Genomic DNA, 487,587 nt, shown 5'->3' with positions numbered 1-487,587 from the left:
ACCCAATATCTTGGCCAAAAATAATTTTTTGCACTAACAATTATAATGTTTTTTTAATGACGTTTGATTATGCATATATCAAAGCAAATAACTGCATATTTGGTTTTTGATTTATTGGCAGTCGAAGTAGACATTTGCAAGTAACGCTCAAAATGCAGCACAAAAAGTGTAATTTTGATATGAATTAAAACGTTCTTTTATCAGTTATTAAACAAATAGAAGGAAATCGTGAATAATACGGTAAAGAGAGGGGCTTACTATCCCCTAAAAAAAAATTGTGCTAAAAACAGTGGTTAGCGTTTTTTTAATAAATATTTGCCATGTGTGAGCCTACCTTAAAGAATACATTGATTACTTGCTTAAAAGCTGGGTTATTACAAGTGAATGTTGAAAAATACAAAAGAATGAATTTTAACAATATGTTGAAAATGTGAAAGTACGACATTAAAAGTACATGTTACTTACTACTGTTGTTGCAGTGATTTTTCACTGAGATAATTAAGAGTATGTTGAAATAACGTCTTAAAAGCTACTTGCTATATTCAGTAACAATTGTTACCAGTGACTTTTTAATCATTTCCAGGTATGGAAATATAGATGCAATAGCATTTTAACTCATTTTTTAAAACCTGCGATTTCATTGGAAGCAAGCACTTGTCACAACCACTTAAATAATAAATTACTCACAGAAGCATTATCAGTGAACACAGAATGTTATAATGTAAATGCCTTTAAAATAAGCTCTATATCAGGTAATAAATAAGTCATTATGCGACTACTTCTTACTTAGTACAGATAGAATAATTGTTGAAAAAGCTTTTTACAATTCAACCAAACATTTCGAGGAACGGAAATTAAAAATAATGTTAGCCCTATAATAATAAAAGTTCAAAAAGTTGCAGAAATAAACACTAGAAAGAGCATTATGACCAACAAGATACAAGCACCTCAAGAAAAATAGTATTAAAAATGTTTAATGTTGTGAAGTAAACGATCAATCACATCATTTGATACGCAATTTATTTTTCCAAGTTTTGTGTCATTCGGCTCACAAAGCTAATATTTTTACTCCAAATATTGTTATTCATTTCTAATCCAGAACATTGTATCAGCACTTTTCTATCCAAATTCGGAATTATCAGCATTACAGAAGAATCATAAATGAATGAAAAACAAAGACGACCCAAACTACCTTAAACCAAAATTAATTTAAAGATATTCGATAGCAGCCATAAGCCAGATTTAAAAATTTAATTATAAATAGACAAACTGGTCAACAGAAACTTTGAAAAATAGGTTATGGGGGTTAATTAATAAGGCTTGTATTTAACCCACAATGGTCAATTAAATCGACTCAGAAAGTGATTCTGAGCTGATTAGTCTACTTTAAGGGGGATGTTAGACTAATCATTTCCGCCTTATAAACATTAGCATAAACTATAAACCTGGGGGTTATTATGTAATTCGATTTAAAACAAAAAATACAATGTATAAAGCATACAAAATACATAACAACCCCCCTTTCGCACTCGTTCAACAATACTGTGTTAACTCAAAATTTTTAAAAATTCACTTTTTGCAAGAAATCAACTAACAACATCAATATCTATCTACTGTAAAAATTTCAATGTATTCCGATTACTCTTTCATCTTGAAAACCACATTTGAGACCATTTTCGTGATAATTAGTGACTGCCTTGATTCAACAAAAAAGTATTATTTTGAGTTAATACAAAAATTTCAATAGAAATACATCGTATATTTTCATAAAAAAATCTATTATTTTGAATTGAGCCTTTATTCAAGTTAAAAATAATCAAATTGTTTTATTTAAATTTATTTGTATTTTGAGTTGATACTGTTTTGTTGATAGAATAATACAAAGTTCCAGAAAAATTGTAGTAACTCAAAAAATAGATTAATTTTGCAAAAATTGCAAAAATTTTAATGAAAAACAATGTAAATATATTTTCAAATGGAATTTGCATACTATGATGTATTCGGATTTTCAAATTCTCTTAAAATGTAATCACAAACAGTTTTTGCCCTCTACTGAAAATTTTAAAATTTTGAGTTAATACAGTATTGTTGAACGAGTGCGATATCTTAGAATTAGAAAATTGATGTTTCCTTAAAAGATAGAAACACTTTAGAATAACATTTTTAAGCAATTTAATTGAATTGAAAACAAGTAAAGCTACGTTTCCGCATACACCGTAATCGGCACCGAAAACGAAATTCCATACATATAAGTTCGTTTCAGAAATCGGCAACAAAAATTGTAAACGAAACGGCACCGATCAGTAATGAAAAACTGTCATTTGGGTGCTGTAGGAACGAAATTATTTCAATTATTTTTTTATTTCAAATTTAAAGAAAATCAAAATGAATAAAAAAAAATAAATTTTCTTTATTGGAAGAGAAAAAATAATAGATTTTGTCAAAAATAATGAAATTCTATTTAATGTGCAACATTCACAATTAAAAAATAATTTCGTTTCTGTTTTATGCCGCAACGCACCCAACTGAAACGAAAACAATTCAGAAACGAGACGGTGACGAACACCAACGTTTTTCAGTTTCAGTTTTCGTTAAAAGAGCTATATTCGGCTGTGCTGAATCTTATCCCTTCACGATATTATACTTTAAAATTAATTTTTTTAATATTTTTAGGTAAACAAAATTTAAAATTTTTTTTAATTGTTTTTCAAATTTGGGTAAATTTTTTTTTTCCAAATTGTTTTTTAATATTTTAAAAAAAAAAATTGTTTTCAATTTTTTTTTTTTTTTGAAAAAGAATTTATGACAAAAAAAATTTGATAAAAAAAAATTCGGGTTAAAAAATATTTTTTACCGATTTAGACCCATTGTAGGTCCAACTTACTATAGCCTTATGGACTTTGAATGGACTTTGAAATATCTATCATTAGATGTCCATATTGTCTATATTAATGACTTATTAATAGGACTATATTAATAGGTCAAAAATAGTCCAAAAATCGAGGTTGTCCCGGTTTTATCCTTATATCTCAGCCATTTGTGGGCCGATTTTAAATAGCAACCGAGCCGGCAGAATTCCCGATATATTGATGTAAAGTTGATTTCAACATACAGACGGACATCTCTATATCGACTTCGCTATCTATAATGTAGAAATTACTCATGGTGAAGGTTATAAAAATATTTTAAATAAAGTTTATGGTCCATCAATCCATTTTAAATTATTTCTCATCCAATTTAAAATATTTCTGCTGTTTATTATACTATATAATATTAATCATACGCAACAGATGTTTCAATATAATCAACAAAAATAATTATCATGCAACAAAAATAAATATTAATCATACGCAACATATGCTGCAAATAGTGTTAGAAACATGATTACGAGACGTATAAGTGATAAATTATTAAGCATACGCAACATATGCTGCTAATTACAACTATAATAATAACGATATTATAAACATTTACGATATGAAAACAGAGACAACTTTGAAAAAAAAACTACAAATCATTTTAATTTTTTTTATTTTTTCAAATATATTAATTTACATTTTGATTTTAATGTATGTGATTTTATGAATGTAAGTGAGTGATTAAAATTACAATTATTATACATAAACTAAACAACAATTATTATTATGTAGTAATTAAAAAATTAACATTAAAATTATTGTTCAGTTTTTCTTTTATGTTTTGAATTTTTTATTTAAAAAAAAAAAATTAGAATAATTGTTAAATCTTTATTATTTTCTGTAAATGAATATTATTATTATAAAAAATATATAAATATTATTTATAAATTAGTTAAAATGTATAAAAAAAAAGACTTGCATACATATAATTTATGAAAAAAAAATCTAAAAAATAAATTATAATAAACTAAGAATAAACAACCTAATAATAGTATGTAAAAAACAATAAATAAGATAAATTCAAATCACACAAACCAACCAAAAAGCATAATTAATTAGGAAAAAAGGAAAACAGGCTTCTTGAAATATACATAACTACATACATACACAAAATAATATAAACTTATATACAACTGAAAAACGACTTCAAGAAAAAAAACAAGAAATAATAAATAAAATAAAAGGCTCTGTAAATAATAATTAAGAAATTTATAAATAAATATTATTATGATGTTATTACAAAACAAACAAAATACCAACTGCATTATTTTTTTAGTTTCTTATTATTTCAGTTAAATAGTTTAGTTTCAAACAATATAACCAACAACAAAAGAAAAACAACAATAATGTACAGAGCTCCTATGAAACAAAATACTTATATAAATAGTTTAAATTAACAAAACCATAAACCATTAATTTAAACCAAAAATAATAAAAATAAAAAACCAAAACTAAATACTACCAGTAGTCAAGTATATTAAAAACAAGAAAAGGCATCGAAGACTTAGACTCTTAGCGAACTAAAATAAAAAATTATAGAAATAACAACCAAATAGTAAACCTACTAAATCCCATAATATTATCATATAATTTCTTATTATAGAAAAAAATTAACAAATAAAATCTCAGACAAAAATGTCTATATTTCAAAAAAAAAGACAATATCAATCAAGTTCATATAGAAACCCACTGTAAACAATGCAATTTTGGTTGAAACCAATCAATAAACACAACAAAATGACTACAAAATAAATTTTAATAAACATTTCAAAACTTTACTATGATTTTAGTAGGACTACAAGACATTTTTTGAAGATTTTTCTTTTTCTACACAAACAAACGATTTTCCATACCTCAACACACTCATTTGACAACAATTTTGCTCGACAAAATATTTGGGAAACATGCTACAGGAACTGAGCTATGCTGAAAGCAATTAAAATATATTATCAAGACTTGTTTGCTATTGCTAAGGTTCTTATCTGGAAATATTCTCAAATAACTTTTCAAATATTCTTTTTTAAGTATTTAATTTCCAATTCCTAAAAGTATGCAACATAATTTGATATTAGCGAAGTTCAGCAAATGCATTCATCTTCCGAATCAGGACCATAGCGATTATTCACCTTTTCATATCTGAAAATATTCTCAAATAATTTTTCAAGTATGCTTCCTAGGTCAAAAGGGATATTCACTAATACCTACATATATTCCTACTCTTTTAACAAGTATTTAATTTTCAATTCCTAAAAGTATGCAAAGCAATTTGATATTAACGAAGTTCAGCAAATACATTAATCTTCCGAATTAGGAAAATATTTTCCACAATTGTTGAACAATTGTATGATTACACAGGGCAACAAAATCGAAAAAATTTTAAATGCTTGTGTGTATTGTGGTTCCAGTAGTACAAATATGATCCAAATTTAAATTCTATTGCGGTTTTTTTAACACATACAATTTTCTGAAAATGAGCGAATTCACTTAATTGTGAATAAATTCGATAACAATCCATCGATTTTTATGATCGTTATCTCATTTTGTTCCTATTACATGTTGATTTGCATAAAGCAATAAATCTGAACAATTTCTGCCGTTTTCGATTTTTCATGATTTTTTTTAAACAAAAAACATGCTATTTTCACATAAAAAATATATTTTTTGCTTCAATTTGTTAATATAACTCCGAAACTACTGAGTCGATTGAAACGAAATATATATGTGAAAATTTATACACAGCATCAGCAAAATGTTTTCAAAATTCAATCAATCGAAAGAAGAACATTAACTACTCAATTTTATGTATATCAAACAAAAAAGTAAAATTTTGTGAAAATGAGCGAATTCACTTAATTGTGAATAAATTCGAAAAGAATCCATAGATTTTTATGATCGATATCTTATTTTGTTGCTATTAAATGTGGTTTTGCGATAAAAGAATAAACCTCAACAATTTCTGTCGTTTTCGATTTTTCATGATTTTTTTTAAACAAAAAAATGCTATTTTCACGTAAAAAATATATTTTTTGCTTCAATTTGTTAATATAACTCCGAAACTACTGAGCCGATTTAAACGAAATATGTGAAAATTTGTACACAATATAGGGAAAATGTTTTCAAAATTCAATCAGTCGAAAGAAGAACATTAACTTCTCAATTTTATGTATATCAAACGAAAAACTAAAATTTTGTGAAAATGAGCAAATTTACTTAATTGTGAATAAATTCGAAAAGAATCCATCGATTTTTATGATCGATATCTCATTTTGTTCCTATTACATGTAGCTTTACAAAGCAATAAATCTAAACAATTTCTGCAGTTTTCGATTTTTCATGATTTTTTAAAACAAACAAATTTTTCTATGTTCGCGTAAAACATTTTCTATTTGTTATTATAACTCCGAAACTACTGAGCCGTTTAAAACGCAATATATAAACAGATTAAATTTTAACTTTTCCAAGTTTATTATAGTAATATCAGACTAACCCTTTTTGAGTTATCATAATTTATGTGGAAAAACATCAACAAAAATACGCAATTTTAGAAAAAAAAAATAAAACAAAAACTTCGATTTTGTTGCCCTGTGTTATTATTAAGTATTTTCATTCGGATCCATTGTGGATCGTTTGTAATTGCTCAAATGTAAAATAACGATCTTGATTGATTTCGTGAATCGCTTTATCGAATATGGAGACGCAGTATTGACACGTGGAATTTACACTGTTAAATCTTTTGGATATTTAAAGCTCTTAACATTTTTGAATTTTGAACGACCCACTGTAGAGTAAATCACAAAAAGAATCGTAATAAATCTGAATCTTCTAAACAACTTGTCCAATAGCAAAGTAATGTATGATCAAATCGTAGAGGAGAACTTAAGATTTAAGAAAATGAAATGTGTGACCACCTTGTTAGAGTAATATGTGAGATACAAGATGTCAAAGTCAACCACCTCTGCTTAGGAAAACTTTGTACGGCTTGTAACTTGTACAAATATGGATAGATTTCAATTAAGAAAAATTTCATTAAAAAAATAACTAAAATCATATAAGATCTGACAGATTTTCAACTTTTTCTGTTTTTGCGATTTTCCAATAAATTGAACGAACGAAGATTATAAATTTTCATATCGTTTTCCCAACAAAATCTAATCATCATAAAATATTTTTTATCAAACTCACATCTTTCCAACTTCAGAATTCTTTCTGTGTAATTATGTGTCGAATATTTAATCATAAGTTAAAAAGTTTTTATTGGGCCCCATTAGACCTTAGACTTAATGTACGGTGAGGTTTAAAAAAACAATGACCATAACTATGACATATAACTAAGTGTTACTGCATTCCGATTATTGATTATTTCAACAACAAAAACTATGAATTTAAATTTGAAAATCTTCATCAAAATTTTATTAAGTAAATTCGTCCCCTCAATAAAACAATAGCGTATAAGCATATACACAATTTATTGCATAATAAAAATCTACATAACTGATTCTATATGTGGTAAATTCTAATTCCACAAAGTGGGTCAAAAGATCAATTGAAATATTACTTTTGTTCCCTATGTCTACTAACACAAAAATTTTAAACTCAATTATTTCGAAATAGCAACAAATTATATACTATTGTTTTATTAAAGGGAATTGTAGTTACAATTCCTTACAGATGATCGTAACTAACTAGAGTGAGAATATATTACAAAATCTGATCGTTTCAAAATACACTATTATTACTCAAATCAACAATAACAATTAATTGAAGATCGTTTGGTTAAGCAAATACATACTTACAGTTTATTTCTTTAAATTTACATAAAAAATTTAGTTACTTCAAGGACCAACAGGAATCAAATTTTTGAAACAATATCAAATTTAAATTTATCCGCCCGCTAAACTAAACAAACTTTAACTTTAATTTAAACGTAACAAAAAAAACACTTTTCTACAAAAAAAAAACAACAACATCATCTAGAAGCTATCAATTTGAAACTCTTTTAAATTCAAAATTCATCTAATCAGTCAGTCATAAGTTAGAAGAAAAAAAAACAAACCAATAAAGACTGTTTGTCGGCAAACACAAATAAAATGTTTAAACAAATAACAAGAACAACCAAATACAAAATGTAAAAGCTTTAACAGAATTTATTAAAAAAACAATTTAAATAAAATGAAATAAATAACAACACAATATTTAAAACAGCTTTAACTTTGTACAGAAAAACACAAATAGACATTTTAAAAACAAACTAAGAAAGAATCTAAGAATCTTAATAAAAAAAATATTGAAATAAACGATTCAATAAACTGTTTGGGTTTCATAACTAAGTATTTAATACTCTATACTTGACTTACGATTACATACAAATAAACTTACAACTTACAACCAACTACAAATTTATTTATTTGAAATTGTTTTACATAAATACCAACAAATTGTTTTGAAAATGTCTTTTTTAAGATAAAAATTATTGTTTTAAATTGAAAATAATTTGAAATCGTTAATCTATATAATGGGTTTTTGCGGCACAGACTTACACTGTAATATTTTGAGTCATGGAAATATAACCATATACGGACACCCCTATCAAAAAAACTTCATCTTCAAGAATCAAAATCGCAAAAAACTTTAAAAAAATCTATGTTTTTTACCCAGTTGAGGTCCATAGGTAGCAAACCGTTCAAAATTCAAGGAAACAATTAACTTCAAAAATGTACCTAAGATCTCAATAAACAACTTTCTAGAACATATGAACTTCCTAGGAATGATTCTTAACACCGTTTAGGTAGGTCAATATAAGTTAGTATGAAAAAACTAAAGCAGTAGAGTGTTTTGGGCCATAAACTATTAAATTATTATAAACTAAAGCATACTTTTAGGCAGCTTTAAAAAAATTTATTTCGATTTTTTTAAAGTTTTTTGCGATTCTGATCTTGAAGATGATGGTTTTTTGATTTTATATGTTCACAATTTCTGTTCTTTATGACAAAGGCTACAACTATTATGAAATAATATTTTAGCAGTTCCCACTGGCGAAAACTAGAGACTCTCTCGCAAGTTTAATATTTGCCAATAGTTAGGTTTTTGACAGCATACTAAGGTTTCTTGTCTCTCAATAACGCTTTTATAGACATTTTATTTTATCGTAATTCCTCTACGCATGTCACAGGCTGTTTTGGATAGATCATCAAAGGCCTTGTGAAATCTATAGATATTATACAAATAAAACTATAGAACGAATGATAAATTGCCCCGATAGTCTAGACGATAGTGTGCAGGACTATCAATCTGAGGGTCGCGGCTTAGATTCCCGCCTGAGACTCTGGGAGTCTATATAAGTTAGTAAGAAAAAACTAAGGGAATTAAGTGTTTTGGGCCATAAACTATTAAATTGTATAGCATACTTTTAGGCAGCTTTAAAAAAAGTATTTCTTAATTTATTTCTGATTATTTAAAGTTTTTTGCGATTTTGATCTTAAAGATGAACAGTTTTTGATTTTATATGTTCACAGTTTTTGTTCTTTATGACAAGGGCTACAACTTGCCTCATAGAGTAAATCAAAATTCCGAACTGTTTGCAAGATATGAGCCTGAGAAAATTATCACTTTTTTGCAAAAATGACACCGCTGCTCCAAATCTTTGGGGGCCCATAAAAAAAGTTGATGACTTTGGGCTAAACTGGGAGACACGGGTTTTTTTATCTTTTATCACGCAGTGGTATCCGTATATGGTTATTTTTTCGTGTAGCTGTGTTATTTGACAGATTTTAAGTTTTTATCGGCCATTGCCCTCTAGCATGGAATTGTTATTGACACCATTTAGATGATATTTGACATTACTCAGATCTAATCTTGTGCAGTGTTGTTTACTATCATTTCTAGTTTTTAATAAATTTACGAGGGAAGAAGGTTTTTGGTAATTGGCACATTCTTATGGTGCCATAGTAAAGATCATATGACTAAATATTTGCCCTCTCCTAGTAGCTATTTATTTTTGAAACTTACTTATATAAACGAATTTAAATTCTTATTTTATATTTTTTGAAATACATAATTGACTGCTAATTTGAAACTCCACAATATAGAAATACCCAATTTTCAGAGCCCCCAGAATCTAAAGCTAATAATAGTGAAAACCAAAAAAAAATATTTAATAAAAACAAAACATGACAAGAAACTAGTTAACTTTTTAAAAAAAAAACATTTGTATAGTATTTCATAGATTTTTTACATTTTAAAACCAAAGTATAAAAAATAATTTAAACAATTAAATAAAAAAAAAACAAGTGACAACAAAGACCAATTTATATAGAGTTGTACGTTTTAACAAAGAATGCTAAATATAAATAACATAAACATGAAATTAACTGAAAAAAACAAATGTTAATACTACTGACTTAAACAAAATTAAACACATAAACTAACTAAATAAACTAAACTACTGTTACTAAATAATTTTTAAATAAATCCAAACCCCCAAAATTAAATATTAAAACCAAAAATTAAACAACCCCAAAAAATAAAACAAAAATTAAACTAAACTAGTAAAATACTTAAAAAAACAATTGAGTTAAATTTAAACAAAATAAAAACCTAAACCTAAAAACCTAATAGAAATTAAAATAAAAAAATATGTATATTTTAAACCAAAAACAAACAAACAAATAAAAAATATTGTTATTTATTATTTAAAGATGAATTAATAAGTAAAATATTATTAAAAAAAAGTGTTTTGCAAAAAGCTTTAAAAATTAGGGTGCCTACATTTGCTAAAATTAGATTTAAAATAAAAAAAAGAAGAAAAAAAAAACAAACAAAACCAAATACTAATGTAAAACATCTACAACATACAATACATTTATCTCTAAATAAACAAAAGCACATTTTCATAATAATTAAAACTTTAACTTGAACTAAAAAGAAAACCAAGATCACTTTTTAATACACAAATTTCAGTTTTTGAAACTTAACTGTTAAAAAGTGCAGAATACCGATTTGTTTTAAAGAAAATACGACTTTTGGAGAAGAATTTATAAATTTTAGCAATTTCCAATATATAAAGCATGTGTACGAAAATATTGTTGCATATGTTTAGGCTTATAATTTTTTTTATAAGGAAATACAATTGATACTGTATTTTTTTACAAAAAAGAGTTGAAGCTCAAAATTTTATATTTTTAAACTAAAAGAAATCGACAATTACATACATAAAATGTTATAAAACAAATTCTCTAAATAAAATTAAAGAAGTGTAATTTTATACCGACTTGGTTATTTTAACTTAACAAATCTTAAAATAAAAAGGATCTTCCTGATTTATTTTCTACATTTTGCGATCGTAATCTCCAATAGTTCCGGATCCAGACATTTTATGCGCCATACTAAAATCTGGAAACTTATAAAATTCTGCAAATTTTATTTAAAATTCGTATTCACCAACTAGAATTTCATCTGATCTACATGTCGGCCGTTATATTGTATTTTTAATTTTTTTAATATATCATTCACATTATTATCTATTATTGCAAACTATATCTCACTTTTTGATTCTTCACTCACCTTAGAGAATATTAAAAATTTCACTACATATTAATATTCAATGAGTTCAAATCTAAGTGATATGTTTATTTAAAGTAACATTAAGGCCCTAATTTTGTAAATCACGTCACAAAGTGATATTTATATGGAAAGCAAAAACAAAATTTCAAAAATTTGTTTTTGTTTTATATACAAATTCTTAACAGAACAAACGCACCAAAATTCAAGCGTTATTTGCCTTTCATAATTTGAAAATTTTGTATATAAAACAAAAACAAATTTTTAAAATTTTTGAAATTTTGTTTTTGCTTTCCATATAAATATCACTTTGGTGACGTGATTTACAAAATTAGGGCCTAAGTGATAAATAAGAAATCATATTGGACCCGACTTTTTGAAATCCCAAAATTCTTCTATATGTTCTAATTATAGACAGAAGTCAATTCTTCTTCCCCTTTCAATGATTCAGTGGTTTAGATACGTTTTTTTTTACGAAATTTCACTTGCTTGGAGCTGAGGTGTTTTCTTGAGGTTGACAAAAAATAGATTTAGATTTTGACGTCCGAAAAATTTATAAAATTAATTAATTTTACTAAACTATCAATCTTCAAGTCCTAAGTTTTTCACCAATATCAAATACTTATATAAAAAGTCTATATTTACTTTTCAGAAACTCCACAAACCTTGACCCTTTGGAAAATTTTTAACGATTTTTCATATATTGCATGCAAAATTTGATAGAATTTAGAATTTTATCGCTGATTTTTAAAAAAAAATTCGACCATCCGTCCGTCATATTTAAAAAAAAAAAAAAATCTAGCAAAATTAAAAAAAAAATAAACCCAAATATCTCTTCAACTAAAGGATATAATAATCTACATACATATGTATGTATGAATTTTTTGTAGATTTTCTCAAGGACTATTTATATTTTAATTTTCAGCTCGTTCGGATCAAAAACAGATTTTTGGCGATTTTTAAAAAAAAAATTTAGACCCGAGGTGACCAACTTTGAGAGGTCGCGCACTGGCCCCCATTACTCTTAGGAAGTTTAACAAAAGTAAATCAACTCGAAAACACCGCAGCTATGAAATTTCGTAACAATATCTTCTAAAGATGCAGAGATACCTAATTATATCAAAAAAAATATATATATCAACTCGAAAACACCCCAACTCCAAGCATGTGAAATTTCGTGACAATATCTCCAATAGTTCCCGAGATACCGAATTATTTAAAAAAAAATGTTTCTAAACCACTGTGTGATGCTTTGAATAACATTTCAAATTAATTAATTCAATATGAGCCTAATACAATTCATTTTGAAACGAGAATTAAAAATTAATTCTTTCGAACCTTTCCATGGCATTGCATTTTTAAAAATACCAGTTATATTTCTGATTTTAAATAATTTTAGGTAAACAAAATTTATTTTTTCTTCCAAAGTATTTTTTTTCATTTTTTGGCAAAAAAAAATTTTCGAATTGTTATTTTAATTTTTTTAAATTTTGGTTTTTTAAATTTATTTTTTAAATTTTTTTTTCCGATTTTGACCCATTGTATGTCCAACTTACTATGGTCTTATATACGTCGTTGCAAAGGTCTTTGAAATATCTATCATTAGATATCCATATTGTCTATATTAATGACTTAGTAATCCAGATATAGATCAAAAATCGAGGTTGTCCTGGTTGTTTCCTCATATCTCTTCTCGAAAGCATGTCTGACAGAATTATTGAAGATTTGGATCCCGAAGATACTGGGTCTTCAGATAAATGATTTCAACAGACAGACAGACAGACGTACATGGCTTAATCGAATCCGCTATCAATATGGACTTTACTTTATAGGGTCGGAAAATTATATTGTGGAAATTACAAACGGAATGACGAAGGTGAAGGGTATAAAAATAGAAAAATCGAATCTAAATTTAGATTCGAGTAAACACACCTGTTTTAATGTTCAAACTCGTGCGATTTGCAGAACATCAATTTGTCAATTATTCGTTTTTGAAAATCGCTCGTTTTTGAAATCACCCGATTTACACAATAGAGGCGACAATTTCCATCTACTGATGTTAAGTCACTCAATATTAATAATTATTAAAAAAAATATTTTAAACTCTCTTATCTCATTTGAAAATGTATAAATTATCTTGGATAATATTTAACAAATACACTACAACAGTTCAAGTTAAAGTTTTTACTCTCTATCTACTATTTCAAAAAATCACTTTCAGTTTAATATTTAAAAAAAAATATTGTTTTTTCATAAAAATCTAATCTAAACTCACACATTAAAACATTATACTCACACATGCATACTAATATTCTAAAACAAAAACCAAACCAAAATCTATATGAAGATCCATTTCGAAATACTTTTTAAAGAAAAAACCCCCAAAAACAAAACAAAAACCTAGAATACTTAAAATAAACACTTTAAATTATTAGTTAAATTAATTGTTATGGTTATTATTACTACTATCTTCATAAATAAATAAAAAAAAATACAAAAAAAATAAAAAAAAAATACTTGTATTTAAAACCGAAGAGTAAAACAGCAGAAAATCGAAACGAATTCAAATTATATTCTTAAAACCAAAACAAAAAAATTGAGAATCGTAAGTAAAATGAATTAAAAGAATGAATTCTAAAACCAAAAACCGACAAAATAACTACATAAATTAGGTGTAATTATATTTATTTAAATAAATTAGTTTCATTAAATAAATTATGAAAAAAATACAAAAAAAATAAAATAAAAAGAGAAATGAAAAAATTTACACAAAAAATAATTTAAAAAAATAATAAAAAAAATGAAGTTTTATTTCGAATACGGAAAAAGGGAATTTAAGAATTATCTTTTTAAACAAGATTCAAGTTGTTATAAACTAGTTGACCGGCTTCGCCCGGTAGAATTTACTAATGTTAGTTCTTCAAGTTTCTCCAACCCACATACACCTGCCTGTTCTTATTTATTTGCAAATAAAATATCTAACTTTTGTACTGCATACTTTAGGGAGCTTTTTTATTACAGTTGACTGGACTCAAAAAAAAAATTGGACTCTTTACAAACTTCTGAAAATTGGGAATCGAATAAAAAAAATCAGCCAAATCGCTCCGACCGTTCTCACGTTCACACTCTGTTAGCCAAATTATAAAACTAGAACAAAGGTTTTCATAATGGAATTAATTCCTAACAGAATTCATGCAACCTTTCTTTTGAAAAAAACTGCCTCATATGAATAACATTGTTGACCCCATTAAATTCTTCCTCTTGCAAAAAAATCAAACAAATATTTCATTTAATTAAAAAGATATCAAATATTTTATTAGTGCACACTGCCGCCACCAACTCTTTTTAAAAAAAGTTTATTGTAAATATTGCAAAAATAGAAAAAAATCTTCAATAATATTTATAAATTATATTCATAGCATTAAAATCAAACTTAAAACTATTGTAAAATGTAATTCGAACACAATCATTCTAACCCAATGAGAAAAATGACAATCTAAACGCCATTTCCACCATATTTTGAGGAATATCAGGACGGTGACATATATAAACCTCCTTGGGCGGTGATAGAAATAAACGTCCAACCGCAGTAAAATATGAATGTTTATTGTCCGCAGATTTTACATCGCGTATGCGTATTGTCATGCCGTGCTCCTTGACGGCTACTAAATCCTTGCCATTTATTTGTCTCGACGAATCTCGTTTCGAAAATTTCGCCTTTTGCAGTACTTGATGTATGGTGTGAAAGGCCGTGGACATTTCGGCGGTAAAGGGAAATGTTTCTTTACTTGATTTCAATGGGCAAAATACCGAATTATTTGTGCCATCTACGTACACATAATAGAAAATATTATTTTTCCAGCCGGCAGAGATTTTAACTGGCACAACATTGCTAATTTCCTTCCACAATGACTCGGTAACCTGGGTCTGCAACTGAACATCTGTGCCGCTGCAGTGCAAAAGATTCTCTTCCATGAAATTTTCCCAATCAGAACCACTGTCGTCGCTGGCCTCATTGTTGGCACTGGTTATGAGGCGTTTCTTACTCGAATCATCTTCACTGGGTGTAAGGCTGTGCACAGAGGAGCCTCCCAAAGATGAGCAGGGTTGATTGTCCTCATCATAGGATAGGCTGCGTTGTGTGTAAATATTACTGTTGGAGTTGGAGTCTTTTGAGTTGCCCGCCTGACTAGTTGTAACATGTAATTTCTGCTTGATGAGAGTAGCAGTATCTGATTTTTTCACATCTTTTCCCACTACTTGAGCTTCTTCCTCCATTATAGATGTTTCTAATATCTCTGGTCTTTTATTAGAGACCGACCAAAACATGGCCAAAGACTCTATGCCACACTGTACCAAATGGTCCAGGGTTTCTTGTATCTCTTCTATGTAGAATAGCGAGGGCACCACCTTCTCCTCTTCTTCTAAGTCGGGTGTGGCGAAAATTTTCAAAATTACCGGCAATATCAAATGGCCACGTCCACAAATTGCCAGGAAATGTCGTCCAGGAGTTTCGGGTAAAATTATTTCTTCCCATATATACAATTCCTTAGTGCTGTGTTTACTAACGAAATCAAAAATACCGCGACATCTCATAAATACCTCTATGTGATGGCGCATATCCAAAGGCATTTGGGAGGCCAGCATAAATTGATCATAGTAGAGTACACTGCCGTAAATAAAGAACTCTCGATGGGTGTGCAAGGGTTCATCATTCCAATTACGATAGTCCATGGCCTCCATTTCACTTAGGGCATCAAAAATACGCAGTTGAGCTTCTTTGGGTAGAGGAAGATGGCGAGATTCTTTCAAAACGTCCTCTAAGGGCGTAACAAAACCCTTTTTCTCTACCTTGGCCAATAAGCGCACCCGCTGTATTTCACAGAAGTCCAACATAAATTGGCGAAAATCGGCATTTTTAAAACTATCCAGGCTTATGTTGGGAAACATTAATTTTATATAAGTCAACAATTCGTCGGCCCTTAAATTACCTTCGGACAGATTCACCATGTTACAGGGATAAGAAAATAGTACAAGGAAACCATTCAAATTGCGATAATACACAAAATATTGCACATTATCAAAGGCCAATTTCGAGGCAGACGGTTTCGTTTTCAGTTCTTCGGTAAGCACCGCATTTAAAGTTAAAAAACTGCCTCGAGCTTTGTATAAAAAGTTATTTAAAGGATCTTCGGGATAGTAATACAATGAATTTTTATGTTCATCGTCTTGATAGCATTCTGGTGGCAAAATTAAAAGTCCAAAACTCATGCTTGATTCGGAAGTTGTTGTTTGGGAATTTTCATTAAAATTTTGTAGCTTTTCAAACATTTCCGAAAATTTATGCAAGTTTTCAATCTTTTTTACCTCATTAGAGGCATCACCACCGCCATTGGCATTATCTTCATTAGTTTCTGTTTTAAGGGGACCCTGAAATTTCAAGCAAACCTTAGTGGGTTCCACAAATTGCAACAGCAAGTCATCTACATTGCTGGCTCTTATTTCAATGTCATCCAATGTTTTAAACCAGTCACCCCTAGACACCGGCTTAAGATTGCCCTGTTGAAATAGTGCAGGCATATCGTGTACAAAACTATCCACCATTAAACACTCGGGTTGGTCAGCAAATGGGACAACATGAAAACCTAAAATAGATTCGACAGCCGTAGAACGTCGACCAAAACGAAAACGATCAGCCGCTGTGATAACCAATTCCAAACACTTGCTAGCTTCTTCAGACGTGGCGATATTGCTAAACAAAAAATGGTTATTTTTATTTTTCTCTTCCTCAGCCGGTTCTGTTGGTTTTAGGCCAGTTTGTTGTCTTCTTGACGACTTTTTAGCCATCCTCAAGGAATTTCTCAGAAACTCTACCTTACCTTCAGTCTGGAGTTTGCTCAAATCTTTTGGCATATACTCTACATAAAACAATGAGCCATCTTCCGACACAAACTCTTCCCAATTGGCCATATCACTGCCATCGCTGTAGGAATCATCAGCACTGCCAGAATCGGTTTCAGAAGAATAACTTTCACTGCCCACATCCACATTAACACAATTGCTATTATCCTTAATTGTTTGATATTCTTGAGAGCGGCGCATTTTTTTCTAAACAGTTTTACTTATGTGGCAAGAATACGAATGTTGTCTATGCGCCTGCGTAATACAGTGCGTGCAACTCAATATTAAAAACAGAGTTGTTTTTCCTAACATTTGAAATTTTTCCAAGTGTAATTTCGTGTTATCAACTTCTTCTTATTTTTTACATGTTAAACGGCACTCACTGTAAATGATTAACTTACTAATAAAAACATTTTACAACACTTTTATCTAACAGCTGTGTTTGTTATTAATTTGTTATGGACGAAAAGTCAGGTGACTCGAAAAACATGTCGCCCAGAAATGACCCTTCCGTAAATTCCAATCCAAATGTGGATGAATCGGATCTGCAAGGTAATTTTTTCATTAACTATGATTAAATATTGAAAGCAATAAATGTTTTCTGTATTTTTAGAAATGGCAGCCGTTAATGACAGCCTCGATGAGCTGAGCAGCGCATTAGATTTCTTTGAACAGCGCACTGATAACATTATCGAACAGTTAAAAGAGCTGCTGGACTCTAATCGTGAAATACGTCAGGAATTGGCCTTGGAGAATGCTGCCAATGCAGTAGAAAATTTAGATTTAGAAAAACCAGAAACCTAATTACACTTACGTTTCGTTCATGTTTTTTTGCTAGCCAGCAACTTATTTACAAGTATTAAATATTGGGTGATTTATGTTTTATTCTTAAACGACAAATAAAGTACAATAATTCAAAAAATATTATAAACTTATAGTAAATTGCTGTAATAATCCGGCAATTACTTTTTCATCCGCAATAGTTGTTTACTGGACACTTCAAACAAACGCTTATTAACACGTCTTAGTTTTTGAACTTCTTGGCGCAGTGATTCCAGTTCTTCACTATTATCATTGGCAGAGTTATTAGAGGCTGAAGACACCACATTTCTACTGGAGGAACTATGATCGGAGCGTTCTATAGCAAATTTATTTTGTTCATTTTCCAACTCATCTTCATAACTATTAGAAACCATAATCTCAATGGCCTGTTCTTCATCTTGTTCGACGGGATCTATCATACGTTTAAGATTGGAGCCAAAAACTTGAGGTTGCTTATGTTCCGGATGAAAAACTACCGGATTTGTTAGGCGTACTTTAAGATTTGTTATGGGTCCTTTGAATTGCATATGTTTAACCAATTGACGACTTGGTATATTCCATACCAACACTTGGTTATCACTGCCACCAGAGACTAATGTCTGGCCATCTAACGATAAAGCTAAACAATTGACACAACTCGGTTTTGTATGCCCTGCAAATGATTTTGGTTGTTCTTCAACGTGATATTCCTATAAATTAAAAGGAAAAATAAATTAATATTAGACTTTTTTCTTAAATTTATGATTTGCAGCTAACCTTAACTCTTGGAATATCTTTGATGTGAAATTGGAAAATATTTCCAACGTTTGTGCCCACAAACACCATAGTCTCCAGGGCATTTGATATAACGCTTTGTAATCCTTCAGCGAACACAACACTTAGCAATAAAGTGCCACTACTAAGGTCGTAAATTTTACATGAACGATCCAATGACACGGTAAACATGTACGATCTAATGCCACCAGCACCGATATGAACATCTGTTACGGGAAGGCCGTGATCGTTGAACGTATAAACAGGCTCAGAACGTTGATCGATATTACGACACAGCACCTGGGTTAAGTTCCATACCAAAACTGCACCATCTTTGCCGGCACTTACGAAATGAGAACCATCATCGGTGAATTTTAAACATGTAACAGTTTGATAATGCTTGCCCAGACTGGTCATCATGCGACCAGTGGATACTTGCCATATATAAATAGTTTCTTGTATGCCAGCCACTATATAACAACCATCGGGGGACAAAGCTAAAGCCGTCACCGCACCCGGTACCACAAAACGTATGGCAGTCATTTGTTCCTGGTTATTGATGGGCCATACATGCAACAAAGGTTTTGTTAAGTTGGCCGCCATCACATATTCGGAACGTAGAAGATTCAGAGAATGCAAAGAAGCACCACCGCCGCCACCTTTATAATTCATTAAATTTGTACCCGTACGATAGTCCCATACCGAACATGTCAATTGATTATCATTGGTATCACTTACAAATAAAACTTCTAAAATATTATTATCACTCATTATTGTTGAAAATTTTCAATAATTTATTTTAAATTCTGTTAGAAAAAAATGCCACCGCTAAAATTGTGTGGCCGCACGTGTTATTGTTTTGATGCTTCTTCTTTAGTTATTAAAGTTAAACTGAATTGATAACAGGGTAAACAAAACGGTTATTTGCTGGGATTAAGAAAATCTACAAAATTCCTTAAATTTAAATAAACGAATGAAAATTGTATGAAACAAAAACATTACATAAAAACAATAACAAAGTATATTTTAATATAAAAATAAAACAAAATGTGGTTTCTGAAAGAATATCTACAATAAATAAGAAAAATAGTTTAATATTGATATTTCTTTAAATGCCAAAATAAGTTTACATCAATAAAACTGACTTATTCTAGCAAATAATTATTAAATTAGCGAATTTCGTTCATGGACGCTACTACACTTTTTTCCTTTAAGGCTGCCTACCATTACACCTAAAATACCATTTCAGCTCAACTACCGTTACGGCTAAGCTACCTTTACCGAATAACTGCAATTATCTTTCCCGCTAATATAACGTTACCGTAATTAATCATATATATAAAATTATTTTTAATTTTTGTAAATTTTATTAATATGTAATTTATTTGATGATGACATTAGCGTCATCAATAAAAAAAGGCAACCCTATGCAAATTTGTTATCATTTTTATGTGAATAGCACATTTTGGCTAAAAGTTTATTTTATTTTCTAAACGGTGGGACAACTGGTAAACAACTACCACCATGGCTCCAAGTAAGGAAGAGGAAAACACGTTGTCTCTGCCACAGAAACGTTATTACAGACAGAGGGCCCATTCAAATCCCATAGCCGATCATTGTTTTGATTAGTAAGTAAATGTCCAGTTGAATTATAGCAAAATATTGTTTTTATTTTTGTAAAATCTCACTTTTCTAGCCCTGCACATCCAGCTGAAGTGGATTGGAAAGAATTTTATCCAAAATATGACTCATACTCTCCGCCAAAATGTGTGGAATTTGCCGATATAGGTTGTGGTTATGGTGGTTTTCTAGTGACACTAGGTGAAATGTTTCCCGAACGTTTGGCCATTGGCATGGAAATTCGAGTTAAGGTCTCCGACTATGTTATGGATCGCATAAAAGCCTTAAGATCTTTAAATGCAGGAAAATACAATAATATTGCTTGCATACGCACGAATGCTATGAAATATTTGCCCAACTATTTTGTTAAGCATCAGCTGGACAAAATGTTCTTTTTGTATCCAGATCCACATTTCAAGAAGGCCAAACATAAGTGGCGTATAATTAACCAAGCGCTATTATCGGAATATGCATATGTGTTGAGAAAAGGTGTAAGTTGATTAAAGTTATTGATAGATATATCCTCTTCTTTTTTTGTCCAAAGAATATGTAAGGATTATGAGTGTTTTTTAACTTTTTTGTTTTGTTAATACTTCCAGGGCCATGTTTACACCATGACTGATGTAGAGGATTTACATAAATGGATTGTAAAACATATGGAGGAGCATCCCTTATTTGAACGAATTTCAGCCGAGGAAGAGGTTTGTTGGAAAATGTAATAAAGTTTTTATTTTAAAATTTGTATATATTTCTAGGCTAATGACCCTATAACCCCAAAACTTTATCAGAGCAGTGAGGAAGGTGCTAAAGTGGTGCGTAATAAAGGATCACATTTCTTGGCCATATTCCGAAGACTTTAATAGTAGTTTAGTCAATGAAGTACAATAAAAAATTGTTTAAATTTTATTTTTTAACACAAAAGCTCAGAATAATAAAATAAAAGAAAAAAAGTTTGTAATTTCTACATTTCATAACATTATTTTCTTGATCGTTATAGATACCATGTCCGTCTATATATTTAAATCGACTTTCCAAAGCACCCAAACAATATACATACATGATTATATATCCGCAAAGGTTCCACTTTGGTTGCTATTTAAATTAGGGAAAATCGGCCCATAAATGTCTGAGGTATGAGTAAAAAAACACGACTACCTCTATATTTTACCTATATTTGGATTACTGCCATGGATATAGATATCTAATCATAAAAATTCCCAACGACCTACATAACGCAACAGAAATTCGGACTGACAATGGGTCAAAATCAAGAATTAAAAAAAACGTTTTAACCTTTAGGGTTAAAATAAGTTTAAATTCCTCCCTTCTATTAACCTATCCACACTTTCTAATATAAACAAACTAGATTAGGCATAAAATATTGTAAATATTTGTAATTTACTTTATAATTTTTTATTTATATTTAATAGTTTAACATCAGGCATACATTAGTAAAAAAATAGATATTTAGTACAAATTACCCTCAACGTTTACGATGTCTAGAATCATGGGAATTATCACGATGAGAGCCACGATGCGATGAATTGTGACCACGATAATGTTTATTATTACTATTCGATGAAGAAGAATTATGATGATGATGCATGGGTCGTTTATCTTGATATTTTTCCTGGTATTTATCACGTCTATTATCAATATATTTATCCATAGTGTGACGATCACGAGAGGGTTTCCTAAAGCAATAAATTAAAAGTGTAATAATAATAAATGGAAATAAAAAATAAATTCTTGTTTACCTTTTACGATGTTTGGAATGTGGCGAACTCGAGGGTGATCTAGAATAGTGTCTGGATTTTTTCTTATTTTTAGAGGGAGGCGGTGTGCGAGATCTTGAACGCTCACGATCACGTTCCCTCTCACGCTCACGTCGTGATTTCTTATAACGATTGACCGAGTTGGAACGGGAACGTGTGCGCGAACGTGATCTAGAACGTGCGGTCCTTCTAGAATCTCTGGACCGTGATCTAGACCTAGATCTGGAATCCTTACTAGGCGATTTCTCATTGGGTAAAGGCAATGGTAAAGTACGCTGAATGAAACCACCCCAAGCATTGTGAGAACCATTACTACGATCTACCGCCGTTACGGTGGGTGGCGTATTTTGCTCTTTCGTCTTATTTCTCGATTCCATGTAGCGTTTTTTCAACTCTTCCACAGCTTCTTCCAATTTATCGACATTCGGTTTGCCACGCGTATACAATTCCATGACACGATAACAAATATCTATAATATCATCTTCTGGTACTTGAAATATGCCATACCAAGAATTTGGTTGCGAAGGTAGCGGTATTGACAACTTACGGGCACTTAAGTATATGCAAGCACAGGCTATAGTCTCAGGGTTATAACGCATAAAAACATCGGTACGCAATGAATCGTTCATAAAATTCCATGACATTTGCATGAGTTGTTCGTGTTTTTCATATTTCAACACCTGTAAGTACATGACAATCAATTTGTGAGGATGCTTGACGTGCACACAAAAGCCCAACTCTTTGAGTACACGACGTTCGGCTTTAATGACTTGCGTTTTGAGGTTGGTATAGTATTGATCCAAGACCATGGGTGTAATATCCCTGAAAAGAAAGGAATAGCAAAATATGAGTGTTTAAAATGTTAAAATAAACCTTGAAACAAAAGGGAATGGACATAATGTGTTTCAGAATTTACAGGTTTTTGTCAGAAAAATAACATACTGAATTTTTATGTATGGAAACACTTTACTGTTGAATGATTAATGCTTAAAAATTATACTAAAGGGCTACGATTTTTTTTATTTCTTCATTATTTAAAGTATTATAGATTCTAAGACTCATGATGTAAAATTGTTTCTCCTGTTTTCATTTGTTTAGAAGTTTTACAGTATTAAAACTTCGAATGATTTCAAAACATTTGAAATCGAATTATTATTTTAGGATATTTACGATATCAATAATTTCGTAGGTATTCAAATGATTAATCTGATACGTATTAAATGATATTCATAGATTTACAATTTAATTTTTATGATCGGAGAAAGTAACGGCAGTTGTACTGATCAAGGAGTTCGGAAAATTAGATATTTTGGCTGCCTTTCCCCAAAATGTTCCACTCACTGTTTTCCTCTAATTGTTAAACCATAAAATCAATGAAACAAAGGAATCCCTATAATTTAGTATCCGGACTTTATCATCCACACCAATCATAGATTTCCTATTTAATTTTTATGATCGGAGAAAGTTACGGCAGTTGTCTTCAAGGAATTCGGAAAATTGGATATTTTTGCTGCCTTCTCCCAAAATGTTTTACTCACTTTTTTCCTCTAATTGTTTCGCCATAAAATCAATGAAACAAAGGAATCCCTATAATTTAATAACCGGAATTTATCATTCACATCATACTTTTACTTACAAGTTTACAAAACCATCCTGCCGTAAACAGAAAATGAACAAATATTTGGTAAACCACAATTTTATAAATACTAGAAAACAATACTCACTTTTGTCCCCGCACTTGTTTTATATGATGAAATACATTAATAACATCACGTATTCTACGTGGCGCCTCCTCAATCTTCGAGGCCAAACACACACAACTCATGGCCACCGTTTCCATATTGTGCCGCACAAAACTCTTCGAATAGAAGAAACGCTGAAAAATCACCTGCCCCGTAGCCATGGCTACTTGCGGCAGTTTTAGCAAAATGCCAGCCGTCTGTATAAGTTCACATCCCAGTATACGCAAATCCTTTTCAGTTTCAGCATCCAAACCATCCAAGTGTGATGGCGTTTGATCAAGTTTTGCTTCAGGTATTAAACTGTTTTCTAAAGTGAGAACGATTTTATTGTAGAGACGTGGAAAGATGGGCTTGGTGTTTTCCAGCGTCGTTGTGCTGCTGCTGTTGTTGATATCATTTTTGGCAGAATTGTTTAATAAATTTGCCATTTTCGTAGAGGCGGAGGAGGAATTGTAAAAATTTTGTTCTTCAATTACCACCATTTGTTCCGAGATTTTTTGTGTGAACAAAAAACTCAGGGTTGTGTGAACTGGGAGTAGCCTAATAACAACAACTGGGAAAATATGTGCCCAAAAAATGCAAGTATGGGGAAAATGTACAGAATGTCTCAAAAATGTATTAAAATATAGATAATGCAGTGTTGTCGATAATGTAGTTTTTCAACGCGTTTAAAAAATAAAAATGTTCATTCACATTACATTTGAGATAACAGTAAAATGATTAAGTTGACAAGTAAAAAACACCAAACTATTTTATATATCTATAAAGTATTAAAAATGGAAATAAATACATTTTTAATATTAATTATAAACTTATTATTCAAACTGTTTATGAAAAAAATCCTTTTACCAAAATTTATTTATAGGTATCAGGGCACACTTAGAAAGGTAACTGCATCACTACAACAATACAAAAAAATCAAGTAAGAGAGCTATATTCGGCTGTGCCGAATCTTATATACCCTTCACCAAATTATACTTTAAAATACAAATTTTAAATATTTTTAGGTATTTTTAAAAATTTTTTTTAATTTTAAAATTTAGTGAAAAAAATTTTGGTGAAAAAAAAATTCGGGTTAAAAAATATTTTTTCCGATTTTGACCCATTGTAGGTCCAACTTACTATGGTCTTATATACGTCGTTGCACAGGTCTTTGAAATATCTATCATTAGATATCCATATTGTCTATATTAATGATTTAGTAATCCAGATATGGGTCGAAAATAGGTAAAAAATCGATGTTGTCCTGGTTTTTTCCTTATATCTCAGCCATTTGTGGACCGATTTGCTATTGATGTATCATTCGTGTATGTTAGTTATTTGGGGGCTTCAGAAAGTTGATTTTAACACACAGACGGACAGACGGACATGGATATATCGACTCCGCTATCTATAACGATTCAGAATACATATATATACTTTGTGGGGTCGCAAATGAAAAATGTAGAAATTACAAACGGAATGACAAACTTATATATACCCACTCATGGTGAAGGGTACAACAACAGGTACTTTGTTTTTGTTAAAAGGTAGGTGAACTGTCAAAGTTGCCTGTTGTTTTTGCTTTTGGGTTTGTTGTATTTTTCTCCACAACAACCACAAGAGAATTGACAGTTCAAACTGATTCAGTGTTATTATTTATTTATTAATAATAAAAAAAAATAATCAGCTGTTTCATCGCAGTCACCTTTCTAAGTGTGCCCTGATCGGTAGTATTGACAAACATTTATCATAACAATAAATGACATTTGTTGTCAAGACAAAGTTGTCTTAGCAAAAGCACTAACAATTTTGATAATTTTTTATCTTGACAACCATTTCGAAGTTTATCATGATAAAAATTTGTAAAGTATAGACAGGGGTAAACCCACAATATGTCGGTCGATAATGCAGTTAATTTCAAATAATGGTTTTTGTGGTGAATAAAAATTACACATTTAAAATAAATGTTATAGTGCATTTACACCGACGCGAAATCTACTGGATTTAATTAGTAATTTTGTTTTGCTCAACAAATATTTTTGCTCAGAATTGCTAAAAGATAATACATATCTTTTTATATTAAGCCATCGATATTTTTCATCCCCGAAATTCCCCAAAAAACAGTTTGTGATATCCCCAAAAATCGCCAGTGAAAATACTAGTATAATTTTAATTCATACATATTTATATGTACTTTATTTGTTCTACAATTCTTTTTTATTTATGTAGTATGCATGTATAATAATTTAAAAAATAAAATATATTATAATACATATATCAAGGTTACTTATTTAAAAAAAATTATTAAAAATTATACAAAACGTTATATTTTTAACAAACCATAACCAACTGTAAAAGATATCAGAGTGTAATTTTCCATTTAATTTTGAATTTTTGAGTACCCTTCTTTATATACATTTAAATTTCAGATTTTATTCCATAAGAAATAACTTGAGACCAATATTCAATTTCCCAGGTGGAATTATGCTTTTTTGGCAGTTTTATTTTTTGCCATTTTGAACGTTACAAATTCTTCTTCTAAAACAAACATTCACGTCTATTGATAACACATAATAACAAGGATTGCCAGTATAAAATGTCAAATAGCATATTGTTGAAATTTTACGACTTATCAGACTTAAAGTTCAATGTTTTCTTTCGATTTTAAAATATTCTCTTAAATAAATTAAATAAAACAATTCAATATACGAAAAATAAAACGAAAAAATAAAAATCCCCAAAACATACAATATTTCCCCAACTGTTTCCAATATCCCCAAACCCAATTATTTATCCTCATTTACAAAATAAAATCCCCAATTTGGGGGAAAATTCGCTAATCTGACAACACTGATTCTGAGGACTCTCTCCAAGGCGAATTTATACAAGGTGGAGTCAGTCAATCAGCTGATTACTCTTTTTTCGCTTGTTTGGTTCTAACAACTGTCAAAGCTTGTTTTTATACTTCAATATCTACATATTCTAAGCTAATTAACAAAATATTTATATTTTGCATAAATACGTAAAGCCCTCACTATTCAATTATCTACACTATATTTAGTTTTAATACATATTTGTTTAATTTTTAATTTCTGTTTTTTGACATTTGTTAAGACCATTTGTTGTTTTTGTAGAACTACCACCACCTTGTATAAATTCGCCTTGACTCTCTCTTTCTATGCTTTGTGGAAATCGCACTTTGCCATTTTTACAATCAAAAATCAACAAAATACCCTTAAATCTGGCAAATAATCTGGCAACAGTGTGTCGTTGTATTTTTCTGCATTATGTTTTGCTTCCCTGTTCATACAGAGTTGTATTTTGTATTTGTTTCCACGACTGGAAACGATTGGAACGGCAGCGCAAAGAAATCCTGCTTGTCAGTCAGACCTTTCAAACACCCCATCTAATTTACATGGTGTGTTTGTCAGTCATGGTTAAGCAGGGTAAAGTCAAATTGTCAGTCAGGTAAGGATTACATGTGTTCGTGTGAGGTGACTGCTTGAGGAGGTTTTCTGTCGCAGAATTTTTTTTTTTGAAATCAAACACAGAGAACAAAATTAAATTTCTTCTTGGAATGTTTTAAATGAATTCTTATTTTCGACAAAAATTAGTTAGTTGTTAAAAGAACGTCGTGGAAGGTAGGCAAACTTAACGTCGCTACTCCGTTCAGTCCAAACCGCGTCCATTATTTCAAGTTTCATCAGTCACTCGCTGGTCGTCAGTGCGTACGGTTGTAAAATTTGTTCGTTGTTACTTTTGCCAGAAGATAATAAATCGGTGTGTTTCCCCTCTCAATTTTTATCTATTAGTGTATTACAACAACAACATTGTGTTTAATTAAAAGAATCCTCAATCAAAAAAAATCAACCATTTTATTAATTAACGGAGAAAAACATCTTGGCAGAAAATAAAAAAGGGCTTTAAAAAATAATAAATTAATATTTATAAAAGTGTGTGTGTTTTGCTTACGGGATTTTGCAATAAAAATTGTTAGTTATTTTTTAATTTTTTGTTTAAAATTAAGAAGAAAAAAACTAGACGTAATCAAAAAAATTTCTTAAACTCGCTAGCTACTCTCTTTCTATGCTTTGTTAACAGAGTTGCGCTCTCTCTACTTTAAATTTGAGCAGTGTATATTGTTGTTGTGTTTTATTTTAAAAGTGTAGTGGTGAAAAACAACAGCAACAACAACAATTTTGTGCGGTTTCTTATTGTTATTTTTCTATTGAGCCAGCATATATGTATGTATTGGCCCCGTTAACTTAAAAAAAAACTAAAATACACCACTCTCTCATTTTACATAAAAAAACTTAATAAATAAAAGAAAAAAAAAACAACAAACACATACTAAATTTAGTGATTGTATAGATAAAGTGAAGCTTAGCATCTCATAATAACTACAACAACAACTACTTCCACCACCAATACAACACTACTGTTAAATAAAAGAAAAACAGCAACAATATTGAAAAAACACACATTGTAAGGTGTGGGGAAATCGATTGATTACGTACCGAAAACGAAACAAACTAAAAAAAATAAAACAAATTAACTAAAAAACTAACTTCATTATTAAAAAATAATTCAAATAAAATACAAATTAAATAATAAAGTGTTTTTTCTGTTTTTTTTAGTTAAATTTAATAGAAAAAATAAATGAAATTTTAATAAAAAGTAACACAAAAAATTGTCAAAAATTTCATTTACCAAACAGAAAAAGTGAAAGAAAAAATTAACAAAAATTTGTATAAAAAATGGAAAAATCTACAAACTCTTCTTCATCCACTACGTCGTCCACCTCCAGTTCTAGTGTGGGCTCTGGAGGCTCGACAACAACAGCAGCAGGCAGTAGTAGTAATACAACAACAGCAGCCTCTAGTGAAGCTAATCAACAAGAGCAGATTTTGCAAAAGCATCATCATCATCATCAAAACAATTCAGCAACATCTACTCCAACTAAAAATCAACTTAATAATTCACTAGGGTGTGGTCCATCATCATCCACAGCAACAACAACAAAAACAGCAGCAACATCATCGTCTTTGGATAGAGGTTGTTGTGGTATGGTTGTTGGTGGTGGTGGTGGCAGCAGCAATTTAAACACCAACAATATTATGTCGTCCCTTAACAATACCACCTTGGGTCATCAATCTTCAAACACCACAACCATGGGTACTTCTTCTACTACTACTACTGCTACTTTATCAAACTCAGCAGCATCATCTTCCACCTCGTCCTCGTTGTCATCCCCACAAATGGCGCCAATTAATCTTAATATTAGCACAACAACTGGCGGAAACTTTAGTGTGTCCGTAGATCCTCAGATTACGGTGGAAAATCTCAAGAAAATTATTGCTAAAAAATTAAAGGTGGCCAAGGATCGTATATGTTTATTGCATCGTGAAAAGTAAGTACAAGCAAATTTAAAACTATAAAAAATTAGGAAATGTTGCGCTGAAAAAAATGTAAACAGAAGTTTATATGTCGTTAGAGTTGCCATTTTTAAACTAATTTAATTGAAAAAGGGGATATCTTGCAGAGAATAAATACATATTTGAAAATAGAAAAACATTTTATACACATAATTTGAAAGTAAATTGTTAATTTGACTCAAGCTTATTTATTAATTACAAATTAAAAATTTAATTATGTACCAAAAAATCTCTAAAATTAGAAAAATATTTTGTTAAATTTAACCCCTATTTTTTGTTATTTTATTTTAAATTTCAAAAAACTATGTTTATTTTTTATTTATTAGTTCCGTAATAAAAAGCTATTGAGGCCAAAAACATATTACGCAGTTATCAACACCTAAGTACCTATTTACATTTAATTTATACCTATTCATTTTTTGTTTAAATAGAATATTTAATATATTTTTTATAATTTTTAATAATAACTTAAAGGGGTTTTACTATACATACAGTGCACTCGCGATAATATGAACTAATTAAAACCAGGCCAGTTCACTTTTGCAAGATTGTTCATATTTGCGAATGTCATCTAATTCCCATCTACAGCTAGAGAAGTCTAAAAATTATTATGCAGTTGAATTAGAATTTTGCCACTACCCTGTTGATTTTGATTTCAACTCTGTGTAAATAGATAAAATACGTTAAAAAACAAAAAATAAACTGTTCATATTTTAAAAAGCTTTAAAATATGAACAGCTTATATTTTAGAGTACCCTATGGAAGTAAAAAGTGTTCATATTTTGGGGTTTTCATATTATCGCGAGTGCACTGTACTTTGAAATTAATACAAATCAACATTTCAAAAAGTATTGTAGTGTAAATTCGAAAAGTATAAAGAATGTGTCATGAAGTTTATTAGGGCCTGATTCAGAAATACGGATAGAACCATAGAGAACACAGAGCGGAAACTAGAAAAAAACTCAAACAAAAAAATTACTCAAACAATCACACATACGAATGTTGTTTTTGTTTTCACATAGTTTTTTTTACTAATACATTCTCACCACTTAGGTTTCTGACAACTGAGTTAGGTCTTTGACAGGAGAGTTTCCGCTCTATGTCTATTCTCTATGGATAGAACATTTATTAAACAAATTTAAATGAAAATCACTGAGTTTTCGATATAATCACACATACGAATGTTGTTTTTATTTTCGCATATTTTTTTACTAATACATTCTCATCATAGAGGTTTTAGACAACTGAGTTAGGTCTATGACAGCAGAGTTTCAGATCTAAGTGTATTTATCTATGATTTTTCAGTCATAAATTTAAAAATTGTTTTCCGTTCGTGTTCCTGAATTAGATGGTTGAGCTTTTTTAAAATTTTGAAACATCATTTTTAAGAATTTTTCATAATAAAATTTAATTTGTTTTATTGATTTGGATTCCTGTTTTTAATTTGATATCGGCATAGAGAATAGACATTGAGCGGAAACTCTCCTAGATTCAATTGTCGTGGGAACGAGTGCTACGCAAAACATGGCCGTGTGGGGCAGAGAAACAAGCCGAATTAAAATGATCGGCGGCGGCGGCGGGGTATATTTTAGTCGGCGGCGGCGGCTTAAACAAGAATGTAACGGCGGCGGCTTAAATGTCGGCTAAAATTGATAATGTATTTTTATGACAATACTTAATATTAAATTCGGATTAACAATGTTAGCAAGATCTTCAATGTGTGATTGTTTTAAAAATAATAGCGGTATTCATGATGTATAGTTCTTGTCCTTGCAGTAAAAGAGCAATTAAGTGTCACAAAACTGAATAAATTGTGAAAGTACCTTTATGATTCGTAGTCGATTAATTCGTTAATTCCACTTCTATAGTGCATGACTTCATCCATTATAAAAACAAGTAAGAAAGTATGGTTGGTCAAGCCCGACCATATAATACCCTACACTAAGTAAATGAACAAAATTTTTTTCTTTTCAAAAACATCAAAAATTAATATTCGTGAGTGATTTTCGGAAGTGGGCCTTATAAGGATGCTATGAGCAATTATGGACCGATCACCATGAAATTAAGTCGTGTGATTTACGTCTATATGAAAGTTATTTATGTTGAATTTTGTGTGTATACCAACATTTTTAAGAGATTTATGCACGTTAAAGGGATTTTCGGAAGGGGGTCTATATGGGAGCTATGACTAATTATGGACCGATCGTAACAAAATTTAATGACATGAATTTTGTATATATAAAACTTATTTGGAGCGGAATTTGTGGAGATACATAAATAAATCAAACATTAATGACCGATAAAGTCCAATTTCGGGAGGACATTTGTATGTGGGCTAGGTGAAATAATGGACCGATTTCAGCCAGTTTCAATATGCTGTCCTGGGGCCAAAAAAATAATATGTACCAAATTTTATCGAAATATATTGAATACTTGAATTCAAATATAACGATTTTAACGGCTGATTTAAAGGTAGCATAATGTTTTCAAATAGCAGTGCTGTAATAGCAAACTGTAACATATCTGTGGGCATTATTAACATTGAATAAAAGCTTTCAGTTGACCATTGATCGTAAGTATGGCAACGCTGTTTGCTGCGACCGTATATTCGAATTCGAATATTCAGTTAATGAACATTGTAGAAAGTACACCACAGATGGCGTATGTATTAGAAAGCTCTAGACAGTTAAATAGCAATATAGAGTGTAGATGGCAGTGTTATAAATAGTGGCAGAGGTTGCAGGCGTTAGTCAGTTTATCAGAGACGCTTTTCGAATAAACATCAACTGAGTGCTGTATTTTTCAAGTGAATTCGTGTACATTATAAAATATGTCTGTATTTCTGCGAATTTATAAACGTGTATAAAAAACAGTGAGTGACTATTTAATTCTGTTGTTGTACATTTTAAATAAATAAAGAGTTGTTACAATTTTCAAACTACTAAACGGCTATTATTTACAATCAAAAGTATCCGGTTTATTTAAAGGAAATAAACCAACGTTTTGAAAAGGTTGAAACGTAACAATATTGAAACTTGCGACCTGTACTCTGCGCACAAGGTTTACATGGACGGCCAGCCAGACGGACATCGTTTAATCGATCAGTATACTTTAAGGTGGTTGTTAGACTACTATTTTTGGGCGTTACAAACATTTGCACAAACGCATAATACCCTCCCCACTACGGTGGTGTAGGGTATAAATATGTATGTTTTTGATACCATTAATACATTTTTAATACTTTAAAAATATCTCTAAACTTTTTCGAACAATATTTCTTGAAATGAAAATTTTCAGATTCTGATAGAGAAACGACGAAGAGTTACTGCAAAATTTTTCGATGTTGAAAGAACTTAGTCGTCAGTATTTGATGATGATTTCATACAAAATTCTACAAAAAACTTGTTGTAGAAGGTGATATAATTATTTCATTTGAAAGTTATATTATTTTTTAAAATTTTTCCACATAAAATCCTAACAAAATAAATTTACAACTGATCATCATGCCTTTGATTAATCTACTGAAACACAAATCAATTATTTTTTTTCTCCATAAAATGTAAAAAAGCAGCCGATACATAAGAAAAGCAGCCGATAATATTAATAAATATTATTAAATTTTTTCTAAAACACTGGAAAAATAATACATACTTTTCCATGTGTTATTTCTAAAAAAATATTGATGTGTAAAATAAAACACATAATTGGTTTCAGCGGCGCAGATGATAATCGGCGGCTTTCTTTGAGCCGGCTCAGCTTTTAAGCCGATTCAAGTCGGCGGCGGCGTGATAATGAAAAATTTACCAGCGGCGGCTAGCCGCCGATTTTCAGCCGATCGGCTTGGTTCTCTGGTGTGGGGTTGTATGATAAGCTGTACGGCTTAGCAATCTTGTATTTATTGAAAGTACAAAGAACAACCGAGACTACTTTAATATTTTATAGGACAATTTGAAAGTAAATGCAGAAAATTTAAGTCATGCAACTCCATGGGTCTTTCAGCGAAGACAATGGCCCCAAGCACACCGCTACAATTGTTAAGGAGTGTCTATTTGTATAACGTGCCTCAGCAGTTAAATTCCCTCCGCAGTCTCCAGACCTTAACCTAATAAAGCACCTGTGGGAAATTTTAGAAATATTAGAAAACGAATCATTTCATCTAAGGACGAACTCCTGCCCCTCTTTAAAGGAAGAGGGGGAGGGAAATTACTAAAGATATAACTGAAGATCTTGAAATCTCCATGAAAAACTCCGTAATTAAGTTGAATGGAGGACCAACAAAATATTCAGCCCAATTATGAATAAAAAATTCCGCGGGAGTTTGTTCCTTGGGAGTTTTTTCCCATTGAATTTGAATAGGAAAAATGAGAAAAGGGAAAAAACTCTTGGGGAATTTTTATTCATAATTGGGCTGATTAACTTTTTATTTTCGGATTTTGGTAATATAAAATAGAGCGTTATCCATCAAATAGAGCATTATACTAATTTTTGACTGTAGTTTTTAGGTACTTTTTTTTCCTTTAAATTTTCTACGAAATCAATTTTAATTTTCAAAGTTTTTTAAAATAATAAAAGATTAAACTCAAAATTTTTTAAGTTTATTCAAACTCATATATTTCTTTATCTAATTAAAATATTTAGCTTTTTTTTTACTAAAATTGGGTATCTGACTCATATGAGTGTTTCGCGTTCAACTAGAAATATTTATACGGACCTTTTGAGGTTCTTGGATCCTAATTTCAGAATGTATAATTCTTATAAATACGAATTATATTTTTATGTAAACAACATAACTATTTTAAAATTAAAATGTGCGTTCGATTTTTCGTTATTAACATGATTATAATTTTAGAAAACTAAAAAAATATTTAGTCATGTTTTAATCCATCTTAAATATCAATAAGTTTTTATCTAAAAAAAATAACTTTTTGGATTTCTTTTTTACAATTTCTTCGAGGTCTTCTTAATTTTATTTGCCAGCCAGCAGATATTCTGAAGTTTATGTTAATCAACCACATGGTTTTTTATAAACGAACAAAAAAAATACAAAAATTTCTTATCACAATATAACTGTATTTCTTTTATTCTTCCCGCCTGTGTCTTGCTTGAGTTTTCCCCTCAAGCTTGTGTAAGCGCATACTACATGAAACCAAGAGAAACATGTTTTTTTATAGATTCTTTTATTTTATAAATAAAATTAAAGTGTACGAGTAAAATATATTTTATTTTTGATAAACAGAATTCTACCCATGGTTTTTTTGTACAACAAAATTGACAAAAATACAAAGTAAAACGCAAAAATATGTTTTTCTTTTATAAGTTTATTTAAAATTTTAACCTTGATTTCTTATAAAAAAAAAACAAAAAGTACTTGTATGTGTGTATGTATGTTTAAAATAAATCAAACACTTTAAATTAGTATTTTTAATTAAATGCTTATACTAAAATGTAGTTAAAAAGTCAACTAGTCGAGAGAGGTGTTTATTGAATGTATAAAAAAAATGTATAAATACATATTGTTGTTTGTAGTTAAATAAATAATCATTATCACCACAATGTACTAGGTATGTACCTTTGCCAGCCAGCCAGCCACCTTCATTCACCTCTAACAGTGTTGCTCTACTCTACTCAGCACTGAGGAGTGAGCTCTCCTCCATGTTGTCATAATTTAACAAACACACTATTCACTCACTCACCCAGTACTTATAGAATTTGTGGCCGGTGAGTAGTGAGTGAGAGTTTGGTTTGCTTATTTTTAATGGTATTTCTTAGTTAACTAAAATTAAATAAAATTGAAAATGCGTCTTATCATAAGTCTACAATGTCTAGAAAATATATAATATAATACATGATTAGGGAATACTTTTGTATTCCCGAAATAGGTCATCAAAATACATATTGCAGTTGTTTTGTGTGAAAAAAAAATCCTAATTATTCTAAAATGCTTTAAAAAGTAAAAGAAATTCATCCCCGCTAAATGTTCTATAATTTGTTATACCAGTCTGCATCCATACAAAAATACAATGAAGATTTCGAACAGGTTTCCTTGTTAAAAATTACATGTAATGTTGTAATTCTACAAAAACGAGTGTATGAATGGCTGACTCTGTCCTCTTTTTTATAGTCTATAGAAGAATCTTTTTTATTTTCACCATCAAAAAAGATGAGGGTATATTGATTTTGTCATTGCGTTTGTAACACATGAAAATATTACTCGCATATGATTCTATGATGAAAAGTCCATCTGTCTGTCTGTTGAAAACACTATAGGCCCCAAACTAAAGGTGCTACCTCGATGAAATTTCCAACAAATATTCTATGTTTATAAGGTTTGATTGGTATTGAAAGGTTTTTATCGTTCCATGATATCACATAGTCCCCATACAAATGTCCCCCCGGAATACTATTTCAGAAGTCATAAATATGTTGATTATGCGGTAAACCTGATCAAATTTTGCACAAATTAGTTCTAAGTACTCTGAATTTATACTATAAAGTATAATGAAAATCGGGCAACATTTGTCCCCAGTCCCCACGCAAGGTCCCCCTAAGAAAACGACTTCAACATTCATAATTGTCTTATAATAATTAATATCATGATGAAATTGGACAAAAACAAGTTTTTTATAAACCTGAATCTTTCTACCACCTTTTATGAATATCGGTTCATAATTGACCCTACTCCCCATATAACCCCTATTGTCACATATTGATGGTGGGTATGCAAGATTCGGCATAACCTTATTAAACTTGTTAATTTTTGAAACCTTTATCCATTCATTTATTCTAAAGTAAAAACACAACGCACATTATTATTACAACCATAAGTAACTACCAGACACCAAATATGTACAACAATCTTAAGTTAGGGGTGTGTTTTTATGGTTTTTCTTTTTTTTATATATTTTTCAAATCGTATAATTGTTGTCGTCGAGTGCTGTGCTGTTGGCAAAATTCTCTACTTCTCTACTTTTTATATTTGTTTTATATTTTGTTCATCTAGTATTTCTTCTCGTTCTTCTTTTATTTTATTACTTGTATCAAGCTTGTTTTTACTTACTGCTACTGCTGCAATTTTGAAAAAGGATTAAGGGTTTGTTTCCTTTACAACAAACGTCTTAACTTGAAACTAGACTCTTCGTTTTTTTATTGTTTCCATTCCGCCAGCAAGACACATACAAAAATGGTGGTTAATTTTTATATGCGTAATATTTTTTTGTTATGCCCTTATTTTTATGGCATAACTTAACATTCAGGTGTTGGTTTAAAGATTATTAATATTAATTTAATAGTTTCTTATGGCTGGCCATGAGCACCGCCTTAAATAGGTTTCATTTAATATTAACAAATATTTAATGATTGCAATGGGATCTACGCCACTGCCTCCGAGACACTGAATGTCAAATGAATTGGGGACTCCTGGAATATGAATATTGGTGAGAGTGACCATCTGGTATTTATTGCATTCACTGTAGGCAGCTGTATCCAATGTAAAATTTAGTTCAAACATCAAGACGTAATAATGAACTCACTTCCTGGATTTCTAGTATAAAAACTAGCTAAACTGTAAACTTGGTTTAGCTTAAGCTTAGTTCAGACATACGGTTGTCAGATCCAACAATATTGTCACACCAAGCAATGTTACAACGTTGGCAAACAAATTTCAGTTGACACGGTAGTAAGAATTAAGCTCAAAGACTTTGTTTACCTTTCAGACAGACGATTGTCAGATCTAACAATATATGTCAGGTAAACAAATTTCAGTTGACACGGTAGTCAGAATTGCGCTTTGTTTACTTTTCTGACAGTATCAGGATTCCTCAGGGCGGTAAATCATCCCAAATGCCACTACATATCTAGACTCCCGCACCAAAATAAGGAGTAAAAGTGATCTTATGTGCGGACGTCTGTACCATTATAGCTGCGGTCCACATCGTTGATGACCTATGCGGTCTTATAATAGGTTATCTCGTTGATATACACAACTCCTTCAATACGCACCGTCTGCAACTATCAACAGTAAAGTCATCAGCAACACTTAAATGTATCTTCGCGTAGTACTCGATGGGGTCCCAAGTTCTACCATGGCTGTTGGGTGTCAGCCTCTCTACCTCTTCAGCTCATGCCATTGCAATTCTACTGTCAATTGCGCTGTACAGTGTGTTCACCTTCGCTGAGTGCTAGCTAGGAGAGAAATGTTCAAAGTTACATAAGTGCTGACTTAATGTCTGCCACGAGCTGCATTCCAATTACCTCGGAACACCATCTATACGAGCTATCAATTTCCAGTCATGTAATTGAATGATTTAACGATAAAACAGATATTAATGGGAGACATTCCAGCTACAATATCAGCGAAGCATCTCAGGAAGGACATTCGTGTAAACGAGGTGACGATACAGATGTATATGCGGGATTCATTGGATCGGAGATCGTATACGTCAGCTTTGATAGAGATTCATAGAACGACATTAATTCCGCGGTAGCAGGATACCACATGAATGTCGTATTAAAGTACTAAGGTTGCCTATGGCAGACACAGAGAAGAATCTGCCACGGATTCTACATTGATTTTGAGAAGGTTCAAGTGTCTTATTGCCTACTGGTCCCATGTAGACCGTGATTTCCTCTGCTTATGGTCAGGGTCCTCCTGAAAATAACTAATCGATTGCTTTTTAGTTTCGGTTCTTCAAAGAATCGCGATCGAATTTTTATAGAAATCAACACGATTTTAGTCGAAAGGATGTAACATTTTCTTAGCATTCGACAAAGACAGAAGGGATAAACTTCTGGTTGCCACTGCAATAGCGTCCGAAGTTCATGAGTAGGAGTGTTTCATGCACCCCAGTATAATCGTTGGGGTGGTTAGGCTCAACGATTATAAACTGTATATTCAGTAATATATTATGATTCACCCAGGTCTGCCCTTGCCGATGATCAACATTCCAGAGTTCATTATAATTCTGTGATGTTTGTAAACCTTGATATTAGGTGTCATAATTTAGAATATAGCGAACAATATTTGGTGTTGCCATATCTCAAAACCCATGAAAATAAACTTAATCTGTCAATCAATTAAGATAATATTGAAGAAGTGTATCACTGAACAGTCGCTGATGATCCACGGGGAGACAAATAAAAAATATCCCTAGGATTTTGAAGGTCAAAGCTTATTCCTACGTAATTTTAAAAATTGGACTATTACAGTCGCGGATCCAGGTCAACGATATGAAGGCATGAAATAAATTTATTTTACATTTTCCTTTTTATACCCTTCACCTTCGTGAGAAGGGTATATATAAGTTTGTCATTCCGTTTGTAATTTCTACATTTTTCATTTCCGACCCTATAAAGTATATATATTCTGGATCCTTATAGATAGCGGAGTCGATTAAGCCATGTCCGTCTGTCTGTCTGTCTGTCTGTCTGTCTGTCTGTCTGTCTGTCTGTCTGTCTGTCTGTCTGTCTGTCTGTCTGTCTGTCTGTCTGTCTGTCTGTCTGTCTGTCTGTCTGTCTGTCTGTCTGTCTGTCTGTCTGTCTGTCTGTCTGTCTGTCTGTCTGTCTGTCTGTCTGTCTGTCTGTCTGTCTGTCTGTCTGTCTGTCTGTCTGTCTGTCTGTCTGTCTGTCTGTCTGTCTGTCTGTCTGTCTGTCTGTCTGTCTGTCTGTCTGTCTGTCTGTCTGTCTGTCTGTCTGTCTGTCTGTCTGTCTGTCTGTCTGTCTGTCTGTCTGTCTGTCTGTCTGTCTGTCTGTCTGTCTGTCTGTCTGTCTGTCTGTCTGTCTGTCTGTCTGTCTGTCTGTCTGTCTGTCTGTCTGTCTGTCTGTCTGTCTGTCTGTCTGTCTGTCTGTCTGTCTGTCTGTCTGTCTGTCTGTCTGTCTGTCTGTCTGTCTGTCTGTCTGTCTGTCTGTCTGTCTGTCTGTCTGTCTGTCTGTCTGTCTGTCTGTCTGTCTGTCTGTCTGTCTGTCTGTCTGTCTGTCTGTCTGTCTGTCTGTCTGTCTGTCTGTCTGTCTGTCTGTCTGTCTGTCTGTCTGTCTGTCTGTCTGTCTGTCTGTCTGTCTGTCTGTCTGTCTGTCTGTCTGTCTGTCTGTCTGTCTGTCCGTCTGTCTGTCTGTCTGTTGAAATCAGTTTTCTGAAGACCCCAGATATCTTCGGGATCCAAATCTTCAATAATTCTGTCAGACATGCTTTCGAGAATTTTGCTATTTAAAATCAGCAAAATTGGTCCACAAATGGCTGAGATATGAGGAAAAAACCAAGACAACCTCGATTTTTGACCTATTTTTTACCTATATCTGGATTACTAAGAATATAGACAATATGGATATCTAATGATAGATATTTCAAAGACATTTGCAACGACGTATATAAGACCATAGTAAGTTGGACCTACAATGGGTCAAAATCGGGAAAAAAATTTTGAACCCGAAAAAACAAAAAAAAATGAAATTTAAAAAAAAAAAATTTTAAAATTTAACAAAAAAAATTTTTTTTAATTTAAAAAAAAAAATTTTAAATTTAAAAAAAAAAAATTAAAATAGCAAGCGTAAAATTTTTTTTCCAAAAAATTCAAAAAGCAACTGTAAAAAAAATTAAATTTTGTTTACCTAAAAATATTTAAAATTTGGAAGTATAATTTGGTGAAGGGTATATAAGATTCGGCACAGCCGAATATAGCACTCTTACTTGTTTATATTAAAACATTTCGGTTTTTAAGGGTGAATTTAATTTTTTCACCCCGCTGGATCCGCTCCTGGACTACAATGACTTCCAAATTTAATACACAAATTTTAACAAAAATTTATATTCCACACCAAAATTATCAATGAAGTGCAACACCATTTTTAAACGTTTTTTGTTTGCCTACATACAATACAAATTAAATTGTAAATAATTAGTAATTATTGGAAAAATGACCAGAACATTTTTTAAGAAAGAAGCTAAAAAAAGGTGTTGAAAACAATTAACACATTTTAAGTTTTGTGAAGAAAAATTTTTCAAAAAATCGTTCACCGTTTCACAAATAAAAACATCTCAAGTGTGTGTACTTAAGAAAATGAAACCCATCATTGAGTGTAATTTCAAAAAGTAAAATAAACGTAACAAAAAATAAAAAAAAAAATATACAAAATCTAAAATAAAATTAACGCAAAAAACAGCAACAAAATTCTAACAACAAAATAATGAATGTATGACATAACCGAAGAAAAAACAAAAATAACAAAATATGTACTGTACTCTATTTGAAATTTAAGCACAATCAAACACACTCATTTCTAAGTATGTACTGCAATATTTAAAGCGCCATTATTAGTAAAATAATACAAATAACACACAAAAACAACAACAACAACAAAAACCACAAAAGCATTCAATTCATATAGAAATATGATGTATAAATAAAAAAATTAAAAATCAAAATAAAATAACTGCAAAAAAAATTGTTCAAATAAAAAACATTTATGTACGTGTTTGTATGTATCATTTGAGCAGCAAAAAACTACATTATTGCAACGCGCAGAACCGGCAAAATTTTATATACATACACCATACATTTACACATAACACCAATACTTTTGCTGAATAAAAAAAAAAAAAAAAACAAGTACTATTTTGTACTCGTACTCGCAATCTTTACTCACAACAACTCACATGTTAGAAAAAACAACAAAAACACACGATGAGTACATATGAAACCTAAAAAACAAAATTAAATTTTGAATAAAAGAGTGCAATGATGACAATTCCGATTTTAAATATAATATGAGAACCTTTAAAATATCTGTTGATTTGTCTAAACTTCACATATTTCTCAAGAAACCTTTGTACAATTCATGATCTAGTTATGCAAGAGGACTTGCAATCGAAAGATGGTGTAAAATTCCGAATAGTCGGGTCTATACTTCTGTTATGTCGAGATTTCAGTGATTTTGAAACGTTATCCAGTTTGAAGAATTCTTATTGATGACAAGTCGAACTATATCGAGATAGAAATAATGCCTCAATGTCGATCTATCAATATCAGCTCCCTCACACAATGAATACTTCCTGCATATCAACTGCATATTTTCAACGAAATATATGCCTCAAGAACTAATGCCTCAATTCTCCTATTGTCGATCTAGCAATATCAGTTCCCTCACACAATGAATTTTGCCTGCATATCAGCAAGAGATTTTCAACGATATTCATGAAATTCTACTAGATATGAAGAGCTATACTTCTATTATGATTAAATTCCGAAAATTTCGGCACTCGAAAATCCTTAAAGAATCATCGAATAAAACTGTTCATGATTTGATTCCAAATGTGCCCGAGATGAACATCTTGAGAGACTAAAAGATCGGTAATAGGAAACGTATGACAGATAGAACATATTGAGCAATGAAATGTCAACTTTTACGAAGTTATTGTTTCACTTAGGTACTCAGCAGGATTTATTCTTACACTGGATTTATTCTTACACTTTTTGCTCGTCGGAGGAAATGAATTGGTTCAACATTTTATTCATTGCAACTATCACAACGAAGTCATATTCAACACTCTCCACCACCTGGAAGATTGTGGTAAAGCTTAATCTAATGGAGTGAAAATTCCGACTGTGAACCATCCGAAAATGTTGTGCTCCTCATCTCATACCCAAAAATTGCGATGTAACGTACTAAAACCTTGTTGGCTACCTATAAGACCGATTTGGTTATCGTCTGTCGTCAATTACGCAGATCGAAAGCACAATCTTGGCGTCTCCGCAGTTGAGGAAGTAAGTCCAATTTCCGAATTACCTAACAATTTTGGAGGTCACCTTTGAAAGTCTCTTTAACTCTTCAGTTCATGTCACATGTGTGTGATTACAAATTACGAAACAGAAACGTTTTCTTAAAGCGCTAGTTGCCAGCGATTGGGACATGGTTAAAGAAACCTTGTTGGCTATATCCAACAGGACAGATCGGCCAGATATCAATTATGCCGCTCCAGCTGCCGAAAACGCAATCACTTTCGTTTAGTGATATTCAGTGGTTTAATATTCAAAGCTGCCGAAAACGCGGGTTTTAGGACGGACATTTAAAGTCTACTTGCAAATAACTTCGGAACTCCATCTATATGAGAAAAGGGAGGTTTTTCCGCACACAGAACATTTGAGGGGTTCCATGAGACATGTAAGGGAAGACTTTATTATGTACGATGAGAACATAGGGAGACATGTGTATGATCCATTGGGTCACAGCCTGTACATAGCAGTTTTGAACTGCATTCATAGAAATCCCATACATTTCGCTGACATAGGATACCCCATGAATGTCGTACTTGAAGACGAATGTGCCACGTAAAACAAGTGTAGAACTGGCACAATTGAGATCGAGATGGATCAATATGCAAAATCCCTACTGGTCGCTCATAAACTGTGCCGTCGCTAACTTATATCCACCTTATATAGCCCCAATATATTCGTCCAGTGGATATAAGGTAGCACAATTCCTTTGCCTTGACCTAAATGCAGAGCACTCGGATACAAAATATTATAATAACAAGCAACAATTCCAAGAATGCTGCTGAGTAGTGAGTGCTCCAAAGTTGTTGGTCTTTCGTTAAGACGTTTTATCATATGTTTATAAACAATAAAGCTTTCCCGAAGATTGTCAGGATACCTTCGATTCTAATTACTGGTAAATTTCGTACAATGCCATCGAAAGCATCTACAATTCTTAAGAATATGTTTATGCCAGTGCGTCTGATGTCCAATCAACTGGCTGTTAGCTCGAGGTTAGATTAATCTCCTAGAGTTTGTGGACAGAACATGATTAACCTTGTTCTTATTTCCCGAATGCTAAAAGAGTAGTGTTGTTGGTGGCATCTATAGGAAAATATGGTATTAGGAGAAGGGATATTATCTACTTACTCTAACGAGTTGGAAGAATGAGTGAAAATTACGATCGCTAAATATTCCTGCTTAAGTAAGTAGCCTCTTGGAAACTTTGGATATCTAGGATTTAAAATTTGCAATAAATTCTTTTACGAATCTGTAATTGCAACTTAATATTGAGATTCGAAGTTTTTCCATCTAATCAATTTTACTATTGCATATGTACTCGTTCTCTGGTGTTTATATGTATGTATGCATATCTGTATACATACACATTTCTCCCCCACCTTTTTGAACTCACCACTCACTCAATTGTCAAAAATGTATGTATATATGTTGATTTTGTTGTTGGTTGGAACATACTCCCCAAAAATCATATTTAGCTTACACACATGCACTCTTTTTCGATTTTGTTTTCATTAATATTTTTTTTTTTGGCTTTTTTGTTTGGTTGTATTATGGAATGGTGCCTTTTTGCTGGTGCCACGTTTTCATGTATAAATAACATTAACATTGATTTGAGTTTCTTTCTTCGCATGTGTGTTTATCTCTCTGTTGTACTGGGTACTGGGTTTGCAAAACCTTTTTTGTACTGCTGTACTTTTCAAGTAAGCACCACCACACAAAAATGTCTAAATACAACGTCATAAAATATGGACAGACAGCTGTTTGTTGTCATTAGGGAATGTTTAAATTTTTAAAGAAAACTTAATTTTTTTAAATGGTTTAATTTTCTTTTTTTTTATATAAATAAATCTTAAATTTCTGTTATAATTATAACACTTTGTGTAGCGGTGTTTTTATCATTGTTTTATTGTTATTCGTTTTTTCTATTATGCCTTGAAATTCTATCTTCAATTGCAAAGAAAAGACTGAAGAATCAAAACAAGTTCAAGTCAAGCTTTGTAAACATTCAAGTCAGCAACCTCCAATATGCTGCTGTCACCCTCTCCTACCACTAAAACTCACTTATCTCAGACAGTCATTTGTATGAGAGTGTGTGTGTGATGTGCGAGTGTATTTGTTATTTAGCAATGTTGTATGAGGGCCAACTGGAAAGCACTTACTAATTTTACTTAAACGACTAAACATGGAATGAAATCAAAGTCGTTATCATATTCCATCAGCACAGTACATGGAAGTGTTGCTAATTATTTTTTCATGCGTTGGAATCAAATTTTGAAGCCATGGGACATCTGAAACAGTGGTTTTGAACGGAACAAGGGCTTTTCGACCCCTGAATAAGCGAGGCGAAAAGTTATTAGTTTCACCTAACCAGCGCTCCACATCGAATAACTGTGAGATATCACAATCGACAGTGATTTTTAAAGCAACAAACGCTTTTCGACTCCTGAATAAGCGAGACGTAAATTAAAGGAGTTATTAGTTTTTCTTAACCAGGGCTCCACATCGAATAACTCATGTTTAAGCCGACCTGCGTTCACCAGTATCTAGCCAGGGAACATGATAGTCCGGAAAGATGTGACACGATGTGGAATAATCCTGTCGCAGTCGAAAATTTCGCGTACTCAACTGCGAAGTTTAATAGCGGTGATTCCTTGCCACTGCGTCTTTTAATAAATTCTGACTTCTTGATTTTTGTTCTCAAATGGAGTAGGATGTAGTGAAACGTCTTCTCTGTCATCGTCCAGGTACGGCAGATCTGTCGAAACGAATACAATGCCGATTCATTCTTTATTTATTCCTGACCATATCATTCCGGATATTCAGTGATATCGATGAAGTAGGACTCAAGTGGTTACCTTAAGAAGAGGCACAATCCTAACCGATTAAAAGACAATAGATATACATTGATTCCATATTGCTCACGCAGTCTACTTCTTACCTGCTCGGTAAAATGAGGAAGAATGCAATGTCCTTCTCATCCTCATAGCACTGCACATGAGAGTTTTACTACTTATTTTTACATACGTTGGAATAAATTTGTGAAGCTTTATTCCCACACCGACCATGGCAATACTTATATACAGCCCAATTATGAATAAAAATTCCCTGGTAGTTTTTTCCCTTTTCTCATTTTTTCCAAATTCAATGGGAAAAAACTACCGGGAACAAACTCCCGGGAAAATTTTTATTCATAATTGAGCTGATAGTGATTTAAACCCTTTAAGCTTTTATTAGGTTTTCCTTATCAGGAGTCAACATATAACAGCTCTTGTAGAATGATCCGTCTTTGACCCATTTTGATACTACGGAACATGATACAACGTATCTCCCTTTTAATTAAGGACATAATTGGTAGTCCGGAAGGGTAGTCAGCTTGATGCGATGTGGAATAGTCCTGTCTTCGGTCTAACAACTCGCGGGCTGAATTGCGAAATTTAATATCGGTTTAATATCGGCTTTTTCAGAGTAAATACACTTCAGTAAATCTTCAATATGAGTAGTAGAAGACGAAGAGACGCATGCTCTGTCATCAACCTGCATTGGGGAATCGAAAATACGATACGTTGGTAAACTTTTCTTTGTACGATCTGTCGGAAGGATGAAAGTAATGCTGATTCAGCTTTGGAAGTTTGGAGGTGAAGGGAAACATGTGTTTCCACTTAAAATGCACTAACAGAAGATGTCTACATCCAAAATGAGTCAGTATTTAGCTAACATATAAACCAATATTGATTTATGTTATCTGACCATCGAAAGTAGTGATGTAGGCCACTTTAAATTGCCTGGCTATTCCGCATTCGACTCCACAGTCTGAGTTTGCATGTGAATGGGAGTACACCAACACATTTTAGATGGCGTGGAATCCGTAAGGTAGTACCAAATCTAACAACCTTCTAATAAAGTGTTTCTAATTAAGGATTTTCGGTAAAGTGGCAAAAGAAGTATGTTGCTCAAGAAAAGGTACGGTATTTTTAACCAAACCTAAGCAATTGCCTATTGGATATAGTGAAAGAGAGTATTCAACCTTCGCCTCCTCATCCTCAGATCTACTGCATGAGTCTACTTGAATTTGCTCCCGGTATCCCCTATAATATTGACCAACTTTTCAGTCTCTGTTTGCATTTAATCCAGTGGAACCCATAAGGTGGTACCACAAAATACTGCAACTATGTGTGTTATTCTATAATCCTCAGTCTTCCTGCCTTATCGGTATATTTACAAAAGAATTCTAAAATGTTCCTTTCTTCATCTGCAGTGCTGGCTAATGAAAGGATTGATAATGTCCGTTTAAACGTTTCTGAATATCCTGCAGATAATTCCTGTACCCCAATTCGACTGGTCATCTTCTCAGTCTTAGTTTGTGACCAACATGTTTCGGATCCGTCCTTACATTTCCTTGTAATTCTATGTGGCATGTGATTCATATGCTCCGTTTCAAACTGAATGAATACGAAAAATAAAATGGAGATTTTTCCTGTAAAAGACTTCTCCGTCTACCATCGTGAAATAAACCTTGTTTTATTGAATGACTTGCTGCTGTTGCAGTTAAACTATAAATGTCTTGTTGCTGTTTGTTTTTTTTCATTGTTGTTGTTCTCATATATGTGAACAACAACTTGCTTGGCTTGATTTTGATTTGGCTGCAATATTGTTGTTTTATAGTTTTTTTTTTTGGGTTTCATCAGTCAGCATCATCAACAAACAACATCATCATCATCATCGTCATCATAAACAGTTCATTATGTTGTTTTTGTGATGGAAAAAAAGAACATGTTCTATCATAACAATAGTTTTGTTATTGTTTCTTTGTTTATATTTTAAAAGTCTTGTTCTTGCCAGGTTTTTTCTTTTTCAGTTTATGCTTTTGCATGTTTGTTTTTGGTAGTAACTGTCAATTATACAGGTTACTAACTTAGTGGTGAGGTTATTTTGTGTTGGTATTGTTGTTTATGTCATTAATGCCGGTTGTTGGTATGTTGTGTTTTGTTTGTGTTGTAATATGCATTCAAATTATGCACAAATATGCTGTTTTATACTCGTTTTCTCTCTCTCTGTCTCGTTTAATATAAACACACGATTAGCAATTGGAGTTAAGGACAGACAAAACTGCATTTAGCTCTGTGTGTGCAATTTATGTTGGGTATTGTTGTGCTGTTTTCTTTCTTTCTTTACATACCTACATTCTAATTTTTGTTGTCTTTCTTTTAAACTCCCCTTTCGCATTTTTTGTGTTGTATATTTTTTAGTTGTCTTTATCTAAAGCTCCTTATTCTGTGTTTGTGAGTTACTCGTGGGCTTGTTTGATGAACTTGTTGTGTTGTTGCTCAATTCAATAACCGGCCGCCTCTAGGGTTTCTTTGTTTTGTCTTTTGTACATTTTTTTTTCATTATTTTTAATCCATTTCTTTGTTTAGAGATTTGTTGTACTATTTTTTTTTCCTCTTAAAAATAGTTTTTTTTCTTTGTTTATTGTAGTATATTTTTGTCGTAGTTGTGTTTTTTTGTTTTTATAGAACGGAAGAAACAAGTGTTTATTGTTTGTATAATTAGAGATCAAATTTGCACAAGAAATAATAGAAGTAAGGGCTAAAACACAACAACATTTGAAAAATTAATGACGTTGAAATAAATTTTTAAACAATACTATTTATTTCGCAGTATTAAACTTTTTATTCATGAAAAAGGTGTCAAATAAAGTATCAAATTTGAGCGGGTTTTATTTGATTCACATAGGATTTTTACTTATAGAAGCAATACTAATGAATGAAATTTAAAAAAATACAAAAATAAAATTATTTTTGGTTCCAAATCTTTTATAATCTTACATATGGTATAGCAGTGACCTCATTGTTATAGTCAGATTTCATTCTGCTAAATATTTTATTTAGATTTGAACACTGGCTAGCATACAAGTCTGAGACATATTTCAACAAAACTACTTATTACCATTGTACCAACTTATGTTTTAGCCTATTCCATATCGATTAAACAGTTGTGACCACCGGATGATTTGATTTCATCTATACGATGGATTTTGAAGTGGGCGCTTTACGAGAAAACTGGCCTCCCTATCGGAAAGAGTGTGAGGTTCCATTCCTTTTAGAATAACTGCAGTAGTGGCTCTAAATGTTTTCAAAACATTTTATAGAGTCTGGCATGTTACGGTTTTATCAAAAGTTATAGAATCATGTGAATTCCTGTCGAAAATGAAATACAATTCTCATGTATTAACCGATCTGTTTTTCAACTTTTTGACCGCATGCAGAATAGGTCGAAGTTACATGAGGGAACAGGTTCCCAATAGTTTCAGATTTCTACAGAACAGACTTTATTCCATAAGAACCCATCCATTTCTGATCGGTTGCCTTGTTAATCACACTGCAATCTACATGGAAAGTTCGTCTATAATGTCACCTTCTACGTAGGACAATCTTATCTTGTCAACAAATAAAAAATCCCATTTGGCTTGGCCTCGTCTTCAAGACATCCACAATGATAGGTTCACGACAATGTATATTCGCCCACGACATATGAGGGACAGCCAGAACAAATCGCCAAAGACTGTCGAACAAATGTCGCGAAAATCTACCACTAAAGAGAGATAATGTCACTCAGTTTGTCGTTTACACAATAACAATAAAAAGTTCGGCAATAAGTTTACAGAAGACCACATTCAATACAAAGTCGCTCATCTTGCCGTCAACATTAAAGACATTTTCGCTCATATTGTCATCAATTGTGTTTGATATAAGACATGTTTTACATAAATCGTCAAATCAAATAAAAATAAATTCAATTCTAATGTATTGGCTGGTTTATTTTACAGCTTATCGAATTGATCGTACAGTATTCAATTATACTCGCTGCAATACAGGTTAAATCGGATGTCAACAAACCCTTCGCATTACATATTTTCCTAGTTTGATGCCCTGATAGACTAGTCGATAGTGTGCTGGTCTATTAATCTGAGGATTGCGGGTTCGATTACCGCCAGAGACTCTGGTAGCTGCAGACAAGCAAAACGCTTCGAAGTTTGTGTTTGTTTTTTTTTTTTTAAAAAAAGTTCCAGCATTGTGTTGGGAATGTATTCAAGGAATAGAGGAAGCTTCTTAGACAAATAACTCTTGTTTGATTTGAATCTTTCACAAGAACCCATCCATTTGTGATCGATTGGTCACAGGATCGCACAACAATCTACAGGCAATAATTGTTGAAATCTATGCTGTCATATTAAACATAAAATTTAAATCGAATGTAATGAAACGCTATTCTCTCTATCCTCCTCACTATTTTCCCAGTTCCAACACAATTCAATGCACGCTTAGGTTTCATATATTATGTTCTGGCTCAAGGAATAATCATAGCTTCGTAAGCGAATAAAACTTGTTCGATTTGGAACCCATCCATTTATGATAGATTGGCCATACAGATCTGTAGCTGTACCTTAAAACGTAGAAAATTTAATTCGAATGTCTACAAACTCTATATCTCACACCTTCACCTTATAACCAATTTTATCAGTTCCAACACAATGTATGAATTGCATTATACCTAGAGTACATGTTCAACAAAACAAAAGAGAAGCTTCGAATGCGAAGAACTCTTGTTCGATTCCAACCCTATCTATACTTTGCAAATGACAGCAACATTTGGCATTCATATTCATTCAGTTATAGACCAAGCCTGTCGGAGATTGGGACAATGAATGATTCCCTTAATCGGGACCTTGTGACAATCTCTGAATGAGGTCGAATAGGGTTGATTTCAACGCTCGCAAGACTATGTTGCTTCATCTGTATTTATGGATGGTGTAAATATTGTGGATTCAGACGCTCTTTATGTTCTGGGCATGAAAATACAATGTGATGTCCGTTGGTCTAAACACATTTTTCAAGTGTCGAAAGAAGCATTCGAGAGTCTCGGATTTCTGAAGCGGTGTAGGAATTACTTCACTCCATCTGATCTCCTCACTATTTACACCAACTATATCCGACCGAAAATGGAATACAACTCCCATGTAAGGGCCGGTGCTTCAAATTCTATTTTGGAACTTCTCGCCCGCGTACAGGAGAGGGCAAATGTGATTATTGGGCTGCGTTTCACTGTTCTATCGGTACTACAATGGAATGTGTTCTGATGAAATTAGGGAACTTGTCCCTGATACCCGCAGATTTCTACGTAATACACGTTTTTCATCAAGAACACATCCGTTTGTGGTCGATTGGGCCGCACAACACACTACAGGGAAAATTCGTTCCCTCTGAAGTCTTTACTGTCATTTTCTACATGGGAAAGTTAAAGTGGAATGTTCACAAAAACTACTCCCTCTTTGCTCCCTCCCATAACCTATTTTCTTAGTTCCAACACAATGCTTTGCATGAGTAGGCGTCATCCCCTGAGTGCTGGTCCAAGAAGAAAAAAAATGTGATACACATATCAAAAGCTTTAAAGGTTTAATGATTAAAATCATTTACATGTATGCATTACACTGAATACTGCACAACTATCTATCTTCCTTAAAAAATTATAAATAAATATAAAATAAATAAATATTTACAATAATAAACCAGGCATTCAGAGAGTATCGTTGACAACATGATGACGATGGGTTGTTGGTTGATTGTAGTTTTAGTTTGTTTTCGGTTTGGCTTGGCTGACTGAATGCCCCTGCTGCTGCCTGCCTTATGTTGCCTTGTTGATGGTCACTACTATGAATTTAGTTGTTGATTTTATTTTATTTTTGCATTTGTTTTATTTATTTCATTTCAAAAACGTCAGTGATATGTTGGTATGTAAATTATATATTTTGAGACAATTTTTTTTTGTGCTGTTCCTACTTCCTAGTAAATATTTAGTTTAAATTAAATTTTCTTGTTTTTTTTTCGTGCACACATGTGGTATTTGAGGGGATACTGTTGTATATTAATTTAGTACAAGGTGTTAAAATGCTGATGACGTTGATTGATTTTGATTTTGTTGTATACATCAGAATGCAGAATTTGTTCGTTAAGTTTGTAACAGCATATCAAAAAATATATTGATTAAATAGTTCTTAAATGCAGAGGTGTGCAAAATAAAAGAGCAGTACATTGATTAATAGATTCAGGCGCGGATCCAGAAGGGGTGAAATAGGAATTTACCTGCCACCGCCCCAAATCCGAAAAAGTTTTCATATAAATAATTTAAAAAAAGGAAAAGTGTAGAACAAATTTTAATTTAAAAAGACCCCCTTAAATGGTTGTCCTGTATTCGCGCCTGATAGAGTTAGAGCGTTTTCTTTCGAATCGAATAATTATAGACTACATTCTCCTAAGTCCAGCTATCAAATAATTAAAAATCTTTGCCCTAATACAACGGTTCTCAAATGGGGGTTCGCGGACCTCTAGGGGTCAGTATAAACGCTCCAGGGGGTCCGCGAAGATCTCAAGAAAACACATAATATTTTCTCCATTTTATTAATGATTATTTTCTAGATATCTGGCAAAATAATTTACTTCGAAATCATTTTATTATGTCTGTTGATGAAATACCAAATGTCTCCCCGAAATACTGTTTGAGCAGCCATAAATATAATTGGTCAATTCACAGTCGACAGCTCGGTTTAACCGACTCTTAGGCGTTCGGCGCAGGTCTCTAATGGTTCGTTACGATAACACAATAAACATAGCATACAGAGTAGTATTATTTTAGGACATTTTTTGCTTGAAAAACAATAAAAACCATTGTGAAATATTAGGACATTATGACAATATGACATGATAAGAGACCTTCTGAATTGACCAAATGATTATGCGGCAATCCTGATAGAATATTGCACAAATTAGTTCTAAGTACCCGGAAATTATAGTGTAAATTGGCCAACATTTATCCCTAGTCCCCCAAGCTCTCCTTTATATATCTCAAACTTCTCAAACACCACACGTAGGGTGCTGATTTGTATGTACTCTTCTGACAAAGCAATTTTGACACTTTAAACTTTCCCTTTGTTCACGAAAACAGTCAGCGAAACAAAAAGATGTCTTCATATTTTGCGGAGTTGTGTGTGTAGCTAGCTGCTGCTGTTGCTAGAGAGTGTGTTGCAATTGATTGTAAAAGTTACTGCAATTTCATTACAAGTACATACTGCAGCTATTGTTATTGTTGCTGCTTCATCTTCAGCTGACTGATGCCACTGTTGTTATCTGCGGTTATTGGTTGGTTGGTTGGCTGGCTGGTTGGTTGCTGTTATTGCACTCTGTACTTTGTTTTAGGTTGTTGTCATTGTTTGCAGTAGCAAGTAAATACATAGAGAATCTTTGTGATTTTGCAATCAATGATTTTGAATGACTTTTTTTTGTTTGCTCGCTTGCTTGCTGCCGCCAATTGTGTTTTTGCTACTAATTTTTACAGATGACGAGATGATGGAAGGAAGCTGAAGATTTCTATGTCATGTGTTTCTTGGCCATAGTTATATTACTTACTTTGTTTGCCATTATTGTATGTATTACTTAAGAGCTTGGCAACACAATACAAATTTTCCCAAAAAAAAAAAAACAAACCAAAACCCTCAACAAGATCATCTTACATCCAAACAAAGAAGTTGCAAATTATTACAAAAGCTAGAGAACATTGCAGAATGCGAGTGCTGGGCTGTGTGGCAACAACTAACTGAGATTGTGGTGGCGTCGTCTCTACTTTAAGTTGTTATTAGTGCTATAGAGTCTTGTGTATATGCCACCACTCAAAATTAATTTATTTATTCATCCAGCCATTACGAATTGTAACAAACACAAACAATATATATATAAAACAATATTATTAAATTTCTTTTTGATAGTACTTGATTTTATGCCATCTTTACTATTTTTATCATCTTTTGGTTTTTTTTTAGCTCGTGGCAACAAAGTCATCTGGTTTTTCTGCGTTTAAAAAAAGATTTCATCTTAAATGTGTTGGAGACAGAAATCTTGTTGTGTGCCTGCTTAATTTGCATTATCGAATAAAATTATTTTAATTTCATATAGAATAATATTATTCGAATAAACCAGGAAAACAATTATTCGAAGGAATAAAAAATTATCAATCATTAATCCACTAAATTTATTTTCAATATGAATCGCATAATGTTATTCGAATAAATGAAAAAAAAATATATTTTTATTCGAATGAATATAATTTTTCAGTTAAGAATTAAATTTATTCGATCAATAATCGTTGTATTAATCGTACTCGAATAAATTTATTTTCAATACGAATCGAATAATAGAGCAACCAAATTTTGTTATAATGAATTAAATTTGTTAGTTTGGAATAAACAATTATTGGAGAATTCGAATAAATTTCTAATATTATTTAAACATTAAGGGAAAAATAATTTTTATTCGAATGAATAAAATTTGTCAGTTTAGAAAAAAATATTTGAATAATAATTATTGAATACATTTTTTTCAATTTGAATCGAATAATAATATTCGAATAAATTAGGAAAAAGCTTTTTATTTGTTAGAATGAAAATCTCATCAATAATTATCGAATAAATTTATTTTCAATGTGAATAATATAAATCGAAAAATCGATGAAAATAATTTTTATTCGAATTAATAAAATTTTTAAATTCCGAATAAAAAAATTATTCGAATAAATGATTCGAATAATCGAGGAAAATTTATTATTTTTTTCGAATGTGTAAAATAGTCAAATAATCTGAAAAATAATAATTTTTATTCGAGTGAATAAAATTTGTCAGTTTAGAATCAACTGAATATCAATTTGATATTCGATTCATATTGAAAATAATAAATGAGGAAAAAGCTTTTTATTTGTTCGAATGAAAATGCGATCAATAATTATCGAATAATTTAATTTCAATATGAATAATATAATTCGAATAATCGATGAAGAAAAATATTTATTAGTTCCGAATAAAACAATTATTCCATTAATAATTTACGAATAATCTTAAACTCGAATAAATGAATCGAATAATCGGGACAAAATAATATTTTTATTCGAATGAAAATAATTCGAATAATCGATGGATAAAAATATTTTTTATTCGAATGAATAAATTTTTTTGTTCCGAATAAAAAGATTATTCGACTAATAATTGACGAATAATCTTAAACTCGAATAATAAATAATGGAGAAAAAATAATAATTTTTATTCGAATGAAAATTAAATTAAAAAATTATTTGATCAATAATTATTGAATAAATTTACATCCAAAATGAATCGAATAAATGAAGAAAAAAGCATTTGATTTATTAGAATGAAAATGCGATCAATATGTCTCGAATAATTTAATTCGAATAATCGATGAATAAAAATAATTTTTATTCGAATGAATAAAATTTTTTAGTTCCGAATAAAAAAAAATAAAACTCGAATAAATGAATCGAAAAAAAATAATATTTTTAATCGAATTAATAAAATATTCAAAATAATAATTTTTATTCGAATGAATAAAATTTGTCAGTTTAGAAAAAAATTATTCGATCAATAATTATTGAATAAATGTATAAATGAGGAAAAAGCATTTGATTTATTAGAATGAAAATTCGATCAATAATTATAGAATAAATTTATTTTTAATATGAGTCGAATAATATAATTAGAATAATCGATGCATAAAAATAATTTTTATTCAAATGAATAAAAATTTTTAGTTCCTAATAAAAAAATTATTCGATTAATAATTAACGAATAATCTTAAACTCGAATAAATGAATCGAATAATCGAGAAAAAAAATTATTTTTATTTGAATGATTAAAATAGTCAAATAATCGTAAAAATAATAATTTTGATTCGAATTAATAAAATTGTTCAGTTAATTACTCGAACTTTGGATTTTATTTTATTTTTTTTTTGATACAACATCATTCATGGTGTCAGTGTTTCTTTAGTTTTCCGTATTCAATCATGGTTAATGTTTGCTCAATACGAATTTCTGTAAGTTCTGAGTAGAAGTTATGCCAAACAAGTGATTCATTTGCTTTCTCTCTTAAAACATAAGTGTTAACCTACGTTTCGTTAAACTTTAATTGCACTCAATAATTCTTCTTCTCCTACATTTGTACATATATTCTTTATATTTTATAAAATTTTTGTTGACAGTTATTATTATTTGACTTGTCTTTTGTATGCAAATAAATGTGTTTTTTAATGCCAAAATTTTTATTCTTTCGAACATACATTCAAAATTATTTACGAATACTCTTATGTGTTGCAATTAAATGTCTTATTTGTTGTTTATTGTATTTATTTTTTTTTTCATACAATTTTTTTTATTGTACTTATTGATGTTATTGTTGTTATAATAATATCGCCAGCCAACAAGCCCATTGTTATATTGTCAAAAAATATGTAAATTTTTATTTTTTTTTAACAGAAAAAAAAATCGGTTGATTAACCATAATTCTTTTTTACTGTAAAAAAAATTGTTTACACTAGTGAAACAAAAATTAAATATTTATTATTGTTTTACCTACTATTGTAATTTTTGGTGAGTAACTTGCCATATTTAAATTGAAAATATTGTGTATATTTTCTTTTTTTGGGCCATCACAGACACCTGTGGAACAATTTGGTTTAATCATTTATTTATTGTACTTGTACAATCATCATCGTCATCATCATCATCTTTGCAGAGCTCTTCTCATCTATAAATATTTTATTTTAAATGTATTTAATTATTTGTTAATAATATCTTTGGTAATGAATCATTATTGTTGTGTGGTTCATTAAAAATTCGCCCAAAATTATAAACGAAAATATTTGTTGAGGTCTCTTTGCTTATTGTTGCTGCTATCTATATATGCTTTATTTTATTGAGATTTTTATTGAATTTTAATGGAAATTTTCAAAAGCACTTTAAACATTTTTATTATTTAATTTAGTATTGAATTATCACATTTAAAAGTGTAATAATTATTAAGGAATTAATTAAATAGTAATGAAGTGAACATTTTAATATTAATTTTCAAGTTGTTAAAAAAAATCATAAATCAGAATCATAGGCAATTTAAAAACACATTGCCTTATAGTATATAATTTCGACTAACTCGAACTAAAAACACTGATGGAAAAACTAGTGCAAGAACCTTTCTAATGAAGTATTGTTTGTTTGCTGATTATATTCCGTAAAACTAGTTCCATGGGTGATATTGATCAATCGAATCAACTTATTTTCATTATGAATCAATTCAAAAAAGAGGGATAAACTATTTTTTATTCGAATGAATATTTTTTTATGTTTAAAATAAAACTTTATTGGATCAATAATTAATGAATACTCGAATAAATTTATTTTCAATTTGAATCGAATAATGGTGAAAAAATTATTTGTATTCGAATGAATAAAATTTTTAGAATAAAAAAATTATTCTGTAATTAATTGTCGAATAATCGTAAACTCGAATTAATGAATCGAATAATCCAAAAAAAAAAATCAAATGAATAAAATAAACATCAAATAATCGTATAAATTTATGGTGAATAGAATTATATTATTCGAATAACAGAGGAAAACAAATAATTTTTATTCGAGTGAATAAAATTTTTCAAATTCGAATAAATTTTTGTCGAATAATCGAAAATTTATTTTCAACATCAAACGATTTTTATTCGAATGAATAAAATTTTTAAGTTTCGAATAAAAAATATTCGAACCATAATTGTCGAATAACTGTATAAACTTATTTTTATGAAACGAATAATATTATTCGAATAAATCTTTTAGTTTGGTATGAATAATTATTCGCCAAATAATCGAATAAATTTATATTTAATATGAATCGAATAAAATTATTCGAATAAACTAGGGAAACATAATTTTATTCGAATGAATAAAATTTTTCAGTTTATAATAATTTAACATTATTCGAATAATTGAAAAATCGCTTTAATGAATCGTATAATACTGAAAAAAATAATTTTTAATCGAATGATTAAAATTTGTCAGTTTAGAATTAAAAATTATTTGATCAATTATTTTCGAATAATTGAATATGTAAATTTATTTTCAATATGAAATTTTGGGGAATAAATTTTCAGTTTCGAATAAAAATAATATTCGATCAATACAGTCGAATAATCGAATAAATTTATTTTCAATATCAAGAGATTTTTATTCGAATGAATAAAATTTTTCCCTTTAGAATAAAAATATATTCGATTTTATAAATTATATTAATATGAAACGAATATTATTCGACTAATCTAGTAAAGGTAATAATTTTGATTCGAATGAATACAATTTTTCTGTTTAGATACAAAATTATTCAATCAATAATTGTGGAATAATCGAATAAATTTATTTTCAATATGATATAAAAATTTTATCGATATAAAAATTTTATTCGAATAATCGAAAATTTAAAAAAAAAATATTTTCAATATTGAAATATCTGTATTCGAATAAATAAAATTTTTCCGTTTAGAATAAAAATATATTCGTTTATATAAATTGTAATCAATATGGAACGAATATTATATGAATCGAATAATATTATTCGAATAAACGAGGGAAAAAATCGTTTTTAAAATTCGTCTGTATAGATAAAAAATAATTTCGAATCATCGAAGAAATTTATTTTCCATATGAATCGAATAATATTATTCCAATAATCGGAAAAATAAACTTCTATACAAATAAAATAAAATTTTCAAATTTAGTATACAAAATTATTCATTCAATAATCATCGAATAATAAAATACTCGAATAACATTTCAAGCAATTTTTATTTAGTTGAATATTATTCTTTAAAACATTTTTAATCAAATAAATGGTCAAATTAAAAAAATCTATAAATATTGAAGGTGGTAACGTATTTTTTTCAATAATTTTCATATGACTGGGTCTTGTATATAAGTATACACACACAATTCTTCTATATCTACAGTATTTAGAATAATTATTTGAAAAATAAATTGTTCATGCAATGAAAAAAAGGCGCGGTTGTGGGTATTAAATTAATGGTGTCTATATAAGATTTTGTTGTTAAGGCTTTTAGTAAATTTTCAAAAAAACAAACGACAACAAATATGTGCTCATGATATTTTTATCTACATACATATTTATTTTCATTTTGAAAATTGAAAATCAATTAATTTATTTTTAATGTTTTTTCTTTTACAATTTAATGTATTAATATTATTCTGGTGTAAATGTAATGTAATGATTTTTATCTTGTAAATTTGTGTTAAAGTGACAACATTCTAACATAAAATGGCCGCTCGCATATAAGAGTTTTTTTTAGGCCGCTTGGAAGTACTTTTTTTTTTGCCTTTTTATGGTCTCTATATGTCTGTGGTTGTTTTTTCAACATTTTTTGCTTTACATTTTTTGTGGGGATCTGTCTAGTCAATGTTCACACTTATAGGGTTTTTACTAGCATTAGAATTTACATGACAAGAAAAGGGTTGCAATAATCATGATTTTATTTGTATATTTTAAACATTATATAATAAAGAATTCATTTTATATTTACAGTTATTTATAAAATTTAAATATTTTTGTTTAACATCCATTGTATGAATAATATTAATGTAATTCTATTTTCTTTTTACTTGCAGGTATGTATTTTTTTATGGACATAATTAATCTTTAATAAGATAAGTATGGAAATCTTTAAAATCCTTTAATAATGCTGCTGTCCCTTCACCTTGGTGAAAAAACTATTTTTGTTAAAAACAAATTGTTGGCGAAAAATAGAGACTTTTCACGACTTATAACCATTGTCGGTCTAAATTCTTATGACGTTATATACGTAGTTGGAAAGGTCTTTGAAATACCTTTCAGTTGATATTCATATTGTCTATGTATATGACTTAGTTAGCGAGATATTTGTAGGACAAAAATTGGTAAACAAAATCGAGGTATTCTTGGTTTTTTGCTAATATCTCAGCCATTAGTGGGCCGAGTTTCCTGATTTTAAATAGCAACCGAACCAGGACTATAGCGGTTATATTGATGTATCAATAATTTAGGTAATTTATTTGGCAACTTCGAAAAATTGATTTCAACACACAGGCTATGTCGACTCCCCTGCTGCCAAATCATCCTAACCTTCGCATTATGATTTAAATCTATTACTTTAAGGTTATTACCCAGAATTTTATTTAAAATTAAGGAATTTTAAAAATTTGAATTTATTTTCGAAAATTCGAACATCGATTTAATGCATAATTTTGAAATAAAAATTGAATAATCCATTAAAAATAAATTAAAATGAGTTAATAAGATCTCCAAATTTTCAAATTACGAGGATTCAAGCAAAATTTTAAATTTCGAACATAAGTTCGAAAATTCGAACATCTCAAAAACCTATACATTTTGTAGGCAATTTTAATTTCAACCTTATTTAAAGGAGATTAAATAAAAATTTATCGGTACATACCTAATAATACTATTTAAATTTGTTTCAAAATTATTTGATTCCAATTTTATATATTCTACCCTTTACTCTGAATAAAAAATCCAATTTTCTACCATTTAACCTTTACTATTGTTTTTCCAAACATCTGTTGCTTTATTTTTAAAATTATTGAACTAATATTTAAATAAATCGTGCTTATTTTTTCAATACTATCTAAAATTTCCTTTTAAAACATCTAAATTAGTTTTAAACGAAATTCCTTAACAATGTGATCAATATCTTTAAACGTTATTTATTGATGACTTATTAAAATGAAATAATATTTTATTTCATTTGAAATTTATTAAACTGTCTGTACGCCCCTCTTTCTGGCAACTATTTTATAGTCTGTCGTCTATTGTTTGTAGGCAAAAAAGGCAAAAAGCCCCCAAATGAAGCCATTTAAATTTCGCAATAGCCGCCATATTACAATAACAAAAAAGTACATAGAGACAGACAATACAAACCTTATAGAGTAAGTCACTTATTTTTGCCTTGCCATACACACACTTCGCGCAGCCAGTCATTTCTCAATTAGTACTTTTTTTTTCTTTTTTCAAAATAACACAACAAACAGCAAAATAGTAGTAACAAATTCGAAAAAGTGCAAAAAATAAAATCGTATGCAAATTATTTCGTTTTTTTTTTTTTACAAAACGAGACTAGATGGTAGAGATTTAGTTACTTATACGTATTATAACAAAAATACAAAACAAAATAAAATAAAATAAAAATTGCGCTAACTCACCAGCTTTAAACGTAAGTGAAACCTTGTTAAGGTAAAACTACAAACAAACATAAAAACAAATGGAAAATAGTTGAAAACACAAAACGGTATAAAAATGAAAACGACTACTATTTTGTTTAACCCTCTAAGGCTAGAGGGACACTTTGAAACCACAATCTGACACCATCTTCTGTAAAATATCCAAACAATCTATAATTAGAGCAAATGTTGCAAACAAATCTAACTAGTAATTTTAAATTCTTAACGATTTTTATTTCATTCTATTAAAATGATATTCAACATTTTAAAATTTCAAAATAAAAGTCGAAAATATTTTACTCAAATTTTAAATTTATCTGTTTGGTAAATTCCATTTCGATTTTGGTAATTTTTTGAATAAAATTTTGAAAATTTCCATATTGCCTTCAAAGGGTTTATCGAATAACAGAGCACAAGCTTAAAAACATACCACGGCCCACCATGCTAGCTTTATGATCAAAAGCAACCAGTGGTGTTGGCTGGGGGAACATTTTGGGGAGGAGAGAGGGCGAAGAAACCAAAACAAAGAGAGCAACTAACTGCAACAGCCTTTATTTTAAAATATAGTTTAACTATAAATGGTGTTTGTTCTAATAGACAATAACACTAGCTACTACTACTTCTGCTCGTTCAAATAAAATTGTATGGTCCGCTAGCTACAATCGTAACTATAGCAGCGAATAGTACTACTATATTGTATACTATATACCAAATATACAAGTGTTTGTTGTTATACAAACGTCCGCCTGTCTAATGCTGAAATATTCCAACAACAACAACACCTTCTTCCTCTCTTGTTTATTGTCATGATTATATTTACTTATTTATTTACTGCATCTAATGCCGCTGCCATCCATTCATTCATTAATTCTTTCAATGATTTTGCATGTTGTTTCTTGGGTTTCGTTAGTTTAGACTGTGTTTAGTGTAGATGATGGGGCTGTGTCGGCCCGTCGATCTATTAATGGCAAATGTGTGTTGTTTGGCGTGGTGGCTCCTAAATGTTACCATTTTAAGATGCATACAATTTTCGATTTAAATTATTTATATGTACACCTATGTATGTTTTATACTCTGTAGTTGTATAATTTTTGTAGATATTTAAAATTCAATTTGTTGAGTATGAGTATGTTTTGCATCATTGTGCAGTCTGTACATGTTACAACGGTTATTATATGAAATTTAAAAGAATTGAAACAATTGATTTGGTATTGAAATTCTGAGGTTAAAAAGTGGACTTAGACAAATCGGTTATCGAGAAATCTTCTAGAGAAAATTACAGTTATTCTAAAGAAAATTCAGGCTATCAATAACTTATTGATACATTTTCTAGACAGATTTTCAGTTATCGACCAATTTTCTAGAGAAAATTAAAGTTATCGATAAATTTTTTATAGGAAAATAATGTTATCGGTAAATTTTCCATAGAACAGTAAACGAAATTATAGTAATCGATAAATTTTGTATATAATATTAGTTGTCAATCAATTTTCTATAGATAATTCAAGATATCGATAAATTTTCTAAAGAAAATTCAAGTTATCGATAACTTGTGTAAAATAAATTGAAGTTATCGTTAACTTTTCTATAAAAAAATATAGTTATCGATAAATTTTCTAGAGAAAATTTCAGATATCGATAAATTTTCTAAATAAAAATCAGATATCGATAAATTTGCTACAGAAAATTTAAGTTATCGATTAATTTTCTAGAGAAAATTTCAGATATCGATAAATTTTCTACAGAAAATTAAAGTTATCGATTAATTTTCTAGAGAAAATTTCAGATATCGATAAATTTTCTACAGAAAATTAAAGTTATCGATTAATTTTGTATAGAAAACTCATGATATCGATTCTATTTAAACTTGAAGTTATCGATAAATTTTCTTGAAAATTAAAGTTATCGATAAATTTCTTTTAGAAAATAAAGTTATCGGTAAATTTTCCATAGAAAATTAAAGTTATCGATAAATTTTCCATAGAAAATTTAAGATATCGATACATTTTCTATAGAAAATTCAAGATATCGATAAATTTTCTATAGAAAATTCTAGCTATCACATTTTCTGTAGAAAATTAAAGTTATCGATAAAATTTTCTATAGAAAATTGCATTTATCGATATATTTTCTAGAGAAATTTTCAGATATCGATAAATTTTCTACTGAAAATGGAAGTTATCGATTAAGTTTTTATAGGTATCGATAATTTTTTTTTATAGAAAATTCAAGTTTTGAATCAATTTTTTATTATCGATACATGTTATCGATACATTTTTTAGAGAAACATCAAGTTATCGAAAAATATGTATGGAAAATTGAGGTTTTCGAAATTCTATAGAAAATTGAAGTTGTCGATTTTCTATAGGAAAGTTATCGACAACTTGAATTGTCTATTAACATGTTATCGATAGCTTCAATTTTCAATAGAAAAGTGATCGAAAATTCAAGTTATCGATCAATTATTTTATAGAAAATTAAATTTATCGCTATATTTTTATAGATTCAAGTAATCGAATGGAATATTATATTTATCGATAACTTGTCTATAGAAAGTTAAAGTTATCGATAATTTGTCAATATCGGTAACTTTTCTATTGAAAATTCAAGTTATCCATAAACTTCGATTAGAAAATTTTATTATTCATTAATTTTCTATAGAAATTTGACTTGAAAACTGAAATTTTACAAATACAAATTTGACTTGAAAACTGAAATTTTACAAATACAAATTTTTATATCCAAACTGTAAGAATACCGAATTCAATCAAATAATTCCTTCCAAACTCTACATTTAACTGTTACTTTTCTAACATCACCACCACCATAAAAACCTAAAATGTAAATTTATCGAATTTCAATAGTTTTTAAAAGCTACAACGTACTTTAACAACGTAAGTAATCAAATATTATTTTAACGCTTACGTTAACGCCATTCAAAACATTCAAAGTTAGCTGGGCGTAACAACGTATCAAAACAATGCAATTTTCTTTACAAACAAAAAAAAATTATTATAATTTTCATCGTTTAGTTGTTTTGCTCTACAATTTTTTACACCAATTTCTCCTTACCCTGCTGTTGTTAGTAGTAAATAAATATATACAAATATCTAATTATACAATTCATAAACAAATAAATTAATGCCGCTACTATTTGCTGCTGCTGCTGTTGTTGTGGCTGTAGCTGAATATTTGCTTTTATTTTAAACAATTCATTGTAACGTAAAATTGTAACACATTGTTGTTGATTTTAATAGTTTAATAATTTTATTATTATTATTATTGTTTGCCATTGTTTAGATATATGTATATTATTCTATTTTCAAGATACATTTATTTACAATTTGTATTTTTTTTCCAACATCTCTTTCTCTCTACTCTCTAGATATTTTCGAAATCATTTGTGTAGTTTTTAATTCAAATATTCACCATTTTGTGTAACTCAAATAGCAGAGAACTAGAAAATCAAAAAAAAGCAACCTCAAAATTTCTCTACCTTAATTGTAGCCACCATATATTTTTATTTTACTCGTACTACCTTCTCCATACCAAGGCATCCATCCATCCATACGAATAATTTGTATCTCTAGATTTCTATGGTTTCATATTGTTTCATTTTACTTTTTTTACATGCTCTGACTGTCGGTTTGTCTCTCGGTCGGAGAGTAAGACCGATATTATTAATTTACAGCTTTTTTTTAGATATATTACGTTTGTTTGTTTGTTTTTATTTTATTTGTACTCTACATATTTTAAAAATACTTTGTGTTATTTTTAACTAGATATAATTTGTTGTGGCGTTTTAACATCTTCGTCCAAAATAACGCAAAAGTTCAACTTTAATTCTGTGATTAATTGGTAAAGAAATTATGTAAAAATAATTTTCTACATTAAATTCGACATATCGATAAAACGAGATACAGAATATTTGAGATATCGATTAATTAAATTCGGAAATTTCATTCAATTGTCTATAGAAAATTGAAGTTATCGATATTTTTTCTATAGAAATTTCAAGTAATCTATACATTTTAATTTCTATAGAATACTCAAGATCTCCATTAATTTTCTAAAGAAAATTAAAGTTATCGATAAATTTTCTAAAGAAAATTAAAGTTATCGATAAAATTTCTATAGAAAATTAAAGTTATCGATAAAATTTCTATAGAAAATTATAGTTATCGATAAATTTTCTTAAAAAAAATTAAAGTTATCGATAAATTTTCTAAAGAAAATTAAAGTTATCGATAAATTTTCTCTAGAAAATTAAAGCTATCGATACATTTTTTAAAAAAAATTAATGTTATCTATAAATTTTCTATATTAAATTAAAGTTATAGATAAATTTTTTAAAGAAAATTAAAGTTATCGATCAATTTTCTACAGAAAATTAAAGATATCGATTAATTTTTAAAAAAAATAAAAGTTATCGATAAATTTTATAATAAAAATTAATGTTATCGATAAATTTTTTAAGAAAATTAAAGTTATCGAAAAATTTTCTAAGGAAAATTTAAGTTATCGATCAATTTTCTAAAGAAAATTAAAGTTATCGATCAATTTTTTAAAGAAAATTAAAGTTATCGATAAATTTTCTAATACAAATTAAAGTTATCGATAAATTTTTTAAAGAAAATTAAAGTTATCGATAAATTTTTTTAAAGAAAATTAAAGCTATCTATAAATTTTCTAAATAAAATTAAAGTTATCGATAAATTTTCTAAAGAAAATTAAAATTATCGAAATTTTCTATTGAAAATTGAATTTATTGATAAATTTTCTATAGAAAATTAAAGTTATCGATAAATTTTTTAAAGAAAATTAAAGTTATCGATAAATTTTCTAATAAAAATTAAAGTTAACGATAAATTTTTTAAAGAAAATTAAAGTTATCGATAAATTTTTTTAAAGAAAATTAAAGCTATCTATAAATTTTCTAAATAAAATTAAAGTTATCGATAAATTTTCTAAAGAAAATTAAAGTTATCGAAATTTTCTATTGAAAATTGAATTTATTGATAAATTTTCTATAGAAAATTAAAGTTATCGATAAATTTTTTAAAGAAAATTAAAGTTATCGATAAATTTTCTAATAAAAATTAAAGTTAACGATAAATTTTTTAAAGAAAATTAAAGTTATCGATCAATTTTCTAAAGAAAATTAAAGTTATCGAAATTTTCTATTGAAAATTGAATTTATTCATAAATTTTCTATAGAAAATTAAAGTTATCGATAAATTTTTTAAAGAAAATTAAAGTTATCTATAAATTTTCTATAGTAAATTAAAGATATCGATACATTTTCTATAGAAATTTCCAGTTATAAGTGTTCCATTCAAGTTATCGATAAATTTTCTATAGAATATTCAAGTTATCGATAAATTTTTCTACAAAATTTTAGTTATCAAAGTTTGATCTTTAATTTTTTACACAAAATTTAATTAATTACAATTAAAGCAACATTTAATTAAATTAATCCTTATACTACAAAAAATTCTTTAGTTGATATCTATTTGTTATAATTTATGAATTCATTCGCTATTTATAAACTTTTTTCAGACAAAGCTTTTAAAATATCCATAATTCTCTTTCAAAATTCTTTGAAATAACTATTAGTTACATTTAAGTTCTATTTTATTACCACATTTTCTTAATAAATTCAATAAAGATATAATAATTTCTTAGTATGTGTCAACTATATGACGCAGTTTAGAACGAAGAGAAATTGTATGATTTCATAGTGTAAATCCCATAAAGTGCACAATGCTTAAGCAAATAAAATACTACAAACATACAAATGTTTAAACGATATAAATAATTAAACATTGAATATAAGAAAACAAACAACAAACAAATAAAATATCCGTTTATAAATAATATGGCAAAATAACAATGAGTGTAGAAAAAAAAAACAAACTATAAATAATTGAATTTAAATAAAAAGGGAAAAAAATGAGAAATATTCGTACTTCAAAACAAAGCAAATATTTTTTTTTTTAAATACATAAGATCAATTAACAATAAATAATAGAAAGAGGAGAAAAAATATTTCGCTTTATTTATGTACATATACTCATACATACAAATTTAGTTGTTTAAAAATGTATTCTTCATTTATTTTAAAAACGCATTTTTTCTCAAAAATGAAAACTAAAAATAAATAAAAATAAAAAACACACAATCACGAAAATTTCACATGTTTCGTTTTTTTTATTTATTTTGTGAAATTTCGGTGTTTTAGAAACCAACCATCTGATGATGGTGAATGATCATCATTAACAAGATGATGTTTGGCGTTGTTGTCGCCACTGCTGCTAATGACGTTGAATGAATAACAACATGATGAAAAATTTTGTAAAAACAAAAAAAAAAAAATTAAATTCAAATAATTTGCATACAGAGCTATAATAACTAAAAAACCAAAGAGAAAATTTTATACTAAACAAAATAGTATATTGAATGTGAACACAAAGAATGGTTAGTTAACGACTGCTATAGATATACTGACAGATACATAGATACTTGTACAATCAGGCATGCTAAATAACAAAATAACAAGTTCTAATTTCGAACTATTGATTCAAAGACATACAATTTGTGGCAACAAAAATAATAAACACACAAAATAACTGCAAAAAAAAATGACAAAACGGAAAAAAAGATACGAGTACTTCACATCATATACAGATAGATGCATGTATCTACAAGTATACAGACATACAATCACAAAAATTCTACATCCAATAGATGTCTATCTGTATGAATTTAGAATAAATGAATTGGGCGTGTATTATTCACAAAAAATTCTGTTTACAGTCTAGGAAAATCTAAAAGGTAGACTTGAAATAATTTTATAAAAGTAAAAAAAAAGGTAAACTTTTCTCTAGAAAATTCGAATTATCTCTACTTTTTCCATAGAAATTTAAAGTTATCGATAAATTTTCAATATAAAATCCAAGTTATCAATAAATTCTATAAAAAGAATTCATGTTATCGATAAATTTCCTATAGAAAAACCAAGTTATCGAAAAATTCTATAAAAAGTTAAAGTTATTGATAAATGTTCTATAGAAAATTCATGTTATCGATACATTTTCTATAGAAAATGTAAGATATCAATTAATTTCTATAGAATATTCAAATTGTCGATAAATTTTCTCTATAAAATTAAAGTTATCGATAAATTTTTTATAGAAAATGCAAAATATCAGTAAATTTTCCATAGGAAATTTAAGTTATCGATAAATTTTCTCTATAAATTTAAGTTTTCGATAAATTTTATGTAGGAAATTTAAGTTATCGATTAGTTTTCTATAAAAAAATTAAATTATCGATAAATTTTCTAAAATGTATTCCAATTTCCAATTGACGAAACTACTTCACAATAGTATTCTTTGAATTATTACAGAGCAATTATAATAGATGAACTCCTGCCAAATTAAATTTACTTTAAATTTAAGTTATCGAGCAATTTTCTATCGAAACGTCAAGTTATCGAAAATTTGTCTATATAGAATTCATGTTATCGATAAATTTTCTATAAAATATTCAAGTTATCGATACATTTTTTCGATAATTTTCTATAGAAAAATTTATGTTATCGATTTTTTTTATAGAAAGTTCATATTATCGATAAATTCTATACAGAAAAATCAATACATTTTTTAGAGAAAATTGATTTAGAAAAAAAAGAAAAATTTAAACAACAATCCATTTTAAACGACCTCATAAAGGATCTTCGTAATTAAAATCTTTATTAAAATCATGTTGTTGACGATCTAAATTTAAACAACAATCAATTTTAAACGACCCCATAGTGGAGAGGGTATATTGGGTTAGTGCTGATGTTAGGTTAGGTTATAAAGGCAGCCAGTATTACCATCCATGAATTGGTCCCTTTGTGATAACGTAAAAGATCATGTTCAGATCATCAAGAGGTCCTTCACAAGTCGGAAAGGGGTTCGATGCCGAACCTTACTTACATCCACTCTCGATAGATCCGCTATGAGAGTACTACCCATTGCCGTAGTCCGAGTCCCCCAATAGAGCAGGGCAAAGACAGAGGAGATGTTCAACCGTTTCCTCCTCGTCTTCATCATGACAACTAGTACAGCCGACAATTTGTCAAACTAGACCATCTGAGATGAGCATACTCAAAAAATTTACGCTGTATGAGTCTTTTATAGCAGGAGAGCGGTAAACCGACCATAAGATCGATCGCGTCGAATTGCAGACGTGAGCCTTTTTTGGCCAGTTCATCCGCTATAGTATTGCCGAATACATTAGAGTGACCCGGCACCCAGAATAACTTCAGGTTAGAATGTCTCTTCATCTCGTTAAGAGACACCCGACATTCATGTACCGAAATTTACTTTAATGAGCATAAAAAAAATAAAAAAATTTAGTAATGATCTTGCAACTTAAAACCTCTAAAACGTTTGAGGCCCTTCGGCTAATTTTAATTTTAAATGAAAACTATCGGGCTTGACCTACTATACTTTCTTACTTATTCTTTTATTAAATATGTGAATCAAATTTTACTAATTTTTCTATTTTTATTTTATTTGCAGGTATGTATTCGCCATAAAATAAATATCAACACTTAAGATAAGTATAAGAAATTTGAAAAATTAGGTAAACATTTCGAGACAAGCTACTGGTAAAACCCTATGCTTATTCAGAAGTCACATAAAACTATTTGTATACCCTTCACCATCGTGAGAAGGGTATATGTATATAAGTTTGTCATTCCGTTTGTAATTTCCTCAATATAATTTTCCGACCCTATAAAGTATATATATTCTGGATCCTTATAGGTAGTGGAGTGGATAGATTAAGCCATGCCAGTCTGTCTGTTGAAATCAACTTTCCGAAGCCCCCAAATAACTTACATACATGATTCATACATCAATATCTCCGGAATTGTTCCGGATCGGTTGCTATTTAAAATCGAGAAAATCGGTCCACAAAAAGGAAAAAAACAGGAAAACCACGATTTTTGACCTAGTATATCTGGATTACAATATGGATATCTAATGATAGATATTTCAAAGATCTTTGCAGGGTCAAAATCGGAAAAAATATTTTTTGACCCGAATTTTTTTTCACCAAAAGTTTTTTTCGCTAAATATTAAAAAAAAGTGAAAAACAAAAAAAATTTAAATTTTAAAAAAAAAAATTTAAAAAACAAAAAAAATTTTAATTTAAAAAACAATTCGAAAAATTTTTTTCCAAAAAATTAAAAAAACAACTTTGAAAAAAAATAAATTCTGTTTACCTTAAAATATTAAAAAAAATTATTTTGAAGTATAATTTGGTGAAGGGTATATAAGATTCGTCACAGCCGAATATAGCTCTCTTACTTGTTTTTATTATACTTTGGGACATAAAACCTAATGGGTCGATTATGGATGGCAACCGAACTTCAGTTGCGTTGTCAGAGGTCATCCTCAAATTTGTGGATGCCAATTCGGCAACAGAAAATGAAAGCTGCTAGTTGCCATCTGTAATATGATTTTGGAAACTGACAACTCCGACTGTATTTTTGTGAACTTATAATTATTTCCCTCGCTTTACGAGTATGTGTAGTTACAGTTAGAATACTGAATTCTCGCATACAAAATACAATCAGCCATAAACATTGAACATCATTATCGAGTGTTCGCCATCATCAACAACGTCATCATTATCTTCAACCAAAAAATAAAAACAAACACAAATGTACTTTAATAAAAGCTTCAATCAAAGTTAAACAAATGTTTGGGGAAAAAGTAATTGTATGTTTTACATATGTCAACAGGAAAGTGTGGGAGTGAAAAGGATGGGTAAGAGAGAGAGATAGAGAGAGAGGAAACAGGATGAAAAAAAACTGACATTTGAACATTTCGTACAAATGTCATCTTAATCAACAGCAATTCTAAAGTTAAACATCATCATCAGCAGCATTTACTCTGTATGTATTGAAAATTCTACATTTTTTTTACTTTTTTATACACATAAAACAAGTAGAGTAATCAATTTATAATAGAACCAGATGACTACGATGATGATGATGATGTTGATGATCAAATACAATATTACATCCATACAAACAAACAAATACAATTGATTACATTTCATACTCATAGTTACGTACATACAAGTAGTGTTCAATGAATTGATACTGATTATTGATGGCGCCAAGAATGTCAGTCAGTTCATTTGTTGTTGCTTTTGTTGTTGTGGTAAAATCAGAAGTAGCCCCAGCAGCAGCAGCGGTAGTCAGTCGTGGTTAACAAGTAGTGATTTTAAAATGTCAGTCATTAGTAGCTTATTGTTTTTTATTCGCTTTAAATTATTTACAATTACGAATACAATTTTCAAATACTTTTTTGTTTGTGTAACGTTTGTTAATCAATTGTTTTTTGTTTTACTATTATTATTATTATTTTCAATACATTTTTCAAACAATTACTAATTAATTTGTGCGAAAAAAACATGTTACATCTAAAAAAAAACAAACAAATCATTGCAAAATATTACAGTTTTGAGAAAAATATAAAAAACAGCATTAGCACAAAGAGTTTAGTTTAGAACAAAGAAAAAATAGCAAAATTATTCTATTTAACCCTATTTTAAATTCAAAATAACAAAGACAGCAAGCTGGCAGACAGGCAACGCAGCAGCATCATCGAATATTGCATTTCATTTAGGAAATAATTAGAAATATTTTTTTTTTAATGAATTTTCATAAAATAAGTTTATAATGACTGTTTTTAAGTTGAAGTAATAATAGCTATAATAAGGTGTATTTAAAAACCTGTGTGGCTGAAAGCACTTTTGTACGCTCAGGTACATTCAGCGTGTTAAACAATTAAAGAAGAATTTTAAGTATTTTACAAAAATTAAGGCAGTTATTTTAATTAGTTTTATAGCAAGACAATTAAGTTAATACCAAATACGATTTTCCCTACATTTATGCAAATTTAAAAGAAATTGACTATTTTAGAGTTACTTTCGAATTTATCGAAATTAAGTTCGAATTTTCGAAAATTGTAAAAAAAAAGTTTTATATTTAATTTTCTGTAAAAAAAATATTGACCAAAATAAATAAAAACTTTCGAAATTTTAAAACACGACAATAAAATATAGTAGACAATTCAATATTAAAGTTTTTAAAGTAGTTTTTAGGCATGTTATATTTATAATTAGCATTTTTAAACATGTTCGAAATTAGGAAAATTTTAAAAAAATTATTTTTCTTTAAAATTTTTAAAAAATTCATGTTCAAATCTTCAATACTCTTTCAAAATATTTATATTCGAAAATTTTATTTATGAACAAAATTAAAAATTTTACTTTTTAATATAAAATTTAAAAAAAAAATTTGAAAAAAAAATAAAAAACTTTCAATATTTTAAAATTCGAAAATAAAATATAATATAAATATTTAAATTTTTAAAGTAGCTTTATGCATGTTGTATGAAATTTGAGCATTTTCAACCCTGTTCTGAACTTTAGTCGAATTTTCGAAAATTTAAAGAAAAAATAATTTTTCTTTACAATTTCTAAAAAATTCAGGTTAAATTCTTCAATTTATTTAAAAAAAATTTGAACAAAATTAAAAATTTGACTTTTTAATATAAAATTTAAAAAAAAAAATTTGAACAAAAAAAAATAAAAACTTTCAAAATTTTAAAATTCGAAAATAAAATATAGTATAAAGTTCAATATTTATGTTTTTAAAGTAGTTTTTATGCATCTTGAATGAAATTTGAGCATTTTCAACCATGTACGATTTTTTCGAACTTTAGTCAAATTTTCGAAAATTTAAAAAAAAATAATTTTTCTTTACAATTTCTAAAAAATTCAGGTTAAAATCTTCAATATATTTAAAATTTTCGATATTGGAAAATAAAATTGTAAAAAAATAAAAATTTGACTTTTTAAAATAAAATTTTGAAAAAAAAAACTTTTTAAAATAAAATTTTAAACAAAATTAAAAAAAAATATTTTGAGTAATAAATATTGAACAAAAATATAAAATCATTTGAAATTTTCATATTCGAAAATTTAACATGGAACTATATTCCGTTTAGGTTTATTTTTTGTTGGCTTTTTAGCCATGTTCGAATTTTTCGAAATTTTAAAACTTATTTTTCTTTGAAATTTCTTAAAGATTTAATTTCAAATCTCAAAATATTTCTATGTTCGAAAATTTTCGAACTTATGTTCGAAATTTCGAAAAATGTAAAATATTGTTTGTCTTATGAAATTAAGTTCAAATCTTCAAAATTTTCAATATTCGAAAATAAAATTTTAAACAAAATCCGACTTGTAAAATATTATATTTCTTTAAAGTGGTCTTTTTATTTAATTTGTTCATATTCCACCATGTTCGAAATTTCGAAAAATGTAAAATATTTTTCTTAAAAATTTCTTATGTAATTAAGTTCAATTCTTTAACATTTTCAATATTAGAAAATAAAATCTTTAGAAATTATCGAAAATTCGTTAATAAAATCTGTAACAAAATTCAATAATTAAGTTTTTAAAGTAGTTTTGTAGGCATGTTTTATTTAATTTTAGCAATTTCCATTATGTTCGAATTTTTAAAACTTATGTTCGAAATTTCGAATATTTAAAAAAGTTAATTTTCTTTAGAATTTCTTATGAAGTTAACTTCAAATCCTAGAATTTATTTTATTGAAGTTCTATTAAGTCTAAAAATAAGTTTTATGTAATTTTTTGTCATATTCGCATTTTTCGAACTTAAGTTCAAATTCACGAAGATTTAATTTTTCACATGAAAACTTTTTCTCATATTTAACTATTCTACAACTATTAGTTCTATAACATATGCATTCAGCCAGTACTCGTTGTATTTTGGCGTTGAGATCAATGATCTTTGTATGAAATTCACCTCCAGAACTGGTTCTATAGAAGCGTTGCGGAATCAGCTCACGTTATTTAGAAAGGTCTGGAACCAGTTCTTTAAACAATGATTTTTGTTTGAAATTGTCACCCTCAGAACTAGATATACATATGAAAGCTTTATGGAAGGAACATTCTTAGGTATTATTTTATAACTAGTTTTATCATTAGTGATTTTTGTTTAAAATTTTAATTTTTAATTAATTTAATTATTTTTTCAATGATTGGAATTTTTGACGTTATATTTTTTTTATATTTTACAAAAAATAAATGTTATTAAACGGGTTCCAAGAAATTGATTCGGAACTGTATGAAGTGATCTATAGAACTTGTTTAAACCAATGTATAACAAGTGTTAAAAAGCTGGTACCTTTAAAACCCTATGTAAGTGCTTTAAAATCACAATAGCGTTCCACAGAACTGGTTCCAGAAGTAGTAGAGACATCACTGAAGTGGTTCTCTTTACACTGTCTCTAGAACTAGTTATTTTAGAACAAATTCAAAAAAAAACTTGTAGGAATTTTTGAAACTATTTCTCATTTTCCACAAAATTCTTATTTAAAATCTATAATGCATTTTATAAAATTCAATATTTGACTTTGTTTCAAAACTTTTCCTAAACAATTTCTTTTCTTTTTCTTCTTATTTTGTATGTATGTCATGCTATTGTTGGGTTTTTTAGGGTTAGTTTTTCCTCAATATGATAAACAATAAATAGTTTTCCATTCATTCCTTTTGTTTATTCAAATCCTTGGGGGAGGATGTGTGTGTGTGTGTTAGTTCCACACAACAACACCACTGTTCCATTTTTTCATCAGTCTTTATGGCTGTAAAAAGGAATGTACGAAGGCAATTATTAAACACCACCCGTGTGCGTTTTGCTGTTGTTATGTGCACTCAGGATACAAAAAGGACCCGCATATTAAGAAGAAAATTTCTAATCTACATTAAGAAGTATGAGTTTTATATTGTAGAAAAGAGAGTGAGTGCGTGGTTGAGCCCAGCAAATGACTTGGCGATATTGAATGGTTGGTTGGTTGCTGTTGCAATACAATGCCAACCAAACCCAACTACCCTTTATGCTTTCCTCATCCTTGTGGGCATCATCATAAAAAGCCTATTTTATTACATTCGTTCGTTGTATGAGTTTATTTAGCTGCTTTCTCTAATGAATAAAGCTTTGGGTGTTATTGTTTATATAGCAAAGCTTGAATTTTTCCTATATATATGTGTGTTTTGGTTTTGGGAGGTTTTCCTCATCTTCAACGTCATCCAAAACAATCAACCAACCTACCACCACCTCCTCCTCCTCTTCAATTTTCCTTGTTGTTCTTTATCTTTTTCGTCAACATCATGTCAAATAAGTAGAGAAAGAAAAAAAACAAAAACAAATATTCACCATATTTTCAATACAAATACAACCCTTGTGTTGGCTCACTGATGGCCTAAATGACAGTTAGTCAGTCAGCAAGACAGACAAACAGACAGACCAACAGTCTTCTATGTCTACAACTGACTGCGCCGTCTAATGTGTGACATTGAGTGGTATGCATGATGGGGTGTTGGTGGAAGTGCGGTATTTTTTGATGGTTTTTAAAGATTTCATATATATTTTTTTCTTTGCTTTCATACAAACAAGCGCATGAAAATTGTATTGATTTGGGTGGGTGTGAAAAGGCAAAAACAGAAAAATGGAAAACGAAAAAAAACGCATAATACGTGTGTACACAAACATCTCACACCTACGTTTTGATTTTATTTGGATTTTTTGTTGCTCGTTGGGAACAAAGTTTAAGCAAAACTTTTTAACGACATTTTATTGTGTATGTACAATTGAAATTTCGTGTGTTTTTGCTAACAAAAGTAACCAAAATGATTTATTTGCAATTGCAATTAATTAATCAAAATGAAAATTTTGATATTTCAATATTTCAACAGCTACAATAAATGAATTTGTTTTTTTCGTTATTTTAAAGAAATGTAAAAGCTAAAAATAAGTTTTCAAATTTTTTTTAAATTTTTTTAAGTCAAATTTCCAGACTTTAAAAAAAAATTCTTCAAAATTTTGTTATTTTATTGATTTTTAAATATTTTAAATATATCAAATATATTTTTAAATATATCAAAGGTTTATAAAACAAAATTTCTATATAAAATTAGTTTTGTATAAGCTGTTTAAAAGTATTACAAAATATCTAAATTTGATTTCAAAACACATAGCATAGTAGCTTAGTATATTTGAGATTTCTTTATATTTATACCAAAAATTAATTTATTTTCAAATTTCGAAAATATATTCGAATTTTCGAAAATAACTTCGAATTTTCACAATATTGCTAAAACAAAACAATTTTGTATGTTTGAATTATACAAAAATAGATAAACTCTTAATATCCTTATACAAAAACCTAAATGTGTCTTAGAAAAAATAGAAAAACAATATTTCTTTTTTGAACTTTAAATTTTTTTAAATAAAAAAAGTTAATACATTTTTTTTATAAATTTTATTAAATTAAAGAAAAATAAAATAATTAAATTTAATTATTCGTATAAATTACAAGTTGAATTTTTTTATAAGAAATCCATATCTCAGCATTTTCGAAATTTCGAACTTAATTTTGAAAAATTAAATTTTAGCTAAAGAACCATAATTTGTAGAATAAAAACGATAGATTGCTCTTAATTTTCATAATAATTAACAGAAGCGTCATTGTTTTATATGAAAAAAAAATTCAAAAACTTGATTTTCTTTTCGTAAAAATTTTATTATTTTCAATTTTATTATTTTATTTGTATTGAAATGAAAAACAAATGTTTGATATTTTGTTTTCTACATAAACTACACTTGCAGCAGGAATTCTGAAAATTGTTTAAATTTTTCAGATGAAATTAAATAAACATATTTTAAAGAATTTCGAAATTTTTAACATAATTTCGAAAAATTTTATTCAATTAAAAATAGATAAAATTTCTAAATATTTCGTTCTCCTGATGAAAATTAAAAAAATAAGGATTTTCGAAAATTCGAACATAATTTCGAAAACTTCGAACTTAAATTTTATATTAAATCATAAAATTGAACAAATTATAATTAAATTTAGTGATTTTTAACAAGAAATTTGGAAAATATTAATTCGAACAAGAAAATTAAAAAAAATCCCAATAAGCACCAAAGACCCATAAATTCAAGCACTTGAACATTTTGTTGGAATTTGACTTGAATGCAAATATAATTATGTTTTAAACTTGAAAAATATTTGAAAAAATTAATTATTTTTCAAAAAATTTGTATGTTTCCTTTTTACTGGATAATGCTATTCATATAAAGCGTAATACAACTATAATTCAATTGCATGACTACAATTCAAGGCTTGAATTACACTGGCTTTCAACATGAATTCCAGTAAAAATGCCAATAAGAGTTAAATTAAAATTTGTTACTTCTTTTAATGAAAATAATTAAAAAATAAAATATTTTCGAGATTTTCGAAATTTCGAACTTAATTTCAAAAAATTCGAACTTAGCCAAAACAACATAAATTTTATAATTGAACTTAAAACTTGGAATTTTCAAAGAAATTAAATTTGTTTCTTATTTTTGATAGAAACTAATCAAAAATTTCCAAAAAGTCAAACAAAATTGAATTAATGATTTTAAGCAAAAATTAATTCGAACATGAGATTTTCCAGTTTTTTCATTTAAATATTTTAAAATTTAATATTTTTAAGGATTTTCGAAAATTCGAACTTAGCCAGAAAGTCTGAAATTTTATAATTAAGCATAAAATTAAACAAAATTTAATTAAATTTCATAATTTTAAGCAAAAATTTATTTGTGATATTATAGAAAAATATTAATTCGAAAATGAGAATTTCAAAAGAATGTAAATTTTTCCTTTTTTTAATATAACTAATTAAAATTTAACATTTTTAAGGATTTTCGAAAATTCGAAGTTAATTTCGAAAAATTCGAACTTAGCCAAAAAGACTTAAATTTTATAGTTAAGCATAAAATTAAACAAAATTGAATAAAATTTAATGATTTTAAGCAAAAATTTATTTGTGGTATTATAGAAAATATTATTTCGAACATGAGAATTTCAAAATAACACTAATCCCTTTTTTAATAACACTAATTAAAAATTAAATATTTTTAAGAAATTTCGAACTTAATTTCAAAAAATTTGAACTTAGCCAAAAAGCCTTAAATTTTATATTAAAACCTAAATTAAACAAAATTGAATTGGATTTAATGAAATTAAGCAAAAATTTGTGGTATTATAGAAAATATTAAATCAAACATGAGAATTTCCAAAGAAACTAATGTTTTTCCATTTTGTAATATAACTAATTAAAAATTTAACAGTTTTACGGATTTTCGAAAATTCGAACTTAATTTCGAAAATATCGAACTTAGCAAAACAGCCTTAAATTTCATATTTAAGCATAAAATTAAACCAAATTAAATGATTTGCAGCAATAATAAGTTGAAATAATATTGTATTTTGAAGAATAATAAAAAAAATAATGATTTTAAAGGATTTTCGAAAATTCGAACTTAGTAAAAAACCCTAAATTTAATATTTGAGGCTTAAAATTAAACAAACTGAATTAAATATAATTGTTTTAAGCAAAAAATGTCCAAAAAATGTTTGCATTTACAACAATTATTACCTTAAACACCCAACATTTCTTAAACTCTCAGAGTTGACATATGCGGTTTATGGCTTAAATTTACTTTCTACATGTTTTTATCATGAGCAAAAATTAAACAAAACAAAAATAAATAAATTCATTTATACATAAATATCATAATAATGATGGTGAACAAATAGCGTCCTATAAATAAAAAATTTATCAAATTATGTATGTTGTATGGTTACCACTTCAATATATGTATGTATGTATGTATAACTGAAGTTTAATATGTGGGGAGCCAGAGTTGTATTTTTTGGTTAAATGTGGTTTAACATTTTGCCAGCAACAGCAACAACAACTGCTACAAAAACAATTAAAACAAAAGAGAGAAAAAGAAGTAACAAAACATATAAACCGCCGCAACAACTGCTGATTACCGGCACCGATATCACGAATAAAAAAAGTTATTTTATATTCCCCACCATAATAACAACAACAACAACAACAACAATATTTTTTATTTATAAACATAATAACGTAAACGTAAGAGTTGTAACGTCACTGTTAGTTAGTTGCCATAATCAACAATTCAACCAAACAACCATCCAAACAGCAAGCAGCAACCAAATTTTCTATACCAGCCATGCCTACTTCCAACAAAAACCATTCTAATATACACCATTCAGACAATCCAATCCATTCCAACCATCCATCCACCTCACCTCTTCTACAATTACAAATAATAAACATCATTACCATGAATTTTAACATCATTATTATGATTTTCATAAAACATAAACAGCCATCAGGGATGAAAGCGTACGAACGTATGTACTTTTTTGGTACAATTTCCAAGTGAAATTTTTAATAGGACAACTCCACTCTGCACTGCATTAAAAAGTTGCTAACATTTTGCATAAAATCTTTGGTACTTTATTTTGTTGACAAATAAAGTACCATTAAACGCAACTCCCTTATTTTTCCGTACCATTAAGATTGAAAAAAAGTACTATTTGTTATTTGTATATTTCGAATCTCTGACATCCATACAAACTCAAAAACAAATGATGCTACTACTCACTCCACTACAACAATCGTCATCAAAACCTCATCATCATTATCACGATTATGGAAATATAAAGTAGACTGGTCTCGTGTACACAAAAAAAAACCCCAAACCACGTTTAATTTTAGCGTTTTTTATTTCGACAAAAATTTTAACAAAAGCCAAATATTTTTTTACGTTCATTTTGTTGTACATTCATTTATGGGCAAAACTGAAAATTATTTGAATATATACAAAGTGTTGTACTAATAAATACAGATACAACAAACATATTTAGTTACTCGAATGTTGTTTGCATGTATTTGAGATTCATTAAGCCAGTCATACCAGCTAAAACTCAACTCATTTGTCGTTTTTGTTTGCCTGTTGTGTTTTTTTTGTCTTTTCAATTTCAAATTCAAATTATTATCATTTATTATTTGGGAAGCTGGCTTCATTTGTGTATTGCGTAGCCAGCCATGTGATTTTGCGTTTTTTTCTGTATATGTTTGAATTTCATTTGTGATTGTAAGGTCTGTCTGTCCGTCTATCTGTCTCTGTGTGATCTTTCAATTGAAATGCGTTTTACCTTGTGCTGTCTGCCATATTTTGTCACAAATTTTGCAAAATGTCAAATATTCATATTTTGTTTGGGTTGACGTAAATTGGTTTTTTTGAATTATGAAAACCTTAAATATACTAAATAGTATTAAATTTAAAATTGTAAACAATTTTAAAGAGATATTTAATAACATTTAATTTAAATGAAACTAAAAGAATTTGGCCCAAATTCATATTTAAAGAAATATCAATAGAAAAAGTTTCTTATGTTTGTTTCTTATTTTTAGTAATAAATTTGAAAAATAAACATTTTAAAGGATTTTCGAAAATTCGAACATAACTTCGAAAAATTCGAACTTTGTCTAAAAAGCCTTAAATTTAATATTTAAGCGTGAAATTAAATAGAAGGAAATAAAATCGAAAGATTTTAAGAAAAAATTAACAGAAACTAAGTCAAAAATACATATTTTTCAGTATTTTCGAAAATCCGAACTTCCTTCAATTCAAGAAATTGTCAAAAAAAAACTAAACATTTTCGAAAATTCGAACTTAAATTTATTAAAACATGTTGAATCTTGAAAAATATTAATTCGAATGTAAGAATTTAAATGGAAACTAAGTTTGTTTCTTATTTTTTAGTAATAAATTTGAAAAATAAACATTTTAAAGGATTTTCGAAAATTCGAACATAACTTCGAAAAATTCGAACTTTGTCAAAAAAGCCTTAATTTTATATTTAAGCCTGAAATTAAACAGAAGGAAATAAAATCAAAAGTTTTTAAGAGAAATTTAACAGAAACTAAGCCATATTTTTCAGTATTTTCGAAAATTCGATCTTCCTTCAATTCAAGGAATTGACATAAAAACTAAAATTTGTAACTTGTTTTAATAAAAAATTTAAAAAATTAAATTTTTAAGCATTTTCGAAAGATCGAATTTAGTTTCGAAAAATTCAAACTTAAATTTCTTAAAAGAATGTTGAATCTTGGAAAATATTCGAATGCGAGAATTTGAATAGAAACTTAAGTTTGTTTCTTATTTTTAGTAATAAATGTAAAAAATAAACATTTTAAAGGATTTTCGAAAATTCGAACATAACTTCGAAAAATTCGAACTTTGTCAAAAAAGCCTTAAATTTTATATTTAAGCATGAAATTAAACAGAAGCAAATTAAATTTAAAGATTTAAAGCAAAATTGAAATAGAGAATAATTCTGTTCTTTTTTTTTACGAAAATATGTAAGTCAAAAATTCCGTAATTTCGAAAATTCGAACTTAATAAAAAAGTCTTCAATTCAATGAATTGCTACAAAAAAATAAAATTTTTAACTTGTTTTAATAAAATAATTAAAAATAAACATTTTTAAGCATTTTCGAAAATTCGAATTTAATTTCGAAAAATTCGAACTTAGCCAAAAGGCTCCAATTTTATATTTAGGCATAAAATTAATGATTTTAAACAAAAATATAATAAAATCTAAGGTTTGTCCTTTTTTTAAAAAAAAAAATAATTCAAAATTAACATTTTTAAGGATTTTGTTCAAAAAGTTCAAGCTTAACCAAAAAGCCTTCAATTCTAAGAACTTTAATAGAAACAAAAATTTGTTACTAGTTTTTAATAAAGAAAATCAAGATATAAATATTTTAAGCATTTTCGAAAATTCGAACTAAATTTCGAAAAATTCGAACTTAAGCTAAAGTCCTCAATTTTTGTAATTTTAAATTAAAAATATGTATAAATAAATAGTTTTTAGTAACTTGAAGAAAAATAATTTCGAATCCCAAACAATTTAAAAAAATATATGTATAAAAAATAAAACGAAAATTTTTGTATTCATCAAAGTACCAACTTAAATTCATGAATATTGGCAGAAAATACTATAAAACTCTATTATATTTTTAAAAAATTTAAAACAAAATAAAACATTTTGATTTTTTGCCATAAAAACCAGCAAAAAGGCCAATTTAAGACAGCAGCATCTTGATCAACGTATGTATGTATTGCAAAATGTCCTTGTTGTTTACTTTAAGTATTGTAGGGGGGATAATAATAAATGATGGCTTAAATTCAATAGTAAAAAGTATGAAAAAAAAACAAAAATATAATTCTGCTTTAAGCTTCCAACAATCATTTAAATAACAACCATTTTGAATAGGCCACAATTTAAGCATACATACAAAAAAGACAAGCCAGGGAAAATAATGTGTTGTAGAAAAAAAAAGGAAATAAACCTCAGTCAGCATCATCCAATTCCAAATAATACCAACAAAAACAATGAATACCCTGCCAACAAGGAACATTAAATATATAAAACAGAGTGAGTCCAGCACCGAACACAGTAAATATAGACACAGACCCAGTGAATTGGAGAGACTCCATCCACATCAAGGCAACATCATATTGTCGTCGTTGTCGTCATCATCGGCAGCATCGCAACCAGAGCAGCATGTATTAAAATCCATTATATTTGCTCAATATTGTTGTATGTACATGGAAAGGAAATAAATGTTGAAAGTAAAAATTTACGACAATGATAATGACCAAAACTGAATATGCATGCAGGCAGGCAGTCAGTCAGTCAGGCTCGCAGGAGTTGTTTTATACCCAGGCAGCCCTGACAAGAAATACATACAGAAAAGGCCATAAAATTCCACCACCATGCTCGTCGTTGTTTTCCCCATACAAACTAAATGAAAAATACCCTACTTTTACTTAAAACTCACATTTATTCAACAAACACACTTGTGCTTATACATACATGGCAAATGGAAAAAAAGGATGCATAAAAGTTTTCTTTAAGGGCGGGCAGGCTGACTGACTGGCTGGCAGGCAGGGAGGACTGCAGTAGGAAAAGGAGGTTGATGATAATACACGAATATAAAATAAAAGCTACATTATGAGACTCATACAACTACAGCAACCCAAGCATCATCATAAACTTACAATTCATGCAGTGAAAAACAACTGTTTGCATGAATGTGTATCTGTGTTTGTGGCAAATTTCCACATACTGCTCGGATATTTTCCACAGAACAAGTAAAATCTAATGGAAATTGCTGCTGCTGCTGCTGTTGTTATTATTCTTATTTTATTGTAGCTATTGTTGTTGTGAAATAAAATTGAAGTTGATGACGAACAAAAAACCTTTTTTTTTTGTTTGTTTTTGCTCTCATTTTACTTTTTTCTTTCTTTAAAGGACAATGTGAGTATGAGAACTAGAAGAAGAATGATAATAATATATCTTAAAATCCCTGGTATATAAAACTGTATACATGTGTGTGTGAGCAATGCTCATGTATGTATAAATCCTTAAATATTGTTTATTGTCCAAATACAGGTTTACAAAGATATATATGGACCAAACTTAATACAAATATCGGTGGTAAATGTTACTGAATCTTAAGAAAAAAACCATAAACAAAAAGTTTTAAAGGCTTAACTTTAACAGATTTCAGATTACTTCACATTTGAGAAGATTTTCTGAATGTTCTCCTAGATGGAGATACACTACTACCTTTGCCAAAAAGCCTTAAATTTAAAAAAATAAACCATCAAATTATTTGTGTCTAATGAAAATTAAACATTTTATTTCACGCCTCTTTACTGAAAAGGCAACACTGCTCCTATCAACAGGCATCTGTCAGTAGACTTCTGTCAAAATTGGAATAAGATGCATCATTTATACATACTACCGCGTAACTTGAAGAGAAAATGGAAGAAACCACCACTCAATAATTATTAAATACCATGGGAACTCAGCACCATCAATTTCAATGGTAGAAAAGTGGTTTACTGAATTTCGTACAAACTCGGAAGATGCCGAACATTCTAGACACCCAGTTGAGGTCTCTACAACAAAAAATTCATGAAATGGTTTGGGAGATCGCAGATTGAATGTTCGAGAGCCATCAATTTTGAATGATAACTTGGATATGAGAAAGCTTTCCTCAAGATGGCTGTCATGTTTGCTTACAATCAGGTGCACAAAATTGTGCACACATGTGCAGTTTCAATGGCAAAAATCCATAAATTAGGCTACGAATTGGTCCCTCAAATTGACTATTTCATGAGTTTTTCTCTCTCCTTGGGGGCATATTGTTTCCACAAAGCATCTCCATCTTACACGATTTGTTGCATGTATCTGGAGTATCGTTGTTATTTAATTTCGAAAAATTCGAACTTAATTTTGAAAAATTCAAAATTATCCCAAACACCTTAAATTTAATCACCCTTATTCTACTTGGCGTCGTCGACATCGTCGTCAATATTGAGTCAAAAAATGGTAGATGTTACGACGATATCGATAACAATTGGTAACTTTTGACAGCGTTTTGTACTTTAACCCGACTTATAAAAGTATAAAATTCTGTCAAAAGTTACCAATTGTTATCGATTTCGGAGTAACACATACCATTTTTTGACTCAATATTGACGACGATGTCGACGACGCCAAGTAGAATAAGGGTGAATATTTAAGCATAAAATTAAACAAAATGTAATTATATTAAATGGTTTCAGAGAACAATTATTTAAAACAAAGATTAATTTTCAAAAATTAATCCGAACTTAATTTAAAACTTAGATAAATTTAAAAATTAAGCATGAAATTATTAATTTGTGTTAAAAAATTACATTTAAATTTTTTTTAGGGATTTTCGAAAATTCGTATTTAATTTCGAAACTTCGCTTTAAATTTAATATACAGGCATAAAATTAAAGAATTATATTAGATTTTAGGCAAAATTTAATTAAAAATATTTATTCGAACATTAGTATTTGTTTTTGGAAAATTCGAACTTAGCCAAAACTATTTAAATCTTATATTCGAAGAAAAAATTAAACAAATTTCAAATGACTCTAATGGTTTAATGCAAAAATAATAATTCGAACATGAGAATCTCCAAATAAAATTAATTACGAAAGAAGCTTAAATTTTCAAACTTAAACATAAAATAATTTTTTTTTTTATAGAAAATTTTAAAATAAAGATTTTCGAAAATTCGAACTTAGATAAATTTACGAGCTTATTTTGTTTATTTTGTCTATAAAATTTAAAATTATATCTTTTAGGGATTTTCGAAAATTCGAAAAATTTGAACACCTTGAATTTATTTTTTTTTGTTATGATTTTAGATTTTAGGCAAAATTTTATTAAAACAAAATAAAAAAAATCCTAAAATACAAATTCGAACTTAATTTGGAAATATTCGAACTTACCCAATATACCTTAAATGTTATATTTAACAATGAAATCAAAATATGTATTTCAATTAAATTTAATAGATTAAAATTTTTAATTAGAATAAAAATAATACAAATCAATAATTTTTAAATTTTTTTAAAAAATTCGAACTTAAAAAATATTAAGTCGAATATGAGTGATATTAAATCGATATTAAGTAAAATGCTTACATTTTCAAACTTAGCAAAAAATTAATAAGAATCCAAAAATACTAATTTTTTTTAGAAAATTCGAACTTAATTTCGAAAAATTTAAACTTACCCAAAATGCCTTAAATGTTATATTTAACTATAAAATCAAGATATTTGAATTAAATTTAATGGTTTAAAAATTCGAATTAGAATAAAAAATACAAATCAATAATTTTTAAAAAATTTTCAAAAATTCGAACTTAAAATATTAATTCGAATATCAGAGACATTAAATCGAACTTAAGTAAAATGCTTATATTAACAAACTTAAACAAAAAATGGTTTAAATTTAATAGAATCCAAAAAATTTTAAGGATTTTTGAAAATTCGAACTTAATTTCGAAAAATTTTAACTTACCCAAAATGTCTTAAATGTTATATTTAGACATAACATCAAAATAAAATTATACAGGTATGTTCTGCAAATCACATTTTATAAAAGTGGTTTGAAATCACATAAAAGGTGTTCTGAGCACATAATTTTGTGATTTTAAAACGTTCAACAAAGTCACTAATGTTTTCAAATCACTTGGTTATTTCTGCGGCTATTGAGTGAAAAATATTAAAATAAATTATTTAAATAAATTAAACAATACGTCCTTTATTAATTTTCTTATAGAATTACTTGTTTTATTAAAAAAAACACCTAAAATTTAATAAAAATCTAGAGACACCTTTTCTGCTGTAAAAAGTTTATTTGCTTTTGTGATTTCTTTTGTGGTTTCAGGTTTGTTTTCAGTTGTCTGCTGTTTATGATTTTCGAAAATACATGGAAGCTTGCCGGACTAAAATTGTTTAATGTTTGTCTAAAATATGTTCAATATCTTTAAATTAATTATAGAATTCGTCATAAAATTAATAATATTTGCTAGATTATATTATAAGTTATCAATATGCATTAAGTTTTTTGCGCTAATTGGAAAAAAAATGCAACAAAGTTGAAGCAAGTGGTAACCAAAAGCAATTGTGTACTGTGGCAGCTTTGCTGTTTTGTTTTCTTTTTGACATAGTGGTTGAGCTTGCACCATAGTTGTTGCAAAATTTTTATAAAATGTAGTTCCATTCTTTTTAATTCCAATAAAGATATAACAGAAGCTCCAGGAATTTTTCTATTTTCACTTTAATATAGTATTTCTACAAAATTATTAGCAAAACAAAACATTTAAAATAAACGAATCAGCTGTTTTCTTGTGCTTTCGAAAATTTAAAATCACACCGAAAAATGTAATAACCGTGTGATTTACAGAACAGGCACAAATCACACGTGTGATTTTAAAACGGTATGTGATTTGAAATCACGTGGATTACAGAACATACCTGATAATTACAATAAAAAATTTCGAAATTAATTTTAAAAACTCGAAACTATTTCTAAACCGAACATACGTCAATCCAATATTGCAACATTATAAACAATAGTCTTAGGTCAATATTTTAACTACATATATTGAAACATTAATAAACAGTTGGTTGTTGAGATGTTGGCCAACTTCGCAATGACTTTGAGCTGGTTATATTTTTTTGAATGGCTTGGTTTTTTCAGATTTCAATACAGAATTTTTGTTGAAAACATTACTTGTCGTACTGTTAAAATTGTGAAAAATTACCATTGTACATATTAGAATGGAAACGTGTGTGTAGATTTTATATTTGTTTCATAAACAATACTTGTCAGTCAATATATACAAAACAATTTATATCTGTATCTACATACAAACATATTCATAGATACATATAAGCAATATATACATATATAGTTATTATATACACAACATTGTTGTATGTATAAATATATATGTATGGATGTATATAGCACATGTATACTATGTATAGATTTAAAATTGAAAAGGTTATATTAGCAAAAGAAATTTTACACATACAAATAATATATAAAATCATTCCATCTTGTTGATGCTCCTCATGTTGCTTGCCACCACTTAAAGTCATTCTTTCTTTTGCTACTTTTCCGTAAAAATGCCAGTGTGAGATTTTCCAAAGGTGTGATGATGGTGTATGAATGAATGAATGAATAGTGGTGTGGTTGGTGGTGGTATGTAGGTTGGTTGTTAGCTTGTGAGCAAAACATAATTTGACAAGCAGCCCTTGATTAGACGAAAGGGTCAGACTGACAGATAAATGGTCGGACAGACTGGCAGACTGTGGTGGTTGGAACAGACATGTCATGCACTTTCATACACAGATACATGCTGCAGAGGTAAAAACAAAAGTTAAAAGTTTAGGCTTAAACATATTAACTTGTTGGAAAAGTTATTGTGGATGTGTTCGTAAAATTTTAAATAGATGGCTGAGCAAGTGTCATTATTTAAATGAAATGTGATGGGCTGTGGCACACCCTTTTACGAAGAACAGAATTGAACAGAATTTTCTTATTTTATATGGGAAATATAAATTTAATCCTCTATAAATGATTGTTGGAAGGACACGATTGCCCGTTCATGAAAATGATATGAATGAAACAACCGATCCCTGACTGTGGGCAACAAATTCTATTCCGGTTTTCTCTGTTTTAAAGAAAGAAGATTTTCCATAGAAATATTAACATCCAAATGTTGGTGGTTGTTAATATTTCATCAGTTATATAATCAAAGTATTCCAGTTATTTGTTAAATTAGTATCGAGGAGTAGTTTCATTTCTTCACTTGAGCGAAGTGTTTCTCAAAATGTTCCAGGATCTAATTTTTGAAACAACTTCTTTGACCTTTTAATTTCCTTATTTATATTATCAAATGTTTCCCTTAATTTGGTTTTATCGTAAAGTTCAACCCTTAACTTAAGTTATTAATAACGAAATGCATTTTTTCGTCTCACTGAAAATTCTCCACCACAAATTTTAAGGATTTATATAGGTCCGTTCGTCCGTCAAATTTATTCCTATAAATGCTGAGAATTCGTTTTAAAATTGTTAGTATATCCGTCTACCCATCCTTTTTCCAATTTTGAAAGGAGTAATGTTTGATATTTAAAGCTTTCTTTATTGAATTAGACAGGGAAAATGTCTACATGTAATTAATTCGACATAAGGATATTCAGGGAAATATGTTTCATATTATTAAGAACTACAACGAGTTTACTGAATTAAGTTGTTGTCGATTGATTTCATAAGACGCAAAAGATTCAGGAAGTTCGATTAATGAGTCGATGGTGACATACTAGTCATTCAAGGACCTGGTATTGAGTATCTTCAAAACATGATCTTGTATTGCTGGTATATTTTCATAAGGTGGCTAGAAATTTTAATTTGAAAATTAACACTCTTCTGCTTGGTACGGAGATTGATTAATTCCACTCTCGTTCTGCAAGCAATTTATCCTCCAGATCTCTTTTTTTTTCCTACCAGACATTCCTACGTGACATTGAAGCCCCATTTTGGAGTTGCATTCGAAGACTCATGACTCGAAACGTTTGACTGAATCACCAATCATTCAACTTTGTCCTGGATTGACGAATTATGAATGACGCGAAACGTTCAGTATATCCGATTAAAGTGTCTAATAAAGAGTTTCGACAAATGCGTGACAAATCCTTTTTGGTATGATGCACTGCTATCTGGTATATAAACAATGGTCCATGTTTATTTGTTACTTTTCTACGTGATACGTAAATGGAGCAAGTCCCACCTGGAATGCAACAGTCTCCTTCTGCAATCAGTTGATTCAGTTAGATTCCGACTGAGGGATTAATATGATGTAAGTTTCGATTTCACAGATAGGAATTCAATCATTTGAACTGAATGATCTAGAGTCCGTGACGCAACATCGAAACCTTGTGATTATGAAATGTGATACGAAGATTGACGAGATATTTTCCTTCCGCAAGCTGTAGATTCAGCAAAAATTACAGATGGTTCATTGAAGCCACATGCTCGACTATCATATTAATGTAGCCTAGATACAAAGATGTTGGGAATTCCGCGTTTTGAGTTGGTACTACATCAAACTGTTCGAGAGTGGATCCTCTATTCTACCAGGATTAGTAATCGAAATCTGTCCGATTTATCAGGTATGGATATTTGGATAAATTCTTCCAAAGAGCGACAGATTAGTTGAATTATGAGCCAATGACACAATCGAGGTCGAACAATTGACCCATTTAAAATGGCTGATAGTGGACGTCTGCATGCTTAATCTGATTTTATATTCCGAATTGAACGCTTCTGATTTGTCTCGACTTAATAGAGTCATTAATTTAGTCGACTACCCTTTAAGGCTCATATTTTGAAACACAACAATCGAATATTATAAAATAGATCAATCAAAATGAAGATTTTAATTTGGAGCTTTTGTGAGAAATCAATATTTTAAATGTATGTCAGGAAGGATAGTTCATTAATTTGTTCGACTGATTGGTTTGGTTATGAATGCTAGTTTAGTAAAGCACACACTATGGTGACACAAAGTTATCTGATGGTGATAGACTGGCTACAAAAAATTTACCTTAATATTTTGAACTAATATTTAAGGCTTTTCGGATAATTTCTACCGTTGTTTTGGAAGTAAGAGCATTCTTTGGACGCTATCAAGTGTGTGCGAACTGGTTTGCCATACTGTCGACTACTGTTTAGTTTCGGGCTTATATTTTGAAGCACTGCGATCGAATGTTTTCAAGATTGATTTCGATCAATTGGCTTGATCCTTTGGTGGACAAATGTTCATACAATACTAAATAAATTGGAAGATAATTAATGCCCAAGCATTCATTTATTTCGTGATAAGTTTAGCAACGATAAGTTTTACCGGACATGATCAATTTTTTTTCGATAGTTATGATTTTTAAGATAATCGTCCTAGATTAATGGAGGTTACTGTTGGAAAAACATGCAAGACATGGCAGCCGGAAGATGTTGTTGTTTTGTCAGTATCATAATATCTGTGTTTGATTTAATCCGAAAATCATTTGAAGAACACAAAATGTTAATTTGTAAATGATTTTTTTAATGTTAATTTTTCAATACATACATTATTCTCGACAAAACTCGTTGAGCTGGTGTATCATTATTGAACACGTCTAATTTTACTTTACAGATTTGTCAACATTTATTCACTGATCGCATTTAAAATAAAAATTTCGAATTAAAAAATATTAGATCGCAAAATTGGAATCTTTTTATTAACATCGTGTTCCCTTAAAACATAAAACACTGCGAGAAACTTCTACAGAACTTCAGTTAGAAAAATCGTTTTTATCTAAAAAATATCCTAAATGTATGTATTACATTTAATTCCCTATTTTTGATGTTGATCTTAACAAATTTAATCCAAATTACATTATATAGAAGACGCATACACACGTTACCTACCAACAAAAAATGCTTTGTTTATTTTGTAATTTTTTGTTTTAGTTGTTGTTTATTGTTATTGTTCAAAAAAAAACTATAAGAAGCAGGTTTTTATTTAATACAAAACAACAAAAAAACAAACTCATACCCATAGCAATTTTACCCCTGTTTGGCGCATAACTATACATACACAAATAAAATGCGTATCTACCGAGTTTTTTTTTGTGGCTCTGTTAATGTTTCTCAACATGTTTTATGTAAAATTTGTGCTCGCTCTCTCTCTCTGAACATGTAATGTAATTGTGTTTTGTTATCACACTCACACTAATGTAGCTAATTTCTCAGTGTCTCTCTTTCTTGCATTATGTTGGTGGTTAATATCTTCAACATAAATCAGCTGTTGTGACGTAAAGGGGGGTTACCCTTTTCAACATTTTTTTGTCTTCATTCTTTGTTTGGTAAACAGTTTGTTGTTTGTTTTACCGTGTAATATGTACACCGGGGTATAAACAGTGTTGACAACTATGATTTAGAATTAAAAAGTATGGAAACATAAAATAACATTTAAAAGTGTAAAATACTTGCATAAAGTTTAGGTTTTATTTTAGTAAAATTTTTAATCTATAATTTAAATTTTTTTTTAGCGTTTTTATGTCTATAGTTTTGCAAAAACCTAAAATTAACTACACTGGCTGTTGTTTGTTATCATTTTGTTTTTGTTTCTCATTTTGTAAACATAGAATTGCGTGTCTGCTTTATTTTCATTCTCGCACAGCTGACTGTCTAAAGGGATGTCAGACAGCTAGTGTGTCTGTCTGTCTATATGTTATATTTTTTGCGTTTTTTTCTTGCTGTATCTGTAGCTGCGTGTTTACTTTGCAGCTTAGAAATAACTAAAAAAAAAGAACTGTCTGTATTTTACAGCCAGCCTTGCTGTTTCATTACATACATACTCTCCTCTCAACCTCATCATCGTCAGACTCTGGTTGTTTTATTTAATTTATTTTAAATGACCACTTCCACCTTTAGGTTAAATTCAGCATATAATATGAATGTGTGTGTTTTTCCACACACTGTATATATAACTACATATTTATTTGCTGTGTGTGCTTTGTGCCAAGATAAAAATCATAAAAAATTACTGACAGATTTTTTCCAATTTTTCAATATGTTTTAGATAAATCAGTTTGTTTTTTTTTTTGGTTTCTTTATTTGTCAAACATAAATAAGATAAAAATTAAACAAATTTGTTTAAAACTTTTTGCAAAAGTTAAATTTGAAATCTTGTTTAAGAGAATTAGCAAAAATAACTGCGTGCTGAAACTATATTTTTAGTTTGTTTTTTAATATAATTAAGAAGCAGTAGAAAACCTCAGGTTTTTTAACAATTAAAAATAATTCTTAAACTAGTATTTTTTAATCATATATTTCTTAATTAGATACCTAGGTACCTATTCCTTTTTACATAATTTTTAGTCTTCAATTAATTTCTTCTTTTTTTTTATTTAGATATTTTATCCATATGTTTAATTTCTTTCTTTAATACAATACTTCTCCAATTGATAACTTTAATAATAATTTTTTTTTGGTTTACATTTTGTATATGGCGTGTAGCAGACGCCATGTTTTTCTTCTTATCAACGTACAACCAAAAAAAAATCATACAATCTGGTTTTTTGTTTATTAATTCCAAAAACTCTACCACTCACTCTTTTTTTGTCCATCATTTTCTCTCGAACTGTAAACTATTCGTAAATCTCAACAACATAAAAAGCCATCTTGTATGCTCATAGTTGCCAGATGAATTGGCTAAAATGTCGTGAAAAAAAAATTATTAGCATTATTTAAAAATCTTCAAGATGTTGTCAGTAAAAATAAGACAAGTTTCCCTTAGATTAATAGAACTTTTAAATATTATTAATAATGAAATAAAATTAAGTAAATAAGTCTATCTTAAGAGATGTGATGTGTGTTCTTAGAAGGTCGGCCAAAATAAATTCCATAACCTTTGCAAATGGCGAGCTGTTGAAATTATCTGAACATATTCATACCTAAACAAACTAAAGTTGCGTTTCTTGGACACTGAGAATCCACTTACTATTCAAGAGAAGAATATCTTGACTGGCGAGCAAGGCAAATCCATGATCTATAACTTTTTAGTGTAGCAAATTGGTAAATTATGTCTGAAGAACGTGTGGTTCCAACAGGAATGTGCAACTTCACACACTCCTCACGTGACAATGGACAAGTTAGAGGGTGATTTTCCGGATCGACTGAGGGCTTGTTTTAGCGATTTGCAGTAGCCCTTTTGGCAGCTCCAGACTTCTTTCTTTGGGGTGTTTTAAACAAGATACTGTCTCTAAAAGCTCTCAAAGAGAATATACCGCAAGAGTGAGAGAAATTACGGCCTGAAGTTCTCGCCAGATTAATTGAGGTTATTCGACTTTCAGACTTCCACGTGTACTATTCATGACTTTCAGAATCCACGTGTACTATTCATGAGAATATCTTGAATGGTGAACAAGGCAAAAGCAAATTGATGAATTATGTCTGGAGAACATGTGGTTCCAACAACACTTTACAACTGCACACACTCCTCACGTAACAATGGACAAGTTGGAGGGTGAGTTTCCGGGTCGACAAAGCGCTTGTTTTAGGGATTAGCAGTAGCCCGTTTGTCAGCTCTAGACTTCTTTGGGGTGTTTTAAACAAGATATAGTCTCTAAAAGCTCTCATAGAGTGACAGAAAATACGGCCAGAATAATTGAACCGATTCGACTTTGAGACTTCTTTCTTTGGTGTGCTGTAAAGCCACGAGTCTATGTGAACAAACAACTTAGGCCGAATTACTGCTTCGAATCGGTAGCCAACCTTAGCAGCTCACTTGTGTCCATTCAAAACTCATACCATTGTGTTACCCAAGAAGTAAACAGTAGGATACTTATAGTACATCTGTTGTTTCCAAGTTGAACCTGATGAAAAAGTTCTCTGATGAATGAGTGGATGCGTCTCAGATTCATCCTTGATAACTCATCTAAACAGAGAGGAAGGGGGTCCCGAGGATACGTTCCCTCAACTTTCTCAAAGCCGGGCATTGGCAGATTAGGTGGGACACAGTATCTTTTGGCAGCTTCAATTAGCAATTAGCCTTATTTGCTCAATACGGAATTCCATATGTAGATTCGTCCTGTCGGGCCAGGTCGACCTTGCGATAACACAGGTGGATTCTTTAGTCCGCCTGTACAACCATCATACATTTTGCAAGGGAAATACCAGAAAAACGATCAATCGCCTCCTCAGCCATCATTTCACCCCTTTTGGCCAATTCGTCTGCTATATAATTACCCAGATTTCCATCGTGTTCAGGGACCCATAAAGACCTCGCTATCTCATTTGGGGATACCCGGCATTCCTCGGTTAACCTAGATGTCGTAAAAACACACGATATTTCGATAACGGCTACGATAAATACATCTCTTGTATACAATAGACGTAGAATTTTGTTATAGACAGACATTTTTGTTACTAAAAATCCTCAAAATAACTTTAAATTGGCAAATCTGGCAACCGTGCTTACAACATAATAACATCTTTGCCAAAAATATGATTTTTTCCTCTCTCATTTTATGTGACGTACACATTTAAAAAAAAAAAACGTACAACATAAACTGCTCAGCTCTGCAACAAATCAGCTGACGACGGCGTTGCAGCTCAGTTTAGTCATTGGCGGCTGACAGCACGACCTTCTTTTTCTTTTCTTTTGTTGAGTTGAATTTCTATTTTTCACCACAGTCTGTCTGACTGATTTGATGCAACCAACTCTGTCAGTCATTCAGTCTGTTTGTTGCTGTTATTTTCTGTCAGTGAGTTTGATCTAGTTACAACAAAACCATGTAAAACTAAAATGCCGACATGTTGTGTTGTTGTTTGTGTAAACATTTTTTCTGTTTATTAGTGGGTGTTTGGTGGGTAGAGAGCAAGTAATTGCTTGGGAAAAGGGGCAAGAGAGCAGGTTTATGTGCAAGAAAACATGTAGAAAATAATTTATTTTGTTAAAACCGCATTTAGTGTATGTGTATGTGTGAGTGCGTATTAGTTTTTAATAAATGTGCGTTTACTTTTACATACAAACTTAGTTTTTAGTTTGTTTTTATTACACATTTTCTATCCCCACTATTTCTTTTTCATTTCTCTTCATTAGTTTCATATTGTTATTGTAAAGTTTTATAATGTGTTTGGTTGTATGTAGTTGTTGTTGTTCATATGTATGTTTGTTATTATTGTTGGAACCAAGCCCCATTTTCTTTTGTTCAATACATAATAATGATGTTGCTATTTGCTTGTGTGGTTGTTGTGCGTTGGAAAGTTTGTTATGCCAAAGATTATGCCATCATTGTGCAAAGTTTTTTTATGCTTCGTACTTATACTCGCTCTCACACATGTAATAATGCTCCCAACAACAGACTTTAATGATTTTCGTGGTGGCGCTTTTTGAATTCTGGCAACAGCCACCATCATCATCATCCCCAGATGAGTTGACAATTCTGCCAGCTGCTGGGATTATAAATTGTACAAAGTGTTGGGAAAATTTTAATTTGTTGCAAATTTTGTTAAAGTTATACCTAGGTATTTAAAAATCTTTAAATATTTTTTAGATATGTTGGGAGCTTAGGGAAAGTATAGTTTAACTTGACGTAAATTTAACTGTTTTTAAATTTTGATTTTAAACCCGACTCTTTTTTCTTCCGATAGATTAAAACATTTTAAAGAAGTATGTTGAGTATTTGATAATAAACCATTTTATGTATCAGGATTCAAAATCCAACAAATATTTGATGGGTAATTTATGACACAGGGTTATATAATTAACTTGTATACACAGCATATTCTATAGAAAAACTTATACACAACATTTTCTATAGAAAAAACTGTTCAACACAAATTTTTCTGAAGAAAAAACTGTTATACATAACATTTTCTATAGAAAAAACTGTTATACACAAATTTTTCTATAAAATAAAAAGTTATACACAAATTTTTCTATAGAAAAAAAAACTGTTATATACAAATTTTCCTATAGAAAAAACTGTTATACATAAAATTTTCTATAAAAATATTCTACAGGAAAAACTTTTATTCACAAAAGATTTTATTGAGAAAAATGTTATAAATATTAATTTCTAAAGAAAAAACTGTAAAATACTGTTATACACAAAATTTTCTATACAAGTATATGGGGGGATTTCACGTCAAATTTAAAATCGATGTCTTCCGATCGGGATGAAGACCTATTGGATAGTAATTCAGACACAATTTTTCAACAAGAACGGTCAAGAACTCTCGGAGTTAGAGGGGGTCAAAATTTGACATTTTGGCCAAACATGTGATTTTTCTCATCCATGTAACTTATTACCTATTGTTTAGGTTTGATAGCTATTTCTTCAATCTATCGAAAAAAATAAATATTTAGAAAAAAAAAATAAAAAAATTTTAATATTTTTTTTCCGAAATCAAAAACATTTTGACTTTTTCAAAATTGGCCTTTTTTTGAGTTTGTTCTTAAAATAAAGCTTAGATATTTTCCTTGAGGACCTATTTGGTCGCTTAGTGGGATGCGAGTTCGATATCTTTCAAAAAAAATGTTTTGTAACTCAAAACATGCAATTTTTGATTTTTTTGCAAAATCAAAAACTTTGTTGACTTTTTTAAATTTTTTTTTGCTCAACAGAAAGCTCAGATATTTTCCATGAAGACCTATTTAGTCGCTTAGTGGGATTAGAGTTTGATATCTATCAAACTTTTTTTGCAAAATCTTACTTTTTTTTTAAAATGGATCCTTTTTTTTTGCTTGGTGGGATGCGAGTGGGATATTTAGCAAAATAAATGTTTTGTAACTCAAGATATACAATTTTTGATTTTTTTTTGACAAAATCGAACAAATGAAAGCTTAGGTCCATTCCTTTAAGAGCTTTTTGGTCTCTTAGTGGGATGCGAGTGAGATAGTATCAAAATAAATGTTTTAACACAAAAATTGTATATCTTGAGTTACAAAATATTTATTTTGACAGATAGACCACTCGCATCCCGATCGGAAGACATCGATTTTAAAAGTTGGTTCACTTGACGCGAAATCCCCCATATAACAAATCATTGTAAATTTGTTTGTTTACATATAAAACTGAAAATAGTTTGAATTGAATCGGCATATTTGTCAAAACAAAATCATTATTAGGCCTTATCCGAAACAAATTTTTAAAATGTGTTTTTAGATTACAAAATAATTCAATTACATATCTTAATTTAAGACCATGTTTCAGCTGATTTTTAAGTGCCCTGTAAATACCCGAAACCGAATGGTTCCTTTCCACTTGGAATAGTATCAAAAATAGTACGTATCAGCTTATATCAAATACGTACGTATCAAAAATATTTTAAATTTGATGTTAGATTTTTTGAGTGCAAATATTTTCAATTGACTTTAGCTTTTTAAATCTTGTTAGAAAAAAGTTGCATTAACATTTTGACAAATTAAACAGATAAATAAATATTTGTGATAAATTAGTATATTTGTTCCCAAATCATCTGGCAACTATGAGGATATTTTATGGTTAAACTCCACAATTTCATATTTATGAGCCTTCTAATGTAAAGCAGTTTTTAAAGCAGTTTTTTTAGTTTTTTTTATGAGATATAATAATACATGTCTTATGTCGATTTTAGCAAAAAAAATTCAAATAACGCCCAAAAGTTCACTGTTATTAGAGTTATTGATTCTGAGTAAAATAATTTTTATTTCGATCACGCCTACTTTTGGGTGGGCGGGGCTATTAAGTTTCATAATATTTTTAACATTAAAGCCCAAAAAACCAAAAAAAAATCGTTATTTGACTCAGAATCAAAAAGTCTAATAAAGGTGAAATTTTGGACGTGATAGGAAATGTTGCTAAACCCGACTTAAGTGATGTTGTTTTAATTTTTTTTTAGTGTGAATTTATTTTTTTAACAAATATATTTCATTAATTTTAACTTACAAATACTGCTTTCAACGAAAGAAATTTAATTTGAATTCCTGTATGTAGACTTTATTGGGCTACTGTACATACTTATATGTTTAATTGGCCTTGAGATTTTTACAAATTCTTATATAACCTTTGACATTAATTAGTAGTTTCCTTAGCAACTTTATTTTTCCAAAAAAAAATAAAACAAACTTAATATTGAAATTCTATTACTAGTTTTTGTTGGTTTCCACTTTTCAAATGAATTATTTACGCTTAAAAAATACTTTTTGAAACATTACAAACGGTAACAATGGTAACGCAGTGTACTAGAGAGAGAGGAGAGCACAAAACAAGTTAATTTCAAAGATATAAAATAAAAATAATGCAAGATTCCCTATATTTCGTGCAATATAGGTGTAATTGCTGCTCTTATGTAAATAAATGTTGTGACAGGCATATGGCAACCTGAATTAAGGTAATTGGTAACACTTTTTAACAAAAAAAAGGAAAAAAACAACAACAAATAGTAAACAAAATAAATGACTATTGAATGTTTATATGTTTGGTTGTTTGTTTGTCTTATTGTAATGTTACCAAAAATACCGTTACATATGAGACAACTTTAAATAAACTCTGAGTACGTAACTATGAGTGAGAGCACTTGTGTGTATATTACCGTTACTTGTTTGTTTTGTTTATTTTTTATTTTTGTCATGGCTGTTGCATTCGTGTTTGGTGGTTTGATTGTTGTGCTTTTGCTATGGCACCTAATTGTTTGTTGGTGTTTATGTTACAACAACAAAACAGTGAACAAAAAACAAGGACTCCAAGGAGAATTACCAACCAACTTTTACTTTACTTTGGTGATGCCACAACAACAAAACCGATTAATTGTTTATAAGCAAGTTTTTTTTTTTTTGTTATTGTTGTAAAGTACGTACCAAAACAAATGCAATGAAATGGTACGTAATGGGTACGTAACTTACCAGCCAACCAAGGTGAATGAATGAATGGGTTTGTTTATCCAGTTTATTTAGACTGACGATTGTCAGGCCGATATTGTTGATAAAACAAATGTCAGAAAGGCATAACAATTGTTATAATTGTGTATGAATAAATATGTGGTACCTAAGAAACCCTAAAATCTATTGCCAATTATAGTAATGGGGCGGTGATATGTTTGTGGGTAATTGATATTGATGTATTTCTTTTAAGGTTGCAAAACTTTTGGTTGCTAAGTTAGAACATTTTTAAATGTTAAAGGAAATTTTATATAAAGTTTGGAATTTCTTGTCTAAAATAATATACTGGAATAGGCTAGAGCCCTGGATAATAATTATGGATGAGTCCTCAAAGCATATGGCTCCAATGAGGACTTTCATTCATCAATATAAGTACCTTTAAATACCTAAAATTGTATGAAGCTTATGTCTCAATATTGTTGCCATATCTCGAATCATTAAATTAAAAATCGAAAGGCTTTTCTGAATTATTTTTCATTTGTTCTTTTTAATTTCGTTGAAATAAAAATGCAAGTGAGTTGAATGTGTTTTTTAATACTGCAGTTTTTCGTACAATGACTTCGATTTTTATTTAATCACATTTACTGATATGACGAATATATGCTCTCCGTTAATTATTTGACTTAAAATCCAAGTATATAACTTGTTATATTACTTTATTTTATTTAAATATAAACTAAATTAAAGCATGTTTATGTTAAAGGGGTTTTTTCGATCACATTAAATTAATTCATTTTCAGAATCAAAGCTTTTAAGAAAATAATAAATTTTAAATCCTTGAAAATTAAAATTTTTTTTACAATAAAATTGATTTCCTTAAGATAATACTTGGAAAGTACTGCATATTTTTATTTAGTATTTACAAATTGTTTATTAAGGCTAACAAAAGGGTTTCTTTTAGTAAAATGCAGTTGTCTCAACCAGATTTCTTATGTTGCAAATGAAACACATGTTTGATACAACTGAATAAAATTATGTTTCAATTGATTTTTGACATTGTTGTCTTTTTAGAAAGATAATTCAGTATAAATTACAATTTCTTTCTAACTAAATGTTAAATTTAATATTTAATAAGAATTTTTTACTGAAAACTGGAAAAAACTATTTCCCACATTTCAATTGTTCAGCAAGAGAGGACATTGTCCGATTTGACTAAAATTTTCAGAAATGGACTATTATATCATCTGTTAGAATAATCCTTTCCAATTCTCAGAAAATAACGAATAAAACCTTCTTAATATTCATACAAAGTTGTCTGCTAGAGACTTTCAAACATATTTAGTTGTCTGAACTGAATTTATAATACTAAAAACGAAAAACTTGTTTAATACAATTGAAATCTTTGATTGGTTACAAAAAATGAGGAGTTTATACAAAAAAAAAAAAATTTTAAATGTTCCTACAAAGTTGTCTGCTAGAGACTTTCAAGCATATTCAGTTGTCTCAACTGAATTCCGAATACAGCAAACGAAAAACTTGTTTAATACAATTAAATACTCTGAATGACTGTTAAATTCGAGATTCACACTGAATTCAATTTCAGAATATTTGTTGAAAACATAAACAAGTTTTCAAAATCAACCTGTTGGAAGACAAATAACTTTATTTCAATCTTTAAAATATGCGGATATTTAACACAATGCGGATGTCAAAGTGACTGTCAGGTCAGTCTACTATATCTAGTATATTTGATATTTCTACAACATTTAATAAAAGATCTTTAGCCATAAAATCACTCACTCAAAAACATGTTAACAAATCAATTAAAAATATTTTAATTTTTCAGAACTTAAAGTCAAATGTCGCTGTTGACACATGTGAAATTTTTTTTGTTTAAATTTTTTATATTTATTATTATTGCAGGTGTTAATTTATAAATTGTTGTGTTGAACTTAATTCATAACTAAATAAACGTTTTTTTTAATTTCTTAAAAAATCTATTTAATCGAGTAATTTTTTTTTTATTTTTCATATGGAGAATATGATGATTAAAGTTTTTTTTTTGCTGTTAATTTATTTTCCTTTAAAAGGTTATTGTCTGTTTAACATAAAATACAATACAATTTTAACAAAATAATAAGTTTATTTCCCCTTACCAACCCAAAAAAAAAAATAATAAAAAAGAAGAGCTTTATCAGCATAAAATTAACATTTATTTGTTTAAAATTTTCGTGAATTTTTGTTAATGATGGCTGGCCAACAACAATAAGAAACAGTTGTATTTTAAACCAAAAAGAAACTCAAACAAATCGTGCAAAAAATGTCATTGCCTTGCAATTTATTTTACATTTATTTTGATGTACTTTTGAACAAGTTCAAAAAAATCTTACTTCAAGAATTTAGTAAAAAAAATTCAAGTTTTTTTTTTTTAAATCTTGACTTTGACATTTCTTTAGATGTTAAAAATATTTTGATATGAATTTTCCACACATGGGCTTGAATTTCGTGGAGTTCGGGTCGTAATATTTGATATAAAACAGTAAAATTTGATTTTAACCCAAGGCCTGGGCGAATTCAGGCAAATTACAGCTAATTCATAACATTTTAAATATGGAGTTTGACATTTCACCTACATTCTCGCAGACAAGTGAATGTCAAACTTCATATATAAACAATGAATGAATTCGCTGTAATTTGTGTGAATTCGCCTTTGCAGTCGCCTTGTTTTAAGCTAATTAGATTTTGAAATTTCATTCCTAAAAACAATGACCGACCCTCAAACTTTAAAGCCATGTTATTTTTGCAAATTTTTGTCACTTATAAAAATAAACCTTAAAAAAACATTTTGGAAAAATACACACACTCTGTTCCAAATTATTAAGTGTTTTTTTTTCTGTCCAAACACAAAAATTTGAATTTATTCAAATTTTTTATTTTGTTTGAAATACAAGTACAAGTTTTATTTGCAATTATTTTCGTATTTGTATTATTTTCAATGTATAAACAAAAATGAAGTTTAAACAATAAATGTCATTAAACATTCAACTGACACTGCTGTCATTGTTATTATGTACTCGTAAATGTTGTTTTTGTTATACATATACATAAATTTCTTTGTTGTCTCTGCATATTTTTATATATTCCAAACACACATTTTTTATTTATAATTAATTTTCGAAAAAGAAAAATAATGAAACCAAAATAAAATATGTTACACTTAAGAAAAAACCATAGACCTATTAGTACGCGTACTTCATATATTTAATCCAAATCATTAAACATTTGGTCAATTCACAAAGTCTTTTATTATGTCATATTCTCATAATGTCCTAATATTTCACGACTCGGTGGCTCTGCTTAAACGACTCTTACGCGTTCGGAGCAGGTCTCTGCTGTTTGGTTACCATAACATAATAAACATAGCATACAGAGTAGCAATTGTTTAGGACATTTTTTGCTTGAAAGGCAATAACAACATTTTTAAACCATTGTTAAATATTAGGACATTATGACAATATGACATGATAGGATACCTTGTGACTTGACCAATTATTTAAATGATTTTTGTTGCTAATACAAACTATAGGGGATTTCTTGTGTTCTTCAGAAATTCACTTGATTATTTGGTTACCTAACTACCGGTTACTACTTTAGTTACTAGGTTGTCCTTTTTTTAAATTTTTATCTTTAATTTTTGTATATATATTAATCTTTTTATTTATTTTTTAAATTTTTTACAGAGAACTTCAAGATGGTTTATTAAAAGAAAATAATTTAATGGATGGCTCAAAAATTATTTTAATACCAAATGTTGAAACTGGTTTATTGGTAAGTTTTTCAAATAAAAATGTATTTAATATACCTAAGTAATACAAATTATAGTATTTCTATGCGAATCACATTGAAATTTAGGTGTTTTATAATAGTAATTTTTAAAAACTTCTCAAAAAGTTAATATAAATCTGTTTCTAACTAGAACGGCTTTAAAAGTTTTAAAGGTTTGCGGTACACATGGATCCATCACTATTGATCCTGTTGTGATACCTGAAACGGAAGTTCTGGGTAAAGAAAGAGCTACTTTAGCATTTCGAGTGCCTAACCAATCCATTCTGATGTACAAATGAAGGTTTTTACCATCTTAACTTCCGTATCTGATATATCCCTCAGAGAAGTAAACATACAGTCAGTACAGTCAGATCCATAAATTAAGGCCTGGGTAAAGGAAAAGTTATTTACATTTCAGTCCATCATTCTAATTCCTTGATCAATATATATTTTGATGTACGAAGGTCCCTCAGGTAGTGCAAAAACAAGACACCTAATTAAAGAAAAGCTATAACAGAAAGCTATTCGATCATTCCGAAACCAATTCATAGAAATAATACGGTTCAAGACATTTACCCTCTTGAGGTCCATTTCAGTCGTTCAAAATGAAATCTCATAACATCTCGAATCTTTGATCGACTAGGGATTACCAGTAGCAGAGAAGAAGTCACACCATCTCCTTCTCATCCTCATCTTTACATCTTTTACAGAAGTCATTTGAACTCTCGTCCATATCTGATAGATCTTTTAGCTTTCTTATAACTCCACATTCGATGCGACATAGCTATCAACATTCTCCTCCTCTTCCTCAAATTCTGAAATTCAAATCTTCGATCGATTAGGGATTACCAGTTCCAGAGAAGACGTCACACCATCCTCTTCTCATCCTCATCTTTACAACTCATACAGAAGTCATTTGAACTCTCGTCCATATCTGATAGATATTTTAGCTTTCTCACAATTCAACGTTCGATGCGACAGACGTATCAAAATTCTACTCCTCTTCCTCATCTGAAAATCTGAAATTCTACATCAATATATAGAAAATTTAAATAATGACCCAATTACCTATCGTGGTAACCCAATTACTTATCTTGGTAATTCGGAGATGGCGGGTATTCCATAACATCTTCAAGGCTCGTAATTATGATAAAACCACAGCCAGTTTCTAGTATTTTTCCCGTCTGAAATTTCAGCCTAATGTACACTGCACTAGTCCAATTATCTCAAAGACACACACATCCCATTTCGTGCCCTATAAAGATTTCTCCCACACCCTCTTTCTACCATTAGTTATTAGTGGAAACTTTGGTGTTTTGGTGACCAGTATTGTCCAACCATTGAATGTCTCCATGATTATATTGGACACCTTTAAGACGCTCCTGAGAATTGTTAGTCTCTAAAACTTCAGTCAGTTTCCAGTTCATTTAACAATTGAAATCTCCACACAAAGAACACTGCATTGGTCGGGTAGTTTGTAAAATACACGCTTTACAGTTCGTGCAATATAAAAGCTTCCTCCCATTCCTTCCTTTAAGCTTGAGCTAACAGTGAAGACCTCAAAAAGACTCATTCATGCAATAGCTTGGTGTCCAGTAGATTTCAATCGCAAAATGTCTCACTATCACGTTTGGATATATTCACAATTCTAGAAGCTGATTGCTTTCTGTATAGACACCCAAGAAAGATCTTCAGTCTTCTGACTTTCTGTATAGATCAGAATATCCTCCACGCATACCCGCCAAAACTTTAGTCAGTTTGCATTCAATTTGACGATTGATCAGCCCCAATAACACTGCACCAAAGAACACTTGTGACTCATTCATGCAACATAAATACTTCTTCTTTTCGCTCCTATGAGTTCGAGCCAAAGACCTCAAAAAAACTCACACAATAAAATTGCTGCGAACATTATGATCTCTTATAGATATTTCCGAAATTCCAAAACCAGCATTGATTTCAAAGACTCCAGACTGATCCTCATATACCTGGTAAAACTTCAGCCAGTTTGGAAGCTTTTCACGTCTTAATTCTCAGACTGAAAAGCACTGCAATGTTCTGGTAGTCTAAAAGGGCTGAATAGGGTGCCTCAATAGACTAGATGTTAGTGTGCTGGACTATCAGTCTGCCAGTTGTGGATTCGATGTCCGCCACACTCTCGGTGTTTTTGTTGACAAGGCTTCGAGTACTCGTTATCTTTCCAGCATGTTCGACACCAAAAGGAAGGACTCATTCGGAGAGATTGTTCTCCACCGAATGTTTCAGTCGTGATCGATTTGTTAAAGAACCTAACGAACAAAAGTTTGGGTGTGCAGTACTCAAAGTTATTTGGGAATTCAGCAACTAATCCTAGTATGTGCCTTTAGTTTTTTCCTTTGTACTAAGTAAAAATATTGCCCGAAACTATTTCATCTACAAGATCGCTGTTTTTCCATTGAAGTGTTGAAATAGGTTCCTTGTTCCTTGTAAAAAAAATCAAACACCTTCTGACCTTCTTATATATCAAGTAATATCTGATATAGTATTGAAATTTCTGATTTTGTCCTGGTGAAATTTCACTAAATGTCAGCAATGACTTAAAAATGTTTGCTTACCAAACATCTTCTTTTCATTTACAAACCTCTGTGTTTGCTGGGTTATGGCTCGCGTAATATGTCTCTATGTAGATAAATATGTGTAAGAGCCAATAGTGCAGGCACGCACTTTGTGTGCGTGTAATTTGTGCTCAATTTTAATGTTTATTTAATGAAGAATTGAAGAAATAATAAAAATAAATAAGAAATTTATCATATTTATAAATTTATTTACAAAAATAAAAAGAAAAGAAATAAAAAAAAATAACACATATTGATGAGAGACAACTTATTTATGTGTGCTTTAGTCGCCTGTGAGATTATTTTGTGAACAAGTTTATTTAATTAACTTTTCAACATACCGCCAACAGATATACTATGTTCGTTCTTTTATATAGTTGCTTGTTTAAAGCAACAAAACAACGAAAAAAAATCTAAAAAAAATATATTGATCAAACCATTTTCTTTATTGCTGGGTTTTTCATTTAAGCCTAGTTAGTAAGTGGTAGTAGCCAGTAGCCTGCCATACAAATCATGTCATAATTTTAATAAAGATTTCTCTTCTTGTGGCATTGTTTGCGTTGATTTTTTTTATTTTGTTTTATTATTGTAAAATCTGTGTTGTGTTTTTTGTTTTGTTTTTTTTTTTTTAGCAAATTCTGACATAATATTGGCTGTTTACTGTCCATTTATGGTATTTTAGCTGTCTGTTCAATTTACTGTTAAATTTGTATTCGGTTTTTGTTTTTTCTTCATCATCCTCAGCTTCTTGTTAAATACTTTTTGTGCGTGTTTATAAATTGTGGCTGGTTGTTTCAGTTGTGCTCTTGCAAGGAGTAGAGTTTTCATAAACCAGATTATATAGAATGGGGATTTAACAGCATTTTGAGGATAATTGAGATAAAAAAGTTAGTAGAGTCCGACAGAAACCAAGTTTTTCAAGCCAAAACCGAACCCATTAAAGGAACAGTATTATTACGAAATTGCACTAGCAATTTGAATTTAACGGTCTGTAACGACTGCTTGCAACATTCAACATGATTATAAACATTTCCAGTGCTCGAAACATCTACTTACCAACAATGTTGATAACACACTGTTACTAACATTGTTTATAACTATAACAACATCAACTGTTAAAGCTAAAAATAACATTAAAACTGCTAAAAGATCTAGGATTGGAACATTCTAGTTTTGTCCGTTAGTTACTTCCTGAAACCTCTGGAATATGACACTGTGTATATAAATTGTTACAGCAAGTTGGAGAGAGTTAGCAAAGCAATCAGCAATCGCTGTGCAGTTGTTCTGCCGACGTTTTTGTTTGTTTATTGCTACGTGGAGACCTCGGTTTTATATAAATTTTGAAAATAATCCAATATTTTTATACCTTACTTTTTGCGAAAACCCTACTTGTAATTACAATGATGTAGATGTTATAAAAAGAAGTGTGCCTGGTTTTATTAATAAAATACAAGAGAAAAGAATAAATAAATAAAAAATTATACAACATTTAAGAATTTTTTGGTTTTTATCATTTAATTACTTTTGAAATACAGTTAAAACAGCAAAACATTTTGTCATGTTCAATAAAATTGTTCATTAAATGTCAGTTTAAATGGGATTTTCTTTTTGGTTCACTTAAGTACTTTGATAAATCAAAAGAAATTATGCGAGGCCACTTTTTCGAATTGGTTACAACACTTTTTACTGGAACTCTCAATGTGCAGGCCAGTTACACTTACCCTTTAATTTTGTTAACTCAAAAAAAATTTAATAAATTGAAATTGAATTTTAATTTCATTTAGTTATAGGCAGTGTTTCCATATGTTGTTTGAAATAGGTTTTCCTAAGCACCCAGATAATCCACATATCCATTCATCAGACAAAGTCATGCAAATTTCGTTATAGAAAATCAACGAAATTGGCCCTTAAATTGCTGAGATGTAAGCAAACATCCAAGACTAAAAAAATTTATACACAAAATCTCGGGTCGGAAACGACACGAGTCTTACTCCTCCAAATACATATTTCCAGGGAAGAACTTTCGACGTCAGTAACAACAACGGATGGAATTGTAACTACTCAGATCTGTCAGAAATACTTTCTGAATTTTCTGAAAGATCTCTCAAATCGGTCCATAAACGTCCGGAATATAGACGACCATCGGTTTTTCGGAACTAGTTAAATTTTTCATTAAAATGTTTTCCTCTAAAGTTGAAGGTAATAATTTCACGAATAATTGCCTAAATTCTTCTGGAGATATTAACAGATTTTTCATAAAATATAGAATGATATAAAAGATTTGTTGCAGACGAATAAAGCACCCACTCTGACATATTTTATTATTATACCCTTCACCTTCGTGAGAAGGGTATATATAAGTTTGTCATTCCGTTTGTAATTTCCACAATATAATAGTATATATGTATATTCTGGATCCTTATAGATAGCGGAGTCGATTAAGCCATGTCCGTCTGTCTGTCTGTTGAAATCAACTTTCCGAAGCCCCCAAATAACTTACATACACAATTCAAACATCAATATCTCCGGAATTCTTCCGGCACTGTTGCTATTTAAAATCGAGAAAATCGGTCCACAAATGGCTGAGATATAAGGAAAAAACCAGGACAACCTCGATTTTTTACCTATATCTGGTTACTAAGTCATTAATATAGACAATATGGATATCTAATGATAGAAAGACCTTTGCAACGACGTATATATAGTAAGTTGGACCTACAATCGGAAAAATATTTATTAACCGAATTTTTTTTTTCACAAAAGTTTTTTTTGCTAAATATTAAAAAAAATTTATTGATTTAAATTTTAAAAAAACAATTCTAAAATTTTTTTTTCCAAAAAATTAAAAAAAAAATAATAAATTTTGTTTACCTAAAAATATTTAAAATTTTTATTTTGAAGTATAATTTGGTGAAGGGTATATAAGATTCGGCACAGCCGAATATAGCTCTCGTACTTGTTATTTAGATTTGTTTGTAACAAACTAAAATTTCAAAATGTTGCCAATTTTTTTTTTTATTAATAAACTACACCAAATCATTTTTAGTACATGAATAATTTAAATACTACAAAAGGGTGTTTTTTTTAAGCCTGATAGAACTTGAAATTGTAAAAAATAACCTAACATTTTTGAATTTTAATCGAAACATTGCTTTTCTTGACGAAGAGCATTCTGGACGTCGAAGTTTGGGCTACTTTTTGGAGAAATGCTGGCTGTATGTCACGAATAATATGAAAAATGTTGGGCTCCAATGCATCAATTGTGTCTGGTTTATCAGCATACACCAGTGACTTCACGTGAACCCACAGAAAATCGAGACGTATCAAATTGCAAGACCTTGGAGATCAATAGACAGGTCCATTTCTCGAAGTCAAGATATCGGCAAATTTTTATTTCAATAAATCGTGCCGTATGGCACTTGGCGCCATACTGTTGAAACCACACCTCGTCCGGATCAATGGCATCCACATTTTCAAACAAAAAATCATTGATTATGGTGCAGTTTTTTGAAGAAATAAGGTCAGATAATGCCATGAGCGTGTAAACCGCACTAAATGGATGTTGTGGAGTCTGTAGGATGTGTTGCGGATTGGTTTCACTCCATATGCGACAGTTTTGCGATAAAACAATCGTCTATAAGTTGCGCGAAGCGATGACTAATTTTGGATAGCGTTGTTCAAGCGTCAATCTATTCATGATGATTTACCAGAGTATACAGATCAAAAATGTCTCTTCGTAAATTCTATCTGGATTTAAAAAATCACCCTTTATAACATTAAAATTGTTTGAAAATTTATTGTATAATTTTATATTTAAATATAATATAATAATCTTTATTTTCATGGTTTCTTGAAAATTTCGTAAAATTTGCCAAATACTTATTATAAATTAAATACTTAATGAATCTGAACTGACAAAATACAATGTATTTAATTGGAAAAACGTTTAAAAATATTGAATATATTTTGTTTAAATTTTTCCTAAAGCAACCATAAAAATATTGAAAATGATGAGTGATTTTAAAGAAATTTAAAAATGAAAAATAAAGAATTTTTTTTTAGCTTTTACTCAAAAGCCTTACTACCGATTCCTTTAATACAGTGGTACACTTCCTTTCTCTGTTTTTATTTGACCAGCTATTTATTTTGAGGAACGAGTGTCAACAAAATGTGTGTGGTTTTTAGGTAAAAAAAACCGATGATGTTCGGCCCTTGGTGGCTAAGAGTGGCGACCACTGATTTAATAGAAATAATGCTGATCTGGCCAGCATTTTAAAGTAAACCAAAATCAAATATTTCCGAATCAAAGGCAACCAAACGGCTATTTGATTTTTTTGATGCGAATTATATTTTGAAATGAGCAAGAAATTTCTAAAATCCTATTAGACTTTTGTAATACAAACAGCTGCTACTTTCTGAATTTCCTCTTGAAAACTCTTGACTATTTTTATTTTAAATTATGCTGCAAATGTTTTTTTTTTATAATCTAAACATTTATTTTGTGCAAAAAGCCAGCAAATTTAAATTAAATTGTATTGAATTCATCATCTTGTATGTGGCAGCACAATTGAGAGATGACTCTTGTGGGCTCGTTGTGATAATTTTAGAATGGCGCATACTAATTAATATGCCTCAAAAATTGAATATGATGAGATTTAAATATAATTTTGTTTTCAATTTGTTTTTCTTATTTTGTACAATATATTTTTAGAAAATGTGTGAGTTTGTGAGCTATAAATATGTGCTATAGGTGAAAAGAAAAATGTATGATGACAAAGACAACATAAAAGTACGTTATTTTAATACTGAAAGTATGAACATGCTTGTGGTCAGTTGGAATTTTGTGGTACACTACATTCTAAAGTGGTTTCTGGGATTCATCTAAAACTTGGGGATTTTATAAGGTGATATCATTCTTATAATCCAAACATGCCGTGTTCTTCAAATGTGACATGACATATGAAGGTAATTCCAAACACAACTCAAGTAAATTGTTGGTAATGAAAGTTTTTGCTGGGAAATTTCGTCTAATTAAGACACGTTAAATAAATCCATTCCATATAATTATGCCGTTTTCCTTTTCCGAAAAAAAAATTTGCACTTTTTCTGCCATTTTTGCGCAAAAATCATAATTTTGCTACTATAAATAGATAAATTGTATATCATATTAAGGGTATTTAATTCTGTCCCATAGTATAATCTGTAACTTTGTGGAAACATGTCACGTATTTTCTAAAATTTATAAATTATATTTTCAAGCAAATTTCAAAAATTTTAAATTTATTTTCTTTATTTATTGAGCTATCCCATGTTTATTATGATAAATCTTAAAAAATCCTTTTACTTTGATAATTAAATGTTAAGTTTTAACGCTTACAACTTTGCATATAAGACTTTTTCGAAAAGGAGGGCAGGAAAAGGGCAACATTTTTGCTCAGAAATGAAAACATTTATTTATTGAGTTATTCCATGTTCATTATAACAAATCTTAAAAAAACCTTTAATTTTGATAATTAAATGTTCAGTTTTAATGCTCACTACTTTGCATATAAGCTTTTTTCGAAAAGGAGGGCAGAAAAAAGGCAAAAATTTTGCCCTTTTTCTCTTAGAAAAGAAAACAGTGTTAGCTTTTAAATGTAATCCTTGAATTATTACAAATAAATGAAATTGATCACTGAAGCTGGTAGACAATAAACTATTTAAGAAATTATTATAAAATTTCAACAAATTGTCAAAAAAAATATACAAAAAAAAAAGATTTTTGTCTCTTTTTTTATAGCGAATTTGTTTTATTTATGAGCTTAGTTAATATATTATGGCCATTTCAAACACATATACTGTAATAATAAATTACCTTTTTTGTTTTGCTTAAACAAATTCAAGGTCTGTAAAAAGTCATACTAATTAACATTATTTTGGATGTCTCTCTCCAATATTTGAATATTCCTTTTTTTATACAATATAAAAAAGCGATTTTAAATAGACTGAAATATTGTCATTTAAAAACAAATATATTTATTTATAAATATGTATATAATAACAATTAACAATTTGCGTCTTTTGCAAATTCAAAAAAAGAATGTACACACAATTTATGATGATATTTGGGCACACACGATTTATTAAACCGCCCCAAGAATAAAAAAAAAATAATAAAAACAAATTAAAACAAACATGCAATTACTAAAAATAATTAAATAAGGAGTGAGATCGAAAAATTCTTAACATACATATATGTTTATAAAAAAGAAACCACTAAACTTACAGCTTTAATTTTTTTTTTATTTGATTGAAATTATTATTACAATTTACAAAAAAAATTATTTTTATAGTTTTAATCACTAGTGATGAAATTTTGAACCTTTTTCGGAAACCCTTCCATTAACGTTTTTATAGTGCTTTCTGTCACTTTGCTCGAACATGTAGTCCATCTCCGTTTAAAATCTACCACACTTTTGGACACCTTTTTTGTACTCTTCAATTCTCTTTTAACAAGAGCCCAATATCTCTCCACTGGCCTTAGCTCCGGGCAGTTTGGAGGATTTGCCTCTCTTGGTACAAATACCACATTATTGTTCTTGTACCACTCAAGGGCTTGTTTGCCATAGTGACAGGATGCCAAGTCAGGCCAAAAATAAGTGGACACATTATGAAGTCTTATGAATGGAAGCAGCCTTTTTTGTAAACATTCCTTGATGTAAATTTCGGTATTTATAGAGCCCGTTGTAACAAATGAGTGGCTTCTTTTGCCGCAACTGCATATTGCTTGCCATACCAAGAACTTTCTGGGAAATTTTGTCTGCTTTTGGGTCCTAAACTTTTCTTCAACATTCCCTCGAGCATCAGCAACATAAAATTTTTGACCTGGAAGTTGCGAAAAATCTGCCAGAACATACGTTTCGTCATCCATTATGCAGCAAGAATATTTTTTTATAAAACTTGACTTCAATTTCCGTGCTCTGTTTTTGGCCTCTAAATTTTTAGTAGCGTTCCTGTCAGGAACTTTTTGAGCCTTGTATGTTTTTAAACCTGCATTAGCTTTAACTTTTCGTACCAAATAGTCCGAGCACTGAGCTAACCGGGCTGCTTTCCTACCGGATGTGTTGGGAGCTCTTTTGAAAATGCGTTCTATTTTTTTGGCTTTAGAAACATCATGTGGACCATTCCTTCTACCTGAACCAGGTTTTCTATCAACTGACAAGTTCTCCCGGTACTGTTTAATAACATTGGAAACAGTTTGACGGCAGACCTTTGTATGCTTGGCCAACTTTTTGTAAGACCAAGTTGGGTTTTGTTGAAAATATTTAATAATTTCAGTACGCACTTTTTTCTGGTCACTCATTTTAATCAGATTAACCAAAAATTTAATATAATTGACATTACACATAATAACTGACATGTTTTTCAAAGGTAACTTGATCAAAAAAAAATTCAAATAATACTTGGGTTAAAAAATGTAATGAAAAACGTGTGTTAAGAATTTTTCGATCTCACTCCTTATAAACAAACAACATATATAATTTTCAAAATATATATTCAAAAATAACAAAAAACTATTAAATTTTGGTTGCAAATTTATTACAAAATAATGATGTTGATCATTATCATCATCACGAAATATAATTTGTTTATATAATTAAACCAGTGTTGCCACCAATAAAAATATAAACTACACATGCCTCATGCCTAAATTACACATACGGGAAAAAATTACACATGTAAATAAATTTTCGTGATTTCAATAGGAGAAATGGTCTAAAATTGTCATGAATATGTTTGGACCAAATACGATCACTTTATTGTCAATGGACAATTTTCACTTGCGGTGATTTTAATTTAACCAGGAATTGGATATATGAGGGGTATTAAATCAAGGTTAGCAATGTCTTTTTTTAGTGAACTTTTATAATTTAATGAATTCTTGAGATCAGTCAAATATGTCAATCCCAAATACGCTTTTAACAAATATTAATCAATGTCCATTCGGAGATTGTTCCATTTTAAAATTAAAAAATAGCACACTGTTTGCTTTCGAATTTTAATTTATTCCTAATTTATATTAAGTGCTTTGAAATCAGTTTTGTTTTCAGTTTCAAAGATAAATATTTTTTACTATTTGTTTAAAAATTATAGCTCTGATCATTTTTCTTCCCAGTAAGTACTTTACCAGTAAAATCTTGTAACGTTTATATTTTTAAAATTTGTAGTTATAAATTTGAAATAAAGCTTCCAAAATAGTAAGTCAGTTTTATTGTTTATTATTTAAAACACAAACCGGAAACCAGACAGACAATAGCATAAATACAAAACAGTTCTTACAGGTATAAAAAATAACTAGTAACAATTTGTAAATAAATTTTTCTCCCACAAATTCCTACGTTCTTGTTTTTTTCTCTTAAGATTGGCTAACGTTACTCCGAAATAACTGCAATTACCGCTACCGATATTACCTTTATTCTATAAACAATTTAAAATTATAAAAATACAAATTTTAGATTTTGGGTTATCTTGAAAATTAACGTTTTTCCAATAACAATTTGTAATAACTTGTAAAAATGTATAGTTATTGTATAGTATTTGTTGTTTTATATTTTTTTCATGTTGAAATTAAAAGTCTTATATGTATATAAACTAAAATTTAGTTTCTATTACCAATATTACGCAAACAAAACTATCACAAACGGCGAAATGTCCACTTGGAAAACCAAACATAGCAATCTCCAAATTACTTATCGTATTTTTCTGCAAACCTATTTTTCGGCCACGTGCGATCCTAGTACATATAATTCCATTATACTGAGTAACAAACGAGTACAATATAATAAATATTGTTACGAAATTGTACGTGAATTCAAATGTAACGATTTTAACGGCTGATTTAAAAGTAGCCGAATGCTTTTAAATAACAGTGATGTAATAGCAAACTGTAACATATCTGTGGGCATTATTAACATTGAATAAAAGCTTTCAGTTGACCATTGATCGTAAGATGGCAAAGCTGTTTGCTGCGACCGTATATTCGAATTCGAATATTCAGTTAAAGAACATTGTAGAAAGTACACCACAGATGGCGTATGTATTAGAAAACTCAAGAATATACGAACTTTGACAGTTAAAGAGCAATCTAGAGTGCAGATGGCAGTGTTATAAATAGTGGCAGAGGTTGCAGTAGTGAGTGAGTTTATCAGAGACGCTTTTCGAATAAACATCAACTGAGTGCTGTGTTTTTCAAGTGAATTCGTGTACATTATAAAGTGTGTCTGTATTTTTGCGAATTTATAAACGTGTATAAAAAAACCATTGAGTGACTATTTAATTCTGTTGTTGAACATTTTAAATAAATAAAGAGTTGTTACAATTTTTAAACTATAAACGGCTTTTATTTGCAATCAAAAGTATCCGGTTTATTTAAAGGAAATAAACCAACGTTTTGAAAAGGTTAAAACGTAACAATATGAATACATTTAGAGATACTGGATTTTTATTTATCAACTAAAATAGACGATATTGCTACTATCCCTCATATAAATGTACATATTTATTTCAATCGGTTTTGAAATCTGAACAATCCATAATTCATTCATTCAATTAAAATCTAAAATATAGATAAAAGACATACATTGACAATATATTTTGGATATAATTGGAATTTAAAATTACACATGAATTACACATTCACTCAATTACACATGGGCTACACATCCAAGTTAAAATTACACACAATATGTGTAATTACACATGAAGTGGCAACACTGAATTAAACCCACAATTTTGCTTAAACCAGCTAACAAACACCAAAAATTGTCAAATTGTTTCGAATTTTTTGTTTTGTTTAAAAACCACCAAAAAATATGTGGCCATAAGTAATAGAAAAAAAGCTCGTAAAATTTTGAAATAAAAGTGAGACTGAAAATTTAAAATTATTCGCCCAAAACCAAATAAATATATTGCTCTAATTAATACACATTTTTCACACGTTCACTTTTGTTTCAAAGATACAGAAAATTAAAAATGAAATCAAAATTAAACACAATTTAAAATTTGTATTTTGGTCAAGTTTTTTTTGAAAAAATTATTGAAAAATATATGCAAAAATATTTCATTTTTTGCACTTTACTTTCAAATTGATTTTGTAAGTGCAACAATATGTAAGGAAATGTTTGCCCTTAATATGATTACGATCTAATTTCATGGCGTTCGGTTCATAATTGGTCATAGCTTACTAAGTAATGCATTAAGTAATGAGTCATTTAAAATAAACAAAATTTAATTGTTATTATTCCTGTAAAACTACCCAAATGCATTTCCCAATAAATTCCAAATTTTCTGAATAATTGTCAAAATATTCCTGACTATACAAAGAAATCATAAAAATTTTAATTTTATTTACTTAATTTTTTTTGGTTGTTTATTTGTTTTGAACACAATAAAAGTTTTTGCGAGAGAAAAAAACAAAAAAACCAAGAACAACATCAACACCCTTGTTTCGAATTTAAATAATTCTTAACCAATTTCTTTGTGTCATATCACAAAAAATCATCATCATCATCAACGCCAGCACCAGCAACCAACAACATTATCAGCAACAGCAGCTGTACAATTCAGCCATTAACATTCTTTGGCGCAAAATTATTATTATTACAATTTTTATATATGAAAAAAAAAGTCAAAAATCAAGATGAAAAAAAAATTACAGCAGAAATCACAATTTCTTTGTATGAATGACTCTGACTGACTGAATTTTGAATGAGTAAAAGAACAACAATAAGAACATCAACAAAAAATATGTGACGTCTTCAGTTTTGTATTGTTGTACTGTTGTTGGCCAATATTATTACCCACTTGTCCAACAATCAATTAACCAAATGAAAATCCAAGAAAGCGCTCGCTCCTCCACACTGTGATTGTTGTTCTTTGTTTTGTGAAAGAATTTCTTTTTTCAATTTTACGCACAACTGTCGGGAGACAGACAGAATTAGGGCGACAGCGAGTAGATGACAATGGATGAAGTAAAGTAAGTAGAGGAATGAATTGGTAGCTAGTATAGTAACTGAAAGATCTCAAATTATCAACAACAAATAAATTAAAGTCAAAATATAAAAATATAATTTCACTTAACTCTTGCTTGAGGGATATTAGGATTTTCTCCAAACATTTTTCAGTTCTTCTTCTGGAGAGAATTATCCATTTGCAAATGTTACAAAAGGTACAGACAATGGCCTCAATATAAATTATCAATGCTATTCGGACTACAAACTCGATATCTCGATATACTTCTACAACTAATGTCATTGGATTTGGTAGGAACTTCTGTCCAGGAACGATGTACTTAACAATTCGTATAAGTAACCGAAATACATGGTACCATTGAAAGTTTCTGGATACTAAAAGTTCAGAATGAATGGTGGACCACTATTCGACGCTGATAACATCCAAAAGAAGGAACTTCTTACAAAGAATGTCCTCGATATGAATTATCAATGCTCTTCGGACTACAACTCCTAATTTGGTAGGAACTCCTTTTCAATTTCCTACCAATTCCAGTGGCAAAGAACTCAGAAATTCACATATGAATTGGAAATACATGGGGACATTATAAGATTCTGGAAATTGAAAGATCATAATGATGCAAGAATGTCTCTATTCAATGTTGATAGAGTTCCGAAGAAGGAATTTCTTTTGTACCAAATTCAGTGGCAATTAACTCGGAAATTCCAATTTCCGCCGATCATCCTAAAGAAGGAACTCCTTACAGAGAAAGTCCAATGCTCTTCGCACTACAACCCCGCATGGTGTACATATACTTCTGCACCTGATGCCTCGGGATTTGGCAGGAACTCCTTTTCAATTTGCTACCAATTCCAGTGGCAAAGAACTCCGAAATTCATATAAGAATTGGAAATACATGGGGTCTTTATAAGATTCTGGATTCTGGATGATGCAAACATGGCTCTATTAAATGTTGATATTGTCCCCAAGAAGGAATTTCTTTTGTACCAAATTCAGTAGCGATGAAATTGGTAATTCCAATTTCCGCCGCGGCTTCGGTTCGAATCCGATATGTATAATTTTCCAACGATAGGTTATGTTGACTTTGAGGGCCACTGTAGTATATGGCTTATTCGAATAGACCTGCGACTTTAAAAAAAACCCCACAAGAAAAAGTAAAAAAGCATGATCTCGTGGCCAGTTCATATCACCTCCACGTGAAATGACCAAAACCTCAAATCGTTCGTAAAGAATGTCCAATATGGTGTTAATTGTATGGCACGTAGAGCCGTACTGCTTAATTGGTGTCCATATCATCCAATTCTGGGCAAAAGAAGTTGGTAATCATCGACCTATAGCGCTCTCCGTTGACGGTGATGGTCTGCCTAACATCCTTCCCAAAGAAATAGCGCCATTCCAAAATCCACACCAAACAGTGACTTTTTCGGACACTCTTGGATCTCATGTGGATTGGTATCGTCCCAATTTCGAAAGTTTTGTTGACGTACCCATTCATCCAGAAATGGGCCTTTCCGTAAAATGGGCGAAGCGCACGGAATGTAGCCCGAACATAACACCCATCTTGATAAAACAAATTTATCATTTGCACGTGTAGTTGAACGCTTATTTGTTCATGGTGATTTGGCAAAACAAACTTAATAAATGACAGATATAGCTTCAACAATATGAACGTTATCAACTGTCAAAGTTTGGAATTCCCTATTGGAAGACCAATTATTAAAAAAAGAACATATATATTCGCTATTAGGATTCGTTTTATCTTTTCTTAAGATGAAATTAAACTTTGTTAATTTTACAAGTTTGTGGTTTATGTCTTTGCTAATATAATGAATGAGTTTTAGCTAAAATTATTAAAACTTTTGTAAACTTAATGATTCATACATTGCTTATGAAATGTTCCCACAAAAATGTTTATTTGATTGACATTTGAAAAAGGTATTTACTTGAGAGAAAATTAATTATTCAATTATATTGGATAACTGTCAATTCATTTTCTTAAATGTCACCCTGTTGACACTGTTAAACTTACTTATACCGATGACTTTTACCTCCTGTCATTCGGCCTATACTCAAAACTTGATGGAAAATTTATGACATAAATCTATTTAAAAATCAAGAAAAAAAACAACTTTTAAACAAATTAACACAACAAAGCTCATTAAATTAAAATACTCATGACATTATTACCAAAAAAAAATAAAAACAAATTCTTGCAGAAAGACAAAAATTAACAACAATTAAATAAAATACAAATTTTTGTCAGAAACAATGAAAGAATAATACGGTCATATAGACAATTTACAAGGTACTGTATTTAAATGACCAAAACAATTTTAAAATTATTTGTCATACGACAATTTCACTTGACAGATGCGCTCTTCTTTAAGAAGAACAAAAAAAAACATTTAATTTCACTTACGCATTTTACAATCTGTTTGGAGGCATGAACAAGTCTGGTGTGTGCTAATGGTAAGCAAGATGTTGATGTCTTGTTGAAGAACATTAAGTTAATTTTTTTTTGTTGTGTGTAAAACATCATAATTTACATAAAATTCAAAAAAAAAAATGTTCTTTATATTTTAATTTTTAAGTTATTTTATTTAAATTTTTTGTGTGTTTAAATTGCTTACTCTTCACTCATTGAGAATCAGACATCCACCCACTACTGTTAACCGGACTTGGTGTTAAATTGTATATGAAGAGACATTTTATATTTTGTTAATTTCTTTCTTTCGTTTTTTTTTTCGCTGAAACAATTATTTTTGATAGGTTTATGCATATTTGTGCTTAAAATTAAATAAAACGTAATAAATTTAATTTATGTTTATAAATTTAAGAAATTATACATGAATATGGTTAAAACAATAGCGTCAATTAATATTTAACCAAGTTATGAACCTTGTTAATATATAGCGAAGACATAAACCTTTAAGGATGAAACTCCAATTACGAGTATTAAAGTATGTTGTTGTATTACAAATATTTGTATTAAGCGATTGTAAATGTTTTTAAATTTTTTGTGTTGTTTTAAATGAGATAAGGGAAAATAATTTGGAGTTCGTCCAAATATTCGGTTCATCTCCACATTAAAGAGCAGTCAAGTTATGCCAATGGCGAATGATGTTTTGAAATCATCAAAACTCTCTTGGTAATTCCATGAGTTCTATTTATAATATCCGGCTCTAGAGAGAATATCTGGGAGGCCAAACATTTTCAATCTAGATTAAACACTAGCCATTATCGAACTATACTAACAGCAATCTGGATGATTCTTTGCAGTCCATTCAATTAGGCGTTGTATCCTATTTGTCTCTTATTCGACCAAAATTTGGACACTGGCATAAGTAGTGTTCTAAAGTTTCGTCCTCCTAGTGACAAGAGTCCTACAGACTTCATTGTCTAAAAGCTCCATGCGCCTTCTATTCAATACGACCATTGAGGACACCTATTAACATTCTTAATACTGGCCTGGTCAAACTGAGATTGATATTCGCTTCCAATAAGGAAGCTCCCCAAAGCATTTCAGTCATCAATCTTGATTAAAAACCCAGTTTTCTCTAGGTAACATCTCAGGCTCTTCCAGTCAGATTCTTATTCGTCCAATCCATTATTCCCGTTCTATGTGTTTTTTTTTTTGAATTTCCCTAAAAGGTTTAACTTTAAGGCACAACTCAGTTTTATATTCCCCTAATAATTAGTTGTATTTTATTCGACTAAAATCTGGACACTGGCATAAGTAGTGTTCCAAAGTTTCGTTCTCCTACCCACATATCACACAGACTACATTGTCCAAAATCCCCATGTGACTTCAATTCAATACGACCGGTGAGGACTCCTATTAAACTTCTCAATATTGCTCTGGTTAAATTCAGGTTTCTATCCTTATCGGGATATCTCCCCATAATATTATGGCAATTTCATGACATTGTCTTATTTCCTTATTATATGACCATTCCATGAGTTCTTTTTTGAATTTCCGAAAAGTTCTGACATCATGGAAATCTCGTCAGATTTTCCGTCTTATGATCGCAGATTTGTCGAGGTCATCAAAATAGGTATTTGTTTGTGAGATGATTTCACCGACGAGTCAATTTTTCAGGTTTTGAAACAAAAAATAGTCACTCCGTGCTAAATCCGGAGAATATGGCGGACGAGGGAGCAATTCGTAGCATAATTCGTGGATTTTTGGCATGGTAACTGCAAATGTGTAAACACTTGCATTATCCTGTACTTCATAACTTAATTGGCTGACAAACCCACCTATGCCTTCTTTGGCACCGATTCACCCCAAGAAAACTAATGTTTTGACTGCTGTTTGATCAACACCAAACACACCTGCGAATCTGTCACACAATTGCGTTTGTGGTTCCCATCTCGCGGAAAGCTTTCTCTTACCCAACTGATCATTTAAAATTGAAACCACTGCGCCATGTGAGATGCTTCCACAATCTCTCGCACTTTCAATCTCCGATCGGCCAAAACCATATTGTGAATTTTTTCAATTATTTAGGGTGTAGAGACCTCATTTGGGCGAACAGAACGTTCGGCATGTTAAGTGCTTGTACTGAAGGAAATTCAGAGCAGAGTTCCCATAGTTGAAGCTTAGTCTTGGCTTGAGTGATGGTTTTTTTTTCTGCAAAAAATAATCCTTAATGCAAGGCATATTTAACCAGGTGGCAGCGTAACGCCAGCTGACTATTTTTTGCTCTACTCGTGTTTTGCCTTGTGAAATGTCAAAAGCTTGTTTACAAAAATTTTAAATTTGTTATAAGATTAAAATGATTATTTTATATTTAAACAAGTAAGAGTGCTATATTCGGCTATGCCGAATCTTATATACCCTTCACCTTTGTTGTGGATGCATTATTATTTTTTATAATTAGTATATATGTATGTACATTGCCCACTTTCAGCGTACAGCATCCTAAATTTATCAAGAACACAAAAAACAACAACAACGCCAAACGAAACAAAACACCAAAAGAAAAAACATAAACAAAATACGCAAGGCAATGAAACCAACACACATCCAAACATACGTTTAATTGTATAAAAAACAACAATAACGCCAAAAGAAACAAAATACGCAAAGCATGCACATTCAAACATACGATTTGTTGATTTTTTGTCAAAAAAACCAACACACAACCAAACAAAAGTTTAGTTGTATAAAAAACAACAACAACGCCAAAAGAAACAAAACACAAAAAAAAACAAAATATGCAAAGCTTGCACATCCAAGCATACGTTTTGTTGTTTTTTTGTCAAAGCATGCAATACATTGTGTTTTTTGATGAAATTTTCAGAGGTTGTCTCGGATTTTTGCTCATATCTCCGTTATTTATGGACGGATTTTGCTGATTTTAAATAGCAAAATTCTCGAAAGTATGTCTGACAGAATTGTTGAAGATTTGGATCCCGGAGATATCTGGGGCCTTCAGAAAATTGATTTCAACAGACAGACAGACAGACGGACAGACAGACAGACAGACAGACAGACAGACAGACAGACAGACAGACAGACAGACAGGCAGACAGACAGACAGACAGACAGACAGACAGACAGACAGACAGACAGACAGACAGACAGACAGACAGACAGACAGACAGACAGACAGACAGACAGACAGACAGACAGACAGACAGACAGACAGACAGACGGACATGGTTTAATCGACTCCGCTATCTATAAGGATCCAGAATATATCGGAAATGAAAAATGTAGAAATTACAAACGGAATGACAAACTTATATATACCCTTCTCACGAAGCTGAAGGGTATAAAAAGTGAGTATTTGTCACCGCTTTATGTGTACAAAATATATAAAAGTGTTAAAAAAAACTATTTCATTTTTTTTGACACTTTACACGGTTTTGCACAAACAAAAATGATTATTGTTCTTGTATTGTTGTAATTGTTGTAGTTACGCTGCCACCTTGTTAATACATCTTGCCTTAATGAGCACACGAAACTCACTTTTTTCCAATTTCTGCTGTCAAACACAAACTAAATGACGCAGCTTGTTCAAATTGTTGATAGAAGTCAACTGACAGCTGACTGCTGACAGGAGTAGTGTTGCCATTTTAGTTAAGAGGCGTTAAATTAAAAAAGTCACGGTTACTAATGCTGCAGATTGTTTCAATTTAAGGATAAGTCTCATGATGATCTTGCAAAATCATTTCTCAACATGTTTTCAGTCATAGCAATCGATTTCAAACTATCTTTACGAAATAGCTCATAGAGCGAAGAACAATCTCGATTGAATTCGAACAATCGGGGGCCCTGAGGTCGTACTTTTTCATCAAAAGCCAATTGGTCAATTCACAAGAGGTCTTATCATGTCATATTGTCATAATGTCCTAATATTTACGACTCGGTGGCTCGGCTTAACCGACTCTTAGGCGTTCGGGGAAGGTCTCTGCTGGTTGGTTACGATAACACAGTAAACCATACAGAGTAGTATTATTTTAGGGCATTTTTGACTTGAAAAGCAATAACAACATTTTGAAATATAAGGACATTATGACAATATGACATGATAGGAGAGCTTGTGAATTGACCAAATAATTTTAAACTTTTAAAATACAACTCAGTTTTTAATATAATTTTTAACTTGTTTATATTTAAAACCGCTTAACTATGTATATAATTCAGTAAAATATTCACCTGTTGCTTTAATTTTTCTTTAATTGTCTATTCCGGTTGTTCATTCATTAAGAAAAAGGTGTGTCATTCAAGTCTTTTTTTGTCTAAAACATTCAAACACTTAAAACCAGCAATTAAACCTCAAATTAGTGCAAACAACAAGATTTAACAAAGAAAATTGCAAAACTTTTTCATTTATTTTAGTTTTATTTCAAACATTAAAACCGTCAGTTACTTATACTTAATTTATTTTAATAGTTTTTGTTGTCTTTGTTTCTACATTTTTGCCAAAATTAAAACAATTTTTATATATATGTTTTTTTGTTTGCATAAAAATAAAACAAAAATTCAACATTTCTGCTGATAAAATTTGCACACACACAAAAATTTAATAATAATATGTATAACAACAAATTAATTAGCAAATGTTGTCACCAAAAATTTCCAACAAAAGCTAAAAATATATTTATAAAAAATATATGTTTTATTTTTAGTTAAATAAGTGTTAGTTTTAGATTTTTTCGAAATGAAACTTTAATACAGGAAGTTAAAATTTAAAACTAAAAGATTAATGGTTTAACTAAATTGAAAAATCCAAGCTTAACTAGGAAAAGTTAATAATTAGAGGTATTAAAATTCAGCAATAAGAAAAGCGAAACTGAGAAGTCTAAAAATTGGCGCTTAAAAATCTATAAAATATTTCTGAAGAAATTATATCTATATTTTCTTATCGAAAATAATTGAAATAATTGAATTATAATCTAGATTCTATACCTCAAACCTACATCCACCTGTAGTCTCACCTAAAACAAAAAATGAACAGAAAAATATAAATAAATAATAACAATAAATACAATTCAAAACTTAAGAAAATAAAAATAAATTCAATACAAAGTGTTTTTTAAAAAAAATATTGTTCAACAAATAATTGTACAAAAGAAAACAAACAGAAACAATTTAAAAGAAAATAATAATAATATTATCTATCCACCATATGGAAACATGTGCAGTAGAGATAATTCAATGAAGTCAACAAAAATTTAAAAAAAAAAAACTTTAAAAAAATAGATAAGATACAGTCAAGTCAAAGTGAATTGTATTGAAATTCGTTGTTATGCTTCCTCTCTCTCCCTTGATCTCTTCTCGTTTTACACTTGCAAAAAATGTGCATAAAGTGTCATCTAAAAGTTTAATCAACCAAATAACAACAACAACAACAAAAGAAGCCGGTTTCTTTACAGGTTTTTATTGCAATTAAATACAAAATTTTTTAACAATAAATTGAAATAAAACAAAATTGAATACACAAAACCCGACATGAAATATAATTCGATTTGTCCAAGGTTTTTTGTTTTTATTTTTTGAATTTTCAAAAAAGTTGTTCATAATTTTTAACATCATTATAGTGGTTTTAATAATTATATGGTGAGTTTGGGTAACAGAAATTGTACAGGAAAGATCCATGCTACTCTAAGGTGCTATTTTCAATTCAATAACACTAGTGAGGACTCAATTTGACCTTCTCAATACTGGCCAGCTCATTTAAATACTCATTTGCAGCAGTCGCGTTAAAAGAACCTCTTATTTTCAATTGAGGTTCTCTGAATGTAAAGTAAAAATTCTAATTTTCAACTGAGCTTTTTCGAATTTTAAATGAAAATTTTCAATTTAAATTTTTCTTTTCTGAATTATAAATGAAAATTCTCATTATCAATTGTTCTTTTCCGAATTTGAAATAAAAATTCTCAATTTCAGTTGTTCTTTTCCGAATTTTAAATGAAAATTCTTATTATCAATTGTTCTTTTCCGAATTTCAAATGAAAATTCTCATTTTCAATTTTTCTTTTCCGAATTTGAAATTAAAATTCTCATTTTCAATTGGGATTTTCTGAATTGAATTGAAAAGTTATCATTTTCAATTGAAAAAGGTGTAGATTAAAAACCCAGTTTGTTCTAAGTAACAAATCAGGGCCTTCCAGTCGAAGCCCTTAATAAGTTCAAGATTGGTCGTTGTATCCCCTTGTAACAGTTTGTCTCTTATTCAATCAAACTTTGGAAACCTGCATAAGAAGTTTACTAAAGTTTCGTCCTCCTCTTGACAAGTCTTAAAGATTTCATTGACCGAAAGCTCCATGTGAATTCAATTCCATTAAGCTTCTCAATACAGACCCGCTCAAATTCAGGATGCTATTCGTTCTGTCCTTTTCAGAAACTCCCTATAGTATTTTCGTCGTCTCTGTAACGAAATTTTTTTTAAATTAGCCCAAATATACGTCCCATTGAGCACTCTACAGAGATTATCTCGGTGGCCCAACATTCTCAATCTAGATTTAAAACCCAGGGTCTTCCAGTTGAAGCCCTGATTAGTTGTAACTGTTTGTCTCTTATTCGACCAAAAGTTGGACACCGGCATAAGTAGTGGTCTAAAGTTTTGTCCTCCTCCTGACTAGTCCTACAGAAAAGCGAATTCAATTCAATGCGACCAGTGAGGATTCCCATTAACCTTCTCAATAAAGACCTGCTCAAATTCTGGATATTATTCGTTCCATTCTTGAACAGGTTTAGAGGTTTCAGCATGCATAAGCAGCATAAATTGGTGATACCTAAAACCACAGTGTACGGTGAATAATCCTGTAAGTCACACTTTCCGAGCGATAGCAACGATTGAGATATACGTTTGGACAGAGAAATGAACCGTTTGGACTGTCTAAGTCCTGGTAAGCTACCCCAAAATCTGGAAAATTCTGATTCAACCCAAGAACGAATTCGTTCCATAGTGTATCCACGTGGGATGCCAGGATACACTATGGACCTATAAAGGAGCGTCGTGCACCCCTATTGGCCAGACAATCAGCTCGTTCATTACCAGCGTGACCTTCATGGTTAGTTACCCAGCTCGAGGTGAGTTCATTGTGCGCACCCAGTTCATTCAAAGATGTCCTGCAGTTCATGACAACACCAGACCTCACTTCATATGATGATAAGGCTTTAAGAGCAGCCTGCCTATCCGACTCCTTCTTAAGCTGCGTTACTAACACCTAAGGGAGTCTCAATTTAAAGATAAGTCATATGACGAACTTCCATTATCCTGTCCTAGCATGTTTTCTGTCATTGAAACCGATTTTGGAATATCTCATAAAGCGAACAATAATTTTGATTGAATTCGAAGAATTAATGAGGTCATTCTTTTCACCTAAAGTAAATTCATTCTTAACTTAAATCAAAAATTGTAAAATTATGTTTTTTCATTTGATATCAACCATAATTGTCAAAGGTGGAGGGAGACCTTCTTCAAAATTCCTCTTCTACCCTCATGTGAAACTTCAATTTCCGATTGATGAAATAAATGGCTTATTTTTTACCACAATATTTTCATTCTGATATAAGCCGGATTAGTTAATTTCGTATCAATCTCAAACACGAGGAATTTTAAGGCAAGGGAAATGACATAAAACTAGTTACGTAACTGGTTCCTGGGTGGTACTAAACGATATTTTATAAATGGTTCTCCCTGAACCATGACGTTGTCATTGAGGGGTCAATTGACTCTTGGTGAAACGACCATAGAGGCAAAGAAATTAACAGAACACTAGTTACGTGACTGGTTCCTTTGTGATAGGGACCGGTTAACGCCACTTCAACGTGACGTTTTCTTTAACAGTTCTCTGATATATTCTTTATGAAAATTGATTACAAAAAATCCGCAATAAATTGGACTGTAGTAATATCCCTCGTATTATGATATTTTCTGAGTTAATAAAAACCACATTTTTAATCATAACAAATCGAACAATATTTTATTACTTCTTAGTTTCTTTAAATTGTATTATTTTAGCATAATTTATAAAATTTATGCGAAAACTCTTAAACAAATGTAAATTATAACACATTTGATGAACGTCTAGCAAACATTTTGAAAATGAACCAAAGAATACACCGTTATATTCTCACACTAACCCAGTTATAACAATTTCCAATAACATTCTATAAAACTCTACTCTATATTCTTCTTTTTCTATTTATAACATTTTCTTTTTGTTAACATCTTCTTTACAGCATTTTCTGTTACTGCTTTTAGCTCAAACTCAAACTTGGTCTGATTATAATATGACACAACACTTTATTATTTATACTGTACTTTAACTTAATAAAAAATGAAAAAGAGTTTCTTTTTTTCAAACTATTTAATGCTAAATTACCGAAACATAAAGCAAAGATTTAATTTGTCAAACAACAATTTTTCTACAATTAAAGTATTAAACAACTGTTATATGTAACAGAAGAAAAGAATTTAACTTTATTTTTATTTATTTTTTTTTGGTAAATTTAACTTTGAAAACTTTGTTGGGATCTCAACAAACACTTGGCTTTTAGATTGTTAAGAACTGAAAAGTACTTTTTGTGAACAAAAAAAAAATTTAAAGAGTAAAGAAATAAAATAAAAATTGGGTAGCAAAACAGTTATATTTTTGTTGAAATTTGATGAAAGATATACGAGAGTTTATAGGAATTTCAGTAAAAATATGCAAGAGTAAAGTATACATAAATTCTCAGTATTATATAGTGGGCATAGGTGACATAGAAAGTACTCTATATCTACTAAGAATGTCTTAAAAGTTTTTCAATTGAAAATTCCTAAGATTTTTCATAAATTGTGTGTAAAATGCCAACAAGTTTATAGCAACATCACTATATCACTTTCTCAACATTTATGCTGCTATAATTCTAAAACCCTGATTATAGCATCTGATTTTTCAATAAATTTAGAGCAAAATGACAACAAGCCAATGGCAGCAGGTTAATAGTAATGGTTAGACTGCTGCTATTGTTATTTAATTACTCTTAACTCCATTGGAAGCTGACATTCTCATATTTCTCTGACGATTATTAGATACCAATTAGATACTCTTTGACAGGTCTCAGATCGATTGTTAATGAATTGCTTCAGTATCGTTACAATTGTTTAGTTTTTGTAGATCTTCTAAGTAAAGAGGCGACTTGTTTTTGTGCGATTGCCAAGTATTCTATTTGGTGAGAGATCAATTACGTCTCCCGGGGCCATAAAGGCTCTTCCGAGCCATTTAGTTCTGTATATTGCCAGCATTGGGCAGTGAAGTTCACAAAACCTGCACTGTTCATTCTCAACGTTACCTAACATAAATTTGTGATACTTTAAATCACAATGTCCGGTGAATAATCCAGTAAGTATCCTCAAGTCACCCTTTCCGAACGAAAGCAAAGACTGGATTATACGTCTGGATAGGGTAATGAATCGTTTGGACTGTCTTAGTCCTGGTATATTACCCCAAAATCGGACAACTTCTGATTTAACCCAAGAACGAATACGTTCCATAGTGTATCCACGTGGGATGCCAAAGAACGGTTCAGGACTTATAAATGAGCTTCAAGCGCCCTGTTGGCAAGACAATCAGCCCGCTCATTGCCAGCGCGACCTTCATGTCCAGGTACCCAGCACAATGAAAGTTCATTGTGTGTGCCGAGTTCATTCAATAATGTCCAGCAGTCCATAAGAACACCAGACCTCTCTGTTTTTTAAAAAAACAAACACAAACTGCGAAGCAGTTTGCTTGTCTGCAGATACACCCAGAGTCTCTGGCGGGAATCGAACCCGCAACCCTCAGAGTAATAGTTCAGCACACTATCGACTGGTCTATCGGGGCACCCTCATATAATGATAATGCTCTAAGACTCTGACTGTCAGACATAACAAATATTCTATTATTCCTTAATCTCCTTCCTAAACATTCATTGAAGCATATAAGGATGGCGTAAATCTATTGATGGGAATGTACATATTGGGATACCTCTTTTGAAAATTGAGACCATAGGTACCAGCCCCAGTGTCACCATTAGCCTGTTTGGAACCATCAGTAAACCATACTTGATCGGCATTATTCTGCCACCATGTCTGATTTATAACCTCGTCCCTTTCAGGTATAAGGACCTTAAACTTCCTACTTAACACCAGAGTTGGTGGCAATACTAGGATAATTTTCAAAGATGCCTAGAATGCGCATGTACCCAACCAGATCTCCCGGCATTACGCGGGATTCTGAATGTACTCCTATAGGCATCCTCCATTACCAATAAATGTAAGGGTGGGATGTGTAGGATTGCACTCAGAGCATGAGTGGGACAGGTCCTCATGGACCCAGTAATAGAGACACATATGAGACGATATACCTTGTCAAGTAATGTATCATCTTCGGTTTTAACCCCCACGTTCTACCAAAACGTCGCTAGCAGGGATATATTGCCATAGTAGCTTTTTTGATAGTGTTATATAAATGAGAATTCCAAGTGAGAGTCCTTAGAAATCCCTATAGATGAGCCATTCAATGTAGGCTGTATGAGTCTAATAACTCTCCGTTTTGTAAATGGTACAAGAATTGTCTTGGCTGGTTTAAAGGTCAGGCCCCTTTCCAAGCATCACTTGGTGGTTATATTCAGAGCAGTCTGCATCCTTTCCGATATCGTTACGTCATCCCACCCAGTAACAGAGATTACTAACCATATGTGCGGAAACCTAAGTTGTTAAGTTCTTCCAGAAGTTCATCGATGCATATAGTTTCACAATAGAGGCGATAGTACGCCACCTTGTGGACATCAATTAGTTGCCCTAATAGTCTTCGATGATCGTCCTAAGTTCAACTTAATAACCCTGGATGACAGCATTTACAAAATCCATTTCCTTATACATTATATAAGGAACCCCTAGAACTTCTAAGTCAAGGGGCGAGTTGGTCACAAATTTCCCAGACGATTATTGGGCGTAATAATTTCAATGTTGGCATAAGTTGTGGTAATCGTATTTTCCTGCCAGGCTAGTTTAATTTTGACTTCATTCTGATTTGAAACCAGCAGACAGCTAGGACCAGTTTTTTTAATATGTTACAGTCCCTCTAACAAACTGAATCCTCCTAATTTTTTACTGAAAGTTATGAAAATAAAAATGTTTTAAGAGTTGAATAACAAAATAAAGAAAAACAAAACTTTATTATGTATTTATTTTACGGTTTATTATTATAATTTTTATATATTCTTTCTGACGAGTGTTCTCATACTTCTCATTCAGCTAAAGAAATGTTTAAGTATTATTTTTCCCCAAAAAAAAAATAAAATATATATTACAAACATAATAAAAATTCTTTATTTAAGTAAAACAATATGCTCATTCACATATAAAAACTGCTCGTTTCACATCTTATACTCATTTTAGTTTTACTTGAATTCACGTACGTGATGATTTTAAAATATGTCGAACTTTTTTTTTTACGATTACCAAGAAATAAAAACAAAAGAAATAAATATATGAAAATAAAGTAAAAAAGATATATTGTAATGTTGGTGGTTAGTTAACATTTTTTTTTAGTTTGGTTTAACTTTGATTTAGTTTCAAAATTGCTGGGGTTTATTAAATGTAAGATAATAATTTAATGTAATAATAAATATATGAAAATTTTAAAGTATTAAATACTGGGCCTGGGCTACAGAACTTAGATAAATACACATAGATCGAAAACTCTCTTGTCAAAAACCTAACTCAGTTGTCAAAATTCTAATTGGTGAGAATTTATTAGTAAAATCAACTATGTGAAAACAAAAACATCACTCGTACGTGTGATTACTTTGAGTCAATTTTTGTTTTGAGATTTTTTCTAGTTTCAGCTCTATGCATATTTCTCTATGCTACAGAATTAAAAATATTTAAAAATATTTAATTTTTAGATTATAGGCCTTGTTGAGTACAAATTAATAATGATTTGAAATCAAAAAATGTCAAACATTTGCGAACGATTTGATAACCATTTGAGAATAATAGAATTCTCAACAAGAACGGAAGTTTATTCTCAATTTGAGAAATAATTTTATTCTTAAATGGTTCTGTTCAATACAAGAAGATATAAGTTTGAATTGAACAAAAGTCCACCAAGTAAAGGCCCAGATAGGGCTACTAGAAAATGTAAGTGGCAAATGGTTTAAATTTTAGAGCATGTGATTAATCTCATATTAGATTGAATATTGATTGTTTGCCCGATTTCGCTCTGAAAAAGACTCGTTATCGGTCGAACTCTTATAATTCATAAATTTTCTAACACTTTTTTTGTTTAAATATAATAAAAGTATAACTCTATCTCAAGTGCTGTCTGGCGCCATAATTTTTTTACGTTTTTACTTTTTGAATTCTTATTTTTTATCAGCAAATGTTACACCATGACTATTAATAATTTATTAAGAATGTAACAAATTTTAAGGCATTAATAATTATAACGATTACAAGTAGAACGAATACATTTGTTTCGATAAAACGAAATAGGTGTCGTTGTAAATGATAACAGCTAGACAATTTTATAATTAGAAATTTAAAAGTAAAGTGTTGAAATGGTAACACACATCTGAAGAGTAAAGTTTTGTTTTACCATGCTCTGGGATAGGTTCCCAAGAGAAATCTAACAATCAGACAGTTGAGAGATGTCTCTACTAAATAATGAGAGTAAAATTATCGTACGCCTACGACTAATAGTCGATCATATTCAAATGATCAGTCTAATACTATTCGAATAAACAAAGATTGGAGAGTGGTTACAGTGATTTAAGTCGGCCTAAATGTCTCCGCTAAGATCTCCATAACTAGTTTCTTTCATTGCAAAAAGTGTACCCAGGTGGGGCGTATGTCCCGCATTTGGAAGTACTTCTCTAGTATAAACCATATTTGACATCCTAAATGTACTTTAACGAGGACGTATGTGTCTTCATATAATTACATTTTTATTATATATTTTTTTTAATTTATTAATTTTCTCTTAATTCTTGTTTAGAATTTTTATTAGCTAATTTCACAAGCCAAACAGTTTACAACTCTCACTGTACTGTACACTAGGTATCAAAAACTTTTTAATATCAAACAAAAAAAAATTAAAATTGAAATGAAACTGAAACCGAAAGTGAAAGTAATTGTATTTGTATTTGTTGCACATTAAATTTAGGTCAAATTTAAATATTTTTAACACATAATAAAATGTTTATTTTTTCTTTGTCTTAATAATAGTTTTAAAACTTTTTAAATAAATTTAAATTTATTTACAAAAACTACGCATAAAATTAGTAAAAACAAAATGTAAATAAGGGTATTTTACATGTTTTTTTGTTATTGAATTCGACACAAATTTAAGACAAACTACGACTACTGGTGGCTACTGTCAAACGACGTCAAACCTTTTTTTCTTCTTTTTTTTTTCTTTTTTTTTTTGTTACCTAGCAACAAGGTAAACTTTGAAATAAAGACAAAAAAACTAGTTACTATTTTGTTTGAAATGAAACATAGTTAGACAGACAGCCAGCCAGACTGCATAGAGTAACTGAAAAAAGGTAACAAAGTAAATTCAAATAACCCAAAATTTATGCGTGAGTTTTTAAACGTATGTCAGGTCTGTCTGTCTACCTCGAAAATGTTTCATAGAAAACTGTTTAAAAACAAAAAGAGTAAAAAAACTACATTTACATGTACACATAATTTATAAAAAAGTAGTACAAAAAAGTTACATATTCACATAATAAAATTATAATAATACCACGAATTATAGTTGTTCACATACATTTACATGAGTTTTGCTTAAAAAAAATGTTGAATTAAAATATGATTCGCTAAGGTTAATACGAATTATAAATACTCTTCTTTCTGAATTTGTCAACATCTTAAAGGAGAAAACAATACAAGAACTTTTTGGCTTGTTAGAAAATGTCGGGTTTCAAAACTGGGTATGGCTGACCTAAGATTGGAATGTCTGTGTGAATTCTTCCTGCAAGATCTATCTGGGTCAGATATGTTTAAATAATTTCCTTCTGACTCTCTCTAGCCAGGTATCATGGAGAACGGTACCCATGGAGGACGCTCATCTCTCATTTATATTAATACACATTCATACATAATACACATTCTTCCAGTCGATCGAGCTCATCCATTTGAGTTCGATCGCACAATATATTTTAGACTAAACTCGTTATTTTGATCTACTCAGAGAAAACAGATTCGTGATAGCAACCGAATTTGTTGCCAATCGAATGATTCTACCTTAGTGACCGAATTTTATAGTTGTGTCTAAAAAAATTTAAAAGGGTTAACAAAATTTTGACTGCCTTAACCGAAATTCTTAATTGTCAACTGACTTTCTGTTGATAGAACCGAAAAATTCTATGTGTGCAACCGAATCATTCGATTAGCAACAAATTCGGTTGCTATCACGAATCAGTTTTCTCTGTGTAGGAAGGTTATAATGAATTGTCAAAATTATAATTCTCAAAAAAATAATAAAGAAAAACTAGCAGGAATGTAGAAAAAATATGTAAAGGAAACATTTTATTTGTACGACCCCAAATTTGCCTTCCCCAGACCACTTGAGTCGGTTCGGTAATGGCGCAAATCATCCACGTGCTATTGTAAATGTGGTCCTCGGTAACAGACCAGTCATACATTTCAACCAGATCAGTTGCGACTAACGGAGAGTTAACCGGGGTCTCAAGAATTTAAAACTTAACGAATACTACCTACCAATTATTTTAGCGATACATTTGCAAAACAAAATCCTTCGAGAAAACATCCAAAAGAGTCGAAATTTGTACCGTACTATCTATATTGGTGACCTGATCCAAACGAACTTAGTCAGTTTGGATTCAATGGCACCGCATTCCGTTACTATGGATACTAACAATTTGTCTTTAACTACCTCATTAAATGATCTTCTTGTGGATGACGCTGGAACTGGTCCAGGAGTGGTCGACTCATTCTGAGCTAAATAACTTTTGAGCTGCTGTCTGTATGGGAAGAGCTTGGTACGGAATCCTTATAATTAAGGTAATCATCTACCTCAGCCAAAAAAAATCAGGTTATTGGGTGTATGACTCTTTTGAATGCGGTCATTTGAAGGGTACATATCTGTCTTTTATTTGGCTTGGAAAATGTCGAATTTTGTGACAACAAAGCGTCACTTCTTTGCTTTATTTCTTTAATTTGCAAAAAAAAGTGCCGCTGAAGCACACCGATTGCTCACCAAAGATTATGGTGATTGTGATCCATCGATTTCAACGTGCAAGAGATCGTTTGAAATCGCCCAGGACAACCAAAATAGTTTGAAGTCCAAGAATTGGAGCCATTACTTCATGAGCATTGTTAACAAACTAAACAATCACCCCTATCGGCAATAACATGTGAAATTTTGTTCCCATGAAATATCCATTTCCCTCGAAGGGAAAATTGCTATCGGGAATATCACGATGAACTTTACATTCACAATAGTTGATTTTGTTCGTAACAGCTGTTTATTGTTTACAAAATTCCATCTAAAAATTTCACAACAAGGGGAATTTTTTCACGTGAACAAAGTTGATGAACGAAAAAAGGAAAAGAGAAAATATTTCATGTAAAATATTAATTCGCGATAGAAGTGAATAACTTGCAAAATCATTCGTCTAAAATCAAGCAACAATTTGCAATCGTTTGCGAGCAGCAGGATTCGTTTAAAATCAGGAAAATTAGGTACCATACGAATGACATTGAAAGACGATTTTGCATGTCCGAAATGCAGTTTGAACGCTATAAAAGAAAATAATTTTTGCACAGAATCATTACTTGCGATGAAAAATGTATACATTGCGATAACCCGAATCGTAAGAGATCGTAAGGTAATGCTTTGTATTTGATGGGACCAAAAGGATCCTATCTATTATGTGCTGCTAAAACCTGACCAGACCATCACAGGGAACATCTACTGAACGCAACTGATTCGTTTGATGCGATCATTAATTGAAAAGCGGGCAGACATGAAACTATAATATTCCATCATGACAATACTCAGAAACATGATGCAATACATGTTAAAAACTATTTAGAATGTAGTGGTTGGGAAGTTTTACCTCACGCGCTTTATAGTCCAGATCTTGCTCCGTCCGACTACTATTTGATTCGATCGAAGCATAACGCTCTCTCCTTCGTTCTTGGTCTCAAAAGATGAGCAGTTTTTTGGCTCAGAATCCACATGTAGCCACAAAGATGCTAACAATGTCCCATACTTTGAATAAATTTATATTGTACTAATGTTTCAAAATAAAAGCAAACAATTTTAAAAAATCCCGCATTTTTTTGCATTGTGGCCCCACTGTGTATAGTAGGGTGTATACAGTTGAATGCAAAACTGCAGTTAAACTCCAAAAATACCAGTTTATACCATAAACATTGAAAAAGCCCATAATGGAACAAGTTTTGCTGTGCGTACTTAAATAATCATAACTGTCTTTTTAAAATATGTGTAACAATCGACAGGTTGGACACATTAACGATGAATTTATGTTGATTTCGATTATTGTAAATTAACAAAAAAAAAACATTTACTATTTAATGAAGTGTGTAAGTGTGCGTTTAGTTTTTTTTTACTAATAATTTCATTAAATATTTTTGTAAGTGTACCAAGGTCAACAACAACAAAATAACACTGCTAAAATATGTATTTTAAATAAAAACATATGAAAGAGAGAGTTTAGATTTAGGCACTCTAAGAGAGAGAGAGTGAGTAGCAGAAACATTTTATAAACTAAAAATACACTGTAAGAAATCTAAAGAAATTAGATGATAACATGGTAATTAACTGAAATGATTAATAAATATTATTATTTTTATGATTTTTTTTTTCATTTTAATTACCCCATTTATTAAACAATTTATTTAAATTGTTTTAACAAATTTCTTTTTACTTACATATGTATATAAGTATATTTTATTGTTTTCATTTAAATTTCATTATCACAAGACAAATTATTACACGTGTTTTTTGTAATTGTATTATTTATTGTTTCTTATTAAACAAAAATTAGCTACAAAAACAATGTGTTCATAAATGTGCATATAAAAAAAATTATTAATGCGATTTAGAAATCCAACTATAATCATACTGATAATAGTTTGTATACGTTTTGGTTTTTTTATTTATTATTTTATTTATATTTTTTTGTTGTATTTGATGGCCATGACTGACATTGACGCCGGCGATATATTGCACATATTTTTTTTTTTTTTTGTTATTAGTTTCTCTCTATACAAGTATTACGGTTTAATTAATAAATTTTTGAAATGTTATAAATTTTTTTGATATTTGTATATAAAAGTATGTGTTTGTTACACTGAGAAAAATTGTGGGGTTTAATTGGAATACAATTTGAAGAAGATTTGCATTTATTTTTTCGTATTTCATCTTATTAGAAATAGGGAAAATAGTAACTTGTTCGACGTGACAATTTTAGGAAAGAACTTGAACCAGTTGTAAATTTTGTATTTTTTCCAAGGTTGGCTAACGATTCGAAACTGTTAAAAGGAATTTTTTCTGATTTTTAGCATTTATTTGGAAACATTTGTACAATATAAATTTATTCAAAGTATTGGCCATTGTTAGCTATGACCTTTCCATCTTTCTGGCAACATATGGATTCCTAACCAAAAGAACTGTCCAAGAACGAATCAATCCAATTTCTGATACTATGAGGTGTATTCTGAAGTGAAGTGTATCCCAAAGAGAGCGTTCTTCATCAAATAGTAGTCGGACGGGGCAAGGTCTGGAATATAACCATCTAACCCGCAAGAATGCCTCAAGGCATGCATTACAAAACACCAATTATCTCAAAAAGTAATTATATATATATTTTTTAAATTTAACTGTGACTTTAGTTACAGATTTGTTAACATTTCCCTCGAAGGTCGAAATGCATTCTGACTTTTAGGTTTTGTTCTGTCATCTGTTTTGTGAGTAAAGCAACATGTAGGCGAGCATTGTCATGATGGAATATTTCGGTTTCATTCTGTGCGTTTTTCGGCCAATGCTCACTTCAAACGAATATGTTGTGTGTTCGGTACAGGTTTCCTGTGATGGTCAGGTCAGATTTCAGCAGCTCCCACCAAATACAGAGCATTACCTTAGCGCCATAGATATTTGGCTTTGGTATCGATTCGGCTAGTTATCCGGTCTCTTACGATTCGGATTATCGTAATGGATCCATTTTTCATCGCAAAAAAGTACTTTTTGAAAATTTAAAAATTTTGGGAAATTGATTTTTTCTACAAGATTTCAACCAAAATATTATAAAAATACCAAAAAATCAATTTGTAAAAAAATTCGAAAAAGTACCTTTTGTTTTGCGGCTCCTTATATAAGTTATTAAAAACAAAAAACCGCGTTCAAAAGATACGCCATCTATTGTGAACAGTGATGTTAAATTGTTTTTATTTGATTTGAAATAATAGTAGCAAATACAGCTATGGCGTGGCCTCTTATTTTATACCAAAAACTTTTACTTTTATTTCAAGTTTATCAATTTAAAATTCACAATGAAATGAAAATTATTAAATATTATATATATAAAAAAGCAACTATTTATTAAAATAATTCAACCGGCATAATTCTGCAAACGACACAATTTATTATACATTTTATATACATACAAGCACACTTGATAGTTTATTTAAAAATGTAATAATTTTAATATCAATAGGGTATTGAAAAAAAAACACACAGAATAGCGACAATACAACAAAAGCCTGTCAACACTTTCGATTATTTTAATTGTTATTTTTAAAATTGTATTTATATAAACAAAAAAATACAATCAGAAACGATACAATAAACTTAACTATGTGTTGATAAAAAAATATACCAAAACAAAAATATTAAAAACTTTACAGTATAGTGCATTCATCGAGATAATTTTGAATTTAAATGAATGCAATCATACATACAAACCTTAATAAAAACTATTTTTTAAAATCATTTTAATTAAAAAACGCCTCCACTTTAAATCAATAAATAAACAAGCAAATTTATTTCAAACATAAATAAAATTTCTCTTAAAATATTAACTAACTTTCCAAAATTTAACATTTAATTTTTACAACTTATTTATTTATTAGGGGGATATTAACACAGATTTTAACCCCCTACTGTCAATTATGATTATTTTTCTTGAAACAAAAAAAAAATAATAAAAGTTTGCTTGTTTTTCCCCCCAAAAATTGTGCAATAAATATTATCTTCAACAACATCAACCATCATCTAACCCATGTTGTAGATGTCGATCAATCAGTCGTCAATTTTAGCAAATCAAAAAAAAACCATCATATCAATCCGATTAAATGACCAAACAGAAACGTTACTCTACAACTTACGCTCATTTCAAAAGCAATTTTTTTGTTTTGTTCAGCTATCAAAGTCCAAACTTTATGTACAGTAGCTACAGCTATAGCCAATTGTCTTTTTTGAATTTATAATAAATTTAGCTGTCTACAAACATTGTATGTCGTCACTTGAAACATCATCACCACCACCATTATCAGCAACATCAATATCATCATCATTATCGCAGTCGTAATGAAAACCAAACTCCACAAAAATTGCATTATTCTGTTTTTGACTAAGGTCTGGGTTAATTAATCATTTTGTATATGTTGTCCATATCTGATTTATTTGAAATAATATCCAACTTCATTCACGGCTTAGGTATATTTGGGTAATGTGATACGTTGGTAACATTATATTAATTGAAATGATCTTTAGAAACTAAAGCATGAAAACAGAAGCTCTCTTGTTCAATTTGGCAGTGAAAACAACAGATATACATGTAATCAAAATTTGTTTTTCAAGTTTTCATCAAGATCAAGCATTTTGAAACATTAGTTTTGGTAAATTGGAGTTTTTCATAGATCACTATATACTAAATCAACCAAAAATATCATGGGATTCCAGTTTGGGTTCCTTATCATTGCTGATGGTAAGTCGGCAGAATTGAAAAGATACAACACCACATTCCCGTGATTTTGTTCACAAACCCGTGGTAAAGGTTAGCTTAGGTTATAAAGGCAGCTAGTATCAACCAGCTCACTTGGGTCCATGAATTGGTCCCTTTGTGTTACCCTAAGGATCATGCTCAGGACCTCAAGAGGTCCTTCACATGTAAGAACTGGGTTCAATGTCGAACCAACCTGACGCACGAATGAACGAATCCATCCTTCTGACACCCAGAGTTCATAGATCCCCTAGGCCCTGCAAGAATGGACTACCTATTGTCGCAGTCCGAACCCCTGCTAGGACAGGGCAAAGACATAGGAGATGTTCTACCGTCTCATCCTCGTCCTCATCATGGCAATTCCTACAGAAGTCATTAAATGGAGTATTCAGTCTCCTATCAAGCAGTGCCCCGTGAGCACGGATATCAGAGCTCGTAGCCTAGCCCGAGGTAGCCCTGTGAGGGACATTGACCTATGATGGTCAAAAACGGGCCATGTGAGTTTTGATATCGAGCAATTTGTCAGATTAGACCATCTGAGCTGAGCACACTCAAATAATTTACGCTGTATAATTACTTACAGCAAGATAGCGGTAAACCGACCATATGATCGATCTCATCAGCTTGTAGACGTGAGCCTCTTTTGGCCAGTTCATCCGCAATAGCATTGCCAGGTACACCAGAGTGACCAGGCACCCAGAATAACTCCAGGTTAGAATGTTTCGCCATCTCGTTAAAAGATACCCGGCATTCATGTACCAATCTGTATGTCGAGTAGACGCCATATAGGGATTTGATAGCAGGCTTACTGTCGGTACAGATTCGGATATTCACACCAAATAGCCTATAGTACTTCATCCAGTGTACCGCCTTTTTAATCGCTGAAATCTCAGCTTGAATTGACCCGTGGTAAAAGATGTGTTAATTCTCTAAACATCTTCATGATTCGCATCAAAAACCAGGCTAAGAGAGTAATCCCTTGTAACAAGTTTATACACCACAGGCTTCACGTTACTTCTCGAAGGTTTCCATTAAAAATAAATCTGGAACCTTAGTACCAGATGGGCTAAGTCTCCGGTCAGACACAACAACGGGTGCAGGACAATGGAAAATCATAAATCGCCAAGAATATTTTCGAGAAAATCGATCAAGTCTACAAGAGCTATACTGTTGCTCATTTTTTACACTGTAACAAGGTTAATTTCCGACATTTTAAAAGAATAATACCTCTATGTTAGCAACGATTATATGCACAGAGAAAACAGTTTTGGTTGTGATAGGCGAATTTGTATCTAATCGAATCATTTAGTCTTAATGACCGAATTTGTTTGGTGTCGCTGACAAATTTAAGTTGGGGTGATTAAATTTGAGATATTTCAATCGTAATTCTTTTTTCTCAACTGACTTTCTTTAGCTAGAACATAAAAAAAATATAATCGAATCATTCGATTGGTTACAAATCGAATCTGTTTTCACTGTATTGTAATCAATGCCGTCCTTTTAGTTGGCAAGTATTTTATACAGATTTGAAGACTTTGTCATTCATTTAGTCGTTTCACAGAAGACATCAAGATCTTGTCAGTAACATCTCACCATTCGAAGACATTCAGCCAATTATCGCTCATCCTGTCATCATTACAATTAATATAAACACCATTTAAGACTATGTCATTCGTATTGTCGTCAAAAGTGTTTGACAGAATACCACATTTAGAATATTACACAGATCTTGTGCCAAAATATTTGTATAAAAGACTTACAGATTTTGTTCATCTAGTCATTAACGAAGATTTCGTTTAGATCGTCGTTAAAGTGCAAATTCAAAAATCTCTCTTACATTAATTGTCAAAAACAAAGTCGCTTAAAATTAAGTTAGCGCCGCTCTTGTAAGTTATCGGTTTCTCGGACATTCTTTTTGAGAATTACCAGAGTCTAGGGTTTTTTCACATAGACTTGTGACTTCAAAAAACCTCACTACTAATAGGCAAAACTAGACATTAGGTGAACCTGATGCGGTAGTATCGTTCTTCTTGCAACCTCCACTCCTTATTAAACAAATGTGTGCAATTAAAGCTGATTAAGCAATCACAGTTACCGTGTTATCTACGCAGTGACTTTGAGTGGATATAATGGCTCTTCGTGAATAAAAAGTAGATTCTCAGAGCCCCAGATGCTTAAATTTGGTTGTATATTAAACAGTATAGAGTTTCGAGTATTCTGTGTCTATTAAGGATTTCAGAATTTAGGATTTAAATTTTATTAACACTATCCGTGTTCTTTGGTTGGTCTAAAATCGATTGTTTGATTTCAAATCATTCCCAAAACATATCAACTAATTCTCAAATTGTGTTATTTTTACAAAATCTGCTTTTCTATACGTGTTCTTTGGTGGGCTTGAAATCGATCGTTTGATATCTAATCAATCCAAAAACATTTCAACCAATTCTGAACATGTTTTAATATTTTTGTTTTAACAAAATATTTCTAACAGTAAACAGCTTTTAGTTTACTATTAACTGCATCAACTGCACTGGACGTAGAGTACTTGTAGATCGCTTTCAGTCAAACCTTCCTGCCATTGTTTTATTTTCTTTGTTTTGTTGAGTTTTTTTTTTCTTTTCAATTCATTTAAAAATCATAAATATTTTTGACATAGTGACCCATTAATACTTAAAATAAACATTTGTTTTTTTTTTCGTTCATATATTTAAGTATTTTTTTTAATTGTATACTTGTTGCATCTCTTTGTCAATATTAATAAAACACAAATTTTGTCATACACAAATTTTTTGTGCGGATATATAGATTTCACTGGATCCCTTTCTCCGCCTTAAACACCTCCCGCTGTTACCGCTTTTACTCTTCATTCATCTGGCTCATTATTGTAAATTTTTTTTTAGTTTTCTTTATTTTATTTTTAAGCAAATCATATTATTCATTTTTATGGCTGGTGTTTTTTGATTGTTTGTTATTTTTGTAATTAATTAATTACACAACCAGCAGCAGCACTCTCATTTACCCACACCCCACAGCCGCCTCTGCTTTTCAGATTTATTTTTTTTGCTTTTGCATCGTTTTGTTTTTCTTCTTCTGAAGATTTAATCACTGGCTGGCATGCAATTTTATTGTGATGGGTCATTTCATTTGAAAGTGAGATTTGTTGTGTGTAGCTGTGTGTGTGTGTTTTTTTTATTTTTAATTTTACGTAAATATTAAAACAGAAGGATATTATTTATATTTTGTACAATATAATCATCATCATGTTTTATATATGTATCTTGATTTATTTTTGTACCATAAAGAAAAACAAAACGAATTCATTTTATTTTATTTCTTTTCACTTTCATTTTGTTTCAAAGTGGTTTTTAATTAAATTTTCAAACAAAAAATTAAATAAAATGCAAGTTAAATATATATTTCAAGGTGAATTATGCCTGCCTGGGATCGTGGAAGCTGCGGTGCAGGTTTTTTGTGTTTATCTGATTTTATAATACATATTTGACATATTTTTTAATGCACTTGTAAAAATTTGTCATAAATCAGTGATGATTTTTGATAAAAATAAAAATGTTTTTTTTTTTCTTTTATTTTGTGTAAAATTTATTGCTTTAATTAGGATAATGTTGGAAGAAATTCTATTATCGAAAATCTATTATAGAATAATTATTGAGAAAAGTAATTAGTAATGTATAGTATTCGGCTTAATACTTGATAAGGATGACAGCAGACAAATGTCGCAAAGTATACTGAGATGACAATTTTGACATTTCAAAAAAGTTTGAATCAGTTCCTACAGCATTTCTGATGCATAAAATATAATATTTTTTATCACTAGTCTCGTGCAATAACATTATTTTGGTTCTAGTCTACTTACTTGCAGAAGTTTAAAAGTTTCCATTGTTTTGAAAACTTGAATGCTTAAAAACTCTTAAATTTACTTTATTTTAATAGAAAAATTTGAATTTATCTTAGAAATGTTGAAATATATATATAATATATATATATTTGGTAACTGAAATTTTTTAATTACAGAATATATTTTTCAATAAAAAGTTTCCATTGTATTGTCACTCATATTGTATTCAAGCAAACACATATTCAAGCTATTTATTTTATAGTTTATCATAGTTCAATTTACAAATTCATATATAAATTGTTATGCTCTTTTTTTAATAGCTTTAATAAATCTTTGATTTTCCCGATAAATTATTTCAATTCAATTACAAACATTTTCTCTTAACTGTTTTATTTTTTTGTATATAATTTTTAAACAATAACCTTTTTACAAACTAAAAGGAAATTAAATTCCAACTAGCACGTAACTTTATGGGGCGTGTTCCATATTAATAGCCAACTCTCCACATGCACATAACTTACTTAATTTAAAGCGCTTTGTTTTCATATGGCAGTCTATAAATATTACTACAATAAAGTGAATGAAAAACAAAAAAATAAAATAAAACTTATTTATTCTTATATTTTGCATTACATTGTTTATATATTTTTTTTAACAACAACAAATAATAACAATACTAATAAAAAATAAACGTAAAATGACGCAATTATTACAACATTAAATCACGTACTTTACACACAGACTTAACAAATTTTTTTTAAAAAAATATGATTTAAATTTATAATTATAATAATAATAGATTGTAATCATAAATTATTAAATTTTCTTAATTTTAAAAGATTTTTTTTAAAAAATTTAATTTGGATTTTTTTTTTCAAAATATTAAATCTTGTGCAGATATGTTATTTAGAGAACAAAGAATTTCAGAAATTTCTATAATTATTAAATAAAACAAATGTTATCTTTTGTAGAATTATTATTGTTTTCTCTTTTTTTTATAATAAATAGGGTGTTACACAAAGAGCTGACAGTTTTAGATAAAATTTGATTTAAAATAGAATTGAGTGTAAAATAAAAGAAATCACAGGAATTAAAAATCCAAATACTTCGCTAATATGGAATAATGTGTTAAATGTCAATTTGACAGAAATACCAATTAAATTTCATGTTTTTCATTATAACTCTAAAGGTAGGGTCACACATGACAAATATTTGACGAAAAAGACGCAACCACTAAATAAAATACATTTGAATTTTATTATTTATTTCAAAAACTTATTTTACTTAGGTTGATTGAAAACAAAAAAATTAGTTTTATTTTATTTGATGCTGTTTGATCTTACAAAACATTTGTAAGAAAAAAACACGTCAAACGAATTTGTGCTAAAAAAAGTGGTTATGGCTTTTTGAGCAAATATTTTCCATGTGTGACCGTACCTTAAGATGAATCTAAGATGCATCTATTTCTTCATCATATAATCTGGTTGGTAGACCTTGGAAACAGCGAACGTTGCTATTTACTTATTGGGTATCACAATGGGATCAGTTTTTAATGAACCCAAGTGAGCTGCTTGATAGTGGCTAACATAACATATTATAACTCTTCATAAAAGTTAAAATAGATTGTGGAAATAAATCGATTTTGCAGTATTTTATTACTCCACAATAAAAAAATTGTATATCTCCTCTTTCACTCGAGTTATTTCAATGAGTCCAATGTGAAACACTTCAACGATTAAAAATTTAGGGAATATGTAACCACAAAGAAACCAAATTAATCTTTTATCTGCCATTAACCACTTTAATTAAGATACCTCTGTATATATTCTAATCTATCCTGAAATTGCCTACCCAGTCACGTGATTCTGTGGCGTTGAAGCTCCAGACAATGCCTGATAACATGTTACTTCCTACAAAAGTCAGGAGTGCTGTTGCCTCATCTGCTAATTCTGGCTCTAATTGGATTGGCCTACATCTAGTACCAGTAGCACTCCGGCACCTGTAATTTTCAACCTGGATCACAAGGCCATTGAGACTGAAGTTCACTCTGACCATGTAGGATTGGTTACTCCTAAGCTGGATTTTCTACAATTTAGTTTCAGTGATCCCTCTCGCTCCTCCAAGCATAGCCCATAGAAAGCAAGCTCAACGCATTAGTACCAACACAGTCTAACTTTATACGGTTCAATTAACAAGTCCATGATTTTATTTACAGTCATGTATTCCATGCTGGACTATTAACATAGATGGTCACCGTGTTGCCTCAACACAAGATCTAAAACTTTCAAGACCACAAGAATTTCTGCCTGAAAGACACAACATTCATCCGGAAGTCTAAAAGATATCCCAGTATCCATCTGGGATGTCTTTTAGACTTCCGGATGAATGTTACCTTTTTCCATCTTAGATCCCGCCAGTAAATACTGAATAAGCCTTAGTGTAATCTAATGGAACTCCGAAGTTCCAAAGGCATATTTCAGGATAGGAAAATTGGCTTATTGATACCAATGTAAAATAGAAACATGGGAATTAATAATGGACTATGATGTCGGACAAGTGTCTACCTCTAGTACGACGACAGAAGTCCGTTCCTTTTCAAAAAATTGTCAATCATGTCTTTTAAATGACCCCAAAGAAAATAGTCCACGGCATTATATCACAAAAACAAGGCGGCCAATTGACATCGCCAAATCGAAAAGTTACGCGACCTCTTGGAGCCTTATTGCAAGAACCAAAGATCACTGATTAGTTGGTTTACATTACGGCATATGATTTTGTTGAAAAATGTTCTGTTTTTGTTCAGTTGTTTTAAAAAAAAATCTTTTTACTAAATAAATGTCAAATAATGACAGCTCAATTCTTGTCATTTCATCATTTTACCATTCCTTTGGTCTCAGTAGAGCTGACATTAAAATTACATACTCCTTAACCCCCTGTCTATACTTGACAAATATTCATCATAACAATAAATGTCATTTCTTGTCAAGACAAAGTTGTTTAAGCAAAAGCACTAACAATTTTATCATAACGAAGAAATAATACTAATAAATGGAGACTATACCTGATAATTTTTTTATTTAGACAACCATTTTGTAGTTTATCATGATAAAAATTTATCAGGTATAACCAGGGGGAAAGGATTCATTTGCGACAACTCCTTGATTATTGCAATATCGAAATTTTCAATTTGTGAATTTTGTAAATTCAACTTTTGAAAGATACTAATCGATTTTCCAAAATTTAAATCAATTTCAAGTGCTTTACTTTGCAGAAGAATTCAAAATATTCAAACATTTTAAGGGAAAATATGGACAAGATCTAGACGGCGAATTTTTTTATTTTTGGAGTTTCTCATTAGCATGAGTAGTGAATTATTTTGTATGCATATAGTTTGACATTCGCACGAAAAATCAGCACAAATTCTCAGTGCTACGGTTTATATACATTTTTCTGAAATGACAATATTTGCCCAACTCTCTCTAAGTTCTACAACTTCACATACACAAAGTATGTTCTTTAAAATTTGATTAACAAATTGCCAAAATTCAATAAAATATCTCACAATTAATGCTACAGCACCCTGTAGCTTTATTTCAACTACACATACGAGTGTTTTAGTCTTATTTTAAATAATTACTCATCATTCTTGAGAATATTATCTATTAATTGCTGGGCATATGATGATGATTGAAATATAAATATTAAATTTAATATTATTTGTTTGTTGTTTTTGTTGTATTTTCTCTACAACATGGAGTGCATTCTCTGCTGTGCTGTAAAGAACAACAGAAAACAAATAGCAACAACCACAACAACAAAAATTATCAAAATGTCAACAAAGGGCAATCCAGCCAACACAAAATCAAAGTCGACTCAAAAGTTGTTGTAAGCAGCACAAAGGAATATTAATAACTTTTTTTTGTTATTGTTCTTGTTTTTTATTTATTTTTTTTTTATTCCAAAGACCATCATCCATAAAAAACAAAAAATAAAATATAAAAAAATACAGAAATATTGAAACAACAAAGATTTAACAGAGATGTGAAGTTCAATTACCCTAAACTTAAATGTAAAAAAAAAATTAACAATTGCCCAAAATCTTTTTATATGTTCTCTGGTTTATTAAAAAAACAGCAACTGTTTACAATTTGTTTATATTTTTATGCAAATATTAAAAAATAAAATACCAACTGCCACAAAAGTTCATAAACAGCATGTAAATCCCTAGTAAAATCGTTTTTATTATTTGCCCAAAAAGAAATTATTTTGCATATAAAAATGTTTGATTGTTCATCAGCAAACTGTCTAAAAGGAAATACAAATATTAGTGAAAAAAATTTTTATTTTTAATTTTAAAATCAAATATCAGATCTTAAAAATGTAGCACCTTAACGAAAATAAAAAAATGCATCTTGATGAGTGTGTATTTCTTAAAATATCATATAAATTACATCAGAATATTTTTGGAATTTTGTAGAAATGAAAAAAAACTAAAATATGGAGAAAATAGAAGAGAGGATATGGAAATTTTCTAAAAGGAGATTTAAATTAGCTCCTATTATAAAATCTTTACTCAATCAGTATTGTGTCCAAACCTCATTCAATCCTTGTCAGAAGTTGTCAAAGAAGCTATACTCCGCCATAGAATCATCTTTTAGCGAATCCGTCAGAAAATTTATTTTAAAAAATTTCTACACCAACATAAAATTGTTAGATTTACCGGCTAGGTAAATTTTGCAATTTTGTATGGTTAAATGAAAAAAAAATCGCCAGATCTAGCCGGAAAATAGCTAATTGTCATAAAACTCAATACTAAAACCATACAGAAACATAGGGAGAAACTAGAAAATTTACTCAAAATAATCACTCATACAAGTGTTGTTTTTGTTTTTTTACTAATACATTATCGCCACTTAGGTTTTTGACAACTGAGTTAGGTCTTTGAAAAGAGAGTTTCCGATCTATGTGTTTTTATCTATGACAAAAACTTTATGCCCATATTATGAACTTTATGACAGTGACAAAATCAAATAATTCTTCTTCGTCCTTATCAAAATCTTACTCATATTAGCATAAGGCCGTTCACAATCCAATATAGTGTATTTCCTTATTGTTCTACAATATAAATTTCTAAATAAAATGTTAAAGTATCTGGTTCGAAGGACCAAATATTGACAATACCTTTATCTCAATGCCATACATTTCTAAATAAATTGTTAAAGTATATTTGGTGGATGAAAACTATGGAATCCGAAGTGTATGTTTTTAAGTCACTAAAATCTTAATTCAAAATTACAAATTTCAGCAATTCATTCAATACAACCATCCCCAACAAATTCAAATTTTATTTGAAAATAATTGTTGAATTAATTCATTCAAAATAAAATTCATTCAACCTTTTTGGGCAGGTTTTTGACTTGAAGATCAAATGTCAGTTAATAATAAGATTAGTTAGTCTAAAAATAATTCTAATCTAACATTAATCCACTTTGCTGTTTTTGGTTTCTTGTTTAAACTTCGCAGTATTGTCAAACACAACGACAGAAAATGTCTCATTTTTTTTATCAAATCTGTGAGTAATTTATTAATAAGAATTAAATCAATTCGTTAAATTAGTTTTGAATCCTTAACAAAATGATTTGAAAAATTAAAAACATTGTCTATGCCTATTAGTAATTGATTTTAATTAAATCATTCAATAAACATTAATTTGAAAATTAAGCTTTTGTTTGTAAAATGAATAGGAATCGCAGGGGTAATGGATTCATTTAGGATTTTTGTCATCGTCCTGTAAGATGATTACGAACACCTCAGCAGTTGAATCAACCAACACCCATTTAGGTGGATGGGATAATCGTTTCAATTCAGGTTATTGATTCATTAACAAATTACAACTGTTAAATAAAAAAACCTTAAAAATCTTTTAAAAATTCTGAAACTTTTTCGAAAATTTCCCTCAAATAGCAAACCAAATTAAATATTTTCTTTTTAAACAATTTATACATTGTAAATATAATAAAAAAACAATGCGTTTGCCCGCATACGCTTGTGTTTATATTGTGTTTTATTAATAATAATAATAAAAAATACGTTACGTATTTAAAATGACATTGACATTGACCCACCTACGCCGCGTTACCAACGCTTGTTTTTATTAGTGTTTCTGTTATGACTCTCCCTCTATAATCAAGAATTTTTGCTGCTGAAGTGTAAACAATGTAATGCAATTTTTTGTTTTATTATTTTATTTATTATAAATTGTATATTTTTCACTCTCTCCTTTATCCAATTTACATCTATATTAAATGCAATAACAGCAAACTACTACCACTAATACCAACTTAATTTTTCTCAATTTTTCAAGCATGTCAACGCGAAAAATTCATTCATTCCTCCTGTCACACTTAATTAAAAGCTCATACTTATATAGTAAATGCACATGTACATATGTAAATATTCATTTATATAATGTATATAATTTCTTTATTTTATTTTTTTTAATATAGCACCGTGCTAGACTGATTGTTTGGTTGTAGAAATTACATAATTCTATAGTTTATATAAAAATGTGGCGCCATTTAAATTGAAACATTTACACACTTTTATACTTACTCAATGACTTGATGATGACGTTTTTGCAATATTATTATTTAGCACTTTTATAAATGAGTTTGTCACAGCAACGTATTTGAGCATATGGTCATGGAGACATTAAGTCTAAGGATTTAAAGAGTTGAAAAATTAAAAAGTTTTAAATGTTTTCTTTAGATAGTAGTTTAACAGCTCGTAATATTTTTAAAATCATTATTGAAATATTTATTGCAGTTCTAATAGTTTTTGTTTTTGAAATTTTAGGGACTAATGTGATTTCGCTAAAGTAAAATTTGAATTGCATACTTTTAGGCTTTTCAATTTAAACTATTTTTTTTCTTAAATGAAAAAATCTTTTTATTGATTTTAATCTAAATTAATGTTTATCTTTTTCTGTTTTTAGGCTCAACGTCCTGAGAATACAGTGATGCAAGCTCTCGAATCGCTAAATGACTCACAAGTCAATGATTTCCTTAGTGGCAAAACACCCTTGAATCTTAGTATGCGTTTGGGCGATCACATGATGCTAATACAACTGCAGCTGAGTACTGTTAATCCCGTTAATGGTGTAGCTCACAATGGAGCCAACTGCAGCAGTTCCTCGTCACGACAACGCCACCATCACCATCATCATCGTAGCAGTCGAACGTCTGCCACAGCATCGACAGCAACACAAACTGCAGGCACACCAGCGTCAGCGTCAAATTTTAGCCATCATCATCATCACCACCACCATCATCATCATGGCTCCAATACAACAGCCGTGGCTGGATCTGCAGCAACCACTACCCTACCAGCAACCGCAGTGTCCGTGGCGACAACAGCACAAAATGTTACAGCGGTACGAAAATTAGAATTGGATACAACCTGTCAGACACCTCGTAACACTAGCAACACCTCAACATTAATAGCACCACACTCAAGCAGAACAGCTGCGACCACAAATGGTGCGGCGTCCTCTTCGTCGTCGATGTCTACCACTACAGTAACTAAAAATTCGGATTTAAGTTCATTTTTAAGCAAACGTGACTATGAAAGTCTTCAAAATATTGTGAAAAGCATTGCAATGGCTCAACCATCACGTTTAGTACAACAATCAATCACCACATCTAATACAGGGGCTCATTCTTTGTCATCCTCTTCGACCACAGTACCACCAACCTCGGCTTCTAGTACCACCAGTGTACCCGTAGTAACAGCACCCACATTTCATGCTCCTTCAGAGGCAGTCTTATTAGAACAATCTCCCATTAAATCTTTATCGAACCTAGTATCCAGTCCCATAAAAACAACAGCCATTAAAAACATTCCCAATATATCGAATAATAGCAACAGTTCCTCTTCAAACAATAGTGTAGCCATTGGACCCCATACAGCCTCGATTTCAGCTGTTTCAGCCTCCATTTCAAATGCTTCAGCTGCAGCTGCCAACTCAGCCATGTGTCAAGATCCTATAGCAGCTAAACTGACTTCATGTTTGTGTACTAGACTAAATGGTGGCCTGGCAGCGGTCAATAATATACCGCATTCTTCGGCTAAGCAATGTATGGAAACCGCTTGCAATTCCCAGCAACAACAGACACCGATAACACAGCACCATCATCTTCAGCAGCAACTGCAACCACATGCAACTCGTACTAGCACTAGCACCATTATGACCAGCACTCCCAACTATAAAGCAACTTTAACACCAGGCTCCATAATAGCTTCCCTAAATGGTGCAACGAATTCCTCTTCATCCTCATCAAGATCTTCCTCATCTTTGCATAAGACCGCTCACAATCCAATATCACGTAAACATCGTCATCATCATCACCACCATCATCATCACCATCATTACCATCATCCTGCAGCAGTACAACAGCTAAGTAATGGCACCAATCAGAAAATGATTACCAACACCTCGACACCCATTAAAGTTGTGGCCAACGATAGTGGTTTCAATTCCGGTGATGATTCCTCATTAAATGCATCTTCAGCTAAATCATCTTCAACATCCCCTAGCATCACTACTAGCAACATTAGTCAAACGCCGATCAGCAACCCCAGCAACACTACTCCGGTAGTAGTGACACCTTTAGCTACCTCCACCTCTTCGTCGGCAGCTTCTAATAATGCAAATACACCAGCAATTGCAACTGCAACAACTACAGCTACACCTATCGAACTCGATGATTCTGGCATTGTTTCCGATTCTCGCACTCTGGCTGAGGCTTCGCGCAATCTAACACAAACCTTGCGTAAACTATCCAAAGAAGTATTCACCAATAAGATTGATTTTTCGGCCAGCGAAGAAACTCCCCGCAAGAGCGGTTCGGGCGCTGTCATCGAATCGATGAAGAATCATGGTAAAGGCATATATTCGGGCACATTTTCGGGTACTTTAAATCCAGCTCTGCAGGACAGATATGGTCGTCCGAAACGGGATATATCGACTGTTATACACATTCTAAATGATCTGTTGAGTGCTACACCACAATATCATCGTGGTGCTCGTATAAGTTTTGAGGCTCCTTCTACTTCGGCAGCGGCTGCAGCATCGGTAGCGGCTGCTAGTGGTTCCACTGGCACCGTGCATCACAGTTCCAGAAGTAAACATGTAAGTATATTTTGGTTTATTCATTTTTGAGTTTAATTGGTTAGGAATAATTTAGTTTTAAAGCATTTCAAACATTGTTGTACATTCTAGTACAAATGAAAAATGTATTTACAATTTTATAAAATATTTCTATGCTAAATCTGTACGATTAAAAAATCGAAATACATTTAGTGACTCAGTGTTTTGTTGAAAAGCTCCTATTTGTTATTACTGCATCACAGTGTTGATGCATTGAAGCAATTATAGATTCAATCGTCTCCTTTAAAGTATTTTGGCATTTCATTATAACCGCATCTGATGAAGGTGGTATAATTTTGATTCCGTATTTTACGATCTACGATTTTCTCCCATAGGTTTTCTATGAAATTGAGATCTAAGGATGGGACAGGACAGGACAGTTCTCATCACTTCTTTAAAGAGTCGGTTACAACCCTAGTTGTATGTTTGGGTCATTGTTCAATCACTTATTTTAGCAGATTGATGGAGAGCCAAATAATATCAATAATATATTTATTTCCTTTCCAAAAAACCCACTTATCTGTCTTTCATTGCCACTAAAGGTAAAATATGACAATTTGTTCCAAATAGTTTTTCAAGGTAGTTGTTCTTTTGTTAACATTTTGACTAACAGCCATGATGTAATTCAGTCCTGAAAATCCTATAGCTCAAGTATTTTTTCTATGGTCACCATCAAAATAATGGTTGCAATTCTTTTACACATACGTTATATTCATGACTAAATAACTTCTTATTGTTAGATTTCTAAAGTTTATTTACCAATATAACTTACTTTAAATCTCTACTGAATAAAATCTAATCAGAATTTATTTTCCATATTTTCAGCTCTCCTCTAAACACCATCAATCTTCCCATCCTTGTGTCAAATGTATTAAAACTCACAATTCTTCATCGTCTACAGTCAATTTACAATCTGCCTCAACATCAAATGCCGCTGGCACAATAAACCACAGCCACAGCTCAGCATCTTCTTCATCATCATCGTCGTCGTCACCAGTATGCGCCTATGGTGAATGTAATGGTCATTATGTCAGCAGTAAATCACAATCGACTAAAACCTATCCCTGCTGTCAACAAGACACCAGCACAACAAGCGCCACATCGTCATCATCATCTACAGCAGCAGCCTCCGCATTAGCACAACAACACCAAGGTGGCCACAATAGCAGTTCATCAACTACTAACACCTCCAATACAGCGAATGGTCACCACCATCACAATCATGGCTCGTCACATCATCATCATCACCACCACCATCAAATGGTTGATGAACGCAAGGTGTGTCAATGCCGTTATCGCGTACACTCGGAGACTGGCGAACGTGAACGTGACTATACCTGCCAGAAGTGTGCCGCCGAATTGGATAATATTAAAACCAAATCAAAATTAGATCAATTACGTTTGGTAATGCAACAGCGCAAACAAAAGCGAGAGGCGCGCAAATTGAAAGGTGCCCCTTATGGCGCCAGAGTTGTGGGCACCACCACCACAGCTGCGGCTAGTGGTGTTACCGATAATAGCGCCACCACTTTAACTGCTTCGAATAGTACCATTACCACACCAATAAGTGTAGCCACCTCGGCCACAACACCCAGTGAAGTCTCACCAAATCATTTGGTTGAAGAAGTTGATACAGCTGCTTAAATAATTTATTAGTTTTGTTCTAGTAGAAAGTAACCCACAAAAACACAGAAAACCTGAACGAAATTGAATAACGAAAATTTGAATTGAAACTAACCGTAACAACACCAACAACAATTAAACAAACAATATTTTTATAAATTTTTGTTAAAGCAGTCAGTCAATTTATACGAAAATTATTTTTAATATTTTTGTTCAGTTTCATTAATTAATTGCAATTCTTTTAATTTAATTTTATTATAATTTTTATGTAGCATTTATTAGTTTTTAGTAAACCAACCACTCTTCTCACATTACCACCATTACCACTACAAACAACAAAAACAACAACAACTACTACTATATTATTATTATTATTAATTATAAAATATTATTATTATTATATAACAAACAAAAAACTCTTTGAAATGCAAAATATATTGTAAGTTTTTCTTCTTTTTTAATTCTTTTCTTTATAAAGGACAATTTTATTATTGTTATTTGAATTGTTAATTGTATTAAGGTTTTTTCTCTTTTTATTATACATAAACACTTACTTTTTGGGGAATATTTGAATATAATATATATTTTCTTTTGTTTATATGTAGAAAAATTTGCTAATTTTTTTTAAATGAATTTTTGTTGGCTTTAATATTTAAGCTTTTCTTAAAACTACTTAACAGAATTTATTTTTTTTGCTTTAAACAAACTTTCCCCTTCCTACTTTTTTTAATAAACAAACATATTTAAAATGTCATTTAGTGTATAAGTCAGAATTTATTGATAAAAAAAACAAAAACGACAAAAAATTCTCTTTTAAACATTTAAAGGTAAAACTTTATTTACTTTTTCTTATTCTATATACAAAGATTATTTTTGTTTAAATGCAGTCATATCAATTTAATTTATATATTGCTCTGCTGGCTGAGCTTTTTTTACAAACAGCAAACACTTGAAAACGTTTTTTTTGCCGTAAAAGGAAAAAGAAAACTCTTAAAATGTTTTTTTTTTTCTCTATCGTTTGTTGATTTAGCAATGAATTAAAGTTAAAGGTTTTACCTTTGTTTTGTTTAGTTTCAATCCCCCTCTTCTTTTTTTCAGAACTTTGTTCGTTATTTTAATATATATTTTTTTTTCTTTTTTATTATAATTATTATTATTACTTTTAGTAAAAATACACTTGAAAACTTTTTGCCTTTTGGTTTTATTAAAAACTACCATCTTTAATTTTAAATTAAATAAAAAACACAACAACATTTTTTTAACTTAATTTAATTAGTTTTTATTAAATATTATATATATTTTTAATTTTTTTTTAATATATTATTTTAATTTAAAATTTTTATGTGAAAAAGAAATAAATTTGTTTAATTGTACACAAAAAAAAAGTTCTTTGGTTTTTTTCTTTTAATTTTTTTTAATGTAATTTTTTGAGTTCATTTTCTTGTAGTTTTGAAATTCATAATTGTTAAATTTGTTTATGTTTAGTTGAAATTTTAACTATTGTAATTTTTAGCTTTTTTGATAAATGTTTTTTTCTTGTTGATTCTTTTGATTTTAAAGTTTTGTAATGCAACGAAAATTCTATATTCGAGAGAGGCTAATATCTATCAATATTAGTAACAGAACAATGTTTGTACGTAAACGATTAATGTTTGTACGTAAACTCGATTAAATGTTTGTACTTAAACTCGATTAACTCAAAAACGCAGTTTGCAATGCAACACTGCAAAGAAAAATTTAGTTATTTATTACAGAAACTGAAAAAGTGGAGATTGCTACCTTCGCTCCTCTATTATTAGTTTATGAAATCAATCGATTTACAAAACAGAGGCGAAAATCAGCATTCAAATTTAGTTGATCTAAATTTGTTTAAGGTTAAATTCGAAAGCATGTGAATTGTGTGTGTGGTATGTAAAATTCTTCCTGGGGGAAAACTTTCGGTTAATGCAGCTGTCACTGAGTGGTCAATACTTGTCTGAGTTAGACATTGGGTTGTTTCCGGAGCGAAGATCCATTTATTTATTTATTTATTTAAAAACTTAATAATAATAAATTACTATAAAGTTAGAGTTAGAGCACTAGCTACCTAGGCCATCAGCGAAGATCCAATTGTCGTGGAAACATTTAAAATTGCTATAGGTCGAAATTGATCACAGCTAGGCCATCGAAACTTTATAAATCATCGATTTCTTTGCTCTCGATTTGTTTAATAATACCGACATTTGTAACTCATGTTCAACATGATATGACGACGAACGATTCCCCCATAATACTGGTATTTTTGTTCTATTAGATATAGTAAAATATATACTTTGGCTTTTCATATATATTTTTTTTTTGAGTCTAGTCAGTTTACATATTTATTATGGTGATGTCCAAGAATCAGCAATATCCAAATTCAGAGTCGATGGTTGGTTGTAGTAATCGACCCACCAGACAGTCTGCATCGTATGGTTCTTGCCTTGGTTGGAAGGATCTTCGTGTATACGAGGAGAACATACAAAGCTATGTGCATTATCTATTGGATCGTAATTCGTATTCGGCTGCTTTAAATGACATTCATATACATAGACATAGTAGTTCCGGCACATCTGTAGTCGGGAGCAGGATTAATACCCACTTGTCCCGCATATAATGTGACGTCCAGCTGTGCTGATGGTCCATATGATAAGCTCCACATATTCAACTGCCCAGCCAAACCTACTTTCACTTAATCCAATGGATTTATGGACCTACCCAGTTGAAGTATCACAATTCCTTGGCATGGCCCTCGATGCAGAACTCCCGGACTAGAAAACAAGAGGCTGAATGTGCTATGGTGTTTAGTGTGCAAATGTATTGGGCCAATAAATTTATTATGAAGTACCGAAAATCTCGCTAACGTATCATTCTGGAAAACTATATTACTAGAAATGAATGTACTTTAAATCCGTGGTCCAATAATTCCATCATAATGGGGTTACATGCTAAACAACTGGTCTAACAATTGATCTGCTGAAAAAGAAGTACGGTAATCGCGTAATCTCAATAATTGGTCCGGTCGAATGACTACCTCGACAATCCGATTCAATGCCATTGGATTTGTTTTAATAGAGAAAATGGAAAATTGAGTGTGAAGATCCAATCGTTGCAAACCTGCTTATATGAACGATATCGAATTCGAATTCATTATTGGAAACGCTATTATAAATATTTAGAAACTAGTTTCGTGATATCACTTTTAAGGAACTTTGCCATTAGTCGTTGTTGTTGTAACAGCAGTGGTTGCTGGCCCGTGTTCACTCGCCCACTTCGTTGCTTAATTCGAATAAATTAATTAAATTTTAAGTTATTGGTCGATTATGAATGGCAACCGAACTTCAGTTGCGTTGCCAGAGAGCAACCACAAAATTATAAAGAATGCATTTGAAAACTTTGAACTTAACATTAGTGGTTTTATTTTAGTTATTGTGCTTATTCTTAAATACAAACTATTATTTCTTAATTACCTTTAATTTTTGCCTGTTATTTTCGATTTTATTTAAAATTCGAATATTTATTTTAATTTTTCTCTTGCAGTAGTAAACTTTTACATGTTGTTAATTATAAAATATTAATACTTAAACAATACATTAACAAATTTGCAATGTTGTTATATGTAAGTAGTACAAAGACAAACAGAAATAAAATATTAAAAGAAATTACTAACAATATTTTTGTAAAACTTTTGTGACTACTTAAAAAAAATCGTTTCAATAAAAGAGATAATACATCATCACAGACATGGTTACTTAGATTTTTGTTTTAATTTTGAAAATTATAAATAAAATTGTGCCAATTTTTTCAATATAAATTGTTTTTTTTTTAATTATTAAAATAATTTTTTATATTATTTATATAAATAAATAAACATACATAAAGTATAGTAGTACATATTTATTTATATACATACATATTTATATACAATAATAAATATAAAATAATTATAATAATGTGCAATTTTTTTTACTATAATCTAAGCTAAAGAATTTTCAAAAATTTAGTTAAAGAAAATTAAAAATTAAATAAATAAATAAAAATAATAATTTAAAATAATATTTGTAGGAAAACATACAACTGAATGAATTCTAATTCTAATATTATTCTAAATAACATTTACATAATATAGTTTTTAAGGGTAATAATTTAATTTACATACAACAAATACAAATACACCAGTATAATACAAATACCACAAAAATATTCATATTTTTTTTTGTGAAATATTTTTATAAAACTACTTATTATACATATATATGTATATGTATTAATTTCATAAATGAAATATTTTTTTTATTTATCTAAATTTAACAATGTATGAATTTAGTTATTGAGTTAATGAAAATTTATTTTTTGAAAAATGTGAAAAATTATGAGAAAATAAGTATTAGTAAAATTGGCATGTTTATTTTTTGATTAATGAAATGGATTTTGTCTGGAATTTGCTTTAAATACAGCGAATTAATGTAGAATGTGCTTTGTTTGATAAATAATGGTGGAAATATTTCTTAATTTTTTGAATTTTGTGCAATATTCTATAATTTAGTCACATTTATAAGGTTCAGACTATATTAATATTACAATGAATGTAAGTAAAGCCTGCAACAAAAAAGTCTTATCAAAAGTGGAAAAATTTACACATCAACTTAAATAGTCACTCTCTTTTAATACAAACACTTTAAAAACTCACTCAGACTAGCTGTTACTATTTATATACACAGCACCATCTTCTAGAAGTCTCATGAATAATCTAACGGAAATACTAGAATGTTATATTTCCACAAGGATTACCTAGATCTTTTAAAGCAGCTTCACAATTAATGTTGTCATACTCCTTTGAACATTCATTATACATATATAGAATTAATTCCTTATTGAGTCATTCAAGTGTTCAGTAATTCAAATCTGTTAGAAAATAAAATATTACAAATCTATAAGACTTAAGTCAATTGTTTTCAATTTAGTTTGTAGAAGATTAAAAGCAAAACTGAATGAAGAAAAAAATATTTTAATTTGGATTAGATTTGAATTAACAAGAATTTAATTATTCAAAAGTAAATTTATTCAACTTGGGTTATGAATAACAGGCCTGTCACGCATTTTGTTCGGAATGGTTTCAATTCCGTAGTTTATATTCCGATCGATTTCGTTTTAGGTTCTTCAGATTCCGTGTAATTTATTAATTTCAAAAATATTTAATAATTCTGTATTTCTGATATTAATTTGACTGTGTTTTTTATATTAAAACAAAAGTGAAGTTTTTGGTGCAGAATTTGATTAAACATTTTAGAAAAACAAATAATTTCAATGAAATATCAATTCCACTTTGAAAACTGAAAGTGGATTCATTCCGAAAGAAATTTTCGTTTTACTTTTTCTGAAGAAGCGTAATACGGAATTAATTCCACTTTCGATCGGAATGGAATTCTGTGACAGGCCTGTAAATTATATTATGAATTGATTTCTATTTAAATAAAAGCATATGAATGAAGCAAAGAATTAGTTTTTGTGAATGGATTGCTGGTACACAAAGAATCAGAACGGGAACTACACATTTCAGTTCAGAATGCTGTTGGAATAGAGTATCAGTATGAATAACTTCTTTGTCAGCAGATCGTTTTGTTCAGCATGTTTTCATATTATCAGATATTTACTATCGACTCTAATACGTATGTATATTAGGCTTATGAAATCCTCCTGCCGAAGTGGTTTAAAATGTTTCCTTAGACACTGGATTGAAGTGAATATTGTTATAGCTTATCAAATGGACCTAAATATACAGGCCGTCACACATTTTATTCCGATCGATTTCGTTTTAGGTTCTTCAGATTCCGTGTAACTTATTAATTCAAAAAATATTTAATAATTCTGTATTTATGATTTTAATTTGACACGTTTTTAATATTAAAACAAATCTGAAGTTTTTGGTACAGAAATTGATTAAAATGTTTAGAAAAACAAATAAATACGAAGAAATATCAATTCCACTTTAAAAATTTAAAGTGGTTTCATTCCGAAAGAAATTTTCGTTTTACTTTTTCTGAAGAAGCAAAATGCGGAATTAATTCCACTTTCGATCGGAATGGAATTCTGTGACAGGCCTGATAATTTCGAATCCACCAGAAGCAGACTTGCATTATTAAAGAACATGAAAATTTTCTAGCGATTTTCAACTGTTTTCAAGTTAAATATTGAATAAAAACTTCCAAAATTTTATTACTACTCCACTTCAATTGTATTTCAGAAATTTCCAATTGAATTTCAGAAATATTCAAATTATATTTCAGAATTTTTAATTTATTCTTAAAAATGTTTGAATTGTTTATTATATCGGTTGAACTATTCACCGATTTATTCATCTGAGACTCTCGGGTTATTAATTGACAATCTGTGATTTTTTTAAATAAATTTATCGCCGAATATCTTTAAAAGTTTCTGATCAGGTTTGAACATTTTAATTTTAAAAAAATGCGAAACAAAGAGAAGTTAGTTCATTATTATACTTTTTTATAGAATATATAGAACTTTTTGAATATAGTATCTATAAAGTTTGAAATATATCAAATTTTTCTTTACATGGGTATCAATTTAAAATTTGTAAGTATATCTTTTGTTTAATAACACCATTATTTAATCATACTTAATATAACGGAATGGTTAAATTGGAATTTGTTTGGATATTTCATATCGTTACAATATGAATTTCAAAACAAAGTACAAAATTTTACAAACACAAAAAAAACCCAAAATTACTTTAATTAGACAAAATTTTTCATTAGAATTATTAAAACAAAATTACAATAATAATTTACTAATTTATTTAAGTAATAACTAGAAAATAAAAATAACAAACATATTTTTAAAATAACAGAAATGTAGATGAAAAGGAAGACAACAAAAAACATGATGAAATCTAATAATAATAACTCAATATTATTACAATTATAAATACAAATTTAAATAATTAATACATAATTATAGAAAATATTCATTTAATTTTTTGATAAAATCAATATTTAATGGAGATTAAGAAAAAAAAAATAAAAATAAATAATAAATATTTGTGTAAAATACTACTATAAATAAAATAAAAAAATTATTAAATACTTGTATAAAAAATACCAAATAACAATTGAAATTATCCCAAACAATTGCAGAAATATTTAATCGAAATCTTTTACTTGATTTTTGTATGACAATTTTTTTGACAACAAATATTGCAAACAGGTAATTAAATATTGAAATAGAGACGTACATATGTCTTAAAGTAGTATAATTTAAAAATCTGCATAATAAAGTTATAACAAAAAAATATACAAATAATTTCACAACATAAAATTTTCATTAAACAAAAACCATTTGTCCCGATTCTGCTCTCTACCGATTTCTGTCATTAATTTTCCTATACAAGTTTGTATGTACATAAGAATGAAAATAAAATAAAAACGAACAAATATTGAATCAATATGTAATTTAAGAATATACCAAATCAATCTTATTAAAAACATAATAAATATTAAAACAAAAAACTTAGCAAAATATACATACATATTTATTAAACATAAAAACACACATTAAACTTATATGAAAATTAAAATATAACAAATATTTTCAACTTTTCTTAAAAACAGAAGAAACAAAAAAAAAACACCCTTACACAAAAAAAAAGAAAACTCTTCAAAACAGTTAAGAAAATTTACTAAATGTAACATCAAATTACATTTTCTCTTACTTAATTTGTCAGACAGTCTATTAATTACTTTAAAACAAAATCTGACATTAAAAGTCATTGTATGGAATATTTTGGAATAAGATGAATGAAATGTACTTGGGGGTATATTTTATGCAGCATTAAACTTTGTAAAGTATTATAATGGTCAATAAAAAATAAAACAAAATACAAAATACAAACAATTAAAACAAATAAAAACTTTATGAAATAATAACATTGTAGCTGAATGACTTTTTTTTAATTATTTGAATACGTATAGAGAGATGAATAAGGTAAGTAGTAGGGAGTCTATTCAATTCATTCATGTTCAACGAATAATTGAGTTTTTAATTGGATGTAAAAAGAGAAGGCTGAATTTGTATTCACAAGTATTGAAAGATATATTTCAAACTATTAATTAATTTAAGCTTAATTCACTAAAATCTAATTTCAGAATTAATAAATGTCAACAATTCATTCCATAAAAGCATGGTTTAATTTTTGCTGTGCGACAGCCCAAATCGGCGGGGGTTCTGCTTACCGGGAAAAGTTTTATCGGTCAAAAAAAAAGTTATATAGTCTTGGCGTTTCGCTGGCTCAGGGGGGTTACTCCCTATTGCGATGCGAAAGCAATTTCGATGCGAAAGGTAAATGCGTTAAGAATACAATTTTGTACTCTGTATCGTCTACGCAAACGCTTTCCCAAAAAGAAGCAATACTGGTACCACAAAATAAAAAATAGCGAAGAATGATGAAAATTAAAAGTCAAAACTTGTAAATAAAAACATTTTAAACAAATTTTTTGTGCGATGCGAAAGCGCAATAAAGGGTACCAATTGTGCCATTTTTCTTTCGCATCGCAATAGAGAGTAACCCCCCAGGTCTAGGAATCGAGATATATTGATTTGAAGTTAGTAAGTATTGTACAGGGGAAATTTTATTTTTTCATAAGTATGCTAAGTCTGTCCAGGTTCTGCAAAGGTATGCTTCCTCTGAAATCTTTACCACAGAACTCTTTTGTATCTTTGGAATATGTTTGTTAATACGCGAAGCATCTAATAGAGGATTCGACGAGATAAACGATTCGGCTAATGACTTATTATTACAAAGAAAATGAAACGGATGCAATCCAGAAGATGAATTCGTTGGCTCTATAAGTTAGGACTAGCTACTCAGTATAATCCGACGAGATAGATGCTTCGGCTATCGGTCGGCTAATCGGTTGGTAAATACAGCTTGTGGATGCAACTTATCGACTAATACTAGCTACAACAACAATATACTAATATAGTATAGGAATTAAGCCTATGATTTAATTCATAGTGAATTATTTAATGGAAGACATCAATTTTTTTTTAATTTTTAAACATAGGGTTTAATTTTATAAAACGTAGCGTTCAGAAACGTAAGCAATTTGTATGAAGAATACTGGGAAAAAGGTTTGAAACTTGAATATTTTTCATACAAAATTTGTTTAACGTTTGTCGATGCATTTTATAAAATGAGGCCCATAATTAATTCTAGAACCATTTTCAGTCCGAAAATCAATTTCCGAAATAATTTAATTATCTTACCCCATTAACACGAAATCTGCTTATGCGTTAACTAATAGTTATACTGTCGGTTAAAATTATATTTGTATGAAAACTGTCAGTATAACTATTAGTTAACATATAAACAGACTTCGTGTTACTGGGGGTTAATCTTAGAAAATCGTTCACGCAAAATCTCACGTTGAAACCGATGGAACATATTCACCATAAACACTTGTACCCTTCAAAATGACATACAGTGAGCCTCAAAAGAGAGTATACACCAAACATTTTTTGATTTTTTTTAAGGTAATGAAAATCCTAGAATTTATCCATCGATTAAAATTTTAAAGTTTCGGTTTGTTGGAGATTGGGTTGAATAATAGATAGATTCGGTTTTGAAAAAAAAAGATTTTAGTCGGACTATAATGATCTTAAAAAAATCAAAAAATTCGCTGGTGTTTACTCACGTTTCAGTCTGTGTGTATATGTTATTAAAAACGAAAACAGCGTTCAAAAGATACGTCATCTATTATAAGTCAATATTAATTTGGGAAAATGTGTTTTAGTACAATCCTATCCGAAAAAGTACATTTTTTAAATTTTAATTATTACAAATTGTTAAAAATAATTTGAATGAAAAAAAATATTTTTTGTTTTAAAAATTAGACTTTATTTTGTTTTTATATTTATTATTTTAGTAGACATTTTTTGTATATAAATATGATGATATACACATATATACAGACATTACAATACAACTATAAGTTAAAGTATTTTTTTTTTTTTATTTATAACTTGAATTAAATTTAAAAAAAAATTCATATTATTATTATTTCGTTTTTACTACTACATAATTTCATAATTTATTGTTCGTTTTTCTTTAAGAGTGTACAAATAGTTTTTTTTTATTAAATATACATACATTTTCTATAACATTTTGAGAAAAAAAATAATAATTTGAATTTTGCAAGCAAATAACTGATTTTAATTAAATGTCTAAATAAATCTTCAATTTAAGCTAGACAAATAATTTGTGCATACATTTGGGAGTCTATGGACTTTTGTATGTATTACTAGTATATGAAAAGGATTAGACTAAATTTTTAATATTTAATAGCAAATTTACTTTATTTCATTTCTTAAATACAACCAGCACCAATTATACAAGATTGTAAATGTAAACATAATAAAGCTATTTAAGAGTAAAATAAAGTTTTTCTTTTTCTTTATATGGAGGAAGAGGAAGTTGCAAGATAGGTAACCGAAATTTTGTAAAGGAACTACCATGGGTATTAGGCATGAATGTACGTGTTTTGCTTAAGGCTGGCCCTGAATAAAGGAAGTTTAAGAGAAATAAAATAATTTTATTACTTTTATTTCACAGATTACATTGGAATACCTAAAACTGGATTCAAATAATGTTCTGTCTTGGAAAAGTCTATATGATAAAATTCAAAATCCATATTAACAAATCGATCTACAATATTTAATCCAAAGTAAAAATCATTTTATAGAAAAAAGCTATAAAATTAATAATAAAAAAATGGAAATTTGTTATAATTAATATACTACTATTTTTGTAATAAAAATAATATGTTGGCCACTATATGATAGTCATATATGTTGTTGTTGGATTAAAACAGCAACAACAATTATTTTCGTTCATCTAATACATCACTCAGTCACTTCTTGACCATCAACATCATCTCATCTACATGCATCATATATGTAAGTGACATCAATCAGGTGGTGTTTTTTTTTGGGATACTTTCATAATATTATTGTTGTTGTTCTTATTTATATTGTGCTTATGAACCGAATTGTTCTTTATCTTGATCGATATGACCGAATTCGTAATTACCACGACCATCAAATTGCAAAAAGTAGTCATGGTGAACCCACAATGATTTACGATGTGATACGGTGAATAAAGTAATGCCAGCCTCACGGCAATAACTGTACATTTTACCCTCGACATCGACCGACACAGCACTGGTGCACTCATCCAAAATGGCAAATTGGGGGCTGTGATAGAAGAGACGAGCCATGGCAATACGCTGCTTTTCACCGCCCGACAACACATCAATCCAATCCTCAATGGCATCCAGACCATTCTCGCGTTGCTCCAAATATGTGAGTTGTACAATGTCCAAATATTGCATAAGATCTTCATCGGTTTTGCCATTGCGACGCATATCATCACGGGTATGAGGATAAATAATCTAGAGTAAGTGAAATTAATAAATTTTTTTCAACTTTTTTAAACAATATAAACACAAAACCCAACATACCTGATCTCTCAATGAACCCAATGTCATGTAAGGTCTTTGGGGAATGTAGAACAGTTTGCCACGTAGTGGTTTGGTCACTTTACCACCCCATGTTGGCCACAATTCACCCAAAATACGGAATAAACTAGATTTACCACAGCCATTTGGACCACAGACTAATACATTTGTGCCAGATCTAAAATTAAAATAAAATTTTAGGGAATTATGTTGTTTTAAAGCTACATATCATGAATTCCATCAGAAAACACTAGTTTTGGACTTTGGGTCTTCCGATTTTGAAAATATTCGGTAAACACATACCCTTGGAATACTTTGCACATTTCCATATCTATTATTTAAAATTCTAAAACATTCGCGATTTTATTCACGATTTAATTTCTTTTAATGAACTCATTTTTAATAACATTTTCAAAAATTAAAATCGCAAGTTTTTCGAAATATATAAACAAAAATGCCCAAGTAACTTTAAAGAGTGTGTGTTACCCAAGGTCAATTTGTTTGAGATGTACAGTGAATGAATGATATATTAAATTTTCTAAAACTCACTTGACTTCAAATGTCAAATCTTTGACTAAAACATCACCATTTGGTGTTACCAATGGTACATTTTCAAATTTAATAATATTATCGACAAACACCATTTCACCTTTGCCGGGACCAAAATCAGACTGTTTGCTGTTGACATTATTGACCATGGTGCGTTCGTAGGTGCCCTTATTGAGATCATTCAATACCTTAATTAATTCGGTCATACGAGCAGTAAAACCTTTAAAAAATATATAAAAAATGGGGTTAATAAATTTAATTTTTAATATATTATTTTACATATTTATAATAAATATAGCTTACCGGCTAAACGTGTCATTTCACGGCCAGCTAATACCAAACGACCAATAGCCTCTGCCAACTTAATCAACATTCTACCATAGGTATAGTAGGCCTGGAAAGAAAAAAAGGAATTTAAATACAATTTACTAAATAATTGTCCATATTCTTAAAAAATTAAATGCTTTAATTCAGTATAAAACAAGTAAGAAAGCTATATTCGGCTGTGCCGAATCTAATATAACCTTCACCGACGTATACTTTACGATAAAGATTAAAAAATTGTTGTTGAACAAAAATTTTGCTGAAAAAAATATTCTTCGTGAACAAATTAGTTGTTAAAAAAAATTGTTGGTGAAAAAAAAAATAAAAAAAAATTCGGGTTTGAAAATATTTGTCCGTTTTTGACCAATTGTCGGTCCGACTTTCTATGGCATTATATACGTCGTTGGAGAGGTCTTATTAATGTCTATCACTAGTTATCCTATTATCTATGTTAATGACGAACGGAATGACAAAATTACATATGTATATTCAAAGGTTTGAATTAATTCTTAATTTTATTTTTAAAATCAAAATAATACCTTTCCTTTAATGAATTCTCATTATGAATTAATTCGTAGACTGAATTCCTTTGTACTTCAAATGTAATGAATTCATTCCTTTGAGAATTAATTTATTACATAATTAATTCCTTATTGAATCATTAAAATTATTTTGAATTCAAATCCATTACAAAATAGCTTTAACATCAATTTTTCTTCAATTCAAATCTATTACAAAAATTCTTAAGTTAATTGTTTCAATTCATTTTGTAAATGAACAAACGCAACACAAAACTGAATGAAGACAAAATATTTTAATTTGGTTATATTAGATTTGAATTAACAAAAATTTAATTATTCAAAGGTTGAATGAATTCTGTTATGAATAAAATAAAAGAATAAAGCTAAGGAATTAGATGTTGGGAATGAATTTATGGAATGATGACATTTTAAAATCGAATTAAAATTTTAGTGAATTAAGCTGTAATTTAATTAAATAATTCGAAGCTCTGTATATATCATGGTGAAGGGTATACAAAGGTTTATGAATACGAACATACTAGTATTCTGACATTTTTTGAAACAAAGAATTATTTACAGTTCCACTAATGTTCTGATTCTAATATTTTCTTTGTTCATGTTCTCGTCAGATTGACAAGTTTTAATCAGAATTATCAGGAACATAGGCATTTATAAGAATAAAAACAAAAACATTTCTAGATGGTACATGTAGTTAAAAAAAAGCCTTACCTGTAAACGTTGACCCTGATTTTCGCCCGATAACAATGGATGATTTGGTGTAAAGAATGGAATTGAGACAGCATAGAAACCAACAACAGAAGCAAAATCTAAAATACAGAATTAAATACAATATATTAATAATTTTACAGTATTTTCAAATCGTTTCTCCTTATAACAACTTACATTTGCCCACAATATTGTCCACAATACCCATGCCAACACGGAATTCCAAAAATTTACGCAAATGTGAACGTAACTTGGAATAACTGGCCAATAAAGTAAGTTTTTCGCGGGCATTGCCTTGATAGAAAGCCACTTCCTCGGAATTGGTGATTAAGCGACTGTTAACATAACGGAATTCACCTTCTAATTTTTGTTCTTCAACCGTCAAACGGCCAGTAGGACGACGCATGCGTGTTAGCAAAACACCAGCAAACAAAAGATAAACCATTAAAATGGAAGGAGTCTATACAAATGAACAAAAAATAAACATATTTTATTTAATAAAATAACAGCAAATATTAAATATTAAAATACTTACTTTGCCACCCAAATTGACCGTTAAACGATAAACATAAATAAATATATCCAACACAGGTTTACTGATATTCGAGTACAAATCCGTGGCACTTTCACAGAACTTATCAATATCTGTTGTCAACAATTGATCAGCATTGGCTATTCTATTATCTAAATTGGACATTTTGTAATAAGTGTAACCACTATAATTTAATAAGAAAACAAGAAAACAAATGTAACGTTATTAATATTGATGTTTTATGTAATTAAAAAAAATAAACTTACGTCAGGTACTGATTGTATAAATGATGTGTTAAATTGGTTCTAAATCTTAATTTTAATTCACCCAAACTCCATTTCAAAATGTTGGTTACCACCGAAATCTAAAGATATTTAATAAAAGTTAATTGTTTAAAATACTATACTCAGTTTTAAACCACTTGTAATTTACCATTGGTAAAGCTGCTAAATATTTCATTAAAGCCGTTCTAAAGCCGGCCTTATTCATGTGTATAATTGTACTTTCCACAACGGTGGCATTTTGTATCATCCAAATATCACTGACGGAACGGCCAACAAGTGCAGCTGCCACCAAAAATAGCAAACCACTTTCAACACTCCAAAAGCCAGGGACTAAAATTGCTGTAATTAAACAAAAATGTTTTGTTTTATTAAAGAAAGCATTGGTTTGTTCAAAATATGTAGCATATGTTAAGGCAGTTTTATAATAGATATCAGACATGGGATTTTGTAATCATAAATAATATCAATAAAATGATTTCAAAACAGTCAAACTTTGCAAAGCTAATATTGATTTAAAATATATAATTTCATAAAAATAGAATAAACAGCAGTTATAAAGCAGGTAAGATTGCAAGAAATGAATATCAAGAAGATGAATTCGTTATTTCTGTTCAGAATACTATTTTTATACATTATTAAGTGAATTCAGTCGAAGGATTATATTTATTTTTCGCTAAAAATGTTTGGAGTTTTTTATTGTAAAATACATACATACTAATTTTATGTATTATAAAGTCAATTTATTTCGGTTTAAATCTAGTGCATTAGTTATTTATATTAAATTGATTTCAAAAGTATACATTGTATTAGAATTAAACTTTTTTAACATTTTATCTGTAGGCTGAAATGAATTGAAACAAAATTTTTTAACAGTCATATAACTTACTAATCTAAATGTTCATATTGGAATTCTCTTTCAACGCAAGCGTTGCTGGTTGATAAAATTAACATATTAAGAACGGCCAATGCTAAGTCTTTAAAGTGAAATGTTCCACCTGCACCTCAATAATTGTAAACTTGTGGCCAAAAATCTAACAAATTTTGTTGGAATTTCACCTTTAAAGATTTGAGTCCAATAGATATATGCTAACTTTGTCCATTGCAATTCATGTTCCCCTGCAGATACTTTTGGATTGAAAAATAAAGTTAATGAATTTTGAACTACCGAAAATTTCATTTCATTTTAATATTGAAAATTCATTATATACTTTAAAAAGAGTTATATTTTCTGGTAACCGTTTAAGTATATCTTTTAAAAGCTTTTTATGTACAAAAACAATTTTCTATTAAAATTTCTACATCATATTCCTCCACTTTTATATTTTGTAATTCCATTTCAAATTCTGTGCGAAAATAGCCAATTTTAATGAGCATATTAAGTTATCAATATTTCCTTTATTATTTAAAAATGACGGCTTAAACATTTTAGAAGAAAAAAATAATATCGTTGAAACTATTTGATCATGTATGCTACCTGAATCCATATGATCAGATTATAAATAATTAATTTTATTAACTATTGGGTTAATAAATATCAAAAAAAAAAATCAAGAAAAACAAATACATAATTTGTTAAAATTCGCCAACTAGTCTGTAAATCGCCATGTCGCCAATTGGAAATTTTGGTCGCCAAAGGCAATGAAAAATCGCCACGTTTGGCGAGAAATCGCCACATCTGACAGCCCTGGTCATAAGGAAGCACAGCAAGTACGTAATTAAAATTTATTAAAGATTCCCTAGTATATAATGTCAGTATCGTCGTTTTTTTATTTCCATAATAAAAATATAAAATAAAATTTTCAATTTGTATCTTTGACAAAACCAAATTTTTACATAAGAAAATCCAAAAAAGTGTTACATCTTTCACAATAATGGCGTCTTCTTGTGCTGTAGCCATAGCAGCCTTTTTACAAATTGTGCTACGTATTTCCTTCTTCATTGAGCAGAGCAGTGATGTGTGCTCGACAGCACCGACATTGGCAAGTTGGATATTTTTAGTTGCCTTTTTAGATATACTTCTGGACATTTGTATCTACCCAGTGCGCTACATGCATTTGCCATATATTTGTCAAATTGTGGCTGAAACTATAGTAACAATACTTTTAACAGAGTTTGGTTTATTGATGGTGTGGTGTACCATAGAGAAAATTTGTTGTAAATTGTGCAAATCACTGTTGCTGGTAATCGGTGTAACACCTCGATTTTACTATAACTGGGAGAATTACATATTGGGTACGGTTACTACCTGCTTGAGTTTGGTCATACTGTTGTTTGTCGGCCAGGCAACAGATAATTTTCATTTTATGCGTAAACGGTCTATGCGTATGTGTCGAAAGGTTAATTCATATGCAAAAGGAACTTGGACCAAATTACGTTCATTGATGGCGGCTAATAAATGTGCTAATAGCGATGTTTTCGAAGAATCTGGTGCAGTGGACTGTTGTGATATGAATACAGATATAATATATCAAGCAAGGCGTAGCAACAACAACAGACGTAATCGTAGCAAGAGTCGTACAAGTCGTAGTCGTAACCGTAGATAATGTTAGCTTGAAGTGTTACTTAAAATATTAAATAAATCTGTGGTATGAATTTAATTTTAATTAAAATTATGTGAATAAAAAATTAAATTTTACTTACGCAATAATTTTCTTAATTGTTTGAAGAAAACGGCGTTAACATGAGCTTTCGGGGATTTCTTATCCTTCTTTTCGGCTATTGTGTATTGGATTTTTTCTTCATACCCAGGTTTTCTGGAAAAATAAGAGAAATATAATTAATAAATTGCTCGAGACATATTTGCAGGGGAAATTAATTATTTAATTCGATTCGAAAATAAAATCGTTCCAATCTTATTACAATAGAACTAACATTTAAGTAGCAGGTACTTCTCTAGTTATTTTTTATGATATTCAAGTAGTACGATTAAAGTGCTTTCGGTGGGTGTAAGTAAGGAATACTTTTTTAAATTTATTTCTGTTTATTGGTTTAAAAAAAGGACTAAATTTCAAAAAAGTACCAAAATCTATCAGCTCTTTATTTTTAAATGGAGTGTGATGAATTTTAATTTTTTGTATCTTTATTAGTTTAGAAGATATAAGATTACAAAATAACATTCGAATTTCCAAAGTTCCCTTCTTAGTGGATCTATTTAGAGTAAGAGGAACATACATTTTAAATTTCAAGCCTCTAGCTTGCAATTCCAATTACAAATTCACCTTTAGATGTTGTCTAAAATATAATTTTGCATTGAAAACAATCTCATTGATAAATAAACACAAATATGATCAGTCAGCTTTGCTAAAATTCGGGAAAAGCATTTGCATAACTAAATTTTAAACTGGTTTAAAAAAAATGCAATATTTGTAGATAAATTAAGGCAGCGTATTGTATTTCAATAACACACTTTATAAATTAATTTGTTTATTAATAAATTCCTTTAGAACTGGTTATTAAATTGTCAGAAAGAGATAAAAATACTTCCCAAAAAAAATTAAATTCTAATCAAGTCTCTATTTAAAAAATGTCTCAAACAAAAATAGAATTAAATTTTAGTAAAAAAAAAACATTTTTTTCATATTGCAGATAAGTGGACACATAACATGCGTCAGAGAATTATAAAAATTCTTTATGATTTAGAACTCTTGACCTCTAAACACTCAAACGATATTATTTATACGCTGGGAGTCAGACTTTATTGCACACTTTCAACAAACCTTTGTACTTTATGAGTTTGTTAGATTAATTTAACAAGACAAAACAATTAATGCAAGAGTTGATAATTGATAACAATCACACTTTGATTTTATTATTTGTGAATAGTGAAGCGACAATAAATCAGGGGTTCTTAATATTTTTGTTTTAGAAGCAATGAATAACTTATTAAGAGCAAGTTTTTTGGAATATAGATAATATACATTATTTGTTTAAACCTAGCTTATAAAGCTATGTTTAACCAACAAGTTGAAATCTAGCTCTAAGTAAATCAAGTTTTGTATATAGCTTTCAAATACTTAAGTGCTCAAGTTTGGGGACCTCTACTGGCACAATAAATTTAATCAGTCATATTATGAAATATATTCATATCGCACTAATCATAATATAATATAACTTTAATCGTTAATTTGTTAATAAATATTCAGAATATAAAGAGAATATTGAACTCATTTGTACTAGACACAGTCTGCTGATTTGTTGGTCGCTTGTGTTCACTAATTAATTTGATAACAAATGAAGACAAAAAACAATAAGTATACAAGTATTTTAAAAATAAACAAATACCATTATTTATAAAATTCAATTGAAGACGACCTTAGAAAACTACATATAACTTTGGCAAATAAAAACATATTTTTTTCTATTGTCTATAAAGTTAATTATTTATTTCTTATTGATTTCTATAAATTAGCAAAATGTTAAATAATAGACAACAAAAGCGGCTAAAATGCTAAAATATTTCTTAGGATTGCTTTAAAAGGTAAAACACCCTAAAAAAATGGAATATTTTTTTCACAATCATGCTGACCACGTTAATTTGTTAAAATAACGTCATCAATATAATAACAGAGACGTGTAAGAGGGTAAGAGATAAGGTTTGGTTGCAATTTGTATTTGACTTATTCAAATATTTATGCGGAAAATGCTAACATGTGCTTTTTGATAATTGTTTTGATAAAAAGGTTCTACTTTTGACACAAAACTCAATTAATGAATTATAATATATACTAAAGGTTACCTATCGGTCAATTTATTTATGTACATAATATTTAACTTACTACAAATTTGTTTATTTAATTTTAAATTTAACATTTACATTTATGTACTTTGGCTTAGGTTGAGTTTAATAGAAATTCTAGAATTTTGTACACTAACCTTCAATAATATTCATAATCAATTTTTTAAATTTATAAAATTTCCATACAAAATTTGTTTTATTAACCTTTGATAAATTAAAACATTTACCCCCATATTCATAATCAATTTTTAAATTTAATACAGGTTTATAAAACAAAATTGTCATACAAAATGAGTTTTTCAAACCTTTGATAAATTTTTAAAAATTTATTATAAATAAGTCCTTAAGATTGCTAATTTAATGAGTGGCTTGTAAATTGCTCAAAGTTCATTTGAATATTACTGTGAGTTTCTCAAGGCATGGAATAATAAATTTTGTCTTTAAAAATATGTATATGTAGAATTTACTTGAAGACAACAATGTTCATAGTGTGTCACAAGTGCACTTGTTTTAGAAGAGTTTTGTTTGTTTGTAAACAAATAGTGTTGCTATTATAGGCTTTAAAATCAAAGGTTGTAAATTAAATCAATTAATTTACATATATACAATTTAGTAATTAAATTCGTCTTTTAAGTATTCTTAGGGTACCTTGGTTACCATTTAAAACAAAAAGTCTTATTCAATTGATGAATACAAACCAATTTCGAAAACCAGTTTCGAATATGATTAACCGGTATTTCATTACATCAGATTTTCTTAATAAAACTACTCGATAAAAAAAACTTAATCGTAATCAGTTGGAATCGGTCTTGGAACCGAAAACTATTTCCTTTTTTTTTCACTAACAGACTATATTCCGTTATTACCGGCCTTTCGAATTATTAGAAAATATAAAATATTCGAAACCGGTTGGTTTTTTAAACACAATATAAAGATTAACCGTTTAATGGATTTTATTTAATTGCCTTTCGAACAAGATAAACATAATTTTAAAAATCATTTTGAAAACATTCATGTTTCCATTGGAAATATTATGGCTTTTTCATTTAATATGTGTAATTTAAAAATTCTCGTCAAACAACTAAGAAAAAATCGCTATTTGTTGAGAAAGCCACTATTTGCAAAATTTAATAAAGTATTCTGAAACGTTTACAATTGAGAAAGGATTTCAAATCATTTTCAAACCTTAGTGTTTTCTGCGTTATTACAAATCGTCTTTTATTAAAGAAAATGTAAAACTTTAAGTTAATTATTGATTGTAGTATTTGCGAAAAAGTCAAAAAAATTTTAGTTTTGATATGTCGTAGTGGAATTATTTTTTCCTCATGCCAAAAGCTATCGAAAAATCGAAAACATGTGATTTGACTTAAATGTATGGCAGTTTTGACAGTTCATAATCCATTAGTTAAGAACACAAACATTGGTTAAAGCACGCCTAAACTTGTTTCAGGTGTTAAGCTACGTTTAACTAACAAGTGAAAAACTAGCTCTTAATGTAAATATTTATGTCTGCAAGTATAATCAGCAATCAAAAGTAAAATCGCCCAAATTCTAAAGTGATATTGATATTTTTCATTTAATTAGGTTAAATTGTCTACTGTTGATCAAAATTGGATGTCCCTTTCCACATGTTACGAGATGTTCATATTACAAAAATCAAAGCATTATTTTTAAAATGAGCAAACGTTCAATAATTAAAAAATTCCAGTTTTAGATTTTCTTAACTACAATTAATTATTACGATAACTACAATATTTAATAGAAATATTCTCATAACGTTTAAGTTTCCCCAACAAACGTTGACAGGTGTATGTGATAAAGGGGTATTTCCGCACAATACAAGTACTGTTGAGTTCTAAATAAAACGGTTAATAGTAGTGAGTAGAGTTGTCAAACCGGTTTTCGAATTATCCGGGTTTTACAAAAGGACGGTTTTCGAGTTATTCGACAAACCGGTTTTTTTGTTTCGAATTATTCGACAAAATCGAATATTTTTTAAAATTTATTTTAAGATTTTATACGATTACTTTTAATTCCGCTTTTTTAATATTAAAAAAATTTTAATACAAAAACGTTATAATTAAATTAACAAAGACCCCTTTCACACTAGGCAATTTAATTGCGCAAGTCTCTTGAGTTTGTAGATGCTAGAGGTAATGTCGGGTTAAGGAGAAGAAAATTTTGCATGCTGTTTTGTTGTTGGACAAAAGACTTGCGCAACTAAATTGCCTAGTGTGAAAGGGGTCAAACCAATGTAAGAAAACTTTAACCCTTTGTTGACCGAAGGTACTTATAAGTATCATAACAAAAATAAGCTTACAAAATTAAAACAAACCATATTTTGACCACTTTGCCCAAAAGTACTTTGAAGTACACTATCATCTTTGGAATAATATATTTTTTTTGCCTTTTGGCAAACTCGCTTACCCAGAATAACGGTGAATTATTTCATATTTTCATTGTGGTGTTCATTTATGTTGTAATAGAAAATGTCATAAAAGTTACAAAACTAATCAATATATTAATAAAATTTAAACAAAAATCTATGAGTTTTTTTTATCTTTTGGCTGATGCTGACCCAACGGTACCAGGTCCCTTTCGGATCGTTGCAGGTCCTTTTCGGTTCCTTGCAGGTCCTCCACAAAGCTAAAATTTTGTAAATAACTTAGTGAAGTGCTTATTTTCAATATTTCATAAAAAAAAAATAAAACTTTTTCAACGATTTGAAGTCTTGGTACACAAGGTGTTAACAGATAGAAGTCAGAAAACATATCGAACAAAAAATAATCTGGCTTTTTAACGTCACCTGTAATAAATTGGTCATGTTATACCGTATGTAGTAACACTTTTTAATAGACTTTTTTAGTCAGAACTAAATGAAAGTTTATCAAATCATATATTGAAGCTCAGTTCAGTTTAACATTAAAAGAAGTTCAAAATCCACGCAAAAGAACTAATATTGCAAGAACTTAAATTCTTAAATTGACAAAAATGGCTAAAAACCGGTTATTCAAACCGGTTTTTGATAGAAAAAACCGAAAACCTGTTTTTAAAAATTACGCCTTTTCGAATTATTCGAAAACCGGTTTTTTGAATATGTCGAATATTTGACAACTCTAGTAGTGAGCCTCTCGATTTCTGCATTCATTGACTTTACAGTAAATTTATTTATTTAATACATTTTTTTATAAACAGTCACGCAACTAGTAAAATACAAAACAATCTTGAATATGTAAAGAAAAGTTAATTCACGTTAATTTATTTAAGCAAATGAAAAAAATACAATATAACAAATATTCAATAGAATATACCCAGTTGGAAATATGTGGAGGTTGGTTCAACAGGTTGTATTGTAATATTGACAATGTCTCAACGTGGTCTTAATGTATCAATTTATAAATATTTTTATAGATCGATTACAAATTGTTTCTGGTAGATATTGGCCGAATTAACTTTTTTTTTTTTTTTTTTTTTTTTTTTTTTTTTTTTTTTTTTTTTTTTTTTTTTTTTTTTTTTTTTTTTTTTTTTTTTTTTCTTTTTTTTTTTTTTTTTTTTTTTTTTTTTTTTTTTTTTTTTTTTTTTTTTAATTCATTTTTATTTGCAATCTATTTTACAACAATTAAAATAATAAGCAAATTACATAAATAAAATAAAAATAACTTATATAGTCAGTCTCCGACTAGCATTCAACGAGTACACTCCTATATTTTCTGTGAATTGTTTAAGCGCATCGCGATCAGTGCATTTCTTTTAAATAATAAAAACAAAAATCAATTGTTATTTCTTTTATCTTAACAAGTGCTTAATTATAAAGTTAAATTCTTTGTTTTCATCGTGTTAAGTATTCATAATGGCCCCTGGGCCCCCCCTCTTAGGGGATAACCGGTTTGCTTTGCTAGCCGACCGCAGTCCCCAAAGCAAACGAAAAAAGAGAAATAGAGGAGAGTCTCCTATTGACTTTCCCTCTCTTCCCCCACTAGCCCCAAAAACCTACAATCCAAAATACATAGTTGTTGCTGCATTAGATGACAAAAAACCTTTATCTGATTACTCCTGTTTCGCTATTCATAGAGCACTACACCTTATAAGTAAAGAGATTGTGTCCATCACTCAATTAAGAGATGGCAATTTACTCTTGTTAGTCAAAGATAAATTAACAGCTAATAAGTTTCTTTCAGCTAAAGAATTGTTTGGTATATGTCCTATTGTTTGTAAACTACACGAACAACTAAATTTTACCAAAGGAACCATTTTTGCACCATTTCTTTCGAAAATCCCTTCAAAAGAAATCATAGAGGAACTGAATTCTCAGGGTATAGTCGATATTTACAAATACGAAAAATTGGTAGAGGGAAAAAAAATTCCTTCAGGAGTAATTCTTTTAACATTTGACTTATACCATCTCCCAGAATCAATTAACATATCATGGTACAAAGTAAAAGTGCGGGAATACATTCCAAATCCAATGAGATGTAAAAACTGTCAAATGCTAGGGCATACAATGAAACGGTGTAAAAACTCTCCATCGTGTGTTAACTGCAACCTTCCCCCCCATTCCCCAAACGATTGTACTCGTGTATTTTGTGCAAATTGTGCAGAAGACCACCCCGCATCATCAAACCAATGTAAAAAGTTCATCCAACAAAAAGAGATTCTCAAAATAAAAACAACACAAAAATGTTCATTGCGTGATGCTATTACAATTCACAAAGAAAAATCAAATACCTTAGTTTCAACCACCTCCTACTCCGCAGTTACCGCCAATAACACCATTTCTACCTCTACCAATTCAAAAACAACAACTAACATTTTATCCCATAACTCTAATATACAAATAATTGAAAAACCAACAGAAAACCTCTCCACTTTACGCTCAACGCATATAAAAAATCTCACTACTGAGTTTAATAAAACAATCGATAAAATAAAACAAAATTCCACAATAAACGAACAAAAATCAACAATAAACAAAGTGCAAACAAATGACAAACAATCCGATCCAACAACAAACAAACCACTATTCTCTTGTAATTTAGCTACCAACAAAAACATATATTTATCTCCACTAAAATCAATTGATCTCTCAGAGAGCAGTTCTAACTCAGTAACTCCCGTAGAACAAATACAATTTATGACAACTGACGATGATGCATCGTCAGATTAATTGCCATAAATCTCTTTAAAAGTAAAAGGCAATCAACAAAATCAATAATCAATACATACTTACATATATAATTCTCTTAATTTCATATGGTTATAAATATTCTGCAGTGGAATATCCGAGGATTTACTAATAACTACACTGACCTACAAATATTAATATCGGAAAGAAAACCTGACATAATATGTTTGCAAGAAACGAAATGTAGAAACGGCTTTACTCCGTTTATACCCAGGGAGTATTTTGGGTATTTTTTCAATCCCAATTTGACTTCCAAACAGGGCACAGCCATACTCATAAAAAAAAACATACCGCATACTGAAATAAACACCAACCCCTCACTAAACCTAGTTGGCCTTCAAATAAAAACTAGCATATCTTTTGCAATTTTTTCTTTTTATTCCCCTCCAATTGACCCGTTACCCATATCTGACTTATCGAACATTATTGCGAACACAAACACACCAGTTATAATAACTGGTGACTTTAATGCTTGGAGCCCTGTATGGGGATCCCCAAATTCAAACAATAAAGGCACAGCGATTGAAAATTTCCTAATAAACTCAAATCTTTCGGTTCTTAACGACGGGTCCCCAACACATTTTAGTACTCACAGTACTTTTTCTCATATTGATCTCACAATTTCATCTCTATCAATAATCCCAATGTGTAGATGGCAAGTTATAGATAATCTTCATAATAGTGACCATTTTCCTATTATGACACAAGTTCAAACCAACTCCCAACAGCTTCAGGCAAAGGTACCTAAATTTAACACCAAAAAGGCCAATTGGGACGCTTACCAAAACAAAATTCGTCAATTTAATCAAAATTTTAATACTTCCCTCAACGTGAATAGAGAGGCTGCCTCCATAAGGAAAATAATTAAGCTTTCCGCAAACGAAAGCATCCCTATATCATCTAATAGGAAAAGGACAAAAACCGTTCCTTGGTGGTCCCATGACCTCCAACTGCTTAGAAATAAAAAACAGGATTCTTGGAGAGAATTTCGTCGTAATATGTCTACAGATAACCTTTTAATTTACAAGAAAAATAACGCTATTTTTAACCGGGCAAAAAAACTAGCAAAAATTAATTCATTTGAAGAGTTTACAAACAACCTAAATCCAACAGCATCTTCAGCAACTCTGTGGCAAAATATAAGAAAATTAACAGGAAACTATATTCCCCATACCATTTCATCTATTTCTTTTAATAGTAACATTATAACGGCAGCCAACGAAATATCTGAAATTTTTGCTAAATATTGGTCCGACGCATCCAAAGACTCCAATTTTTCCAATTCTTTTAAATCCAAGAAATCAGAAATACTTTCTTCTTTAGCTACAACATCACGTTCCTCTCGATCTATAGATATAGAGTTACCTTTCAAAATTCAGGAATTAACATACAGCTTAAAAACATCCAAAGGAAAAACCCCAGGGCTGGATAAAATATCCTATCCTATGATCAAAATGGTACCAGATTTCTTCAAATATCGAATTTTAAACCTGTATAACAATATATTTGATTCGGGGATAATCCCCCAATTTTTTAAAACAGCCTCGGTGATTACTATACACAAAAGTAACAAACCAATAGACAATATAGATTCATATCGACCTATCTCTCTACTCCCATGCATTGCTAAACTACTTGAAAAAATGATTTCTCGGCGTCTAATGTGGTTTATCAAGAAACACAAACTCTTGTCACCTAACCAAACTGGCTTCCAACCTGGTCTTAGCACCACTGATGCCCTTTTATACCTTGACCATATAATATGCAAAAATCGATCAACCAAAAAACACACCTCTATACTCTCCATTGACTTTATTAAAGCATTTGACAGAATAGGAATTCACGTTGTACTCCAGAAACTATCAAAATGGGCAATTGGACCAAAAATGTTTAATTTCATTAAATCTTTCCTTACTAATAGAAAATTTTCTGTTCGTGTCAATGATACGTTTTCAAATATATTCCCCCTTGATAACGGCATTCCACAAGGATCTCCGCTATCGGTAACTTTATTTATCATTACCTTCGACGACTTAAGTCGTCTTCTAAACATAGATAAAAGAGTCGACCACTGCATTTATGCTGATGATCTCTATATTATAGCAAATGAACAGAAAAATGACAAAATTGCACAAATATTTCAGGAAATTTTACTTAAAATTAACAATTGGTCAACAACTTCAGGTGCAGATATTTCGTTTGAAAAAACAAATCATCTGCATGTCTGCAGTAAACGTAACTGTAATGAAATAAACATCATTTTCAACAATTTTTCTATTAAAAATGTAAACCATTGTAAAATTCTAGGTCTTAATATTGATTATAAATATAACTTTAAGAATCATTGTAATTATTTAAAAAAAGATTTAACTAGTAGATTAAACATTATTAAGTACTTATCATCAACTAAGAGCCAAATGCATACAAACAGTTTGCTAAGATTAGTGAAAGCCATTATATTGTCAAAAATTGATTATGGTTTAGTCATTTACAATAAGACTACCAAAACAACATTTAAAACAGTGGAAAATATCCTAAACGCAGCCATTAGAACCAGTCTGAGGGCATTTCGTACGACCCCGATCAGGAACATGCAAGCAGAAGGTGGCTTTGAACCTCTCCGTGTTCATGCCAACAAACTTTTACACCGTCTACTGCACAAAATTAGTTGCCCCAACTCATCACTTCTTCTCAAACATGTTAAATTGTTTAAAAAGAGAAAAACAACGCTTAAGTACCCATCAACTCTATGCAACATTATTAAAACTGCAAAAAAGCTCAACATAAGCGATTATTCACCACCGTTGGAATTTCATCCTCCGTGGATGCTAGAAACCAACAATTTTTTAAAAGACCTACAAAGCTTCAACAAAGACAATACATCTCCTTTAATCTTCAGATCGTTATTCAAAGAATTGTTCAGCAAATACAGCAAGAACAACTGGCACTTCATTTTCACAGACGGATCCAAGACTACGAATCATGTAGGTTTTGCCATAACTGATGAAGCTGGAATTACGCAAAAAGCGGGAATATTACCCCAAGTAACAACTATATTTGAAGCTGAAGCCATAGCAATAATTGAAGCCTTAAAGCTAGGCGAAAACTCCTGTAGTAAATATATTATCTGCACAGATAGCCGTTCGGTATTTGACGCTACTTTAAATCAAAATAATAAAAATGAATTAATTATTTCTATACAACAGCAAATAATAAAAATGAAAAATAAGATTAAGCTACTATGGATTCCAAGCCACATCGGTATCACAGGCAATGAGGCAGCAGACCTAGCTGCAAAGTCAGTATACCTGCAACCCACATACTTATTTGTACCTAAATGTAAACAATTTTTAAACAGATGTGCTACCACAAAACTTAATATGTCTTTAGAACGCAAATGGAACAAATACAATCACCCATACAAAATCGTCAATCCTACAAAACAACCTATATTTCTACCAACATCAACTAACTGCTTACAAAATAAATGTTTCACAAGGCTACGTCTAACACATACACGACTGACCCACCAACATTTGATGAACAAAACTGCACAACCAGTATGCACCTTCTGTAACTCCTCACCTTTAACAGTTTTTCACATCTTAGTTGACTGCCCGGTCTTAACCAACTTACGTGTATCCATTTGCAAATCCTCTAACATTGTCGATTTATTAAAATGTCCATCCAATAACAACATTAACAGAGTCTTTGAATTTTTAAAAAAACTTTCTTTACATAACCATATTTAATCTTGTAATACCTAGTCTAATTATCTTAATATGTAAATATCCTAGTTTAAGAACACACCTAATTAATAAATTCTAAGCCGATAGCCATTGTTGCTAGTGCTTTTAGCTTTAAGATTTGTTGTAATTTTAATTATAATAAATATGAAAATAAAATAAAAAAAAAAAAAAAACTTATATAGTAAGTTCCAATGAACTCAATAAATAAAAAAAACAATTATTTACATTAATTTAAGCACATTTTTTTTTTTTATTTCCTAAAGGGTAGGTCAAGAACGTGAAACCTCTTTAATCTTTGTATTTCTTCGCTATCATCTAATAAGTTAATTGCTAACACGTTTGCTGAGTCTATTTAGATATCTTTCACTGAAATTATTAATTTCCTCTTTGACTCTTGCAATTTTGAGGTCGTTGTGTATGTTATTGTTATTTACAAACCAAGGCGCATTAGTGATTAATCTTAGAGTTTTAGATTGATACCTTTGTAGTATTTCTATGTTTGAGTTGCTGGTAGTCCCCCACAGCTGAACTCCGTATGTCCAAATGGCCGAATTAACTTGAAGCTAATTTTAACTACAATAGATTAACATAATTAAGGAGTGAGATCGAAAAATTCTTAACATACATATATGTTTATAAAAAAGAAACCACTAAACTTACAGCTTTAATTTTTTTTTTATTTGATTGAAATTATTATTACAATTTACAAAAAAAATTATTTTTATAGTTTTAATCACTAGTGATGAAATTTTGAACCTTTTTCGGAAACCCTTCCATTAACGTTTTTATAGTGCTTTCTGTCACTTTGCTCGAACATGTAGTCCATCTCCGTTTAAAATCTACCACACTTTTGGACACCTTTTTTGTACTCTTCAATTCTCTTTTAACAAGAGCCCAATATCTCTCCACTGGCCTTAGCTCCGGGCAGTTTGGAGGATTTGCCTCTCTTGGTACAAATACCACATTATTGTTCTTGTACCACTCAAGGGCTTGTTTGCCATAGTGACAGGATGCCAAGTCAGGCCAAAAATAAGTGGACACATTATGAAGTCTTATGAATGGAAGCAGCCTTTTTTGTAAACATTCCTTGATGTAAATTTCGGTATTTATAGAGCCCGTTGTAACAAATGAGTGGCTTCTTTTGCCGCAACTGCATATTGCTTGCCATACCAAGAACTTTCTGGGAAATTTTGTCTGCTTTTGGGTCCTAAACTTTTCTTCAACATTCCCTCGAGCATCAGCAACATAAAATTTTTGACCTGGAAGTTGCGAAAAATCTGCCAGAACATACGTTTCGTCATCCATTATGCAGCAAGAATATTTTTTTATAAAACTTGACTTCAATTTCCGTGCTCTGTTTTTGGCCTCTAAATTTTTAGTAGCGTTCCTGTCAGGAACTTTTTGAGCCTTGTATGTTTTTAAACCTGCATTAGCTTTAACTTTTCGTACCAAATAGTCCGAGCACTGAGCTAACCGGGCTGCTTTCCTACCGGATGTGTTGGGAGCTCTTTTGAAAATGCGTTCTATTTTTTTGGCTTTAGAAACATCATGTGGACCATTCCTTCTACCTGAACCAGGTTTTCTATCAACTGACAAGTTCTCCCGGTACTGTTTAATAACATTGGAAACAGTTTGACGGCAGACCTTTGTATGCTTGGCCAACTTTTTGTAAGACCAAGTTGGGTTTTGTTGAAAATATTTAATAATTTCAGTACGCACTTTTTTCTGGTCACTCATTTTAATCAGATTAACAAAAAAATTAATATAATTGACATTACACATAATAACTGACATGTTTTTCAAAGGTAACTTGATCAAAAAAAAATTCAAATAATACTTGGGTTAAAAAATGTAATGAAAAACGTGTGTTAAGAATTTTTCGATCTCACTCCTTATTTGTTGAACACTAAGGAAGGGTTTTTGAATTGAAGATTTAAGATTAAATTAAGTTTAATCTAGACGAATGTTACTTTTGGGTCATCGATTATTTTGTTTTGTTTACAGTTGATGAACAAATATTTGTGAAGGAAAACATAAAAAATGGATTATTCCAGGAAATATTTATAAAAAACATTTCACTTTTTGACCGTGGGTCTTCAGACTATGTTAAAATTTGCCACAACTATACCTTATGGAGTCATTTTAATATTTAAATTTTAAAAAACTTGCGATTTATTTCACGATTTTCGATTATTTAAAAATTACAAAATTTGATAAAATAATTAAGTTCATGTATTCATATCTTGTAAATCTCTGTTCCGATTCGTTTGTGGGACCATGTAGAAGGTTGTCCCCTTTAAATTATATAAATACCTAGGAATATTTTAATATAAAAGTGCATTCATAATGCAAATGAAATTATCTGATGGTGTTTTGTGAAATTTTGACTATATTGTTACGTTTTAACCTTTTCAAAACGTTTGGTTTATTTCCTTTAAACAAACCGGATACTTTTGATTGCACTTGAAAAATACAGCAAACTTTAAGGCACTCAGTTGATATTTATTCAAATAGCGTCTCTGATAAAACTGACTAACGACTGAATCCTCTGCCACTATTTATAACACTGCCATCTGCACTCTAGATTTCTCTTTAACTGTCTAGAGGTTTCTAATACATACGCCATCTGTGGTGTACTTTCTACAGTGTTCTTTAACTGAATATTCGAATATACAGCGTTGCCAACTTACGATCAATGGTCAACTGAAAGCTTTTATTTAATAATGCCCACAGATATGTAACAGGTTGCTATAACATCATTGTTATTTGAAAGCATTATGCTACTTTTAAATCAGCCCTTAAAATCGTTATATTTGAATTCAAGTACAATTTTGTAACAATATTTTAATATATAAAAATTTGAAATGTTAAGTAAATAGCGCAATAAAAATTCACTCTTATCGTGGTTGGCGTAAACGTCTTACGCCTACGACAGTTTCGTACTAGATTAAAGAAACATTTTGCATTTTATCTTTAATCTAGTACGAAACTGTCGTAGGCGTAAGACGTTTACGCCAACCACGATAAGGGTGACTATCAGGGCAAGGATTTCTATGCAAATGCATGTTTGTAGTCAGTAACTCAAAATCACTTATAACAATTTATCTTTCCGAATCGAAGAAATTTGCAACAAAATGTCATCGATTTGTTGTTGCATATTTTTGCATATTTTGTTATAAATGCATATTTTGCATATTTTTCTTTTAAATGCATATATTAATCATATTTTTTAATTTTATTGCATATTTAATTTTATTTTGGATATATTTTTATATCAATATTTTTGTCTCGGGAAGACCAATGTTTTGCTCTAAGGGCCATATACCTCAAGTATTCCGTTTTAGTATTTATCCACCAGATCTTTCTTAAGAAATCATTAAACTTTTGCGAACGAAGTAATTCGATAACAACTGCAGAACAGTCTGCATTTACCGTCGGATGTATACATATGATGTAACGAAATCGTGTATTTTTGTCAAAGATAATTCGACAAAATTTGGTACAATCTTTTCTATTGCTCCAAGGACGAAGTCAATTGAATTTGGTTAGAATCGGTCCATTATTTCTCCTAGCCCCCATATAAGTTATTTACGATTAGTGAAATTTATATTTTTCTTTTATTAATAAATATATTTCAAATAAAAAACTTGTTTTTATTGCATATTTTTGACATTTTTGGTGCATATTTTCTTTATAGTGCATATTATAGGCGCATATTTTTTAATTTTTTAGGGCATGAAAATCCTTGCCTTGGTGATTATACTTGAAAATTCCATATTTTTCATAAATTTTTCCAAAACAAAAAAAATAACCAATACAGGGTTGATTCCTGACATATACAGTAATGTTAGTCGTCCCAGGCTACTCCCACTCAGGTGGTGACCCGATTCATGTCTTCTCTAAATTTAATTACGTTTTAGGTAACAAAATATGACATTTGTATCTAGAAAGACTACGAAGTTTAAACTAGAACCCAAAACATGAAAGTTGATTAACATTAGATTAAACTGCAACCCAATAACATCAACGTGGATTTACGTTAGATTAACTAACTGATCTTATATTAATTGATATTTGCTCTTCAAGTCAAAAACTTGCGCTAACTGATCGACATATAGTAGTTCAAATGAAATAGTGAAAATATATAAGTAGTTTTAATAAAAACATGTTGAAATGTCTCTTTTCTAATATACCCTTGTTAAATATTAGTATTTTATTTCTACATCATGTTAATAAACATTTAATTTATAAACTCAAATAATTTAAATTGAAATCCATAACATGATGTTTATCAACTTTATGCTCAAAGTACACACTTTCCAGTACACTCTTTCCACTTGATTTGTTTAAACTACGCACTCATCGTGCGCTTTCAACGCTAAATTCCACACCAATAATAGCCCGCTCCCATGTAGTTTAACTGATGAGTAACAATTTTTTTGTTTGTTTAAAAGTTTTTGCAAAGCAAAAAAACCAAACATATTGAAGTTTGAAAAGAATTTAGAATAAGTATTATTAAATGCTACTAATAGAAAGCATGAAAATTCTGTCTGTAAATAATTCTTTTGTATATTTGTTCATTGTATGGGTATAAAGCTTTGAAAAAAGTTTGTGTATACAAAATCTACTATATAGTCGTACATTTGTGCAAAATCATGATTCGTAATACCCACCACGTATACAAGATTTGTTTAGCGCTCGTTTTATAATTTTCATTCCAATGAAATTGATAAATTTACAAATTATCAGTTTTGTTGTTAATTTATATAGACTGAATTTTATGGATGCCAAAAAATACATATATACACAATTTTCGGAATTATGAATTGTCGATATTTGTGTTAATGATAGCATTTGTACGGATTCTTATCGGTCTGCACAATAGTTATTGTTTAAATATAAACCTGATAATAAATATTTATGTACAAACAATGAATATGAATATTAAATAATTAAATGTTTGACTGCAATCTAAATTGTTTAGGCTCAATACTATATTTTATCATTTTATTGCAAGCCAACAGGTATTTCAGGGTTCAGATAAATTAAATAAATAAAAACAAACAAACCATACAAAACCAACAAATGGTACTTTAACACTGTACACACAATCTTATTAGGCACCAATTTACATTTATTTATACGTATAATATACATAATTTGTATTTTATGCCGGTTTTATTATATTTTTTTTAATCGAATTTCTTTTATAGACTTCTTTCGTTGAAGAGATTCGTATTAATTTGTTTGGACTTTGATCGTATGGCGTGTCTTGTTGACTTTTTTTTTTTTTGATAAATTTATAAAATATACACATGTCTAGCTTTTATCTATTAACAATATATATGTATTTATATATGTACATATGTATGTAGTATATAATAATAAAAATAAGCTTATTCATGTCAAGTGAACCAACTTTTGAAATCGATGTCTTCCGATCGGGATGAAATTTGCACCAAGGTTAGCTCTATTGGATAGTAACTCAGACACAATTTTTCAACAACATCGGTCGAGAACTCTCTGAGTTATAGGGGGTAAAATTTTGACAATTTGGTCAAACAGGGGTTTTTTCTTATCCATGTAACTTATTACCTATTGTTCTTAGCAAAATGTGTTCCAAATAGTATAGATAGCTATTTCTTCGATATTTCGAAAAAAAATATTTAAAAAAAAAATAAAAAATTTTTAATATTTTTTTTCCGAAATCAAAAACTTTTTTGACTTTTTTTTAAAATACGCTATTTTTTTTTTTTTTTTTTTTTTTCTTAAAATAAAGTTTAGATATTTTCCTTGAACACCTACTTGGTCGCTTAGTGGGATGCGAGTGGGATATCTATCAAAATAAATATTTTGTAACTCAAAACATAAAATTTTTGACTTTTTTTGCAAAATCAAAAACTTTGTTGACTTTTTTTTTTCAAAATGGACCCTTTTTTAATCTTTTTTTTTAGGTCAAACAAAAGCTTAGATATTATCCTTGAAGACCCTTTTGGTCGCTTAGTGGGATGCGAGTGGGATATCTATCAAAATAAATATTTTTTAACTCAAGACTTACAATTTTTGACTTTTTTTTTTGCAAATACGATTTTTTTTCCAAATGGGCCCTTTTTTTAAAATTTTTTTTGTAGTCAAAAGAAAGCCTAGGTCCATTCCTTTAAGATATTTTTAGTCCCTTAGTGGGATGCGAGTAGGATATCTATCAAAATAAATATTTTGTAACGCAAGACATACAATTTTTTAATTTTTTTTTGCAAAATCAAAATTTTTTTCCAATATGGGCCCTTTTTTAATTTTTTTTTTTGCTCAAAAGAAAGCCTAGGTCCATTCCTTTAAGATATTTTTAGTCCCTTAGTGGGATGCGAGTGGGATATCTATCAAAATAAATGTTTTAACACAAAAATTGTATGTCTTGAGTTACAAAACATTTATTTTGATATATATCCCACTCGCATCCCACTAAGCGATCAAAACCATCTTAAAGGAATAGGCCTAAGCTTTCTTTATAGCAAAAAAAAAAATTACAAAAAGGGCCCATTTTAAAAAAAAGTCAAAAAAGTTTTTGATTTTGCCAAAAAATCAAAAATTGTATATCTTGAGTAACAAAATATTTATTTTGATAGATATCCCACTCGTATCCCACTAAGGGACCTAAAATATCTTAAAGGAATGGACCTAAGCTTTCTTTTGACTAAAAAAAAATTTTTAAAAAAGGGCCCATTTTGAAAAAAAATTCGAATTTGCAAAAAAAAAGTCAATAATTGAATGTCTTGAGTTACAACATTTTTATTTTAATAGATATCCTACTCACATCTTCCTAAGTGACAAAATAGGTCTTAAAGGAAAAGACCTAAGCTTTCTTTTGAGCAAAAAAAAATTTTAAAAAAAAGTCCCATATTGGAAAAAAATTTCGATTTTGCAAAAAAAAATTAAAAAATTGTATGTCTTGCGTTACAAAATATTTATTTTGATAGATATCCCACTCGCATCCCACTAAGGGACTAAAAATATCTTAAAGGAATGGACCTAGGCTTTCTTTTGAGCAAAAAAAAAAAATTAAAAAAGGGCCCATATTGGAAAAAAATTTTGATTTTGCAAAAAAAAATTAAAAAATTGTATGTCTTGCGTTACAAAATATTTATTTTGATAGATATCCTACTCGCATCCCACTAAGGGACTAAAAATATCTTAAAGGAATGGACCTAAGCTTTCTTTTGACTACAAAAAAAATTTTAAAAAAAGGGCCCATTTGGAAAAAAAATCGTATTTGCAAAAAAAAAGTCAAAAATTGTAAGTCTTGAGTTAAAAAATATTTATTTTGATAGATATCCCACTCGCATCCCACTAAGCGACCAAAAGGGTCTTCAAGGATAATATCTAAGCTTTTGTTTGACCTAAAAAAAAAGATTAAAAAAGGGTCCATTTTGAAAAAAAAAAGTCAACAAAGTTTTTGATTTTGCAAAAAAAGTCAAAAATTTTATGTTTTGAGTTACAAAATATTTATTTTGATAGATATCCCACTCGCATCCCACTAAGCGACCAAGTAGGTGTTCAAGGAAAATATCTAAACTTTATTTTAAGAAAAAAAAAAAAAAAAAAAAAAAAAAATAGCGTATTTTAAAAAAAAGTCAAAAAAGTTTTTGATTTCGGAAAAAAAATATTAAAAATTTTTTATTTTTTTTTTTAAATATTTTTTTTCGAAATATCGAAGAAATAGCTATCTATACTATTTGGAACACATTTTGCTAAGAACAATAGGTAATAAGTTACATGGATAAGAAAAAACCCCTGTTTGACCAAATTGTCAAAATTTTACCCCCTATAACTCAGAGAGTTCTCGACCGATGTTGTTGAAAAATTGTGTCTGAGTTACTATCCAATAGAGCTAACCTTGGTGCAAATTTGTCATCCCGATCGGAAGACATCGATTTCAAAAGTTGGTTCACTTGACATGAAATCCCCCATATGTATATTAGAATAAATAAAGGGCATGATGAGTGCTAGCAACAACATCCATATTTTCTATTAATTGAATGAATCTTTGTTTTTTATTGTAATTTACTATTTGAACTTAAGTAACAATTTTATATTTGGGTTAATTTTCTTATTTTTGCTCGTAGCTATTGATTTTTAATTGATTTTCTCTTTTATATACCCTTCAGTTTCCAGCCATAATTTTAGTATGATATGTACTTAAATGTGTATACTAAAGTTGACTATAGTTTCCGCTACCCCTAAAATACCCATTCAGCATACTACCGTTAACGAAATCACTGTTACCGATATAATCGTAAATATTGTTACCGATATTCTATTAATAACACGGTGCTACAATGAAAAAAAAACATAGAAAACGATCTAGCGTGGGATGCTCAGTACATTACAAATTAAAATTTACAAGCTATTGGAAAGCTATTTAACTGGTAGAACATTTAAGGTTAAATAAAGAGACTTTTTAAGTACTCCACAACCCATTGAAGCTGGAGTCCCCCAAGGCAGTATCCTGGGACCATTTTTATATTTGATATATTCGTCTGATATGCAAACTAACAATCGCACTCATATATCAACATTTCGTTAGCTTAGTACGCAAACGTGCCAAGTCCCAGTTTTTGAATTTTATACGAGAGACTAAAAACGTTATCTTTTTATTGCTTTCAATATTCTTTAGATCTGTAAACGCAGTTATCTCCTATGATCTGTTGGCTTTAAGTATCTGTTAAAAAGTATAATTTTTAGGGGCTTAGCTCTTTTGATTTTTATGATTTTGTGTTTTTTGGCTGGACTTAGCACATTTTCTTATAATAAATTTTAATTTCTCGTTTTATTATTTTACAAATTGGTTTTATTATTTTATATTATTTAAATACATAACAAAAAACAGTCTTATTTCATTGCTGTAAAGGAAAATAACTCAAAATCTTTTTTTTGTGGAGTTAGCACTTTTGCGTATCACTGAAAAATCATCAGTTAGAAACAAAATAACGAAATTTTTTATTGCAAAATATGTATCTTATGTTTTACTATCTTTCTGCATCAAAATCTTAATTTCAATCAAAAGTGGACTTGTTACGTTTGCGTACTAAGCTTACGATTTGCTGATGATACTGCTATTCTAAGCATTCAAGAAAACCCTCAAGAAGAGTCTCGTTACTTACAAAATCACATATTTGCGGTTGTGCCGAATCTTATATACCCTTCACCAAATTATACTTAAAAATAAAAATTTTAAATATTTTTAGGTAAACAAAATTTATTATACCTTTCACCTTCGTGAGAAGGGTATATATAAGTTTGTCATTCCGTTTGTAATTTCTACATTTTTCATTTCCGACCCTATAAAGTATATATATTCTGGATCCTTATAGATAGCGGAGGCGATTAAGCCATATCCGTCTGTCTGTCTGTTGAAATCAATTTTCTGAAGACCCCAGATATCTTCAGTATCCAAATCTTCAATAATTCTGTCAGACATGCTTTCGAGAATTTTGCTATTTAAAATCAGCAAAATCGGTCCACAAATGGCTGAGATATGAGGAAAAAACCAAGACAACCTCGATTTTTGACCTATTTTTGACCTATATCTGGATTACTAAGACATTAATATAGACAATATGGATATCTAATGATAGATATTTCAAAGACATTTGCAACGACGTATATAAGACCATAGTAAGATGGACCTACAATGTATCAAAATCGGAAAACAATTTTTAACCCGAATTTTTTTTCAAAAAAAAAAAATTGAAAAAACTATAAAAAAGATTTTAAAATTTAAAAAAAAAAAATTAAAATAGCTATCGAAAAAATTTTTTTTCCAAAAAATTAAAAAAACAACTGGAAAAAAATTAAATTTTGTTTACCTAAAAATATTTAAAATTTTGAAGTATAAGCCGAATATAGCTCTCTTACTTGTTTTTTTTTCCAAAGTAGTTTTTTTAATTTTTTGGAAAAATTTTTTTTTTTCGTTTTTTCAATTTTTTTAATATTTAGCGAAAAAAAAATCGGTCCACCAATGGCTGAGATATAAGGAAACCAGGACAACCTCGATTTTTTACCTACATCTGGATTACTAAGTCATTAATGTAGACAATATGGATATCTAATGATAGATATTTCAAAGACCTTTGTAACGACGTATATAAGACCATCACAGTAAGTTGGACCTATAATGGGTCAAAATCGGGAAAAAATATTTTTTAAACCCGATTTTTCTGATCGTAACCTCGATCAGAAAAATCACATGACCTAGACCCGTGCATTAAATGCAAAATGATCGTGGACAATTTTGATAAACGATGGTGTATGTGTTAGCAAAGCTGTAAAGCAATTTTGCCTGATATGTTATTCCAAACATATGATTAAAAAAAAAGTAAAAAACAAGGGTTTAGAAATTAGGTGGTGTGATTTATGTCTATATGAAACTTATTTCTGTTGAATAATATGTGGATATCAACATATTTAAGAGATGTTGGTCGTTAAAGTGTTTTCTGGAAGCGGGCCTTATATGGGAACTATGACTAATTATGGACCGATCATCGTAAAATTAGGTGAGATGACTTTGGTATATATAAAACTTATTTGGAGTGAAATTTGTGTAGATAAAGCAAACATTTATGAACGATAAAGTCCTATATCGGTAGGATATTTGTATGTGAAATAGTGGACCGATTTCAACCAGTTTCAATAGGCTTCGTCCTTGGGCCATACTATATATGTACCAAATTTTATCAAAATATCTTCAAAATTGCGATCAGTACTTTGCTCACAAGTTTTACAAGGACAGCCAGCCAGACGGACGGACGGACATCGTTTCTCAGAATGTGTTTCTGAGTCGATCGGTGGGTGTTAGGCTAATATTTTTGGGCGTTACAAACCTCAGCAAAAGCGCATAATACCATCCCCTCTATGGTGGTGTAGGGTATAAATACCATCCTTAGGAAACATACGACATTGCGATTTCATAAGATTTAGGACATAAGATTTTTCCAAGAAGATCCTCTTAAATGTAATGGATTTTTAACTAAATATTAATAATTTAACTTTTTATTATGAAACTTTATTATCTAATTAACTTCTTCATGAATTTAAGTGCGATTGCCAAGTTAGCTTATTGTTATGACAGCGAATGTTTATATTTTGCTTAAGAGTTTCTAAAAATACATAATATGAAGAATATTATTCTTCTTAATAAATATTGACTAATTCCACATAAACTAAACAACGAAATTGTCCAGTAATCAAATAATTCAAACTATAAATTTTATTAAAAACCGCATACCGTTTACCATGTTGAAGTTTATGTATAATACAAATTTATAAATGTTTAATTATAAACAAATAAATATTGCATAATATTAAATATGTACAGCAAAATGTATTGGTAATGACATCTCCATATATGCACTGTATGTATACCGCATTTTTAGCGAAAATACGTCTAGTAGTCAGTGACCGTCTAACAATCTTAAGTTTCTCTGTATGCAAAATAAATATTTATTTAGTGTTGTATATAAAATTGAGTTAAATACGAATACGTATACAACATTTTGATTTGTTTAACACAACTAAGTTCTGGAATTTACCTTAGCTGTAAATAAGAGTAGTAAGATCGAAAAAACCTTAACATAAGTTTTTCAATAAAACTTTTAACCCAAGTATTATTTGATTTTTTGTTTTTGATCAAGTTACCTTTGAAAAGTATGTCAGTTATTATTTTTAATGTGAATTATGTTAATTTGTTGTTAATCTGATTAAAATGAGTGACCCGAAAAAAGTGCGTCCTACAAAAAGTTTGTCAAACAATCAAAGGTCTGCGTCAAATTGATTCCAATATTATTAAACAGTAGCGGGAGAACTTGAGAACTCGTTGATAGAAAACCTGGTCCAGGTAGAAGAAATGGTCCATATGATGCTTCTAAAGCTAATAAATAGAAATCATTTTCAAAAGAGCTCCCAACACTTACTGTTAGAAATCAGTCCGGTTAGCTCAGTACTCGGACTATTTGGTACGAATAAAGTTAAAGCCAATGCACACTGGTTTTTTGGCATAAAGTAATTTTTTTTTAAGTATTTTAAAATTTTGTTTATTTTTAATTATTAAACACCCTAGTTAGAAAAAAATATTTAACTTTAACATGTGAAACAATACTGTTCTGTTTGCGCGCTGTTAAAGAAAGCTTATATACCAGTACCACACGTTTTGTGTGAAATTGGCGGGGAAAATTTTGCAACTTTGATTGTTTGTTCTGGCGAAAGTTTACACAAAAGTGAAAAGAATTAATATGGAAAACGTTTGTCCTGGTATATAAAACTATAGTTTACCAATGCCTGTGACGTTGTTATGTGTTTTTGTCCAATTGTACCGTGTTTTGTTTATATGTATTTTTAGAATGAACTTAACAAGTGTAGTTGTGTTTCGTGGATCAGTACTTTTGCATGGCAAAGCATTGCAAGAAGTTGTAAGTGAGAAGTTATTAACTAAAGTGTGCAGATTACTAAGAAACTAATCTTTTTTGTCCGAATCCAAACGTTTTTGAAAAAATCAAAATTTAAAAATAATATTTTTAGTGGAAACGTCAAAATGTCGGCCAGATAGGTTATATGGCAGCTAAATGAAATAGTGCTACAATTCATATGAAACGTGGTAGGTCATCTTAGGAACATAAAAAATTTATACAAATCAAATTTCACTTCAATAGCTTTATAAACAAAAAAGTTGGGGCAAATCGGTCAGAACGACCAGATCGACTATATGACAGCTATATGAAATAGTGCCCCAAATCATATGAAACTTGGTAGGTTATCTTAGGAACATAAAAAATGTATACAAATCAAATTTCACTTCAATAGCTTTATAAACAAAAAAGTTGGGGCAAATCGGCCAGAACGGCTATATAGCAGCTATATGAAACTTGGCAGGTCATCTTGGGAGTATAAAAAATGTATACAAACCAAATTTCAATTCAATTGCTTTTAAATTAGAGTTTATGCCAAAAAAAAAACGGAAAAAACCAGTGTGCAATGCAGGTTTAAAAACATACAAGGCTCATAAAGTTCCTGAACTCTGCTAAAAATTTAGAGGCAAAGGACAGAGCACGGAAATTGATGTCAAATTTTATACAAAAAAGATAGCTGCTGCATAATGGTTGACGAAAAGTACGTAGCTTCCGGGTCAATAGTTTTATTTTGCTGATACTCGAGGGAATGTTGTAGAAAAGTTTAGGACCCAAAATCAGACAAAATTGTCCCAAAAAGTTCTTGGTATTGCAAGCAATATGCGGTTGCGGCAAAAGAAGCCAAACATTTGTTACAAAGGGCTCTATAAATACCGAAATATACATCAAGGAATGTTTACAAAATAGGATGCTTCCATTCATAAGACTTTCTGACTTCCTTAAACTTATTTTGTCCTTAGTTGGCATCCTGTCACTATGGAAAGTAAGATCCTGAGTGTTACAAGAACAATAATGTGGTATTTGTACCACAGAAAAGGTGTGCAAAAGTGTGGTAGACCTGTTCGAACAAAGTGACAGAAAGCACTATAAAAATCTTAATAGGAAGGGTTTCCGGAAAAGGTTCATAAATTCATCAAAACTGTAGGTTTAGTGGTTTCTTTTTTATTAAAATTTATGTATGTTAAGATTTTTTCGATCTCACTCCTTATGAATGTATACAAAAATATGTATATTCGGAATCACCTAAAAAAAATTATTAGTAGCACATACATCTATTTACCTAACACAAACATTTGTGACAAATAAGTATGGAATTTTAAATACCCTATAGTAAAGTAGAAACACTGCAAGGTAACAAGATTTTTAAAAATTGAATGAATCTGGATTGAATATAAAGCATCTCCTCTTAGAATATGCAAATGATTTTATTGAATACAAAAAAAAATCAATTTATTAAATTAAAACTCACTTAAATGTTTAATTCAGAAAAAAATGCAATATTTTATTTTGTGTATTTGAAATTCTTCCAAAATAAAAAAAAAATTCGTTTAATATCGATATACATTACGTACAAAGAAATAATATGGTGTGTATGTATTAGGGTATTCATTCGACTAATGATCGTTCGAATTTAATAATTTCTTACGAATAATTATTCGAACAATTTAAAAATGGACATTTTCGAATAACGAATAATTTGAACAATTTTATGTAGACTAATCGAATAATATGAATAAATGTTCATATATATTTAAATTTATTAAATTGCTTATAATTTTTCATAATTTCAAATTTAAATAAGTAATAATGACTCAAAAAAATTGTATTGTTTCTGAAATTCGACAAATAACTAAAGACAAAGGGACTTTCGATCACTGTAGATGAGTGTTCCGATAGCTCCTTCTATAAATATATAAATATTTTTGAAAGAAGTTACAATTCTAAAAACATATCTTTCAAAATTTTTAACTTAGGATTTGAACCAATGAAAATAAAAGGCACGGAATAAAATATGTGTTATTTAGCTGGCGAAATATTAGAAGAATCGAAATTAATAATCAAAATTTTAACTTAGATTAGAGTGGAGTTGAATGTGATGGAGAATGTGATTTTGAAACGGTCGTCGAAAGTGATATTGAGGATGACATTTATAATGATTACATTGAAATATACCATGGCCATGATCTTAAAATATATGTATATAAGTAAAGTTATTAACCGCGTAGGTAAGTGTTGCAAAATATTTAATAAATCGAAAGATAAACACAAATATTGCAAACTAACGTTTTGTTGCAAGAAAAGTTCGTCTTATACATGATTTTGAACATCGTTGAACATCTTTGTCTAACATGGTAATAAACTTTTTGCGTATTTGTAAATGCGTCAATCATGCACTGCCTGACTTCAAATTAGCCACGTTCACTGACAATGATATCAAACTTTGGACAGATTCCCTTTAGTGTGTAATTCCCCAAGACCACTTTATTAAGCAAAGATTCGGCAACGTTGATTGGGCTTGATGTATAATACAATTTGTTATAAATAATTTAGAAATAGTGAATAATTAATTTACTAAAGAATTAGTTACTCAATTTAAAACCCGAATTAATGGACGACATAAAAAAGTTCTTAATACGTTTATATTGTATTTGAATTCAGGGTCATGTCCAACTAGCTCAAATTTTTTAAACCATAGCTCCAAAACGGAAACTATAGGGTTTGCTAGTCAATTGTTTTGTAGATTGTTCGGGAGTTAATATTTCTGAAGAAAATTTAATGATGGACTTTGTTTTCAAATGTTTTTTAACATTATCAATACTTGGACATTATTTTTTGTTTTTCTTTAACAATAAAATATTAAAAAACCGACATCCAAACTTCATTCTTTACTTTTTTAAAAAAAAAAATAAATTATTCGAATAATTCGCTTAATTTTAAACGTGTGATCGAATTATTCGAACAAGTTAAAATCTCTTATTCGAATTATTCGTTTTATTCGAACAAGAGATAAATCGAATAATTCGAATACCCTAATATATATTCAAATCGCTTTAACTTCAAATTGAAAGATTTGTTTTTTTGATTGGTGTTATTTAGAGGATGCATTTTTTGTATTTTTCTATCTCCCACTCCGCCGTATATTAAGTAGAATGCATTGAACTGATTAATTTAAATCTAAAGTTACAATTTAAATACTGCACAAAGTCTAAAACGATTTAAAAATTGTACGTTTGTTGTCATGTGTACATAATTTTCTAGAATTGCACATTGTACGTATAAATTTATTATAGTTCATTTTAAAACGAAAATAAAAATAAAAAATTCATTTTCCTGCATAGAAATGACTGGAATTTATTTGCTAAGTATGTGCATTAGTCAAGTAAAGTAATTCTATTAATTAACATTTACTGCAAGACATGCTAAATATTTGTTTGCTAAGTCATACAAATAAAATGCTATTGGAGGGTTATAGGGAAAGTGTTTAATTCCGCTTGCATAATATTCCCAATCAGTGTAATAGATTTAAAGAAACGAAAAATGACTCTATGACATTATGTATATATATAAAATATATTTACTTAAAAGTTTTACTATAAAATTAAAATGATATTAGGAGACCTGCAGCATGGTAAAATTAGTGTGAACGTTTTTTAAATCGTATTTTTAACATATCTTTTTCCAGAACTATTAGATCTTTTTAAATTGTAAATAAATGACCTTCATTGTTTTTATAGGCGGTTGTTTAATTCATATATCATAATATGAACCAAGAAGTATTTAGAATTTGCTTCTCAGACAATGATTTTAGCAAATACATATCATAATTTGCAAAAAATCTTTTTTAAAAATGTATACAAATTAAATTTTAAATTGTGTATTGTATTATCTGGTTACGAAATTTAAATCGTTTAGTTTGAAACATTTTAATTAGAAAATATACGAGGGTCATATCGAAATCTTTGGACTCTGTTCTATGATTTTTGCATTAAATTTTATAATGAGGGTATTCATTTCCAAAAAATTAAAAATTACACTCTGATTTTTTTACACAAGAAAAAAATTAAAAAAAAAAAAATTATTTTTTTGTGGAATTTTGTTCATGTTTTTGTTGTGTAAAAATGTAAAATAATCAGAGTGTATTTTCCCTTTTTTGAAATGAATACCCTCAATAATTTTTGGTTTTTCTCTAAAAAAAAAAAAAATCAAAAAATGATTTTTTGAGTTAATTATGCAAAATTATTCATTATAGCATGCTTTGTCTTGTCCACTTGAGATAAGTATATCTTCTTCTTTTTAAAGGCAAGGTGAGATTAAATTGAAAACTAAATGCGTTTTATGCAAATTAGTTTTTTTTTCATTTGACAGTATTGAAATAAATAAGTGATGTCAACTCGCATAGAGAGGGAGATCATCTGAAACTGCACCTCATGAACTAGTAACAGCTTGCTTACAATTGAGACCACAACCACTCTCGATAATGAGTTTATATTTTAGTATTATGTATGGAAATTAAAAAATTGCATTGAGCCAATTATCCAGCCACCCGAAGTATAACTCACTTAGGTCTAAGCGTGGGTGATATATTGTGGCCGTCGAAGTTTTTATTGTCCAACAATTCCAAGACAATGTTCCTTAGCTGTCATCATTCTCCAGCCATCCTGTTGTTCTAATGAAGGTGTGGATCTTTCTTAAATCACCTTTGGATAGACAGGTTTTAAGAATATTCGTTGAATAAGATTTCTAAGACTCGGAAAAAGTGACGGAGAAAATATTCATTGTTTTTTTTGCTTTCCCGCAGCTTATATAGAAGTCGTTGCAAGAGAGCGAAAAAACACTGTCCAGTAATCTGCTGAGGTTTTTAGATGAATTCTAGGCAGGGGCCGAATTACCGAATTACCGCATTCGATATTGAGTAAAACTAATCGTAATTATCTTATTTGAGATTATGGCATTATTTCGAAATCTTTTTTCGATACGATAGCTCATTTGGTCACAAATGTGGTAATTCGACTTGGATTTATAGGAATGATCACGTTTAATTACAGTGGTGGCCACCAATTTAAGACAAATACTTGAATTTTTTTCATCAACTGAATTTTAAGTGCGATAGAGCCAAAATAAAAGGTCCTCTAAGGGTATGAAATTTATTATTGTTTCTAGTTTCTGAAAAATGTTTGGAAAAATCGGTAAAACATATATGGACAAAGATATGTGGAAATACGTTGACCCACCTCAGCGAACATCCGCTGTTAATAACAACGCCACCACTGTACGTTAGAATTTTCTTCTAGATAAGCCCGGCATTCTTGGACCATTTTCGATGCGATGTACTATCTAGGGTTATAATTTCCGCTTTGCTATCAGTAAATACGTGGATATTTACCATATTCCATATGGTAGTTAGTTCAAGGGACAGATCCAGATTCAGATGCTCCGATCTTTGATCTTGATCCGTCACTGAATATTTGGATGTTATTCTCCGAGTGGAAATTCCCAAAATAGATTTTCTTTTATTTTTGTTGATTCCTCTGGAGTTTCTATTTACCAAGCTGTATGTATTTTAGAAACTCGCTCTTTTGGAGAAATATTCCGGTTTATAAGATATTATTTGTTCCTTTTCTGATACTTTTGTCAAAATACTAACTAGATTTTAACAAAAAAGGAGAAGTTGCATATTTTGACTTCCTTTGTGGTATAATTTTGAGTTCTTATTTTGTGATCTACAATTACCCATAGGTTTTCTATGGTATTGAGATCTGGCAATCTCTATTGGATTGTAATTACTCGGTTACAATCCTAGAGGTGGGATTTTGGGGTCATTGTCGTGCTGGAAACTCAAAACTAGTTGCTTATTTTAATCAGCGTATGGATAAATATCCTTTAAAATGTATATGTATCCTATTCCAGTAATAGTATCGTTGTTGATTGAATTGGACTCATACATTGTTGCCCTAACAAACTGCCCCACAGCCAAAAATATTGTCACCGCCAAACTTGAATGTTTTATTTGTGTACTTTTCATCCAGTCACTTTACCTTCGATGGCATTAGCAAACAAGATCAGCCAAACAAGATCAAATTTGAATTTATTTTAGAAATATGCATTGCAAATAGGGAAAAGGTCATGTTTTCATCAATATGGATCCAATGGGTCTCCGAGTTGAAGTGTACTTCTTATAGTACTTATAGTACCCATTCAAATCTAAAAGGTCATGTTTTTCAAAACTCAAATTACGGAATATAATTTTCAAACAAAGTTTCCACTTTATATTTAATGCACTTTTACAATTATCAATGCATAATTTCTATAAAAAACGATAAATTAAATATACAACTTTATAAAAAAAATATGCAATACTTTACATGTATGAGCTCCAAGTTTCAAAACATGTAATAACTATGAAAAAATTTAAAAAAATAAGTTAAACTAAACTAGCAAATAATCACAAAATCTATCAATATTGCGCAGTGTAATTAGTAAGAGTTGAATGTTGTAAATGTAGTCGTAGTCAGTAAATTTATTGAAATCTCATCATGTTTAACTCAGGTAGCAGAGTAGCAGCAAACATTGAATGAAAAAAAATTAACAAAACAGGTACATAGATAGATAGATGGTCAAAAATATGCAACAAAAAAAAGCATTTTTTGTTGTAAAATGTTATAATTTTGTAATATGAAAAAACAAAACAAAAACTATAACTATAACTACATATTAACAACTAAATAGTTAAGAAATTTAAACTAAAACTAGTTTTGAAACAAAAAACATGCAACAGTGTTAATAAAAAAAAAATAATAAAAAATGTATGCAACTGCAATTGGTTTATTGGTAAATGTAAAAAATTGGGTCAGTAGTATGCAAAAAAAAAATGCAATACTAAATATGGCAGTTACAAGATAAATTATTTCTGTTACGACGATCAACTTCTGCTAAAATGCACTTGAAATCTTATGAAACAAGGCAAAACCGGAAATCAGAAAAAAGTGAATGCACACAACAACAACTTTTTATTGAGCATACAAATTTAATGTTAACCTAACAGTAGTGTTAATAACATTTTATTGAATAGCAAGAAAACAAGTTTTGTTTGTGCCCTTTTAGAAATGGAAATTTCCACAAAATACCCAAAACAAAACAATTCGTATAAAAGCCAAATTTAGAAAAAAGTGTTTGAAACAATAGCATTTTAATATCTTTGAAATATCTAGCAATTTTTTAGTTATGTAGGCGTTTTTATGTATGCAAATGCTAGTAGTAATATACAGGCCACGTCCATGGTTTAGATAACATTATTTTTAATATATTTAGAAATATAGAGACAATATTAGATCAGACCAATAATTTGGATCAATTCTTTTACTTTTCATTTGAGTTTTAGAAAATTCTAAATTTTATTTTGAGGAATTACATTAACTATATATTTTAGTATTTAACCTTCAAACTAAGTATGTATGTAAGCATAAATATTCAATTAAGTTCAAACTAATTTCAAAACAAAGAATGTGTGCCATACTGCAGAACACAGTGCTTTAATTGATATATTTTAATTTTATTGAGGATTTAAAAATTAAATAAAAATAAATTCTAAAAATTCCCAACAGATACTAAATATATTATTATTTTTTCCTTAAATTTGATACTTGGTATTTTTAAAATTCTTACTCAAAGCTAAAACTTTTTTTAAATAGTTAGTAAAATCGCTATATTCAAGATTTGCAAAAATTTAAAAACCATAATAATATACGATTTAAGTGCTGAATTGAAGCAAAAAACTACCTCTGATATCTGATATCAGTAGTTTCGAAAATTATAACACAAAATCGTTAGCCAAGTGCTTTAAAAACTTGTAAAACTACTTCAAGATGAGATTATTTATCAATAATCTTGGGAGATTGTCAACAATCTAAAGTTTGAAATTAGTTATTGAACTGTTAGCCGGAGGAGAAATGAGGCTGGTGTTGGTTGCTCCCGAAAAAGCCTTTTATTTCTAAAACAAGTAAGAGAACCACATTCGGCACGCAAATTAAATCTTTAATATAAAGATTAAAAACAATCTTTGTTGAAAACAAATTAAGGACAAAAAAATTACTTGGTGAAAAAAAAAATTTGGTAAAAATTCGGTATTTTGTACCATTGAGGGTCAAAAAATTTATAGCGATATAGACGTCGTTAAATATCCAGTTTGTCTATGTAATCCAGACATAGGACAAAATCGAGTTAGTTCATGGTTGGCCGATTCTCCAGAATTTAAATAGCGATTTAAACAGGACTATAGTGAAAATATTGATATACCATTTTTGTAAGTTATTTTGGAGTTTTGAAAACTTGATTTCAACAGACAGACGTACATGGCTATATCGATTCCGCTAACTATAACGATCCAGAATATATATACTTTATGAATTTGCAAATGCAAAATTAAGATGCAATGATGGAAGAATATTTGTAAGACGGCTGAAGTAAAACCGAATGGACCTCATGTAAATAAATAAGAGTAAATTTTCCTGTTGCCAATATCATTTTAAACGTATCAATACGTTGGCTGCCCCACTGAGTGGCACGTGTTTTGAAGTGGCCTGCCCAATCGCCAGATCTCAATCCCGTGGAAAACATATGGCTAATTGTAGATCGCAAAATACAGACTCAAAATTATACTATCCAACAAAATAAAACCTAATAATGAATACTTTTTAGTTTGTTTTTAATTTACAGAATTTAATTATTATTTTTTGTTGTTCATATAAGTAAGTAAAAGTACATATCGTCAACTTAGTGCACAAACGTGCTAAGTCCATTCTCACAAATTTTATAGGTTACACAAAAAACTTTATAACATCGTTTTTTTAATATTTTTAAAATCTGTTAATGCAGTTTTATTTGTTATAAACAGGGAAACCAAAATATGCAAATGCATGTTTTTTCTGGTGAATCTAATGAGCACATGGATAAGATATTTACACGTTTCAGAACTATTTAAGAATTTTGGCATCGATTTGTTAGTGCATATTTTTGCATATTTTACCCTTAAATACATATTTTTGCATATATTTGTTTTAAGAGCATGTTTATGTCATATTTTGCGTTTTTAGAGCATATTTTGAGTTTATCAAAAACAAATTTTGTCTTACTAATTTTTCGCTGTTGTGTTACAGGTTTTTACTTCCTTTGTTTAAAATTCAAAATTGAAAAATAGATGGCTTTTCACCAAAAAAAAAAAAATAAAAAAAATAAATTTTTTTTTTAAATTTAAAATAACAATTCTAAAATTTTTTTTTTCCAAAAAATGAAAAAACTGAAAAAAAAATGTTCACCAAAAAAAAAAATTTTTTTCCAAAAAATTAAAAAACTGAAAAAAAATGTTTGTTCACCTAAAAATATTTAAATTTTTTATTTTGAAGTATATTTAGGTGAAGGGTATATAAGATTCGGCACAGCCGAATATAGCTCTCTTACTTGTTTTAATATAAAATAAGCACTATTTTAATAATAGCTCCATCTAAATATCAAATTTTAGTTCTAATTCAAACTTAACCGTTCTAGGTGTTAAAGAAATATTGTCTTTTAAATTTGCTCCTGTAACATCAGTTGATGTCGAAAGAACATTTTCTATGTATAAAAATGTTTTCAGATCCAATAGACAACGATTTTTATTTGAAAATTTAAGTAAATTTTTTTTGGTTAAAAATTATGTAAAAGTTTGTTTTTTAAGAGCATATTTTTTAAATTTTAAGAGCTTTTTTAGAGCATATTTCCGGTTTCCCTGGTTATAAATGATAAGTAATGATAGGTAATCACAGTTTAGAAGAATACATAAGTATTTTTTTGGGAACATTTTCTATTAATTATGTTGAATTTTTTTTGACACTTTTCTTATTTTTTACCTTTTAACTCTGTTGTTTGAATAAAGTCTCTATTGCCACTAAACATTACCTCAATTGGCAATGTAGCAAGATTTTTCATATCCGTAATCGAGATGAGAATAAATTGTACATCTAGTAACATTGATATGCTCAATTCCATTTGACTGAGATAATAATTTTGCAATTTGGCTGAGATAATAATTTTGCAACATGGTCTTAGCAATTTTGTATACCACAGCATAACGAGAAAAAAGGAAATAATTCCAAACTTTTATTAAGCAAATAGTGTATTTTTACTTTTTCTAACGTTTTGTATTAAAATTTAAATTTTATAAAAAGTAGACTTAGCACGTTCGCTCACTAAGCAATAAAAACTTTTCGCATAACAGACAACATTATTGTATAACCGAATCATAAGAAAACAAGAGTAATTGTACCGAATCTTATATACTCTTCACCAAATTATACTTCAAAATAAAAATTTTAAATATTTTTAAGTAAACAAAATTTATTTTTTTTTTCCAAAGTTGTTTCTTTTCATTTCTTGTAAAATTTTTTTTTTTAATTTTTTAAATTTTAAATTTTTTAATATTTAGCGAAAAAAAACTTTTGGTGAAAAAAAATTCGGCTTAAAAAATATTGTAGGTCCAACTTACTATGGTCTTATATACGTCATTGCAAAGGTCTTTGAAATATCTATTAGTAGATATCCATATTGTCTATATAATGACTTAGGAATCCAGATATACATACATAGTTCAAAAAATAGGTAAAAAATCGAGGTTGTCCTGGATTTTTCCCAAAATGGCTGAAGAATTCCGAGCCGGAAGAATTCCGGAGATATTGATGTTTGAATCGTGTATGTAAGTTATTTGGCGGCTTTGGAAAGTTGATTTCAACAGACAGCCGGACACACAGACAGACGGACATGGCATAATCGACTCCGCTATCTGTAAGGATCCAGAATATAGGTATATACTTTATAGGATCGAAAATGAAAAATGTAGAAATTACAAACTTATATATACCCTTTTCACGAAGGTGAAGGGTATAAATACACTTATCATTTAAATTTCCCTTTTTTGTCATTTACATAGTCTGGCAACTTTTCTATTAACAGTCTTATGTTAAGGAAACCCCAATCCGGTCATATTAACTAACTATAGTTTAAAGCCAAAACAAGAAAAACAACAAAATTCTAACACAGAAGATATACATTATAACAACCAACGTCTGTCTACAACTGTTAAAACTAAAACAGCTAAATGATAATGACTTTACTAAAAATGAAGAAAGAAAAAAATAAAATAATAATTCAGGGCCATGGCTATATAGCTATTAACTTTGGTTACGTTTTATACATAAAATATAACTATTGTCGTCTGTAGGAAACTGTAATTAATATTTATAGGTAGACAGTTAGAAATAAATAGTAAAGAAAATATATGTAAATATAATAATAATCTTTAGATACAAGATAATAAATAAATTGTATGTACATATGTATTTATGTTTATTACCAACCTGCGTTTGCTATTCATTTTTCCATAGGCTATGACCCATAGAGCCGCCGATATGCCAGTTAGGCCCACTATGGCATTTTGATTTTCGCGCAATTTACTTAAAGCAGGAGCCATTTCAAATAGTTAATGTGTGTTGTTGAGGTGAGAGTGAGTGATAAATCAATATTTATATGCTCTTACAGCCGACAACCACAAATAATATTCAATTATAATAAATTTTATTACAATTACGCTTTTGTTTTGCAAATTTTGTTACTATACAACAACTATAAAATAAAACTAATTTGCACACACAAACACACTACTCTCTTCTTCAAACAATTAAAATTTCCACTTGTATTTAGTCGTCGTTGTAGTTGCTGCTAGTGAGTGAATTGCTACTTTTTTTTATTTAATTTTCTTCCACTCCCCTTTTTTACGTTTTCTTTTTTTTAATACTTCACTTATAGGTCGATTCGTTAGAGGTTTCTTTTTATTTTAACGTTAATTAACCTTTTTGTCACCTTTGCTATGTCTTTACTTTATTTTACACAAAAATGCCAAAATTTAGCTTATTGGTTTGTTAATGAAATTTGCTTTTATGTTACGTTTTCAATTTTTTTTCTGTATGTTGCTTAATTAACTTTATCTTAGTAACACTATTAGTAATGTAGGGAAAAAGAAAGAAAAAATCAACTTTTTGCACACAATCAACAATCCATCATGTTATAAGTTTACCGCACATCTGATTAAATTTCTTTTGGGGATTGTTTTTTGGCTAAGTGCAAGGCGAATTTAACAAGGTGACAGCAGGGGCCAATTCATTATTTTTTTATATATGGAGTTTGACATTAGTATGTGTTGACAATAATTTTTTATGTATGGGTTTTGACATCCTCATGTTTAGTTGACCCCACCTAATAATGAATTTGCCTTGGCTATGTGGATCCAAAAATGTCATTGCCAGTCTGTTGAAAGTAACAACATATGTTTTGACATATATAAAAGTTAATTGTTGTGGCACATTTATATTATAATGTAATAACGGCTGTAATCAGGGTGTGGTATTTCAATAGAGATAACAAAATATTTAATTCTTTTTAACACCAATATTGAAACATCATCAATATTTTATGTATTTATTTATAACATAGATTCCATATATATATAGAATCTAGTAAATTCTTTCATGTAGGAAATACATAGAAAGTTTAAATTCGACATTTTTATAATATTAATCACTCTATGCGAATTGCTACACGTTCAATACATACGATCCAAATCGCAGAATGACCTTATTTTGAGTACCCTATGAATCCTAACGGGTCAAAATTATTTAACAACTGAAACGGGAGTAGACAGGGTTTTATACTAATAATTGTTATAAATATATTTAATTAATCGTTGGAAGAATATAAATACATTATATATTTTATATTCTAATTACCACATTTAAAGTAATTTTAAAACTAATCTATTTTAACGCCAATATATAATTGTGTTAATAATGGTAAAAATGACATTCAATAACTTTTTGTTTAAAATTACAGACTTTGTAATAAAATAATGAAAATTATGTCATAAAACATTTTTAGAATTAAATTTTATTCCAGCAATTCCAGATTTCGTATAAGGGTGTCCCAATATGCATGAAAGGTCGAGAATGTGGAAATTTTCCATACAATGTTTTATGATTTTTATAAAAAAAATTTATATATTTAGGCCTTTAAACTACTAGAATATTCCGAAGATACAGGTCCACTGAACCAGATATGGGGGTGCCATGTATAGCTTCTGCTATGCCCTTTTCACGGTTTGAGGAACTAAGAAAAAATTTACATTTCTGCAACAATGAGTCGCAATTAAAGCGCACCATACACTATCAAAATACTCATCAAGCACTATGGTAGTATTAGTGAAAATGTGTTTGTATGTGTGACACCGACAACGCTTGATGGAAAATCAAAAACATTTTGATTTTTAGCATGCTTGATGTCACTTTTTGATAGTGTATGGTGTTTTCTCATCAATCACGAAGTCATTTACAAAAATATTTCAAGGCGTGAGGTTGATGAGCATGTCAGATGAAGAGAATAATTTTTTATATTACATATTTCGCTTATTATTTTGGTTTTTTCTTTATTCTAAACATGTTCTCGTTATTGAAATTAAAGTTGCATATGATATTGACATTTTTAAATACATTTTAGTGCAAATAAAAATTAAATATAATTCCCGCTATTAGTGTTAACACCACAAAATCGAAAATAAAATGCAGATTGACGAGTCATCAATCAAGTGTACATCAAAGCATCAAATTACACGCATACGAAAGTGACATCAAGCATTTTGATAGTGTATGGTGCCCTTAATAACTGCTCTTGAATTTAGACAAGGTTTAGCACCATAACAAAAAAGGGTAATGGAAAAAAAACTTCACGTAAACGATGTTCATTTATGCTTCATATCAAACAGAAATTGTTTCGTAGGTTTTCATGAATAGAATAAGTAATAAAATCTGTTTATCTAATTAAAATTAATGTTTTATTTTAGTTTGAAAATGTATATCCTGATACTAATTTCTCAGTTCAGATATAGTCGGCCCTTAATGCATATTGGGACACATTTGTCCCAAGAGATTTTCAGTAATCTACATACATTTTTTAATTCACAAAGTGCACTCAGATTCTCATAAACTTTTGCGTACAAGTTTTGTGCGTGAAAGAGTTAAAAAGGATCCCAATGCCTACTACACTTGCAGGAATTATATTGGTAAGAATTGGAGACTACGACCAGGCATGGTAAACCCATTATTGCTTATGGTTGAAGTGTTTGGTGGGAGGCACTGAGGATTAGATATAATCCTTAACTTACTGCCATTTGTGGTGGCTAGGAACTTTCTTACTAGGGGGTTACACGTTCAACTTTTGCCTTTCAAGTTTTAATACACTCACACTTTTAAGAATTGAAACAAACTTGCTTTCAATTTATCTTTCAAGTTCAATTTTCAATCAAGAAAACAGATAATTACATTTTTGTTCTACAATTTGTAGTAAAATTCCTTTCATCACGTCTTTAAATTTTTGTCAATTTTGACAAACAGTATGTATATGGGGGATTTCATGTCAAGTGAACCAACTTTTGAAATCGATGTCTTCCGATCGGGATGAAATTTGCACCAAGGTTAGCTCTATTGGATAGTAACTCAGACACAATTTTTCAACAACATCGGTTGAGAACTCTCTGAGTTATAGGGGGTAAAATTTTGACAATTTGGTCAAACAGGGGTTTTTTCTTATCCATGTAACTTATTACCTATTGTTCTTAGCAAAATGTGTTCCAAATAGTATAGATAGCTATTTCTTCGATCTTTCGAAAAAAAATATTTAAAAAAAAAAAATAAAAAATTTTTAATATTTTTTTTCCGAAATCAAAAACTTTTTTGACTTTTTTTTAAAATACGCTATTTTTTTTTATTTTTTTTTTTTCTTAAAATAAAGTTTAGATATTTTCCTTGAACACCTACTTGGTCGCTTAGTGAGATGCGAGTGGGATATCTATCAAAATAAATATTTTGTAACTCAAAACATAAAATTTTTGACTTTTTTTGCAAAATCAAAAACTTTGTTGACTTTTTTTTTTCAAAATGGACCCTTTTTTAATCTTTTTTTTTAGGTCAAACAAAAGCTTAGATATTATCCTTGAAGACCCTTTTGGTCGCTTAGTGGGATGCGAGTGGGATATCTATCAAAATAAATATTTTTTAACTCAAGACTTACAATTTTTGACTTTTTTTTTGCAAATACGATTTTTTTTCCAAATGGGCCCTTTTTTTAAATTTTTTTTTGTAGTCAAAAGAAAGCTTAGGTCCATTCCTTTAAGATATTTTTAGTCCCTTAGTGGGATGCGAGTGGGATATCTATCAAAATAAATATTTTGTAACGCAAGACATACAATTTTTTAATTTTTTTTTGCAAAATCAAAATTTTTTTCCAATATGGGCCCTTTTTTAATTTTTTTTTTTTGCTCAAAAGAAAGCCTAGGTCCATTCCTTTAAGATATTTTTAGTCCCTTAGTGGGATGCGAGTGGGATATCTATCAAAATAAATGTTTTAACACAAAAATTGTATGTCTTGAGTTACAAAACATTTATTTTGATATATATCCCACTCGCATCCCACTAAGCGATCAAAACCATCTTAAAGGAATAGGCCTAAGCTTTCTTTATAGCAAAAAAAAAAATTACAAAAAGGGCCCATTTTAAAAAAAAGTCAAAAAAGTTTTTGATTTTGCCAAAAAATCAAAAATTGTATATCTTGAGTTACAAAATATTTATTTTGATAGATATCCCACTCGTATCCCACTAAGGGACCTAAAATATCTTAAAGGAATGGACCTAAGCTTTCTTTTGACTAAAAAATAATTTTTAAAAAAGGGCCCATTTTGAAAAAAAATTCGAATTTGCAAAAAAAAAGTCAATAATTGAATGTCTTGAGTTACAACATTTTTATTTTAATAGATATCCTACTCACATCTTCCTAAGTGACAAAATAGGTCTTAAAGGAAAAGACCTAAGCTTTCTTTTGAGCAAAAAAAAATTTTAAAAAAAAGTCCCATATTGGAAAAAAATTTCGATTTTGCAAAAAAAAATTAAAAAATTGTATGTCTTGCGTTACAAAATATTTATTTTGATAGATATCCCACTCGCATCCCACTAAGGGACTAAAAATATCTTAAAGGAATGGACCTAGGCTTTCTTTTGAGCAAAAAAAAAAAATTAAAAAAGGGCCCATATTGGAAAAAAATTTTGATTTTGCAAAAAAAAATTAAAAAATTGTATGTCTTGCGTTACAAAATATTTATTTTGATAGATATCCTACTCGCATCCCACTAAGGGACTAAAAATATCTTAAAGGAATGGACCTAAGCTTTCTTTTGACTACAAAAAAAATTTTAAAAAAGGGCTCATTTGGAAAAAAAATCGTATTTGCAAAAAAAAAAGTCAAAAATTGTAAGTCTTGAGTTAAAAAATATTTATTTTGATAGATATCCCACTCGCATCCCACTAAGCGACCAAAAGGGTCTTCAAGGATAATATCTAAGCTTTTGTTTGACCTAAAAAAAAAGATTAAAAAAGGGTCCATTTTGAAAAAAAAAAGTCAACAAAGTTTTTGATTTTGCAAAAAAAGTCAAAAATTTTATGTTTTGAGTTACAAAATATTTATTTTGATAGATATCCCACTCGCATCCCACTAAGCGACCAAGTAGGTGTTCAAGGAAAATATCTAAACTTTATTTTAAGAAAAAAAAAAAATAAAAAAAAATAGCGTATTTTAAAAAAAAGTCAAAAAAGTTTTTGATTTCGGAAAAAAAATATTAAAAATTTTTTATTTTTTTTTTTAAATATTTTTTTTCGAAAGATCGAAGAAATAGCTATCTATACTATTTGGAACACATTTTGCTAAGAACAATAGGTAATAAGTTACATGGATAAGAAAAAACCCCTGTTTGACCAAATTGTCAAAATTTTACCCCCTATAACTCAGAGAGTTCTCGACCGATATTGTTGAAAAATTGTGTCTGAGTTACTATCCAATAGAGCTAACCTTGGTGCAAATTTCATCCCGATCGGAAGACATCGATTTCAAAAGTTGGTTCACTTGACATGAAATCCCCCATATGTAAAATATCATCAAGAAAAACTTGATCGTGTGGCTGCAGTGTTAGACTCAAAGTGTCTTCTCTGGTAAGACCAATGCGGGTAGAACACACGAACATTTTAATTTTAGACTTCGGTATTTCACACCCTTATTGTGTTTCAAGTAGGATCGAGTGAACTGGACTATGTCAATAGGGATTGGAAGGTTAAACCTCCTATATGCGAGGATATTAACCCTCCGTTAGTCGCAATAATTTTCAATCTAGACTAGTCGCAATGTATCAAATTGATATCAATAAAATTTAAAAATTATCTCTTCACTTGTTATTTCGAAAACATAAAAACAATATTAAATTCAAAGTATTTAAAAGAGTGATAAAAGTAAAATTGTTAGATTATAGGGTCTCAGGCAAAAATGGTTTTGGGAGGAAGACCTTATAAAACTACTCTAGGAGAAGATAATAAAGAAATTTCCAAAAATGAGGTTATGATTTTGAACTATTAATTAAATATTTGGAAAAGTTTCCATTATATATAGTATAGTTCACATTTGAACTTCATCTCAAAATTAGTTTCTACAATTTTGGAATCAAATAATACATTCTGCTCATTTTAATATAATTTTTCAAGATTAGTTACCGATTCGAATATTTGGTTAATAGTATTTTGAGTTATTTCATTAACGAGTTTAATTTCGATCAATAATTGTTTATTTAAATAAATTTTGATTTCTTTGGTAACTTAATTTTAGCAGTTAGGACAAACGAAGTCGTTTTAAATGATTTCCATGCTCTCAGATAAATATTTTAGAACATACTATTTACGATTTTAGCTATTTAAGAACGTAAGTAAGTTCTGTTTTAAATTATTTGAATAATATATACAATTTTTTCATTTCATAATTGCATTAAAAAGTATTTGCTGAAAAAGAAGAATTCGTTTCAGTAATTATTAGAACTTGGCAGTACCCTCATCAAATTGCAACTCTGTCTACTAATATAGGTGTAATGACGTCCCAAAAGTAACGAATAATTCAGCAAGTCGTTTTTACACAAAGCAAAAACTAACTAGTAAACGCCATATTGATTTTTAGACGAAAATTCTCAACCAGCCACATTAGATCGTGACAAAACCAGTCGCTGCTCTAAAATAAGAAATTTCTGAATTTTTCTTTCAAGGAAAACATTACAAAAAGGTATGCAAAACACTACCATTCATCCAAAAATTAACTAATAAAACAAAATTCCAAAAAGAAAGAGTAAGAATAAATTTCTGTAAAAACAAACACAAGTGTTGGGCAAATAAATTTCTTGTTAAGCCAAGTGAAATACAAAGGGTGAGACTATGCGAAAGAAAATCAAATTACATAACGAGAATTTTTCTTACCATACATATTATTATATTAGTCTTAAGAAAATTTATGATTTTTTAAACATTATTTAGTCGAAAAGTGTTATTCTCGTTTTGTGAGAAAGAAAGAATGAAAGAAATTATGATATAAAAAAAGGAAATAAGTATTTTTGAAAAAATTTATTTAGAAAATTTTTATAATTTCTAAAAAAAATTTATGCACAAGTCTTTAAAGGAAAACATAAAATATTCATGCGTTCAAGTTCATTTTTTATGCAGGATTTACGAAAATCTTTAATTTCTACGCTAAATATAAAACCTACAGGACCCCAAAGTATCATCATCATCAACAGCAGCAGTAGCAGCAACACCAAGCCACCAACAACAACATCAATTGTACATTTTGCAACAACATCTGGAACCAAACAATCAACTATACAACGAACTTGTAATTTCTCCACAAGATAAGCAAGCGGTCATCCACTGCACTGCGTCTGTTATACAAAACATATTTGTGTGAGAGTTTGGGGAAGCTGTTATAAAACAAGTAATGTTTCTAATTTTTTCATTTATTATATAAAACAACAACTCAAATTAAAGAAAAAAAAAAAACATTTTTGAAGAAATACAGGAACATAAATATTTTCTTGTTAAACATTTTAAATACACTTAAGTTTGAACTGATTGGAAGCGAGCTGTCTCTGTTTAATTAGAATTTTTTCTTATTAGCACATGTTTTGTGGATTTACAACAGAATTAATTTAATAATTTAAATACATTTCAAAAGCAGACACAGCTGTTTCTGATAAATATTTCAATAGGTATATTGGCAAAACCAAGACTATATTTCATATCCCATCTATTCATATTTCTAAAAATATTAAAGTTGGGAGTTTCATTTAAGCACAGTATTTGAGAGTAAGCATATTTCATCGATTTTAAAAGAACATACAGTAATCATTACTACTACCGAAAATTTATTCAGTTTAAAGATATTTCAAAGCAATGTTTTTTTTCATACAAAATTAAAAAAAAAATCGTATTTTTGAATCAGTATTGTTTCCAAATTGATGTCTTCATATTAAATCGAAAACAATTTGATAATAAAAATAACAAAATCTAATGTTAACTAACCAAATTGTTAGTGAAATGAGTGTTACCATGTTTTGCATTTTAACTGACGAAATAAAGATCCAAATTTCTAAAATGATTTATGTTCAAAACTTAAAAATATTTTTCAGATCAAATATGTTCGGAAACTGAAAACTGATTGAAAATCAATGTGAAAAGTATATTTAAGCGAAATTTATGTTTCCAAAATTGAAAAAAAGTTTTTTCAGCTAAAATTAGTTTTTTACATTTCTGAATTTTTCGAAAATAAGTTAGAATTATTCCAAAAGGGAAAAATTACATGTAAAGTAAATTTAGGTGTCGATATGTATGTTCGAAATTATGATTCATCGGAATTTTTAATACCTAACCCCAACAACACGAAGTCTGATTATGTGTTAACTATTAGTTATACTGACAGTTTTCATGCAAAATTAATTTTAAACGATAGTATAACTATTAGTTAGCACCTAATCAGACTTCGTGTTAATGGGGGTAAGTAGTATGACATAAATAAATATGATCAAAACTTTAGAATTTGAATTATTAAACGCATATTTGGCAGAAGCATATATTTTTGAGCTTAAGTTCGAATTCTTGAAAATTAAAAAAAAATTCTTTAACCTAAATTTGTGTTCAAAAAACATTTTTAAATTTTTTTCGAATAATAAATATTGACTAAATCTTTATTTCTTTATTTCAATTATTCTTGCTATGAAACTTGTTCCAAATTTCCGGATATTAAAAATTTACCAAAATTATTGTTTACAAATGTGTTTGAATTTTTCGAAAAGTAAGAATTGATTTAAATTCATTATTTAATGTATCTTTTACTCAATTATTGATTTGAAAACATGTTGAAGAATTTTTGGAAATAAAGTTCTAATTTTCGAAAATTAAAATGATATAGTTTTTATGGAAAGTTTCTTTAACCACAATCAGAAAGCTTATCAAACATGTTTGAACTTTTCAAAATTAAATTAGAATTTTCCAATAAAAAAAAATGTAATTTTCAATTTTCGAAAATTAAATATTCGCTACAAATCGTCACAACAATTTTTTGTTGAAGTTTTTAGCTCAGAAACAAGTTCAAAAATTTCGAAAATTAAAAATTTGTCAAGGTTATGGTTTGAAATTTTCGAAAAATAAAAATTTAATTAAAATCTTTATTAAATGAAACATACTCAATTAGTATTTGCACTCACGTTGATATTTTCGAAATTAAGTCCGAATTTTAAAAAAATTAAATTTAACTAAAATTTAATTTCGAATATAGTAGCTGTCCTCTTATGATTTGCAAACTTGTTTAATCATGTTTTCTGCCATTTCTATTATACGATATATATTTGAAGCCTGCAACCATAGACAACAACTAGATAGGTAACTGAGAGCCAAAAACCTAAGTCTGTTGTCAAAAACCTAATTCATGAAAATGTATTGCACGTATTTTGTTTTTGTTTCATCCGTATGTATGAAAAGAGAGTAATATTTTACTCTCTCCTTCCGTTCTATGCGTTTATTCTATGCCTGCAGCTTTATACAAAATAAACAGACAGTCACCTCCAATTTTGAACTTAATACAACAAAAATTTTAGATTTCTAGTTGGAATTTTCAAACACAAAATAAAAATGCAACAAGAAAATATTAACAAAATGTATATGTATAGAATGAAATAAAGTGTAGTATTGATTGACGTGATAAAAAGAATAAAACAAAAATTCTAATGACGAGGATAAATGGTTTGATTTACAGATTTATCGTTGTACGCACACACATTGAGGGAATTTGAACGAGAGTTCCAGGTATCATCATGTCCTCGAATCGTCGCATACGGCGTGATGATTTCGATATAGAACCCATCGAATCATTTAATGATGGTGGCAAATATAAGTCTCGGTCATCGGGATCAAGAACACGAAGTCGTTCACGCAAACGATCTTACAGCCGACGTCTTGATAATGGTTCGCGTTCCCGAAGCCGATCTATAGATAAACGTCGTCATAGACATGCACGTGATTCGAAATCACGCAGTCGTTCAAGAAGCCGTGGGAGTCGTGGTTATTCCCGACATACAGACAGACATAATAAGATGTCGCGTAGACATCGTGACTCTAGATCAAGATCTTACTCCAGATCTAGATCTCAATCGCATTCATCCAGACATCACAAAGAACATAATCGCTATAGGCGTGATGATTATAATGATAAGAATAGAAAACGCTCTCGTTCTCGTTCTACATCCCGCAGTTCGTCACAGTTTCGTGATTTTGGCCGTAAACCGACATTAGGTCAAAATCAATCACCCAGCAAACCATCAACATCTTTAGCGTTGACAAGTGTGCAGGAGGAAAATAATGATACTAAGGACACATATGATAGTTTAGAAGATTTACCTTTGCCACAACAGAAGTCCAGCGATTCCAAAAAATCGGATGGAATTTATCATTTTGATGATAATGAACCTATTGATAGAGCACGCATACATCGAGAAATGGAAGAGAAATTACGAGCCGCATTGGCTAAAGAGGGTAAAGTTTATCCACCACCCAAACCGGAAGCATCACATCCTGTATTCGCTAATGATGGTTCCTTTTTGGAAATTTTCAAGAAAATGCAACAAGCCTCAACATCAACGTCAGCCGCTGCTGCTTCAACCTCAAACGCCAAAAATTTAGTACCAAGCGTTCCCCCCATAGCGGCAACTGCCAATCCTACTACCGCTCCTTATTTAGCAGCCGCAGCTGCTGGTAAAAGTGCTCCCCCACCACCCCTTGTGGGTCGTCGTAGAGGTGGTAAAATATTGAAAACTGGTGTTGTGGCTAAACCCAAAATACAAACAGATGCCAATGCCGATCCCAAAGATTTTTGGTCTCTATACTTGGCCGAGGTTAATAAATATAAAAACACAGCTTGTGAATCGGAACAAGGCAATAGACCGCTTGTCAAATAAATGCTGTTCAGCCAATATACTCTCCATTTTTACATAAATGTAGTGAACTTGAACAATTGAGATTTAACAATCCCTACAAAAAAAAAAAATTAAACAACATTCTTGATTAGGAACTGTGCATATTTTTTTTTCTTATTTCCATTTTTTACAACATATTTTTTATTTTTTTGTTTTGTCTCTCTTTGATTCTCATTTAATCAAAAATCAGTTTTAGTTTTAGGCTTCCAATTGTAGGATATTTTGAGTTTATTTCTCTATTTGATTTTCTATACATACATATTTATTATGTATTAATCTCTAATATAATACAATCAATATAATACAAAAGTATAAAACATATATAGTTTTTAGTATCGTAAGTTATTATTTAAATGGCAACATAAAACATAATTGATGAATATAAATTTAACTACAAAAACAAACAAAAAATATAAAACCTATAAAAGTGAATTATTTTTAATGTTGAAATAAGGTTTCTTATGGATTTACAACAGGTTTAAGTAATGTATGATGAAAATAAATCTCACAATTTCAAATTATTTTTAAACATGACAAATGTTTGTTTTGTATAATCAGCCTAATTATGAGTGCCGTTGTTGTTGACGAAAATGAATCATATTGTTAAATTGATATTACGATCGTCGAATAGGACTTCGACGGAAAAATTGTTTTAGAAAAATTTTATTAAAAACTAGTTGTTCGTTTGCCTGCTAGCATTAGTGCTATATATAAAATTTATTTAAAATCATTTTATAAAAATATTTACGACAAAGTTTGGAAATTAATTTCGAATTTCCGAAATGGCCAATCATTGTATGCCAAAGGTTTTCGAAACAAAGTTCGAAAAATAAAATTTTTTGCTAAAGCAATTTTCCAAAATTTATTGCGTACAAAAAAATGTTCGAAGTAAAATTCGATTTTTTGAAATGTTTGTATTTGAGTTTTGTGAATACATATTCAGAAAAAAAAATGTATGGAAATGTATGGAAATTCGAGCACATCTCTGAAGATAGTGCGACAATTTCGACTCGCCGACTTGAATTATTACCCTTAATATTTATTAATTTTCGAAATTAATATCGAAATGAAATTTTTTAAATTAAAATGTATGAATGAATTGCACAAGTTTTCGATGTTACATTCAAATAGTTAAAAATTTTATTAAAATCATTGTTTAAATTATTTCTTACAGAAATTTTCGAAATTTCAATGTACAAAATCGCAGATTTTCCGAAACGTTTTCTGTGTTAATGTCAAAATTAAAAAATTTACCTTAAATCAGCAAGCATTTCTTTTATTTAAACATTTTCAGATTTTCGAAGTATAATTTAAACATATTTCTCAATTGGCAAAATTAATGTTTTGAATTTTCGTAAGTGAATATTATGGAAATTACAAGGTCTCATTAAACAGGCTGACAATTCCATGGATTGAAACACATAGGTCATCAATGGGTCCAGTTGTGACACCTGGGTAAAAACGGGTTTGATAAGCAATTTCTTTATTCGGCCAATCCGAGTTATATAGCAAACCATACAGTTGAATTTCTGATCAGCCAAGGCCGGGCATATTACGACAATTAATGCAGATATCATTATATGGGAGTTTTGATCTCTTAGCGTCCACATTTAGAGGTGTTTTACAGGATACACTAAATACGTTCTAAAATCCTAGGTTGATGTAATTTGATTACTTAATTTAATATGATTTATAATGATAATAATCACAATTTAGAAGAAGTGCATTGGCGTTTTTTGGACTTGGTACAATTTCTTATAACATATTTTCTTTATTTAACGATTTAACTATGTTATGCTCTCAAAAGCCAACGTTTTAGCTATCGGTTACCGAGATGATAATTTCAAAATTATCCAATATTTAGTAAAATTTATCCTGTACTTATGATTACAATTTGTCCAAACAGATTTAAATGATTTAAAAGAGGACTTAGCTTCTTTAGTCCAAATCGGTCAAATACTAAGAAATATTGAAAAAAATATTCGGTATCTAATAAATTTGTTTCTAAGAACCATTCCGAGAACCGTGTTGCATGCCATGGGTGTAAAAAAACAAGTTTGCACATTAAGTTAACCATATTTGTATTATGTAATTTAGGCAAATTAAAAACTAATTCAGTAATAATTGTGTAAATTAGTAGCTGGATGTTTTTTATACAATTAATAATTTTTTTATGTTCCCGGATATTTTTACAAATAATTTTATGAAAAACCTAAAAAACGTAAAAATTTATTCTTACTCTTATTTGGTGTTAAACAAAAGTATTTATTATACAAAACAGATAGTCAATTGTAATGGACTATATCATTATTTATGAACATTAATAGTATTTAATAACATTTTCATAACATTTTACAAAATTCCATATTCCATGTGTTTTTTTATGTTTTTAAAAAAAAAATTGATTAAATAAAATTAAAAATTGTACTTGTAATAATAGTAACTTTCTCTTTTTGTATTTTTTGTGTCTTTTTTCTGTCATATTCAAAACCAATATCAACATCTAATGTCCACATCTGCTACATTTATAATGCTCGTATTGTCAAATTAAATTCCATAATAAAACCATAAAACCAACGTACTAAATAACTACTAATCATCGCTAAACAAAAATAATAACAATAGTCTCATATTAATACAAAATAAGTCATTATTAATTTATTAGAACTATCTCCCCCCTACATAAAATTCTTTATTAATTTAATTTCCATGTCAAAAAAAGGCGATAAAAACATGACTGTCAAATTGGAAACTGCTCCCTTCGATCCACGTTTCCCCAACCAAAACGTGACTCGTTACTGCTACCAATCCTACGTGGATTTCCATCGCTGCCAGAAGAAGCGTGGTGAGAGCTATGAACCCTGCCAATACTTCAAGAGGACCTTCCAATCTATGTGCCCCAACGCCTGGGTTGAAAAGTGGAACGATCAACGCGAAAGTGGCACTTTCCCCGGCAGAATCTAAATTCATTAATAATTTTTAAATTTATTTAATAAATTATAATTTAAATTGTGTTGCTAACCAACATCTTTTCAACAAAATTTAAAGTAATAATAATAATGAATTGAAAATTTTACCAAAAATAAACATAAATGTATTTAAATTAGTGTTTTAAATAAAAAAAGGATATAAACCGATAAAAGATTGTTGTTGTTACAACTAATAATTGCCTGCCTCTTATAAAATGGCTATAAAATATCCTAGTGATCAATAATAAACAAATGATGATTTAAAAAATCTATTACTTTATGGGTTTTTGTTAATACATAGTAAACATTTAATTAATTGGTAAAAGGTAACAAAATACAGGGCTTTATTTTTTTTTAATTTAGAAATTTCATATACAAAATATTAATCTGTTTAAAGAAATATAAACTGATTTAAGATCGGAGAATAACTGAACGGAGAAATAACGAAAGTTTCGAAAAAACTAAAGGTTTGTTTAGTTGTAAAAATATGATATTGTTTTACTTTATGAATTCTAAAAATATCAAATTAGGTGTTTATTTTTATTTTATGGGACTATGAATGTAGCTCAAAGTAAGGAATTCTCTGAAAATAATTGATAGTGTGCACAATTTATTTATAGAATTTAATCGAAGGTTTCGTATTATACAATATCTCGGTAGTAATCGCTCAAAAATAGATTTTTATTAATAAATATAATGTTCGGGTTCAGGCTTTGTTTCAGTCGGACTCTATTTCCAAACATAAAAATTGTATTTTTATCCAGAGTTTGAACCATATTTCAGCGCAGTAAATTTTGAAGAATCTAAATGTGAAGGGATTTTCATAAAAAATAACCAAAATATACCCGATCTTTGATTTCATACCCATCCTATAACCCACTTAAAGACTGTTTTGATCAAGGTCACACGAAACACACCCAATTTAATAAAGATAGTTTTGCTATACCAAATGTTCGAGTAAGTTGCAATGCTTTGGGCGAAACCACGAACGGCAAAGAATGAATACCCAAGAGAGTTACGTAAATGATGTAAGTGGAAATACGAAAACAATAATAATCACCTTTATCGTGGTTGGCGTAAACGTCTTACGCCTACGACTGTTTCGTACTAGATTAAAGATAAAATGCAAACTGTTTCTTTAATCTAGTACGAAACTGTCGTAGGCGTATGACGTTTACGCCAACCACGATAAGGGTGAATATTGAGTAATAAATTCGAATTTGTTGCAAACAGGTAATTCAGTTGAATACGATATATTCGCTAATGATATGAAGCAAGCACCGTATTCTGGGATAAGTCTGGATGTGGTATACGCACCAAATAGTGATTTAAGAACAGCTTAATCACTGATACCTCAGCTTGGCGAATATATAAAGTATTTTGTCTCAAATAAATCTCGATTGAAAACATCTCTATAGTTATTCTACGATTAACTCTTGCTTTGATTTGATTTCAAATCCGATGCATGTACTGAAACGAAGATCAAATTATTCGTTAAAAAACAGCTAGAGGTCCAAGTCAGTAGATTACGTAGTTCGTTTTTAACCGAAACCGTGGCTTAAATCCAAAATCCGACAACTATTCTTAGATTTTTATTTAGAACTAATTTCTGCAGCAAAAATCCAGAACTAATTTCTGCAGCAAATTTCCACAAAAAATCAAATTGGAACAGGTTAGTAACGTTGATTAATCCACCAAATTATTCTGATTGTTTTTAGCATTTAATTAACAGCGAAAAATACTATTTCCTCAAAACATATTTGCAAGTTTTGAAACAACTTATTCGAACGTGCAAGCTTTTTTATTTATGGGATATCGAATAAATTGTATAGAAAATTATAATGATTGTGCTCGATAACGAACGAGTTTTTATTTCGATTATGAGAATTTGCCCCCAGACCAGAGTTATAAGGGGTAAAAACAATCACCCTTATCGTGGTTGGCGTAAACGTCAACGCCTACGACTGTTTCGTACTAGATTAAAGATAAAATGCAAACTGTTTATTTAATCTAGTACGAAACTGTCGTAGGCGTATGACGTTTACGCCAACCACGATAAGGGTGAATATTCATAATTCAATGAATTTAATTTCTCTAAAGTCAAATCGATGTAAAAATGTTATTAGAGATGGATTGATTCCTTTGTAATAAAACTTGTATTATGTAAATAATTTGTTTAAGATGTTGTAACATACTGTCTTTTGAATGGGAGGAAAAGAACCATCAAATTCATATTTGTAAAGTTTCCTATTTAAAAATATTGATTTCTGCTGACAAATATTTCAGTTAAATTGAGTTATGACAAAATTCGTCCTTTACGAGTTATTAACGTATGAATGCAAGGCTTTAATATAATTTTTCTATATTATATATTTCCTAAGGTTAGGAATCAAAATCAAAGATATCTTTAAAACGATTTATTTATAAACAATTTATATTTCACAAATATACAGAGTTTTACAAAAAGGCACAATACAAATATATATTTTTTTTTTTAGCAAGAAAACGGAATAATATTTATTATCATTAAAGAAATTTATAAACCAATATTTGATTTTAACCAATGATGATAATGATGGAATATGTAATAGATTAAATTTAAATAGTGGATAAATTAATATACAGATATGAATAGTTTCGAAATCTTTAAATAGCCTAACAACTCTTGCTATTTTTGTAAGGGCAGGGAGGGTCATTATTTCTTATTAGATATATACAAAATACTTCTACAATTAAAACAACAATTAGATTCCAATCATGCAAAAAATGATGAGAAACAGCCACAATGTTAAACCTCAACCATACAATATTAATCACAGGAACCATCTAGCCATCCGTCACGCCATCTTTCATTGACTTTGGAACAGTCAAATATTGGTTTACCCAATTTGGCATTAACACGATTGTGAAACTGGCACAGCCATTGGGAGAACTCATTTTGAGAATCCACATTTATGGGATTTTGCTTCAAACTATTTAGGAAAATGTAAATTTCATTACCACTGGAAAATATTGCATCATTTGGTAATAACTTACTCTTTGCGAAAATCTTTAGCACAATATTCACAGGGATAAAGACGTGAAAAGACATCGAAAAATGTTTTCATATCTGTTTTCTGGTTATCCGTTGGATTGTTGGAATAAAATGCTGCCATTGTATGCAATAGACCCCAAGTTGATTTCCCCAATTGTGATTTGTCCAAAGGACAATCTTCTCTCATTGTGTTACCACCATTACCATCTCCATTCGCATCACCTGCCTTAGCTGCATCTTTGGGCTAAAATGAAAAAATATAATTCGTCACTTGATTTCCTTCAACTCATGTGTTGGTTGCACTTACATCGCCAGCCTTGTGAAATATTTGCCGCTGCTGTTTGGACCAAAATTTAAAGTCATTGCACGTCCGACAGTTGCTCTCTGGTTTATTTGGTGTTCCGTAGGTTTCATAGCCAGTCATTGTTTAGGAAAATTCCAGGTTTTCTATGATTTTTTATTGAAAATTTTATTAATTTCTACAAAGTTCTCGCTTTTTTCTGGGTGCCCGAGATGTAAAAAAAATCTTATCGGTAATTGTCAGTCAGCTGGTATGTCAAATTTTAAATGTCAATGTTAACAGTGAAATGTTGAGAAATGTTACTTCACAGCAAATAGCAACTCTGTTTATGCAAACTAAATTTGGCAGCACTTTTTAGTGTTTTTTGTGGTGAATTTTTGTCGTCAATTATTCCAAGAGCACTGCAAATTGTCATCCTAAAAGTAGGCAATGTGTTTTTTTTACAGGTTTTAACATTGGATGTTGAATTAGAAAGGTTGTGTCGTCCTTCCAAGTCCTGTATGTTCTCACCACATTATTTGTATCATAGTCACAAACCAACAATAAAAAACATCTGGATGCTTAGTCAGTCAACAGCCCTCTCACCAGGATCGGCCGCATCAGTGATGGGATTTGAACATTTATATTTAGTGCCAAATTGAAGTATAAATTGTGCCAAAATTGGTTCAATAGTGCCAAAACTACTTTTCACAAAATAAACCGAATTTGTATCCCTTTTTTACACAATTTGTTAAAAAGTAATGGTAATTCAATCGAAACATACTAAGTCATTTGCTATTAATTAGGCTTTTTGAATTCGTACTTGCAAATGGCATAATGTGATTATGATGGCCTCAGGCGGGGTTTATGACCAGAAGATTGGAGATTAAATTAAGTTTAATCTGCGGATGTTTTGGGTTGTCGATTATTTTATTAAGGAATTCCTCAAGTTAAAAATTATAATTTTGATCAAAATGTATCTGGTCGGATTGATAATTTTTAGTTTAAGTTAACTTTAGCAAATTTGACTATGAATAATTACGAAACGTGTGGAGGAAAAAAATCCCCAAGAGAAATTCAAATTCCACAGCACCACCACAGACATCGTCTTCGGACAATGAAAGAGATTGGGCCATTTCATAGGCACAAATAAAGTATTGTTACGTTTTAAGCTTTTCAAAACGTTTGGTTTATTTCCTTTAAATAAACCGGATACTTTTGATTGCAAATAAAAGCCGTTTAGTAGTTTGAAAATTGTAACAACTCTTTATTTATTTAAAATGTACAACAACAGAATTAAATAGTCACCCAATGTTTTTTTTATACACGTTTATAATTTCTCAGAAATACAGACACTTTATAATGTATACGAATTCACTTGAAAAATACAGCACACTTTAAGGCACTCAGTTGATGTTTATTCAAATAGCGTCTCTGATAAACTCACTCACGACTGCAACCTCTGCCACTATTTATAACACTGCCATCTGCACTCTAGATTGTTCTTTAACTGTCAAAATTCGAATATTCTAGATCTTACTAATACATACGCCATCTGTGGTGTACTTTCTACAATGTTCTTTAACTGAATATTCGAATTCGAATACAGCGTTGCCAACTTACGATCAAATCAACTGAAAGCTTTTATTTAATAAAGTCCACAGATATGTTACAGTTTTCTATTACAGCACTGTTATTTGAAAGCATTATGCTACTTTTAAATCATCCCTTAAAATCGTTATATTTGAATTCAAGTACAATTTCGTAACACTGCCCCCCGTTTAAGCCTGTTCGTCCCGAATAGGCATAGATTCACTTCTCCCATAGGCGGCTAGTCGTTTCAGATGTTCAACTTTAATTCCCGATATCGGTCTTCCACATTTCCGTATTCTATAAACCATGTCGTCCAATTTCTTAACCACCCTATGTGGTCTTTTGCAGTGATTCGTTATTTTGGATGACAAACCTTTATTACGTTGTGAGCTATATCTGGTTTTCATTTGGTCATTTGTTATTTTAATTCGTCTCCGAACGAGTTCATGCATTTATTTTTCTGCTGAAGCACCTTCACTCATCTTGGAACCCGACCTTTTCTCTGCTGGACAGACCAAGCACTCCAACGGGAACCATTCTGTCGTTGCACTGTTCAACGAGGGCCTCCATTGTTACATGGCCACTTCTCACATCCGCTGGTTCCAACACCAACAAACCATTGTCTATACAATCCTCCACTTCCTCACGGGCCCATACCAAATCCTCTGACTGCGGTGGCAACCTTTTGTGCTCAACAAAAATTAACTTTCTTACTTGACTTGCTCTCATATCCGACGTCAAGGGGTATTTTAACATTCCGCCAATTCATGACTTTTTGCACCAATGATTTCTTCGTCCACAATATCGGCAACAACAAAGACATGATTTACGCTAATACCACCAATAGTTAGTTTCTCATTAACTTTACCATGGACAGCGGCAGGCTCTCCAGTAGCGGTGCGCAGACTCACACTGCAAATCGGTTCCATCGATTTATTTATTAAATCTGTTCTGATGATAGACTGCGACGCTCCCGTGTCCATAGTAAGGATGTGCTTCCGACCGTTGATGTACCCACTAGCAGTAAGATTGTTATTTTCCTGCTGCAGTACTGATATGGTAGGACCATCAGATATGGGTGTCAGATCCTGTCCCTCAGTGCTAGCTCGCATTAAAGGTGGCTCCTGTAAAGCTTGATGATTCGCCAGCTGGTTATTTCTTGATGCTGAAACATATCTGATTCGCTTTATTGGTGCTCTGCAGTTTCGCTGAATGTGACCCATTTTTCCACAGTTATAACATTTAACTTTGGCTTTAGTTTGTCTCTTACTTAAAGCCTTTAAAACTGCCTCTATTAATTCCTTTAATTCGTTGACCATACTTCTATCATTTTCAGCGACAACCTCGATCTTCCGCACATTACACACCTGGGGCTTTGAAATTATCTTTGCTGTTTCTTGTACCAGCGCGAATGAGACGGTTTCAAAGAATGATGACTTTGGTGTGGCACATACCGCATATTTTATCTCTGGATCGCGAATACCATTCACAAATGCCTCTATCTTCAAATGCTCCAAAATCGCAAAAATCTTGTAGCATCTCATTGGCATTCTGCACTCTACCACGCAATACCATTCGGTATAATTCTTTTTTATGTTCGCCACCGTACTTACGTTGTAGCGCCTCCATTATGTCATCATAACAATTTCTGTTGCTCGCTGGCACGCTGTCAAGAACTACTGCTGCATTTCTTTTTAAAGCCAATATCAATTCTATAGGTCTTTCTTCATTACTCTATACATTTCTCTTGGCAACTGTATCAAACTGGAACTTGAAAACATTAAATGGTGTGCTGCCATCAAAACTAGGAGCCTTTATTCTACTCGATGTTTCTGAAATAATTCGCACCGGTCCGTCTTGGCATTGAAGATTATTAATTTTCATTTCCAGATCGAGAAATTTATTATCAACAACTTGGGATTGTTTTTCTAGGCCGCTCTCTAATTCGGACACCTTTTTGTCAATGACATCCACTCTGCTGTTAATAACCTCAGACATTTCCTGAATTTTCTCATCTGTAGCTCGAGAGGATTCTTGAAGTTTGGCTTCCATTTCAGCTTTAACCTCAGCACGAAGTTTCTCATTGTCGGCAAGAAATTTCTCGTCGTTGACTCTAGAAGTTTCTTGAACTTCTGCTTTAACTTCAGCTAACAGCTTCTCGTTGTTAACTTTAGAAGTTTCATTTGTTTCTTTGAATTTTTCCATCATAGCAGCAAACTTTGTGCTTAAATCCATGCTGCTTGTTGTTGTCTACACGTTCAACAACAAGCAACTTTCATTTGATCCTTATACTCGAATTCGTAAGCACTGATGTCAATATCACGCCGCTTGAATTCGTCTATGAGTCTCTTCTGCAATTGCAACCTTGTTACCTGCTGTTGGTAGCTCCAACTTACTCAATTCTTTCTTGAGTTGTTCAACTTTTAGTTCCTCAAACTTCATGCTTATTAATTTGCAATCCCACTTCTGACACCAATTGTTACGTTTTAACCTTTTCAAAACGTTAGTTTATTTCCTTTAAATAAACCGGATACTTTTGATTGCAAATAAAAGCCGTTTAGTAGTTTGAAAATGGTAACAACTCTTTATTTATTCAAATGTACAACAACAGAATTAAATAGTCACTCAATGTTTTTTATACACGTTTGTAAATTCGCAGAAATACAAACACAATTTATAATGTACACGAATTTACTTGAAAAACACAACACACTTTAAGGCACTCAGTTGATGTTTATTCGAAATTCGTCTCTGATAAACTGACTCACGACTGCAACCTCTGCCACTATTTATAACACTGCCATCTGCACTCTAGATTGTTCTTTAACTGTCAAAATTCGAATATTCTAGATCTTACTAATACATACGCCATCTGTGGCGTGCTTTCTACAATGTTCATTAACTAAATATTCGAATTCGAATACAGCGTTGCCAACTTACGTTCAAATCAACTGAAAGCTTTTATTTAATAATGCCCACAGATATGTTACAGTTTGCTATTACAACACTGTTATTTGAAAGCATTATGCTACTTTTAAATCAGCCCTTAAAATCGTTATATTTGAATTCAAGTACAATTTCGTAACACTGCCCCCCGCTTAAGCCTGTTCGTCCCGAATAGGCATAGATTCACTTCTCCCATAGGCGTCTAGTCGTTTCAGATGTTCAACTTTAATTCCCGATATCGGTCTTCCACATTTCCGTATTCTATAAACCATGTCGTCCAATTTCTTAACCACCCTATGTGGTCCTTTGCAGTGATTCGTTAATTTGGATGACAAACCCTTATTACGTTGTGAGCTATATCTGGTTTTCATTTGGTCATTTGTTATTTTAATTCATCTCCGAACGAGTTCATGCATTTCTTTTTCTGCTGAAGCACCTTCACCCATCTTGGAACCCGGCCTGATGATCTTTTCTCTGTGGGACAGACCAAGCACTCCAACGGGAACCATTCTGTCGTTGCACTGTTCAACGAAGGCCTCCATTGTTACATGGCCACTTCTCACATTCGCTGGTTCCAACACCAACAAACCATTGTCTATACAATCCTCCACTTCCTCACGTCTATTGTTACATGGCCACTTCTCACATCCGCTGGTTCCAACACCAACAAACCATTGTCTATACAATCCTCCACTTCCTCAAATCCTCTCAACAAAAATTAACTTTCATACTTGAGACTTGCTCTCATATCCGACGTCAAGGGGTATTTTAACATTCCGCCAATTCATGACTTTTTGTCCCATATCCAAAGTAATGGTGTGTCTAATCATGAAGTATGCACCAATGATTTCTTCGTCCACAATATCGGCAACAACAAAGACATGATTTACGCTAATACCATCAATAGTTAGTTTCTCATTAACTTTACCATGGACAGCGGCAGGCTCTCCAGTAGCGGTGCGCAGACTCACACTGCAAATCGGTTCCATCGATTTATTTACTAAATCTGTTCTGATGATAGACTGCGACGCTCCCGTGTCCATAGTAAGGATGTGCTTCCGACCGTTGATGTACCCACTAGCAGTAAGATTGTTATTTTCCTGCTGCAGTACTGATATGGAGATGGTAGGGCCATCAGATGTGGGTGTCAGATCCTGTCCCTCAGTGCTAGCTCGCTTTAAAGATGGCTCCTGTAATGCTTGATGATTCCCCAGCTGGTTATTTCTTGATGCTGAAACATATCTGATTCGCTTTATTGGTGCTCTGCAGTTTCGCTGAATGTGACCCATTTTTCCACAGTTATAACATTTAACTTTGGCTTTAGTTTGTCTCTTACTTAAAGCCTTTAAAACTGCCTCTTTTAATTCCTTTAATTCGTTGACCATACTTCTATCATTTTCAGCGACAATCTCGATTTTCCGCACATTACACATCTGGGGCTTTGAAATTATCTTTGCTGTTTCTTGTAACAGCGCGAATGAGACGGTTTCAAAGAATGATGACTTTGGTGTGGCACACACCGCATATTTTAGCTCTGAATCGCGAATACCATTCACAAATGCCTCTATCTTCTCCTTGGATAAATAAGTTCTCCCCTGGATAAATAAGCTGTAGCAAACGCTCGATTTCCATCGCAAAATCTTGTAGCGTCTCATTGGCATTCTGCACTCTACCACGCAATTCCATTCGGTATAATTCTTTTTTATGTTCGCCACCATACTTATGTTGTAGCGCCTCCATTATGTCATCATAAAAATTTCTGTTGCTCGCTGACACGCTGTCAAGAACTACTGCTGCATTTCCTTTTAAATCCTATATCAATTCTATAGCTCTTTCTTCATTACTCCATACATTTCTCTTGGCAACTGTATCAAACTGGAACTTAAAAACATTAAATGGTGTGCTGCCATCAAAACTAGGAGCCTTTATTCTACTAGATGTTTCTGAAATAATTCGCACCGGTCCGTCTTGGCATTGAAGATTATTAATTTTCATTTCCAGATCGAGAAATTTATTATCAACATCTTGGGATTGTTTTTCTAGGCCGCTCTCTAATTCGGACACCTTTTTGTCAATGACATCCACTCTGCTGTTAATAACCTCAGACATTTCCTCAATCTTCTCATCTGTAGCTCGAGAGGATTCTTGAAGTTTCGCTTCCATTTCAGCTAAGTGTTTGATAGTTTCTTTGACTTCAGCTTTAACCTCAGCACGAAGTTTCTCATTGTCGGCAAGAAGTTTCTCGTTGTTGACTCTAGAAGTTTCTTGAACTTCTGCTTTAACTTCAGCTAACAGCTTCTCGTTGTTTACTTTAGAAGTTTCATTTGTTTCTTTGAATTTTTCCATCATAGCAGCAAACATTGTGCTTAAATCCATGCTGCTTGTTGTTGAACGTGTAGAAACTTCCATTTCATCCTTATACTCGAATTCGTAAGCACCGATGTCAATATCACGCCGCTTGAATTCGTCTATCAGCCTCTTCTGCAATTCTGTCTTGTTACCTGCTGTTGGTAGCTCCAATTTACTCAATTCTTTCTTGAGTTGTTCAACTTTTAGTTCCTCAAACTTCATGCTTATTAATTTGCAATCCCACTTCTGACACCAATTGTTACGTTTTAACCTTTTCAAAACGTTAGTTTATTTCCTTTAAATAAACCGGATACTTTTGATTGCAAATAAAAGCCGTCTAGTAGTTTGAAAATGGTAACAACTCTTTATTTATTCAAATGAATTAAATAGTCACTCAATGTTTTTATACACGTTTGTAAATTCGCAGAAATACAGACACAATTTATAATGTACATGAATTTACTTGAAAAACACAACAATTTAAGGCACTCAGTTGATGTTTAATCGAAAAGCGTCTCTGATAAACTCACGACTGCAACCTCTGCCACTATTTATAACACTGCCATCTGCACTCTAGATTGTTCTTTAACTGTCAAAATTCGAATATTCTAGATCTTACTAATACATACGCCATCTGTGGTGTACTTTCTACAATGTTCTTTAACTGAATATTCGAATTCAAATACAGCGTTGCCAACTTACGATCAAATCAACTGAAAGCTTTTATTTAATAATGCCCACAGATATGTTACAGTTTGCTATTACAGCACTGTTATTTGAAAGCATTATGCTACTTTTAAATCAGCCCTTAAAATCGTTATATTTTAAATCAAGTACAATTTCGTAACAATATATAACATCACCTCTTCTATAGCCATGGACAATTTGATTAAAATTGGTCTATTCGTTTATAAATTACAGATTAATTTCTAAAGTCTACAATTCAGGTGATATATTTCAATTAAAGTTGGTTATTGAAACACCTGTGTATGAGAAATCCATTCTATCAATTTCCACTCTTAAAGAATAGAAATCCTTAATGTTATTGCAAATTCAAATTTTACACATTTTCTTATTTGATACACATACATACATATTATTTATAAACGAATGCAGAGTCAATTTATTATTATTTCTTAAAATTAATTTCTTTTCAAAGAATTTTATGCTTTCTTACTGTTGTTTTAAACATTTTAATTGGGTCATTTAATTATTTTTGTTAAGAAGAGAAAAAAACAACCCGTGGTAAATTAGTGTTTGAAATTGTACAATGATGTAATGCTAACAACAACAATAAAACAACAAATAATGCATTGGATACGTCATAAGCTCAGCAAAAATTTTGTTTTATAGCTCGCATGCACACTTTCTACTTTCTAACATACACACAACACACACACACGTTCATTCGTATAAAACTCTCATCCTTACAGGAGTAAAAATTAAGTTCAATAAAAAGAGAGAGAAATTACGAGAATTCTATGAACTCTTTTTTTCGTACAAAAACATAACGGAAATAACACAACATTTTGTGTAGAAGGGAAGAGAATTAGTAGTAGAGTTGTTTATTATTCGATTTTAGTTTTGATGGAATAAAACTTAACCATTTTTTTATTATTCGAGTGATTAATTAATTTTTAACTTTCTTCGATTATTCAAGAGAATAATGTGTAAAAATATTATTCGAATAATTTAATAACATTTACTTATTTAAGACCAGAAAATTTGGTATTTTCCTTGAAGAGCTTTTTGGTAGCTTAGTGATCAAAATAAATGTTTTGTATCTTAAGACATACAATTTTAGATTTTTTTGTAAAAACTAAAATTTTTTTTTTTTTGTAAGCTTTGGACCTTTAAGACTTTTCTGGTCTTAAAAAAGTTTTCTTTAATTCAAATCTATTAAAATGAAAACATCTGTTTTATATTGCATCTCGATCTAGATTTTAATATATAGTGTGGGACAAACATAAAGCACTGACTGTAGCCAGTAGACGGCGGATGAGGTGGCCATATGATAAAGTTGTAGCAGATATCTATAAGTACAGTGCCATGATGCTATGCCCTCAAAAAAAAATACGAATGTATTTAAGGCAAATGGGGTATTATATTTATGAATTCATCTTACGGCCAGTAGATATACAATGTTTCTTGCTTTTTTACATGAATTTTCCAAATGTAAGCCAGCAATAGTCAACATTGGCCTTGTTATAGCAAAGGCAAGACGAAACGGGAGCTGGAGTCGTTTGAATTGAAATGGTAAGACGTTGGAAATCATCGGTATGCGTGGAATCAGAACGTCTTCGCCTTTGAATCTGCCACCGATGAGTGTTGCCTCAATTAAATTTGGTGAACATTTTTTGATGGTCAATCTAGTTCCGTTGCATAATTTTCGAGCGTTTAAGTTGCGGAGAAGCAGTATCGGTGATCCAACAACCTTCAATGTTAATACATGTGCTGGCATTTCGGCTGGTTCCAATGAATTCAAAAATTCGTTCATTACTGTGTCAATTGATTTGTATTTCATTGTTTTGCCAGGCAGTTTCAATTGAATTTGCTCATTGTTCTTGTTGACATCATAATTTTTGGTGGCAAAATTGCACAGCCAATCGGAATTTTTGTAGTTGGTTGTAAGACTTGTTCGGGAATACCTTGTCGACAACGGATTGAATATTTAAATATTTGACTTTGGCAGAAGTTCAGCTGCAACGAAATCTCATTTATGGCGGGATCATTGCAATTTTTCCACTTCCGATGTCCAACAGTTAGTTGTTTTGAGAATGTTTCGGCAGAAGGGTCTTGTTTTTATATCCTTCACCATGTTTGTAATTTCTATATTTTTCATTTGCTACTCCACAAAGTATATATATCCTGGTTTAATATAGATAGCGAAGTCGATATAGCCATGTCCGTCTGTCCGTCTGTATGTTGAAATCAACTTTTCGTAGCCCCCAAATAACTTACATACATACATGATTCATACATCCATATATCGGAAATTCTTCCGGCTCGGTTGCTATTTAAAAACCGGGATAATCTCGATTTTTGTTCTATTTTTTATCTATATCAGGATTACTAAGTCATTAACATAGACAATATGGATATCTAATGATTGATATTTCAAAGTCCATTGCAACGATGTATATGGGTCAATGGGTCAAAATCGGGAAAAATATTTTTTAACCAGAATTTTTTTTTCATCAAAAAAATATTTTGTCATAAATTATTTTTCCAAAAAAAATGTTTGAAAAAAAAATTTAAAAAAAATTTAATTTTGTTTACCTAAAAATATTTAAAAAAAATTATTTTTAAGTATAATTTGGTGAAGGGTATATAAGATTCGGCACAGCTCTCTTACTTGTTTTTTTTTTAATATTTTTTTTTGATGTATAGTGTAAAAATTTGATTTCGACACGCCCCTCTACCCACAGACCGAAAATAACAAATCTGAAAATTTCATCAAAATCGGTCCAGGCGTTTTTAAATAATACATACACACATCCATTTTTATATATACCGATTGAACAATTTTATTCATTCGAATAAAAAATATTTTTTTCCTCGATTATGCGAATATATTTTATTAGAATGACAACCCTAGTAAGTATAGTTTTTTTTAAGTTTGTTTTTGAAACGAAAGGAAGACGAAGACACAAATGAATTTGCAAGAACAAACAAAAAACACAACATCACCTGTAACACATGTCTGGCATTAAGTTTTTTTTATGTTTTTGCCTGTGTTATTATAATAGTAGAGTAAAGCTTCCTTGTAAAAGCAAACATAGAAGAAGAATAAAATTTTATAATAATGAGAATTGTTATAATGTTTTCATAATAATGATGTTTATTAAACAATAACAAAACACATGAGGTGACTTTTAACAAAAGCTTTTTATAGTAAGGGTAGTTGAAAAGCTTTCGTTTAGTGGTGGTTTCGTTAAAAAGCTCTACTTAAAGGAATTTATAAGAATTTTTTTAACATTTAACAATAGAAAGTGAAATTCAGTCAGTCTTCGTGAGGTTTTAGTCGTGTGAACAACAAAATTTGGAAATACTTAAACAAAACGGTGTTTTTGAAACTAAAACTGATAAAAGAAAATATTTTTAAATAATATATATGGTGTAAAAAAAAAAACAACAACCAACCAACCACAACAAACAATTATTAAAATTTAAAGTGTATAAAATGTTAATATAAATAGTTTTAAATTGAAATTAAATAATAATAATTAAATTATCAATAAAAAAAATAAAATTTCTTAAATTTAATATAATATAACAAAAACAAAAAATAAAATAAAATTAAAAGAAAAGAAAATAAAAGGAAGAAAACCTTATATAAGTTTTAGAAAAGCTAAAATAACAAGCCATTTATAGTCGTTATATTCGTTTGTAAAATGTTAACGTCGTTGTCGTCGTCGTCGTTATCGTTGTAGTCGTACATATAAATACTTAGTAATAATAGTAGTGGTAGTTGTACTTATAGTGTAGTAGTAAGCAAAAATATAAACATAACAACAACAACAAGGGGAAGAAAAAGCAAAACAAAAAATAAAAATTAAAACAAACAGCAAAACACTCTACTTAAATTGTATAATAGTATATGTGTTGTGTACTTATAAATATTTTTAAAGTCTACCTTTAAAAACACACACAATCTATACCGTTATTACCACTTACACTTCTACATTGCTGCTCTCTTGCTCTAACTCGGTCGTTTTTACACTCCTCCACCCACTCTCACTTACTCACTCACTCACTCTCTTTCCCAATTTACCATTCTTTGCCTTACTTACATACAAAAATAATTGTGATTGAACTTATACACGCGTACGTTACTTTTACTGTTACAGTAACAGTAAATTTTACTTTATTAAAGAAAACAAAAAAACTAACAAGAAATTGAAAAAGAAAATAACGTAAAAAACTACCATAGACAACTATTAAACAATGATGATTGTATTGTTTTGTCTTAAACAAAGAAACCAAAATTTGAATACGAAACAAATCGAATATAACAAAAGCAAGAAAATCGAACAAATTAAAGATAATTTAAAACTAGTGTAAACGTTTAATTATTATTAAAAATGTAAAGAAAACTAAAGAAATATTTTAACTGTTTAAATAATAAAAATTAAAAAAATCTAAATATTAAGTGAAAATAAAATTAAGAAATCTTTAAATTAATGTGTGTTTAATTCAATTTAATAAAAAAAACTTAAATTAAAAGTTAAAATAAATTATAAATAAAATAAAATTAAAATTCAAACTAAACTAAAAATAAAAATTAATTTAATATCCTAATAAATTAAATCGAAAACCCTTAAAAAGTGTTTAAACTTATTTTATAGCAATTAAATAATATTTAAGTTTATATAAATAAAACAAAAACAAAAATAAAAATTAATTAAATACTATAACGTTGGCTAAAAGTTTTAATTAAACTTTGCTGTATGTGTGATTAAATTTTTGTTGCGGAAACATCGTTTGTTATTTAACAAGGTAATTTCATTTATTGTTTAACGTTTATTTTATTATTGAAGGTAAATTAGCAAATATAATTAATGTTCTTTTTTTTTGTTGCTCTCTTCTATGAGGGTTGTGTACGTGTGTGTTTGTTTTGAAAAAAAATATAATATAAAATACACAAGTGAAAAATCATATAATATTGATTTTTTCGAAGAATATTGAACATTGTAATTGAGTGATTTGTAAATATTTTGTTAAAAAAAATAATACTTTTAATATAAAGGGAATTTCTGTGTTTCAAAAATTAGTACAGGGTATGAAATTTATCAAAAATGTTTATTCAGATGAAGAAGTTTTTGTTTTATGCATTTATTTTAGTTCAGCGAGAACTCTAACCAGTTCTAGACAAGGCGTATGAGTTATATTTATATATTTTATATGTATTAATATTACTTATACGTTACAGATGTACTTTAAATTGTAGGCACTTAATTATTATAATTCTTTAAGACCTTATTCGTAATCTTTAAATTTAACAAAGGTTTTGAAACGAATTTTGTATGGAAATTTTGTTTTATAAATTGATTATGAATAAAGGGCTTAGTTAGTATTTATTTTAGTAAATTATTCAGGCTTGAGTTCATTATTAGCAAGAAAAATTTTCATAATTTTAAAATTTTTATTATGAAAATTTAATAGAGATTTTCTTTCTAAGAAAAAAATCTAATGAACTCAAGCCTGAATAACGTATTAATTAAAAAAGACTTAATAAAATATGTGAGGAGCCGCAGAACAAAACGTACTTTTTTGAAAATTTAAAAATTTTGGGAAATTGATTTCAATCCAAATATAAAAATTTCCAAAAAATCAATTCAAAAATGTACCTTTTGTTCTGCGGCTCCTCATGTTATTATTATTTAAATAAAATTAGATTTTAGTTTGTTTTATGGGTCAGAATTTTGATTTCTTGGTCAAAATTATTTACAATTCATATTATATTGGAAATTAGTATCTTTAATAATTGTTTAAAATGTTAATTTTATCTTCAAACGTGTGATTTATTAAATAATCATTAATATCAGATAATTTAATTTGTGTATAATTTAATTATGTGGGTTATAGTCTTGCGGAGTACATTAAAAATTTCAGAAACACCCTCGAATTCAGAAGTTATTTTAAAAAAATCGTTTTCAGTGATGTTCGTCAACTTATTGACCTGTAACTCAGTCAGTTTTAGTCCGACTTTAATTTTTTTAACGGGTTTGGATAGAAAACTGATTACGTTTTAAAATTACGTGCATTTTTTAATACTTTTGTATGTTATAAGTATTGTTTATGTTAAGAATATCTTAAAAAAAGTAATTTATCAACTTCTTTGATTTTAGTCGCTTTTCAGTGCTTATTTTTATATGAAAGCTTATAAAAATGTATACCAATGCACAGTGGTTTCCCCCATAGACTAAAAATCCAAAAAAATAAAATTTTTTTTCTATGCTTTATTGAACCAAATTTATTGATAACACTCTAAATTTTATGAATCTAACAAATTTTGTTATTTTTTTGCGAGATTTAATATGTGTGTCCGTTGAAAGTGGAGGTATGTTTATATTGAATATAAAATTTTTATATTGTCATAAAAGAAAACTTAAGTTTGACTAAAACATTGTTCGCGATATTGTGGCAGAAGTCTCCAATAACCCTACAAACATTAAATTTTAACTTATTTTCTACCAAATTAAATAATAAGAGCTGCAAAAATTTAAGCCCATTAAAAAATTCCTGAAGAATACTTTTTTGACCTTTTCAAAACACACGTTTTTTAAAAAACAACTTTTTCACGTAGACTTTTATATGTATGGCCCTCATCTGCCCACAACTTCTTATACATCAAATTGTAGATTTTTTTCCACTCTTTAAATTAAAAAATATTGTTGCTGCGGGTTTTTTCATATTTTCGCATAGGGATGTGATTTACATAGTCATCCGATGAAGAATAATAAAAAATCGAATTTTGTTTTGTACTATTTCTTTTTAAGAATATACGATTTTTGGAGTACTTCATTAACTTATCATACAAATTAGAGCTAAAAAGTTATACAACAACGATTTCAGGCCGAAATGGGACTTTTGGTAGATAGGCCAAAAGCTGGTGGTTGCGGAAATTGGAATTTCAAATCAATTAAAATGGAATAAACAATTTTTAAAACAAACGAATTTTCATATTGAAATACATACTTTATTTCAAAAATTCTTAAAAGAAATCTATATGCCAATTAACCCTTCAAAGATCAAATGGCTACTTTGGCTACAGTGTTTATATTTTTTCCCAAAAATTTGCAAACTTTAAGTTCTTCGTCATGCTATGAGATCACAAATTTTGATTTATGACCGCTTGTTCATATAAGGGAAACCACTGTGCAATGTATAAAGAAAATTAAGTTTTTAACAAAACATGGTTTTAATTATTCAAATCGGATGAAAATTAGAAAAGTTTTTCATTAAAACCTTTTTAATTAAAAAAAAAAAAAATAAGAAAATTTCGGTATTTCAGAAATTATTACAGGGCATAACATTTATCAGAAATGTTCATTCAGACGAACATTTTTTGTTTTTTATACATATCCATTTATTTAAGTTCAGCGAGAAATCTAAACTAGTAGAGAAGGCGTATGAGTTATTTTTATATATTTTATGTATATGTATTAATAGTACTTATACGTTACAGATGTACTTTAAAATGTTGACACATAAATATTATCATTCTTTAGTATTTATTATAATAAATTATTCAGGCTTGAGTTCATTAAATGTTTTTCTTGACAAAAAAACCTTTATTTATTAAATTTTCATAATTTTAATTTCATAAAATGTTCATAAATTCTTTAATACTATGAACATTTAATAAAGATTTTCTTTCTAAGGAGAAAATCAAATGAACTCATGCCTAAATAGTGTATTAATATAATACACATATATAATTTTTTAAACAGTTGTTGGTTGTATTACTACAAAATTGGACTTCATAAAAGATATTGATATTTTTAACTAAAATTAAAGTTTAGTTTATATAGAGGCTAGAATTTTGTTTATTTATCTTATAAAATTTTATTTTTTGCAATAAAATTGAAAATATTTTATATTTTGAATTTTATTACAATTACTATAACACAATAAAAGAATCATTATAAATACAGCTACAAATTTAATGGAAATAATATTAACGATAAGTGACAAAGAATTTCACAAGGAGAATAAAGAAAATATTAAAAATATATTTGGTGACAATAATTTTCCAATTCAACTAATTAATAAATTAATAGGGCAATATAAAGATAGAAATATAAATAATACAAACAACAGAGTAGAACCATGTACAAGAATTATCTGAAAGATTAGAAAAAGTGAAAATCTTCGATACCAATAAATATTGAATGGTGTACAAAACTTATAATACATTAAATAGATTATGGATATGTCGAATATAGCATAAAAATTAACTTGTGATGGAAATGGAAAAAATAAAGTTTATGTAGGTACAACGAAAAATTAACTAAAAACTAGAATTGCAGGACATAAATCAGACAAAAAAAAAACAGAGACAATATTACATCATAAAGTGTAATAAAAAGGCCAAATTAAGTAAAATAACTATACAGTTATAAAAATGCACTGTGCTTTGCAATGACGGACAGAAGCAAGAAATCATTGAAATTTTGTTGGTTTATTTTTACAAATATACGATTTATATAAAATTTATTTAAAAGGTGATGGAAAGGCTTGCGCCATTTATAGCAATTTTACTTTGAACCAAATTTATACAGATGTTTTCGTACAATTACTATAACAAATTGAGAGATTGCTGTATTAATAATAAATAATTTGCCAAAGCAGTTTGCAAAATTTTAAAACAAAAAGTATGAAATTATTTAAAAATCTATATGTATATCGTGGGCCTATATTCAAAAGCCTCTATTTTATAAAACATAACTTTTCAGGAGAGTCAAAACACAATTTTTTTCGCGTATTACTTGAGTTTTTAAAATTTAAAAGAAACTACTGAAGCTCACATATAATTGGTTGCAACATTTAGTGCAACATTTTAGCATTATTGTGGGCTTTATGATAGATAGATTTTTCTTTTCAAGATAGGTTATTGTTCTCAAAATATTCAATTGCCCAATTCACAATCGATGTCGTAGTGTTGTAGCATTGTATGTCATAAATATTTTTCAAACAAATTTTACGAAACAAAAACAAAATATTAATAAAAAAAATGACGACATACAACGATACAACGCTACGACACCAATTGTGAATTGGGCAAATGTGTATGTATGCAAATGATAAGATAGAGGATTTTGTATTTTAATAAAATTAAATTATTTTGATTTCATTTATGCAATCTGTCAGTTTTTAACGTAATTTATTTAAGATAACGGCTAATAATAAATAAATTATCATAAAATAATAGATGACACTTTAAAAGTAGAAACTTTTTTTTTTAAAAAAACTCATAGTCGTCAAATTTCTCAAAAACAAAAAGGTAAAATATTTTCATGGTAATTCAATTCAGAATCGACATTCGCTATTTTGATAAATGATTGAAAAATTAAAAAATTCATGTTCAGCATGCAAAAATTAATAAGAAAACATGAATTGCAAAAAGAAATTATTCCAATATTTGAAAATTAATTTTGCATTCATACAATTGACTTTTATTTGTAAGGTTTTTTTAGTTGGTAACAAAAAAGACGTTAAAAATAAAAGTTGGGAAGTCAAAAAATTTACTTTTGCTTAAATTTGGTATTTTTGATATTTTTTTCTGACAAAAAAAAAAAAAAATCAGCAAATAATTAAATTATGTTGTGATTTTTATTATAAACCCGGTAGCATTTACTAATGTTAGTTCTTCAAATTTCTCCAAACCAAAAAAACATGCCTGTTCTTTTTTATTTGCAAATAATATATCTAAATTTTCACTGCATACTTTAGGGAGCTTTTTTATTGCAGTTGACAGGACTAAAAAAAAAATGTTTGAATATTTTTTCTTTACAAACCATCTCCTCAAAATTTCGAATCGAATAAAAAACAAGTAAGAAAGTATGGTCGGTCAAGCCCGACACTAAGTAAAAGAGCAAAAACATTTTTCTTTTAAAATTTCAATAATTTATATTTTTGAGTGATTTTCGGAAGTGGGCCAATTATGGACCGATCGATTGAAACTGGCTGAAATCGGTCCATTATATCACCTAGCCCCCATACAAATGTCCTTCCGAAATTGGACTTTATCGGTCATAAATGTTTAATTTATAAAAGTATCTCCACAAATTGCGCTCCAAATAAGTTTTATATATACAAAATTCATGTCACCAAATTTTGTTACGATCGGTCCATAATTAGTCATAGCTCCCATATAGACCCGCTTCCGAAAATCACTTTAACGTGCATAAATCGCTTAAAAATTTTGGTATACTCACAAAATTCAACATAGTAAACTTTCATATAGACATAAATCACACGACCTAATTTCATGGTGATCGGTCCATAATTGGTCATAGCCCCCATATAAGGCCCACTTCCGAAAATCACTCAAAAATATAAATTATTGAAATTTTAAAAGAAAAATGTTTATGCTCTTTTACTTAGTGTAGGGTATTATATGGTCGGGCTTGACCGATCATACTTTCTTACTTGTTTTGTATGTAATTATTTGCTGGGTAATAATTTATGTTGAGAATATGGGAGATTTTATTTAGCAATTTCTTACTAAATACATGTACATATGTATGTAGAAGTGATTACATTAAGAATGTGTTAATTAAACTTCAATATAAATGAAATAAAATATTCCAAAAATTATCAAAATTCCTTTACTTATAAATATAAATACATATTTACAAAAATACATACATATGTATGTGTTTATTAAACTTAATAAATTTAATTAAGTTGTAAGTTATTAAAAATGTTTATAATAATTTGTAGTAGTTATAAGTAATATTATTGTAAAATACTTAAACTCAATCAATGACTGTTTAAGTGAGTTGCAAAAGTTCAAGCTAATAAGACATGATGAAACACTATTTTTGGATATTCTATATAGACTTAAGGGCAAAATTGAGCTCAAATCTAAACAAGTTCATCCCGATTATTTTCAGTTTTTGTTTTCTACATTTTGATATTATTCCTGATTTAAAATTTTGAAAATAATATCATTCTGAGTTGTAGGATGTTAAAAGATTTTACGACTAATATCACGGTGTGTAATTTTTTGAGTCATAACCATATACGTACACCTCTACGTGATAAAAGACCAAAAAAAAGACCCGTGTATCCCAGTTTTGCCCAAAGTTTGGGCCTCGGTGTCATTTCTGAAAAAAAGTGATAATTTTCTCAGGTTAATATCTAGCAAACCGTTCGGAATTTTGATTTACTCTCTGAGGCAAAGTTGTAGCCTTTGTCATAAAGAACAAAAATTGTGAATATATAAAATCAAAAAAACTTCATCTTCAAGATCAAAATCGCAAAAAACTTTAAAACATTTTGTTCTTTATGACAAGGGCTACAACTTTGTCTCAGAGAGTAACTGTTTGAAGCTGTTTTAGAAATAAATATAGATTTTTTTTGCAAAAAAAATAATTTTTCAGTAAAATTTCGAAATTTTTGTTTTTTAAAACGGCATAAAAAATTGGAAAATGCGGAAAGAAATTGAAAATATTTCCAAAACGACTGCTCAGATTAAAAAATGTTAAGCCTTACTTAAAGGCAATTTTATTGCGGAATTTAGATTTTTTCAGTTCATTCAATACTAAACTAAACAGTTTTTAAGTTACGCGAATATATGTTGTGCAACCTCTTCCATTTTCGAAATAACCGTATATCTCGAAAACAAGAGCTAACCTAAAAACACGGTTAGCACCACTGGCTTCAGCATAATCGAATTAGTTTAACCGACTGGGTGCCACGGTGCCCCTCTGCACAGTGTTATGATTTGTTTACAGCTCTCTCAAGGGTGTTGAATTCACACGGCACCCGTATATGCGAGAGAGTAATATTGATAAATAGAGAGTCGGACTACTTGTTATACTTTGGTTATTTTCATAATGAAAATATTTTTAAAAATCTTCAAAGCAAAAAACCATATAATAATTCCTAGAAATCCTTATAATATTTTAAAGTACTTAAAGACTTTGCATTTAGTTTTACTCTTTCAGTCTTTAATAATATAAAATATTTACTTTTGCAATAAAAATTTCCCTTAAACACCTTCCCTCTCCATGAAATGTCTGCAGTAAAGTTGCCTTATTACAGGCATAAGTATGTAAGTGGATTTCAGTTCTTTTGTTTGTGTAATTATAAGCTTTTTGAAGTGACTCAATAATAATTTGTAATTTTATACAGGATTAAAGTTTTTGTTACAAAGAGGTAAAAAAATGTTGTTTTAATTAAAGGAAAAATAAGATTAAAGTGTAAGAAATACTTAAAAGCAAATAATAATAATGTATGAGAATGTTATAAAATTATGAAAAACTTTACATGGGTAGGCTAGAGAGGGTGTGAGTTTTAATAAAATATAATTAAGGAAATATAGCAGGAGAAGGGCCTACCATATGGCAGCATACAACTGCAAACGACTGAAAATTGAAAATTATTAAACATCTGATTGTTTATTTTTATTTAGAAAATAGTTGTAGTCTTCGGAAGTCTTTCTCATTTTGCAAATACACATTTATATTCGATTTGTATCATTTTATATGTTCCTTCTTTTCTAGTTATTTTATTTACAACGAAAGCTAAAACTCTGTACTTTAGTAAAATAAATATCTTAAACATGTAATTTATTATAAATTAATTAATTGAATAAGGTTGTATTTGCATTTAATTGTGGTTATAGAGATTGTTTTCTACTACATAGATTGATAAACTTTATTAAAATGTAGATACATAAACTATACTATGCTTCAATTATAATTTCAATTTAACCCTTAAATGCATGATTTCTACTTTTATTTTTCTATAAAGTATCAAATATTTAGTTGATTTTTATTTATTATATTTCCTTTAGCTTTAGTTTGATTTAGAAATTCTTTAGCTGAAACTTTTCGTACTCCATTTGATTTTTCGGAATTAGAATCTGAATTAGCATCAAGCTTATATTCGTCTAAAATTAAGTGGAACTGGAATTAGGACAATTGGCAACAATATGCATTAAAGGGTTAAAGGGTTAAAGATACGAATATTGTCTTTGAAATGGTATGAATAAGATTTTTTCTATCAATGCCTGATGAAGCAAGTGTAAGTGCAATATAATTCTGCGACCGTATCGTTGCCCAAAACAGCGACCCAAAAAAATTCCACCAGTTTCATCTTTCACAACTTTCATAACAGTGTCGTATGCATATTTTTGTTGTCGAACAGTTTGTTCCATCACAAATTACGCAAATCCGTTCAGGCGTTCTGCAATTTTAGATATATCGAAAAAAAGTGGGCGTGGTAAATTTAAATTGGATTACTATGAACATTAAAACAAAAAATCTGTCATATCGGTGCAGCCGTTTTACGATTTTAGTTAAAATGGAAAAATATGGTTGCAAAAGTGGGCGTGGTCAATTTGTCCTTCAGTAAAAACTTAAATTGGATTACTACGAACATTAAACAAAATCAGTCAAATCGGTGCAGCCGTTTTCCGATTTTAGATAAATCGAAAAAAGTGGGCGTAAAAGTGGGTGTGGTCAATTTTTCTTTCCGTTAGAATCTAAGCTGGACTATGACGTCCAGCAGTTCTCAACTGATGCTATTACCAACGAACGACATTTGATTTTGATTTATATAGATTCAAATGTTGGCCAATCTTTCAAAATGAAGCATTAAAATCTGAAACGCAAAACATAACTACATATTAAGGTGTCATTCGAATAAAAATTATTCTAATAATCGGGGAAAAAATTTATTTTTATTCGAATGCATAAAATTTTTCAGTTTAGAATAAAAAATAATCGAGTACTTGAAAAACTTAGTCTTTCACAGATTTCAGTTTTAACAGTTTAGTTTCAAAATTATAATTGTTCTTCTGAGAAAATTATGGTTTTATTAATTCTATTATGTTGTGATTAATACTCGTTCAATGCCATAGTCTTTAGAGACATGGTAGGCGTTCATATTGTTCAGGTTACGATGATTTTCGTCAAACAACCCGAATGTGAACAAAAGATCGTAATAGAGCGTAACAATACACACAATTCATTCAGTTTCTTGATGTTGTTGTGGATATTTTATTTTTTACCCAAAAGAGCACATAAATTAAATGCCTCTTTTTGCCTACCAATGCTTCATAGCCTCCATCACTTGACTTAGATTTTAAAATCATTAAAATATGAATAGAGCTGTAAAGTAGAATATTTTTTAATTTAGCATTCTACTTCATTGTTAACAAATAAAAATTTTATTAAGTTATTCGAATAATAATTAATCGAGGAAATTTAAAAAATAATCCATCACTCGAATAATAAAATATTAAGGCAAAATGTTATTCGAACTAAATTAAACTCGAATAATTGTCAACCCTACCAAACATCACTAGATTTCATCTTTTGAAAACTTGCAGTCAATTTCTCCCATATTTTTGCAATTGATTTTTAAAGTTTTTTCAACAACATAATTATACTTATAAACCAAAAAAGTTATTTTGTGACTTTAATAATAAAAATCCATCAAAGACAGTTATTACTCATCTAAAAAGTAAAAGTTTGCATGAAACTCTTTAAAAAAGAGTTACAAATAGCCGTCATTGAAGAACTCATTTGAGGAGTTTTATTTTTCTCGTCAGAAAATAAAACTCAATTTGAGGAGTTTTATTTTTCCAGTCAGAAAATAAAACTCATTTTATATAAATTGACACCTAAAGCTTGCCGCTGTGATGTCAAAAAAGTTATTTTATAACAGTTATTTTGTGACTTTAATAATAAAAATCCATCAAAGACAGTATTACTCAACTAAAAAGTAAAAGTTCGCATGAAACTCTTTAAAAAAGAGTTATAAATAGCCGTCATTAAAGAACTTATTTGAGGAGTTTTATTTTTCTCGTCAGAAAATAAAACCCAATTTGAGGAGTTTTATTTTTGCCGTCAGAGAATAAAACTCATTTCATATAAATTACTACCTAAAGCTTATAACAGTTATTTTGTGACTTTAATAATAAAAATCCATCAAAGACAGTTATTACTCAACTAAAAAGTAAAAGTTCTCATGAAACTCTTAAAAAAAGAGTCATAAAAAGCTCATTTTAGGAGTTTTATTTTTCTCGTCAGAAAACAAAACTCATTTGAGGAGTTTTATTTTTTCCGTCAGAGAATAAAACTCATTTTATATAAATTGACACCTAAATCTTCAGATCATTACAATTTGTAAAGCACCTTGCATTGCAATTGAATAAATTGTCATTAAAATAAAATTAAAGTGGGATTTTAATTTGTTATTCGTTGATTCTTATATCAGGTAGACTCAATAAAGAAATTTTCTGAAAAAAGTAGAAAATAAACGAAAAGAGTTCTATTTTCTAACGGGAAAAATAAAACTCCTCTAATGACTTTTATTTTATTACTGGAAAAATAAAACTCCTCAAATGATTTTTTTTTCTGACGGAAAAAATAAAACTTCCCAAATGACTTTTATTTTATGACAGAAAAAATAAAACTCCACAAATGAGTTTTATTTTCTGACGGAAAAACTAGAACTCCTCAAATGGTTTTTTTTTCTGGCGGAAAAAATAAAACTCCTCAAATGATTTTTTTTCTGACAGGAAAAATAAAACTCCTCAAATGGATTGTTTTTCTGACGGGAAAAAAAACTGTGAAGCTTAGATAATTGATTAGATTATGAAAGAGCTAATCAATACGAATCTCTTGGTATATAACAGCATAGGTTGACACCTAAATCTTCATTGCTTTGTAATTGAAAAGAGTTTTTTTTTCTGACGGAAAAAACAAAGCTTTCCAAATGACAGAAGAAATAAAACTCCCCAAATGAGTTTTATTTTCTGACGGAAAAAATAGAACTCCTCAAATGAGTTTTTTTCTGACGGATAAAATAAAACTCCTCAAATGATTTTTTTCTGACAGGAAAAATAGAAATCCTCAAATGGATATTTTTCTGAAGGAAAAAAAAACTGTGAAGTTTAGATAATTTTTTTAATATCACCATAGATTCTGAAAGAGCAAATCAATATTAATCTATTGGTATATAACAGCATAGGTTTCCGTTGACTCTAACATGAAGAGTTTTTGATTTCATAATTTTCTGCATAATCGTTACTTACGGTTCCTGGAAAATTTAAATAATTTTATTTAAGCCTTCTATGAATATAATGCCAAACTCTTTTCAATTCTTGTTAATTTATTACAAATCATCAGAACTAAATTTTTCTTTTCTATTTTTTACATTCCATACAATTTGCTTCAAATATAATTTGCATACAATTTACAATTTACCGAAATATTTGAGTAAGCATAAATTCTAATTTATTTATTCCTAGAAATATTTCAATATTTTTAGTAGTTTTTTTTTTCTTTCATATTTTCCAATAACTTTTCTTATTTTTCCACTTATAACAGTTTGGTTATAAAAATAAAGTTTTTATTTGTTAACAACATAATGCATAATATTATTAAATAAATAAAATATATCTGGTTTTTTCAATGTTCATTGTTTCCCTGTAATATTTGTATTCAAAAGTATAACCCAATTATCTTATATTTTCCATTACATCCAGTGGGTCTGTGTGTTTGTTTGTGTAAAAGTATAAATAAATCTAAATTTAGGGATAATTTAATAATGTTTAAATGTATTTGTATGAAGATTAGGGTGGTCCTCATTTTACACTTTGGATTTTCGATAAAGCACATTGAGGCAGAATCAAAATATTTTGGAAATATCGGCCATTTCTACCTCTATTTCTGCACTTGGTTTTATACCTTTTGAGCAGCAAAAATCGAAAATTTTAAAAATATAGGCCATCCTAATATACATTTTTGTGTAAAACGTAAACACAGACACCATATAACGTAAACGTAAATATTAGTGTAAAGTTGTGTTAAGTTCATGCAAACATCTAAAGATAAACGTAACTGGGTGTAAGTCCTTGGGAGTTTTACAAAGAAATTTAATAAATTTTTGAATTGTAAAAATATGGGGGAACATTTTTGAAAATTTTATATAAATTTAAGCTACAATAATTCGTATATAACAGTTTAATTTATTTCCCTACATGTTTTATCCATTACTTCCCCCAATAAATAATGTGTTTTCAATTAGCCAGGGAGAATTTATGTTTCTATTTTAACAAATGCAAAATATTATTTTTAATTTACCTTTTTTTTTGTTTCTTTTTGCAGCGAAGTAAAGCAAAAACTATAACTATTTTATGAATACTCGTAAATTAATATAATATTTAAATGTAACACTGGGGAATGTTAATGTATTTCAATGAATTTGTGCTGGGATTAACTTTTTAGCATGAAATTATTGCAAATTTATTGCATATTTTTTGATATAAGTAAAAAAATAATTTAAAATTTGGGCTGCTAGGAAAAAAAGTTGGAAGTAATTGAATTATTTATTAAAATTAATGGACTAACTATTAACTGTTGTTAAATTGTTTATGAATATTTAATTGTTTAAAAGATTTTTAATTTATTTGAATGTAAATATAATAGACAAATTAAAAGATTTTATAAAAATATTGTATTTTAAAATCAGAAAATCGCTCTCTAATTCAAGTGATAGAAATTACAGCTTATTTTCGGTTATAAAACGGAAATGGCTTAACATAACTAGTTAGTATAATAGTAAATAGTTCATCGATACAAAATAAAATATTGTAAAGAAAAAGTAACCAGTAATTTAAAATAATATAATGTAACGAAATTGCATTATTAATTTGAATTTAACAGCTGCATGCCATTACAGACTTATCAACAAAGTTGATAACACGCTGTTATTAACATTGTTTAAAAGTATGACAAAATTAACTGTTAATGCTGGTAACATGAACAATAAAGCTGCTTAAAGCTCTAGGGGATCATTGTTGAAATAAAACATTCTAGTTTTGTCCGTTAAGCTATGTATAGGCGGTTGTCAAATCTTACAATGTTGTCAGAAAAATGTTCAGAAAATTTCTAAAAACTGTGTGAACTTACAATTATTGTCTTGCAAAGTTGTCAAAGTCAATCCCTCGAATTTTCTTATCCAAGGCGGTAAAAAATCAAGGCCGAAATAAAAATCCTACCGCTAAAAGGTGGAATCCGTGTGGTCACACAAACATATTATCAAACTCATCCAGAAAGAACTGTGAAGTTTATGGAATATTAATTGCACTGACTATAAACTTCCCAAAGATGTTTTATGGCAAGAGATGCCATCCAGGAAAGTGTGAACGATTGCAAAGGAAAATGGTCAAATCTCCGCACGTCTTTCAATTGCAATTTAAAATAGTCAGGAGAAAAAGTCAGTCCAGGGCTCTGATGAATAATTTCAAATTGTTTGTGTCAAATGATGTTTGTGTCAAATGATAGTCCTGGCAATGTCTAACAACGGATCTGATATAGACTTGCCAACCGTCCAGTTTTCGACGGGACAGACCAGTTTTAGAGTCGAATGACCCGTGTCCCGGCGATACTCTGAACGGGACGTCATTTGTCCCGTTTTGAAAAAAACATAACTTTTTCATTAATAATCACAAAAAATATAAAAAAAATAAAAAAATTGGAAATACCGACAAGGATGCTTTATTTTCAGAAATATGTTTCCTAAATAATATTTTCTCAAAACTGAATATCACTTCGTTAACTTCTATTAGTTCCAAAAAAACTCATTCAATTATATATCAAAAAATGTTTACAGTTTTAACATTCATGAAAAATAAATGGCACGATACTTGCTCTAGGATGTACCTTTAGTTAAAGCTTATACAACTTAGCTATTTTTTTAATGAGGTTAGACTAATATTGAAACATTACGTAAAATTATAAAAAATAAATTTTCAGACAAGTTTGAAGAATCTCGCAATTTTTATTATCCAGATCTTCAAAATAGATTTAATTTTATCGTATGTGAAATTTAATTTACTAAATCGGCTATTGTATGGCATTTAAAATTTGGTATTGATGATACCAGCCAAAGCAAATAAATTTAATAATAATAATAACGCTCTCTTGTAAAATTTGGTTTTTGTAACGATAATTTCGAGAAGTAAATTCTGCGAAGTTTTGCGGCTTTCACAGTTATAATTCACCAGATATTCCATAATAACTATTTACTTTATAAGGGAAGTGCAACGCCCACTTGAAATTTCAAAATAGGCTATTGGTCCTTTCAGATAGGGGAACATACAGAACAAATTTCAAGACCGGACCAAGTGGTTAATTCTGCTATTTTTATTTACGTTTTTGTTTTGTTAAAGTTTTATGGGTAGATTTTACACAATTAAAATGAATGTGTTATAATTGATTTTAATAAATAAAATAGGATAATAATTATAAACGATTTGTTTGAATTTTTCTCTGATCATTTAGTGGTGTCCCGTTTTGGAAATTTCAAAAGGTGGCAAGTCTAATCTGGCAATTTTTTACATATAACAATCTGACAACCATGTGAACTGACAAATTTATTCTGACATATTTCTGGCAATGAAACGCTGTGTGTAATTTTTTAAGTCATGGAAATATAACCATATACGGACACCCGTACTTGATAGAAGACCAAAAAAAGACCAAAGGGCCCCCAAAGATTTGGGTCCTCGGTGTAATTTCTGCAAAAAAGTTATAATTTTCTCAGGATCATATCTTGCAAACAATTCGGAATTTTGATTTACTTTCTGAGGCAAAGTTGTAGCCTTTGTCATAAAGAACAAATGTTGTGAACATATAAAATCAAAAAACTTCATCTTCAAGATCAAAATCGCACAAAACTCGAAAAAATTTGTTTAAAGCTGCCTAAAAGTATACTTTAGTTTATAATAATTTAATAGTTTATGGCTCAAAACACTTAATTCCTTTAGTTTTTTCTTACTAACTTATATTGACCTACCTAAACGGTGTTAAGAATCATTCCTAGGAAGTTCATATGTTCTAGAAAGTTGTTTATTGAGATCTTAGGTATATTTTTGTAGTTGATTGTTTGCATGAATTTTGAACGGTTTGCTACCTATGGATCTGAACAGGGGAAAAAAGGTAAACATTTTTTTTTTAATTTTTAATTTTTTTTCGATTTTGATCTTGAAGATGAAGTTTTTTTGATTTTATATGTTCACAATTTTTGTTCTTTATGACAAGGGCTACAACTTTGCCTCAGAGAGTAAATCAAAATTTCGAACTGTTTGCAAGATATGAGCCTGAGGAAATGATAATTTTTTTTTGCAAAAATGACACCGAGGCCCAAATCTTTGGGGACCCATAAAAAATGCATTTTGGTATTTTAGCACGTACTGGTGTCCGTATATGGTTATATTTTTTGTGTTGCACTGTGAAATTGTAAAGTTTTCTCACAATCGTCTGAACTGAAAATTTACTTTTGGCACATTGTAAGATCTGAAAACCGTCTAACATAGCTTTAGAAAATTCATGAAACAACTAAAAGATGGCACTGTGCATATAAATAGTAACAGCGAATCAGTATATCGTAGGCGCTAACTTTTAGATTTAACATCAACTGTATTACCAGTTTAAATTTTTAAAGACAGTGTCTATTTAAATTGTTGTGTTAATTTAAGTAAATAAAAAGTTTTTTTATAATGTTTAAACTACTGATTGATTTTATTTGAAATTAAATGAAAACGGGATATTTAAAGGAAATAAACCACCGTTTTTAAAAGGTAAAAATGTAAAAATATATTACAAAACGGCAAGATTCTATAAATATTATGTTTGTTGTTGATTTTTAATTCATCAATTTGACTATCATCATTTAGGAAATCGTGTCTTCTCTTCAAAAATTTATTAAATTTTTAAGTCTTAAAAAATTTATAGAAGACTTTTTGCAAAAATATCAGAATACACAATGTTAGCTGATATTTTTGAAAAATTTTAATTTTTGAAATTCAATAAAAGTTTTGTGTATTAATCGTTTTTTATGAAATCTTACACTTATGTAGAAATTGATCGTTATGCAAAAGTGAAAAAGAAATTTGTGATTTATTATTGAGAATCCCACAAAATCTAAAAAATACCATTTTTGGGATTTTCGACTGTGTTAACGGTGCCGAGGTACGGGTCTTTGTAAACTATTTAAGAACATATTGCGGCATACAAATGATGTTTACATTTTTGGAAAGCGACTTTTCGAATGTTTATAACTTGGTAACTATAAGAGATATGTAAATAGCACATGCCTGTTATAGGCCTAATCGAGGGCTTTAAGAATATTTAGCAGATTTATTTCTACAATATTTTGATACAGCCCCACTGTGCAGTGGGAAATTTGTACCAATCACAACGAAATAGTTCTTTCTTTCGGAATTACCAAAATATAAAATCTCATTAATCAATCAACATAGTTTACATTTTCTTTTCTCTCGTTTATCAAAGCCATTACAAATAGTCTACATACAATTGAATGTATTAGTAGAAAAAAAAATAAAACAAAAAACTACTTATACGAAATAGCAAGCAAATAAAACAACCTGAATAAATGCATAAAATTCAAGAAGGAATGAAATCAAAAATTAAAATTCAAATTATTCTGTAAAAACATTTTTATAGTAGATACTTCCATACATAGTACATATGTACTCAATTGTATCGTCGTATGTGTTTGTTATTTTACTCAAAAAGATTTTACAATGTTGTCAGTTATAACGAGAGTAAGAAGGGGGCTAGAAACTACAAGGGAAAGTAGCAAATAAATAAAAGGACACTTGTCGGAAGTAAAGCTACTTTTTCATGCTTAGGGAAACAAACAAATGAGAATCAAACAAAACAGTTGCAGTTGCAAATGGAGGCAGTAGCAAAAAAAAAAAAATCAACTGGAAAAATTAAACGTTTTCTACTGACAGTTAGTTGTATATTCGTTTTTCTTGTTGTATAAATAAATACAATGTGAAATGAACTGAAAATTCTTAGTAATCTGAAATAATATTGTTTTAAAGATTTTTTTTTTATAAATCGGATTTTGTTGATCTTGGTTCTTTAGATTTGATTTATATTCTTATGCTAAAATCACCTTAAAATAAATCACTGGTCTAATCCTCGCTTTCGATGCCGAGTTGGTATCATATGGAAGGGGCTTGAGAGTTCTCTACATTTTATGTAACTTAATCATTATTATTGCAAAAAAAAGTATTTCCGTTTTTTTAATATTCTTTCTAGATATAAAAATAAAATAGACTTTGGAGTATATATAGAAATTTCTATAGAATTAAATATTCCTCATACGCAATATCGTAGTCACACATTTACACTAGGTTGACAGCCGATTTTTATACCCTGCACCATTATGCGTTTGTGCAGATGTTTGTAACGCCCAAAAATATTAGTCTAACACCCACTTTAAAGTATACCGATCGACTTTCTGAGTCGGTTAAACGATGTCCGTCCATCCGTCCGTCCGTTGGCTGTCTGGCTGTCCTTGTAAACCTTGTGCGCAGAGTAGAGGTCGCAATTTTGAAGATATTTCGATCAAATATGTTTGGTACATATTATTTTTTCGGCCCAAGGACCATGTCTGTTGAAAATGGCTGAAATGGGTCCATTATTTCACCTAGCCCCCATACAAATGTCCTTCTGAAATTGGAATTTATCTGTCATAAATGTTTAATTTATAAATGTATCTCCACAAACTGCGGTCCAAATAAGTTTTATATATACAAAATTCATGTCACCAAATTTTGTTACGGTCGGTCATAATTAGTCATAGCTCCCATATAGATCCGCTTCCGAAAATCACTTTAACGTGCATAAATCGCTTAAAAATGTTGGTATACTCAAAAAATTCAACATAGTAAACTTTCATAGAGACGTAAATTACACGACCTAATTTCTTGGTGATCGGTCCATAATTGGTCGTAGCCCCCATATAAGGCCCACTTCCGAAATTCACTCAAAAATATAAATTATTGAAATTTTAAAAGAAAAATGTTTTTGCTCTTTTACTTGTTTTTTTAGATTTCAAAGTGACAAAAGATCTAAAAGTTAAGTAATGAAATTTTTAGGCAAATCGGACAACGATTTAGGGACGTGCATCGAGGTCAAAGGTCAGATATATGCAAAATTTTACTATTTATATGAATTAAATCCGTTAAAATCATTAACATTCTGCATTATTTTACCGAAATATGTAGATTTATTTATATTAATGAAAATTACAGTAAAAAAAAAATATTTTGGACATTAACTCTATATCTCCTTTAGGTCAAAATTACCCACAAACTGTATTATCGCTAAAATTCGAAAAAAATTTTGTAAAATATTTGCTACTAAATAATTAGTTTTGCAATTGAATGCAAAATAATCGAAATGTATACGTAATTGTCGTTGTAATGAAATATAAATTACAAAAATTGGTTAAAAAATTTTAAAGTTATTAAAAATATCCTAGACCATTAACGTGTCTCAGGCCACTAGAACAAGAAATGTAGGAACAAATTTAATATATTTTGAGAAATATTAAAATAAAAGATTATTTTTACTTAAAATATATCCGTATTTACTTGTATATGACTTTTTATCTTCGTAGAATACCGCTAACCTATTCGCTGGTATGACCAAAAAAAAAATAAATTTTTTTAACGGCTGTTTCGAATCTCCATTTTCAAATTATTTTAAATTTTGTTAAACAAATTTCAGAATTTTTTAATCATCACATTTGGATTTATTGAGATCATAAAAGAGAATAAAAATATGAAAAAACGATGTCAATACCTCCTATAGTTTTTTCGTAACTACGATTTAAATTTTGAGATTTTCGAAAAAACCATTTTTTTTGGCCATATTTCGGCGAAAGAGCCCAGATTCCTTACTGCTATGAATTTTAAGTAAAAGCTATAATAATTTTAAATAAACTCCGAAAGTTTTACTAAAATCGGAAAACGTTAACCCTTAAATCGTGAAGGTCAAAGGTAAAATTTTGCAATATTTGGAATTTCTAAATGAAAGATATGGAAATATTATAAATTTTTGGTCCAATTTCAATGAAACTTGCGAAAACTATACTTTAAGGTCTAAAAATTACTATAACAGTGCAAAAATGGAAATTAAGCCTTAATAGCGCTTGGAGACAAAATGTCCTTCAATTTGATTGTGTTTTTCATGATTATAAAATTTGGACCCCAAGTGCTATTAAGGGTTAATTTCCATATTTGTTATCTTATTGTAAATGCTGGACTTTATGTTATATTTTTCCCAAGTTTCATTAAAATAGGTCCAAAAAATGTTATATTTCGCTATCTTCGCTATCTGACCATTGACCTTTGACCTTCACAATTTAAAGGTTAACGTTTTCCGATTTTATTAAAACTTACAGACCATATTTTGAATTACCAGGACTATAATATTATGAATAGGTTTTACTTGAAATTTATAACAGTAAGGAAATTGGGATCATTCGCCAAAATATGGCCAAAAAATGTTTTTTCCAGAAAATCGCAAAATTTAAATCGTTGTTACAGAAAAACTGTTGGAGGTATTAACATAATTTTTTCATATTTTTATTCCTTATCATGATCTCAATAAATCCCCATGTGGTGATCAACAAATTCAGAAATTTGTTTTAAAAATTATAAAATGGAGATTTGAAACTGCCGTTAAAAAATTATTTTTTTTTGGTCATACCTGCGAATAAGTTAACGTTATCCTACGAAGATAAAAACTCATATACAAGTAAATAAGGATATTTTTTTTAATAAAAATTTGCTTTTATTTTAATATTTCTCAAAATATGTTAATTTTTTTCCTACATTTCTTGTTTTAGTGGCCTGAGACACGTTAATGACTTGGGGAACTTTAACACTTTTTAACCAATTTTTGTCTTTTATGTCTCATTAGAATGGAAATTACGTACACATTTCTATTCTTTTAAATTAAATTGCAAAAGTAATTTTTTAATGGCAAAATTTTTACAAAAACTGAAAAAAATTTATTTTAATCTCAAAACTTCAGATGGTCGGGTATTTTTACTTACTTATTTTTATTTAAAAACTTGCTTCTTTGACCAAAAAATCTCTTTAAATCTTATGGGAAATGGTGTAGTTCTACTTAAATGCATTCAACGAAAATTAAGTGGAAACATTACAGCAAAAAAATAACAAAAACTGCAAAACAAAAAAAAAAAAACAAATCACAAAGACAAATAAATACCAACATATAAAACATCATGACAGTTACTTTAACAATGTTTTTACTGCTCTACACTCAACCAGTCTCAACAGATACATATACATAGATATATACATTCATACATACAATTAAATGTAACTCACTGAGAGACATTGTGTTTAGCAAACTCGCAACTTTGTTCATTTGTCTATGTAACCATGTTTGTTTGGATGGGAGTGTTTATGTGTGTTACAAGAGCATTTTGTATGTATTTTACATGTACTCGTGGATACTCTTCCCTGTCAGCATTTGGAAGAGTTTTTGTGGCAAATGAGACTACTTCGTTTAATATAGAAGTTAAAAGGATGATTTTATTAATTTTTTCAACTAAAAAATACATTAGTATCGTACATTGATCGTCCGCTTGTTAATTCTTCATTACTATAAGAAATAGCTCGAAAAAAAACATGCTGAATATTTTTCTTCTAAAAATAACTTTCTCGTTTCTACCAGATGTTATTTAGTTTATTCTCGATTTTAAATAGCAATCGAGCCGGAAGAATTCCGGAGATATTGATATATGAATCGTGGGGCTTCGGAAAGTTGACTTCAACAGACAGACAGACGGACATGGCTTTCCAGGGTCGAAAAATTATATTGTGGAAATTACAAACGGAATGAAAAACTTACATATACCCTTCTCATGAAGGTGAAGGGTATAATAACCTAGAACTGTCAAATCAGCTGTCACAGAAAACATTGTTGTTAACTTAAAGCTCTCCACCCTTTATAACAGAAAACATTGTTATTTAATTTAGAGAACTTGCTGTTTCTTTATGTATTTTCATTTATAATTTCAGAGGAAATTCTGTTCCTTTGAATAATTTTTAATAAATTTTCCAAACATCCAGTAGTATAATTTTTGTTACTTTTAGAAGACACTTCTACGACTCTTCCATAAGTGAAATGATTCGCACTTTGACACAGCCAGAAAAGTCGTATTAGTTACTTCTAGAAGTCTCTCCATAGGTGTAGGACTGTAGATACACACTTCTTCCCATGTTGTGTTACTACAGCAATCATTCGCGACGAATTTAACCATTATGACATAACGAGGCAGAAACTTCTGCGATAGAAAATGCTGACAGGGTGGATACTTATAAAATGTGGTGTGTGTGTGTGCGTAAGTCCTGCATAAGTGTTAGTATTTAACTGTCATTTTATCCCATTGTCTTACTTTGTTGTCTGTTATATTTTTTGTTTTGTGTTTTTCTCTACAAAATTGCTTTTAACAATATTGGACGAAACGTTATGTATAAATGTTGGTACAGTGGGGAGGATTTAACAAAATATAAGTAATAATAAGTTTAACATAATTAATATTAATACAATATATGACTTAAAAATGTTGAATTTATTTAAAACTTTTAGCTTTTATTTTCAAATATTTGTACGATATAAATTTATTCAAAGTATTAGACATTGTTAGCTATGATATTTTTCCATATTTCTGGCAACATATGAATTCCGAGCCAAAAGAACTGCTCTTAAATTGAGGCCAAGAACGAATCAAACCAATATTGGATACTCTGTTCCAAAGTTAAGAGTATCCCAGAGAGAGCGTTCTGCATCGATCGAAACAAATAGTAATCGGATATAAGCCAATATCGGATACTCTATTCTGAAAGGAAGTCTATCCCAGAGAGACCGTTATGCATCGATCGAAACAAATATTAGTCGGACGGGTCACGGTCTGGACTATAAAGCAAAACTTCCCAACCACTTTATTCTAAATACTTTTTAAGAGGTATTGCAACATGAGGCCGAGCGTTGTTATGATGGAATATTATGGTTTCATGTCTGGCCGCATATTCTGGTATTTTTTTGGTCAATGTTCAGTACAGGTTTCTTGTGATGACCTGATCATTTCGGACATGAAAAATCATCTTTCAAGGTCTCTCCGCTTCAATTCGTATTGTACACAATTTTTCTGCTTTTAGATGAATCCTGTTGCTGGCGAATGTTTTGAAATTGATGCTTAGTAGCATCCAATGATTTTTCCAGCTCTTGTTGAGTTTAAAAACTATCTTCGTGGAATAATTCCTCCAATTTTTGGCCTTCAAATTTGTTTGGCTGGCCTGGGCGATCTTTGTCTTCTGTGTCATAAACACCACTTCCGAACCGAACAAACATTCATAATAAGCTTTGGTGAGCAATCGGTGTGCTTTAGCGGTTAATAATTTTTGTTAATAAGTCCCGATCTAGTTATACTTTGCTCAAAGCATAAATCATTCTTACATCGTATTAAATCCATAGCGTTTATCTCGTCGGATTGTACTCATTACCTAGTTAGCCGGCGAGTGCGGAAGAATTTACCTCCTCGGTTGAATAACTGGAAAATACGAGTAAATTAACTCAAAAATAAACACATCACATTTACTCTCAGAAGGAGTGACAGATACTGTATTTACTTGGAGCGACGACTTACTTGGCGTCGTCATATAGAAGCCAATAGACTTCAAATGAATCTAAGAGCCACTAGCCTTCACTGGTTAATCAATGACCAATCAAAATTAAACTTTGACTATCATCCTGTACAAAAGCATGACTAATTTTTTGAACAATTATAAAACACAGTACCAATAAAACCGTAAATTTTCAAAGGCAATACAAAATAAATGCTGTAACCGAACTTGTTTTAATCTAAACACATTAATAAGAGACACGTTTACGAACTAATTAAAATTTAAATGGTTACCCATTTTTTTTTCGTTATTTCGGTATTCAATATTTATACCCTACACCCTCTTAGTGAGGAGGGTAAAATGCTTTTGTACAGTTTTTAATGTCCAAAAATATGTACAGATCGACTTAGAAACACTTTCTGAGTCGATGAAACGATGTCCGTCCATCCGTCTGGCTGGCTGACTGTAAACTTTGTGCGCAAAGTACAGCTCGCAATTTTGTATATATTTCGATAAAATTTAGTACATATAATTTCTTTGTTCCAAGAATGAAGCCTGTAGAAATTGGCTGAAATCGGTCCACTATTTCACCTAGCCCCCATACAAATGTCCTTCCGAAATTGGAATTTATCGGTCAAAAATATTTAATTTATATATGTATCCACACAAATTTCTCTTCATATAAGTTTTATATATACAAAATTCATGTCACCAAATTTTATTATGATCGGTCCATAATTAGTCATAGCTCCCATATAAGGGCCACTGCCGAAAATCACTTTAAAGTGCATAAATCTCTTAAAAATATTGGTATACACATACAACTCAACAAAAATAGCTTTCATATAGATATAAATCACACGACCTAATTTGATGTTGATCGGTCCATAATTAGTCATAGCTCCCATATAAGGACCACTGCCGAAAATCACTCATGAATATAAATTATTGATATTTTAAATGAAAAGAGTTTTTACTCATTTACTTTGTGTAGGGTTTTATATGGTGGGGCTTGACCGACCATACTTTCTTACTTGTTTTGTGTTGGGACACCGGTGTCCACGTAGTCGCCAAAGGGTTAAAACCAATTTGGACATATGGAATCCAATCGTGGGGAACGGCCAGTAATTCTAGTATTGAATTTATTCTACCATGGTACATAAGAAATGAGAATACCCAAGCGTGGAGAGCCGAAGTATTTTTCTCGTCGGATTGTATTAATTAGATAGCTGTACCACTGTACACTATGTTTCAAACAGTAACAACAATGTATTGTATGTGTTTGTGAAAATGTTTTCATTTGTAAATGAGTGAGTGATATAAATAAAAAAGGGTATATTATGTCTGTATGAATGTGTTTTTGTTGATTTTAAGTATGTATCTGTGACTATCGAAAGGATAGAAATAAATATAACAAGAGTCGTTGTAATAAATGTAAGTCACACGACAAATAAACAATTCCTCGAGACATTAACGGCGTCTTGACTCTATTTATTTATTTTTTTTTTTACTTTTTCGTTTTGTTTTGCTTTTATTTTATTATTGTTGTTGCTGTTTTTAAGCCACCAAGACGAAACAAGCCAATATTGTAAAATCTAAACGAGCATAACTTAGTTGAGAAAACACACAAAAAAAGGGAAAGAAAACTAAACTGCAAAAAAATAAGAAGGAAAACAGCAACAAAAACTCTAGTGTTAAGAATTTAGGTCAATTGTGTATAAAAAGCATGATAATAATGGAAACTACAGCCACGGTAACAGTAACAAAAACATGGAAAGGAAAACAAGGAACCACAACAATCACTTGTTAAATTACAAGAGGGATAAAAACTAATAATAATAGGAAGGAAAAAAAACAACAAGAGGTATAATAATTCGTACAACTTCAACTACAACTAAATGAAATGTTTACAATAAACGTGTGAAGAATGAAAAAAATACCAGCAACAAACAGTGTTTCTTAAAAGTTTGATTTTTGGTGTTGAGTCTTAAAGAAACTGAAAATAATATGCTATAATTTTAAGACTTTTACATGTACCCTCGTATATAAAATTTTCAATTTATTGCTTTTCTTACCGCCCACTAATTCAACTTCCTTCTAATTACCTCAAACGAAGCATGATCATATCTATGAAATTTATTACCATTTAACTTGACTTTGGGCTACACTAAATATAAGGGTGGCCTTTATTTAGCATTTTTATGTCCACCATAAAAAGATATGGGATATATTGATTTTATCATTCCGTTTGTAACATATCGAAATATTGGTCGTGTGATCTAGTAGCTATGTCCGTCATTCTGTCTGTCTGTTGAAAACATAAATACTCTCTTTTAATAAGGTTTGTTTGGTATTGAAAATGGGCAGTATCGGTCTATGATTTCACCCAGCCCCCATACAAATGTCCCCTCGGGATACTATTTGAGCAACCATAAATATTGTTATGAAATTGCAGTAGCTATTTGATCTTATGGGTCTGCAACATTCATCATGTTTTTAAACATGTCCATCAGTAGATGCGTTTACTTATCAACAATGTTGATTGCATGCAATTATAAGCATAATTTGTTATTAGCATTTAAATGTTTAAGATGCTAACATTAACATTGAAAGCTCTAGAATTCGAATATACCAGTTGAAGATCAATAGAGCTTTCAAGAAGCTTGTAGATGGTAATGCAGTATATATAAATTGGCCATGAGAACACCAACTAGTCAGTCAAATTTGAAGCATCGCTAATTAAAGACATTAATTACCTTAAAGTGTGTTGTAGATTATAAGGTGTGTTTTTAAAGTGTGTAATATCAGTGTGTGTATTAAAATAGATTGTTGTATAAATATAAATTAATAAAGAGTTGTTACAATTTTAAATTACTAAACTGCTTATATTTGCAATCAAAAGTCTACGGTTTATTTAAAGGAAATATACCACTATTTTAAAAAGGTAAAAACGTAATAATATGTTGATTATGCGCAATTTCGATCAAATTTTACACAAATTACTTACGTACTTATATCTTATACTCTGAAATTATACAGTAAAGGGTGTCTCTCTTCAGAAAATGACTTGAACATTCATAATTATCTTATAATAATTCATATCGTTATGAAATTGGACACAAACAAGTTTTAAATGAACGTAAACCTTTGTACCAACATTTGTGAGGATCGGTCAATAACTGGTCATAACACCCCTCGGCCCCGGTATATATAAGAACAATTTTTTATTGTCAATAAGTAATTTATATATAATGACTAGGTGCATAGAGAAAATATACATAGAGAGAATAGAAATTTACAGTGAAATTCCATGTAAACCAACCAACCACTTGGAGATCTATCAGAGAAAGTCCAGGAAAAAAGGAACAAGAATTACAGATTTTATACAGAGCACAATACAAGAAAACTATCACGAAATTTCTAGAATTTCTGTTAAAACAAAAACAACACTATGTGTAACTTTTTTGAGTAATTTTTGTTGTTTGAGTCATAGAGAATAGACATAAAGCGGAAACTCTCCTGTCAAAGACCTAACTCAGTTGTCAAAAACCTAAGTGGTGAGAATGTATTAGTAGAAAAACTATGTGAAAACAAAAACAATACTCGTATGTGTGATTATTTTGAGTAATTTTTTTGTTTGAGTTTTTTTCTAGTTTCCGCTCTATGTTCTCTATGGTTTGAGTTTTTTCTAGTTTCCGCTCTATGTATATTTTCGCTATAACTAGGTGTCTTGATTAAAATTATTTTAAGCATTTACGATTCCACCAAATATTTATTTTTTCGAGCGATGACGCAATAATATAATTTTAATTAAAGACTAAACGAAACAGTTTTCACATTCAATTAAATTGAATATCCTATATTTATACGGAAAAGCTGAACCGACGGACTTCGTAGAGCCAAATATTTGGGGAAAATAGATTATCAAAGCTGTCTAATGAAATGACAGTAAATTTCGTTTTGCCGAAAATCCATGATGATCGTTATAAGATGCAATGAAACGATTTTCGAATTCTATTGAATTCAATATCCTACATTTAAACTAAAAGCTGACAAAAAACAGACTTCTTCCCCTCCAAAAAAGTTTAATAAAATGAAGTATTACTTTTACTTTTGACCACCCCCCTCCCCCTCGTTGCTAGGGGCAAATTTCTACAATTACATTAAACAGTGTCAAAAATAGACATTTTTTAAATTCATTTTTAAAAATAGTAAAAAAAATAAAATTAAAATAATAAACATGAGGAATTATTGCCAACATAACCGCCCTAACCGCGAAAATAAGGTAAGCGCCAAAAATCAAATTTTATAGGAGAGAGTATCACGGTTGTATCAAAAATTGCAGAACGCATCGGGCTTAATTTCATTTTCTTTGAAAGAAGCAGATCAGAAAACATTTTCCAGTTTAGAAAATCAGAGTGCTTTAACGATATACACTCATAACTGTAAGTGTTTGTTCTTGCACTTCGAATAACTGTAGGCTACTCACTAGGAGCTATCGCAATACAAACTTAAATCGTTCACAGTTTGCCGTTCATCTAAAATAAGGAGATATTTATACATAACTCCCAGTGAAATAAATCCCATCAAAAATGAAATAATTCCCAAACTTGAAAAATGAAATAACTACCAAAGGGTAAAATGAAATTACTCCCAATAATCGGCGGTTTCATAATTTTAAAAATATTAGTCCTAAAAATCGAAATAACTCCCAATGAAATAAATCCCAATATAAATGAAATAATTCCCAATCCGAAGAAATTTATTTATGTAATCTAAAAAAAAGGAACTACAAATATGAAATTATTCTTCGCTTACCAAACATTTTTTGCATTGCGGGCCTATTGTGGCATATTGATGTGTCAAAAACTGGTTTAACTCAGAAAATTTGTTGTGCATTGCCGGCCTTCGGCCGGGCGCTAAGGTTTTCTTCTCTGGGGTGTATCAAAAACTGGCTTTGCTCAGAAATGTTTTTTGCATTGCCGGCCTTCGGCCGTGCGCTAAGGTTTTCTCCTCCGGGGTGTATCAAAATCTGGCTTCGCTCAGAAAAGATTTCTTTCATTGCCGAAAAGTTTTATAATATTTCAGAAAGCCGATTTTCATTTCGCACCAGATTAAGAAATCGTTGCAACCTGACAAAGGCCGACGATGTAAAAAGAATCTTTTCTGAGCGAAGCCGGTTTTTGATATACCACAGAGGAGAAAACCTTTGCGCCCGGCCTAAGGCCGGCAATGCAAAAAAGTTTTCTGAGCGAAACCAATTTTTGATACAACCCAGAGGAGAAAACCTTAGCGCCCGGCCAAAGGCCAAAGCCATTTTTTGATATTTATGGGTTCTGCTTTTGCAAAGTAGAACCCAACAAAAATGAAATAACTCCCAATACAGTGAAATAACTCCTAATTCCCAAAATAAAATGAAATAAAACCCAACAAAAATCTCATTAGGAGGTGTTTCATTAGGAGTTATTGCATTATGAAATAACTCCCAACAAAAAATTATGAAATAACTCCCTATGCGTTAGGAGTTGTTTCATAATGAAATAAGTCCTAAGTTGTATGAAAAATTAGTTGGTTGTTATTTCATTTTTTCGTGGGGTGTTATTTCATTTGGGAGTTATTTCACGGTACCGTATTTTCTTAAATAAAACAGTGTAACGTTTATACCCTACACCACCATAGTGGGAGGGTATTATGCGTTTGTGCAGGTGTTTGTAACACCCAAAAATCTAGCACCCACCTTAAAGTATACCGATCGTCTCAGAATCTCTTTCTGAGTTGATTAAACGATGTCCGCCCATCCGTCTAGCTGGCTGGCTGTTCATGTAAAGGTTGTGCGCAGAGTACAGGTCGCAATTTTGAAGATATTTCGATTAAATTTGGTACATATAATTTCAATATAAACTGGCTGAAATCGGTCTATTATTTCACCTAACCCCCATACAAATGTCCTCCCGAAATTGGACTTTATCGGTCATAAATGTTTAATTTATATGGATATATCCACAAATTTTTCTCCAAATTTGGTAATTTTATTGTGATCGGCCCATAATTACATATAGCTTCCATATAAGACCCGCTTCCAAAAATCACTTTAACGTGCATAAATCTCTTAAAAATGTTGGTATACACATAAAATTGCACATAGCTCCCATATAAGGCCCATTTCGAAAATCACTCAAAAATATAAATTATTGAAATTTAAAAGAAAAGTGATTTAGATCTTTTTCTTAGTGTAGGGTATTACATGGTCGGGCTTGACCAACCATACTTTCTTACTTGTTTTACTATGAGACATATTCAAAACTTTTTGAAAGTCGAAACTAGCACATAAAAACAAAATATTTTCCGTCCTTTGTTTTTATTCCTTCAAAAAAATTATTAAACTTAAATTCTTCTGTTTGGATGTGACTGCTGTCTAAATTTTTTCCTTGATCACATTTAGTACATCTATCTCTTTGTATTTCCATTTTTTTGATTTTCTATCTAGTTCTTCGGCTAGTCTTACTTTCATTTACAGCCCTTTATTGCTTTTATGTGGCTTACGTTATTTTTGCGGTAAAGCAAAAAGGTGAGTGTCGCTTACGATATAATTGAAATTGCGTTATCTTTGTATATATAAACACTTAAGTTTCATTATTTCGGGTGTTGATGCGCACGAAAATTTTCTATCGATTTCCATTAAAAAGACAATTTTGAAAAAAATGTCGCTTACGTTATTTTTGCGGTTAGGGCTGTAACTGTTTCATAAAACTATACTATAATACTATAATTTTGAACTAGCTTTTCTGAGAAAACGAAAAATCGGAATTTTTTGACCAGATATTTGCAATATAACTAAAAAGGTTATTTTTTTTTTTTTAAAATAAATAAAAATTTTATCTGGGAGCGAAATGGGTTAAACAAGCATACATTTCCCGATTTATGTCGTATACTTCTAGCGACTGTCCCTCGTGACTTGTTTATGGTAATAGCGAATGCAAGTTTCACTGGGAACTGAAACTGCAAATCGGTCAAGTCATTCTTCTCCCTTGAACAGCCCTTTAAAAATCTTTGTCACTAATACATTGTTCATTAGGTTCGTCACAATCTGTGCGGATTCAAAATCAACAATTCAATTTACAGAATCCTGCCGTTTTGTAATATATTTTTTGCACTGCATTACACTGTGTGTAATTTCGTGAGTCATGGAAATATAACCATATTCGAATACCACTACGCGGTAAAAGACCAAAAAAAAAAAAAACAAATGACTGAAGTGATCATTTTCTCAGGCTCATATCTTGCAAACAGTTCGGAATTTTGATTTACTCTCTGAGGCAATGTTGAAGCCTTTGTCATAAGGAACAAAAATTGTAAACATATAAAATCAAAAGAACTACATCTTCAAAAAAATTCCTTTTTTTTACCTATTTTACCCTGTTCAGGGACTACAACTTTGCCTCAGAGAGTAAATCAAAATTCTGAACTGTTTGCAAGATATGAGCCTGAGAAAATTATGACTTCAGTCATTTTTTTTTTAAATATTTCTATGCTATAATTGCTAAAATTAGAAAATTCAAGTTTCCTAAAATTTTCAGCATTTGGATTTAAGATAATAGAGAAAAATTTTGTATCCTGAAAATCCTAAAGTACAAAATAGATTCCACCCTACTAAACATAAAACAAAAAATTATAATAATGAAACGTAAAACGTGTTAGAAATCTCAAAATGAAAATCTAGGATTTTCCCGAGCACAAATAAATAACAAAATATTAATTCAACTAGTCAGAGCTTGTTAAAGAAATAAGTTTTTGTTTAATGCTGCCTTCATATTTCTTAGGGTTTAAGTTCTTTAGACTTACGATTTACAACTTGATTTGTTGTAGCTCTCTTTCTCGCCTTAAAGTATACACCACTTTAAATTCCTTTTTGTTTTCTGTTTGATTTTTATATTGCCTTAACAAAACTTAATAAAGTCGTCGTTCTTTTTTGCTTTAACTTTTATTTCTATTTTCTCTACAATTTGTTTGTGCTTCAAGTAATAGCTAAAAAAGAAAACTAGAGTACAAAAGCAAATTTGTTAAGAAGAAAAGTACCCCGAACTGCTTGGCTATAAATCAAAAAAGAAATTATAATAAATTATATATTAACTGCTCCAAATTAAAAACAAAGAAGAACAAAGAGAAAAAAAAACAGTGAAAAAAATAGAAAACATTGCAAAAAAGTAATGAAATTATTCTTATATGTAAGTAATTGTGGAATTACAACTAATTACAATTTCGTTATGCTTCAAGAATTATCACAATAAATATTAAATGATGTATTATCTTAAAGATGTTTTTCGCTACTTTATAATGCACTTAATTTGAGATGTTTTTTAAGAGATAAATAAGAGAATTATTTTTTCTAAAGGAAGTTTGGTTTAGTGTTTGAAATTTAACCATAGAATACTTTTTAAAACCGATTAAAATTTTTTATAACAAAAATTTACTTTTAGTTAAGATATCAAGAATTAGTAGGAAAATATCTTGTTGTAAAAATATAATTTTTAAGTATTTTGAATGTAGTTTCGGAAGTTAGGTGCTATAAAAAGAAGAAAATAAATTAATAATAAAAAACGGCTTTTACTGAATTATTATACAAATAGGAAAATAAACTTTAAATTAAGTCAAACTAATTAAGTTGCGGATAATCACTATTTGTGATCCAACCTTCAATGTTTCAATGAATTAAAAAATTCAGTAGGATAAGGAACAGCTTGTTCTTCTTTCATTGCTGTGTCAATCGATTTGTATTTCATTGTTCCGCATACAGTTTCAACTGAATTTGCTTATTGAGCTTGTTGACATCCACGTTCCCACAGTCAATCCGAATTTTTGTAGTTTTGTTGAAAGACTTAGGAATACATTGTTGACAACTGGTTGAATATTGATTTGCATTTGACAGAAATTCGGCGGAAACGAAATCTCATTTGTGGCTGGATCAATTGGTATTTTTCCATTTCCGATGTCAAACTATTGTTTTGAGAATGTTTCGACAGAAGGGTCTGGCAGCAAATGCACATGCATGTTCGTCGATAGCGTTCGGCTTCTGTATATTAATTTCCAGTGGATTAAATTTGGAGGAACTTCGCATCACCATTGCGTTTTTCTTTCCGTTTCTTGTTACTTACTAATTTGATTTAACTTCTAGCTTTTTAACTGATCAACACAAAACTGCAATTAGCGCAAAGCAATTCATATGCAGTCAGTGACTAAATGAAAACAAATTTTATTAGAATAAAACAGTATTTTTTATGACAAAATATTTTAGTGTTACCCGCTAGGATATTCTAAATATTCCCTGAAAATTTCATGAAAATCGGTCCAGCCGTTTTTGAGTCCATACGCACAGTGGTTTAAAAACTTTTTTTTGGAAATAATTCGGTATCTTGGGAACTATTGGAGATGTTGTTTGTTCAGCTTCCTAACGCTAATGGAGGCCAGTACGTAGTCCTTCAAAGTTGGTCACCTCGGGTCTCAAGTTTTTTAAAAAAATTCGCCAAAAATCCATTAATTTTGAATATAAATAGTCCTTGAGAAGGTCTACAAAAGTACGCTCACAGGTGTAGTTTATCTCTATTAGTTAAAGAGATATTCAGGTTTATTGATTTATTTTTTTTAATTTTGTTCTATCTTTTTATGGATTTTTAGATATGGCGGGCCTACGGAGGGTCGAAATTTATTTTTAAAACATCAACTATATTGATGATAAAATTCTAAATAAAATAAAAAAAAACTTGCTAACAGTTGTCTCTTCCCTATAAAAAGTTATATGCATCCAAATTTGGAACTTGTAAAAAGGGCAGTATTTTTTAACTTTTTTCCCAAAAAAGCCCATATATTTTTTCTTTTGTAGAAAAAAAAATGTCTTCGGGACTATATAGAATTTTTATATGATCCGGAAAGATAACTTAATGCAAAAGCGTGTAAAGAAAAATTTGGCTCACTTAAGCGGACATACCACCCCCCAGTCCTATCCAAACTTGGCCAATTTAAAAAAAAATTTCGGTTTGAGTAAAAAATTCTAAAAAGGCAAAGCGCCGATCCACGAAAAAGCTACACATTTGTATAACCCCATATGTTTCTTAAATACTTACTAAGTATTTTTACTATCACACAGTAAATAACGTCACAATGGGCACTTTTCTAAAAAAAACTCTGTTTTTGGAACACATTTTCCCCGTTTTAGGAATTTCGGTATTTGAAAACAAAAAATTTCTAAAATTCTAATGCCATTGATTTAAGGACATTTTAGACTATATTGGTTCTAAATTTTGTTATGATATCTTTAATTGTTAAAATTTTATATTTTTATTCGTGGAAAATCACCATATGATTTTTTTTTTAGTTTTTAAGGTAAATGAAGTCCCAAAATTTTATAAAATTATTTAATTTTACTAAAATATCAATCCTCAAGTCATAATGTTTTCAACAATATCAAATACTTATATAAAAAGCCAGTATTTAATACTCAGAAGTTCCACAAACCTTGTCCCCTTTGAAGAATTTGTACGTTTTTTCATAAACCACTGTGATACGGAACATACATACAAACATCCATTTTAATATATATAGAAGTCATCACAATTCTATTACATTGTTACCTTTAGGTCTGGCTCTAATGTTTATCATTATCTTATATAGTTGCTGTTTGTTGCGAAACTTGTTGGAATTATGGGATTGATGATAGTGAGATTTTTCTAGTGGAGATTACGAGATTTGAATCGGAATCAGAGTTTTATAAATATCATTAAAAATAATTTTGAAATTTCTAGTCACATTTATGTTGAATTCGTTAGTTGTGTATGTTTCTTTTTCATGAATAGTTTTTCATTTATAGTTTATTTATATAAACTTTATGTTATTAAAAATTAATTTGTTTATTACCCATTTCTTGAATTAATTTTTTTCTGGGTTGTATTTACGTATACTTTATTGACTAATTGTTTGCATGAATTAAATATACCTCATACGCTACAGGAAATATATGTATGTGCTAATTGGTAAAATGTATTGTATAATTTTAGGATGAGTTAATAATGTTATCTGTGCGTATACGTAATATATATTTAAATGCAAACCAAATACGCAATGTAACATAATTTGCTTCATATACAGTAACATATTGCAAAATCCATCATAATATGAAGCACAACTGAAAAAATGAAATCCCTTGAAACATTTTTCAAAATGAAAAAAAAAAAACACAAACATTTTACTATGTAAAAACGATAAGCATTTTTGTTTTAATTCAAGGCGAAAGAAAGTATAATTTAAGCCTTGAATTATAGTTGTATTACACTTTATATATAAATAGCAATAGCATTCTCCATTAAAAAAGGAAACATAAATTCAAGCCATATGTTTTTTTGTTTGAAAAATATTTAATTTTTTCAAATATTTTTCATGTTTTAAACATAATTATTATTTTCATTCAAGTCAAATTCTAACAAAATGTTCAAGAGCTTGAATTGTTGGGGCTTTGGTGCTTAAGCTGGGTTTCCGCATACACCATAATCAGCGCCGATAACGAAAACTAGAACTGAAAAACGTTGGTGTTCATCATCGTCTCGTTACTGATTTGTTTTCGTTTCAGTTGGAAATTATTTTTTAATTTTGGATGTCGCACATTAAATAGAATTTTATTATTTTTTGACAAAATCTATTATTTTTTCCTTCCAATAAAGAAAATTAATTTTTTTATTCATTTTGATTTTCTTTAAATTTGAAATAAAACAAGTAAGAGTGCTATATTCGGCTGTGCCGAATCTTATATACCCTTCACCAAATTATACTTCAAAATTTTAAATATTTTTAGGTAAACAAAATTTAATTTTTTTTCCAGTTGTTTTTTGAATTTTTTGGAAAAAAAAATTTTTCGATTGTTATTTTAAATTTAAAATTTAAAATTTTTTTTTTTTAAATTTTAAATTTTTTTTTTTTTAAATTTAAAATTTTTTTTTTTAAATTTAAAATTTTTTTTTTTTTAAATTTTAAAAATTTTTTTTTTGTTTTTTCAATTTTTTTTTTTTTAAAAAAAATTCGGGTTCAAAATTTTTTTCCCGATTTTGACCCATTGTAGGTCCAACTTACTATGGTCTTATATACGTCGTTGCAAATGTCTTTGAAATATCTATCATTAGATATCCATATTGTCTATATTAATGTCTTAGTAATCCAGATATAGGTAAAAAAATAGGTCAAAAATCGAGGTTGTCTTGGTTTTTTCCTCATATCTCAGCCATTTGTGGACCGATTTTGCTGATTTTAAATAGCAAAATTCTCGAAAGCATGTCTGACAGAATTATTGAAGATTTGGATCCCGAAGATATCTGGGGTCTTCAGAAAACTGATTTCAACAGACAGACAGACAGACGGACAGACAGACAGACAGACAGACAGACGGACATGGCTTAATCGACTCCGCTATCTATAAGGATCCAGAATATATATACTTTATAGGGTCGGAAATGAAAAATGTAGAAATTACAAACGGAATGACAAACTTATATATACCCTTCTCACGAAGCTGAAGGGTATAAAAATAATTAAAATAATTTCGTTCCTACAGCACCGAAAACAACCTACTTGAAGTTGTTTTCGTTCCGGCCCCAAATGACAGGTTTTCCGTTACGGATCGGTGCCGTTTCGTTCCCAATTTTCGTTGCCGATTTCTGAAACGAACTTTTTTCGGTGCAAATGTATGGAATTTCGTTTTCGCTGCCGATTACGGTGTATGCGGAAACGTAGCTTTATTGGAAAGGTGCCGGCGAAAACTAAGTGTCCAAAATAAATGAATTTTATTCTGATTGCATATTTTCTGAATCCAAGAATATGTTTTGTATTTGTTTTTTAGTTCTTGTATTCATATATTTGCAGAATATTTATTTCATTATTAATTTTTTTTATTATCAAATCATCCAAGCATTGTTTTTATTTAAATATGTCAGATTGTAATGGAAGAATATAGCGGAACTCACTTTAACCAAAATCCGAAATAACGTAGAGCCTAATTTTTAAAATTAGCTACCTTATATAAAGAATGCTTAAAAATGTTTAGGCTCGATATGAAGAATATATTTAGAAAAATAAAACAAAATCAAACGAACAAATTATATCAAGCTATTAAGAAATCGTCGATTTCTCGCTAGAGAAAGTAGTGCTCTAGGAAGTTATCAAAGGATAGACTAACAATAGTAGTTTGCACAAATGCATATGGAATAAAGAAAATTAAATATTTTAATTTTGGAAAGGCAAATATACGACGCTCGTTTATATCAAAGTAGAGTTGTAAATTATTTTCCGTCAAATAATAGATATTCTTTCAAAATTGGATATTTTTAAAGGTAGAATCATTTTCAATACCGAATGAATCATTAGTCAATTTCCCGAAGAACAATTAATAAAAACTACAAACGATAAACAAATTTAGGACGATAATCATAATTCAAAAAATAAATTTCGATATAACCAATTTTTTTAGATACTGAAATGGTGTGACAAAATATCGTTCACCGGAATTTGCCTGTATTTTCATAAATAATATTTAGTTTATTAATTAAAAATGCATTTACAATATATGTTTTTATTGTTTTTACTAATTTAAACGTCATTTTGATGGTTACATCTGTCAGTTATTCTCACCTAGTTATTGAATATTATGGTGTAAACAATAAAGTTGTTTTTTGCTTCCAAAGCTTATGGTGCCAACAAAGCGTGATATGCGGGAAGTTTTGCTTTACTTCTTTAATGTGAAAAAAACTGCCACGCAAAGCTTATGCTGTGTGCTTCATCGGTTTTAATGTGCCAGAAATGGTGATTTTGATACGGAAGACAACGATCACCCAGGTCAGCCAAACAAAGAATTGGAGGAATTACTCCATGAAGATTGTTGTCAAACTCAACATGAGCTTGCAAAATCATTGGAAGCTGCTCAAGCAGCAATTTCAAAATGTTTGTGAGCAGCAGGATTTATTCAAAAGCAAAGTAATTGGGTAGCAAACGAATTGAAGCCGAGAGACAGAGAAGCAAGCCGTAGCGGCGCGGCTGGCGGGTAGCCGCTCAGCCGAATTTTTTCAACAAGCCAAGCCGCCGCCGAATTATTCGGCTGGTTGGCGGCTCAATTGCTAGCCGATTCTCATTTTTTTCTATCGTATTTTATTTTATATTAAGTTAAATATTTATTATTCAATTAATTTTTGGTTCTTTTTTAATATCAGTGAATACTAACGAAAATCGGTATTTAATTGAATTATCGGCAGTGTTGGTGTGAAGCTTAATTAAGATATACATATGTATAAAATCTGAACACATCTATTATTGTCAGGAACCGTAACAATTATTACTTTTTTCATTAAAGTCATATTTTTTCCAAAAGAAATAATTTGTTTTTTAATTTATCTGTTTTGTAATTAATTTTTAATAAATACAAATATTTTTATTTAAAGCAGCGTATTTGGATTTTATTTATTCGGGTTTCTGATTTAATCGGTTAATCGAGCAAATAATTAATCGGGGTTTAGATTTATTCGGTTAATAATCGGTTAATTAAAAATTATTCGATTAACCGAATAATTTCTATTTTAATTTTAAATTGAAAATACAACATGTGTGTTTTTTTAGGGTTTTATTGAAATCTTCTGAAATAATCATTTAAAAAACAATATAATTTAAATGTTTTCTTTTTAAACTATTTTTTTCTTTAGATTTAATAAAACTTGACTTTGAAAAAAGTCTCTCGCTGATAAATTGAAATCATGATAAAGAATATCCAATATCTCAGTTCGTTTTTTTTTTGGTTATACCATTGGAGTCCTTGTTGGATTTTTTCAGATATTGAATACTTTTAATAGTTTCATTAAGTTCTAATACAAAAATCTTTTCCAAAAAAAAATTCGTCTATACATGTAAATACAAACAAAGTTTCAAATACATGTAAATTAAATATGTCAGTTTTTATACTCACTAAACATGTTTCTTGATTGTTCGAAAAAATATGTAATTTTAATTTGAAATTAGTTTTTTAATTGAAACGGAAAAATAAATACAAAAAAATATGTACGTTAAAGTGCAAAAAAATGGAATTTCGGTTAATCGGTTAATCGACACAAATTAATCCGTTTATTTGTTTTTCGAAAATCGGCAATTTTAAATTATTCAAACAGTTAACCGTCCAAAATTAATCGGTTAACCGATTAACGGATAATCGATTGAATATCCTAGTATCTATAAAAATAGGAATACAAATACACATGAAAATATCTTATAATTTGCTTAAAAAGCGAATTTTATATTGTTTAAATTCAGCTAAGCTGAATCATTTTTGGACTGTATCATTACTTGCAATTAAAAGTGGATCCATTACGATAACCCGAAGAGTAAGAGATCGTATGTGAAGCTCGGCCAATCAGCAGAATCGACACCAAAGCCAAATATCCATGGCGCTAAGGTAATACTATGTATTTGGTGGAAGCAAAAGGGTTATGAGCTTCTGAAATCTGACTAGACCATTACAGGGAACTTGAAGCGAACGCAACTGATTTCAGACGCGCATTGGCCGAAGAACGATCAGAATATGCAGGCTGATATGAGACTGTAACATTCCATCATGACAACGCACAGTGGTTTAAAAACTCTTTTTTGTTGGAAATAATTCAGTATCTTGGGAACTATTGCAGATATTGTTACGAAATTTCACATGGTTTGAGATGAGGTGTTTTCGAGTTGATTTACGTTTGTTCAGCTTCCGAGCGCTAATGGAGGCCAGTACGTAACCCCTCAAAGTTGGTCACCTCGGGTCTAAATTTTTTTAAAAAAATCGCCAAAAATCCATTTATGATCCCAATGAGCTCAAATTTTAAATATAAATAGTCCTTGAGAATATCTACAAAAAATACACAAGTGTTGGTTATCTCTATTTGAAGAGATATTAAGGTTTATTGATTAATTTTTTTTAATTTTGCTCGATGTTTTTAGGTTTTTTAGATATGGCGGACATAGAGAGGGTCGAAATATATTTTTAAAATATCAGCTATATTGGTGCTAGAATTCTAAATAAAATAAAAGGAAGTTGCTAGCAGTTATCTCTTCTCTATAAAATGTTATACGCATTAAAATTTGGAACTTGTAAAAAGGGACGTATTTTTTACTTTTTTCCCAAAAAAGCCCATATATTTTATCTTTTGTAGAAAAAAAATTTCTTCGGGACTATATAGAATTTTTATATGATCCGGAAAGTTAACTTAATGCGAAAGTGTGCAAAGAAAAATTTGGCTCAATTAAGCGGACATATCACCCCTCAGTACTATCCAAAATTGGACAATTTAAAAAAAAATTCGGTTTGAGTAAAAAATTCTAAAAATGCAAAGCAGTGACCCATATTTTTCTTAAAAACCTACTAAGTATTTTTACTATCACACGGTAAATAACGTCACAGTAGGCACTTTTCTAAAAAAAACCCAGTTTTTGGAACACATTTTCCTCGTTTTAGGAATTTCCCTATTTGAAAATAAAAACTCTCAAAAATTCTAATGCCATTGATTTCAGAACATTTGAGTCTATATTGGTTCCAAATTTTGTTATGATATCTTTAATTGTTAAAATTTTACATTAATTAAACTTTTATATTTTTATTAGTGGAAAATCACCATATGAATTTTTTTTTAATTTTTAAGGTAAATGAAATCCCAAAATTATATAAAATTATTCAATTTTACTAAAATATCAATCCTCTAAGTTTCTAAATTTCAAAAGGTTCTAGCTTAAAATGGCTAATACTTTGAATAAATTTCTATTGTACAAATGTTTCAAAATAAAAGCTAAAAATTATAAAAAATCTCGCATTTTTAAGTCATGATTATAGATTCATAATTAACTTAAATTCTAATATTCGACTAATATTTCACAATATTGTGAAACCTTGATAATCTGATATTTAATATACAACTTTTTATTCAACTTTACATTCTTATTTTGTGTATTTTAATAACTTGTTTCTTATTAATACTTCCTGCAGTACAATTATTTTATAGATTTTATTTAAAAATCTTTATTCAAACTACTTGCTTTTATTTATTTGCAGAAAATATTGCAACATATACTATTTTTAAAACTATCTTTTCAACTTTCATTAAATATTAAATTCTATAAGTATTTAATAACCTCAAAAAAGAAACCAAAAAAATAAAATTAAAAAAAACGAAAATAAACTATAAAGATTTCGTGCATAAAAGTAGGTTATATTTGTTCATATTCATGAGTTTTTTCTGTGTGTTCACGTTTATTTTTTCACGAACTTGTTGGTGGTTTTTTGCTGACACTCTCCTCCCCTGACAGAAACAGGGTGGGTTTTATATTTTTTGTTAATTATTTTAAGTTGAAATATTTTGTTGTTGTTGTATGTTTTATTTATATTTTTATATAATATAATATTGTTTTCATATGGTCATTTTATATAGTTATTGCGTTTTTTAAAGGAAATACGAGAAATACACGCAATTTTTAAAATACTTACTTTAATTTAATGAAAGGAAGGAAGGAAGGACGGAAGGAAAAAAAATATACAGGAGATATAAAACACGGTTGGTTAAAAGGGCAGTTAAGAACGGCTAGGGAAAGTACTATTATGTTGTAGGGTATAATAGTTACTTGCAAGTGATTTGCTGGTTTAAATAAAAAATGTGAAATTGTATTTATTGCCAGAAATGTAACATTATTAAATGAATAAATGTATTTAAAGTAGTATACATATTAATATAGTTGAAGTATTCAGTATTTCTTCTCCTTTTTATGTTGGTGTTACCACAGACATGTGTTATTTAATTTGCCTACCAGAAATTGAAAGCTTTAATAAACAAGAAATTGTTATTTCATATGGATATTGTGTGTTAATTTAAAATAAAATTAAATATATGTATAAAATACATATGTTAAAATATCTTACAATACATTTAATAAAGTTCGTGTGTGTGTTTTTTTTTTCATTTTTATATTTTTCACAGATTATAATGATGAAAAACATGAAATGTGAAATAACCAACAGAAAACCCCAACAGCAGCAACAACAAAGGCCATACAGTGATTTCTTGGATTTAATATAAAACGAATGAAGGTAAAGAAATAAATAAATCAACAGACAAACATACATTTGCGTTTAAGTATAACACACAGCAACAGTTTTTTTTTTTGTAAAAAAAGGTTTTATAAATATTAAATTTCTTCAAGGTGAGATGAAAGTATATGAATAACAAAGGATTTTCTACAGTAAATGATTAAGTTTTCATTTAATGGCCCCTTATAATTGGTATAATTTATATCTCTATGTATTATATTTTAAATGTGTAACAGGCAGAGAAGAGAAACTGACTAGTTTGATCACCAAACGATCACAGATGTCTGTGTACATGATTTAGCTTATGGTATTACAACAGAAATATTTCAGGTGATTGCCGAATCTATATAGCCTAACTTCTCATCTGTTTAGTTCCAAATTTTCAAAGAGATCGGTAGCTCAGAACCTTTCAATAACATTATCTAGATCAATGTGTTGTTTGGGGGAATGAAAGAAGAAATTCATTTAGGTTTGGTTAGATTTCATGGGCAGCCACTCGTCAAGCAGCTCACTTGGGTCCATTAAAAACTGATCTCATTGTGATACCAAAGTAGTAAACAGCAGGGTATTTATAATACTTCCGTTGTCTCCGAGTTAAACCAACCAGATTCCATGATAAAGGAGTATATTCGTCTAAGATTCATCCTTGATAGCTCATCCAAACACGATTGGAATGGGAGGATGCGATCGCTCAGAAAAGGTGAGACACAGTCTCCTCATCTTCTTCATTGTGACAGCTTCTACATTTGTTGTTGTATCGAATGATCAGTTTTCTAGAATGTGTTCCAATTATACAGTGTCCTGTAATAAAGGATACAATTAATCTTATTTGTTCATGACGGAATTCCATAAGTAGATACGTCCTGCTGACATAGAGCCAGGTCGACCTCGTTGTAGCACAGGAAGGTTCATTGGTCTACCTGTTTTGTGCAGCAATAACCTGTTCAAGGGTTTTCAGCAGAAAGGATGCAAGACTAATTTGTCTGTAATCCTTTGGTTTAGTATTAGTCGCCTTATCTCCTTTTGCAAAGAAGACTACTATACACCTCGTCCACCATGTAGGAATATAGGTCCATATGATACACGCTGTGTATATTTAGTGAGCTGTGGTACAACTATTTCTTCATTCATTTGAAGATCAGCAGGAATGATGAATCCGGTCCAGTGAATTGAAACGGGTCGAAACTTTTGCTTGCACTACGGACAACATTATTTGGCGGATACTCTCCATGAGATTGCTACTGTATCTTCATTGCTGTAATCGGACAGAATGACGATATTCAAAGACATTCCGACGACAACCGGTTCTACGCACCGGAATGACCCGAGTACACTCGGCCAACTCAACTCAACACAGCAAGCATTGCTGCTACTGAGACCTGTGCAGTCTCATATAGTTCCAGCTATAGAGCCATCTTGTATTTAACAAGGGAAATACCAGAAAAATGGTCGATAGCCTTCTTATTCATCATCGCACTCCTTTTGGCCAACTCATCTGCTATACCTATATAAGCGTTATTCTAGAATGTCTCACTCTCTCATTTAGGGATACCCGACATTCATCGGTTAACCTGGATGTTGTGAAGACACCCGCTATTCCGTTAACAGAGCAGCCTAACTATCAGTAAATGTACACATATCACCAGATATTCGATAATACCTCAGCTAATTGGATGCACATTTAATGGGTGCAATTTCCGCCTGAAGTGCAATACTGTAGTTTGGAAGCATAAATTAGGATTTTATTCCAAAGTTCTCAATATAGAAACTTCCACCGACCCTATTGCCCCTTTTACATCCTTCAGTATATACCTTTATGATATCGTCAGGGGAAAAATCTGCGCTTTCATAAATCTCTATTCGGGAATAATAATATGGAAAAAAGGTTTTGCTATGCAGTAATCGACAGTACTGTGTATGTGCTCATAATAATTCAGTATCTTAGAATGCCCAAGGTCTTTACCAGACCCAAACAGCCAGAATTCAGTCTCACAGCAGAGTTGAGAGCCATTTGTATCACTATCAAATCAACTAGTAACCAGTTTAAAAAAGTAAAAAGTACCTTAGAGGATGCAGAACTTATAGCGTCTGCAATCAGTATCACGACAGTTCTTAGAACTGGTTCAATGGGCTTTCGGTGAGTAGTATGCTCCAAGGCGTGCCACCACATCAGTAATTCATATAACAAGATGGATTTAACAACTGCTTTGAAGATCCAATTGATACCCTTCGGCATAATACCCCAGTTAGTACCAATTGCCTTTTTACAGGAGTAGATGGCCACATAGTTTCCAGGACTATCTTTTATCTAGAATGATCCCAAGGTTTTTTTTAATTATCCCTGATCTCAAAACTGATGCCATTCAATCTAGGTGGTATAAAATCATCGATCTTGTTCCTCCTAGTGAAGAGAACAAATTCCATCTTTGGTAGTTCACACTAAGTCCAGTCGAAACACTCCACTCACTCAATGTACTTAATGCTGCTTACATACCGCAGCATCATCAGCATACGCAATTGTTTCGATCCTTCTGCTGTCCATTTTCAGCAACAGGGTATTCAAAGCCATATTCCACAGAAGTGGTGATAGTACACCTCCCTGTAGGGTTCGACGAATGGCCACTTTTGAAATACTAATGCCGCCTAAGGCATATATGATTCTATAACCGAGTATCTTTTCGACTATTCGGCGTACACATAGATCAATCCCAAGTACCTCCATCGAAGATAGGACGGCATCGGGCCTGATATTGTTAAAAGCTTCTTCAATATCGAGGAAGGGAATACTCCCTATGTGATAGCGACTCTTCAATGGAGCCAACTAACGAATGTAGAACTGTTTCCACAGATCTGGAATGAAGACTACTCTATATCTCGTCCACCATGTAGGAATATAGGTCTATCTGATACACGCTGTGTATATTTAGTGAGCTATGGACCCGTTTAAATTCCGTAGTCGAAGCTTTTGCTTGCACTACGGACAGAATTATTTGGAGGATGCTCATCATGAGACTGCTACTGTATCTTCATTGCTGTAATCGGACAGAATGAAGATATTCAAAGAGCTTTTTACCACTATACAGGATTTAATTTTACCTGCTCCTTTAGCGTAGTAGAGCTTATAACCCTTCAAACATAGTCGACATATCCTGATGGATCCACGGCTCCTAGACAATGCCTAGCTCCTCCCCTTTCTGAGCAACTGCTTTAGAGTACTGAAGATTAATTCGTGTCACCCTCAGCATGCTCCATTTCAACAACTGTGACGTCTGCATCCTCCTGGTCAGAGATGGGCGTCTTCATTCATCCGTTCAAAGAAGGTACCAACCAGTACGGAGACAGTGCTGGTGTCTTTAGTGTCGGTTGGATAGACCGCCTTATTGCATTCCATGCCATCTTCCGAAATCATGGGTTTTACATCATCTTCTGAGGGGGTATTGCCTTTGTTGTCGCTACGGTACGTCCCAAGATCTTCTCCGGGCTAGATGGCTCAGATGATATTTAAGCTATGTATCTAGTCTTTCAGGGTATCTCACTCACCGATACCACCTGATGTCTTGTGTTCCTGATACCAATCAGAATCACCGCATTGCGGATGAGTGCCTGAGTTCTCTTTGAGAACTTTCCAGAAACCTTCTACCAAATACATTTACATATTTATAAATTTTAATTTTATCCAAAAAATCTTTGAGGAATTTAATAAACTAGTAATATATCTACAATTTCATTGCCATTTATTACCATTCAAACTCACCTACCTTTTGTTACTTAGTGTAATATGAACCTTAGATGAATTTCCTTCAACAGAAATTATTTATGGTCTGTAGCAAAACAATCATAAAAAAAACTGAAATGGAATAAACGAAACTTAATATAGGATATGAGATTAACAACAACAACATTCGAAACAAAAACTTGAGAATAAAAATCTAATCTTTTTGTAAATCTCAGTACATGTGCATTAGAGTGACAGCCGATTTTTTTTTTTTAGATTTCAAAGAGTGCCGGGTGGAATATTGTGACACTAGTCCTAAATGTTAAGTGCTGAAAATTTGAGCCAAAACGGGCAACGATTTCTGGACGCGCATCGAGGTCAAAGTTCAGATATATGCAAAATTTTACTGTTAATATGGAATAAATAGGTGAAACTCGTTAACTTTCTGCATTGTTTTCTAGAAATATGTAGATTTATTTATATTAATGAATATTACATTAAAAAAAAAATTTTGGAAATTAACCCTGTATCTCCTTTGGTTCAAAATGACCCAAAAACTGTATTATCGCCAAAATTAGAGAAAAATGCAAATTTTTCAGTTTTTGAAAAATTTTTGCTACTAAATAAATACTTTTGCAATTGAATGTAAAAGAATCGAAATATGTACGTAATTATCGTTGTAATGAGATATAAATGACAAAATTTGATTAAAAAATGTTAAAGTTATTACAAATTCGCCAGACCATTAACGTGTTTCAGGCCACTTGAACAAAAAATTTAGGAAAAATATTATGATATTTCGAGAAAAATTAAAATAAAAGCTCATTTTTACTTAAAATATGTCCATATTTACTTGTATATGAGTTTTAGTCTTCGTAGGATACCGTTAACTTATTCGCAGGTATGGCCAAAAAAAATAATTTTTTTAACGGCTGTTTCAAAACTCCATTTTCAAATTTTTAAAAATTTTGTTAAACAAATTTCAGATTTTTTCGATCATCACATTGGGGTTTATTGAGATCAAAATAGAGAATAAAAATATGAAAAAATGATGTCAATACCTCTTACAGTTTTTCCGTACCTGCGATTTAAATTTTGCGATTTTCAAGAAAAACTAATTTTTTGTCCATATTTAGGCGAATGAGCCCAATTTCCTTACTGTTATAAATTTTAAATAAAACTTATTCATAGTATTATAATCCTGGTAATTTTAAATATGGTCTGAAAGTTTTACTAAAATCGGAAAACGTTAACCTTTAAATCGTGAAGGTCAAAGGTCAAATTTTTCAATATTTGGAATTTCTAATGAAAAGATAGCGAAATGTTATATATTTTTGGGCCCATTTTCATGAAACTTGAGGAAAATATATATTGGGGTCTAGCATTTACAACAACAGTGCAAAAATGGATTTTAACCTTTAAGAGGACTTGGGGTCAAAATGGTTGTGTTTTTCGTGATTTTAAAAGTTGAGGGTAATTTGGACCCCAAGTGCTGCTAAGGGTTAATTTCCATTTTTGTGCTGTTATTTTAAATTCTGGACTTTATGTTATATTTTCCTTAAGTTGCATTAAAATCGGCCCAAAAAAATATAACATTTCGCTATCTTTTCATTAGAAATTACAAATATTGAAAAATTTGACCTTTGACCTTCACGATTTAAAGGTTAACGTTTTCCGATTTTAGTAAAACTTTCAGACCATATTTAAAATTACCAGGATTATAATACTATGAATAAGTTTTATTTAAAATTTATAACAGTAAGGAAATTGGGCTCATTCGCCTAAATATGGACAAAAAATTAGTTTTTCTTGAAAATCGCAAAATTTAAATCGCAGGTACGGAAAAACTGTAAGAGGTATTGACATCATTTTTTCATATTTTTATTCCCTATTTTGATCTCAATAAACCCCAATGTGATGATCGAAAAAATCTGAATTTTGTTTAACAAAATTTTTAAAAATTTAAAAATGGAGTTTTGAAAAAGCCGTTAAAAAAAATTATTTTTTTTTGGCGATACCTGCGAATAAATTAACGGTATCCTACGAAGACTAAAACTCATATACAAGTAAATATGAACATATTTTAAGTAAAAATGAGCTTTTATTTTAATTTTTCTCGAAATATCATAATTTTTTTCCTAAATTTTTTGTTCAAGTGGCCTGAAACACGTTAATGGTCTGGCGAATTTGTAATAACTTTAACATTTTTTAATCAAATTTTGTCATTTATATCTCATTACAACGATAATTACGTACATATTTCGATTCTTTTACATTCAATTGCAAAAGTATTTATTTAGTAGCAACAATTTTTCAAAAACTGAAAAATTTGCATTTTTCTCTAATTTTGGCGATAATTCAGTTTTTGGGTCATTTTGAACCAAAGGAGATACAGGGTTAATTTCCAAATTTTTTTTTTAATGTAATATTCATTAATATAAATAAATCTACATATTTCTAGAAAACAATGCAGAAAGTTAACGAGTTTCACCTATTTATTCCATATTAACAGTAAAATTTTGCATATATCTGAACTTTGACCTCGATGCGCGTCCAGAAATCGTTGCCCGATTTGGCTCAAATTTTCAGCACTTAACATTTAGGCCTAGTGTCACAATATTCCACCCGGCACTCTTCAAAATTTTAACAAAAATTTTTTTCCATACAACTGATTGTCACTCTAATGGGCATGAGTATAAATTATAAATAAACGCAAATACATACAAGTGTTGTTGCCGTTGTTGTTTTATGTAGGAGAAGTGTGAGTTAGTTAAGCTCATAAATACAAATAAATATAGAAAGCAAGAGAATATAAACAAGAGGACCAACAAAAAAAAAAAAACACAAACAAATAAACGCAATACAATAATATAAAGATTAAAATAATACTCTCACAACAAACAGGGGGCACAAAAAAGCATAAAAACACACACGCAAATGCACAAGTATTCTGAGATTAAAGTAAACAATATATTCGTACTCTTTACACATGTTTGTATAATGAAATGCTTAAGAGCTGGAAATAGTTACAAATATAAGAGTTACAAATATAACAAAATTTAGAAAAGACTCCTTTTCAGTGTTAACCAACTTTCTTTGATTGTTTTTTGGAATTGACCTGATAATTTGTTTTTAAAAATGTGTATGTTACATAGCGTGTTATTTATTCATATTTATTCATAGCAGCTACATCATACAATCATAACAATATTACCATTGTTATTATTTTGTATTAAAACGCAGTAAAATCTGACATGGAAAACTCGTTAAACTTAATACATTCATTAAATTGTTTCATTTTCCATATATTTTAGCTTATTTAATATTTTAATCAGATGCAGCCACCACAACAATGAAATACAAACCCGATAAAACAATATCAGCATACAACAAATTTCGTATTATTTAAAATTTAACCACATTCATACTGGGTTTTACAAATACAATAAAACCACTTAAAAACATCTAACAGTTCTTTTTTGTAGATTTGTCGGAGTGTGGCTGACCACCTTGTAACCATTTGGTTAACCGAAATAACAAAATCAAAGTTGAAAAATCCTTGTTGCTACAATTACAAACACATATATTTACATATTTACTTAAATTTAACTTTTGTCTAAGCGTGCTAAATGTAAAGTTTTAAATATAATTAAATTTAGAAAAGTTTGTTTGTTTAAATTTGAAGTTGTAAAGTATAATCAGCTCTAAAATGACTCATTGTAATTTATTTAAAGGATATAAAAGCTATGAACAGGTCATATTTCCTTTCCAACCAAAAGTGTCTTAAAAAAATACCAGCCAGCTCATACATGTACCGAACGTCCAAGAGCCGGATAAGCCTCGCCGAATTATGACAATATGACTTGATAGCATACCTTGTGAATCCACTAATGGTTTTAATCGTTTTTTATTCTTAAACTATCGAAAGTGCCCAACACTTGTCAGCTCGTTCTTCTGGGTTAAACGATGAGCTATATTTCTGAAGGTGGTCCCAAAATTTTTGCAAGATTTTTATTAAATTGAAAACATAGTATTTTTTAATTTAGATTTTTAATTTTTATTGAATAATAAAGTATCCTGTGAACCTTATGTATGGTTATTAGGGTGACCTCAAAAAAAATTGTTCTCTATCATTAAAAAACAAAATGCTGAACATTTTAGCTAAATCGTATAACGTTTAGAGACATAGAGACACTCCGATTTGTCAAACAAAAATACAACATATGATATGTCTGATAAATAACAAAATGTCAAGCATGTATGTATTTCCACTCCATTGTGATTCCCTTCAAGAGTCCTATAGAAAGAAGAAGTATGCCTTTCCTGCTAGATTGGGACATGAAGAAAAGATAGAAGATGAAAGGTAGTGGTTTAGAGATAGCAAAAGGAGAAACAAAAATAAATCTAAATCTTCATAAAGTGGCATAATTGGTTACTATTTGAATTCACTGTAAAATGTCCTTTAAATAGCCAACCTATTCTCCTGAAAAAACCTACAAAAACCTGCAGACGCTACAAAAATCCTGTGTGCTACACCTATCCAACCCAATTAGTGTTTTGGTTGCCTTTGCATAAAGTTTGGGCCAAAAGGCCTTGGATACTTGACAATCTGATCTACTTTCCAGGATTGTTTTGTGGATTCACGGAATCTTTCAAATATTAGCCTGTAGTCGTGACATATCGGAGGTCTTACTCGCCCTTCCTTAGTATCGTGGTCTAGATCAGAGATATGTCTGACCAATGCATCTGCCACCTCATTTCCCTGTACGTTACAGTGCTCTGGTACCCAATAACTGCCGCCGTCCACGAAAATAGTCACTACATACCCCTTTGTAACGTATGGATTTATGAACTCTGAGGCTTCCCAGATTGCACTCGTTAGAGAGTCTATATAAATGGCTTAATATAGAAATGTCGTATCTCGTTTTTTTCAAAATCGAGTTTCTGGTAGACAAAACTAAAACAGACCTCCCTTAAAAAATTCAGTTTCCTATGATGACGAATAACAGATTTACAGTATTTATAAAAAAGCCCTAACTCATTTAAAAAATCGTTTGAAAGAAAAACTCCTAACTCATTTAAAGTTGAATGCATATTTTTTGGTTCATATTAAAACAAACAACTTTTCTAAAACTAATTTTTGATATATTACAAATGTTTAATTGTTTTATTTTTCAATTTTACATTCTGATATTATTGAGTTTTTTTCTTCTTCTGTAAAGTAACTAAAATTTGAGATACGACCTTTGTATATTAAGCCATCGATATGATCATTATCCTTATCAATATCCTTGTCGAGTCCATCTTGGATCTATCAGTAAAAACTGCATCCCCATCGAACAGCTGATCGGATCCAACCCAATTATCCCTACTGCGGACCTCTACTGAGGGTCAGGCACCGAAGTTAAAGGTCAGAGATCCCGTAGGAAAGATGTCCTGACAATATCCTAGTATGACCTACCCGCAATGATTTCACTAACGAGGACTCAAATAGCCTAAGTAAGTTCCTTGCCGCCACGCTCTCAACATAATTCTCAAGATTATATCCAAGGCCACCTGTGGGGTGCTCCCAATGGAACACTTATACCCAGATATGCACACCTTTGAGCTTTATTGAATATAATCCTATAACTACGTTTCCGCATTGGCTCCCACCACACCGTATAACCATAAATAATAATAGGCCTAACAACAGATGTATATATCTCAAATACGAATTCTTGCCAATGGAATTCCTGCATGTATAGTAGGCATTAAGGACCTTCTTTAATCTCTCCTGAGTATTTATTTTCCATGACAGAAAACAAACCGGGACTACCTCGATTTCTGGCCTATTTTTGATCTATATCCGGTTTACTAAGTCTTTAATATAGACAATATGGATATCTAATGATAGGTATTTCAAAGCCCATAGCAATGATGTACACACAGCCTCAAAAGTGAGTAAACACAAGCGAATTTTTTGATTATTTTAAGATCATGAAAATCATTATAGTCCGAATTGATTCTTTTTTTTCACAACAGAATCTATTATTCAACCGATTCTCCAGCAAAGCGAAACTTTTAAATTTTAGTCGATAGATAAATTTTAGGATTTTTATTATCTTAAAAAAAATCATATTATTTTTGGTGTATACTCACTTTTGAGGCTCACTGTATATAAGGCTATAATAGTAAGCTGGACCTACAATGGGTCAAAATCGGGAAAAATATTTTTTAACCCGAATTTTTTTTTCATCAAAAAATTAGTTTTTTGTCATAAATTCTTTTTCCAAAAAAAAAAAAAAATTAAAAAAAATTTGGAAAAAACTTAAGAAAAAAAATTAAAAAACAATTTGAAAAAAAAAATGTTTAAAAATTTTTAATTTTGTTTAAATAAAAATATTAAAAAAAAATATTTTTAAGTATAATTTGGTAAGATTCGGCACAGCCTAATATAGCTCTCTTACTTGTTTTTTCTATACCACTGTGCGTCATCCCATTTTGCTAAAATTTTCTGGTTTCTAGATGACCTAGAATAATTTCAGACCTTGTAAGCTCAGAAAACATAAAAAGTCCTACAAAAGTGCAACCTTAATATATACACATCAATTTACTTAAGGTATTTATAGACGCCAATACTGAGTATTAATATTTGCCAAAAACTCAAGTATCATAAAACAATTTCGTAGTCTAAACAAAAATTGTATTAGATTTTCAAAAAATACAAATGATTTTTTTGATTTACGGTCGGTATTCAAAATTTGTTTAAAACAATTCAAAAACTTCTTATTTTCATATGTATCGGATATGTATTTCTAAATACAAATAAGGAAAACGAAAATGTCAAGAAAATATAAAATAAAAATAAAGATTTCAGAAAAATATCAATCAATAAAGATATAAAATATTTGTAATACAATCGTGTAAACAAGAAATGTATTTTTCGAAACGATTTCTTGACATACCGAATGATTTCAATAATATTTTAAATTTGAAAAGTATTAATACTCAGTATTGCCGTCTATAAATACCTTTAATAATACTTTTTCATTGTATTTTAAATAACAAAAACACAAATATGTTATTTCACAAAAGTTCATCTACAATATTGTGTTTGTCTTTTGAAAACAGCATAAAATTTAATAAATAAAATATTTAAAAAATCTGTAATAAATTATTAAGAACATGTAAGGTTTTTTTGTTGTTCACAAACAATATTCTTTCATACAAGTATAATTTTTGATTAATGGCCAAGTTCAAATGTATATAATTTATTATATACATACATACATACATTCATGTTGCTGTTGTTGTTGTTTACTTTCATATGTAGTAAGTGTCATATTTATACCAATATTTACTAAAATGCGTACGTGTGTAAACAATTCTGTAAACCTTATAATTTTTTTGGTTTTTCCCTAAAAAAAAACATAAACAAAAAGTTTTATTTGTTCAGAAACATTTTTGTGCATGAGCAATCAGGCATGGACAATTAAATAGGAAATGAGAAAAATTTATCCAAGTCAAAAGTATGTATATAGGAAAGTATTTGTAACAAAACATATTAAATTTATTCATGACATTCTTAACTAATTTATGCAATAACAAAACTCAAATCAATTTAATATTTAGGTCATCATTTATTATGCATTTTCTGCTTATTATAACAATAAATCAAAATTGTGAATAATTTCTAAGACAAACTCCCATCAGAAAAGATGTGGGGAATATTGAGTTTGTTATTCAGCTTGTAATACATCAAAATATTTTTCCTCATACGATTCCAAGACGATCTAGCTATGTCCGTCTGTCTGCATATTGATATTCTTTGTTGATAAGGTTTGTTTGGCAATATCGGTCCATGCTTTCACCTAGCCCCATACAAATGTCCCCCCGGAACACAGTTAGTTATAAATATGTTGATTTTGAGACTCATATCAAACAGCAAATAGTTCGGAATTTTGATTTATGCTCTGAGGCAAAGTTGTAGCCCTGGTCATAAAGAACAAAAATTCTGAACATATAGAATCCAAAAAACTTCATCTTTAAGATCAAAATCGCAAAAAACTTTAAAAAATTAGATTTTTTTACCTTCTTCCCCTGTTAAGGTCCAGAGGTAGCAAACCGTTCAAAATTCAAAGAAACAATCAACTACAAAAATGTACCTAAGGTCTCAATAAACAAGTTTCTAGAACATATGAACTTCCTAGGAATGATTCTTAACACCGTTTAGGTAGGTCAATATAAGTTAGTAAGAAAAAACTAAAGGAATTAAGTGTTTTGGGCCATAAACTATTAAATTATTATAAACTAAAGTATACTTTTAGGCAGCTTTAACAAATTTATTTCGAATTTTTTAAGTTTTTTGCGATTTGATCTCGAAGATGGAATTTTTTTGATTATATATGTTCACAATTTTTGTTCTTTATGGCAAGGGCTACAACTTTGCCTCATAGATTAAATCAAAATTTTGAAGTGTTTGCAAGATATGAGCCTGAAAAAATTATAACTTTTTTGCAAAAATGACACCGTGGCCCTAAATCTATGGGCGCCCATAAAAAAGTGCATGACTTTGGACCAAAACCGGGAGACATAGACACGTAGTGGTGTACACCAAGTGAAATTAATATCGTGATGAAATTGAACCTAAATTTTTCTATCAACTTTTGTAAGGATTGGTCCATAATTGACCCTAACTCCTATTGATGGTGGGTATACTAGATTCGGCACAGACGAATATAACTCTCTGACTTGTTTGTATTAAACTATGCTACCTTATCTACTTTAAAATATATAAATGTTTGCGTCTTACCAGTTTTGTTATTTCTTTTAAGCACATGTTAAATAAGGCTAAACTATTTAAATCTATACCAAATACCAAAAGTATGTTTAAATAAAAAAAGGAAAGATAATTTCAAACCTCAATATTTATTTGTGTTGCTTTGCATGTATTGAAATAAAAAATCAAATTGCATATACAAATTTGTATAATTGACAGTTCTTAAATTTTGTTTTCTCGACAGTTTAATTCAAATTTCATGCCAAACGTCAACACAAATATGTCACAAACACATTTTGGTTGTTTTTTTTTGCTCTCTTACACAAATTTGGAAACGAAATTTGTTTTATTCATACTTACATTTATCTATACTTATACATTAGGATAGTCCACGACAAAGTTTAGGGAGAAACTTTAAAAAATCTAATGATATAAAAGTTACAGAAAAGAAATTTGTCTATTCTAAACTGCTGGTCGGATTGCAAAATGACGTACAAACAAATCGTACAAGAGAACTTAAGATTTCAGAAATTAAAATTTGTGACCACCCTGGGCAAAGTTTTCAAGCAAAAAGCTTGAAATTCAGTAGGACGTTAGCTTAAAAGAACAACAAAATTCCCCTTCCTATGGAAAAAGTACTTTTCAAGTACCTATCGCTCATTTGCAACAACGTCATAACTCAAAACCCAGGTGTTTTGAACTGAGTAATAGAAAATATGCGCCGCTCTTCAGTCTTTCATATAGTTTCATCAGTTTTAAAAAAAGTCAATTATTTTTTGTTTGAGAGTGTTTTTTTGTTGTAAACGTCAAAATTAAAATTCATGTTTTCTCGAATATTTGACAAGTAAAAATTTGGGTTAAATACAGATTAGAAAGTTATTAATATCAGGTTTTATTTCTGAAATCGCATGATTTGTAGAAAATTTATTTAAGAAATAGTAAAATGTCATAAAACATTCAAAACCGTTTTTCTCGAAACGACTTTTTTGAAATATGAAATATGAAGTTGTTGCAGCAAATGACCGATATGTATTTGAGTGAATCGACGAAGCTACAATATTATTTTAATCGATTTAGAAGAAAGTATAGATAAGGTACCAAAAAAGTACCAATAATTTTTCTATTTTTGAATTCCATAATTTATTACGTTTTGTGAAAATGAGCGAACTCACTTAATTGGGAATGAATTTGAAAGGAATCCTTCGATTTTTATGTTCAATATCTCTTTTAATTGCTATTACATGTGGCTTTGTGATAAAGCAAAAATCTGCCGGTTTAGATTTTTCATGATTTTTTTAAAACAAAAAAAATTTTACACGAAAAAAATATACTTTTGCTTCAATTTGTTATTATAACTCCGAAACTACTGAGCCGATTGAAACGCAATATATATATGAAAAATTGTACATAGCATGAGGAAAATGTTTTCAACATTCAATCAATCTAAAGAAGAACACTAACTACTATTTTATGTATATCAAAAAAAATAGTAAAATTTTGAGAAAATGAGCGAATTCACTTAATTGTGAATAAATTCGTAAAGAATCCATAGGTTTTTATGACTGATATCTCATTTTGTTGCTATTATATGTTGCTTTGCAAAAAAGTAATAAACCTGAACAATTTCTGCCATTTTCGATTTATCATGGGTTTTTTAAAACATAAAAATTTGCTATTTTCACGCAAAAAATAAATTTTTTGCTTCAGTTTATTATTATAACTCCGAAACTACTGAGCCCATTAAAACGTAATATATAAACGGATTGTACTGGCAAGTCTTTTCAATTCTCTTTTGTTTTCTCATTTTCACTATGGCGTCTATTAGGTTTTGACATACAAAATTGAACACAGACTAGCTGTGTGTAAACAGACGAGCAAGTTTAAAAGGGAATCGAAGAGACTTGCTTCAAGTAAACTTACTGTGTGTAAAAGCGGAATAATAAAATCATAAAAGAGTAAATTTTAAACAAAAAATTTTATTTATTTTTTATTTATAAAAATCAGTACGTGGCAATAACATTTGAAAACGATTTCGGGCGGCTGTTATTGACGTAGCGTATTCTGGACGTCCAATTTAGGGCTAATTTTAAAGCGTAAAGCCAAAAATTAGCCTCATCACTGATCATCAGATAAACGATTATGTGGGCCATAAATATCGCGAAGTCGTCTATATTTTGCGCGAATCGAAGATTGATTTTCAAAGAAAATTTGAATAATTTGGTAGCGTTATTCAACCGTCCATCTATGCATGATCATTTGCCAGAGTATACTGATCATAAATGTGAGTGCAGTATGACAGTTCCTTTGAAAGTTAAACCCTTCTTAAGTTCTATCTAGCTTAAAAAATCATCCTTTATAAACTACACATATAATATGAATAACTATGAGTGTATATCTCTTTAAATATAAAACCTTTTATGGCTGCCAAAATAAAAAGAAGCAGAAAACAAAAAAACATTAAGTTGTGCTACTTGTTTGTAACTAAGAATTTTTAATCGATTTACATGTAAATTGAGTACAAAATAGCAAGTAAAATAAATAAATTTGCATGAACAACAAAATATTTGATATTTTTTTTTTTTAATGTTAAAGTGCTCAAATCCACACACACTTACTCATCCTTAAATACTCATACACTAACGTTTGTACAAATACCATGTGCACATATTGAAAGTATTAACAAATATATACACGCTCTCTTCTACTCCATTACAACAACCACATAAAAATTAGGGTGGCCCTTATTTAGCACTTCTTGGATTTTCGATGCTTCCATGTTATAAAATTGTTCTCTGACATCTCAAACCCAAATGCTGGAAATTTTAGCAAAATTAAACAAAATTACAAAATTTCAAAATATTGAAAACATTTTTCTCGATTCTAATAAAGACTAAATTAGAATTTAAAATTAAATTTTCAATGGTTGTACCTACTATGGGTTAACTTTGGTACCGATTTGAACCTGGCGAATTTCGTGGAAATTTACATTTTGGTCACAAAATTGCTAAAATTATTTCATAAAAATACATTTTGTAACCTATTATGATATAATGATTTATCATAAAAATGGTATAAATATATAATATTTGAAATATTCAGCTTTCACGAAGTCCGTGATAAGTTTACGCTACTGAATATATTTACCACACCAACACAAAAACTGTCTGGGTTATTTATACAACGTCATTTCTTCGTAGCCATTATGTTATTAATGTTACATTTTACATAAAAACCAAATTATTTTGGATGAAGCTAAATAGGAAAATTTAAAGTATTTTTTGTTAAATTAATACACAATATCTCTAAAACATGAGTTATATTCGGAATCAGATGAAAATTTGTATAACAAATATTAGGACTAGACTAAAAACACAAGAATTTTGAATTTTACGATTTTACCATTTAAAAACGGTAGTTTAAAATTGTAACAACTCTTTAGTTATTTAAATTTATACAACAATTTAAATAGTAACTCTTTTTTAATACACTCACTTATATTACACACTTTATAATTTACAAGTATATGTTACTTCTAACAGCGCTTATGAAAAACAAAACACCGACTGCAACCGTAGTCACTATTTATACACAGCGCCATCTTCCTTCCAGTAGCTTCATGAAAGTTCTATTTCTATAATGATCAAGTCAAAGCCTTTTTTCAATGTTGTATGTTGCACAGCTATGTCAGTAATATCCTCAGATATGTTAATAAAGTCCACAGTTATGTTAGTGTCCACAGGCCGGTAAACAAATTGTCCACAATTAGAAGTCTCCAGAAATAAAAAGGTTTGGGGTCTCGGTGTCATTTTTGCAAAAAAGTGATAATTTTCTCAGGTTCATATCTTGCAAACAGTTCGGAATTTTGATTTACCTTCTGTGGCAAAGTTTTAGCCCTTATCATAAAGAACAAAAATTGTGAACATATAAAATCAAAAAATGGCAAAAAAATTTAAAAATTCAATTTTTTTTTTACCTTTTTCCCCTATTTAGGTCAATAGGTATCAAACCGTTCAAAATTAAAGTAAACAATCTTAACACCGCAAAGTTTTAGAAAAAAAGTTTTTATAATAAATTTTGGTATATGGTAAAAGTAGATAAAATTCTACATCACTAGCTGTAAAAACAAATCAACTGAGTTCTTTACTTTCTTTTCAGTGAGCGGTCAAAGTTAGCAAATTATTGCTGTTTTTGAAAAAAGTGAAAAGATTGGAAATTTTTAAAATTCAAGCGATTATTGTTAGTGTTAAATCTATTAAAAGTAAATATTTTATAATGGAACCTTCAACATCAGGTATTTAAGTATATAGTAAAATTTTTGTTTTTATAAATATTATGTGTACATATTTTTAATAATTTTTTTAAAAAGGTCCAAAATTGGGAAAATTTCCGAATGGGCCACAAGTATTAAGTTAGTAATAGTTGAAATTAGTTTTATAGATTTTAGAATAGTATAGGATATCAGCTTATATTTAAGAAAAAAAAGTCCAGACAATGCCCGGCCATTTTTTTTTGATTTTAATTTTTGTGTAAAAACTCTGGTTGTTATTTATTTAACAAGACCAGAAAATGATAACAACGATGAAGGTAGTAATGATAATGATGAAGAAGATTAAAATAATGATGATGAAGATAATGATTATAATAAAGCTTATGATAATTGGGATATTTGTGGTGAATTTGAGAATGCAGAATAATACAAATATTTTAATGTATTTTTTATTAAAAAGGTAAAACGAAACCAAAGATTCCCCCAAAACTTTTGAATTTTTTTATTTTTTCAGATTCAATTTTACATTTACATATTACATACATACATATTAACTTATTCTTTAAATTTACTTTGTTTTCAAAGTTACAGCGAAAATTATATTATTCCGAAAACCAAAAACCGCCTAACAGGTTAAAATTTTTTTTTCCAATATTTAAAGCTGTGTTTTTATGTATTTATGATTATTCATTACAAAAATTTATACTTAATATTCTCTTGTGTGACTTTTTTGAAAAAAAATTTACATTTATACATTTATTTATAGCACATTAAGTATGCTTTAATTTCCAATTTTATTCATTAATTTATCGCTTTCCAATCCAAAGTTATAGCATAAATTGTGAGCTAAGGTCTTTTTTTCCTAAAAACAATAATGCACATAACGGGTTAAACAATTTTTTTTTTTTAAATTTTTTTTTCTAAAGTGCTGTGTTTTTATTGACTTATGATTATTCATTACTAAAAAATTATAATATTCTCCTTTGTAACTTTTTTGAAAAAATTGTATTTTTATAAAATTTTGTGTAGAACAAAAATTGGGTTTTAAATTAAATTTATACTAATATATATTCATTTTTTGAATTTATTATTTGATGTTTTTAATAGCACATTAAGTATGCTTTAATTTCCAATTTTATTAGTTAATTTATCGCTTTCCATTCCAAGGTTACAGCATATATTGTGAACTAAGGTCTTTTTTTCAAAAAAAACAATAATGGACTTAACGGGTTAAATTTTTTTTTTCTAAAATGCCGTTTAGGTAGGTCAATATAGAAAAAACTAAAAGAATTAAGTATATTATTAAAAACTAAAGCATACTTTTAGACAGCTTCTTTGCGATTTCGATCTATAACTTTGCCGCAGAGAGTAAATCTAAATTCCAAACTGTTTGCAAGATGAGCCTGAGAACATTATCACTTTTTAACAAAAATGACACCGAGACCATAAAAAAAGTGCATGACTTTGGGCAAAACTGGGAGACACGTGCTTTTTTTTTGGTCTTTTATCAGGTAGTGGTGTCCGTATATGGTTATATTTCCACGACTTCAAAAATTATACACAGTGATATTCAATAATGTGGCTCAACTCAACTGAAAGGAATTTTGTGAGGATTACTAATCCGGAAAGTATTTTATGTTTTGTACTCACTGAATAATAAATGTTAATTATGCAAATAATTTTAAACTAGAGGTGGTAGGGAAAAATTAATCACATCATCGTCATCAGCTGATGAAAATATATAAGGATCAGCTAGATGGCGAGATATGGTTTCAACAGCAACCGCAACAATCGTTTTATTGATTCGTGTTATTCGTGTCTTGCAAGTCCAGAATGTGTTTCGTCAAGAACAGCCGCTTGATCTTTCGAATAAAAAATATAGTTTGATTAAAATTTGTGTTATTTTTTAAAATTTCAAATTATATTGGGCTTAAAAAACACCCTATACAAAAACTATTTTTAATCCTATTCAGCATTTGATATTTAGACCTTTAAATCGAAAATGTGCAAAATTAGAGCCATCCTACTACACAAATACTTGCTTGTTTAATATTATTTGTATATTTTTCTTAACAAAATATTGGCAAAACAACGAAAAGACTGTTTGGGTAAATTTATTTATTTACATGTTGGTTGTTGTTTTTGTTAAAAATTGTGTCAAATTTGATTGATGGCTCTTAGGTTGTTTGGGGTTTTGTTTTATGTTGTTACTATTTTTTGTTCGTTAAATTTAAATAACAATAATCAAAAAACGTGTTTGGTTTTTTTCTACCTGCATGAGAAAAGCTTTTTGTCTATTAAAAAATAATCAAGATGGAAGGGGTTTGGATTCCATGCAGAAAGGGAAGGATTAATAGTAGATATAAGAAGTAAAATTTGTTTAAATTTAACAAAATTTAAGAAAGATTTCCAACATAGAGAAATACACAGAAAAACTTTTTGATTTCACATTTTGACAGCAGAGTTTCCGCTCTAGGCTTTCGCATATTTCACTTGTGGTTAACACAAGTGATAGTTACAGGGTATATAACTTGTAAATTTAGTAATTAGGGAGTAATTTGCCTAAATTTTAAAAAGTATAGTACGAAAAATTCTTGTTTACATCTTTCTACTTGAACGCACATCCTGTAGTTGTAAAAAAGTATAGAGCAACTAGATATAATACGTTCATCCTTTGATGTTTTCCTCTTGTAACATTGCATTTATCATTATCCTTTCGCTTCTTTATTGAAATAATTTGCCTTCTTAAGCAGCCCCTCAATTATCTACTCTTGCTTTTATTAGCATCTTAAGCAAACAATTAAATAAAATAAGCTGTCAGCTGGATTCCACTTGATATTTAATTCCATATGTTTACTCTTCTTTGTGTTCAATTACGTCCATTGTTAGCAAGCAAGCACTGTGTTCAATTCTGATTAAATCTTTTTAATCTAAACAACTAAAATCCCTTCATTCTAATACAAAACAAATTATAGCAAATTTTCTTCTTTGATGAAATTATTTCCGTTGAAATTTGTAATATTTGCTGTAGCTGTTCAATTCGCGTGCCTTGTAATTTCCTGCGTGCTTTCGACCATTTTAACTCATTCAATCAAATTGGGTTTCTTTTGGGGTTTTTCTATTCTCTTCTCAGTTAAGCGAAATTTAAAAGTACACATAACTCAGAAATACTCACATGCAGACATGTGTATTAGGGCGGATCTTATTTTGCACATTTTGAATATTCGATGATTCCAGGGTTTAAAATTGTTCTTAGTCATGTAAAAATCAAATAATATTTCGTCCCCTCAATAAAACAATAGTGTATAAGTATATATAAGCATATTGCATAATAAGAAACTACATAACTGATTCTATATATGGTCAAAATTTGGTGAAATTCTACTTCCACAAAGTGGGTCAAAAGATCAATTGAAATATTAGTTTTGTTCTAGATGTTTACTAACACAACTCAATTATTTCGAAATGACATTAAAATTGTACACTATTATTTTATTAAGGGGACGATTTATTGTATATCATCTTCTATATATATAAAAATTAAATGGTCCATGTATGTAATGGCATCACGTGAGAACGGCTGATTTTTTTTTATTCGATTCGAAATTTTCAGGAGATGGTTTCTAAAAAAAAAATTCAAAAATTCGGGGTAAAACTCGGAAATTTTTGTTTGTTTGAGTCCAGTCAACTGTAATAAAAAAGCTCCCTAAAGTATGCGGTACAAATTTAGATATTTTATTTGCAAATAAATAAGAACAGGCAGGTGTACGTGGGTTGGAGAAACTTGAAGAACTAACATTAGTAATTGCTACCGGGCGAAGCCGGGCGGTTAAATATAGTTTACCATAAATGTTTAAAAATAAAATTAACCAAAAAAATCATAAAAGTTCATGTACAACTCAAATCCAAAATTTTGCATTATCAAAATTATTTATAAAAAAATATCAAAAAAGTATAATTTTTTTCTCGAATTTAATAGTCTTTAATTAAGCGCTTCCTACCTTTAAATTTAAATAAAGCAAATAGTGATCATTTTTTATTCGTTTACAAGGTATATATAGGAAAATTTTACATTTCATGATGTTATTTTCCATACATAATGGGATCATGTATGGAAAATAACATCATGAAATGTAAAATTTTCCTTGATTCTGGAATTGGTTATGTTGGCTTTGAGGTCCTTTGTGGTTTGTGGCTTATTCTCATAGACCTGCGACTTAAGAAAACCACACAAGAAAAATCCTAGCGGGGTAAAATAGCACAATTTATCGCTCGTGCAGAATATCCAATGTGGCATGAGCTGTGTAGATTGACGTTGGTGGACATATCATGAATCCAAAATTCAAGCCAAACGAATTTGGCAATAGCCGTTTATGGTGATGACCTGACCAATATTGTTGTTAAAGGCAAGTAACGCCGCTAGTCCCAGATCCGAACGCTCATGTGGATTGGGTCGTCCCAAATTCGACAGTTTTGCTTGTAGACATACTCATTCTTTTAGAATTTCAAAGCTCATTTCGTGAACAAACGCCATTGGTGTTGAACGCTATATCCGTCCATAGTTGAACAAATTGAATAAATGACAGCTAATTCGACAGATGTAGTTTCAATAATATGGCCGCTATCATCTGTCAGAGGTCAGAAGTGCCTCATGGAAGACACTTTATAATAAGAAATTGTTTTAGCTTATTTCGATTCCGTTTAATTTGATTAAATTCCAAAAGATTTAATAACCTAGGAGGATCACCGAAAATCATTACGAGCAACTAGGGAATGACCACATGGGAGCGCATTATCGCCTCTATTTTGGACTCTGCTTATCGATGAACTACTGGAAGAACTTAATAACCTAGGATTCCGCACATATGAGAGGGAAAAACTAGAGGCGCAACGGTGAGTAAGCTGAGAGTAACAATAATTATTCTCTTCACACGTACTTGTGATATGTGAATTCAATATACTTGTGAGAGAACTGAAAACATCAAAAAAAAATTAATAAAAAATTAAAAAAAAACGTTTTCATGTGTTTCGGAAACTAAATTTTTAAAAAGATCTGTATAGACTATATTTCAAGTTACAGGAGGGTCTGGATATATAAAATTCAATAATAAATAAATATTTCTAAAAATTCCATTCCGTAAAAATTAAAAAAGAAGTATTTCGGCGGGTGCTGGCGGCTTCAATTTTTTTACAAGGACATTCCCCAGAAGTTTCTTTAAATGCCAAGCTATTTTTTTTGGCAAGCTATATAACATTCTAAAAAAAAGATATCAGTATATTTGAGACCCAAGTTTAAAGGACTATAACCGGTAAATGGTGAGGCCTATAAATATAAGATATGCACTTAATAAAAGCCTATATAAATGTTTATCTATGTTTTGAAGTATGAATTTCTACATGGTAAAACAATTGAGATATATCTAATTTAGTAAAGCAGTAAAATATTAAAAAAAATTAACGAAAATATGATTCAAAATTTGTTGAACTTCTGGCGCTTCTGTCGAGAAAACGAAATGTCCAATTGAAAAACTCATTTGTATTGGAGGAGAGCAGATTGTCAGATTCCGAAAAAACTTAGTTTTTCCAAATTCTGAAGATACCAATTTTCATAATTTTGTACACCTAGATTTTGATTTGGAACCACATTGCCCATGTGCTTTAATTTTGTTTTAAATTTATAAATTACCTAATAAGATAACCAAATAGACTAAATTTTATTCAATAACATCTTATTAAGACACGCTTTTATGGTTCTTTGTTACTTTGTCTTTCGATTTTTTCCGGAATTTCTTCCATTCTATCGTGAGGAAGTGCTTTAAGCCATTCATGGTAAATTGGTGGTGTACAGCAATGAAGATCCTGTAGGTTCTTGATTTTATGAAACTTTATTGGTTTGATGCTGTTTTTTTTGGAGGAAGTTGTGATAGTACCACACGGCTCGGCCAACATTTCGAGCTTTCATGTTTACTTTGGTGAAATTTTCATGCACATTCATACGATAATCTTAATATGAGATGATCAGATTCAGAAAATTCATCAATATTATTTGAGAAAAATGAATTCTAATGCTCATGTACCCATTGTGCTCCAAGCGAAATAGGTATTTTAATGACTAGTGCTAGAATTGGTCGCCAATACAACATGATTGATACATCAATATATTCACTATAGTGCAACTTAAGTTGATATTTAAAATAGAGAAAATCGGCTTATGGCTGAGATAAAAACAAAAAAAAGAATAATCGAAAATCGAAAAAGTCCAAATTAAGGACCAGCCTAATGAGTATGTTTGTTTAGGCCCCTCTGTTTTTATAATGACAAATTTATCACTTTTAGAAATGTTTTTCTTTATAATCACTTTATATATCAGTATAATTAATACAGCCTAAATATCCTAAATGTGTTAGATTATCTGAAAAGATCTAATGTTTGCATTCTTCTAACGCACCTGTGAGTCTCTCATGAGAGCAACTTCATTAGAATAGTAGTGCAGTTCCATAACCTGTCGGGTAGACTAACAATAAATATTTCCGTGTATGAATACTTTAGCTACATGCATACTAAAGTATCTTGCTTTAAGTACATTCTTTTTTTCTCTACCAATATTCATTGTACTACTAAATCGAAGGTAGCAACGTTTATTAAAGGAATAAAATACTCGTAAAAAAAAGAAAATAATGAAAATAGTTTTTGAGCAGTAATCATGGATTTTATGCACGTACAGTTGAGTATTAAATAAAGCTTTCAAATTTGTGTGTTGCTGTTGGTTGGTTGTTGCTTTTGTTGAAGTTATTGATTGTTGTTGTTGTTGCTTTACGTTTTTCATACTTCACATGTGCAATGCGTTCGTTATTCGCATTGTGTTCAGTTCAGTTGAAAATTACCTTTCTCCTCATTTCTAAATGTCAGGTTAAATAGGATCAAAACGATTAGAATCAATTGAGTAAAATGTTGAAGGTCAATTATTAAATATTTTATTTTTCATTCCTCCTTTCACTTTTACTTATTTGATTTTTACTTGAAGAGTGTGCGTGTGTAGATTTTTGAAGGGGGGCTTTAATAAAAAATTTGAATTTTAAATTGTAATTTTAAAGAAAATTTAATTTAGTAGATGTTTAGCACAGGAGTTTAACTTAATATGTATAATAGTATATACATACATATGTACATATAGATAATATACCTTTTGTGCTGCGGCTCCTCATACAAATACAGAGAAAACAGATTCGTGATAGCAACCGAATTTGTGGCCAATCGAATGATTCTACCTTAGTAACCGAATTTTAGAGTTGTGGCTACAAAACTTTAATAGGGGTTATAAAGGTTTGGTTGCTTCAACCGAAATTCTTCTTTGTCAACTGACTTTCGTTGATAGAACCGAAACATTCTATGTGTGCAACCGAATCATTCAATTGGCAACAATTTCGGTTGCTACTACGAATCTGTTTTTTCTGTGTACTTCCAGGACATTTTAAATATTTGAAATTTCCGGGAGATGCAGATACTGTAACAGCATTGCCTTAAATATCTGTTAAACTTTAAACAGCAGGTTTTACTGAATTATAATTTTACCCAGTTGGTTTTTTTGGTAGGGACTATGATTTTACTTTTGGTTAAAATAGAAATTTTGAAAATGGGGGTAATAATATCGTCTGAGTAATATTGAACATTACAGCTGCTATTTTTTTTTTTGTTAACGCTTTATTTATTTATTGAATCTGTCTTTTTTCGACTTTACAATAAGTATTTAAATCTTATAACTAAAATTAAAACTATTTGCTCTTCAATAAGAGTGCCTTCATGGTTAACTGGCACTCATCTTAGCGGGGTGGTAGATCTGCTCTATGGATCCTGGATGGGGTTTGGCTCTGCACAAGTTGTCTTGCAAGCGTATTGGGATGGTTTTGCAGCTTTACAATATATTTCTCATGGACTTTCTTGAACTCTTCCTTTACCAATGTCACTTCTAAGTCCCTGTGGATGTTTCCATTTATTATATACCATGGTGATCCCGTCATGGTTCTAAGAATTTTAGATTTTGCCCTCTGTATAAGATCAATACTGGTGTTGCTAGCCATTCCCCATAATTGAATTCCATATGTCCAAATTGGTTTTAAAATGGTTTTATATAGGATGACTTTATATTCCAGGTCACTGATTAACCAATGAAAGCTAGAGGCTTTTAAATTCATGTGAAGTCTCTTGGTTTCTATGTGTCGGCGCCAAATAAGCCGTCTATCTAGATGAATACCAAGGTAGGTAACATAATCAGACTGCTGTATATTAACGTTGTTGAGTATGACAGGTGGGCAATTTCCTCTTCTTAGAGCGAACGTAACATGTTTACTTTTCAGCTCATTCACCTTTATTCGCCAGTTTTTCAACCATGATTCCACACGTAAGATATAATTTTGTAGTTGACTAGATGCCATGAGTGGGTTTTCGTGTGAGCTAATAATGGCGGTATCATCAGCAAATGTAGAAATTGATAGTTTCTCGCACGTAGGCAGGGCGGAGGTGTAAATCAAATATAACGTAGGTCCTAGTACAATTCCCTGTGGAACGATATGAGATATGAGATAGGGATGATATGAGATCCCTTTATTTTTGGAAAGTTTTCAAAAAACCACTCTTCTATTAATACCAAACAAATTTATTAAAATGCAAGCAGTTTCACCGATCTTCATTTATACCAAAAAAGAACATACATTTGTTTTTAGTCCAAAAATTTTTCTTTTTTGGTGAAAATCGGCAAAAATATTTGGACCCGCTGTTATCTCAAAACTGGAGTAGGGTGCGTAAAAATGTTGAAAATCTAATTTTCAAAAATTTAATCTTCTAAGCTATAAGAGATAATTGATAGCTATGGCGACATTTTCTATAGTGCTCGACGAGGAGATTCTATATATGTTATAGGAACGTTTTAAAAATTTAACTTACCCGAGGTTCTACTTTGGGGACACCTGGCCGCGCTCCTGGAGGAGCCATTAGGTCCAAATTAAAAACATAAACTCGACAATACTTCCACTCTGTACAAGTGAAATTTCATTTAAACTGACTTAACCGTTTAGAAGTTAAAGATTTATTTCCAGCTTTTATTTTCTATACCACTATGCGCCGCACGGTGGCTCAGAATTTAATTTCATTGGTCAAAAGTCCAACTATTTATTAACACCGATATTAATACCAGTCAATAGTAAACATATTCAAACTAAGCCAAAAAAATATTGAAAATTGTGGGCCACATGCTGTTAAAGTCAAATATTTTATGTCGCAAACTATTATCGATAATTAGATGATTTTTTTTGTTATGTTGGTAGGATAATAGTCTTTAAGAATTGGTATGATGTGTTTATACCTGCTGTGTTATTAAATTTTTTCTCAGGTTCTATATTTTAGTCAAATTTTAAATTCAGTGGAATAGAAGTCCTTACGGTCAAAAGAGGTTAAGCTAATTTTATCAAAGTGTCCTCTTTAAGCCCATATATATTTGTTGACCAGTTTGTTGAACACTTTTTTCATTTGAATGAAATTATTCCCAAATTGTTTTCTATATTTATTTTACATGTTCATATGACTGGCGCAAAGTATATGTCGTAGTTTTGAAGATATTGCGAATTATTCGATTTTTCTCTTGTTCGAATAAAACGAATAATTCGAATAAGAGATTTTAACTTGTTCGAATAATTCGATCACACGTTCAAAATTAATCGAATTATTGGAATAATTAAAATTTATTTTAAAAAAGTAAGGAATGAAGTTTTGATGTCGGTTTTTTAATATTTTATTGTTTTTATTTATTGTTAAAGATAAACAAAAAATAACGTTAAAATTAACAATTCTAGTATTGATAATTTTAAAAACATTCATATTTTGATTATTAATTGCGATTCTTCTAATATTTCGCCAGCTACATAATAAATATTTTATTCCGTACCTTTTATTTTCATTTGTTCAAGTCCTAAGTTAAAAATTTTGAAAGATTTGTTTTTAGAATCGTAACTTCTTGCAGTAATATTTATATATTAATAGAAGGAGCTATCGGAACACTCAGTGATCGAAAGTCCTTTTGTCTTTAGTAATTTGTCGAATTTCAGTAACAATACAATTTTTGTGAGTCATTATTATTTATTTAAATTTGAAATTATGAAAAATTTTAAGCAATTTAATAAATTTAAATATGAACATTTATTCGTTTTATTCGATTATCCTACATGGCCGTTTTTAAATTATTCGATTAATCGAACGATCATTAGTCGAATGAATACCCTAGTAAAAATGTTGAAAATTTAATTTTCAAAAATTTAATCTTCTAAGCTATAAGAGATATTTGATAGCTATGATGAAGTTTTCTAGAGTGCTCGACGAGGAGATTCTATGTATGTAATATGATCGTTTTAAAAATTTAACATGCCCGAGGTTCTACTTTGGGACACCATTTTTTTCACTTTTCCAGTATGACTTCCACTCTATCACGAAAGAAAATTTTTGAAGAATGGGTAAAAACTCCCAAAATACATCGCAAAAAAAGTTGTTTTTTTTAAGCGTTTATATATTTGAACTCATTTTTTATATAATTCATAAGTGAGAAGTGAACCCAATGTGATTTATTAATTTTGTGCAGTTAGATTTGCGATCAACCACACTGCGCGGAGACTCAGAACTTAATTTCATGGCCAAAAGTCCAACTATTTGTTAACACCGATTTCAATACCATTCAATAGTAAACATATTCAAACTAAGGTAGCCAATAAATTAGATAAAAATATTGGCAATTGTGGGCGTGGCATGCTGTTAAAGTCAAATATTTTATAAAAAATGTGATTTTTGTAAATTTGATCGGAAGTAAATTATCATTACCCGCAAACTATTATCGATATTGATGGGTCAAAATTACTCCCAATTTTTTTTCTATTTTTATTTTACCTGTTCATATGACTGGCGCAAAGTACAAGTCGCAGTTTTGAACATATTGCGATACAATTTGGTGCAATTGAAACTTGCTGAAATCGGTCCATTATTTCGTCTAGCACCCATACAAATGTTCTCCCGAAATTGGAATTTATCGATCGTAAATGGTTAATTTATTCAGGTATATACACAAATTTTGCTCCAAATTAGTTTTATATATACTGAATACATGTCACCTAATTTTATGATGATTGGTCCATAATTAGTCATAGCTCCCATATAAGGCCCTCTTCCAAAATTCACTTTAAATGATTTATGATCATCAGGCTGCCGATCGTAATAAACTTAGGGTAAACTTGAACAATAATGAAATTATAAGCTGTAAATACACAAAAAAGACACTTTCACTTTCATTTAAGATAAAATAGAAAATTATTTATAAAAAAACTTTGATGTACTTTAGTACTTAAGGTAATAAAGTATTTATTGATTTATAATACTCGTATTAAATATTTGATAAATTCGGATAAAGTTGGTAATAACATCAGGTTGCTATTATTTATGTTTTTTGCATTGAAAACAACGAGAAAAGAAATTGCAGAAGTAGTAGTTCGTTTTAAATGGGTGGAAAGTTGTGAGTAAAAAGTGTAAGTTTTTCTTATTTCGAAGTTTACCTTGCCAATATTTATGGAAAATTGACATAAGACGCATTATAGAGGGGTGTTTAGAGAATGGCTAAGTTGAATGGTGATTCATAATGCAGTGTTCAACTGAAATAAAAGTTTTAAATTTCTACATAAAGATAAGAATAAGATATGTATAAATAAGAATAAATCTTATAAAATAACTGCAGCAAAATGGAAATAGTTTTCCAATTATAGAAGTGCCAAATTCATGTTAGAAATGTATATAAATTAGCAGTTATAATTTACATAATATGACAGAAAACAAGTGGGAAGCAAGGTAATTTTGAAATGTAAATTTTACAAACTTTCATTAATAATGGACTAGAGAAAATTCTTAACACGAAAAGCTACAACAATAAATTAGTCCCTCTTTTTATAAGAACAATGTATTTGTTTTAATCACTGTATCATTTTTGTGGTATAAATTACAACACATTTTTTGTTATTCTTGAAAAAACACCATAAAACATCACCACAAAATGACCGAAATAATTGTGTATTACTTTTGAAATTTTTCCCCTTAAACAAAAGCGCCGCCACAAAAAAAGAAGGATAAAACTTTACACAAAAATATTTTCCACCAATTATTCGTTGTTCTTTAAAAGAATTTCAATTAAATTTAGTACGAGTTTTATAAAAAATTTACGTACTTTCGCACATGTACATTTTTACAATGAATGAATGAATAGATGGTTGGATGGATGGATGTTGGTACTTACTTGCTTACTTACAACAATAACAAAAGAATCATGGAAAAGAAAATGTTAAAACCCATGAAAGAGAAGCAGATGAAAAAGAAAAAAAAGGTCAAAGTTTACCTTGAAATTTCTTGCAAAAAAAAAAGAATAAAAAGAAACTTGTCTTGCATTGCATACTAAATGGGTTAAATTCTATACCATATTTTTGTTTTTGTTACTTTCTTCAAATATTTCAATGTTGCAAGAACAATAAAAGTGGGGCAGGCCGAAGGTACAGATGTATGGCAAGAAGTAGCTCACTTTAATCTACAAAATATAGTAAAAGGAAAAAAAAATATTGAAAACAAAGGATTAAGAAACATTTTGAAGCGACCAAGAAAAGTTATTTTTTTTAATTTAAGAAAATATATTAAAAAAAATTCTGCAGTAACATCATCTTTTGTTTTCTAGATGAAAAATCACTTAACATTAAGCTTTTGTGGACGGTGTTAAATGTTGTTTCTAAGATGGATTACATTTTGCTAAAATCTTCTTTTTAATTTGAAAGCAAACATAAACATGCTTTCGTCCTTGGCCATTTAACTGAGTCGTTTTGTTGAAAAAAAAAGAAAAAATACTTTAATGCATTCGCTGAATTAAATTATTTAAAATGTAACTAGTCACAATGCTGTATTTAGCTGCAGAAAGAAAACAGATTCGTGATAGCAACCGAATTTGTTGCCAATTGAATGATTCGGTTGGACACATAGAATTTTTCGGTTTTATCAACAGAAAGTCAGTTGATAAGGATGAATTTTGGTTGAAGCAACCAAACTTTTTTACTCCTTACAAAATTTCGTAGCCACAACTGTAAAATACGACTGGCCACTATCACGAATCTGTTTTCTCTGTGTACGAAGTATCCTTCATCTATCGGTAAGTTAAATGGACAGAAATCATTGTATGTATTTAACATACAGAGACCACCGACTCTAGAACTGATAGGTTAGGTGGAATGGGCAGCCACTCGGCAAGCAGCTCACTTGGGTCCATTCAACAGCAGGGTATTTATAGCTTCATTTGTTTTCGAGTTAAACCAACCAGATTCCCTGATGAAGGAGAAGATTCGTCTAAGATTCATCCTTGATAGCTCATTCAAGTATTATAGGAATAGGGTTCAGTCTTCTCCTCTTTTTCATTATGACATCTTCTACAGTAGTCGTTGTACCGTAGGCCCAGTCATCTAGCATTTGTCCCAATTATACAATCTCCTGTAATACAAGAGACAATTAGCCTTATTTGCTCACGACGGAATTCCATAAGTAGATTTGTCCTGCTGGCATCATATTCGGGTCAGGTCGACCTTGTTGTAGCACAGGAAGGTTCATTGGTCCATCTGTTTTGTGCAGTCTCATACAGTTTCTGCTGTACAGCCAGCTTGCATTTAACAAGGGAAATATCAGAAAAGCGATCGATCGCCTCCCCTTTTGGCCAATTCATCTACTATAAAATGCGTGCAAAATCTGTTATACCAAAATTTCTGTTAAGTCAGTATGTGTTTGAATTTAAAACTTATATTTGATATGTTAGTAACATTTTGCATGAAATATATGAAAAAACGTACAAATTTTTCAAGGGGGGCAAGGTTTGTGGAACTTCTGAGGAGTAAATAAAGGCTATTTATATAAGTATTTGATATTGTTGAAAACCTTAGGATTTGAGGGTTGATATTTTTGTAAAATTAAATTATTTTATAAATTTTTGGGACATCATTTACCTTAAAAACTAAAAAATTATAATATAGTGATTTTTCACGAATAAAAATATAAAATTTAAAAAAAAATATAAAATTTAAAAAATACAAACTTTCAAACCAATGTAGACTCAAATTTTCTTAAATCAATGGCATTAGAATTTTTAAAATTTTTTATTTTTAAATACCGAAATTCCTAAACCGGGGAAAATGTTTCCAAAAACTGAGTTGTTTTAGAAAAGTGCCTACTGCGACGTTATTTACAATGCGATTGTAAAACAACTTTGTAGCTTTTTCGTGAATCGGTGTTTTGCCTTTTCAGAATTTTTTACTCAAACCGAAATTTTTTTAAAAAATTGGCCAAGTTCGGATAGGTCTAGGGGGTGCTATTTCCGCTTAAGTGAGCCATATTTTACTTTGTACGTTTTTGAATTAAGTTAGTTTTCCGGATCATATAAAAATGCTATATAGACCCGAAGAAAATTTTTTCTACAAAAGAAAAAAATATATGGGCTTGAAAAATACGCCCTTTTTTGTTCCAAATTTGGATGCGTATAACTTTTTATAGGGACGAGATTACTATTAGCAAGTTGCTATTATTTTATTTTGAATTTTATCACCAATATAGCTGATATTTTAAAAATAATTTTCGACCTTCGCTATGTCAACCATATCTAAAAAACATAAAAACATCGAGCAAAATTAAAAAAAAAATTAAATAATAAACCTTAATATCTATTCAACTAATAGAAATAACTTACACATGTAAAAAGGACTATTTATATTTAAAATTTCAGCTCATTCGGATCACAAATGGAATTTTCGCGATTTTTGTAAAAAAAATTGACACTCGAGGTGACCACATTTGAGGGGTTATGCACTGGCCCCTTGGAAGCTGAACAAACACCTCAGCTCCAACCATGTGAAATTTTGTAACAATATCTCTAAAAAATTCCGAGTTACCGAATTATTTCCAAAAAAAAAAAAAATGTCTAAACAATTGTGCGTCTGAGCAGCTTCAGTCTTACATCAATGAGTTGCAGAATAGTCTTCACAAATGGAAAATAAAAGTTAATGCAACAAAATGTGTTCACGTTTCGTCCACTTTAGGAAGAGGCAGTTGCCTTCAATACAGATTAAAAATATAACATGGATCCACCATATTGAATCAAAAGTGAAGTCTATTCAAATGAACTGGTTCCTTGCTCCTCGGTCAGCCCTTTGACTTGGACTACAAGATTTTTATATAAAGTGGTTATCAGTTTTTTGCGAACCGGTTAATTTAAAATGTTGTTTTTCGGTTAACCGGTTTATCCGGTTTTTATCACTCGGTTAACCGGTTTTTAAAATGTGGGACTAAAATTAATAAATCTCATGTTTTTGCGCATTTTTAATATTCATTGTATACACATTATTGGTCTTATTTGAAACTTAAACTGCTGATATACAATACAAACCTCTTTAGATTAATATTTTTAAGAATTACAATGATTCTAAATAGTAGAGGACGATGAATTTACTAAAAACTTATAATGAAACTATTAAAAATTAAATTCCGCTTAATTCTATAAGTTTAGGCTAAATCTTACTAATGATTCATTAAAAACTTAGTGATGACTTTACCAAACTTTAAATTGAATTCGATGTACATACCTTCTTTCAATAAATTTGACTTCTTTAGTGTGTTTTGTTCATACAATTTTAATTTATTAATCATTTCGTTAGCTTTTCAGAAATATTACAGGAGAGACAAAAAGCGTTCTAAAATCCATGATTTGAAATATTTTTAAAATCTGATAATGGAGTTTTATTAATTATTTGGTATGATTTATAATGACAAATAATCACAGCTAAGAAGAAGTGAGTTTGCATCTTATAAGTCCTTTTTTGGGACTTGTAACATTTTCTGTTTCATATCAGAAAGTCGAGGTGATAATAAATTTCAAAATTATCAAATATTTAATTAAAAAATTGATTTACATTTTTTGGTTGAAATTTATTGAATAAAAAAATAATTAAAACAAGTATATTATATATGTATTTAGTAACATATTTATACTCAATTCCATTTGACTGAGATAATAATTTTGAAATTTTTACAAAATAAAATGGACTTAGCTCTTTTGTATATTTCCTGACTACTAAAACTACAAATTTTAAAGCTGTATATACTTTAGTGGACATTTTATGTTTTCTACACATATATAACGGTTAACCGGTTTAACCGGTTTTTTCGATGTCTGTTAACCGAAAAACCGGTTTTTTAAAAACTGCCAATTTTCGGTTAACCGACAAACCGGTTTTTTAAAAAGTCGGTTTTTATAAACACTAGTGGTTATAAAACCAATGTGGTCGTATGGCATCCAGCTATAGGAAACAGCCTCTTCTTCTAAAATCGAATAGATTAAAAGAAGACAGTTAACTCTTTGATGTTTAGTAGTCACTTTACTAACCACCTTTTCTATAGTCTTTAAACCATTGTAAACCGCAGTTTTTCTAAGAGACTTTCACGTATTCAATAATAAACAATAAGATTGGTCCTTGGATCGAAAAAATAATACGTACCAAATTTGATCGAAATATCTTCAAAATTGCGACATGTACTCTGCGCACAAGGTTTACATGGACAGACAGCCAGCCGACCAGCCAGACGGACGGACGGACATCGTTTAATTGACTCAGAAAGTCGATCGGTATACTTTAAGGTGGGTGTTAGACTAATATTTTTGGGCGTTATAAACATCTGCATAAACGCATAATACCCTCCCCACTATGGAGCCCTTCCCAATGCCTCAAATTGAGAGGCTTTCTCATCGCGCTCATTAATGTTCATACACATTAATGTTGTTGGTTTTTTTTATCATTTATATTCGGACTTATTTTATATTCATGTGTGAGTTGTTTGTTTTATTTGTTTCTATTTAATGAAAAAAAAATAAAAAAAATGTAAAAAATACGGTCTGTAGATTTAAAATAAGGGCTTGTAGATTTGTAGACCTTCTCAAGGTCTATATTTTAAATTTCAGCTCATTCGGATCATAAATGGATTTTTGGCGATTTTTTTAAAAAATGTGAGACCCGAGGTGACCAATTTTGAGGGGCCACGCACTAGCCCCGAATACCCATAGAGAGCTGAAAAATCAAAAAACAATAAAAAACCTATCATACATAAATAAACAAAGCAAATTATTTTTTGTCTTTTCATACATGAAGAGAACATAACACAAAAAAAATTAAAAATGTTTTTTCATGAACATGAGTGCCAAATGAATGAATATTTGGTACTCTGGTATTGCTATCCTTTGAGGGTCACATACATCTTAGAAAAATGGAAACCTTGGACCTAGCCATCCGTCTGTCCATTCTGTATAAAACAACAAAGTGTACAACTAAAATCAACATGATTTAAAAAGTCTGTCATTCTGCTAAACAGTTTGGTATTGCAAACCGATTTAGTAGGGATAGAGTTCATTTTCACAAATTTCGTTTTCTACATAATTCAGCAAAAATAAGTTTCATGTTAAAAGAAATCAACAGACTATATTTCCTAACCAGTGAATTTTCAGTAATGCTCATAATATTTAGTTGGATGGTATTTAAGATTCGGCACAGGCGAATGTTGTACTTACCCACTGTTTATAAATAACTTAAAAACCATTTTAAATATTTTCTAGAAATTAACAAAAACTCAGTTCTTTTATTTTGCTCACTTGAATGCGTATTTGTCTCAATGTTAATTTAATAAGAACCTATTAAATTTAGTTCATTAAACTTTCAACAATTCTAGTCAATACAAATTAAAAATAAATACATATATTTTTAACATAGAATTCAAATGCAAAGCAGTAATAGGTACGCCTGATTGCAAGACACTGCTCTTTACGGTTAATTTCAAATTACTTGAGAAATTAAAAATTCAGCAATCTAGCGTTCGTTTTCTTTACAACGGCAAATATTTTCTTCTTTCAATTTTATTCAGTCCTTTATTTTTTTTGTACACACAAAAGTCCTTGAATTATTAACCCAGTATGAATAATGTGAAAATGTAGTATGAGTCTGTATTTTCATTTTGGTATATTTTCAGTTTTTCGTTTCGTTTTTTTTTTTTTATTATTTTATGGCATGTCAGGAAAATATATACTCGAAATATGGCCCAAAAAATGTTAAAACGTAAAATGTGAAAAGAAAAAAACGAAAGAAAAAATACCAAACCCAGAAAATAGAAGAAAAAAAGTGAGTTGTTTTTTTGAATGCAAAGGGGCATACAGAAAATATCTTTCACAAATTTAGGAAGTAGCTGTTTTTTAAAACAATATTTTTTTTTGGGCATAGCAATAATAGTTGTTTAAAAAGTAGAAACAGCTGCCGAATTTGTATAGGTTTCTCTGGCTGGGTTTGTTTAGATATAGATCTAGAAGGATCTGTCAGTGTAAAGGACCTAGGCAACAAATATACTTCCATGTACACAACCATCAAAACTAACATCCAAAATCCTTTTTAGATTGCTCTCATATGTTTTGGTGTAGATGGATTTGTGTGCGTTTTTAGTTTTTTATTTTCATATTTATATAAAATTTAATGATTAAAGTTTGTTTTTCCATAAAAAGAAATAAAAAAGAAAAAGTTGTTTTTAGCTGAATATTAAAATTTAACAATATTAAAACTGAATACAACAATAACAAAACAAGAATGAAAGAGTGAGAGAGAAAGAAATAAGCAGGAGGGAGGTTGAGCAAATAAAAAAAACATCAATAAAATCAATAAATTCTAAAATATACAGCATATACATGAGGGTATTTATTAGGGTGAAGCTTATTTGACATTGATTTTCAAAACTTAAAATTGTTCTACGTCATCTAAATAAAAATTTTTTCGTATCATATGACTCTACCTGACTCTAAATATGTGTGAGTCAGATTTGAATAATCTAGAGGGACTGAAATTTAAAAACGGGTAAAGATAATACAATGATTTTTGAAACACAGTTTTCCTATGATTTGATACATTTTTGGAGAAAACATGGAGGTGGGCGTGGCAATATTACGCCTACCTCCCATGCAAATGTTAAAATCAAAAATTTTTAAATGTATAGTGGGTTATTTTTACTAATGTTTATAATGAGCAAAAATATTTTTCTAACATCCACCTCAGAGTATACCAATCTGATCAGGATCGGTTTCTGAGTGTATTCAGCGATGTCCGTCTGTACGTCTGTCCATCCATGTAAACCTTGTAATCAAGCTACTGGTCGCAATTTCAAAGATAATTCGACAAAATTTGGAACAAGCTTTTATATTGCCCCAAAGACAAAGCTTATTGAATTTGGTTAGAATTTGTTCATTATTTCTCCTAGCCCCATACAATTGCCTTATCTGAAAATAGTTAAACTCTCATAAATATCTTAGTTACATAGATATCCAAATCAAATTCAGCACAAATAAGTTTTGTATAAGCCGAACTCGAATCACCAAATTTTGTGACGATCGGTCCATAAGTAGTCATAGCTCCCATATAAGGCCCACTTCCGAAAATCACTTTAACTAGCATAAATCTCTTAAAAATATTGGTATTGCAATAAAATTTAATACAAATAAGTATGCAAAAGTCATTTCACCAAATTTTATTACGATCGGTCCATAATTGGTCATAGCTCCCATATGAGGCCCACTTCCGTAAATAAACAGCAACGGCTCCCAGACTTTATGGACTTTCTAAAATTCATAAACAAAAGTCTACAACTTTGCCGTTTCCAGTACTTATATTTCCACATATAAAATCAAAAACACGGTAATGTCTTTTTGCTTTTTTGAAAGCAAAATTTCGAAAATTGCAACGTAAAAAAATATAAATCGAAAATAAAAGATATGAGTAACGTAAAAAAATATTTATTATGAATAACTCTTATAAGGCAACGTAAAAACATAAAAATCAAAAATAAAAGTTATGAACAACTAAAAAAAACATTTATTATGAATAACACTTATTGAAAAGCAAAACTTATTTTCATTGAGAATAACTATTATTTAAAGAAGCAAAAATTTGTTATGGGTAAATTTTTTAGATATTTCTTATAACAGTTATGTCTCTGATTAAAAATGTTTAATGTCAATAAAACATCTCACTATCTGATACTGGTATATTGTTGTTGTTTACATTTATTGTTTTAAAACATGTTTTTGTAAATACCGGTTTTGTTGTTTATTGTATTAAATAAATTTTTTTTTTAAAAAAGGAGTTTTTTTATTTTAATTAAATCCCGCTAAAACAATGAAATCTGACACTGTGCAGGCGTCAGAATTTTATAAAAATGTTTTAAATTTTTATTTGTATTTTTCAATACCAAAAATTTTAACTCTGTCCTATAATTTAAATTCTACAATAACAAACAAATGTTTCCTAATATTCGTCATACTTTACAGTATAATTTCGGAGTACTGAGAACTAATTTGTGCAAAATTGTATCAGAATCGCCGCATAGTCAACATATTTATGGCTGGTAAAACGGTATTCCGGGCGACATTTTTTGTATGGTGGCTAGGTGAAATCATAGACCGATATTGCCCATTTACAAACAAACTTTATCAACGATATGTTACAAATGGAATGGCACCATATTTTTATTTTGTAATTTTCTGATCAAAAATCTGTAGTTTTTAAATGGATGATTTTTTTTTTGTTTTTTATGTTATATTTTCGAACATAAAAATCGAATCATCATTTTGTATAAAAATGAGATGTAAAAGACAAGCAAAAGTTGAGTTTTTATGTATTTTCTCATTAGATTTAATTGCATTAATAGCTTAGATTTTTAAGCCCACATATTTACAAGGGCCAAAGGTTGAATTTTTTAAAAACAGGTTCAGCTGCAGTAGAGTTGACATGGTGAGTTAGTTCTGATAATTCCAACAGTGAAGTCACTCAATTTCATAGGTCGGTTATATTATCAGCAGGGAAACCGGAAATATGCTCTAAAAAAGCGTTTTAAGCGCTTTAAATATGCAGTAAAAACTTTAAAATATGCCCTTAAAATTTAAAAAATATGCTCTTAAAAAAACAAACTTTTACATAATTTTTAACCAAAAAATATACTTTTATTTAAAAAAATCAATACAATTCATTTCTAAAAAGGTAAAGTAACATAAAATAAACAAAAATAACATTAACTAAAACAAGTGTAACAAAAAATAAATACATACAACATAAAAACAATAAGCTATGAAAAGTCCTCGAGAGGTATTTTTTGATGATATTTTATATAAATATAAAGCCACTTCTTCAATTATCGTTATTATTGCAATAAATTACAAAATATTGACTTAAATTTTCAAATGAAAATAGTTGTCTATTGGATCTGAAAACATTTTTTTAATTTCTTTAACACTTAGAACCAAAGTATACCAAGTAGTATAACTCTCAATTTTTTAAAATTGCTCTCCCACATATACGGCTACCGTGTGAATTCAACACTCTTGTGAGAAAATTAAACACATCAAAATACTTGAAATTTTAACTACTATTTTCCGACTAAATAAAGGCCGAACCACGTTACTACACTTCTACACAATATTTTACGAATTTTTCGAACACTTTGCTGGACACTTTTATCCCGAAACACGTTAATTTTGCTTAAATGAAAAAATTATTTTTTTTATTAATTTTTGACACATAATTTTATTTGTGGTAAATTTAATTTATAGAACAGAGTTTCCATTTTTGGTATTGGAAATAGAAGAAAATTTAAATAAATTAAAATTTAAATATTTTTATAGAACTCTGTTTGTCTGGTGAAAATTAAAAAGGCACCAACACATATACAATTTTGTTACTAACACATATTTAGACTAAGGTACTTTTTCACTAACACATGCTTAGAGTTAGGTACTGCTGTCAAAGAGTTGGACTACTTGTTATACTTTGCTTAGAATGGTTAAGTTTGAATTAGAACTAAAATTTGATATTTAGATGGCGCTGTTATTAAAATAGTGCTTATTTTATACTAAAAAAAAACCATATATTTTTCAATTTTGAATTTTAAACAAAGCAAGTAAAAAACTGTAACACAACAGCGAAAAATAAGTGAGACAAAATTTGTTTTAGATAAAGTCAAAATATGCTATTAAACATTAAAATATGCTCTAAAAACGCAAAAATAGGACATAAATATACTCTTAAAACAAATATATGCAAAATATTCATTTAAGGGTAAAATATGCACTAACAAATCGATGCCAAAATTCTTAAATAGTTCTGAAACGTGTAAATATCTTATCAATGTGCTCATTAGACTCACCAGAAAAAACATGCATTTGCATATTTTGGTTTCCCTGGTTATCAGTAATAAAGCAAATTGGCGCATTCCAAGATTTTCGAACTATAAATGGTCAATTGTGTGAAACGTATAGCAAACCGTGCCAACGTTTGCAATTGTTAGAGAATGATACTCATTGGAAATACACCCTCGGATATGCTATGCTTTCGTTAAATGCTCATCAAATACAACCACTGTTCTCGATAATTATCTCAATATTTTCCAAACAATTGCTGGACAATGGCAACGGAAAAATCCCGGTTGACAGTTCACCGAATCAAAATCCGAACTCATCCGAAAGCTATTTCCAAACATTGCACAAAATTGCAATTGGTTGAGCGAACATTGATGTCGACGTATTGAATTTTAAGACTGAAAGTGAAATTGCTGTCGAATTGATGACGTACAAATCGGTGGATTCCGTTACTTCCCAATATGATAATAATAATGTTACGAAACATAAACCAACCAGGTCTTTGTAATGGTACTCGACTTGCGATAAAAAAATTTATGAATAACGTCATCGAAGCAAGAATACTTAAAGGAAAGTACAAATGAGAAGAGGTTTTGATACCACGGATCCCAATGGCTCCGATCGACATGCCATTCAATTTTAAAAGCTTGCAGTTTCGGGTACGGCTTGCTTTGTTTGCGGTATTAATGCGTGTTTGCTGTATTAATCAAACAAACATTTTCCTAATTTGAACAGGACAACGTATGTCGGCTCAGCTAGTTAATAATAAAATGTGCAACCTCTAAAAGTTATACGATTTTGCAAAAATTTTCAGCATTTGGTTTTTGAATATCGAAAAACAATTTTAGATCATTAGAAGCATCAAAAATTCAAAACTGCAAACTAAGGGCCGCCCTAGTGTGTATGTAACACTCACAGGCACTCACACAAACAATTGAATAAATTTGAAAATAGTGTATTTTTATAGGAGAGCTTGTTTGGGTGAGTGAGTGTGTGTGTGTGTGTGTGAATTTGAAAAACTTTTCACACACGTGTGTAATAGTTTCTATTTCTTTGCTCTTCTTTGTGAAATGCTTTTATTTTTTTTGTTTGTTTGTTGAAGTGAATAAATTTCAATAATGGATTTTCTGAGATGGATGAGTTTGAGTTTAAATTCTAGTTTTAGTGGCTACTTCCAATTCTCTAGTTTTTCTACTTCTAATTTGAAAAAAAAATAACGTATGTGTGCGTGTGTCTGTTATTTATTAAACTACTTTATACCATTAAATACATGTCGATGTTAGAGTAGAAATGTATCAATTAATGGTCATGACTAATGAAGTTTTCATTGATTTCAATACTAACATACATACATTTGTTTTCTGGCAAATAGGTTTTTAAAGAATACATGCTGTGTCAGTTCATTGCGTTCTTTTGCCAATTATTTTTTTTTTGTTTTTTTTTTTTTAAATGGAGTAAAAGGTTTTTGGTGAACATTACACAAATTTTGTTATTGATGATATTTTTTGAAATGCTGGAAAAATGTTAGACATTTTAACAGTTCAATTTTGCATTGTCTTAACTGATATATAAATATTGATTGAGAAAATGAAAGTTAAAATAATCATGATTTTTTGTCGTTTTGCATGATATCTGTTTTTGTAGCAGATCCAGGCCAAGAAATTGTGTTTTAGTGGGCAGTTGAAAATATAGGGGCTCTCATATGTTCGACATATGATCTTGATATTATTCTGTGGATTGTAAAATCAAATTCTTAAAAATGTTAATATGATGGGATAAGCTTTATTGATTTTCTTTTGGAAAAAAATTGAATTTTTCTAAAATTGTAGATTTTTTTTTTGAATTTTAAAATTTCTATTTCCCTAAATTACAAAAGTAAGCAAAAATAAAAATAAAATTTATCGATATTGATAATTTTTTTTAAGATATTGCAGACAATATGATTTAATATCAACATCTAAACAGATTTTCTATTCAAATTGCTCAATATTTCAATATTTGAAAATAAAAAATTTTCTATTTTTTTAAATATTTCCATAAATTGTAAAAATTTGTATGAAAATTTTACTTTTTTTTTATTATTTTTGGTATTATGAATGAAAATCATATCTTGAGTTCTAAGTAATTTTTTTAAAATTTTCTCTTTGATAATGAATCGTAAAAATTATTGCTATATTTTGGAAAAATATTTAATTTTTCTAAAATTGTAGATTTTTTTTTTTAAATTTCTATTTCCCTAAATTACAAAAGTAAGCAAAAATAAAAATTAAATTGATCGATATTGATAATTTTTTTAAGAAATTGCATACAATATGATTTAATATCAATATCTAAACAGATTTTCTATTCAAATTGCTCAATATTTCAAAATAAAAAATTTTCTATTTTTTTTAAATATGTATTTCCATAAATTGTAAGAATTTGTATGAAAATTTTACTTTTTTTATTATTTATGGTATTATGAATGAAAATCATATCTTGAGTTCTAAGTAATGCGCAATGGGTCCAAACGGTCGGTAATAAATCTGAATATTCTAAAATACTGATTAAATTGCAAAATGATGTATCAACGAATATTAGATGATGACATAGGCTTTGGGAAAATTATATTTATTACCACCCTGTTAGAATACAAGGTGAGATACAGGGTGTCCAATTCTACCATCTCTGTTTAGGAAAACATTGTACGGCTTGTAACTTGTACAAATTTGGTAAAGCAACTGAAAGTGAAAAAATTATTTTTTCATAAAAATTCGGGAGTTTTTTTTCCAAATTTTTATCTTTTATTTTCAAAAATTTTAACAATTAAATTTATTCAAAGTAATGGCCATTGTTAGCTATGACCTTTTCCATTTTTCTGGCCACTTATGGATTCCGAGCCAAAAGAACTGCTGATCTTTTGAGGCCAGAGAGAATGTTCTTCTTCGATCGAAACGAATAGTAGTCAGACGGGCGTTCTGGACTATAAAGCAGGTGAGGCAAAACTTCACAACCAGTTCATCCTAAATACTTTTTGACATATATTGCAACATGTGACCGATCTTTGTCATGATGAAATATTACATATTCTGGACATTTTATTGGCCATGGATTTTCATGTTTCTGCAGCTTTAATTTCAAAAATTTAAAGAAACAAGTCGAACAAGACGAAAATAAAATAAAAACTTTACATTAGGCAGAATATGTGGATTTGGAAAAGCTACTGTATAAATATTCCTTAGATCATCGCGAAAGAAACTGTCAAAAATGCATGAAATGTAAATCACAAATGAACCACTGTATAACGCTGATGAGTAGTGCCTCTTTTTCAGATATCTTTCAGATAAAAGCTACGTTACCACTTGTAAAACGACATCACCTAGTTTTGGCGAAATTTTTGGCATACCACTACGCGATGGAAAATGTTGTATAAATAACGAAAATCATTTTTTTAGGTCATTTGGAATCAAAAACATCACGCACCAATACCAATTTCTAAAATGAACCAAATTTTTTTTCTCTGAAAAATTATATAAATAATTTCCCTTATTTAAAAATTATCTTCTGAGGTATGTCCGCAGTTATTATTAAAATAAAATATATTGTATTTCAAAATAATTGAAAATATTGAATGAAAAAATTTATTGCGTTTGGTGCGTGAACTTTTTTAACAACCGCGAAAAATTAATACCGTGGATTTTCATATTTTTTTAACGCTCTATACGATTATGCTATGCCAATTTGCATATTTGCAAAAAATGTCATAAGTTATATCCCTAATATTTATGTTATGTCCCAATACAGAATATATGAAAAAACGTTACAATTTTCGAAAGGGGGCAAGGTTTTTTATATACGTATTTGGTATTGTATTTTAGTAAACTGAAATAATCTTGATTTTTTCTTAAGTCATTTACCTTAAAAACTAAAATTACACTGTCCAACAAATTGAGACTTGGAACAGAATAGCGACCCTATAATTCTGAAAGGTCATGTTGAGTAGATAAATTTTGTGGAATAAACTTGTAGTCCAGCTGGTCTGAATTTTTTTTATAGTGGGTCAAAGTTTTAATTTTTTGATCGAAAGAAGCATTACACTAACGGACAAATAATGTTGAAAATTAATGTCTGAGAGAATTTTTATTGTCAGAGTTATATTGTGGAATTTTATGGGTATCATTTTTGTGAAAGATCTTAACCCTCTATCTCCTCTCCATAGGGGTTAGTTTAACCATTTTTTCGAGAAAATCAAAAAAATTCCTTTCAAAAAGGACATTTAAGGATCAAAGTATTCTACGAAAATTTTTGCCGGAATATTTAAGTGGAATCACCAAAGACACAAATTAGCAAAATTATATGGAGAAAAATATAAAATTTGAATTAATGTAAAATTTTAAGAGTTAAAGACATCATAACAAAATATTGAACTAATGTGTTTTTAAATCAATGGCATTATAAATTTTGACATATTTTATTTTTAAATACCAAAATTTCTAAACTGTGAAAAATGTGTTCCAATAACTGAGTTTTTTTTTTTTAGAAAAGTCCCTACTGTGAAGTAATTTATCGTGGGATAGAAAAAAACTTTGTAAGTATTTAAGAAACATATATTGTTATACAAAAATAGAGCTTTTTTGAGGATCGATGCATTGCCTTTTTTAAATTTTTTACTCAAACCTAAAATTTTTTATAAAAATTGGCCAAGTTTGAATAGGTCTGGGGGTATTGTGTCCGTTAGAAGAGCCAAATTTTACTTTACACGCTTTTGCATTAAGTTCTCTTTCCGAATCATATAAAAATGTACATATATAGTTCCGAAGAAAATTTTTTCTAAAAAAGAAAATATGTATGGGCTTTTAAGGGAAAAAACGTGTCCAACTTTGGATGCGTGTAACTTTTTATAGGGATAAGATAACTGTTAGCAATTTTTTTTTTATTTTATTCAGAATTTTATAGCCTATATATATCCGCTATATCTAAAAAACCACAAAGAAGAAGAGAAGAATTAAAAAAAATAAATCAATTAATAGAGTTTATTTACACATGGAATTCTTCTTAAGGACTATTTACATTTTAAATTTCAGTTCATTCGGAACATAAACGCATGTTTTTTACTATTTTTTTTAAATATGTGTCCCGAGTGACCAACTTTTAGGGGCCCCATTAGCCCTATGTATTTGAACAAATGCAAATCAACTCGAAAACACATCAGCTACAACCATGTGAAAATTCGTAACAATATCTCCAAACGTTTCTAAATCACAGTGCCATAGTAGAAAATTAGAAGGTATTGTCATTCTCTCTTTATTATTTGAAATTCTAAATCTGACATGCTTAAAGATTTTGAAGTTTTCATTAAAATAGTAATACCATATTAATTTTAAATTTGCCCATATAACTTTTATTTTTTCTTACAAGAGAAGCAAAAAACGTTATACAATCAATAATAATAAAGTCAAACGTCTGCTTGAATGTCTTTAATAAAGTTGTCATTTTTGATTGCAGTGGTCTAAACCACATGCGTGATTGATAAAATTTGATAAAAAGAACCATATTCAATCAAAAACTCGATTTTAAATTTTTGTGTAGTTACGTCAGTTTGCATTTAGGGTGACGATATATTCTTAGCATTTTCCCCAAATGATGTTCACAAAAAAGAAAACTTATGCTTAATTTATTAACAATTATTATGATTTATAACATTCTTAACACGTTATTATTAAAAGTAAAATATTGCTGCCTTTTCTTTTCGTATTTTTTGGCAAAAAAGAGACCGACCACCTCCTACCCATAAAGATTCTAAAATTTTTAAAATTTTGTATCGAACTTGTATGCCAAATATATTTTTTCATTCCCCAAAATAAATTCTTAAATATTTTTTGTGACATTTAGCCATCTATTTTTAACAAAATTGTGTTTGGGGATATCGCATCCTGTGCCACGACATTGACCTTTTAGCTTGAAACCCAAATTTATATAAATTTATCATTCCATAGATCATTCCTAAGGTCATAATTTCTTTGATTTATATTTGAGTATGATTTTATCTGGCATTTGATCATATAATATTGAATTATTTATTCCACATATTCAATATATTCTACGAATGTTATTGTAGAAAAACAATCTGTGTGTTTGTAAGAAAAGATGAATATATTATCTTAAATTTTGGTTGAAATTCGGATACAGAGGACATTCTATAGAAGTCTGATATCAAACAATATAATTTGTTTAATTATTTGACCAAGAAGTTTTTTGGTACTTGAATGTTGAAAAATGGTAATGTGACTTTGGGAATTTTACCTTTAATAGAGGATTTTATATTGTTATTGGTAAAACTTTTCTAGGATTTAAATAATTTAAATTTTGTTCTTGTAATGGTCAGCGAATAACTGCAACACTAGTCGCCACTTTTGACCACCGTGCAGAACATAAATGCCTGATTTTCGAAACGGTGGTCCAAGAGTGTTATGATTAAAAGCGATAAGCGGTTTCGCAACATAAAATTTATATTTTTATTTCAACGCAATGTTTTTTAAAACCATTTCTAAATAACTATAAATAGTTTTTTTCTGAATTAAGCTAATTTATTTGTATGTTCAGAAATCATAATTTTTTAAACTAGAGCTCATATACACCACTATTTTTGTTACTAAAAAAATTAGAAAATTAAAATTAATTCAAATTAAAATATAAATTAATTCAAATTAAAATATTATGGCGATTTTTTAAATCGAACACATAAATATTCTATATTTTTTCGACAATTTCTTACGATGGTGCTAATATTTTTTTTTTTTTTTTTTGTTAACGTTTTATTGATTTATTGAATCTGTCTATTTTGACCTTACAATAAGTATTTAAATCTTATAACTAAAATTAAAACTATTTGCTCTTCAGCAAGAGAGCCATTATGGTAAACTGTCACTCATCTTAGCGGGGTGGTAGATCTGCTCTACGGAGCCTGGATCGGGTTTGGGTCTGCACAAGTTGTCTTGCAAGCGTATTGGGATGGTTTCGCAGCTTCACAATATATTTCTCATGGACTTTCTCGAACTCTTCCTTTACCAATATCACTTCTAAGTCTCTGTGGATGTTTTCATTTCTTATGTACCATGGTGCTCCCGTCATGGTCCTAAGAATTTTAGATTGGGCCCTCTGTATAAGATCAATACTGGTGTTGCTAGCCATTCCCCATAATTGAATTCCATATGTCCAAATTGGTTTTAAAACGGTCTTATACAGGATGACTTTATATTCAAGGCTTAATTTTGATTGGTCACTGATTAACCAATGAAAGCTAGAGGCTTTTAACTTCATGTGAAGTCTCTTGGTTTCTATGTGTCGGCGCCAAGTAAGCCGTCTATCTAGATGAATACCAAGGTAGGTGACATAATCAGACTGCGGTATATTAACGTTGTTGAGTGTGACAGGTGGGCAATTTCCTCTCCTTAGAGCGAACGTAACATGTTTACTTTTCAGCTCATTTACCTTTATTCGCCAGTTTTTCAACCATGACTCCACACGTACGAGGTAATTCTGTAGTTGACTAGATGCCATGAGTGGGTTTTCGTCTGAGCTAATAATGGCGGTATCATCAGCAAATGTTGAAATTGTTAGTTTATCGCACGTAGGGAGGTCGGAGGTGTAAATCAAATATAGCGTAGGTCCTAGTACACTTCCCTGTGGAACGCCAGCTCCAATCTTGCATTCTCTCGTCACATAATCATTGTACTTAACTCTGAAAAGTCTATTCGATAAATAAGACTCCAGCAATTTATGAGTACATAGTGGTAGTAAACATTTGATTTTATGTATTAGACCCTTATGCCATACCTTGTCAAAAGCCTGAGCAACGTCTAAAAAGATGGCAGAATAATATTTCTTTAATTCAAAAGATTTTCGAATCTCTCCAGTTAAACGATTGACCTGTTCAATGGTGCCATGATGTTCACGGAAACCAAATTGGTGTACTGGGATAATGTTTCCATCATTCAAAAAAGGTATTATCTTTTCCTGGAATATTTTTTCGAATAACTTCGACAAACAAGGGAGTAGGCTAATAGGTCTATAAGAAGATGGCAGGGTTAAATCTTTACCCGGTTTAGGTATCATTATTATTTGAGAAATTTTCCAATTTTTTGGATAAATTCCTAGTTTCAAGATCGCATTAAACAATATAGATAGCACAATTATTGCCACATTTGGTAGGTTCTTAATCATTGATGGCGTTATTAAATCATATCCCGGTGATTTTTTCAAGTCTAATTTAAAATAATATTTTGACTGCACAAAATCTGGGTATTTTTCAAAAATCCATATAATTGATTGAAATGTTAATTTTTCTTAAACAAAGCTTTACTTATAGAAGAAATAGAGATTAATTAACGATCTTATATTATATTTAATTAAAATTACTATGGAAATAAAAATATTTCCCATGTTAATTGCTTTAAGGTTCTGTGGTGCTATTATTGAGACCGGCACTGTATGTACATTTCAAACAAAATTTGAGTCTACTAAACCAATCGAACACCTACGTATACTTAATATTAAAATTTGTACGTATTAAAAATTCCTCATACGCTCCCAATGGCGAATTAATTGTTTTTACAGAGTTAATAACAAAAACCATAGCATACTCCTAGGATGTTAAAATGATGTGGTGCTTACATGCGTATACCTAATATTGAACAATTAGTAGTAAACCACGTATACGCATATATTTTACAGAAGTGATTTATTAAACCATTTTTAAAATTCTTCCTATTAAATAGGAAAAATTAAATTCAAAACAATTAAAATAATTAATCATATGCGAAAATTTTAACTATTTGGGTAATTGATTATAAAAAATGTTGGTCGAATTTAAATCAAATATGAGATTTAGATTTTAATGTATTTTTTTAAGTATGTAATATGCTATTTATATTGAAATTTTAAATTATTTTTGTTATATAAATCATTGATAATGCTTAAATTAAAAAAAATATATATATAATTGCCTTTAATAATACCATACATTGAGTACACAAAACTTCAACTGAATAAATTATATGCATTTGTTAATTTAAATAAAGCGATGCGCCACAAAACATGTCACAAACAAATTAATTTTTATCTAAACATGCCATAGAAAAAAATGCGAAACTTTTTCAATTTCACAAACACACATTCACACTTAAGCAAATAAACGCAACAACAGGCAGACAGGCAAACAAAGACACATTATAATTCGAATTCCAAAAAAAAAAAAACAGAAAATGTAAATTAAAGTCAATGTTTGCAAATGACAAAAAGAAGACAAAAATTAAGGAACTGTACCTTGATATTTATAAAAAAGAAATAATTAAAAAAACCCAACAAAAATAATATGACGCCTGCATAGAGATGATACATACATTTGTATAACTTGCAAAAGACAAATATACAAACAAAATTAATTTAATATTTATTTAAAGGCAACAAACACAGTGTTTGCCAAGAAAGTTATCACTTTAGTGCAAGTGGGTGTCCTTTAAAGAAAATCTGTAACTGTATGAGTGTGTAAAACAGTGTTGGTATGCGTGTGGGCTTTTACTTTCTTTACACTCGCAAGTGTTTACCAGCATAAAGAGCACAAATGTTTTTAAATAATTTCGCGTAATAATAAATTTACTTACCTCTAAGGTAAAAGGATGATATAATGATGATGATGATCACTATGGTCTTTATGACAGGTACGAGGTTATTGTTGATGATGTCTACTTATACAACAGCATTGAGCATCACGGTGTGTATGAAGCGAAACAAGTCATGTTTTATGTTTAATATTTCAACACTTTATAGTTCAGCATGAGTAAAATATGTTTGTCGTTATGTATGTCTAAGAAGACAACTGTGGCGTTTTAATGTTAAAAATATTTATTTTAAACCATTAAGCACCTAGGGTGAATATATATTGCATTTATTTAATATTTTGTGCTTAATCTACATTTTGATGTAACAAATATTATTTGCTCTTTTTGGGGAAATATGAAATATGACTAAATAAACTTTTGTTTCTATTAGGAAAATAATTTACTTTAAAAAATGAGCTAATATAGGATAGAATTTAATAAACTTTGTGTATTTATATGCAAATATGTAGGCTTTAAAAATGTGTCTGTATTATTTAAATTAAAAATTTGGTTTCGTGAAGAGAATTTAAATATTTGTGGATATTGCATAGTAAGTATCTTAAAATTGATCAAATTTGAAAAGAAAATTTAAAATGCTTCATTTGGCTATATATGAAAAATATTGAAACAAAAATAAATCTTAAAAAAATATATTTTTGCGAATCAAAATATTTTGAGAAATTTGTTTTAACAAAATTCCTTTAAACTTCCTTCGTAGTTAATTGGAAGTGAACACTGTCCCTCTCAACACCTTTCTGTTTATAAATACAATATGCTAATTGGAAACCTTACTCTAGCTGTATTAGTATTTGAACAATAAACTATTCTGCAGTGGCTGCTAAAGTGATATATAAATGGTTATAATTTGCAATAGTCGTCGATATTCGTCTTAACATTTCGATGATCATGTAATGCTGAACGTTGCCGTTCGTGTTTTCGTTCTCACTGATGATGGTGAAAATGCAAAAATTGAGAGTTGACTCACATGCAATTCTTAATAACAAATAGAGAGCTGTAAAAATAAGAGCTCTGTGGCATAGTAGTTTTAGCACTATTGAAGTTAATAGTGAAGAGTTATGCACAGTGTGGCAATAGGTCACCTGCAATGATATCCCCATGTTAAATTCATCAGTCATTAACATTGCGCGTGGGTTGAAAATTCACTAGTAGAAGTTCTTAGTGGCTATCCACAGGGAGGGGTTCTATCTACTCATGAAATTAGACTCCATGAAGTGCAAAACTGTCTCATATGCTGATGATTTTGCTGTAGGTGTTTCTTGGAAACACATTATAACAATGCCTACAAACTTCACTTAGTACACTTATCCAATGGAGCACTGCTAGTGGACTTGGTGTGAATCTTTTCACGAAGGTAACAAAATCCCCTCGCTCCTATTACCCCGCCTTAATGAAGTGGAACTTAAGCTCTCGGATAGTGCGAAGTATCTAGCAATCATTCTAGATTCTAAACTATTCTGGAGCCCGAGAGCCCAAGGCGGCTATCGCTATATATGGCTGCAGAAGGTCCATTGGGAAGACCTGGGGAGTAAGCCCTTGAAATGGTTTTTTGACATGGTGGTAAAACCGATACTAATGTATGACTTACTACCACTTATGGTGGAAGGCTCTAGATCCAACTACTGTGGGATGATTGAGAGAATCCTGCGAATCTCTGCACAAATGATTACGGTTGCGTAGCGAGCACTCCGTCTCGTGTGTATTCGTTATGCTGCACTGGCTACGGGCTGATCTTATGGCCAAACAATTATCCATAAATTCGACGGTTAGGCTAAGCCGTTCAAAGGACGGTACACTGGATGAAGTACTATAGGTTATTTGGTGTCAATATCCGATCTGTACTGACAGTAGGCCTTCTATTAAATGCGTCTCTAGTGTCTACTCGACATCCACGTTGGCACATGAGTACCGTGTATCTCTTAACGAGATGGCGAGACTTTCTAACCAGGAGTTATGATATGTGTCCGGTCACTCTGGTGTACTTGGCAAAGCTATTGCGGATGAACTTGCCAAAATAGGCTCACGTCTGCAAGCTGATGAGATCGATTTTTATCCTGCTGTAACTCACTCATCCAGCTTAAATTATTTGAATCTGTTCAGCTCAGATGGTCTAGTCTGACAAATTGCTCGATATCGAGGCACAAATGGCCGTTTTTGACCATCATAGGTCAATGTCCCTCACGGAGCTATTACGGGCTAGGCTGCGAGTTTTCATATCCATTCTTACCGGGCACAGCTTGATTGGTAAGCATGCTAAGAGACTGAATACTCCATACAACGACTTCTATAGAAGTTGCCATGATGATAGATAGTTTGAAGGTTCTACACTACTAATTTCAATAATAAATTAATGATTTACTTTTGCTGATCATACAAGCACATGTAAAGACGAACCTTTAATTCGCCACCCCAGAAATAAATCGCATGAAATGTTATTGGACGATCTGAAAATTAAGTGGCTGAGGTTATAAGCATCTAAACAGAGAGAGTTCGACATATTTTACATGAATATTTGTACAGGAAAAACCTGTGGTCACATTATACCATGAGTACAACAATGTTACCATTTCAAAGTTGTGTTTGGCATTGTTTAACCGCAATCTTATGCCAAAAAAGGTTAAATACTTGGAGATATATTAGGACACACAAATATATACATATGTATGAGTACTGGATAAATAATGATGAATAATGTCCTTTAACCCTGTTAGAATTTGTTTTAATTTTTTACAACTCAGACTAAACGGCAGACATATTTTGACCATTTCAACCATATAAAAGCATTTCTTATTGCTTGTCTGATTTATAAAAAAAACAGTAAAATATTGTTTTTTTTTTTTGAAAGTAGCGACGCATATTTATCTTTGATTTTGTTTGATTATTTTATAAAATAAATGTTTTTTTGAATTTTTTTTTAACAGGCCAAGGATATATATTTAAACGCAAAGTAGTTAAAACGTTTTTGGGATGCATGCTAACCTTGAAAATTATATAATTATCACCGGCTAATATGATTAACAGCACACATTCGATAAGTCTGAATAATCTATACAAAAGGTCCGATTGCAAAATGATGTATGAGTAAATGGCTTTAAGAATATCAAAATCGTGACCGTCTTTTTGGAATACAAAGTCGACCTGCTCTGGTTAGAAAAACTTTGTACAGCTTGTAAAAGTATGAACAGATTTCAATGAATTTTTGAAATTTGTTATGTTTTTAGTGGATAATAGAAGAAATTATCTTGAAAAACTAAATTCTAGTTAATTTTTATATAATTGTATAAAATTCTATTGAAAATTTGACTATTTTTAGAAAATCTGCTCCCCTGTCGACTTTTCTGATCAAGCTGGTATCAAAAAAAAGTCAGATTAATTCTAATAAATGTGTTTCCTATAATTTGTAATAAAAAACTAAATAGTAGTTGCGAAATTTATTTAAATGAATTTTTTTTATGATATACTTAGAATTCGTTAAAAAATTTAATAATTTGACCATTGCCTTAAGTACATATATCAAACAGAAGTGAGCTCCATTTTTGTCAAAATTTTGCAATTTTTCAAAATTTTGAATTTGAGTATTTTCACGACAAGACGTATTGTGCTATTACCTAAAATATTTTACGTGGTATTTATGAATTAAGCAGAAACAAAAGGTTAATTTTAAAACGATTTTGTCATCTTTTGCCCAAAGTTATGCACTTTTTTTATGGGCCCCAACGATTTGGGGTCTCGGTGTCATTTTTGCAAAAAAGTTATAATTTTCTCGGGCTCATATCTTACAAAACCGGTCGGAATTTTGATTTACTCTCTGAGGCAAAGTTATAGACCTTGTCATAAATAATAAAAACTGTGATCATATAAAATCATAAAAAATTTATCTTCAAGATCAAAATCGCAAAAAACTTTAAACAAAATAAGATAAAGTAAGAAACGAAAATTTCAAAATTTAAACTAAAATATCGTTTAAACTATAAGAGATAACTTAGTAAAATAAACAGGATTTCTTTACCTTCTTTCATGCTTCACCTGCAATGATATCCCCATGTTAAATTCATCAGTCATTAACATTGCGCGTGGGTTGAAAATTCACTAGTAGAAGTTCTTAGTGGCTATCCACAGGGAGGGGTTCTATCTACTCATGAAATTAGACTCCATGAAGTGCAAAACTGTCTCATATGCTGATGATTTTGCTGTAGGTGTTTCTTGGAAACACATTATAACAATGCCTACAAACTTCACTTAGTACACTTATCCAATGGAGCACTGCTAGTGGACTTGGTGTGAATCTTTTCACGAAGGTAACAAAATCCCCTCGCTCCTATTACCCCGCCTTAATGAAGTGGAACTTAAGCTCTCGGATAGTGCGAAGTATCTAGCAATCATTCTAGATTCTAAACTATTCTGGAGCCCGAGAGCCCAAGGCGGCTATCGCTATATATGGCTGCAGAAGGTCCATTGGGAAGACCTGGGGAGTAAGCCCTTGAAATGGTTTTTTGACATGGTGGTAAAACCGATACTAATGTATGACTTACTACCACTTATGGTGGAAGGCTCTAGATCCAACTACTGTGGGATGATTGAGAGAATCCTGCGAATCTCTGCACAAATGATTACGGTTGCGTAGCGAGCACTCCGTCTCGTGTGTATTCGTTATGCTGCACTGGCTACGGGCTGATCTTATGGCCAAACAATTATCCATAAATTCGACGGTTAGGCTAAGCCGTTCAAAGGACGGTACACTGGATGAAGTACTATAGGTTATTTGGTGTCAATATCCGATCTGTACTGACAGTAGGCCTTCTATTAAATGCGTCTCTAGTGTCTACTCGACATCCACGTTGGCACATGAGTACCGTGTATCTCTTAACGAGATGGCGAGACTTTCTAACCAGGAGTTATGATATGTGTCCGGTCACTCTGGTGTACTTGGCAAAGCTATTGCGGATGAACTTGCCAAAATAGGCTCACGTCTGCAAGCTGATGAGATCGATTTTTATCCTGCTGTAACTCACTCATCCAGCTTAAATTATTTGAATCTGTTCAGCTCAGATGGTCTAGTCTGACAAATTGCTCGATATCGAGGCACAAATGGCCGTTTTTGACCATCATAGGTCAATGTCCCTCACGGAGCTATTACGGGCTAGGCTGCGAGTTTTCATATCCATTCTTACCGGGCACAGCTTGATTGGTAAGCATGCTAAGAGACTGAATACTCCATACAACGACTTCTATAGAAGTTGCCATGATGATAGATAGTTTGAAGGTTCTACACTACTAATTTCAATAATAAATTAATGATTTACTTTTGCTGATCATACAAGCACATGTAAAGACGAACCTTTAATTCGCCACCCCAGAAATAAATCGCATGAAATGTTATTGGACGATCTGAAAATTAAGTGGCTGAGGTTATAAGCATCTAAACAGAGAGAGTTCGACATATTTTACATGAATATTTGTACAGGAAAAACCTGTGGTCACATTATACCATGAGTACAACAATGTTACCATTTCAAAGTTGTGTTTGGCATTGTTTAACCGCAATCTTATGCCAAAAAAGGTTAAATACTTGGAGATATATTAGGACACACAAATATATACATATGTATGAGTACTGGATAAATAATGATGAATAATGTCCTTTAACCCTGTTAGAATTTGTTTTAATTTTTTACAACTCAGACTAAACGGCAGACATATTTTGACCATTTCAACCATATAAAAGCATTTCTTATTGCTTGTCTGATTTATAAAAAAAACAGTAAAATATTGTTTTTTTTTTTTGAAAGTAGCGACGCATATTTATCTTTGATTTTGTTTGATTATTTTATAAAATAAATGTTTTTTTGAATTTTTTTTTAACAGGCCAAGGATATATATTTAAACGCAAAGTAGTTAAAACGTTTTTGGGATGCATGCTAACCTTGAAAATTATATAATTATCACCGGCTAATATGATTAACAGCACACATTCGATAAGTCTGAATAATCTATACAAAAGGTCCGATTGCAAAATGATGTATGAGTAAATGGCTTTAAGAATATCAAAATCGTGACCGTCTTTTTGGAATACAAAGTCGACCTGCTCTGGTTAGAAAAACTTTGTACAGCTTGTAAAAGTATGAACAGATTTCAATGAATTTTTGAAATTTGTTATGTTTTTAGTGGATAATAGAAGAAATTATCTTGAAAAACTAAATTCTAGTTAATTTTTATATAATTGTATAAAATTCTATTGAAAATTTGACTATTTTTAGAAAATCTGCTCCCCTGTCGACTTTTCTGATCAAGCTGGTATCAAAAAAAAGTCAGATTAATTCTAATAAATGTGTTTCCTATAATTTGTAATAAAAAACTAAATAGTAGTTGCGAAATTTATTTAAATGAATTTTTTTTATGATATACTTAGAATTCGTTAAAAAATTTAATAATTTGACCATTGCCTTAAGTACATATATCAAACAGAAGTGAGCTCCATTTTTGTCAAAATTTTGCAATTTTTCAAAATTTTGAATTTGAGTATTTTCACGACAAGACGTATTGTGCTATTACCTAAAATATTTTACGTGGTATTTATGAATTAAGCAGAAACAAAAGGTTAATTTTAAAACGATTTTGTCATCTTTTGCCCAAAGTTATGCACTTTTTTTATGGGCCCCAACGATTTGGGGTCTCGGTGTCATTTTTGCAAAAAAGTTATAATTTTCTCGGGCTCATATCTTACAAAACCGGTCGGAATTTTGATTTACTCTCTGAGGCAAAGTTATAGACCTTGTCATAAATAATAAAAACTGTGATCATATAAAATCATAAAAAATTTATCTTCAAGATCAAAATCGCAAAAAACTTTAAACAAAATAAGATAAAGTAAGAAACGAAAATTTCAAAATTTAAACTAAAATATCGTTTAAACTATAAGAGATAACTTAGTAAAATAAACAGGATTTCTTTACCTTCTTTCATGCTTCCCTCAAGTTACAATCTATACAAAGTTTTCCAAACCAGAGGTGTTCGACTTTGACACCCTGTATCTCACTTTGTGTTCTAAGAGAATGATCACAAATTTATTTTTTCTTAAAACATCCAGTAGTCTAGCAGAATTAGATTTTTTTCACTTTTTTTCATGTAGCTTAGAAGGGTTAGATTCGATATTGATTTGAAGCAGAAACTATTACATTTTCCGATGAAAAAAGTATTACTTAACCATGACATTGCACCAGCGCACAAGCATGTAGTCATCATTGAAACGAACTCCTTGAGAAAACCTATTATTTGCTAACGATGGACGGCATATATCACGCTTAAAGGATGTTATACGCTATTGTTCCAATCACATATTATAAAACTATTTGTTCAATTCACAACTGACGTTGTACAGTCGTATGAGTTATAAGTCATCTGAATTTACAATAGTTGTACAAATGTTGTTGATAATTTCTATATAAATATTTTGTACAACACCTACAACATTTTTACATATGTTTTTCGAATGTTGTACGAAAATTTAAGTGTTACCAAAAGTTTTTATTTATACATAAACAAAAAAATTTGTCAATTTTAGTGCAAAATAACAACCAAACGGTAACACTGAAATCAGTTGATTTATTTAATTTATGAAAAACGATAATTTGTTTTAAATATTTGTCAATTGTTTGCATTTTTACACTATTCAGACATTAGTTTGCTATTGTTCGCTGCACTATTAATTTTATATATTAATGGACTCTGGAATGTTTTGTTTTGATCTGTTTCTTTTGGCATTTTCTAGGCTTGACAAGGTAAACATACACCTTTGCTAAATCTGTGTTCACAACCACAATAGTTGTATCATACTACGTACAACATACAACTACGTTGTGAATTGGACAATTGTGTCTTCAGAATAAAGCGAAGTATATTTATTATAATAGCCAACAAATATCTCTTATACAATGTAAATAGATTTTAGTAGGTCTTTTGGTTTTTCTTCTCTCGTAAATATTCCAAAAAATATGCTTATCAATTGTGTTGTATCTTATATTGATATTGAAATGGTCTTTTATTAAATGTATATTTTTCTTTATTGGTTAAAAATCTCATCCGACAACGTCCATCCTTTTATTTTATTTCAAATTCGTAAATTTTCTGCACACTGTCTCCGTTAGTATGTAGAAAATTTACTACAAACATTTTACTGAAATGAATTGCACTGTAATTAACAATATATTTTAAACTAGTTTTTGATAATTTTTTATATCAAGACTACACAGAAAAAATTATTTCTTAAACCGTTTCAATTCAAATATTTATCAAATATTGAACTGGTTTCAATTATTTCATAATTGAATCAAGTATTCGTGTGCTCAAAAACTAAATATTCTGATAGATTTCTGTCTCGGTGTAATTTTTGCAAAAACGTGATAATTTTCTCAGGCTCTAATCTTGCAAACATTTCGGAATTTTGATTTACTCTCTGAGACAAAGTTATAGCGCTTGTCATAAAGAACAAAAATTGTGAACATATAAAATCAAAGAAACTTCATCTTCATCTTCAAGATCAAAATCGCAAAAAACTTTAAAAACCCAAGAAAAAAGTATTATTTAACCATGACATTGCACCACAGCACAAGTGTGTAGTCGCCATGTTAAACTATTTTAAATTGGACTGAGAAGCATATTCTCCAGATTTAGCCCCAGCGACTATATATCCTGTCTCTAAGCTTGAAGAAATGGCTCGCCAGTAAGAGATATTGGGTCGTATAAAGAAGTCATCATTGAAACTAACGCCTGTAGAAAAAAATCCATAAATTGGGTTACGAAATGCTAGCCTATCCTTCAGATTTAGTGCACAGCAACTACTTACAGTTTTAAAACCTGAAGAAATGGCTCGGCGTAAAAAGACGAGGAGATTGAGAAAACCTATTATTTGGAAGAAATTTAGAAAATAGGTAAACAAAGGCACAATGTATCAAGTTAAAATTAGACTATGATATGAAGCAATCCGCCTTTTTGCCTAAAAATATATATTTTATTAAAAAAATCATGGGAATTACAATTTGCCTTCATATGTTTTATCTTTTAATTTTTACTATTTTAACATTCCTCAAACGCATCTGATTGCGAATTAAATGTGTGCAGTGATGTTAACCGTACGATAATTACCGTATTGTATGGTAATTTGGTCCTCCGTACGGTAGGCAGGTAATTTCTACATTTGTAAGGTAATTTTAAAAAGTTTAAATTTTTAAGAATTATATCCCAAAAGTTATATTGCCATAATGCGTCTACATATGATATACATATTTCTCATTAAAAAAATCAGACAGTTTTGAGGATGATGATATCCAACTACCGCTAGACAAAATATATCTAGGCGGTAAAGTAATCGCAAGTCTTTCAAGTATGGATATTTCAACATACAAATTAGTATTAAAAACTGATTGCAAAAATTTTGTTGAATCAAATCAAATGCAATCATTAAAAATATTGACGTAATAAATCCCCAATTGTTCGATACCAACTAGTTTAGTTTTGCATTTCCCAGAATGGATGAATTTAATGTAATTGATAAGGAATTTATAAGGCAAATAAAATATGTTGACTTATTTGGTCCTATATTCAAAACCCTCTATCTTTGATATTCACGAAAATTACTATGATGGCAAAATGTTCAGTAAAACAGCCCTCATCTATGGTGTGAATTTCTTACAAACATATTGTTTTGGCATTTTTGTTATTTCTCTATGTTATGCAAAAACTAATTAATTTTCAAATATTTTTTTGGAATAATTTCTTCTTGCAATTCATATTTTCTTACTAATTTTTGAACATGAATTTTACATTTATCAATCATTTAAAAAAATTAATTACCATGTTATTAGCCATTATCTTAAATAAATCACGTTAAAAACTGACAGATGGCATAAATGAAATCAAAATAATTTAATTCTATTAAAATAAAAAATCCTCTATCTTATCATTTTTATACATACACATTGAATAGTTTGAGGAAAAAACCCTCCATCTATCATAAAGTCCCCAATAATGCAAAATTTTAAAAACCAATTATATGTGAGATTCAGTAGTTGCTTTAAAATAATAATTGTAGCATACCGAATTTTAATAACTCAAGTAATACGCGAAAAACCAGTTTTTTGCTTTCCTAAGATAGAGAGTTTTGAATATATGCCCTCGATATATTGAAAAATAAACCTGTTTCAATAAGAAAATATTATTATTTTTGAACAAAACTTTGGATACGGTAATTTTACCTAAAAACGGTAATTTATTTAGGGCTGTACGGTAATCGAAATTAAAAAGTTAACATCACTGACTGTGTGTACGGAATTAATAGAAAAACTATAGCATACTCGTAGGATGCAAACATGATGTGGTAAATACATGCGTATACTTTATATTGATGAATTAATTAAATATTACGTATATGCCACACTGTATGAAAAGCCTTTTACATTAGTAAGTAAATGATTACATATATTCTAAAATATTGATGGGAACCATATTAAATGTATAAATAACATATATAAATAACAATAACGTAAGCTTTAAAAATAATCATCATTTAGATATGTAGTTTAAACACAGTAGGCGTCACAGGTTGTTTCAAAAGACAATTGATAGAATATAGAAATTTTCCTATTTAATAGCATTTGAGATAGTCATTGCTACCATAAACATGCTATATACATATGTATAAATACTAATTTGTCATAAGTATTAATTTGTTAAACTTACTTAATCAAACTTTTTAAATTACATAAACTTCATCAAAATAAATAAAATTCGTAACACTTTCAACCCAAAAGCTTAAATAAAAAAGGACTGGCTTTCACAAATAAAAGAGATAGACCAAATTTGTGTACATATTTATTTTACAGTTTTAATTGTTAAAACCATTATTATAAACATTACTAACTTAACTAAAAACTGAATTTTTAAATATTTCAATGATAAACAAGTAAATGGCCACCAACTCAGTCATCATTATCATCATCATCATAATCATCGCCAACAACAGCCACATCACCATCATAATTGTAGTAAACATACATACAAATGTCTTGCTCATGGTGTCATTGGTAAACAACAAAAGCAACAAACTGACAGTCGAATAAGTAAACAAAAAAATACCAACCATCATTTCGTCAAATAGTCAAACAAGCTAAAGAAATACAGGCGGGCTGGCAAGTAGAACATTTATTCATTCATTCATTCCTTTAACTCAGTATGAATACAAAAAACTGTGTTGCTGTTGACCTTTAAACAGGAGGCCATGAATTAAAAACAGTAAGCGCAACAGAGACGCAAAATAACAGTCTCACTCCCCCATTTCAAAAAAAGTTTTACCAAACGGAAAATATAAAAAAAAACAGAAAAGTTACCACCAAAATGTATACAAGTAAAAGGCCAAAAGCGCGGTTTATTTTGTTTTCTCTGTCCCCTATAAACTTATACACAAATTTTCATATTTAAATATTTTAAGTCTCTTTTTTATTTACTTTTATCATTTATAAGGCAAAAGTTTGGGCAAAAAAAAAAAAAACAAAAAAGATACACAAACCTTCAAAAAAAAGAAGAGGGCATTAAAGTACCAACAGAATAAATTCAAGGAATGACAGTAACACCAAACGGAAAAAAGGATTATTTAAAGAAAAAAGGAAAGAATATGTATTATTACTCTATATAAACAGCTGGGACTAATTTTATTATTATTTTTTTTTTAAATTAATGTCTGTTTCTGAGCAGTGTTTTGTTTTATTTAAACAGACATTAAACAGTCTCCAATAAAAATTGTTAAAGCAAACAAATTTCAATTCAGTCCTTTTAAAATCTGGAGACAGCAAGACATATAAATAATAACAAAAACTATCAATTTGAGGGAGATATATTACGACTTCAATATGTCTGCCTTTTAGTCTGAGTACTGGCAAAAAATAATAAAAAATTATGAAAACATATTATGGCCTTTAACCCTGATATATTCAAAATATTTGTTTTATATTTTAATTTAGAACTCAGACTAAAAGGCAGACATGTTTATGTCGGCTTATTTGTTCGAAGCATTTAATAGTTTTACTCATTTGTTTGTTTAAAAATGAAATATATTGATAGTGAAGCGTAGTTTTTTGTGATTTTTATTTTTAATTTTGATTGACTATGTCGTAAAATAAATGTTTTGTGTTTTTTCTTAACAAGCCAAGGACATTTTTTTTAATCAGAAAGTACATAGTTAAGGGGAAATTTGTAAGAAATTACTTTTTTGATGAAATTATTTTATTTATCAAAATGTTTCTATTTGTGTTGAAATATATCAGCCGAACTATAAATGAAATTTTAAAGTTAATTTTTGTTAAAGTAGACCTTATTTTAAAATAAAACTTTTGTTTTTTTCGTTTTCAAAACTTTCTCAAACTCATAAAGTTAAAAATTTTGAAAGATTTGTTTTTAAAATTGTAGCTTCTTGCAGTAATATTTATATATTTATAGAAGGAGCTATTGGATCACTCATCTACAGTGATCGAAAGTCCCTTTGTCTTTAGTTATTTGTCGAATTTGAGAAACAATACAATTTTTGTGAGTCATTATTACTTATTTAAATTTGGAATTATGAAAAATGTTAAGCAATTTAATAAATTTAAATATAAAAATGGCCATTTTTAAATTGTTCGAATAATTATTCGTAAGAAATTATTCGTTTAATCGAATGAATAGCCTACTGTGTATATATATTAAATTATAATTAACACTATTTGTTTATTTATAGTTTAAGTACGTACAAGAATTTTGTTTAAATAAACGCTTTAAAAAAAAAACATCGACTAAAGTTTTATCAATATTTCAGTCTTTATTATCATCTATATTCCTGTACTAAAGCCGTGATATATTTGTGAAAACCATTTTTTATGATTTTAATTTGTGAAATACCATTTTTATAAGAGCGTTTATTGATCATCCATTTTTAAAGCGATTTGATTAACTCAATAGAAATAATCTAGAATGTATAAGCATACTTCCTATGCACACCTAAAAAAACTGATACTTATTGGGTTATCTTGGAAATATATTTCAATTTAATTACGCTTTAAGAAATATAACTTAAAGTCGCAGAAAACCCCTAATTATAAAATAATCTTAACAAAACCCCTAGTTAGACCCATATCCTACAATATTAGTTAACAAACAACAAAAGCACAATATATTTTTTAACAAAAAGAAAATGACAAGGTAAAACATACAACAATAATAAACCAAAAATAAAACACTTTTTAACAAATGTGCCCCCACAAAAAAATACTAGAAACAGCCAAATGAAAAATGACTAAATAAAAGGATAAATGAACCTAAGATAGTAGATTGTGTTGATATCAAGAGCTCGTTTCTTTCGTTTTTCTAATCGTACTAGCAAAAGCTCTAAAGCTTTTTCTTTTCTATTTTTCTGAATATAAATTTAAACATAATGCCCTTAGGTAAATATTTTATTAATGCAAAGACAGGAAAACTAAATGGCAAAAAAAGACAACCATTTCTAAGGTATACGAATTTGGCAGTTCTTTTTTCTACTATTGAAGTACTTGTATTTAGGAAAATTAATAAACAACAACGACTTGAGCAGCAGCAGCAGAAGCAACAAAAAGTGTAAAATTAGGCAAGAAAAATAACGGATATAAACCAATCTATTTAATCTTGTATAGGAAAGTTAATGGATTGCTGAGATAAAAAGGAAAAAAAGGTTTAAGATAAATTTAGGTAAATCTATAAGTCATTTAAGTTGTCAGCACCATTGGCAATGGAAGGATATTATTGGGTTTCAGGGTTGACATTAAAACTTTTTAATGTACAAATTGACAAAGGTGACATTTTCTTAAAAAGGGGGTGGGTGGGGTATGTTGTAGGAGAGTATTTAGAAGTATATTAATAGGGATTTATGGGCGGGCGATTAAAAGACTAATAATATGTTGTATACATATAGAGATCTTTGGTGTTCTAAATGATTAATAGTTTACAGGTTCTAGAGGAATTAATTAATCATTTTTAATGATATATTTATGAGAAATTATATTTTATTCAATTGTAATGCTTTAGATATGTACGTATCTTTCTATTAATAATGTGAAATTAATGTGTTTACTCTTTGATTTATTTTCAGGTATGTTTGGTTTATTTGTATCTGAATTAAATGTAAGTAATTTGTATTCCATTTAGGCCAGGTAACTTATCAAAATTTTAAACAGAGTTAAGGCTAATCAATGTATGAATAAAATATATTTAAAAATTGAGTAAGCCTTAAGTATGTTTAAAATTTTAATAAGTTTCCCGGCCTTAATTGTTTTTTGTGAAAAATTTATTCTTATTTTGTTCATTATCGTTTGTGATCATTATCATTTCTGTGACTTATGATACAATTTCTCCAACTCCTTGACCATATATGATTTATCGTAATAGTATCAGCTGTTTAATATGAAAAATTCCAAAATGCTTTCTTGAGGAATAATTTATTCAGTTTAGAAATTCCATAATTCGATATTATTTGAAAAAAAGTTTTGGGCAATAGATGCATAATTTGGAGTAGAAGACCATCACTCCTATATTTATCGAAACCAAAATTTATAAAAAAGGGTTTGGAGGTAGGAGTGACAATAACAGTATGGAGTAGTAATAAGCTAGATTTGTTCCGTATCTCCTCAAATCTCATTTACAGTCTTATATATAGAATCATCAAACGTCTGTGTAATCTATTATCACATCTGCATTCTTATCTCTAAGTAAGTTTAAGCTGTAGTCTCAAATCATTCCTAGTTCATCTATAATAGTGTATATAAGGAGTGGGATCGAAAAAACCTAAACACATGATCAAGTTACTTTTGAAAGGTATGTCAGTTATTATGTTTTAAAGACAATTAATCAGATTAAAATGAGTGACCAGTAAAAGTGTGTACTAAAATTATTAAATATTTTCAACAAAACCCAACTTGGTCCTATACAAAGTTGGCAAAACAATGAAAGGTCTGCCGTCAAACTGATGCCTGTGTTTCGGGAGAACTTGTACGTTGATAGAAAACCTATATCAGGTAAAAGCAATGGTCCACAATAAAAAGAAAGCATTTTCAAAAGAGCTCCCAACACACCCGATAGGAAAGCAGTCCGGTTAGCTTAGTACTGGGAATATTTGGTACAAAAAGTTAAAGCCAATGCAGGTTTAAGAACATTCAAGGCTCAAAACGTTCCTGACAGGAACTGTGTTAAAAGTTTAGAGGCCAAAGACAGAGCTCGGAAATTGAAGAAAAAAAAAATATACCTGCTGCATAATGGATGAAGAAACGTATGTTTTGGAAATTTTTTCGCAGCTTCCGTGTCAATATGTTTATGTTGTTGATGCTCGAGGGAATGTTTACAAAAGAAAATGCTTCCATTCATAAGACATCTTAATGTGTCCACTTATTTTTGGCATCCCATCGCTATGATAAGCAAGGTCTTTAGGTCTGTTCAAACAAAGTTACAGAAAGCTATATAAAAACCTTAATGGAAGGGTTTCTGGAAAAGGATCATGAATTCATCACTATTGATTAGAAGTATAGAAATAATATTTTTTTGTAAGTTGTCTCGTTTATAGCTTAATTTTTAGGCCAACTTAATATATCAAAATCTCATATATAGTTTGATATATGTATAATAGAGTTCGCCAATATTGGTACTATTAAGGTACAGGGTGTCCCCCTAGAATTATTCTATGGATTGTAGGAAAATGTTCTCTTATATGTTAAAATAATAGGATAACGTTAAAAGGTGGCGCAATGTCTCAGATGTTTGGAAATGCATTTGCAAGGGGAAAAAAATATTTTTTTTTTAGTATTTGACAAAAAAGTTTTTTGTTCAAAATGTGAAACATACTATATATGAGTTTGTTAGTTTAGGCCGTCTTAATTCTTTGAAAAATATTGAAAAAGTCCAGGACATCAAACTTTTAAGATATTTGTTAAGAAAGAAAATGCTAAAAAATATAATATGTATAAACTAAATATAAATAAAAAAACATTAAAACGTGAAACTTATTGATTTTATTTCTCAATTTTAAAATCCGATAAAAACCGGTTAAACAGGTTAGCCAAAAATCAACATTTTAAGTCCACCGATTCACAAAAAACCAATATTTTTACTGAAAACTGTTTTCGTCTTCATAATCATCTATATCAAAGTTCAAAGGTCTAGCTTCTTCCTGTGATTTATTGCCACAAAAACTGGTCATTGAGCATATTGTACATTCATAAAATAGTTTCTGGGATTTTATTTAACTGTTTTAGCCACGCCTTTTTGTGAATAAGTTTAAAATCAAAACAATTGCATAAAGTTTATTATAAAAAGTAAGATAAAATAAATCAAAACATAAAAAACCACCACATTCCAAGGTTTTTTGTGGAATGAAGTTTACTAACCACCGTGGCTGTTGGCATTAAAAATAACTATGATAAAATTTTTGTTTCTTATAAATTGCTTGTAAATCGAATATTTTTCACAAAATTTTCTAACCAAACAACCGAAATATCAAAGTAATACTGAATTCGATGAACAATAAACACTCTGTGCTTAATTTTATTGAATGCGTGAAAGTCTCTTAAAAAAAACTGATTTTTACAATATTTTCAAATTAATATATTTATCTAACCAGAGCACCCTGACGGCAAAGTTTTGCAAAAAATCATAAACGATGACTTCAAAAAACATAAAATATATATAATAATAAATGCCAATAAACTATGTTTTAAAGACTATAGAAAATATGGTTAGTAAAGTGGCAACTCAACCGCAAAGAATTAAAAAATATTTTTATTTTCGTTGTAGAGTCTAAGTCGAACTCGAGCATCTTTACTAGGTTCAAATACTGACTGCTCTAAGAAACGATGTGAGAGTCAACCACGGAGTTAAAGATTCAAAAATTATGAGAAACTGATTTCAATTATTATGTAAAAGAGGAAAATACTCCAATAATATTGTGATTGTACTATAAAGTATATTTATAGAAGTGATTAGTTTAGACTTTAGCGATTTTTAACCGCGTTCTAATAAAAATTCTAAAATTGTTGTTCAAATCATCTACAATTACGTTTTTACTGAAATCTCTAGAATTTAAGTAGCAGATACTTTTAAATTATGAAAGGCATTGAGCCAAAATAATTAAATACAAGGATTTAAAGTCTCTGTAAGTTTATTTTTTTTAGGCATGAATGAATATTTTCCATTATTTTGTTGCATAACAAATTCATATGTTTCGCTTGTTTAATTTGTTGCTAATACTTTAATAGACCCAATACAGCTGAAAATACAAGATATATTCCTTCTGATTATTTTTTAAAAGTATTCCCTCAAACAAATTACAATATTTATATTTGTATAATTCATCCTTATTAGTACATATTTGCTTAAAATTGCCTGCATAAGTATTTATAAGACTATAAGAAATACATATTACAGTCTTATTTAATAAAATTAAAAGTATCTTTAGAACTCAACTCATAGCCAACACATATAGACATTGAAATGCACTTAAGGTGAGTAACAAAATTATAAGGTTATTTAGTTTAGGTTTTGTTTATCAAAAAATACCAACTGCCTGTTCCACGATGTGGTAAGTAAAATGAGTAGAAACAAGCTGTATGAAAAACTTGTTACTGAAAGGTTATTTACCTGACCAGATATACTTGATGACAGTGTATTGGACTATCAGTCTGTGGGTTGTGGGTACGATTCCTGCTAAAGACTTCTGCAGACAAGCCAAAAATCTTGGCATTAGCCAGATAAAATGGGATAACCAGAAAGAAAACTAAGTGACCTTATACTTTTGACACTCACATTATAGACATTGAAAACTCTACCATTCCAGAGATTTAACTTGTATTTTTATTTCAATACGACTTATTTGAATATCTGTTTGTACTTGGTAGATTGCTGACATAACTTGAAAAGAAGAAAACTCTAAGAAATAAAAATTGTATACGTAATTTATATACGAGGATTTGTGTGTACACCCAGAGAAAAGATATAGTTGTATATGTTTACCATAACCATTTAATAATTTTGAAATTTCTTTTAACAATATTATGGTCGCTACACACAGAAAACAGTTTGGTTGGAAATCGGTTACAATTATTAATATTTAATTAAATGAACTAAAAGTTTATTATAACTATGGAAAATGTATTAATTCAACAGATTTTCCATATTTACAGCTAAAAATATATATTTATAATTGTATTACGATTCCAACAATTGTTAAATTGGTTTATGTAATCAATTTGTGTGAGACTAAAATAAATTGAAATGATTCGGTAACTTCAACCGATGTGTATTCAGGTTTTAATAGTAAATATGGTGGTTACAATCAAATTCTCGGTTGTATTAAAATATGTTCTCCTAAAAGTATGCTTCTAGTTAAAGTAACCAATACTTATTCAAACTAATTTACAAAATTCGATGTTCACAACCGAAAAAATAAGTACATAATCCAATCGAACTATTTGTTGATTTATTTGACAATTCAAAATATTTTATTAAAATAAACCAGAAAATAAAATATGCAAAAAATATTAAAATCAAAAACTTAGCCAAAAATATTGAATAGACTGCAGTTGCGATTATAAATCTGTAGAATGGTAAGTTCATATGAAATTTTATTAGAAACATTAATTTTAAGAGATTTCCTTGCTACTTTTAGATGTACTCTGATTTAGTGAGAATAAGGACGAGGTGTAATATTTTGAATCTCCTTGCTTTTCCATTTGATGCCGTATTGAACTGTTACGTATTTGGTGCTGCTGTTGTATCTGCTAAACCGTTTTAAAGGAAATATTAAGAGTTGGAAATGGAAGATTTCAACTGTAATGCAGATGTAACAAAAAAACGGTAAAAATAAATGTTCTACCATTTCTGGACCCACCGCCAATTTTAAAAATAAATTTTTGTATTTTATGTTAATTGTTTTTGGATAATAAAATAAACAAAAATCATTTTGTATTAATTTTTATGTAAACATAGTATATTCGTTACTTGCAATCGATTTATGGATTGGTATGGTAACCGAATGCATGTAAAAAAATTCGGCTGCCATAACAAATTTATTTTCTCTGTATACCAATAAAGTGTCATTAGGACCTCAAAAATTCGGTAATTCCAACTGATTTATTTGATAGTAGATGTAACCGACTAAATTCGATTGGCGACAAATTCGGTTGCCATAACGAATCTGTTTTCTCTGTGTATTATTATTTATATAAGTTACCATTGACGTTATTGTAGCAATCTTATATATGATTGTAGTAAATAAATATTTGTTAATGACAATGATGGCCATGATGAATCATTATATAAGAATATGTTGTTCTCAGAGTATGATAACCATAATCCGAGAACAATACAATATGGTGAATTATTACATTATAAAAATGGCTGCCACAAACATATATTTAAATACTGCAATCATATATATGACTCCAACAATCATGGGAATGGTAACTTAAATATATTATTTTATCGCCATTATTAACAAGTAAGAAAGTATGGTCGGTCAAGCCCGACCATATAATATCCTACACTAAGCAAAAGAGCAAAAACATTTTTCTTTTAAAATTTCAATAATTTATATTTTTGAGTGATTTTCGGAAGTGGGCCTTATATGGGGGCAATGACCAATTATGGACCGATCACCATGAAATTAGGTCGTGTGATTTAAGTCTATATTAAAGTTAACTATGTTGAATTTTGTGTGTATACCAACATTTTTAAGCGATTTATGCACGTTAAAGTGATTTTCGGAAGCGGGTCTATATGGGAGCTATGACTAATTATGAACCGATCGTAACAAAATTTGGTGACATGAATTTTGTGTATATAAAACTATTTGGAGCAGAATTTGTGGAGATACATATATAAATTAAACATTTATGACCGATAAAGTCCAATTTCGGGAGGACATTTGTATGGGGGCTAGGTGAAATAATGGACCGATTTCAGCCAGTTTCAATAGGCTTGGTCCTTGAGCCGAAAAAATAATATGTACTAAATCTCATCGAAAAATCTTCAAAATTGCGACCTGTACTCTGCGCACAAGGTTTACATGGACAGCCAGCCGACCAGACGGACGGAAGGACGGACGGATGGACGGACATCGTTTAATCGATTCAGAAAGTGATTCTAAGTCGATCGGTATACTTTAAAGTGGGTGTTGGACTAGTATTTTTGGGCGTTACAAACATCTGCACAAACGCATTATATCCTCCCCACTATGGTGGTGTAGGGTATAAAAACTTGCAAAAAAAATTTATATGATAATGGTAAACGAACTAACTCATTTTTTCTCTGCGTGTATGTATCTATGTATGTAAAAATATGAATTTGTATATATTTCAGTGCATTTGTGTGATTTATTGTTTACGTGTGTTATTTCTTTTTGGTATAATATTCAAGCTCTTATAAATGCTACGAACTATTGCTTTTAGTTGAATAATTTTTGTGTCTGATGTGGCTGCATGGTTGACTGGTAGGTTACATCGAAGACTTTTCTTCTAGTGGAGCAATAAACAAAATGTTTCTTTTATTCAACCCTGCTAGAACTAAATAGTTTTATACAACTTTATACACGTACATGACTATATGTATGACTGTTGATATTTATGTAGATTTATTTGTAGGTTTATACTTGTATAAAATTAATCCATCTTTGTATGAAAATATGTAAGAGAAACATGTTTAAATATTATATTTGACTAAAAGGAAATCAATATGTTTATTTGGTCTATTAGCTTTTGGCCAGACATTTACAACATGTTGGCTTTTTTACTGTGTGAGCAAAAAGATTAACTTGATTACATTTTTATATTATTTCATTATAAATTTATGTTGTTATAGCAAAAATTTTGTAAGTAAACAAGCAAAAAAACAAAAACTACTGAATAAATATTTAAATTAAAAAGTATTAACATGTAATTTAAATTTTAATTATATTTGCCATATGTTTAATTTCTCATTATTTAAATTAAGTTATTTAATTGAATTTTTCTGTTTTATATTGTAAGTTGGCATTATTTTTGCACAACAAATAATACTTTGTAAGTTTCCAAGGTTAGATTGTTAGCAAATTGAATATATTTGTTTTAGATCTTGTTTTACAGTTTTTTTTTATTGCTAATATTGATTAATTGTTAAAATAGAATGTTCATGAACCAATCATGACCATGAATTAATCATAGAAAGCTGAGTCAGAGTGCAGACTCTGATGAAGTTTTGTATTGAAAACTCAGTCAGACTCTTATGCAGTTTTCTATAGAAAACTTTGTCAGATTCGGATGCAGTTTTCTATAGAAAACTTTGTCAGATTCTGATGCAGTTTTCTATAGAAAACTTTGTCAGATTCTGATGCAGTTTTCTATAGAAAACTTTGTCAGATTCTGATGCAGTTTTCTATAGAAAACTTTGTCAGATGAGGTTTTCTATTGAAAACTTTGTCAGATGAGGTTTTCTATTGAAAACTTTGTCAGACTCTGATGACGTTTTCTATAGAAAACTTTGTCAGACTCTGATGAGGTTTTCTTTAGATAGCTTTGTCAGACTCTGATGAGGTTTTCTATAGAAAACTTTGTCAGATTCTGATGCAGTTTTCTACAGAAAACTTTGTCAGATTCGGATGCAGTTTTCTACAGAAAACTTTGTCAAATTCGGATGCAGTTTTCTACAGAAAACTTTGTCAAATTCGGATGCAGTTTTCTATAGAAAACTTTGTCAGATTCGGATGCAGTTTTCTATAGAAAACTTTGTCAGAATCTGATGCAGTTTTCTATAGAAAACTTTGTCAGAATCTGATGCAGTTTTCTATAGAAAACTTTGTCAGACTCTGATGCAGTTTTCTATAGAAAACTTTGTCAGACTCTGATGCAGTTTTCTATAGAAAACTTTGTCAGACTCTGATGCAGTTTTCTATAGAAAACTTTGTCAGACTCTGAAGCAGTTTTCTATAGAAAACTTTGTCAGACTCTGAAGCAGTTTTCTATAGAAAACTTTGTCAGACTCTGAAGCAGTTTTCTATAGAAAACTTTGTCAGACTCTGAAGCAGTTTTCTATAGAAAACTTTGTCAGACTCTGAAGCAGTTTTCTATAGAAAACTTTGTCAGACTCTGAAGCAGTTTTCTATAGAAAACTTTGTCAGACTCTGAAGCAGTTTTCTATAGAAAACTTTGTCAGACTCTGAAGCAGTTTTCTATAGAAAACTTTGTCAGACTCTGAAGCAGTTTTCTATAGAAAACTTTGTCAGACTCTGAAGCAGTTTTCTATAGAAAACTTTGTCAGACTCTGAAGCAGTTTTCTATAGAAAACTTTGTCAGACTCTGAAGCAGTTTTCTATAGAAAACTTTGTCAGACTCTGAAGCAGTTTTCTATAGAAAACTTTGTCAGACTCTGAAGCAGTTTTCTATAGAAAACTTTGTCAGACTCTGAAGCAGTTTTCTATAGAAAACTTTGTCAGACTCTGAAGCAGTTTTCTATAGAAAACTTTGTCAGACTCTGAAGCAGTTTTCTACAGAAAACTTTGTCAGACTCTGAAGCAGTTTTCTACAGAAAACTTTGTCAGACTCTGAAGCAGTTTTCTACAGAAAACTTTGTCAGACTCTGAAGCAGTTTTCTATAGAAAACTTTGTCAGACTCTGAAGCAGTTTTCTATAGAAAACTTTGTCAGACTCTGAAGCAGTTTTCTATAGAAAACTTTGTCAGACTCTGAAGCAGTTTTCTATAGAAAACTTTGTCAGACTCTGAAGCAGTTTTCTATAGAAAACTTTGTCAGACTCTGAAGCAGTTTTCTATAGAAAACTTTGTCAGACTCTGAAGCAGTTTTCTATAGAAAACTTTGTCGGACTCTGAAGCAGTTTTCTATAGAAAACTTTGTCAGACTCTGAAGCAGTTTTCTATAGAAAACTTTGTCAGACTCTGAAGCAGTTTTCTATAGAAAACTTTGTCAGACTCTGAAGCAGTTTTCTATAGAAAACTTTGTCAGACTCTGAAGCAGTTTTCTATAGAAAACTTCGTCAGACTCTGATGAGGTTCGCTATAGAAAACTTTGTCAGACTCTGATGAGGTTCGCTATAGAAAACTTTGTCAGACTCTGATGAGGTTCGCTATAGAAAACTTTGTCAGACTCTGATAAGGTTCGCTATAGAAAACTTTGTCAGACTCTGATGAGGTTCGCTATAGAAAACTTTGTCAGACTCTGATGAGGTTCGCTATAGAAAACATTGTCAGACTCTGATGAGGTTTTCTATAGAAAACTTTGTCAGACTCTGATAAGGTTTTCTATAGAAAACTTTGTCAGACTCTGATAAGGTTTTCTATAGAAAACTTTGTCAGACTCTGATAAGGTTTTCTATAGAAAACTTTGTCAGACTCTGATAAGGTTTTCTATAGAAAACTTTGTCAGACTCTGATAAGGTTTTCTATAGAAAACTTTGTCAGACTCTGATGAGGTTCGCTATAGAAAACTTTGTCAGACTCTGATGAGGTTCGCTATAGAAAACTTTGTCAGAGTCTGATGAGGTTCGCTATAGAAAACTTTGTCAGAGTCTGATGAGGTTCGCTATAGAAAACTTTGTCAGAGTCTGATGAGGTTCGCTATAGAAAACTTTGTCAGAGTCTGATGAGGTTCGCTATAGAAAACTTTGTTAGACTCTGATGAGGTTCGCTATAGAAAACTTTGTCAGACTCTGATGAGGTTCGCTATAGAAAACTTTATCAGACTCTGATGAGGTTTTCTATAGAAATCTTTATCAGACTCTGATGAGCTTTTCTATAGAAAACTTTGTCAGACTCTGATGAAGTTTTCTCTAGAACTTAGTCAGATTCTGATGAAGTTTTCTCTAGAAGACTTCGTCAGACTCTGATGAAGTTTTCGCTAGAACTTAGTCAGATTCTTATGAAGTTTTCTCTAGAAGACTTTGGCAGACTCTGATGAAGTTTTCTCTTAAATTAGTCAGACTCTGATGAAGTTTTCTTTAGAAAACTTTGTCAGACTATTGATGATGTTTTCTCTAGAAAATTTTGTCAGACTGTTTATGAAGTTTTCTCTAGAAAACTTTGTCAGACTTTTTCTAAGAATTTGATGAAGTTTTCTAGTAAAAACTTGGCAAATGCGGCAATTTTGAAGATTAACAATGTCTTAAATGCGAATATGCATGTCATCGCATAGGGTGTTTTACCTCGAAACATTTTCGAACTGTGGCCGCCAAACTTTTGTTATTTTTAAAATATTGTTTAACAATGTAGCGTCATTGCACCATGTGAAATATGTGGTGAAAAATCACATATTTCATATGATGACCCAATTTATTGCCACATGTCAAAAGTTTTTTTCTATTAAAAAAAATAAAAAAAAAATTTAAGGAAGTAAGGCAGAGAACTTGACATATTTATGTACCTCCTTGTTTTTCATCTACTACACTCATTTCTACCTTTTCTACTATAAAAAATCTCTATTGACATTTATTTATTGTTGCTTAATAAATAAAAGAACTGAATATCAACAGTGGCAGCAGCGGTAGTGTAGTTGCATACAAAATTTTGAGTTAATTTTTTTCAACATTGAAAAAAATTTCCGCATGAGTTGACGTGTTCAATAGAAACCAAAAATAAACGTTTGGTTATATTGGTTTTAACAATATTTTCTTTACTACTACAACAATATTATTATTGTTGTTGCATTTATTTTTTTATAATGTTTGTTATTTGGTTTGTGGAAATTTTATTTTTATTTGTTGTTATTGCTGCTGCCAAAGTTGTAGTTGTTTTTGTTTTTAGTTCGTAATGCAATTTGATTTCTGACCTTCATTTTTTGGTTGTTATAAAAATACGAGTTAAAAGCATTTCAAGTGAAAAAAATAAACATGTTGAATTCAAACAATTAAATAATACTCTTGATATTTATAAATATGAGTCGTTATTGTTTTATTTTTATTTTATTTATATACAATAAAAAATAAACAATTTTATAGAAATTAAAAGCATTTTGTGGGTAGGAAAGCACAGTCGTTAATTGAAATGTAGTTGAATAAATGTAAGTATAATAAATAATAGATGCTGGCTCGTTTTGTTTAAAACACTTTAAGTTAAATTTTGTATTTAAAATGTTAAAATTGTATATTCGGCATTTGGCCATCGATAATCACACTATAAGAACAGAACCAACAATAACATAACAATAACATAACAATAACATAACAATAACATAACAATAACATAACAATAACATAACAATAACATAACAATAACATAACAATAACATAACAATAACATAACAATAACATAACAATAACATAACAATAACATAACAATAACATAACAATAACATAACAATAACATAACAATAACATAACAATAACATAACAATAACATAACAATAACATAACAATAACATAACAATAACATAACAATAACATAACAATAACATAACAATAACATAACAATAACATAACAATAACATAACAATAACATAACAATAACATAACAATAACATAACAATAACATAACAATAACATAACAATAACATAACAATAACATAACAATAACATAACAATAACATAACAATAACATAACAATAACATAACAATAACATAACAATAACATAACAATAACATAACAATAACATAACAATAACATAACAATAACATAACAATAACATAACAATAACATAACAATAACATAACAATAACATAACAATAACATAACAATAACATAACAATAACATAACAATAACATAACAATAACATAACAATAACATAACAATAACATAACAATAACATAACAATAACATAACAATAACATAACAATAACATAACAATAACATAACAATAACATAACAATAACATAACAATAACATAACAATAACATAACAATAACATAACAATAACATAACAATAACATAACAATAACATAACAATAACATAACAATAACATAACAATAACATAACAATAACATAACATAACATCGGTACTGGTTCCCTGTGATGGTTTGGCCAGATTTCAGCAGCCCATTATAGATATTACCCTTTTGCTCCAACTAAATACTGAGCATTACCTAAGCGTCATGCATATTTGACTTTGGTGTAGATTCGTCTTGTTTGCCGGGCTTCACATACGGTTTATCGTAATGGATCCAATTTTCATCGAAAGTAATGAATCGGTGCAAAAATAATTTCCTTTTATAGCGTTCAAGGAAGCTAGCATACTATTCCTCATACTATTATGCAACTATCATGTTAACATGTTGTGTTATTGTTATGTCTATCCTATCATTGTGATTGCTCTTTAACAAAAAATTCTCTCAAATTTATCATGGCTCTTATTAGTTAAACATTAATTGCCATGGGGATTTCTACTTACAATTTTCTCACATTTCGATTACCCACTGCTACATTTATTGTTTTCTAAGTGCATTTGGACAATAATACATTTCCTAGTATTATTATCTCTATAAATTGCTGTAATTTGTTTAATTTTATTATACTCACATACATATATGAACCATTCAAAGATTTAAAGTACTTGTACGAACAATAAATATTTATTGTTTGTTTCTAATATATGGCTGAAGTTTATTTGTTTGTCCTGATATTTGCCCTGAATGCCGATACCTTTTTAATGATTAATGGACGTTATAACTTTATCATATTGAATCACTAACAGACACATACACACACTAACATAGAAATACATATACATACATACAATCAAATACACATTCTAAAATACAGACTTAAATAATTACAACTTTCTAATGCTATGGTATGAAAAAACAAAAAAAAAAAATATATAAAAATGAAAAAATCTCCAATGCGGTAATATTTTTCTGTATTACTCGTAAATTCATTTATGTTTGTTTGTCTATAAATTTTTGTGATTTATTGAAGGCTATCGAAGCGAAACACTTTGTGGCGTTGTAACTAATTTATTATTAATAACTTTACAAATATTGTTACAACAGAGCTGAAAGGAAATTGGGAACATATTTTAGATATTTATAGGATTTAATGTTTTTCTGTTGCAAAAATTTCTGCAAAATTTGTTGTACAATACATAAAATTAAATACTCCAACTTTCCGAAACAAAAATATAAAACAACAAGTAACAGAGCTATATTCGGCTGTGCCGAATCTTATATACCCTTCACCAAAGTATACCTTAATTGTATGTTGAAAAAAAATAACAACAAAAATAAAAAAAAAATAAACCAAACGCACTCAAATACATACAAATTATGCACGCGTTTGCTTAATTTGTAATTCTCATTTCATTCCACATTGTAGATTCTACCCAAAAACAATATTCTACAACATTTTAGAAAACTATCACAAAAAATGTTTTTAAGTCGAAATTATCGCAACATTATAAAAGGTCTTCCAATAGGGACTTCTGAACTATGAGAGTTGATAGCGGCCATATAGCTGAAGCTACATCTGTCGAATTGGCTGTATTTTGTTAAGTTTCTTTTGCAAAATCACTGTGGACGGCTATAGCGTTCACCAACACGAGGAAATGATAAAATTGTTTTATCTAAATGGGTGTTCTGTTCGGTCAACTTTTTAAAAAATAATCATCTTCAGCGATGAAGCCCATTTCTGGATAAATTTGGGACGATACTAATCTACATCAGATCCAAGCAGGCGCGGATCCAGGTCAACCCTTTGGGGGGGGGAAGAAATTAAAATTTGTTCTACATTTTTTTTTTTCCATTTTTTATATGAAAACTTTTCGGTTTTGTGGGGGGGTGGGAAATCGTAGCTGATTTTTTGATAATTTTATTTTTTAAAATGCAACAAATGTTTTGTTTATAAAACGTGTTCGATGCGATTTTAAACTTATATAGAAAATTTTGATGAAAATTCAAAAGTGATAAAGAATTAGTGAATTGTTTTTGACAATCCCACAATTCCCAAAAAAAATTTCAAAAATACCAAAAATGGAATTTTTTAGATTTTTGCTGTAAATTTCGGGCTATAAATTCTCTTTGCCAAATATTTACTAGAGATGCCAAACGGGGATTCCCGTTTCCGAAAATCCCGGGTTTTTCGGGATTTTTTAAACCCCGAAGCCCGGGATTTTTTAATTTTAAATCACGGGATTTTCCAAATCCCTTTTTTCATAAATAAATAGGGGTAATTGTCATTTTTGTGTGCCTTTTTTTATACATTTTGACATTCTACATGCCCTAATTTCGCAAAGTGATGTTCAGAAAATTTGTTAAGCTCAACTCCTGCTACAACATAGTTAATAAAGGAAAGCGGTATTTTTGGTTTTCCTAGAGTGGGGCTCTGGAAAATCAATTCTTCACATTTTTTTGTAAGTTATCTAACAAAACTCAATTTAAATCCTCTTCAAACGAAATTGATTTTATCTCAGATGAGGAGCTCGAACAAAATGAAAATATTTCGATTGCTCAAAGATATTATTAATAAATGTAAAAAACCCAAATAACAATAACGAAACCAAGTTATAATGTAGATTTTCAACTTGAAAAAACAATAGATCACTTTATTTCTGAAGGAACAAGAGGAAAATACTTGCAGATTTGTTATAAGTATTTGCAAACGGTTTTGCCAATATGAAAGCAGCATATGTCGGAAACAAAATTCGTTCCAGAATGGCAGACGAAACCATAGATGCAATAGTATGATTTTTAGTGTCTAGTAAAAATTAATTGCTAAATAAAAAATTTACTTTCAATTGTAAAGACATAATTATGTACGTTTCTTTATTATAATTTTCGGGATTTTAAATTTCCCGAAAATCCCGAAACCCCGGGTCGGGATTATTTATTTTGTTTTTATTTTCTGTATAAATAAACATTATTTTTTACACAAAAAATACGCGAAAATACTACTTTCAAATTTGACTTAATATTGATTTTTAAATAATTCTTTTTTCATAATTTTAATAAATTTGTTGTTAATTAAAAAATGAATGCGCAAAAATCCATATAATTTTCAAATGTGAATAGCTTCTAAACAATAAGAGATAAAATATAGTCCGAATTGGCTGTCATTGATAGTTACGCTTTTTTTAGCTCTTTTCTTGTAGATTCTTCTCATATACAAATCATTTAAATAAAATTGAGAACATATGTACATTTGGTATCATTTTTAGTTTTTCTTATATCCCAGATACTCCACTTTGCGGCCTTGAGTCTCATCCCCACTTTAGTTTAAAAATACAATACATGAACTTAGCTAGACCCCCTCTATAGTCCTTGGTAATTTCATTTAAATGGAACTATCGGTTTCGAAATTACAGATTTATTGCCATTGTGCGATAGTTACAAACTGCTTTTGGGCAGAATTGGATACCAACGAAATGTGGTTGCCACACAGCTCATGCCACACTAGACATTCTGCACGAGTGATTTAAGGACATGAACACCGAGATTGTGCGTTTTCACCCCATTAGAATTTTTTTTGTGGGATTTTCTTTAGTCGCATTTCTATGGGAATCAGACACAAACCATAGCTGGTTTCAAAGCTAACAGAACCTGTGCCATCGATTAAATTCGATCATATCTATCACACACTTTGTTTTATTTAAATTTAAGGATATGAAGCGTTTAATGAAAGACCTTAAGAAAATTAAAATTTTGATAACTTCTGGTTATGAAAACTTGTAACAGCTTGTAATTTGTACAAATATGGACAGATGTCAATGAGCAAGTGGGAAGGTTAAGAAATGCCTTATTTTTCACAAAGTTATCTCTTATAGTAAGAATTGTGCTAAGTTTCCCAATTATTGATAAATTCAATTATATTTATTGTTGGGGGATAAGCTAGTTCTCTTATAGTTTAGAAGATATTTATGTTTAAATTTCGTTTAATTACCTTGACTTTATTTTTATTGGTAAGGGATGCCCAATTTTTTGGCAACATCCCAATCCATCTAATAGTGAAAAATAATCAAGTTCAAAATTTGGAGTTTGAGAAATTACTAAATTTAGACAAGAATGGTGCTTAATAGTTTTTTACTACCAATTTTTAAAGCTTAAACTAAATAAAACATTTTAAATAAAAATATTTATGATGTTTTAAAGTTGTTGCTTTAATACTACCGTTATTTCACTAAAACGAAGTGATCGAGAAAACCTTCCGTTCTCTATGGACTAAAGCAAACCCTTCATATTTCTTCGTTTACTTTTGTATCACTGTGTTATTATTGTTTTGCAACTTAGGACATAAATTATTTGCCTTTGCCAATAAATCGGATTATTTTCAATAATAATCCGTTTAATTGATATTAAAAAAAAAAATGGGAAACTCTCATATAACCAAAAGAATGAAAGGTTATATAAGTTATTGTAGCCAATGAGAACTTTTTTAGATTCTTTTAAAAATAGTTATTTTGCCATTGTTTGTTCGCCACGACTTTGCCGTTGAGTGGCGTGAGATTTTGTCCGAAATTTATGTGCCATCATAAACATAAATTTCCAATGTGATTCTTTGTTTGTGTGAATATTTACGAGAGTGTGTATACAATGTTTCTTTGTATGGACATCATTAATCAAAAGTGAAATAAAAAAGAAACAGTGAAATAATGTTGACTTTTATGAATAATTTTCATAGTTGTTGTTTTGTCGTTAGTATACACAATACATGCATACATTACACTGCACAGTGGAAGTAAGGGTGTTAAAATCGGCTGTGCCGAATCTTGTATACCCACCAACAATATATGGGTATAATTATATATTTTACTGATATAGGGGTTATATGGGGGGTAGGGTCAATAATACTGTGTGTAATTTTTTGAGTCATGTAAATATAACCATATACGGATACCACTAAGTGATAAAAGACCAAAAAAAAGACCTGTGTCTCAAATTTTTGCCCAAAGTCATGTATTTTTTTTATGAGCCCCCAAAGATTTGGGGCTTCGGTTTTATTTTTGCAAATAAGTGATAATTTTCTCAGGCTCATATCTTGCAAACAATTTGGAATTTTGATTTACTCTCTGAGGCAAAGTTGTACCCGTTATCATAAGGAACAAAAATTGTGAACATATAAAATCAAAACAACTTAATTTTCAAGATCAAAATCGCAAAAAAACTGAAAAATATCGAAATAAATTTTTTAGAGCTGCCTAAAAGCATGCTTTAGTCTATAATAAAATGACCTGAACATTCAGATAATTTTCTTGGTGCAAATATTGTCCTATTTATGAGAAAATTAACTTAACAAATTTAAGAGAAAATTCATTAATGTAATTTTAATACTGAAGGAAAGCCTTCAAAGTTGAACAAGAATATGTGATCAAATGCAGAAGCCAATGACGCTGGATTTCTTCGTCTAAATAAGTAAAATGTAAGACTTTCACATCGATCTATTCGAGAGTGATATACTTTTCTTTAGATTGCACCACTGTGCATTATAGCCACGCGTCTACATATGAGTGTATGTATTGTTTTCATGTGAGTTTGTATGTTTAATTTAATGTGTAATGTGATGTTCATGTAATTTTGATTTCTGTCGTATTTTTTCTTATACGAGTATTTTCATAATAATGTTTACTATTTTTTGCTGCGGTTTATATTCTCGTTTTTCGGTGAAAAAAATATTTTCATAAAATATATCAGATGGAATGTATGTATGTATGTATGTGTTGCTTGTTAAAACGAAACTTTATATACAGACAGTATAAAAAGAAATAATTTCTACAGGTGAAGTATGTAGAAATTGAATAAAAATTATTAATATATATTGAAATATTATTGTTATTTATCTCATATTAAATCTACAATTCAGTAGTTTCTATAAACTTTTTAGGTTTTTGAAACTAGAGCATATGATTGATAATAATTAACCGGTTCGTTTAAGAAAATCCAAATATTTTCTAAACTAAACGAAATATTAAAAAACATTTAAAAGGGAAGAAGAAAAATACTAAATAAGGATTGTTAATAGCATGAATTATAATAATCTTATGAAGAACAAATTTTTAAAAATTTAAGGTTGTTTGAAAAATTTTAATTTAGTTGTAAGAATTTTTTTAAGCTTTTATGAAGTGTTATAATCACATTAGCAAATCTTTATCATTTTCATAAGAAACAAAAGTTTTGTAAATTTTGGTAACTACTAAACTTTATGATTGACGTATGATTGATAATAATTTGCAGGTTTAATCACAAATATCTACATATTTTTGGAACAAAAGCTGCTAAGAAACTGCATTTAAAACATGTCTTACAAATAAAAGTTCAGGATTTCAAATGGCGAACAATCTAGTCAAATTTATTTAAGAATGTAGAACAATATTTTTATGTTTTAAAATAATTTTGAATTTGATTTTTAATTTTTCGTAGTAGAAGTCTAAATGTATGTAATTCTGCTTGAAATATTAGCCATCCGTTATTTTGTCGTAATTTTATTGTAAACAAAATATTTATAATTTTTATAAAAATAAAGATTTTGGTTATTTTTGAAGTTTTAAACAACATGGCGTATGATTAGTATTAATTGGGAGGTGAATTCATGAAAATATACATAACTTTGGAACAAAACTGCTATAAAAGTAATTTGAAAAGGTATTGAAGCTCAGAGGTCAGGCTTTAACATAGTATATATACTATATAAATTTAATTAAAATCGTTGATCAAAATTTTTAAATTTTTAAAAATAATTGTTTTTATTTGTTCATAGATATAAACCTAAATTTATCTAATTCTGCTTTAAAAGGTATAAATGTTATATTGTTATAGTTTTAATATAAAAAATCTTATATTTTTTTTTATAAAAAATCAAGATTTTAACATTTTTATAATTTGATGCAACATTACGTATGATTAATATTAATTTGGAGGTTAATTCAATAAACTCTACATAACTTTACAAAACAAACTGATATAATAGTCATTGGAAATGATTATTAAAGCTAAGTTTTCAATCTATAACATAGTAGACATACTATATAAATTCTCTTAAAATCGTTTATCAAAATTTAAAAATTTTTAAAAATAAATAATTCAATTTCGATTTTTTTTTAATTTTTCATAGATAGAAACCTAAATGTATGTACTTTTGCATGAAAAAGTATAAAGTTGTTATAGTTTTAAAAAGAGAAATGTTAATATTTTTAACAAGAAATTCAGATTTTTAAATTTCTTATAATTTTAAGCAACATGATGTATGATTAATATTAATTTGGAGGTTTATTCACAAAACTCTACATAACTTTGCAACAAGAAATGCTATAATTGTCATTATTAAAGCTAAGATTTCGGGCTTTTATATAGTATACAAACTTAAAATCGTTGATCAAAATTTTTGAATTTTTAAAAATAATTCAATTTCGAAATTTAATATATTTTAATATAAACAAGATATTGTAATAAAGAACCAAACAAAAAATAAATATCTTCCATTTTCTAAGAAATTGCTTAGAATGTGACTATGATTGCATTTCAAGAAAACTGACATTAAAATTGATCGGTGATCAGTTAACAAAAACCAATTTATTTAAAACTAAACTTAATATAGAAAGTATTTGTTTGTTTAAACTATTTTATGTGAAACTGTAAAATATGTATTTATATTAACAAACTTTTTTACAACACAATAAAACAAACCAAACAACAAGTAATAATAATAATAATGATGACATTTATACATATCATAAATATAAGTTTAATAAAATTTAAGTTCATTGCAAGTATTTATAAGTATGATTGTGGCAGTGTACTAAACTTACACAAATAAAGTCATCATACTGGCCATCAAATTTAAAAGCTTTTTAATGCATATTAAAATTAAATAGGTCTTCTTGGACATCCAATTCAAGATGTTTGTTTGCTTGGCAAAATATTCAAAATCGAATGTGTACTATTTAAAATTTTATTTTTACATACAAATCGAAAACTCCTTACCTATTACCAGATACCAAAACCAAAGAGTCCAGTTATTTGATGAATGTTACACTTCCATGCAAGCATTTGATGTCGATCGAAAGTGAAACTTTATAGTGACTTCTGTGAATTAGTGAATTATTTACCCAGCTCTATGTTGCGGTAAGGAAAATATTTTATGGAATGGATGAAGTAGTGTTTTTGAACATTTCATTTAAATTTGTTAATACTGTAACTTACAGCAAATACTTTAGCAAAAAGTTTATTTCATATACACAGAAAAAAATAAAAATGAGTTTCAACTACGAAATTGATTATATTAATTAAAAAAAAATTTGATTTCACTCCAGTCATCTAAATGATACTATTAATTAAATGAAATTAAAAAATTTAATTGAAAAAAAATTCAATTAAAATAGTATTAAATATAGTAATTGAATTCCTGAGCAAAATTCAATTAAATTTTTAATTGAATAAATTATGTTTATAATTGCAATTTTGCACTAAATTTTATTAAAATATTATTTAACATAATTCTGAAATTAATTAGCAATTTTTTAATTTTATTTCATTATTATAATTATTTTACATATTGTATAAACATATACATTTAAAAGCTTCAAATTAATTTACATGTAATATATGTAATGTTAGTAATGTATATAATGGTGTAATGTGTTTACATATAATAACAACATCCATAAAACTTTGGCGGGGTCAGCTCGGGCACGCATTCCAAAAAACAAGATATAAGGGATGATAAAAGAAAAAGTACACAGAAAAAACTATATTTCAATTTAAACATTTATCACGTGTTGAACTGGTTTCAATTATTTCATAATTGAATCAAGTATTCATGTGCTAAAAAACAAAATTTTCTGATATTTTCTATTGAATTTTGAGTTTTGAATTTGATAATTTTGAAAATTGAATATACTATTTTCGTTATTGGTTGAACTTCAAAAACAAAAATTATTGAATAGATAATTTTCGTAACTAAAAACGCAAATAATAACAAAAATGTGTTTTCAATTACGAAAATTATCTATTCAATAATTTTTGTATTTGAAATTCAACCAATAATGAAAATTGTATATTCAATTTTCAAAATAATCAAATTCAAAACTCAAAATTCAATAGAAAATATCAGAAAATATTGTTTTTGAGCAAATGAATACTTGATTTCATTATGAAATAATTGAAACCAATTCAATGTGGAATAAATGTTTGAATTGAAATATAATTTTTTCTGTGTTATTATAATTATTTTACATATTGTATAAATATGCACATTTAAAAGCTTCAAATTAATTTACATGTATGTTTATAATGTATGTAATGGTGTAAAGTGTTTACCTATAATAACAACATCCATAAAACTTTGACGGGGTCAGCTCGGGCACGCATTCCAAAAAACAAGATATAAGGGATGATAAAAGAAAAAGTACGGGTGAATTCCAAAACGTCTGTATGCAATGCAACCTTAAAAAGTCGAGCGATTCTTACGCAACCGTGTAAACTTTGATAATGTTTTATATCGCAAAATGTATGAAAAAGTAAAAACAGGCAGTATGCTAAGTTTTTTTTAAATTTTACAATTAAAAAAATAATCAAAGTAATTAAAAAAATTTATTAAAGTTCAAAATAAAACCAAAAAAAAATAATTAATTGAAAAAATTTAAGCAATATTTTTTTCTGTTTAAGTAGTTATGGAAAATGTTGCCCTCGCTCTCGTCGAAATTCCAGTTTGAATAACCGGCCTATACAATCAAGTATTTATTTTCTGTCAGTTGATATTAATAGTGAGAAAAGATGTTTCTATTTCAATCGCCATTACATTATCATGCCTAGAGCAAGAATGGCTTCTATTCCTTAATATTGATAATAATTTAATATCTACAAATACAGACTAAGAGATCATGTTCTTGCACCACCAAAAATATGAAATATTGGTCATAACCCCATGTCTCCACGTAGCAATATTTATTGCTAAGCTCAAGCAATAACGTCGGCAGAACAACAGCAGAGTGATTGCTGATTGCTTTAGGTGGAGAAAACGTTCGTCACAAATACAAAATTTTCAACGCGAGAAGTTCTATGAAAAACTTTAGTGTATTTTGCTTATATTTTGTATTGCATGATTTTTTTCACTAATTTCTTTGATTTTTTACTTTTGGTACTTAAATAAATTAAATATGTATAAATTAATCTCACCGAATCATAGAAAGAAGAAAGTTTACATTAATGACAACTGAACTGACAGCTTATTGCTTAGCAATAATTGCTCAGGCAATCAGTAGAGCAATCATTGCGCAATGGATTGCTACATATGGCAATTTGCGGTCTACACTCGCAAATTTCATTGACGCAATCAAATTTGACAATTGCAGCAATAAATATTGCTACGTGGAGACCTAGGGTTAAGCAAAAAGTAAATCGAGAGCATATAGGTAGACTTGTAGGTAGACTTACAGATAGACCATTTTGATTATAAGCCCTCTACATACAGATTGTATTTTTGTAGAGGCAGAGAAACTAGAATTAAAATCAAATAGAGAAAAACGTTTGTAATATTCACCCAATTGACTTTATTTATTACATAATTTTATGGCATAGTCATGACACTAAGTACGCAGCGTACATATGTCCGAAATCATATTTAAACAGTATACACTGGTGCATATTCCTATAAACGCACACTACTTTTTTTAAAAAGATTGTAAAAATTAAACATGAACATATTTAGGGGGCTACAAATTTGTTTATTAAATTAGTTAAGACTTCACTTAAAATATTGTTTACAAAAAAAATTCGTTTGTACTTTATTTATTTTTTTACTTAATTTTCGAGATTAACAGTCATTTTTAAGGGTATTTTCCTATAAAGGCACTTTAATTTATGGGCAACTGTAGCATTATTAATAATGTGTGGATGATCCTTTGTTATGGATTGTTTCAAAAATATGGTCTGGCAATGATTTCACTAATTTTTTAAGCAGATTGAAATCAATTTCCTGCCAAACTTGTTTAATTCTTAGTTTCAGCTCTGTCACAGTCATTATGCTTTCATTCTGGGCATTATTTACATAAACTTTATGGGCCATGTATCCCCACATGTTCTCCATTGGGTTTCAAAAGTGATGAAATTTATTGATTCAAATAGAAAAAGTTGCAGTTAATTGATATGTTACTATTAGAAACGTACCTTTGGTTGAAAAAAAAACTAAAATTGATAATATTTTATTTTTGGTAACTTTTTTAAATATAAATTTCACGTCTGCGTTTATATGAATCTTCCACTTAAAATAGCACCAAGAACATTTAATCGCATAATTAAGGCAAACAACAAGAATAAGAAAAAAAACTTGTTTACTTTCAAAAAGTACCGTTAAGTTGTCTCTCATTAAAAAAGTTAAATTTTGCTTTTGGATGAGAACAACAAAGATATAGCAAAAATACAGAAAAAAATTAAATGTGTTTATAGGAATATGCACCAGTGTATGACATATAAACTATCTAATTTATAGATATTAAAGACGTCTGTTTTATTCCAAATTAAAGTCCTCCACCTCTCTAAAAAAACACCATTTATATATTCTCTGCGTCGACCCATCTGTCTTTTGAAGGCATGGATGGACGTAGGGGGATACAATTTCCCCACATATTCACTGCAGAAAATTGGGAAAGTGGATGCAACCAAACAAATTTTTAAACAACGACGAGGAGACATACAAAAACTTGTTATTTTTCTTAAGCATGCTAAAATTTTTCTCGTTAATATTTTATGTTGAAAATTAATGATAATCTTAAAAGCGCGATTAGCTTAGTTGAAATTAAAATGATACCAATTCATAAAATTCTCATCGAACTATCAGCATGTGTTAAAATGTTTATTACATACTAGCTTGACCCGGTGCTCTTCGCTACCCCTGTCGTAGTAAAATAAAAAATATATAGCCTATTGACGCTTCCAAGTAAGGATCTATCTACGTTCCAAATTTCAATAAAATCGGTTCAGCCGTTTAGGCGTGATGCTCAAACAAATAAACAAAGAAACTTACAAAGACATTTATATATTTATATAGATAGATTAAGTAATTTTTAAAATGCGCTGAAAAGCAAAATAAAAATAATTTTAGGTAAAAACAAGTAAGAGAGCTATATTCGGCTGTGCCGAATCTTATATACCCTTCACCAAATTATACTTTAAAATAAATTTTTTAAATATTTTTAGGTAAACAAAATTAATTTTTTTTTTTATTGATTTCAAATTTTTTTTTTGAAATTGTTTTTTAATTTTTTTAAAAAAAGTTTTTTCCAAATTTTTTTAATTTTTTTTTTAGTTTTTAATTTTTTTTTTTGTAAAAAAATGTATGACAAAAAAAATTTTTTGATGAAAAAAAAATTCGGGTTTAAAAATATTTTTCCCGATTTTGACCCATTGTAGGTCCAACTTACTATAGCCTTATCTACATCGTTGCAATGGACTTTGAAATATCTATCATTAGATATCCATATTGTCTATATTAATGACTTAGTAATCCAGATATAGATAAAAACAAGTAAGAAAGTATGGTCGGTCAAGCCCGACCATATAATACCCTACACTAAGTAAAAGAGCAAAAACATTTTTCTTTTAAAATTTCAATAATTTATATTTTTGAGTGATTTTCTGAAGTGGGCCTTATATGGGGGCTATGACCAATTATGGACCGATCACCATGAAATTAGGTCATGTGATTTATGTCTATATTAAAGTTAACTATGTTGAATTTTGTGTGTTTACCAACATTTTTAAGCGATTTATGCACGTTAAAGTGATTTTCGGAAGCGGGTCTATATGGGAGCTATGACTAATTATGGACCGATCGTAACAAAATTTGGTGACATGAATTTTGTGTATATAAAACTTATTTGGAGCGGAATTTGTGGAGATACATATATAAATTAAACATTTATGACCGATAAAGTCCAATTTCGGGAGGACATTCGTATGGGGGCTAGGTGAAATAGTGGACCGATTTCAGCCAGTTTCAATAGGCTTGGTCCTTGAGCCGAAAAAATAATATGTACCAAATTTAATCGAAATATCTTCAAAATTGCGACCTGTACTCTGCGCACAAGGTTTACATGGACAGCCAGCCAGCCAGCCAGCCAGCCAGCCAACCAGACGGACGGACGGACGGACGGACGGACGGACGGACGGACATCGCTTAATCGACTCAGAAAGTGATTCTAAGTCGATCGGTATACTTTAAGGTGGGTGTTAGACTAATATTTTTGGGCGTTACAAACATCTGCACAAACGCATAATACCCTCCCCACTATGGTGGTGTAGGGTATAAATAGGACCGATTATTTATGGACCGATTTTGCTGATTTTAAATAGCAAACTTCTCGAAAGCATGTCTGACAGAATTATTGAAGATTTGGATCCAGAAGATATCTGGGGTCTTCAGAAAATTGATTTCAATAGATAGACGGACAGATAGACAGACGGACATTTTTTTCATCATTTATTTATTGTATCTTCATTTTTTAATGAACTAACAATAAGTGGTTCAAATCTTATATCTAATATTATTATTTAATTAGTCCAGCCAGTGCCGGACGAAAAAATTTTGTGTTCATGGTTGTTTTGGTTAAATTGGCATTCTTCCTTCTAGATTAGGTCTGCTGTGTCCCTCCTTCTTAATCGAGTGTGGCCACGGTTATCTAATATGTTGTGGGCCAGCGGGTTTGGGTGAACTTCAAGTTTTTATACCCTACACCACCATAGTGGGGAGGGTATTATGCGTTTGTGCAGATGTTTGTAACGCCCAAAAATATTAGTCTAACACCCACCTTAAAGTATACCGATCGACTTAGAATCACTTTCTGAGTCGATTAAACGATGTCCGTCCGTCCGTCCGTCTGGTTGGCTGGCTGGCTGGCTGTCCATGTAAACCTTGTGCGCAGAGTACAGGTCGCAATTTTGAAGATATTTCGACCAAATTTGGTACATATTACTTTTTCGGCCCAAGGACCAAGCCTATTGAAACTGGCTGAAATCGGTCCATTATTTCACCTAGCCCCTATACAAATGTCCCCTCGAAATTGGACTTTATCGGTCATAAACGTTTAATTTATCTATGTATCTACACAAATTTCGCACCAAATAAGTTTTATATATACAAAATTCATGTCACCAAATTTTGTCACGATCGGTCCATAATTAGTCATAGCTCCCATATAGACCCGCTTCCGAAAATCACTTTAACGTGCATAAATCGCTTAAAAATGTTGGTATACACACAAAATTCAACATTGTTAACTTTAATATAGACATAAATCACACGACCTAATTTTATATTTTTACTCATTTACTTGGTGTAGGGTATTATATGGTCGGGCTTGACCGACCATACTTTCTTACTTGTTTTAAATATTTTTGTATATATTTCTGCAAATGTTGATGTATTTTGGTTTGAGACCGTATCTTTTCAATGTCCCATTTTTACAATGAAACATAAACTCTTGATTCATATTTCTCGCGAATTTCCAAATTTTTACTCAAGGGAGTTGCAATATTAAAACGCTCATATGTTATTCAATTTTATTTATCTGTATAGTTCGTGGACATATCGAAAGAGTCTGATAATCGTTAAGATTCGCTGCAGCGAAACAATTTAATTTTACTTTTCATTCGCCTCCTATCACTTTTCTCACTTTACGTGTGAATAATACATAATAAGTACCTTTGTATTGGCACAGGCATACAGGCGTTTGTACAAATAAATGTTGTATTCAACATACACAGGTAAATTTGTATGGCCCCTCCCCCATATAAAATTTATCTGGCAGTAATACCCGATGGTATAATTTCATTGAAAAATTGATTGCAAACGAAAACATTTCACATTAAAGGAATAACAAGAAAAACACGTGGTTTTTCGTTTCAATGGCGTAATCTTACATTTTATGCCATTTTGTATCATTTTCCAGTGTTTGTATTTTGTGTCATTCATTTCCTCATTCATTTTGACACAATCACTGTTAAGTGGGCTCAATGATTCTGTTGAAGTGACTGAATATATTCTGTTTTTTTTTATTTTTATGTTTTTGTGCGTCTGTCCAACCCCAACTGTTAAGAAGGGCTACAAATAAGAAGTGAAAATACAGCACAAACAAATACGTTAATGGCGACTACCAGTTTTGCATGTAAAGTACATAAGCCTGAAAAGGAATAACAACAACATTGCTGAGTTATTTTTTTTTTTTGGTTTTGTTATTGATTTTACAGAAAATAAAAAAAAATAACAACAGCTCGACAATCATTTTTCAAATAAGTTTTCACATTTACACTAACAATCACATGCTGAATTTCAGTTGTATTTAAGTTCCGCTCATACTTAAAGGCAGCAGGCAACTATTTAAATGTCTACAATTTTATTTCTTGGTTTTAGTTTTTGTTTTTATTTTGTTGATTTCTTTCTGTTGTTGTTTTGTTTTCGGGGCTTTGTTACTTACGTTAAGTGTCTGCTGTCATATGTGTGTATTTAAGTTTGTATTACAGTCTATGCTTGTGTATCTTTACCCAGCAGTTAAGCAAGTATACAATGTATCCCTTATACACAGTAATTGTCACTAATGTCTGATCACTTGGCTAACTCCAATTGATATATTTGGGGTCATTTGACAGGTACGTGCTCTTTGTAAAACTGAGAGAAGTCCAATGGTTACTTTATGTATCCCAGGTAATCTAGCGTGAAGTTAATTGTCACTTAAGTGTCTCTATGTAATCTAGAGTCACTTTAAACGTTTATTTCGTACTGCACTTTTTTTGAGTAATTCGTACAAACTGGTTTTATACAAATTGTGTTGATATAATTCTCAAACAGTTTATTTTCTTTTTGCTTAAGTATACCGACATCTCACGTAACCTAGCGTGAAGTCAACTGCCACTCTAGTGTCTGTAAGTAACCTAGAGTGTAGTCACTTTGAACGTTTATTTTATACTGGACTTTAGAATGTAGTTATTTTATCCATCAGGAGTAATCTATTGGAAAGTTGTCGGAGGAAGGTTGGTTTACAAGCAATCGGTTATTTAATTAAGTATTTAAGCTCATTTAGCACCCCTTCATGTTAAAATAACTACTACTATAGCTGATTAACCTGTTAGCTAGCTAGTAAGGTAACTGAATCTTTGAAACCGTTATATGAATCCAAAGCATTGGCTACTTTGGACCAGCTATCAGACAATCGTATGGAAATCAAAAAGGGTCAATATTATGAAACTAGTTGTCACCCTAAATCAGGCGTGGATACGGGGGGTGAAAAATGAATTTTTATATAAAAAACGAGAAAAAAGTGGTTGATCCCCGCCTGCCCTAAATGATTGGAAAAATCACTAGTTCGGGACAGTCTCCTAGAACTGCTGGGATATGAGTATGTTGTGAGTATGAGAGTGTTAATGGCGGCTTTGTTTTGTTTGATTTTGCAGTTTATTGATTTTCATGTCATTTCTGATTTATTTACATATAATGATTTTTCTATTTGCTTGTAGTTAAAGTTCTAAATATGTTTTAATATTTAATTATTTTTATAGCCTAACCCCCGATATTCATAAAAAAATTTTAAATTTAAACAATGTTTTAAAGCAAAATCTTCTTACAAAATTTGATTTTAAAAAGATGTTGAAATTTAAAAATTGTTTATGAATACACTGATTAACAAAGGCAGACATAAGTTTCTTTGAAAAATTCCCCATATATTTATTATCTATCAGGCTCAAAATTCAAAAGCGAAATGCATACGATTTAGTTGGTTTATTTATTATTATCTTAGGTATTATGGTGTTGAAAATCTTTAATATTAGTTTGTTAGAAAAAATGTTATGGATCAAATTATGTGACAACCTCTAAGAAATTTAAAAACGAAAATGAATTTCAACAAATAAGTTGGTTTGCATTTTTGTATAATACATTTTTAGGAATTATCTCGACTAGTATGTAAATCAGGCATCATGTAAAAGAAAATGCAAGAAAATATGTAATGCTGAGAGTCGTTTGAGAAATACACTATTTGCTTTCAATATTTGTAAGAAAAGCTTTGGGTGAGATGGTGTCTCATAAGACTTATCTTGATCTATGCAGCTTTTGTTTTCTGGAGAGCGGTGGACATTAAGTGTAAAGTGCCCATTCAGAGCCAGGTTCATGGACTAGCCTGCTTTACCGACTCTTTCTGTTTAGTAACCTCTAAGACGCAGGAGAACTACAGCATGACCGTAGCGGTCACAGAATCATCATACAAAATATAGGAAGGTCAATCCTTAGGTTATGAAAGGACTATATTGTACCTACACTGAATTTAGATAAGAACTTTGGGAACAGAATACCGAAAAGTGATGTTTGGGCCGCAAACTATGACTTTCAGCACTTACTTGGCTCTTTGGTCTCTCTCTCTAGCCGATACCTGTAGTGTCTTCTCTAGGCGAGAAGAACTCGGAATATATTTACGTGGAGAGCCTTGTAGCAATCAAGCATCTGAACTCGCAGAGAATTTAGCTAACATAGAAAATAATAAAAAAAACAGAGATCGAAAATAACTCGTCCATATACCAAAAAACCCAAATTGTGATTTATATTTTTGTAATAGAAATAAATCACTGAAAATAACAGTTATAAAATGAAAGTGAACCCGTTATTTTAGGTTTCTGTAAAAAAGTATGTATGTTTGCATACCTAATAACATTGTTAGTTAAATTCCATGCGAGTTTTTAAGTTATCCTTAATTAATTTGCCACTTTAAAAACATAAGGTTGACATGTTATATAGTAATAGATAGAGGATTTTGTCTACTTTTCAAAACTAGGTATAACTTTTGACAATTAAAAAATTCATTGAATACTTTTTTGATAAATATGACAAACAAATGTTTTTTATTTAGTTTTTGCTAGATGAAAATGTTTCAATTTGAAATTAAATTTGTATTTATCAATATTTTTTAATAAAATTTTGCAGTTATATAGATTTTTCTATTGCAAATGCAAAAATAAAAACAAATTTCAGGAATCAGGAATCCCGCAATTCCCAAAAAAATTGAAAAATCCTAAAAATGGGATCTTTTAGTTTTTTGGCTATAATATTCCTACCAGGGGCGGAGTTATCGGAATCCTTTACAAAATAATTAAGAACATATTGGGCCATCTTAAATGGGTTACTATATTTTGATATCGACTATGCAATTTGAGAATTTTTGCCCCAAAATTAAATTTTACATACAAAATATGCGTTCTTTGGACGGACCTGGTCTCCTCGGTATCAACAATTTTAAGAGGTTTTTACATTTGCAATATTTGATGTAAGGTTTTTCTTTTGAGAATGTATAAACGTTTTATACGTCTTCTTAGAGAATTTTTGAGATAACATAAAAAGAAAAAAAGTACTTTTTTCACAATTTTTTTTCTTTCGAAAAATAGTCTTTTTAAAATTTTTAAAATTCAAATGCATATAACTTTGTACTCACTCTTTATTTTTATACAATTCTTTTTTTTTATTTGACACATACATCCGCTGTTATTTCAAATGCGAATATCTCCTAAGTTATAAAAGATAATTGATAGCTAAGAAATAGGATCATTTTAAAAATGTAACATACCCGAGGTGTTCTACGTTGGGTACCTGGTGTGCCCATGAGGTCCAAATTCAACTCGACAACATTTTCTCTTTTGGCGTGTGAAATTTCATTCAAACCCTCCATTTTTTTCTATACCGCTTGTTAGGTTGTGATATAGAATTTAGTGGGTACTATGTGATTACTATGTGATTACTACTAGGAATCGCTCAATATAAACATATACTAAGATGTATTGATACAAATCTCTTTCATGAACTGGAATGTCTCAGAATCACTGATGAATTTAGTGTAATTTGTCAGAATTACTGATTGGTTCAATACCATAGTCATCCAGATTAATGGACCACAATGGACCTACGTGATCTATGTTTCCTTGTATTCATAAAATTATAACGTTTACGCATTCGAAAAAATATATTTTTATACCATTTTTAAAACTCTAGTTTCAAACTTTTAACAACAATTTAAATTGTTTAAAAAATTCTAAAAATTTAAAAAGGTCACTTTCTGTTTTTTTAAAGTCCCATAGAGTACGTAAATGCTTATAGCTTTTCTCGTTCTCTTCATTTTAGTAAAACAGCGGTATTTTTAGCGTTATAACTTCAGAACTTTAAACTAGTAAATTGCGCCCAACTCTGTTTTGGTTTGTATTTCAACTCATTGGAGTTTTAATTTGAAATCTCTGAAAACAATATTGTGAAAGACAAAGTTCTCCTATTCATCGGACCATTTGTTAAAAGTTATCATACTTATTACTACATATTTATTTGTTAATCCTTCGAAATTGAAAAGTAACCAAAGTTTACATATTTTATATATTTTTTCCAATTTTCTCCCTCACTGTTACATCCCTTTTAATATTTATGATTGACTCTACACAATTTTCTTAATCATTAAACTACAAATTCATAATAATAATAATAATAATTTGCTCGTTGTTAAGCCTATAAAAAAAATCTCAGTAATTATTACAACAATAATCAACTACATCAAAATCATATTTAAATGATTTTTATTCTTCATTCATCATTAAAATTTATGACAACTAAATAAAAAAAAACTTTATTGTTACTTACAATTTAGTTCATACCCATATTTGGTGTCTGTAATTTTCCTTATTTTATTTGCTGTATTTTTAAGAGATACAATTTAGTAAGTAGGCCATAGTATTTTGATTTCCATAAGCAGCTGTATAATTAAAAAACTTTTTTAGAATTAATGGTTCCTTGATGACTTGGAAAAAGTCATAAAATTTTGTGTTTTTTTTTGCTGTTGTTGTTACACACAATTTGTAATGGAATTTTTGTTAATTGAATGCGAAAAGTCTGGGAGAAAATTATTTTAGAAGATAGTCATCGAGCGAGGTGGTGGTAGCATTGGTAACTAGAATGTAATTCCAGCTGAAATAAATTCAAATTGCAGCAGAATTTATTCAGAATCTTAGGATATCAGTCGACATAATTCATGATTTCACTGATCAGATCCATAGAAAATATATTCATCACTACTGGCTTTCTGTAGCTAGAACCGATAAAATCTGTGAATATATTCGAATATTACTCATAAAAATATGGACAGCTTTCAATATGTGAAACATTATAATAAAATAAGTGGGAAGGTTTATTCCTTAAGCTGTATCCTATTGTTTAAAAGATATTTGAATCTAAATTTTGAAATTTTCGTTTTTTGAAATAACTCTGTATCTGAATTCAAATTGTATGTACAGGCAAATCTCGGTATAACGAATCTCACTTTAACGAAAATCCGATTTAACGCACGGTCAAATTCGTAACATTGACCACCTTATATAACGAACGTTTCAAAAATTTTATGCTCGATATAACGAATGATGAGAAAAACCAAAAAAAAAAAATCAAACAAACCACCAAATTTTTAACATTGACAACCTTATACACAGAAAAAAATTATATTTCAATTCAAACATTTATCCCATATTGAACTGGAAAATAGACAATTTTCGTAATTGAAACACAAAAAATAACAAAAATGTGTTTTCAATTACGAAAATTATCTATTCAATAATTTTTGTATTTGAAATTCAACCAATAACGAAAATTGTATATTCAATTGTCAAAATAATCAAATTCAAAACTCAAAATTCAATAGAAAATATCAAGAAATTTAGTTTTTGAGCAAATGAATACTTGATTTAATTATGAAATAATTGAAACCAGTTCAATATGTGACAAATATTTGAATTGAAACTGTTTAAGAAATAATTTTTTCTGTGTATAGCGAATATGTCGAAAATTGTACGATCAAACAAAACAAAAGTAGTAATGAATGTAAAAATTAGAAAATAAGTCGTTACAGTACCGTTTTCAATGGTTACTTTCTTTAATAATAGGTGCTGTCTTTTTTTCTATAGTGGTTTTAATTGCTTGTTTTCACAATATCGAATGAAAGATTTCGTTCGCATTCTAAGTAAAAGAAAACTGATTCGTTCACATTAACATGAAGTTAAGGAATCCAAAATCAGATTTCTTTCGCTTAGAATGCGAACGAAATCTTTCATTAGATATTGTGAAACGGCTATAATTCACGTGAATTAAATATGGAAAACCGTAGAAGAATTTCATTGAACGAAAAACTAAAAATTTATATGAATGAAATATGGAATAACAAAATTCTCAACATGTATTTTGAAGAAAATAAAAACAAACATTTTATCGTGACTAAGTTTTTTCTGTAAATTATCTTTACACGAATTAATTGGAATCTTCCAATTTTTTTTTTTTTTAAATATTTGTCCGAGTTTAATTTTCTACAGGTTGAATCATTTTCAGAATCGAAATCCCTTACAATGAAGGCTTTATTAATCGTGGAAAATACACCAAGCCATCCTCCAGAAGAACAATTAGTAAAAACTACTAAAGATATACAAATTTGTACGACATTCTTACCTCCTAATGTCACACCGCTCATCCAACCTAGGGATCAAAACGACATAGGTTTAGTTAAATTCCAAAATAGAAAAAGTTGTCGAAAATTAAAAAAAAAATCATCTCGATATAACGAATTTTTAAATTTAACGAATGGGCCTGACAACATATCGTTCGATATACCGGGATTTGCCTGTATCTCCAAATAAATACTGTTGTTCCGGCTATAAATTATACGAGATGTTATAGATGGGATCTCATCAAACGAGTTCTATATAAATTCAAGGCTTCGTTTTTTCTCCTAATCAATTCCTTATTTTTCTAAACGACCTTCTACATCAAACTTCCAACCCTATCTATTCTTTTGCAGACGACAGCAACTTTTGTCATTCATATTCATTCAGTTATAGACCAAGCCTGTCGGAAATTTGATCAACGAGGTAAAACATGAATGATTCCTTTAATATGGACTTTGTGACAATCTCTGAATGGATCTCTGAATAGAGTCGCTTTCAAAGCTCGCAAGTTTCATTGTAGCATGTTGTAACGACATACCATGTCGCTTCATCTGTATTCATGGATGGTGTAAATATTGTGGAATCAGAAGCTCTTGATGTACTGGGCATGAGAATACAATGTGATCAAACAGTAAAATGTCTCGGTTTTCTGAAACGGTGTAGGAATTACTTTACTCTATTGGATCTCCTCACTATTTACAGCACCAATATCTCACCGATAATGGTACACAACTCCCATGTATGGGCCCGTGCTTCAAAGTCTATTTTGGAGCTTGTCGACCATGAACAAGAGAGTGCGAAGGTGATTATAGTGACAGTGGAGCAGCGACGCAATGTTCTGTCAGTAACACAGTGGAATGTCATTTGATGAAATAAGGGAACTTGTTCCTGATACCCATAGATTTTTATGTAATATACGTTTTTCATCAAGAACACATCCCTTTGTAGTCGATTGGCCAGCGGACCGCACTACACACTACAGGGACAATTCGTTATTTATCCGTACTGACCGTATGTGGTTACCTATTTTCCAAGTTCTATTACAATGCTTTGCATGAATAGGGGTCATCCCATAAGAGCTGGTCCAAGACGAAAAAAAAAATATTGAAAAAAATCATGACAATTTTTTGCGGATATTTTTTTGAATTCAGTTTCAACTATTTTTCTCATACCTGCATATGTGGCGGCATGGTGTAGTGGTTAAAGTACTTGCCTACAAAACCAAGCACCCCAGGTTCGATCCCAGGCAGAGGGCGATAAATGTTCATCATGGTGTTCGAGTTTTTAAAAATTACTCCTCCTCTAAACAATCCATCCAAGAAGCCCCCTGACCACTAAAATAACACGACTAGGCAAAATACACAGAAGGCGTTGTTTCTAGGACACGACAGATGACAGCCCCATTATCCTAGACCAGCTACAGCAGACCAATCATCTACTTAGCTGGAACAACGACCGATTAACGAAACTGATACAAGGCAACATCGTACATGTATCGCAGGACCCGCTACAGCAGACCAATCATGTAGTTAGCAGGAACAACAAAGTTTAATGAAACTTATATAAAATCTGGATCTAATGGCAACATCGTACATGAAGACTCACGATACTTCAATAACTAGGAGTACAATCTTGCATAGGAAATATGCGAAAAAAATAACTATTCATTTAAGATGGAGATGCATTGTGGAAGCTTAATGCTCCCAAGAGGGGTAATGAATAAAAAAACAAGTAAGAAAGTATGGTCGGTCAAGCCCGACCATATAATACCCTACACTAAGTAAAAGAGCAAAAACATTTTTCTTTTAAAATTTCAATATTTTTGAGTGATTTTTGGAAGTGGGCCTTCTATGGGGGCTATGACCAATTATGAACAGATCACCATGAAATTAGGTCGTGTGATTTATGTCTACATGAAAGTTTACTATGTTGAATTTTGTGAGTATAACAACATTTTTAAGCGATTTATGCACGTTAAAGTGATTTTCGGAAGCGGGTCTATATGGGAGCTATGACTAATTATGGACCGATCGTAACAAAATTTGGCGAGATGAATTTTGTATATATAAAACTTATTTGGAGAGAAATTTGTTTAGATACATATATAAATTAAACATTTATGACCGATAAAGTTCAATTTCGGGAGGACATTTGTATGGGAGCTAGGTGAAATAATGGACCGATTTCAGGCAGTTTCAATAGGCTTAGTCCATGAGCTGAGAAAATAATATGTACCAAATTTCATCGAAATATCTTCAAAATTGCGACCTGTACTCTGCGCACAATGTTTACATGGACAGCCAGCCGACCAGACGGACGGACGGACGGACGGACGGACATCGTTTAATCGAAAGTGATTCCAAGTCGATTGGTATACTTTAAGGTGGGTGTTGGACTAATATTTTTGGACGTTACAAACATCTGCACAAACGCATTATACCCTCCCGACTATGGTAGTGTATGGTATAAATACCTGCATATTGAGATATTAAACTGTCTCATCCATAAAATGAGAAAGAATCTTATTGAAAACATGGGATGGGAGAATGAGTGCTGTTATATTGAAATCAGAAAACACTGTACCTATATGGGTAGCCAATGAATGTGAACTGTAGTTAATCTAGCTAAAAGTAATCCTTCAAATTAATCAATGACTTCTGAAGAACCTGTAATAATAAAGAAAAGAGGATTCTCTACCTTCATTGATATAGCTTAGTATGGAGACACATTATTTCTATTGTTGAGAACTTCAAAAGACAAGTTTATGTATTTTTTAGAAAATTATTATGTTATTAAATTCGTTAGGTATTTCATTCGTGGAAAACCAAACAATTTCCAGATATTTTGTTTAATAAATAAATTAAACAAAAAAAGCCAAAACTGCAGTGTTTATACCCTACACCACCATAGTGGGGAGGGTATTATGCGTTTGTGCAGATGTTTGTAACGCCCAAAAATATTAGTCTAACACCCACCTTAAAATATACCGATCGGCTTAGAATCACTTTCTGAGTCGATTAAGCGATGTCCGTCCGTCCGTCCGTCTGGTTGGCTGGCTGACCATGTAAACCTTGTGCGCAGAGTACAGGTCGCAATTTTGAAGATATTTCGATCAAATTTGGTACATATTATTTTTTCGGCTCAAGGACCAAGCCTATTGAAACTGGCTGAAATCGGTGCACTATTTCACCTAGCCCCCATACGAATGTCCTCCCGAAATTGTACTTTATCGGTCATAAATGTTTAATTTATATATGTATCTCCACAAATTCCGCTCCAAATAAGTTTTATATACACAAAATTCATGTCACCAAATTTTGTTACGATCGGTTCATAATTAGTCATAGCTCCCATATAGACCCGCTTCCGAAAATCACTTTAACGTGCATAAATCGCTTAAAAATGTTGGTAAACACACAAAATTTAACATAGTTAACTTTAATATAGACATAAATCACATGACCTAATTTCATGGTGATCGGTCCATAATTGGTCATAGCCCCCATATAACCCCACTTCCGAAAATCACTCAAAAATATAAATTATTGAAATTTTAAAAGAAAAATTTGTTTGCTCTTTTACTTAGTGTAGGGTATTATATGGTCGGGCTTGACCGACCATACTTTCTTACTTGTTTTTATTTGAGTTCATGAAATGAAAATAATCCAGAAATTCCCTTTAAATTGTTACTGAAAAATGAGCAATTTATTAAATGACTACACTTCTCTAGATTGATTTTCACATATTTTAAATTGTTGAGATTTTTGTTAAACATAGAGGAAAAATCATTTAATATTTATGGGAATATCTGCACATTCTGAGGTTTTTTCAATTTGATAAATATTACCTTACCTTCGCCCCCTCACACCAAGTCTGGTATCATGGTCATATGCAGTTTTTTTTTTTAAAAAAGGAAATATAAAATTGTTGTATGTAGATTAGGGTGGCCCTAATTTTTAAATTTATGGATTTTCGAAGCTCCTGAGGCCTAACCATATTTGGCGGATTTTGAAGACATTTTGGTCACAAATTTATTAAAAAACATTTATTTATTTGAAACTAAATATTATAAAATTGGCTACGAAATATATTTTTAAGAATTAATTTTAATTTGTGATCGAAATAAAAATTTCCTTGAAATTCGACAATTTCAAATTGATCCACACTTTAATCGTTAATAGTTGCAGTTGTTAAATTTTGTATTTTTAATCCTGATGTAGAGTTATAATTGAAAGAATGTTTTGAATTTTTAATATGACATATTTTGGTATCGAATTATAATGCGTTATAATACGATTTTGCTAAAATATTCAGCATTTGTTTTTTTTGTTGTTAATTTTAGAATATGGGCCACCTTAACAAACAATACACATTCAAAATCTACCCTATTGCTTTACAATCTTCTTAGGAATGTCATAAAAAAGGTCATTTTATGTACAATATCTGGTTTTGTTTTTGTTGTTTTTATTTTTATTTCAATTGTTTACATTTCTAAGCTTCAATGTTGTTGTCATTGTGAAGGATTTAGTCAGCCACTCACTTTCATGACTACTTGTGCTTGTAGCTGCTCGTTGTTGCCGTTTGTAGGTCTTTTAAGCCTCTAAAAATTCACTTACAAATCTACCACTCACTCATATGTTTTCATACATACATAGATATACCGGTGTACATATGTACGTGTTCTTATCTATAGAGTACATACCGACAAATGCTTCGTTTGTACTTTTCAAATACATGGGAAAAAAGTACTTTTTATTGATTTTTCTTAGAATGTATTTCCATATCATTTTGACGGAAACACTTTAGGTAAACAATTTATATGAAAGGAATAGACTAGCCAGGGTAGACTTTAATTTTGGAAATAGATATATGTATATATCGTTTTATTATTTATTTAAATTATTAGAACGATCACTTTAGTTGATTAGCCAGCTCCTGTGGCGTATGATTGTTAAATAATTAAAATACAAATACTCGTTACTTATACGTTTGTAAATAACACAGGTCAACAGCAAAAAAAATTGCTGACTAAACATTATATTGATTTGATGCATCATGGCTACGTAAGTACAAAAACGGTAAAATTTTTCAATTCTATGGATAGATTTTTTTAAAAAAGGTTTAAGTAAAATTATAAATTTTGTTCGACATTTCTCCACATAATTAATGATAACTCTAAAAGAGTTAGCCCAATGTTACTAAAATAAACTTAGGAAAGTTGAGATTTACATAACCTTTATATATTGCGATTCAATCGGCTCAATAGTTTCGGAGTTATAATAACAAATTGAAGCAAAAAATTTATTTTTTTATGTGACAATTTTTGTTAAAAAAAATAATGAAAAATCGAAAACGTCAGAAATTGTTCAGATTTATTGCTTTATCGTAAAGCCACATGTAATTGGAACAAAATGATATATATGCCACAACAATCGATGGATTCTTTTCGAATTTCTTGACAATTAAGTGAATTCAATAATTTTCACAAAATTTTATTTTTTTGTTTGATATACATAAAATTGAGTAGTTAATGCTCATCTTTTAAATGATTGAATTTTGAAAACATTTTCCCCATGCTATGTGCACAATTTCACATATATATTCCGTTTCAATCGGCTCACAAGTTTCGGAGTTATAATAACAAATTGAAGCAAAAAATATATTTTTTTACATGAAAATAGCAAATTTTTTTGTTTTAAAAAAATCATGAAAAATCGAAATCGGCAGAAATTGTTCAAATTTATTGCTCCGTCGCAAAGCGACATATAATAGCAACAAAATGAGATATCGGTCATAAAAATCTATGGATGTGTTTCGAATTTATTTACAATTAAGTGAATTTGCTCATTTTCACAAAATTTTAGTTTTTTGTTACATATACATAAACTTTAAAAGTTAATGCTCTTTTTTGGAATAATTGAATTTTGAAAACATTTTCCCCATGCCATGTACAAATTTTCTTATATATATTATGTTTCAATAGGCTCAGTAGTTTCGGAGTTATAATAACAAATTGAAGCAAAAAATATATTTTATATGTGAAAATATAAAATTTTTTCGTTTTAAAAAAATCACGAAAAAACGAAAATGGTAGAAATTGTTAAAATTAATACTTTATCGTAGAGCCACATGTAATAGAAACAACATGAGATATCGATCATAAAGATTAGTTGATTCCTTTTGCATTTATTCAAAATTAAGTGAATTTGCTCATTTTCATAAAATTTTACTTTTCTGTGTGATATAATTAAAATTGAGTAGTTAATGCTCTTCTTTCGAAGGATGGAATTTTGAAAACATTTTCCCGATGCCATGTACAAATTTTGTTATATATATTATGTTTCAATAGGCTCAGTAGTTTCGGAGTTATAATAACAAATTGAAGCAAAAAATATATTTTTTATGTGAAAATAGCAAACTTTTTCTTTTTAAAAAAATCATGAAAAATCGAAAACGGCAGAAATAGTTCAGATTTATTCCGTAATCACAAAGCCACATATAATAGTAACAAAATGAGATAACAGCTACATAAATCTATTGATTCTTTTAAAATTTATTCACAATTAAGTGAATTCGCTTATTTTCATAAAATTTTACTTTTCTGTGTGATATACATAAAATTGAGTAGTTAATGCTCTTCTTTCGAAGGATTGAATTTCGAAAACATATTTCATTTCCTATGGTATGTAAAAATGTTCACATATATATTGCGTGCAATCGGCTCAGTAGTTTCGAATTTATAATAACAAATTGAAACAAAAACTAATTTTTTTGTTTTAAAAAATCCTGAAAAATCGAAATCGGCAGAAATTGTTCAGATTTATTGCTTTGTCGCAAAGCCATATGTAATAGGAACAAACTGAGATATCAGTCACACAAATCCATGGATTCTTTTCGAATTTATTCCCAATTATTTAATCACAATTTTACTTAAAAATTGTTTAAAAAAACCTGTCCATACAATTTTAAATTTGGACCATATTTGTACTACTGGAACCACAATACATCAAAATTGTGTGGTGGCTTTAAAATCATCTAAAATTTTTTCGATTTTGTTGCCCTGTGTAATTTATCTTTCAAAAATTTTCTCAAATTTTAAAACTTTCCTTGGAAATAATATATTTCTCTACCTACCAGTCAACCTGGATAAAACCAAAAACACAAATAAATCTATAAATAAATATCACAGAAAGGCTAAAGATTCTTAGATGTAACAATTGAAATATGTATAGTAAATTTCGTTAAGTAAATTGTTCGTACCTTAGTTGTTGGTCAGATTAGTTGAAAGCCCAGTAAAACTAAATACCTACACAAAGCTAAAACACAAACCAACTTAAAATCCACATAAAATGAAAATGTAAATGAGTGCTTTAAGAAATTTATGGGCAGTAAAACGAGAAATAAAATTGAAACAGCAAAGCCTTTGTAAATACCTAAATACTGTGTTTCAAAGTATTGTAGAAAACAAAAGTAATTAAACAAAAAAAAGTAATATAATCTCAATGATTTTAAAGATTTCAATTTGTTTTGTTTCTGATAAAAACATTTGCATTAGAAGATTTATAATGCCTTGCTTAATAGAAAAAAGGGAGGCTTTTTCAAAAGAATATTAAGGTTTCTTTAGGCCTTCTAGCTTGGTAGTTATAGAAGCTTTATGTCAAAAATGTTTTATGGAAAAGGGGGTAAAACTAAATTGTGTTTATTCATTTTATAAATTAGTTGGTTTATCTTTGTTTTTTAATGTTTATTAATAGAAAGCAATCGGCAGAAAGAGTTTAATGTGGTGATTTATTTTGTAGAATTTAGTATTTCAATTTTAAGGTTTCTTTACCAGTTTGATGTTATAATTATTTAGACTTTGTTAAAGTGCCTTAATATTTCTTAAGTCTTATTAGTTTAGGGGTATGAGTTTTTATGTATTAGCTGTAGTTTTTTAGTATTTCTATCTATTTCTAGAGATAGTCTACAGTTCAGTGTATGGTTTGAAACCTAATGAACTGTATATATGCTACCACAACAACAGTCTCTAGGATAAAAATTGCAATTTAGTTGTGTCAAAGGTTTTACTCAAAAATATAAGTCATATTCTCCTGGTGCTTTTCACAGAATATTCTTTATAAAGAAGACTCTAACTGCGTTTTTTTATTTGAAAATAATTTAAAATGATTTCTATATGTATCTGAGAGATTAAGTTCACGTTTGGCAAAACGGTTTTTTACATTAATGACAAACTGAATTCAAGGAAGATATATGCCTTAAAGTATGCTTCATATTTTAGATGGTATGATGCTTAGATTATCTGTATAACATCGATCTTAAACATCCTACAAAAATCTGACTGAGTCCAAAGTTGTCAACGATTTGGTTTCACATACCGGTTACATAGAGTCAGTTACCTTACTAGTTACCTAACTAGTATTTGATCAGCTACATAACTAGTTATTTTAACATGTGCGGGTGCAAAAACAAATCTCATAGACAGTCCAATAACCGATTGCTTGTATACAATCCTTCCTCCAACAACTCTTCAATAGATTACTCCTGGTGGGTAAAATAACTACTTTGTAAAGTGCAGTACAAAATAATCGTTTAAAGTGACTACACTACCGGTTACTTAGAGACAATCAAGTGACAATTGACCTAACGCCAGGTTACATGGGAAGCAAAAAGAAAATAAATTGTATCAGAATTATATCAACACAAATAATATTAAACCAGTTTGAACAAACTACTTGTAAAAATAGCAATTAGCGCTTAAAATGACTACACTCTAGATTACTTGGAGACACTTAAGTGACAATTGTGGGATGTATAAAGTAACCAATTGAATTCCCTCTCTACTACAAAGAGCACATATGTGTCAAATAACCCAAAATATATAAATTCGAGTCAGACAAGTGATTAGACATTAGTGACAATTACGGTCTGTAAGGGATATATTGAGCAAGCAGTTAAGCAAGTTGTTGACTGCTGACCGCCATTAATACGAGGTCTGGTTATGCGTTAACTAATAGTTATACTGTCGGTTAAAATTATTTTTGTATGAAAACTGTCAGTATAACTATTAGTTAACACATAACCAGACTTCGTGTTACTGGAGCTGAGTCGTTTAAACGGGGACGTTCAAATAAAATTGTCAAAATATAGTTGACGTTAGACTGTCCAAAAAACCGGCAAATTTGAAAACCCGGTTTCCGGTTTAACCGAAAAAGTGTGTTTTTGAAAAAACCGGTTTTGATTATTGTCTTTTAAAAAACCGGTAAAATGGTTTCGGTTTTTGTCTTTAAAAAAAACCGGTTAACCGGTTTATATTAAATTTTTATTTAGTATTTTCGAATTTGTAAAGCTCTATCTTTATGCGATTATTTTATATCTTTTACGAAATATTGTCAAATGCTATAATTTTTTTTTTTAAATAAATAAACATTTTTAAGCGATTTATGCACGTTAAAGTGATTTTCGGAAGCGGGTCTATATGGGAGCTATGACTAATTATGGACCTATCGTAACAAAATTTGGTGACACGAATTTTGTGTATATAAAACTTATTTGGAGCGAATTTTGTGTAGATACATGTATAAATTAAACATTTATGACCGATAAAGTCCAATTTCTGGAGGACATTTGTATGGGGGCTAGGTGAAATAATGGATCGATTTCAGCCAGTTTCAATAGGCTTCGTCCTTGGGCCGAAAAAATTATATGTACCAAATTTTATAGAAATATCTTCAAAATTGCGACCTGTACTCTGCGCACAAGGTTTACATGGACAGCCAGCGAACCAGCCAGCCAGACGGACGGACATCGTTTAATCGACTCAGAAAGTCGATCGGTATACTTTAAGGTGGGTGTTAGACTAATATTTTTGGGCGTTACACACATCTGCACAAACGCATAATACCCTCCCACTATGGTGGTGTAGGGTATACAAAAATATGAAAACAAAAACTGTGGTTGAAAAGTTGGTAAAGTAACGAAACATTTTTAAACACGAACGTTTTTAAAATGAATTGAAATTACATTGTAATTTGAGATTAGTTTTTTCAGTCACAATCAAATGAAATAAAATAAAATTTTTGGATTTTCGTCAGTCATCAAGAAAATAAACTTAAACTCTTCAAAATTACCACATCTTTTAAATGCAACTGTTAAAATATTATTTGACTAATGCGCGAAAACTAAAAAAATTTAAGAATCGGTAAATGTTGATTTTATTTGTATACCAGGATATAATTTTTCGTCAAAAAGTAAAGAGTGTTTTTTTTAACCCGATAGAACTTATGAAAGGTTTAACTGTAAAAAAACTGCTATACTGGGCTCACTTTTTATCGTTTTTGGTTGGTATATTCTGGCAAATCATAATAAATAGATTGACGCTTGAACAATACTTCCAAATTATCCAAATTTACTTTGAAAATCAGTCATCGATTCGCCAAATTTATAGACGACAGTTCTATCGCAAAATTGTGTTCAGCGATTATTTGGCTTAATGGGTTTGTTAATAATGAAAATTACTGCATATGGAATAAGACCAATCTACAATAGATCATACAGAAAGTAGCGTTTGGTGCAGTTTACATGCTGGTGGCATCATTGGACCTTATTTCATAAAAAATGAAGCCGAAGTTCACGTTACTTTCAATGGAGATCGTTACCGCACTATGATCGATGATTTTTGTTTGAAAATCTGTTGATTATTTCCTGCAGAGCCACGTGAAGTGACTGGTTTATCCTTATAAACTAACAACAATTGATGCCTTGGAGGTTAATATTGCTCGTGTTATTCGTGACATATAAAGAAATACAAGCAATCTTAATTCAGTTTCGACGATTCTCCAAATTTTTTGATATTCTTCATATGCAAAAATATCAACAAAAAAAATATACATTTGCCAACAAAACATTAATATTTTCGTTTTTATGGAGAAGGAGATACATATCGTCACTTAAAATGCAAAAGGTCCTATCTACACTTTATTAAATTTTACAGGAGAGACATAAAACATGATAAAATTTAAAGAGTTGTGGTTAAAATTGAGTTTCTGAAAGCAGCCTTTTTTTCTAAAATTGAGTTAAAATATGGAGTTAGTAGGTAAAGTTCAGAGAAGTTCAGAGTACAAGAGTTGAATATGGGATTCTCATCCATTAGCGAGTTATGGCGACCAATTCTAGTACTTGTCATTAAAATACCTGTTTCGCTTGGAGCACAAGGGGTACATGAGCACTGAAAATCCTTGTGCGCTAAGCAAATATTAAAATTAATTTTTCACATGGTCTGGGTGAGTAAATTCAGATAAGAGCTGAGCTAAAATCTAACGAGTAATTCCATCACTTGTTACAAAATACCTAACTGTTGATTGTCAGTTATTTTTGGTACGTAAAATCATTAAAAATTCTTTATAATTGTGGTATGAAACTTTTTATAATTGTGGTATGTTTAAATTTTTTTTAAACTGAATTTATCACATGTAAACAATGACAATGAAGCAGAGCCCCCATGGGAAGCAACTTAAGTGGATTGTCAGCGTGAACTAACTGAAGAAGCTATATCAGATCATGAAAGTAGTTTGGATGAGATGGAAGCCTAGGCAAGAAAGAATGTGAGAAACAAATTCTTGGTTAAGAAATAAATGTCAAGTAAAACGGAATTCTGGTAAGGAATATTTAGATAGAAAAGGGAAACTTCACCTAAAGAAATGCCTAAAATTATACAACCATACAAACGAGCCGTGCAGTTAGTACCACAACTTCCACCAAAAAAACATGGTCAAAGCAATAAAATTCGAGAAATTCAAGAACCTACAGGATCTTCTTTGTTATAAACCACCAATTTACCATGAATGGTTTAAAGCATTTCCTCACGATAGAATGGAAAAACTTCCGAAAAGAATCGAATCAAGCTGAGGATGAAGATGAGCCCGATGATGTCATGGAATCTGATTATATCGACTAAAAAATTTAACAAAGAACCATAAAAGCTTTTGTTAATATTCATCTATTTAGAAATTTAAAAAAAATTAAAGCACAAGGGATATACAGTGGGGAGCTCAAATGAGTACATGTTTCTTTTTTGTGCACTTCTTATGGAATAAAAATAAAACTAATAAAGCAAATCCAACAATTTTTTCTGTCATTTATTTTATGTTTAATAAGTAACAAAATGAATTACAATTCAAAACAAAAAACATCCAGTTCTAAATAAAAAACAGACAAAACTAAAATAACTCGCATGTACTCAATTTTGCACCCCACAATAACTTTAGGGAAGAATTGCATTTTTTAAAAAATTTTCAAAATCATTTATTACGCAAATAAAATTTTACACGCATTGGCATATTTTCTATAAATTTTTCATTAACTTTTTTTGGAATACTCTCACTCTCTCGTGCTCAATCCGCTGTTAAAGCTCGTACAAATTGGTAGGAGTTAATCGGTATTGTTTCAACCGCCAATTCACGATTCACTAAAAATTCTCAATAGGATTGAACTCAAGACATTGAGCTGATAACTGCATTAATAAGAAATTTTTCTATTAACACCATTATTTATGATTTTTGACGTGTGCATTGGGTCACCATGCTATTGAAAAATTACTTCTTCTGCAGGATTTCCTCTTTTATATACAAAAACGTGATGATGATACTACAAAATCGGTATAGTGAGTCTGCAAAATACGCAGGTGGTTTTCTTTTCCCATTATTTCATTGATTCTATGCATTGGTCCAAGGTGGCACCATATAAAGCAACCCCTTATCATTACCGTGTTTTACTGTTTCCTTACTGTGTCACCAATTTTGAAAAAATCGGCGAAATAATGAGTTAAGAAGACTATCTGTATATATTGAAGACTAATCATACCGAATTTATAGACTTGCCATTCCGATTTTGTAGATAAGAGCGTCAATCATGTCGAAGAAGTTATTTTACAGCAGGACGGCGAATTAAAGCACTCATTAAAAACTTTGAAAAATGGTTTAGTGAGCAAAATTTCTACCGAAATAGTGTTCAGTTCTATATACCGACCTCAATACGTAATCATCTTTGTATTTTTCACATTCATCTTTTGACTTTGTAGATTATAACGCTATCCTGCAGAAGAAGTAATTTTTCAATAGGATGGTGACCCAATACACACGTCAAAAATCGTAAAGAATGGTGTACCTAGAAAAATTTCTTATTAATGCAGTTATCAGCTCAATGTCCTGAGTTCAATCCTATTGAGAATTTTTAGTGAATCGTGAATTGGCGGTTGAAACAATACCGATTAACTCCTACCAATTTGTACGAGCTTTAACAGCGGATTGAGCACGAGAGGGAGAGAGTATTCCAAAAAAAGTTAATGAAAAATTCATAGAAAATATGCCAATGCGTGTAAAATTTTATTTACGTAATAAAGGATTTTGAAATTTTTTTTTAAAAATGCAATTCTTCCCTAAAGTTATTGTGGGGTGCAAAATTGAGTACATGCGAGTTATTTTAGTTTTGTCTGTTCTTTTATTTAGAACTGTATGTTTTTTGTTTTGAATTGTAAATAATTTTGTTACATATTAGACATAAAATAAATGACAGAAAAAATTTTTGGATTTGCTTTATTAGTTTTATTTTTATTCCGTAAGATGTGCACAAAATAGAAACATGTACTCATTTGAGCTCCCCACTGTAAGTGCGACTTTCCTTACTTCAATTGCAATTTTTGGGAATTTTTATATATAAAACATGCTATTTTTTTACCTTGTTAGATTAAAATATATCTCAGGATCGCTGATTCTTTCCGGATTCTTACTCGGAAAGGCGACATTACGAGATTAAAGTGTTGTCAAAATTTAAAAATTATTACTCCTTCTACGAGAAAAATCATGGGACATATGTGTCCCATTCGTCGTCAAAGGTAAAAATTTGGGAACAAATGCATTGAACAATTAAAAGCTTTTTTTAGTTTCAAAAAGTAGAGTATTGCTTTACTTACATTGCAAAACCAATAAAATTGGACAATGGCATAAGGTGTTCCCAAACCTAAAGCGGCCAAAGAATTTTTAATTAAACTCAAGAGGAAAAAAGACAATCAAAATTACGTTTCGAAAGCTTATACCGACTTTGATTGCATATTCGGGCAGTTATTATACCCAAAGATATTTTAGAAGTGTTTAATAATACAGTTTGAGAGTTCGACACACTAATAAAGTACATAATTTTCCAAAGGAAACGTTTTGTGAGCATAAAGGTATAATATTTTCCATAAGTTGGCAGAAATAAGATTGTACTCGTCTACGATGGAATATATAAAGTACCGTTTATGTCAAAGGTTATGATTTGAGGTAGTTTTGAAAGTATTCTTTCAAGCTTACATTTTGCTATCAATGCTGAACAGCTAAGCCGTCGACCAATTATACCATTGAGCCTTAAAAATACGACCAGTACTAAATCATTTCAACTTAGCATTTGGAAAAACTTTGACCCAAGGCAAATACTTATCAGTCTTTATACGAGCATATGGTAAAATTTAAGAGCCTCAGTACATGAAAGACAAACTCATAACCTTGGGTGTAGTTACGAGTTTAAATTGGTTATTTATATATAACTATATATACACAGGCAAAAAGGCAGAGAGAGGTTGACATTGGCGAATCTGTGGTTCAAGATATGACAGCAGACTTGGAAAATGTTATATTTCGATAACATTTCCAATAATCCAATATTATTATATAAACTTGTGATCAATCGAAGATCGTCTGTTTTCTGATGGCTGTAGCTGGACAAGATAGAATGGAGGAGTCAGGACAAAAAACTGAATTGATAGTCGAACAAACATAATTTGTTTCGCATGTAAAAAACAAAAGTGCTTTACTGGAACAGAAATTGTTTTGAATTTTATCACAAATAAGTTCGATTTTGATTTAGATTTTATGAACCATATACAGGATCTCATAATTTTAAATTAATATTTTGTGTTTTTTTTAATGTTTTTTACTGAATTGTTTGTTAATTCATAGTTTATCAATTATAAAATATTAAATAAAATAAACAAATTTTAAAGAAAAAGTTCCTTTATTTTTACCTTTGACGACGAATGGGACACATATGTCCCATCCTATTTTCAGTCCCCCCGGGAAAAGTATAGAACCGGTTCAAAATTTACGTAAGGCATTGGTACATCTAATACTAAAAGTTTATCCAACAGTATCAATTAGAACTCGAGATATAAGAAAACTAAAATTGTCCAAAAAATATACGAATTTCTGACTTTCAGAATCCCTTAAGCCAAACTTAAACAACATAATCTTAGTTACAACAACACCGCTTAGATCAAAATCCAATGAATATTGTGGCTGTAATGACGAAAAAAGCAAATGGGACATATGTGTCCCATTCGTCGTCAAAGGGTTATGCCCCTCAAATATGATTTGCTTTCTTCAATTAAGGTGTTATTTTTAAAAGTAGAAAGCTAAATTTGTGAATATATGTGCCTTGATGCACTTTACCAATATCCATTATAAACTCAATTTTGAATTTTTTGGTTGTTACGCCCTTTGGCATTTCAGGTGACGATATCTGTATAATTTTTCCTTTTTTTCTGTATATTTAATATTCCCAGAAATATGCATATTATTCATCTCCCCTGGAATATTTCTTAAAGCATACACAAATAAATGAAACAACACAAAGTCCTTAATCTTTTGCTTCTTATATTCTTCAAATTTCGTTCAATTTATTTAACATTGTATCATTATTATTTACATACAAAATTATACATTCATTGCTATTGCTATAATTTTATTTATTAAAGTGACGATATTGAATTGACATTTAAGAAATGTCAAATCATAACAAATAATTTAAACATAATTTTTTGGTGTTATCGTTGTTGTTCTATTATGTGGACCAACAAGACTTTTGTTGGATTTTATAGTAAACCATAAAAAAGTTTGTTCTTTAAAGTGAAAGAAAGACCATATTCCTTCCCTTAAATTATTTGTTTATATTTTTGTATTTATTTGAAGTCATTTTAATTTATTCTGTTAAGGAAAGACGTTTTGTTTTCTTTTTGTTGTTTTTCAACACAATAATAACATGAAGAAAAATGCGTACTCTATTTGGGGCATAAAAAATGAGAGTAAAAATTTGCATACTGTCACATACAAACGGAATAAATACACATGCATTTATGCAAACAGTAGTTCATGAAATTTAAAATTCATACCATCAAATTTTGCACAGTTCGGACCATAATTGATTCAAGACTCCATAGAAGGCCAAAACTACATATTGATAGTGGGTATACAAGATTCGCCACAGCCGAATATAAAAGTCTTATATGTTTTATTTTTAAATATATCAAATTTAAACATTAATTAAAACTTTTATTAATTTTTTAGTAAAAGTTCAACATTATTCAAATCCCTGTATGATTTTCTCATAGTAAATTAACTTTCCCTAACCACTGTATAGTCCTTAAATTTACACAGTAATAACAATTTCTTAGAAATTTCAAAAAAAATAATTTAAATTTGCTCCCATGTATTTATAAATTGTATTTCTTGTTGTTGTTATTATTATGTTAAGTCATGCCAGAAAAGCCAAAGTATTTTTTGTCTTATTTATTTAATGTTTTTTTTTTTTATTTTTTTATTTTTCACTTCATTTGGATAAAATATGCCTGACTATGCAGTTAATCAGGGTTAAATAAATTTTTTACAGATGATTAGACAATTTTCATAAAATCACGTACACAGACATGCATTGGAAAGTGTAGCAAAAAAACAAAATATACGTATTTAGAACAATTTAAATAAATATTTGTTATTATTACTCAGAAAATTGAAGAGAAAAAAACAAAATAACGACTACATCATATGGCGTCATTATAAATGAAATCAGTGAAATGAATTGAAAAGCTAAAGAAAAGTTAAATTGGTTTTTCTTTGTTTAATTTGAAGCATAGCTTAACAGCATGTTAATTTTATTTTTGGAAATGTTTTTTTTTTCTTTCTTTTTTTTAATAATTGCAGAATTGTTTCTTGGAATTATTCAAGTATTTCGTATATACACAGATATTTGTATATATTTGAGATACAGAATACATATTCGTTTGCAACAAAATGGTAATTTTTAGACCACTATACGATTAAATCGCCTCTAGAAGGTTTTACTTTACTAGATAGTAGTTCAAACCTACAACTCCTATCTAATGTAAACTGTACTACAATCACTCTGTATTTGCACCGCTAAGACTGGACTTAGTGTAAATCTTGAAAAGCTATTCCTTTTCACTTCTCTATTTAATCAAGAAAAGTAGCTAGATCTGTGATCACTCTTATTTCTGAACAAAATTCGATTTTTTTTTATAAAAACTCAAAATATCTGAATTCGCTAATAACTTTGTCAATAAGCGCGAGCCCTTAGCGCCAAATTATCGTAAGCGACATTTTTAAAATTTTTTTTTATTGCAGAAATTAAAATTTTATGGACCAACTGATGTTTTAGCGTTCTCAGAATATCAAAATTGTTAATAACATAACAAATATAGGGGGTAAGATTTTATCGTCAATGTTTATATTTTACATTAAACAAATTGTATCGTAAGCGACACACAGTGGTATAAAAAAAAGAGGGAAATAAATTTATAACTTCTAAATGGTTAGATTGGTTTGAATGAAATTTCACATGCGCAAAGAAGAAGTGTTGTCGAGTTTAAGTTTTGAACGTGGGCCTCATGGGCCCACCATGGGCGCGACCAAGGGCCCTCAAAGTAGGACACCTCGGGTATGTTACATTTTTAAAACGATATTATTTCTTCGTTTGAGTTCTGATTTCAAAAACATTATACATAGTAGCTATCAATTATCTATTATAGCTTAGGAGATATTCGCATTTGAAAATTAAATTTTCAACATTTTTACCCACCCTACTCCAGTTTTTGATAACAGCGTATCCAAATATTTCCCGATTTTCTCCAGTTTTCCTTTATTGGACTAACAACACATGTCTATGTCAAATGGAAAAAGGCCTGTTTAAAAATAATGACTAAATCCAAAGTTATATGCATTTGAATTTAAAAAAAATTTAAAAAGCGATTTTTCGCTATTTTTTGGGAAAAAATAACTTTTTTCTTTTTAAGTTATCGTAAAAAATTTCTAAGAGGATGTATAAGGACTTTCTACTATCTGAAAGCTTAGTTTTCGTAAAATATTTTATACGAAAACCAATTTCAAAATTGTTGTTACCGAGGGGTCCTTTCCAGGTCCTTTCAAAAAACACCTATTTTTTATGTAAAATAAAACTTTAGGGCAAAAATTCTCAAATCGCGTATCCGACATCAAAATATAGTAACCGATTATAGGTGGCTCAATATGTTTTTAATTATTTTGTAAAGGGCCCGATAACCCTGACCCTGGTATGGATATTATAGCCAAGAAACTAAAAATTACCATTTTTGGAATTTTTCAACACTTTTTTGGGAATTGCGGGGTTGCTGATAATAAATTTCAAAATTCGTTTTTTGATTTTTCCATTTTAAATAGAAAAATCTACATAACTGTGAAATTTCATTAAAAACTATTTATAAATAAAAATTTAATTTCAATTCGTAAAATTTGTTATCTAAGCAAAAATTCAATAAAAAACAATTTTTGTCATATTTTAAGTATTCCATGAATTTTTAATTGTCAAAAGTTATAAATATTTTTGAAAAAGAGACGAATAAGCGTTTAATCAAGAAAAGGAACTCGTTCTGTGATCACTTATATTTCAGACCAAAAATCCATTTTTTATATAAAAACTCAAAATATCTAAATTCGCTAATAACTTGACCAATAAGCGCTTTATCAAGAAATGGAGCTCGACCTGTGATCACTTATATTTCTGAACAAAAATAGATTTTTTATACAAAAACTCAAAATATATAAATTATCTAATAACTTGACCAATTAGCGTTTAATCAAGAAAAAGGGCTCGATCTGTGATCACTTATATTTCATGCCAAAAATCGATTTTTTTTATATAAAAACTCACAATATCTGAAATAGTTAGTGACTTGGCCAATAAGCGTTTAATCAAGAAAAGGAGCTCGATCTTGGATCACTAATATTTCTGACCAAAAATCGATTTTTTATATAAGAATTTGCTAACAACATGGCCAATAATCGTTTAATCAAGAAAAGGAGCTTGATATGTGATCACTCATATTTCAGACCTAAATTCGAGTACTTATATAAAAACTTAAAATATGTTAAAATTTTAAATATTAACAGATTTATGTTCTTTGTCTCTCAGTAACGCTTCTATGCTTATTTTATTCTATTACCATAAGATTCATTGTACATATTTTATAATCAAATGTAAATCAAAAACAAGTAAAAAAGTATGGTCGATCAAGCCCGACCATATAATACCCTACACTAAGTAAAAGAGCAAAAACATTTTTCTTTTAAAATTTCAATAATTTATATTTTTGAGTGATTTTCGGAAGTGGGCCTAATATGGGGGCTATGACCAATTATGGACCGATCACCATGAAATTAGGTCGTGTGATTTATGTCTACATGAAAGTTTACTATGTTGAATTTTGTGTGTATACCAACATTTTTAAGCGATTTATGCACGTAAAAATGATTTTCGGAAGCGGTCTATATGGGAGCTATGACTAATTATGGACCGATCGTAACAAAATTTGGTGACATGAATTTTGTGTACAAACATCTGCACAAACGTATTATACCCTCCCCACTATGGTGGTGTAGGGTATAATAACCCAAAGCTTACAGTATTAGATATATTTTACGGTACCGTGAAATAACTCCCAAATGAAATAACTCCCCACGAAAAAGTGAAATAACACCCAACAAATTTTTCATACAACTTAGGACTTATTTCATTATGAAACAACTCCTAACGCATAGGGAGTTTTTTCATAATTTTTTGTTGGGAGTTATTTCATAATGCAATAACTCCCAATGAAACAACTCCCACTGACATTTTTGTTGGGCTTTATTTCATTTTTTTTGGGAATTTGGAGTTTTTTCACTGTATTGGGAGTTATTTCATTTTTGTTGGGTTCTACTTTGCAAAAGCAAAACCCATAAATATCAAAAACTTTTCACTCAGAAAAGTTTTTTGCATTGCCGGCCTTTGGCCGAGCGCTAATATTTTCTCCTCTGGTGTGTATCAAAAACTGACCTCGCTTAAAAAAGTTTTTTGCATTGCCGGCCCTCGGCCGAGCGCAAAGGTTTTCTCCTCCGCACAGAAAATATTCTTTTTACATTGTCAGCCTTTGTCAGGTTGCAACGATTTCTTAATCTGTTGCGAAATGAAAATCGGCTTTCTGAAATATTATAAAACCTTTCTGCAATGAAAGAAATCTTTTCTGAGCGAAGCCAGATTTTGATACACCCCGGAAGAGAAAACCTTAGCGCCCGGACGAAGGCCGCCAAAGCAAAAAACTTTTCAGAGCGAAGCCAGTTTTTGATACATCCCAGAGGAGAAAACCTTAACGCCCGGCCAAAGGCCGGCAATGCAAAAAACTTTTCTGAGCGATGCCAGTTTCTGACACATCCCAGAGGAGTAAAACTTTGCGCTACGCAATGCAAAAAATTTTTGGTAAGCGAAGAATAATTTCACTTTTGTAGTTCCTTTTTTTAAATTACATAAATAAATTATTTCGGATTGGGAATTATTTCATTTCTATTTTGATTTATTTTATTGGGAGCTATTTCACTTTTTTGGGACTAATATTTTTAAAATTATGAAACCACCGATTATTGGGAGTAATTTCATTTTACACTTTGATAGTTGTTTCATTTTTCAAGTTTGGGAATTATTTCATTTTTGATGGGAATTATTTCATTGGGAGTTATTTCATTGGGAGTTATTTCATTTGGGAGCTATTTCACGGTACCATATTTTACACTTTTATTTTTTTATGGCCTTTTTTTATTTTAGTTTCTATAGATTTAAAACAAGTTCATAATCACGCAAAAAATCCGTAATAACCACGTGTTACGGTTAACTGCTAACAGTTTTTTTAAAAAATGTGTTTATTTGCAAAAAAAAAAACTTTAAAGAAAAAAGCACAGGCTACTTCGATTCAAAAGTAAAAAAATGAAATTTTTCAAATATTAAAATGACGAGAAAAAACCTTTGATTTTAAAGCTCTATAAATAACCACATAGTTACTTCATTGCCAAAATAACAATGATACTGTATATTTTGAAGTGTTGAGGAAAATTTAACATTAAAATTTTATAAAAATTAAAAAACAAAAAAAAACTTTTTTGGCCGGAATTTACCATCGTGCGTTATTTAAATTTTTTGAAATAGTTTCTTACATCGATATATAGACTTACTCAGCGTTCATCAATGTCTTGTTTTGTTATAGAATAAGAATGTGTAAGCCGAACGCAAATTTAACACGTGTTTAGTTATTTTAACAAAAACCTAACACATTGAAAATTTTTGTTCGTCTTACTCATTCTCTTTGTACTGATTCTCGTTCTATTCTGTAGTAAATCAAAAGGTTTTTATTTTGGTTGACAATGCTTTACTTCAAAATGACGGCAAATTAAAATCTTGCTTAAATTTTGGTACAGCCCTTATATGTGTGACTTTTTCTATAAATGTCGGTTATATGGAAATTTTCATAACGAAACGACGATATGTGTGAGAGCTTCTTTTTCCATAATTTAGCCCAAAAATAAAACTTAACATGCTTATAACTAGTTTCTTATTACCAAAATTACACAAAATTCAAGTACATTTTCATTATTTAGCTGTTTTAGTTTTTCATTTTGTCTTATTTCTATAACATTTATGTATGAGTGTATTTTTATTGTCTCTTTTTTTTACCTCTAAAGCTTGAAAAAAATGACAATGACAATAAGACAAGAACATTTCTTTTTTTTCTCTCATTTTTCATTTCAGTCTCAATGACGCCTGTTTTGTCCTTTGAAGGACAGTTAAATAAGAAATAAAGCTGAACAAAAAAACTACTAGTACAATTTTTTGTGTAAGGAAAAAAATATGTTTTCTTTAAACAAGGTATGTATGCACAACGTTTTCGCTTTTAAATACTTTTGGCTGTTTGGTTTTTAGTTCCATTTTTTTTATAATTTAGATGCATTTATTTATGTTTTAGTTTGCTTTCAGAAATTTTAAAATATAGTTGAGAGTTACAAGCTGCAAGTAATAATAAATTATTTATGAAAGGAAATAGTTTCTAGGAAAATGTTATTTGACATTTTCTTTTAAGAGCTTAGGGGTTAGAGTCAAAGAATTTTAAATTGTATTTTATTTTTTTTATATCCACCACCAAAAATATGGGGGATATAATGAGTTTGTCTTTCCGTTTGTAACTTATCAAAATATTGATCGTAGAACCAAAATGCTTATATATATTCTCGATACCTAAATAATTCTAAGTCGATCTAACTATTTCCGTCCGTATGAGTTGTTGAAGTTGAACTTAAGGAAAGTGATAACTCTCAAACGAACTGTCATATTGCGTTCACTTTTTGACATTTATGATCAGAATACTCTGGTAAATCATCATAAATAGATTGAAGCTTGAACCGTGGACAAATTTACCTAAAAAGGTAAAATCAATATCTTCGGTTACAAATTACCAAATATTTGTTTTCCATAAGTAACTAATCACTGTTAGATATCTATGTCTTGAAATTACGGCCATAAAGTCTTTAAAATATTTCAAATATAAACCTGAATTATTTTAAATATTCTAATGATGTAAACTGTTTTAAGAATTTCCTCCTTAAGGCCTTCTCATTGTAAATTTACTTAAGTTTTGTTTTTTTGTTTAGTGTGAATATTTTAATGGAAACTAAATGACAAATGAAACGTAATTTATACTCAACTTTAAATAAGATTTTTTTTTGACATATAAAAGCGCCAACTGCACATGTGTTTACAGCAAAACGACTAAATAAAAATGCAATAATAAAGAAAAAATTTGAAAAGAAAACTAAAAAAAACGCCTTCGCCTTTACCTTGTATGTGTCATTGCAATAGAAAAATGAAATATTTACTGGTGTTACCTTCACTAAAACGCACACACAAGCATACAAAACGCTCTCAGACACACATAAACTTGTGGATTATAAAAGGCTATTGTGTATAATAGGGTATGCCTTATTTTGCAGTTTTTGGAATTTCGATGGTCTCAAGGTCTCTGATTAGGGTCTATTATCTAAAAACCGACTTTTGAGGAAATTTTGTTTTTCGTAACAAATTTGTTTAATATTAGTTTTAAAAATGCATTTCGTAAACAGGCTGTGTCTTTGGATAACTTATTTGCGATATTGTAATTTTAAATTTGTTCGATGGTCAAAGTTATCCAAGACAACAGAGTTATAGTGTTTTCACACGTAAAGTTAAAACCTGGTTTTAACGCTAAAACCTTAATTAGCTAATTTTGCATTCACACTGTTAGTTTTCATAAATCTGGTTTTAACATTTATTGGACAAACTGTAGAACCGCTGTTTTTGTTTGTTTTTTTCCTCCCACATTCCGATAAAAACATTTTCATTATTTTCTTATTGTTGCTCTTGAGTTTATTATTTAACTTTTTTAATTTTGACACTTTGTCATCGGCTTTCTTCGTTTTTATAGTTATTTTGTTTTCTTTTATCAGCTGTTTTCAACATTTTGGTGTTGGTAGCTCTGAATTTATTTCATAAAACCTACTTAAAACCAATTCAGAAAAGGTTTTAAGATGGTTTTATCATAATTATTTTGTATGGTAAAACCAAGTTTTAATAATGGTTTTAACATTAAAACCAAGTTTTGTATTAAAACCACTCAGATGAAAACACTATTAGACCTCTATACTAAAAATCATTAAAAATACAATAGATAATTCATGAAATTTGGATGTCATTTTGAAGGGTATTGTAAACAACAAAGTTTTTATACCCTTCACCACCAAAGTGGGGATTGTATAAAACTTGGATCTCATGGGCACACCAGGGTTCCTCAAAGTAGGACACCTCGGGTATGTTACATTTTTAAAACGGTCCTATTTCTTCGTTTGTGTTCGCTCTACAAAAAAAATCGTCGTAGCTATCAATTATCTCTTATAGCTTAGGAGCTATTCGTATTTGAAAATTAAATTTTCAACTTTTTTACCCACCCTACTCCATTTTTTTTTTCTCTAATTTTCCTTTATTGGAGTGACAACGGATGTATGTGTCAAATAGAAAAAGAATTGTTTAAAAATAATGACTCAGTCCAAAGTTATATGCATGCGAATTTAAAAATTTTTAAAAAAGGCAATTTTTTTGTGAAAAAAGTAGGTTTTTATACCCTTCACCATCGTGAGAAGGGACGACCTCAATTTTTGACCTATTTTTTATCTATATCTGGATTACTAAGTCAATAATATAGACAATATGGATATCTAATGATAGATATTTCAAAGTCCATTGCAACAATGTAGATAAGGCTATAGTAAGTTGGACCTGCAATGGGTCAAAATCGGGAAACATATTTTTTAACCCGAATTTTTTTTTAATCAAAAAAATTTTTTTGTCATACATTTTTTTTAAAAAAAAAAATTTTTAAAAAACTTTTAAAAACAAAAATTTCAAGAAAAAAATTTTTGAAAATCAATTAAAAAAAAATTAAATTTTGTTTACCTAAAAATATTTAAAAAAAATTATTTTATTTTAAAGTATAATTTGGTGAAAGGTAGATAAGATTCGGCACAGCCGAATATAGCTCTCTTACTTGTTTCTTTTTAAGTTATCGCCAAAAAATTGTAAGAGGATGTATAAGAAATTTATATGTTTTACAAAGCTAACTTTTCAAAAAAAAATATAGATGAAAAAAAATTTTTGATATTTTTTATATAAAATTTTATATAAAATTCAAATTTAGGTCAAAAATTCTCAAATCGCATATTCGATATCAAAATATAGTAACCTATTTTAGATGGCCCAATTTGGTTTTACTTATTTTTTAAAGAGTTCCGATAACCCCGACCCTAATATGGATATTATAGCCAAAAAACTAAATATTCCCATTTTTGGGATTTTTCAACACTTTTTTGGGAATTGCGGGATTACTGATAATAAATTTCAAAATTTGTTTTTATTTTTCCATTTTAAATGGAAAATTCTGCATAACTGTGAAAGTTCATTAAAAACTATTCATAAATAAAAATTTAATTTGAAACATTTTTATCTATGCAATAGTTCAATAAAAACCATTTTTTGTCATATTTTTCAAAAAAGTATGCCATGAATTTTTTAATTGTCAAAAATACATTTTTTAAAAGTAGACAAAATCCTCTAAAAAACTTAACAAATCGCAGATGTTCTCATATCATGTTTTTAATAAAAAAATATTGAATTTTTAGAATTTCTAAAAAGTGCATAAAACATTTGATTTGGTAATTTTTATAATTTTCAATAAAACAATTGGTTTTCGTTAAAATTGCAGAAAAATGTGTGGTTGTAGCACAGTGTAATATAAAGACGTTGGTTTTTTTTTGTAAATTTTATTAAAACTAAATATCGAAACAATAAAAGATTTTGTGAAAACTTTGGTTGCTTTGGTGCACTCATTCGTGTGATTATTAAAATATTCATCATACGCAATGTAGTCGTACAAATCATAAAACCATAAAATTCCATTCATATCTCAAATCCAAAATTTGTTCTCCATTCTAATAAATGCTACATGAGGATTAAAACTGCAAAATAAATCGGTTGTACCTATTGTTGGTTAGCATGGTGTCCGATTTGAAATTGGCGAATTTCGAGGGATTTTGTTCTGGTCAAAATTTTTTTTAAATTAGTTCTTAAAATGCACTATTTTATAATATTCAAATTCATGTCGTTTCTTTGCATATATTAATAAGAATAATATTAAACTACGCAACTAAGAACCTAAATTAATGTTAAAAGTATTTTGAATACCAAAAATTGGAGGCATTACTCCATGACGATTTCTATAAAATTAACAAGAGCTTAATTTTATAGAAACTACTCAAGCAGCAATTTGTGAGCGAAATAATGCTAGAATGCTATAAAAGAAAACATTACTTGCGATGAAAAATGGATCCATTACAATAACCCGAAGCATAAGAGATCGCATGTGAAACCCGGCCAACCAGCCGTATTGACACCAAAGCCAAATATCCATGGCGCTATATTTGATGAGAGTAAAAGAGTCTATTATGAGCTGTTGAAATCTGAACAGACCATCACAACGAACCTGTACCGAACGCAACTTATTCGTTTGAAGCGAGCATTGGCCGAAAAGCGTCCAGACAAGAAACCGTATTGGTATTGTTGCAATACCTGTTAAGTCCAGACTTTGCCCTGTCCGATTACTATTTGTTTCGATCGATGCAGAACACACTCTCTGTAATTCGCTGCACTTCAGAACAGAGTATCCGAAATTGACTTGATTCATTCTTGGCCTCAGAATGTGGGCAGTTCTTTTGGCTCAGAATCCCTATGTTGTCTTAAATATGGGAAATGGTCATATCTAATTTTTTACAGAAATTTCCAATTTAATTTTATTTAATATTAGCTAAAACCCGGTATTTTAATGAAATAAAAAGTTTTGAGTTAAAAAATATATGTAAAATGAGAGAGCTATTACAGTTCTCAATATATTTAGAAATAACTGTTTACTTTGGTAACGATCCCTCCGATTTGTTTATTAAACTTCATGTAGCGATACGAAATTTATTCATATAAAGTTTGAAGACTGTCACAATTATAGTTTCTGATAAATTGGAAAATAACTATTTACTTTGTATAATAGGTGCCTCGCTCACTAATACAATCCTGCTCATTTTCATTAAAAATCCGTATAGTGTTAAGAAATTAATTTGTACAAAGTTTAAAGTCGTTTACGATTATAGTTCTTCAGACATTCGAAATTAAGGATTTACATTGTATGGGAGGTGCCACGCCCAGTACTACAATACCGCCCATTTTCTGTCAAACTGTGTACAGTAATAAGGGTGATATTCGGGTGAAATTTTAAGACTTCCACATCTTTAATTCTACAGATTTTCGAAAATTTTTGCGATTTCCGATCCATTTTTAGTTAAACTTCATGCAATGATAAGATTTGTGTACAGTTTGAAGACCGTCATAATTATATTTCTACAGGTAATTACTTGGTATGTGTGGTGCCTCGCCCATTTTACAACAAGAAGTGCACCATGGTACCGAAGAATATTCCGCCAAGTTTTGCAGCTTTCACAATTATAGTTCACTAGATTCACCAGATATTCCTATTTACTTTTTATGGAAAGTTCCGACGACCACTTGAGATATCAAAATAAAAAGTATCCTATTGTTCCTTGCAGATATATTGTAACATACAGTCGAAAACTTTAGAGGATCGGTCCAGTGGTTTAGGCTCCTATAAGTCACAGATAAACAAACAAATAAATAAACAACCCTGAAGGGCAAGAGTATCCAGGTACTAAGTTGGTACTAAGTTATATCGATGTCAGAAATTTTTTATGTGCACCTCTAAACTTTATTAAACTTTAATTTTAGACCTTGGCAACATTGAAAATCAAAAAATGTGCAATATAAGGGCCACCCTAGTGCACACACATATATTTTGTTGTTGCTGCTGATGCATACATACAGTTGCGTGTAAATTTTATTGTTGTCATTTGTAACAATTGTTACTATTTTTATCATCCGCGCCTCCCTTTACAAGCCTCCACAAACACGACACAACAATTACAATGGTTTAGTTGGTGGTTGTTGTTGTTGTTTATTACATTTCTTTTGTTTTAGTATTGTTTGCTTTGTTTTTGGTTAAACCGATACTGTTGTATGTGTGTGTAAGTTAGTGTTTCTACTACGTTTATTTGTTTTTGTTCTCTCGTCTTCTCATCCCCTGAGAGCCTCTACGATTTACGAGTATTTTGTATACATTTACTCAACTTAATGAGTTTGTTTTCTGATTGTTAAAAGAGATTCATTTTGTATTTCTTGGATGTATGTATGTAGTTTGCCTGTAATATTAATTACAAGGCTGAGCCTGCTTACCTCAAATTTGCCAGAGAGGAGTTTTTTTCGGGGGTAGGGGGGGATAAAGTGAAAGTAAATGTTTTAAGGAAATCATTTTTAAAATATTCACGAGTTTAGAAATGGCTGCTTTACATTTTTGAAATAGATTATATGTGTACAATGTTCTTAAGCTGAGTTTCAATTGGGATTTTAATTTCTGAAGTATTTACGCTATTCCCAAAAAGGTATTTTCACACTTTCATCATCATTTGTTTATTAAAATTTATTATGGATTCAGTGCACGAAATTTTATTTAATAAAATATCATTTTGTGGCATAATAAGGATTTTCTAAGAAATTTTATTCAACTAAATTAATGTTGTTAAAAAAATGTTATTAAAATTGCTAAGCGGTAAATTGTAAATAAACAAGTAAAAGTACTATATTCGGCCGTGCCGAATCTTAAATACCCTCCACCTAAATATGATGGTATAACAACTGAAATAATATAACAATTGTTAGAAAGACTAGTTTACGCAGAACATATCGCAGGCTTAACATGCAAGGCTCTAAGTCCATATTTTAAAATTTTTTGTAAATGCAATTTTTTTGTATTTTTCTTTGTTTTCGATGTGCGTAAAAGCAAAATGATAACATAAGTATTTGCCGAGATAAAAGGTTTTTTGGACTTTTGGAGCGTTTCTATTGCTTAGTTTGTATTTGTTCTATGGACTTAGGTCTTTTTCTTAGAACTTGTCTTTCATTTCTTATTTACTAGTTTTTATATCTGGATTACTAAGTCATTAATATAGACAATATTGGTATCTAATGACAGAAATTTCAAAGTCCATTGCAACGATTTATATAAGGCTATAGTAAGTTGGACCTACAATGGGTCAAAATCAGGAAAAATATATTTTAACCCGAATTTTTTTTTTCATTTTTTCCAAAAATTCTTTTTTAAAAATTTAAAAAAATTTGGAAAAAACTTTTTTAAGAAGGATATATAAGATTCGGCACAGCCAAATATAGCTCTCCTACTTGAAAAAAAAAAAAACAATTTAGAAAAAAAAATTTGGTAATTTTTTTTTTAAATTTTAAAAACAATTTTAAAATTTTTTTTTTTTAAATTTTGTATACCTAAAAATATTTAAATTTTGTATTTTAAAGTACAATTTGGTGAAGATTCGGCACAGCCGAATATACATAGCTATAATACGTTTGTGTAGATGTTTGTAACGCCCAAAAATATTAGTCTAACACCCACCTTAAATTATACCGATAGAATCGGAATCACTTTATGAGTCGATTAATTTTGAAGACATTTCGATAAAATGTGGTATATACAATTTTTTAGGCCCAAGGACGAAGCCTAGTTTCAATACTAGCTCAAATCGGTTCATTATTTCCCCTAGCTCCCATACAAATGTCCTCCCGAAATACTTGGAAATACTATGGAAATCATGTCACCTAATTTCATGCCGATCGGTCTATAATTAGTCATAGCTCCCATATAGGGCCCGCTTCCAAAAATCACTTTAACGAGCATCTCTTAAAAATGTTGGTATACACATAAAATTCAACGTAAATATCTTTGATGGCGATCGGTCCATAATTAGTCATAACTCCCAATAAAACCTTCCGAAAATTACTTTTTTAATTTTAAAATAAAAAAATGGTTGGGCCTGACCAACCATTTTTCCTTATTTGTTTTAATACATGTCATTGAACAATTTGACAGAAATGGTTAAACTGTACTTTTTATAGGGACTTAGAGCTATTTCTTGTGATAAATTGGACTAAGCGCTTTTGCTCAGCACTACAAAACAACAACAAAATGCGAGATAACTCCAATTTTTTTCTTTGTAATCAATGTATTTTTACTTATTGTACATTACTTCATTAAAATCTCAATTTCCAAAAGAGTGGACTTAGAGCCTTTGCATGTTAAGCCAGCGAATATTTTATTTTATTATGTACAAAAAATTGTATCTAATTCAGCAATTTATAACTGAAATTCCTATTAGAACGTATGAAATTTAATAATTTATATACTTAACAATGAGTTAATACGTTTGGATCAACATTTTTCCCTTTTAACCTCAAGTGAATAAACATAGTATAAAAAAGGGTATACAAATATATTTAGACAAATTTCAAAATATTTGGTTGAGGGAATTATGTGGGAGCTATGACCTATTATGATTCGATTGTCATAATGATTTTTATGTATATATATGAGAGCTGTGGCCAATTATGGACCAATATTCACAAAATTCAGTATTATGATTTTTGAATACAAATTACTGATCTGTGTACTTATTTTTTTTATTTTTATGCTATGACCAATTATCGGCCAATCTGCATAAAATTTGGTACAGTGATATCTATGTATATAAGTATAATTTTTGGTATTAATAAGAGATTTATGAGTACTTAACTGATTTTTGGAAGGGGACCTTATATGGGAGTTATGGTAATGATTTCTAAATATAAATTACGGATCTGTGTGAAATTTTGTTTTGATAGTGATATTTTTTAGATATTTATGTAGGTTATTGTGTTTTTCGGAAGTGGTCCTTATATGGGAGCTATAACCAATTATCTGCCGATTTTCATAGAATTTTGTAAATTTGTTTGCGTATTTTGGACGTGAGCGTGTTTGACGCAGACGGAGAGACGGACAGACAGACGGATATGGCTCAATCGACTTAGAATTTCATAAGGATCACTAATATATATACTTTGTTGGGTCTCAGATGAATATTTCTCAATGTTACACACGGAATGACAAACTTATATACATATACCCTCATTCACCACCTACGGTGGTGGTGGGTATAAAAGTAATTTATTTAGGCATTTTGTGATTTTAAGTAATTTTCTGTCATGTGGCTTATCAATTATGATCCGATTTCTTTACAATTTAGTAGTTAATTGTGCTGGCTCTTAGATAAATATTTCTAAATGTTTGATCCACCCTAATGTATATACATTATAAAACCATTCACTGCTGAATCATAGCATAACAATTGAATAAATCAAAAAACCAATATGTATTTTATTCAATAATGGCTGTAAATATAAATGATGCATTATTGAATATATTATGGTAAATATGTTAAATAAAATTAATTTACAATTGTTACCAAATGAATATTTCATAAATCATCACATAAAATACACAATGGCATAAGCGGTCAAAATTCGTATTGAAAAAAATTGTATCTGTGCATTTGATTTATTCACAAATTATTCTTTAAGTTATCATTGAAGTGTTTTTTCCAGGCTGCACATAAAAACAATTAAATCAACATTTACTTATAAAAATGAAACACAAATGACCTATTGATATGGAAATGTAAAAAAAAACATGAAGGGAGGGTAAAAAATTAAATTGAGCATAAATTATACAAAATAACAGTCAGCAGCATTTCATCAATATTTGTTGTTGCTGTTGCTGCTGTTGGTCTCAATCAATCGTTATGCTTTTGTCTCTAATGATACGTATCAATTGGTCATTATAAACAGAAGATGCCAAAATATATTTGGCAATAAATTCGATTGATCGAAATAAGTAGGTAGATTGTGCAGGTAATTTGTGAAATATTAATAACCAAAATTAAGCACTATGGGCTGATAATTCGTCAGATTGAAATAAAACGTAATGTTGAATGATAAATGTTTATCATTATTTTCAATGTTTCAAAATTTTAAGGAATCCATTCTGTACTTCTCAGGCAGTCCTTGCAGATAGACAAATGGTCATAATAATGTGTGCTTGAAAATGAATGATTGAGTATGTGCTGGTGCATGAGTTAACTAAAGATCCTGTATCTAAATTATGCTTAAACCACATACTCATACACACAATATATATTGTTTATACTTATACATTAGGATGATCCTTATTTTGGACTTTTTGGATTTTTTATGCCCCCAATGCACACTGTGGTAAATCACAAATCTAGCTGGACAAAATTAAAAAAATAAATGTCTGGCAACATTCCTTCTAATCATTTAATGAGCTGCTCAATACAATAGGGAACTGTAATTCATGTTTTGTTTTTTTGGTTTTTAGCTCCGATTAGGAAAATCTAAGCTTTAAAGGAAAATCTAAGCTTGTCAACAGGTACATTAAGATTTCAAGATAAGTGTATTTTTTGTGTGACTTTGGTTTATGATTAAAAAGGCTACGGTGATTTTATTGTCATAATTTTTTTATATTATTATTAAGTTCTATTTCAAGGAAATATGCAACACGAAGATCAGAAATTGGAAAAAATAAAATATTTCCTTTTTTCAAGTAGAGTTAAAGCTGTTCGTTCCGCATAGTTCCGCTGTAAAACTATATTTGGGTTAATCTGTCAAGTGTCCACTTTAAGGTAAATCAAAAACATTTTGCACATTTTTGCGACCGCCATACATTTTTTTTCACTTTTCCAGTATGTCCTACACAAAGAAAAAATAAAATATTTCCTTTTTTCAAGTAGAGTTAAAGCTGTTTATTCCGGATATTTCCGGTGTAAAACTATATTTGAGTTAATCTTTCAAGTGTTCACTTCAAGGTAAATCAAAAACATCTTGCGCATTCTTGCGACCGCCATAAATTTTTTCACTTTTCCAGTATGACTTCTACTTTTTCACGAAAGAAAATTTTTGAAGAATGGGTAAAAACTCCCAAAATACATTGCGAAAAAAAGTTGGTTTTTTATAATCGTTTATACATTTGAACTCAGTTTTAATATGATTCATAAGTGAGAAGTGAACCCAACGTGATTTATTAATTTTGTCCAGTTAGATTTGTGTTCTCCAGTTTCATCTCTCATAAGAGTGTCGTATGCATATTTTTGTTGGCGACTCAAGAGTGGAATGTTTGTTCCATCACACATGGCATCTTTGTATTTGCTCCACAAGTCGATTGGTTTGGATGGGAAGTATGTTGAGATAATTATCGAAAATAATATTCATATTTGATGAGCATTTGACAGAAGCCCTGCATCACCGAGGGTGTATTCCCAACGAGTGCCATTATCTAACAATCGCAAGTGTTGATACGATTCTCTATACGTGTCACACAATTCCCCATTTATAGTTCGCAAATGTTGGAATGATATTGGGCCACGTACGTTGACAAATACAAATAAAAACACTCAGCGTTTCTTGGATGGACTGTGTAAATGAAACCTAATGGATCGCACAGTAGCAAACGTAGAACAATTGAGGTTGCAAAAATCCAAAAAAGTGCCCGTATTTAATATTTAATAAACCTATTTTACAGAAAACTGTCCATCGATTTCAAATATGTTACTCTTATTACAATCAGATCAGATAAAGCCCTTCAAAGTTGACTGATTTTCAGTTTTCAAAAAAGCAGACCATTTTTAGGTAATTTGGTCCGCTTTCAGATTAAATATATCAAAAACTATGTAACGTATAGTCTTTATTTTTGATTTTGTTGATAGATCTATTTATTGAGAAAAGAATAAAGAAAAATGGTACTGTTTGCTTTGTATTTGTCCAGATAAATCGATATTTACCAACTATAAATTTTTTCAATATTTCTCAACTTTGATTAAAAATAAAATAAAACTATCAACTTCTTTCTATATTTGCCATATTTTCAAAATAAGTTCCTTGATTATTCCTTTACCTAATTTTTAAATAAGAAAACATTTTTTTTTATCTTTTCTGGAATAATTTTAAATCATAAAAAGAAACATAAAAAATCAAAAATTTTAAAAACTATTTTATTTTAGTTCCCATAAAATTGATTTTTCCACAAATTTTAACTTTACACCTTAAAGGTGTAGAACTATTTTCAAACAATCGTGTCATAGGCGGATTAATTATCTATCATATGCCTTTTAAATTTTTTAATTATCGCATTTTGTTCGAAAGTTATGATTTTTGCAACGAAAAAACTCAAATGGGGCAAATACATCATTACGGCACATTTCAAAAAATTTGGTTAATGTTGTAGATGGCGGTCGATCAAATCTTTGTAATACATAAATAATATACACTCAATAAAGTACACTCTTTGACAATTTTCCAGGTGAACGGCTAATTTCGTAACACATTTTGCATGAAATATATGAAAAGCGTACAAATTTGTCAAAGGGGGCAAGATTTGTGGAACTTCTGAGGCGTAAATTAAATAATTTTTAAAATTTTTGGTACGTTATTTTTGTTAAAAATTATGATATGATGATTTTCCATGAACAAAAATATAAAATTTGAATAAATGTAAAATTTTAAGGATTAAATATATCATAACAAAATTTGGAACTAATATAGAATCAAATGCCCTTAAATCAATGGCATTAGAATTTTTTTATTTTCAAATACTGAAATTCCTAAAAAGTGGAAAATGTGTTCCAAAAACTTTGTTTAAATTTAAATAACATTTTAAAATCAAATTTTGTATGGAAATTTCGCTTTAAAAAATTGTTTAAATTTAAAATTTTTTTATGAATACGGCGCACGGTGGCTCATATCTCAATTTCATCGGCCCAAAGTCCAACTTTTTGTTAACTCCGATTTCAAAAATTTTAATGACATTCAATAGTAAATACATTGAAACTAAGGCAGCCAAAAAGTTGATGAAAATATTGTCAATTCTGTGCGTGGCATGCTGTTAAAATCAAATATTTTATATCATTTTATAAAAAATGTGATTTTTGTAAATTTGAACAGAATTAAATTATCATTACTCGTAAACTATTATCGATAATTGGAGATATTTTTTTGTTATGTTGGTAGGATTATAGTCTTTAAGAACTGGTATGACTACCTGATGTGTTATTAATTTTCTCAGGTACTATATTTTACTCAAATTTGAATTTCAGTGGAATAAAAGTACTTAGGGTCAAAAGGAGAAAGGCCAAAGTGTCCTCTTTAAGCCTATATGTAGTTGTTGACCAATTTGTTGAACAGTTTTTTTCATTTGAATGAAATAGGACGAAGCCTATTCAAAATGACTGAAATCGGTCCATTATTTCACCTAGCACCCATATAAATGTTCTCCCGAAATTATACTTTATTGGTCGTAAATGGTTAATTTATATAGGTATCTACACAAATTTAATAAGTTTTATATAAACTGAGTTAATGTCACCTAATTTTATGATGATCGGTCGATAATTAGTCATAGCTTCCATATAAGGCCCGCTTCCAAAAATCACTTTAACGAGCATAAATCTCTTAAAAATGTTTGGAATAAACACAAAATTCAACAGAAATAACTACCATATCGACATAAATCACACAAGCTAATTTCATGGCGATCGGTCCATAATTAGTCATAGCTCCCATATAAGACCACTCTTAAAAATGTTGGTATAAACACAAAATTCAACAGAAATAACTACTATATAGACTTAAATCTCACGACCTAATTTCATGGCGATCGGTTCATAAAATAATAGCTCCCATATAAACACAAAATTCAACACAAATATTTTCCATATAGACATAAAACACTCGACCTAATTTCATGGCGATCGGTCCATAAAATTATAGCTCCCATATAAGACCCGCTTCCGAAAACCACTTTAACGAGCATAAATCTCTTAAAAATTTTGGTATAAACACAAAATTCAACACAAATAATAGATATTAATATAGATATAAATCACACGACCTAATTTCATGGCGATAGGTCCATAATTAGTCATACCTCCCATATACTGCCCTCTTCCGAAAATCATTCACGAAAATAAATTATAGTGTAGGGTATTATATGGTCGAGCTTGGCCGAACATACTTCCTTACTTGTTTTTATCAGGTTACAACTTTTTTATAAGTAAAGCTGATGCAAAAAATAAAAAATGCTATAAAAAATTAAAAGTTCAACTTCAACCTTAAATTGCTCAACAAGTGCTGAATCGATTTTAATGAAATTAAAACTGGAGAAAAATTCAAGAAGTTATCTGTCCAGCAGATTCTAATATGTCTCTATCAGTTCAAAAGTTACAGAGTTTTGGTCGATGAAAAACGATAATGAACTACTGTGCGGCGGTTAGAATTTTATCGCTAATATAGCTGATATTTTAAAGATAAATTTCGACTCTCCTTAGGCTCACCATGTCAAAAATAAAAACATAAAAACATGGATCCAATTTAAAAAAAATATAAATCAATAAACCTGAATATCTCTTCAACTAATAGATCTTCTTGAGCACTATTTATATATATTTAAAATTTGAGGGGCTAAGCAATGGCCCCCATTAGCGCTAGGAAGCTGAGCAAACGTAAATCAACTCGAAAACACCGTATATTTGTTATTTTATAAAATAGAATTTCGAGACAAAAATATAATTTGTCTCATTTAAGTGGATATATGTATGTCTGTTCATCTGTCCATCTGTGGGTTTATAGCGCGATAATGCCCAAACTAAAAGACCTATCTGGCTGAACTTTTACAAATACTGTATGTTGATGAGTTTTTTTTGGTAGTGATAATGGGAAATATCGGTCCAGAACCAGAAAAAACCTCAGTACTGATTACGTGAAATTTCATTAAGATATGAGTATCTCGAATCGTTCACGAGCTACCAAATTATTTTCAAAATAAAAACGCATCGTCGGATTTTGATAAAATTTTCAGCATTTGGTTTTTAGATGACAGACAACAATTTGAGATCTTCGGCGGACCGAAAATCAAAAACGTCAAATATAAGGGCCACCCTACATATGGGCTTGTGTGTTTGTAGTAAGTATTTATGTATAGTATATGTTGGTGTGTGTGCGAGTGTAAACGAAGTGCACATATGTTTGTTAACCACATAACCTTTGTGTATTAAATATTTAATTACATACATTGAGAGAGAGAGGCAGTATTTATTGTGGGAATAAATACATTACTTGGCACATGTGTGTATTTGTGTTTTCAAATTTGTGGATGTGTGTGTGAATTACCTTCAACCTCTTTACTCACCATTACCCTTTCTTGTGTGTTTCGATATGTATTTGATTAAAGTTTGTATTTGCATTTGTTTGCGTATTTGTATTTAATTAATATTTAATGTAAAGGAAATGAAATTTATAATTAATTATTGATTTAATTTATGTTTCCTAAATGAATCAATATTTGTACAAATCTTCAATATTCATTAATTTCCGTTTAATGAATCGTTATGATAATTAAAAGTTAATACAAATGTTCTTTATTGTTTTAAATCTCTAGAAGATTTGAGATTATAAATCATTAATCCCTTATTACCAGGGCAACCAAAAATAGGCTAGAACAAAAAATATGTCTAATGTGCATAAGAAATGCACTTAAAAACGAAATATATGTTGTTAAAATATAAAAAATATCCACTTCCAAAACAATGTAATAAAATTATCAAAAAAAAAATATTCTATTAATATGAATTTGCCAAAAATTATTAATATCGAACTCTAAATTAACGAGCTATTATAATATGTCGCAGACAATTTGATTAAGATTGAAATCAGTTTTTTAGTTCACTAAAATTTTCATTCAGTGGAGTGCTCTTTAGCTCACCAACACAACTGCAGTTTTGGCTTTGGGCATCCCTGCTATAATAAAATGTATGTTGCTCTCTTTATTATAAACGTTACACGAAATCCGAAGAAGGTACAAATTCTTTAAAAAAATGTAGTATTTCCATAACTACTTATTTTCCCATATAACCCTAATTGAAGTTCTGCTAAAGCAAGCCTTTAATTGCTTCAGCAGATCTTCAATTAAGCTTCCATTTTAAGGTTTTTTATTAGAAGCTTCTATGTAGATAGAAGCGACAATGCAATGCGTTGGCTCTTAAACTTCGCGGCGCGTCTTGTAAAATAGAAACGATTTTGGACCGAAATGTAAGATAACCTCTAAAAATTTTCATAATTTTCTCATATTTTTTTCTTGTTATTTGTTAAATACATTGTTATTTTGGGTAAATACATTGCGGAGAATACTATGACATTTTTCACTCATTCATTTAATAAAAGGACAAACTGTGTTGCAAATTCTTAGAATTGCTACATGATATCTCCTAGCCTCCAACAAATTTTTATATTATTTCTTCAAATTCATCAGAAATGAGTTCCGAGCAAAAAAGGAGTCACAATATCATATTTTGTTGGATTGGTCCAAATTTGATTATAGCTTTATAACTTCACAAATTCGATGGAGAGCTTGAGTAATTTTTTGGTAAGAAATTCAATGGTTTTGGCTGCTTTCACCTTGTTTTAATAGAATTTGCAATAGTTGAATGATTTTTTATACTTAAGACTGCCGCAATGCAAAATATGTAAAACTAAACTATAAATCGAAACTAAAATTCTTAAAATTGTCTGAAATGGATAAATAAGTAACTTATATGTTTTTTGGTTGCCCTGTTTTTAACATATGTTATAACACAAGGTCTTTAATGTAATGGCAATGACTTTAGTCAAGGATTAACTATTAAAGTTTCTACTTTTCTATTAAATTTATTACCATGAATTTCTACCCCATATTAAAGCTCTTTTAATAACCTTCACGGTTTATGCTATTTATATGGTTAAAGAATTTATTACCTTAAATATTTTCCAATATCCTTGTAATTATAGTATTATTTTATCGTAACCCTATTCGTATGTACATCGACTAAACAAATTTATTACTTTAAATGTTCTGCCCCAAAAAAATATTGTATTTATTTATGACTGTGCACTTGTTGCAAATTTTATTAAATTCCCTCAAAAGTAATAATGTACAAATGGTTCATGTTGTTTGGAGCATTTTCTTTTTTGGATTTTATTTTTCCAGCACATGTTCGGCAATTACATTCATAAAGTACTGGCTGAACTCTGCTGATGTGATGATTTTAACGTATTATTCCTTTTATGTATGCGAATACAAGTACATACATTATGTTATACATATATGTATGTATATGTATGTACTAGGATAGCCCCAGAAAATAGTTGTAAATATTATTTACTAAAGTTATAAGTTTACTTTTAAAGATACTTTATAGTTTGTACTTTTCTTCATTCAGTTTTCGTTAGTTAGATAGTTCTGATGTAAAATTATGCAGACGATGTGAATTTTTGCATCATTACCTTTTACAAACACTAGTTCCATATCTACAACAGGGGGTTTAGAGGGTTTTTGAGCAGTGTTGTGTTGCAAAATACCGATCTTCATAAATTTTGCATTACGGTCCAGCCAGCCAGTTGGCCAGCCAGCCAGTCACACCTCTGATCTTCCAGCCAACTGGAACCGATCTTCCAGCCAACTGGCTGTTACACCTCTGGATTTTTTGAAAATTATTCTTCGATAAGCCTACTATGATTCAAGATCTGGAAGCAAACATTACTTGCGTAATTCGCGTGATACCGTTAGCCATACTGGGAATTCTGATTCAGATTCTGAGTCGATCGGTATACTTTAAGATGGGTGTTAGACTAATATTTTTAGGCGTTACAAATATCTGCACAAACGCATAATACCCTCGGTGATGTAGGGTACAAATATCAGTTGCGACGGCACTCGTTGGGAGGATATATTGAGAAATCGCTAGAGTTGGACAATTTGACACTAGTAACCTTTCTATATATAAAAGGATCTCTCAACAATGTGAGATTTACCAAAAAGGCTAACCCTGAAGAAGGCGTCTTATATTCACTTCTATAAAATGTATCCATTAACAAACCGCTTTGGAAATTGGATTCCATGCAACTATCACCTATGCGGATGATATAGTGGTGAAAGTTTCAGGGATTTATCATGTGAACTGGCTTTTTTACGAGGTTTCATCCACTTCGATACAGTATTGAGCATATTGATTACTCACAACTCTGTTGAAAACAGTCTCTGGGTTTATCACGATCGGCGTATGGAAGGATGGATTGCATAATCATACAAGTATTATTGCAGTTGGATTGAGTTGATGAATGTGTCATCAAGAAATGAAAAATTCGCGGTTTATATTTCAATTAATAGTGGCAGCTGTAATGGAATTTATCATCATAATTCCCTGCCAGGTGATATATGAAATGTTCTTACTTAAACTTGATAATGAATTGTTCATTTGGGAGATTGCTTAAGTCTGCTTCGACTACATTTATCATTTCCCTGTATATGGGGTCATCTTATTGTATCCGTCTATGGATGTGAATTTATGGTAGTGATAGCAACTTAAATGTTTTTTGCAATTGTTGAACTTCAAACATATTTTTTCTGATGGTTTTTGGCCGACATTAAACCAACAAATATGTCAGCATATCGTATGTCAAAAAATAAAACTTCTTTTCTCCCATAAATTTTTTGGCTTTTATTGTTTAACTTGGGCAGTATGACTGTTGTTTTTTTCAAAAATACGTACAAACATTTTAAGATCAAATACAGTATTTTAATTCAAACATCTAACAATAATTTTGTTTATACACATATTTTAACTAAATGCAGATGGCTTGTAAATAGTTTAACTAAATGCAGATATATTTTAACTAAATGCAGATGGCTTATAAATCCGAAATCTTAGTCTACTAATCTTCTACCTCTTAAAGTTATGATCATTTAAAAGTTGAAAATTTAAAAATATGTTTTGAAGCTTAAAAGAGTTTTTCCATTTAAACAAACATCTAACAATAATTTGGTTTATATATCTATGTATATGAGGAAAATCAAAAATTTCGAAGAATCGTTGTATTTCAGGTCTATGCGAATAAGCCACAAACTATCAGCGGCCATAGGTTAAATTCAACCTGATTTATGCGCCAGACTCATTGAAAATCGGACATTTTGGATGCGAACCAGCCAGCGATGCCCCGTTAGATATTTGCACAATGTTCTATTCCATACATAGGCATCGATATGCCTTAGGTTAAAAAGGCTGATAGTATCAACCAGCTCACTTGGGCCCATGAATTGGTCCCTTTGTGGTACCCTAGAGGATCATGCTCAGAACCTCAAGAGGTCCTTCACATGTCAGAACTGGGTTCAGGGCCGAACCAACCTAACGCACGAATGAACGAATCCATCTTCCAGATATCCAGAGTATTTAGATCCGCTAGGCCGTTCGAAAATGGACTGCCTATTGTCGCAGTCCTTACCCCTGATAGAGCAGGGCAGAGACAGAGGAGATGTTCAACCGTCTCATCCTCGTCTTCATCATGGCAACTCCTACAGAAGTCATTATATGGGGTATTCAGTCTCCTAACATGCGCACCAATCAAGCAGTGCCCCGTGAGCACTGATATCAGAGCTCGTAACCTAGTCCGTGGTAACCCCGTGAGGGATATTGACCTGTGATGGTCAAAAACGGGCCAAGTGAGTCTCGATATCGAGCAATTTGTCAAATTAGACCATCTGAGCTGAGCAGACTCAAATAATTTACGCTGGATAGCGGTGATCCAACCAAATGATCGATCTCATCAATTTGTAAACGTGAGCCTCTTTTGGCCAGTTCATCCGCAATAGCATTGCCAGTTACGCCAGAGTGACCAGGCACACAGAATAACTTCAGGTTAGAATGTCTCGCCATCTCATTAAGAGATACCCGGCATTCATGTACCAATCTGGATGTCGAGTAGACGCCAGATAGAGATTTGATAGCAGGCTTACTGTCGGTACAGATTCGGATATTCACACCAAATAGACTATAGTACTTCATCCAGTGTATTGCCCTTTTAATCGCTGAGATCTCAGCTTGAATTACACTACATTGATCATGTAGCCTGAAGCACACCCTCTTTCGAAGATGGGGAATATAAAAGCCACCACCCACCCCAGCCGCAGACTTGGAGCCATCTGTATATATGACATACGTGTCCCTAGGAGAAGGAGACTCGCCCACCAACGATACAGAGAAGCGTCTGTCAATAAAGGGTAAGGGAGTGCAATAGTCAATGTTAACAGGGAGATAAGATATACTTCCCAAAATAGACGCACGGCCGGTACAACTAGACCTCCATGCTCCTACAGTACTTAACCTAACCGCCGAGTTTATGGCCATTAGATCAGCTGGTAGCCAGTGCATCATTACAAACAATCGATATGCCTTTCAAACGAATAAAATATGTCGATGATATCGGAGATACAGATTGTTTTATTTAAATTTAAAGATAAGAAGCGCTCAATGAAATTTGTATGTGGTTTAGTATACAATATTAACAGAACAGGGTATACCACATTACCCTCCAATTTTTTTAAATGGCTTGTTTATGGGTTTTTTATCTTTTTCCAAAATTTCTCTGAAACTTGAACTTAAAAAACTTGTTTACTTTCATGGATGTAAACTTAACACTTGTAGTAGAACACCAGTTGAGAACTCTTCCAATCGAATTAAGATTCTAAAAATTATAACCAAATATAAAATAGGTATACCACATTACCCAAACTTACTCTAATTTAGTAACGGACCGACAGAATACTTTCCCTGTATCTTTTGAGATTATAATAAATAGCCAGTAGGACCTAATATCTGCCATTAGTATTTGAATAGTTAAGATTTCCATTATTTTAATAGATTTTAACTAAATCTCTATAGTAAAACAGATTTTATAAATTTAGCTCATATAATTTAGTGTTTGGGGTTTAGTTAATTTGTAATATTTATCACTCTTATGATAGATTTCTTAATCATGGCGTCACTAGTTATGGCAGCAGTTTGCAAAACAGACTAGCTGGTAAGCTCAGTCAGTACTTAAGGGATCTAAATTTGAAATCACAATCGAAACATTACAAACAGAATGTTAAATTCATATTTCGTATTTCCTCAATATTTTTTTGATGGCCAAAATATGATTGCGGAAAAAAAAAAACGGAATGCAACATGTTGTACTGAATGAATATACAGGGTATACGTGATGACTTTGTGTGAGTACAACACACAATGGGTATGTGTGGGTGTGTAAAAGTACAAACACATACAAATGATAACAACAGCAACAATAACATTTAACAGAGTTGACTACACATTATTTACGTACGTACATTAGGGTGGCACCGTTGGTATCTAGAACAAACAATATGTCGATATTCCCAACCAAAATGAAAGATTAGTTTGTTTTTAGACACCATTTCTCAAAATTTCTTGCAACCTGTGAAATATTGCCATCATGTGAAAGGTCTGTGAAATGCGCTTTCAACGTAGTATCTGAATTCTCGTATAAGTTCAAAAATATTCGAAGGTTTGTAATTTATGTTAAAAGTTTTAGGTTTTTTAAATTTTTGCATATAATTATTTAAAGTACTTTGGTTAAATTAATAAGCTATATATCTCATATAAATACACCAAAACAGTTTTCGGCGTTTTTCTAATTTTTTTTTAATTTTTCGAAACCTATTTTCTACTCGATCTGATGCTAGCTATATATTTAAGACAACCACTAAATGGTATCAAAATAAGCGCAATTTTATAAGCTTTCCATTAGTATATACATTTTCCCGTAGTTTCCTTTAGGAGCATAGGATCTCAACAAAGGTTTCCCATCAAGGTTCGTCGTTAGCAATATGTTTGTGTCGATGTTATGTCGTGTGTCCACTAGCAAGTCACTTGTGGAAGAACTTCTGCATGTATTTGCTGAAGTGTTTCCACTCAAATCGAAACTTGCGGAAGTCTGCTTTCAGAAGTAGTTTGTAGAAGTTATTACGACGAACTTGCTGCAAGAAATTGCAGACGTGTTTCCACACAATGTGAGTACAGCTTGCAGTTGAGTTTCTCCTTTTTTTTGTTTACTTTTTAACCAAACTGCGTTCGGAGATTGAGCAATTTCATTTTGACCTCTTCTTCGTGCACGTGTATATCATTGGCTACTGCCTTTAAAGTGTTAATTTATTTATGTTAATTTTTATAAATTTGGAGATGAACTCAAAAAAACACGAAACAAAACTAAAAGCAGAAGTGAATACCACAAACCCTTTACACCCGACTTATTTTGCAAGTCTTCAAAATACTTGCAGTTCACAGCAAGTCGTTCATGTTACTGCCAGCAAGCAGCAAACATTTGTTTCCACATAGTTAATTGAAGCAATTAACTTCTGCAAGCCGTGACTTCTGGAAGTCGACTTCTAATACGTGTTTACACGACAAAAACTTCTGAAAGTCACTTCTGGAAGCAACTTCCGCAAGAAAACTTGGTAGGGGACACACGGCTTTAGGCAATAATATTCGCAGACAACGATTCACAAAAGCTGCAATTGTTTGCAGTTCGCTGTTGCATGGGTTCCAGGTTTCACATACGTAGAGAAGGACAGGCTTTATATTAACATTAAAGATTTTTTTTGTGTCTCTGGATTTGCTTGTGGATTGCCAAACAGAGGAGAGAAAGTCGAAGGCAGCCTTAGCTTTACATAAACGTGACTTTATATTTTCACTGGAACCGGCAGATCTGGAGATAATACTCCCGAGTTATGTGAAGGAGGTTACTGATTCTATTTCATCACCATAGAAAGACCCCATGTAATAGCAATGTGTTTGTTGGGATCGCGTTAACCAGTACGTTGTCCAATACAATGTTGAATTATAAGAGCGAGGAGACACATCCTTGTCCAACACCGTTTAACACGGTAACCCTATTGCTTAGAATTCAATCGTAGTTGCTATGATAGCTTTAAACTTGATACATTGGCCTAATTAACTTTATGATTTTGTGCGGCACTCCCTTACACTCGAGTGTGTTCCATATAGCCTGGTGTTGCAACTAGGGTTTTTAATTTCCCGACCTTTTTTGATTTCCGGGAATCCGTTACATTTTTCTCTACATTCCCGGGTACCCGGCTATTCCCGAAATATATAATAATACTGTAAACTATGAATATTATATCAAAATTTCATATAAAAACTTAGTGTTATAGTCATTATATATAGAGCTTTGTATTAGTTAATTCAATTTGAGCTTAATTCACTAAAATCTTAATCCGTAATTAAAAAATTTCATTCATGAATCCATTCTAATATCTAATTCTTTAGCTTCCTTCAAAAGCTTAATTTAAATTGAATTAATTTTGAAGTTAATTAATAACAGAATTTATTCAAACTTTGAATGATTAAATTTTTGTTGATTCCAATCTACTACAAATTGATTTAAAATGTTGTTTCTTCATTCAGTTTTATTTAGCTTTTAATTATTTTCAAAATGAATTGAAAGAAAATTTCTTAAGCTTTTTAGTAAAAGGAATGAATTCAATACAATTTAACTGCATAGTTAAGAGATAAAATTTATGTTGATCGAAAATTTCCAAACTATTGGATTCAAAGGTGAATTTTTATAATACAACATCTGCAAAACACACTCATTATAATGCAGTCATGGTTACCAAGGACTATTGCTGTGTTTCCATTCAAGGTCAAAATCAATTCTATACTTGAAAATACCAAATGATGTGGCGCCATCAAAAGTAGGGGCCTTTGTTCCACTAGTGTTTTCTGGAATAATTCGCACCGGTCAATCTTGGCATTGAAGATTATTCACCTTTATTTCTAGATCGTTCGTAAAACCCCAAATAAAAAATAATAATTGCCGAGATATAAAGGAAAAAATGGAAAAAAACTTTTCACATTTTTTTTAAAAAAAAATATTGTTTTCAATAGAACTTGTTTTCTTTGTAGTTTTGTCAGTTTTTAATTCCCGAGAATCCCGACTAAAAATCCCGGGAATCGGGAATTGAAAAATTGACAAAATTTCTGGGAAATTTGTCCCGGGAATTCCCGGTTAGAATGACATCTTCATTCATCAAAGGTTTTGTGACGTTTATAGTTTTGTTTGTCATCTGTTTTACTATTTTGTACATGTCCCTCGTACGGTTCGTATCTGCAGCTGCTTCAGAATCTTGAGCTAGTTGATTAAATCCACGCCTCTTGTCACTTCGCGCACTTTTCTTGACTTTATGACCCTTGAATACTTTTCTACACTGAATCAAATTCCAGGTGTTTCTCTTGGTTAAACTGAATCCAATAGTTCTTTCAAACGTTGTCAGAAATAAATCTCTGACAGCATTCCACTGTGTGCTATTAGACTCTTGTAGGGTTTCGGCAGAGTTTTGTAATGTATCAAAGAAATTTTTGCAAATCATAGGTTAGTTATAGTTTTTAATATCAAACTTTTTCGGTAAGTTCGATTTGCCTCCCCCTATACCAAAAAGGACAAACAATTTTGACAAACATTATCTTAGAATGAACTCTGGTTTTGATGCCACCCTAAGTTATATACAAGCATTGTATATTCGTATCATCATGAATGTTTCATTGATGTTTTGCCTTTGTTTTCCATTTTTATATTTTTGAAAGAAAATCTATCCATGGCATGTTAAATTGTTGAAACGTTCAACATCCAACATTACTATTGTGGTCCATAAAACGAATGTATGCTGGCAGTTGTTTTTTCGGTGCTGTTGTTTTGCAAGTGCGAGCAGCACGTTCAGTTTGTATATAGTTTGGCCGAGAAACAATTTTAACAAATCGAAAAAAAAACGAAAAACAAGTTAAGTAAACAGCATAAAAACAAATTTTTTTGTATAATACAATAAATGCGTAGGTATGTGAGTATACATACAATGTATATTGTACATATTTATTTTACTTTTTAACAATAAAATGCTCTTAACGTTGCGGGTACAGATAGGTGAAATACGTAATAAGTTGATGGCCAACATAAAAATGTAATTTAAGTAACGAAATGTTTAATAATAGTGTTATACTTTACTGAAAAGTATATTTTGTTGTATGATTTTAACTATTTTTAATATAAAATCAAGATGAAAAGAACTTCAAAGCCAAAATAAAAGATCTTAGAAGACCTCAAACAGTCCTCGTACATTTGAATATCTGAATGTCAGCTCAACTTTGTTTAAAGATAAAAGGTTTTTTTTTTAAATGTTACTACGCTATTACATTTCTCCATATATTGTATATGTATAGAGAGCCCTCGTTATTTGGCCTTTAGAGACAAAGTTTTGTTAACAAAAAAATATTTATTTTTATCGCCTTTATTTCATTACTATTGTGTATCCGTTATGGTGGCCGGAGTATGTGGCATCTTCTGTTACTACAGTTGCCAATATCTATCTATGTATATATAAATAAATGTATGCCTGTTTATTTGTTTGTTCTTCGTGATATTTTTACTGTATGTTCCTTTATATCCGGAAGGAACAATTGGCTACTCTTTATTTTGAAATTTCAGCTAGGCGTGGCAAAGTTGTAGCCCTTTTCATAAAGAACAAAAATTGTGAACATATAAAATCAAAAAAAATTCATCTTCAAGATCAAAATCCCAAGAAACTTAAAAAAATTTGAAATAAATTTTTGCTGCCTGAAAGTATGCTTTAGTTTATAATAATTTAATAGTTTATGGTCCACAACAGTTAATTTCTACCTAAACGGTGTTAAGAATCATTCCTAGGAAGTTCATATGTTCTAGAAAATTGTTTACTGAGATCTTATATACATTCTTGTAGTTGATTATTTCCTTGAATTTTGAACGGCTTGCTACCTATGGACCTGAACATGGGAAAAAAGTACAAAAATTTTTGATCTAGAAGATGAATTGTTTTTGATTTTATATGTTGATAATTTTTGTTCTTTATGACATTGCCTCAGAGATTAAATCAAAATTCCGAACTGTTTGCAATATATGAGCCGGAGAAAATTTTCACTTTTTTGCAAAAATGACACCGAGGTCCCAAATCTTTGGGGGCCCATAAAAAAGTGCATGACTTTGGGAAAAACTGGGAATATTATGTTTAATTTATTCTAAAGGTCCCTTTTGAATTGTCTATGTTCATGAACCTAGACATGTGAGAGTAAATTTTTTAGCAGGATTCTTTCTGGGATCCAACATTACAGTTTAAAGCAAATCGGCTGCTGATTCGAAATAGTTAAAAACTAACGCTAATTTGAACAATTTCGGTAACGTTATTTTAGCTTTTTAACGGTAATGATAGTCCATAGTGGTGTTAAAACATACAATACAATATCGATGACTAAAGCATTAAACGTTATTCAACAATATTTAATTTTATTACGATTGGGTTAGCGAAGACAACCGGGTCAGTTAGGGCATATATAAACTTGCAAATTTAACCATTTACATTTATTCCTGTTGCTTTCAGTTTTGCTTAAAACTTTTTATATACATATATTTTTTTAACAAATATTTGTGCAGGTTTAAATTGTGAGCGCCCTTCAAATGCAAATATTGTGCATCATTAAGTTTTGGTGTAGTAATATTGATGTGATGTATAACAATGCAACATGACTTTGTAGTTTGTTTAATAGCAAACAAAATTCAAAGTTGAAAATAAATTTTCAGGTTAAATGGTAACAGTTTATAAGCAACATCGCAATTTAACAGATCAAATGGTATACATAGCCTGTTAAGCTAAGGTACTTTTGAATTTCATTTACAATTGGAAAAATTGTAAATGATTAAATACCAGAATATTTTCACATCAATAAAACTGATTTATACTAGCAAATAATTTCTAAATTAGCGAATTTTAATAAATTATGTTTACAGAATTGTTCTAACGAATGTTTGATAAACAATTTTGAAAAGCAGCAATTTTTCTATATTTTTCGTTTCGTTCCATTAGGATTATGTTTACGTCTAAAAATTTGACCTATGCTATCAAAAATAGCAACTTTATTAAGGAAATTGAAACTGACGTTTGAATTTATTATTATTGATTATATAAGGTTTTTTGGTTTCTCCTGTAAAAAATATAAAAGTGTAGTTACGTCCGTTTGCGTTAGTAAGTGAGAAAATAATGGCTGGAAACACGAATTTGAAGAACATATTAGATAACCGTGGCAACACTCGATTAAGAGGGAGGGACACAGCAGACCTAATCCGAAGACAAGAAGGAAGATTTGAAATACTTGTTGTTAGTTCATTATGTGATGAAGATTCAATAAATAAAAACTAGAAATTAAAAAAGTGCCAGCTGAACACACCGATTGCTCAACAAGGCTCATGGTGAATGTGTTCCATCAGTTTCAACGTTCGAGAAATGGTTTGTTTGGTTCAAAAGTGGTGATTATGAATGCCAAAAAATACTTAAAATTAGAGGCATTACTACATGAAAAGTGCTGTCAAACTCAACAAGAACTTGCAAAAACATTGCGAGCTGCTCAAGCAGCAATTTCAAAAGGTTTACGAGCTGCAGGATTCATTCAAAAGCAGGGAAATTGAATACCATACGAATTGAAGCCGAGAAGCATTGAATGACCATTTTGCATATTCGAAAGGATGCTTGAAAGCTATAAAAGAAAATCATTTTTGCATCGAATCATTACTTGCGATAAAAAATTGATCCAATATGATAACTTGAAACGTAGGAGATCATACGTGAAGCCTGGTCAACCAGCCGAATCACCACCAAAGGCAAATATCCGTGGCGTTAAGGTAATGCTCTGCATTTGGTGGGAACAAAAGGGTCATATCTTTTTTTTGTAAGCTGCTGAAATCTGACCAGAACATCATGAAGCGAGCATTGGACGAAAATATGAGGCCAGACCTGAAACTGTAATATTCTATCAGGACACACATTATGAAATAACTGTTAAAAGCTATTTAGAATGAAGTGATTGAGAAGTTTTTTCTCATCCGCCTTATAGTCCACATCATGCTCCTTCCGACTAATATTTGTTTCGATCGATGTAGAATGCTCTCTGGGATATGCTTTATATCAGAACAGAGTATCCAAAATTGACATGATAGTTTCTTGGCCTCAAAAGATGAGCAGTTTTTTTTTTGGAGCGGAATCCATATATTGCCAGAGACATATGAAAAAGTCTTAGCTAACAATGGCCAATACTTTGGGTAAATTTATAGTGTATTAATGTTTCAAAATAAAAGCTAACAATTTAAAAACATTCCGCATTTTTAAGTTATATACCCAATATAATATAAATAAAATTTGCTGATGTTCATCAGAGTGATGTTAAAAACAAACATAAAGAGTAGTAATTTTTTAAAATAATGTACCTAGAAATATGAAATTGAGCATATATGGTTCTGAGAATACAAAGGGCGTAGTTATTGATACTTTTGCTTTAATATTATTTACAATATACAAAACAAGATTAATACAATCGGTTTTTCGACGTTTTGATTTGACATCATAACTCTTATAGATTATTTGTTATTAGATAATCGCAGGTTTAACCTTAAAAACTACCAAAATTCTTTATTAAATAAGTATAATTTAATAAAGATTTAATTTGAAGTAGGAATCTACAAAGAGTGAACTATTGGCACTTTTTTTAAAAATAAAATTTTAAGTTAAGCAAATCAAGAAACTGGACACAGAAAGCTCTATCTAACTTTTAAATTATGCATTATGCAAGTGTTTATTTATTTAGATTTTTTTTTTATTGAAAAGTTGTCTTCAATTAAGTTGTCTTATATTTAAAATATTGCCTTTAATTAAGTCTTAAGTAAAATATGTATTTTTATAAACATATTATGCTATTTAATCAATTCTAAAAATCTAAAAACAAACACAATACAATATCAAATCTATTTATTTTTCTTTGCAGGTACATACATACAAACAAACAAACGTCTACAATAATTTTGCCCCAAATTTGATCACTATAAATATTTTGTGAGTAGAATAAATAATAAACCGTAAAATGAACTTCTATACATAAATACTTCATCTAAATAAAACGAATATACAAAGAATTCAAAAATATTATTCTGCATAAAAAGCATCGAAGCGTATAATTGATTTTAATTTTGTAGCAGAGCGAAGACTACAAACAATATTCATCATACGCCCTGATGGCTACACACAAAATTTCAAAATACATATGAAATGAATAATTTCTATGCTTTTTTGTTGTTTCTGTTGTTGTACAGATTTATTTATTTGAAATTTTAATACTTTAACAATTAACCCACAATTTTTAAAAATTTATTTATATCATCATTATTATAATTATTTAAATATTTACATTAGTAATTATTTGCTCTCTTCTTCGGTTGCTGTTGTTGTTTTTGTTATTAATTCCTTTATTTTATTGTGAGAGAAACAATTTGTATTATTGGATGTTGTTGTCTTTGTTATGTAAACTAGTGTGTGAGACAATTTTTGCTGATGGGTTATTTTTGTTCATTGTATGAATATTTAATCCGCCTTTAACCAGGCTCATAATGTTATTATTGTGGTTTAACATTATTCTTTAATTGTTGCAAGTCAGACATACGAACATATGTTAATGAATAAATATGTATTTATGAAATTTAATCAAATATTTATTAATTAAATCGACTTAATATAACACATATTATAGCATTAAGATTAATTGCATAGCTACTCGTAAATAAATTGTATGGATGATATTGCAATGGAAAGGGAAATGAAAATTAAGTAATTATAAATATTAAATGAATTTAATGTTTATTATTTAAAAGGATTCATTTTAAATTAGAAGAATTCGCACATGTATGCAGAACAATTCCAAAATTCTTAGATAAACAAATATGGTAAATTTTATTAAACTTTCGAATAATTACTAGGCTCATGAATGGCTAACTTTGTGAATTCTACGCCAAGTATAGAACTGTTAAAAAATTAGTTTCATCAAATCCCCAAATACCTAGACAAATTTAAGTAAAATTTTTGAAGGAAATCATAAAATACTTTGGAGAATTAAACTAGTTTGTCATTTTTTATTATCAAATACCGAAATTCCTAAAACGGGGAAAATGTCTTCCAAAAACAGAGTTTATTTTATGAAAGTGCCCAATGTGACGTTATTTAGAGGATCGGCGCTTTATGTTTTTATACCCTCCACCACCATAAGTGGTGAATGTGGGTATATATAAGTTTGTCATTCCTTGTGTAGCATTGAGAAATATTCATCTGAGACCCAACAAAGTATATATTATTGATCCTTATGAAATTCTAAGTCGATTGAGCCATGTCCGTCTGTGTAAAACACGCTCACGTCCAAAATACGCAAACAAACTTAGTAGAGCTGCAAGGAAAATGTTTGTTATTGTCCTAAGCAGTTTGGTATTGAAAATCAGCGAAATCGTTACAGTGGAACCAAAGTCATAAATTAAAATGTGGGACAACCTCAAAAAAAAAATTGATAATTTTCACATATTTTTGGTCATTTTTGTAAATATATTGCAGCTAATATCATAAAATTTTGCACTCGTTACTTTTATGATAAAAGGAGTAACGCTGGTGAAAATTATAAGAATCGGTCCATGATTTCTCCTAGCCCCCATACAAATTTCTTCCCGAAATATGGTTCTATGGTCTATAAATGCCTACAGAATAGGAGTGTCCCTAGAAAATTCACCCAAAATAAGTTTCATGGTAAAAAAAACTATATTGCTAAATTTTTTGTGGATCGGCCTATATTTGACCATAGCCCCCATATAAAGTACACTTCCGAAAATCTCTTAAATAAGCATAAATGTCTTATGTTGACATTCGACATAAATAATCCCCATATATACCAAAATCGCTGTACCTAATTCTATGAAGATCGGCCGATAATTGGTTATAGCTCCCATATAAGGACCACTTCCGAAAACACAATAAGCTACATAAATATCCAAACAATATCAATATCAAAACAAAATTTCACTCAGATCCATAATTTATATTTAGAAATCATACTACAGGATTTTGTGAATATCGGTCCATATTTGACAATAGCTCCCATATAAGGTCCACTTCCAAAAATCTGTTAAGTACTCATAAATCTCTTATAAATACCTTTATCATGCTAAAATTCGACAAAAATAATACTCATATACATAGATATCACTGTACCAAATTTTATGAAGATTGGCCGATAATTGGTCATAGCCTCCCTATAAGGCCATTTTCGAAAAACTTATTAACCTTAAAAAATATTTAAAACATGTCGATATCAAAATTAAATTTTGAAATTTGTCTAAATATTTGTCTAAATTTTTTTTTATACTCTGTTTCTTCACTTGAGGTTAAAATGTTGATCCAAACGTATTAACTAATTGTTAAGTATATAAATTGTTAAATTTCATACGTTCTAATAGGAATTTCAGTTATAAATTGCTGAATTAGATAAAATTTTTTGTACATTTGAAATAAAATATCTTCTGCGTAAAATAGTCTTTCTAACAATTGTTATATTATTTCAGTTGTTATACCATCATATTTAGGTGGAGGGTATTTAAGATTCAGCACGGCCGAATATAGTACTCTTACTTGTTAGTATTTTTCAAAACTAATTTTTTTTTCCAAAATTGGCAAAGATAAGATAGGTCTAGGGGAGGGGGGGACCTTGTACGCATAAATGAGCAAATTCTACTTTACAAATGTTTGTGTGTATATGGTCCTGAAGAAAATTTATTTCTATAAATGAAAGAATATAGGGACTCTTTTGAGAATAAACGTAAAAAATACGGCCATTTTTACATATTCCAAATTTGGAAAGGGAATTATAAAACTTTTTATAGAGACGAGATTACTGTTACGAAGTTTTTTTTATTTTATTCTTAATTCTATCGCAAATATAGCTGATATTCTAAAAAAAAATTCGACCCTTCGTAAAACTTTGAACCACAGACTAGCTGGACTATAAATTTATTCTACAAAAATAATCTGCTCAACATGCCATTATAATGTCGCTATTCTGTTCCAATCAAAAAGTCTTAATTTGTTGGACAGTGTAATTATTGAAATACAATGAAAATAAAAATTGTTATATCCACCACCAAAAAGATGAAGGTATATTGATTTAGTCATTCCGTTTGAAAGATATTGAAATATTGGTTATAGAACCAAAAAGTATATACTTATATTGAGGGCCCTTATAAAATTCTAAGATGATCTAAATATGCTGTTGAAATGATAGGGCTTCGTTGGAAAACATTTTCCCAAAATATTTTGCTATTGTAACTAGGCAAAAGAGATCAAATACAATCAGGGTTGTGAACCAATATGTGAGACAAACTTCCATATAAGGTTCACTTCCAAAAATTACTTAATCGCTTACAAATTGTGCTCACAATTCGACACAAATGATACTAATATATATAAAAAATGCCGTTTTTTATTAGGTGTATGACTTAAAAATGCGATTTTTTTTTTTAAATTTTTAGCTTTTGTTTTGAAACATTTGAAATTCATTCAACCATTCTTCATAGTAAGAGATGATTCGGTGCAAAAATAATTTTCTTTTATAGCGTTCAATCAGAAATTTGGACATGCAAAATCGCCTTTAAGGTCTCTCTGCTTCAATACGCATGGTACCAAAATTCCCAGCTTTTAGATAAAGCCTGTAGCTCGCAAACATTTTGAAATTGCTGCTTGAGTAGCTCCTAATGATTTTGGCTGGGTTGGGCGATCTTTGTCTTCCGTGCCAAGATTAGAACTGCTGAACCGCACAAACCATCTCTTGCAAGTTGAAACCGATGGAACACATTCACCATAAGCTTTGCACAGTGTTTTCCCTTATAAGAACAAGCGGTCAAAAATAAAAATATCTTAAAAACTAAAAAAGTTTCTTCTTCAAAATTTGTCATTTCGTAGCATGTCCGAATAACTTAAAGTTTGCAAATTTTTAGAAAAAAATATAAACAACTGTAGCCACAGTAGCCATTTGATCTGTGAAGGGTTAATTGGCTTATAGATTTGTTTTAGAAATTTTTGAAATTAAGTATTTCAATACGAAAATTCTTTTGTTTTGAACAATTTTTTGTAAATTTTTGTTGTAGCAATGCGCGATATTTTTCACGTATGTTTCAATCTAAACTGTTTTATATACTCATTTTTCGCTTCAGCTGCTTCCTCCGATAATTTACCAATTGAGACTAATGCATGCTTGATCACCTCAGCTCCATGGATCAGAATTTTGTGTTCCGATAGATGGAGGTAGTACCAGGGATACTCCTTAAAAAGTTTTCTGGCTCATAAAATTTAGAGTGTTATCAATAAATTTAGTGCAATAAAGATTAGAAAAAAGCATTATTTTTTTTTTTGATTTTTGGCCTATGGGGGAAACCACTGTGCATTGGTGAGCAATCGTGTGCTTCAAATTAAATTAATTAAAGTAAAGTATATGACGATTCGTTGGTACAAAATTCTAAATTTTCGAGGGATAAAAAAACTTTGTTATTTACACTATAACGATCAATGATCAAGTGAGAATAAATGACAGATATGTACCCTTCATACACAGAGACGTTATGTGTATGCAAAAATCAAACAAATGGATTATGTAAGTGTCGGTCCATATTTGGAAAAACCACCTGTATTTGGTCTTTTCCGAAAACCACTTAAATCGCATACATCTTTTACAAATATCGTCATTAGGTACACAAAAATCGTCGGCCCATAATTGATCACAACTCTTACTTAATGACCAATTCTGAAAGCATTTTAATCATCGTTCAAAAAATAATATTTCGCCAATTTTAAAATTAGTTTTTCTGTTATTTTAATGCAGGAGGCTTTATCAATACTTTCAAATTCGAAATATAAAGCGAAATAATTAAGGATATTTTTTGAGGTTATGAAAGTATGTATGTTTTTTTGGTTGATAAACAAACTATTTTAAAGGAAACCTGAAACTCTCTGCTATATAAATCTGATAACATAATGAAGCTACGGAAATTGGTTTAAGAGTTATAAACCATATTGTGAAATAACCCCTTAATTAATTTTAATCATACGCCAGAGATTTTTTACAAATATTGAAAATTGTGTTGAAAAAGTGTTTTATTAAAGCAAACCATTAACTTGAAGTCATTTACATAATTAAAACACTTAAGGAAGGCATTCGAAATTAAAGGATCTTTAAAGGCTCTAATAAACTATATCTTTTTTAATTTTTTGGTTAGACCTAAAAATTATGAAAATTAAACATTCTTGATATTATTTTTGTAACAGTGACATGTTAACATGATAAAGCTATGGCAATGTCTTTAAGAGTTCTAAGCCAATTTGTGAAATAACCCCTGAATTAATATTAATAAAATTTTAAAAATATTGAAAATTCTTGATAAATACAAACCATTTTGAGTGTTTTATTAAAGCAAACTATTTATTTGAAGCTGTATACAAAATTAAAACACTTAAGGAAGAAATTCGAAATATGAAAGTGTATCAAAGGCTCTAAATAGAAAAAATATATTTTAATTGTTTTTTGTTTAGACCGAAAACTTAAGAAAACTAAACATTTGTAAGATTATTGTTGGAATAATGACATATTACCTCAACTTTCTTCTATATAAATCTGTTAATATAATGAGGCTACGGCAATTGTTTTAAGAGTTATAAGTCAAATTGTGAAATAACCCCTTAATTAATATTACTTATACGCCAACGATGGCAAATTTTACAAATATTAAAAATTCTTGATAAATACACTAAAAGTCCAGTGTTTTATTATTAACATAAACATAAATGCATTTACAAAATTAAAACTCTTAACAAAGAGAATTTTAATATGAAAGGCTCTCAAAGGGCTTTCAATTGAAAAGTAGTTATGCCTTTAACAAACCATGTGTTTTTTCATTAACCTAAAATTTCGTTCTTCAAAATGTTTAATGCAAAACAAACGATTTTTTAAATAGTTATCGACCATACAAAATAGCACCTAATAATAACCAGTCTATAATGGCCTCAAAAATTACGCTTCGTGTGTCTCTCTAAGCACCTAATTAAATAAACGAAATTCTTAAATAAAAACGAAAGAAGAAGAATAAAAAACATTCACCCGTGCATTTAATGCTATTTTGTTGCATTAAAGACACGGAAAAACGACTAAAACAGACACATTTTAACACAAAAACAACCGGAAATACATTATGCAGTCTTTGTAATAGTAAGTAGTTGTTGTTGCTTTTGCTCATGTTCTTCTACCAGTTGATATCGTCTTTTTGTCTATCACCATTTGCCACCATTTGCACATCTATAGGTTCTCCAGTATCTTTTATTTTGCTTGTAATAAAATATTTCTTTTATGTGTGCAACACTTCTAGCAGCCAACAACGACTACATATAAGTATAAACAAGTACAATCGTTGAAAGTAAAAATGTCTAGTTTCTTTTCTTGTTGTTGATTTTTTTTTTTGCTGTAGTTTTTCCCCAACGAACTATGTAGAAGTACAAGTGATGATAATGATGAGAGAGTAAATGGTGACATAAATGTTAAATGTTGACAGCCATTATAGACTTATAAATTGTGTGAACTTAAATGTGACACTGAATGTATGTTTCTAAGTCATTATGTATTTTTTCCTTTATTTTTTATGTGTTCTTTTGTAATTTGTGTTGTAGTTGGTAACTATGTGTAAAGACAAGTGTTGGTAACTGGGCACATGAGTGAGCGTGTTTGTTAAATATGAACTTATTTATGTATGCAGATGTATACTTACATACATATCCCAGTAGTTCTAGGAATTGTCTCGGACTAGTGATTTTACCTATCATTTATGGTGACAAATAGTTATATAACTAGCTACGTGGCTAGTTACGTTGGCCCTTTTTGATTATAATGAGACATTCTTTTAGCTGGTACAAAGTAGTCAACATATTGCATTCATATACCTGTTACATAGAATCAACCTAACTGATTACTTGTTTAGCTATATAGTTCTTTTTAACATGTACGAGAGCTCATTGACCGCAACAGACCGCTAAAAATACATCTCACAGATAACCCATAACCTATTGCTTGTAAACAAACCCTCTTCTGATATCTCTCTCTCTCTGTAAAATAGTACAGTTCAAAATAATCGTTTATAGTGACTACAGGCTACTTTATTTAGAGATTTATAAAGAATAGGAAAATTATATCAACAATTTGTATAATTAAAGTGACTACACTCTGGATTACTTGGACACACATAAGTGACCACTTACTTCACGATAGATTACCTGTGATCTATAAAGTATCAAATTTACTTATCTCTGCACTACAAACAGCTCATACATGTAAAATAACCCAAAATATGTAAATTGGTGTCAGCCAAGTGATCAGAGAGTAGAGATAATTATTGTCTATAAGGGATACATTGAATACTTGCTCAACTGCTGCACAGTGGTTTAAAAACTTTTTTTTTGGAAATAATTCGGTATCTTGGGAACTATTTGAGATATTGTTATGAAATTTCACATGGTTTGAGCTGAGCTTTTTTCGAGTTATTCAGCTTCCTAGCGGTAATGGGGGTAAGTCCGTAGCCCCTCAAAGTTGGTCACCTCGGGTCTCAAATTTTTTAAAAAAATCTACAAAAATCCATTTATGATCCGAATGAGCTGAATTTTTTTTTAGTTTTTAAGGTAAATGAAGTCCCAAAATTTTATAAAATTATGTAATTTTACTAAAATATCAATCCACAAGTTGTAATGTTTTCAACAATATCAAATACTTTTTCGTGGATCGGTGCTTTGCCTTTTTAGACTTTTTTACTCAAACAGAAATTTTTCTTTGGTGGTATATCCGCTTAAGTGAGCCAAATTTTTTTTTCTACAAAAGAAAAAATATATGGGCTTTTTTCGGAAAAAACGTAAAAAATTCGGCCCTTTTTACAAGTTCCAAATTTGTATGCGTATAACTTCTTATAGGGAAGAGATAACTGTTAGCAAGTTGTTTTTATTTTATTTAGAATTTTATCGCCAGAATAGCTGATATTTTAAAAATAAATTTCGACCCTCCGTAGGCCCACCATATCTAAAAAACCATAAAAAGATCGAGCAAAATTAAAAAAAATAAATCAATAAACCTGAATATCTCTTCAACTAATAGAGATAACCTACACTTGTAAGCGTATTTTTTGTAGATCTTATGATGCGATATGATGTTTATAAATAGTAGGATAACTCTAGTATGATTTCAAGTAACAGTTTGTTTTAAGACACAATTTCTGAAAAATTTCCCCTAAAGAGGAATTTTTGGAAAAATTTAACGATATCCGAGTTTGTCAAAAATTTGATAGATTGATAGATGCATATTAAGGATTCACATATTCAGGATCCTTGTAAAATTCTAAAGAAATCTCTACTATGTCCGTTCGTGTGTCCGTCAGCTGTTGGCACGATAGAACCTCCAGGAAATGACGTCTCCGTACATTTTTCCCACATCTTCTTTGTTTATGAGAAATTTTTGGTATTGCATCAAAGTGTGAGACAAGTTCTAAAATAGTTGATATTCTTCGAAAATATTCAATAAACAATATCATGAAATTTTATACACATTTTCCATTTAATAAACAGAAAAGCTCTGTTGAAAACGGTACGAATCAGAACAATATCTCTGACAGTTCCCATACTAATTTCTTCTCGGGAATGTCTCTATGTTGCATAGAGTTGTTGCTTTGATTAAATTGGCATTCTTCCTTCTAGTCTTTGGATTAGGTCTGCTTTGTCCATCCTTCTTAGTCGAATGTGGCCACTGTTATGTAATATGTTGAGGGCCAGTGGGTTTGGTTGCAAATTTGTGGAAAAATATTTCTTTTTATTGCATTTTTCTTTTGTATCCACACGGTGAAGTTTGTTCGGCTGAAGGGAGTTTTTATTTTTTTTTGGAAAGTTATCGAATAAATAATAAAATGTGGTCAAGTACAAGAGTCCGCAATAAAAGATTCAGCTCTACAAAGGCACAGAGGTACGCGAGTACCTTTTCGCATACTTAAGAGTGTTGGAAGTAACTGGACATACTACGTATTTCTGAATATATTTATTATTTTTATATATTGCGTTTGTTCTGATGTTTGTAACGTCCTAAAATATTAGTCTAACAATCACCTTAAAGTGTACCGATCAACTTAGAATCAATTTCTGAGTCGATTAAACGATGTCCGTCTGGCTGTAAACCTTGTGCGCAAAATAGAGATCCTCATTTTGAAGGTACATAATAACTTTCTTATAAACATAAATCACACGACCTAATTTCCTGGTGATCGGTCTAGAATTGGTCATAGCTACCATATAAGGCCCATATCCGAAAATCACTCAATCGGTACAGGTTATTCAAATTTTGAAAGAAAAATGTTTTTGCTTATTTAATTGGTGTAGCGTATTATATCATTTGTACAAGAAAACTTTACAAGTATTAGCCATTGTTAGCTACGACCTTTTCCCTTATATCTGGCAACATATGGATTTCGAGGAAAAGTACTGCAAAGACGAATCAAGCGTTTTGCATCGATTCAAACAAATAGTAGCAGTCCCGGTACGTCCTGTATTATAAAGCCGCTGAGGAAAAACTTCCCAACCACTTCATTCTACATACTATATAACAGGTATTGCAACATGTGGCCGAGCGTTGCACAGTGGTATGAGAATAAAAAAAGATGGAAATAAATCTGTAACTTCTAAACCCTTACGCCGATTTGAATGAAATTTCACATGCGCAAAGAGGAAGTGTAGTCGAATAAGTTTTGAATTTGGACCTCATGAGCCCACCAGGAGTGGGACCAGGGGTTCCCAAAGTAGGACACCTCGGGTATGTTCAATTTTTAAAATGATCCTATTTCTTCGTTTGTATTACGATTTAGAATTCTCAGCGAGTTGTTTAGTTTTCCCTAATTTATTTGACACGTAAAAATCATAAGGTAGACATGTTATATATCAATGGATAGAGGATTTTGTCTACTTTTCAAAAAATTATATATATTTCGACAATTAAAAAATTCATGGAATACTTTTTTGAAAAATATGACAAAAAATGCTTTTTATTGAATTTTGCATAGATACAAATTTTTCAAATTAAAATAAAATTTTTCTTTATGAATACTTTTTAAAGAAAATTTCACAGTTATGTAGACTTTTCTAGTCAAAATGGAAAAATAGAAACAAATTTTGAAATTTGTTATCAAGTATCCCGCAATTCCCAAAAAAATCTTGAAAAATCCCAAAAATGGGATTTTTTCGTTTTTTGGCTGTAATATCCATACCAGGAGCGGGGTTATCGGGGTACCCTTTACAAAATAATTAAGAACTTATTGGGCCACCTAAAATAGGTTACTATATTTTGATATCGAATATGCGATTTGAGAATTTTTGCCCTAAAGTTGAATTTTACATAAAAAATAGGCATTTTTTGAATGGACCTGCTCCCGTCGGTATCAAAAACTATAAATTTTTTTTACATTTAAAATATTTGGAGTAAAGCTACGCTTTTCAAAAAGTACAAATTCATTATACATCCTGTTAGAAATTTTTTAGATAACTTAAAAAGAATAAAAGTACTTTTTTCCCAAAAAAAATTGCGAAAAATCGCCTTTTTTAATTTTTTTAAATTCAAATGAATATAACTGGACTCAGCCATGATTTTTAAACATTTCTTTCTTTATTTGATATGTAGATCTATTGTTAATCCTATAAAAGAAAAATGGATAAAATCGGGGAATATTTGGAACCGCGGTCACCAAAAAACTGGAGTAGGGTGGGTAGAAATTTTGAAAATTAAATTTTCCTGAGCTATAAGAGATAATTGATAGCTCGACGAGGTGATTCTAAATGTGCAATTTTTTTTAAATCATAACACAAACGAAGAAATAGGATAATTTTAAAAATTGAACATACCCGAGGTGTCCTACTATGGAACCACTGGTCCCGCTCCTGGTGCGCTCATGAGGTCCAAATTCAAAACTTAAACTCGACTATACTTCCTCTTTGCGCGTGTGAAATTTCATTCAAATCGGCGTAAGGGTGTAGAAGTTACATATTTATTTCCCTCTTTTTTTATTCTCATACCACTGTGCGTTGTCTTAATCGACTATAACGGTTTCATGTCTGGCCGCATATTCTAGGCGTTTTTCGTCCAATGCTCGCATTTGGTACAGGTTCACTGAGATGATCAGGTCAGATTTCAGCAGATAGGACCCTTTACTCCCACAAAATTAGTGTCGATTCGTATTTCTGGCTGGGCTTCACATACGATCTCTTACGCTTCGGGTTATTGTAATGGATCCATTTTTCATCGCAAGTAATGATTCGGTGCAAAAATGATTTTCTGTTATAGCATTCAAGAATCAGTTCGGGCATGCAAAATCGTCCTTCAAGGTCTCTAGGCTTTTGTTGAGTTTTACAACAATCTTGGTCTTGCAATTCCCGGTCTTGAAAATTTTTTGCTGGCATGGGCGATCTTTGACTTCAGTATCAAAATCACCACTTCTAAACCGAACAAATAATCTGTCGCACGTTGAAATCAACTCCCAAGTGAAGTTTTTGGACGACGTCGAACTTTAGTTCAAAAATCTTTAATATCTTTTATTTCTATTATTTTCCTAACACTCTCCAAACGATTTAACAAATAAGTAAGTACTTTTATTTACAATAGCAACAACAACCACAACAGCCACAACAAAAGAGGACACTAACTTCTTAATTAGGACAAACGCAATAAAACAAGACAAAAAAAACAAAAGATTTATTATATTGTATGTCCAACAAAAACAACAACAATATAGAAACTACTATTTATGTCAGTGAACTTAGAGACAAAAAAAATGTAGAAACGAAGAGTCAAGGAACTTTATAGACCCTTTTGAAAGTGGGCGGTATGTTTGTCCATTGGATATGTTCATACGTATTTATTTACGTGCGATGTGCGTAAATGATTAAACTATTTAATAGAGGAATTGCTGTCTTTTGGTTGCCTTTAGGGGTGATGACTTAAATGTCACTTTATCCAAATTGCTGGTTAGAAGTAATGAAGGGTGTTAATATTAAACAAGTTTGAGAAAATAGTGTGTAAGAAAACATATGTCAAGGCAAATTGATGAACACTATTATTTTATCAATTGTATTACTTTTGTAACATAATTGATTTAATAGAAACATTTGGTGCGACATTGAGAACAATTTTGTATACACAAAGAAAAAAGGTTAGTTGTGATGATCAAATCACAATCGAATGATTTGATTATATTCACAGATTTTTTCAGTCAGACGAGAAGGAATAATTATGATTGAAGTATCCGAAATATTGTGACCACAACTTTGTTAGCTACAATAGAAAAATTCGGTCATTAGGACTAAATGATTCGATTAGCTACAAATTCGGTTATCACAACCAAAACTGTTTTCTCTGTGTGTAGATAAGGTAAATACTCTTCGAATAATTATTGAACAGTCGATCGAATGGAAGTCACCACTGTACATGGTTTTCGTTGACTTTAAAAAATCATTCGATGCAGTCAATAGAAACGCTATATGGTTAGCTCTAAATAGGAAAGAAGTGCCAAATAAAATAATACAAATAATCAAGGCTATGTACACCAACGCGGAACTGCAGGTTTTACACAATGGGACAATTAGTGATACGTTCACAACCAATATGGGCGTCCGACAGGGCTGTCCTCTATCGCCACTACTCTTTGCTGTGGTAATGGACTGTTTTATGGAGGAACTGTGCAAGCAGAAAAGGGGTATTTCGTGGAGTTTTCAAGGACATCTGGAAGATTTAGAATATGCAGATGATATTTGCCTTCTTTCACATAAACTTTCAGACTTGCAAGATAAAACAAACGATCTTGTGAAGTTAGCCAGAGTTGGCTTAGAAATAAATATAAAAATGACTTACATGACATGAGCCTACATAACAGCAGCAATGCTCATGTCACCGAATAGAATCGTTGACTGCTTCTGCTACTTAGGGAGCACAATGTCATCAAGCGGTGGTATTAATGAGGACATCACGAATAGGCTCAATAAGGCAAGAAGTGCATTTGGCAAACTAAAATATATATGGCGGGCACCACAAATCACTAGAACAACAAAGATCCGTATTTTCAACGCATGTGTCGAATCGACCCTTTTATACGGAAGTGAAACATGGCTGACCAGTGAATCGATTAGGCAGCGGCTACAAGTTTTTATAAATAAAAGCCTTAGCATTATATGGCATATACTGGCCCAACACTATAACAACCGAAAACCTGTGGATCTTGGCCAAAGAATGGAATGGAACCCACAAGGAAGTAGACAAAGAGGAATACCTAAAGATACGTGGCGTAGGTATGTAAGGAAGGAACTAGCTGATATCAATAAATCTCGGGAATAGGAATAAATAAAGGAAAAAAATAGATAACGTTTGTCTCCGATACTTTAATTTAATACCTTTTGCAATCCACACAAATGGTAATGTAGCATTTCTAATATTATTGTTTAAACGAATTAAACCCGAAAATAACTCAAGTTCTCTTCCATCATCAATAATTCAGAACGTTGCCCCACTGTGATACGCAAGTGAACACAAAACACATTAAATTTTCGATAAATGTAATAGAAAAGTAACGCTAGAAAGTCAAACAAGTGACGGCAAAATATTATTATGGTAATATGTTTTTGACTCTAAACTATTACTAAAACAAGCATAAAACCTACAACAAGTCGGTGTCAAAGACACAACTAGAAACACACCAGTGCACATCAAATACACTCTAAATATTTTAGTTAAACACTATTAATACCTCAGAGATATAATCAAGGAATAATAAATAAATAAAAAATCATGCATTTAAACACTAAGAGACAACTTTATTTTGCTCCCTTTTACTCTTCGCCTCTTTACTTTATTGTCCATCCTTTGTTTTCACTTCTCACAGACAAATAAGCGTGTTTGTATAAAAACTCCGTGCCTGTAGGTGTAAATGTGAATTTGAGTCAGTGTCTCTTTACGTGTGCTTGGCTGTGTCATTAACATATTTAATGACAGTTGCGTGTCCAATACTTTTATTTCCTTTGTCTTTTGAATAATTTAATACGAAAATGTTGAAATGCGTCTACCTTTAAAAAAAAAATTAATCCATTAAGAGAAACAAGTTAAATAATGACATTTAAATTTTGTAAAGTTTTTAATGCTTTCTGAGTAATCTTTATGGTTAGTTTTAGTGAAATAAAAGAAAGTGCTTACATTGTTTATTATGAATGTAATAAGCTAAAGTTTTCTATAGAAAACTCAGACAGAGCATTGCCGAGTTTTCAACATAAGACGTAGACAGACCCGACCAGAGATTTCTACAGAAAACTCAGTCGGATTCTGCCAAAGTTTGGTAAATAAAAAGGGACTAGTCTGTGAATTGCTTCAGTTTTAGTCAGAGTCCTCTTAAGTTTTCTATAGATATCTTAGACAGAATCTGCAAAAGTTTTGCAGTTTTGCGTATAAGACTTAATGATTACAGTTTTCTTTAAAAAACATCTTTGCCAGGGACTGTTGCAGTTTTTCTATAGAAAACTATTTCATCATCCGCTGCAGTTGTCAGTGAAAACTTAGTCAGACTCCGATTCAGTTCTCAATGGATTTAGAATAGACAAAGATTTCTAAAGAAATTTGGTCAGACTCTGACAAATTTTTCTACCGAAATCTTGGTAAGACCCTGACAATGTTTTGTAGAGAAATCTTGTTCAGACTCTGAACGCCTTCCTTAATGAGGTTTCTATAGAAAACTTTGTCAGAATCTGATGAGGTTTTCTATAGAAAACTTTGTCAGAATCTGATGAGGTTTTCTATAGAAAACTTTGTCAGAATCTGATGAGGTTTTCTATAGAAAACTTTGTCAGAATCTGATGAGGTTTTCTATAGAAAACTTTGTCATAATCTGATGAGGTTTTCTATAGAAAACTTTGTCATAATCTGATGAGGTTTTCTATAGAAAACTTTGTCATAATCTGATGAGGTTTTCTATAGAAAACTTTGTCAGAATCTGATGAGGTTTTCTATAGAAAACTTTGTCAGAATCTGATGAGGTTTTCTATAGAAAACTTTGTCAGAATCTGATGAGGTTTTCTATAGAAAACTTTGTCAGAATCTGATGAGGTTTTCTATAGAAAACTTTGTCAGAATCTGATGAGGTTTTCTATAGAAAACTTTGTCAGAATCTGATGAGGTTTTCTATAGAAAACTTTGTCAGAATCTGATGAGGTTTTCTATAGAAAACTTTGTCAGAATCTGATGAGGTTTTCTATAGAAAACTTTGTCAGAATCTGATGAGGTTTTCTATAGAAAACTTTGTCAGAATCTGATGAGGTTTTCTATAGAAAACTTTGTCAGAATCTGATGAGGTTTTCTATAGAAAATTTTGTCAGAATCTGATGAGGTTTTCTATAGAAAATTTTGTCAGAATCTGATGAGGTTTTCTATAGAAAACTTTGTCAGAATCTGATGAGGTTTTCTATAGAAAACTTTGTCAGAATCTGATGAGGTTTTCTATAGAAAACTTTCTCAGAATCTGATGAGGTTTTCTATAGAAAACTTTGTCAGAATCTGATGAGGTTTTCTATAGAAAACTTTGTCAGAATCTGATGAGGTTTTCTATAGAAAACTTTGTCAGAATCTGATGAGATTTTCTATAGAAAACTTTGTCAGAATCTGATGAGATTTTCTATAGAAAACTTTGTCAGAATCTGATGAGATTTTCTATAGAAAACTTTGTCAGAATCTGATGAGATTTTCTATAGAAAACTTTGTCAGAATCTGATGAGATTTTCTATAGAAAACTTTGTCAGAATCTGATGAGATTTTCTATAGAAAACTTTGTCAGAATCTGATGAGATTTTCTATAGAAAACTTTGTCAGAATCTGATGAGATTTTCTATAGAAAACTTTGTCAGAATCTGATGAGATTTTCTATAGAAAACTTTGTCAGAATCTGATGAGATTTTCTATAGAAAACTTTGTCAGAATCTGATGAGATTTTCTATAGAAAACTTTGTCAGAATCTGATGAGATTTTCTATAGAAAACTTTGTCAGAATCTGATGAGATTTTCTATAGAAAACATTGTCAGAATCTGATGAGATTTTCTATAGAAAACTTTGTCAGAATCTGATGAGATTTTCTATAGAAAACTTTGTCAGAATCTGATGAGATTTTCTATAGAAAACTTTGTCAGAAGCTGATGAGATTTTCTATAGAAAACTTTGTCAGAAGCTGATGAGGTTTTCTATAGAAAACTTTGTCAGAAGCTGATGAGATTTTCTATAGAAAACTTTGCCAGAATCTGATGAGGTTTTCTATAGAAAATCTCATCAGCTTCTGAGAAAGTTTTCTATAGAATGTTTTCTATAGAAAACTTGGACAGTCTCTGATTAAGTTTTCTATAGAAAACTTGGACAGTCTCTGATTAAGTTTTTTATAGAAAACTTGGTCAGTCTATGATGTCAGACTCTTTCTATAGAAAACTTGGTCTGTCTCTGATGAAGTTTTCTGTAGAAAACTTAGTCAGTCTCTGATGAAGTTTTCTAGAATCAAATGAAAATCGAACTAATTTTCTATAGAACTACTTTTGTCTGTCTGAGATGAAATTAGTTTTCTGTAAAAATAAAGTCTCTGATTTTGATACCTTAAACTCAAGAATCTAAAATATGTATGACCTTTGACCTTCTCTATGTTAAAATATTAAACAAATCTATATTTCTCTTTAATCTTTTGGCACGTAAATGCTACAAAAATGCCCTATAAAACATTACTTAAATAAAAATATTTATTTCTATGGAAAAATATAAGCAAATATTTTGTAAATTTTCCATTAAAAAAAAATTCAAATCCATGTATGTTATTTCTTTGTATCATAGAATGTAGAAGAAATAAAGCCGGAAGACATTAGAATACAAGTAAAAAATGTATAAATTGTGCCATCCTCAGTGAATTCATATGATACATTTCGGAAAATGCTTAAAACAAGTACAAACAAGTAAAAGTTATTTAAAGGTCTATCGATTCGACATAAAACCGTTTGAGCTTATCTACAAAACAAAAAGTTAAGTTTTCTTTCCTGTCTTTTACCTTGAGATTCAAATAATACTGTGAACTGTATAAGAGCAGTACATAAGAATGGAGTTTAGTACATGAAGAAATTGCTAAAGAAATAATCCATATTAAACAGAGGCTTAAAATTATTAAACGTTTGTGGGAGGAAATAAATATTCGAAGATCTTATGGCAGCTTTAACTAGATTAGAAGACTGTTACACATTTTTGACACTATAGAGATTTGTTAGTGATTTTTTGAACCAAATAAGAAAGAAGTTAAGAAACTTCATAACAGCAAAAACGATTGATTAAGTTTTAAATCGATAACAAATTCCTTTGCATCTCTGCTACCTATACTCACCTTTAACCCAATAGTAAGGTATTTGAAATGAAATCTGCTTGTGAAGTACGTGTTTTCTTTTAATGCCCTAGAATAGGTATATACAAAAAATCTAAAAAAACACGTACATAAGATTATAAATTGGATGGAATTTTGTAGTGCTACTTCTTCGATATTTAACTTTCCAAATAAATATTGTTGAATATTTTATTTCCATTTAGATTGGCAAACAAAACAACAACCATTATTTGTCTTGGTATTTTGGAATTTATGCACTCAAGGTTTCTGCTTTTTTTATGTTCAATACCTACTACCAGTTACATTCCATATCGAATGTTTAAGACAACCTGAGAAAATGCAACAACTTCTTTTGATAGCTGGTAAGAAAAATGGAAGAAAACTAAAAACGAAACGGCTTTAAAAATTTTTGGCATAAATATTGCCAGAAAAAATATTTATTTTGCGAAAGTAAGGTATAAAATATTTTTGCAATGCAAATATATCACTTTCACTTACATACACTGTCACCTATGTATACGTACAAACGATTGAGTAAGTTGGCTTAAAAAAACTTGAACAACATCCAAATAACGTCATTAAATTGTGGCCAAAAAAAAAAAAAACATCATACGAAGTGTTGGAGTAAAAACGTGAATGCCAGTCATCAAGGAATATGTTGTATTGCTGGTTGGATCAGTTCCGTGTGGCTGTTGCTTTTTTGTTGCTGTTCTTGTCAACTTTACATTTCATTATTTAATAGACATTGAGGGTGTAAAATTGTATAAATAAATTATTGGTTTAAGTCATTTCAACTTTTTACATTTTTATTTTATTTAACTCTTTCTGTTTTCGGCTGTAATTTGTTTTATGCCAAAATATTTCCGATTGCTTGTATTTGGCAAGCTGTTATAAGTAAAGGACATATATTATAGATAAAATCGTAGAGACAGAAGACAAGCTTTTAATATTTGTTCAGGTCGTAATAAAGTTTAATGTGTTAATGAAAATTCATGAAATATTTATCCCAAAGAGGAGAAAACTGTCTATAGAAAAAGAGGAGAATATTTTTTTCTATTGAAAATTGTGTCCCAAAAAAGTAGAAAATTTTCTATAGAAAATTGTGTCCCAAAAATGGAGAAAATTTTCTATAGAAAATTGTGTTTTAAAAATGGAGGATAAAATTTTCTATAGAAAATTGTGTCCCAAAAAATGGAGCAAATTTTCTATAGAAAATTGTGTCCCAAAAAATGGAGCAAATTTTCTATAGAAAATTGTGTCCCAAAAAATGGAGCAAATTTTCTATAGAAAATTGTGTCCCAAAAAAAGGAGCAAATTTCTATAGAAAATTGTGTCCCAAAAAAAGGAGCAAATTTCTATAGAAAATTGTGTCCCAAAAAATGGAGCAAATTTTCTATAGAAAATTGTGTCCCAGAAAAAGGGACACTATAGAAAATTGTGTCCCAAAAAAAAGGGGAGCAAATTTTCTATAGAAAATTGTGTCCCAAAAAAAGGGAGCAAATTTTCTATAGAAAATTGTGTCCCAAAAAAAGGGAGCAAATTTTCTATAGAAAATTGTGTCCCAAAAAATGGAGCAAATTTTCTATAGAAAATTGTGTCCCAAAAAATGGAGCAAATTTTCTATAGAAAATTGTGTCCCAAAAAAAGGGAGAAAATTTTCTATAGAAAATTGTGTCCCAAAAAAAGGGAGAAAATTTTCTATAGAAAATTGTGTCCCAAAAAAAGGGAACAAATTTTCTATAGAAAATTGTGTCCCAAAAAAAGGAGAAAATTTTCTATAGAAAATTGTGTTCCAAAAAGGAAGGAGCAAATTTTCTATAGAAAATAACAAATTTTCTATAGAAAATAACAAATTTTCTATAGAAAATAACAAATTTTCTATAGAAAATTGTGTCCCAAAAAGGAAGGAGCAAATTTTCTATAGAAAATTGTGTCTCAAAAAGGAAGGAGCAAATTTTCTATAGAAAATTGTGTCTCAAAAAGGAAGAAGATAATTTTCTATAGAAAATTGTGTCCCAAAAAGCAAGGAGCAAATTTTCTGTAAAAAATTGTGTTAGTATTTGCTATAAAAAATTTTCTCCTCCCTTTTTGGGACACAATTTTCTATAGAAAACTGTGCTTCAGTAGGGAAGAAATGTGCTTCAAATTTTCTATTGGAAACTGTGTTCCAAGAGGGAATAAATTTTCTATAGAAAAATTTGTCCCGAAATGCAAATTTTCTATAAAAAACGGTGCTTCAAAATGGAGTAAATTTTCAATAGAAAACTTTGCATCAATAGAAAGCAGGAGAGAAATAAAATAAATATTGGATCAAAAGAAGTGTATTTATTTACCTATCTTTAAAAACGAAAGGTGTATGACTGAATTTTTTTTATTACAATAGAAATTTATTGAAAGTAGTGACCGTTGTTAGGTTTGAACTTTTTCCCATCTTTCTTGCAGCCTTTGAATTTCGAGCCAAAATAACTGCTCATAAATCATGCCATTATCGGATATTCTGTTCATATTTAAAGCGAATCCCAGAGAGAGCGTTCTGCATCGATCGAAACAAATTGTAGACGGAAGGGGGTAAGTTCTGGACTATAAGTCAGGTGGGGCGAAACTTTCAAACCACTTCTTTCTAAACAGGTATTGCAACATGTTGCCGAGCGTTGTCATGATGGAATATTAAGGTTTCATATCTGGCCGCGATTTTCGGTCAATGCCTGCTTCAAACGAATCAGTTGCGTTCAGTATAGGTCCCCTGCACTATGGTTTCAAAACCAGTTTTTATGGCATAAATTAAAATAATCATGTCAGTGCTTTTAATTTCAGCACATTTAATATCCATGGTATATAAATAAATTTAAACAAAAAATAGTCAATTGTAGCACGCCCACACTCTACGCCCACTAAATGGGAAGGTATCCAAACTGAACTCTTTTTTTATATGTAAAAGAAAATTATATATATTTGTTTTATTTGATTATTTTTGTTAATATTCAGATTTTTATTGATTTTTTTAAAGAACTCACTCTATTAGTACATCATATTTGCGTCCGTTAGTTGTCCAATCCGAAAGCATTTCGGTACGGGTAATCAAAAATTGTGCTAAAATAAAATGACAATTGTGGGTGTTTGCTGAAAAATGCTGGCGAGATATGAATATACACTCAAAATACACACTTTGGCGAACACTTCCACATTTAAACTTCCATGCAAGTTCGTGCCCAAACACAACTTTTGGTCCACGGAACTTATAGGTTATGGCGAGACTATAAAACTAAAATTACGACAAGGACTTAACAAAAATAAAATTCAAAAATATGCCATAAAACTACTTAACTTGGGCTACATTTGCCATTTTCGAAATACTTTATAACTTTATTTTTTAAGGTTTCCTCGTTATACAATTTTAACACTTATTTAAGAACACGTGTTTAAAGTTTCCACTTTGAAAGCCTAGCAGACCGGCAGTGTTGCCAACTGTTTTTTTTAAATATATTTACTTTAGTGAATGAATAATTTAGCGCCATGGATATTTGACTTTGGTTTCGGTTATCGTAAGGAATCCATTTTTCATCACAAGTAATGATTTGGTACAAAACTGATTTTCTTTTATTGCGTTCAAACATAATTTCAGATATGCAGAATCGCCTTTCAAGGTCTCACGGCTTCATTTCGTATGGTACAAAATTTTCCTGCTTTTTGGAGGAATCCTGCTGCTCACAAACGTATTGAAATTGCTGCTTGAGTAACACCCAGTAATTATGCAAACTCTTGATGAGCTTGACAACAATCTTTATGGAATAATGCCTCCAATTCTTGGTCTTTAAACTTTTTTGGTAGATAGAAGCTTCAGCGAGCAATCGGTATATTTAAAATTATGAAGTAAAATAAAACTTCCCGCATATGACGCTTTGTTGGCACAAAATTCGATATTTTCGAAGCAAAAAAAAAAGCATTATGTTTACACTATAATGCTCCATAAGTAAGTTATAATAAATGACAGATACGTATCCTTCAAAATTATATATCTATATATATAAAAATGAAACGGTCCATGTATGTAATGGCATCACGTGAGAATGGCTGGAGCGATTTGGCTGATTTTTCTTTATTCGATTCGAAATTTTCAGGACATGGTTTGTAAGAAAAAAAAAATTAAAAAATTCCGGGTAAAACTCGGAAATTTTTGTTTTTTAGTTCAGTCAACTGTGATAAGAAAGCTCCCTAAAGTATGCAGTACAAATTTAGATATTTTATTTACAAATAAATAAGAACAGGCAGGTGTATGTGGGATGGAGAAATTTGAAGAACTAACATTAGCAAATGCTACCGGGCGAATCCGGGGCGGTCAACTAGTAGTTATTAAAAACAAAAACCGCGTTCAAAACATGCGCCATCTATGATAAATCCCGCATTTTTAAGTCATACATCCAATATTAAACATATTGTTGGTGGGTACCAACGATGTATTCCCTGATTATATCGATTTACATAGATTTTATTGTTTGTATATATGTTTTTATAAAGCTAAATCAATTACATTAAATTTACTTTATAAAATATGTAAAATAAAACATATTTGTAAGTTTTACATAATATCTAACAGTTGTATATATTCCCATGAGATTAAAAAAAACATAAAACATTAACATGCTACAAACAAATTATCTATCCATTTTATTCATTCCCATTCGGCCATCCATCCAAACCAACCAACCATAACCTAAAAGTCCAACCACTAGCGGCAGTAACCGTCTAACCGTGGCCACTTTTATCAGAAACCAACTAAATTAGCATACGATGGAGCCGGTGACTATGAAAGTGTTATAAGTTAAAATATTAAATAATTGAGTGAGCTAAAGTGTGCTGTTCAGCATTTTCAAATAAAGATTTTACAAAGCACTAATTGTATCTCTTCAGATAAGAGTACTTTTTGATTATTTTGAATGTCTGAATAAATGTAAATATTTAATAAAATTAAGCCATTTTAAAGAAAATCGAGTTTTTTGAGTTATGACAGTGTTGCACAAGAACGTTGTGTTCGCAACACAAAAAATGTTCAAATAAACACGCATATTTTATTTGGATTTAAAACCCATTTTAATCACTAACATTTTATTCATTTGAGCTGATACTTTGCAATTTATAAATGTTTAAATTTTTAATTTTTTTCGTGTTTAAGTAAACTTTATAAAATAAAGCAGAAAATATAGCTTGTTTGTATTTAACAGTCATTGACTATTTATGTTGTAAATAGTTGTTGAGACAAAATCTAACACCGCGCAACAAAAGTCGAACAATTTGTTGACACTTGGAAACTACATACTTCATACAGTCAAACTGGATTTTCCGTTCTTCTTTTTATACCCTACACTACCATAGTGGGAAGGGGATATGCGTTTGTGCAGATGTTTGTAACGCCATAAAATATTAGTCTAACACCCACCTTAAAGTATACCGATCGACTTATAATCACTTTCTGAGTCGATTAAACGATGTCCGTCCATCCGTCCGTCTGGTTGGCTGGCTGTCCATGTGAACCTTGTGCGCAAAGTACAGGTCGCAATTTTGAAGATATTTCGATAAAATTTGTTACATATAGTTTTTTCGGCCCGAGGACCAAGCCTATTGAAACTGGCTGAAACCGGTCCGTTATTTCACCTAGCCCCCATACAAATGTCCTCCTTAAATTGGACTTTATCGGTCATAAATGTTTAATTTATATATGTATAAACACAAATTTCGTTCCAAATAAGTTTTGTATATACGAAATTTATGTCACCAAATTTTGTTACGATCGGTCAATAATTAGTCATAACTCCCATATAGACCCGTTTCCTAAAATCACTTTAACGTGCATAAATCTCTTAAAAATGTTGATATACACACAGAATTCAACATAAATATCATTCATATAGACATAAATCACATTATCTAATTTCATGGTGATCGGTCCATAATTGATCATAGCTCCCATATAAGGCCCACTTCAGTCACGAATATAAATTATTGATATTTTAAAACAAAAATGTTTCTGCTCATTTACTTAGTGTACTGTACGGACCATACTTTCTTACTTGTTTTTTATCTTTTTTGGCTTTGAAAGCTTTTTAAAGGAAGTGAATTTTGATGTTTTAGTTTATTAGAATAAAGAACTGTCAAAAATTTCCTTCAAAACGTTAATCCCTTAAGATATTTAAACGTTTCCATTCAATGTGTTTTAAAAAGTCATATGTTGGTAATGCCCATGCTGAGTTTCACATTCCAGAAATTCATATTTTTAGTTGGATTAGTTTAGTGTAAATACGAATATTGAATTACACTGTGCTAGTTGTAAATTGGAGCCTACAAAAGATATAACACAGACAAATATACATATATCATTAGTTTGATAGTCAAAGTATTTTAAAATCTTAAAACTATATTGTGTATAATTTGCCTTTCGTTTGTTCATAAATATTAAACACTATTCCAATTTTAATTTAAAATTTAAATATAAATAAGTTAAAATATGAATTCAAGCAAAAAGACTAATATGTACACAAAAATACAAGTACATATGCATATACAGTTGGGAATATGATAATAGCAGTACCACTAAATTTTTAAATATTTTAACTATTTTCCAAGGAAACTGTGTTTAATAAACTGAAGAAGGCGTGCATCGAATATAATGCCTATAGCAGGAACTTCCAAATAAAATAAGTGGTTGCAAAACATCGAAAAAACTAGTGGTTTTTCCATTGACTTCGGGCTGCCAAGTTTACATCTAGAAGTCATCTTTTCTAAACCGAATTATGTTTGTATATGTCTAGCGGATTTAAATGGATTACATTTGATGACCCTAACGATATTTCGATAGTACTGAGGTACAGTTTTCTGTTTACAGCCCCTATTTTAGATGTTTTCCTTATATTAAATCTATACATGTTAAGATTTGAATATTTTTATTAGATTTTCCTTCTATTCTTAACTTTAAAAAATTATCGAAAATAGAACTTAATATACAACAAATTCATAATATTTAACTAAATTTCCATTTACATAGTCTTAAGAAATATTTGACTCCTTTAATAAAAGTAAAAAAATAATTAATTCAATAATCGTACACTGGTATTTCAACTTTGATAAAAAAGAACGTATTGTAATATCGAGCCCTTAGCGGCAAATTATCGTAAGCGACAAACACACAAATTTTACAGGAGAAGATTTTTTTGATTATTTTGAAATTTATACATATGTATGTACATAGAATTAAAAATGTTATTTTTCTATTTTTAAAAAATATTTTTAACTTTTGACAATCAAAATTTCATGGAATACTTTATTGAAAAATTTGAAAAAATAGTTTTTTATTGAATTTTTACGTAGATAAAAATTCTTCGAATTGAAATTAAATTTTTATTTATAAATACATTGGCGCATATTCATAAATCATAACTAAAGTCGGAACTAGTAAAACAGAAACTAAAAAATAGTTCATAGATAGTTGTAGATCCTATTCACAATTCATAACTAGCTTAGTTACTGCTTTGACATGTAGAGAAAACAAAATGTCGATAATATATTGATCGATATATGTATATTGTAATTAATTAAAAGGCTTATAAAGCTATTAAAAAACTATTTTTGTTCTCTAAAAAGTACATACAAAATTTATAGTTATAGTTTGTATGTAAGTCAATTAAAATAAGGGCATGTAAAATTAAATTTTTCAATAGAATGTTGTTGACAAAAAAAAACCACATCTCTAGATTATTTTCTTTTTGCATAGATGTATTAAAATGAAATCAATCAGCTGTTTTTTTGAATGTATTAGTTAGTTGGCATTTAGTTACAACTATACCCATGATTAAGAGCTAAAATGGAAATTCTCAAAAAAGTGTTGAATTATGGGTTAATTTTAACTTTTCTGTTGTTTTTTTAAATACTAGACTTTGTGTTATATTCTTCTTAAGTTTCATCAAAATCGGAAGAAATATATATAAAATTTCGCTATTTTTCCATGAGAAAATCCAAATATTGAAAAATTGGACCTTTGACCTTCACCATTTAAGGGTTGGCGTCTTCCGCTTTTAGTAAAACTTTCAGACTATGTTTAAAATTACCTGGACTATAATATTCTAAAAAGCTTTTACTTAAAAATCATAACAGTATGGAAATTCGGTTGATTCTCCAAAATATGGCAAAAAAATTAGTTTTTCTCAAAAATCGCAAAATTTAAATGACATACATTTTCAACATATTTATTCCCTATTATGTTGTAAATAAATACTTATGTGATGATCAAAAAATTCTGAAATTTGTTTAACAACATTTTTAAAAATTTAAAATTGGAGTTTTGAAACTGCCGTTAAAAAAATATTTTTTTGGTTATACCTGCGAATAGTCAAGACAAAAACTCATATACAAGTAAATATGGATATATTTTAAGTAAAAATAAGCTTTTATTTTAATATTTCTCAAAATATGTTAATTTTGTTCCTACATTTCTTGTTCTATTGGCCTGAGACACGTTAATGGCCTGGCGATTTTTTTTATAACTTTAACAAATTTTTGTGTTTTATATCTTATTAGAACGACAATTACGTACACATTTCGACCAATTTTAATGGCAAAATTTTTACAAAAACTGAAAAAAATGCATTTTTTCCCTTGTAAAATGCACCTCAAAACTAAATCGCAAGTCGGCACGGGTTGCAATCATGATAGAAAGACAAAATTTCATATTTAACTATAGTTTGATATATATACAAAAATAGAGTGTATGCGTTCCAAAATTCAAACATACATGTATTGTTAGTCCAATAAAGGAAAACTGGAGAAAATCGGTAAATATTTGGATATGCTGTTTGGTTGAAAATGTTGATAATTTAATTTTTAAACACGAATATCTCCTAAGCTATAAAGATAGTTTATAGCTACGACAAGGTTTTTGAAATCGGAACATAAACGAAGAAATAGGATCGTTTTAAATATGTAACATAACCGAGGTGTCCTACTTTGAGGACCCTTGGTCGAGCCCCTGGTTAGTCCATGAAGTCCACGTTCAAAACTTAAACTCGATAGCACTTCTTCTTTGCGCATGTGAAATTTCATTCAAACCAATCTAACCATTTAGAAGTTACAGATTTATTTCCGTTTTTAGTTTAAATGTAAACATTTTCATACTATAGAATCTTACCCTATATATTTTTGAAGTTATTAACAATTTTGATATTCTGAGAACGGTCCATACAAATTTAATTTCTGCAATAAAAAAGATTTAGAAAATGTTGCTTACCATAATTTGGCGCTAAGGGCTCGATATATAAGGGTCCTTTATTTTCGAAGTTATCATATTTCTTACAAACATTTTTATTCACAAATAATGAATAGACTTATTGAATTAAAAAAATCTCATTTTAAATTTGTTTTAAGCAAGTGTTTAAAACATGACTATTTTCGTGTTTGCAACTGTACATATAGTATTAGGGTGGCACTTATTTTGAACTGTTAGGATTTTCTACAGATGATCCGAAGGTCTAAAATAGTTATGCCATTTAAATACTAAAAAATGCTGAAATTTGAACAATCTACGTCATTTAGTTTGTTTTTGATAGCCACTGATATCAGACTACCGCATGACTTGAGGAGAAAATGAAAAATAGTAAATTTCGTGAGCTATGTAAGCAATCGCGATTGTGTGACGACTTTGCACACCGCAATACGGACGAGTTTTTGCGCCGTTTCGTAACCGTGGAGGAAACGTGGATGCACCACAACACATCAGGTAGCAATTAGCAGTCAAAAAAGTGACTTTCCAATGTGACTTTTTCGGCCAATAAAGTCATGGCAACCGTTAATTGGAATACACATTGACTACCTTCAAAATAGTAAAACAATCAATGGGGAATATAATGCTAATATACTGGGTCGATTTAATAGAAAAATGAACGCATTTGGCCAAGAAAAAATTTCTTTTTCGCCAGGACATTGCAAGGGGCACAAGTGTGCAGTTTCCATGGAATTTTTTTTTTTTTTATTTTTCTCCAGAATTCGCCCCTACACACAGAGAAAGAATATAGTTGGGCATGGTTACTGTAACCATTTCAATATTGTTACAAGTTTTTAACCATATTATAGTCACAGTAACCATTTACATGATTGTGGTAACCATCAACTATATATATGGTTACAGTAAACAAATATATGTTTGTGACAACCATTCATATGATGAAGGACTTATCATATTATGTTGCTCTCGGCTTAAGGCTTATCATAATCTGAGAACAACATATTATGATAAAATTATTCATCATAAATATGGTTGCCATAAACATATATTTGTTTACTGTAACCATATATATGGTTGATGCAATCATGTGAATCATAAATTAACCATATTATGGTTACCACAATCATGTAAATAGTTACTGTGACTATAATATTGTTAAAAATCTAGTAACACCATTTAAATGGTTACAGTAACCATGCCCAATTATATTATAAAAAAATTTAGAAAATGTAAAATTTGAAATCATCAAAAATATGCATGAAATTTTTTGATATTTTTTGGAATCAAGTTGTAATGGGTTATGGATTTCAGAATATTTTTATATTTAATTACACTGTGCAATTAATGAAGACTTTTGAAAAAACAAACGGTCATGATAGTATAATTTCGACTCTACTAACAAAGGGTAGTAAAACCCTATACTCAGTTTTGCGATTTTGGTGACTAATTTTTTTATGGGCCTCCAAAGATTTTTTTAGAATAAATTACAGGACTCCTAGTTTTTCACTATCAATATTAAGCAAAGTTGTAGCTACGGTAAAGCTGAAAACATATCAATACAATCTATCTAGGCACTCTAAATAGCTCACATAAATCATTTTGCACCTTAAAAAATTTAGTTTTTACTATATTTTGACGCGAAAAGAACGATTTTTTGTTAAAAATGTATGTAATGTAAATGAAATAAAAGGCTACTTTTAATTGGAGTTTTTTTTTCAACATTAAATTTGTATATTTTTTTTTTGGGAAAATACTGATACTTCGAAATTTCAACTAAAATATGCCACCTATAAACTTTATCCGATTTTGCTGAGATTTTCAGAATTTGATTTCTATATGAAGAAGAGTAATTTTAGAGGTTGGTAGCAAAATTAGCGCCACCCTAGTACAAAAATACACCGACACACTCCATCAATGATGTAAAAAAGAGGTGATTGCACGTTAAATGTTTACACGAGAGTGTGTGTATATTACAAGTATCTATCACAAGGTTGTTGCTTTAACATTTTTCCCTTTTTTGTGTTTTTTTTTGTTGTGCTAACAACATCAATATTGTAACACTTCAACCCTAACTATGCATATGTATGTATAATAACAAACAGCAGCAACAGCATTTTAAAAACAACAACAACAACAAACACATCATTGGCATAACAATAACATCAATATAGTACATCCTTGGCACCAAAAAAAAAAAAACAGATTCAATTCACTGAGTTGTTCCCTTACAAATTCCATTTGCCAATATTATACTCGTTTGTTTTCATATGCCATCAGCTTTATTTAGCCAAAAACTATAAAAGTTACAGACTAGGGATTGAAATGTAACAGGGTCTTCTGCGTATCTTTGTTGATGGTTGGGTATATATGTAAGTATGTCGAGCAATAAAAATCTTTGAAATAAAAATATCCACAACCAATAAATATTATAAGTTGCATAAACAAGAAAATGTAGAACGAAATCAAGAAAACTGAAAAAAAAGTAGAAACTACAAAATTTTATATATTTTGTAGTTTGTTCTTGAAGATTACTTATAACAAAATTGTGTTAGTGTGTGCACAGCATGTGGTATGTACTCATAATGTTGTTATCAGATATTTAAAGGTATTTAAACAAAAAATAATTTATATTAAAGTGACTGACTGTGACTCTTTCGGTATGCTTAAGTAATATTTTATTTGAAATATTTGAATTGCTGTTAACACTGTTGCAATTAGTCATGATATCTAGACGAACATGGAATCTAAGTCGTCCTATTAGTTTTGATACCAGTGCTATGTATCAAAACTTATGGTTCCTAATTTATGTGTTTCTAACGCATTCTTGGGAATTACACTATAAAAAAACTTATAACCCAAGTATTATATGATTTTTTTTTATCAAGTTACCTTTGTAAATCATGTCAGTTATTATGTTTAATGTCAATCATGTTGATTTGTTGTTAATCTGATTAAAATGAGTGACGAGAAAAAAGTGCGCACAAAAATTATTAAATATTTTCAACAAAACCCAACTTGGTCCTACAAAAATTTGGCTAAACAATCAAATATTTTCTGTCAAACTGGAAAACTGGTTCATATATAAGGAATGGTCCACATGATGTTTATGTTGTATTTCTATCAAAATGTCAATATCCATCGGATTAAATTTTATTTAACTCAAGCAAATTTTTAATTTTAAATTGAATCCAATTTTTCTTTGTTTTTTTCGTTATGAAAACAGTATTAATCATTTTTAAGATAGTCATACAATATACAGGTCAATGGGATTGAGGTTATGTCGTGGCCTGCTCAGTCTCCTGACCTCAATCCCATAGAACATTTATGGGGAGACGTAAAGAAATATGTCGCAGAGAAAAAACCGTCCAATGCGGAAGAACTATGGAACGCAGTGCGTGATGCCTGGCACCAAATCCCTTTAAAGAGATGCCAGGATCTTATTGACTCCATGCACCGTAGATGTGCCGAAGTCATCAAAAACAGAGGTTACTCAACTAAATACAGAAGCAGTTAAACTTTCTATTAAATAATTTTAGTTTTTTGTGCCTTTTGCTTTCAAACTTTTAGGATGTGTATCAACACTCCTATTATTTTGATCAGTGAATTTTGAAAAAAGTTTTATATAAATGAAATATTTTAAGTTAATATCGTTTTAATTAAATAATTTATTGGTATAGCAATTGGAGAATTGATTAATAATTAAGTTTACGTAAAATGAACCAAATAAAAATTTAGTTTTTTATTATAAATTTGATCTTTGTTTTCTATTAAAGCGCACTCCTATTTTTTTGAACACAACTGTATGTATCAGAGTGTCCATTAGAATTAAATGTTTGAAATATTAAAATAGTATCCACGCAATAATTTTTGCAATGACCTAAAATACTACCAAATTTTTTTTAGCTTGTTCTAAGAAGGGCCACCCGTGCCGCTCGTCGCTCAAAGTTTTGAGGTGCATTATCAGGGGGAAAATATACATTTTTTTTCAGTTTTTGTAAAAATTTTGCCATTAAATAATTACTTTTGCAATTTAGTTTATTAAAATCGAAATGTGTACGTAATTGTCATTCTAATAAGATATAATAGACAAAAATTGGTTAAATATGTTAAAGTTAATAGAAAATCGCCAGACCATTAACGTGTCTTAGGCCACTAGAACAAGAAATGTAGGAACAAAATTAACATATTTTGAGAAATATTAAAACAAAAGTTTATTCTTACTTAAAATATATCCATATTTACTTGTATATGAGCTTTTATCTTCATAGGATACAGTTAACCTATTCGCAGGTATGACCAAAACAAAAAATTTTTTTACGGCAGTTTCAAAACTCCAATTTAAAATTTTTAAAAATTTTGTTAAACAAATTTTAGAATTTTTTGATCATTACATGGGGATTTATTGACAACATAATAGGCAATACAAATGTGAAAAAAGTATATAAATACCTCCTAATTTTTTGGCCAATTTTTGTCTTTTATATCTCATTAGAACAAAAATTACGTACTGATTTTGATTCTTTTAAATTAAATTGCAAAAGTAATTTTTTAATGGCAAAATTTTTACAAAAACTGAAAAAATTGCATATTTTCCCCTTGTAAATGCACCTCAAAACTAAATCGTAAGTCGGCATGGGTTGCAATCATGATAGAAAGACAAAATTTCATATTTAACTATAGTTTTATATATGGGGGATTTCAACTATAGTTTTATATGTATATGGGGGATAGTTTTATATATCGGAGTTAGAGGGGGTCAAAATTTTACATTTTGGCCAAACATGTGATTTTTCTCATCCATATAACTTATTATCTATTATTCTTAGCAAAATGTGTCCCAAATAGTTTAGATAGCTATTTCTTCAGTCTGTCGAAAAAAATTATTTAAACAAAAAAATAAAAAATTTTTAATTTTTGTCCGAAACTTTTTTGACTTTTTTTTCAAAATGTGCCCTTTTTTTTTCTTAAAATAAAAATTAGATATTTGCCTTGAGGACCTATTTGGTCGCTTAGTGGGACCAAATAGGTTGACTTTTTTTGTTGACTTTTTTCGAAGTGGGCCTTCTTTTTATTTTTTTTTTTGCTCAACAAAAAGCCCAGATATTTTTCTTGAAGACCTATTTAGTCGCTTAGTGGGAAGCGACTCAGAATATGCTATTTTTATACCCTTCAGCTTCGTGAGAAGGGTATATATAAGTTTGTCATTCCGTTTGTAATTTCTACATTTTTCATTTCCGACCCTATAAAGTATATATATTCTGGATCCTTATAGATAGCGGAGTCGATTAAGCCATGTCCGTCTGTCTGTCTGTCTGTCTGTCTGTCCGTCTGTCTGTCTGTCTGTTGAAATCAGTTTTCTGAAGACCCCAGATATCTTCGGGATCCAAATCTTCAATAATTCTGTCAGACATGCTTTCGAGAATTTTGCTATTTAAAATCAGCAAAATCGGTCCACAAATGGCTGAGATATGAGGAAAAAACCAAGACAACCTCGATTTTTGACCTATTTTTTTACCTATATCTGGATTACTAAGACATTAATATAGACAATATGGATATCTAATGATAGATATTTCAAAGACATTTGCAACGACGTATATAAGACCATAGAAAGTTGGACCTACAATGGGTCAAAATCGGGAAAAAAATTTTGAACCAGATTTTTTTTTTTTTTTAAAAAAATTAAAAAACAAAAAAAAAATTTTTTTAAAATTTTAAAAAAAAAAATTTTAAAATTTTAAAAAAAAAAATTTTAAAATTTAAAAAAAAAAAAAATTTTAAATTTAAAAAAAAAAAAAAATTTAATTTAAAAACAATTTTTAAATTTAAAAAAAAAAATTTAAATAACAAACAAAAAAAAATTTTTTTTTCCAAAAAATTCAAAAAACTAAAAAAAATAAAATTTTGTTTACCTAAAAATATTTAAAATTTTGAAGTATAATTTGGTGAAGGGTATTTAAGATTCGGCACAGCCGAATATAGCACTATTACTTGTTAATTTTCTTTTTGCAAAATCTAACTTTTTTTAAAATGGGACTTTTTTTAATTTTTTTGCTCAAAAGAAAGCTTTGGTCTTAAAGTCTATTCCTTTAAGACCTATTTGGTGCTTAGTGGGATGCGAGTGGGATATATAGCAAAATAAATGTTTTGTAACTCAAGATATACAATTTTTTGATTTTTTTGGGCAAAATCGAACTTTTGTCATCTTTCTATTTTTTTTTAAATGAAAGCTTACGTCCATTTCTTTAAGAGCTTTTTGGTCTCTTAGTGGGATGCGAGTAGGATAGTATCAAAATAAATATGCAATGTAGATGCCGAACGTTTTGGACGCTCATTAAGGTCTCTACACCTGAATCAAATGATCACTTGGGTATTTAAAAGCTTTCCGCAAGATGGAATTACAATAGACCACAAAATCAATCGTGTGAGAACTTCACAGGAGTGTTTAGCGTTGTTCAACCGCAATATGGACGACTTTTTGCGCCGTTTCGTAACCGTGGACAAAACAAAGATGCACAACAACACACTTGGGACAAAACAGTGGGTTTCTTTGGGAGAATCGGCGCCATGTCAGTATAATCCTCATTGACTACCTTCTACAAATATTATGCCAACTTATTAGATCGAATTAATGAGGATTTATAATAAAACGACCGCATTTGACGAAGAAAAGAGTTATTTTTCATTAGGACAATACAAGAGTGCAGTTTGCATGCCAAAAATCCATGAATTAGGCTACGAATTCTAAAATAATCACACAGACAAATAAATATTTTGATGAACTCGACGAATCATATTTTTCGGAAGGGATAAAGAGTGAGATCGAAAAAACTTTAATACACGTTTTTCCTTAAATCTGATTAAAATGAGTGACGAGAAAAACGTGCGTTCTAAAATTATTAAATATTTTCTTGGTCGCAGAAAAAGTTTGCCAAACAACCTGAGGTCTGCCATCAAACTGCTTCCAATGTTATTAAATAGTATCGGGAGAACCTGTTCCTTGATAGAAAACCTGGTTCAGGTAGAAGGAATGGTCCACATAATGTTTCTAAAGCTAATAATTAGAAAACATTTTCAAAAGAACTCCACTTACACTTCCGGTAGGAAAGCAGTCCGGTTAGCTCAGTACTCGGACTATTTGGTACGAAAAGTTAAGCCAATGCAGGTTTAAAAACATTCAAGTCTCAAAAAGTTCCTGGCAGGAACTCTGCTAAAAATTTAGAGGCCAAAGGCAGAACATGGAAATTGAAGTCAAATTTTATACAACAAATATACCATGACGAAACTTGCGTAAGGAAAATTTTTCGCAGATTCTGGGTCAATGTTTTTCTGTTGCTGATGCTCGAGGGAATGTTGCAGAAAAGTTTAGGATCCAAATGGACAACATTTTGCAAAAAGTTCATGGCAAGCAATATGCAGTTGCGGCAAAAGAAGCCAAACATTGGTTACAAAGGGCTCTATAAATATCGGAATTTACACCAAGGAATGTTTACAAAAGAGGATGCTTCCATTCATAAGACTTCTTAATGTGTCCACTTATTTTTGGCCTGATTTAGCATCCTGTCACTATGGTACCAAGATAGGCAAATCCTCCATACAGCCTGGAGGTAAGGCCTCCAGAACTTTAACCCTCTAACCCGCAAGAGTGCCTCAAGGCATGCATTACAAAACACCAATTATCTCAAAATATAATTATATATTTTTTTTAAATTTAATTGTGACTTTAGTTACAGTTTTGTAAACTAAAAGCATTCTGGCTTTTAGTTTTTGTGTTGTCAACTGTTTTGTGAATGATGTCATAATTTTAGCACATGAAATTTTATGTATAATTTTGTGTTTTTTTTTAAATCAAAGTTTTACTAACTTTTAGTCACCTGATCCATTCAATAAAATCGTATCATAATTCTTGTTTTTTACACCTAAACCGGCAACAATGCCCTGAGGCACTCTTCACCTTTTTGCACCTGGTTCCTGAACTTAATTTTCAAATTAGTTTCTGATGGCTGTTCTGAGGTTATTGGGTCATAATTACCCTAAATATTTCGACAACTTTTTTTTAAAGTTTGTGGGTTAAATTTTGTAAGTGTTTGGTGAACGTGTTTACCAAATATTATCGAATGCAGAAGAGTTAAGGTTAAAAAATTTATATTTTGATCTGAAATTTTTCGTTTGGTCCCTGCAATAAAGAAAGTAACGAAATAAGGAAAAGAGGACAACATCTTGGAAAAAGGTCAGGCAGACCGCCACCCACCCACTGGGAGAAAAAAGTAGGAATCAGAGATCAGCAAGGTTCCCCACCACTACACCAAATACACAGAGGGCGTTGTTTCTAGGCAACGACAGATGACAGCACCATTATCCTAGACCAGCTACAGCAGATCAATCATCTACTTAGCTGGATCAACAACCGATAAACAAAACTGACACAAGGCAACAATAACAATCGATTTATCCGAAGACCCGCTACAGCAGACCAATCATCTACTTAGCCGGAACAAAAACCGTTTAAACTGATACAAACAATAACAATCGATTTAATGGCAACACCTTACAACATGCACGGTCCAGCAAAAACATGTTAACCCTCTAACCGGCCAATTTTATTTCGAGGTTATTGTTTGAAAAAAAAAATAATTACGTAGGAATAAAAACAAACAAAAGACAAGTTCACGTTCTTGTTTATCACAATAAGTAAATTGTTTGTTTCTTTACACATATTTAACATACCCGCCTAAAGGCAGCCTTGCCGGTTAGGGGTTTAAATATGCAAAAGCCAACTTTTGAAGCATTTTGCTAGAAAAACTTGCCCTTCCTTTAACCCTGCAACTTTCTGTAATTTGTATACAAGTTAGTGTCTGGTTGAGGTAACTAGCTTCCAGTTTTAGTTTAAAGAATTCATTCTTCGCCAAGACTTGTCAAAAACTAAGAAAAATATCCCCTAAACGCAATCATATGATGGCTGTCAACGCCAACAATGTAACTCTCATATATTATTTTGATGTTTTTCGTTACGAGTATTTTTCAATGAAACCTTATTGTTTACATTGCGTAAATTCTGTCATCTAGACACTGTAGAAGGTGTGGCTGTTCGGGGGGGTAATGGTGAGCTCGACTCATAAGTATATTATATAGTAAATGTCAATCATAGATATAGATGTAAGCGAAAATATATTGTGTATCATTGTTTACAATTGTTCGTTGAAGCGGTTGAGGTTTTTCTCAAAAAAAAAGTACTGGCTGTCAATTGTGAGGAAGAATCTTGAGGACAAAGGCAGACGGAGGTAACCAACTGAATGAAATCAAAAGTGAAAAGTCCTTAAATAAATATGAGAAAGTAAATATATACTTCAAGCAAGCTTTTGTGAGGAATTTAAAGATTGCGGTTTTCTAATGGTTTAGAAAAGTGTAACCTTGCTTATGTTATTTATGTCGGTGTATGCTTTGGAGTGAGTGTGTTTTGTGATATGTATTAAGCAGTAAGTGAGTAAGTAAGTTATTGAATTGATTTTTCAATCAATTCTATAATTTTATGAGTGTATTTCACATAATTTTGAAAGTTGATGGTTGTTTGTTTTTGCTGTTATTTGTTTCATCATCGTTTCGTTTCTGGTCATTGCACGGTGGTAATATATGAGGAAAATCAAAAATTGTGCAGAATTTGACTAAAAACGTGTTTTAAATGTTTTTCCTAATAATACATACGCCATTTTATAGTAGTATACGCCGATACTTAAGCATGCAAAAAAGTTGAAAATTTAAAAATATAGTTTTTGCTTAATTGAAATTAAAATAATACAAATTTGTAGAACTCTCTAGAAACTATCAGCTTTTGTTAAAATACTTTCAATTAATTCCTAACTCTAAAACAAGTTAAATCAGAAATCAAAAAAGATTTCATCAGCTGAAGGCTAATTAGGTCCACTTACTATCTTATAATTAAAAATTAGTTTGTTTTTGCAAAACGCATTTACTAACAAAAGTTTTCCCCTTTTTCCTCAAACTACACCACTGTGCATCATAAAACAAACACTTTATTATTATTGTTATTTTTTGGTTGATTTTGTTTTTGTTTATATTGCTGGTGATTCAGTGTTATTTTTTTGTTGTTGTTCTTGCCAAAGCAGTGTTTGTTTAAATTGATTGAGACGATGAAAGCAAGAAAATTATATTGGATTCCAATTCATTTTGCTAAAAGTAATAAAACTTATAACTATTTGATTTTTCATTTATGGTTTGTTTGCTTTTAAATTTTCACAAATTGCTAAAAAAAACTTATATTTTTCAACAAATCAAATCAAAAAGTGGAATAAAAACTTCTAGTTCTATTCATTACATTTAGACACTCAAACACACATATTTTTCTTATATTTCTGTTTGCTTTTATAATTTAAGTTGAAGAAGGCCCAAGAAAAATCAATATTTTCTTTTGCTTTTTAAGACAATTTAAACAGTTCTACCTTATCTTTTGTTTTGTGTGTGTGTGAATGAATGTTTTCATTTCCTTTTGAGAATTTCTACTCTAAATAACACTTCATTTAGTAGATTCATAATGCTTTTGCTTGTTTTTGCTTCATTAACTTATGCATGAACAGATGGAAAAGGTGCGCGTGTATTTAGTTCTGTTAGAGTATCATGAATAGACAACAGTGGTGGCCAATTATAAAGTTGTAGTTACAAGTATTGAAATAATAACCTGGAAGTAAAAATAGTTCAACAAATCATCGTGCTTTACCCGTTTAAAATTTATTAAAACTTTGTACACAGTTGCTTTACGGTCATATACAAAATTTATGTTGCTCAAATCTTTTAAAATCGTTTTGGTTTGTCTTTAATTGAGGTTAGAAGTTAAAATTTTTTATATGCGAATGGTGTAAACTCGTTTAATTTCAAAATATCAATTTTTAAAATATTGATATCCTAGTAATGACTTCGTACCCTAGTTTCAATAGATTTTCGTAAATACACAGGATATATGACAAAAGATATCATCACTTACACTGTGCAACATTGAAAAAAACACACGATCATGACAGTATAGCTTCGACTCTACTACCAAAGGGTAGTAAAACCCTATGCTCAGTTTGTCCATTTTGCTGACCGATTTTTTTTATGGGCCCCCAAAGTTTCTGAAAATCAGTGGGGCCTTTAAAAAAGGTGTCATCAGTTTTTGGTTAACAGCTAATTCAGACTTTGTGATACGGCTTAACTTTATATGGCAATAATATAGTTAAGAGTCCGCAAATAAATTTTGTTAAACTTTTTTTTTCCAAAAAATAGCTTTTCCGTGCACTTTTGTTGAAAAAATATAGGAAGACAAATTTTTTATTTTACTTTTTTTAGAATAACTTCCAGGTTCTCCTAATTTTTCACTAACAATATTTAGCAAAGTTGTAATTACGGTAAAGCTGAACAACTCTTGTGAACATATCAATGCATTCTGAACGTGTCAAGTCACTTTAAATAGTACATAAAGATCACTTTGTACCTTAATAATTTTAGTTTTTACTATTTTTTGACGCTAAAACAAAGATTTTTTGTTAAAATAGTATGATCAAGTCCACACTTCTATGTTGTGCTGTATTATTTACTTGGCTGAGGTGTTCGGAATGGGGATCAGTGGACCTCAATGTCGCACATTTAAAAAAAATCGCCAAAAAGCCATTTATGATCCGAATGAGCTGAAATTTAAAATATAGATAGTCTTTGAGAAGGTCTACAAAAAATATGCGTTTATCTGTGGATTGTCTCTTTTAGTTCAAGAGATATTTAAGTTTAATTATTTTTAAAATTTTGCTCGATCTTTTTTTTGTATTTTATATATAATGGGCCTACGAAAGGTCGTAATTTGTCAAATTTTAACTAATCCAAATACAAAAATTTCTTCAGGTCTGGGATTAATCTAGCACTTTTTTTACGAAGTTTCATAATCGATATGAATTTAACGGTCTGTAACGGCTGACTGCAAAATTCATAATGTTTGTAAACATTTCCATCACTAGGAACTTCCACTTATCAATAATGTTGATAACATGTTGTTGTTAACATTGGGTTTAAGTATGACAACATTAACTGTTAAAGCTGCAGGAAGGTCTAGAAATAGAACATTCTAGTTTTGTCCATTAGATAACTCATAAGACTACTAGAAGGTGACACTGTGTATATAAATATTAACAGTGAGTGGCAGACATAGTAATTCTTTTGTAATTTTAAATAAATAAAGAGTTGCTACAAATTTTAAACGAATACGGTTTTTTTTAAAGGAAATACGGTTTTTTTAAAGGAAATAAACCACCGTTTTCAAAAGATAAAAACTTAACAATTGGTGTCAGAACTTGGATTTCAAAATAAAAGGCAGTCATGAAGTTTGAGTAGCTAAAAGTGGTACAACTCAGGAAATAATTGAGTAAGTTGGAGCTACCGATAGTAGGTAACAAAGCAGAATTGCAAAATGTGGTGATAGATGAATTCAAGCGGCATGATATTGAGTATAAAGCAGAAGTGGAAGTCTATAGGGGCAAAAAATGCAATTTGGAATTATGCATAATGTGTGCGGCTATAATGGAAAAAATGGAAATAAAATTCCAAGGAATGAAAATTCTAGAACCATCTTAAAACAGTTCAAGAAACTTCTAAATTAAACAAGGATAAATTTCTTGCAGAAGTTCAAGAAACATATAGAGCTACTAATGAGAAACTTCAGGAAACTTCAGAGGTTATAAACAGCATAGTGGATTTCATTGACAATAAGGTGTCCGACCAAGATAATCGCTACACAGCAAATATGAGAGGTGCTAGATCTTTAAATTGTTGTCGAGAAGAAATGACTCCGTACTGTCAAAAAGGTAAGGAAATCTCAAATCAAAGACTATTGATGAAATCATGTTGTGCCTTGTGGAATAGTCTGCAGTTGATAAATGGCTACCTATACCGTCTATGAGAGAGTACAACTTTTCTATAGGGTCGGATGTCAACAAGCTGTTGCCGATTGTATTGCAAATTGTCCACAATGTAGAGCAGCCAAAAGTCGTTGACAACATAAGTAGTACGACTCGGATGTCCAATTTGAGCGGACAGCGATGATTGATGAATCAAGCGCAAGCGGATTAAAATACCCAACACTAAAATAAAAGCCTGATACGATCGAGCTCTGAATTCTGAAGGATTTTATGAAGGCCATTTTATACTATTGTATAACTTATAACGAAATAAAGGGTTGCCTCCGAAGCTACAAATCCATTGGGATGGACCTACATGGTGATTAAAAGATAAAACGACGTGGTATACAGAATACAGAAATATAAGAGCCCGAGATCTAAAAATGAAAGTTATACATTTAGAACGATTAGCTGCCTAACGGAAAGGTGCGGAATTAGTTTGTGTTTTGTAGGTGCTGTTGGACTTAACATCAACTGTATTACCAGTGCGTATTAAAAAAGTGTGTGTTATGAGAGACCCAGCAAAAACTTGGTAATGACTTGCAATTACTGAACAGCTTACTTTTCAATGACTACTACATACCACCTGAATTACATATAAGTAGTTTAGTAATTGCTGGAATATAATCTGATACATAAGTACTTGTTTATGAGCTAAAGTCTAAAAAAACAAAGTAAACAAACAAAACAAATAATCAGTTACTTTTTCTCAATTTGCCCATTTATTTTATTGCATGTTTATTTTGAGAAAAACAGAAAATAATATAGTACTACAGCACTGCCTCCAATGACATCGCCGTGTTAAAATAATGAGTTAAAAAGCTATTGTGTAAGTAGTGAATAGTAGGTATATTAGCTTTTTAACTCATTACTTTTAAATGTAAGTTCTTGCTGGGGAGTTACTATTTAAATTTTTGTGTAAATTTAAATAAAGAGTTGTTACAAATTTTAACACTCTAATGCTTAAACATATCCGAGGCACTCATCGCAAAACAGTTGCTAAAAAACGTACTTAAATTATATTAAAAAGCTTTCAAAGTTTTTGAACTTAAATATCATTTATATTAGCATTCATTGGTATTGTTACGAAATTGTACTTGAATTCAAATATAACGATTTTAAGGGCTGATTTAAAAGTAGCATAATGCTTTCAAATAACAGTGCTGTAATAGCAAACTGTAACATATCTGTGCGCATTATTAAATAAAAGCTTTCAGTTGATTTGATCGTAGGTTGGCAACGCTGTATTCGAATTCGAATATTCAGTTAAAGAACATTGTAGAAAGTACACCACAGATGGCGTATGTATTAGTAAGATCTAGAATATTCGAATTTTGACAGTTAAAGAACAATCTAGAGTGCAGATGGCAGTGTTATAAATAGTGGCAGAGGTTGCAGTAGTGAGTGAGTTTATCAGAGACGCTATTCAAATAAACATAAACTGAGTGCCTTAAAGTGTGCTGTGTTTTTCAATTGAATTCGTGTACATTATAAAGTGTGTCTTTATTTCTGCAAATTTATAAACGTGTATAAAAAAACACTGAGTGACTATTTAATTCTGTTGTTGTACATTTTAAATAAATAAAGAGTTGTTACAATTTTCAAACTACTAAACGGCTTTTATTTGCAATCAAAAGTATCCGGTTTATCCGGAAATAAACCAGCGTTTTGAAAAGGTTAAAACGTAACAGTATTTTTCTATGAGTGCCTTGAAGCATGCTTAAGCATTAGAGGTTTAAACTAACTACTGATCGCTTTTATTTGCAATTAGAAGAATAACCCACCATTTTTAAAAGGTGAAAACGTAACAATATATTGGAAAAAATTATAAAACAAGCTAAGTTATATGTGAGGTGGAAATGTAATTGAATTTAAAGTAAATAAATTATTTTTTAATAAATTATATAACATTTTTATAAATTACAATTATATGTAAATATAATTGAAAAACGGAAATTACAATTAGCAATAAATAAAATCAGTTACACTTCAATTACAAGTGCATATAATTGTAATTTAAAATTATCAATTGTAATTACACCTGAAGTAATTTAAAGGAAAACGGAAATCCTCCAAGCTGAAAAATTATATCGAATGACTTTATAGTTGAATATTATAGAAATTTTTAATTTTATAGCATTTTACTGATAATTACATATACAGTTTTTAACCACAGAGAAAAATTATATACAAACAGCGTTGCCGCTTTGGTCCAATTGGACCAAAATTGGTAGTTTCAAGTTAACAAATTGACTTTTGGTAGTTTGGTTGGTTTGTTCCAATATTTGTCGTATTTTGGTAGGCTACGATATTTCTGAATACATAAGTATTTTTAAGAACACAATAATTAAAATAATAACGAAAAAACTACTTATGTTAAGCCAAAATAATAAAACTACATATTTGCAAAATATGAAGATAGCATTCATACTACACAGAGAAAACAGATTCGTGATAGCATCCGAATTTGTTGCCAATCGAATGATTCTACCTTAGTGACCGAATTTAACAATTGTGGGTTCAAAATTTTGTAAGGGGGACCTAAAGTTTGGTTACTTCAACCGAAATTCTTCTTTATCAACTGACTTTCTGTTGATAGGACCGAAAAATTCTATGTGTGCAACCAAATCATTCGATTGCCAAAAAATTCTGTTGGTATCACGAATCTGTTTTCTCTGTGTAGTTAATCATCAAGTCTGCTATTAAATAAATCTTAACTGTTTGAACGTGAAGCATTTGTGCACACATTTACCTATATATTTATGTGTTAGCATTTATATACATATTTACAATATAAATTATATCAAGTATGTATAATGTGTAGGAATAGATACGAACATGCACTTAACTTTGGTTATACACACGTGCTTCAGCAGTGTTCACACAATTTTAAAGTTACCTCCGTTTGTTTCCCTCCCAATTAATATTTCCCCCCTTTGATCGTTTAAAAAATATATTTGAGAAAATATTACCTCTAAGTTTTTTTTTTTGTTGAAGTAATTACCAGTGAATGTAAAATGCTAATGAAGTCTCCCCATGCTCACAGCAGTATTAAATGCTTTCTGTAGTGCTCGTATCTTGCCATTAAAATGTAATTAATTAAAATTATTATTATCATTATTGTGCAAGAAAAAAGAGAATAATACTGGTATATTAAGTATAATTTGTGTAATTATTATTTAAATGTCGTATTTTAAATTTATAAATAAATGAATAATACGAAAATTGCAGTTATTTTGGTAGATACTCGTATATAAGTACATGTAATTAATTAAATAACTGAGTTGAAGCGAAGCTACTGCTAGCATGTAGATATTTTAGGGACGTGTTGTAAATAACTTGTATTCAAAATAGAAATTGTAAAGAAAATAATATTTTTATTATATGAAGAGAAAGTTCTTTGTTTAAAATATGTGTATGATTAATATTATTTTAGAGATACACAAATATTACGCATACGCTTTTTGTATTAAATCGTTAGTATAAATAAATTCATTATTTAAGAAAGAAATCTTTGCTTTTTATACCCTACACCACCATAGTGGGGAGGGTATTATGCGTTTGTGCAGATGTTTGTAACGCCCAAAAATATTAGTCTAACACACACCTTAAAGTATACCGATCGACTTAGAATCACTTTATGAGTCGATTAAACGATGTCCGTCCGTCTGGCTGGTTGGCTGGCTGTCCATATAAACCTTGTGCGCAGAGTACAGGTCGCAATTTTGCAGATATTTCGATCAAATTTGGCACATATAATTTTTTCGGCCCAAGGACCAAGCATTGTGAAATATTTAGAGTCCAACAATTTACTCAGCGACCGGAAGTATGGCTTTCGTAGAGGACGCTCTACGGGAGACTTACTAGCCTATCGGAAAAATGGTGTCGTTCCATACACCGTTTTGGCGAAAGTAAAGTGGTTGCTCTACATATTTCTAAAGCGTTTGATAGAGTATGGCATGGTGCGCTTTTAGCAAAACTTATTGCTTTTGGTGTTGGTAATAACTTCTGTCGATTTATATCGAGCTTTCTCAGAGATTGCACTATACGAGTTGTTATAGATGGAATTTCATCAAACGAGTTCAAGATCAATTCAGGGGTACCGCAAGGCTCCGTCCGTTCTCCTACTCTATTTCTTATCTTTATAAACCACCTTCTACGTCAAACTTCCAACCCTATCTACTCTTTTGCAGATGACAGCAACATTTGCCATTCATATGCATTCAATTATAGATCAAGCCTTTCGGAGATTGGGGCAATTAGGCAAAATATGAATGATACGCTCAACCAAGATCTTGTGACAATCTCTGAATGGGGCTGTGCGAATATAGTCGATTTTAATGCACGCAAGACTCAATGTTGTATGTTAACGCACAACAGATCATGTTGCTCCATCTGTTTTTATGGGGTGGTGTAAATATTAAGGAATCAGAAGCTCTTGATGTTCTAGGCATGAGTATTCAGTACGATGTCCGCTGGACAAAACACATTTTTCGAGTGTCGAAAGAAGCATTCAACCGCGTACAGGAGAGTGCGAAGATGCTTATCGGTGACAGTAGGGTATCCAGCTCTATTGACTCACTGGAACATCGTCGCAATGTGGGTTGTGTTTCACTGTTCTACCGATACTACAATGGTATGTGCTCTGCTGAAATTAGGGAACTTGTTCCCGAAACCCGTTTTTTTTTTACGCAACACATGCTCTTCGGCAAGGGCACATCAATTCGTTGTCTACTGGACAGTAGATTGCACAACACATTACAGGGAAAATTCGTTCTTTAGCCGTACTGTCCGTATGTGGAATAAGCTTCCTCCTGAAGTATTTCCTGTCACTTTCAATATAGGAAAATTCAAATCAAATGTCAACAAACACTACTCCTGCTATCCTCCCTCCCATAACCTATTTTCCTAGTTCCAACACAATGCTTTGCATGGGTAGGGGTCATCCCCTGAGTGCTGGTCCAAGAAAAAAAATGTTTAATTTATATATGCATGTATCTCCACAAATTCCGCTCAAAATAAGTTTTATGTATACAAAATTCATGTAACCAAATTTTGTTATAGACCCGCTTCCGAAAATCACTTTAACGTGCATAAATCGCTTAAAAATGTATTACACGACCTAATTTAATGGTGATCGGTCCATAATTGGTCATAGCCCCCATATAAGGCCCACTTCCGAAAATCACTCAAAAATATAAATTATTGAAATTTTAAAAGAAAAATGTTTTTGCTCTTTTACTTAGTGTAGGGTATTATACTTTCTTACTTGTTTTTACATAAAATTGTCGTATGATTAATATTATTCAATAGTTACTTAAATATTACTCATACGTAATTTTTATCTTTAGATCTTTAGTATGAATAAATTTATTGTTTAATTTAAAAGCCAAGGTTTTCATATTCATATTGTTATTATTAATTATATTTTCAGAGAAACAGCTTTGCTTTTTTTGCTTAAAATTTGCGTATGATTATTACTTAAAACGTAAATAAATATTACTCATACGCCTTGTTGTTCGATAAACTTTAATATGAATAAATTGATTATTTTATTTAAATACCAAGGTTTGTTTTCATATTCATAATAATATTAGTTATATTTTAAGACAAAAAACGTTGCTTTTTTGCATAAAGTATACGTATGATTAATATTATTTAAAACTTACTCAAATATTACTCATACGTCATTTTATCTTTAAATCTTTAGCATCAATAAATTTATTGTTTAATTTAAATACCAAGGTTTATTTTGTTATTCATATATGTAAATTTGTGTATAATACAATAAAAAAAATACTATTCAATATTTCATATACACTTTTCCACCGACAACATGACAACAACATGAAGCCCAACCAAAGTGGGCTTCAATGATTCCAAATGAATTAAACACTTACAGTCTGTGTGATTGGCTGATAGTTTTAAAATTTTTCAATATTTGGTTTACTTTTATAGTGAAAATGGACAATGCTAATAAAAACAGTAAAAACTAGCAAGTATTTAAACTAACAAACTAAAGATTTGTTCTAGCGTTAGGTGATGATAGACAAAATTAAATATTTTTCATTTCTTTCAAAGGAAGCTATCAAGTGAAAACTAAAAAAATATTGGAAACGAGTTCTTAAAATATTTTAAGCCTTTATTTTAGCTGATATTATTAACAATGTTATTTTTCATTCCATATAATTGGTACTATCCTACTGAACATGTGAGTATATGTATTTTATTGTTTATTAAAATATATAAAACAACAGAATATTCATTAAATGCATTTAAGTAAGAATATCATATTCATATGTACATACAGTTTGTTTTTGTTAGTTTTAAATTAAAAAAAACACTTTATCCATTTAAAGGGTGTTACAAATAGAGTGTAAAAATATTTTATAGTGGTGGCCGATAAGTGTCATAGAGTCCATGGACTGTCTATGACACAACAAAATGTGTCTAAATATCCACAAGCATAGAGGTACAAAGTCCAATTAGTGATGATATTCAGTCCAATTTTATCTATGCTGTTCGAAAAGAATCACAGTTTATTACTTTTTGAAGTGAAAACATAATTAAATCCGTAGGTTAGTATCAAGACAAATATTTTCCTGGATATCTTACTTTCAAATGTCAGGGAAATTATGACTCGCCACCTATTTCAGTTGAATTACTTCGTAATGCCATGATACAGACAAAGGTCTTACATAAACATTTAAGTACTAAAAGTTCAGATAAGGACTCCTTTGAGCTCTATGCACTTTGTTCAACTTTTTGTATTTTTTGTGAGATGATTTCATTGCTGGAGTCAAATCTCTTTCAGTTATTTCTTCAGTTTTGGAAACATGAAATAGTCACTCAGGGCCAAACCATAAGAATGTGGCGGAAGAGGGATCAATAGCCTAATTCATGGATTTTTGCCATTAAACTGCACACTTGTGTAGCCGATTGTTTGCAATCGCTGCCAAGTGATCATTCAAAGTTGAAACCAGTGAGCTATGTGAGATTTTGATGGCTTCCATCACTTTCACTGTCTGATCGCCTAACACCATATCGTGTTTTTTTCAATTGTTTCAAAGAGACCTCAACTGGGAGTCCAGAACGTTAACGACTTTTTTACCATTGAAATTGATAGTGCAGACTTTTCAAAGTATTTATTAAACTTAGCCTTTATTGGACTGATGATTTTTTTCTGCAAAAATAAGGCTTAATGATCAGACGAAATTTATTTTTTCCAAAAGTCATAAAGTAGCCTAGTATCAATGGCTGTCAAACATAAACTAGATTCCAATCCACATGATAACCAACAGAGTCCAGTGCATCACGAAAAAGTGTGGTTGTGGTTTTTTGTCTTAACTTTTTATGAAAACGATGCACAGTGGTATAGGAAAACAAAAAAGGGAAATAAATCTATAACTTCTAAACCCTTAGTCAAATTTGAATGAAACGATAACTTAAAAAGAACAAAGTCTTTTTTAAATTTTTACTTTCAAATGCATATAACTTTGGAGTCAGTCACGCTTTTTAAACAATTATTTTTTGGTTTGACATATACATTTTTTGTTATTCCAAAGAAAAATTTACAAAACCAGGAAATATTTGACCCGCTGTTATCAAAAAAGTGGTATAGGCTGGGTAAAAAGCTGACAAATTAATTTTCAAATGCGAATATCTCCTAAGTTATAAGAGATAATTGATAGCTGCGACGTGGTTTTTTGTAGTGCTCGGCGGAGATTCTATATATGGTTTTTTAAATAGGAACACAGACGAAGAAATAGAATTGTTTTAAAAATACCCGAGGTGTCCTAATTTGGGACCCCTGGCCGCACTCGATGTTAAATTCCATTCAAATCGGGTTTAGAAGTTACAGATTTATTTCCTTTTTTTTCTATACCACTGTGCGACGTTGGCTAGGCCATTACTCTCAACGGTGAACGCTATAGGTCGATGATTATCAACTTGGCATGCATTGTATGATATGGACACCAAAGACATGTGATTTCAACAGGACGGTGCTGTCTGCTATACAGACCATGCCACTTAGGACTTTCTGCATGAGCGATTTGAGGGCATGGCCATCTCATGTGGAAGTGATATGAACTAGCCACCGAGATCGTGTGATTTGACCATGTTAAGCTGAATTCACCCATGAGTTTCTGAAACATTTATATGTATTTTGACGTTTTATTTTTGAGAGAGACTTCAAACTACATATAAAAAAAATTGTTTCGAACAAAAAATGTTTCAGAAACTCATGGGTGAATTCAGCTTTAGACTTCTTTTTGTGGTATGGCAACGATAGTCCTGTCAAACGAATACAAAATTTCGATGGTATTTTTACAAACTTTGTTTTCTTTAAATTTAAATATTGAAAGAGCTTAATGAAAGACCCTTCACAAAATCATAGATCTTACAGAGCTCTTATAATTCTGACAGTTTTTACGTTGCTGCAAGTTTGCGTATGTCCTGCCATGTTTAAGAAAGCTGACATTGTACACAATAAAATCTTGTGCTTACTCTATGGCCCAGCCAACTTCATGCAAAGACTGGTTTATGTGTGATTTTTCAAACTTGAATTGTTGCAGATCCCTTCTAATATGTCCATGAAAACTACCACCGTATGTACTGCCCTTCCAACCTCATGTAGAGCTTTGCCTTATATGTTAATTTTCCACCTTCAAATAGTATTTATTATGGAGAAGTCTCCAAAACATCACCCTTTAAAAGAATCCACAAAAATTATGAATAAAATAAAAATTCAAATTGATAAAAAAACAGTGACAATTGAATTGTAAACTATTTTTTCAACCGTAAAATTATTTTGTAGTAAATGTTTTGTAGTGTTATGAATTTGCAATGCACACTGATGCAAATTCGCATACTAACCTACATGGGAAAGGAGTGCAAGGGAGGCAGACACACGGAAGTAAAAACATAAATTGTTTTCATTTCCGGAATATTTCATACGAGTACAAAAGATAAATAAGAATAAAAAAACATTTTTTGCAAAACAAAATAACAGCAACAAGAATATAAAAGCCAGGCATTATAAACACAATTTATATACAAAATAAATATAAAATATTTTGTTATAAATAAATTTATTTTTAAAAATAAGTAACAATAAAGAGAGAGAAACATTTTAAGGATTAAAATACATGTAGACAACCAACAGATTAATTGTTTTTATTTTATTTTCATTAATTTTATTTTTTTAATCTAAATTTTTAATTTTTATTTAGCTTAACTGGGTAAAAAAAGAAAACTTTTGCTGGTTGTGGCCACCCGACATAAATGACAGTCACCGAGAATAATAATTTATAAAAGTTTTCCTCTTTTTTTTCTTTCGCCACTCAGTCATCTGTACAGCAGCAACTCTTTAGAATGAGGGTGTTAAAATTTAAAACTTTTTACAAGGTCAAACTACAAAATATTTCCCCCTTTCAAGTTTATTATATATAATAGATATTCATACATACATAGCAGAAGTATAAGTTTCCAGCATTATTTTGCTTTCATGGATAGCGATGGCCGCTGATGGGTGTGTGACAATCAACCACATGCGCAACACATAGATACATGGTGTTTGGTTGGACCCACACACTTTAAAAAGTAATTAAGTTGTCACAACAAAAGTGATCGATGTATTTAGTTGTATCAACATAGTTTCTTTCCGTTGTTGTGTTGAGTTAATGTTAAATGCTAGAATGCCTGTGTTATATGAATTTTTGTTATACGTGAAAAAGTTAAGTTAAATTTTTATCAGGTTTTTTTTTTTGCAGATGGATATAATGTTATGTAGGTGATAATAAATTGTACTTCCTTTAATTGTGGTTTTCCTGGCATTTTTGTTATTTAAACAAGTTTTTAAAGGCTAATGATAAGAGTAGAAAAAAATTAGTTTATTTTATTTTTTACCCTTCAATAATTACACGTAGTATTGAAAAAACAAGTAAGAGAGCTATAGTCGGCTGTGCCGAATCTTATATATCCTTCACCAAATTATACTTCAAAATAAAAATTTTTAAATATTTTTAAGTAAACTAAATTTATTTTTTTTTCCAAAGTTGTTTTTTTCCATTTGTTGAAAACAAAATTTTGTTCGAATTGTTTTTTTAATTTTTAAAATTTATTTTTTTTGTTTTTCCAATTTTTTTTTAATAATTACAAAAAAAAACTTTTGTTGAAAAAAAAAAATTCTGGTTAAAATTTTTTTTCCGATTTTGATCCATTGTAGGTCCAACTTGCTATGGTTTTTTATACGTCTTTACAAAGGTCTTTGAAATATCTATCATTAGATATCCACATTGTCTACATTAATGACATAGTAATCCAGATATTGGTAAAAAATAGGTCAAAAATCGAGGTTGTCCTGGTTTTTTTCCTTATATCTCAGCCATTTGTGGACCGAATCTTATATACCCTTCACCAAATCATACTTCAAAATAAAAATTTTAAATATTTTTAGAAAACAAATTTTTTTTTCCAAAATTTTGTTCGATTTGTTTTTTAAATTTTTATTTTTTTAAATAAATTTTTTTTTAAAATTTTAAAATTTTTTTTTTGTTTTTCCAATTTTTTTTTTAATATTTTGCGAAAAAATACTTTTGTTTAAAAAAAAAAATTCGGGTTAAAAAATATTTTTTCCGATTTTGATCCAACTTGCTATGGTTTTATATACTTCTTTGCAAAGGTATTTGAAATATCTATCATTAGATATCCATATTGTCTATATTAATGACTTTGTAATCCAGATATTGGTAAAAAATAGGTCAAAAATCGAGGTTGTCCTGATTTTTTCCTTATATCTCTGCCATTTGTGGACCGATTTTAAATAGCAGCCGAGCCAGAAGAATTCGGGAGATATTGATGTATGAATCGTGTATGTAAGTTATTTGGGGACTCCGGAAAGTTGATTTCAACATACAGACAGACAGACGGACATGGCTTAATCGCCTCCGCTATCTTTAATGATCCATAATATATACATATACTTTATAGGGTCAGAAAATTATATTGTGGAAATTACAAACGGAATGACGAACTTTAATATCGTCCCCTTAATAAAACAATAGTGTATACTTTTTGCCATTTCCAAATAATTGAGTTTACAATTTTTGTAATATTTCAATTGATCTTTTGACCAACTTTTTTGGAAGTAGAATTTCCCCAAATTTTAGTAGAAACGAAACACAGCTGAAGCTTCCCGTAGTAACTGAAACCGCCCCATACCCTTACGGTACCTTCGCCAAAGTTTCTACTCATTCTGGGTGCGTTCGGTTTTTGCAAATCATGCCAATAATGATTGTGTCCATCCGGGCCTCCTGTTTAAGTTAACCTATTTGGCGTTTGGTTAGCTTTGTGTTTCTCTTATTTCTTTTAGCTAAAGTTTTATTTTTTGTATTTTTTTGCAAACACGTACAAACTAGATGCTCCGATCTTCCAATTCTTCTACCAATTTCTCTTTTCGAATAGCCTTCTCCATTTAAAACTCTTATTAAAGATCGCTCATCTTGTGTAACGTGTTTTCCTCTACCCATTGCGTCTAAGAATTCTCTATATGGACTGATACTGATACTCAATGATGCAAACACGAAAAAGCATGGGTTTTTACTAAAAATCTGAATTTTGTAACGGTAAATATTAAGTAAAAGTAATTGTGCCTATTTAAATTTCGCTCATTATTTTTTATTTTTTTGAGTAAAAGTCCCATTATTATTTTATCGAGGGGAAATTACAACAACAATGTATATAAAACAAATTTCCTGGTTACCAACTAGTAAGTATTGGGAAATATTAGTAAATTGGAAACAAGGGAAACCAACTACTTAAAAATATTCTTAAATCTGTTATTGAGGGGACGATATACCCTTCTCACGAATATTAAATATACTTGATATTAAATTTAAATTTGGCCTCACCAAAATCATTCTAAACCTGTGTTATGAATATGGCACCAAGTCTTTAAACAATATTTACAATTCTATTTATCAGATTTACTAAAATATTTTATATTTTTCCCAACTCACATTTGTTACAATAAAAGTTTTGATATGTCATTAGTTTAGCTAGCACATCTCAAGTATTTACCTTCAATTCTACCGCAACTAATGCTGATTACAAGGTCTTTGCAAAAACTACACTCACACATCTATCAGTATATATACACTAAACTTATTCTGTCTTCTTATCGAATGTATTGACCAAAAAAGTTTTTTTCTCATTTATATTTCTACCAATAAATACGAACAAATCAATTGGTGGCTGTAAATGTAAGCTGATTTAAGTTTTTACTTCTGGGTGACTTTCAACACAACAGACCAGCTGCAATTGTAACTGTTGCAATTTAACAAATATAGCCAAATCAGCAGGAGCACAGTGGAATAGGGTTTCATTTATTTTACAATTCTTAGCTTACACCTTTTGTAGTAATCTAAATCTATATGTATGTAATATATAGTTTTTTTTTTACTAAATAACTTTTCCAAGTTTAACCAATATTCCAAATGTAATCTCTTTGATGGCAAGTAACTATGTACATATGTATGTAGGTATTTGACTAGTTGTTGGCATTGCATGTGGTAGTTACATTTGATTGCATTTGATGAGAGATTTAAACTTTGCTACAATTTGGCTGGCTGACTGATTTGTTCTGTCTGTCAATGGTGGTCGAAGTAAATGTCAAATAAATTAATGGATTTGGTTTGACTAAATTGAGTTTAGATTTTAAGTAAATATTTTCTTGCTTTAACAAAATGATTGATAATAAACGCCTTGTTAAATGTGGTAATTTATATTTTATTGTGTTGAAAATTTATTTTTTTTTTGTTCATATTTTTCTAATCAATTTTATTTCTTTTTTCCCATTTCAGGTAATTTACTTTGCTTAATGAGTTGTATAAATAATAAGATATTGTTCTAAATGTGAGTATAAATAAATAATATATTTGATTGAGTTAAGTGGATTAAAGGCGAATAATGAAAGCAAATATTCCATTAATTATATGGGTAATTAATGTATAAGGAATATAATGATAAAGAAGTAGGAGGTACGTTATTTTTAATTTTTAAAATCGGATTCTTTTAAATGGCAAATAAAAGAGCCAATCAGTTTAAAAATTTTACCAAGGCTTTATTTATTAAAATCTACACAACAACACTTTAAAAAGTCACTCCATGTTTTTAAACAATTAAACTTTTGTAATTTACAAGAATCCACAGTCTAAAATTACGATTTTAGAACGCACTTAAATTATATTCCGCGTGATGTTGACTCAATCAAGAATCACAATAAACCAATATTTAGTCATACCATCGCCATCTTCTAGCTATTTCCAGAAACACTCGAATGTTCTATTTTCATAATTATCACTCAAAGCTTTTAAAGCTGTTTCACAGTTAATAATGTCATATGTATTTGTAAATAATGTTAATAACATCTTGTTTTCAATATTGTTTTTAAGTAGAAGTTTCTACTGATGCAAATGGTTATAAACATAATGAATGTTGCAAGAAGCCACTATAGATCGTTGAATTCAAATTGATAATGCATTTTTATACCCTACACCACCATAGTAGGGAGGGTATAATGCGTTTGTGCAGACGTTTGTAACGCCCAACAATATTAGTCTAACACCCACCTTAAAGTATACCGATCGACTTAGAATCACTTTCTGAGTCGATTAAACGATGTCCGTCAGTCCGTCTGGCTGGCTGGTCGGTTGGCTGGCTGTCAATTTAAACCTTTTGCGCAGAGTACAGGTCGCAATTTTGAAGATATTTCGATTAAATTTGGTACATATTATTTTTTCGGACCAAGGACAAAGCCTATTGAAACTGGCTGATCCATTATTTCACCTAGCCCCCATACAAATGCCCTTCCGAAATTGGACTTTATCGGTCATAAATGTTTAATTTATATATGTATCTCCACAAATTCAGCTCCAAATAAGTTTTATATGTATATACAAAATTAATGTCACCAAATTTTGTTACGATCGGTTTATAATTAGTCATAGCTCCCATACAGACCCGCTTCCGAAAATCACCTTAACGTGCATAAATCGCTTAAAAATGTTGGGATACACACAAAATTCAACATAGTTAACTTTCATATAGACATAAATCACACGACTTAATTTCATGGTGATCGGTCCATAATTGGCCATAGATCCCATATAAGGCCCACTACCGAAAATCACTCAAAAATATAAATTACTGAAATTTTTAAAGCAAAATGTTTTTGCTCTTTTACTTAATGTAGGTATACTTTCTTACTTGTTAAATCATATCGTGGTGATTTTTTCAAGTTTAATTTATTTTTAATTACTCTATTAACATCCTCAGGACTAATATCGAATTGGGCTGCAAATTTTTTGTATGGTAATATGTTGACAAGTGTCCATAGTACATAACGGCATATTTTTTTCTTTAAATAGCTATACTAGCATTGGTACATTGCTTCAAAAACAAGTAATTGCTACTTTGTTAAAAAATTAATATCTCAAGCGACATTTAACAGTGCAAGTGAAATTGTTGTCAAAAAATAATAAGAACAATTAAAAAAAAAATTGTTGGTGTAATTAATGTAACAAAGATAAGAGCAAAAATCACTGTTTAAATTTTTTATAAAATATGTTTTGTTTAGAAAAAAAATGCAATTATGTACATGTGTGTTTTAAATGTGAAATTTTTGTTCAATGTCCAAATTCTATTAGAGTTTCAAATGGTAATTTAACAGAGCTAAGCTTTAGTTGAAATATAGTCGTCATTTATATATATGTTGCTTTTTAATGTGTAAAAAATCAGCTGCCACTTTTTGCCTCAACGATTTTTATTTCATTTAGAGTTTAACATGTCAATTACAAGGAAGGGGCTGTATTTTTATTTTTAAGGTTGGCGTGGCACTTCAAAGTTTTTAATGAGTGATATCCTTTAATTCCTTCCACACATACAGGAAGACGGTGTGAAAATTTCAGGAAAATCGGTGCAGCAGTTTCGCCGTTTATAGGCTTCAAACAAACCCACAAAGAAAAAATGTACACACATTCATGACCAAAAAAAATTTTTTTTTTCTCAGATTGTTTATACTGATGAAATATATAAACGTACAAAGTTTTATGTCGATACGGCTTTTCAAAAGACTTTTTTCCGGCTAGATTGAGCATTTGGACCACTGTGCGGCCTCTTCTTTGATAATGCATTTTATATATATCACCAACACTCAGGAAATAAAGTTATGAGAAGGAGGATTGAGGGAGTAGTGTTTGTTGACATGTGACTTGAATTGATAAATATTATATTTCGCCGGGAATACATTGGAAGGTAGTAGATTCCACATAGGGATGCAAATGCGTGCGATCAGTGTGATATAGAGTATCCAAAACCGAAACCAAAAACCGGTTAACCGGTTTTTTCATCTTTGTAAACTCGACCGGTTTCGGTTTTCTTTAACATTCCGGTTTTTGTAAGACGGTTAACCGGTTTTAATTAAATATATTTTCAAAAGCTCATTTCAACATATTTTTGAAAAATTTTGATTCATTTTATGGAAAATTGTAGCATTTAGCAATATTTCGAAAAATATATAAGACAATTGCATTAAGAATTCCAAAACTTTAAATTAGCGTATTTTTCATATTGAATAAAAATTTAATATAATCCGGTTAACCGGTTTTTTTGAAGACAAAAACCGAAACCGGATAATCGGTTTTTTTAAAAGATAAAAATCAAAACCGGTTTTTTCAAAAACACACTTTTTCGGTTAAACCGGAAACCGGTTTTTTAAATTTACCGGTTTTTTGGACACTCTAGTGTGATAGTAGTGGGCTCCGAATGAAAGTGCGCGTATTAGGTATGAGATTACTTATGTCAGCTGAACACCACGCGTTATAATATCTGTAAAATAAGGATAACAGTTTCATCACCTATAAGATCAACCCGCTCCAGCAGCTCTAGACTTAATTTTGCAGCTCCGGCACATATGTGGGAATTATATTCCATTTTTGGACGAATGAAGCTTGTGTATATACGAAGAAGATCTGAAGGGGAGAAATATGTCCGACACAAACCGACAGAAACCTAAGCACCTAAAAGTTTCCTTCGCAACATCCAATATATGACGATTCTAACGAACGTCACCTGTGTTCTCGTACATAGAATCAAAAGGTTATCTGAAACTCCAAGAGTTGTGTTACCCATACGAAAAATTGATTATGGTGAAATCTCAATACGTTTGTGTGTCAATAGGTAGCACTGAGTTTTGATTGCGTTGAATTTAATTCGGTTCAATTAACCCCATCTCAATATTGTTGTAAGATCACGATTTGTCGAGTCATCCATATTCATTCTTGAGGGTTTAATCTGAGAAAGAGTTGGTCTCTGGACGAATAAATATGAGTGACAGATATTACTGTCATCCGCGAAAGAATAAATCGGATTTGAAGTGAATCGTTCATGAAAATTTAAAAAGGGACGGAGAAAGAACTGAGCCCTGGGGGACTTCTGAGCTCAATATGAAGTTGGCGGAGCAAACCCCATCTATTTCTACCCTTGAATGAAGGAAACCAGAAATAAAACTAGAAAATGCAACTCCAACACCGAACGAGATCAATTTTGAAACTTGTTCATCATGCTACACCCGGTTGAATGCTTTCAAAATTTCGAGAGCGACTACCTTTCTCCCTCCCATGCGGTGTATTGATTGACACCACTGCTCTGAAAGAAACGCCAATAGGTCCCCAGTTGAAGGACTACTACGGAAGACATATTGTTTGTCAATCAGAAGTTTGTTAGATGCTAAATAATTGACCCGGAAGACAAAGATCGCCCAGGCCAGCCAAAAAAGGTTGAAGGATAAGAATTAGAGGCATTATTGTTGTCAAACTCAATAAGAGTTTGCAAAATCATTGGGAGCTACTCATTATGCAATTTCAGAACATTTAGGCTGCAGGATTTATTAAAAAGCAGGCAAATTAGGTACCATACGAATTGAAGTAGAGAGACCTTGAAAGATAATTTGGCAGGTCAGAAATGATGATTGAACGCTATAAAAGATAATCATAGTTTCACCGAAGAAGAGTTAGCCCTTTCATCCAGCCGAATTGATATCAATGTCAAATATCAATGGCGCTAAGGTAATGCTCTGTATTTAGTGGGAGCAAAAGCGTCCTATCTATTATGAGCTGCTGAAATCTGGCCAGACCATCACCTGTACTGAACGCAACTGATTAGCTTGAAGTGAGCATTGGCCCAAAAAAGCCCAGAATATACGACCAGTCATGAAACCGTAATATTCCATCATGACAACGATCGACCACCGGTTACAATACCTGATGTCAATAGCATTTGTTTCGTTTGAAGCGAGAATTTGCCGAAAAACTCACAGAATATGCTGCCAGACATGAAATATTCCATCATGACAGCGCTCGCCTACATTATACAATAACTGTTAAAGATTATTTAGAATGAAATAGTTGGAAATTGTTGCCTCATCAGCTTTATAGCCCAGACCTTGCATCGTCCGACTACTATTTGTTTCGATCTATGCATAATGATCTCTCTGTGGGATACGCTCCACTTTGGAATAGAGTATCCGATATTGGCTTGATTCGTTCTTGTCCTCAAAAGATGAGCCGTTGTTTTGGCCAAAGATACATATTCAATAAATTTATATTGTACAAATGTAAAAATTAATCATTTTTAAGTCATACTCCCATGAAAATATTAGGAGTAAATTTTTTTATTCCTGTTGTAATGTTGGTGCCAGGAAAAAATGTCTCTAAATGATTAAAAAGATCTTAAATTTAAACAAGTAAGAAAGTGTGGAAAGATAATACCCTACACTCTGTAAATGAGCAAAATCATATTTCTTTTAAAATTTCAATAATTTATTTTCGTGAATGAGTTTAGGAAGAGTGCTATGATGGGAACTGTGACTAATTGTGGACCGATCGCCATGAAATTTTACCATGCTATTTATGTCTATATAAAAGTTATTTGTGTTTAATTTCATGTGTATACTAACATTTTTAAGAGATTTACCGATCGCCATGAAATTTGGTTGTGTTATTTATGTCGATGTAGTTATTTGTGTTGAATTTTATGTGTATACCAACATTTTTAAGAGATTTATGCAATTAAAGTGATTTTTGAAAGCGGGTCTTATATGGGAGCTATGACTAATTATGGACCAACCATAATAAAATTTGGTGACATGAATTTCGTATATATAAAACTTACTTGTAATGATACCTATGTATATAAATTAAATATTTATGACTGATAAAGTCCAATTTCGGGAGGACATTTGTATGGGGTCTAGGTGAAATTATGAACCGATTTCTGCCAGTTTCAATAGGCTCCGTCCTTGGGCCGAAAAAATTATATGTACCAAATTTGATCGAAATATCTTACCTGTAAATTGATACCTGTACTCTGCGCACAAAGTTTACATGGACAGCTAGACGGACGGACGGACATCGTTTAATCGACTCAGAGAGTGATTCTAAGTCGATCAGTGGGTGTTAGACTAATATTTTTGGGCGTTACAAGCATCTGCATAAACGCATAATACCCTCCCCACTATGGTAGTGTAAGGTATAAATATAAGAAATTTTCATAAACATACCATTAGATTAAAGGATTTAAAATTTGTATAACTTTAAGTTGTATTTAATTCAACAACAAATTACTCATCTTATACATGGAGCTACTCATGTTACCTTAGAGTTCAACAAGTTAAACACAAACGGCTAATTGTTACTTACTTCAAGGTAATAAATTTATGCAAATTAGTTATATGAAATTAAAATAAAACTTTTAACACAATTTATTCTCTTTGTGCAACTCCAGATGAACAGATTTTCTTCGCTCTACAAAGCCATATAAATCTTTTACAACTTTCTGCGCAATTTGCTTGACTTAGCCAGCAAGGTATTAACATTTGTTTAGTATATTATGCAACAAATTTGTGTTGCTATGTTTCTACAATAGTTTAACTAGTACAGAGAAAGTAACTTATATACACATGCCTGCAGATAAACTAAATACATAAACAGATAATGGGAGGTTTCAGACATTTAAAACTATTATTCACAGCATAAAATCATAAATCTTCTTCACTAGAATTCTGCTTGAAACACCCATTTTACGCAGGAAACACAAGTGACTGGGAAAAATGAAGACTGAAATAAAAAACCATAACCGAGCCAACGAACATGTTTATTACTTAAAATAATAGAAACTTTTAAAAGTTATTACAATTTCAATGTTGTAGTCTAGATAGATGGCAAAGCATATACATACGTGATGTAGCATATTGTATTGTATAGAAGGGTATTGTATGAACAATATGATTTACTTAAGAGGTTTTTAATTTGCAACAACAATAAATATTCCAAGTTACACATACATTGAAGTGATTATTTTCTAAGAATTTTTCACCATGATTTTACAAAGAATCAAAAGTAAAGTAAAAAAGCAAATTTAAGTCAAGGAAATCTGGTGAAGAAATCATGTTAAGAACATGCAGAGAAAAGGCTTGGTTTCTACAATTATACTGTATTCTTTGTAACCATATATTTTCAATGAAAAATAATTATTTTTCAAACAACTAAAGAATGATAAATACGTAAACATATTTGGGCTATTCACACGGTCTAATATTTGGTCATATTGTCATAATGTCCTAATATATTATTATAGTTTAATCAAATTTGTGTTGTGTTTCAAACAAAAATGTTCTAAACTAATAAGACTATTTGAGGAGCCGCAGAACAAAAGGTACTTTTTCGCACATTTAAAATTTTTGGGAAATTGAGTTTTATTTATTTCGCCCCTTTAAAAACTGTATGAACCTGGAAATGGTAACAAGTTTCTTACTTATCAAGATATGCATCTAACTGCCATAAGTCACAACATTAAATGTTAAGGATGTTTGATATAAAACCATTTTAATATCGGAAAAATAACCTTTTGTTAAAAAACAAAGAAAAGTACGTTTTTTTAAAAACAAAATTAAAAGGTATGTTTTTTTATGCGTTTTTTTAACGATAATATTTTAAATGAATGCTTTTAATCCTGTTCTAGTATATCAACAAATTACACATTGAAATTAAATAATTTTTTTTTTCGTTTCATACTAGTGTTGTAAGTAGGGTTTTTAATTTCCTGACCTTTTTTGATTCCCGGGAATCGGTAATATTTTTCTCTACATTCTCGGGTACCCGGCTATTCCGGAAATATATAATAATACTGTAAACTATGAATATAATATCAAAATTTCATATAAAAACTTAGTGTTATAATCATTATATATAGAGCTTCGTATTACACAGTACAACACATGATTTTGGGACTCAATTCTGACAATTGCACGTGAAAGTAGACCCAAAAATAAGAACTTCTGCATCATTAGTTTTGTCAAGTTGGCTGCCGTATTAATTTAATGGCCTTACGAATTTTTTTTCCTCAAGGTGGATTTTTATCACTTTTTCTATATTTTAGCACGGTTATATCTCGTATACCGTACGGAATATCTCTTTTGTGGCTGAAGCAAAGTTGTAGATATTGAATAGTAGAAAAAAAGTACGGAACATACCTACCCGAAAAAGGTGCATCCAGTGCCTTAAAAATCGCAAAAATGCGCATTTTTTAAAATTTTTTACCAATTTTTCACTTTTTTTGTTCAATAGCTGGATTACAAATGCAATTATGGACTGATCACCATGAAATTAGGTCGTGTGATTTGTGTCTATATAAAAGTTATTTATCATGAATTTTGTATGTATACCATCATTTTTAACATTTTAAAGTGCTGGTCTTATATGGGAGCTATGAATAATTATGGACCGATCATAATAAAATTTTTTGACATGAATTTTGTATATATAAAATTTATTTGGAGCTAAATTTGTGTATATACATATATAAATAATACATTTATAACCGATAAAGTCCAATTTCGGGAGGACATTTGTATGGGGGCTAGGTGAAATAATGAACCGATTTCAGCCAATTTCAACAGTGTTCGTCCTTGGGCCGAACAAATTATATGTACCGAATTTGTTTATGATCGGTCCATAATTAGTCATAGCTCACATATAAGACACGCTTCCGAAAATCACTTTAAAGTGAATAAATCTGTTAAAAATTATGGTATACATACAAAATTCATGATAAATTACTTTTATATAGACACAAATCACACGACCTAATTTCATGGTGATCAGTCCATAATTGCATTTGTAATCCAGCTATTGAGCAAAAAAGGTGAAAAATTGGTAAAAAATTAAAAAAAAATGGGCATTTTTGCGATTTTTAAGGCACTGGATGCACCTTTTTCGGGTAGGTATGTTCCGTACTTTTTTTCTACTATTCAATATCTACAACTTTGCTTCAGCCACAAAAGAGATATTCCGTACGGTATACGAGATATAACCGTGCTAAAATATAGAAAAAGTGATAAAAATCCACCTTGAGGAAAAAAAAATCGTATGGCCATTAAATTAATACGGCAGCCAACTTGACAAAACTAATGATGCAGAAGTTCTTATTTTTGGGTCTACTTTCACGTGCAATTGTCAGAATTGAGTCCCAAAGCAATGAACTGAAAAATGTTGTACTGTGTTAATTAATTCAATTTGAGCTTAATTCACCAAAATTTTAATCCGTAATTAAAAAATTTCATTCATAAATCCATTCCCAATATCTAATTCTTTAGCTTCCTTCAAAAGCTTCATTTAAATTGAATTAATTTTGAAGTTAATTAATAACAGAATTTATTCAAACTTTGAATGATTAAATTTTTGTTGATTCCAATCTACTACAAATTGATTTAAAATGTTTTTTCTTCATTCAGTTTTATTTAGCTTTTAATCATTTTCAAAATGAATTGAAAGAAAATTTCTTAAGCCTTTTAGTAAAAGGAATGAATTCAATACAATTTAACTGAATAATTAAGAGATAAAATTTATGTTGATCTCGAAAATTTCCAAACTATTGGATTCAAAGGTGAATTTTTATAATACAACATCTGCAAAACACATTCATTATAATGCAGTCATGGTTACCAAGGACTATTGCTGTGTTTCCTTTCAAGGTCAAAATCAATTCTGTACTTGAAAATACCAAATGGTGTGCCGCCATCAAAGGTAGGGGCCTTTGTTCGTCTAGTGTTTTCTGGAATAATTCGCACCGGTCAATCTTGGCATTGAAGAATGTTCACCTTTATTTCTAGATCGTGAAGTTTTCCATAGCTTTTTTAATGTTCATTAGTAAAACCCCAAATAAAAAATAATAATAAGCGGTCTATTATAGCCGAGATATAAAAGAAAAAATGTAAAAAAAACTTTTCACTTTTCTTTAAAAAAAAATAGAACTATTGTTTTCAATAGAACTTGTTTTCTTTGTAGTTTTGTCAGTTTTTAATTCCCGGGAATCCTGACTAAAAATCCCGGGAATCCCGACTAAAAATCCCGGGAATCGGGAATTGAAGAATTGGCAAAATTCCCGGGAAATTTGTTCCGGGAATTTCCGGGATAAAAATCCTACTTGTAAGTTTTGTTAAGCACAAATTTTTTTAGAACCCATTTACTTAATAAAAAAATTAAAAAAATGTTGCTGATTTGATTGTTTCTAGAAGATTTCAACTCAGATATTATAAAAATACCAAAAAAAACAATTTTTGAAAAGATGCGAAAAATTATCTTTTGTTCTGCGGCTCCTCACACAGAAAAAACTATTTTTTAAACCGTTTCAATTCAAATATTTGTCACATATTGAACTGGTTTCAATTATTTCATAATTATATCAAGTATTCATTTGCTCAAAAACTAAATATCTTGATATTTTCTATTGAATTTTGAGTTTTGAATTTGATTATTTTGACAATTGAATATACAATTTTCGTTATTGGTTGAACTTTAAATACAAAAATTAGTGAATTGATAATTTTCGTAATTGAAAACACAAAAAATAACAAAAATGTGTTTTCAATTACGAAAATTATCTATTCAGGAATTTTTGTATTTAAATTTCAACCAATAACGAAAATTGTATATTCAATTATCAAAATTATCAAATTCAAAACTCAAAATTCAATAGAAAATATCAGAAAATTTTGTTTTTGGGCACATGAATACTTGATTCAATTATAAAAAAAGTAAAACCAGTTCAATATGGAATAAATGTTTGAATTGAAATATAATTTTTTCTGTGCATTTGAACTATGTTTATTGTTTTGTCATAAAATAATACTTTTTTTGTTTAAAACACAACAACAACTATTATTATATATTATGATATTATGACAATATGTCTAAAAGCAGACCGTGTGAATACCCCAATTATATATTGGGTGTTTGACTTAAAAATGCATGAAAATGTTTTGTTTTTATTTTGAAACAACTGAACATATGAATTCCGAATCAAAAGAAATGCTCGTATTTTGAGGACATGAACGAATCAAGCCAATATCGGATACTCTGTTTCATCCCAGAGAGAGCGTTGTACATTGATCGAAACAAATAGAGGCGGACGAGGCAGGGCCTGGACTATAAGGCGCGTTGGGCAAAACTACCCAGCCACTTCATTCTAAATACTTTTAAACATACTTGTCATGGTGGAATATTATGGTTTCATGTCTGGACACATATTCACAATTTTTTGGAAATAAATCTGGCATTTCTAATCGGTAGGTCCGATCGGGATAAAATTTGACTCAGGCGTACTCAAGGATTATTCGAGTTTAAGTTGATAAAGGTCATATTTTTTAATCTAATGGAGATATTGACTAGAAATTTTTTTTTAAGACCAAAAATTAACTTATTGGAATAAATGTGGATCAAATTGTTCCTAATATTTGCAATTCTATTAAAATTTTGATACAAATTTTAGTTTTAGAAACTCAATAAATATGTAATCTTTATATATCGAGCCCTTAGCTCCAAATTATCGTAAGCGACATTTTTAAAATTTTTGTTTTATTGCAGAAATTAAAATTTTATGGACCGACTGATGTTTCAGCGTTCTCAGAATATCAGAATTGTTAATAACATCAAAAATATAGGGGGTACGATGTTATCGTTAGTCAATGTTTATATTTTACAGTAAACGAATTTTATCGTAAGCGACATACAGTGGTATAGAAAAAAAGAGGGAAATAAATCTGTAACTTCTACATGTTTAGATTGGTTTGAATGAAATTTCACGTGCGCAAAGAAGAAGTATTGTCGAGTTTATATTTTGAACGTGGACCTCATGGGCCCACCAGGGGCGCGATCAAGGGCCCACAAAATATGACACCTCGGGTATGTTACATTTTTAAAACGATATTATTTCTTGGTTTGTGTTCCGATTTCAAAAACATTATACATGTAGAATCTTCTCACCGAGCACTACAAAAAACCTCGTCGTAGCTATCAATTATCTATTACAGCTTAGGAGATACTCGCATTTGAAAATTAAGTGTTCAACATTTTTACCCACCCTACTCCAGTTTTTGATAACAGCGTATCCAAATATTTCCCGATTTTCTCCAGTTTTCCTTTGTTGGACTAACAACACATGAATGTGTCAAATGGAATAAGAATTGTTTAAAAATAATGACTAAGTCCAAAGTTATATGTTTAAAAAGCGATTTTTCGCTAAAAAATAACTTTTTTCTTTTTAAGTTATCGCAAAAAAATTTCTAAGAGGATGTACAAGAAATTTCTACTTTCTGAAAGCTAAGTTTTCATAAAATATTTTAAAGGAAAACTAATTTCAAAATTGTTGTTACAGAGGGGACCTGCTCCTTTCAAAAAACACCTATTTTTTATGTAAAATAAAATTTTATGGCAAAAATTCTCAAATCGCGTATTCGATATCAAAATATAGTAACCGATTATAGGTGGCTCAATATGTTTCTAATTATTTTGTAGAGGGTCCCTATAACCCCGACTCTGGTTTGGATATTATTGCCAAAAAACTAAAAATTACCATTTTTGGAATTTTTTAACACTTTTTTGGGAATTGCGGGATTACTGATAATAAATTTCGAAATCCGTTTTTATTTTTCCATTTTAAATAGAAAAATCTACATAACTGTGAAATTTCATTAAAAACTATTTATAAATAAAATTTAATTTCAATTCGAAAAATTTTTATCTATGCAAAAATTCAATAAAAAACATTTTTTGTCATATTTTTCTATAAAGTATTCCATGAATTTTTAATTGTCAAAAGTTATCAATATTTTTGAAAAATAGACAAATAGCTTGAACGAAATTATATTATATCGCATCCTAACATTTTTAATTCTATGTATAAATTTCAAAATAATCCAAAAAAAACTTCTCCTGTAAAATTTATGTTTTGTCGCTTACGATAATTTGGCGATTTATAATTCTTCTGTACGTGTGTTAGTAACTGAACTCCTCCTTAACGCCTGGGCCGATATCGATAAAATTTTTTGTGTGTGTTTATGTGGGTCCCTGGATGGTTTACATTCACAATTGACCTATATAGGTACAATGGGCGTGGCACATCCCATACGAATTAATATTTTATTAATAGCTACCGAGCGAAGCCGGGACGGTCAGCTAGTATATAATAAAATCTTTATTTATTAACAAAACTCAATGAAATTTTCAACTCTTTTTAAATTTGTCATTATAAATAATTCCCGCAATACCTAAAAATTTGAGCTAAAATCGCAAAAATGCTATTTTTTACAATTTTGCTCATAGGATCCACATTTCCTTCGGGTCTGAAAAAATTCTTTT

At 29.9% G+C, this 487,587-nt stretch overlaps 11 protein-coding genes and 1 long non-coding RNA gene across 12 annotated transcripts; 7 read left to right on the top strand and 5 right to left on the bottom strand.

The window, feature by feature from the left end:
- Positions 1 to 14,757: 14,757 nt before the first annotated feature.
- Positions 14,758 to 17,647, bottom strand: in (protein inturned). The gene has a single exon (XM_065509075.1). It carries the CDS (start codon positions 17,574 to 17,576, stop codon positions 14,946 to 14,948), a length of 2,631 nt encoding a protein of 876 aa, XP_065365147.1. The 5' UTR covers positions 17,577 to 17,647; the 3' UTR covers positions 14,758 to 14,945.
- A 138-nt stretch (positions 17,648 to 17,785) lies between these two features.
- Positions 17,786 to 18,306, top strand: LOC135957839 (UPF0184 protein CG14818). The gene is made up of 2 exons (XM_065508646.1): positions 17,786 to 17,927; positions 17,989 to 18,306. Exons 1-2 carry the CDS (start codon positions 17,834 to 17,836, stop codon positions 18,177 to 18,179), a joined length of 285 nt encoding a protein of 94 aa, XP_065364718.1. The 5' UTR covers positions 17,786 to 17,833; the 3' UTR covers positions 18,180 to 18,306.
- LOC135957838 (WD repeat-containing protein 18) lies at positions 18,242 to 19,802 on the bottom strand. The gene is made up of 2 exons (XM_065508645.1): positions 18,954 to 19,802; positions 18,242 to 18,886 (listed from the first exon to the last, which is right to left on the bottom strand). The coding sequence occupies exons 1-2, from the start codon at positions 19,719 to 19,721 to the stop codon at positions 18,338 to 18,340; spliced, it is 1,317 nt and encodes a 438-aa protein (XP_065364717.1). The 5' UTR covers positions 19,722 to 19,802; the 3' UTR covers positions 18,242 to 18,337.
- A 597-nt stretch (positions 19,803 to 20,399) lies between these two features.
- LOC135957193 (tRNA (guanine-N(7)-)-methyltransferase) lies at positions 20,400 to 21,534 on the top strand. The gene is made up of 4 exons (XM_065507886.1): positions 20,400 to 20,578; positions 20,647 to 21,061; positions 21,170 to 21,271; positions 21,326 to 21,534. The coding sequence occupies exons 1-4, from the start codon at positions 20,475 to 20,477 to the stop codon at positions 21,428 to 21,430; spliced, it is 726 nt and encodes a 241-aa protein (XP_065363958.1). The 5' UTR covers positions 20,400 to 20,474; the 3' UTR covers positions 21,431 to 21,534.
- Positions 21,535 to 21,937: 403 nt separating this feature from the next.
- Positions 21,938 to 24,606, bottom strand: LOC135957700 (cyclin-L1). Its single transcript, XM_065508494.1, has 3 exons — positions 24,070 to 24,606; positions 22,328 to 23,167; positions 21,938 to 22,264 (listed from the first exon to the last, which is right to left on the bottom strand). Exons 1-3 carry the CDS (start codon positions 24,567 to 24,569, stop codon positions 22,054 to 22,056), a joined length of 1,551 nt encoding a protein of 516 aa, XP_065364566.1. The 5' UTR covers positions 24,570 to 24,606; the 3' UTR covers positions 21,938 to 22,053.
- Positions 24,607 to 27,755: 3,149 nt separating this feature from the next.
- On the top strand, positions 27,756 to 153,456 carry stx (stuxnet). Its single transcript, XM_065510079.1, has 4 exons — positions 27,756 to 29,479; positions 102,016 to 102,103; positions 149,041 to 151,236; positions 152,080 to 153,456. Exons 1-4 carry the CDS (start codon positions 28,827 to 28,829, stop codon positions 152,896 to 152,898), a joined length of 3,756 nt encoding a protein of 1,251 aa, XP_065366151.1. The 5' UTR covers positions 27,756 to 28,826; the 3' UTR covers positions 152,899 to 153,456.
- Positions 153,457 to 162,787: 9,331 nt separating this feature from the next.
- On the bottom strand, positions 162,788 to 205,610 carry Pmp70 (ATP binding cassette subfamily D member Pmp70). Its single transcript, XM_065506774.1, has 11 exons — positions 204,874 to 205,610; positions 170,006 to 170,118; positions 167,514 to 167,704; positions 167,348 to 167,445; positions 167,085 to 167,265; positions 166,727 to 167,009; positions 166,553 to 166,650; positions 165,282 to 165,372; positions 164,979 to 165,198; positions 164,433 to 164,607; positions 162,788 to 164,363 (listed from the first exon to the last, which is right to left on the bottom strand). Exons 1-11 carry the CDS (start codon positions 204,984 to 204,986, stop codon positions 163,950 to 163,952), a joined length of 1,977 nt encoding a protein of 658 aa, XP_065362846.1. The 5' UTR covers positions 204,987 to 205,610; the 3' UTR covers positions 162,788 to 163,949.
- LOC135956323 (uncharacterized) lies at positions 169,132 to 169,998 on the top strand. The gene has a single exon (XM_065506775.1). It carries the CDS (start codon positions 169,237 to 169,239, stop codon positions 169,906 to 169,908), a length of 672 nt encoding a protein of 223 aa, XP_065362847.1. The 5' UTR covers positions 169,132 to 169,236; the 3' UTR covers positions 169,909 to 169,998.
- Positions 205,611 to 211,548: 5,938 nt separating the features above from the next.
- Positions 211,549 to 219,180, top strand: LOC135956446 (cytochrome c oxidase subunit 6B2). The gene is made up of 2 exons (XM_065506946.1): positions 211,549 to 211,705; positions 218,662 to 219,180. Exon 2 carries the CDS (start codon positions 218,673 to 218,675, stop codon positions 218,901 to 218,903), a length of 231 nt encoding a protein of 76 aa, XP_065363018.1. The 5' UTR covers positions 211,549 to 211,705; positions 218,662 to 218,672; the 3' UTR covers positions 218,904 to 219,180.
- LOC135956445 (arginine/serine-rich coiled-coil protein 2) lies at positions 211,826 to 216,477 on the top strand. The gene is made up of 3 exons (XM_065506945.1): positions 211,826 to 211,846; positions 212,140 to 212,407; positions 214,724 to 216,477. Exon 3 carries the CDS (start codon positions 214,782 to 214,784, stop codon positions 215,919 to 215,921), a length of 1,140 nt encoding a protein of 379 aa, XP_065363017.1. The 5' UTR covers positions 211,826 to 211,846; positions 212,140 to 212,407; positions 214,724 to 214,781; the 3' UTR covers positions 215,922 to 216,477.
- Positions 219,181 to 221,324: 2,144 nt separating the features above from the next.
- Positions 221,325 to 222,461, bottom strand: Alr (Evr1_Alr domain-containing protein Alr). The gene is made up of 3 exons (XM_065508533.1): positions 222,250 to 222,461; positions 221,945 to 222,186; positions 221,325 to 221,880 (listed from the first exon to the last, which is right to left on the bottom strand). The coding sequence occupies exons 1-3, from the start codon at positions 222,364 to 222,366 to the stop codon at positions 221,718 to 221,720; spliced, it is 522 nt and encodes a 173-aa protein (XP_065364605.1). The 5' UTR covers positions 222,367 to 222,461; the 3' UTR covers positions 221,325 to 221,717.
- A 12,066-nt stretch (positions 222,462 to 234,527) lies between these two features.
- LOC135956543 (uncharacterized) lies at positions 234,528 to 474,738 on the top strand. Its single transcript, XR_010576380.1, has 4 exons — positions 234,528 to 234,609; positions 275,362 to 275,471; positions 393,526 to 393,642; positions 474,697 to 474,738. It is a non-coding gene; the product is annotated as an uncharacterized LOC135956543 (long non-coding RNA).
- The last annotated feature ends 12,849 nt before the right edge of the window (positions 474,739 to 487,587 follow it).

This window comes from Calliphora vicina, chromosome 4, assembly GCF_958450345.1.
Source record: "Calliphora vicina chromosome 4, idCalVici1.1, whole genome shotgun sequence".
NCBI lineage: Eukaryota > Metazoa > Arthropoda > Insecta > Diptera > Calliphoridae > Calliphora > Calliphora vicina.
This window is presented reverse-complemented; position numbering and strand designations above follow the sequence as displayed.

Coding starts and splice junctions, on each gene's coding strand:
- Pmp70 (XM_065506774.1), bottom strand. CDS start 204,986: ATGGCTCCTGCTTTAAGTAAATTGCGCGAAAATCAAAATGCCATAGTG. Junction 170,119..204,873: donor AAAATGAATAGCAAACGCAG/GTTGGTAATAAA, acceptor TTATTTTTCCAG/AAAACCTGGGTATGAAGAAA. Junction 167,010..167,084: donor CGGTCAATTTGGGTGGCAAA/GTAAGTATTTTA, acceptor TCATTTGTATAG/ACTCCTTCCATTTTAATGGT.
- LOC135957839 (XM_065508646.1), top strand. CDS start 17,834: ATGGACGAAAAGTCAGGTGACTCGAAAAACATGTCGCCCAGAAATGAC. Junction 17,928..17,988: donor GGATGAATCGGATCTGCAAG/GTAATTTTTTCA, acceptor CTGTATTTTTAG/AAATGGCAGCCGTTAATGAC.
- stx (XM_065510079.1), top strand. CDS start 28,827: ATGGAAAAATCTACAAACTCTTCTTCATCCACTACGTCGTCCACCTCC. Junction 29,480..102,015: donor TGTTTATTGCATCGTGAAAA/GTAAGTACAAGC, acceptor AATTTTTTACAG/AGAACTTCAAGATGGTTTAT. Junction 151,237..152,079: donor ACAGTTCCAGAAGTAAACAT/GTAAGTATATTT, acceptor CCATATTTTCAG/CTCTCCTCTAAACACCATCA.
- Alr (XM_065508533.1), bottom strand. CDS start 222,366: ATGACTGGCTATGAAACCTACGGAACACCAAATAAACCAGAGAGCAAC. Junction 222,187..222,249: donor TATTTCACAAGGCTGGCGAT/GTAAGTGCAACC, acceptor TTTTCATTTTAG/CCCAAAGATGCAGCTAAGGC. Junction 221,881..221,944: donor GCTAAAGATTTTCGCAAAGA/GTAAGTTATTAC, acceptor TTTCCTAAATAG/TTTGAAGCAAAATCCCATAA.
- LOC135957193 (XM_065507886.1), top strand. CDS start 20,475: ATGGCTCCAAGTAAGGAAGAGGAAAACACGTTGTCTCTGCCACAGAAA. Junction 20,579..20,646: donor GCCGATCATTGTTTTGATTA/GTAAGTAAATGT, acceptor TCACTTTTCTAG/CCCTGCACATCCAGCTGAAG. Junction 21,062..21,169: donor CATATGTGTTGAGAAAAGGT/GTAAGTTGATTA, acceptor TAATACTTCCAG/GGCCATGTTTACACCATGAC.
- LOC135957700 (XM_065508494.1), bottom strand. CDS start 24,569: ATGGTGGTAATTGAAGAACAAAATTTTTACAATTCCTCCTCCGCCTCT. Junction 23,168..24,069: donor AAACAAGTGCGGGGACAAAA/GTGAGTATTGTT, acceptor CTTTCTTTTCAG/GGATATTACACCCATGGTCT. Junction 22,265..22,327: donor CATTCCAAACATCGTAAAAG/GTAAACAAGAAT, acceptor TTATTGCTTTAG/GAAACCCTCTCGTGATCGTC.
- LOC135957838 (XM_065508645.1), bottom strand. CDS start 19,721: ATGAGTGATAATAATATTTTAGAAGTTTTATTTGTAAGTGATACCAAT. Junction 18,887..18,953: donor AAGATATTCCAAGAGTTAAG/GTTAGCTGCAAA, acceptor TTTAATTTATAG/GAATATCACGTTGAAGAACA.
- LOC135956446 (XM_065506946.1), top strand. CDS start 218,673: ATGACTGTCAAATTGGAAACTGCTCCCTTCGATCCACGTTTCCCCAAC.
- LOC135956323 (XM_065506775.1), top strand. CDS start 169,237: ATGGCGTCTTCTTGTGCTGTAGCCATAGCAGCCTTTTTACAAATTGTG.
- in (XM_065509075.1), bottom strand. CDS start 17,576: ATGCGCCGCTCTCAAGAATATCAAACAATTAAGGATAATAGCAATTGT.
- LOC135956445 (XM_065506945.1), top strand. CDS start 214,782: ATGTCCTCGAATCGTCGCATACGGCGTGATGATTTCGATATAGAACCC.